This window comes from Pinus tabuliformis, chromosome 4_2, assembly GCF_031772625.1.
Source record: "Pinus tabuliformis cultivar Carrire ecotype Pingquan chromosome 4_2, CPIR1, whole genome shotgun sequence".
NCBI lineage: Eukaryota > Viridiplantae > Streptophyta > Pinopsida > Pinales > Pinaceae > Pinus > Pinus tabuliformis.
In genome coordinates this window covers 27,330,411-27,907,126 of record NC_142304.1, presented here as the reverse complement: position 1 = coordinate 27,907,126, position 576,716 = coordinate 27,330,411, and the positions used below count along the sequence as shown (strand labels likewise).

At 38.8% G+C, this 576,716-nt stretch overlaps 1 protein-coding gene across 6 annotated transcripts; it reads left to right on the top strand.

The window, feature by feature from the left end:
* Window positions 1-192,304: 192,304 nt before the first annotated feature.
* On the top strand, window positions 192,305-431,668 carry PYR4 (pyrimidin 4). 6 transcript variants are annotated; one of them, XM_089428148.1, is made up of 10 exons: window positions 192,305-192,675; window positions 291,118-291,352; window positions 346,715-346,875; window positions 347,098-347,279; window positions 347,612-347,748; window positions 348,039-348,204; window positions 348,394-348,510; window positions 386,700-386,860; window positions 430,992-431,095; window positions 431,207-431,668. In XM_089428148.1, the coding sequence occupies exons 2-10, from the start codon at window positions 291,179-291,181 to the stop codon at window positions 431,241-431,243; spliced, it is 1,239 nt and encodes a 412-aa protein (XP_089284274.1). In that variant the 5' UTR covers window positions 192,305-192,675; window positions 291,118-291,178; the 3' UTR covers window positions 431,244-431,668. The 6 variants fall into 6 exon arrangements, with proteins under 6 accessions (XP_089284274.1, XP_089284273.1, XP_089284276.1 ...); XM_089428147.1 differs by having other exon boundaries at window positions 192,308-192,675; window positions 430,992-431,188; window positions 431,343-431,668; XM_089428150.1 differs by having other exon boundaries at window positions 192,309-192,675; window positions 291,118-291,146; window positions 291,275-291,352; window positions 430,992-431,668.
* Window positions 431,669-576,716: the final 145,048 nt, after the last annotated feature.

The following is a 576,716-nucleotide window of genomic DNA, read 5'->3' as shown; positions in this document are numbered from 1 at the left end:
AGAGATATCGAACGTAAAGGTGCCAATATAGTTGTTGAAAAAACCATAAATGATATTTTATTCATATCACGTTTTATGGCACATAATGAATAAATTGAAGCATGGTATTGTTGATGCAAGTGAATATTAAAAAAATTCACAAACCATCGCGAGTGTCTTCTCCATTCCATTAATAAGCAAATTAAATTCAAATCACAAAGAATAATGAAAAATGAGCCTAGTAGGAGGCACCCTATATTTAGTTTATCACATACCAATTTTTTGCCATGTATGCAGAAAAAAATAAAAAAATCCTAAACATATATTTATAAGACACCTTGAAACATATAAGGAAAAAGTACAAGGCTTTTAGTTTTGTGATTTCCATTCAAAATATCTGAGTTCTTGTGCCTATCCTACAAGTCCTCTAATCAAAAAGTTATTATAAGCCCAACTACCCTATGGTCGAAACACCTTTTTTGTATTCAAAGTTTTGGAACTATTGTAAAACTTTATATCTTTTAGTGACTGCATTTTTGTAAACAACATACAATGGAAATGTTTTACATAGTACATCTGTCGTGTGGTCATAATTGTTGTCTATGATTTCAGGTTATTGGATATGGTTTGCACAATGTGTGATATATGTCATAAGGTATGTGGCATACTGAGTTTTTAAATCAAATATTAAGGTTTACATAAAAAAAAATTCAATGCTTTTGCTGTATCATCCAATAAAATTATGAAACCCTATGCTTTGAGATGTAACCTTATGTTTTGAGGTGATGGCAGGATACATGTTTAAATAATGAATTTGTGGATGTAATGAACCTTGGAGGAAGGTTACAGGTGGCATGATATGGTTCTCACTTCAGTTAACGTGTTTGAATCGAAGGTTATAGTTTTACAACATGTTTCCTTTGGCTTTTACATGGCATGGCTTTGAGTCTAATTGGGAACGATATGACTGATTTGTCATTCCGCATATCAAGGTTTAGGTGGCACCACAATTTTTTATAAATGGGTATTAATACCGAGTCTTTTCCAGGGTCTCTGCCCAAGGCTTACCATTAATATCATATCTGGTTCTCCTCATTTTTCTGGCACAGTGTGATATCAATTAATTCTCTTTGTCCCTCTATCCAAATATGGTGACAACATGCCATCTTGATCAACTAAAAATCATCTATGTGTTGCATCCTTATTTGTAACAACCAAAGTCAACGTTGTGGTGTATCCAACATGACATTGGTTAATATGTTAATTGCATGGCCATCTATGTTGGCTTTCATTTATGGCTTTCCATTTACACTTTGTGTGCGAATATTCAAGGGTATTGAACAAGTTTGGCTTCTCCCTTTTCAGTCATTTCCTCAAAAAATACACCATAACCATTGTTGAGAGATAAGGAGTGACATGAAAGTTTCTTGCACCAGGGATAAACGCTTTTGGCACAAAATAACTGGGTTTCTAAGCGAAATTGCAATAATGTGTTTTTATAACAGAAACATAGGTAGAGGAAGAAATATCAGAGACAAAAATATGGGAATAAGAAGGGAAAGAATACCTAGGGTTTCTGTTCATTTTGATGGGGATTCAAAGGAACTAAGGTAGATGCTCCAACTTGGCATTGTAAACCTAATTGTCCAACCCATTTCTTAACCTCCACAACCTTCTATTCATAATAAACCAAGTATTGACATCACAATACCACTCCACAATTCTGCTCCTCTTACAGTTCCTAATAATTATAGCTGGAAAAATGTCATCCAAAATCAACCATTACATTCTGTCTAGGGTTGGCCACAGTGTTGTTGCCTCCCTCCCAACTCTCTTGAGGCAAATGTGTCACATCATCCACAATCCGTTTCTTCACGTGTTATTCCCACTCCACAAACAACAACTCAAAATTCTAATCTTGTTGATCAACCTCCATTTGTTGCTCAAGTTTCCATACATACTACTATCCTTGAACAACCTGCTACTTAGTCCTCCAAGCATGCTACCAAACGACCTCAACTTGTGGTTAGCAATGAAAAAAAAAGGCCCAGGTCACCAAATCAGATTCCTCTCATAGGTTAAAATGACAGTTCATGGTTATTTTTAGTTTGAGTTTGATGCACAAATGGATTATGTCTTATTTATGTTATTGTTTTAGTTTACCTTTCTAGCACTAGTTTGCACAAACTTATATCAATTTTGTATATTTACATGGATGATGAAAAATACTTATTTATTGATGGCATTTTTGAGGTTTTTGATGATGTATCTGTTATGTATTGTTTTGAGGATGTATTCATGTACTGATCATGATGATGATGGAGGAAAAAAGGTATTTTGGAGACACACAGATATTATTGATTTCTATGTGATGATATTTACTTCAACATGCATTCACATAGACGATGACGACTTTTATGAAGGAAAAGAGATCATGTTTTCTTATGCATATTCTTTGATAACATTAGTTAATATATTTTTGAGTTATATGACACATGTGATTTACAATGGTTATATTATTGATGGTTAAAAGTCATAATTAAATGACTTATTTTCATGGAATAGGGGGATCCCACCTACTAGGAAATTTAAATATAATTATTATAAAGTTAATCTATTTAGATTTTAATTCCTTTAGAACTCACACTCTCAAACTCTAATCAATACTTGATCAAAAAACATATTATGATAAATTACCAAAGTGGTTCAACTGTTTAACCACTTTGAGGAAGAATACAAGAGGGAGGGAGTTATGAAGGAATAGAGATAATTATGCAATGCGATATCATTTTAAAAGGGAGGATACAGTCAGATGAGCAACTCCACTCATCCTTTGGGAATATCATTTTAGGAAGCTTGTTTTTTTGTCATTTCATTTTCTTTTTGAAGGTCTATTTTTTTACTTGACCATTGATAACATCTATTAATTTTACAAAGAAACAAACAATGAATCATTATGTATGATCATCTGAAGGGGTTTGAAGATTGTCTCGTCTTTTTTTTTTTCTTTCTAAAACTTCTATTTATGATTTACTTACATTGTAGAATTATAGAATCTTACTTGGTCTATGATTCTTAAAAGGAATCTTCCCTCTGATTTAATTGTACTCATAGACTTATAAATTAATAAAATCAACTTTGTTTTTCTCTACATTTTCTATGTATATTTCTCGTAAATTTATATTTTTATTTGTAGTAAATTCTCTTAAATTGACAAACTTAATGTAGCTGAGGATATATAGTTGTTCGAGGCCTAAAAATCTTAAAACACTCATTAGTTTTCTGCTTCTTATGTCCAATTTTCATTTTTTGTTTGCTTATTTTTTATTTAAATATTATATTTTAGAAATTCTTATGAAATTTCAGAAATATTTTTGTAAATACTAAGTTCTAATTTTAATTTTATGTTTTATTTTTTTTTATTATATTATCGTCTTAAATCACTGAAAACATGTATACTTTCATAGTCAATCACAATTAAGGGCATAAAAATGAGGACAAACTTATCCCATTGTCTCACCCACCCTAATGAGATTTGAGGGGTTGGTTAAAGAGAAGCATAAATGACTTCTCCTTGATCAATAATATTTTGGCAACCATACCAGGGAAAAAATAGTTACCTTGTCATCTCAAATTTGTCTTGAATCCATGAATTTCCAATTTTCTCATCAACTTGATCTTGGGTTCATATTGATAATCGAAGAAATATTGCTCATTCTGTTTTCAGATTCATTATTGACAATTCAAATACCATTGAAGAATTTCAATGTAATTGGACCGTGATAGTCCAAGATATTCAATTGCAAGAGCAAAGAGAGGCCTGTGAAAGACCCATCCATCAACATGAACGCCATGCTCATAGATAATTGATCTATCAAAATTCTTTTGGATTCCCTATTTTCTTAAATATATATCTATCAATGACCTGTCAATCAGATGAACAACCTAATCTTAGGCATGATTTGGGGGACCAAAGAGACATTTCTCACTCTCTTTTTGATTTCGTCCTCAATATTTCTATCTCAAATGAATAATTCACATGCAATTAAGCTGTGATTTCCCGTGATATTGAATTAAAGGAACAAAGGGAGTTTTTAGAAAGGGAATTTCGCGAATGCAAATGAGAACATGCTGCCCACAGTTAACTGGTTCACCTCCAATGTATCCCATTTGGAGTCTTTCCTCTTCGAGCAACAATTATCTTCCCCGATTTCTCTAATCATGTATAAATATAATTCAATTCCTATTACCATCATATCAATGGATAAGTGTCCCATTTTTAAAGGTAATCCATGGGAATCTTCTTGTGATCACATCAATGACTTCCCCTTCTTTTGTCAATCTAATAGGGTGATTGATATATTGATTCCTTCTGACTTATTTCCACATTCCCTTAAAGGAAAAGCCAAAGATTGGTATAAGAATATAGTACTTAATCCAACTTAATCCAAGATTTTCAGGAGAGAATATTTTTATAAAATTCATTATCAATTTCCCTTCTCCACCTAATCATATTGATATTTTTCTTGAATGTTTTATTGTGATTTTTATGAAGGTCCATATGATCCCACAACTTGTCAATTTTTTTTGTAGGCCAAAAAAAATATAAGTTAGAAAAATAAATTTGTATTTAGAAAAAGAAAATTCTATCATCTCATATGGATTTGAATATGTAGACATCGAATCTGTCTCTAACACTCCATCTGGAGAAATCATTTCATATCCCTACCTAGTGGATCAAGAAATCTTATTTCATGCCTTTCTTGTCAATGATTTAATTATGCAAACATATTGTAAATCCCATACATTTGATGATAATCATGATCCTCAAATTCATTCAGATCCTTTTTACCTCACAAACGATGTTAAAAATGATAATCTTGATATTGAGAGATCAAATCCTGGTAACTTTCTTGTTTCACATGATTTATAAACCTTGAGGGATGTTGACAAGGAAACATTCACTTTTCATGTCGAAAAAGCCTCATTTATTAGTTCGATTGAATTCAAAATATTTGATTTTTAGATACCTATCTTTTAAATTATACATTATCTCCTATACCATCTCAAGCATATGATTTTGAGCTAACCTATTCCTGAGTCTCGCATTGTGTCCTTTCACTTGAAATATGATTATGATTCTTTCACCATTTGTGATCAAGAAACTAAAATAAATGATGGTGATGATCACATTATGACGTTTAATGACCATCTTGTTCTTCTTGAGTCTGAATGCTTCCACAACTAAGGATGATCAAAATCAACCTCATGATACATGCACTTGCAATGATTTTCATTTCCAAATATATTTTGACCTTCTTTTCACTATGAAGGGTGTTACCCACTATAATTATAATGATCAAAGGTCAAGTTTTGATTTTGGAAACTCCTTGCACTCTCTTGATAAGACTGATGATATATTCTCTGATGAAATCGAGAAAGAATATCCCACTTGCAATCCTGGAAATGCCTCTTACTTTCTTCATATGAACGATGAGACATTCTTTTATGAGATCTAGAAGGAGATCCTTGCATTTGATCTTGGGGATGATTTATTAGACCAGTCATTTCAATGCAATATGTTTAAAATTGAAACTTCTAAGCTATACATGACTTCCTTCCTTTCTGATACGAAGGATGTTAGAAATCGCCTTGAAGGCCTTCCAAATATGAGCTTTGATTATCATGTACATGAAACTGATGACATTCCCAATATGGTATCTAAACCTGCACTTGCTAGTTGACATGTTATATGAGATGGCGATCAACTTTTTTCGCTTATTGTGAAGCCTTTGTTGTCACTTTATGAGGTCATTGGTTGTAAAGACAATCATATATCCTGAATTATCATCCACCTAGCCATGAATATTGCATATAAATCTTGAGACCATTTTCTTTATGCTAAGTTTTATTTGGATTAATCTCGAGAACATGTTATTTTACCTCTTTTTGTACATATTCTTTTCCTTCTTTTTATTTTATGTCTAATTGCTACATTACTGGTTAGTTTTTCTATTTACTTTTTTTATTTCTACCTGTTGCCTTAGTATAATTTCCTTTAGTTTTTCTATTCTTAGTTGCAACTCTGCATTTTTATCTTTGAATTTTGTTTTCTAAGTTTGCTATATAATAGCAAGGGTGATATATTTATACCTTGAGTACAATTGGAAAGTATTTTTAACAAGACACCAACAAATTTTGTAATATAATGTGTCCTAAGCTATATATATCTAAAATAATTGATACATTGACATCTTTAATCTATCATCAACAAAATATATAATACAATGACAATGAACCTTTCTTTCATTCAAGATTCAGATTCCGAAGAATATTTATCTGATCTTATCGTTACCCGCAATAGACCACCCTCGGTGTTGTCTTCTTCACCCTGCTTATCACATTTCTTACTTCTTATCCCCCAATAACAACAAATATCCTACTCATCTGCATTATAATCTATTTAACTCTAAAGCCAAAGATTTCTAATTTCTGGTTTGCACTATGCAAACCACCCTGCAGAGTCACCAATGTTGACACATGTTAATATTAAAAAGTTTTGCAAACCATTGCAAGTGTCTTCCCCATTCCCTTAATAAGAAAATTAAATTCGAATAAAAAAGAAATAAATATATTGAATAATGAGCCTAGTAGGTGGGACCCTACCTTATGATTTTCACATAAATTTTTTCCTACCATATATGTGACAAACAAAAAAAAACACTGAACATACATTTATATGCCACCTTGAAACATATAAGAAAAAAGGGAAAGGCTTTTAGTTTTGTGATTACCATTCAAAATATCTAATTTTTTGTGCCCATCATACAAGTCCTCTAATAAACAATTTATTGTAATCCCAACTAACTTATGCGTTGAAAAATGCAACAAGAAATTCTCAATTTGATTTTTCTTTGATTAAATTGAGAAAATTTGAATTTCCACATCAACGGGAAACTTGGTTGCAGTTAACTTGTGTGACATGGATTGTGTCACCCATTTTAATCACTATATTCGATTTGGAGGATTTAGAATTCAGTTAAGCATGTGTGATTGCTAATTTGTAGCAATCAAAGTCAGTTATCTCAAGTTGTTTTCAGTTAAACTAGTTCCAATTGTTGGAGGAATTAGTGGAAGGTCCGTTGTGTAATAGGACTTCAGTCAAACTCACTGATCATCTAGTTGTAGACTAGTATTGAGTGTACAAGTGTTGCATGCAGTCAAATGATCAACCTTGGGAATTTCACAATCAATTTTGGAGAAATTCCAAAATAATAGGGGCCTAATTTCTTAGGAATTTCACAAGGAAATAAGGCTCAAGCAGAGGTAGAAATTGACTAAGTCTGGGTTAGAGCTTCTGGGTGAGCAAAGAGATAGATTATTCACTTGTAGGTTGTGCTCAGTTGAGAAAAGAAATTGTAATAAATCTCTATTCATCAGATTAATGAAAACATACATTGGAGTTTTTAGTAGCTTGCTTTCCCCAGGAAAAATACTGTGCATGTGTGTTATTTCTTATTGCATGTATGGAATTATTGTTCTAAATTGTGAATTAACTTCCGTAGAGTAGTAGAGTAGGTTTGTGTCTTGGGATTTTGATTAAAACTTCATGAGTAGTTGAAATATACACCGTAATTTCTATATGGTATCAGAGCAGGATTCATAGTAGAATAAGAATTTCGAAGTTGTTTATTAGGAGGATCAAATTTGTAGTTCAGTGTAGCGGGATCTTTTCATAGCTGAGAAGATGACCTTCAAAAATTTGAGGCTAAAGTATGCCTTGAAAGACACCTCTAATTCCATCACATTGAAGGATCACGTGGAGGTGGTATTGGATGACAATGGATTGCTAGAATACATCAAGACAAATGTTGCAAAACCACAAGAATCTGATGCCCAAAACCTTTCTCAGTGGAAGAAATATGTAGCCATGGTGAGGAAAATAATCTTGGAGGGAGTACGAAATCACATTGTGTCAAATATCCATGGGAAAGAAACTTCATTCACAATGTGGAAAGAACTGAAAAAATTGTTCAAGAATACTAGTGACCATAGGAAGCTGGAGCTCAAGGATAAACTTCGAAATATCAAGATGCAAAAGGATGACAGTATTCCATAGTATCTGAGTATGTTCACACAAGAACTTGGTGGGGTTGGTGTTAATGTTGTAGAAGATGACTTGGTAAGCCTAGCCCTTCTAGGCCTTCCTAAGAGCTAGCATAACTATCAAGATTCAGTGAACGAGAGGGAGAAACCACCAAATTGGGAACGCTTATGGTCCGATTTGGTACAGGAGGAAATAAGATGGAACAACAAAGATCAAAATTCATCCAAAGGCGAGGATGAAGAAAATTTTTCATTGGTTGGAAAGAGAAAGAAGGGAAAAGGGAAGAAATCTTAAACCAAACTAGAATCTAGCCAATGGGGCGGGAAGAAATGTTTGTCCAAAATTAAATGCTCCTGCCGTCATGAATTTGGGAACTATGCAAAAAAGTGTCCACACAAAAAGGAAAGAAATAAGACCTCAAGAGTAGCAAAAGGTGAAGCCTTGGCTTCACAGTTAGAGCTTGACTTTACCCTCATTGCATGCATGACCAACACAATGATGGGGAGCGTGTGATACTTGGAATCAGGTGCATCGTTCCATATGACAAGGTGTAGAGAATTTTTCAGTGACCTAGAGGAGAAATATTTGCAGATGCACATCAGTATGGGGAGCGATGAAAGGTAAAACATGATCGGGGTTGGTATAGTCATCTTTCAGAAGGATTCAAGCTCCCTTATTAGGCTCAAGGATGTCATGTTTGTTCCAGGCCTAAAGAAAAATCTCATCTCTATTGCAGTTTTGGAAGAACGAGGTTATGATGTGATCTTTAGCAAAGGAAAAACATTATTGAGACACATAACCATGGGACAGGTGAAACATATCAAAATTTGTGTGAAGAACCTATATAATCTAGATGTGGAAGACTATTATGCATTAAGCACTAAGGCAGAGAAAGTGCAGGGCCGCGATGTCGGTGAACTTTGGCACAAAATACTCAACCATTTTCAAAAATGGCACCTTGAATATTATGCAACAAATAACCACAGTCCTCCCCAAAGGAGCACTTGAGCAACAAGATGTATGCAAATGATATACTTTGGGGATGTACACAAAATCCACATTCCATGATAGGGAAAACAAAGCACATGCAGCCTTAGAAAGGACCCACTCTAATGTTTGTAGACCTTTCTTGATAACCTCCACTTCTAGCCACAAATATTTTTTCATTTTTATTGATGACTTCTCACAGAAGTGCTAGATCTTCTTCATGCAGAAGAAACATGAGAAATTCTCCAAGTTTGTAGAATTCAAGGAATTGGTTGAGAAAGAAACCAAAAAGAAGGTGAAGGATCTCAAGAGAAGTAATGGAGGTGAGTATGTGTCGAATGAATTTAAAAAATTATGTGCAAAATAAGGCATTCGATGAGAGGTGACAACAGCCCACAACACACAATAGAATGGGGTGGCTGAGAGAAAGAATTGTAGCAATATGGGAGTAGTGAGGGTGATGTTTCATGACCAAGGCCTACCTCTACATTTGTGGGTTGAAGCATGCAACACCACAGTCTATTTGCAAAACCAAAATCCCCATCAGATTCTCAACATGATTACACCATAGGAGGATTTCAAAGGGAGGAAGCTAGATGTGTTGCACTTCAGGATTTTTGGAGCCTCTGTTTACTACCATTTCTCCAAATAATCAAGGAATAAGCTTGAGATGACAACATAATTGGGGGTATTTGTGGGTTACACAGAAACTCCCCATAGCTACTGTGTGTACTTTCCATCCCTTAGAATGATAGTGGTGTGAAGGGATGTAAAGTTTGATGAGGAGAAAGCGATGTAGTGCTCTCTTGAGAGGGAGCTTTAGATCCCACTAGAAGACGAGATTTTAGATCCAAAGGAGGAACCTCAAGAAGTTGTGGAGCAACCAAAAATTGAGAATCAAAGAGTGGAGACAACCACTCAAGCAGAACCATCTAGAGAAGGCAGAAGAGGAACCAAGGAAGTTGATAGAATTGTGCAGGATGTGAGGGAGAATGTGGGGTCTCCTTCAAATTTGTGTAGGCAGAGAAGGTCACCTGATCGGTACAATGGATACATGGCTCTAATGACTGAGCCATCATATTTCAAGGAAGAATTAGAGCAACCTATATGGGTTGATGCAATAGTGGAGGAATAAGAATACATTGTAAATAATAGTGTTTGGGAAGTGGTCCCAAGACCGACTGATAAATCAGTTTTGGGTTCAAGATGGATATTCAAGGTGAAGTTGGTAGCATATAGAAGCATAGAGAAGTATAAGGCCATATTTGTGGCCAAGGGGACTCTCAAGTTGAGGTAATTTACTATGAGGATACCTTTGCTCCTGTAGCAAGGTACTCGTCCATTAGATCAATTCTTACTCTGGCTACATAGAAGGGGTCGAAGATCCACTAGATGGATGTTAAAAAAACATTTCTCAACGGGGTTATTAAGGAGGAGGTGTACATTGAGCAACCAAAAATATTTGAAACATTTGATTAGGATTCTCATGTGTGTACGGTCTCAAACAAGCACCCTGTGCTTGGTACACTAGGATCAATAGCTATCTCACCTGTTTGGGCTTCACCAAAAGTGAAGCGGATGAAAACCTCTATCATATCTTGGCAGAAGGTAAATTTCTTATTATTGTCTTATATGTTGATGGTTTAATTTTAATTGGTGATGAGAAACCGAATAGATTTTGCAAGGAGGACCTTGCAAAGGAGTTTTAAATGAAATACATGGGTCTCATGCACTACTTCCTTGGGTTGGAAGTATGCAAAGGTGATGGGGAACTGCTTGTATCTCAAGGCAAGTATGCCAACGAGATACTTCATAGATTTCGCATGGATAGTTGCAAACCCATGGAGACACCTCTAGCGACCAACTAGAGGAAGGAGGATGTCACTTCAGGTGAGGAAGTTGATGCTACCATTTATCGACAACTAGTGGGTTCACTAATGTAACTTGTGAACACATGACCAGATATGTGCTATGCAGTCAACCAACTGAGCCAATCTATTGTTAGGCCAACCAAATTATTTTGGAAGGAAACTAAGCATGTTTTATGGTACCTCAGAGGAACTACCCAGTCTGGACTATGGTACAAATAGACAAAGGGAGTGAAACTATGTGGTTTCAAAAATGCAGATTGGGGGGGAGTCCATCAGTCTAAAAGAGTACATCAGGTGGAATTTTTGATGTCTAGTCCACAACTATTTGTTGGTACAACAAGAAGCAAATATCTGTGGCACTCAGCTCAGAAGTAGCATAATACATGGCTGCAAGTGAAGCATCATGTGAGGCAATCTCAATGAGAATGATACTTGTAGGGTTGTTTGGTAAGATGATGGATCCAACCATGATATAATGTGATAATCAAAGCTACATCAAGCTCTCTAATATTCTCGTTTTTCACGGTCGATCCAAGCATATAGATATCCGATATCACCATTTACGAGACTATGTGTAGAGGCTGATAATGTTGCTACACTACATTCTGACAGAGGAACAAGATGCTGACATTTTGACAAAAGCCTTGTCAAGAGGGAAGTTAGAGTTCCACAAGTGCAAGATAGGGGAGGTTGATAATCCCTTTCTTGCTGAGAGGAAGTGTTGAAAAATGTAGCAAGAAATTCTCAATTTGATTTTGCCTTGATTAAATTGAGAAAATTCAAATTTCCACATCAACAGACAACTTGGATGCAGTTAACTTGTGTGACATTCTTGTGTCACCCAGTTTACTCAAAAAATTCGAGTTGGAGGAGTTAGAGTTCAGCTAAGCATGTATGATTTCTAATTTGTAGCAATCAAAGTTAGTTATCTCAAGTTGTTTTCAGTTAAATTAGTTCCAACTATTGGAGGAGCTAGTGGAAGGTCAGTTGTGTAGTGGGACTTTAGTCAAACTCAGTGATCATCTAGTTAACTAATCAATCAACCCAAAATAGCTAGTGCATGCAGAGAATTAGAGTTCCCCAACTATGGTGGAGATTACAAGTTAGTGTAACATCAATTATAGACTAGTATTGAGTGTACAGGTGTTGCATGCAGTCAGATGATCAACCTTTTGAATTGCGCAGTCCATTTTGGATAAATTCAAAGATAATAGGGGCTTAGTTTCTTAGGAATTGAGCAAGGAAATAGGGGCTCAATAAAAGGTATAAATTTACTAAGTTTGTGTCAGAGCTTCCCAATGAGTAGATAGATAGGTTATTCACTTGTAGGTTTTTCTCAGTTGACAAAAGAAATTGTAATACATCTCTATTCATTAGAGTTCCCCAACTGTGGTGGAGATTACAAGTTAGTGTAACATAAATTATAGACTAGTCTTGAGTGTACAGGTGTTGCATGCAGTCAGATGATCAACCTTTTGAATTGCGCAGTCCATTTTGGATAAATTCAAAGATAATAGGGGCTTAGTTTCTCAGGAATTGAGCAAGGAAATAGGGGCTCAATAAAAGGTAGAAATTGACTAAGTTTGTGTCAGAGCTTCCCAATGAGTAGATAGATAGGTTATTCACTTGTAGGTTTTTCTCAGTTGACAAAAGAAATTGTAATACATCTCTATTCATCATATTAATGCAAGCAAACATTCAGTTTTTTAGTAGATTTCTTTCCCCAGGAAAACTACTGTGTGCATGTGTGTTATTTATTATTGCATGCTTGAAATTTTTGTTCTAAATTGTAAACCTAAATGGCCAACCCATTGCTCAACTTGTTGCTCAACCTACATAACCTTATGTTCATAATAGACCAAGTGTTGGCATCCCGGTACCAACCCACAATTATGCTCCTCTTGTAGTTCCTGATAATGATGGCTGGAAATATGTCACCCAAGCACAACCATTGTGCTATTTCTAGGGTTGGACGATATTTTTGTTGCCTCCTCCTCCCCCTCCTGAGAAAAATGTGTCACATCATCCAAAATCCATTGCTTCACATGTTGTTCCCACTCCACAAGCAACATCTCAACCTTCTAATTTGGTTGATCATCCTCCTCCATCTGCTGCTCAACTTTTCAGACATACTACTATCCTTTCTCAACCTGTTGCTCAGTCCCCCAAGCATTCTACCAAACACCTTAACCTACAGACAGTAATGAAAAACAAAAGGCTCAGGTCACTAGGTCAAATTCCTCTCACAGGTTAAAATGATAGTTCATGGATATTTTTAGTTTGAGTTTGATGCACATATGGATTATGTCTTATTTCTGCCACTGTTTTAGTTTCCCTTTCCAACACTAGTTTGTATAAACTTATATCAGTTTTGTATATTTACATGGATGATGCACAATACTTATTTATGAATTCCATTTTTGAGGTTTTTAATGATGTATATGTTATATATTACTTAAGGTTGCATGTACATTTTGGAGGATGTATTCATGTATTTATCATGATGATGATCTAGGAACAAGGATGTTTTGGAGACACAAGGATATTATTGTTTTTTGTGTGATGATATTTATTTTAGCATGCATGCACATAAATGATGATGACATTTATGAACGCACAAAGATTATGTTTGTTTATGAATATTATATGGCAAGATTAGTTAATATATTTTTGAGTTATATGGCACATGCCAATTACAATGATTGTATTATTGATGGTTAAAATTCATAATCAAAATGATTTATTTTCATGGAATACGGGGTCCCACCTACTAGGAAATTTAAATATAATTATTATAAAGTTAATCTATTTAGATTTTTTTCCCTTTAGAACTCCTGTTCTCAAACTCTAATCAATAATTGATTATAAAACATATTATAATAAATTACCAAAGTGGTTCAACTGTCTAACCATGTTGAAGAAGCATTAAAGAGGGAGGGATGTTTGAAGGAAAGAGAACTTTGCAATGAGAGATAATTTTCGAAGGTGAGATACAGTCCAATGAGCAACTCCACTCATCCTTTAGGCATATCATTTTAGGTAACTTGTTTTTTTGTCATTTCTTTTGTTGTTTGAATGTCTAGTTTTTTACTTGACCTATGCTAACAACTATTAATTTTGTAGAGAAACAAGCTGTCACTCATTGTATCAGATCATATAAAGGTGTTTGAAGGATCTCTCGTATTTTGTTTTATTTCAAAAAATTCTGTATATGATTTATTTACTTTGCAGATGTTTAGAATATGATTTGGTCTATTATTATTCGTAGGAATCTTCCTTCTGATATTGTTGTACTCACAATCTTATAAATCAATAAAATCAACCTTGTTTTTCTCTATGTTTTCTATGTATATTTCTCACAAATGTTTATTTTTATTTGTAGTCTCTCTTAAATTTACAAACTTAACACAACTGAGGCTCTACAGTTGTTCAAGGCCTAAAAAAATCGAAACACTGATTAGTTTGTTGCATCTTATGTCTGATTTTCATTTTCTCTTTGCTGATTTTTAATATAAATATTATATTTTAGAAATTCTAATGAAATTTCAGACATCTTTTTGTAAATACTAAGTTCTAGTTTTGATTTATGTTTTAATATTTTGTATATAATCTTCTTAAATCATTGAAAACATGTAAATAATTTCATAGTCAGTCACAACTAAGGGCATACAACTTAGGGCAAACTTGTCCCATTATCTCACCCGCCCTAGTGAGATTTAAGGGTTTGGTCAAAGAGAATCATAAAAAAATTCTCCTTTATCAACATGTATATTGATTTGGGATGTTAAACGCATATGACATCTCATGGATAGTTTCTTACTAGAAAAATTATTGTAAATACTACGCGAGAGGTGAATTTGTATTTATTCAATTAACATATTTTTAATCAATAAATTACCACATTAATCATTAGAGATTAAACACAAGAATGTTGAAGATTTATAACTAGAAGAAAATAATTTCACTTTTCTTAATATAAAAATTACAATAAATTTTACTAGCTTCAACTAAAACTTTCGCAGGCACCAACCTATGGGAGACACCAATCCCCTAGCTGAGCACCAACTCAGTGAATTTGGGGGAACCAACCCACTAGAGACAACAATCTCCTACTAGTTGAGCACCAACTCAACAACTACGTAGGCATCGATCTACACCTTCTTGTTCTACTCCTTTATCCGATCTTATATTTTGTCAGTCCTTTTTAGCTTAGGCTTTTTCTCAACCACTAGCACTTCATCTGTCAATAACTCTTCTCAGCTTGCATCCTTATCTTTGTTTTTTCAATATGAACTTGTCCTTTTGACTTGCTACATATCTTAGTCAGATATTCACAATTTAATCCCATGATAAACTCAATGGATCTGATCTAAATGATCCTTCAACAAGTCCCTCAATCACTAGCCTTCATCCGTTGCCTTCTTCCTTTATAGGGACATGATATACCTAATGTGCATAAAGCCAAACTTCCTTAACACACCTGCATTTTAGAGTCCCTATGAATTTAGAAAGCGGAATTTAGGTTCTCTATGCTTAGTGTGCACCAACATTAGTCTAACCCACAAATGGAAACATTTGGATATATTCAGGAAACCAAAATGGGTTCTACCCATCCATAATGCTCCAATAATGAAAACTGATCCAGTTTGTTAATGACAACTCTCTAGATTGGTTTGTCACAAACTCTCTCAACGAATAGATTAATTTAAATTTTTGAGGGACATCACCATTTTCCAACAATCCCAGTCAATCGTACTGAAAACGATTTTGTTCTCCATAGATTAAATTGATGATTACGAAGTCATGAGAACAAAGCTCAACCTTTTCACCTAAGAATATTGAAGCCACTACAAATATATTTCCTCTAGCTTAGCAAATTATGTCTCCTCTATTATGTGAATTATGTCTCCTCTATTATGTGAATCATATCTCCTCCATTCCGCGAATTATGTCTCCTATGATATGTGAATCATATCTCAAATGAATAAAACAAATGCCATATTTATACATTCCGAGAGGGAGGATGAACTTTACATTTAATTGTAAAAACAAATTTATATATTTTTTGAGACAACTTGTGAAAACACGTTTATATATTTTTATCTCTGTTGGAAATCGAGAAACTCATTGGGGATCAACCTTTCTTAAAATCTTATGTCTAAGAATTTCAATGTGATATTCAAAAGAACGCATTGCATTAGCAACAAGTGTTAAATACAATTTCTAAGCATTCTAATATTTAATATTCCAAGAAAAGAACCACACATTCTAGAAGCCATATTGAAACCCCAAACAAAAGGCAACTGATTCTGCCTATCTCCAAACGACATTAGTGTTATACAACTAATCCTCAGGATTAGGTTTATGTTATAGTGAGTGGTTATTAGAGTCCAAGAAGACTCGGAAACTAAATCAATGATTTATTGTATGTATTTATATGTACACATTGTACATCATTCATTGATCCAGGTGGCTCCAGAAATAGAAGCGGCCTTGAAAAACCTTAAAAATCAAAGTCATCATATTGAAATGAAATTAGTACCAAATAGTAGTGTTCTTCGTCCTGATTCTAACAATGTGAACAACACTCAAATTCGAGTTCGTATGCTCAAGATATAGCCAGTCAAAGTTCTAATCAAACTAGGCCAAGTAGCAGTCATTAATGAGGAAATAATTTGGTGAAGGGAAGACGCATGGAAAATGAGGGTCAGAAAGGGAGAAATTGTCGCCTCCTTAATTTTCCCAGTAACCCTTAAAAAATGCCAACGATATATTAACTGTTATTACAAAAAAAATAAAAATAAAAAATTGGGGTGGCAGACTGCCACCCCTGCCACCCTCCCAATACAAGTTGGCCCACCAGAGACTTGGGCTTGCCCATACACTCGGTAGTGACACATATTGCGAGGCTGACAAGGTTTGAACCCACCCAGCCCATGTGGGCCGACCCACCAACGAGCGACCCCAAAAATAAACGGCGCCAACGAAAATTCAAACAATCACCAACAACCAAATCACACGACCAACCATTTTTAATAAAACAACATTCCATATGGGTGCTATAGGTTTTGAACCCTGCCCACCACCACCATAGTTTCTTCCTCCACCAACGAGCCAACGAATCGTACATTGGTACCGCCACCCGACTCATATAAAAACATTAACATTTTCCATTCGATAGGGAGGTGTGGCAGGACCAAGGAGCAACGAAGATGTTTGTAGGTAGAACCAGGGGCGTCCAGGCCTGAACCACGCCCAGACGAGCATATAAATCGAGAAAGATTCTAAAGGAATCTTGGGAGAATATTCTTAAAGGGAATCTTGAGGGAATCTACATATTCCTTGGAGCTCCAGAGGTCACTTTCTCAGAATATGGTCAAGTTTATAGTTGTTTGATAGGGTTTCATGCCAAGAATCCAATGGTGATGTCCGTTTCTACATCTGAGCTTTGCATTTTTATTCCATGACAAAAATTGGAGGTATAAGGGTCATTTCTATAAATTTGATTGTAATTAATTTTTGATGCCATTTAATGAAAGAGGCCTCCCCACTTAGAGCAAGACCCAGAGACGCATCCCACATTGGGTGAAATCCATAATAAAATCATTTGTGTGCCTTTGATATCATGGTTTTTTTTTTTATGATTTCCGCTTCTTTTTCATGTGTTTAAGTTACTTGGTTACATGCTATTTTATATGCAATTATATATGTATCCTTGAAGTTAAAAGATATGAATAAAGTTTGGTATCAGAGCAGGTCTTCTTGATGCGAGTTGCATAAGTCAATACTAACCAGGAACAAGCTCCAAAGAGGAGAAGGAAAAATTAAATCCTTTGATCTTGGAGTGGGGCGCGCACCACGAAGACATAAAATAGCTAGCGAGGAAGCTCGAATGGAGGAAGAGCGAAACTATCGCAAGATCTTCTTCACCATGACATATAAAATTGACAAGTTGTTTGCAGAATATGAGAAGACAATCAAGAATGAAAAGAAAGAACCAGATGACCATGCATTGATAAATCATGAAGGTGGAAGAGGAGAGCCTCTTGAACCGCCCTCTCCATCCTCAAGTGACAATTTTTCTTCTTCTTCTTCTCATCACTCTAACAGGCATCATAGGAATACATCTAAGAAGCCATTTTTTAATCTAGATGTAAAGTTTGATTTGCCCACATATAATGGAGAAGGTAGTGCAGAGAAACTAAATAATTGGATTAGACAAATCGAGGTTTATTGCCGGATTCAATAGATCGAGGAAGATGAGGCCAATATATAATTAACATCTCTTCAGCTGAGTGGCACCGCTCTTGTCTGGTGGGAGAGCAGTTATAGAAAGGAAGAAAAAACTTGGGTAATCTCTTTTCTTCTTGGTCCAATTTTGTTTCTCCATTAAAAGATCTGTTTTATCCTTTGGGTTATCGACAAAATTCTTTAATGGAATGGAAATATTTGAGACAAGGAAAGGGTCAAAATGTACAAAGCATCACATAAGAGTTTAGAAAAAAAGCTTTAAAATTTAACAAAGTATATTGGTGCTTTACATAGTTACATCAACCATTCTTTGTTATTATTTGAGCCTAATAATATTGATGCAGCTAGTGTGAAGGCTATTCACCTTGAAAGTAGGGGCAAGAATGATAAAGAAGATCAATCGAAGAAATCATCTTTTAAAAATCATAATGGCAAGTTCAAAGGAAAACGTAAGGGAAAGGACAAAAAGGAAACTACAACCAAGAAGGAGGAAGGAGAAAATCCATCTTGCAAACATTGCAAGAAGGAAGGCCATGATGATAAACATTGTTGGAAGTTGCATCCAGATTTGAAACCAAAGAGATTTGGTGGGAAGAACAAGCAAAAGACGGTGGAAACTGTGCAGCAGGACCTTGGTTCTGATTCCAATGATGAGACATTCATCACAACAATGGACACACAAGGTACTCTTTCTCTTCATGCTAATGGAAATTATGAATTGCGTGCAAGTAAAATTTCTTCAAATGAGTCTCTTGTTAGTGAATGAAAGAGGATTGAGTTGTTCCACATTAAAGTCATAATGAAACATACTAAAGTGAAAACCTTGTTTGATCTAGGGTCATAAGAAAATTTGATTCCAGAATCCTTGATTGAAAAGTTAGGATTAGAGAGAAAGCCTCATCCTAAACCCTACCCTCTTGGATGGGTGTGTGATAAAGCCAAATTACATGTAACCATGCAGTGTAGAGCTATATTTATGATAGCATCCGAACTAGTAGATGAGGTTGATCTTGATGTTGTACCCTTGGATATATGTGGTATTATATTGGGGAGTCCATATTTGTATGACATGATACAATTTTATTTCACCATGAAAATAAGTATCGTCTCATGAAAGATGAGGTGGAATACATTATTAGAGATGATCGCGCCAAAATCAGTGCTAATCTTGTAAGTGTAAGTCAAATGAAGAGATTGATCAATTCTAGCAAAGGGTGCATGCTCATGGTTGTGATCCAGGTGGATGTTGGTGGCCACCTGCCTATTCCACTTGGACCCCCACCACTGTCTCTTTCAGTTTTTCAGTTTCGTTAATTATAGCACAGTTTACTATTTTTGGCAGTTTTTCGGGTTCTGAACTTCTGGAGCTGTTTTGAGGCCCTAAACCACATTTTTTTTTGGGAAAAACAGGCCCAACATGGGTTAGTAATTGGTGTTGGACCCTCAAAAGTTGTAGTCCTCAGATAGATCTTTCTAACGAGGTATTGTGAGCATCAAACAAAGATCATATGCCAAAGTTATGTTCCCAGGAAGTTGATGTACCGATTTACTCAAACGAGGCCCATAGTTTTGGTACTTCATCTCCTAGGGTTAGGTTTTTGGATGTTTAGGGTTTTCCATTGTTTCTTAATAATAAGTAGGTCTTTGAGCCTCGTTTTAACACAGTTCAGGGGCATGTAGCTGCCACATATCTTCTCAGAGATAAGCTACCATCGCCCGAGCTAGTCTTATTTCCATTATGTTTGTAACCATATTTTAGTATTGGAGATTAATGAAATGAAGTGTTATTTCTACTGCATCTATGTATTTATGGTTATATCTATAATTTTTTGTGCTCCTGTTTAAGTTCAGATCAGTGGTATTAGAGCGGTCTACTCTTTCTATGTTTTTCTTTGTATGTCCCCTACGAGGTTGGGATATAAGGAGTTAGGGCTCGAACTGGTTGAACCTTTTCGAGACCAGCCTCACAAATCCCGATGAACTCCCATGGTAGAAGAGAAGAAAAATGAGGGGCCAGAAGATCCTTTCAAAATCTTGCTCAAAGAAGCCCTCGAGCGACAAAGAAATGCGATGATATACAACTTTTCCCAGATCCTTCAATGACTACCCAAGGGCGACGCAACTTCTTCCAATAGCTACTTTGGAAGCGCCACACCCTTTAATGTATAATTTAACTTTGACATCCCCATATTTGAGGGTTAGATAGATGCGAACACCATAGATAAGTGGTTAAATATGCTAGAAGGATATTTTTCTATTCATGCTTTTTCCAGCGAGTAAAAGATTACTTTTTCACTTCTCAAATTTTCCCCCCACGTCAAGTATTGGTGGGAAACCTACTGTGAGAAGAAGGACAGAAGTACACCCTCACTATTTTTGGTTGTACCAACTTGGAGTTTGTTCTGGGACTCCATCAAGGAGAAATACTACCCTGTTGGAGCTATGAGGATAAATACATAAAGTGGACCATGCTACGGTAGGGAAGGGATCAAGACATGCCAAATTTTATCAATGTTTTTCATACCCTTTGCATGAAGTTGGGTATCAAGGATTTTGAGAAACATTTGGTACTCAAGTACCGCGACTGCCTACACAGGTACATCCAAGATGAGATGGAGTTCCTGGACATCTCCTCGCTTGGCACGATATACCGATACACTATCAAGATTGAGCATAAGTTTAAATAGAAAAAGCGAGACTTTGGATCTACGAATCCGAAGCAAGGGAAAGGTGCCCCCAAACCGCAGAGAAAATGGAAAAGCCAAGGTAGGGTGATCGAGGATAACCTGCCGAAGCCACCAGAAAATAACAACACCATGAAAATAAAGAAGGACATGGGAAAGTGGTGTGAGTTCCATAAGAGCTCTAATCACAACATAAGTAAGTGTCGGTCCAAGCAGTTACTGGTGACCGAGCTGAAGGCTTTCAAGTTAGACGCATGTTCTAACTTTGAGTCAGAAACTGACAAGGGGAATGACAAAGGGAATCAGATCATTAACATAGAGCCTAGTGCCACTGTGGCCACCACGAGGATCCAAAAGATTGAGCCTGAAGATATAGAGGAGGGGGAAAGCTTATTCTACTCACAGATGTGGGTGAAGGGTTCTCTGCTATAGTTCATTTCCAACAACGGGAGCCAAAAGAACCTCATTTCAGCAGGGGTCATGAAGCAGCTCGGACTACTGACTATAGCACATCCATAGTCGTACACCATAAGGTGGCTTCACCAAGGAAGATATATTTGTGTCAACCAAAAGTGTTGCCTTCCCTTCAACATTAAGCCCTTCACGGATGAGGTACTGTGTGATGTTTCTCCTCTTGAATTTTGTGATGTATTATTAGGACAACCATACTTTTGGAATCGACATGCTATATATGATTCTAGACCCCTCTTTGTTATTATTTATTTGGGTAGTAAGTTATACAAGATACTAGAGGTAGCCCTTCCTACCACCATCTCTTTGATCTCTGCTAAGCAATGCAGTAAGATCATCTCCCAAACTAGGAAATTTGTTTTATTTCTGATTCACTCACAAAGTAAGGGGAAGACCATAACTAGATCCATGGCCCCTGGGAAGGGTTCCTCTACATAGTAGAAGTAGGTGGATACAGTCGTGGAAGAATACAAGGACATCTTCTGTTAGGCCCCTACACTAGTGTAGGGGCCTAACATCTTCTCCTCACCCACATGGGTACTATTGCATTGTCAGGTCAAGCATTCGATCAATATGACTCCTAGATCACCTCTACTAAACAAGATGATATATCACTGCTTCAATATCGAAAATGAAGAGATCAAGCGGAAAATCTAGGTGTTGATGCAAAAAGGGCACATTTGACCAAGTTCCTTGCCTTGTGGGAGCCCAATTGTACTTTTACAGAAGAAGGATGGGACTTGGAGGCTCTACATTGATTATCAGGCACTAAAAAAAATCATTTTCAGGAACAGGTATCCAATCCCACGAATTAATGACCTTCTGGACCAACTCAAGGGGGCCAAGTATTTCAGTAAGATTGATCTGAAGTTAGGCTATCACCGGGTTCCAATAAAGTCCGCAGATGTATGGAAGACCGCCTTCAAATCCAAGGAAGGCCTTTTTGAATGGTTGGTTATGCCCTTTAGGTTGACGAATTCTCCTGCTACTTTTATGAGGCTAATGGATGACATCTTGCGAGCCTTCACCAACTCATTTGTGGTCTTTTATCTGGACAACATCCTCATCTTCAACAAGAGTTGTGAAGAACACTTGCAACACATTCAGTGGGTTCTTCAAACCCTTCAGCAGCACAAAATGTGTGCCGACTTGGAGAAATTCACCTTTGGCATGAGCCAGGTTGAATACTTGGGTTACATCATAGATGAGCATGGTTGTGCATGTGAATCTGACTATGTTCCAAGTCATTCAGGATTGGATAGCTTCGACCACTCTAACCGAGCTTCGCAATGTTTTGGGCCTTGCAAATTTTTATCGGAGGTTCATGTCAGGATTCTCCCATATCACTTGTCCTTTGAGTCAAATTACTAAGGGCGGGGTGAAATAAAAGTTTTCTTGGTCCGAGTCCCAATAGAAGGTGTTCGGTTAGTTAAAGCACCGACTCTTCTCTACAACTGTACTCACACTGCTAGACTTGCAACAACCATTTGAAATTGAGACATATGCCTCAGACTATGCTATTGGTGCAGTCCTCGCCCAACATAGGCATTCAATGGCCTATCATTGTGAAACACTTTCCGATACAATTCAGAAGTACCCCACCTATGATAAAGAGATGGATTCCATCGTGCAAGCTTGCCGATAATGGAAGCATAACATTTTGGGGATGGATACAATCATGCACATTGATCACCGACCTCTTCAGTTTATATAGACACAAGGGAAGTTGCAGAATGATCACCATCAGAATTGGTCTACATATATGCAACAATTTCACTTGAACATTAAATACAAAAAGGGCAACACCAATAATGTTGTAGACTACCTCAACCGACCCCAAGTTTCAACACTCTCTACTGTTCTCAGCTCTTTTGGCCATGAGACCTCTGGATGGACACAACCATACAAAAATGATCCAAAGTCTCCTCCACGTACCAGATGCTAGTAGATGGAAAGAAATTTCCTCATTTCCACCTCCAAGAAACAATATTATGATACCTAGGCCACCTTTGTGTTCCTTCAAGCGAGCGTGCCAAGATAATTTGGGAGGCGCACTATAGTCGGATCGTAGGACACTTTGGTGTGGATAAAACTGTGGCTATACTAAAGAAGTAATTTTATTGGCCCAAACTCCAACTAGATGTTGGGAAATATATCAGATCCTGAATTGCCTGTGCTATCGCCAAGCCAAGCATCAAGAAACAAGGCTTGTACACTCCTTTTCCTACTCCCAGCCAGCCATGGGAATCCATCTCCATGGATTATATGTCTAGCCTACCTACTACCAAGCATAGTAATGACTATGTATTTGTGGTCGTGGATATATTTTCTAAGATGGCTATATTGGCATCTTGCAAGAAGAGTATCACAACAGAGGAAATTGCCAAACTCTTCTTTGAAGAAGTATGGGTACATTTTGGGATCCCGCATACCATTATATAAAATCGGGATAGTAGGTTCTTGAGCACATTTTGGTCAAGCCTCTGCACACTATTGGACACTAAGCTCACCAAGTCGACTACCTTCCATCCCCAGATTGATGGCCAGATGAAGGTCATCAATAGGATGATAGTGCACATACTCCACATGTAAAACTCCAAGCATCCACGAACCTAGGATGAGAGTCTTCCCTATGTGCAACACAATTATAATAGAGCTCTCCATAGCTTGACTGGTTGCAGTCCCTTTCAAGTGGGTCTAGGATTTCAACCATTGTGTCCGATTGATGTTGCTATGCCCCATGCAACTACACAGACAAAATCCACACATATATTTTCTGAGTCCGATAAGGTGCCCAATTTTATTGAACAAATCCAACACATCCACCAGTAGGTTCATGACATCTTGGAGAAGTCAAATTCCAAGTACAAGCAACGACATGATCAACATCGAGTGCCATACAAGTTTCAGGTTGGCAATAAAGTTTGGTTGCATTTGCAAATATAATGCCTTACTGGAGCCCATTGGAAGCCCAAACCACTCCGATATGGTCCTTACACCATTACCAAGGCTATGGGAGACAATTATTTTGAGCTTATCATTCCCCCATTCCTTGGCCTGCACCTAATGTTCAATGTGGATCGCCTTCGACCATACTTCCCACATTGTTGGACACATTAGACATTGCAGAACAACTCACACCAACAGAGTTAAACCTAGACTGCATGGAAGAGGCCACAATTGATTGGATTATGGACACACGGGTTAAGAACACTTGCCAACAGAATATCCAAATATATCGGGTTGTCAAAGCTGGCCAACTCCTGCACCAAGGAAAATGGCTCACCAGGGACCAAGTTCAGTAGAAGTTTCCCCATCTCATGGAGGAACTCAATGCAATGGGGATCATTTCTTCCTAAGGGGGGAGGACTGATCCAGGTGGATGTTGGTGGCCACCCACCTATTCCACTTGGACCCCCACCACTGTCTCTTTCAGTTTTTCAGTTTCCTTAATTGTAGCACAATTTACTATTTTTGGTATTTTTTCGGGTCCTGAACTTTCAGAGCCGTTTTGAGGACCTAAACGAAGTTTTTTGGGAAAAACAGGGCCAATATTAGGCAATGCCTAAAATTGGCCACTCGAAATTTGTAGTCCTTGGATAGATATTTCTAACGAGGTATTGTTCTTGTCAAACAAAGATCGTATGCCAAAGTTACGTCCCTAGGAATTTGATGTACCAATTTACCCAAACGAGGTCCATAGTTTTGGAGCTTCATCTCCTAGGGTTAGGTTTTTGGATGTTTATGATTTTCCATTGTTTCTCAATAATAAATAGGCCTTCGAGCCTCATTGTAACCCAGGTCAGAGGCATGTAGCCGCCACATCTCTTCTCAGAGATAAGCTACCATCGCCCAAGCTAGTCTTATTTCCATTCTGTTTGTAAGCATATTTTACTATTTGAGATTAATGAAATGAAGTGTTATTTCTACTGCATCTCTGTATTTATGGTTATATCTGTAATTTTTTGCATTCCTGTTTAAGTTCAGATGAGGTTGTGAGAGAAAAAGATGCGGAGACATTTGAAGCTTTCCAAGGTTGCGATCCCACTCATAAAATGGAATTGTATGAAATTTTTTCTAACTATGATAGGATTTTTCAAGAACCAAGTGGGTTGACTCCAAAGCATGAGATCTAACATAATATTCACTTGTAACATGATGCTCCTTTTCCAAAAATTGGTATGTACAAGTTTTCATCCATTGAGATGGAAGAGATAAAGAAGCAGGTACAGGAATCGTTGAACCAAGGGGTCATAAGGCCAAGTTCTTTTCCATGTGGTTCAGCTATTGTGTTGATGCTGAAGAAGGACGACACATGGAGGATGGGCATGGACTACAAGGAACTCAACAAAATAATGGTGAATAATCAACACTCTCTCCCTCACATTGATGATTTGTTAGATCAATTGAAAAATGTTGTCTATTTCACAAAACTGGACTTGTGCAGTGGCTATCATTAGGTCAGGATTGCAGAACATGATGTATGGAAGACTGCATTCAAGACAAAACAGGGGTTGTTTGAATGAATGGTGATGCCATTCAGACTATGCAATGCTCTGACCACATTCATGAGGGTGATGAATGATATTTTTAGACCTTTTCTTGATGATTTTGTACTTGTGTATATTGAAAACTTTATTGTTTTTAGTAGGACATGGGAAGATCATGTGAGTCATGTTAAAAAGGTGCTTGATGTTTTGAAAAAAGAAAAATCGTATGTAAAAATACCTGTGTGAATTTGGTAAGACCTCTTTGGTTTAATTGGGTCACATTGTTGGATATGGACAATTGAAAATATATCCTTCTAAAATTGATGTGATTGTAAAGTGGCCTAAACCCACCAATGTTACAAAGGTTCGTAGCTTTTTGGGTGCAGTACAATACTAGAGAAGGTTCATTTCCAATTTCTCCATCATTGCATCCCCCATAAATGCATTGACAAGTGTGAAGAAAACCTTTTAGTGGGGAGGAAAGCAGTAGAAAGCCTTTGATACACTGAAAGAGAAGGCTAGTACAACACTAGTTTTGGCCTTACCTGACCTCCAACAACCTTTCGAGATTGAGACAGATGCCAGTGGATACGCCATGGGAGTAGTATTGATGCAGCAGAGGAAACCTATATGTTACCTGTTATCACTCCTCTGGATCTCCAAGGCTGAGGAAGAGTCCAACGGAGGTTACCACAAACCAACCTTTTGAATTGGTAGCTAGCCCTACCAAGCCAAAAAGGGCTCTCTCCAAAGAATCACAACCAAGAGGGTTGGATGGATTAGGGTTTTAGGCTAGGTATAAAGTTCAAAGGGTTGTTTGATTTCATTTTGTGGGGTTATTTGATGACAGAAAAGCTGCTTTTACACAGAAAATATGTCTCTTTACATAGCTCGTGTGGACCTGTGGGTTATGGTCCCACGTATATATCAGAAGCATTCTAATTGGTGGAATTCACAACAAACTTGACCAATCAACGCCAGTCCTTATATGAACACATATGGCCGGACCCAAAAGGAAATAAACCCTAGTTCATAAAATATCGAGTTCACCACAAATGTTAACCCACACACACATTCGAGCGCGGTTACCGTCCGATTAATCAACCAACGAATGATCTTGATGGTTGGAACTCAATGAGGTTTTAAGCCCGTTGTATAAAACCTTATCGCGTCCGTTTTTGGAATTAACAGTGGCACTTGTTGGCACGCGATATGCGTCCGATCACCCATTAACGGACGGTCTGATCATCCTAAACCTTAAACTCTTTTTGATGATTTTCTTGGGTCTGCTAGCCGAGGTAACTTGCTTGCAAGTTTCCACGCGATCACCGTGGATCTTCTTTCATCGGACGGATATGATGTTTCCTCCGCCATTCCTCTTCCATTGTTATTATCTGTCGATCTAGTTGATCTGACGGTTCCCATTCTTTTCCATTTTAATTCCTTCTATGCCGTCTCTCAATCTTCCTCTGTCTACTGTGAAAACCAATTACGCTCGCTTCCGGATAATCCCTCCGTCCATTTAAAATGGAAATCCCGATCTCTACATGCCTCTACATAGGTTTTATTAGACAATTAAATACTAATCCCGTAAAGGAAATTCCGTCAGTCATTCATGCTATTCAACACACAAAATTTCTCAGATTCACAGTCAATGCACCATAAGGCTATTAAGACACATACAAACACAAATTCCCACATATGATATATACAAATCCACACTATTTTGGTATTTTTATAAAATATTTACAAGGAAAACAGTCACATTCTACTGTTTCAATTCTTTTCCATAAAATCCATCTACTGCTATTCCTAACTCCTCACTCTTTCTCTTACTATCTTCTTGCTTTCGAACCCCGAACTAGGCTCTTGGTAACCTTTGGCTAACCTCTATCTAACCTCTCGAATTATTCAAAAGATCAAAATTTATACAAAAACATATTCATTAACCAATTTAGTTAAGATCCAACAATCTCTCAGTCTCTCCCAAAGTATCTCTCCAGCTCCACTCTTTTCTCAAATAGAATCCCAAATTAATCATTTAAATCCCTCAAATCCTCACTCTTCCTGTGATTACTCAACTGTCTCTAAGATCTCTACATTCACGACATATTCTCTATAAATAAATTTACAATTAAAATCCCCTCAACTCAACTAAACTTAGGAAAATAAATAAAATGATTAAGGGAACCCACTCCATTTAGTAAATGTGAAATAAGACTCATGGACCTTATAGGATTTGAAGAATGCTCCTGCATCAGACTCCCCAGGTTGAAATAATTCATGGACTCCTGTTCATGAGTCTTCCCATTTCCTCTGTTGTGAACTTCATCAGATTTCATCTTCCAACTGGCTGTCTCACCTTTTTCAATTGCAAGTGCATTTACTGCCTTCTCTCTTTCTCCTGGATGCCAAACTCTTTGTTGTGGATGTCCTTTTACTTTTCTTTCATAAGCTTCTCCTTTGCATAATTTTTTGGTGCTAATATCCTACATAAACAACTCCTCAAACAACATAAATTTCTGCTCCTCTGTCCGCTGCTGTCTTGTCATCATCTCAATAGAATTGAGCTCCAACTTTATGTATTTTCCATTGTCTTGTACCTGAATGTATATTCTGATTTCTAACTCAATCACCAACATCTTCTTCTGTCTATAAACCATTTCCTTTATGATGTCTTGTATATCCTTCCATCTTTCCTTGACTTGCTGACTTTGACAATTCCTCATGCTCATCACCTTTGTAGTTTTCACCATCCACCTATCCAATATCTTGAGTAGAATCCTCCCAATCTCAAAAGAAGATTGTTTCTTGTTTGATACAAGAACATATAACCTTTCAACCACATACTGTCCATCAGTTGCAAATATTTTAGTTATATCCTGCCTTCCCGGTGTCCAAATTAAGCCCAGGATAACTCATTGGAAATCTTATCCAGTCTAGTTTCCAAATATTCCTTTAATTTTCACAATGCAATTTATTTGACCCTCCAAAAATTAATTCTTCCAAAACTAACCAAGTGCACAACACCTAGCTGAAAAAGAGGGCAAAAACGTGATTTTTTGCTAGTTTTTTGCCCTTTTCACCTGCCAGTTTAGAAAACCAGGGCTGGAAACATTTCTTTCCTAGATGTATTGGTCCTTATGCATCCATTTGTGGTTCAATTTCTCCAAAATGTGTCCCAAAAAAGTGGCATCACCCTAGGCGTTGCGCGTTTGACCATGCAACTGATATTTAAATTACCTAAAAAACATAGGAAACATATCTTTGCCAAAATATGCTAAGAGACTTCAAAATTGGTCAAGGAGCTGATGTTTCGTGTAGCTAGGCTTGGAGTGAAGCCTCTTCAAGTATTTCGAGCTTCTCCTTCTCCTTTTGGTGAGTTAGGGCTTCAATTCTTTCCTTTGCAATTTTGACTTTTTCCCTGGCAATCCTTTCTCTATTGGCATAATGTTTTGCCATTTTCTTCTGAATTTCATTTTGCAGGTTAGCTTTGTCTCAGAGCTTCTCTAGATGTTGATTGACCTTATCAAGCCAATGCTCCTGGTTTTTAGTGACCAAGATGGCGAATCACTTATTCCATGTGAGCTCATTAGCAAGCTCAACCTCCTTTTGTTTCTCTAGTTCTAGAGCTCTTTTCAGCCCTCTAGTTCTTGGTCTTTTTCTAGGTTCTTACTCTTCTTCAGGTTCACCATACACGTCATAGGCCTCATCTAGAAATGCCTTGGCTTTCAATGCTTCAGTCTTTGCCTTGATGAGCTTAATCTCCATGAAATCATGTTTGGCTTGAAGCTTCTTATTCTCCTGCTCATAATATGAGATGATGTATTTTTCTCTCTCTAGGTTGATTTGGAGCTCCCTGACGAGTGCATATTTTTCTTTGATGACAATGCTTGTGCTCTCACTGTCATAATTCTCAGCTATGTCAACCAAGTCAAAATCCTAATCTGTCTCATGGAGGTCCTCCTCCTTATGCTGAATTTATGTCTCTGTCATCTTTTCCTTGCCATTCTATACCTTCTTTTCTGATGAAGAAGGAAAAGCCCCTCCCACAATTTGTGGGGAAAACACCTGCCTATGGCCTCTTTGATAAATGTGTGTCAGAGTGCCCAAATCAACCCCTTTAATCTTGATGACCTCAACCTGTCTAATCTACTCCAACTCTCTGATTTCATCTCTGTTAGGTGAATGGATATGCTCATGAAATGGTGATGATGGAGGTGATAATGAGGGTGACTGATCATATGAGGATGAATGATATATGGGTTGAGATGGAGGAATGGAGGTGGAAGGGTGATATGAATATGGGATTGGCTATGAAGGTACTCCATGCAATGTTGAGCTCTTTGAGATGATAAAGGACTATGATTTTAATGAGGGAATGATGAAAGAGACTCTTCATTTGATGTTCATACTCCCTTTTCTGGACAATATAGGCCATCTTATCAATGCTCCGGAACAGATAGTAGGGTATATTGAGCATTTTTACCCTAGTAAAATGCATTAAAAGCTAGATGTGATAGGAATAAAGCCTAGAAAATCTACCTTCACATGAAAAGTATTTCATGATAATTTTCATCATGGGAGCATATCTGTCTAGTAGGTGAGAAAAAGGAAAATAGCCCTTTATTTCATTTCTGTGCCTTGGTTTTATGAAAGGCTCATAATAATGTCTCTCCAACTCACCTTGTTTAAACCATTTCTCCCCAAAATTTTGGATTCAGATGGCAGTTGATATAATGGCAACAGATAAAGTAAAAGTGACACCTACTAAAGTGACTTGGTTGTCTTGGAGTTTAGATATGAAGAGCCTAGTCAACATAGGATGGTGTTGGACTGCCTGAACTTGCTCACAGAAATCATAACAACCTAGATATTTGAAGGATGTCATAGCCATAGGAGATGCCAAGAGTTCCCTAAGATTTGTTGGCTCAAATCTGAGTATCTTTCCTCCTTTGTGTGTTTTCTTGACCTCTGTTTCTTCTCCCTCTGTTTATTCTTCCTCACTGTATGGTTTATATTCCTCTTCTGCCATAGTGTTTTAATATCAAACCCTAAGGAGGTTTAGGGTTGTTGGAATGTGGTTTTTTGGGAATAGGGAATGGGGAAGGGAAATATGAAGGAGATGGGTGAAGGGATGTATGTAATGGAGGAGGATATGGGGTATTAATATGATAGATTTTTGGGATGGGGAAATTGTTTGCAATGTAGGGGGTTTTGGAGCCTAGGTAATTGTAGCACCTAGGACTTAGGGTTTAGATACAAAGGTTTAAAGAGTATTTGGGATAAAAGGGTTTAGGGAAAGGGAATGAAGGTGTAGGGAAGTTAAAATTTAGGAATTGAGAGTGCAAGGGTAGTTTTTAGGGAGATACTAGGGTTTAGATGTGCAAATAACACCAAAGCTTGAACAAACTTTCAAAACACCATGAGAATGATTTTAGGAGGAAGAAATAGGTAATTTTTAGCAATTACTTACTTGTGGGAGGTCGAAAGAAACTTTGGTGGAGCTGAGGAGGCGATTTTATCTCTCCTGGACAAATGTGCAGTGCCTGTGGGGAGTGCGTAGTGCCTTTGGCAAGGGTGCAACACCTGAAGGGAAGGTGTAGCACCTGTAGCAAATGCAAAGTGCGGGGTAAACGTGCAGCGCCTGAAGAGAACGCGCAATGCCAGAAGAGAACACATAACACTTTCTCTATTTTGGTGATTTTCGCCCAGAATTGTGAAAAATGGTCTCTTGGGATTTGCTCAAGAAATGATAAGAGGAAAATGGAGTTGATTTAGATGCTAGGAAAGCCTTTATACTCAAATTAATTTGATCTTTTAGCTTTAAAAGCCACTTTATAATGTTTCATTTCTCTTTTTTGAAATGCTTTCTAATTTCCCTTTGCTCTCTGATTTTCTTTTTGCAGGTTGATGATGCATGGAGTTCTGGCATTCTTCATATTTGAATTTTCTTGGATGAAGTTGGAAAATAGTTCTTTGAGTTGACAACTTTAGAAATAGTGACTTATTATATACAATGAACATAAAATTACATAAATTATAAAACATATTACATCTGTTTTTTGAAATAAAATTACACTCTGAAATAGAACTGATACTTGGAATAAAAATTATAACTTGGGCAAACATAGTCACATGTTTACCAATCCTTTTCAAATGACAAAAGGATATTATTTTTCTTGCTCCCATACTTTTTTGTTGGCTTTATGCAGTGAAATGGAGTATTATTGGACCTCGAAAGAATGAACCCTAGTGACGTAATGGGACCTTGAATGAGAAGACTCCCAGTGGACTTGACTGACAAAAAACATGATGAAATGAGCCTTTATGGTCAATGTATGATCAGTAGGACACATGAAGGTGGGCCACAAAATATTGATTTTTTGAGAGAGAGTAGGGCTTTTGACATAGGGCTACCATTAGTGAGTAAATTTTTAAATGAGGACCTAGGTGGAATGACAAAAATTTCAAAATGGGACCCTAATATGATATAAAAGAGGGGTTTTGATCATTGATGGTAGTATGCAAATACTGACTCTAACATTACCGTTCAGAGACATTCTCCCAAGCTGTTGTGAACTATCCTACATATGACAAGGAGTTGTATGCCTTGGTTCAAAGCGTGAAGAAATGGAAGCATTATTTGATTGGAAAGGAGAACATCATTCACACAGATCATCAACCCTTGCAGTACCTCCAGTGATAGAACAAGCTTCAAAAAACATGTCATTTCAAATGGATGGGATTCCTCCAGCAGTTTCACTTTTTAATAAAATACAAGAAGGGCTCCAACAACAAAGTGGCAGATATGATTTCTCTCCCTCTTATTTTTGCATCTATACTTTTTTAAAATGCTTCTTTATCTTTTGAAAGTTATGCTGAACATTATGTTGATGATGATTATTTTAAGGAGATTTATGCAAAGATGACTCATGGATCGCAGGTGGACAATTACCGTTTGCAGGGAAAGTTTTTGTAACACCTTGGAAAACTTTATATCCCGACCAATGAGAGAATTAAATTTAATCAGAGAGGCACACACCTCTCTTGTGTCAGGTCATTTTGGTGTAGGGAAAACTTTGTGTCATTTGCAGAGGTTGTGTTATTGGCCTCACTTAAAAAATATTGTGACTCGATATGTAAAGGGATGAGTGTTGTGTTCAGTTAGCAAGCCCACTAATAGAAAACTAGGGCTCTACACACCACTCCCTGTTCCGAGTCATCCATAGGAAAGTCTATCAATGGATTTTGTAGGCGATTTTCCTTTGTCTAGGAGAGGTCATGACTATTTGTATGTCATTGTGGATCGATTTAGAAAAATGTGTGTCCTAATGTCTTGTAAAAATCAGTTCACTGCAGAGAAAAATGCTCATCTCTTCTTCCAATTTGTATGGGTCCACTTTGGGTTGCCCACATCCATTGTGTCTGATTGAGAATCTCCCTTTCTTGGAGAGTTTTGGACAAGTTTATGGAGAATTATGGGCACCAAGTTGAAGAGGAGCACAAAACTTCATTCACAGACTGACGAACAAACATAGGTTGTCATCCACACAGTGATACACTTACTCCAAGGCTACTGTGGTAAGCATCCCAAGTTGTGGGACGAGCGACTTCCCTATGTACAACATGCATACAACGAGGCAGTGCATTCATCCACTCATAGCTCACCATTTGAGACATGCTATGGATATTTTCCAAAGGATCCCCTAGACATGGTATTTGGGAGAGATGAATATTGTAGTGGGAAAGATGACAGGGACAAAGCATGAAAGATCATTAAGAAAATTTAGATGATTCACCCAGTAGTGCAGGAGAAGTTGGAGAAAATTAAAGCTCAATACAAAGCTTGACATGATAAGCATTGAGTCGATCACTAATTCTAGGTTGGAGACAAAGTGTGGCTCCACATCAACAAAGACAAAATGAAAGGGGAAGGAAAGAAGTTGAGACCAATCCGATATGGCCCATTCACCATATTAGATAATATTGGGGATAATGCTTTTCGTCTTGATTTTCCAGCGTACATTCATATGTACTTAGTGGTGAATGTTGAAAAATTGAAGCTATATGAGCCTCCTTTGATCATGGTCACCGAAGAGGTTGGACACTTTCTTATAGTGGATAATTTTTCACTTGAATACTTAGACAAGCTAGCTGAGGATATCATTCTCGACAGGAGGACTAGGACTTCACGATGGGGAAACGTGGAGTACCTTAGTATTGGTTTCAAGGGAATGCATCTGTGTAAGGACCAATGGATTGAAAATGAGAAAGTGAGGGTGAAATACCCTCACTTGCCAATTGAATGATAAAGATTTTTGGTGGCACAAAATCTCATTAATGGGGAGGAATGATCCAGGTGGCTCGAGAAATAGAAGTGGCATTGAAAAAGCTAAAAAATAAAAGTCATCAGATTGAAATGATACTTGGACCATATTTTAGTGTTCGTCATCCTAATTCCAATGGTGTGAATGACACTCAAATCCGAGTTCGTATGTTCAATTTATAGCCAATCAAAGTTATGGTCAAACTAGGCCAAGTGGCAGGCACTAACGAGGCAACAACTTGGTGAAGGGATGGTGCACGGAAAATGGCGGTCGAAAAGGGTGAATTTTTCCTCCTTAATTTTCCAAGTAACCCTTAGAAAAAGCCAACAAGATTTTAACTATTATTACTAAAAAAAAAAAAAAAATTGGGGTGGCAGGCCGCCACCCCCGCCCACCCCCAATGACATTGTATATATATATATATATATATATATATCAATATGGGTTGGGCCATCGGAGACTCGGGCTCATTCATACACCCGACAATGACACGTATTTAGAGGCCGACAGGGTTTGAACCTGCCCGACCTGCCAATGGGCGGTCCCAAAAATAAATCGCGCCAACGAAAATTCAAACCACTGCCAACAATCAAATCACACGACCAACCATTTTAATAAAAAAATGTTCCATATATGGGCACGACGGGTTTTGTACTTGGCCCACCCCCACGATAGTCGCCTTTGCCACCAACGAGCCAACAACTCATAGATTGGTAGCTTCGCTACCCAAATCATATAAAAACCTTAACATTTTCCATTCGACGAGGAGGGGTGGCGGGATCGAGGAGCAATGAACATGTTTATAGGCAAAACCAGGAGTTCCCTAGTTAGAACCATGCCCAGGAGAGCACAAAAACCGAGAAGTATTCTGAAGGAATCTTGGGAGAATATTTTTGCAGGGAATCTTGAGGGAATCTAAAGATTCCTTGGATATCCAGAGGTCACTTGCTCAAAATATAGTCAAGTTTATAACCATTTGACATTATTTCATGCCAATAATCCAATGGTGATGCTTGTTTCTGCATCTGAGCTTTGGATTTTTTGTCCCTGACATAAATTGGAGGTATAAGGTTCATTTATGTAAAGTTGATTGTAATTCATTTTTGCTGCCATTTAATAAAAGAGGTCTCCCCACTTTGAGCAGGGCCCATAGATGTAGCCCACACAAGGTGAACTCTATAATCAAATCATTTGTGTGTCTTTGATCTCATGGTTGCTTTATGATTTCCCCTTCTTTTTCATGTGTTTAATTTACTTGGTTACATGCTCTTTTATATGCAATTCTCTATGCATCCTCGAAGTTAAAAGATATGGATCATTTATTAAAATCAATTAATATGCATTTGTATTTGGTTTCTAGTTTATGTTTCTAACAGTGGTATCAGAGCGGGTTGTTCATCTACCTTGGCTATTGAATTGTGCCACTAGTTTTGTGGCCATACAGAACATTGGGCACTCCTTTATCGACTGTTGCAATAATTGATCCATGGCGTTGAGAGTTGGTATACCATGTGTGGTACAATTTTGAAAAGCCTGTCACTGTTGGAGTGCATAACTTGTTTGAGTGTTGGTAACTGGTGCGTGAAGTCGAAGGAAAACATTGTTGAATAACTGTTATAGACTGGAAGTTGCCGAAAGTGATAAATAGTAATAGCGTAGGTGAGAATGGCATTAATGGTAAAAAAAATAAAATTGAAAAATAAAATGGAGTTGGAGTCAAGCCATTACCTTTTGTGTTACTAGTCATGAACCTTTTCTCACAAGTAGAGATGAAAGATGGAGAAGATTGAAAGCGACACGAGAAAGAATGTGAAGGTTAGAGCGCGGTGGAATTACAGGGCAGACTCAAAAGGGACAACGACAAGGACCTATTATTGTCTTATCACTGTGACACATAGAGCGTGAACACCATTTAGGATACCTGCATAGTCCACAAATTCAACAATTAGTCGAACCATTTAGGATACCTACGTAGCCCACAACTTCAACAATTACTCGAATCTCCAAAGCTCGACCTCTGCAAATTATTTTAGACCTATTCACATGAGAAAATCTGAGCCAAGATGAGGTTCATCTGCGCAAAAATTCACATTGTAAAAGTTCATAGCCTTAAGGTAGATTTGTTTATGTGATAATCACACATATGTTATTTTGACTATATGATCACAAATTCTTAAAGTAATTATTTGAGGAAGAATTTGTAATAAAAGAAACGGAGAAAAATGGTTTGATTTTTTTTTACAATAGATTTTTAAATAATAATAAAAAAAAGGAGGGCCAAAGAAGGGAAGATATCCCTATTGTAGTTTTTCTTCAGAAACTTACCCTAGAATTTTCCACATGCCATTTAAAAACTTGAAGATTCGCCCACAAAAGAGAAGAATTGAGGCAAGGTCACAGTGGTATGCGGTTTAGATCGTACTTGTCTACACATTAATGATGTAATTGGTTTGGGATTGGATTTTCTGTTACCATACTGAATGCAATATTTTTTGGTTAAATCACAGACACGACCATTAAATTTATTTACAAATAGAGCAAGTGGATCTATGTTTTAATTTTGAAAGTTCAAATCCTGCAAAGGTTACACGGTTACTCTGGAACCGTAGTGGAACTGTCAGACCACCATACAACTATTATGACAAATGAATGCGTTTGTTGTGGTAGAGACATCAGGTTGAAATGAGCCATCAGATATTGACTCTTATTAGGTGTAGTCATTGTAAGTGTGTGATAAGAGCCAAAAACCAGTAGAGCGCCTGCAGAATGGACTATCAAAGGTATGCACCGGTAAGGTGAAAAGTGAATTATCAATATTTGCTGATGTTGACCTACATTTTCTAGTTATGTACCACATATGATATTCCCATTTATCATTCTATTATTTAATTCTCTAGTTCTAGAAAACAAGAAAACATAACCAAAGAGAACAAAACTAAGTTGTGTAATCTATAATTATTTTTGGCAAAGAGGCTGTTAATATTGGTATGGGTGGTGGTTAAGGTTGTAAGTTGAAGTGAGTGTGGTGAGTGATTACTACAAGTATTGTTGGTATGTTTAATTTATTTGATGAGCCAGTTGGTAGTTTGAAGGGAAAATTGTCAAACATGGATATGAAGTGGTTTATGGGGAGACAAGTAGCATAACTAAATTTGTGATTTATCCTCACCTTAAAATCCTACCTTTTTTCCTCTTTTTCTCCCTCCGAATTTTTGGAATATTGTACCAAATGCTAATCATATTTTACTTAAATTTGTATAGTAAGTGGGTGCATGATTGGTTGAACTTGACGCCTGGTTAAATCATTGTAAATTCGCTTGTATTGGGTGCATTTTCGGTGGGTCGACACCCTTTTCAAAGTTGATTGAAATTTTTTTCTTTGATAGGAAGCTAGAGAAAATGGACATACTCAATGATTTTCTATATTTATTAAGCAATCTAATGTTATATACTATTCATAACAGTTTCCAAGTCAGTAAGGGCACGCTCTCTGACATCCAAACATGTTTACAAAATGCTAAAAGAAAAACTGAATTCTTGGAGCTAGAGTCGCAGTTACAGCGAGACGAAATCAGAAGAAAATTTGTGATTCTAAACTGGTGTTTGTTTAAAACAAAACTTTGTTTGAGCTTGATTCTAATCTATAGTCAGGGATGGATCAGACTATTTCAAGAGAAAATTTGGATGCAGTTGAAAGTTCTGATGAGAAGCCTATCGTTTCCAAAACTTTTATAAGAATATGGGAAGAGATTACGCATAACAAACACAAAACTGGTTTGGGATATAACAAAGATGTCCTGGATGTATCTTTGCATATTCCTGACTTTTCTAAACCCATAAAATTTCACAGTGTTGGATTTCTAGATGATGTTGTTCTGGAACAAATTGATCGATGCCAACATTGTGACATGGTTGGACATGTGAAAGACCGCCATTTTGATCTTCACCCGTGTGAGCATAATGGAAAATGTAATCACCATTCAAACATATGTTCTCAAAAGAAGACTACTAAAATATATAAACTAAATTTTGGATGGATTGCTTCTTGGGATTGGTAAAAAACAGCTAAGAAGACTTACATGTCATAACGCAGGATATGTTCGAGAGTGTTGACCAACCTTGCAGTGATGAAGAATACTTCTCACCCTGTATCTGACAAGGGGGGAATTGTTGATGGTATGCTATAGGTTTGAATATGTTAAGTGATCATGAGTTAGAGATCCATTGAGCCACAACCTGTACCAGTTAGAGCTAGAGTTGTAGCCAGAGAGATTTCAGTTTTTGCTGAATGAGTTGTTTATGAACGAGCACTTCCAGATTCAGAATTGTTCGAGGAACTACATTGATAGTTCTAGCGTTAGTGGTCACCTTAAAAACACATTTTTGAGTATTCCAAGAACTTCCATTAAGGTTCTAGAGTTGGTGTTGGTTGAGACCTTGAGTTCTTCCACAATGATTTGTGGTAATCCTTCAAAACCATTTTTGAGAGACATTCAACTCTTGGCTAAGGTGCATTTTTGCATTTTGAGCTCTCATTCTTGGGCTTTGATACATCCCTTTAGATTAAGGGGGGAACATTAGACAAATAATCCTTGGGATTAAGTTTGTGTTATAGTGAGTGATTATTAGAGTCCAAGAAGACCTGGAAACTAAATCAACGATTTCTTGTATGTATTTATATGTACACATTGTACATCATTCATTGAGATCAATTAATATACGTTTGCATTTGGTTTCCAGTTTATGTGTCTAACAATTATTACCAAATGAAAATCATTCCCTCAAACAAGAACTACAATAATCCTTCTTGTAGGCATGCATTTTAGAGATAATTTAGATTTTTCTAATCAGTTTGGGATTGTTTGTTCCTTGGGCTTGATTTTGAAATAAACCCCATTTGATGCAATGGAATGGAACACAACCAGCGGTAGAAACCTTTTTCTCGAGCTTGATGATCAAACTCCAATGTTGCTTCTATTTATAGTTCTAACTGTCCTAACTTTAATTCCACCTATTCATGACAATGCCACTATTTGGTAAATATCCCAATATCTTCTCTTGCTTAAATTTTCAATACATTGGCTCCTTGATTAACCAACTTGGCTTAACTTCAATGAAAAAAATGAAAACATCTGAAAAATCTCCCCCTTTTTCCTTGATGGCAACACTTTTTCCATTTCCCCCCTTTGACATCAATGGAAAATGGAGTGCTACCCCTGACTTAATTTTCTCCATATGACCTGTTAGCCACTCCCCCTGTCTTTTTTAACAATAAGAGTTGTTTCTCCCCCTGATCATGTTTCCTCATTTCCTTCTAAGTTTTTCCTTCGATAAAATGTCTTGCAACTGTTGTTCAATTCTCTTCTTGCTTTCTGTGCTTTTCTTCTCAGTCAACATGTTCTTAGACTTGCCAATAGGCACCCTACTAAACTAAATTTTGGCATGTGGAAGAATATTATCCAATGAATACCTTATAGGGAGTTAAATAAGTTCAGTGTACCCATGTTCCTACTGCGTACAAGAAATATATGATCATGAAAAATTCCTTGGTTCTGGTGTGACCAATAGGACATTTTGACCAAGACCTTAACTCCAATTGATGTAATTTTTAGGTTCGTTGTAGACAAAAGGACATTATGCATCTTTACAAGAAACATGTTTAAATATAAGATAATCCTATGCAAGCCAAAACTTAATGCATTCATTCAACCACCAAAATATCCTTTATTCCATATCAGCCATAGAGGGCAATGACTCAACTTTACTTCGTATTAATTACAATAATGGATAGAGTGATATGGCATGAAGCATTAATTTTAATAACTAATAATACTTTAAGAAGAGGAATATTAATACATATTCCCTTCAACCTATAACATATTCTTAAAATGCTCTGTTATTTAACTTCTTTTGCAAGTTCTCCCAAGAGAAATGTCTGGTGTATTAATTAAAACAAATATGTCGAATTCCTAGTGAATAAAATATAAATGTTTCTTCCAGGATGGATTAGTTCTGAATGCTAGGATTATCATTAGATGAATATCCATAAAATTCCCAAGTTTGGTCATTCAAATGGGCTGTCACTGACCACAAAAGCAAGTCTTGTTGTAGAGTCTCAAAGTAAATGCTAGAAGATTATTCCTATTGACTTTGTGCTATATATAGAGCATAATTTAAGCATTCATCTTTTGTGAATGGAATGTCCTGGATGGAGGAGAAATTACTAATATCTGATTTTTGTAGGGGATTATTATAATGTTCCCAAGTAGGGATTTAAGTGATATTCTAAACAAATAAACAATGTAGCAGCATAAAATTAAAAACATGCATTAAAAACCCATAAAACGTTGTAAATCTGGAACTGCTGAGCCATATATTATAAAATTTGAGAGCATAGGTACAATATAAATGAAGTGGTGCACCTGGGCTTGTCTCAAGGACAAGCTGGACCAAACCCAGGTGATGGAATGGCTGAGATGATGGTTGTTCAGTTGCTGCACCACTCTGCACTGCGTTGTCCCAGTGAAACTGTTGATCTGCTGACTTCAACTTGCTGGAACGTGCCCAAAAACCACCAAGAAAATTCTATCCTTTCAGCCTTAGACGCCTTGGACAAAACCTCGGAAAACCTAGAAGGGAATTTCTCTGATTTTGACTTTGGATTTTCGGCCTCTTTGGAGCCCCTCTCCGGCTACTGCTGCCAAATTCGATTTGCAGGAAACAACCTGCAAATCCACCTAAAAACACCCCTCAAATGCTGGTTTCACCTGTGATAACCGATTCCTTGCTCCTCGGATGATCGTTGGCCTAGATGGTTGCTTTCCTAAGCCCCAAGAATTTGCTGCTAGAGGCCTCTGTGCAGTTCCTCTGCCCAGAAATGTGTACTGTTGTGAGAACTAACTAGCTGGCTGAAATACTTAGGGAAAATATCCTCAGCCCACTACCTTTCCTTCTCCTGGAACTCCCAATAAGCTAGGAACCTCCCGGATGGCTCACTCCTCTTCTGCGTGTTTCTGGATGCCTAGAAAGTACACAGTCTCCTCCTTTGCATGGCTAGATGGGTTGTATGTCGATGCTCGAACTCCTGCAATCTCTGTGGAACAACCTCCCTAGGGCAAGCATGGATAGTCCCCCAAAGTAAAAGTTGAATCTTCCCTAAAGAAGACTTGTGGCTTACAACTGGTAGACTCGCTAAGTGTTACGAGAATAAGCACCCTAGGGCTTTGGGTTGGAACCCCAACAAAGCAAGAGCAAACTACATTAAGAAACACTCATACAACTCAGGAAAAATGCTTATATAAACAAACTATGTGAGAGCGACCATACCCAAATGTCCTTCGTTTGGGTAGATCCTGCAGGGTTCAGACCCTCTGCAACTCCTGATGTTCTCCAGACCTGAAAATCGCTCAATTCGAACATACATAACAATATAGAGATAAATCATTTTAATGAAATTAACTTTGTATCATATAAGCAAATGATTAGTTATACATCAAAATAACATTCATATATGAATTACAACACTATCTGATGCATAAACACAGTTAATCTCGGAAACAAGACAACGCTTCTTTTTATTGTAGAAAGCTATAACTAACACGGAGAGAATTCACCTGAGTCTTCTTCTTCCGACTCCAAGCGGAACCGTCCTTCAGATTCGTCCAGTCCCAGTCTTCAACAACCTCCTTCCATAACCAATACCATGATATCTCAAGCAAGAGGGAGAATATCTATAATCAAGGAAACAAGGGTTTCCTGAAACTTGGGGAAGTGCATGAAGCACAGGGATACTTTAGACTCAGTCAGGGATAATCTCAGTATAATAACTCTATCTCTTCCCCTCCTTAAGGCCTTCCCATAGAAGTCTATTTATACTTATCCCAATTAGTTTTTTTGTTGGGAAATAGTTGGTCCATAGGCACTAGGAGGTAATCAATAGGTAAAACCCATGAACTCCGCCCACAATTAAGGAATTTTTTTTTTTTAAAGTGTTTTAACACATATACGTGGGTTGGGTATTGACTAACCCACGTGTATACGCTTTTATCTCAGGGAAAAGTAGTGTACAGGGAATAAAAAATTGTTGTTAAAATATTTGGACCAAGTCTAGAAGGAGGGGTTGCCCTAGGCCATAAACCAAGCATCACAAATACCAAGAGTGGTAAATGGTGTTATAACAAATGCCCCCTAATATATGAGGTCAGAAGGGGTACATGATGGCCGAAATGTATTAAGTATATGGAAAGAACCTTGTTGAGACTGAGAAGGACTTCACCAGAATTCAACCTGCCAAGCCATCAAAAAGAGATCAGAAAGAAACTGTTGTTTGAGGCAGGCATACCCATGCTCAGAGAAAGTAAAGCATGTCTGCATATCAAGTACAAGCGGATCCAATATGTATACAAGTATAAAGAATTGAAAGTACATAATGGATCATCTGATCGTGATCGAAAAAGTACATGTCTGAATATCACATATAAGAAGATGATCAATGAAGCTGATCACTGATGTCAAAAACTGATCCCAATAGTACCAAATGAACATGATGGAATAAAATGATACTACATCGCAACTTGGATGCCAACATATAAGATGTCGCTGTGAAGAACTACAACATATATGGTGGATGGTGTCAACTAGCAATAACAGGAGCAACTGACAAGTGAACCAAAACATGTTGATGCAACTCGAGGTCTTCACCGACCGTCGTGGTACATTTCTACACAATGGGAATAAATGATCTGAGGTTGACCATGTGAGAAATCGTTTGATTACCGGTCATTGATGTATACCGTTAACAAACACAAGACTACTCATCGATAATGATAATGAGAGTAAAGGTACCCAGTACAATCTAACAAGTGCGAATGAATGAGCTGAAGTCGAACACCTGGAAGAATCTATCAATCAGGGGACAATGATGGTTTCCCACTGTCGATAGTGAAGGAATTTGCCACTGATGACTGCAAACCCCAAGGTACTACCAAATGGACTCTAGATCTTTGTCCCAGAGCAAATGAATCGCATTCAATAAAAAAGATATGCTAGAAGGAAGGCATTAAGGCATCCTTCATCAATCTAGCACGAGTGTAACCCGTAGGCCAATAATGTGGAAGGAATCAGATGAAAAAGATGTGGTAACCCCAACCGAAGCATGTTTATGGTGTACATAATATGTAGCTAGTGCACGATAGAAACCCTCTGAACCAACCAATAATGAAAGGTGACGTAGAGGCGAGGAATCCACCAATATGGTCAAATGGAAACGCAGGCACTGCGCAAATCCCAATGTGTGATAATGAAAGTTGATGTCAAACACAAGGGAAACCACTCAGTCAAAGACCCATAATACTGATCAATGCTGAGCACAAGGTGACCTATTAATAATGAAAATAGGGTCAGGGTGCGGCTCTAGGCCTGCCCTCAGAGCAATATGTCATCGTCGATAAGGACAAGACCCGCCAGCAAGAAGTCAGTGGAGACCTTCTCAAACCGGCACGAGCAAAGGACCAATATAACTGATCTGATGAAAAACATGACACTGAAAACCAGGGATGGCCGACTAAAAAATAGGTCAAGGGACACCGCTGAGAGGCCGACTCAGGCTTACTTCCCTTGAACAAAAGCACGACTCAATGATGACTATATGGTAGCATATGATAACTCTGTACAAGTTCTTCATGCAGGAGGCACGAGCAAACTCTCCATATGATTGGAAGAGGTAACCAATCGGAGGAGAACTGACTCAATAACAAGGTTAAGGCGTACCTAAGTCAAATTAAATCCCACCCAAAATGGAGGAGAGACTTTCTTTTGAGTGCTTTGTCCAAAGGCGACACGAATGACTCTAGCTACCAACAAAAGATGGAAATGTTGTCACGTTCCCACTCTTTTTGGAATATATAATTTTTTTTGTCTTTTTCTTTAAGCTAGAAAGAGAATAAAAGGATGCTATAATACAGTGGAAAGAACGAGTGTTAGAGAAACAGATGATCTAGTTCCTAGGATGGGAACAATCCCATGCTCAATGCAAGGAGGCAAAACTAGTCAAGGACACTCAAAGGGATTTTCCTTCCACGGGTCAAAGGATGCGTCAAGTTGCAAAAGCTAAGTTATTGCATGGTTGATTTTGTAGAAGACATGGTCAAATATGTGGCTTAAACACGAGTCCAAGTGAAGCTGGCTCAAGGCCAACAGGTGAAAATAGTTAAAATGCAATGCAACAGTACAACTCAACACAAAGGAGCCTCTAGGGTATAAGGCCAGAAATAAGCGTACAAGAAAGGATAATGTGTCTTCAACGCACAAGTCATGGTGGGACTAAAGAGGACTCCTGAGCCTACTTAGTATAGCAGCATAGGCAACCAATGTTAGTGAGGTTCTAACTAAGATGCCCATGTAAAGGATGGCTCTACCATTGCATCATGATTTAAAAATCGGCGGGTGAACATGGTTTGCTAACTAGTGAGTGAACGATACCTGCCATGACGGGTCAGCGGTCATGGGACCGAAATAACATCTCGAAGACGTCTTCAAAATATCCTAAAAAATAACCCATTCTCGACAATCCAAGCCCACAAGTCAAAAAATTCATGAGACAAAAATCAATTTTTGAAAAAATATTTTGCAATTTCAAAGTTATATAATGACTTTTTGATTCATAGTTTTTTTATTTATGTTTGGAGCAAAGAGTTGTGGATCAAATAGGATCAAAATTGCCTCTGAACAATTGGACCACTCAAATCGCACCAAAGTTATCAGGTAACCCTCAAATCATGCTTGTAATAGTTTGTGATAGTTTTTTGAAGTTTTCATCAAGTTTTGATTGTGGGAATTTATGCTAAAAAATCAAAATCTGCATACACGTGGGTTGGCTATGATCAACCCGCGTATACGACAACCCTACATGCGACTGTGTGTAAAGGGAACCCGCGTATACGTGAGTTAAAATTTTAAACACAAAAACTAACGGTTGAAACTCAAAATTTTTCAGGATGACCATCACATGGAGAGAGAGAGAGCATACCACAATTGACAATGAGGTAATGAATGACCAACATGCACATTGAGAGGGTGTGGCTTATTGAAAATTTTCAAAATGCCAAACATGAAAGCCAGCACATGCCTGCTCGAACTATTGATCCACTACTGGAGTGTAGAGGATGATGCCTTCATGATAGATCAGATGCCTTTACGGATTGAGGTTGAAGACATCTACTTTATTACGGGTCTCTCCCAAAGAGGGGAGGTCGTGCATTCGACTGGTAGGACAAGAGGTAGTCTTTCAGTAGAAGACTATCTACATATATACTGTCTTGGACACCCAGAAAAGATTGGAAGTTAGATTCCAATCAAACACGTGGAAATTTTAACTTTGAGGATTCTGCTATTTACCGTTGCGAGGGTAAATGGATCAACTTCATTGCATCAGGCTTCACAAGTGTCCATGAGTCTGGCAGTGGAATGCCTTACCACGGTTTTCGACTAGTGCACACCTCTTCTGACCAACATGAAGTGCCAATTGACCTCTATTCAAAAGGGTCAGACAAAGAAATTTGGATATGGGATTATCTTATGCTCATTCTTCTTCGAGAAGGTACCTGGGCTATGTCCCAAAGTATCTGTCTCCATCAACAACCCTTGAGATCCTCGGATGGTTAGATGGGTTGACTTGGTGAAATGCCTTGGAGGCAGGGACGTGCTTAGGATGAATTTCGATGATGAGTTTTTCGCCTGGTGGGACCAACAGATCATCGCAGTCGACGACTACCCGTATGCTGGTATGGATTTCCGAGGAGATCTAGACTTGGTGTTGCCACCAATTGCAGCATGGGGAGACATAGGTAACAATTTTTTAAGTTTTTGTAAATCTTTAAGATTTTTTCTTCTTCTTTTGTTAAATAGGAAATGAAATTAGAAATATTTTTGATGAGACAACATACTGACAAAAATGACCATGTTCCATATGTGGGTCCAGTGAGACCAGATGGATTCCCGAGGCACAGGCATCACGGAAGAGGTGCCGAAGAGGCAGTAGCTGAAACAGAGAGAGTTCTATATGCAGTTCAGAGAAACTTGGTGAGGCTTACTCACTAGGAACCTATGATAGCCATAGAGGATCTACCTAAGGAGATTCAGCGCTGCGTGGTAGGGGTACCACGGGACTAGGTTCACATACTTTGGCATGTAGCCAATGCAGTAGTTAACTTTTTAGCCGCTCATCTTGAGCTGGGTTGATAAACAGTTTGGACATGATTATGGGTATGAACCCAAATTTTGAGGGCATTTTGTCCCAATTTTGTATATTTTGAACATTTTATCTATATACAGGCGATTTTATGATATATATACAGATTCAAATATTTTATGTTTGCTTAATTTGATGAATGATTAATATGCCAATATAATGCTTGATTAGCAATAGAGTCTGCTAATGAATTCTCAGATCATTGAATGTGAACATATGTAATATAAACAAATGATCATTGCAACACTCTCACTCTCAAAAAATTGCGATATAAATAAGGATCACGAACCCGATAAATGTTATTTAATTGTGACACTACCAGCTGTGAGTCAAGATAAAATAAAAATGAATCAATCCCATAAGAAATTTCTTCGGATAGTAAATTAAAATGTCACTATATTCGGAAATGTTATTCAAAGCAGGACCAATTCATACTCCCCTCAACATCATAAACTGGCCAGATGGATAATAAATCACCCAAGCTGCGGAAGTAAGATTCCGAGTGTGCTGACTAGCACCATCGGCAAATCCGAAATATATCATATCATCCATTAACACCTAGCAAAGTAGATCAAAAAATGTCGATATCACAAAATGCCCAACAAAAATGTACAAAAATACAATATATACAAACAAGCAATTGCTCGGCTGGAACCTAAGCAAAATACTTCTTAAGGTAGAGCCCATTTCGGGGCTCCGCCAGCTTGTTCCCTTCAAAATCAACTAATCCATAAGCCCCTTTTCCCAAAACTCGCTTTACTATAAAGGGACTATACCACATAGACTTGAATTTGCCTGCCCCCAGGGCGTCTTTATCTTGGTCATAGACTAAGACAAGGTCGCCTTCAGAAAAGACCTGAGGATGGATAGCTTTATCATACTGAGTTTTAACCCTTTTCTTATGGGCCTCGTTTATTATGGCGGTGTCTCAACACTGCTCATCGAGATGTTCCAAATGAACGAGGCATTCTTCGAGACTAGACGTCTCTGGAATAAGTTCTATAGCTATATTAAGGGACGAATTTCACATTTGATAGGAAAAATAGATTCCAACCGATAAACTAATTCAAAAGGAGTAAAACCGGTGGCAATCTTTACCGAGGTTCGGTATGCCCAGAGAGCCGGGTACAACATGATGTGCCAATTGGAGTGATTTTTGTCCATTGCCCTTTGCAGGATAGTCTTAAGGGACTTATTCATGGCTTCAACTTTCCCATTGGCCTGAGGATAATACGGAGACAAATGCTCCTGTTGGAAGCCCAACTTGAGAGCCAATTCTGTCATCAGTTGATTTTGGAAGTGACTACCATGGTTAGTGACAATCTCTCTCAGGATACCAAATCGTGAAATAACCTAGTTGAAGAGGAACAAGGTTGTTGTTTCAATATCATTTTTGTAAGTAGGCATGGCCTCAACCCACTTCGTAAAGTAGTCTACAGCCACAATGATGTACTTGTGACTTGCTGCCGAAGGCAGATTACAAGTAGTGAATTCAATGACCCACTTCATAAATGGACCGACAGTGATAACAGGAAAAAATGGAGCTGGATGCACGCGCATTTTTCGAGTATATAGTTGACAAGGGTGGCAACATTTGACTGCTTCAATACAATCTTTAAAAATTGAAGGCCAAAAGTATCCCGCACGCAAAATTTTCTAGGCTGTTGCAAGCCCTGATAGATGACTGCCACAAGCTCCACTATGGAAATCATTAAGTACAGACTCTACTTCCTCCAAAGTTAAGAAACGCCTAAGGATTGGATCAACCCCTCTGTGATATAATGTATCACCAATGATAACATAGTTTTTGGCAAGGTGACGTAACTTTTGACGCTCATCCTTGGAGGAAGCAGGTGGGACTTCAAATTCTGGAGATATATGATGATATCTCCATACCAAGGATCTTGTGAATAAATGAGGAATAAATGTTCGTCGGTGAAATTTTCCTCATAAACGATGTCTTCCTCACAAGGCAGCTTGGAAATTAATTCCGCAAAAACCAATGACTTCTTAGACTTGGCTAACAAGAACTCGAGATCAAATTCTTGCAAAATAACAATCCATCGATTGTATTTGCCCCCAATCACTCACCTACTGAGGAAAAACTGAAAAGGATTGACAGCCGCTAAGACAAATGTTTTTCTTAGTAGAATATAATGATGAAGCTACTGGATAGCATGGATAGCTGCCAAGGTCAATTTCTCGATAGGAGAATAGCATAGTTCAGGACCTACTAAGTCTCGACTCAAGTAGTAGATTACATGCTCAATGAGAGCATCATCCTCCTAAACCAGAACCATACCTATGGTTGATTCTGCCGCAATGAGATACAAAAGGAAATCTCTGCCATAATTTGGTGGACTCAACAATGGAGCAGAGATTAATGCCTGCTTCAAGGCATCAAAATATCGTTGTGCAAATTCATCCCATAAAAATGGAACTCCTTTCTTAAGCAAATGCATGAATCCTTTGGTAATCTCGACATAATTTGCTATGAATCTTCTTAAGAAATTTTCCTTTCCTTGGAGACTTTGAAGTTGACGAATGGAAGACGGGGGAGGCAACTGAATTATTGCCTCAAACTTGAAAGTATCTACTCGAATCCCTTCAGTCGATACGATGAATCCTAACAATCGACCAGATGTGACCGCAAAAACACACTTATTCGGATTCAACTGGATTTTATAAAAATGACATCTCTTAAAAACTAACCGAAGGTGGCTGGGATGATCGATTCTCTTTCGAGAACGAGCAAATAATTCATCCAAGTATGCTTCGATAACATGTTTGATGTCATGGAAAGCATAAGACATGGCCCATTGAAACGTAGCTCCAACATTTTTAAGACTAAAAGGCATCTTTTTGTATGCAAACGTGCTCCAGGGACAAATAAAAGTTGTCTTATGCTGGTCCTCTGAACGAATAGTAATTTGATTGTAACCAGAGAATCCGTCCATGAACGAAAAAATTTCATTACCCGCACATTCATCAACAATTTGATCAATAAAAGGCATGGGGTAATTGTATTTTGGACAAGCTTTATTCAAATCCCTAAAGTCGATGCAGACTCAGATCATTCCTTGCTTTTTATCTACCAGAACTGGATTGGAAACCCACTCTGTTAGAGGAACGAGGTATATGAAACCCGCCTTAAGCAGGTTTTCGACTTCAACTTTAATAGCCGATGCTTTCCGAGGATTGACCGGTCGAAGCTTCTGACGAATAGGTTTAGCATTTTCATACGTCTTGATCTCATGCTGGACTATAGATGGATCAATTCCAGGCATTTCCTCATAAGACCAAGCGAACACATCTTGAAACTCTTTAAAGAGGTCGGTGTAAATTTGAATCTCTTCAGGGGAACAATCGGCTCTGATGAAGACATTTTCTATAATGTTAGGATTCCTAGAGATGTTTATAGGTACAGTTTTTGAGATAACCGACATATTACCTTCGGCAAATAATTGTGCTAGAGCCAAAGGGTTTGAAACTGTACAAACATCGCTAGTAAGCAGATTGGAGAACCTGGATTCGACTTCATGCAATGGAGGAAGAAAATATGAACGATGATGTAAATCTTCCCACGGTTGATCTACACCCATCATTGCTTCTAAAATTGCTTCTTCAGATGGTAAAACTGTATCTAAGCAATCCAGAGCAGAAGTAGAGTCAAGGGTCCAAGCTAGAGCCACATCACCATCTAACTCCTACTGTGAAAAAGGAGTGGGATGGTTGTCTATAGAGTTCATGATAGATTAATAGCTAAGTTCTGCTGCAGACATGGGAAATGCCATTCCACCAACCTGCCCTCCATATAATGTGGCCGTAGATGAAGGTAAGGTCCAAGGGTCTAAAAAATAATGAATTCGAAAGAAATCTTTCCATGAAGGCCCCTTGGAGGATGAAATTGCATTGATTCTAGTTGTATGAGGTGGAAGGTCAAATATACCCATTAACGAAGAGTACATCCCAACTCCTAAATTCTCAATAGGTTGATGGGGGTTATCCACCAATGGAATGGTAGAATTCGAAGTTGCATGGGAGTCACCTGGAGAATAATCTAACTGATCAATTTTAACGATTCTCCCCTCATGAGGAAAATAGAGGATGCGGAATAAAGATGAAACTATGGCATCCATCTCGTAAATCCAATTCCTTCCTAAGAGGAGGTTGTAATCCAGGTTGGCATCAACGATTTCCACCTCAATATTAATGACCTTTCCTCCAACACATATAGGAAAGGTCGGGATAATTCTGTGTGGCCTATGAGAATGTCCATAAAATATTGTCAAGAGAGTCGGTGAAGGAATAGCTGAAGGTGATCCAATGGCCTTCCAACATGACATAGACATTACACATGTGGAAGCTCCCTCATTTATAACTTTTCGAAAAATATTGGTTTTTCGGTAAGTGGACTTTATATGGAAAGCCATATGGTGAGGAAGTCCCTTTTTCACATTTAGCATATCAAAAGTAAGCGCTAAATAATTCTTTGGATCCATTGCACCGATTGCTGAAAGCAAAGAACTTCTCTAAGCAGGGCACGACTCAAGTACCTCTAATGCAGACATAGCACAAGGACTTTGAGCTAGATCTTCTACAATCGAGTAGTTCTCGGCTACCCTAGCATTAGGGTTAATAGTTGAGCGCTTTGTGGAACCTTTTGGTATCCTAGGTATAGACTCAGCAGAGGGTCGCTCAATATGAAGTGGGTTTGTGGTTTCGGGAACAGATTTAGCCTTAGATGTTTTCGTTTCACCATAATCACGTGCTTTTGTAGCAACGTCGACATGAGAGTTCATCATATAAACATTTGAGGAATTTTCCCCTTCCTGGTTGCCCCCTGCGGAGGTACCAGTGTTCGAGTTCGCACCAGCAAGTAATTGCTACCCTTGGGGAAAAGGGTTAGTCAAGACAGCTTGGGAGCTAGAGGACCCTTGCTGCACTAACAAGTGTTGAGCATCTTGAATCTTAGGGCAGAGGTGAGTCAAATGATCTCCATTGCATAACTTGCATGGAAATTTAACCTTTTTCTTGGACTCTTTTCTACCCTCACCGGCACTGTTGTCGGGCTTGTTCGCATTGCCCTTCCCTTCTTGGTTCTTCTTCTTACCTCATCCCTTCCTCTTCCCATCGGATTGTTGATTTCCTTTGGGGTTAGAGGCCTGGATGGCATTTATAGAGGTAGGTTGGGAAGGTGAAGGTGTAGACGGTGTTGCTTGGTTAGAAGAAGCAGTTTGTAGAGACAACTGCTGCAATTGGTTCAAAAGGTTCACCGTATTTGCGTCAATTGATCCAACTATACCATCAGCGTGAGGGCTTGGCTTCGGTTTGGCTAAATCAACCTTAGATCTAGGAGCATCAAGTAGGATTTTCTAAAGAGTCCCAGACTGAGAATATATCAGTTCTAATTGCTGGGCTCGAAAAATGGTCTGCTCTGTCGAATAAACACCGGAAAGAGAAACATCCTTTGAGATCTCAGGTTGTAATGACTTGAGAAGCCATTTGAGAAGGAACTTTGGTGGAATTTCAGTTTTGATAAGCCTTTTTATCCTTCTCCATTCCTGGATATGATCCCAAATGTGAGTTTCTGTGTCTTGCTGAAAGTTGGCCAAAAGTTCACTTCTGGCTTCATAGTGAACAGGCAACTGAAAATGGTTCAAGAAAATATTAGCCAAATCAACGAAAGTATAGGTGCCCCCTGGAAACTTTATATACAATTTGGCCACATTTCCGGTTAGGGTGCACTGAAATAACCTCAACATGATTGAATCATCTATCAGGGAGTTGGATGAGCACCATAAGTGAAATGTGGTCACATGGTCCCCCGGGTCTTCACCACTCTTCCCTTCGAACTTTGGAATATCCGATGGAAGTTTAGTTGGGACCAGAGGCCAAGCCAGATTGTACCTAATTGGATCATTCGTCAATTTAGTTAAGTTTAGCAAATTAAGCATGGCCAGAAAATGAAGTCGTGGAGGACCTTTGGAATTCCATCCAGAACGGGCAGGGTTCCCAAAGGTCTGAAAATAATGACCTGGATTTTGAAAGGCACCAGGTTGCCCGAAGTAACTCGTAGAGCCTACTAAACTAAAAGGTGATCCTTGTGGTCCAGAAAAATTCGGAGTTTGACCAACTCCTGCTGAAAATCCTCTGTAACAAGTGAAGTTACGCCCCAACGAAGTATTGAATGGAGCTGACAGCCCCTAATAAGGGTTCCATGCATTAGTAAAGGGTATAAAACTTTGAAATGAATTAATCGAAGAATACGACATATTCCCTTGTTGGCCGGAAAATTGATTCCCAGCTCCTATCCCACTAACCGCAGTGTTTGTCCAACTTTGGAAGGGGTTACTACCTTGACTTGTAAAAGGAAAAGGCATTGACCCTACCGTCAGATTGGAATGTGGTATATGACCATTTCCAAATGGGAAACCCTAAAAAGAAGTCGATCCACTCATCATGGATGTAGAGGCGGTTTATGGTCTGCTCAAAGGAACCGAAGAAATACTTTGAGACGCCATTCCAAAGGGGAAGAATCCAAAACTGGATGCAGTAGCTTAAGAACTTCCACTCGTCGACGAAATGGAAGTAGACCCAGATATAGTCGTGTTGGGAGTGTTAGAAGGAATGGAAATAGTTCCTCCCCCTTGTACAGATATGGGAGTCTACATGCTCGCAATACTCGTCGTGGATGCCATGCTTCCAGCAGTGGTCATTGAAGGGATAGATGTATGTAAACCTGGGCTCGAAGGCCTGTGAGTCAGAGTTCCAACGTATAACAAAACGTTTGGATGATCAGGAGGGAGAAGAGAATTTGGAGTCGTAACCGACTCTGAAAGCTCTTCTACTTCAATACTATCTTCCAATTGGAAGAGTCCTCGAGAAAAAATTGGTGTGTTCCTCTCTAACTCTATACTGGTACCAGGTCTATCCTATGAACTAATGCCCCCAAGCGGAGGATCAATCTCTGATGCACCTGCTGCCACTAGTTGGAAACCACTGGCAGAATCGCTCCTACGCCTTCTAGGAGAAGGCTCTGGACTCGTAGGTGAAATCCCACGAAGTCTCCGAGACCGTCGAGATGGTCGGTCAGCCACTTTGAATTATTTAAAATATCTACTTAAAGACTCAAGAAAATTATAAAGTTAGGCCGACTAGGAGCACATAACACTCACTAAAATGTCCCTAAAGATATTAGCAATCAAACAACTCTCCAGTATTTCCGCTCTGGGTGATTAGTACCAGACACCAAAATACAAGAAAGTTAATAATAAGGGCCTCCCGAAAATAGACTGGGGTAATTACGCCCCAGGTCTACTAGCAAAGGTATCAGAGGTAGTTTCGCTGACCTCCAGACAATAGCCTTTGCCGGTGCAAGCACCAAAGCTTCGCAAGGGTGCCCTCCAGAAGTACTATTGAACGTGATGCAACATCAACCTCAAGTGCCATGGGATTCCCCTCCGTAGCCACCTGTGTGATTCCTAGGATAGGAAACTATGGTCACCAACTCATATCAGAATCTAGGTGGAAAAATCGTGAGGTAGGATCCGACAAGTAAGAGAGGGGGTATCTCTCATCCTTATCTTCACTAACCCTCATTCTTTACTCCCAGTCACGGAGCTTTCCCAGTCTCCCTAACACTATTGGATTTCTCTCTTTAATAAAACTTCTACGTTTTGTAATTTAGAGCGGCCTTGGAGAGTTAACTCTCCTCTCACCTAATCCAAGGCCCTAATAAACCTAAACTTGTTGGTGTATTCTGATGACAATACAAAAGTTCTAGTTTATTTTAATTAAGTGCTTGATTTTAATGGTTGTTCTTTTAAGTCAAGGGTATAGATGGAAGTGAAACCAATGGTGTTTGTATGACGCAAAAGAAATCAATGAAAAACTAACTACATGAATGCAATCATTTGTTCTTCGATGAAAAGAGATCTCTACGTGGGTTCTACAAAACTTCTATAAAGAAAAAAACTTTTTCTTTTCTTTTCTTGAAACGCACTTCACACATACAAAAACTAAAAATACTATTGATGCTTTAATAATGCAAACTATCCTAATGCAAGGTGTAATGAAGATGCAAGATCCTAAATTACTCTAAAAAAGAATGAAAGCAATTGTTTATAACTATTAATAAGCCAACTTAAGTATTGAAAAGAATACAAATTTTGAATACGAAATTCTCTCCAAACAAGAAGGACAAATCCCTAAAGATCACAATTCACTTTCAAAAATCAAAAGAAACCAAAATCAAACTTGGCAAAAGAAAACAAAAACAATGTTTTTTGAGATCTTTTCCTTTTCAAGAAACAATCAAAACAACCTTTTGAAAGCACTCTAAATGCTACTAAAACTCAAAGACTGAAAAAAGAGCACAAGGAGTCTTTGCAAGTTACAAATTTGACAATGAATGAAAACTTGAACAAAAAGGCTTCAACTTGTACTAAACAACCCAAACAACAACAAAGAGCTTGACAAACTGACCAAGAAGTCAGGAAAGAAATACTTTCAAATTCGTCAAAAAGACTTCAAAAAAGCAAGAAAAGCTATAAGGCCACAAAATGACGGAAAGCAAAGCAAGTAGACCAAAAACCGAGCTTGACATTGAGATTGAAAATAATCTCCTGTTCTAGAGGCCAGAACAATCAAGAACCTCTGTACGAAGTCTTGTGTGCCAAAACACAAATCACGAACTCACTCAAAAGCAAACCTAGGCCAAATCTTTTCAATGCGGAAGAGACTTCAAAACAGTAAGCTCGCAGAATAATGAAATTCTTCAGACAGAAATTGACCACTCAGAGACTAAACAAACCAAGCAACAAATCTTTCTAGGCAGAGATATTTGAAAAAACAATGCAAAAAATGGTATACACGACTGTGTTCAAGCACAGAGGCATGTACACGCACTTCTGATAAAGGAAACTCGCATATACGTGGGTTCACTTCACAGAAACAAGCGTGTGTACGCTACTGTAAACAGAGTAAAGTGCGTATACAAAGCTTTGCAAGAAAAATAAAAAACAAATCCAGATCAAAAAGATCAGACTTAAGGTCTGAGACTCTACTAGACCAAATAAGACTGTAACAACAAGCAAACCAAAGACTGAGCCCTGATTGACATTGAACAACCCAAACTAGGAATAACGAGATTGTTATCCCCAGCGGATTCGCCAATTCTGTTATGGGAATAAGTACCCTAGGGATTTGGGTTGGAACCCCAACAGAGCAAGAGAAAACTATAGTAAGAAACACTCATACAACTCAGGCAAAATGCTTATATAAACAAACTATGTGAGAGCGACCATACTCGGATGTCCTTCGTTTGGGTAGATCCTGCAGGGTTCAGACCCTCTGCAACTCCTGATGTTCTCTAGACCTGAAAATCACTCAATTCGAACATACATAGCAGTATAGAGATAAAGCATTTTAACAAAACTAACTTTGTATCATGTAAGCAGATGATTAGTTATACATCAAAATAACATTCATATATGAATTACAACACTATCTGATGCATAAACACAATTAATCTCGGAAACAAGACAACGCTTCTTTTTTATGTAGAAAGCGATAACTAACACGGAGAGAATTTACCTGAGTCTTCTTCTTCTAGTTCCAAGTGGAACTGTCCTCTGGATCCATCCAGTCCTAGTGTTCAACAGCCTCCTTCCATAACAAATACCATGATATCTCAAGCAAGAGGGAGAATATCTATAATCAAGGAAACAAGGGTTTCCTGAAACTTGGGGAAGTGCATGAAGCACAGGGATACTTCAGACTCAGTCAGGGATAACCTCAGTATAATAACTCTATCTCTTCTCCTCCTTAAGGCCTTCCCATAGAATTCTATTTATACTTCTCCCAATTAGTTTTTTATTTGGGAAACAATTACTAGGAGGTACTCAACAGGTAAAACCCATGAACTCCTTCCACAATTAAGGAAATTTAATTTTTTTAAGTGTTTTAACACATATACGCGGGTTGGGTATTGACTAACTCGCGTGTACATGCTTTTATCTTAGGGAAAAGTAGCGTACAGGGAATAAAACTCTGTTTTTAAAATATTTGGACCAAGTCTGGAAGGAGGGGTTGCCCTAGGCCATAAACCAAGCATCACAAATACCAAGGGTGGTAAATGGTGCTATAACACTAACTAAGTGTAGATATGTACATGTAAAAGAATTGCAAGAATGGATCAATTTGAAGGAATGTGAAGCATGTGAACGGAGTCATTGCAACAATGACCGTTGGTGTAAAAATAGGAAAACTCATGCGACACTTGGGGAAGGAAATGTATAACTTGAAACAGCACTTCTACAAGATAAAAACACGTTAAAACGTTAACGGTCGATCAAAAAAATGAGTGAAACAACACTCTCACAAGCTAAACAAGTAGGAGCAATAGAAAAAGAGGCATAAGGTGATAAAAGAAAAACTCACCCTGAAAAGCAATGACAATGCTCTGAAGACTCCTTGATCTCCTAGGGAGGCTAGAGCTTGATTATCAAATGCATAAGTGAGCTCTAGAGGCATCCATTACATAGATTTGATCAAATGGATTTCATAACGCGTATGCTTGAGATTAAGGAAAACAACAACACTTGGCAGAAACTTCTAAAGATGGCAACGTGTCACCTTTGGGAAACTAATAAAAGATCCCTACATCCCAGTGATGTTTTTCCTCTTAGCTTCTTGATTTTTCAGGAGCACTATCATGCATTGCCCAGAAAGATTACGCAGTCCTAGGAAGGATCGGGCAACTCTTTTCTTGATGCACTGAGCAGTTTCTGAGCACAATAGGTTCTGTGCAATTTTTGGGCTAAGTGGATCTAGGATGCCTCTCAAGCTCTGCACAATTTCCTAGCTGAAGGCAGGTTGTCAGTTGGCTCTGCACAATTTTATACCTGAAGGCTCACTTGCTGGTCTGTACTACTTTGCACAGTTTTCCAGCTGCAGACAAGCCGCCAGCTGGGTCTGCGGAATTCTGGAGTCGAAGCTCACTACTGGGTTGCACTCCGCAATTCTTGAGAGAAAGGCTCGTTGTTGGGTTGCACTGTGCAATTACTAAGATCAAGGTTGGAGTCCCTCTAGGACTGCATAGTTTGTCAAGGTAGTGCAAGAACCAGAGGCAACCAAGTCACAGGGGGTCCTCTTGTGGTTAGACAACAAAGAAAGTAAGCGACACAATATGTAAAGCGAAAGACAAATTCAAATGAAAGCATAAGTACCTGGGTAGTGTAAGACAAGCTGCTGAGATTTAAGGAGGGAGGCTCCAAAATGAAGTGAAGGAAAAATTTTGGAGGGTGGTTGTAGCCGCTACAACATTGGTGACACATTGGTAGAAATCCATCTCTCTGTATGAACTGTGTCTTGTGTAAAGCGAGTATAACTCCTTTGTAATTATTGTTTGATTCTTTGATCGTCATGGCTTCCTCACTAGCTTGAGTTAAAGATATAGTCCCTTCCATTCTCTTGATCGGTCAGAACACATACCAAGCCAAGCCAACTAAGTTGTTTCGATTGGGGATGAGGGTATATTGATGCACAAGTAATGTAGATTGTCGGAGTTTAAGTTTCATGTCTGGTGTTGCTCCACTGCCAGCAGGCTTGGACAATACCCCAACGAAGTCACTTCAGGAACATAAGAATTGCTCCGCTACCAGTGAGCCTGGACAGTACCCTGATGGAGTTACTTGCTTCACCTCTTTGCACATGAAGCCTTTCTCTTATTTCGCCTTTATTTATTATTTTTTTCATTTTTCATTTTTCAGAGAATTGTGCATAGGCACTTATTTATTTCATGAGGCAAAAGAGGGATCCCGACTTATTGAGAGTAGAAGAGGTTGTCCCTTCAGATAAGTATGTTATATATACCTCTGGCATACTTGTTAAGGTTTCTCCCCTCACCTTACTCTACTTGACTAAGTTGACAAGGGTTAACCGAATATAGAAAAACTGATTAGAGTAGGAGGTACTAGTTAAAAGTGCAAGCGTTGTGTTTTCGCCAAGACTCACTCTAAACAGAAAGTATTTTCCATCATGGTATCATCAACTAAAGAATGCAAGCTCTTCATAAAAATAGGGGATAACATATAACCAAATGTCGATATTTGTACAAGTCCTCTTGTTCTCCACCCTGCTTGTCTCAAGAGCCAAACATGGCTTCACGTGAAGTTAATCCTATGGTTGCATAACAAGCAAACAATCAAGCAAGCAAAGGGTAGAAGTGAAAATAAAGCAAAGCAAACAAGAAAGAAAACACTACTCGTACTCCTAAGCTAAACAATGTATGGGCCTTCTCATGTGAAGTGATATTTCTAATGCAGCCACCGGCGTATTGGTTGGCCCATGTAGGTGAAGGCATGGTTAACAAGAAAGATATTCAAGAAAACCAACGCACAAGAAAGATAAAACAATGAAGACCAACACGCTCGAAGTTTAAATGCATCCACAGAAAAGAAAAGAGTAAAAGCGCAAGACAAACACTCTACGGATGTACCATGGTGAAGCATCGCATTGTGCACAGACGATGAACATGCACACTCTTTTGATCTTGGCAAATGAGCAAACATGCAGAAAGAAGAAAACTTTCTCTTAGCAACATGACTTGCTACGTATGACTCCTCCAATGCATGAGCGATAGGATCATGTGATTCTAGTGGAGGAAGTGAAATATGTGGATCAAATTGATTTTCAATGCAAACAGGAGAGTGATGAGGAGCCTAGGGTGTTTCAAAATATTTATGATTGGGAGCGGAACTGACCTCAAGACAACGAGAACTTGACATAACCATCAGCTTGGGCTGAAGTGCCTTGACAACTTGAGGGGTTTCCACTTCATCAGCGGGTATATCATCAAAGACCGGTGGCTTGGAAAGATCAATAGCAAGTGAATCAACATCGTGATCGAATGAGTGAGTGAAGAGATCACGACAACCATGATCAAAAAATTCGAGATGTACATCGACATCCTCATGATCTGATGAATCATACAGAGGTGTTGACGAGAAACAAAAAATTTCACCCTCTGAATTTTCAGAAATGAAAGATGACAAATTGAGTATATTCGGAAAGAAATATTTTTCCTCACCACAATCAAATGATAGATTGACATCCTCTGCATCATGTGAATGATCGAAATTAGAAACATCCAGGAATGAATTTTCACAAGACAAATCTGAAATGGCAGGTTCACATAAGATGTCAGGATAGAGAAAACGAGGTGTGGACAGAAGGAGGTCATCCTTCACCACAATTTCTTCTTTATATTCCCACACACTCACAAAAAATGATAGCACAAGTTAACTTCTCAACACCAACTTTATCGACAACTTGATCCTCGTGAACATCACATGCGGAGTCTGGAATGGACGAACACAAGACACCAAAATATGGAGGATCAACAGAAAGGGAGGACGAAAGTTGAGAAGACAAGTTCACTCCTACAACCAACAGGCTTGTAGTCCACATTTGTATAGAAATATAGAGCAGGTGGGGTGGGAGGAGGTGACGGTTCAACAGATGGGTTCACAACTTCTCCCACCTCATCCTACAAAACTAGAGTTGTTTTATGAGGAGTGGACGATGGGTCAACTATGACATCAACCTTGTCCGTCTTAGATTGAACAACTCTAACACCGAGGTATCCTAGGAGGCGTTCGAATGATTCTAACTCGTGAGTATTTTCAGATATGTGAAGAAGATACTAAAACCATTCCTTGAGAAATCTCCAATCAATTTCATATTCATAGATTTTAAAAGCAAGATTCAAGAAGCTCACCCAAAATTGTGCAAGAAATTCATGAGGTGCTTTCTGTAATTTTAGAATTTTTTTGTTTAATTCTTTTCGGTCATAATGATAGAAAGCACATATTAACTCATCGATCAAGTGATCATAAGAGTGAATGGATTCTACGGGAAATGTGCAACACCATTGGTCGGCATGCCCATCGAGCGTGTAAGCGAACATCCCACAGGAAATGTCATCCGAAGCGACTTCATTCCTGTGATAGAATCCTGTAAAGGAAACTCCATGCCTCAGGAGGGCCGCTTCGTCTTCACCGTCATACTTAATTTGTGACTGGTCATTAATGACGTTCTTCGGCACTTCGAAATCATGTGCATGAGAAAAAAATGTCGGAGTTGAGATTGCAATGTAAGTCATGAATGATGTGCAAAGATTCGAAACAGACTTTGAGGACTCAACTTGTCATTTGCCCCTCCTTCTAGTTCCATAAATGTTGACGGTGTTGGACCCGCCAACATGTAAGGGGATCTCCCCGGTAAGAAGTCCCAACTAGACCTCAGACCTTTTGGAGTAGGAGTCCCAGTAGAGGGTACTAAAGTAGTGCCTTGAATGCGGTAGCACGTAGAGGTAAGTATGATAACTTTTTCGGGAGCAAGTGTGTGACCTTGCAGCGAGTGAAGTGAGATGCATGGGGATTCTAACACATGGAGGGGAAACATAAGTGTGTCCCTTAGAAGCCTATAGTAGTATGCAGCTTGAAAGTAACACACGATCAAAATGATGTCACAGGATGGAAGCAGAATAGTCCACAATCCAAAGTGATGGGTTAACACAACAACACGTCTTCAACAAGATTCATACAATTGCATAAAAAATAGTTCATACAAAAATTCGTAAGTTAAATAACATACATTTCTAAAGTAACCTACATAGTCGAACTACAATAACAACATATGCATGAAAATGCATTGGCTCAGTTATATTATTAAGTGAAAGTTCCATCCATACATACACCATTGACAATCACTGGCCCCAATAGTGGAACATTACAGTCAACACCAACTGCTCCTACAAAGAGATGTACTTTCTCTACACTGTGGAGAAGCCAAGCCTCATCTCAATACTCTCCAAGCCTCCTCTAAGCAATGCCTAGCCAAAAGCTTGGCTCTCAAAAACTTGTATTATGAGTTATGAGGTTCTATAGATAGCAAAGGGCAAGGTGACCCTTGACATTCCCCTTTGACTCTTGGACTACCCTCATGACCCTTTACATTACATAGTGCCTATTCACATTCCATTAGTGACACTTGGAATTTCACTTACACCATATTTACAATAATACAATTTTCCACATGTACCCATGTGAGACAAAATAGGCTAGAGACAGTTAACAAGACAAAACACTATGACTCCGAGGTTTGGGGAAAGACCAACTCGGCAACATCCACTTGGTTCTTCTCAGTCATGTATTGATGCCAAGCTTGGTATTGTGTTGTGATGTCCCCAAACTGCTTGATGTTTTCTTGTTGAAAGAGGACACTTGCCTCCATGGCATCTAGCCATGTGGTCTTGGAACCTGTGTCTGTCTCGTCCTGAAGCATGTGCAACATTGTCCTGAGTGTGGTTGGACCACCAATGTAATTTTTCATGTTGTCTGCGCTCAGTTGCAGGTCATCATTGGTGGCCTTAAGTATCAACTACTCCATGTACCTGTCGACCTCTGACCAGACTTGGTTCTCATGCTTAGCTTTGGTGAGGGAACCTACATCTGTTCACTCTCTTCCTCAGCTGCTGGTTGTTCCATATTATCAACCTATATTGGTGTTGTTTGCTCTGTCATTGCACATTGCCTTTTTTCTTCTTCCCATTTCTGCTTCTCATCTCCTATTCTTCCTTAGAATCTTGTTCTGCTTGCTGTGATCTCAGTTCTACTACTTACAAGCTCTGTTCTTCTCTCTTCCTCCGCTTTGTTTTCTGTGTCTTGTGCTTCCTTTTACTTTTGTTGTCAAAGTTGCTTGCGTGAAGATTGAATCTGCTTTCACTCTGCAGCTTTGTTCTCCCTCCGTTATGTTAGCAATTTCCTCTTTCCCTGATTTTGTACTGGATTTATGTCTTCTGCCACTGCTGTTGGTTTTGCTGCCATGTTAGTGTTGATTCATTTTCTATAAATAGTTGAGTGTCTGCATGTATTGGAAAGTTAAATGGCACTTTCTCAACTGCTTCCCTGGTACTACTTTCAATGGTCTCTCTTGAAGCATCTCTCTTTGGTGCCATGGTATAATGACTGCTAGAGAGAAGTGCTTCACGAATGTGGTACTTGTGGGACAGAAAGGACACTCATGGAAAGAAAACATTAGATTTTACAAATCTAACTTCATAGCATGATCAAGCAACAACCATGGAATCTAATGAGAGGGATTACGTAATTTTGACTGACAGGGGTGACTAATTAACTGTGGGAACTGCGCACTGTGCAATCCCAATAGTAAGTGAGGAAGCTTGATGTCTAGATTTATGCAATCCGCAGTTTAGTCTGGGACAGGGCCTTGGAGAGACTGTGCATTATGTTGTCTCAGTGACCAAGCTGGTAGATTGACTCCTGGAACTGTGCAATGCATAGTTGGAGCTAGCCCAGGACAACCTCTGTGTAATTCCAGAAGCCAAGGCAGAGGCCTTAAGCTACTAGATTGTGCAGTGCATGCAAGTGAATGTGAGATCCAGGCAAGGTGAACCTAGATCTACCTAAGGGGAGCGTGAAAACAAGCAGATCTAAAGGATTATGTAAGAAATAGTGTAGATCTGACTAACTGTAGATATGTACATGTAAAGCAAGTGCAACAATGGAGCAAACTAAAGGAACATGAAGGATGTGAAGGGAGTCACTGCAACGACGACCGTTGGTGAAAAAATACGAAAACTCATGCGACACTTGGTGAAGGCAATGTACAACTTGAAAAAACACTTCTACAAGCTAAAACAAGTTAAAATACCAATGATCGTTCAAAAAAACGAGTGAAACAACACTCTCATAAGCTAAACAAGAAGAAGCGACAAAAAAAGCAGCATAAGGCGATAAAAGAAAAACTCACCCCGAAAAGTGATGAAAATGTTCTGAAGGCTCCTTAATCTCCTAGGGAGGATAGAGATCGATGATTGAATGCATAAGTGAGCTCTAGAGGCCTCCATTACATAGATATTAGTAAATGGAATTCATGACACTTACCAAAAACTTCTAAAGATGGCAATGCGTCACCTTCGGGAAACTAATAAAAGATCCCTACTTCCTAGGGATGTTTTTCCTCTTAGCTTCTTGATTTTTGGGAGCACTGCCATGCATTTCCCGGAAATATTATGCAATCCTTGGAAGGACCAAGCAATTCTCTGGTTGATGCACTGAGCAGTTTCTGAGCACAGTAGGTTCTGCGAAATTTATGGGCTGAGTGGCTCTGGGCTGCTTGTCAGGCTCTACGGACTTTCCCAGCTGACGACACTCTGTAAGATGGCTCTACGCAATTCTAGACCTGAAGGCTCACTTGCTGGCCTGGACTTCTCAGCATAGTTTCCCAGCTAAAGACAAGCTTCCAGCTGGGTCTGCGCAATTCTAGAGCCGAAGCTCATTGCTGGGTTGCATTGCGCAATTCTTGAGATCAAGGCTCACTGCTCGGTTGCACTGCGCAATTCCTGAGAGCAAGGTTGGCTTCCCTCTAGGATTGTGAAGTTTTCCAAGTCAGTGCAAGAACCAGATGCAACCAAGTCACGGGGGGTCAGCTTGTGGTTAGACAACAAAGAAAGTAAGCAACATAAGTTGTAAAGTGAAAGATAAATTCAAATGAAAGCACAAGTACCTGGGCAGTGCAAGACAAGTTGATGAGATTTAAGGAGGGAGGTTCCAAAACGAAGCAAAGGCAAAATTTTGGAGGGTGGTTGTAGCCGCTACAACACCTAGATAAGTTAGTTAGTAGGGATGTAGCTTATCAGACTATGGGCTATGGTATCACTAAAGTGCTAAGAGATTCAAACAAGAGAGCATGGCCTATTTTTCTTGTGGGATTTGGAATATTTTCATTAGCAAACTACCATCACGCTGAAAAAGAAATCCTAGCTATTCAAGCCCTCAAATTGCCTATTATTCCTAATAGGCAGTATGATTCAAGCTCAATTGTTAAAAATTTTACTACTTCCCAAGGAATTAGATAGTTTATTCACGAGGAAGATAAGTTGGATGACATGTTTTCACAGTCTTCCTCTTATGCAACAGTGCTACAATAGGTGAATCAACAATTAATAGTGGGAGAAAGAACTCAATTTACTCAGTACAGAACTTCCAAGATGACAACTCTTCCACTAGATTTACTAAAACTACCTCTTGAAAATTTATCTGTGTTTATTATTTAGCCTGGAACTTCATTCCGGTCAATGATTCGTTCTCAGGGCCAGCAAAATTTTTTCATAGTTTCTTCTTCATCCCAAGAAGAAGAATTGATTTTTAATTGTTAACTAAATGAGGCGTGGAATGAGTTTAATATGAATTTTAATCCAAATACCAAGAGTCAAACTACAATCACTCAAATGACATCTTCTTCACATCAGATCAATGTTCGGGATACTCCCAAAGGTACAGAACATGATACAAAGTTAGGAATTTTTTTATAAAAAGATAAATCTTATGTTCATGAGAAAAAAGACATCAAAATTATTCTGACTTTCCCTTCTTTCGAGTTCACTCTCAATGTGACAAAAATTCCTCCTTTGGATATCTTCTACAGTCCCCAGCATAAGGCAATATTCAAAAGGGGAAGAAAGAAGAGAAAACTTTATCAATCTCAGGGATTGGTACCTGGAAAAGTTTCTTCCTTTGAAGTTCTGTGGAAAGGTTCTTCCGCTGCACCAACAAAAGAATTTGAAAAGTTGACTTAGTTCACAAGATCTTATGCCTCAGCTACAATAGATAAAGCAGTATAAGTCCAAGGAATTCTGAAAGAGAAGGAATAAAATATCATTTCAATGGAACAAACATTTGATGCAAAAAAGTAGAAGATTAGTGAACAGTGGCAGAATGAATTATCATAATTACATAAAAAGATTGATGCATTGAAATTGAAACATGAGGAGATAAAGATAACACACAATCAGATTGAAGAGATGTAGAGAAATATAGAGAAATTACATGCAAATCCTTAGCTGACAGTTTTTAAACGAGAATCCAAAGAGTTGAATTCTCTACTCAAGCATCAGCAAAATATCTTTTGCAATAAGCTTGTGTTAATTCAGGACCAATGTAAAACAAGGAAATTCCCTTGTTGATCTATCCAAGATGATGAATTATTTTGATGAAGTGAATGAACAATTAACTGATTTCTTAAATTGGCAAGAGAGTACAGAAGGAAGAAATCAAATCTCCCTAAAATTGATGAGACTCAAAAGTTAATCATTTTTTGGGAATGGGAGATTAGAATGAAACAAATTGAAGCTATAGTGAATGAGGTTTGAGATATTTCTTATACTATCATTGAATTGGTCAATGGTTCTTTGTTACGAGTAAATCTAGTTTGTAAATGTTTAGAAGATTCACTTCCAGATTCCAAAATATTATTGAAAAATTGGTTGGAGCATAATACAATAATGGTGGAAAGAATTGAGCAGTTATCCAAGATTGACCTTGAACATCATTGGTATTTTCTCGTAAAGTTTCATAGCCAATGGATGGTACTCAGGTGCTTGTCAAATTTGACAGATGTTGTCACCGTTGAAGACCATTATTTTGCCCAGCGAGATAAGTATTAGGCTTAAGTATCCTTCTGAGCTCACCCGTTTTTTGGATGTGTACAAGTTGTGGCAACTCACTATTGGTCAAACTTCATCCTGGGCTCAAAACTATTATATCAATTTCTTGATTAGTCCTTGATCGTTTATTTATGTTAAGAATTTGATGGAGCGGTTTGTTTTGATGTTATTTGTATTTTGACTATAAATTTCCCTCTCTGAGAGAGGGGTAGGGGTTTTGAATTTTGAGAAGAAGGGACTTAAATTGACTTTTGTATTTAAGTTATTCTTAATATAAATTTGAACCATCAACAGTTCCAGAATGAGAAAATTCTCAGTCTCTCGAGTACTATTATCCATTGTTTCTATGTCTTTGCTTTGAAAATAATTGTTTATTAATATTTTTCACGTATATGTACTACAACCAATCTTTCATTATCACTTTTTATATGTTTGAATGAAATTTAAGCTATGGAGTGAACAATGAAATATTTATCATATGTGATGTTTTATTTAAATTAATTTAATTAACTATTTAATTAAATTAATTTCTTTTAATTGAATTAATATCATAATGATCTACATTGTTGTGTTTATTGTGACATCTTTCTAGCACATATGATTTCAGCTTACCTGGGTACTATAATAGTTTACAGTAATTTATAATTAATTCGTTAGATTATTTTACTTATGGTCACTTATCACCACCAACCACCCCATTTCATATTGTTTTTTTGTTAAAGGGTTATTAGTCTCATAATTCCAGTTGGAGCCACTACTCTAAATGGAAAAGGGTTTAATTGGGACCCTGACCAGGTGGTTTTCCCCAATGATGAGGTAAAATAATCCCATCAACATTTTTCGCACTAGAAGGAGAGCTAACATATTATGAATGTCAATGGGATCACACTCTAAATCAAGAATCCATCCTAAGAGTCAATCTCTCCAAGATTTTCTTCAACTTTTAGATCACATTCCAAATCACCTAATTCTCGATATGAAGTTGTTGAACCATCTTTCAAATCTCCTAGCCTTATTACAAGATAACTTAGTAAATCCTCTATAAATACACCACTTTCATATCAACTTATTGAAGCTCCTGAACTTCAAACTCTCATATAGAAATTGGAAGGAATTTCCATTTCTAGTGAACAACTTACTCAACCTGAACCCTCTAAAGGTAGTGTTACTTCTTCACTAAAATCTACCGGAGTCCTTACTAGATCACAAAGTGAGAAACTTGGAGTTAAACCATTTGAATTCCCATTACCAACTCACAAGAAAAAGAAACATACCTATGGTGTTGATTCCTCAGCTAGTGAAAACAATACATCTTCTCCACCTCATACTCCTACTATTCCTTCTACATCCTCTCAAATTTCTTCACATTCTCCTTTACCATCTCCTTATCACCCTTTGACACTTTCATCCACAGATCTATTTTCATCCACTCATATTTATTCTTCCCAAACAACCAGTACTACTATCGTTAGTAGTTCTGTTGGGGTGACAATATCGATTGTTAATACTTCAACTTCCCCTTCATCAAGTACATCTACTTCTGGATCTACCTCATCAACCACTGGTCATATTATTAATCCCAGAATGGAAAACAGACCATGGAACAATCCAGGAGTAGTTGCAATGAATCCTCCTTTGCATCCTCTCCCAAAACATCTAGAGAAATGGTTGCCTAAATTTAATCTTGATGATGGACTTCCTGCAGAAGAACATCTACACAACTTTATGTTGGCAATTAATCTTAATGGATTTTTTGAAGAAGATGTAGTGTGTAGATTATTTCCTTACACATTTGAAGGATCAACAAGGTCTTGGTACTTTTCCTTACTTATTGGGTCAATTACTAATTGGGATACATTTGAAGAACAGTTCCTTAAGAAATTTGGAGATGATAAAACAATAGCAACATTAATTAATGAATTATCTAATATTAAAGCTTCTCCTAATGAGAAAATTAAGGACTTTAATTCAAGATTTAATAAAATTTTGAATAAAATCCCAACTACATCCAGACTAGGTGTTGATGTTCAAATCGAATGGTATATTAGTGCCCTGCCTTCAAATATTGTTATGTGCATTGATAGAACTCAAAATACAGTACTCATCGATAATATGAAACAAGTGTTGGCTGTTAAGAAAATGGTACTAGCTCTCGAGAAGAAAGTTGTTGTTGAGGAAAGAAAACCAACCAAAAAGGTCACTTTCAAAGAAGAATAAAAAAGGAAAGTTTTCAAATATCCTTACGATCTATAAGGTTTACATAAAGTCCTTAAAATTATTTATAATGAGATGGTTGAATTTAAAGAACAGGTAGTTGAAAATTCAACAAGAAGATCTTTTAGATTGATAAAAAGAGATTTGCCTGCTCAATCTTAACCTCCTGCTTAGATATCTACTGTTGTTTTGGATGAATAAGAAGAAGAGTAAAAGACAATATCAACAATAGAAGAAGAGGAATAAGAAGTATCTGAAGCAAATGGCCTATGGGACTTTATTCTTACCACTCCAGAAAATGAAGAAGAAGAAGAGGCTCTTACTGTTAGTACTTGAAGCAAAGGACATGCAGATATAGTACGCAAGAATAAAAAAAAGCCCAAATGGCTCATCAAATGAAAAAGGTACACTTAAAAATATTTCTAATCAATCTTCAGGGTCTACCTCAAGTACTATTAAAAATCCTCCTACTTCTTCTACATAAAATACCTTAATAGTGTCAGATAATATTGAATATAACATAGTTGAGGACATGAAGAAAACCAAGGCTAATATTTCTCTATATGAGGTTAGTAAGTTGAAGAAACAACATAAATTATTACTTAATGAGTTGAATGCAGTTCCCACTTCTCCATTACCTTCAACTGTTGTTACCACTAAAACCTCTAAAGGAAAGAATAATCCTCCTCATACCTCTTCTGATAAGCTTGACCTCTCTGATGCAATTTTAATTGGAGATAAGTCTAATTCACACACACCTCCTTTCCTTTTAGTTTTTGAACTTTCAAACAAAAATGTTCATAATATTCTAGTAGATTCAAGTGCTTTTTCGAACATTATGTCTTACTTGGTATGCTTGAAATTAAATGTAAAACCCCATAAATATGTCATACAAATAGTCCAACTTGATAGAACAAAAGTTAAATTTCTTGGAGAGATGAATGAAGTTTTAATTAGACTATCATCTAACTCAAAGGTGTTTCATATTATAGATATTTTGGTTGTTGATATCCCTGAATTCTATGGTCTTATTCTGAGTAGGGATTGGTTTGAAAAGTTACATGGCTACTTTTCTACAGATTGGTCTCATCTTTGGCTCCCTTACAATGGAAAACCTAATCAGATTAGAATTGATAGGGAGAAACACATGAAACATATTGTTACTGATCTAGATGAAGAAAATGAGTCCACTGCCTTTACTAATAACATCTTGTGAAATTATTCTGCTGAATATTTCTTTGCAAATTTTCCTACACAATCTTCTCCTTTTCCTGTTGAGCATGTTACCTCCCATATTAAAATTTGTTCTTAAACAGGTTCGTCTATATGTGAAAAATATTGTAGAATTATCTGTAAATAACTTTGTAGATAATTTATTTTGGACTCTTTATTTTGATGGATCTAAGTCCAATGATGGTGCAGGAGCTGGTTGCATATTAGTAAGTCCGAATGGAGAAAAAACTATGCTTGCCTGCATACTAGAGTTTGAATGTACTAATAATGTGGTTGAATATGAAGCACTTGTTCAAGGACTACATAAGGCTATTAACATTGATGTTAAATTTGTCAAAGTGTTTAGTGATTCTGAAATTGTTATTAAACAGGTAAGAAACAATATTCATTGTGTTTCAAATCATTTAAAACGTTATCATTCTTTAGTCCAAGACCTAACTTACCACTTCTTGGCATTTAATTTTTCTCCTATTCAAAGAATTTAAAATTCCAGTGTAGAACTATTAGCCAATGGTGCTTCAAAACTCATTCCTTCTGAAGACTTTAGTCCTAATAGGTTCTCCATTGAATTGATTTTTTGGCCCTCTATCCCCGATAACATTACTAATTTGAGAGTGTTTAATGATGATGTTGATATCTCGAGTTTTCTGACATCTGAAGGAACATACACAGATCAAATTATTGATGAGGATGTGCATGATAAAAATATTAATATTTCCTCTGATGATGAGTGAATTGAAAATTCATTGCCAAAATCTGTGGTAAAATTAGAATATTTGTATGATTTGAAATATAGATTTAAAAAAAAAAAACTAATTGCAAGCTCCAAAGCAATACTTTAAAATTTGAACTCATCAATTTAGGGTCTGAAGAAAAACCACAAAACATAAATCTAGGGGTAAGACTCTCTCCTGATGAAAAACTTGCTTTTATCCATTTAGTTAGAAGATACAAAGATATATTTTCTTGGAGTTATGATGATTTAAAAAATTATGATAATTCTATCATTTAGCATACAATACCAATGTTAATAGATGTTAAACATGTACAAAAAAAGCTTAGAAAAATTCACCCCAATCTTGAGTCACAGATTAAAACTGAATTGAATAAATTGCTCAAAGCTAAAATCATCTTCCTGGTTAGACATTCCAAATGGGTATCAAACCTTGTTCTAGTTAGGAAAAATAATGGGGATATTAGAATTTTTATAGATTTCCAAAATTTAAATAAAGCATCTGAGAAGGACAATTTTCCATTGCCTCCTATGGAGTAGATCTTACAATCAGTTGCAGGTTTCGAACTAATGTCTTTCTTAGATGGTTTTTTTGGGTATAACCAAATTCTTGTTCATCCTGCAAATAGGTTGAAGACAACATTCAGAACCAAATGGGGAACATATGCATATCAAAAAATTCCTTTTGGTCTAATAAATGCAGGAGCAACATTTCAAAGAGTCATGGACATAGCTTTCAAGGGTCTGATTAATAAATCACTAGTGGCTTACTTGGACGATATCACCATCTATTATAAAAAGAGAAGTAATCATCTTCATGACTTAAAACATATTTTTGAAAGATGCAGAAAGTTTGGAATATCACTTAATCCCAAGAAATCATTCTTTGCCTTGACTAAAGGAAAGCTTTTAGGATTTATTGTTTCAAAAGATGGAATTAGCATAGATCCTGAAAGGGTCAAAGCCATTTATGAGATTCCTTTGCCACATAATAAAAATTCAATGCAATCATTTCTAGGGAAAATTAATTTTGTCAAACGTTTTGTGCCAGACTTTTCACAATTTTTTTTTTTTTACAAGATCGATTATGGTTTTATATATTCCAAAAAAGAGAGAGGATCAAACTCCTTATACATATGGGGTTGGAAAGAGTCATGTTGAAGGAGAGTAGATTAGGAACACAGTCCCAGGTTCCTTTAGACATGAATCAAAAAATTCCAAAGATTCCAACTACATTTCTAACATATTGTCGTACAAACTGAGAAAGCAAGAAAATACACTTACATAACATAACTTTCAGAAACTAAGAAACTTCAAAACACTTATGAGGCTTTTTAATATTTTTTTATAGATTGATCTTGTTGAGATATATGTTTACTACTCTGATAGTTGGAGTTTTCTCCCTCCTAATTCAGAGTAATGTTTTTGAGGTAGCTAACTGTCTCCTCAAGGTGAGTGCACTTTTTGGTGAGGGAGTCTATTTCAGCCTTCTTACTCTCCAATTGTATCTTCAAAGCTGAGTTTTTAGACCTAATTTGAATCTTCAAGTCTTGGATTTTCTCTCTTATCTTGACGATCATGAATATTTTAGCTCGACATGTAACGCATTTCTCATTTTGTGAAGTCCATTGTTGAGCAGTCTTCTGTTGTCTTGTGACCTGAGATATGATCCTCTGTGGTGTGTTGGTTCTTCCTGGGTGTCTCTACTAGGTGAAGGAACTATTTTAGTTCCCTTGAGCTTGATAGAGTGATGCCTATGTTCCTTCTTGTTGGTTTGACGAAGATCCAACTTCCCTTGATTAATGCACCAGTCTGATGGCTTGATTCGAAACTGGAAGCAAAAGAGATCAAGCTTTACAGCAAAGAAAGCAGAAATGGAGGAGATAAGATAGAGGCCATAGATGAGAGAAGAATTGGGTGAAAAGCCAAAGGGATAGCAGAGCGATGATAGACTGAAGCTCACGAAAGGATTGTGAGCATGAGGAGAGCATCAATCCAAAGGTAGCGAGCTTACAGGAGGCTCGGGATCACAGAGAGGGGGAGAGAGAAGGCATGAGAGGGTCAAGGGAAGGTGAGAGTTTGGATCGTGGGCTGAGAAGGAAGGAGGGAACAGTAGAGAAACATGGAGCTCGCTGGAGAGAGATATCAACAATGAAGAATAGAGGACGATCGAGGAGTGAAGAGAGGAGAGGGAGGCCCAAAATTTAAAGGAGAGGGGGGAGCAGAGGTAGGCCAAATCAGCTGGGAAGAAATGATGACCTGAGAGAGATCGATTGGAGGCAAATTGCACATCTTAGAGAAGATAGAAGGGTAGAAGTTGGACAATGTGATGTGTGTGGAGTCACAATACCTCCATGCTCTGTCAGTCAAAAAGGATTCACTACAGGGATAAGTATGGGTACAACAAATCACATATGCATTGAAACTCAAAATATAATCGATGGCAGATATTTTTGACATGATTTTCAGATAGGGACGATAGGACTAAGGAATAGGTGTGAGGAACACATCCTCAGCTACTCTTGTTTCCCCTTCATACCTAGCTACTGCCAAATTTGCATGGTGGTCAGCAGAGTTGTTGTTTTCTTGCAAGAGATGTTTAAAAGTGACATTTCCTAGGTCTTCCATATTTTTTCTTATTCTATTGAGGATTTGGTGCATGGTAGCATTTGGAGGGTTTCTTCTATTGATCATGGCTTCAATGATGATAGATGAATCTCCCATTATAATAGGATCTCTGATTTCATTTTTTTTTTAGTATCTTGGTGCCCATTAGTAGGCCATAAGCCTCGACCCTATTATTAGAGGCTTCCCCCAAACCCCACCCATAAGTGACTATATTATTTCCCCCTGGTTCGAGGAGGATCCCTCCTGCTCCAACTCTACCCAGATTGTTTTTGGAGGCATCTTCGAAGAAAATACAATGCCCGTTCATATTTCCTTTCCATGTTGAAAATTCCTTTATTTAATCTAATTTTCCAGTTTTGAGTTGGAGGTCTAGAATTGGGACTGGTATTCTAGTTACTTCTGATAGTTGATTGGCTGATCCAATTCCTTTCTTCTTGCTAGGGCTACTACTATCTATTTCTTTTAAACCTTTCATGTTTAAAAATTATGAAGTGAGGCCCCAAGTCTTTAACAAAACTCTTCCAATCTTTGGGGTTTGGTCTTTGAAGATGCTTTGATTTCTTGAGAGACAGATTTTCCAACAGAGAAATGACGAGAGACTTTCCCAGAACATTTTGATGGTTTGCTTGTTCTTCAATGAATAAGGGTAATTTTTTTTCCATGCAGTGAAGAAGTCATTAAAGGTTATGCAGAAGTTGAGATCCATTTCCAGAGGACTAGTAAGCTTCTTCCAGCACTCTCTAGTAAATGGGAAATCCAAGAAGAGGTGTTGGATGGATTCTTCTTCATTTAGGCACATTAAGCACCTTGACGGGCTGGAGAATCCCTTTCTTTTAAGGTTATCATCTATGATAATTCTGCCTTTTATGAGAGCCCAACTGAAAATCTTAACTTTAGGGAGGCTTTATGTCTTCCATATAGATTTCCAGGGGGACCAATCTTGTTCATTTTGTTGTGCCTTGAGAGTGATATATTCAGATTTGACTGAGTAAGCACCCCCACTAGGATCCCAAATAGCTATGTCTTCATCTTCCATATTTGTTGGGGTTGATCCTTTGACATGGAGGACTAAGAGATCCCATTGGCTTTTTAAATTTGGAGGCAAATTTGGAATGTGCTAGTCCTGCCAATTTCTATTTTTCCATCGAGATATAGAGTGCAGGGAAGTTATCCCCTTATCTTGCATCCATTCTCTTAACTAATGGATACCTGGGTAGGATGATAAAGTCTCTTTCCCCATGATTTTTTCTCCCCATACCTTGATACTTTTTCCATTTCCAGGCATCTTCGAAGTGTTCTTTGTGATAGTAGGTAACATTTTTTTGGCTAGCTTCCATACTTGCAACCATGGCCTTATTGGGACATTTTGCTCCATCAAGTGAGTTCTTTGATGATTCATATATTTTAAAGCTAGAGTTTGTTTCCACCAGCTGTCCTTTCCAGTTATCATTCTCCATATAATTTTGGCCCCTAGGGCAGCATTCATAATTCCCGGCAGCCTTATGGATAAACCTCCCTTCTCATAAGGCAAAATTACTTGTTCCCATTTGACCAAGATGAACTTTTTGGTTTCATTTTTTCCTCCCTGCCATAGAAAACCCCTAATTATTAATTCGGAGCCAGAATAGTGGCATATTGGTAAATTGGAAGCGCAGTGAGCATGGCTTTGATTAGGCACCATGCCCGCTATATTCAACCACAACATACCACAACTTTGGATTTTTTCCTTCATCTTTTCAGTTTGTGTGCTCCATAACTCAACCTTTTGGTTTTCTTTTGATATGGGTAATCCTAGGTAGAAGAAGTGACTCCAATTTTCCTGTATGGGAATCTCAAGGATTTGAGATATTCTTTGCATGGTGCGGAAGGAAGCATTCCATCTGTATATTCTACATTTTTTATTGTTTAAGAGACCACCTGAAACCTCCATGAATTTATCTACGACTTTTTTGAACCTTTGGGAAATAATTCATGAGTCTCCACCCATCAACACTGTGTCATCTGTGAACAAGGAGTGATTAATGCTTCTTACACCATATGATATGTGCAAACCAGTTAGTGTTCTTTCTCTCCTACTCTTTTCAAAAGTTCTACTTAATGAATTAGCCATTATTCTATATAATAAAGGTGAAAGAGGACAGCCGTGCCTCAACCCTCTGGAACTTTGAAAGAAATCACTCAGTCTTCTGTTTATCAACGGGGCTATCCATGGTCCCTTAATGCAGGTGCTAATTACCTCAATGATGTCATTTGAGAAACCAAATTTCTTTAAGACAGCAATGAGGTAAGGAAGACTTACTTGGTCAAAGGCATTGGCCATATCTAGTTTTATGATGATTCCATGTTATTTTGCCAGCATGCTTGAGTGTAGAGCTTCCTAGACAACCAGCACATTGTCAATAATCTGTCTATTTGGAACAAAGCCTCCTTGTTTTTCCGAGATAATCTCACGGATAACTTTCTTAATTCGGTTGGCTATGATCTTTGTTATTATTTTGTAAGAAGAGTTGCACAATGAAATTGGCTGAAATCTACTAAATGTGGAAGGGTTTGCATCCTTTGGAATTAAATCCAGATAGGAGGATTTACTAAAACCTCCCATTTTTTTTTTTATAAACACATTCATTATCATTCTTACTAAATCATTTTTTATTATATGTCAGTGCTTCCTGTAAAAAACAATCGTGAATCCATCCACACCTGGTGCTTCATTTGGATGGAGGCCCCAAACAGCTGCCTCGATTTCTTCTTCTCTGATTTCTTACATAATTTTCCAATTTTGGACAGCACTTATCTTGTTTGGCACATGTTGCAAAAAGGTTTTGAAGTCTGCTCTTTCTCCATTTGCTGTTAGGAGGTTTTAAAAGGTTTATGTGCTTCTTTTTTTAATTCAACATCTCCTCTAATTTCCTGTCCCTCTATTTGGATTTTGTCGATCTGATTTCTAGTCCTTCTAATTTTCATAGTATTATGAAAAAAGTCAGTGTTTTTATCCCCTGCTTTTAACCATAGGCTTCTTAACTTTAGTCTCACCACTTCCTCTTCTTTCCAATTTTCTTTGTAGATTTCCCAAAAGAGGTCCTCTTTGGTCTCCTCCTCATTTTCTTTTTCCTCTTGAAGTTTCTCCATTTTTGTTAATAACTCAACCTTTCTTTTCTTTGTTAGTTTTCCGTTTTCTATGGCCCATTTTTTCAATTCCTTTCTCAAGTTTTTTAATTTGGTTTCCCACACATAATGGGGGGACCTCATGACTTTGTGAGACCACACATCCGCAATTAGATTTTTGAAATATGCATTGCTGTTCCATGTTGGGCAGTATCTGAAAGGTATTGGGCCTTGATTTTCCATCAGCCCCATAGAAATTACCACTTGCTTGTGGTTTGATGTTGTTGTGTGAATAATTCTTGATCTTGCTGAATTGTAGTTGGAGATGATGTTGTCCTGAACTAAAATGCGATCTAAGCTTTCCTTTATATTTTTGCTTCCTAACCTTTTGTTGCTCCACTTATACTTACCATTGTTGGGAGGAATGTCTATTAGATTGTTTTTTTCCATTATGTTTTCGATAGTATCCCTTGAAGAGTCTGAATGGTAAACCTCGCCAAATTTCTCCTCCACATTAAGGACAAGATTGAGGTCCCCTCCCAAAATTATTTTTCTGTTTTGAGTATCATTTAAGTTCTCATGAACTGTATTCCAACATTGTTCTTTTTCCCTGTAGTGATTGGGAGCATATATGTTGACAATGCAAAATTTCTCATTGGTGGTCGTCTCTTTTAGGTTTGTTCTAATCCAGTGTTGTTCCTTCATTTGTTGAAGCAACTCCCATTTTCCTTTCCTCCATAAGGTGCATATACCCCCTAAGGCCCCTATAGCTTGTTGAGTTGTTCCCTCATAATTTTTCATATTTTTTATCATTTTTCTTGAGCCTTGGCAAGTAGTTTTGGTCTCTTGAAGCATTAGAATATCTGGGATTTCCTTTACTAGAATACCTTTTGTTGCATTTAATTTCAAAGGCGTCCCCAAACCATGGAAGTTCCAGGAGACCGCAATCATTAATTATTTAGTTGATGGGCAGAGGTTCCTTTCCCTCTTTGGTGATTTTGGTTTTTCTCATTGTTCCTGGAGCTTTTCCCAAAAAGGAGTCCATGTGTTGTCGCATCCCTAAATCCATTTCTTTTGTTGTCGCTTCATCTCTAAGTTCTTTGTTAGATTTTCTTCCTTCTTTCTTTGGGTATTCTAAGGTTTGAAGTGATTCCTTTGATTGGTTTCTTGTCAAAATTATATCAACTGAGGGGGGAGGGGGGTTGTGAGGGATAATAGGAACAAAGGGGGTGAGGATATGGGAAGGAGAGAGATGAGGGGAGGAGGGGTGGGATGTGGAAGGGATGGGAGGATCATCAAGAGGTTCAAATGGGTTGGGATTGATGAAAGATGAGGAGATTAGGGGAGGATTGGCTGTGGGGGGTGATGGGGAAGGAGCAGGAGCCTGGGGTTGGCTTGAGTGTTGGGTTGTGATATATTCTTTCCACGACTAGCCCACGTAGTCAACCGAGGGGTTGGAGGGGGGGACAGAGCCCCCCCTTCATTACGTCGATTGCGCAACGGGGGGGTCACAGGGGGTTTGAGAGGTGTACGTAACCCCACTTTATGGGGTAAAATTTTGGTTTTGGACCCTATGTTAGGCTGGGTGGACCTACCTATGGTTTTGTGCGTGATTTTCGCGCATGGTTTTGGATGCGATGGTTTTTCGGTCCATGGTTTTGGACGCGATGGTTTTCGGTCCATGGTATTGTATGCTTCGGCATGTATAAATATGTATTGTAACATTGAAAGGAACATAATGAAAAATCAAGCTGGTAGTCTCGGTTTTGGGATCCAGCGGAAATCTTTGTGTATATGTGTTTTATGTGTTATGCTTTCGCATTGTTTATTTTATGTGTTCTAGAATTCATATGCAGGTAATTTCTGTATGGGGTTAAAACCTACATTTGGTATCAGAGTTGTTTTGGCTTCAAGGGGACGCCTTTGTTGCTGAGGGGTTTCGCTCGGGCCTGTGGAAGACCCTGTTCAGTGGGAGATCTGCGAGATCGATTCTGGTGGTGAAAGAAGATGGCGGGCAGTGGAAAGATAGAGATTGAGAAATTTAATGGTCAGAGTTTTGAGTTGTGGAAACTCATGATAGAGGATCTATTGGTGGATAATGATCAGTGGCTCGCGGTAGATCCAGGTACTAAACCAACGGGAGTGTCCGATGAAGAATGGAAGAAGTTGGATCAGAAGGCAAAGAGCACAATACGATTGTGTGTCTTAGATTCAATATTGTTGACTGTATCAGGGGAAGCTATGGCAAAGGCTTTGTGGGACAAGTTAGGGACTTTCTACCAATCTAAGTCTTTGGTGAATAAATTGTTCCTGCGGAAAAAGCTGTATAACCTGAGGATGAAAGATGGAGACTCGGTGACAGAGCATCTGAATGCATTTAATACTGTGGTAAGTCAGTTAGCATCTATTGATATTAAAATTTCAGATGAAGATAACTGCATCAGTTTGTTGTGTTCTCTAACAGATTCGTGCGATAGTCTGGTTATTGCAATAGGTAGCAATGCAACTGCCTTGCAGTTTGATGAAATAGTCTCATCCTTGCTGACGGAGGAGATGAGACGGAAAAATATGGAGAGCCAGAATGGTGATGCCTTCTCTGTACGAGGATGGTACTACAACAGAAACAAAATTAAGTCATCGAGTGGGAGATCTAAATCTCCAGGAAAACCTGTAAAGGTGGTGTGCTGGAAATGAGGAAATGAAGGGCACTACAAAAGGGACTGTAAATCTAAAGCTCCTGGTAAAGGAAAGGGATCTGATCATGCTCCTTTTGCAGAGGTGAAAACCACCTCAGATGAAGGTGGGGATGTGTACTTGGCTTCTTCAAGTACACATGTAGATCATGAGGCATGGTTGATTGACTCAGGTGCATCCTTTCACTTCACTCCCCATAGAGAGTGGTTTTTTTGAGTATGAGAAATACGATGTTGGTGATGTCTTCTTAGGGGATGATAGGAAGGCTAGAATCGTTGGTCATGGAAAAGTAAAGTTGAAGTTGCAAGGTGGAAGGGTTAGAACACTTCCGGGTGTTTTGCATATTCCTACATTGGCCAGAAATCTGATTTCTGTAAGCAAGTTGGATGATGTAGGTGTAAAAACAGTGTTCGAGAAGGACACCCGCAAGATGGTTCAGGGAGCACTGATATTGATGCGGGGAATTTGGATTGGAACTCTGTACAAGCTACAAGGTAGCATGGTTGTTGATGGGTGCAACAGTTCTGTGGTTCCTAAAAGTGGAGCATAAAATCTATCGGTCTTTGGAGAGAAGACCATGTTGTGGCATCAAAGGCTTGGACATATTGGAGAGAAGGGCCTTCGAATACTTCATGGTAAAAGTATGATAGAAGGTATGAGTAATAGCTCTTTTGATTTTGATTTCTATGAAAATTGTGTATATGAGAAGCAGAATCAGGTGAGTTTCCCCTCTGGTGGTAAGAGGGCGAAACATATATTAGAGCTTGTGCATAGTGATGTGTTTGGACCTGTGAAGGTTCCATCACTGGGTAATTCTGTGTACTATGTATCATTTATAGATGACTTCTCAAGGAATACATGGATATATTTCTTTAAGAAGAAATCTGAAGTCTTTGACAGGTTTAAAGAATTCAAGGCTCTGGTGGAAAACCAGACAGAGAAGAAGATAAAGGTGTTGAGGACAGATAACGGTGGAGAGTTTTGCAGTAAGGAATTTGAAGAATTCTGTAAGAAGTGTGGTATAGCATGGCAGAAGACTACTCCATATACACCTCAGCAAAATGGAGTTGCAGAAAGAATGAACAAGATGTTGATGGAAAGGGCAAGAAGCATGCTCAGTGGTGCCGGGTTAGGACAGGAATTCTGGGTAGAGGTGGTGGAGACAACATGTTACCTGGTCAACAAATCACCTTCATCAACATTGGAGGATAAAACTCCACAAGAGGTATGGACTGGTAAGAAACCCTCTCTTTCACATCTAAGGGTATTTGGATGTGATGCATATGTACATGTTCCAAGGGAGAAATGAACCAAGTTGGATAGTAAATCTGAAAAGTGCATCTTTATTGGGTATAAGGATGGTTTAAAGGGTTATAAGCTTTGGAACCCAGTAACAAGGAAGGTTGTGTACAATTGAGATGTGGTGTTCAGAGAAGTGAAAGATGTTATTAAACATGAAGTCCAACTAAAAGAACTTGAGAAGATAAAGTTTGAGCTAAAGGAGGAAGAATCGGACTCTACAACAGAGGAGGAATTAGAAGATGAAGAGCCACAAACTCCGGGTGTGAGAATATCAGTTCGAGAAAGAAGGCAGCTAGAAAGGTATAGGCCATCTGCTTTCTGTTCAAATTTTGGTTTAACTATCACTGATGATGATCCCAGAACTATGAAGGAAGCAATAGATTCAGAGGATGGAAAACTCTGGAAAGAGGCCATGGTTGATGGAATGGCATCTTTGCACAAAAATGAGGCTTGGGATCTGGTGGAGTTGCCTGCTGAAAGGAAACCCATTGGCAGCAAATGGGTGTTCAAGAAGAAGACAAATGCAGAAGGAAAGGTGGAGAAATACAAAGCTTGGTTGGTAACAAAAGGTTATTCCCAGGTGTCGAGAATTGATTTTGTGATATTTTTTCTCCTATTGCCAAGGTAACTTCTATTAGATTACTTTTATCTGTTGTTGCTGCTTTTGATTTTGAGGTAGAATAGATGGATGTGAAGACAACATTTCTTCATAGGATTTGGAAGAGGAAATCTACATGAAGCAACCTAAAGGCTTTACGGTGAAGGGTAAGAAAGAAATGGTATGCAAGTTAAAGAAGTCTTTGTATGGGTTAAAACAGTCACCCAGGATGTGGTATCAGAAATTTGATACATTTATACGGGGACTTGGCTTCACCAGAAGCAAAGTAGATCACTGTGTGTATTTTAAATTAATTGGTGACCGTGTTATTTATTTGGTCTTGTATGTGGATGATATGTTGCTGGTTGGAAATGACAGAGAAATTATCTAGGATTTGAAGACCCAATTGTCCTCCAAATTCTACATGAAAGATCTTGGTGCTGCAAACTATATTTTGGGCATGGAAATTAAAAGATATCGGGCAAAGAGGAAGCTTTGGTTAAACCAGAGGAAGTATGTCGAGACAATATTGCAGAGATTTAATATGCAAGATAGTAAACCGGTGAAGGTTCCTATTCCTGTAGGTGTAAAGTTATATGTTGAACAATGTCCCAAGACACAAGAAGAGGAAGAGGACATGTCCCGTGTTCCACATGCAAGTGCAATCAATAGCCTGATGTATGCAATGGTATGTACTAGACCAGACATTGCACATGCAGTGGGAGTATTGAGCAGGTTTATGTCAAAACCAGGAAAGGAGCATTGGACAACAGTGAAGTGGGTTTTCAAGTATTTGCGTGGCACTAGTGATTATGGTTTGTGCTGCCAAGGAAGACTAGGATTGGACAGAGTGTTGGATATTCGTGGCTTTTTTGATGCAGACTGGGTTGGAGATTTGGATCAGAGAAGATCTACAAGTGGGTATGTGTTTAACCTATTTGGAGGTGCAGTTAGTTGGAGGAGTAAGAAACAATCTGTAGTGGCACTATCAACTACAGAGGCATAATACATGGCAGCCACTCATGCAAGCAAGGAAGTAGTTTGGTTGCAGAGATTATGTTCAAATACGGGGTTAGTACAGGGAGCTATAAGGATAGACTATGACAGCCAAAGTGAAATTTTCTTGGCAAAGAACCCTGCATATCATTCAAAGACAAAGCACATTGATGTTCAGTATCACTTTGTGAGGGATATGATAGAAGACAAAAAGGTGTTTCTGGTAAAGGTGGACACTTTGAAGAATACTGCAGATGCATTGACAAAATCTGTGAGCTCTGAGAAGTTCTCTTGGTGTATAGAAACAATGGGAGTTGTAGGGTTGGATAAATGACTAAGCTTTCTTTTGGCCCCCTGTGGAAAGAAAACAATAAGTGGGAAAATGTTGGGTTGTGTTATATTCTTGCCACAACTAGCCCATGTAGTTAATCGGGGGGTTAGAGGGGGCCATAGAGCACCCCCTTCATTGTGCAGTGGGGGGTCACAGGGGTTTAAGGGGTGCAAGTAACCCCACTTTATGGGGTCCGGGGCAGCGCCTTGGAAAAGTTTGGTTTTGGACCCTATGTTAGGTTGGGCGGACCTACCATTGGTTTTGTGCATGATTTTCATGCATAGTTTTGGATGCGATGGTTTTTCGGTCCATGGTTTTGGACGCGATGGTTTTCGGTCCATGGTATTGGATGCTTCGCCATGTACAAATATGTATTATAACATTGAAAGGAACATAATGAAAAATCAAGATGGTAGTCCCAGTTTTGGGATCCAGGGGAAAATCTCTGTGTATATGTGTTTATGTGTTATGCTCTCACATTGTTTATTTTATGTGTTTTAGAATTTGTATGCAGGTAATTTCTGTATGGGGTTAAAACCTACATTCAGGAGGATAGAAGTTGTTTGTTTGCCAATTTTTTCTTTTTAACTTGTACCCATTTTTCTTCTGACTTTTATATATTTTCACTTTCTTTTTTTTTTACATCTATTTGCAAAATGACCGTATTCATGCCATACCTTGCATTTAAACGGTATATGCTCATAGTCCAGCTATTGTATGTGCGTCCATTGATCTACTTTGATCTTTACTGCCTCCAGTAAGCCCTTCCCTAGATCCACTTTGACACATATCCTCACACAAGCATGCATGTTCTCTTTTGGTTTGCAACTATCAATATACTTTCCCACTGCATTCCCAATGGCCCTAACAGATTTTCCCCAGCAATGTAGAGGGAGATGAGTGAGTCTTACCCAAACCGATACTGTGCTAGGTACATCCAATTCAAGGTCGAAGTCGGGGGTCCATCTGTTTAATTACAAGCCTCGCATGTCCATGAAGTATGGGTCGTTTCTGAAGATTAGGTCTTGATGTTCCTTTGTTTTGAAATGAAAGGTGTACTACCCTCTTCCACAAAACCTTATGGAGATTTTTCTATTTATTGAAGAGGACCAGTTCCTTTCAACCCATTTTTGAAAAGAACAAGGTGAAGGCCAGAGTCCTATAAATTAGTCGACCAAGCCCCTTTTAGATAGGTATAGATCTGCTCGACGGGGAAGAGATGGAGGTAGAGATATCTCAGGGATGTCTTCGAGTTTCTTCACAAAATTGGATATCGAAGGTCTATTTCTTGGGGGGGGAATGGCAAAGATCAGAGATGCAAAGGAATCTACATTTTCATCGTGCTCAGAGAGTATTTTTTCTGGTGGAGGATCTTCATCCCCTAGTGGATCCAGTGGTTCCATGATCGCATCAGGAGGCTGCTTTGATCAGGTCGAAGCTCATGATAGGGGAGGCCCTCGGGGTGCACTAGGGAGGGGCTCACAGGGAGAGCATGCGCTGCAGAGCTAAAGATCGATCGATTTATAATGAATATGTTAGACTTTTCACAAATTGTTATTCCACAACAAAATATGATAATAATAAAAAAAGACAATTTATAAATGGGGACAGATAGAATGAATGTCTTTTGAATCCATCAAATAGGCTATTATTAATTCTCCTTCATTATCTTCTCCTTATTACTCTAGAGAATTTGTTTTATATACTTTTGCCTTAGATCACTCATACGCATCAGTGTTGACTCAAATGAATCAAGAACAAGCCGAAGCTCTCATTTCTTTCTTAAGTTCAACATTACAGGGAGCATAATTAAATTACTCATAAGTTGAGAAGCAAACTTTTGTAGTCTTCAAATCAATCAAACATTTTAGGCCTTTTCTCTTCAAAACGCATAGAAAGGTAATTGTACCATTCCAGTCGTTAGACAATTACTAGTTCAAAGAGAATTATGAGAAAAGAGAGCTAACTAGGTCACGACTCTACAAGAATATGACATTGAGATTAAACCTGCTAAACTTGTTAGAGGACAAGGTTTTTTGCAAATTGTTAGCTAGCGCATTTGAGGATACATCTAAGATGATACAGGTGAAAATGGTGAACTTTCAGAGGTATGCCTTGTAAACACAAAATCTCAATATGTTGATCTCATATTCTATTTAAATAATGGTTATGCACCTTTTGAACTTTATTCTAGAAAGAAAAGAGCAATGAGACTAAAAGAAAACAAATATCAACTGTTGAATGGTATTTTATTTCAAAAAAAGCATGATTATGTCGTACTTAGATGTCTCGAAGAATTTGAAGCTAAAAAGGTTTTGCAGGAAATGCATGATGGACTAGTTGGTGGACATTATGGTGGAGATACTACTACTCACAAAATACTCCATGTTGGATATTACTGGCCAACCTTATTCAAGGATGTACATGCATATGTTAGGAAATGCAAAATTTTTCAAATTGCTTCAGGGAAAGAAAAGAAGGCAACCTTACCATTGCAACCAATGAATATTGAACAACCATTTGAGAAATGGGGGTTAGACATTATAGATGATATTGTTCCTCACTCATCTAAGTAGCATAAATACATTCTCACTACTACCGATTATTTTACTAAATGGGTGGAGGCAGTTCCTTTAAAAGTGGTCAACTTTGAAGTTGTAATTGAATTCATTGATCAACATATTATTACCAGGTTTGGCCTTCCAAGCGCTCTTATGTTTGATAATGCATCCTATTTTTCTGGCAACTTAATAACTGAATTTGCGTTAAAAAGAGGATTTAAGATTAAATATTCTGCAAATTATTATCCCCAAGGGAATGGATTACCAGAATATACAAATAAAAATCTCTTAAGAATTATAAAGCGAGTCATAGATGAAAATCAAAAAAACTGGCATAAAGTGTTGATATTTTCTCTATGGGTAGATAGAATAACTCATAAAGCTTCCTTAGGGACTTCCCCTTATTATTTAGTTTATGGAAGAGAAGTTGTTTTGCCCCCCAATGTTTCTTTTCCTTCATTAACTCTAGTTCAATCTATTGAAGAACAACCATGCTCTTCCCTTCAACTAAGATTATCACAATTATTGAAATTAGAAGAAGGGAGGGATAAGGCAAAGAAAACTTATGCTAAACATCAAAATACTATTAAATTGTGGCAACCGAAATAAATTTTTTGAAATTGGTGATATTGTGCTTAAATGGGACAAAGCACATGAAGAGAAAGATAAACACACAAAATTCCAAAAACTCTTATTAGGACCATTTCATATTGTGGAAAAACTTGGCCCATCTACTTTCATTCTCCAAGACCTTCAAGGAAAGAAAGAGTCCCTTCCTATAAATGGGCTCATCCTAAAAAAATATATTTCTTGAAATTCATGCTACCTTTTGTAAATATGTAAATAATCATATGTATAAACCGATTTTCCTTTTAGTTATTTTATTAAGATAGTTGAGTACTACTCTTTTGGTCCCATACTTGGGTATTATGTATTAATATATTCTCTAATCATTTTTATGAAATTCGTTTTTAAAAGGAAAATTATTAATAATATGATATCATTATGCTATTTTTCATAATTTCTTAAATATTAGAATCTTTGATGTTGAATTAATGATTTTGTCCTTATTATTCTGTGAACTACTCATAACCTAAAACCTATAAAAGGACAATTTTGTCTCATAACAAGCCATAACTTTAAGCAGCTACTTAAAAGGACAAAGACTATAAAAAGGGTTTAGCTTCCTATGACTCTATCTGTCATCCTCATCTCTTAAGGAGTGGATTTTCCTCCCCATCCACTAATTAAATATTTTTAGAGTGTAATTCAAAAATATAAAACTTGAAAGATAGGGGGTCTCATCAAGATCCAACCTACCATGATCATGGGTAGTAATGGTAGTGACATTACCAAATCTGGCCACCAAATGAGGGTAATGGATTACAACCAACAATTGTAAGACAAGAAGTCTGATTTGGCCACCAAATGAGGGTAATGGATTACAACCAACAATTGTAAGACAAGAGGTCTCATCACAAATTGGTTCACTATTATTAATACTTGTGAATGGAATTGTCAATATATGGTCACCGAGGCAGGACAATGGCTTTCAAAAAAAAAAGGCAATAAAAATTTGAACTAAATTCCTCTAAAATCTTTATTAGTGGATGGGATACTAATATTTCCTTGGTTAAAAGGTAACCCTATCGAGGCTATCGACATCTGCTGACAACAATGGAACTACCTGTGATATGAGTGTATCTTTATGTTAAACTTGAAAATAAGCTTTGCCTCTTCAATGTAGCTAAAATTAGTAACTGACTGTCAGAGATAAATTATTATTTCATATAAATAAGTGGTGAAGTTTGCAAATGATAAATTTTTCTTTTCATTTTTAAGAGGGATTTTTATAGAAAATCTGAACTTTAGCATTTTGATATTTTGATATTTATTTTTTTATAATTATTTTACCTAATGCGTCGCCAATTGGTGTGGCAAACAAAAACCCCATTTTAAATTTTCGAAGTAATAAGACAAAAGGGAATTTGAATTTCAAAAGACTTGAACTATTATATAAAAGAAAACTAAGGAAACAAATCTTTATGGTAAGTCGGGATTAAAAGTGTCGGACGAGACTTATCAGGACATTTTAATGTTACGAGATTTTCCTCTTCCCAGTTTCTACTTCTCGGCATTCTGATATTTTCCTCTTCTGAGTTTCCACTTCCCGAGATTCCATATGTAAGTCTTGGTTTGTCAGGACTTTGCACATCATGATATTTATTTAAAAAAAAAAACTTACGAGAATGAACCCTACCAAGAAACTTTTAGACATTGAAATTATTTTATATCGGAACTTATCTATCTCAGAACTCTTATCTTAGAAATCTTATATCTTAGAAATCTTATATCGGAACTCTCATATCGAATCTCTTATCTCAGAACTCTTATATCACGGAACTCATATCTAGGGCTTTCCCATCTCGGAGCAATAACATATCATAACTTTATTTGAAATTTCCCTCTAATATTTCTATTCTGATGGTTGACGTGCAAATCTTCACGTGGTCCACAATTTATTCATTTAAATGACTTTATTTTATAATAATGAACCTCAAATGGATAAAAGTTTTAATTCTCTGTAAAATAATTTTTTGGTGATATTTATGTTTGTATCTAGCAGGTAACCTCAGATCCCTAATACGTAGAAGAAAGGAAGAAAGTGAGTAAAGCCAAGAAAAAGAGTCCACAGCAGCAATCTACAGGTCCATTTATTGAAGATGTTGATGAAAAAAATCTAGGAGCAGAATTGTTTTAAGATATAGTATGTACCATAGATGCTGGGATGTATTCTTGGGAAGCAATTTATCAACATTTCAAAGAAGAAGATCACAAGGAGACTGTTAGAACAATCATGCCAGAAGATAAAGCTCCTATCTCAGAAGCCACTCCAAGGGATGTAGCCAACTCATTTCTTCACAGAATTGGGGCAAGACCACGATTATTTCCTTATACAGACATGGTCTGATGGGTAGTTGAGAATTTGGATATTTCCGGGAGACACATTCAAACTAAAAGAGGAACAGTGATTGGTTCTTTCACCAGTAAGGATCTCCAAAGCATGTATCACCTGTCGAATCCTCAATGTATATATAATAAGGAATTCGTCGAGGCCTTTATAAAGGAGCATGGACACCTGTCAGTACCAATCTGGGAATGGATAAAAGACCCAAACAAGCATAAAGTTGAGGAAATTGATAAGTATTTTCTCAATTCCCTCGCTTCTCCTTTTTCCCAAGTCATTTCCATGTTGTGTCGATTGTATGCATTGCCTAACATGTCAAATTTATTGGAGGACTGGGTACCTTTAATTGATGGTGCTTCTGAGGGTTTTATTTTTGATTGGGCTACCATTCTTTTTGATAATTTGGCCTCCCATATTTTAGCTTTCCAGTGTTCTAGGAGTGTTTTAGAAGATAAGCTTCCTCATTTATATGTGTCTCCTTATGTTATGGATGCTCAGTGTTTTTCTATGGATTTTCCTACCATGGGTTGGAAATGGACCATTCAGGATCCAAAACCTATCTACATTTATCATGACATCTTATGGAAATCCAAATATTTTGATGACTTCGATCAGATTTGTCATAGAGTAATTATTCTAATATATGAGTACATTTTTTAATCTCGACCACCCAAGATGTCGCAAGAAGCTATGGATGATCTTCAAAAGGTTGTAAATTGGTTTGGTGAAGAATTATTCACTTATATCAGAGTCTGGGGCAGCCTCACTCACCCTCATGTTTTCCTACGTTTATCACAGATAATTTAGTTAGTAGGGAGGTAGCTTATCATACTATGGGCTATGGTATCACTAAAGTGATGAGAGAATCAAACAAGAGAGCATGGCCTATTTTCCCTGTGAGATTTGGCATATTTGCATTAGCAAACTACTGTCATGCTAAAAAATAAATCCTAGCTATTCAAGCCCTCAAATTGCCCACTATTCCTAACAAGTAGTATGATTCAAGCTCAATTGTTAAATTTCCTTATACATACATGGTCTGATGGGTAGTTGAGAATTTGGATATTTCCGAGAGACGCATTCAAACTAAAAGAGGAACAATGATCGATTTTTTCACGAGTAAGGATCTCAAAAGCATGTATCACCTGTCGAATATTCAATATATATAATAAGGAATTCGTCAAGGTCTTTATAAAGGAGCATGGACACCTGTCAGTACTAATCTGGGAATGGAGAAAAGACCTAAACAAGCATAAGGTTAAGGAAATCGGTAAGTATTCGCTCGATTTCATCGCTTCTCCTTTTTCCCAAGTCCTTGCCATGTTGTGTCGATTGTATGCACTGCCTAACGTGTCAAAGTTCCTGGAGGACTGGGCACCTTTAATCGATGGTGCTTCCGAGGGTTTTATTACTGATTGGGCTACCATTCTTTCTAATAAGTTGGCCTCCCATATTTTAGCTTTCTGGCGTGCGAGGAGTGTTTCAGAAGATAAGTTGCCTCCTTTCTACATGTTTGCTTATGTTATGGATGCTCTGTGTTTTTCTATGGATTTTCCTACCATGGGTTGGAAATGGACCATTCAGGATCCAAAACCTATTCACATTTATCATGACATCCTATGGGAAACCAAATAATTTGATCACTTCTATTCGATTTGTATAGAGTAATAATTCTAATATATGAGGTCCTTTTTTAATCTCGGCCACCCAGGATGTCACAAGAAGCTATGGATGATCTTCAAAAGGTTGGAAATTGGTTTGGTGAAGAATTATTCACTTATATTAGAGTTTGGGGAAGCCTCACTCACCCTCATTTTTTTCCTATGTTTATCACAGATAAGTTAGTTAGTAGGGAGGTAGCTTATCATACTATGGGCTATGGTATCACTAAAGTGATGAGAGAGGCAAACAAGAGGGCATGGCCTATTTTTCTTGTGAGATTTGGCATATTTGCATTAGCAAACTACCGTCATGCTAAAAAATAAATCTTATCTATTCAAGCCCTCAAATTTCCCATTATTCCTAATAGGCACTACGATTCAAGCTCAATTGTTAAAAACTTTACTGTTTCCCATGGGAATTAGATAATTTATTCATGAGGAAGATAAGTTAGATGACATGTTTGTACAATCTTCCTCCTATGCAACAATGCTACAATAGGTGAATCAACAATTAACAGTGGAAGAAAAACTCAATTTACTCAGTACAAAACTTCTAGGATAGCAACTCTTCCACTAGATTTACAGCAACTACCTCTTAAAATTTTATTTTATTTTATTATTCAACTTGTAAATTCCTCGTAGTCAGTGATTCATGCTCGGGGCCAGAAATAATTCTTCATAGTTTCTTCTACATCCCAAGAAGAAGAATTGATTTTTAATCCTAAATTAAATGAGGCCTGGAATGAGTTTAATATGACTCTTAATCCAAAGACCAAGAGTCAAACTACAATCACTCAACTGACAACTTCCTCACATTAGATCAATGTTCAGGATACTCCCAAAGGTACTGAACATGATACAAATTCATCAGATTTTTTTGATAAATATTTTGTTCATGAGCAAAAAGATATCAAAATTATTTCAGCTTTCCCTTCTTCTGAGGTCACTCTCAACGTGAAAGAAATTCCTCCTTTGGATATATTCTATAGTCCCCAACATAAGGTAGTAGTCAAAAGGGGAAGAAATAAGAGAAAACTTGATCAATCTCAGGCATTGGTACCTAGAAAATTTTCTTCCTTTGAAGTTTTGTGGAAAGGTTCTTCTATTGCACCAATAAAAGAATTAGAAAAGTTGACTCAATTCACAAGAGCTTATGCTTCAGCTACAATAGATAAAGCAGTAGAAGTCCAAGGACTTCTAAAAGAGAAGGAAGAAAAGATCATTTCAATGGAACAAACATTTGATGCAAAAAAGAAGAAGATTATTGAACAGTGGCAGAATGAATTAGCAGAATTATAGAAAAAGTTTGATGCATTGAAATTAAAGCATGAGAAGGAGACAAAGATAAAAGATAATCAGATTGAAGAGATGTAGAGAAAGATAGAGCAATTACGTGCAAATCCTCAGTTGAACGAGTTTGAACAAGAAGCCAAAGATTTGAATTGTCTACTCAGGCATCAACAAGATATCTTCTGCAATAAGCTTGTGTTAATTCAGGACCAGTGCAAAACAAACAATTCCCTTGTTGATCAATTATCCAAGATGATGACTTATTTTGATGAAGTGGATGAACAATTAATAGATTTCTTGAGTTGGCAAGAGAGTACATAAGTAAGACAAGCAGATCTCCCTAAGATTGATGAGACTCAAAAGATGATCATTTTTTGAGAATGGTAGATTAGAATGAAACAAATTGAAGCTGCAGTGAATGAAGTCCGAGATATTTCTAATGTTATCATTGAATTGGTTAATGGTACTTTGTTACAAGCAAATCTAGTTTCTAATTGTTCAAGAGATTCACTTCTAGATGCCAAAATATTATTGAAAAAATGGTTGGAGCATAATACAACAATGGTGGAAAGATTTGAGTGGTTATCCATGATTGACCTTGAACATCATTGGCAATTTCTCCTAAAGCCTCATAGCCAATGGATGGTACTCAGGTGCTTTTCAAATGTTGCTACGCAGATGTTATCACCATTGAAGATCACTATTTTACCAACCAGATAAGAATTAAGCCTAAGTATCCTCCTGAGCTCAACAATTTGTTGGATGTGTACAAGTTGCAACAACTCATTATTGGTCAAGCTTCATCCTAGGCTCAAAATTGTTACAACAATTTCATGATTAGTCCTTTATCGTTTATTTCTATTGATAAATTGATGGAGTTTTGATGTTATTTGTATTTTGACTATAAATTTACCTCTCTAAAAGGGGGCTAGGGAATCTGAATTTTGAGAAGAAGGGACTTAAATTGCACTTTTGTATATAAGTTCTTCTTAATGTAAAGATGAACCACCAGCAGTTCTAGATTTAGAAATTTCTCAGTCTTTCGAGTACTATTATCTATTGTTTATGTTTCTTTGCTTTGAAAGGAATTGTTTATTAATATTGTTCACGTATATGTATTACAGTCAGTCTTTCATGATCACTTATGATATGTTTGAATGAAATTTAAGTTATACAGTGAACAACGAAATATTTATCATATGTGATGTTTTATTTAAATTAATTTAATTAACTATTTAATTAAATTAATTTCTTTTGATTGAATTAATATCGTAATATCATAATAATCTATATTATTGTGTTTATTACGACATCTTTCTAGCACATATGATTTCAGCTTACCCAAGTACTATAATAGTTTACAGTAATTTATAATTAATTTGTTATAATATATTACTTATGGTCACTTATCACCACCAACCTCCCCATTTCATATGGTTTTGTTGTCAAAGGGTTACTGATCCCATAATTCCAGTCAGAGCCACTATTCCAAACGGAAAAGGGTCTAATTGGGACCATGACTAGGTGGTTTTCCCCAAATGTTGATGAGGTCAAATAATCCCATCAACATAGACTAAAATCAAACTCTAGAAAATAAAAATGAAATAAAGTAACTTGATTAAATATTCTAGCTATTATAAAACATATAGAGAGGATATTTTATCTAAGTAGAATGACGATAAAACTTTTCATGAAATGTTAGCACTCAAGGGGAAGTGTACATAAATTGAATATAATCTAATAAAAAAATAGAATCAATGATATTCATGAGAATAACTCCATGTGGAGGAAGTGTGGAATTGGAATCTATAACAAAAATTTCAAATTGAGAAAAAGAATGGGAGGTTAGAGACATAAATCTAACACATAATAATTGATTCGAGTTAAAGAAAAACATGAGCATTAAAATAGCAGAATTTGAATAGGGATCAAAGGATAACTAAGAGAAAATTTAGGAAACATGTTTTAGAGTGAGGGAACATAGTGTTTTAAAGAAAATAATAAGTTGAAATTCATGATAGCCTTGAAAAAATTATGACATGTGGGTAGGTAAATAATAGGAATATTGGAATTTAAGAAATTGATAATTTGGCATGAAAAGACAAGTGGAAACCATGAAAAATCATATAAAAGAAAAACCAAACAACAAGAAGATATATTTTAAAGCACCCTATTGTTAGATGGTTATCCTAATTCAAATTTTATTTGAATGGATAAGTTGAGGTTTTTTGTGAGTTTGGTGTGTGTGGATATTTTGTAAGCCTCTCGGGCTTGGTTAATATTTTCTCCATACTGCTAAATAATTCTTTCCTCCTACATCCCCATTGCTACTTGAGGGTCGATGGGAAAGAAGAGTACCCAAAGAGAAAGCAAGGAGATTCATTATTAAGTCAGCAATGTTTGGTTAAACAAGGAAGTTCAAGTGCAAGAAGTAAAGGTTGTTCGACTACATCAACACTTAAAGAGGAGCTCTATATGAATATACTATACAAGTTTAGACCATCAACTCAAGATTGAATTGGTATTTGTATCATGGTATTATGACGATTTTAAATATTGAGAACCTTATTGAATGATTATTATAATGATATATTATGCATAACTAAAGAATTGTCTATATACATTTTATTGAGATACAAGGAATAGTAATACCTAAATTGTAAGTCATTGAATTTATATTATAAAATATGACGAAAGACCTAATTGTTGTCATACAATATGAATAGATTCATATGAATAATATGTCCATTGTTTATTGTTTCCAAATTAATATTATCAAGTATTTACTTTTGTATATTAAAAGTTATTAAACCACTATTAATTTATAGTTTAATATGATAAGAAGTATTATTAATAAAGAAATCAAGTAGAGGTTGGGTATTCAAACATTGAGAAAGGATTTATTTGTAACCTGTCGAACTTGAATATTGAATAAATATGATAATTGAACTTATGCAATACTCTCATTCCTTTTATACATATTGGATACATCACGTTATCCACTTGATTCGTTGATCACATTGTAATCAAATTTTATATTCTTATCCTACTGTTATATATATATATATATATATATATATATATATATATATATATATATATACACGCACACGTTGTAGTATAATGTTTACATTTCTGTAAAATCTTTGAGCCTCTTTTATCCCATTGAGGTAGTAAAAACCATGAATATGATATATTTATAACTTAAAAACCTCAGTAATAAATTATTCATTGTAGGGAGGGAAGCTTCACTAACTCCCATCTACTGTTTATATTTTTAAAATATAGACAATGTCGTCGACTTTATAATATTATTCGACATATATTCATATATATATCGTGATACCAACAATGTCTCACATAATCACTAATATCCATTCCAAATATAACTCTAGTGAATATTGAACATGTGGTTAATCCTTAGTTGACCATGTAGATCTAGGGATTCCCCCCATTGCCTACAAGAGATTTAATATCTATAAACAAACAACCTATTTTAATATATACATCTATCATGATAATAATAAATATGTTTCACCCCGATCGGGATGTGGGCCAACAGTTGGGACAGCCTGGTCGTATTAATGATCGGTACCTCTGAAATTAGTACTGCCAACCCCCACATGCTTAAGGCAAGGGGTGCAGCGACCCTTGGCATGAATGCATGTTAGGGAGGTGGGAAGGGTGGCGGGACAGGTGCGAGGGAGGCAAGTGTCCATTGTTGGAGTGTTTGCTTGTGGCAGAAGGTGGTATTGCAGTGGTGCGGGAGGAATACGGAACCAGACGCCAAGCTCGACGACGAACGCCATTTTAACCTGGGTATGTTATTGGCCTTTCTACTCCACTGTAATTATGTTATGGTTGGGGCTTTGCTGGGGTGAGAGGAGGGTAAATAGGAAGAAGGCCTGGGGGGTAGAGAATCGTTGGTGGCAATGGAGAAGGAAATTGCTGGCAATTGCCTGGTTTTGTATCCATATCCTCTACCATATGAGTAATGCCTATGACCATCGGGGGGATAATTGCATGCTGCTAGGTTTGGATACACTGGGCTCCTTAAATCGTGCTTAGAGCGAGGCTGACTATTGCAAGCGAATGAGTGAGGGGCACGAGATGGAAGAAGGGGGAAGGGGGAAGTAGTTGGTAAGTTGCATGGGAAGCATCCATTATCGCTGCATGAAAAGAAAATGTTGGGTCAACCAGAATTCCTCTCGGGCCGATGGCAAGGCCAGAGACCCAAATTGGAAAGCCAATTGGGAGGAACTGAGAGGCAACATTATTAATACCTACGCAGAGGCGAAAAGGGGCCTGATTTATTCCTGGAAAACTGTAAGGAGAAGGAGGGGACTACTTAAAGGGCTTCGAAAAGGGAAGACTGACTTGCATGGGAACGAAAGTAATGGGAATTTGAAAAGGGGAGCGGCAGCAGGCACAGTCTATGGACCTCCCCATTGTCGAGCTCGGTCTAAGGACCAACTCAGCTCTGAGGCCAAGAGAGCAAGAGGAGAGGAGAAGCAGGGGCTGGTGCCTAACGTTGGCAAAACAATTCAGAAAAGGGTTCAAACTATAATGATGTGTTTTGTTTTAACAAACTGTTGTTGTCACTAGGGTTCAGGAAAGCTAGACATGGCTCATGCTGCGAAGGGATGCGGTTGTGGCAAGAGAGGCTCGGCACCTAGGAAATACAAAGAGCCAAGCACATCGGAACCGCGAAGGGGCAGGAAGTCAGTAGAACACCTTATCACTGAAGCGACAGAGGCTTATTGTGAGGGGACGGGTGAAGGAATCCGAAAACTGTTAGAAGAGTGGGAGGAAGAAATAAAACAAGGTAGTGAGACAGAGGAAGAAATGGAAAACTAGAGGACCTTAGTCCCGGATCCGGGCAACACTCGAGGAAGAATTATGCAGTTTAAGCAAAATCTTTACCATTATTAGTTAATGAAGAGTTTATTAGGCAAAAGCGATGGAACAGATTTCTGTGGGAATGGCAATGTCACTCCAAGGTATGCCGAGTTACAAGTAGGATTTGCAGAAAATCCTTTTTCAGCTTCATAAAAAAGACATGTGACTGGATAGAATTGAATAAAAACATTTTCGGAAGAAATCACATCAGAAGAATTAGGTCGACGCGTTTCAAACCAACCTATGTGGTTCATCATCAGGACAAGATGAAGAATCAGATCATAGTTGTAGGTTAAATAGGGAGATGGGCCTTCTAACAGCTAAAAGGAAACGGCTATAAAAACGGCTATGTTTGACTAGGCGAGGAAAACCTAGAAAAATGAGAAGCCATTTTTAGTTAGTTAGATTGGAAATTTTTTATTACTATTTTTATTTTTATTTTATTATTATTATTATTATTATTTTAATATAAGTAAACTAAGAGTCAAATAATAGATATTATTTTAATGGAATTTAAACTAATAGTCAAAGGGTAGAATAATAATTGCTAATAGGTATATTATCAATTAGATAGATTTTAACTAATCTAAAAACTAACATAGTGGTAAAATAAACATTTTTTATTATTAATATTTTATTATTATTTATTTATTTAATAAATAACATTCTTTAATATTTATATTAATAGATATATTAACAAAAAAAAATTAACATAGTGGTAAAATGAACCATTTTTTTATTATTATTTATTTATTTCATAAACAAGCATTCTTTAATATTAATATTTTATTATTATTCATTTATTTAATAAATAAACATTCTTTAATATTTTATTATTATTTATTTATTTAATTTATAAACATTCTTTAATAAATAAATATATGTATTAAAACCATAAAAATGATGAATTTAAATATATTTAAATAAAACAAAAAATAAATAAATATATATATATATATATATGTGTGTGTGTGTGTGTGGAATACGAGAGAAATACCTTAACCTAAGGAGAAGGAGACCCAAAAAAGCAGAAATGGAAACGAGAAGAGTGAAATAGAAAATGAATCAAACAAGATAGGGAAAGAATCTAGGAGGAAAGGGTAGGAACCCAACAACTACTAATCTTCCATCCGTCATCCCTATTAAGATTATTAGGCCTCTTCTCAATTTCTATGGATAGAATTGATCGTCACATCCCTTGCATACTGGAACTGAATGACATGTTTGGGGCATCCCCCAAGGAATATGACATTTGTTGAGTCTGCCTCGAAGGAGCAGAAGGGATAGACTCTTACCTATGCATATTTTTGTTTATGTTGATAGCTTTTAATTTTTGTGATGCAAATATCAGTTTAGATAGTCATGTAGTGTATGGACATGAAACAGAGACATATCTAGCTTGGCTAGAGAGATTAAGACTTTTCTGTTTTTGGATGGCTTACAATGCGGACAGGTGGCTAATAGACTTGGTTTCCCTTCCGGGCACGTTGAAGCCACCTGGTCAATCTTTGTGGTGTAAATTTTCCTTTGTTTAATAGAAAATGGAATGGTCCTGCCAAGCTTAACAAAAAAAATTAATAAATATGTTTCGATGTATTAACTTGCTAAGATTTTTGGAGTGGGTTTAGCAGTTACCCATTAAATTGTTATTACTGACCGTAAGTCTTCTATTAGTTGTGAGTCGAAGTAGTTAAGCCACTCGAATCTCTTAATTTACCATTATCAAATTGTTATATCATATTTCATGTCAAGCTTTTTAATAAAAGAAGTAGATTCAATCATGAAGGACACCTGGCGAACTACGTTGTATATCTCCATTTCCTTAAGTGTATTCATCTTTCAACCTACCCTTATCAAAGCATTGGAATAATAGGAATCCATGAATATTATTATGTATCACTAAATTCATTATGCGTTGAATTATTTAAAAAGATTGTTGTAAATATTAATTATTTGAAAAAATTGTTGTACCTATGTTGATTGTAAATTTTTCAAATATTTTAAAATTTAACTATTTTTTTTTTTTATAAGCTAAGATGGAACCATTCATATTAAAAACGAGGTAAAGCCTGTACATACATACGAAGGCCTCAACCCGCCCCGAAGGGAAACCGGGTCTGTTGGCTGTCTGAAGTTTTTAATTGCCATCCAAAAACAAAATTTACTAAGTCTACTTATCCATGCTATATAAACTATCCATTCAAAGAAACTGTCACTGTTTGCTAGCTGCATTATGAAATATAACAAAAAGAAACATGCTCTTCAGCTTCCTAACTAGGGAGATAATAAACATATCTTGAGAAATCATTCTTCCATTGCACTCGGCTGGTACTTTTCCTCTTTTTCTTCCAGAGTGAGCTTCTTAAGTTGTTGTTGTATCTCATCAAGCTTGCCATCCTGCATCATAAGGGTTATCTGAAGGTTATTCATCTCTTTCTTCAAGTTTGGAATGCCTTGGGCCAGTTCTGCCATCTCCATAGCCACCTGTTCCATGGCTTTAGCTAACAGCCGCTTCATTACCCAATACACATGGAGAGCCTGTTTGTACAAAGACATACGTCCTCTGGTATTTCCCGGGTCTGGCAGCAAATACTCCCAGTCTTCCATTTCAGATTCTGACTGCTCCTGGGTCGCCTCCTCCTCCAAGTGTTGTATTATCCTCCTGATATCTGCCTGCGTATCCTTACTGTATGCCCTCTCCGCATACTGAACCTGGCGCTTCATCGTCCTCCTGCCGCGTTTGCTTCCTGCCAGTTGGGGGTGACTCCGTTCCTGATTGCCCGCTTGACGACGTCCTCCTCTTCCTCTGCGCCCTCTTCCTCGTACTACACCGCCTACATTGCCTTCCCCTACCCTGCTTCCCTGTCCAATTGCACTTGAGGGTGATCCCTTCCTTTTATCCTCTTCTCTGCCTCTGATTTCCTTATCTCTGATGTCAACCTTTGTCGGTCGTATATCCTCCACAGTTCTCCCTTTCCCTCTTCCGCTTCTCCTGGTCTGCAATTGACTATCCCGTTCCGAGTCATACATCTCCTCCATGTTAGCCTGAGTTTGTTCCTTTCCTTCCCAGTGTTCCGACTTAATTCCTTCAGTTCGTGAAGGTCCTCCTCCCCTGCTCTCAAAAGTTATAGTCTTCCTCCTTCCGCCCTTAGTGCTCTTACTCTGAATTTTCCTTAAACCAGGAGGTCGACCCCTCTGCTGCTTGCTCTCTGTGTTACCTCCTGCTCTGATTGCCACCTTTTCGCTCTTATCTCCGCTCACCTCGAGGGCATTAACTTCATACCTGCCCTTATGCCTCCACCCGTATCCACTTCCTCTTACCTGTCGCCCTCTCTTGTGCTGCTGCACCGTCTTTCTCTGTCTCCTGCACTCGCCATAATAACCCACTCCTCCTCGGCTTGCCCTTATGCGGGCTGGTCCTTGTCCCATCACCATTCTGCCGTCACCTCCACCACCTCTGGCTTTCACATATTCACTCCTTCTGCTATTCGTAATGATGCCCAGTCTACCTAACGTCCTTTCCACCTGCTGTGATCTCTCAATGCAAGGTGGCTTATAATTGCCAGCCCTTGTCCTTTTATTGCCTGCCTATCTCGCCGCATTTGTCACCCCGATCAGGGGTCATTTACATTTCTTTTTATCCTTCCATGGATTCATTTCCATCTTGAGTGATTATTAGGTTGAGAGTCTCCCATCCAGGTTTGTTCATAACTATTGGCCAGATGTTGTCCACCTTACCTTCTTTGCATCCCCAGTTTGCCAAAAAATCTGCTGCTTTGTTTCCTTCTCACTTTACATGACTAATAATTTTATATTCGACACATTTCAATATGTTTTCCATGTCTTGAACTAACCTGGCCATCCTCCAGCTCTTGGCCACCTGTTCCCAGTTCTTCCCATTGTCAAGTTTTCTGAGCATTTCTATTACGATCTGCGAGTCACCTTCAATATCCAGGTTCCTGTATCCATTTCTTATTACTATTTTAATACCCTGGTATGTGGCCATCATTTCTGCTTCGTTGTCAGTCATTATGCCTCCTCTGTCTGCGTACACCCATCTAGTGTGACCCTTATTGTCTCTGAAGATTCCCCCAAAGCCTGCAAGTCTAGGGTTTCCTTTAGAAGCCCCGTCAAAATTCAGTTTAATGAAGTTTTCCCCTAGATATCTGAACTGCGCCTGGCTCTGAATCTGCGATCTTTGGTGTCTTTCCTTCCGATGATATATCATTTTGTACTCTATATTAAGTTTGGCTAAGATTCTTCTCTCCTCAGGATTTGTCTTCCATTCCTCTTCCTCCCAATTTTCAGCTAGCACAGTTTCTCTTATTGCTTTTTGAGTTTTTTCCCAAATCTTCTCTGGTGGATTGTTTTTGTCCCGGAATATCCTTTGATTTCGTTCTTTCCACAGAATCCATATAACAAATCCTACCGCTAAACTCCATATTATCCTTACTATAGGGCATGAAAATTTTCCTTTTCCCCAGTGAAATATGGTCTGCTTAATATCAGTAGTGTCTCTATTAGATTTTCCAAAGAAGTTCCTGACCTCATCCCATTGGTGCTAGGCAAAAGGGCAGGAGTTCAGGAGGTGCTCCTGGGTCTCATTCTCTTGTTTACAAAGGCTACATCTGGGGGGGCCTAGAAACCCCTTTTCTGTAGCTTGTCCCACGTCAGGATTCTTCCTTTCCCTACTAACCATGCAAAAATTTTTCCTTTCGGCCACCACTTATTCCTCCATATTTGTTTCCAATCTATGTCTTCCTCTTCTCCATCTTGTCGAGTGGCTAAATAGTAAGATTCCTTGACAGTAAAGGTCCCTTTTGTAGATTTTCCCCATCTGAGTATGTCCGGTCTCGTACCTTTTTTTATTCTTCTTGAATCCATCTCTTTTGTTAGTATCTCTTTCTAATCTCCATCAATATTTTCATCCCATTCTTCAGGTTTCCTCCAGATCCGTCAGGTTTCATCCAGCTCTTCTTCTTTCCAGTAATCTTTAACAAGTTTTAATCCCTCCATTGTTGCCTTCTGATAGGTGTTTTGAAGGGTTTTAATATCAGCCATTCTATCCCTTTGTTGCCATGCCTCCTCCCAGAATTGAGTTGTACTTCTATTCCTGATTTCCCAGAAGGAAAATTTGTTTATGAGGTCTCTGTTTTAGCTTGCTAGGTCCAAGATTGAGGATCCTTTTGGGATTTCTTCCATTCTGAGGATACCTTCTGTTGTTGAGGGCATGTTATATTTTTGAGCCCATATTTGTTTCCATATATCATTTCCTCCCCTAATCCACCTCCACCATAACTTTGCCCCCAGGACTTGGTTTAAAATACCCGGATCCCTGAGACCCAGTCCTCCTTTGTCTTTTTGTTTCCATATACCCTTCCACGACACTAGAGCCCATTCCTTTTCCTGTTTGGGACCTCCCCATAAGAATTTTCCAAAAATTTCCTTCATTTTTGCGCGCACTCCTTTGGGAGCTACCATCACCGATAGGGGGTAAATTGGAATGGCTTGGAGAATTGGTTTCAAGAGCACCAATCTTCCTGCTATATTTAACGATCGGAAGGACCAGTTCTCAAGTCTGCTCTTGAGTTTGTCGATAGTTTGGAACCAGTTTGATACTCTTATAGGGTTTAGAGCTAGTTGATTCCCCAGATACTTTGTTGGTAGCTCTCCAGATCTAAAGCCCAACGTTCTGGTCAAGTGGTTTTTAATCGGTTCTGGAGTGTTGAAGATAAAGGTGCATGATTTGTCTTTATTGATTTCCATCCCCGAGGCTTCCATGAACAGATCCAAGATCTTTTTCACTCGTTTCACTTCCTTTAGGGAAACCTCACAGAAGAGCATGATGTCGTCTACGAACTGTTGGTGGGAGATAGGCATGTTGTTTCCCCATAATCGCAGTCCCTTTATCTTTCTTTCCCTCATCTCTTTTTTAAAGTATCTGCCCAGACGTCTGCCGCCATGATAAACAAAAAGGGCGATAATGGGTCCCCCTGTCTTAATCCTCTAGTGGCGTTGAAAGTCGTTGTGGGAGACCCATTCAACAGAATAGAAAAGTTAGGCATTGATATCATGTTATAAATCCATTCAATCCATCTATTACTAAAACCAAATGCCCTGAGCATTGCCTTGAGGAAGTTCCAGTTGAGGAGGTCTTAGGCTTTTGATAAATCCAGCTTTATCATCATTCCTCTCTTCTTTTTTTGTTGTAGGGAATGGATCACCTCCTGAGCTACCACCAGCCCATCTAGGATTTGTCTCCCCTCCACAAAACCAGTTTGTTCCAGGGAGATAATGTTCACAAGGATTGGCTTCAATCTTTTAGCTATCAGGGTTGCAATAATTTTATAAATAACATTACAAAGGGCTATTGGGAAAAAACCTTGGGCATTCTCAGATTTGGCCGATTTAGGAATAAGAGTAAACAGGGTAGAGTTAAGACTTGGCCATACCTTTTGCTGTCTACGCGACTCTTCCACCACTTCCAGAATATCGTTTCCCAGGAAATGCCAACCTGCTTGATAAAATTCTGTCGTAAATCCATCCAGTCCTGGTGCCTTATTTTTCTTCATTCCTTTTACTATTTCCTCTACTTCTTCTAGCGTTGCTGCCCTCATCAAAGCTTTATTTTGGTCTTCAGTTACCATCTTGGGAATTTCGTTGCATATTCTTCCTATTGCCTCATCTCTGTCGACCCTTGGTTCTGTCAGCAAATCTCTGTGATACTCAACTAAAACTTGTTCAATTCCTTCATGTTCTGTTATTCTTTGCCCTTCATTGTTTAAAATAGAGAAGATTCTGTTCCTTTGCCTGTGTTGAACCATTGCTTGGTGGAAAAACTTTGTGTTCCTTTCTCCTTCGCAGAGCCAGTTTATTCTGGACTTTTGTTGCCATAGGATTTCTTCTTGTTTTCTCCTTTCTTCTATTTGGCTGATCAGGATTCCTTCTTCTCTTCTCTTCTCTTCATTTCGTCCTTTTGTTATAATTTTCTGTTGTAACTCCTCCATTTTCCGTTCTAATATTTGCTTCTCCCTTAATATATTCCCAAACTCCTCCTTGTTCCATTTTTTGATTTTCCCTTTGAGTTCCCTAAGCTTTAGCTGAAAGGTATGCATCTTACTTCTCCCTCTTTGTTGACTCTGGGTCCACCATTCCTCTACCTTCGGCATGAACTGATTATTCCTGAGCCAGAAGGCCTCAAACCTGAATGGGCGTTTGTGGGGGTTCTTCTTAATATCTATCTCCAATCTAATAGGCCAATGGTCAGAACCCATGGCAGGTAGAATCTTTGCCTCTACAAATACATCCATGTTTAAGATCTGTTCTGATACTAAGAATCTATCCAGTCTGGATGCTATTTGATTTCTGCCTCCCCTTCGATTGTTCCAAGTATGAACTCCATTTATCGTCGGAATATCTACCAGTCTTTGCTCTGTTATCATTTCGCTGAAAGCCTCCATGTCTTGATCTGGTCTACTTATTCCTCCTTTCTTTTCCCCTAGGGTTTTAATCATAATAAAGTCTCCTCCTACAATCCATGGAATCCCAGGGAAAATCCTGCGGATAGTTTGCATATTTTTAAGGACATTCTTGCGTTCCCTTGGGATGTACGGGCCATAAACTCTAGTGATGAGTACCCACTCTAGTGACCCTATCATTCTAAATGAGCCTGAAAGGATTCTAGGGAGACTAACCCAATCTTTGACTTGCACCTCCTCTGGGTTCCATAGGATTTCCAATCCTCCAGCTGTGTCGGTCGCATCTTGAGCCATGACTTCATATTGTATTTTATATTTTCTCATTATCTCTTCTAATTTTTTAGAGTTGATCTTAGTCTCTTGGATTATCATTATACTAGGCTTGTCTTCTTTCACCCTATCCTTCAGATACCTCTGTTTTCCTTTACTGTTGAGACCTCTGATGTTCCAGCTTGTTACAATCATTTATAACTTTTTGGATGGTTGTTGAAATACCTCTGAGAGAGGTATGACTCTTCCTGAGTTTACCAGAGTCTCCCCTACCACCTGTATAGTTTCACTCATCGGCCGTCTTCCTCTTTTCCTACTTCCTTTGCCAGAACTGCCCATTCCCATACTCTGTGTTTCCTGCATTCCTGTTTGTTCCATAGGACTTGTCATAAGGGTTCCCTTCTTCTCCTTGTATTTCTGGAACATCTCTTTGTATAACTGTTTTTGCTCCTCCGGGATGAACCTCTCATCCAAGTTCTTCCAGTCCTGTAACAGCCTTTTCATTACTCGCTCCTCATCATTTCCATTCTCCTTTTGAGGATCAATCTCCATCTGCGATTGTTCTATTAATATTTCTGTGTTCCCCTCTATCCCTTCTTTTTCCATGTTTCCTTGGTTTGAGTCTGTCTCCTTTGTATCTTTGGTAGAGTCCATAGGTACTTCTGCGTTTTCCTCCTTTTCTGTCTCTCCTTCTTCTTCCTGGAGTATATTGAACTTATTTTGACATTCTACAGATACTGATTTAGTGGTTTGTGGCCTGCTTACCGTTTCTTTCCCGGGCCTCCTTTTTTTTGGGATTTCCTGGAAACCCTCATCCACTCCTTCTGTTTCTTCTGTCCTTCTCCTTTCTGCTTCTGCTTTCCTTGATGTTTCCTCCACAACATTCAACCGGCATTGTTTGAAGAGATGGCCATATTCATGGCACCTTCTACACCTGAAAGGTATATGTTCATAATCCATCAGTTGTTGCCATACTTCATCATGGTATTCCAACTCTATGTACTCCAGTAGGGGTTCTGATATGTTCATGTATACACATATCCTAGCATAGGATGTGTATCTCCCTCTCTTTGTTGACTCCGATACTTTGACAAATGACCCTATCGTATTGCCTATTCCTTCTAGGATTTCAGGGTCCCAGAACTCTATTGGTAAGCCAAACAAACGAACCCAAACGGGTGTTGCCAACATCTTTTCTTGATCAGGATTGTAGCTGTCTTCCTAGTGCCTCATGAATAAACCAGCATTATTCATGAAATACGGACCCCTTTCAAAAGTTCTTTCCTTGTCCTCTAGATTAGCAAATATCACTGTAAAAAAACCCTTTGCCCCCAACTTCAGATCAATATGTAAGTTCGTAAAGTTTTGACCGGCTGAAAAGGACCTGGCAAGGTGGATAAAATTTAACTAATTGTTTGACTCTTTTGATTATTAAATTTCAAAATATTTTAGAATTTACCATATACATAAAATAAAATAAAAAATATTTAAAAAAAAATCATAAATATAATTATATACTTTTAATAATTATTAAATTACTCGATCTTAAAGAACAAATCTTTAAATAAGCGATTTCCACTCTTTCAGTGTGAGTATCCAACTTCCAATAATTTCTTTGTGAAAGAAAATCCCAATCCATCACTAGAGTATAAATCCCTTCAATCCTTGTATTGGATCGACTATCACTAAATACGTAACTGCATGAATAGTAGATCAATCTTATTACACATTATACTTTCCAATTGGTGAACAAGATGTCCCAAATAAGAGATGTTGTGTAGCACGAAGATTTCATTATATTGTAATTATTATTATATAATTAAAGGAAATAAAATATATATATATATATATATATTTTTGTTTTTATTTAACGTGATTTTTAAGATAATTACGTTTAATATTAGGTTTGAGTAATTATGATTTAGGGGTATCTAAATTGTTAAAATCGCTTTGGGATAACACTTGGGGTACATTAGCCTTTAGCGTGATTGGATTCTTGCCTATAGAATTTCAAAGTAATGACATTTTCATCAAAGAGTGTCTTAACAAAGCACCTTGACACAATCTTTTCTATGCCCCATAGACACCATATCTAGAATAATTATAAAATTTCTTTACGTACTATTCCTTTGAAATTGTAAAATTTCAAATTTCAAATAATACTTATGTTATACAATAACCTATTTAAATGTAATAGATATGTAATTATGCGAAGGGGAAAATATGTATGTGATATTTAAAGATTATGATAGGGGTTTCGGCGTAAATCACATTATCAATCAATTGTCGGGGCGTTTCGAACCAACAAGTGTGGTTCATCGTCAGGACAAGTTGAAGGAACCAGATCATGGCTACATGTTAAATAGAGAGAGAAGATCATCCAACAGCTATATTTGACTAGAAACGGTTATAATAGACCAGGAAACGTCTATATTTGACTAGACTGGACCAAAGGATAGGGACAACGGCTATCTTTGACTTGACTCGTTCAAAGGACACATGGCTACATGTTAAATAGAGAGAGAAGATCATCCAACAGCTATATTTGACTAGAAACGGTTATAATAGACCAGGAAACGTCTATATTTGACTAGACTGGACCAAAGGATAGGGACAACGGCTATCTTTGACTTGACTCGTTCAAAGGACACAGATAGGGAGAATTAGTTTAGATAATTTATAAGTTAGTTATTTTATTATTTTAATTATTAATTGAATATAGATAAAAAGTTATAATGGAATCTAAATAATAAAGGTTTATTATAACTTAAATCATTTCAACTACTAACCCTTTGGAGAAAGAATATATTATTACTATTTATTATTTTATTTTATTCAAAGGCTCAATTATTAATATTATATTATTAAAAGTATATGGAATAAATCAATTAATAATTTGTTAGAAGAATAACTAACTTATTTAGTTAAGTTAATATTTATAATTAATTTTTATTTTTATTTATTTAAAGGTTGAAATATTAATATCATAATATCAAAAGTATAATTTGTTAGAAGAATAACTAATTTATTTAGTTAAATAACCCAATTTATTTAATAATAACCCTTAATATTATATAAGAAGTAAAGGTTTATTAAAAGAAAAAGAAAAACTAATTTTGGTTTTTAATCAATTCTCTATAACCCCGAGGAGAAAGGAGAAAATATAATTAACTCATTTTATTTATAGGCATAAATATTCCATATTGTAATATTAATAGTATTTGGACTAAATGGTTTATTAGAAGATTAACTAATGAAGTTAGTTAAATAATCTAATCTCTCTAATTAACACCCTTAGGAGAACGATTGTTGATAGTATTTAATAGATAATAAATAATAGTTATAATGTTAACTAAACAATAATAGTAAAGTTATTATAAATAAATAATAATAATTAAGATAATTAAAAAGGAATTAAAATACAAAAAAAATAACGAATTTGCTCTTATTACCAATCCAAAAGGGAATTAAATAAGATTACTAAACAAATCGGCGAGAAATCGAATAGCGAAGAGGAACTTATTAAAAACCAAAATTAGTTTTTATTTTTCTTTTAATAAACCTTTACATCTTATATAATATTAAGGGTTATTATTAAATAGATTGGGTTCTTTAACTAAATAAATTAGTTATTCTTCCAACCTATTATACTTTTGATATTATGATATTAATATTTCAACCTTTAAACAAATAAAAATTAAAATTAATTATAAATATTAACTTAACTAAATAAGTTAGTTATTCTTCTAACAAATTATTAATTGATTTATTCCATATACTTTTAATAATATAATATTAATAATTGAGCCTTTGAATAAAATAAAATAATAAATAGTAATAATATATTCTTTCTCCAAAAGGTTAGTAGTTGAAATGATTTAAGTTATAATAAACCTTTATTATTTAGATTCCATTATAATTTTTTATCTATATTCAATTAATAATTAAAATAATAAAATAACTAACTTATAAATTATCTAAACTAATTCTCCCTATCCCTGTCCCTTGATCGAGTCAAGTCAAAGATAGTTGTTGTCCCTATCCTTTGGTCCAGTCTAGTCAAATATAGACGTTTCCTGGTCTATTATAGCAGTTTCTAGTCAAATATAGTTGTTGGATGATCTTCTCTCTCTATTTAACATGTAGCCATGATCTGGTTCCTTCAACTTGTCCTGACGATGAACCACACTTGTTGGTTCGAAATGGGTCGACAATTGATTGGTAAATCAACGAGTCAACAATTGATTGATAATGTGATTTACGCTAAAACCCCTATCATATACTTGTTATGGATCACAAAAGCCTCAATTCTACAAATATTTAAAGCTATTGAGTGTTACACACTTAATTATTTATATTGAATATATATATTTTTATTTATAATAAGAATTATTATGGATATTATATTATTTTAAAATATGATATTACAATTATAATTTTTTGTTATATTATAATTTTAAGAGAAACATATTCAATATATATTTTTATTTATTATAGTAATTATTATGGATATTATATTATTTAAAAATATGATATTATAATTATAAACTTTTTTTTATAATATAATTTTAAGAGAAATATATATTTTTATATCATATAGTTATTTATTCAATATTGTATTAAAATCAATTTAGATTCATTTTAACTTCGGACTTACCAAAATCCTAGAGAGATTAAATCTTTTTTTTAATGTAATTTTCACTATAAAATGTTTGCATGAAAGATGATTCTTTTGGCTAGAAAGACAATGTGGCTAAATTTTAAAAGGGAACTGTGATGACGAACAATGTTTGACACTTATTTGTAACCTCTTCTTTATTTGGGTTTATATATATTTAAAGTCGATGATTTCTAAATGGAAAATATGATTTGTTCCAAACGGACAGCCTTTGATTGCACTATGAAGCTCGTACCTTTATTGGATGGTGTTTCGACCTGACTCAACTAAGTAGAGAAGGTAAAGGAGTTAGAGAAAGATTTCGGTGAAAATCACATGGAATCTCATTTGTCGACGCGTTTCGAACCAACTAGTGTGGTTCATCGTGAGGACAAGATGAAGAAACAGATCTAGCTCCTCATGTTAAATAGTCTGAGCAGAGCCTACAACAACTAGCAAATCTAACGGCTAGTTTGACTTAAGAACAATGGTCAAAATTAATATAATAATTTAATTCGTAAAAATAAATAAACTAAGGTAAATGGTACGAGACCTAAAAATTAAAAACAATAAGTCAATTAATAATTAGTTAAACTATAAATAAAATATAATTTACAAGTATTAGGAATAAAAGTTAATAATTAAAAATTCTAATTTAATTCATAATTAAAAGGAAATTAGTTAATTAAATGACCTAATGGATGAATAAAAATTATATGAGACCTAATAAATAAAAATTTTATAAGTTATAAGTTAATTAAAATATAATAAAGTAATTAATAATAAGTAAATTAAAGGATATATAAATAATTTTATATAAAAGTATTATTAAAAATATGTAATTAAGGTAAAAGGTACGAGACCTAATAAATCAAAACTATAAGCTAAATAATAAAAATGACCTTGAAAGGCCTAAAAATGTAAATAATTTTATTTAAAATAAATAAAAATGTACTAAAGAAAATCAACGTTAATAATTAAAAAAAAAAAATGATTAGAAGGAAAATTAGTTAATCAAATGACCTAAAAAAATTTATAATCGATATGAGACCTCATAAAAAAATTTTATAAGTTAATTAATAATTTAACAAGGAAATTGGTAATCTAAAAGTATTATTGTAAGTTAATTAAAAATTATAAGTTAGTTAATAATTTAAAAGGAAAATTAGTAAAATTAAATGCTGTTGTAATAAAGGGTGGAGTAATATATAAATTAATAAAGTATTAATAAAATGTAATTAGAAAAGGATCAAAAGACCTTATAATAAAGGAAAAGTTAAAAGAATAGAGTAATGCATAAATTAATTTTATTTAAAAACAAAGGATGATAAGCAGTAAAGAATTAGAAAATTAGCGAAAAATAAAGATAAAAGACATCAAGAACCAAAGAGGACGAAAAAATGACTAGGAAGAGAGGGCTGGGACCCAGCACCTACTGACTTTCCAACCATCATCTCTATTGAGATTGCTTGGTCTCTTTTCGATCTCAAGCGCTTCCCTGAATTTTCGATGGTGGAAATGCGAAACCTTAGCAATAACACTGGCTTCTTCAATACAAACATGATGATTGGTTTTCTCAGCATGTTCAGCCAAAGCAGAAGACTTAGATCTCCTATGCTTTAGATCAGCTGCGTGCTCGCTAATCCTCTGATTAATGGAACGACCAGTTTCCCCAATATAGGGGGTCCCACAGGAACAAGGGATCATATAAACACCCTTCATATCTTTAGGGTCGATGGGATCTTTCGCTGATCTGAGGGACGAACGAATGGTGTTCAGGGGCCTGAAGGACACAGGGATACTATGTCTCCTGAGAATCCTACCAATTCTATCAGTGGTCCCTTGAACATAAGGAAGATGGACACCAGGAACACGATCTTTTGGTTCTCTTTTCGCCAGAAAATTCTTGGAAGCTTTGAGGAAAGCCCTATGACCCGGCTCAGAAGATGGGTGTTCTTAGTACCCTTGCTACTCGGGCCCTAAGGATCTCAGACAAGAAGAGCTTTGAGAATGAAAAATCCCATCTGTTGGATGTCTTTGTGGAGAATGGTTACAGTAGATACATGGGTCATAGGGCTTTCCTCAAAGCTTCCAAGAATTTTCTGGCGAAAAGAGAACCAAAAGATCGTGTTCCTGGTGTCCATCTTCCTTATGTTCAAGGGACCACTGATAGAATTGGTAGGATTCTCAGGAGACATAGTATCCCTGTGTCCTTCAGGCCCCTGAACACCATTCGTTCATCCCTCAGATCAGCGAAAGATCCCATCGACCCTAAAGATATGAAGGGTGTTTATATGATCCCTTGTTCCTGTGGGACCCCCTATATTGGGGAAACTGGTCGTTCCATTAATCAGAGGATTAGCGAGCACGCAGCTGATCTAAAGCATAGGAGATCTAAGTCTTCTGCTTTGGCTGAACATGCTGAGAAAACCAATCATCATGTTTGTATTGAGGAAGCCAGTGTTATTGCTAAGGTTTCGCATTTCCACTATCGAAAATTCAGGGAAGCGCTTGAGATCGAAAAGAGACCAAGCAATCTCAATAGAGATTATGGTTGGAAAGTCAGTAGGTGCTGGGTCCCAGCCCTCTCTTCCTAGTCATTTTTTCGTCCTCTTTGGTTCTTGATGTCTTTTATCTTTATGTTTCGCTAATTTTCTAATTCTTTACTGCTTATCATCCTTTGTTTTTAAATAAAATTAATTTATGCATTACTCTATTCTTTTAACTTTTCTTTTATTATAAGGTCTTTTGATCCTTTTCTAATTACATTTTATTATTTAACATTCATTTTATTAATACTTTATTAATTTATATATTACTCCACCCTTTATTACAACAGCATTTAATTTTACTAATTTTCCTTTTAAATTATTAACTAACTTATAATTTTTAATTAACTTACAATAATACTTTTAGATTACCAATTTCCTTGTTAAATTATTAATTAACTTATAAAAAAATTTATGAGGTCTCATACCGATTATAAAAAATTTTAGGTCATTTGATTAACTAATTTTCCTTCTAATCATTATTTTTTTTTTTAATTATTAACTTTGATTTTCTTTAGTACCTTTTTATTTACTTTTAAATAAAATTATTTACATTTTTAGGCCTTTCAAGGTCATTTTTATTATTTAGCTTATAGTTTTGATTTATTAGGTCTCGTACCTTTTACCTTAATTACATATTTTTAATAATACTTTTATATAAAATTATTTATATATCCTTTAATTTACTTATTATTAATTACTTTATTCTATTTTAATTAACTTATAAAAAATTTATTTATTAGGTCTCATATAATTTTTATTCATCCATTAGGTCATTTAATTAACTAATTTCCTTTTAATTATGAATTAAATTAGAATTTTTAATTATTAACTTTTATTCCTAATACTTGTAAATTATATTTTATTTATAGTTTAACTAATTATTAATTGACTTATAGTTTTTAATTTTTAGGTCTCGTACCATTTACCTTAGTTTATTTATTTTTACGAATTAAATTATTATATTAATTTTGACCATTGTCCTTAAGTCAAACTAGCCGTTAGATTTGCTTGTTGTTGGAGGCTCTGCTCAGACTATTTAACATGAGGAGCTAGATCTGTTTCTTCATCTTGTCCTGACGATGAACCACACTAGTTGGTTCGAAACGCGTCGACAAATGAGATTCCATGTGATTTTCGCCGAAATCTTTCTTTAACTTAATATGGATCACAGAAGCCTAAACTCGATTAAGGTAAAGGAGTGTTGTAGCGGCTACAACCACCCTCCAAAATTTTTCCTTAGCCTGTTTTAGAGCCTACCTACCAACCTTCACAGTAGCTTGTTGTGCTTCGTCAAGTCCTCAAGCTTCAGTTTCTTTCTTGCTCAAAGGCAGCATGTTGATCACAATTTTATCTTTTCCCTTCATAGGCTGCTTAACCAAACTTGGTCTAGATGCAGGCTGAGCAGCTTCCCCTAGAAAATTGTGCATTTATAGAGGGAAACCAACCTTTCCCTCTAAAAATTGCGCAATCCTCTCTGACAGCCTGTTGGTCTCATGGATTCCACAATCCTTCCAGCGAACCCTCACAGCAGGAATTGCACAATTTTTCCCATCAACAGGCAGTTCAGCCTAGGATTTGCGCAAATATGGGCAGCAGTTAGCTGTTGGGCCCAAGAATTGCGCAATCCCCTTGGACAGTCAGCCCAACTTACAGTCAGGAATGCACATTTTTCCCAAGCAGTTGAGCATTGGCATGCATGGACATTCTAGTTGACCAGTTCCACCCAGGACCGAGGAAACTTGACTTTCATGCATGCATGACTTGATCTTCCCGGAATAGCAAGAGGCAACATGTTATGAAACTAGCTCACAAAAATATAGAAAAGAGAGATCAACGCCTTAGAATTCAGCCTCTTCGAGGGGGCAACCTCCTTTACATTACACAAATGAACAATTCTTGGATGATTCAAATGACAAAACCTCCTTTCTATATATAGGAGTCTAAGGAGTCACAATATAACCCAGCCGACCTAACAATAATAATATAAAGCCACAAAAATAACAATAGAGGGATTCCATGGGGCACAGTAATAACAATATGGGGACAATAGGGGCACAACAATATTAATAAGGGGTACAACTACAATAGTAATGGGGTATTCACTAGTATTATAGGGACCCAACATGCCCCTCTCCTTCAAAAAAGTGTTGTCCTCAACGCTTGAGTAGTTTTGGATGCTTCTGTATAAAATTCTCATCCTCCCATGTGGAATCTTCAGCGAATAAGTTCTTCCACTTGATAAGATACTCCGAAATTGATTGATTTCGTAGCTGTCGAGTTCTTGTTTCTGTGACTGCTTCTGGTTCCAATATAATTTTTCCTTCCTCGTCTAGTTCTGGCAATATTGTTTGAACTGGGTGCAATCGAGAAGCAGCAGGAAGCTCCAATTTGTATGCCATAGTACCAATCTTTTGCAACACCTTGTACGGACCATAATACTTTGGTGATAATGTATTATCCTTCTTAGCTTGTTTGAGGAACATTTTCTTATATGGTTGTAGCTGTAGGAATACCCAATCACCTACATCAAAACTTCTTTCGCTGCGATGTTGATCTGCCTGTTGTTTCATTATATTATGTGCCAACGCGAGGTTATCCTTTAAGAGTTGGAGGACTTGTTGTTGATGTTCGATGTGATGTTCCATTGCTTGAACCTTAGAATTTTCTCTTAAATATGATGTGATGGATGGTGGCCGATATCCATAAAGTGCCATAAATGGGGTCATTTTTGTTGTTGTATGGAAGGAAGTGTTATACCACCATTCAGCCAGAGGCAACCATTTGACCCATTGTGTCTGTTTATCAGATACAAAGCAACGAAGATATCCTTCCAAACATTTGTTTACTATCTCAGTTTGCCCATCAGATTGAGGATGATAAGATGAGCTATGAGCTAACTGAGTACCAAGAAAAGAAAATAATTTTGTCCAAAAATTTCCAGTGAAAATGGGATCTCTGTCACTTACAATAATCTTTGGGTTTCCATGTAGCTTTTGAATTGTTTCCATAAATGCAGTAGAAACTGTATTGGCTTTAAATGGATGTGATAATGCACAAAAGTGTGCATACTTGGTAAGTTTGTCAACTACCACCATGATGACACTCTTTCCCTCAGACTTGGGTAAACCTGTGATAAAATCCATTGAAACCTCCTCCCAATTTTGGCTTGGAATGGATAAAGGTTTTAATAGACCCGGTGTCTTAATTGTTTCAACTTTATTTTGTTGGCAAACCAAACATTCTGCCACAAACGTTTGAATATCTGATTTAAGGCCCTCCCAAAAAAATTCCTTCTTAACCCTGTGGTAAGTTTTTAAAAATCTTGAGTGCCCTCCTAAGGGAGAAGTGTGCAATTCCATAAGAATCTTTTGTTTTAGCTGGGAATTCTTACAGAGGTATAAGCGATATTTGTACCATAACGAATCATTTTGCTAGCTAAATGTATCAGACGTACTGGAGTCTTGTTGTAACTTTCGAATAAGTGCCCACACTTCTTCGTCGTTCTTCCATTCCTCCCTTGCTTTGTTTATCCAATCTGATTGGGATAATAGAAATGGCGCACAACAATGCTTCCACATCCTCATCCTTTCTTGAGAGTGCATCTGCCACCACATTTTGCTTCCCTTTTTTGTAGATGATTTCAAAGTCATAACCCAACATCTTTGTGACCCACTTTTGTTGTTCTTCAGAGGATAATCTTTGTTCTAAAAAGTATTTAAGGCTATCATGATCCGTTTTTACCTTGAAGTGTCTTCCCATTAGGTAGGGTCACCATTTCTTAAGTGCATGGAGTATTGCCAACATTTCCTTCTCATAAATAGCTTTGTCTAAAAACTTTCCCTTGATTGGACGACTTCCATAAGCAATGGGTCTTTCATCTTGCATTAAAACAGCACCAATTCCATTTCCTAAAGCATCACATTCCACAATAAAGGTTTTTGTGAAGTCTGATGTAGCTAAGACCGGTGCTTGGCACATTGCCTCTTTAAGATGCTCGAAGGCCTTTGTTGCTTCTGGAGTCCATGAAAATGCATCTTTCTTCAATAATGTTGTTAGAGGTGCTGCTATTCTCCCATAATTCTTAACAAACTTGTGATAATACCCTGTCAACCCGAGAAATCCTTGCAGATGCTTTATGGATGTGGGGATTTTCCATTCCTTAATGGCTTTAATTTTGCTAGGGTCTACCTTAACTCCTTCATGAGATACAATATGACCCAAATATTCCACCTCTTGTACTCCAAAGAAACATTTGGATCTTTTTGCATATAATTGTTTCTCCTCCCATAGTTGTAGCACCTTGTCAACATGTTCAACACGATCCTTCCAAGACTTGTTGTAGATTAGTATATCATCAAAAAATTCTAACACAAATTTTCTAAGGAATGGTTTGAAAATGGAATTCATCAAACCTTGAAATGTTGAAGGTGCATTGGTAAGGCCAAAAGGCATGACCAAAAATTCATAATGACCCTCATGAGTTCTAAATGTCGTTTTCAAAATGTCTTCAGTCTTCATTCTGATTTGATGATATCCTGAACTAAGATCCAACTTGGTGAAGTAAATTGATCCATGCAATTCATCAAGTAATTCATCAATGACAAGAATGGGAAACTTATCTTTAATGGTGAGCTTGTTGAGCTCCCTATAATCTGGACACATGTGCTATGATCCATCCTTCTTGTGCACCAATACTGCTAGAGCAAAGAAAGAACTTTGACTCGGTTGAATTATACCACCCTCTAGCATTTCTGCAACCATACATTCAATTTCACTCTTTTGGGCATAGGGATATCTGTACGGCCTGATGTTTAGAGGAACACTTCCTGGAATCAGATGAATAGCATGATCATGATCACGAATAGGTGGGAGACCTTTGGGAGTCTCAAATACCTTGGAATGATTGTCCAAGACTTTTTGGAGATCTGGAGAAATAGATGATTCCAACGTGGAAACATCTAGCGAACATAATTGTGCAATTACACCTCTTTGTTCCTTTTTTAGAAGCTTTGTCATACCGTTAGAGTTGATTATCTTTCCCGGTTTCCCTACAATACCCCTTAATTCAACTTCCTTTCCTTCCACAGATTTCATGAAAAGTTCTTGAAAACTAAAAGCTATTGTACCCAAGGATTGTAGCCATTGGACTCCTAGTACAACATCAGCACCTCCCATTGGAATGGAAAGCATTGGGCTAGTCAATACATATTCTCCCATGGATAGCTTGATATTATGGCACTTTTCAGAGCAATTTATTGTTTCTCCATTTGCAACCATCACTTGACACTCTGGTGCTGGATATAAGAAGCAATTCAATTCTTTTGCTACCTTACAATGAATAAAATTGTGGGTACTTCCTGAATCAATCAACACTATTACCTTTTTCTTCTTGATTTGTCCTTCTATCTTGATGGTTTGAGGAGTGGTAATTCCCGACAATGCATTACAAGATATGGTTGGATTCATTTCTTCTTTATCTAGGCTTTGTTCCTAGAGTATATCCTCTTGTTTTGACCTTTCTTGCTCCTTTTCTTCTTCCTCTTCACAATCTATGTAGAATAATTTCTTCTCAGCACACTTATGACCTTTAGTGTATTTGCTATAACAACTATAACAAAGCCCTTTTGCTCTTTTTTCTTCCAATTGTTGTGGTGTCAACCTTATAGGTTGTGGAAGACTAGGGGCAACAACACTTCCATCTTTATAGTTGTGAGTGGTATGCTTCCTGGTTGCCATAATTTTGCTTTCCATTTTTCTTGCTAATCTGAATGCCTTCTCTAATGAATCAGGTTCCCAAAGGCGAACATCATGTTGAATATTATCGTTTAAAGTCCCTATGAACACATCAATCATATGCTCCTCTGGAATATTTTTTACCCTTATGTTCAATTTTTGGAACTCCTCAATGTGTTCCATTATTGAACCCTTTTGTTTGAGACTTATCAATTGGCTAAAAAAAGTGTTGCTTTTTGTATCCTCATAATGTGCTGTCAATTCTTCCGTAAAAATTGCCCAAGTGATAATTTGTTTACGAAAGCGAAGCCATTGATACCATACAAATTGATTTGGTTCCAAATATAAAGTTGCAATACATACCTTTTGTGTGTTTTGCACATTATTGAGATCGAAAAATTGCTCCATCTGTAATATCCATGTTGCGGGATCCTTGCCATCAAACTTCCTCATATCGATTTTTGGAATATGGTGGGTCTTCGATCCAACATTAGAGTCTATGGAATCATGATTAACATTTCTTTTGTTCTCATCATGAGTTTCCTTTACTACCCTTTCACCATTAGTGACCATTTCTTGTAGCAACTTATTCATATTTATCTTCAATTCTTCCATCTTATCATCCATGCCATCAATTTTAGCGTCCATGCCATTCATATTAGCTTCCATGCCATCCATCTTAGCTTCTATGCCTTTCACTAAACAATCCATCTTAGCTTCTACACGTTTCTTTAAACCATCCATCTTAGCTTCTACATCTTTTCTTAAACCATCCATCTTATATTCTGTTGCTTTTTGTGCAAGTGACACTTGTTGCACTTGGTCTCGTAATTTTGATATATCATGTTGCATTTCTTCCTCTTCTTCATGAGTCATGCTAGAGCTTTTAGGTTGCTTACTAGGTGTTTGCATTTTCTTTTCTCGGGGCATCAATTATCGATTCAAACTAATTTTTCAAACCAAGCTTATGAAAAAAATTTAAAAAATTACACACCTTTTTTCACTTTGTAGAAGCTTGATATTGAATCTGATGTATCTCTGCAATTTTGGATCATCCAGTTCTGAAATTGCGATCTGTAGTAGCCCTCTGTGTCCTCTTTTCAATTCCACCAGTCTGATCCAAATTGGATTCTCCAAGGAAGAGTTATGCACAATATCCCAAGATGCCCTGACTATAGACTAGTTCAGTAGAGCGAGCTTGTGCGACGTGCCACGAGTCACTGTTTCGACCTTTAGCTCTGAAAAATATCTACAAGAAACTACAATCCGTTCTCTTTCTGTACCTTCTTACAAAATTTCAATCTGACGCTCAGAGAGAAAGTTATGATGATTTTCCCCAGGTCACCTATTTGGAATGTAATTCAAGAGTCTACAAAAAGACCAACTTCCTCAGATCATATCTCCACAAATATAGCGTGAAAAGCTCTGAAATTTGGACCCGAGATTCAACGCAATTTTTTCTCAAATGGGTTTTTTTTAGCTTCTGAAACACTGCAAAAAAAATAAAAAATAAATAAATAAATAAATAAAAAATTATAGTGAAAATGCCACGATGACCTGTTTGGAGCAGCGAAACCCTAGAATCCAAAGCTCTGATACCAAATGTTATGAAACCAATACACAAAAAGATAGAAGAGAGAGATCAATGCCTTAGAATTCAGCCTCTTCTAGGGGGCAACCTCCTTTACATTACACAAATGAACAATTCTTGGATGATTCAAATGACAAAACCTCCTTTCTATAAATAGGAGTCTAAGGAGTCACAATATAACTCAGCCGACCTAACAATAATAATATAAAGCCACAAAAATAACAATAGAGGGATTCTATGGGGCACAGTAATAACAATATGGGGACAATAGGGGCACAACAATATTAATAAGGGATACAACTACAATAGTAATGGGGTAATCACTAGTATTATAGGGACCCAACACAACATGCAAAAGGTATCCCATGATTTAGGGAGTTATTTTTAGCAGTCGGGGGTTACATGCAAAGTTGTTTTAGAAGTTTCCCTCCAAGTGTCGCTTTTTCCTAGATTTGTGGCATGCGCGTCTTGAGACCAAACTTATCTATTCGATGCATCAGAGCTCATTCATTCACATCAGTCTTGGAGCTCTGACATCCCACAACACAGCCATGACCCTTTGGCACATCCGACTCAGCTATTCACGGGTAAGTGACCTCAACTTGTCTTTTCAAGCATTTCTGTCGCTTTTTGTGTATTCGCTTGTGTGAGTGATTTTTGCTTGATTTCTTTGAATGCCTACTGTCATTTTCATATATTCTAGCTTGTACTAGCTTTGTTTCAATTTTTGTCACTATCTCACTGTTGTCGCATGCATGAAACTGTTTTGCACGGGCGTTCGCCCAACCGGCGAACAGCCTCACTCACATGCATGTTGATATGTTTCCTCAATCTTCCATTTATGTTTTGCATGCACTATTTAACACTTCTACTATCACTTAGTGTCGCCATGCATTTCATCGAATTACTTGCTTTCAGTTTCCCGTCGATGAGTCGGGTCAACCTTAGCCAGGTATCTGCCTTCACCAAGGCTGCATTACACAATCTGGAGAAGGAAGGCTCACCTTCCTCTCCAGATTCATGCATTGTGGCCCAGCACTGACCTCCTAGACTGAATTGCACATTTATGTAGGTTAGTGTCTACTTGGCCCAAAAATTTGCACAAATTTGTCCATGGGCCAGTAGTATTTCCCAACTGGAATCGCGCATTACACAATCCTAGCAGCCAACTGCCTGACTGGACTGTGCATTACGCAGTTCTAGCAGTCAGTCAGTCTCTCAGTAGCCCAGACTGTGCCTTGTGTAGTCTTGGCAATCGGTCTCCCAACCTCCCGACCAAAATTATGCAACCTTCATGATCATCCACCTAGGTATGTTGCAAGTCAGTTCTCATGTTCATTTTGGTTTTCGACTGACAGATTGCTTGCTATGAGTGTTGCCATGTCTCCAGGTATCATAGGTGTTCATCTGCCTTTCAGTAGTACAGGTAAAATGTTTTCCAAGAGAGCAGAGATGAAGATGTTGTTCAAAGCACGCTTGGGGATGCAGTCAATCAAGTGTCCATGGGCTTACCTACTCATGAAGACATCAAATTGTTCATGGACAAGGACTTCAAGCAGCAACATCACAGCGAGTAGCATCATGAACAACAGCTGAAGGCAGCATACCGAATGTAGTGAACGTAGCAAATGAAGCAAACCTAGCAAATGGAAGAGGAAGGTTGTTGACAAGATAGAGGCGGAGAAAAGTTGCAAGATCAAGCAGATCCACCGATAATGAAAGAAACTTTGGAGACTCAAGCTATGAAGTGACGGCACGACATGAAGATCGTGTGAAAGTAGAATATGGAACAAAGAAGGAGTTGCATGTGGTGAAGCAGCAACTCAGAAAGAACATGAAGCTGCACAGATAGTCCAATGAGTTGCAGCAGGAACAGGAACAACAATGTGCGCAACATTCACTCACGAATGAAATTGTGCTAGTGCAAGTTAAGGATCCATCCTAGCCGCTAACATAGAGAAAACATAGTGAGCATTGTTGTTGATCGCATGCAAAGGATCCAACAGCATGCATGTCATTGAGTGCATGCATGAAATCCAACCCATTTAACACACTCACCAAGGCAAAGACAAGAAGCAATTCCAACTGGGGTTGAACATGCACTTCGGCAAGTTGATGCGAATGACCACCAACACACACTTGAAGATCAGCACGAACACTATGCATTAGTGTGTTTTCAGTTCAACCATACCCAAAAGACCATGCACATGTTCGTAGACTTGTTGGATGAAAGGAGTCGAACCAATGCACCGGTTGCAACGGAGGCAAGAGTTCGCTTCATCAAGATGTCACCATGAGGTGCATGCACACCATCATGGACGACCAAGCTTGGCATCATCTTACCACCTTCACCATCACAAGCATGTCAAAGAGTTGGTCTCATCACAACGAACCGAGTGTTAGTGATGTCTTGCAAGGCCTGCTCAATCCATGTTGTCTCACATGAGTACATGTGCATTGTAATGTTGAGTCATGTCAAGTGTAAGTCAAGTGTCAATGGTTGGATGTAAGATTCATAGAGTAGGTGAAGAGTCATGAGGGTAGTTGAACTGTCATAAAGGGGAATGTCAAGGGTAACCCCACCCTTTGCTATAAATAGTCCCTCATAACTCATTATATAGGATTTTGGTCAGCCAAGCTTCTACTAAGACTATCTTGAAGAAGGCTTGGACAGTATTGTAACACGCCTTGGCTTCTCAACTGCATAGAGCTAGTACATCTCTTTGGAGGAGCAGGTGGATGTGGATGTAACGTTCCACTGATGGGGCTAGCAGGTTTACATGGTGTATTGTATGATTGTGATTTACACTTCTTTATATTATAAAAACCAGCACATTTTAATGCATATTTTGTTATTGTAGTTGGACTCCTCCTGTTGCCTTAATGATATATGTTGTTTAACTTACGTACTTGTATATGAACTAATTTGTATGCAATTATATGAATCTTGTTGTTAATGTGTTACATATGTTGTTAATGTTGTCACCGTCCGTGTTGACTGCTCTGCCAGACATCAGACAGACCTTTCTATGAACCTTGTTATATCAACTGTCACACTCATCTCAGATTGATCCATGAGTGTTGTTCATGTTATCTTACCTTGTATGTTGTGACTTCCACATCTGTGTCGACTGCTCTGTCGGAAGCTGTGCATGTCCTTTGTGTTGTGTGTTCCTAGTTGAGTTGGGACTGATCCCTTTCAACCTAGAACTCACCTTCACCTTCCTCTCCCTTCGAAGTGTTGGAACCTCTCATACTCATTCCTTGACTCACTGCATCAGTCACACCCTTGCTACTGACAGAGTTATCTTACTTGCCTCTATGCAACATCGTGGTCAAGGCATTACTTTACGACCCACTGCTGGGACTCCTACACCAAATGGTTAGAGGTTTAATTGGGACTTCTTACCGGGGAGATCCCCTTGACACATTGGTGGGTCCAGCACCGTCAAACTTTCTGGCGCTAGAAGGAGGGTTTGATGACAAGCAATGTCCTCTCATCCAGTTTTGAACCTTTGCATATATTTCATGGAGCCTTGCATTCTTCTTCCCCCGAGGTGTTTTTCGAATTGTAAATATGTCTCCATCTTGGGGAAGCGTTTCAATCTCTTGTCCACTCACACGTATGATGGTGAAGGCGAAGTGGCCTAGCCTGAGCACTTACATAACTTCCTTTCCATGATTTATGAGGAAGGTGATTTTACTAATGAACAGGCTGGTCTACTGCGTGCATTCACACTTTGCGAATCCCCATTTCATTGGGTTCTCAGCTTACCGGCTAACACCGTGCACTCATGTGAGCACTTCTGTGATATTATTGAAGACATGTTCCATCATTTTGATCTAGACCATCTTGACTGTAAATTGTTATAGCAACAGAGGGCTCTGCATGAATCCGTTATTGATTTTTGGCAGCGCTTCTGTGACTTACAGTTTCAAGCTCTGAAGAGCCAGATGAAATTTTCTTATCTATGGGACCGATTCGAGTATTGCCTTAAGAAATTTTCCCGTCCCAAGAGGAAGCTTGATATCAAGCCTCGCTCAACATTCTTCATTGATGGAACTGCGCAATCTCATGTGGGAGAAGGCACTGTCTCAATGGGTTGTCTGCCTCCCCCTCCTTCAACGGTTCCACCATCACCCTGTGATGTTGAGGATCATGTTCACACACCTGTTCAACCTTCACACCCTCCCAACATCACTCCACACAATTTTAGCGCAGATTTGGTTGTGAGTCCTTCAAGTTCTCATATGCATTATTTTTTTCGACTTCCGTCTTCACACCGAGGTGTTCCTCTAGATGATGTTGTCTTATGTTCGTCCATTAAAAACTCTTCACTTATTGTGAACAAGGAACAACCCATTGACGGAGTTGGTGTGGCACAACCAACATGCGTTTTCATTCATGGAGGGTATGAGTGGGAGCTTGAACATCAACACTTGATGAAGGATGACTCCCTTCTATCTGAGCCCCCTTTGTTCTTTCCTAACACCATTGGTGAACCTACCATCCATGATTTTGCATGTGTGTCTTCATCCACGGATGCACCCATTGTTGATCTTTCGCAAGACACACTGTATGTTAGCCCATCATCCAACAACGAAGAGGACCAATCATTCATTGAAAATCCACTTGATCTTTCATATGCTATTTCTAGAAATGCAGAGGGTGAACATCCTTCCTTCTCATCTACCCCTCTGTGTGATTCGTCAAATCATGAGGATGTCGACCAACATTTTGAATTTTCTGATCTTGGTTGTCATGATCTCTTCACCTCATCATTTGATCATGGTGTTGATTCATTCATTGTCAATCAGTCTAAGCCACTAGTCTACGAAGATCCATCTGTCAACGAAGTCAAAACCCCACAGACTGTTGAGGCACTTCAGCCCGAGCTGATGGTTATGTCAGGCCCTCATTGTCCTAAGGTTGGTTTCGATTCCGATCAAGAAATTTTTCAAACACTCAAGGTTCCTCATCACTCATTTGTATGCACTCAAGATCAATCTAGCATTCAGATCACACTTCCTCCACTCGAACTGCATGATCCCATTGCTCATGCATTGGAGGAGTCTTATATTGCAAGCACTTGTGCGCGACGCAAGTTATCTTTGTTTCTTTCGTTTGCTTGCATGTCTCAGTCAAGAGTGTGCTTTTGCTTCAAAGTCGCACATGGTGCCACACAGCACCATGATAAGTCCACGGACTATCCGTCATGCACATGCACTCACTTATGTCCCGTGGGCACTTTGAAACACGAAGTGTGGTTGTATTCACTGTTATATCTTTCTTGTTTGCTGGTCCGCACAAGTGGGTTACTCGCGGACCAAGCCTTCACCCACATGGGTCTACCAATGCGCCAGTGGCTGCATTGGAAGTATCACTTCACGTGACCAGGCCCATGCACCATTAGTGTAGGAGTAGGAGTGGTGTTTGCTTAAATGTTTGTTTGCTTTCATGCTTTGATTGATTGTTTTTTTTCTTTCTTGATTTGTTTACTTGCTTCGCTTTCATTTTTGCTCCTGCTCTTGCTTTGCTTTGTTGATTGTTAGTTAATTCATTTGTTTCGTTCGTAGGTTAGTTTTGCATGAAACCATGTGTGACTCATGAAACGAGCTAGGTAAAGAACAAGAGGGCTTGTACAATTGTCACTACTTGGTTATTTGTCATCTTACCTCTGTATGATGAACTTGTTACTCTTATTCCATGATACGTCGAAGGAAAATACATACTGTTTGAAGTGAACCTTGGTGTAAACACAATTCTTGCGTGCTAACTAGTGTCACCTTCTCTAGTCGATTGTTTTTGGGTTAACCCTTGTCAGATCAATCAAGTAGAGTAAGGTGAGGGGGGAAACCTTAATAAGCACGTCAGAGATACAATAAACTACTTCTCTGCTGGAACAACCTCTTCTTATCTCAATAAGTTGGGATCCCTCTTCCATCTCTGAAATGAATAAGTGCTATGCACAGTGAAAATGAAAATGAAAAAAATAAAAATGTCAAGAAAAAATTCAAAATGAAAAATGAATAAGGCGAAAGAAGAGAAAGGTTTCCTGCGTAGGGAGGTGATGCAAGTAACTCCATCGGGGTACTGACCAAGCTTGCTGGCAACGAAGCCATGCTTGTGTTCCTATGTGACTCCACCGGGGTACTATCCAGGCCTGCTGGCAGTGGAGCAACACTAGAGATGAAACTAAGACTCTGACAACTATACTGCATGTGCACCTATATACCCCTCAACCCCAATCGAAACAACTGTGTTTCCTTGGCTTGGAAGGTGTGTCAATTGACCAGGATTATGGCAGTCTGGCAAATGCTACATCTTACATCAAGCTAGTGTGAAGCTAAGATGAGCTATGAACTGAACAATACTTCTGGAGTTGTTAGACTTTCTTTTCATGAATAAGGTCCATTCAAAGAGCTGGAGTTCTACCAGTGTGTTGCCAAGTGTTGCAGCGGCTACAACCACCCTCCAAACTTTTTCCTTAGCTTGTTTTGGAGCCTCCCTACCAACCTTAATAGCAGCTTTCCTTTCTTCATCAAGTCCTCAAGCTTCAGTGTCTTTCTTTCTCAAATTCAGCTTGTCAATCATAGTTTGATCTTTTCCCTTCACAGATTGCTTACCTGGACTTGGTCAAGCTGCAGGCTAAGAAGCTTCCCCTTGAAAATTGTGCATTCCTGGAGGGAAACGAACCTTTCCCTCCAGGAATTGCGCAATCCTCTCTGACATCCTGTTGGTCTCTTGGATAGCGCAATCCTGTCAGCCAACCCTCCTAGCAGGAATTGCGCAAATTTTCCCATCAAGAGGCAATTCAACCCAAGATTTTTGCAAATCTAGGCAGCAGTCAGCCTAGCTTACAATCAGAAATGCACATTTTTCCCAAGCAATTGAGCACTAGCATGCATGGACAGTCTCGTTGACCAGTTCCACCCGGAACCAAGGAAACTTGACTTGCATGCATGCATGACTTGATCTTCCTGGAATAGCAAAAGGCAACATGCAAAATGTATCCCATGATTCAAGGAACTATTTTTAGCAGTCACTGGTTACATGCAAATTTGTTTTAGAAGTTTTTCCTCCAAGTGTCGCTTTTTCCTAGATTTGTGGCATGCACGTCTTGAGACCAAACTTATCTATTCGACACATCAGAGCTCATTCATTCACATCGATCTTGGAGCTCTGACATCCCACAGCACATCCAAGACTCTTCGACACATCCGGCTCAGCTATTCACGGGTAAGTGGCCTCAACTTGTCTTTTTCAGCATTTCTGTTGCTTTTTGTGTATTCGCTTGTGTGAGTGTTGTTTGCTTGATTTCTTTGAACACATGTCATTGCTTTCATAAATTCTATCTTATCCTAGCTTTGTTTCAATTTTCACCACTATCTCACTGTTGTCGCATGCATGAAATTGTTTTGCACGAACGTTCGCCCAACCAGCGAACAACCTCACCCACACGCATGTTGATTTGTTTGCTCAATCTTCCATTCATGTTTTGCATGCACTTTTTAACACTTCTGCTATCACTTAGTGTCACCATGCATTTCATCAACTTACTTGCTTTCAGTTGCCTGTCAGTGAGTCGAGCCAACCTTGGCCCGGTCCCTGCCTTCACCAAGGCTGCATTGCGTAATCTGGAGAAGGAAGGCTCACCTTCCTCTCCATATTCGTGCATTTTGGCCCAGCACTAACCTCCTAGACTGAATTACGCATTTCTGGAGTTTAGTGGCTGCTTGGCCCAAAAATTTGCACAAATCTGTCCATGGGTCAGTAGTCTTTCCCACCTAGAATCGCGCATTGCGCAATCCCAGCAGCCAATTGCCCAACTGGACTATGCATTGTGCATTTCCAATAGTCAGTTAGTCTCTCAGTAGCCCGAACTATGCCTTGTACAGTCTTGGCAGTCGGTCTCCCAACCTCCCGACCAAAATTACGCAACCTTCATGATCATCCACCCAGGTATGTTGCAAGTTAGTTCTCATGTTCATTTTGGTTTTCGGCTGACAGATTTCTTTCTATGAGTTTTTTCATGTCTCCAAGTTTCACAGGTGTTCATCTGCCTCTCAGCAATCAGGTACAATGGTTTCTAAGAGAGCGAAGATGAAGACACCATTTAGAGCACGCTTGGGGATGTAGTCGATCAAGTGTCCATGGGCTTACCTACTCATGAAGACATCAAGTTGTTCATGGACAAGGACATCAAGAAGCAGCATCATAGCGAGCAACATCATGAACTGAAGGCAGCATACCCAATGCAACGAACACAACAAATGAATTGAACACATTGAATGTAAGAGGAAATATGTTGACAACATAGAGGCGGAGCAAAGTCGCAAGATCAAGTAGATCCACTGATAATGAAAGAAAATTTGGAGACTTGGGCTATGAAGTGACGGCATGACATGAATATCACACGAAGGCAGAATATGGAACAAAGAAGGAGTTGCATGTGTTGAAGCAGCAACTCAGGAAGAACATGAAACTGCACAGATAGTCCAATGAGTTGCAGCAGGAACAGGAACAGAAGTGGGCGCAACATGCATTCACGGGTGAAACTGCGCCAGTACAAGTTAAGGATCCATCCCAGTAGCTGACACGGAGCAAACATGGTGAGCATTGTTGTTGATCACATGCAAAGGATCCAACAACATGCATGCCATTAAGCGCATGCATGCAATCCAATCCATTCAACACACTCACCAAGGCGAAGACAAGAAGCAATTCCAATTGGGGCTGAACATGCACTTTGGCAAGTTGATGCGCATGACCACCAACACACACTTGAATATCAACATGGACACTATACATCAGTGTGTTGTTGGTTCAACCGTATCCAATAATACTATGCGCATGTTAACAGACGAGTTGGATGAAAGGAGCCGAACCAATGCACCGATTGCAACGGAGGCAAGAGTTCGCTTCAACAAGATGTCACCATGAGGTGCATGCACACCATCATAGATGACCAAGCTTAGCATCAGCTCACCACCTTCACCATCATAAGCATGTCAAAGAGTTGGTCTCATCACAGCGGACCGAGTGTTAGTGATGTCTTGCAAGGCCTACTCAAGCCATGGTGTCTCACATGAGTACATGTGCATTGTAATGTTGAGTCATGTCAAGTGTAAGTCAAGTGTCAATGGTTGGATGTAAGAGTCATAAAGTAGGTGAAGAGTCATGAGAGTAGTTGAACTGTCACGAAGGGGAATGTCAAGGGTCACCCCACCCTTTGCTATAAATAGTCCCTCATAACTCATTGTATAGGCTTTTGGTCAACCAATCTTCTACCAAGACTATCTTGAAGAAGGCTTGAACAGTATTGTAGCGCACCTTGGCTTCTCCACTACATGGAGCTAGTACATCTCTTTGGAGGAGCAGGTGGATGTGGTTGTAACGTTCCACTGATGGGGCTAGCAGGTTTACATGGTGTATTGTATGATTGCGACTTACAATTCTTTATATAATAAAAGCCAATACATTTTCATGCAAATGTTTTTATTGTAGTTGGACTGCTCCGGTTGCCTTAATGATATATGTTGTTTAACTTATGTACTTGTATATGAACTGATTTATATGCAATTATATGAATCTTGTTGTTAATGTGTTGCATATGTTGTTAATGATGTCATTGTCTGTGTCGATTGCTCTGCCGGACATTAGACAGACATTTCTCTGAACCTTGTTATATCAACCGTCACACTCGTCTTGTACTAATCCGTGAGTGCTATTCATGTTATCTTACATTTTATGTTGTGATTGTTGCATCCGTGTCGATCGCTCTACCGGAAGCTATGCATGTCCTTTGTGTTGTGTGTTCCTAGCCAAGTTGGGACTGATCCCTTTCAACCTGCAAATCACCTTCACCTTCCTCTCCCTTTGAAGTGTTGGAACCTCTCATACTCATTCCTTGACTCACTGCATCAGTCACACCCTTGCTACTGACAAAGTTATCTTACTTGTCTCTGTGAGACCTCGTGGTCAAGGCATTACCTTACGACCCACTGCTAGGACTTCTACACCAAACGGTCTGAGGTCTAATTGGGACTTCTTACCAGGGAGATCCCCTTGACATGTTGGCGGGTCGAGCACCGTCAACAAGGAGAAAAACTTTAAAACGAGCATATTAACTTTGGTTATATTTCAAATCCATTAAACAATGAACTAACCTCTTCTACTCTCAATAAGTTGGGATCCCTCTTCCACCATCAAAATAAATAAGTTCCTTTGCATCATTATATAAATAAAATAAATAAGGTTGAAAGAAGAGAAAGACTTCCTATGTAGAGAGGTGAAGCAAGGAAATTTGTTAGGGTACTGACCAGGCTCACCGATAGTGAAGCAATGCTTGTGGTTCCTTGAGGTGACTCAGGTGGGGTACTGACTAGGCTCACTGGTAGTGAAGAAACATTAGGGAATGTACTTAAAATATCGGTATGCTTACTATCCTTCTCCCATATCGAAATAGTTTAGGTATGACTAGTCTTATATTGATGTATTCCAAGTTAAGTAAGGAATAAAAGGGACTATATATTTAACCGTGATAAGTGGCAAAGTTGGGGTAACCCACATGGTGAATTAACACTTCTCGAAAGATTGAGACCTTGCATTAAAGATGAAACTTGAACAAAAAAGCTGGAGTTCTAACAATGTGTCGCCAAGTGTTGTCCCTGTGACAAACAACCTCCAAAACTTCGCTTACACTTGTATTTTAGAGAATACTAAGGTTCTTGTGATTTTTCGTCCCGTGGTCACTTCATAGTTGTCTAATGTTTCAAAAAGCATTAAGTCTTATTCTAAGTGTCAAAGTCACTTTCTCACACATGTTCTATCTACGATAAATCCACAAACACACACATCTTTCTATGCAAGCTCATATGAGGATTGTGCGGCTCTTGAAGGCAAGGCTTGCACAACCACTAATGATATGGACTGCACGATCCATAAGCACAGTGTACTTCACAATACATATCGATAGTTAGTTCACACTCTCCATTGAGAGTCTCCTTCACTTTAATTGCAATTACACTTTCATTTCAGTGAGTTTTCTCAATTGTCGCTCTAGTGCACCATTGTTTTCCCAAGTTGCACTTTCACATTCACAAATGTCATCTCTACTTGCATTCATTTTTATAGCTATAATTTTCATGTTATCTTCACTCTAGCATGTGTCACTTCCACTTTCTTTAAGCTTTTGCAAGTGTCATTTGAACTTTTCGCTTACTTTTGTAAGTGTCATCTTTTGGCATGGGAAGTGTCGCACATCGCAAAAGGCAGTGTTATGGTTCATTTTAAGGCAAGAATTTGGTGTAATGGGTCTTATTTATCATGTGGACATGTATTAGATCCATTCCCAAAGTTTCATGCATTGTCGTACTAGTGTCGTCACTATCATCGCTAAGTAGTGTCATGCTCAGTGGAATGGAGTCAATTGTGCATTCTTAAAGCGAAGTTCTGATGCATTCTCTCGCACTAATGTGTCTTATTCATTATAAATACATGCATTAGACTAATTCCCCAAGTCCTGAGCACTATCAACAAGTGTCATCATTTTCATTGCAAAGTGTACCCTAAGGGTCACACTTGGAGGAGAGTATTGTTTCATCATCACATTAAGGGTATCATGATATTTTTAGGTGTTGAATGTTCAATGTTGTGTCATCGATTGTTCAAAGTGTGTGGTCATATTCAAATCCTATCTCAATCCTATCTTTACCTCACTAATCCCACACTTAGCCAAATTCTAGAAGATCCCTTACCCGACCAACTTGACCTCACTCAACCTCCCTGAAGTGCACATTACGTAGTAGCAAGCCTCAAGTTGATCCCTTGCTTCCTTGAATTGCACAATCCATAATTCCTGCCTCCAAGGATTGTGAATTTCATTGTCTTAGTGCTCAACCCTGGCCCCTTGATCTCCATAACTGCATAGTTCATCCTCTAAGTCATCCTCCTTTTGTGCATTGCCTAGTGGCAAGCCTCAGGCTGTCATCCCGCCTCCTTAAGCTACAAAATTGTGTAATACATATGCCTTTGTCTCTCTCGTATTGTGAATTGGGAAAATTCAAGGTTCAAGATTGTCTTACTAAGATCCTCAACTGCGCAGTCATCTTTCTCAAGCCCCCTAGAACTGCGAACTGCGCAGTCTCAAGCTTTAGTCCATCACTCCTAGTCCCTGGAACTGTGCACTACACAATCCTTAAGTGTACCTCTCAATCTAGCACCCAATTCCAGCTCAATCAACATTTTCATGAAGCAAGTTAGACTAGGATATTTTTAGACTAATGTGGTCTTGTCATGAGTCGACTTCACTTGCAGGTACTATATCCTAACATGATGGGATGATGCCCGGAGAGGAGGATAAGGAGACTATGTTAAAAGACACTTGTGAAGCTGAAACCATGAAGAGGTCATAAAGCGAGAAAATGAAGGAACACTAGTTTATGACCGCAGACCAAATATTAGGACCACATGAAGACTCCATACCATTCAACCCCTTAGAGGGTGAAGATGAAGAACAAAGAAGATATTTCACGAACATGAAGTATTGAATAGACCTCTCATGAATATTGAAGACAAAGTAGTAAGAGAAATAACTTGGCATTGCCACTTCTTCATGAAGTTCATATCATCATTTCCAAGTTGTGATTTGTACCCGTGCCATAACAATGTCATGTGTTTTCATGTTCTTACCACATCATTTGTGGATGTAATGATGTAATTATCAAAAGGAAAGGACAAAATGTAATGTGTGGAAGTCCAAGAGTCATATGTGGAATATGAAAAGTCACATATTCATATATGGAAAAAAGAGTCTTTAGGAAAAGTCCAAAATTCATATAGAAGCCAAAAGGTCACATTAGAAGTCTAAGAGTCATGAGGGAAGCTCAAGTGTCATGGGGATATGAAAGGGCATTCCTGTTGTTATTAATACACCCTCATAACTAAAGAAAATGGCTTTTCGAGGCTTAGCTTTTGGATAGCTAGCCTTCGCTTCTCTAGCTTGGCATAGGAGAGAAGGTCATTCTTTGGAGAAGAAAGAAGTGACTTAATGTTCCACTATTAGAGCTAGCGGCTTGCCATTGTAATTGTATACTTGGATCTTTCACATAAAAATCAAAAGCTCATTTGAGCCAACACACTTTCATGTGTATGTTGTAAATGTTGTAAGATTGCTCTTCGAATGTTTGCAATATATGTTGTTCTAATATGTACTAAAGAAATTGAACTGTTTCGGTGGCTTTGATGCTTATCTTGTTGAAGGTATGTTGTATTTTCTTTAATATCCATTGTTTCTATGTGAACTATTTCGCTAGATAGCTAACGAACCTTTCCTTGCTCTTGTGTGTCTCTCTTAGGCTAGTACTATTACTTTCCTTCTAGAGGCTAATTATTATTTCCCTCTCTTGAAAGTCTCCATTTACATATTGCAATTGGTGTTTCACAGTGTCAAATTACTTGTTAATCTCAAAGGTTATGTGCACAATCTCTTATGTTATTCATTGCAGTTGAGGCAAACCTTTAATTTATGGTGATTAGGTCAATACTCCGAATGGGGCTCCTACTCCAAACAGTGTGAGGTATAATTGGGAATTCACATCGAGGAGACCCCTTTGGTTGAAATATTTACAGCACCAACAATAGGATCTTGAAGGGATACTTCCCAAGAGGGAAGTGGATTATAAGATCCAACTATTATCGGGCTCTCCATTCCCAAACACGGGCTATATAGGTAGTCCTTTATAGAAACAAGTGAGGTGAAGAAGAAGTTGCAGTAACTAATAGAACAAGATGTCATTTGACCAAGTACCTCGCCATGTGTGTCACCCATCATCATTATGCCAAAGAAAGATGGGACTTGGTAGATGTGCATCCATTATAAAGGTGTTAAACAAAATTACACTTAAGAAAAGGTACCCCTTGCCTGCGATAGATGATCTACTAGATTAGTTGCAACAAGCCAAATACTTCACCAAGATAGACTTAAAGTCTAGATATCACTAGGTTCAAGTTAGAGAATAAGATACCTAGAAGACCGCCTTCAAATCTAGGCAAGGTTTATATGAGGAGTGTGACATCCCCTGGCTAACATTTCTCCTTTTGTAAATAATTGTAATTACTTTAAAATATCTGAGAAGGGACATAGATTCCATTACTTGAGGAAGAGGGTTTTTTGAGGAGATGGATTTTATTTAAACATTAGTCCTGTTTGGTTGAAAAAATGTGTTTATTCTGCATTGAATTCAACTAAATGGAATGAATGGTCCAAGTGTCCTTTAGCCCAAATAACAAACAAAGAAAAGGAAAAAAAATATGAGCAACATGGGTTGTGATGTCAAGGTATGATTGCTATGCAACTTTTGGATGAAGGAAGGTACTTAATCTATTAGGAGGAAGGATCACACACACTTCCTTCTCGTATTTGTGGAGGAATACATGTTGTCTCTTACAGGCACTCATGAGGGGGGCATGTGGGGAGGTATTAGCAACACACAAAACATTCATAACTATGGGGAGTGTGAGAACACAGAGCGGAGAATGAGATCAAGAGGTCTCTAGCACTGAAGGAAATCTTAGAAAGAAGGGTGCGTAGCTGAAAAAATCATCAAAATTAAGCTTTTTGTGTAAATGGTTTAGAGAGCATGGGTAGAAGGATGAGGAGCCTTACTGATAAGTGTGTTAGATATATATATATATATATATATATATATATATATAGATTAGGGAATATTGGCATGACTATATGTATGCCTGAAGAGTGTGATTTATAAGGCACTCAACTGGTGGATGAAGGCAAGGGTGGCCTTTTGACATCATGTTCCAGTTGTATTGGTTGGCTAGAAACACCTATAAGCACCCCCACCTCAATCTTTGGAATCGGCCTCGGGGGTGAAATTTGCAAGTAAGGCTTGGTTGCAGCTGTATATGGTTGGGTGGAGAGTTTTAGTCCCGATATTAGTTTCCCAACTTTCAAGTTAAATTAATATAAGTGTTTAAATTCTTTCCTTGCTATTGAGTTCTCATTGAAATGATAAATTTATGTCGCACTTGTTTCCTCACGGCGTATGTGTTTTTGTCGCTACAACACCCTCCAAAATTTTGCTACATTTGAATTTTGGAGCCAACTTAACTATCATATCAAGTGTCACTTTCATCTTCAAAGTGTCATTGCATGTCATTCTACATGTTTCAAGTGTTCTTGTTCTTTCCTAAGTGTGATCGCATTGTTTAGAACGTCTTTGGTGCACACCATGGTTATAATACATTTACTAGTTATAAAACGACACTTTTCATCACAATCACACATATTTTGTCTGTCACACTTGGAGAGTACTTGTAAATTGGTGTTTTGATGTCTACTTTTTAGTATTCAATCTTTCCTAAGTTATACTCATGATTTTGTATGTGTCACACTTGATTTTACTCCTAACTCATTATGTTCTCCCCTTGTCTTATCTTCCAGACTTAGAAAATTTTTGGTTTGCACAATTTGGCCCACTAAGGCTAAGAGAGTGCATAATGTGTTAGGTTCCTATACCAATAGGTGTCATAATTTTGAATTGAATTTTTCTCAAGCTTGTAATATGTACATACTTTACTTTCAACAAATAGTTTTCCATATTTAAAAAATAAAAAGAGGGTATATCCTAAAAGAATAATCAAAGGACAAAAAAGAAACAAAAGGTCAAAAAATAAAAATAAAAAAAATATATATATATATATATATATATATATATATATAGAGATATATAGAGAGATAGATATAGATATATATGAACCCCAAAATAAAACAGGCCATGAAAGTGTGCAAGTCCAAATACCACTACTGTTTACTTTTTCATGCAAAATAATGATTGTGTGCAGCTTATTAAAATGCCATAATCCATGATAGTCAAATAGTGTAATCTTGACTATTTCATGTTATAGATAGAGAATAAAGTCTAGCTGAACTGTTTAATCTTGGAAGATTAGTAGATAGGTAGAGAAATAAAAATGAGCTCAACAGTTTAATATGGGCCATTGGAAGAAATAAGGTTAAATTTAGATAGTTTTATTCAAATAAAAAATAAGGTAATAAAGGGTTTGCTAGCTCAAGTGCACCCATGCAGAAGAAGAAAAAATGTTAGGGTAAGAAAGGGTAAGTAGAAGAAACTTGCATAATGGACTATGTGGTCAAAATATTAAGCACATTTTACATGCTCAAATCATAATGTGCAGGTACATTCATCAAAGTACAAAGTTAAGCAAAGATGAGTTTAACTAACTCCCCCTCCTTTCACAAGCTTCTCCCTCCCATGTTTATTAATTTCCCCATCATCCCTTGAAATACCCCTTTTCCCCTCCATTTTTACCCTTACTTCATTATCCCATATTTTCCCCTAGAAATTCCCTTTAAAATCCCTTCCCCCTTGCTAAAATCATCATTATGTTCCATAAATCCCTTTTCTTAGGGTAAAACCCTTTCCCCCCTTTTTGAAAAGTTATTTTCCCCATTTCTAATAAAAAAACCATAAATCAACTTATCCTAAGTTGAAAACCCTTCCCCTTTGCAAAAACCGGCCCGATGGATCACTTAAGTTACTTCGCTATTTAAAAAGTCAATTAAATAGGCTTAAGTGTATTTGATTAGGTGGGCCCCTCCTTAACCATTCCCCAATCCCCTCCACGCATATTTTCAATGCGACCACCGTCCAATTAACACCCATCTCATCTAATGGTTATCGCTCCGTTTTGTGCGCATTCCACTTTCGAGCTTTAACATCCCGATAGCGCTCGAAATGGGCTATTTTTCCTGGACCCAATTTAATGACGTGTCACCATTGCATCATTTCGCATCCCCTCTGAGTTTTACCACCCTGCCCCAAAAAGTGGTGCGAAGAAGGGTAAAACCACCCTCTTGAAACCAGTCATTATTATTGATCAATTTTCTTGCTTTTCCGACTTTTCACCCAATAAAGCCCTGCGAACGCCATTTTTACTGTTTTTCGACCATACGCACATTGAAAGCCTAAACTTTCTTGTGCACCAAAAATCTACAATCGCTAACCAACTACTAGTCGCCATCTTGCCTCCAGCACTCGTCTAAAGCCAACACTTGTCGTCTACGACCTAAAACCTCGACCAAATTCACAACACCAACCTTTGATTTCAAGTATTCCGCAAAATACACCAATTTGCCCCTTTTTAATATAAAAGTTCAAGTAATTCAAGATTGAATGAATTAATAAGCTTTATACCCCTAAATTAATAGATTTTCACCCAGACCCTTAAAAAACCTGTAAAACCCAGACCACTAGTCGAACCCTGCCAAGTCAATTTCCGACTTTTACCTCTGTTTTCCACACAATGTCTACCCACATTTCCCTGAATGTTAAGCTTGTTTCAACCCCCCACCTTGACCAAGATCACCTACCTTTGGCTGATATGGATTTTCAAATTAAAGATACATCCTACGCCTCTAAAAGAATGAAACTCCACTTCTGGAGCAAAGATATATTTTTAAACCATGCTGATGACATTCACCTCTGGGAGTCAAATCTCCCCCTCTACTCATTCCCAGAAGTCCACAGTCTCCCAGACATTATCCACTATTGTCAGACCTGCTACATCCCCAGCCAGAGAGTTGTAGTAGCCCCCAATCAACATCTGCTCTTCACTATCACTCCAGAATCCATCAATCAGATGTTATAGGTCCAGTCCAGCCCAAATTTAGCTTCTTTGTCCATTGGAGGACTTCTAGAACTATATAATTCTATTGATGAGGACAAAGCTAAGTAAGTGTTCATGAATTTCATAGTTGCAAAATAACATACACCAAGTTGTACTCCTCCATACATAGCCCCCATATTTTCAAAAACTGCCAGGCATATTATCACCATGGTATCTTCCATCCTTGGATATAGGACAGATGAACATGTAGATGAAGTCACTTTTGCATTCCTATCCCTTTTTACCCTTGGTAAACCTCTTACCATCAAGTTTGATTATGCTCAGTTCATTATAGACAAAATGCATGAACAACTCATCAGATTGCCCACTGAAAGAGTGTTTAAGTTCTCTGCAGTATTGTATTATTTGTTTTTGTACTACCAAACTGATAAATTCCTCATGAAGATCATAAAATGTGACAGTAGAGGAAAAGAGAGGTCGATGCTCTATTGGACACCTATTGTCCCGAAATATTCCACTGTCTCTGATTATAAGGACTTCATAGATTCCTTTGTCCACTTAGTGATGAATATGCTGACAGGGACTATGCAACCTAGGATTAGTCCTCAAATAAAAAAGGTACTTCAGTTGGCTAAAAACAGTAAGATAGGAGACTGGTACTTGTACCAGAATCACACAGAGATCAAAGTCTATGGCTGCCACTTGGCTCCATATAAATTGCCAAAGTATCTTCCCTTGAGAATTTTTGCCTTGGAGTATTTCAGGCAAATCATCAACTCAGATGATGTCCACTTCGTGGCTGCAAAGAAGAAGACCCAATTCAGAGTCAAAAGTGAATTGGGCCCCTTTATTTTCAATAATAGACAAGTTGGACCAGAGGCAGACAGTATGTTACAGGAGTTGAAATTTACCAAGAGTTTTATGTGGCAGTATGACCCTCATGGAGTAATAAGAAAAATGAGAACTAGGGTCAAACTAGCTCCTTATGCACATTATTTAGTACCTGAAATTGAAAGATATTCCAACCAAACTGAATGGATGGAAAACACTTTGGTAGAATCTAAAGATAGCACAATTATTGATGTTGAAATGCTCTGTATGATATTGAGCAACAAATTGACCTTAGTGAGTTCCTGCAGGTCCCATATCAAGGTCAAAGGATGGATGCTCCCTTTGCATTGCAAATGCCTCTGAATAAGGAGAAAAACCCTAAAAACAGAGAAGAAACTTCTAGTTCCGAGATGGAAACAATGGATGAGCAAGCAGACCCCAGGAAAAGGAGAAAATTGAATCTTTTTTCCAAACAGGAGGAACACAGTGAAGCAGAAAGGGTAGAGCTAGAAACAAAGTCAGAAACAATGCCAGAGATAGTGCCAGACACAGCAGATCAGAAATGAAAAGAAGCAATCAATGAACCCTCAACTTCTAACACTCAGCTGTTAGAGAGACAGAAGTCAGCAGAAGTTTTTTCCTTTGTCATACCAGATGACAAAGAAAGAACCATCAAAGATAGATACAAGGAGATCAAATTAAGAAATTAAAAACTGAAAGCTGAGACATATGCTCAGTGTTTCAAGCATTCAGCTCCTAACCAGAGAAGACTAATGTCTGCATTTGATATTGAGGAAGGAAAGATGAAAATGTCATATATGCATCCAACAGTGCCACAACCCAAATCTGCAGCAGATTATAAGAAGGCTACATTTGAAGTGTTGGCAAAGGACATCCATCCCGTGGACCAAATATAGTTTCATAAACAAGCTGGAGAAATGATATACTCCACCTTGAATAGTAAGGCCATGGATGCATACAGATTACAAGAGTCCTTAAATAATGTAATTGCACAGATGAAGCTAGAAAAGGCCTCCTCTCAGGCCAAGGACAATGGGATTAAATCCTTAGAGGACATGGTCATAGAATTGGGCCATGATCCTACAGATATTAAGGCAGTTGAACAATTGATCAAAAATAAAAATGAAGACATAGTAGCTTTGAAGAAAAAGTTAAAACTCCATGCTTCATTACACCCACAGACCACAGAGGTGTTAGAAAGCCAAATTATCCATGAGGAAATGCTTCACTTGGTGTTACAATTGAACACCCAAATAAAAGAAATGGAGAAAGAAATGGACAAGTTGACCAAGCAGGCTAGCCTCCAGGAAGCTACAACAACTGTCATCCCAACAGTACCATCTACATTGGTTGAAACATTAGCTCCTACAGCTCCATTGGCCACTGCATTTCCTACAATAGCACCATCTACGTCAGCAATAGGGTTGACCGCAGCGGATTCTATAAGTGAAGAAGCCAGTAGGTTGGCTAAGGCGATGGAAGAGATGTCCCTCAAAGCTATTGAAATCAGGAAACTACAAGAGAAAGTAAACAGTCTGGAGACAGACTGTAAACTTGCTCAAATTATGAATAAAGAGGAACAACAAAAGGTAGCAAGGTTAACAGAGAGGATAAAGAAACTAGAAAAAGAAATGACTCTAGGTGAGCCATTGGGACAGACAAAAGAAAAACTTTGGACCAATATCATTGAGTCTGCCAATGATATTTGGCCATCCATTCAAATAATTTTTGAGCAAATTGACCTGGTTAAAGAGGCCACAAAGGCCATTCAAAAAGTCAAAACAGAGCTAGAAGGTATGCCAAAAGAGGCAACCAGAATCATTAACTTTTTGAATTCTAAGAAAAAATATGACTGGAAGAATCGAATATTAATGATAGGACATGGACAATCCTAGAAGTAAGAAGAGTCCTTACTAAAAGGAATTTGATGCACAATATAGAAGACAAGTGTCAGACCATGCTTTCCATAGATAGATTTAAGTTCAAGTATGACACTTTGATACAGAAAGGTTTACCAAGTCCTTTGGTAATTAACGATAAATTGATGACAGAGGAGGACTATGACAAGAAGCTCAGGGAAGTGGCCAAAAATCAAGTCAAAAAAGCAGCCATCCACAATAGAGCAAAACAAGGGATGCCCTCTGGTAAAGTCCTTTACCAAGCTTTGGAGAACTTGTTTTACCTCCAGCATGAGGTTAAACACCTGTTTGTAAATAAGACTACATTTGCTAAGTACACAGAGGCTGATGAGGTCTTCAGAAAGTTGAAAAATATTCAATTACCAACTAAAGAGAGATGGGAGCAGCTAACTGACTTACTTTAATTCAAAGTAAACACAGTTTGGTAAAAACAAAATGGTGAAAGTAAATGGGCAGGTGTCCTAGTCAAAGAGTATCAGAGTCAAAGAGTATCAGTGAAATAAGATAAGTTGAAGAGCATAAGATGACAGCTAAAAATTCAATCAGTTAAATATCAAAAGAAATCAGATATAATAGTGCCAAAAAGAAATCAATTAGAAAGGTGGAATTACCTTTTTAGAATTAGATATTTTTTCCCTAAAATAAATCCCAAGTCAGTTTGGCATATTTTGTAAATAATTTTGTATAAATACTTCATAATTCGAAGTATGTAGGGTGGATTTTACTAGACATTTCTATATATTTTTTATCAAAAGGCCCAAAAGGTTATTGTATCATTTGCTAAGCCAGCAAGCTAGATTGATAAATAAAGATCAGATATTTCAAAGGATTCATGTGTTCAGCGAACTTCAGAGAAGTGTTCTCATGTGTTATTGTTATTTTTCTTACGTTATTCATAATCTTTAATGTGTTTCTGAATCTAAATGTTATAACTGGAATAATACTTCAGAATTTGTTTAATTATACTCTAGCTTAACAGTTATACATTTAAATGTTTTCTATTGATATCTAAGTTAAGGAATTCTTAATTACTCCTTGGCCTAGATTGATTTCTCAAATATCCAGGTTAAAGGATCCTTAATTTCCCTTTGATCCTGATTACCCCTTCATTCCTCATTCATTATTCGGTTTGAGAACCCTTAATTGCTCTCTCACCCCTAGTGAAACCCTTTCACCCCTCTGTCTCAAAGATATGGAAAACGCTCTGTTATCTTGCCCTTTGAACATTCCCTTTAGTGAATTAATCCAGTTTCGCTTCCTTACTGTTTGACTCCATAGCCCAATCGTTTAAAACACATCAGTCTATCCATCTGTTTAAGTAAACCCGCCATCCAATCTCAAATACAAATCAAAATCCCAAGAACAACCATAACTAGCCTAAAATCACAACAAACAAAGTTAAATCATACAGAGAGAGCCTTCTCTGAGTTTATGTTGGCTAGAACCTATGCTCCAAAGTTGGTTAGTGGTTACCTCGGAAATTTCTTTTTTCTGACAACTTCTAGAGAAAATTACTTTGTGATAACATAGTGGCGACCATACTGGGGAATCATATCCTCAATCTAAATAAAAGTTTAAGAAAAATCTAATTGACATTTTAAGCCTCTTAAAGTCATTTGTTAGAAGTTGTTCTTAAAAAATTCCACAAAAAACATTTAAAAAAATTAAATTCTAGCTTCTAGGAAGACTCATTATACTAGGGCTAATCCAGATCCAAACCCTGCCTAGTAGTTGATAATCCAAACCTAATTTCAAGAAAATCTAAAAAGGAAGAAGGTTAGGTCAACAATATACCATTAGTTAAAGCTAATTCGTGCCCTGATGATTGGTTAGTTTTAGAAGAACTTCCATTTGATTTACCATTTGATTTATCATTGTTTAGAACAAAATCTGAAAGTGCAATTTATGAAACTATTTTAGATCCTGAGTTTATTGCATATATTGAAGTTCAACAAGCTAATAAATCAATTGATGAATACATTCTAAAATCTCCTCAATCATCTATCATTACTGCTGCTACCCCTGAGCTTTTTGAACAATCTTCCATTACTTTAGATTCGTCATTATTCACTTCAACTTCATCCATAATATCCTTTGAAATTCATTCTTCACACCCATTTATACCTACACTCCCTCGCCAACCTATCATTACTCATTCATCATCTACTAGCCCCAGTACCTATTCCACCATAACTGGTACATCTGCCAGTATTCCTATTGCATCCACAAACACACCTATTGTATCATCTAGCATCCCTATTATATCTGCAAGTTCCTCATCCACTGCTGCATCATCTACAAGTACTGCAACCCCACATCTCAATCAATCCCAACGTACAACTATGGCAACCAGATATGCTCCCTTGAACTTTAATGTAGCCCTGTCTCCTATGCCAGCAGATTACCAAAGTAAAATTGTTCAATTTGATGGCACAGGACATTACACTACACAACAACATGTCAATAAGATGATAGATTACTTTGAGTTGCACGAAATTGACATAGATGATGTTCAAATGAGGTTGTTTGCCTAGACTTTAGTTGGTGATGTTAGGAAATGGTTTAGAGCATTGCCTGCTAGTAGTATTGATAGTTTAGATATGTTTTACTAGCAATTTTTGAACAGATGGGAGAAGAAAAAGAATCCCTTACAAATACTTTCAGAATATGATAGTATTAAAAGGGGACCTAATGAAACTATTCAAGATTACTGCACTAGATTTAATAACATATATAATGCTATTCCAGTTAACCTTAGACCCCCACCAGATTTAGCATTAATAAAATTCCCTGATGGTTTTGACACTGACATGGCATTCCAACTTAGGGAAAGAAACCCCCCAACATTAGAAGAAATGCAAAGTGTAGCAGTTAGTGTAGAAGCTAATCTATTAGCTAAAAGAGCTAGAGTTAGAAATGAAAGAAGAGTAACTATAAAAGAGGAAACTTCATCATCAGACATTAAAATAGATAGTTTAGCCAAAAGTATGGAAATATTAATGGATAGGTTAGATAACATAGAAAGGAAACCCCAATGGGATAACCAGCAAGGTCCTCAAGTTAGAAACCCAAATTTTAGGAAAAACCAAAACACTGGAAAACCTAGGGAAACTGGGCCGGATCAGAACATCAGGCCACCTTTTCAAGAAAAATATGCTGAGAGTTCCCATCAAGAGGATCTAGATCAAGACACGCAAATAAACTTAATGGGAATAAACGATGAAGACCCTGTTTTTCTGACCCAAGACGAACAGGAACTGTATATGTTGCAGCAATTACAGTTGCAGTCTGGTGAGTCATTTGACTACAAACAGGGATATGACTCTGCCATATTTGAGGTTCATAAACAGTATAATCTTAGGAGCAAAAATAATGTTGATGTCCCTGATCAAACTAAGAAAACAACGCAAAATCAAACTAAGAAAATAAAAGAAGCCCCTGCTTCAAAAATACTCCAAATTCTCCCTAGGGAAAACCCAAAACCTTCTAGCCCTAGAATTGTAGACATAACCCCTGATCAACCTTTTGCATCCACTTCAAATCAAGTTGTTCCACCTAAGAAACCAATAGACAAAGCTCAAAACACTAGAACTGAAGTCTCGCAAAAGGAGGTACCCAATGAAGGAAAAGAAGACAAATCTACTCAAACATCTGCCCCAAGAATTCAAAACCTGCAAACAGAAAAAATCTCCTTGCCATTCAATTTAAGAACAGAGATATCCAAACTAAAAATATCAGTTCCTTTAACAGAACTAATCAAAAATGAAAATTACAAATCACAGATAACCCAAACTTTAGACATTGCTGAAAATGAGGATTCAGTCAACTTGTTTGATGACCAACCAGAACTCATATTTGGTCCAGATGTTAATGGAAAACCACAAGAAGGAGGAGTTCCACCTTTTTACATTAGCCTTAATATCCATGACAAAATTCTGCATAACGCAATGTTAGATTCTGGGGCATCTCACAACTTAATGCCCAAAACAGTGATGGAGAAATTAAACCTAGACATTACAAGACCTTACAAAGATTTATTCTCATTTGACTCGAGTCAGGTAAAATGTCTAGGATTGATTAAAGATCTGTGTGTCAATTTAGTCTAGTATCTTGCCAAAAGCATCCTTATGGACATTGTAGTTGCAGATATCCCACCAAAGTATGGCATGTTGTTATCCAGATCATGGGGAGCCAAACTTCAGGGATCTTTACAACTAGATATGTCATATGCAACAATCTCTGTTTTTGGTCAACCCAAGAAATTATACAGAGAAACCTTAATGAAGTATATGGTAAGTAGCTAGGATCAGCCTCAAAACTTTCCTATCTACTCCATACACTCTGATATGGATTCTTTTATCCTATATAATACTGATCAAACACAAGAGAAAATTACAATTAGTGCTAATCAAGAACCAAATGAAATTGCAGTTTCTACAAAAAATGAAACAAACCAAACTACAAAATTATTAAATGAACAAAACAGTCAGATTGTTGTAGTTGATGAAAAGTTTGTTGCACCAGATAGTGTAAATATAGATCATGAAATGTTGTGGCATTTAGATTTTGATGGGTCAGTCAATAGATTAGGAGTAGGAGCAGGAGTTTGGATATATAATTTAGAAAATGATTACTCAGAAGGTCATGCATATAGATTAAATTTCAAATGTACTAACAATATGGCTGAGTATGAAGCCTTAATTTTAGGTCTTAGGTTAGTTAAAAATCTAGGAGCTAAAAGAGTTTCTGTCATGGGAGACTCTGAACTAATTGTAAAGCAGATTAATGGTGTATATATGACGAAAGACCCTAGATTAGGTTGTTATAGGGAAACTATTGTAGAATTACTTAACACTTTCCTTGAAACAAAGCTTGCAGTAATTCCTAGAAAGCATAATATGCAAGCCCATAGTTTAGTTATGTTTGCCAATACCTGTAAATTACCTTTCCAACCCAACCATCAATACACTGTTGAAGTTAGGCATAGAACTATAATTCCAGATAATTTAAAGAATTGGAAAATATTTTATGATGATAAACAAATATATAAATTTTTGATTTTAGAGGATGAATTTAACAACAACAATATAGACACTAATACATCAATAGGTCTTGACATTAAGAACGAAATAGAAATAAATGAGATAGAAGGTGATGAAATAAATAGATTTAACCCTACTAAATTCATGAAATCAGATGTAGATAACTTAGAGCAAATTGAGATTGACGAAATAATCAGTGAAGAAACCGAAGTAATTAATCTCAAAGATAATTTCTTACCGAAGGGATTAACCCCTCTAGAAGACTTATTTGATTCGCATGATTTTCATAGGAAGCCTAAGATGGAACCTTTAAGGTATGATATTGAAGAATGTAATATAGGCACGGATGAAACTCCTAAACTCGTTAAACTTTCAAAATCATTACCCCCAACTGAGAAATTGAAATACCTTGAACTATTGAAAGAGTTTCAGGATGTCTTTGCTTGGAGTTACGAGGACCTTAAATCCTATGACACCAACATCATCCAGCACACAATTCCTATTAAGGAAAATCAAAAGCCTTTCAAACAAAAACTTAGGAGGATTAATCTTGTCTTATTACCTGCAATTGAAAAAGAAATACAAAGGATGTATGATGCCAAAATAATAGCACCAATCAGATTTTCTGATTGGGTCTCAAACTTAGTGCCAACTAGGAAGAAAACTGGTGAGATCAGACTCTGTGTTGATCTCAGAAACCTCAACAAAGTGTCACTAAAAGACAACTACCCTCTTCCCAAAATGGACCACATTTTACAGAGAGTAGTTGGAGCAACCAAAATCTCATTGTTGGATGGGTTTTCTGGTTACAATCAAATCCTAGTACATCTTGATGACCAACCCAAAACTACCTTTACTACTCCTTGGGGCACATTTATGTATGTAAAAATGCCTTTTGGACTAATGAATGCAGGAGCCACTTTCCAGAGGGCTATGGATATAACTTTCGCAAGAGAAATCCATGACTTCCTTATAATTTATCTAGATGATATTACTATATTTTCAAAATATGACAATGAACATCTAGATCATTTAAGGCAAGTTTTTATTAAATGCAGGAAATTTGGTATTTCCTTAAACCCCAAAAAATCATTGTTCGGGTTAGAAGAAGGAAAGTTGTTAGGTCACATAATTTCAAAAGATGGTATAAGAATAGAACCTGCTAGAGTAGAAGCCATCATGCAAATAAAGCACCCTAGGAACATTAAAGAGTTACAAGATTTCTTAGGTAAAATTAATTTTCTTAGAAGATTTATATCTAATTTAGCATAATTAATTAGATCACTAAATAACATGCTGAAAAAAGATTCCACCATAAAATGGATTGTTGATGCTAAAAAATCTTTTGAAGACATTAAACTAGCCTTGACCAAAACACTTGTGTTAATCAGTCCTAAATTTGATAGAGATTTCATCTTGTTTTCCTTGCTTCTAAGCATACAATTATTGTAGTTTTGTTGCAGAAAATGACAAGGGCTATGAACAGCCCATTGATTTCTTTAGCAAAGCCCTTTGAGATGCTACCCTGAAATATAATATAATGGAAAAACAAGCTTGGCTTTAGTCAAAGCCATTAAGGACTTTAGGGTATACGCCTTATATTCGCATATAGTGGCCTACATTCCCAATTCAGCCATTAAGGACATCATAACTCAGGATGGTCTTGATAGAAAAAGGGGAAAGTGGATTGCCACTATTTTAGAGTATGATATAGAAATCAAACCTACAAAGTTAATCAAGGGGCAAGGTTTATCCAACCTCATGGATGAATCGAACTGTCAGGCCTTAGATATAAAATTTATTGCAGCTATAGATAATGAAGAGGAGATGGTGACTCCACTAATCAGCCAGGCATTTCTTGATTCACCTTGGTATGCTAATATTATTTATGTTTTACTGAATTTACAAGCTCCTCCTGAATTATCTAGAACCAAAAGTAGGTTTTTGAAGATGAAATCCTTGAAATTTTGCATATTAGATAATGCTCTATTTTGGAAAGATCATGAAGGTATTCTTCTTAATTGTTTATTAAAAAATAAATCTAATAAAGTTATGGAAGAGTTTCATGCAGGTGACTGTGGAGGACACCTTCACTGGAAGACTACGACAGATAAAATCCTTAGAGCTGGTTTTTACTGGCCTACCTTGTTTGCTGATGTCAAAAAGTATGTGACCTCCTGTCACAAATGCCAAATCTTTGAGGGAAAGAAAAAGCTCTTACCTTTACCCCTCAAACCTATCTCTGCAGAAATACCTTTTCAACAATGGGGTTTAGACTTCATTGGTGAAATTCACCCACCCTCCTCTACCCAGCACAAATGGATCCTCACTGCCACAGACTACTTTACAAAATGGATAGAGGCCATACCTTCAAGGAAAGCCACAGATACTGTAATCATAACCTTCCTTGAAGCCAATATTCTATCAAGATTTGGATGCCCAACTAAGCTCATTATTGATAATGCAGTAGCCTTTAAATCCAAGAAAATGATATATTTCTGCAATAAATACCATATCACCCTTGGCCATTCCACAGCCTATTACCCTCAAGGTAATGGACTAGCAGAATCCTCGAACAAAAGCCTAGTAAACATTATCAAGAAATTACTAGAAGACAACAAGAAAACATGGAATAAAAAGTTAGTCAATGCCTTATGGGCAGACAGATTAACTACAAAGAAATCAATTGGTACTTCTCCCTATCAACTTGTATATGGGATGGAAGTTATCTTTCCATCCTCCTTGGGAGTACTAGTAATGAAAATACTTCAAGACTTGCAGGTTGAACCGAATAGCATTCAAATAAGAATCAATCAAACTATTCATCCACAACAAACCCGAGAGGAGGTCTATGTCAGATCTCAAATTGTGCAGGAAAAAATTAAAAAGATCTTTGACAAAAGAACCAAGGCTGAAGATTTCTACATTGGTGACAAAGTGCTTAGGTGGGATTCAAGGAGAGAAGATAAAGGTAAACATGGGAAATTTGATTTCCTATTTATGTCATTTATTCTTACAGAGGTAATAACGCTTTCTTCCTAAGAGAACTTGATGGTACAGATGCAAAAGGACGTGTAGAACATTTGAATAATAAACACTTATTCACAGAGATTATCCCAATTATACACTATTGCGGAATACATGCATAATACATAAGCTCCTCTACGTTGATCATCAATTTAGCAGCATTAAAATCAATGAAACATCAATCGCATGCACACATTAACAAAGTATGTAACCCGGGGAAAGCATACAGCTAAAAACCCCACACTATCTGTATATTATAATGATTGAGAACATGTAACAATACATAATACAATACTCCTCACAAGTACTCAGTACTATCTCCACCTGCTACACACAAAACTAGCTCAGATTCGAACAAGTCACAGGTTCAAATCTCCTCCGATGCTTTGGCTGCCTCCACTGCACAATCCCAAGTGAAAATCACGTGAGCTCAAGCTACAATTACCTTGGTATTGGCCCACAATGCGCAATCCTAATTGGCATAACTCAATCCCACTGATTGTGCAAGATCTCATGCACGATTATAGTCACAACTAATACCAATCTCAACCTCCAACACCTGTCTCCACTGAACTGTACATGCACTGAGTTAACTGATGTATTCTTTAGTTGCTTTATGAGTTAATAATTAGTGAATTAATTAACAATTAATGCACATCACTCATCACTAGTGTATTATGCAGTTAGACTAATTACAACTAGTTTAACCAAGTCAAACTGAACACAACTCCATCAACTCCACCGAAACTCAACCACATGAGTTCTAACTGAAGTCCTGCATGCAATAGCTCAACTGACCCACAAAGGAAGCATATTTCCTTCTGACAGCTGCATGTGCCACATCTGTAGCTCAAACTGAAGTGCTCCAAGAGGATAAGATAATGTTTATAGTCCAAATATTATTAAGAGCTAATAATATTCGACTGTTCTATTTTTAGCCTGGCAGTGTAAAAATAGAAACCGCCCATATGTCTAAAAATAGAAGTCCATCTATTTTTACCAACATGACCAATCATCCACAAATAGCATATTGCAACCCATAGACCATGATCCATATGTCTAAAAATAGACATAGTCTAAAAATAGACTTTGCGCCAAAAATAGCCTGCGGGCCCACTTAGTGAAGGTGACTCCTTTCCACTAAGCTCCATCATCTTGTTGCATTTTCAACACTCCCTCTCAACAAGATATGGATTATCTGCAACACCTATCCTGCCTCGGTGGTATTCTGCATGCAACACATTTTCCCGGTCCACTTTGCTCCAACAACACTTGGAACAAAAACACTCCCAACTGACCACTCCGTTGAGCTAGGAACATACTCTGATGTTGAAGCTCTACCTGCTGCTAACAAGTGCTCCCTCTCTGACATCTGCACTACTGCAACATCTCCATGCATCTCGCATTATTGCACACCTCTCTGTGCCACCTAGCACTGTGCAAAACACTTGTGCCTCTCGCATTGCTGTAGCCTGCTAGCTATGCACTGTCCTAGGATTCCCTACACTGTCGCTCTCTATGCTGCTCCATCCGCATCTGTATCTACCCAATCAGTCAGTTCCTGCTACTCCATATTGGGGCTCCCATAGCAAGGTCTCATCCAAGAGGCTGGGTACCTCAAGGAACCTACCCCTCCTCCTTTGGGACAATCAATCCACATCACCCCACCTCCTACCTAGAGGTATGGCTACATGCGATCCCTCTGCCCACCTAGCTCAAAGTTTCCCCCTACTGGAGGTCTTTGCATGAGTAGATGTCTCTACTCGTTCTCCTCTCAGCTTCCCTTGTTGTGGCTGCTCCACAACCTCCTGAAGCTGCTACACCAATCCACAATTGTCTGAGACTTCTTCTGGCTCTGCATGTTGAGAGGTAATATACGCTCCCTCTCAACCACCAAGTCTCCATCAGTTGCCTCACTGCTCAAGGCTTTGCATGCATCTTGAACCCCAAGAGCATACAGGTTCTTGACTCGTGAACTAATCTGCTTCACCTGTCTAGTGATGATGTGTCTAAGGAAAACCTTTCCCTTACTAAAGACTACATCACAGCCTTTGTCTTCCAGCATCGCGATCGACACCAAGTTTCTCTCCAGTCCTGGTACATACTTGACATCGGTCAAGGTAAGGCGAGCTCCATGCTCCCTCTGAAAAATAACCGTGCCTACACCTGAGACACTATACTTCTCATCATTACCCATCACTATGTGTATCTGGAGATCTTTCTCCTCCAAAGTACTGAACAAACTTTTGTCACCGGTCATGTGGAAAGAAGCTCCACTGTCAAGAAACCAACCACTTCCCACCATGGATGAAACCATGCATGCGAAGAGTGTGAAATCCAACTCGAACTGTGAAGCAAGTGCCTCACCTTCAGATCCTTCCCCGAATCCCTTCTTGGATTTCTTCTTTGGCCAATTAGTAGCATAATGGCCCAACTCATGACAATGAAAGCATCTCACTTTCGACTTGTCAACCTTCTTCCCATCATTGGAAGAACTGGATTCGGAAAGAGAACCCTTCTCCTTTCCCTTCTTCACCTTACTCGCTAAGGCACGGTTCTCCTCATTATGCATGGATGAAGAACTATCTCTGGTGCTCCGTCTGATCTCCTCCTGCACAAGATCCGACCAAAGTCTCTCCCATCCTGGCAATTTCTCCCAACCATTGACAGAGTCCTAATAAGAATGCCAACTCTTCGGAAGACCAAGGAGAGCCAAGCTCACCAAGTCCTCATCATCAACAGTCACCCCCACACTTCCCAGCTCATCCTGGCACTGGGTGAACTTCGTGAGATACCTGGGCATACTGTCTCCATTCTCACACTTATTGTTTCTGAGTTTATCCTTGAGCGCCAGCTTCCTCTGATCGCTCTTGCTTTGGAATAGATCTGTCGACGCTTTCCACATCAAGTATGGAGAAGCCTTTACATGCAAGCTGGATACAATGTGATCCTTCATGCCTTCCAACAGAATCCTTCGACACTTTTCTGTCTTCTTTTCCCAAGCCACAGCTTCAGCAGCATCAATAGGTTTTGGGACCTCAACCTCTATGAACTCCTTCAACCCATTGTCATCTAACACCGGCTCCATCATGTCTTTCCATGCAATATAGTTCGAGTTTCCTTCAAGAGCATACTCCAATTGCAATCCGTTGAAAGACATTTCAACTTTGACACCAAGAAAACACTGCTGCAAATTCGAATTCCACCAACTCAAAACTCAACCACCTCTGATCTAAAATTCATGAGAACAAAGTATTTCTCGTACAGAGATTGACTGTATGGGCTTTTACCGGATATCTCACCTTCCAAAGGAAGGATGAATCCAGAGGCTACCTGGCCCGATTACAGACTCTGCCTGAAGAAATAAAATGTAAACACTTTCTGAATAATAGATCTGATGATCAACAGTTCTGATACCATGTAGAAATTTTGAATAATAAACACTTATTCACAAAGATTATCCCGATTATACACTATTGCGGAATACATGCATAATACATAAGCTCCTCTACGTTGATCATCAATTTAGCAGCATTAAAATCAATGAAACATCAATCGCATGCACACATTAACAAGTATGCAACCCGGGGAAAGCATACAGCTAAAAACCCCACACTATCTGTATATTATAATGATTGAGAACATGTAACAATACATAGTACAATACTCCTCACAAGTACTCAGTACTATATCCACCTGTTACACACAAAACTAGCTCAGATCCGAACAAGTCACAGGTTCAAATCTCCTTCGCTGCTTTACCTGCCTCCACTACACAATCCCAAGTGAAAATCACATGAGCACAAGCTACAATTACCTTGGTATTGGCCCACACTGCGCAATCCTCATTGGCATAACTCAATCCCACTGATTGTGCAAGATCTCATGCACAACTATAGTCACAACTGATAGCAATCTCAACCTCTAACACCTGTCTCCATTGAACTATACATGCACTGACTTAACTGATGTATTCTTTAGTTGCTTTATGAGTTAATAATTAGTTAATTAATTAACAATTAATTCGAATCACTCATCACTAGTGTATTCTGCAGTTAGACTAATTACAACTAGTTTAACCAAGTCAAATTGAACACAACTCCATCAACTCCACAATCAACTCCACCGAAACTCAACCACATGAGTTTTAACTGAAGTCCTGCATGCAATAGCTCAACTGACCCACCAAGAAAGCGTATTTCCTTCTGACAGTTGCATGTGCCATTTCTGTAGCTCAAACTGAAGTGCTTCAAGAGGATAAGATAATGTTTATAGTCCAAATATTATTAAGAGCTAATAATATTCGACTGTTCTATTTTTAGCCTGGCAGTGTAAAAATAGAAACTGCCCATATGTCTAAAAATAGAAGTCCATCTATTTTTACCAACATGACCAATCATCCACAAATAGCATACTGCAACCCATAGACCATGATCCATATGTCTAAAAATAGACTTTGCGCCAAAAATAGCCTGCGGGCCCACTTAGTGAAGGTGACTCCTTTCCACTAAGCTCCATCATCTTTTGCATTTTCAACAGGATGGCCAATGAACGGTCGAATGCTAAAACATTATTTTCCACCAGGTTAACCAGCATGTTGTTAATTATCATTTTCCATTATACATACCTTATTAACCAAGTCTAGTTTGGATTGGATGATTATCTTATAAATTTTAGAGTAAAATCTAAAGTTATTAAGGTATAACATCATAGAGTGAAAAATAAAACCATTTGCAAGTTAAGCCATAGTCAATCATTTCAAGGCCACTGATCTTCAAAGTTCTTGACATCTTCCAAAAGATGTCATCCCCAAGTGGAGCCACTGTTAGGTTCCTATACCAATAGGTGTCATAATTTTGAATTGACTTTTTCTCAAGCTTGTAATATGTACATACTTTGCTTTCAGCAAATAGTTTTCCATATTTAAAAAATAAAAAGAGGGTATGTCCTAAAAGAATAATCAAAGGACAAAAAATAAACAAAAGGTCAAAAAATAAAAATAAAAATTGATATATATATATATATATATATATATATATATATATACCCCAAAATAAAACAGACCATGAAAGTGTGCAAGTCCAAATGCCATTACTATTTACTATTTCATGCAAAATAATGATTGTGTGCAGCTTGTTAAAATTCCATAATCCATGATAGTCAAATAATGTAATCTTGACTATTTCATGTTTTAAATTTCATGTTATAGATAGAGAATAAAGTCTAGCCAAACTGTTTAATCTTGGCAGATTAGTAGATAGGTAGAGAAATAAAAATGAGCTCAACAATTTAATCTGGGCCATTGGAAGAAATAAGGTTAAATTTAGATAGTTTTATTCAAATAAAAAATAAGGTAATAAAGGGTTTTCTAGCTCAAGTGCACCCATGCAGAAGAAGAAAAAATGTTAGGGTAAGAAAGGGTAAGTAGAAGAAACTTGCAAAATGGACTATGTGGTCAAAATATTAAGCACATCTTACATGCTCAAATCATAATGTGCAGGTACATTCATCAAAGTACAAAGCTAAGCAAAGATGAGTTTAACTAACTCCCCCTCCTTTCACAAGATTCTCCCTCCCATGTTTATTAATTTCCCCATCATCCCTTGAAATACCCCTTTCCCCCTCCATTTTTACCCTTACTTCATTATCCCATATTTTCCCCTAGAAATTCCCTTTAAAATCCCTTCCCCCTTGCTAAAATCATCATTGTGTTCCATAAATCGCTTTTCCTAGGGTAAAACCCTTTTCCCCCCTTTGTGAAAATTTATTTTCCCCATTTCTAATAAAAAAACCCATAAATCAACTTATCCTATGTTGAAAACCCTTACGCTTTGCAAAAACCCACCCGGTGGATCATTTAAGTTAATCCGTGATTTCAAAAGTCAATTAAACAGGGTTAAGTGTATTTAATTAGGCCGGCCCCTCCTTAAAAATTCCCCAATCCCCTCTGCACATATTTTCAACACGACCACCATCTGATTAACACCCATCTCATCTAACGGTTATCGCTCCATTTCGCGCGCATTCCACTTCCGAGCTTTAATGGCCCGATAGCGCCCGAAATGGGCAGTTTTTCCCAGACCCAATTTAGCAACGTGTCACCATCGCATCATTTCACATCCCCTCCGAGTTTTACCACCCTGCCCCCAAAAGTGGTGCAAAGAAGGGCAAAACCACCCTCTCGAAACCAGTTATGATTATTGATCAATTTTCCTGCTTTTCCCACTTTTCACCCTATAAAGCCCTGCGAACGCCATTTTTACTATTTTTCGACCATTCGAAAGCCTGAACTTTCTTATGCACCATAAATCTACAACCGCCAACCAACTACCAGTCATCATCTTGCCTCCAGCACTCGTCCAAAGCCAACACTTGTCATCTGCGACCTAAAACCTCGACCAAATTCACAACACCAACCTCTGGTTTCAGGTATTCTGCAAAATACACCAATTTCCCCTTTTTGATCTAAAAGTTCAAGTAATTCAAGATTGAATGAATTAAATAAGATTTTTACCCCTAAATTAATTGATTTGCACCCAGACCCTTAAAAAACCTATAAAACCCAAACCACTGGTCGAACCCTGCCAAGTCAATTTCCGAATTTTACCTCTGTTTTCCACACAATGTCTACCCACTTTAACCTGAATGTTAAGCCTGTTTCAATCCCCCACCTTGACCAAGATCACCTACCTTTGGCTGATAGGGATTTTCAAATTAAAGATACATCCTCCGCCTCTGAAAGAATGAAGCTCCACTTTTGGAGCAAAGATAGATTTTTAAACCATGCTGATGACATTCATCTTTGGGAGTCAAATCTCCCCCTCTACTCATTCCCAAAATTCCACAGTCTCCCAAACATTATCCACTATTGTCATACCTGCTACATCCCCAGCCAGAGAGCTGTAGTAGCCCCCAATCAACATCTGCTCTTCACTATCACTCCAGAATCCATCAATCAGATGTTACAGGTCCAACCCAGCCCAAATTTAGCTCCTTTGTCCATTGGAGGACTTCTAGAACTATATAATTCTATTGATGAGGACAAAGCTAAGCAAGTGTTCAAGAATTTCATAGTTGCAAAAGAACATACACCAAGTTTTACTCCTCCATACATAGCCCCCATATTTTCACAAAATGCCAGGCATATTATCACCATGGTATCTTCCATCCTTGGATACAGGACAAATGAACATATAGATGAAATCACTTTTTCATTCTTGTCCCTTTTTACCCCTGGTAAACCTCCTGCCATCAAGTTTGATTATGATCAGTTCATTGTAGACAAAATGCATGAACAACTCATCAGATTGCCCACTAAGAGAGTGTTTAAGTTCTCTGCATTATTGTATTATTTATTTTTGTACTACCAAACTGATAAATTCCCCATGAAGATCATAAAATGTGACAGTAGAGGAAAAGAGAAGTCGGTGCTCTATTGGACACCTATTTTCCATAAATATTCCACTGTCTCTGATTATAAGGACTTCATAGATTCCTTTGTCCACCCAGTGATGAATATGCTGACAGGGACTGTGCAACCTAGGATTAGTCCTCAGATCAAAAAGGTACTTCAGCTGGCTAAAAACAGTAAGATAGGAGACTGGTACTTGTACTAGAATCACACAAAGATCAGAGTCTATGGCTGCCACCTGGCTCCATATAAATTGCCAAAGTATCTTCCCTTGAGAATTTTTGCCTTGGAGTATTTCAGGCAAATCATCAACTCAGATGATGTCCACTTCGTGGCTGCAAAGAAGAAGACCCAATTCAGAGTCAAAAGTGAACTGGGCCCCTTTATTTGCAATAATAGACAAGCTGGAACAGAGGCAGATAGTACGTTACAAGAGTTGAAATTTACCAAGAGTTTTATGTGGCAGTACGATCCTCATGGAGTAATAAGCAAAATGAGAACCAGGGTCAAACTAGCTCCTTATGCACATTATTCAGTACCTAAAATTGAAATATATTCCAACCAAACTGAATGGTTGGAAAACACTTTGGTAGATAAAGATAGCACAATTATTGATGTTGAAAATGCTCTGTATGATATTGAGCAATATATTGACCTCAGTGAGTTCCTGCAGGTCCTAGATCAAGGTCAAAGGATGGATGCTCCCTCTGCATTGCAAACACCTTTGAATAAGGAGAAAAACCTTAAAAACAAAGAAGAAACTTCTAGTTCCCATATGGAAACAATGGATGAGCAAGCAGACCCTAGGAAAAGGAGAAAACTGAATCTTGTTTCCGAACAGGAGGAACACAGTGAAGCAGAAAGGGCAGAGCTAGAAACAGAGTCAGAAACAATGCCAGAGATAGTGCCAGACACAACAGGTCAGAAAGGAAAAGAGGCAATCAATGAACCCTCAACTTCTAACACTCAGTTGTTAAAGAGACAGAAGTCAGCAGAAGTTTCTTCCTTTGTCAGACCAGATGACAAAGAAAGAACCATCAAAGATAGATACAAGGAGATCAAATTAAGAAATTAAAAACTAAAAGTTGAGACATATGCTCAGTGTTTCAAGCATTCCGCTCCTAACCAGAGAAGACTAATGTCTGCATTTTATATTGAGGAAGGAAAGATGCAAATGTCATATATGCATCCAACAGTGCCACAACCCAAATCTGCAGCAGATTATAAGAAGGCTACATTTGAAGCATTGGCAAAGGACATCCATCCCGTGGACCAAATAGAGTTTCATAAACAAGCTAGAGAAATGATATACTCCACCTTGAATAGTAAGGCCATGGATGCATACAGGTTACAAGAGTCCTTAAATAATATAATTGCACAGATGAAGCTAGAAAATTCCTCCTCTCAGGCCAAGGACAACATGATTAAATCCTTAGAGGACCTTGTCATAGAATTGGGCCATGATCCTACATATATTAAGGTAGTTGAACAATTGATCAAAAATAAAAATGAAGGTATAGTTGCTTTGAAGAAACAGTTAAAACTCCCTGCTTCATTACACCCACAGACCACAGAGGTGTTAGAAAGCCAAACTGTCCATGAGGAAATGCTTGACTTGGTGTTACAATTGAACACCCAGCTGAAAGAAATGGAGAAAGAAATGGACAAGTTGACCAAGCAGGCCAACCTCTAGGAAGCTACAGCCACTGTCATCCCAATAGTCACCACAATAGTACCATCTACATTGGTTGAAACATTAGCTCCTACAACTCCATTGGCCACTGCATTGCCTGCAACAACACCATCTACTTCAGCAACAGGGTCGACTGTAACAGATTCTACAAGTGAAGAAGCCAATAGGTTGGCTAAGGCGATGGAAGATATGTCCCTCAAAGCTATTGAAATCAAGAAACTGGAAGATAAAGTAAACTGTCTGGAGAGAGACTGTAAACTTGCTCAAATTATGAATAAAGAGGAACATCAAAAGGTAGCAAGGTTAACAAAGAGCATAAAGAAACTAGAGAAAGAAATGACTCTAGGTGAGCCATTGGGACAGGAAAAAGAAAAACTTTGGACCAATATCATTGACTCTGTCAATGATATTTGGCCATCCATTCAAATAATTTTTGAGTAGATTGACCTGGTTAAAGAGGCCATAGAGGCCATTCAAAAAGTCAGAACAGAGCTGGAAGGGATGCCAGAAGAGGCAACCAGAATCATTAACTTTTTGAATTCTAAGAAAAAATATGAACTGGAAGAATTGAATATTAATGATAGGACAGGGACAATCCTAGAAGTAAGAAGAGTCCTTACTAAAAGGAATTTGATGCACAACTTAGAAGACAAGTGTCAGACCATGCAGCTTTCCATAGATAGATTTAAGTTCAAGTTTGACACTTTGATACAGAAAGGTTTACCAAGTCCTTTGGTAATTAATGATAAATTGATGACACAGGAGGACTACGACAAGAAGCTCAGGGAAGTGGCCAAAAATCAAGTCAACAATGCAGCCATCCACAACATAGCAAAACAAGGGATGCCCTCTGGTAAAGTCCTTTACCAAGCTTTGGAGAACTTGTTTTACCTCCAACATGAGGTAAAACACATGTTTGTAAATAAGCCTACATTTTCTAAGTACATAGAGGTTGATGAGGTCTTCAGAAAGTTGAAAAACATTTAGTTACCAACTGAAGAGAGATGGGAGCAGCTAACTGACTTACTTTAATTCAAAGTAAACACAATTTGGTAAAAATAGAATGGTGAAAGTAAATGGGCAGTTGTCCCAGTCAAAGAGTATCAGTGAAAGAAGATAAGTCGAAGAGCATCAGATGACAGCTAAAAAATCAATCAGCTAAATATCAAAAGAAATCAGATATAATAGTGCCAAAAAGAAATCAGTTAGAAAGGTGGCATTACCTTTTTAGAATTAGATATTTTTTCCCTAAAATAAATCCCAAGTCAGTTTGGGATATTTTTTAAATAATTTTGTATAAATACTTCATAATTCGAAGTATGTGGGGTGGATTTTACTAGACATTTCTATATACTTTTGATCAGAAGGCCCAAAAGGTTATTGTATCATTCGCTGAGCCAGCAAGTTGGATTGATAAATAAAGATCAAATATTTCAAAGGATTCATGTGTTGAGCAAACTTCAGAGAAGTATTCTCATGTGTTATTGTTATTTTTCTTAAGTTATTCATAATCTTTAATGTGTTTCGGAATCTAAATGTTATAACTGGAATAATACTCCGGAATTTGTTTAATTACACTTTGGCTTAACAGTTATACATTTAAATGTTTTCTGTTGATATTTAAGTTAAGGAATTCTTAATTTCTCCTTGGTCTAGATTGATTTCTCGAATATCCAGGTTAAAGGATCCTTAATTTCCCTTTGATCCCGATTACCCCTTCATTCCTCATTCATTATTCGGTTTGAGAACCCTTAATTTCTCTCTCACCCCTAGTGAAACCCTTTCACCCCTCTGTCTCAAAGATCTGGAAAACGCTCTACTATCTTGCCCTTTGAACATTCCCTTTAGTGAATTAATCCAATTTTGCTTCCTTATTGTTTGACTCCATAGCCCAATGGTCTAAAACACATCAGTCTATCCATATGTTTAAGTAATCCCACCATCCAATCTCAAATACAAATCAAAATCCCAAGAACAATCATAACTAGCCTAAAATCACAAAAAGCAAAGTTAAATCATACAGAGAGAGCCCTCTCTGAGTTTAGGTTGGCTAGAACCTATGCTCCAAAGTTGGTTAGTGGTTACCTCAGAAATTTATTTCTTCTGACAACTTCTAGAGAAAATTATGGAGTGATAACATAATGCACTCTTAATTCTTTGTTAGGACCCCTTTCTATGTTAATACTATGCCCTACACCCCTCCCAAGCGCATAGCACACTCCCAAGCAACAAGCTCTCCTTGTCTTTACAAATTGTGCCCTCTAGCAAGACTCTCTCTTGTTGAGTGCACAACGCATCAACAATGCTCAGTCAGTCTTCCTTGACACTTGACACTATGCCCTGCACCCTCAACTGAGTGCATGGCACAATAACTGAGAACATTGAGCCTCTCTTGAGCATTCACACTATGCCCTGTGCCTTCTTTGAGACTTACGTTTTCCCAATTGAGTGCATGACGCATCAACAAGCATCATTAGGTCTCCTTCATCCTTCACACTGCACCTTGTGCCCTCCATCAAGTTGTATCTTCCTAGTAGAATGCACAAAATATCCTCAAGCCTCATCTCTTAGTCCTTGTCCCTTGACAGTGCACCCTGCACCCAAAAGTTTAATCTTTTCTTCCCGAGCACACTAATGAACCATAATCACAAAGTTTGCATGAAATATGTTAAAATAAGAAATTTTTGGGTTGATGTTTGCTTTACATGAGTGATCGTAGTTGCAGTTGTTCTAGAACAGCATGACGAGGATGTATCAAGGGATCTATCAAAGGGAGAAACTTAAGGAAGCATTCAAGGAAAAAGAACACATGAAGTGACAAGATGAATAATATTGGAATCTTGATGATCAAAGCTGTCCATAAAAACTCCATATAATGTGAAAACCTTTGGAGGGTAAGGGAAAAAACAACATGAAATTTGCATGCAAGATTGAAGACGCAAGTGGTAGCACTGTCACCTCTCAAGAAAGTCCATGTCATCAATAATTATGGGTCCAAGTCACCAATTAGTGACTTGTCATGTTATCATCACATGATGATGTGGAAATAATGATGTAATGATGTAATCATTGTAAATACAAATATGTGGAAGTCCAAGAGTCATATATGGACAAAACAAACACATGGAGAAGTCCAAAAGACATATGTAATTCCAAAAGTCATAAAGAAGTTCAAAGGTCATCTAGAAGTCCAAGAGTTGTATAGAAGTCTAAAGGTCATTAGGAGTTGAAAATTCATATGAGAAACTCAAGAGTCATGGGGATATGAAAAGTCACGCCTCTAGTTATAAAATAAGCCTCATTACTCAAGCAAAATACTTTTCACCTTGGCTTCTCCCACAAGGCATTAGAGATATTGAGATAGTTCTTTTGGAGAGAAAGTAGTGGATTTAATACTCCACTGTTGGAGCTAATAATGTTCATTGTACTCATGTATCTTGGAACTTTTGCTTAATACTTGAAGCCATTTGGCCAACACATTTTCATGCATAGATCATGGATGTTTCGAGATTATTCTTCAAATGTTTGTGGTTTATGTTGGCATCTATATGTACTAAAGAAATTGAACTATTTCAATGGCTTTGGTGCTTAACTTGTTGGAAATGTGTTGTGATTGTTATAACAATCGTTGCATCTATGTGAACTATTTCACTTGATGACTAAAAATTCTTCCATATTATGTGCATGTGTCTTTACTAGATTAGTATTATTACTTTTCTTTTAGAGACTCAGTAAAAGAACCTTGATACATGTATAATTGAACATTTAACAAGGCATACTCTCTTGCTCATTCAAAAGAACATGTGCACTAATCAATTATGCTAATTTTTTAAGCCTAGGAAAATATTTACGTAAATGGCAATCGGGCCATATTTTTGGATGGGATTCTTATACCGAACAGTGTGAGGTCTAATTGGGACTTCATATCTGGGAGATCCCTTGTATGTTGTTGAGGTCCAACATTGTCAACATTTTGGCACTAGAAGGATGGAAGCCACCTTCTTATAGCTGATAAGTCATCTCACCCTAACAGTGAAGCATTTGTATAAGGCAGTAACGGTCTGAGTTCTACTCTAACTCCTACTCCTGAAATTAGAGAATATTTTCACTTAGGTCCAAGACAAACTTTTGATGTTACTTATGATCAGCTCTAGACAATCAGGCCCATTACTCGTCAATTTGCAAAAGCTTTTGGATTACTTCCTATTGCTCACAATCTTCCTCATACTTCAAAACAGAAAGAAAAAAGTCGCATTCATGTATCAGTTTCATTGGTGGAAGATTTGGTTTTTGTGACTCTTGAAGAGTTAGAAGAACCCTCAGAAGAAACAATTCAACAAGGGGACCTTCCATCTTTTGGGGAAGAGGGTGATGAGGGATACTTTCAATTTTCTAACGAGGAGAGTCTGGGCATAATAAAGACTTGAACAGTGAAGGATAAGACTCTTTTTATTTAGAGCGTGAGGAGGAAGAAGGAGGAGAAGATATGGTTGATCAAGACTTGGATTAGATGGCCCAAGGACCACCCACTCTTCCAGAAAATCTTCATAAAATGCCAAAACATTTGGAGAAGTTGTTATCTAAGTTTGATCCTAACAAGAAAACTAAAGTTGAAGATCATATAGACGAATTCTACGTGCATTTGAGAATGTTTGAGGTATGGTTTGATGATGTTGCTTGCAGACTTTTTCTGTACACTTTAGAGGGTAGAGAATTTGTATGGTATCATAGTCTTCCAGCCAATTCAATTCACAATTGGAGGGAGTTTAAGAAATTGTACTTAGAGAAGTTTGCAGATGATAAAACGCATGCCATGCTATTGAAAGAAATCAGGAACATCAAGATGGAGAACAAAGAGAAAGTAAAGGATTTCAATCAAAGATTCACTCACATATTAAACAAGTTCCCCACTGATGTTCAACCACATGATTCTATTGCGAAGGATTATTACAAAGCTACCTTATCCAAAAAAAATATATGTATTTGTTAAGAGAGCTGCAAATTAGACTTTGGCTTTAAATTTTGTAGAAGCCATTGTAGTTGAAAATTATCTATGCTCCATTAGAGCAATTAAAGATCATGATGATTCTAAAGACTCTAAGGATGCTGGTAAGAAAAACCAAGCCTCTTCAAATAAAGCTAAAGAAAATGATTCTTTTGACATTAAAAGCTTGAGAAAATCTTTGAAGTCACTTACTAATGAAGTATCCGAATTAAAGAGAAAGACAAGCAAGGTATCTACCAGCATCAAGTCCTTTAAGTCATTTTTACTCAGAAGAAATAACAATAATCAACTTGCCAAATATGCTCAAAGATCAAATGTTCTGTTAAATGTTGAAAGCTTACGTATGGACAACTACTGCATTTTCCATTAAGAGAGGCATTCAAAGAAGACATCCCCGCAATGGAATCACAACACAAATGCTATGACAACCCATATTGTTGATACTCTATTAGCAGATGAGCGAACTAAGAAGACAGAAGAAACAAATGAGCTTATCATGGCTGAAGAAAGTTCAAGTATTGGGCACAGTTAATGCCTTTGATATCATTTTAAATTCTGACAAGAAATTTTTTGAATAACCATGAAAAAGTGAAGCTCCTCCTCAGTATCCAATTGAACATTATATTTTGAGGAGCAAAGGACCTGTTTATGAACATGAATTGAAAAGACAAGAGTTGAAGAAAGAATTTTTAAGAAGGATCCTACCACCAGCTAATCCTGCTCAAAATGCACACAACAAGCCTGGAAATGATACTACTTCTAAGAACTCTTCCACTAGTAGTAAAAGCAATTCCATCATTCTGGAAGCTTCAAACAAAGTTACACCTCCAAGCACTTCAACATTGCCTATTAGGAACGAAAGCATTGACTATAACATCATTGAGGACATGAAAAGATCTTTTGCTAACATTTCAATAGTTGAGCTCGTAAAGATAGCATGCCAGTGTGAGCTGCTTGTCCAAGCATTTTCATCACAACCTTCGTTAAGTGACAAAGCTTCATCCTCTCAAACGATGTCGCTCTCAATTTAAATACTAACACCCTATTCCCACTGTTCTTGTTAACTTTTGAAAATTGTTAATTATAATTTCCACACTTGTTTGGTTGATTCAAGTGAATCTACATATGTAATGCCTCTATCTGTTGCTAAGAAAATTAATGCTAAATGGGATAAAACTGATGCCCAAATCATTCAGTTGGACAGATCACTAGTCAATGCAATTGGTGAACTCAAAATTGTTATTATTTGAATGTCATTAGACCATAGAGTACACCAGTGTATTATTATTTTTATTGTGGACATTCCTGAAGCCTACGGTTTATTGTTGAGTAGATATTGGTCTAGTAAATTACAAGGATATTTTTCAACAGACTGGACACATTTATGGCTTCCATATAAGGGAAAAAACAATCATATTCGAGTAGAAAGTGAGCCCTACATGAAATATATTGTGACACCACTTGAGGGTCAAAATGAGCTTGTTGGATTTGCAGATGTGATCTTTGGGAATTGTTTCTTAGAAATTGATCATGGGTGTTATCAAGCACAACCATCACCCATCCCACTAGATACACAGTTGGAGCTCCTTCCTTACACTCCAACTGGTGTAAATGAATCCTATAATATAGATGTACATAGTAATAGTAATGTAGGAACTAGATTAGTAGCTAATGATATTTGGACTTTGTATTTCGATGGTTCAAAAACAAAGGATGGCTCTAGAGTTGGTTGTGTTCTTACAGACCCACACAATAAGAAATGTAGTCTATCATGTCATTTGGAGTTCAAGTGCTCAAATAAAACTATTGAATGCCAAGCACTCCTCCTAGGATTAAACAAATCCATTGACCTCAAGGCGGATATACTCAAGGTAATGGGTGACTCATAGGTTGTCACCCATCAAGTACAAAATACTATCCATTGTCTTTCACCAAGTCTGAAAAACTACCAGTAAGAGGTATGGCTACTTATTTCTCATTTTAAAGATTTTAATATTATTTATATTCCAAGAATTAGAAATGATATCGCATATACATTAGCTAATGTAGCTACTAGGATGTCACCTCTAAAAAATCATTTTTCTATAAATATTATTTATAAACATCATTTCCTGATAACGTGAATAACTTCCATGGTTTTAATGATGACCAACATATAGTGCATTTAATGGCCAACGTGGACGTGTTTAAAGATGCGACCATTGAAGAAGATGAGCATGATAAGGCTTTACAGGAAGAAGTTGATGTAATGAAATGGAATACTATGCCCAAAGGTGTGGTTTCTTTGGAAAATCTTTACGACCTGCAAAACTGATTCAGAGGACTAGTCAACACTAAGACTCAGAGGTCAAAGTTATCATATGAACAAGTCAACTTGGGAACTCAATACGATCTGAAATATGTAAACCTCAAGGCATGTTTTTATCCACAAGAATGATAAGAATTTATTCACCTTTTCAAACAATATTGTGATGAGTTTTCATGGACATACGATGATTTAAAGACATATGATACTTGTTTTATCCAACATATCATTCCTATTAAAGAAGCGGTGAAACTGTTCCAACAAAATTTGAGGAAATTCCATCCAATGCTTGAGCCCCTAATATAAAAAGAATTAAGGAATTTGTTGGATGCCCAAATCATTTTTAAGGTTAGACATTCTACTTGGGTTTCAAATTTAGCCTTGGTAAGGAAAAAGTCCGGTGAGATATCCCTGTGAGTCAAATTTCACAATCTCAACTGAGCATCAGATAAGGACAATTGCCCAATTCCATCTATGGAATAAATTCTCCAAATAGTATATGGGTCTGAGATGTTCTCATTGCTAGAAGGGTTCTCTTGGTATAATTAGGTGCTAATAGAAAAACCAAATCTCCTAAAAACCACTTTTAGGACCAAACGGGGGACTTTTGCTTTTAAGCGCATGCCATTTAGACTATTAACATTGGTGCTACATTTCAAAGAGAAACGAACATCACTTTTCGGGGCTTAATTGGTCAAAGTGTAGTAGTCTATTTGGATGATATAATGGTATTTTCTATAACAAGATGAAATCATATGCGTCATCTGAAACAAATATTCGAGCGATGTCGCAATTACGAGATTTCTCTCAATCCCAAGAAAAACATCTTTAGTGTGTTAGAAGCTACTCTCATAGGGCACATCATTGCTAAGAGAGGATTTAAGGTTGATTCAGAAGGGGCCAAAGCTATAGCTCAAATCCCTTTCCTGTAAATAAGAAGGTTATGCAATCTTTCATGGGGAAGTTTAACTTCCTGCATAAATTAATCTTTGATTATGCATAGATTGTTAAATCACTGCAGGAGATGATAAAGAAAGATGAAATCTATAAATGAGATAAAAGGGAAAAGGATTATTTTTCTCATATCAAACAAGTAATTGTTGATGTGTCTACTTTGTTTAGTCTTGATTATGGCAAGGATTTTCTAATATATACATTTGCTTCTGATTCATATATTGCAGTCGTATTGACATAAGAAGATAATGAAGGAAATGAACAACCTACTTCTTTTATGAGTGTTGGTTTACAAGGGTCAGAATTGAACTACCCTGCCATTCATAAAGAAGCTTATGTAGTATATAAGGAAGTTAAGCATTTCAGGCCCTATCTTGTCAAAGCCCACACAATTATATATGTACCTCATCAAGCGGTTAGAACACTCTTTATGTAGTAGGAGTTGGGTGAGAAGAAGGAAAATTAGATGAATTGTTTGTAGGAATATGATTTGGATTTTAATCCAATTCATAATGTTAAGGGTTATGGCCTCTGTCAACTCACAACAAAAACGAGAGATGCTACAAAACAAGACCTTTCAAGATGGGAGCAATAAACAGAGATGTATAACATTGAACAAGTCCCTATGACAAGATCAACGATGCCTTCGTATTTAGATATAAGGTAGTATTTAGAGCATGGCTCCTTGATGATGCATTTATTGAATAAACATAAAAGGGAAATTCGCCTTGAAGATTAGTCATATCAACTTGTGCATGGAGTGATTTTTCAAAAGCACCACGATGGTGTCTTGCTAAGATGCTTAGAGCCCCAAGACACAGAAAGGGTATTAAAAGACTTGCACGATGGACCAGCATTTAGAGACTTCGCAGGTGATACAACTACACCTAAAGTAATGAGGGTTGGTTACTAATGGCTCACTTCGTTTAAGGATGCTCATGCTTACGCTTGAAAGTTCCCAGCATGCCAAAGATGTGTTGGTCGAAACCTGAAGTCAACCACCCCACTACTACCAATAGCAGTTAAGGAACCTTTCCAACAATGGGGACTAGATTTCATTGGTGATATTTTTCTGCATTCGTCAAAGCAACATCAATACATCCTAATAGTGATAGATTATTTTACTCGATAGATTAAAGCAGTTCCTTTGAGACAAGTCAATGATCAGGAATTCATTCAATTTCTAAAGCAAAACATCATAACCAGTTTTGGTGTTCCAACGTCACTTGTCTTTGATAATGCAATATATTTTTGTTCGCTGAAACTTTATAATTTTTCATTATAAAATGGGATTATTTTAAAGTGTGCATCTAATTATTACCCACAGGGAAATGATTTAGCAGAATTAACTAATAAGAATCTCATTCACATAAACAAGAAAAATGTTTTCTTTAAGCAAAAGAACTGGCATAATGCTTTGGTCAATGCATTATGGGTTGACCATGTAACTCCTAAACCCTCTCTTAAAACCTCACCATACTTCCTCGTATATAGTAAAGAAGTTATCCTACCACCTAACCTATATCTCCCAACCTTGCAACTTTCCCAAGAATCCCAAGGCAAACCACACCTTCTAGTTCAATGTAGGATAAACACCTTACTTAAACTTGAGGAAGAAAGGTCTAAAGCTAAGGAAAGATTTGTCATACACCAAAACTGTATCAAGCATTGGTTCGATAAGAAATCCACGGGGACTAAGAGTTTTGGTGTGGGTGACTTAATATTGAAGTGGGATAAATCCCACGAAGAGAAAAGAAAACACATGAAGTTCCAATCTCTGTGGATATGTCCTTTCGTCATCGAATAAAATCTCAGTCATAATGCTTTCAAGATAGAATCCTTAGATGGGAGGATTAACTCTCTTCCCTTTAATGGCCAAGTTTTGAAGCACTATTTTTAATAACAACTCTAAGTTGTGTTCCTTCTACAGTTTTCTTTCTCTATTGTTGTTCATCGTCTATTTTATGTTTTTCATGTCAATTCATGACCTGTCTTGTTTTCCTTATCTGGTCATTGTACATAAATAATACCTTGTGTGAAAGAGTGCCTAGATTTTAAGGGATATGTGGTGAAACAAATGAGGGAACAAAACAACCACAACACTTGGCTATCTGTTAGTTCTTATTCTTTGTTTTTGGAAAATTCATTAGGTCAAGTTAGGTCCAGACAGAAAATAAATTACATCTAAGAAAAGAACCTTGAGTAAAACCTATAAGGCCCACATCTATGCTAGTGTCCCAATTCATCAACTTGTCGTTTTATGTACTAATCCAATCAAGAAAAGAAGGACAAGGGGAAAATATATAACGAGAAAACATATATCAAATGTGATATAAATGCTATTATGAAGGGGAAACCTCTTCTACTCTCAATAATTCAGGATCCCTCTTCGACCCATTGAAATAATAAGTGCCAAAGCATAGTTATATTAAATAAATAAATAAAGGGTGAAAGAAGAGAAAGGTTTCTCGTGTAGAGAGCTGAAGCAAGTGACTTCACCAAGGTACTGATCAGGCTTGCTGGCAGCGAAGCAATTCTTGTGCTCCTATAGTGACTCTGTTGGGGTACTATCCAGGCCTACTGGCAGTTTTTCAACACCAAATATGGAACTCATACTCTGAATATCATAAAACTCGCCATTACACATTACCATTTCCTAGTTTGAAACAATTGTGGTATGGCATAGTCTCTTGTGTGTTCAACCAAGGAAAGAAATGTGGGATGTATGCTATACATATAACCGGGTTGGAAAGGGAAAAGTCAAGGCTATCTGATTGGTGAATTAATATTTCCTAAAGGGATGTTCCTCTAACTGAAAACTATTCCTAGGCAGAGAGGTTAAAGTTTGCCCAACATGTCGCCAAGTGTTGTCGTCGCTACAACACCCTCCAAAATTTTGTTACATTTGAATTTTGGAGCTTACTTAACTATCCTATCAAGTGTCACTTTCATCATCAAGTTTCTTTGAATTTAATTCTACATGTTTCAAGCATTCTTGTTCTTTCCTAAGTGTCGTCACATTATTTAGAACATCTTTGGTGCACTCTATAGTTATAATACACTTACTAGTTATAAAACGACACTTTTGGTCGCAATCACACATACTTTATCTATCGTACTTGGAGAGTTCTTGTAAACTGGAGTTTTGATGTCCTCAGTATTCGATCATGCCTAAGTTCTACTCATGAGTTAGTATGTGTCACACTTGATTTTACTCCTAACTCATTGTGTTTCCCCTTGTCTTATCTTCCAGACTTAGACAAATTTTTGTTTTCACAAGTTGGCCCACTAACGTTAAGAGAGCTCATAGTGCACTCTTAAGGCTTAATCAAGATCCCTTTTCTTGTTCAAATTTCACCTTGCACCCCTCCCAATTTCATAGTGCACTCCCAAGCAACAAGCTCTCCATGTATTTCCTAACTGTGCCCTCTAGTAAGCCTCTCTCTTAATTGAGCACATAGTGCATCAATAGTGCTCAATTAGTCTTCCTTAACCCTTGGCACTGCACCCTGCACCCTTATCTGAGTGCATGATGCATTAATAATGAACATTGAGCCTTCACACTATGCCCTGCACCCTATTTGAGACTTAGGCTTTCCCAGTTGAGTGCATGGCGCATCAACAAGCATCATTAGGTCTCCTTCATCCTTCACACTGCACCCTACACCCTCCATCAATATTTATCTTCCCAATATAGCACACAATGCATCCTCATTCCTCATCACTTATCCCTTGTCCTTTGACAATGCGCCCTAAGCCCAGAAGTTTCCTCTTTTCTTCTCAAGTGCACTGATGAACCATAATCAGAAGGGTTGCATGAAACATGTTAGAATAGGAGATTTTTAGGCTGATGTTGTTTTCAATGAGTGATCTTACATGAAGGTGTTCTAGAAAAACATGGTCAGAATGCATGAAGGGATTTATCGAAGGGAGCAACTTAAGGAAGCATTCAAGAACAAAGAACACATGAAGTGACAAGATGAAGAACATTGGAATCCTAATGATCAAAGCGGTCCATAAAGACTCCATATGATCTAAGACCCTTTGGAGGGTAAAGGAAACAACAACATGAAATATGCATGCAAGATTAAAGACACAAGTGGCAGCACTGCCACCTCTAAAGAAAGTCCATTTCATTAGCCATTATGGGTCCAAGTCACCAATTAGTGACTTGTAATGTTATCATCACATGATGATGTGGAAATAATGATGTAATGATGTAATCATTGTAAATATAAATATGTGGAAGTTCAAAAGTCATATATGGACAAAACATCCACATGGAGAAGACCAAAAGAAATATGTAATTCCAAAATTCACAAAGAAGTTCAAATTTCATCTAGAATTCCAAGAGTTGTATATAAGTCTAAAGGTCATTAGGAGTTGAAAATTCATACGAGAAACTCAAGAGCCATGGTGATATGAAAAGTCACGCCTCTAGTTATAAAAGAAGCCTCATTATTCAAGCAAAATACTTTTCACCTTGGCTTCTCCCACAAGGCATTAGAGAGATAGATATAGTTCTTTTGGAGAGAAAGTAGTGGCTATAATGCTCCACTATTGGAGTTAATAATGTTCATTGTACTCATGTATCTTTGAACTTTTACTTAATACTTGAAGCCATTTAGCTAGCACATTTTCATGCATAGATCTTGGATGTTCGAGATTATTCTTCAAATGTTTGTGGTTTATGTTGGAATCTACATGTACTAAAGAAATTGAACTATTTCAATGGCTCTGGTGCTTAACTTGTGGAAATGTGTTGTGATTGTTATAACAACCGTTGCATCTATGTGAACTATTTCATTTGATGACTACCGATTCTTCCATATTATGTGCATGCATCTTTAATAGATTAGTACTATTGCTTTTCTTTTGGAGACTCAATTTTTTTCCTTGCAATAAAAGAACCTTGATAATTTTACAATTGAACATTTCACAAGGAATACTCTCTTGCTCATTCAAAAGCACATGTGTGTTACTCTCTTATGCTAATTGTTTAAGCCGAGGAAAATCTTTAAGTAAATGGCAGTCAAGCAATATTTTTGGATGGGACTCCTATACCAAATGGTGTGAGGTCTAATTGGGACTTCATGTCAAGGAGATCCCTTGTATGTTGGTGGGATCCATCACCATCAACAGTATGGTTTCCTATAATGGAAAGAAAATGAGTTTTGATTAATGTTTTGTGTGTTGTGAGTTTTCATTAGTGATTCTGGGTAGGGAATCTAAACATGAATACTCATTCTAGTGTTGTTTGTGAGAAAATAGGTTGATATTCTTGTGCCTATAAGCTTTAAAGTTTTGAAGCATGTTCCCCTTGGTACTATGGTCTTATAGTGTTGCCTTCATACATGAGTTTATATATATATTCCTAACTTAATGTTGTTGCATGAAGGGCGAATGGTTCCACAAGTTCCAAAGCTTCAAAGTTCTAATGAATATTCCTACATGTATGCATTGGTACTTGTGCTTTTATGCAAAGATTTTCATATGCTAATACACCCTTGTGGGTGCGGGGTGTGTTTGTCAAGAATGTTATGCCTTGTTAAATGTTTAGTTCCTTGTATGCTTTTTATAGGAATGGTTGAATTCCTTGTGTGTTGTAAGGATATTGGATATCATGATCTATGTACATTTGAGGAATTAATGGAATTGGTGATTGACATGCATTGTTGTCATCATTATTTGTAAGTTGCGTGCATAACTTTTAGCAACATGATTGTGTGTTTGAGTTGCGATTAAGGATGTTGAATAATTCTCTGGAGCCTGGTAAGGTCGTTGAGGCACTTCCTTCAACCCATTGTGGCATTAATTCAAGTGGTAGATCTCTTATAAAAACTACCTAGTTCAAGGCTATGTGATGGAATTATCACTCAGTCCGGTTATGCATGTTGCATAGAGAATGGGTGAATGCCCTTGAGAAAACGACTATATTCCAGAACAATTATGTCACTGTAGCTCAAGTTCTCGGCAGAACCACCGAGGCCAAGCCATGTTTGTAATCGTTCATAGATGGCTCAAAAGGAAACCAGGCATAACCTTATCTCCTTCCTTAGCCTTTAACCATATCCATGGTTGTGGTGTGGATTATTGGCCTAAGTAAGGGATGGATTCGAGGCTGGTTGTTATCTATAATACCGCATTGTGGTAAAATCACAACCCCCTCCCATTTTAATTTATTATCTTTATAATAATAATGGGGACCCTCTACATAAATTCTGGCTAAATCACTTTTAATATTTTCTTTTGGTTAAGTGTGCTGCATTTTTGCGAGATTTTTTTTTTCTTTAGATTTTCATTCTCATTGCATTATTGCATTTGGTTTTTTGCTAACTTTCCATTGGTTCTCATTTCATCTCATTTGGACTCATGGTTTGCAAATGGTGCTTATCCGAACTTCGGTGATTTTCACTGTCTGGGCTAAAAAATGTACAAAACATATATTACTTTGATTTCTGTAATTTAATTAGTTTTATGTAAGTATTATTTTTTATTGATTTTTAATTAACTTTTATTAATTACTATTTTATTGCTAACGGTCTTACAAAACAATCATAGCCGATATTGTATAACAATTAAAATTATATTCTCTCGGATCTCAGAAATCTATTTCAAATTCCAATTTAAAAAAATGAAGAGGATCCGAGATCTCAATACTCATTAATGGAGTGGCTATAGTTTTTAGTTTGCTCGAGAATTATATTTTAAAAAATGACTATAGGACATAAGAGAGGGAGGACCCACCTCCACATGAGCCTCACCTCCCTCTTCGTCTGCTTCACCTCCCATCGTAAAATGAAATGAAATGAAACGATGTTTTAAGGTCCACGAGACTAAAAATAGTCTATGAGAATTAGTTCCCTGTTTTTCGCTCTTTGCAATTCAATTCTTTTCCGATTCAAATTGATGATGAGCTGGCCCAACCTTCCAAAAATCCCCTCGCTAAAAATACAATGCCAAGAAACTTATGATAACATGTTCTCATAACTTTCTCTGATGTCTTGAATGAATCACATTCCAAAATGAAATGCTTTTCCGATTCCACGGCCACAGATGTGCAAAATTTACACACCCGTTCTTCTTGTTAGAGCCTAGATTTGCCTCAGGCTGAAAAGACAAGGTTCTAGGTCCACATCAAACCACGCTCAACCTCGTAGCTAGCCCTACGAGGACAGGAGAGGGCTATCTCCGGGTCGATCTCGGCAAAAAACAAGCGATGGGGCTCGAGATGACTGAAATAAAAGCTAATTTTAGGCTAGGTATGAAGTACAAGGGTTTGATTTGAGTTTTTTTTTGGGGTTTTGTGTTGGAAACAAGGAAAGGCAAATTGGGCTCGGGGATGAGGCACCATTTCTGCAGAGTTCTGATTGGGACAAGGAAGGCAATCGTTTTGATGCTTTAAATTGAGTGAATGAATAGATCGGACTAGTGAGGAGCTAAGGAGAGCAAGAGAGTCTCAAGAATTCTCCTTAAACAGATGAAAACATGGAAATTTAAACAAATTCAAAGGCAGAGTATAACAATTAATGGATTCCACCTTAATCACTCATTTGTTCAAATTCAGAAGAAAAGACAAGAAAATGATACACATAACACTAATGAACTTACAATTACTTAGAGAATCACACCATCAAAACACAAAGCCACATGGATCCCAAACAGTGCTGCAAAACCCTGGTCTTTCCTTAGCCAAAAATGCAGAGATAGAATGTACAATGGTATGCCAAAGCAATCCCAAGTGTCCAACCCTGAAAATGACTTAGGAATTACATGATATAGACTAGCCCAACCCATTCCCTTGCCTCCAGGGTTCGAGCTCATCATTCTAGGAGCTGTTTCAACCAATTCTAAACAAAGCACTAAAATCTAGGCAATCAAAACAACTTGCCTCTATAAGGTAGGAAACTGATTCATTCATTAAATTTTCACTTTTTAGTGAATGAATCCTCTAGAACAAGTAAATAAGTGCAAAAATTACATCATGTTTATCCAATTACATCAAGATAGATCAAAAATTACATCACAAAGAAAAACTAATCAAACTGGCCGAATTTCTGAGCTGGAAGGTGAAAAATTGAGCAAAATCCTCTGTGCGCCGCGCCAAAATCTGTATGTGTCGCGCCACTTTGGAGCTAATTTTGGGGCACTTTCTGAAGTAAAAATTGAGCCCAAGTGTTCTTGTTGGAAAGCCCTACCTGTCTACTTTCCAACCCAAGTGGAATTTCTAAATTTGGATGTCATTTTCCCCTCCAAAACTTCAATCTCCCAAGACTGCTTCCTGTGTGTCAAAATAGGGGCAGTGAGGTCATTTTTTTAGTGTTTTTGACCTCCTGGGGACTCAAAACTTGCCCAAACTTCTTGGCCATGCACCAGCAGTCATTATTTTTCATGCCAAATCCAAAAATATAAACTTTTTTCAGTTTGGAGCTCCCTAGAAAAAGCGCGCGCTAGGTGGCGCGGCGCACAGGGAGAAAAACCCTGTTTTTTGTGCAAAAAAAATTCCAAAATGTCAAAAATGCCCCAAATTTCTTGAAATTTGGGCTGGAGATTCTTCATTAAGTGTTATGTTGGGCTAAAGAGGCTTCGGCCAGTATCTGAAGACGATCAAGCTCCCTTTGCCTCTTTTGCTTCCTTATTGCCTTCCTCAATTTTGCCTTTAAATTCCTGATTCGTGCCTTGCAGACCTTGTTCCGTGCCATGTAGTGGAAAGCCATGTGTCTCAACAATGCATGGTCCTTGTCGGCCTTGTCCAATAGCCTCTCTAAGTGCATGTTAACTCTCTCGAGATTAGCCTCCCGATCCTCATTAATCTCTTGCTCCAATGACGTGAGCTCAATTCTTCTCCTTTATGCAGCCTGGCGATTCTCGCGGATGTTCTGTAGCTCCATGATTGCTTGTTGATCTTCAAGCTATTTGTTCCTCTGCTCCAAATATTTCATGGTCTACTTAGCTCTCTCCAAGTCAAGGGATAAGGCTTGGATCTCTGTTTGCTTCTCCTGGATGATCTCCATTAGTTTGACACTTTGTGGGCCCGTATCTGTATCATCATCATGAATGAGAATAAGATCAGTCTCTCTTTCACCTGAAGGCCTCTCATCCTGCATTGGCCTCTTGCCTTTGTCCTATACCTGTGATGCTGATGGAGGAAACGAGGCCCCTTCCACCCCAGGTGGAGATAACACTCGCTTTGCCGCTGCAAACAAATGTCTGGTACACACTAGCGGTCTCATGGCGCTCATACTGATGAGAAGGTCCACCTTCATGCTTAACCTCTGATAATCCCTGTGAAGCTCTGAAGATGTCACGAGAGATGAAATCATCCCAAGTGATGCCCTGTAATTCAAGCTGATGAACCACCAAAATCTTAATAAGAGCAAAATGATGGACACTGTTAAGTTGCTGCTGAGGGGTTTTATGCTGCACAAGGGTGGTCATCCTCTCTATGTTCCAGCAAATGAAATACGGAATGTTCATCATCCGTACCCTGGTGAAATGCATGAGCAACCTGATGTGATAAGCATAGAGATGAGAGAACCGTCCCTCACAGCTGAAATATTTCATGATCAATTTCATTAGTGGAGCATATTCATCTTTCAGATATCGAAATGGGAACACTCCCTTGAGTTGCCTCAAGAAACCGGTTTTAATGTATGGCTCATAATGCTGTCGGTCAATCTTCTGCTTCTTGTTCCATGGTTCACCAATGTTCGGTATGCCGGTTGCTAATGAGACAGATTCTGGTGTAAGTGTGAAGGTGACACCAACTAAGATAGCTTGATCTCCATGTAAGTGCAGCACAAAAAGACGAGCCAACTCATGATGAAATTGAACACTAGCCACCTTTTCACAAAACTCATAGCATGACTGATGCTGAAAACAAAACATGGCAAGCGGGCAGGCCTGCAATTCTGTAAGGGTGGTCGGTTCTTCTCTAACATGTCTGCCACCTTTATGAGGCCTCCGGGGTGCCTGTTCTTCCAAGGGTGAGTCACTTTGGGTTTCCACTTCATAGTCGGATGAATGCTCAGATGTCATGACTGCTGTTTTTCAAACTGCCTTGAAGATGAAGATGATGGTGTATGAAAGCTGCTTAGACTTCTCTTTTAGTAATGTGTGCCAACTCTACCACCAAAGGGGAAAACCAATGAAACAGGGACTGTTAGGAAAGGGAGATAATATCAAGGGATTAGGAATTATTGGGAGAGATTTGTTTGGGAAATATGGGAGGGGGTTTAGGATTTAGGTGTGGGAATAGGGTTTTAGGGTTTTTCACATTTGACAGTTTTGGGAAAGGGAATTTAGGATAGGGTTTTAGGATTTAGGGGATGGGGAACAATGGAGTCAAGGAACAAAGGGAATTAAGGACAAGAGAAATAATGGCAAAGGGTAACCTTGGTGACAAACAAGTTTTGAAACCCTAGGAAGTAGTTTACATGTGAGGAATTCAAAATGATAGGGTTTGAATTTTTGCTTCAATCATTAGCATCCATAAACCACCATCACTTAGCATAAAAATGGATGAAACATTGAGATGTCGACCCTACCTGGCGAATCCACGCAAATAAATGGAAATTTGGAGAAATTTGAAACGTTTTTTGGCTTTCAGGTGTATGCGTCGTGCCGCATACCCAACGCGCCGCGTCGTGCCAGTGCGTTGCACCCATTCAGATTTACACTGGAAATTTTCTCCCAGTGCGCCGCGCCACCTACTCTATGCGCTGCGTCGGCCAAATTTCCTCCAACTTCACCCAAATTGCACACTAACTCTACCAGTTTGCTTTGAATGGCTTCTCTTTGGTCTTGGCATACAAATGGCATTGATTTTCATGAAAATGTCTTTATAAAGGCATGGATTTAATTTTTGACTCTCCAAGACCCATCTTTATAATGTTTTGACATTGGCACTTTTTCTATTTTAATACAACTCTGTTTTTTGAATTTCCTTTTGATTTTTTGACTGAAACAATGAAATTCTTGGCAAATTTTTACAGGGATCGTTGACATGGAATTTGGCAAAGGAGACCAGGGCTGCGCCTGAAGATTTCAAAAACTGAAGGCTTTTGAAAATTATTACAAAGGACAAAATGTTGACTTTTCTTCAAAACAAAGTTTTGAAGAACAGTGGTAATCCTTTGATATAATGATTAAATTCGCGAAATAGAAAACATGTGTAGAACCTCCCTCTGGCCTACTGGCATTTGAAAACTTTAACGACTCAATTTTCGAAACCCTAGACCTATGATTGACGTGACTCGTTGCCCATTAAAAGGTCAAACATTGACTGTCATGGACTTTAATAAACATCGATGAAAAAACCTAAGCCAGCAGGTATAAGAAATGAGGGGAATGAATGACAAAGCCCTTCCGTCAGATTCATGGCATGCTCCTAGCGGAATGCAGGTGATCGAGCAGGATGGGACACCTAAAAATGAAATGCAAAAAGAGTTTTTATCTCTGACGGAGGACTGACAAGACCGACTCTAACACTTCCCAAGCTTCTTTAGGCATTTTCCACCATCCTGTTTCACACCAAAGTTAATGTGAGTTGGTCCTTAATTGAGCGATAAGAACCTTTTCCCTCCACGAAATGCTAGCTCCAATGTACTCTTTTTGTTGTAGATCACTCGTAGAGTTCAATCCCTTAATGTAATATTTCTTCTTTCTAACCAACTCTTTTCCCCATACCTTTTTACGAAACTTCTCCATAACAAAATCCTTTAGCTCCTTGCTATTTGTGGGACAAGCATTGAAGTAGATATTCATTTTTGCATCCATGTGTAATTTTGTTTCATCCATGTTTTCTTTCACTCATGCCTTCATTGAAGATAACATTAGGCCATCTACCTATTCTCATTTTCTCAATTCTTTTTAGATATCTCATGAGCCGCACCATAGCAATTGCTTCAATGGGAGTTGTTCCTGTTTCACTCAACGTTATCTCATAAGGTACTGAACTTTTTATTTTGAACTTGCTCATGATCAAGCATTTTTTTATTTTCTCAATTTGTTTCCATTTTGAGGTGGGAGTGTTGCTAGCCCACAATTCACATCTATATAGCATCACTGGACAAACTAGGAGTCCAAAAGGCACTTTAAACATTTTCCAATCCCATAACTCTACCTCTCTACATCTGTTTTGAAGAGCATATAATGCTTTCCATCCTCCTAAAATTCTCTTCTTTCTGCAGTCCTCCCAATTGAGTTTGTTGTTGAAATCAATCCCAAGGTACTTGTACTCATTTACTTCTTCAAGAATGTTGTCTTAAAAGAAGAAAGTATGTTGGCTCTACTTCCTTTTATTAGAAAAAATCATTATTTTGGCCTTTCTAGTATTGACTTGCATCCCCACTGCTCTACAAAAATGCTCAAGGGCATATAAGTGCATTTGCAATCCATGGGCCGATTTAGAAATCAATACAATATCATCATCATATAAAAGAAGCTTTATCACAAACTCCCCTAACCGAACACCATCTCCACCTTGCAGATTTATCCATTCTTCCAATTTATCAATATATAGACCAAAAAGAGTAGGGGATAGAGGGAAACCTTGCTTGACTCCAATGTCACTTCTAAATCTTTCTGAAATACCTGCTGAGGTTCTAATTTTGACTTTCACTTCTTCATAAAGTCTATGGACAAAGGCTCTATAATGCACAGGAATTTCAAGTTCTTGCAATCTACACCACAACTTATCCCTAGGGATTGTGTCAAATGCTTTGTTGAAGTCAACAAAGCAGCAAAATACTTCTTCTTTGTCCTCCCAAACCTTTTCAACAATGTGTCTCAATGTGAAGCCATGATCCACTGTAGAATGTTTCGGCCTAAAACCCGCTTGTCCTCTTGCCCTCTTTTCTTTTACTTATACCCACTTACTAATTCTGTCTTCTACCATGCTATTGAAAAGCTTTGCAAATAAAGGATTGATCATAATTTTTCTATAGTTGGATGGACTATTAATGTCTCCACTTTTAAAAAGGGGTATTTCTTTACTAGTTTTCCATTATCTTGGGAATCCTTGTTGAATGATGTTGTTGAATATTTCCATGATGTGTGGTGCAAGAGTGTTCATTCCCCATTTTAGATACTCTGCTTGAAGTTCAACCAAGTCCTTTGCCTTTCCTATTTTCAGCTTCTTAATTCCATTCTCCACCTCCTGTAATGTGAAGAGCTTTGAATTTGTCTTGATCCTAGGGGGGGACTCCACCTCAGATTCTTTCTCATAGAGTTGCCTTCCATATCCAAACCATTGATTGGCTGTAATATTATTTTTAATTTTCTTCTTCCTTAGTTGTAGTTCCTGCCAGAAAAGCTTTGGTTTATTCTTACTTAAATATATTAACTCTTCTCTCCTTGTTTGCACGAACTCATCTTTTTTCCTTTTTAGTACCTGCTTATATAACTTTACATTCATCTTCTCATTTCTTGCCTTTTTCAAGATTCTCCTTGCCATTTTTCATTCCTCATCAAACCAAGCATTTATATGAAAACAATTTGATTATGATTTCCTATTTTTTTTTCTTTTTCACTTCTTAGGTGCACTTTGAATTATATTCGTTAACTCATGACTCTTGAAGCTTTTGAAACCAGTTTTCTCCTTCCAAATTAATCTCTCTAACATTGTCTTGAAGATAGTACAATTTTCTTGTGTTAGAAGAATTTTTCCCCTTGATATCGATTATCGAGAGCATTGGGTTTTCCTCCTATGTTGCCTTTCTTCTAACCGTGATAACCTTATATAAATTGGGTTATGGTCTGATTTCCAAATATGCTCTCCAATACTAACTTCGTCTATCTTTTCTATTAAGATTTGTGAACACATCACATAGTCAACGACACTTGCCCCATTGTATGTGTTGCAAGTGAAGTTCCTAGACCTTTTCCATCTTTCTAGACCATTGCAAATAATTAAGTTGAAAGCCCCACATAGTGTAAGCAACTCCTCTCCAAAATGATTGCTAACTTTGTCATCTTATGAACACCTCACCCATTGGGGATTCTCCTCTTCAGTGAACCAAATAGGATTGTTATCCTCTTTGCAAAAAATAATGTTAGCTTGTTTATTTGTTGTTCTAGCATTGAAATCTCCCACTAAAAGAACTTCTCCCTGTTGAGAGTACACAACAATATCTTGTTTTAAAGCTGCATATGGATCCTTGCTATCAAGCCCCTTATTTTTGTACATTTTTGAGACTTGAGGGGAAAAATAACATGCTGCAATCCTTATGTGATTCTCATTCTCTGATATTTTCAACCCTAAATATTGTTTATTTGCATCTTCTTTAATTAACTGAATGTGACGGCCTTCTTTTTCTTTCACTAAAACTAGTATTCCTCCATACCCTTTGCCATTTTCTGCTACCTTGTTCCAAGTTGCCAACTTCAAATAACCATCAAACACATGAGTTTTGCAACCATCATTCTCATGAGTTTTTGTGAGACAAATTATGTTTCTACCTTCCGCAATATGCCATAACCCAAGTCCCCTCCTCCAAGGGTAACCTCTACAATTCCAACAAACTAAACTTAGGCAGACCTAGGTAGGATTTGACTGCTACGCAGTTTGGCACATAAGACTCAAATTTGAGTCTTCATCCCTTTTCGTCCATGCTGCTCTTGTTGTTTTCATCTCTATTATTGAATTCTCTGTTTTTTTTTTTTTCCAGCTTGCTATATTGATTTGCCTGGAGGCCCAAACACCACAATAACAACTTTCCCATTGTACAACCATGCCCTTTTCCCTTCATTTCTTGATGTTCTAATTTTCTCCACTTCATCCCTTCTCTCCTCTTGTTTTTTTGGTTAAATCTTCATCGAGGAAGAAGTGTGAGCCTTTCAAGAGTCTCTTTTTGCCCAAAAGTTATCGTTTGTCTTGTACCCTTGCCATGGTGAATTTTATGGGTCGAGGCCTCTCTTCACATATCCTCCCAACCCTTCTTGCTCGGCAAATTTTCCCTTTCCAATGTAGTTTCTCTTTCAAAAAGTCTCTTGTCAAATTGAGAGTACTTTCATTCTTCCCATAATATCTTATTCCCCTGATAATAAAGTTTGTTTTCCTGCCCTTTCTTTCTTTGTGTTCTATTTCCTTTGATCTACGAGCACTTGCATCTTCTTCTTCCTCTTTCCTTATGTAACCATTAGCGTCTTCAACTCTACCTTTGATTTAGTTTGGACTATCTTTCCCACTGTTCATTTTTACCTTCTCTTTGGAAATGTCTGTTTACTGAGATACTTGTGTATCTACCTGAGTTTGTTTAGAAATTATCATATCCTTGTTTGTTGTTATTAATCCTTTCATGCTTTGCCACACTATCTTCATGCTTTGTCATTTTTGTTTTCTTGTCTCTAGAGCCTCTTGTAACATTGTTACATGTTCTTTTAAAATTCGATTACCTTCTTTTAGACATCACTTTGCAACTGTGATCTCTTAAATTTTGCGGTCCCTTTCTTGTTCTCTGGCTTTCAAAATCTCAAACCTTGTCCTGGCCTTCATCAGTTCTTGGACATATAGATCTGATGACCAAGTAAGAGGTGTAGATGTGGGACTATAAATGATTGATTCTTCTTTATTTTTGTTTCTCTTATGTATTTTCTTTCTTCTGATTGGTTTTCTTTTCATTTGTCCCCATTTAAAGCGAGTAAGCCTACGCCTTAAAATGCCCTCATATTGCTTTGTGTTTACCCAAATCCACTTTCCTGTTTTGTCTGTTGAAGCAATTTTGACTTGACCCAAATGATTTGTTTCCACAAAATATGAAATTTCCTTGCTCTTTACGCCTTGGCTCTTCTCAGCGTTTTCCATGTTCGGAGCGTTTACCTTGCACTTGCATATTCCAAACTCTTCAGAGTGTTGCTAACATGTCTTGATGATTTTTGCTCTGTGCAAGTTTGAATTTGTCTCTCGTTGCCACGACTCAACACTTTCTTCACTTTCGGCTCTATTTCCCCCGAGTTCACATCCTCTATTTATTACCAAATATGTGTGTCTGTCGGCGTACCCACCAACCACTTAACGCCCATGATTCCCATTTGTTTATGATTGGTTTTTGTTTTTACTAGTTAAAGGCAAGCCTCCTAAATACAGAAAAACTCGAACTCCCCTCATCTCATAGCATACTCCTTTAACTCCCAAGAGCTCCAATCCTTCGAGATTCTTCATATCCTCATCTCCTTATCACTCCACTCCTGGACATCTCGGCACCTAATAGCCTCGACTCCATTCCTTTATCTCCTCCAATATTTTAACTCCTATCACCCGACTCTTCTTTATTCCTCCTCCTTTATATCCCTTATAGCTCCCTCATTTAAATCCCTTATACCTCCCAGTTCACCATGACTCACATGAGTTAAAGGCCATGAGACACCTTTTAAATTTTATTAAATTAATTTTAAATTTTAATATTTAATATTTAATTATTATTTTTAAATTAATTAATTTATATTTTAATTTAATTCTTTTATAATTTTAAATTAATTTTAACAATGGCTTAGACAGGCAGAGAGAATGGCTCTTTTTAAGGAGTATTATTTTGGTGCCACAAATACTTGTTTTAAAAGCCAAATTATCAAGAAAGAAATACTCCCTAGAAAGAGCTATTGTCTGTTCTTTTTTATGGTCTCCATAATTGCAACACATATACTACTGAAACTTGTCATAGACCCAGTTCCCTCAATGACTTATAGAGGTTACATGGTACCCAAAATTTTATTTTTCTTTTTACTGACTTGACAATAAGCTTTGATACCACTTTGTCACATACCCCTACTAAATGTATCCTAAACACACTTGCAACAACTTTATTTCCATCTCTCATATGTTTTGTCAAACACTTTACAAGTAAACCTTTCTTCAAATACTTTGTATACAACCAATTAAGCAGTTATTTTCTTCTAGACCTTTTGTTAAACAATTCCTATGAAATAAAATAAGAAACATTGCTTTGATTCCACTTGTGACATACTAATTGAAATATTCCACTCAATCATGCAAGTTTCATTTTTTTTGTCTTTGAGGTGTTTTATCAAATAGTTTATATGCAAGTTGTATTAATACACCTTTAACACATTCCTCCAAATGTTTTGCATGCAAATAGGCATAGATCAACTACAACAGTACGATAATACAACAATGCTAACATAAAACAATATTATCCCTGTCCACAAAACAACATTTCCATTGGGGCATTTAATCAAATAATTATAGCAGAAATGTCAACATGACCTATTTGATGCATGATTTTAGGAGCAGCTAGGAAGCTCAAATTCCTCTAATCATATCTCCTAAAATATCATGACCGAAGATTAGAAAGTTGGACCAGATTATCAGCGGGATTTACCCTCACTATGGTCCAAGTTTTAGCCTCTAGAACCTCCTAGATGAAAGGTTATACTAGAAATGAAAACATGGCCTATTTGATGCATAGTTTTAGTAGCATCTAGGAAGCTCGATTTCCTATGATCATATATCCTAAAATATTATGACCCTATATCTAAAATGGTTCAAATGATTAGTGGGATTTTCCCTTGTTATGGTCCAAGTTTCAACGTTTGTAACCTACTAGAAGAAAAGTTAAAGCAAAATTGCCAACATGACATGTTTAAAGATGCATTTAAAAATTCCAACTTCCTCTGATCATATTTCCTAAAATTTCGCCACCCAAGGTTAATTGAAAATTGGACCAGAGGATCAACGAGATTTTCTCTCACTATGATCCAAGTTTCAACTTCTTGAATCTTTCATTCAGAGGAAGAATTTAGGAATCCTATCTTCTTCAACCAACACTATTACAAAATTTAATACATATAAAAATCTACAACGAAATAGTATAACAACTACAATCATGATAAATTTGTTGAAGGGTAAATGCATGTACATATAAACTTGCTAAAAAGAGAAATTAAATAATTGTACAAAAGAGATATTGATCTTGAGTCAAAACTTTTGCAATATGGAATTGAAGAAGGGTGAGTTACTCTCCACCTAACCATAGGCTCAGTTATGGTGCAACCTTTCTCATATTTGGCCACCCCCGAGCTAGATCTTGATGCCTCGAAAGAAAAAATGAACTCATGGATTTAGTACACAATTTTCAAACCATATTTAACACACAAAAATGAAGGCCACTCTTCTCCACAAACATGAAAGAATATTAGTGTTCATCCCTCCATTCCTTGACCAGACCCATAGATATTCACAAATTACAATGCAGGTCCTGGTCTACACAACACAAGGGAGTCCTTCTCTAATCTATATAGTCCCTTGACCCTCCCTTCTTCAATGCTCTTTCTACTACACACAAATAGGACAACTCCTAGTCCTTAGAGCAATCTAGTCCAACAAAAAATCACTCCAATACATTCAATTCCCATTACACAAGTTGTCACCAAATCTCACGCCAATTCAAATTTCTAAGTGAAAGGGAGAGAGAGATGTATGAGAGAGTAATATAAGAGAGAAAAACTAGAACCAAGAAGAAGAACCCCTTGATTGCTCCTCCCTCTTATTTTTATAATCACACCTTGACCCTTCATCTTCCCATCCTTTCAACCTCTTGGGAAGACTAACCATCACATCAAATGGAAATATTCACCCAATGCATATTTTTCCTCTTAAGTAGAATTTTCCCTCTCCCCAAGGCCTCATAATTTGTTGGTTGTCCCCTTTATTTAACTCTACCATTTTTATTAATAAACATAAGCATTACATCATATAATAGAGTTTGACATCATACCATTAGTGCTGGCATCACAACATTATATGTTCTTAATTACACTACAAAAGTTGGGGTAATGAAAGGGATCTCAAAAAACTCCTGATAAATTTTCTATAAAAAGTCACAAGTTCATGAAAACTCCTTGCCTCAAATATGTTCTTTGGAGATGGCCATTCAATAATAGCCTTGATTTTTTTGGGTCCTTCTTTAACCCTTCACGAGATATAACAAATCCCAAGTAAACCAACTTAGTTTTCATAAAGGAACATTGTTCAAATTTATTAGAATTTTTTCATGCTGCAATTTCTTCAAAAATATTTTTAAATGTCTCAAGTGTTCTTCGTTGGATTGACTATAAACTAATATGTCATCTAGATACACAATCACAAATTTATCAATGAAATCTTTCAGAACCTCATTCATCAATCTAATGAATGTACTATTGCACTAGTTAAACCAAGAGGCATAACTAACCATTCATATAATCCATCATTAGTTTTAAAAACAATCTTACATTCCTCTCCTTCTCTAATCCTGATTTAATGGTAACCACTTATCAAATAAATTGAAAAAACGTATTTTGCACTTCCTAAACAATACATTAAATCATCTATATGCAGTAATGGAAATCTTTACTTGATAGTGATTTTGTTTATCGGCATGGAATTAGTGTATATCCTCCATCCACCATCTTTATTTGGACTTAGCACAATAGGCACAACACACAAGCTTAAGCTTTCTTTAATCAACCCTTTATCAAGCAACTCTTGTACTTGATTTTTGATGTCCTTATTCTCCTTTGGAGTGATTTGGTATGCTGCCTTGTTTGGAAAACTTACTCTAGGGATCAATTCAATGTTGTGACTTGTGCTTCTTATAAGAGGTATCTTACTTGGTAAATCATCAACTATTATATCAACAAACTCATCTAATGCATCATCCAAATTTGTATTAGTAAGAATTAATTTAGTCTTTCTGACCAAGGAAAAATTTACCTCCACATCCCTGGATTCTTGTAGCAATTCCTTCCCACTAACTAGCAATATCTTAGGATCTATTCTTCTTTTGCTCCTTCATCCTTTGGGGTTAGTAGTGTGTGACTCTCACCATTCTTCTCAAAAGAATAAGTGTTCCCTTTGCCAACATGTATGGATTTCCTATCATGTTTCCATGGTTCACCCAACACAACGTGGTAGAAATCCATACACATTATGTCACACAACATTTCATCCTACCTACATTGGTCATTTACCAAAATACAATGTCCTTTTTTCAACTAGAACACCTTATATGGTGTAGGATGTGTCGTTTCTTCAATCCTAGCTTTTCTACCATCTATGTGGATGCCAAGTTATCAATACCACCACTAATTATAATCTTACAACACTTACCTCTTGATTTGCATATGGTCCTAAATAGAATTTTCCTGTGGGATGGTTCTTTAGCCTAATTTTCTGGCTTAAGCAGAACTCTTTTCATCAACAATGCTTCTCCTAATTATGGAGTCTCTTCTTCCATGGGTGAATCCATTCTCTCCTCATTTTCCTATGACATATGTGTACCTCTTTGAGTTGTTGAATTATTCTCTAAACAATCCCATGACATATGCCCTAGCTTGCAACATCTATAACATTTAACTTGATAGTGTTTGTATTTGCTTCTATTGTTGGAATGGGTACCTTCTTCTTATGAAATCACCTTCTTTGGATGTTTGACTAGAATGACTTGAACTTCCTCCATCTTCTTTATGGGATTGAAATTTTACTTTGGTACTCTGTTGTCCTCTTCCTTTTGTAGGACTCCTTCCTCTATTCTTTTAACTTTTTTTTCTTGTAATCTTCTCTTCTACTATCAAAGTAGCTTGATACACATGTTCTACTGTCCTTGGGGATAAAATACGCATCTTGAATTTCATACCTCAATCCATTGATGTATCTAGCAACCTTTTCTACTTCTTCTTCTATATGATCAGATCTTATTCTTATTCTATAGAATTCCTTGGTATATTCTTTTACTATCGTAGATTTTTTACTATGGTTTTACCTTTCCTTGAAAAGATTCAACTAATAATCTTTAGGTATGAATTTACCTTTGAATTTAGCCACAATTTTATCCCTTTGATCTTAGTTTTCCCTCTTATTTTCCTATTTGTTTGCACTTCATCCCACCATGGAGCTATATGACCTTTTAGTCTGGTTACTACATATTGCACCTTCTTGTCTTCATCAACATCTTTGTAGTTAAAGTACTTGTCCATTTCATATTATCCAGTCCATAAAATATTCAAATTTTAGATTGTCTTCATCCATGGGCACCTCCATCTTTGTTCTGGCACTCACTCTGGAAATTATCCTCAACATTCACTCATCTATTGTTTTTATGGATACATATGCTTCTTCTTCATTAGAGGTCTCATCTCCCTCACTGCCATCTCCTATATCGGGTCCTCTCCTTTGAATATTCTGCATGGCATCCAACTTTGTTCGAATGTGCCTTACCTCTTGTAGCAACACCACATTTTCTACTGGTCTCCCCCATCCTATTCTAGCTACAAGTCTCCCTCGATCTTTTCCAGCTCCATGTCTTCCTCTTTGTGCCATCCCTTTGCTTCGACAAGCATACATGCTCTGATACCAAGATGATGCATACATGATCATTTTTTGTGCTCATTCCTTCCCACAATGGTTCTTAATCAATTTTATTACTCTCCCATAGAAAATTACCTACACTTCTAAAGATCCAATGGTATATTGAACCTTTATTTTCCTCTTTTGAGATCATCTATTTCTTTGGTGTCAACATATAGCAAGTTCGAATATCGACACTTGAACCTAGATCATGATCTCTTGTGTAACCAAGACTTCTAATTGTAGACTTAACCTACAATGATTATACCGAGTGATTCCATTCTCCATGTGGCTCTATGCCAAGACTAAGTGCTCATTGAATATTGGAAGAATAGAACCATAGTTTGCTTCCACAAGTGTTGGTACTTGAACCTTTGCATTTGAACCTTAATTTAGACACCCCATAGGCTTGTCTTGAAACTACCAATGATATACATCAATCTGATAATGGAAACCTTGGTCAAGTATGATACCTTGATTTTGATGGAGTTTGACCCTTTGTAGAGCATGCAACAATGTGCGCATACCCAATATTAGTGCATTAATTCAATTTAAAACCTCACTGGTATGAAAACCCCAAATTCTAATGTATTTTCTTGAATAGACAAGTTTACAAAGGATAATTTCTCATCATGATTAAGATTCATTACAAAACAAACAATATACAAAGAGAATGAATTAACAAAGGAATTTCACCATAATATGATTAAACTAGAACTAAAAACTTTGTAATCTTTTTTAATTGATTGTAATTGTATATAGTGTTAAATCCTCACTCCCTTGCTCCTTACAATTTTTTTTTTAGATATTCTCTCTCTTGCTATCTCCTATTCTCCTCCTTTTTTTTAATCTTCTGCCAAATGGCAGGTTTTCTTAATACGATATAAGGTTTGTTACACATGATACCATCACATCTACGAATTTTAGGAATATATAAACAACATATAAGTCCTTTAACTCACTCAACTATGCTACTTGAAATAGAATTATTAGTTTGATTACGTGGAAGTGAGGGATATGGTCATAAATCCTCCTAACAAACTTAATCTAGCTTAAGAAAAAAACTCAAAACTTAAAAAAAAAAATTGTGAGGAACCCAACTTCCTCTTGTAAAAGACTATGAGGAACCCAATTACATCTTGTAAACTAAAAACCCTTTTGAGGGAAACTAACATTTTGATTGGATGAGATGCTCTTGCATTAAGTTCCAAGGGAAATAAGGACAAGTTCATGGTTTTTTCACATGAATTCTTCCCTTTTCTTGCCATACTTAGATATATCAACTATTGCAATCCATATAGAATCCTCTACTAGTATATTCTTCCACTTAACTAAACACTGCAAATATTCCTTCAAGTATTTCTTAGCACCTTGCATCACAACACAATTTCAATTTCTTTTTGTGCTATTGTTGGTAGTTGTTTTTCTCATTTAATGGTTTGAACTTCATCTCTTTTAGGAACACCTGTAGAAATTTCCTCCTCTTTCCTAAATGGATGCAAATCTAAAATGTTGAAAATTGGTGAAATTTCAATATTGCTTGGAAGTTCAACTTCGTATGCATTTGAGGAAAAATTCCTTAAAATTTTTCAAGGTCCAATCTTCTTTAATTCTAACTTATTATATTATCCTTTAGGAAATGTCTCTTTTCTTAAATAAGCCACAACTAAATCACCCAAACTCCAACCATCTGAATTTTTTATTTGTTGTCTATTTATATTTGCCACTCATACTTTCTATTTGTTATTTCACCTTCTCATGCAACTATTGCATTGTTGTTGCAAATTCATCACCATCAACAATTCTGGTTCATTGTTTCCTTAGATTCCTTAGATCATAGATCCCTCTAGGATGCATACCAAAAAAGGACTTAGACCATTACTTCTATTGGGTGAATTATTATATGCAATTTTAGCTTGAGCCAAAACTTGATCCCACTATTTGGGATGCTCACATACCAAGCTCCTTAATATATTTCCTAGGCTCCTATTGACAATTTTTGTCTGTCCATCAACTTGTGGATGATAAGTTGAACTAAAACTTAGAGAGTCCCCAACATTTTCCATAAGGTCCTCCAAAAATGTCCCAGAGACCTAGTATATCTACCTAAAACTATGCTTTTGGGCAGTCCTTGCAACCTCAGTTTCTTTGAAAAAAATTTCTATATGAGTTACATCACTAGTTCTAAAACATGGTATACAATGAGCCATTTTTAAAAATCTGGCCACCATTACTAGAATTGAATTATAATTCATTTAATTTTTTGGCAAACCTAATAAAAATCCATGCTTGTCGCATCCCATGGCTTGGTTGGAATTGGTAATCCCTGACACAAACTTGTGTTCTAGACTATGCCCTTTGCATATTAATAACTTTTACATTTTTCCATTAATGTTTTGACTCTACTTCTCATACCTAGCCAATAGCAAAAACTATTGAGATGCACATGTGTCTTATCTTGCCCAAAGTGTCCACCCAATCCATTGTTATGCTTCTCTTTCAATAAGTTTTCACTCATTGAGCTTTTTGGAATACATAATTGGATAATTTTGAATAACAATCCATCTTGCAATAGGTAATGCATCTATAAATTTTTATCTTTTCCAACTAGATTTTCAATTGCTTCAAATAGTTCTTTGAACTTTGGTTCATCTTTGTACATTTCCTTGAGGTTAACCCCAATGCTTGCACTTGATATTCCTACAACACCAAACTTTTCCTACTCAAAGGATCTATTATTTTATTAGCTTGTCCATTAATGTGTTTAATAACAAAAGTCAAATTTTGCAGAGATTCCACCCACTTATCATGCCTCTAATTTAGCTTAGTCTACTAAGTATGAATTGCAATGCATGATTGTCATAATACAAAAAAAATTCTTTTGGAATTAGATAATATGTCCACTTCCTCAATGCTTGAACTATAACACAAAATTCCTTATAATAGGATGGATATTTTTTTTGCATCATTTAATTTTTCACTAAAATGTGCCATAGGTTTATCATATTGGCTTAAAACAACACTAATTGCAACTACACTCGCATCACAATTTACCCAAAACAACTTGTTGAAGTTTGCAAAGCTGAAATTGGCTTTCTAGTTATTTTCTTCTTAAGGAGCTGGAATCCTTTTTCTATTGCAACAATCCACTGTAATGATTGTTTATCCTTCTTTATGGTCTCCATAATTAGAGCACATATACTACTAAAACTCTTGACAATTTTTCTATAAAAACTCACAAGTTCATGGAAAATCCTTACCTCAAATTTGTTCTTTGGAGATGGCCATTCAATAATAACCTTGATTTTTTTGGATCCATATTTAATCCTTCATGAGATATAACAAATCCCAAGCAAACCAACTATGTCTTCATAAAGGAACATTCTTCAAATTTATCAGAAGTTTTTCTTGCGACAATTTCTTCAAAATTATTTTTAAATGTCTCAAGTGTTCTTCCTTGGATTGTCTATAAACTAATATGTCATCTAGATACACAATCACAAATTAACCAATGATATCTTTCAAAACCTCATTCATTGGTCTAATGAATGTATTGGATGCATTAGTTAAACCACTCAGCATAACTAACCATTCATACAATCCATCATTAGTTTTAAAAGAAATCTTCCATTCATCTCCTTCTATAGTCCTAATTTGATGGTAACCACTTTTCAAATCAATTTTAGAAAAGTATTTTGCACTTCCCAAACAATACATTTAATCATCCATACATAGTAATGGAAATCTATACCTGATAATGATTTTGTTTATGGTCGTGGAATTGGTGCATGTCCTCCATCCATCATCTTTCTTTGGAATTAGCACGATAGGAACAACACATGGGTTCAAGATTTCTTTAATCAACCCTTTATCAAGCAACTCTTGAACTTGATTTTTGATGTCCTCATTCTCCTTTTGAGCGATTCAATATGCTGCATTGTGTTGGCAAACTTGCTTAGGGATCAAACCAATGTGGTGACTTATGATTCTTATAAGAGACGACTTAATTAGTAAATCATCAACTATTATATCAACAAACTCATTTAACACCATCCAAATTTGTATTAGTAACTGTTATTTTAGCTTTTCTCACCAAGGAAAAATTCACCTCCACATTCTTGTCTTCTTGTAGAAATTCCTTCCACTAACTAGCAATACCTTAGGATCGATTGTTCTTCTACTCCTTCGTCCTTCAGTGATAGTAGTGTGTGCCTCTCACTCTTAAGAGAATAAGTGTTCCCTCTGCCATCATGTATGGCTTTCCTGTCATATTGCCATTGTCTACCCAACATAATGTGGTAGACATCCATACACGTTATGTCACACAACACTTCATCCTTATAGTTGCCAATTTGGAGTTCCACCCTACATTGGTCATTTACCAAAATAGGATGTCCTTTTTGCAACCAAGACAACTTATATGGTGTAGGATGTGTTAGTTTCTTCAAGCTTAGATTTTCTATCATTTTTGTGAATTCCAAGTTATCAATACTGCCACTATCAATTAAAATCTTACGAAACTTACCTCTTGATTTGCATAAAGTCCTAAATAGACGCTTCTTTTGGGATGGTTACTTAGCCTGCTTTTTTAGCTCGAGGATAACTCTTTTCATCAGTAATGCTTGTCCTACTTTTGGAGGCTCTTCTTTCATAGGCGAATCCATCCTCTTCTCATTTTCCTATGACATAAGTGCACCTGATTGAGTTGTAGAATTATTCTTTGGACAATCCCATGACATATGTCCTAGCTTGTGACATCTTTGACACCTAGCTTGATAGTCTCTTCCTCTGCTTCTACCATTGGAATGGGAACTTCTTCCTTTGAAATAACCTTCTCTGGATGATTAACTAGAATGACTTGAACTTCCTCCATCTTCTTTATGGGATTGAAATCTTCCTCTAGTAATTTGCTGCCCTCTTCCTTTTACAAGACTCCTTCCTCTATTCTTCTGACTTTTCTTTCTTGCAATCTTCTCTTCTATTATCAAAGTGGCTTGATACACATCGTATATTATCCTTGGGGACAAAATACTAATCTCATCTTGAATTTCATACCTTAATCCATTGATGTACGTAGCAACAATTTTTTCATCTTCTTCTATATAACAACCTCTTATTCTTATTCTATAAAATTCCTCGGGATATTCTTTTACTATCATAGTTTTTTACTATGGTTTTGCATTTTCTTGAAAAGGTTCAACTAGTAATCTTTAGGCATTAATTTATCCTCCATTTTATCCCAAGTTTTCATTTTAGTTTCTCCTTTTCTTTTCCTATTTTCTTGTACCTCATCCAACCATGGAGTTGCATGACCTTTTAGTTTGGTTATTGCATATTTCACCTTCTTTTATTCATCAACATCTTTGTAGTGAAAGTACTTTCCCATTGCATATATCCAATCCATCAAATCTTTAATGTTTAGACTACCTTCGTACATGGGCACCTCCATGGAAATTAGCCTCAACATTCTCTCATTTGTTGTTTATACCCATACTTTTGCTTCTTCTTCATTAGAGGTCTCATCTCTCTCATTGACATCTCTTGTGTCGAGTCCTCTCCTTTGAACATTCTCCATGGCATCCAACTTTGTTCGAATGTGCCTGACCTCTTGTAGCAACACCACAATTTCTACTTGTTTCCCTCCTATTCCAACTACAAGTCTCCCTCGACCTATTCCACTTACGTCTTCCTCTTTGTTCCATCCCTTGACTTCAATAAGCATGCATGCTCTGATACCAAGATGATGCAATCATGATCATTTTTTGTGCTCATTCCTTCAAACAGTGGTTCTTGATCAATTTTATTACTTTGTCGTAGACGATTCCCTACTCTTTTGCACATCCAATGGTTTATTGAGCCTTTGTTTTCCTTATTCTAGCTCCTCTATTTCTTTGGTGTGTATTTCTCGCAACCCTGAAAATCGACACTTGAACCTAGATCATGATCTCTTATGTAACTAGGACTTATAATAGTAGGCTTGACCCATAATGATTATACCAAGTGATTCCATTCTCCATATGACTCTGTGCTAAGACTGAGTTCTCACTAGATATTGAAAGAATATAATTGTAGGTGCTTCGAAAAGTTCTAGTACTTGAACCTTTGCGACAGAACATTGATTTAGACACCCCAAAAACTTTTCTTTAAACTAGCAACAATATACACCAATCCAATACTGGAAACCTTGATCGAGTATGATACCTTGATTTTGATGGAGCTTGACCATTTGTCGAAGATGAAACAATGTACACATACCTAATATTAGAGCATTGATTCAATTTAAAACCTCATTGGTGCGAAAACCCCAAATTCCAATGTATTTGCTTGAAAAGACAAGTTTATAAAGATAATTTCTCGTTACAATTCAAATTTATTACAAAACAAATTATATGCAGAAAGAATGAATTAACAAAGGACTTTCATCATACTATGATCAAACAAGAAGAACTAACAACTCTAATATTTTTATTTTTATTTTTATGCTTTCTCTTGCTATCTCCTATTCTCCTCCCCTCTTTTTTTAGTATCTAATGCTAGATTTTCTTAATACACTTTGAAGTTTGTTATACACGGTACCATCACATCTACTATTTTTAGGGAAATTTAAACAAAATCCTAAAACCTCTAACTCACTCAACTATGCTACTTGAAACATATTTATTAGTTTGATTACATGGAAACAAGGGATATCATCATCAATCCTCCTAAAAAACTCAATATAACTTAAGAAAACAACACAATATTTCAAAATAAAATTATTGTGAGGAATCCAACTTCCTCTGGTATACTAAAGACCCTTTTGAGGTCAACTAACATTTTGACTAGAAGAGATGCTCCTGCACAACTTTGGTTGTTTAATAACTGACTAGTGTTAACTTTGAAGTAGAGGGTATGATTTTTAGAGAGGAAGATTACTCTTCTTGCTCCTTTGGGTGGAGCTCCTTGGTATGCTTTGTTGAAAAATGCCCATGGGGCATGAGTATCAATATTTATGTTGGAATCCATGCATGTTGAGGGACATATAAGAATTGAGGGAGTGTACTTACGATATTCAGAATTTGGAATGCACATTTGAAGCAAAAAGTGTCCTTATTTCCAAGTAGTTTTTCATTTCTTATTATCTAACCTCCCTAAGCTACAACGAGGGGCAATGCTTTGAAGGGTTTTGTTTCTTTGCCCTTATGCTATTTTTTAAAGCCAACTTCAATTTAGTATCCTTGCCATTTTAATTTCAACCCTCTAGATCTTTCAATTTCAATCTGTGCTTACTTAGCAAAGAGATAGAGAAAGATGAGATGTGTGTTTATTTTCATATTCAATTTACATAAGTGACATCTACCAAAACCCTCCTAACTTCTTTTTAACATCTTTTTTTTGCTTGACTCATGAAAACTTGAATCTTGAATCTCATAATTTACATAATACTTCATAATATAATGATAGCCAATTAAACTACCTCCATAACTTTAACATTTTTTTGTTTCCCTACCTATTATAAATGATTTAATATAAATAATATTTTATTCAATTATATCATTATAAATTTAGAAAATATCTTATTTACGAGAAAATGAGAACGAGGAGGAAGGTGAAGCTATAATAAAAGTAGGCCATAAGTTTTGATACCCCCTCCTCTACTGATATTTTTATTATCGTATTCTCACATTAAATTTTTATTCATTACTTCGCACCAACGAGATGAGGCCGATGAACGTGAGCTTAATCCCTAAATTGGACTCAAACTAAAGATAGGAGGAGACCGCTTAGTTGAGCATAATATGCTACCAGTTCACTACCTGCATGTTGTTCACATGGTAACAGCTAAACTCGGCGGTTACTGGTAATATTCTTATTCCCACGTGACTGCCGAACCATGCTCGTGGTAAACAGGGACAGAGCCAATAGGTATATCTACAGAGAGAACTGACGGGCTTTTGCTCGCAGACAGTTGCAGATGAACGCATTCGAACAACTGGATTTTAAATTCTGAGCAGAACGATATCCGAAGGTATGGATTTCATAACATTTTGACATTGAGAAAGCCTAATATAATATGCGTATGCCAAACCTAATTTGCATTTCTGAACGCAGAAAATTAGAGCAATCTAATCTTTTTAGCGGTTTTCTGCATCGATTTTAGATTCAAATGGATACCGCCAATCCGTTTACAACTTGTCTCGAGATAATTCCAACTAAAACTCACACTTATCCTGATACGTAGAAGCATCTCATCATCTACTCGAGGGATTTTCCATGTGGTAACTGTAGCGTTATATATGAGAAATTAGGATTTTCTAAAACATATATATATATATTTCGAGATATAGGTTTCCGAAAGATGTACGCTGATAGGACGCTCAAGCAGCCTGAGAAAGAGGTGCTTTAATTGGGTTGTGTAAAGCTCCCTTACTTAAATCTAGTCATTTATTTTTATTTTGGGGTCAAAAAGAGCTTATTTTATCAATTTACTTGAAAATACAATGGCCTTTTAATACCAAACGTGAAATGCAACAATACGAAAACAAAGATATGCACCCAAAAATACTTCACTATAATCTATTTATAGATACATCCGTTTATTGACAAACATGGTAGAGTTCTACAGAGAGAGGCTCCTAACTTCAACAGCAACTAACTTTCCAATTTAACTCATCAACCTGCAACTAATCGTTCCTAATAACACTTATACGTAAGCTATCTACACTCTAATGCGGTATCCCTAAATCATATTTTATTGCATTTAAATGATGTTTTAATGTTCACGAGATTAAAAGTAGTCCATGGGACCATCCGTTTCTTACTTTTCGCCTTTTGTAAATAAACCATTTTCTTATTCAAATTGATGATGAGCTGGCCCAACCTTCCAACAATTTCCTCAATGAAAAGACAATACAAAGAAACCGATGTTAACATATTCCCATAACTTTATCTCATGTATTTGAGCGCATCACATTCCAAAATGAAATGCTTTTCCGATTCGATTGCCCCAGACGTGCAAAATGTACACACCCGTTCTTCCCTAGCTTCTTTAGGTCTTTTCCACCGTCTGTTTCACACTGAAGTTGATGCGAGTTGGTTCTTAATTGAGCAATAAAAACCTTTGCCCTCCACGAAATTGTTGATTTTTGGTAGCATCGAATGTGCTCTAGCCATGAAAATTGGTGGAGAGGCTAAGGCACATGAGATCTCTAAGACCCAGAAATTGTTTGGTAAAAACCCACCTGGATGAAGAGATATTAAAATAATTAATATTTTTAATGGAGTTCGTAAGTCTAAACTTAGGAAAATTAAAATATTAACGTGTATTAATATAAAATGGGTGAGAAAGTTCTAAGAGATGAGGATCAAGCTAGATCTAATCTTGGCCGTTGATTAGGGACTTAATCTCGGCCGCTGAATCGTCAACAGGAAAAGTATAAGAGGAGGCTTGAGGGTCAGTTGGAGATACACCAAGAGAGATCGAGAATTCGATTTTCTGGGGCTAGGTTTGAGGAAACCGAGTTAGAGATCAATTGCAGTGAGGGGCAGTTCAACAAGGGATTTTGATCCAAGGCTGAAGAATACATATCAGTGAGGCAACAAAGTGTCAGAAGAGGCAACGCAGAGCCTAGGAGGTCTGACGTTGAGGCTAAGGAGGCCAGCATAGAGCCTAGGAGCGCTGATGCTGAGCCTAAGGAGGCTAGCGCAGAGGACGCAGAAGCCACAGAGGCAGACGCAGAGGATGCAGAGGCTGACACAGACAATGCAGAGGGCTATAGAGGCTGACGTTGGGCTGAAGAGGCTGCGCTGAGGAGGTTTTGTGGGGCAGACTGAGAGCAGATGAGCTAGGAGAGGGTGACGCAGTTCTAGAGAAGGTGACACAATTCCAGAATAGTGCGTGGAGCAGCTTTCGCTATCTAGCACAAGGAATAGTTAGAGTCATTGTGGGGTTGATCATTCGGTTGCTGATTTGCTGGAATAACTGTCTCCGGATAGAGGTACTACTATCGAGGATATTCTTTGAAGGGTGATCCATTTCTGGCACTCTAGTTGTATTCAGAAATCTGCTTAATAATAAAACCCTCATATATGTTGCACCGGTTTTCTTGAATTGGGTTTTTCCGGAGACGATTGTCCAAACATAATGGTGTCCCATGTGTTGTCTCAGTTTATTTTAGTTGTTGATCTGTATATTTGTGAAGGCTGCAATTGTGTTTACTTCGCTGTTTATATTATTAAATAACTTGTTAATGAAAAGAACAAGTAGGAGATAGTAAACCAGATATTGCAGTAGGGGTTTCTGATGTGTTAGATTTAAAAATTTTCACATGGTAACAAAGCGATTGCAGATCAAGGAGGACTGAAGACACTAGCCTAAGAAATCTGAGAATTTGCAGCTGTCCAGAGAGACAACGTTGTTCCAGAGCTGAAGAGGCAACAAGAGGAGTGAGAAGAATGACGTGGCTCTGCATCAATTGTTAATGTGCTAACAAAAACGACACTGGAAGTACTCTCCTTTTCAAAACCATCGCATAAAAGATTATCCTTGCTATATGGATTGCTATCCCTGATATTGGACATATTAAACAAACTAAAACAAAGAAATTATCTTGTTTTCCACTCGAGTGGGGCAGGCGAATTAGTTTGATTGTTGCATGGGCACCACATTTTCACTGGTGTGGCCCTGGTTGGTCAAACCAAGAAGGGCAAAGGTAAAGGATCCAACAAGGGGTAAGGGAAAGAGTGGGGAGTCAGCCTCATAGCCATGGAAGAAGGACTTGAGTAAAATCAAGTGCTTCATTTGTCATAAGTTCAGCCATTATGAATCACAATGTTTGGAGAAGAAGGGCAAGGGTAAGTAGTAGCAGAAGCAGGTAGCAACCTCTACAGAAACTCAAAAGAACGAGTTTATTGCGACGTTTGAGAAAGATTTCTTAGTGGTATCTTGCCTCTCTACAATATGGTTCCGAGGAATGCCTGGTATGTGGACAATGGAGCATCTAGGCACATGACATCAGCCAGGGAGTTATTTTCAAGTCTAACAGAGCATGGCTCAAGACTCAAGAGTCTAGGTTGAACTCAATGATGATGCCAATTACATAGTAGCAGGAGTTGATACCATTCCCTTCCAGTGCCAGTCAGGCAACTCTTTAGACTTTGATGATGTCTTGTTTGTTCCAGGTCTCAAGAACAATGTGCTTTCAGTTTTGGTTATGGAGGATAAGGGTTATGTAGTAGAGTTCAAGAACCACAAGCCCTTATTGGGTCAAAGGAATCTAACCCAAAAGTAGCACAGTGATAGGGGTTAGGGAAGGCAACTTGTACAAGGTATAGGGTGAACTTGTTTGAGCCCTTGTTGATATTATAGACGACTTATGCAAGTTATGGCACAAGACGATAGGGCCCTTGCATTTCAGAGCATTGCCTATTTTGAGGGATATAGTCACAAGTCTTCCATAGTTCAACATTGAGTAGTAGGGAGTATGCAGAGGTTGCATGCTTGGTAGGCATGCCGAGGTTGTTTTCCCAAGCAATGAGCACAGGTTTAAGGGGTTCTAGATCTAGTACATTCAGATGTATGTGGATCGATGTCAGTTCATCAATCACAAAGAGCATGTATTATGTTTCCTTCATTAATGACTTCTCTTGCAAGACATGGATCCACTTCTTAAAGAAAAAAGGTGAAGTCTTTAGCAGGTTTTAGGAGTTCAAAGCTCTTGTTGAGAACTAGATAGGGAAGAAGATGAGGGTCTTGAGATCAGATAATGTTAGTTTTTGATAGCATTAGAAGTGCTCTAGCCTTGAAATTTGGTGGAGAGGCTAAGGCACATGAGTTCTAAAGAACCCAAAAACCGTTTGGTGAAATTCCACCCGGATTGTATTTTATTAAAATAATTAATACTTTTAATGGAGTTCCTAAGTCTAAACTTAGGGAAATTAAAATATTAATGGGTATTAATCAAAATATGTGTGAGAATGATCTAGAAGGCGGATCAAATCATGTTTTAATCTTAGCCGTTGATTAGAGACTTAATCTCGGCCGTTGAAGACTCAACAGGAAAAGTATAAAATGGAGGCTTGGGGTTCATTTGGAAACACACAGAGAGAGAACGAATTGATCAAGAATTCGATTCCTAGGGCAGGGTTTGCTAAGGATTTCGAATTAAGTGATCATTTTGCAGCAGAGGGGTAGTGAGAATCCAGGAGAAGGACTTTCGGAGAATACAGACAGAGAGGCGGAGTGAGCCAGTAGAGCAGAAAAGCTACCTGTCACGTAGAAGTCAGAACTATCGGAAAAGCTGACGCAGAGGGCAGAAGCCGAAACTGTTGGGGTCTGTCGGAACTGTTGGAGCAACCAGGAGAGCTAATGCAGAGGGTAGAGAAGGTGACGCAGGGCTAACGCAGAGCCAGTGCAGAAATAGCCAGGGTTAGCCAATCTTGTGCCGGATCAGCCAAAATTCTGCGGGGTGAAGTGAGGTAAAACTCACTCAAATTTTTCGTCAATATTTTCTCTGTATGGAATTGCTAGATGAGCATCCTAGATTTGTATTCAGATATGTATCCTGCCTAATAATAAACCCTCAGAGCTGTTGCACTGGTTTTCCCGCATTGGGTTTTTTCGGGGACTATTGTGTCCAAAAATAAGTGTGTCCTATGTATCTTGTTCTTTGCTCTGTTTTCTGTTTCATGAGATAAAATATTTAATTAGTGTAGGCTGCAGAAGTAATTTGCTTCAGTATTTAGAAGAATAACTTGATGAATGTAATTTAAAAAATCAAGTAGGTGAAGTAGATTCAAATTTGCTGCAGTAGGGGTTCCTTCAGAGTGTAGGAATTTTCACAGATAATGGTGGTGAGTTTACCTCCAACGAGTTCAAGGGTTTATCCAAGGAGACAAGAATTAAGGAGTTGATTGTTTTGTACAAGCCACAACATATTGGGGTTACAGAGAAAAATATTGATCCATCATAAGGGATGCTAAGGCCGTGATTCATGACCAGGACTTGCCGATGTCTCTTTGGGAAAAAGCATGCAACACAACAATTTACATCTAGAATAGGTGTTCTCATAGGATCTTGGAGGATAAGACACTAGAGGAGTGATTCAGTAGTGTGATGCCAGAGGTGAGTCATTTCCATGTCATTAGTTGTTTAATCTACATCCATGTATTTATAGAAAGGAGGATCAAGTTGGAACCCTTAGGGTTTATTGTGGGTTATAATGAGACTTAAAAGGCTTACAGGGTCTATATTCTAGAATAGAGGAAGACAATAGTAAGTAGGGATGTAAAATTTGAGGAAGACTTTGTATCTAGGAAGTTGCATGAGCCCATTCTAGTGATAGAGGACGAGGAACAAGGAGCTCTAAAGGTCGAGCTAGGGTCACCAAAGACATTAGTAGGTTCCAATTTAGGAGGACAACCTTTAGGTGAGGAGGAGGAGACTTTAGCCCCTTTTGATTTTGTTAGGAGACCTTGATGGTTCGCACATACATTGTGGGATGCTCAGGAGTGTGTTGGGTTTCCTAAGAGCACATTGAGGGAGAGCAAGCCTTCGAAGAAGTTTTCTACTTACAGGGCATTGTTGAGCAACATCATTGATTATGAGTCTTCTAGTTTTTAGGAGGTAGTAGACTAGAAGATATGGTAGGATGCCATAGTGGAGTACACCTCCATTATGAAGAATGATGTTAGGGACATAGTGCCAAGGTTGGAGGGGAAGTCATTGGTAACTTCTAAGTAACTATACAAAATCAAACATGTTGTAGATGGTAACATTGAGAAGTTCAAGGTGAGGTTTGTGAAGAGAGGATTCTCCCAAAAAGAGAGAGTGGACTATGTGGAGACATTTTCTCTAGTTGCCAACTACCACGGGGGCTTCACTAAGGGAGCAATACTATATCACGCGCATTCATATTGGGGGATATTTATTGAGGAAAAAATGACACAATATATTGGGGGATATATGGGGGTAAAGGGTTTTTATATTGGTAGGTATAAAAAATGGAGCTCGAAGTTAATGAAAAATATAAAGCAGTATAAAAAATGTTAATGAAAAATGGATACCTACAATATCTCGTGAAAGTAGGGGTTTTTAAATTGGGAAGGTATATTGGGTTTGTATTGGTAGGGGGTTAAATAATGTGATTTTTAGAGGTTTTTTCCAATATTTTGTCAAATTAAGGGTATTGTTTAATATGCCATGAACGCACGTGATATGTCATAGGTTCATTGTGTGAATCCTCCGTGCCAACTACACTTCCATTTGGGCAATTATGTCTATACCTTTAGTGATGGGATAAAGGATACATTGGATGGATTTGAAGACAACTCTCCATAATGGGATCATTGCAGAAGAAGTGTTCTATTTTCATTGCTACAACACCCTCCAAAATTTTGGCCTACGCCAAATTTTGGAGCCTACTTTGGTCTTGCATACTGTCGTTGCAAACATTAAGACTTATCGCATGTGTTTTCTCTAAGTGTTTTGGCCCCGTTTGCAAGAAAATCAAAATGTCGTCTTTTCGCATGTTAAGTGTCGCACGATGTATATAAGTTGGTTTTGGTGGTTTCAAGGGGTTATCTTTGTGTAAATGAGTTGATCTTACCATGTAAACATCTGTTGCACTCATTTCCAAAGTTTTAAGCATTGTCGCACAAGTGTCGTCACGGTCGTCACAAAGTGTATCTTTAGTGTCGCACTTGTCGTAAGTTGTCACACTTAAGGAAGTATGTTGTTCATGTGTTTTGGATGATCTATATTGTGTCGTCAAGTATTCTAAGTGTGTGATCACAATCAAGTCTTATCACTGTTCACATCAACTTCATCGATCCCACATTTAGCCAAATTCGAAAAACTTTCGGACCAAGCAACTTAGCCTCATGCAGCCCTCCTGAACTGCGCATTGCGCAGTCTCAACCCTCAAGCTGCAACTCTGCCTCTTGGCACTGCGCAATGCGTAGTCTCTGCCTCCCAAGACTGTGTATTGTGCAATCACAGTGCCCGAGCTCAACCTTTGACCCCAAAAACTACGTAATTTCTCTCTCCTACCTAGTCAGTATTGCACATTGCGCAATCACAAGGCTCAAGCCTCAGCCCTGAGCTCTTGAGCTGTGTAATTGCGCAATCTCCTAGTCTCCTCTGCCTTCCAGAACTGTGTAGTGGGCAAAGTCAATGCCCAAGCCCTCATCCTGGCTCCCTGAGCACCCCAACTGCTAAATATTTTTGCTCAGTCCAAGGCTGAACTGCACATTGCGCAGTCTCAAGGCTCAAGCTCAACCCTTGACTGCTGGAGCTGCGCAATTGCACAGTCACTAAGCCTCTCCCTCAGCCTGTCACCTGGTTCCGGCTCAGTTAGTGGATCTTATGCAACATCTTAGTCTAGGGGTTTATTGGACTGATGTCGTGTTGTCATTAGTGAATTGCAGATATCATACCATGATAGGATGACGAAGAAGGAGATGGAGAAGGGGAACATGCTTGAAGACACCTTTGTAGCTGGATATACACGCTGATCAATCAAGAGAAAGCAACGGGATACCAGTTTGTGATCGCAGCTCTAGACCTGATATCATTGAAGACTCCTTATCTTTGAGCCATATGGAGGTGAACAGAAGAACATTCTCAAGAAGACACATAGCAAGAAGCAACAAGAAAGACTTGACATTGCCATGCCGTCATGTAGTCCATGTCAACAGTGTCATGTCATGTTATGTCATGAGTCACCATATGCCACATCATTTTTGTGGATTATGTAAATTCCTATTCGAAAATGTATTGTAAAGTGGAAGTCCAAAGGACATGTACAGAATATGAAGAGTCATGTAAAGTCAAAAAGTCATAGGAAGTCAAATAGTCACGAGGGTAGTCAAAGAGTCACAAGGAAGGTGAAGCATCACCCCATTGGTTATAGATACACCCTCATTTTATGAACAAATGACTTTTCACCTTGGCTCCTCCTGCAAGGCATTAGAGAGACACGCTAGTTCTTTTGGGGAGTAAGTAGTGGCTCCAATGCTCCACTATTGGAGCTAGTGGTGTTCATTGTATACGTGTGTCTTTGGACTTTTACTTAATATTTGAAGTCTGATGGCCAACACGTTCTTCATACATGAATTATGAATATTTGTAAGACTATTTTGTGAATGTTTGTAATTCATGTTTGTTTTCACCTGTACTAAAGTAGTTGAACTGTTTCAGTTATTTTAGTGCTTATTATATTGAAAATGTGCTGTAATGGTTGTGATGACCATCGCATCTTTGTGGCCTATTCCGCTAGATGTTAGACGGATCTTTCTTGTTTGTGTTGGTTGCAATGACCGTTGCATCTTTGTGGACTATTTCGCTGGATGTCAGACGAATCCTTCTTGTTTGCGTGTGTCTCTACTAGGGTGGTACTATTACCTCTCTCTTAGAGGCTCACTTCTCTCCCCCTTCGCAGTAGAAGAACCTTGACACACCTACAACTGAATGCTCACCAGGCACACATTTGCTTTTCGAAGGCATATGCACATTCCTTTCTCTTGCTGACAGTTAGAGCCAAGGAAAATCTTTAAGAAAACAGTAACCAGGCATATTTCGGATGGGGCTCCTATCCCAAACAATGTGAGGTCTAATTGGGACCACATATCGGGGAGACCCCTTTGAATGTTGACAGATCCAGCACTGTCGACATTTTTGGCACTAGAAGGAGGGCAGCGAGATTTTTATGGCTGAAGATGTTGATTTTTGGTAGCATCGGATGTGCTCTAGCCATGAAAATTGGTGGAGAGGCTAAGGCACATGAGATCTCCAAGACCCGGAAATCGTTTGGGGAAATTCTACTTGGATGGAGAGATATTAAAATAATTAATATTTTTAATGAGACCCTAAGTCTAAACTTAGGAAAATTAAAATATTAATGTGTATTAATATAATATGGGCGAGAAAGTTCTAAGTGACGAGGATCAAGCCAGTTTTAATTTTAGTCGTTGATTAGGGACTTAATCTCGGCCGTTGAATCGTCAACAGGAAAAATATAAGAGGAGGCTTGAGGGTCAGTTGGAGATACACCAAGTTGATCAGTCAATTCGATTTTTTGGGGCAGGGTTTGTTGAGAAATCGAGTTAGTGATCTGTTGCAGCGAGGGGCAGTTCGGCAGTAGGTCGAGAATACATACTAGAGAGGCAGAGATAGTGCTGGAGAGACAGTGCGAAGCCAAGGAGAGTTGACACAGAGGCAGCTAGGACTGACGCAGAGGTTGAGGAGGCCAGCGTAGAAGATGCAGAGGGTTGTAGAGCTTACGCTAGGCTAAAGAGGCTGCGCTGGGTGATTTTGGTGGGGCAGACTGAGTGCTAGTGAGCTGACTCAGAGCCGTAGGAGGGTGACGCAGTCCCTAGAGGGTGATGCAGTTGCAGAGGGACGCTCGGAGCAACTTTTGCTGTCCAACTAAGGAACAATCGAAGTCACTGTGGGGCTCATCATCCGGTTGCTGATCAATCGGAATATCTGTCTTAGAAGAGAGGTACCACTGCCGAGGGCATTCTCTGTTGGGTGAGCCATTTCTGGCGCCTTAGTTGTATTCAAAAAACTGCATAATAATAAAACCCTCATCTGCTGGACTGGTTTTCCCGCATTGGGTTTTTTTGGGGACCATTGTCCAAAAATAACGGTGTCCCTTGTGTTGTCTCAGTTTATTTCAGTTGCTGATCTGTATATTTGTGAAGGCTGCAATTGCGTTTATTTCGATATTTATGCAGTAGGGGTTTCTGATGTGTTAGATTTAGAAATTTTCACATGGTATCAAAGGGTTGCAGATCACAGGAGGATTGAAGACACCAACAAAAATCTGAAATTTGCAGCAGAAGCAACTGTCTCGAGAGACAGCGCTGTTCCCGAGTAGAAGTAGCAAGAGAAGAAGTGACTCAGAGCTTGCGTCATCATTTCGAGCCAAGGAAAGGGCCATCGCAGAGGCAGAAGAGGCTCACGAAGAGCCACGTCATCCTGCTCAGCCAGGTAGGATTGACGCAGTTGGCCGGAGGGGCAAATTCAGCCTTTGTCAGGATTGCACAGAGCCTGAAAGGCTAAGTTTCTTCAGTTGTCGGGGCTTGGGGAGCTGTGGGCAGATTGTGATTTGAGGAGCTGGTGGGACGCTGTTTTTGTCGATACCAAACAATGTCTAAGGAGACGGAACCAAGGTAGAGGGAGTCACTACCTTGACGGATTTCTAGCCAAGGAATCTAGATCCGAGTTGCAGTTGCAAGGAGGATTGGAGAGGAGCTGTTTGACAACTGGCCAGAGGATTTCCAGGAGGGAAATCATGACTTAGAGGGAGATTTCTAGGAGGGGAGTCGAGACTCAGAGGGAGTCCAGAATAGGAGCTAAAATGGAAGTGAACGGACTGAGGGATTAGGACAGGTTGGACGGGGCTTCCAACTTTGTCATCTGGAAGGCCAGGATCCTGGCAGTCTTGGATCGACATCGCATCAAGGACTTTGCCTTGAAAGTAGTGGCTATCCCAGTTGACCCAGCTGAGAATGAGAAGTATGAGGATGCAATGGCGAGGGCGAAGTGCATGATCCTAGACGGGGTCAAAGATCATGTCATACCACATATTGCTGAGAAGAACACAACAAAGGAGATGTGGGACACCCTGACCACCTTATACCAGGGCTCTTTCGTGTAGCGGAAGATGCTATTGGAGAATCAACTGAGGTCATATCAGATGCATAAGGGAGAGCAGATAGATCCATTCCTTCTCAGGTTGCAGGAGATTCGCAACCAACTTACTTCTGTGGGGTCTACACCAGATCTAGAGTTTATGGTTAGGACTGCCTTGAATGCAGTCTCCGAGGAGTGGGAGACATTTGTCCAAAGTATTTTGGGCAGGGCTACTCTTCCCGGTTGGGAGGAAATGTGGGCAACTCTTCGACAGGAAGAGATCAGGAGGATGACCAAGGCGGGGAGTAGTGGTAAGGAAGTCAAAATTAAGAGTAGGAGGAGGAGGATGCAGCTCTAGCATTTGCGGGACAACAAGGGAAGAGGAAGAAAAAGGACATCTCCAAGGTTAAGTGCTTCCATTGTGGGGAGCTGGGACATTATGCATCCTAGTGTCCCAGGAAGAAAAACAAGGGAGAGGCTTCCGATTCAAAGGCAGCTCCAACTAAGGAGGAGAAAGAGGTCGAGGTTGATGACGATTGTGCTATGAGTGCTCATGCACCTCTAGAGAAGAGGTGGGGAGACATCGAGTTGTAGTCAGGAGGACTACATAAGGGTCAGGATCCTTGAGGTGCCCAAACTCTTGGATCACATCCGGCTACGGGAGCCCTTAATGACAGTAGCATGATGACAGGTGTTGAGTGGAGCAAAGTGTGGTGGAGCAGCAAGGCAAGGCTAGAGTGCAGAGTTCTGTAGCAGCGTAGTAGAGGGAGCACGGGTTAGTAGCAGAGGCAACTGCAGCATCACGAGGCTTCTAGACTGACCAGGATGCCAGTATTTGGGAGAAGACAATTACTTACTTCTCGGTAACTAGGTTGCAGTGCAGCAGTTAACAGTGGCAGTGCTAGGGGCAACATGGGCAGCATGTTGAGGGGGAGCTACAGTACAAATGTAGTAGTGGCAGTGGTAGTGTCATGGGCAGCAGTACAGAAAGCAACAGTACAGGGATGTGAGGCAGTAGGCCCAAGCATCAGCACAGGTACCGATGCAGAAGATCGGTGTGATGTTTCTATAGTGAAGCTTTGCTAGAGTGTCGATTTTTGGTAGCATCAAATGTGCTCTAGCCTTGAAATTTGGAGGAGATGCTAAGGCACGTGAGATCTCCAAGACCCAAAAATCATTTTGAGAAATTCTACTCGGATGCGGAGTTATTAAAATAATTAATATTTTTAATGGAGTTCCTAAGTCTAAACTTAGGAAAATAAAAATATTAATGGGTATTAATAAAGATAAGGGTGAGAAGCTTCTAAGAGACGAGGATCAAGTCTATTTTAATCTTAGCCGTTGATTAGGGACTTAATCTCAACAGTTGATTCATCAACAGGAAAAGTATAAGAGAAGACTTGAGCATCATTTGGAAACACACTGGCAGATACTCAGTGTCTCAAGGAAAAATTGATTCTCAAGTAGAGGAGATCGATTTCAGAGGGAGAGTTGCAGGGTGGAGGAAGAGGAGGGCATCAACAGCAGGCGGTGACAGAGGAGGAGGTGCCGCAGGGAGAGTGGGAGACAACGCAGAGAGAGACGCAGAGCCTACGTAGGGTGACGCAGTGGGATGCAGAGCCACTCAAAGCCACGTTGGGCCACACAGAGTAACGCAGAAGTGGGAGCAGGGTCTCCAGAGTGTTAGAAGGTCTCAAAGGGAAAGTATCATGTGTTTTCTTTCAGTTTTTCTATAAAATCATTTCTTGTAAAAGCAATTGCTGCTGAAGATTAATAAAGCCCTCATCTGTTGCACCGGTTTTCCCACATTGGGTTTTTCCACGGATAATTGTCTAAAAATAACTGTGTTAATGTGATTGGTTCTTGTGCATGTATTTTTCTCTAGGTAATTGTGTGATAACTGTAGTAGAATTTATTTTAATATTTACTGAAGGGATTTCGTAAATAATTTATTGTGAATAATAAGTAGGTGAAATAAACTAGTTGCTGCAATAGTAGAATTTCAGTTTAGAAATTTTCACATGGTATCAAAGCAGAGATCCAACAACAAGAGAGGAAAACCAATTATGGGTCAAGAGCATGATGCAGAGGCATCTACTCAAGGGAACTCGCGCAGATTTCCAGAAGAATGCACAAGGGACATAAATTACGATTATTCTATGTTAGCTTCTAGATTGGAAGAAGAAGTTGCTTGCTTAGCAAGCTCTGCCTCCTCGGAGGTTTGGTATATAGACAGTGGAGCTTCCTGGCATATGACAGGAATCCGAGAATGTTTATCAGATTATCAAGAAGAAAGAATGAATTTTCAGATCACCATGGGAAACAAGGCAAAGTATACTCCAGTAGGAAGAGGTACTATAGTTTTTCAAACCGAAGCAGGAGAACGGCTTCGAGCAACCAATGTGTTGCATGTGCCAGGATTGGAGATGAACTTACTTTTCGTATCTCAACTTCAGAACAAGGGCTATGACGTCTTCTTCATTAAGGAGAAAGCATATGTCAAACACCCGAGTTGGAAAAAGAAGGCCCAAATTGGAATCAGAAGTAACTGGTTGCATCTAGAATCACCAATGGCACTGATAGGCAGTAATGGAGACAAAGATTTGAATGAACTATGGCATAAGAGGATGGGACACTTACACCATGGGGCTTTGAGAATTCTCAGGAAAACAGTGTCAGGAGTTCTAGAACTAAGTACTGAACGAGATGATGTATGCAGAGGGTGTGCTCTGGGCAAGTATGCCACAACAACTTTTTCTAGAAGTAACAATAGGGCTAAGAGTGTGCTAGGATTGATACACTCAGATATCTGCGGACCGATGTCCACAAAAGCTCTTAGTGGTGCCGAATACTTCATCACCTTCATCGATGACCATTCCAGGAAGACTTGGATCTACTTTCTGAAAACCAAGGATGAGGTTTTCGGTCGATTCAAAGAGTTCAAGGCTCTAGTGGAGAATCTGACAGGAAAGAAGATAAAAGTGTTGTGCTCAGACAATGGTGGAGAGTATGTTGACAAGGACTTCACCGATTTTTGCGCTAAGGAAGGCATCAAAAGAGAGTGGATAACTCCCTACAATCTAGAGTAGAATGGAGTAATAGAAAGGAAAAATAGGACTATCATGGAAGCAACTAGGGCAATGCTGTATGATCAGGATATGCCTAAATTCCTGTGGGCAGACGCATGCAACACAACAGTTTATGTCCAGAACAGGACTCCTCACAGGGCATTGGGAAAAATCACTTCGGAGAAGGTCTTAGCCGGGAAGACACCTCAAGTCCGTCATTTAAGGATATTTGGGAGCTTAGCATATTGTCGTATACCCGAAGAGAAGAGAAAGAAATTAGATCAAACTTGTTGAGAAAGGATATTTTGTGGGATATAGCGAGAATGCTAAGGCATATAGAGTCTATCTTCCAGGGAGTAGGAAGGTAGTAGTTCGACGGGATGTAAAGTTCATGGAGGATAGAGCTTTTAGAAAATCCCGAGAATGCCTTTCGAGGAGCAGTTGAAAGACAAGCCGTTGGTCAAACCACTTCAACTAGTGGAAACTAGTACCAAAAATTCTCTTGAAGACAAAGCTTCAGAATAGGAGGAATCTCAGGAAGAGGAAGAGCTGATAAATGTGCCTACTACCAGTGGAAGAACGAGTCGGGAACTCCGACAAATTCTACGGGATGCAGAAGACTTCATTGGTGCACCCAGGAATAGTAAAAGGGAGCAAAGACAGCCAAACATATACCAGGCCTTAGTAGGTCAGGTTGGGGAACCTTCTAGTTTTCAAGAGGTCGTTCAACATCAAGTACGGGTGGATTCTATTGTGGAGGAATACAATTCTATAATGGTCAATGATGTCTGGGAAGTGGTACCTAGGTCTCAGGACAGATCAGTGGTAGGTTCGAGATGGATCTACAAGGTCAAATATGCTGGAGACGGTAGTGTGGAGAAATACAAAGCTAGGTTTGTGGCTAAGGGATAAGCTTAGAAGGAAGGGATAGACTACGAAGAAACCTTCGCCCTAGTAGCCAGGTATACTTCTATTAGAACCGTGATATCTCTTGCAGCACAGATGGGGCGGGAGATTCATCAGATGGATGTTAAGATGACATTCTTGAATGGGGTAATAGAAGAGGAAGTATACACTGAACAGGTAGAAGGTTTTGAGACACATGAGAAGAAATCTCATGTATGCAGATTAAAGAAAGCCTTGTATGGGCTTAAACAGGCACCTAGGGCATGGTACGGTCGAATTGATGGCTACTTGCAGAAGATGGGGTTCGTCAAGAGTGATGCAGACCCTAATCTCTACTATCTGGTTGTAGAGAATGAACCTCTAATCCTAGTGTTATATGTGGATGATCTCTTCCTGACAAGATCATCCAGGCTCATCAAAGACTGCAAGAAGAACCTAGCCACATAATTCGACATGAAGGATTTGGGACAGATGCATTATTTCCTGGGGTTGGAAGTTTGGCAGCAGAAGGGTGAGATCTTCCTTGGACAAGGGAGATATGCTACAGAAATCTTGAAGAGATTCAGGATGCAGGACTGTAGACCTATGGCTACTCCAATGATCACCAACTGGAAGAAGATTGATGCATCAGAAGATAAAGACGTTGATCCCACCTTGTACAGACAACTTATAGGGTCCCTGATGTATTTGGTCAATACCAGGCCAAACATTTGTTACGCTGTCAACACCCTCAGTCAGTTCATGGTGGAACCTAAGAGGGTGCACTGGGTAGCAGCCAAACATGTTCTCAGGTATATACAAGGAACAATCGAGCATGGACTATTGTACACCAGAGGCAATGACATCAGGCTGAGTGGGTTCACTGACACAGATTGGGCTGGAAGTTCAGTAGATTGGAAAAGTACAACTGGGTATTGTTTCAACATTGGATCAGGAATGACCTCTTGGTGTAGTAGGAAACAGAAATCTGTGGCTCTGAGCTCAGCTGAAGCAGAATATATGGCAGCTAGCACAACTTCATGCAAAGCCATATGGCTTAGGAAATTGCTTGTGAATCTATTCAGGAGAAGGATGGAAGCGACCAGGATCATGTGTGATAATCAGAGTTGCATCAAGCTCTCTGAGAATCCAATATTTCATGATCGGTCAAAGCACATTGATATCAGGTGTCACTTTGTCAAAGACTGTGTCCAACGAGGGGCAGTACAGTTGAGATACACTCCTACAGGAGAACAGGTGGCAGACATCCTCACCAAGGCTCTAGAAAGAACAAAGTTTGTTTATTTCAGGGAGAAGATGGGGATGGTAAAGAATCCATTTCAGTAGCAGAAATGGATAAGTGTCAGGAGTTGCAGTGCAACAGTTAGCAGTGGTAGTGCTATGGGCAGGTTGATGCAACATGTTGAGAGGGAGCTTCAATACAGGTGTGGCAGTGGCAGTGTCATGGGCAACAGTACAGGAAGCAACAGTGCAGGAGATGTGAGGCAGCAGGTCAAGCATAAGCACAGGTACCGATGCAGAAGATTAGTGTGATGTTTCTATAGTGAAACATTGCTAGAGCACATTCCTTGCTAAGAGGGAGTGTTGAGTTTTGGTAGCATCGGATGTGCTTTAGCCTTGAAATTTGGAGGAGAGGCTAAGGCGCGTGAGATCTCCAAGACCCAGAAATCGTTTTGAGAAATTCCGCTCGGATTAGGAGTTAGTAAAATAATTAATATTTTTAATGGGTTCCTAAGTCTAAACTTAGGAAAATAAAAATATTAATGGGTATTAATAAAGATAAGGGTGAGAAGCTTCTAGGAGACCAGGATCAAGTCTGTTTTAGTCTTAGCCGTTGATTAGGGACTTAATATCGGTCGTTGATTCATCAACAGGGAAAGTATACGAGAAGATTTGAGGATCATTTGGAGACACACTGGCAGATACTCAGTATCTCAAGGAAAAATCGATTCTCAACTAGAGGAGATCGATTTCAGAGGGAGAGTTGCAGGGTGGAGGAAAAGGAGGGCATTAGCAGCAGTGACAGAGGAGGAGGTGACGTAGGGACAGTGGGAGACAATGCAAAAAGAGTCGCAATTCAGAGGAGAGACATAGAGCCTACGCAGGGTGACGCAGAGGGACGGAGAGCCACTCAGAGCCACGCTGGGCCACAGAGAGTGACGCAGGGGTGACGCAAAAGTGGGTGCAGGGTCTCCAAAGTGTCAGAAGGTCTCAAAGGGAAAGTCTCAGGTGTTTTATTTCAGTTTCTCTATAAAATCATTCCTTGTAGAAACGATTGTTGCTGAAGATTAATAAAGCCCTTATTTGCTGCACCGATTTTCCCACATTGGGTTTTTCTGGGGATAATTGTCCAAAAATAACTGTGTTGATGTGATTGGTTCTTGTGCATGTATTTTTCTCTGGGTAATTGTGTGATAACTGCAGTAGAATTTATTTTATTATTTACTGAAGGGATTTCATAAATAACTTATCGTGAATAATAAGTAGGTGAAATAAATCAGTTGCTGCAGTAGTAGAATTTTAGTTTAGAAATTTTCACATAGAGCACATTCCTCGCGAAGAGGGAGTGTTGATTTTTGGTAGCACTGGATGTTCTCTAGCCATGAAAATTGGTGGAGAGGCTAAGGCATATGAGATCTCCAAGACCCAGAAATCGTTTGGGGAAATTCCACCCGGATGAAGAGATATTAAAATAATTAATATTTTTAATGAGACCCTAAGTCAAAACTTAGGAAAATTAAAATATTAATGTGTATTAATATAATATGGGTGAGAAAGTTCTAAGTGACGAGGATCAAGCCAGTCCTAATCTTAGTTGTTGGTTAGGGACTTAATCTCGGCCGTTGAATCGTCAATATGAAAAGTATAAGAGGAGGCTTGAGGATCAGTTGGAGATACACCAAGTTGATCAGTCAATTTGATTTTCTGGGGCAGGGTTTGCTGAGTAATCAAGTTAGTGATTTGTTGCAGTGTTAGTGATTTGTTGCAGTGAGGGGCAGTTCGGAAGGAGGCCGAGAATACATAGCAGAGAGGCAGAGATAGTGCCGGAGAGACAGCGCGAAGCCAAGGAGAGCTGACACAAAGGCAGCCAGAGTTGACGTAGAGGTAGCCAGGACTGATGCAGAGGCAGCCAGAGTTGACGCAGAGGCAGCCAGGACTAACGCAGAGGCTGAGGAGGCCAGCACAGAGGACACAGAGGGCCAAGACGCTGACGCAGAAGCTGCAAAGGCTGGCGCAGAGGGTTGCATAGCTAACACTGGCTGAAGAGGCTGCGCTGGGTGATTTTTGTGGGGCAGTTTGAGTGTTGGTGAGCTGACGCAGAGCCGTAGGAGGGTGACGCAATCCCTAGAGGGTGACGCAGTTCTAGAGGCATGCTTGGAGCAACTTTCACTGTCTAGCTAAGGAACAATCAAACTCATGTGGTGCTCATCATTTGGTTGCTGATCAACTGGAATATCTATCTCCGAAGAGAGGTACTACTGGCGAGGGCATTCTCTATTGGGTGAGACATTTCTGGCGCCCTAGTTGTATTCAGAAAACTGCATAATAATAAAACCCTCATCTGCTGCACCGATTTTCCTGCATTGGGATTTTACGGGGACTATTGTCCAAAAATAACGATGTCCCTTGTGTTGTCTCCGTTTATTTTAGTTGCTAATCTTTATATTTGTGAAGGCTGCAATTGTGTTTATTTCGATATTTATGCATATAAATAACTTGTTAATGTAGATAACAAGTAGGAGATAATAAACTAGATATTGCAGTAGGGGTTTTTGATGTGTTAGATTTAGAAATTTTCACAGAAGACTCCACTCACCCTCATCATACATGTTCGGGTCAAGGCAGTAATATTCCCAGCACCTCGCCTGCTCATATTCCCAAAGTTGACGGATCTTCTCAACCCAGTATTGGACAAACTTGTGAAATATCTTACGAGCAGATCCAGGCCATCTGACCTATAACCCGTAAGTTCACAAAACCTATTGGATTGATCCTTGGAGTGCACAATATTCCTTATTTTCCAAAGAAGAATGTAACCACTCCTACTGGGATAGTGGTTTCTACAGTTGAAGATTTGGTTCTCGCCATCCTTGAAGAATTGGCAGAGACTGTGGAGAACGCAAAGAAACTAGAGCAACCTCCATCTTTCAATGAAGGTGATAGAGACAACGTTGTCCTCTCAGACAACACTTTCCACAGGTTAGGCGGTCACAAAGAGGAAGAGGAAGATCCCTCAGATTCTGAAGAAGAGTATGAGTTTAGAGACGAAGACATGGCAAACCAAGATTTGGATTGGATGTCTCAAGGCCCATTCGCTCTACCAGGTGTGTTACACGAGATGCCGAGGCACTCGGAGAAACTGTTAACAAAGTACGACCCTGACAAAGTAGTGAAAGTGGAGGACCATTTGGACAATTTCTACCTACATCTACAAATGCTTGAGGTACATTACAATGATGTTGCATGTAGACTTTTCCCTTGTACCTTAGATGGAAGAGCAACTGTATGGTACCACAACCTTCCATCGAACTCAATCCAGAATTGGAGGGGGTGTAAAAAGTTATTTTATGAAAAGTTTACTTATGATAAAAACCTGACCATGTTATTGAAAGAGTTGGGCAATTTGAAGATGGAGCAGAAAGAGAAAGTTAAGGATTTTAATCAGAGGTCTAATCGCATATTGAATAAATTTCCTGCAAACACCAAACCTCATGACTCCATCGTTATTGATTACTACACTTCTGCCTTACCAACAAGCATCCCGCAGTTGGTGAAGAGAACTGTGAAGAAACTCTTGTGGAGAATTATGAAGAAGCAATCACAACTGAAAAGGACTTGCGTGCGATCAGATTCATCATGGACGATGAATCATCAAAGCATTCCAAAGACACAGGGAAAAGGTCTCAGGCCTCCTCAGGTAAGGCCAAAGAAAAGGAAGCTACCAATCTTGAGAGCTTGACCCACACCATCAAGTCTCTGTCCAATGAGTTGGTAGAGTTAAAACAGAGGTCAAGTGAGACCACCGTAAGCAACAAGCCCCCTAAATTCAACATCCTGAGAAGGGCTGCCAACTCCAGCAGCAACAACAATCAGCCAGACAAGTTTGTGCAAAGCTCGAATGTCGTGCTGAATGTTGAAAGCATGGGAATGGATCAATACTATTTGTTTCATCAAGAATATCACTCAGAAAAAGCATGCCCTCAATGGAACCACAACATGAATGCTCTAGTTACACATTTCATTAACACAATTCTTTCTAATGAGCAGACTGAGCCTGCGGAAGAAATATAAGAAAATGCTGCAACCGAAGAAACTGTGAGTGTTGGGCACACAGTAAAGACACTCAGTTGCGTATACGTAGCTGAAAAGAACATTGCCGAGAAGCAGCCACTAAGTGAGGACTAAGCTCAAAAGCAGAATGGTCGATATAACTTGAGAAGCCAAGGTCTAGTTTCTGAACCAGAGTTGACAAGGCAGAAACTGAAAGAACATTTGTTAAGGAAGATCACACTGCCTGTCAACTCAACATAAAACACTCAGAGCAAGTTTGGAGACACTGCTACAATGAAGAATACTTCCGCCAATGGAAAAAGCAAGTCCACCACATCGGAAGTATCAAATCAAGTTACTCCTCCAGACACTTCGGCGATGCTAGCCGCGCTTGATTATAATATAGTCGAAGACATGAAGAAAATTTGTGCTAACATTTCACTCTTCGAACTTACAAGGATCACGAGACAACGGGAACTGCTTATCTACGCTCTTGAACAATCCGCTCAGGTAACAACGCTTCTTCGCAAAAGGGATCTGGTAAGTCTTCTGGTTCCCTGGAATCTGTACTTAATGCATTAACATTAGGCACTAACACACTCTGCCCTCTGTTTTTGTTAATGTTCAAAATTTTCAATTATAATGTACACAATTGCTTAGTTGATTCTGGCGCATCTGTAAATGTAATGCCATTATCTGTAGCTAAGAAAATTAATGCATAATGGGATAAGACAGATGCACAAATCATTCAGCTGGACAAGACTCTTCTCCTGGTTCTCCATACTATTGGTGAACTTCGAAATGTGCTTATTCGCCTATCATATGATCAACGAGTTCACCAATGCATAAACATAGTAATTGTGGACATCCCGGAAGCATACAATATATTGCTAAGTAGAGACTGGTCCAACAAATTATAGGGATATTTTGCTACTGACTGGTCACATTTATGACTTCCTTATAAGGGCAAAAACAATCAAATCTGGGTCAACTCAGAGTCTTACATGAAGCACACTGTCACACCCTTCGATGGAAAGAATGATCCAGTTGCTTTCGCAGATCTAATCTTTGGCAATTGCTTTTTGGAGACTGACATAAGGTGCTACCTTGCTTAGCCTTCCCTAGTTCCACCTGACACATAGTTGGAACTCCTTCCTAGTCCAACTGGCGGAAATGATATTTGTACAATAGATAATAGTAGTAGTAGTACTAGTGTAGGGTGTAGCTCTTGTACATATGGTGTTTGGGCTTTGTTTTTTGACGGTTCAAAGACACAAGAGGGCTTTGGAGCTGGTTGTGTTTTAGTAGACCCGTGATAGAGGAAACACCTGATCTCCAGTCGCTTGGAATTTGAGTGCAGAAACAACACTACAGAATATGCGACACTCATCTTGGGCTTACAGAAAGCCATTGACCTCAATGTTGGGGTTCTAAAAGCAGTAGGTGACTCAAAGATCATCGTGCGACAGGTACATAACACTATACGCTATGTGTCACCTCATTTGAAAGGTTATCAACAAGAGGTATGGCATTTAATTTCTCATTTCCAAGCTTTTAATATCACATCTGTTCTTAGAATGCGTAACACAACTACAGATGCATTAGCAAATGCTGCTGCTAGGTTGTCACCGTGTAGGGACAATTTTTCTGTTGAAATTCTTTACAAACCATCCGTCCCTGACAATATCACTAATTTACGCGTTTTTAATGATGACCAGCATATATTGCACTATCGACGAAGACGAGCACAGAAAAGCGTTGCAAGATGCAGCTCGCGCAAACAAAGAGAACCCCATGCCGAAAGGCGTGGTATCATTAGAAAAGCTGTATGACTTGCAGAATCGCTTTAGAGGGCTAGTCAACGCAAAAACCCACAGTTCAACGTTGTCGCATGAATAGATAAATCTTGGAACAGAGAAAGATTCAAAGTTTGTGAGTCTCAGCACTTGTTGCACACCACAAGAGCGACAAGCTTTCATCCGCTTATTCAAGCAGTACCGAGATGTTTTTGCGTGGACATATGATGAGCTCAAAACTTACAACACGCGAATAATTTAGCACGTCATCCCAATCAAGGAAGGGGCCAAGCCTTTTCAAAAAAAGTTGTGGAAGGTACATCCAACGCTTGAGCCCCTGATTCAAAAAGAGTTGAGAAAGCTGCTGGATGCTTGAATCATATACAAGGTGCGAAATTCAACCTGGGTATCTAATCTGATCCTAGTAAGAAAGAAGTCCGGGGAAATGTGTGTTGACTTTCGAAACTTGAACCACACCTCGGACAAAGACAACTATCTTGTGCCGTCTAGGGAACAAATACTACAGACAGTATCGGGGTTAGAGATGTTTTCTTTGCTTGATGGTTATTTAGGCTACAACCACGTTCTGGTCTTAGAGCCTGACAGACTAAAAACTACATTCCGTACAAAGTGGGGCACGTTCACATTCAGAAGAATGCCTTTTGGGCTAGTCAATGCCGGTTCGACATTTCAACGTACAATGGACATCACATTTCGCGGGTTGATTGAACAAAGTGTAGTGGTGTATCTTGACGATGTCACGGTGTTTTCCAAGAAGAGATCCGACCACTTATGCCACTTGAAGAAAATTTTCGAGTGATGTCGGAAATACGGGATATCCCTTAATCCCAAGAAGAGTATTTTTGCAGTGTCCGAGGGTAATCTCTTGGGCCACATTATTGTGAAAAGTGGGATTAAGGTAGACCCAGAAAGGGTTAAAACCAGTGTTGTGAAAATCGCGATTTTTTGAGTTTGGCGATATTATTGCCCGATTTTTACGCTAATTTTTTTTCACAAAAAATCGCGATAACTTGAAAAATTCGCGATTTTTTTTTTCGATGATGTTTTTGATGATGAGGAGGAGCAGCATGAGGAGGAGGTGACACAACCTACCTAGGCTACCTCTGTCACCAATAGAGGACGTGGTCTACCTCCTGTAGCTCCTAGTTCTTCAGCTTCTAGAGCACAACAGAGTCCACTACCAACTCCACCGTCATCTACATCTAGAGGGGCAGAGGAAATCGGTAGTATTAGACTTTAGTTATTTGGTTCATTTCATTGTATATGACATTATGACTCATGATATGAGATACATTATTATATTTTTTGTTGATATTTTGAGGCTAAGTTGGGACTCAGGAGTCAAGACTTACTATTCAGGACATGATTCATTATTATGTGTGATGTAGCACTATAAATGATATTACACATCTTATATATTAGTTCTTTTATCATATTTATGTGTCAATGTATTTATTTTATGTTGTAGATGCTTTAGATATTAAAAAAAATTGAAAAAAAATGACCCCTCGTCGATAATGTCCCGATAACGATTACTACAACATTGGTTAAAACTATTACGCAGATTTCCTTCCTAGTGAACCAAAAAGATATCCAGTCTTTCCTTGGGAAAATCAACTTTCTCCGCAAGTTCATCTCCGATTACGCTCAAATTATCAAGCCCATACAGGAGATGGTAAGGAAGGATGTGATATACAAGTGGGACAAAAGGGAAAACGATTCATTTTCCCGTATAAAGCAAGCTATAGCAGACGCACCAGTCTTATACACCTCATACTTCAATAAAGATTTTCTGCTCTACACCTTTGCTTCAGACACTTCTCTCGCCACTGTGCTTACACAGAAAGATGATCAGAACAATGAGTGGCCAATACCTTTTATGGGTTCCAACGTTCAAGGACCTGAGCTTAATTATCACGCCATTGATAAACATGCATATGCAGTCTATAACGCAGTAAAGCACTTCCGACCCTATCTCTTGAAGAATCATTGTATCATCTTTGTGCTGCACCCAACAGTCAGATCGCTGTTTGTCCAACAAGAGCTGGGTGAGAGAAGAGCAAATTGGATGATTGCTCTCCAAGAGTATGATTTAGAATTCAAACCAGTTCACACCATCAAGGGCCACAGTCTATACCGGCTAGCAACAGAAGCGGTGGATGCAAAAGAAGATGATCCATCCGGTTGGGAGCAAGAAATTGAAATGTATAATGTTGAGCGAGCCTCCCCCACTTCTATTTCTAACTCTTGGTACGCGGATGTGTGCCAGTATCTCGAGCATGGCACTTTGCCCTCTAACTTATCTGCACGACAAAATAGGGCAGTCAGATTAAAAACATTATCTTACCAGTTGGTGCATGGGGTGCTTTTCAGAAAGTACCATAACGGAGTATTGGTCAGATGCTTAGAAGTGCACGATTCAGAGAAAGCATTGCGTGATCTCCATGATGGACCAACCGGGGGACACTTTGCGGGTGACACAATAGCGCACAAGGTTATGTGGGCCGGTTTTTATTGGCTCACATTATTCAAAGATGCTCACGCATATGCCTGCAAGTGTCCGGTCTGTGAGAAGTGTGCTGGCCAAGGAAAGCAGTCAACCGCCTCGTTGCAACCTGTCATTGTGGAAAAACCATTTCAACAGTGGGGCCTGAATGTCATCGGTGAGATTTTTCCACACTCATCAAAGCAACACCGCTATATCGTTACTGCCACAGATTATTTCATGTGGTGGACAAAAGCAATTCCGCTGAAGCAAGCGAATGATCAGGAAGTCATCAACTTCCTCAAACGAAATATCATTTCCAGGTTTGGCATTCATATGTCACTTGTTTTTGACAATGCAACATACTTTTCATCGTTAACATTATATGATTTTGCATTGGAAAATGGCATTGTATTGAAACATTCTGCTAATTATTATCTGCAGCGAAATGGTCTTGCTGAGTCCACTAATAATAACCTTATTGTATTATCAAAAGCACTGTTTTCTCTGAATAGAGGAACTGACACTCCGCTTTGGTGAATGCCTTATGGGCTGACCGAGTCACGCCAAAACCTTCTCTGAATACGTCTCCTTACTTCTTGGTGTATGGAAAAGAAGCCATCCTACCCCCAAACATCTATTTTCCTGCCCTTCAACTTTCACAAGAATCCCAGGGCAAGTCATGCTTATTGGTTCAGAGTAGGATAGACACTCTCTGCAAGATGCAAGAAGAAATATAGAAAGCAAAAGAAATTTTTTCTCTTCACCAGAGTCATATCAAGAGGTGGTTCGACAAGAAGTCTGCAGGGAAAAATGAATTCAGTGTGGGTGACCTAGTCTTGAAGTGGGACAAAGCCCACGAGGACAAAGGCAAACACACTAAGTTTCAATCCCTGTGGATCGGACCGTTCACTGTCCACAAAAAGCTTGGCCAACACACATATTGTCTTCAATCACTAGATGGGAAGATTGAGACTCTTCCTGTTAATGGCCAAGACTTAAAGCAATCTTTTCAATAATGATCTGGGGCTGTGCCCTGCCATATGTACATATTTTCTTTTCTTGTTTGCTTGCTTTTTTTAGTCTTGTGTTTTGTGTTTCGTCCATGTAAATAATCGTCATGTGTGAATGTGTTTTGGGCTTCTTGGTGTGTGGCTGAATTGAAAAGAGTCTTGTGACACTACAACATTTGGCTAACCTTCGGTCCTCCTTTGTGTTGGTTACATCTTTTGGTCAATGATGTTCTGCTAGAAAATACGATCCGTCTGTAAGGAGAGTTTTGTGTTGAACCATGAATCCTGCGTCTATTCTGGAAACCTTATGCCCATACTCGGTTCTTTATGTTTCGTTTTTTTTCACGCTTATCCAATTAGTAGAGGAGGAAAAGGGGAAATCCAAACGAGCAAACCTAAATCAAAGGTTTCTATATGCTTCTCTAAAGGAACAACCTCTCTTGCTCTCAATAAGTCGGGATCCCTCTTCCGCCCATGAAATGAATAAGTGCGTATGCACAGTCCTATTAAAATATATAAATAAAGGTGAGAGAAGAGAAAGTTTTTTTTCGTAGAGAGGTGAAGCAAGCAACTCTGTCGGGGTACTGACCAAGTTCGCTAGCAGCGGAGCAATGTTTGTGTTCCTGTAGTGACTCTGTCAGGGTACTGTCTACGCATGTTGGCAAAAGAGCAAAACCAAAGATGAAAAACTATACTCTGAAAATCTAAAGCTCACAAACTTTACTACCCTTTCCGATTCTAAATATTGCAATATTACTGATCTTATGTCTATGTTCAACCGAGAAGGCACAAAGGGGACCATGCTTATTCACAGGGTAAGTGGGGAAGCCAAAGTGATCTGCACGATGAATCAATACTCCCTGTAGAACTAAGACCTTGCATAGAAGAATCAACCTAGACAGAGAAGCTAGAATTCTACTAGTCTGTCGCCAAGTGTTGTCGCTGCTACAACGCCCTCTAAAATTTTGGCCTACACCAAATTTCGGAGCCTACTTTGGTCTTGCATACCGTCGTCACAAATATTAAGACTTATCCCATGTGTTTTGGCCCCGATGCAAGAAAATCAAAATGTTGTCTTTTCGCATGATTAGTGACGCACGATGTATATACGCTGGTTTTGGTGGTTTCAAGGGGTTATCGTTGTGTAAATGAGCTGATCTTACCATGTAATATTCCTAATTAGCCATGGCTAATTGGAATATTCAATTTTGCCCAATTTTTGCCTTCTATAGTTATTTATAAATAAAAAAGTGAGGACGGGGAACATAACTCACTTTAAGAATAAAAAGTCACTTCCTAGTAGCACAACGTTGTGACTTAAGGAGGAGCCAAGGGGGCCAAAGGGGGACGCAGAAATGGGGCCCACGCAGACACATGGAGGGACTGCGCAGGAGGGAAGAACACATGGCAAGAGGGGAATCACGCATGAGGAAGTGAGCCTAGGGATTGTGAGAGGCAGAGGCTATAAAATAGAGAGGAGCCCTGTCATTTTGGATCATTCAGTTATGTGCATTTTGAGCTAGTCGTTTCGACTTCTGAGCACACTGGTTGTTTAGCTAGTCTGCAGCACTGTTTAGTGCATTGAGTGTCTCCATTCGGAGATCTCACCCTTAGCCCCGGGGGACTTCAACTGCCTGCTCGGGCAAGGTATTTCCTTTGGTGTTCCAGCAGTAGTTTCATTAGCATTCCAGTAGCAGTTTTAGCAGCGTTTTGGAGGACTACGCAACACCGGGAGAGGGACGCAATTCTGTTTGGTTGTTGTGCTGGATTGGGGGCCTTGCAGGTGGGTTTTTACTGGGAGATTGAGCAGGGGTCCAGCTCTTGTCTCATTGAAGGATTTTGGCAGGTTTCAGGCAGAGTTAGAGGGGTGTTCTTCAAGTGGCAGCGTAGGGCATCAAGGAACTGTGCAGAACCCCAAGGGGGTGTTTTTTGGGGGTCGGCCATCCCAGGAAAGCTTTCTGGGTTTTTCTGGGTTTCTTGAGTAGAGCCCGAATCCAGAGTTTCAGATTTTTCCGAGGAGGGGAGCAGCCCAAATCATCACTTGTTTCCTAGTAGCAGCAACAACATCCACACAGAGAGGCCATTCTTATCATTCTGAGAGTATTTCTTCACTTGCCTTGTGCAAGTCGAGGTGCCATCTGTCTGTTCACCTCTTGTACTCAGTTTATTGCTCAGTATAATAAAATGGCTTAGCATTTTCTCGCTGCATTTTTTGTGTATTTGCTTATATTTCCGGTTTACATTATTATATGTTGTTTCACTGTTATTTTATCACTTCTGGGTTATTATATCATTTGCACATATTTGGTTGGGATTTTTGCTAGGGTTGAGGAATATTCCGGGTTAGGGATATTACATACCATGTAAACATCCATCGCACTCATGGCCAAAGTTTAAAGCATTGTTGCACAGGTGTTGTCACGGTCGTCACAAAGTGTATATTTAGTGTCGCACTGAGAGAAGTATGTTGTTCATATGTTCTGGATGATATATGTTGTGTCGTCAAGTAGTCTAAGTGTGTGATCACAATCAAGTCTTATCACTGTTCACATCAGCTTCACCAATCCCACACAGCCAAATTCGAAAAACTTCCCAACCAAGCAACTCAGCCTCGTCCAACCCTCCTGAATTGTGCATTACTTAGTCTCAACCCTCAAGCTGCAACTCTACCTCTTGGCACTGTGCAATGTGTAGTTCCTGCTTCCCAGGACTGTGCATTGCGCAATCACAGTGCTCAAGCTCAGCCTTTGACCCCATAAATGCGTAATTTCTCTCTCCTGCCCAGTCAGTACTGCGCATTGCACAATCACAAGGCTCAAGCCTCAACCCTGAGCTCTTGAGCTGCGTAATCACTTGGCCTCCTCTGCCTTTCGGAACTGTGTAGTGGGCAAAGTCAGTGCCCAAGCCCTCAGCCTGGCTCCCTGAGCTCCCCAACTCCGCAATCTTTTTATTTAGTCCAAGCTTGAACTGTGCATTGTGCAATCTCAAGGCTCAAGCTCAAACCTTGACTGCTTGAGCTATGCAATTGTGCAGTCACTAAGCCTCTTCCTCAACCTATCACCTGGTTTCGGCTCAGTCAATGAATCTTTTGCAACATCTTAGACTGGGGGTTTATCGGACTAATGTCGTTTTGTCATGAGTGAATTGCAAATGCAGGTACTCTGTCATACCATGACAGGATGATGAAGAAGGAGATGGAGAAGGGGAACGTGCTTGAAGACACCTCTATAGCTGGATATGCAAGCTGATCAATCAAGAAAAAGCAAAGGGACACCAGTTTGCGACCGCAACTCAAGAACTAATATCATTGAAGACTCCTTATCTTTGAGCCATATGGTGGTGAACAGAAGAACATTCTCAAGAAGACACATAGCAAGAAGCAACAAGAAAGACTTGACATTGCCATGCCATCATGTAGTCCATGTCAATAGTGTCATGTCATGTTATGTCATGAGTCACCATATGCCACATCATTTTTGTGGATTATGTAAATTCCTATTTGAAAATGTATTGTAAAGTGGAAGTCCAAAGGACATGTATAAAATATGTAGAGTCATGTAAAGTCAAAAAGTCATAGGAAGTCAAACAGTGATGAGGTGTTAATTTTAGGTAACAATGGTATGTTCTATGCTTTAGAGCAATTTTACTTCAATTTATTTATTAGCCCAATATCAATATCTAGTTTAGCAATCACATCAACATGATAGTAAAATGCAGATAGAACATAACATAAACAGTAGAAGACAAGCCAAGACAAGAGGACACAAGATGTGGCACAAGCTAGGGACAAACCCCAATGTGGGGAAACCATGGATCAAATCTTCTTTTAGTCTTCAATAGTTTAGCGGAGAGAGATTGTACAATTTACAAATTCTGATAATTTATAGCAGCAGCAAAAGAGCCCTAACCAGAAAAGTCAACGCTGGTCAATAGGGCAGATTTCTTCCTCAATTCAGCTCTGTCAAACCTTGTCAACTTCGGCCTCCAACAACAAGTCTAATCAACCCAAAACAGTGCGAAAAAGTCCAGTCAAAATTGGTCAACAAAATCAACTCTGCGGCCAGCCCTAGTACAGTCAACGCTGGACAAAACAAAGGTCATATTGCCTTGGTTCTTGTGCCCAAATCTGCAGCCTGCTAGGACAGAGTTCCTCCACCCAAAATCGCACTAAAACAGGTCAACACAACCCAAAATAGCCTTCTGGAAATTTGGCCAAACCTGGTCAACGCTGAAACAAAAAATGACTGTCCTTTCATTCGCACGTGTGGAGAGAGAAGCTGCCCAGAAATCTATACCCAATCAGATGAGGAGAGAGAGATGTGTGAAGATGAGTGATGTCCAAATGAATGTGAGGCATCATGTATTTATAGGCTAACGTTGAGGATGAATAGACGTGACCGTTGGGCTTCTGAGCCTACATGAGTTTGCTGGCCGACCTTGACAATTTGTCCATAACATAAATAAATTCATATCTTCATTTGTACATGTCAGAATTGAGTGATCTTTAGATCAATCCTACACCTCTCGGAGAGAGGAATCCAAGAAAAATATCAGCTGTCATAAACAAGATGACCCATGTGGAGTTTGGCCCTAGTTGCCAATTTTAACACTCCCTCTCAACTAGGGAGAACTCCATCTGCTAATCCATTTGCCAATCTGTACTATCTCTGCCATCCATGCACTGCTCTGCTCTGCTGAACTATGAAGAAGAAGAATTGATCAAGAATGTATCATACCATTCTTTACTGACCCGAAGTCAGTCTCAATCAAAAGAGAGTGTCTCATACCACTCTTACTGACCAAAGTCAGTGCCAATCAAAAGAGAGTGTCTCATTACCACTCTTACTGATCCAAACTCAGTTCCCATTGATCCGAGGTCGATATCGGACATCCTATCATAGGGAGTACGGTAGTACACGATGCGTCCATCAGTAGTACTGTGGTCCCTATCCTCATTTCCCTACTCATTGACCAAATGAGAGGTACTTCCCATGAGTCTCAGACTGCATGGATAGGATGTCTCAGCATGGAAGGATGAACCACTCGTCCTGCTCACATGTCGCCAAGGGGTATCACAGGGGAAGGATGAACCACTCACCCTGTACACATCAAACCACTAGGGGAAGGCTGAACCACTCACCCTATTGTTGCTCACTTCTCCAAGAAGTACCCCAAGCCCCCCGGAGCTCCCAGAGCTCAATGTCCATCTCATACAGGACCCTCGTAAGAGGGTCTCTCCATGACTCCAAGTCGTTCTCGGAAGGCCAAGAATTTGACCTTCCCCAGGGCTTTGTCAAAATATCGGTGACCTGCTCATCAGTCCCAATGTGATGGAGCCTTATTGCTCTTCATTGTACCATATCTCGGATAAAGTGGTACCTGATATCTATATGCTTGGAGCGATCATGAAACACGAGATTCTTTGATAATCGGATCCCACTCTAGTTGTCTCAGAGGATCACAATGGTATCCAACACATGTCCAAACAACTCACTGAAGAGTTTCCTTAACCAGACAGCTACACAAGAGGCCATACTAGCAACTATGTATTTGGTCTCGGCGGTGCTCAAGGAAACCAATTTCTGCTTCTTACTCATCTAGGATATCGAAGCAGAACCCAATGAAAAACAACATCCAGAAGTGCTCTTGCGATCCAACACACTGCCAACCCAATCAATATCAGAATAACCATGCAGCCTAACATTTCCGGCAGTGTATCTCAGTCCATGAGTGATTGTGCCCCAAAGATATCTCAGAATATTCTTGGCAACAATCCAATGTATATGATGAGGCTCAACCATGTATTGGCTCAATGTGTTAACTGCAAAACATATGCTCGGATGGGAGTTCACCAAGAACTTCAGTGCTCCTATGAGTTGACGATACTTAGAAACATTTTCCAATTCAGGTCCAACAACACTACCACATAACTTCTTAAAGTTAAGTTTCATCGGAGTAGTCACAGGCTTGTAGTCCACCATCCCAAATCTTTCCAATATCTTCGTAACATATTTTCCTTGAGAGAGGAAAATTTCACTAGACTTTTATCAGACCTCCGACCCTATAAAATAGTGCATTGGTCCAAGGTCCTTCATCTCAAATTTAGAAGCCAACTCCCTCTTACATTTGTGAATGAGAGGGTCTGCACTTGTCAGAAAGGGTCGTCCACATAAAGTACTAGAATGAGAGGTTTATCATTTTCAACCTTAAAGTAAAGGTTCGGATCGACTTCACTTCTAGTGAATCCTAGCTTCATCAGATAGCTATCGATCCTCTCATACCAAGCCCGAGGTGCTTGCTTCAATCCATAGAGAGCTTTCTTCAACCTGCATACATGAGATTCCCGATCATGTAATTCAAACCCCTCCGGTTGTTCCACATAGACTTCCTCTTTGATTGAACCATGCAAGAAGGCGGTCTTGACATCCATCTAATGTAGGTTCCATCCTTGCGAGGCAGCAAGGGCTATGATCGAGCGGATGGTGGTGTATCGGGCAACAGGTGCAAATATCTCATCGTAATCTACCCCTTCCTTTTGAGAGAAGCCTCGAGCAACAAAGCGAGCCTTGAACTTACCTGGACTTCTATCAGCTCCATGCTTGATTTTGTAGAGCCACTTAGAAGTGACAACTGATTTGACCTGGGGTCTAGGGGCCACATCCCAAACATCATTCTTCATAATTGAGTCGTATTCTTCATTCATAGCATCCTTCCATACTTGATGCTTCACGGCTTCTTCGAATGATGAAGGCTCATTTTGAATGATAGTGCTCTTGGCGGTCAAATATCCTTGATATCTGTTCGACTTCTTGCTTTCTCGGAAAGTCCCCCTTGGTGCAATGTGCCTCTCAGCATCTTTGAGATTCTCCATAAGCCATGAGGGTCTCCTCTTAGAGGAGGAAGGCTCATGAGGGAGTGGATCAATAGGATCCATAGGTTCATCAACATCAGGCATCGTTTCGTCCTCTTTTTCACCCTGATTTCCTGTGTCAGCTTCTTTGTCCTTCCTTAGGATAGGAAGGTTGTTGATCTTCCTGAGGGCCATATCTTCGTCGAAGGTGACATCATGACTTATCTCAACTTCCTTTTGACTAGTGACATAAATTCTATATCCCTTAGAATTTTCACTATAGCCCACAAAGATTCCTTTCTTCCCAGATGCACCCAATTTGCTTCTTTTCTCTTTCGGCACATGAAAATATACGGGGCTTCCAAAAATTCTAAAATGAGAGACATCGGGTTTCTTACCAGTGAACATTTCTTCGGGAGTCTTGGAGTCCAATGCTTGATGAGGGCATCAATTTTGAACATACACGGCAGTATTTGCAGCTTTAGCCCATAGAAACTTCGGAAGGCCTTGATCATGAAGCATGGCACAAACAACTTCTATAATAGAGCGATTCTTCCTTTCAGCGACACCATTATGCTCGGGAGTGTATGGCGTTGTAGTCTCCCTATTAATGCCAACTTCTCTGCAATAATCTTGGAATTCATTGGTTTCATACTCGGTCCCATTATTAGTCCTCAATATCTTGATTTTCTTTTCGAATTGGTCTTCGATCAAGGCTTTGAAGTGTCGGAACCAGGTGAACACTTCATCCTTCTTCTTCAAGAAGTAGATCCAGGTCTTGCGAGAATAATCATCCACAAAGGTAAGATAATACAACTATCCTCCCAAGGAGTTTATAGGCATCATACCAGATATGTTGGAGTGGATCAATTGCAATATGTCTATGGTCTTGCTATTACTTGAGGGGAATGGTCCCCTTGTAAGTTTTCCTTCGGCACATCTCGGACATACAGCTTCATGCTCTACTTTGAATTCAGGCATACTTGTCACCATCTGTCTCACATTGGGTAGGGCCTTATAATGAAGATGGGTGAACCTCCGGTGCCATAGTTTAGATTGTAGAGATGTGCCGCAACTTGCAAGACATGGCTCCTAATGGACTTCCTCCAACTTGATATAAAGTGTCAACCTTGAACCCAAGAGTAAAAGCATCCTTGAAATTTCTTTTCCAAACACCTACCTTTCCATCGATAAAAGCCTCCTTGAATCCTTTATCTTCCATTGCTGAAATGGACACCAGATTCTTCTTGAGGTCGGGTACATATAGTACTTCTTGCAAATGAATAGTGTTACCTTGATTCAATTGAAGGGTAACATTCTGTTAAAATTGGCAACTAGGGCCAAACTCCATGCGGGTCTTCTTATTTATGGCAGCCGATATTTTTCTTGGATTCCTCTCGTCGAGAGGTGTAGGATTGATGTAAATATCATCCGATTCCGACATGTATTCATGGAGATATGAATTTATTTGTGTTATGCAACAATTCGTCAAGGTCGGCCAACAACCAAATTGCCCCCATCTATCCTCAACGTTTTACTATAAAAAGAGGTGGCCTGCAAGTCATTTGGCACACACCTCTTGTGATCTCTTCCTCTCCACTTGGGTTTTGGTGGGAGGAGAGACCTTAAGATGATACACTGCCTTAAGAGGAGTTGCCCTAGATGCTGTCAAGAGAAAGAAGGATCTATGCAGCCCTAAAGAAGATGCCCTAGCTTATAACGTTGGCATGGAGATAAAGGCCTAACACAGTTATGAAGATAGGCTTCTAACGCTACCCTAATAAAACCCTAATGCTGCTTAATGAAGAAGCCTCCTAACACAGTCATAGAGGAGGCTTCTATAAGTACAACAAGGGTTCTAACGCTGTCATGCCCTAAATGCAAAGACCCTAAGATGTTGTTCAAAAGTGACCTAAACTCTGTCTTAGAGGAATCATGGCTGCAGATCAATAAAGGCCTAACATTGTCATGGTGATGACCCTATGGAGATGACCTTAACGCAGTCAACAAAAAGGCCTAACACAGTCATGAATGAAGGCTCTTCGCTGTCATGGAGGACAGCCCTAACGCAGAGTAAGGAGGGTCATACGCTGGAAATAAGAGGTCTCTTCCGCAGTCAAATAAGGGTTCTATACAGCAAGAGGAGGATCCCTTCACGCTGTCCTAAAGGAGACCTTTATACACAACAAGGAGAAGCCTATATACACTGCCAATGGATGCTCCAAAAGGAGCCCTAGTTGTAGTCTCTCACATAGTTAGACGCAGTCCTAATGTGAGGATATCACTTAGCCGCAGTCAAGGATGTATATACTTAGCTAGGACAGGCCTTCTATACGCTACTCATACGCTGCCCTAAGTCACAGTAAGGAGGCCTAGAAGAGGCCCTAATCTTAGGCTTGAAGAAGCCCTAATTCGTTGTCTCAAATATTGCTATCATTGCAAAGGAAGCCTAGCGGCAACAGTGTTAAATATTGTTGTTCTAAAGCATGGGTTAGGTATGTTTGGAGCACCTGTCTCTATATTAGAGGATTGAGGGACAAGCTGTTTGTTTGGACCGGTTGAAGGAGTCTGCAACTATAGCCTAGTTGCTCTGCTACACTGTAAGCCATAGCAAGCAGCTAAGGCTGGTATGCATTGAGTGTAAATGGTTGCAGCATATTGGATGCAGTATGTTGGTTGCAACACAGTGATCGGTGCAGCGCAGTGATGAGGTGCAGTTTAGTGATGGGAGCAACGAAAAGATGAGAGCAACTCAGTGATGGGTGCTGTTAGTGTCAGTTAGTTCAGCCTATCACCAGTGATCAAATATGCTCTTACAAGGTGTTGTTAGGGTGTCAAGTCAAATTTTTGTCATTTCAGTGAGTCTTCAAATAATAATTTGGTCACTGGTTATTGTGTCTAGGTCACTGCTGCTCCCTTCACTTACTCATGGTCTTCATCACTCATCATGTTCATTGTCTTCTTCGAGGTATCATATCTTCATTTAAATGTCTTGGGTCATGAAATGGCTAAATTCCTCATTTTAGGTCATGGTCTAAGGTTTCACTTCATGTGTCATCACGATACCATATATTGCCAAAAGTATGTCCATCATGTGATTAAGTGGCTAAAGGGAGTTAGCAGCTTAGGGAAAGAAAAATAAAGGTAAAGGTAATGTTTTATTTCAAATAAGACAATGTTGCAGTACACTACCTCGCCTCATCATTTCTCATAGGGACATGTTTGATTCAAAATATGTTTCTGACAAAATGGAGAATAATTTTACAAAAGTGAAAGAGGTTTTTGTCCATTATAGTCCAAGGAACAAAAACCTCCTTCAGTTTATGCACAGGTGTTATGATTTGAAAGAAATTCCCAAAATACACTTGCTACGGGAGAGTTAATGCACTTTTGGACAGCTTGACTTCAAGACAGTTTTTCAGGGGTTTGGAGCAGGTGTTGGCAGTTCTTAAGGACTCTATTGTGTAGCAGACATCCTAAGCTTTCCAATGGTACCTTCAGATCATGATTTGGATTAGTGAAAGGCATCCAAAAGTGCTCTGCAAGTTGGAGCTTCTCTTTTGTCAGAGAAACCCTGAGTTTTTGGAGTGACCTTGGGAAAATCAAATTTTCTCCCTCATGGAGTGTCCAAATTACATGCTTGAGGTGTCCATCTTATAGCAGACTTCAAGAGCTTTCCAACGAGCTATCAAGCTCTCAATTTGGAGCAGTGTAAGGCCTCCAAAAGTGGTTTGGAATATGGAGTTGCGCTTTTGTGAACTGTGTTGCGCTTTGGCACTGCGCTTCTGTGAACTGCGCTGGTTTTGAAGCTTGAAAACCTATTTATTTCTATCCTAAGCTTGCTCACAAGTAATTATAAGTCTTTTGCTCACCTTTTTCCTTTGGCAAGATGAATGCAAATGCAAGTTCTCTTCATCTAGGGTTTAGGTGAAATTTTCATGCTGCAAGCACTAGTGTAACTGATAGTTTGGTTAGTTTTGATATTGGAAACATGTAAATATTCCACCTCACACCTCTGTACATGTTTAAAATTCCTTTTGATTCACTAAATAACTTATCAATCATCAGATTGCCTCACCCTTACCTAAACCCTAGCTCATACCTAGCATTTTGAGTAGATTTCCTAGCAGCTCTATTTTTCAATTTCTCCTAATCATTTATTTCCCTCATTTCACTCCATTTAAGCTTCCTAAGTTTTCTACCACCCGTATCCATCTCCCAAAATTCCCCTATCATCATCTCCCTTCCCTAACTCCCTCATTTCATCATTTGCTTCCTTGAGCAAGAAAATAGTCAGCTTAAGACTAAACAACTAATCATGGAAAAAGAACAAGCCAAGTTATTGCAGCAGGTTGGAAAAGGCAAGGAGATCATAGAATCAAGCGAGCCTGAAGGATCAAAAGGTACAGGAAAGAGGAAAAGGCCAAGAACAATGGGCCTAAAGAAGGCATTGCAAGAAGAGCAAGAGCACATTCTGTTGAATAAAGACCTTGACCTAGAGGAAAGGATTGCCCTAGAGGTACATCAAGATAAAGAATATTGGCTTAATAGGGTGAATGAACACTTGGAGAAGCTCCTGGAGAAGGCAAATAGAGACAATCAAATGCTCAGACACATGGCGCATCATTATCAAGCTCAAAATATGATCGCCAATGTCAAAGTGAAACAACTTAAAAACAAGCTCAAGGAGGCCAAAAAATACCAAAAGGATGAGGGAAACTTGGAGATGCTTGCTGAAGCATCCATGAACCTATAACAAACTTATTTTTACACCTTCCCTCCAATTTTGAGCAAATTCTGAGCATTTTGGGGTTTTTGGCAAATTTTAGTCTAAGTTCAGAAATTTAGCCTTTCCAGAAGTGCAGTGCCTTGGCACTACACTTTTTCCTCAAGCCTCCATTTGAGGAAAGGTCTACATTTTTGGAAAGGTCTTGACATCCTCTAAAAACCCATTTTCCCAGATTTTGCAGAGGTGGCTTAGTTTTGGAGAAAAATGCAAAAAAGTGGCAAAAAACTAGCATTCTGGACCATTTTTTGATAGGTGCTGCGCTTCTGGAGCGACCTTGGGAGAATGGATTTTTGAAGGTCTTCCCATGCTCCAAATTCAGAAATTCAAACTGTTTTGGAAACTAGACTTGAAGGGCTAGTTGACCGTTCTCTCAGATTTGCATTTTGACCCCTGGAAGGCACCTAAAAATCAGCTCAAATTTGGCGCTGCGCTTCTGCACTTTCTGTGTTTTTATTTGTAAAATTTCACTATGTAAAATTTCTAGTTTCTAGTCTGACTTGGTCAAAGTCAAGATTCTCTATGTAATGGCACAAGTTACGAGGCTAGGTGATGTAGGCATGAATAAATGTATATCATAGGTTGTTTTTGATGTTTATTAGGCCTCATAAAAGAAGCAAACTCCTAAACAAACTCTTCATGAGGTGTTTGAGTTGCACCTTCTCACTCTCACCTGTTGGTTGAGAGAATCTTGGAGTCAGTTCCTCCACCAAGGAATTCGACTCCTGAAGGTGGGAAAGTGGTCTAGGAGAGTCTATAAGTACTATTTCACCTCAGGAGAAGAAGGTTGAACTTTTTGTAAAGGAGGCTTGCATTGTAATCATCTTTCAGCTAATATAGATACAGGTTGCAGCTATTTTCAAGGAACTCTAGCCCAGTGAGTTCATGGTGCTTGTACTTCATTCTTTTTGTTTTCTCATGGTCTAAACATCTTTATCTACATTATATCTCTTCTTTCTATGAATGCCTTGTGATAAAATACTCAGAATTCTTGTTTTTCAAGCTCTGTTATCTGGTTTTCATAGTCATGTGTTTTGTCTTCCTAAGCTAATGAAATCATGTTTATTTATTCTCATTAGTTTCTTCCACACTATATCCTCTATACTACACTGATAGATACTCAAAATTACACCATGGCTTCTGACATATAGCTCCTTCTTATGTTTGCTCTTGTATTACCACAGCTTAGACCTACTTGTGGCTCCAAACCCTAAGTTCAACAAATCCTTAAAAAACCAAATTTTCACAAACAAATACACATATCTAGCCTAAAATTCATTTGCTTTAAAGTCATATCACTGATAAGAGACTTAGAGAGATCCCTCTCATGCTTAGTAGGGCTAGCTACTGCGCTGAAGTGGTTTGAGGTTACCCTTGTCGATTTCCTTTTCAGCCTAGGAGATTGTAAGGACTAACATGTGCAACACTGTGATGGGTGTAGCATGGTGATGGAATCACCTTGGAGAATCAGTTGAAGCAACATGCCTTCACCTAAGTTCAGATCAGCTACCTCATGTGTTATCTTCTTAGTGAAGATCTCTGCTCTTATTTTGTCAAGTCAAAATGTTGACTTCTGATGTATATGTACTATCTCTCTCTCTGCTGAACTATTGAAGAACATAAGAAGAATTGATCAAGGGTTTCCCCAAATTGGGTTTTGTCCCTCGTTGGTTCCACATCTCGTGTCCTCTTGTCTTGGCTTGTTTTCTGCGATTTCTGTTTATGTTTCATCTACATTTTACTATCATGCTAAATGTGATTGCTAATCTGGAATTGATATTGAGCTAACATGGAAAATTGAAGTAAATTTTCTCTCAGCATAGAACACACCTAAAATTAACACATTCCCTACTCCCTTCACGGGATAGGTGGCATTGTCTCCAAGGATGATCTCCAAGTTTGTCTCCTTTTCTATCAGATTAGAGAGGGCCTCCTTGTATTCGGTGAAGTGCCTTGAGGCACAACTATCAATCAGCCAATTTCCCAAAGTGTCCGGAGGAGAGGCAGTTGGGAGGGCCGATATAAGATAGTACTCTTTTTGCTTATTGTTAACAACATTGGATTCATCATGCCTGGAGTTCCTTGATTTCTTGGAGGGTCGACCATTTCCTTGATGTCCTACATTCCTTTTTCCTTTGCCATTGGACCTGCCATTCCTTTGATCATTGTTGTTGAAGTTGCCCCTGGAGTTGTTATGATAGTCATCATCTCGAGGTGTATCCCTTCTATTAGGACACTCCCTTGCATAGTGGCCAAATTTATTGCAAACAAAGCATCTTCCCTTCCTTCCATTTTTGAATCCTGGTCTTCCTTGACTTTGCTTCTTTGAACCTGCATTGTTCTTCCTCTTGGCATGAGCGGAGAATGTAGTAGGGTTGCTTCTATTAGAAGGCATTTCTTGCTCCACCATTCTTGTTTCTTCTTGAATACATCTCGACATCAATTCTCCAAACCTTGGAATTCGATTATTGTTGAGTATAATGGTTCTAAATACACACCACTCAGGTGGGAGGCCTCCAAGGGTGGTGAGAGTAAGTTCCCTGTCAGGAATGACTTCTCCAATCGAGAGTAGATCATTCTTGATCTCAGTAATCCTCAAGAAATAGGATTGAATGTCCTCGTCCTTTCCCTTCTTAATATCCTCTAACTTATTCTTGAGAAAGAGAATTTGATTATCATTACTAACCTTGAACATGTCGACCAACCTGTCGTAGATCTCCTTGGAGGTCTTCAATTCAGAGATATAGGCCACCAGATGCTTGTCAATGGAATCCCTGATAATCTTCTTCGCTTTGATTTCAGCCTTATTGTACTTGGTCTTCACAGCAGCTGGTGCATCTGTTCTCCCTTCTGCATCTGGTATGACCGCAGCTGATTTTCTAGGAGCATCTTTCTCTGCACGGAAGTATGCTGATACAATTTTGTCAGGGCCTCCCACATTGCATTTGTCGTTTCCTTTTCGGTAATATGTGGTACTACATGGTCCTTGACCCCGTCAAGGATGATGCTCTTGGCCCTCATCATTGCCTCCTCGTACCGTCGTTCTCAACCGGGTCAACTGGGATTGCTATCGTCTTCAAGGCGAAGTGCTTGAGACGATTCCTGTCTAGAACGAACAAGATTCTGGCCTTCCAGACTACGAATTTTGAGGCTCCATCTAGTTTGTCCTGGTCTCTTACCCCGTTCACTGCCATTTCGCTGCTCCTCTACTTCCCTCCTGGAATTTCTTGGTGTGACGCCTTCTGAGCCTCGATTTCCCTCTTGGAAAACCCTCTGCCAATGTCGAGATGCCCCCACTCCAATCGTTCGTGCAACTGCACCATTGATTCGGATTTCTTGGCTAGAAATCCTCGACAACAACTCCCTCCTCCTTGGTCTTGCCCTGTTAGGTATTGTTCTGACCATAATACCCCACCAACTTCACTCCGCAACTTACCCACAATCTCGTATGCCTCAACAAACTGAAGGTTAGAGCTTCCAGGCTCTGTGCAATCCCGGCACTAGCAAAATTCGCACCTCCTGGCCATGGGCGTCAATCCTTCCTCACTGAGAAAGATGATCGGGCACTGCGTAGGTCAGGTCTGCTCCCTTCTGCTACTGCGCTGATCCTCCTCCCGGCTCAAACTTGATGATGCATGCACTGCGTCACCCCTCCCTTGCTGATTCTCTGCTAGGAACAACTTCTGTCACTCGGGAAATTGTTTCTGTTGCTGCTGCTCTGCTCGGCTGATGCCCTCGGTTCTCCTATGATCTGCAACCACGCTTTGATACCATGTTGGAATTTCTAGGTCTAACTGTTAAAAATCCTTCTTGTACTTTCTGATTTATTTCTTTCTACTTGTTCTGTTAATTAATAAGTTATTTACCATGTAAATACTGAAAATAAATACAAGTATAGTCTCAACACATATAGATCATCAACTGAAGGAAAAGCAAGCACACAAGTGACACCGTTATTTTTGGACTAATGTCCTCGGAAAAATCCAATGCGGGAAGACTGGTGTAGTTATCTGAGGGTTTTATTATTAAGCAGTTTCAGAATACAATCTGGGTGCCAGAAATGGCTCACCAAACAGAGAATGCCCTCGGCAGTAATACCTCTCAGTGGGAGACAGATATCAGCCCCAATCTGCCCCACGAAATCTCCCAACGTCAACCACTAGGGTCTGCGTCAGCCTTTCTGCCCAGCATCTGACCAGCGTCAGCCTCTCTCGCCCAACGTCAGCATCTCGGGGCTCTGCGTCAGCCTCTGGAGGTTCTGTGTCTTCCACGCTGGCCCTCCTCAGGCTCTGCACAGCTCCTGGCTACCTCTACGTGGCCTCTGGTTGCTTCTACATGGCCTCTAGCTAGCTCTGCGTCAACTCTCTCCCAACTTCTATGCTGATGCTCCCCGTACTATCTCTGCCTCTCTGCTCCTGCATTTACTGCCCCTTAGCTACAACTCTAATTACTCCTTCGATTTCCTCAGCAAGACTTGCCCTAGAAAATAGAATTCTTGATCAACTCGGTGTGTTCTCGAAGAGACCCTCAAGCATCCTTTTATACTTTTCTCGTTGACAATTCAACGGTCGAGATTAAGTCCCTAATCAACGGCTAAGATTATCTGGCTTGATCCATGACTTTTGGACCATTCTTAGTTTTATATTAATTCACATTAATATTTTATTTTCCCTAAGTTTAGACTTACGGACTCCATTAAAAATATTAATTATTTTAATATCTCCCAAACTGATTATATTCTGCCCAAACCATTTATGGGTATTGGAGATCTCATGTGCTTTAGCCTCTCCACCAATTTTCATGGCTAGAGCACATCTGATGCTACCCCAAATCAACACTCCGCGTCAACCCTCTCCTGACTTTTGCGCTGATGCTCCCGGTACCCTCTCTGCCTCTCTGCTTCTGTATTCACTGCCCCTCAGCTGCAACTCTGATCACTCCTTCGATTTCCTCAGTAAACCCTGCCCCAGAAAATCGAATTCCTGATCAACTCGGTGTATTCTCCAAGTGACCCTCAAGCCTCTTCTTATACTTTTCTTGTTGACAATTCAACGACCGAGATTAAGTCCCTAATCAACAGCTAAGATTAGATTTGGCTTGATCCATGACTTTTGGACCATTCTAACTCAATTTTATATTAATTCACATTAATATTTTATTTTCCCTAAGTTTAGACTTAGGGACTCCATTAAAAATATTAATTATTTTAATATCTCCTAAACTGGTTAGATTCTTCCCAAACCATTTCTGGGTATTGGAGATCTCATGTGCTTTAGCCTCTCCACTGATTTTCGTGGCTAGAGCACCTCCGATGCTACCCCAAATCAACAATTTGTTTTCACCTAACTAAAGTAGTTGAACTATTTCGGTTATTTTAGTGCTTATTATATTGAAAATGTGCTGTAATGGTTGTGATCACCTTCGCATCTTTGTGGACTATTCCGCTGGATGTTAGACGGATCTTTCTTGTTTGTGTTGGTTGCAATGACTGTTGCATCTTTGTGGACTATTCTACTGAATGTTAGACAGATCCTTCTTGTTTGCATTTGTTTCTACTAGGGTAGTACTATTACCTCTCTCTTAGAGGCTCACTTCTTTGCCCCTCCGTAGTAGAAGAACCTCGACACACCTATAACCAAACACTCACCAGGCACACTCGCTTTTCGATGGCATATGTGCATGCCCCTCTCTTGCTAACAGTTAGAGCCAAGGCAAATCTTTAAGAAAACAGTCACTGGGCCGTATTTTTGATGGGGCTCCTATCCCAATCGATGTGAGGTCTAATTGGGACCACATATCGGGGAGACCCCTTTGAATGTTGGCTTGGTCAAAATATCAACTACCTATTAAAATAATGGAAATACATTGGAGCTTCACTTCTCTTTTTTCAATCATGTCTTGAATGAAGTTTTAAATTAATTTTTTCACTTATGATCCTATTTTCTAAGATATTACTGGGTATATATAAATAATAAGCTAAAAGAAAAGTAACATATTTTGCCTGACCTGTAATATTCTGAAAAAATTGTTTATTTTAACTAAGTTTGTGCTAGACAGTAGAAGGGGCATACTTTATTAGTGTATTGCATCATGAGGTCAATATGGCTTCAAGCTCAATCACCATTAAATGTGTCACATGAGTACACGTTCAGAGAAAAGATTTCATGCCTAATCACCATTAGATGTGTTGCATGAGTACAATTTTACATAAGGATTTGCTTCAATCTAATATTTTTTGTTCTGTATACTATAAGAGCACCTTGGCATCCATTATGGAATAGCTAGAGTTCTTCTAGGGACTATATAGCTAAATGTTTTCATTTTGGACTCTTAGAGTGGCCTAGTGCATGTGACTACTTGGGAATTTGCCGGCACAATTTAGTACCCAAGTGCCACTTTGCAGAAAGTCAAGAACTCTAAGATGTCAAAGGCTAAACATGAAAGAATCAGTAGTTAGTACTCAAGGGTGGGTCCTTTTAAGTCCTTGATGTTATGAAATTTATTAATAAGATTGCTCATGTTATATGTTGGTAATTTATTGAGATAGTGGGATAATGAGGTTGTTATGGCATTAATGATTTAGCAGCATAATGGATGATGGAATGACAGAGAGTAATTGATCTCAGTCATTAAAACATACACATACCCCACTTATGAGAATCACGGTAAATTTTGAGCTGGAAGTCTGATGTAAATTTTTATATAGTCACTTCTTAGTTGATTGTCTGTAAATTATATCCTTAGATCCACGAAGAGGGCACACACCAAAGAACTTACAAAGATGCTGGGAGATTGTTCTATCTTAATCATTCCATTGGAGACTTGATGCAAATAAACAAAGACATTAAAAGTCCACTATGGAATATCCTTATTTTTTGTTTCAATGGGAGAAACAAATTTTTTTGGGGTAGAAAGACTCAGTATGCATAATCGTGACATATTACTTATCTGGGCACCCTATGTTGGCAACCTAAGAATTCAAAATGCATTTGTTTATAGCCAAAGTTTGGACTACAACTCAATTTGGGGTTTCCGGTGGTCTTCAATAGAGTTTTACATAACAATATGCATAACTGATTTACATTCTTTGAGAAGGCTCTTCTATAGCTATAGATATAGAATTCTAGTAATCTATAAACAAATTTACAATAGACAATCTATACATCACGCTGAAGAAGATAAAGGTACTTATCTATTGCAAGAGCAATACATATGGAAATTGATATAAAAGATTCACTGTCTAATAGTGGGCATTTAATAAAGGTACCACCCCTAAGTTGGACTATGAAACAAAAAGGGTGAATATTATCACCCAATGTTTTAAAACTTGGAATTGACCTCAATATTGGTTGAGGGTTTGCTCAGACTTGACTCAGAATTAGATTAGTGTGAATTTTATGACTTGGTTTACTAAAAACTACATGCAATATTAAACTTTTAATGAAAAAAATATATTTCAAAGGTTCCAAACCATTAGAGACAAAGCGTACGAAGTTCGCTCATGTATATACCATGTTAGGGTGAATATATCAAAATGGCATTGGGTGCAGTACATATCTGAACCAATTAATTCAAGAAACGCTGAAGTATGAAATAGATAGTCTCTACTGGTCTGTTGCCCGGGAAACCAAATCAGTAGCATAAACTCAAAACTTTGAAATTGTCTCTATTGTTCCTAATCTGGTAATTAGATAACATGAAATGGTAAAGAAAAACTACATAATCAGCATTGCATGGACTGTCAGAAATGTCTAAGTTGCAAAACAAATGATGTACTGAATCCTGAACTCTAAGCAGATTCATTCAGCTATGTTGAGGGTGTGATCAGGTGGCTGAGGATCACCACTGGTGTCAAATGAAGCAGGGTCATTTCCAATGTGCTTCTTAATCAACAAATTGATCTTCCCATCCATTTTCTCCATTTTCTCCTGAAGCTCAGCCATGCATATGATAATCTCTTGCTGAGTATTTGTTCTGTTTGTGAGTACCCTCCTCATGAGGGTTTTGACATGCCAGTACAGATTAACTGTCTGCATATATGTAGAAGCCGTGGCCCTGGTAGAGTTCCCTTCATCAGGGATCCAGTCTCTAGTTTCACGCTCAACATGTGCATCATGAACAAAATGACGAGCTTGTCGGACCTGGTTTTCAATGTCAGCAATTGCTCTCTGAACAACATCTGGAAGATTTCCTTTGTACCTCTCAATAGCTGCTTTGGTAGAGGCCTGAGAATGGGTGCCACGTAGAGTAAGGGGGTTGTAAACAGGGGGAGGGGTGGGTGCCAGGCCAGCCTTTACGGCCCCTTGATGTAGGACTGGTCAAACGACGACGAGCCATAGCTATAAAAGGAAATAAAACAGATGATGTTCGAGGAAGAAGGTGTTGAAGAGTTGAGGGCAGTTAGGTATAGTAGGATTCTTCATTACTTGATAACAATTTGTGGAGTCTTTTTACTTTTTCTTGTTAGCTTAATCTTCTTCTTCTTATTAATGCATGTGAGTGTACTTCATCAAACTGCTACCAAAACATAAGAACAAGAACACAAGATGTTGGCTCTCTGCTAGGGCCAATCCCTCTCTTCTCTTGAGAGGAAAACCCTTCGGTAAGTTTTCTCTTATTGAAGCTTCTTTCTTGATCAATGCCAAACCCTAGACCCTTGACTAGAAGATCCTCCAAGCACAAGTCAAGTCCTTCCTTTCCTCTGCACTATGTTCCCCCGTACTTTGTCTACCTCCTTCCGGCACTTTGTTCCCCTGCACTTCGTTCTTCCTTCTACTGTAAGTAGATCTTCTAGGAGAGATACTTTTGCTTAGTGATATCCTTCACCTAAGGATACTCATTTTTTCTCTAGATCATCCGTGTTCTTTCTTGATGTATGGTGGTAGGCTGAGTGTGACAGCACTGCAGCCCTAATCTTCAATGTTCCACCAAGGTTCCGGGACGAGGGGGCGAGGGAGCGAGGGGGCGTGGGAGCGGCCTATGCAAAAGATCCCCACCATTTTTTAGGAAACGTGGGGGAGCGTCAGGGTCTTAAAAACTTATAAATATAAAATATAATTTATTAATTGAGTCCACTATGACAATTTGGTTTGAATTGAAAAGATGCAAAGCATGATCATTGATATGAATATCATTATCTAAATTTCTAATATCATATAAAATAATAAATTTAAAATTCTAATTTATAATCATACATCAATGATCATACATTATAACAAAATACAAAGACAACAATACCACCATCTTCAGCATTCTGATAATACACAGCAAACCTCAACAATGTCATTGTAGAAGATCACTGTAGATCTATTCTTCCTGCATCTCTATTATCAATAAAAGATCTTAATCTCAGAATCTTAACACTTTTGTCCTGTGCAACTTCAACAATATGTTATCAAGGCAAGTCTGTTCAGTTCTAGGCCAAACTGCTATAATCATTGGTGAGTTTTGCCCATCTGTACATAGTATCAATTACAAGGATATACAAAACAACAATGTTGTGTTATGCTCGTGTGAATTCTATTGTCAATTGTATCCTTGTTGAAGAGTGACTGTTGTGCAGACTCCTGATGGCATAACAAGATGCTAATGCCTCTGTCCACTGATGCACATTTGTGTCTAGAACATTACTCATAGTTCTATCATAACTCCAAAAATCTGCAATCTAAACTTGTAGCTTCCATATCTGACAATTTGGCTATATGTATTATAGCTTTTGCTCCTTTACTTTGAAACTCTTGTTTAAATTCAAATTACAATGACCTCAAGGATTACTGTAACTTGATTATACAGATACTTGTAAGACACCAGTTAGGGTTACTTAGAGAAATAAAAAATACTTCAATGTGATCGGTGTGTCTTTTAGAAAGCAAGCACTGCCACACAAAAGTTAAGTTAATTTGATGCTGAACTTCTTTGCCTTCTAATATTTCTTATTGTCACAAACTAAATTCTTCACAAGAGGGAGCCTCTGCTGTTGATCATCCATAGTGAATCTTGAAGAGCCGAGCTTTGAGAGAAGCAAAGAAGCATTGATGAGTAACCACTTCAGGGATGATCTCCTCACAAAATGTGTAGGGTAATATTGAGCAGCAACCACAGATAAATGAATTTGTTTGGATCAAACTTAGAATTTGTCTAATCAGAGGGCCGACGGTTCATAGTGATAGAAATCCTCAAGATCTGTCTTCAATTCTGTCTAATATGTGCACTCCAGAATTCCTGCAAATAACCAAATCACATTACCAATGTGATAGCCATATCAAGGGTCCATTCTGCAATCTGCAATGTTCCAACAGATGCCATCGAGGTTCCATGCATGGGAGTGATCAGATCTAGTAATAACAACACTCACAGTGCGCGAAGGCTATGTGTGTTGTTATGTGTTCACCCTGCCGTTTTTATAACATGAAACAACTGAATTCCAAAACCCTACGCTTAGTTTAACTGTAAATTAAAGATTAGTTTTAGGGTTAAGTTAATTAAAATCGTTTTTTTTTTTGCATAAACGTGTGCCACGCCCCCCCTCGCCCCCTCTCGTCCCCCTTCGCCCCCCCATGTCCCCTCACGTCCCCTTTTTCGGAAACGCCCCCTCAGGAAAGGGAAACGACTCTCTGGCACATCCCCTTGAGTTTCCTCATTTTTGAGGGCGTGGGGAAACGTCCCCTACTCGTCCCCAAGTCCCCGGAGTACGGGGGAGCGAGGAAACTAGACCCCTAGGGGGGGGGGCGAGTCCCCGTGGAAAACTGCTAATCTTTGCACGTGTGAGAGTTCTTGTTGTAGTTATAGGGCTCCCTCTAACTTCGCTTGAGGTCCTTCTCTCTTTGCTTGGATAGGAGGCCTAGTAAGCCTAGTTTGAAGCCCAAACAATGATGGATGAGCAACCTTAATGTTGCTGCTGTAGTGACCACAGTCAGCCCTTTTATTTCTCACACGTGTGGCTGCAGCTTACCCTAAAATAGTCCTTAATACTTCGGTTATCTTTCCTCCTTCTTCGCTGCTCTAGAGGCTCCCTTAAACTTGACTTTTCCACCCTTTACTTGGCTGCACTTGCTCGCTTATTTCAGAGATGATCTTCGCTATCTTTGGAGGAGTGGACAACCTCTATATATAGAGGACTGTCCCTCCTTTAGGCTGACTTGCTGCATTGAGGCCGACTTGACTTTCGTTGCTGCAATAGGTGCTTTTAATGGTGCCATTGCTTCTTTTGATGGTGTCTTTGCTAGGAGGAGACTTGACTTTGCTTGGAGGTGTCTTCTTTGACTCTTATACATAAATATACATAATGTAACATGCCCTTAAGGTCTTCAACATAATTCTTTTGACTCTTTGACTTTCCTATAGCACTTTGACATGTGCTAGACCTACTTCAATGAGCAAGAAACTCATTGACATATATTATAAAAATAATAATTCTTTTTTTGAATAAATACAAACATCAAAAGTACATTTATGAAGACCGAACCTAGTTACATTTCCTTCAACACTCCCTCTTAACTAGGGAGGTATTCATAAAACATTACAAGATGTTTGCTATTATCAATCTTGAAGAATACACATAAGAGAAACCGGATTTGCAATACATATGTTATAGCATCATATCCATTAGCATTGTCATAGTGCAAGGCCTTGACTAACAAGTCCATCTCTTCATGAGATCATGAGCTACAATGCTGGCAAGACCAATGATTTATAGACACCTTCATCATTGTCTCTTAAGGTACATACCCACCCGGGTGTTCACTGAGTATGACCTTCTAGGACTATTCTTATGTTGGGTTCCCAGCCTCAAAGAATATCTGTCCTCTTGCCTACTCTTGTCTTGGATGCCCTACACATCCTCAAAGAGTATCAGATGCCAGATGATTACCTAATCCTCCCATTCTTTCTTCCCAAGTGAAGACAAGAATGTTGTGTCTATCTTGTGTCTACATTTCCATTCATGGCCTTCATCTAGACTTATGGCTGTTAGTCCTGGTCTAGTGCATGACCCATGAAATGGAAAAACACAATTGTCACTCCTTTGTAATCAGGGGTGATCCAAAACTCCCTCTTGATTAGGGACTTGTCAGAGCTCCCTCTTAACTAGGGACTCTTTCATTCATCAACAACTTCTTCTTCGTGGGTCCTTCAGCTGCTTGATCTCCTTTCTTGCTTGATGTCATGAAGTCTTTGTTCGAACTTCTTCTAGGTAGGGCACCATCCATTGATCACTTTCCTTCCTGGTTTGTCATGTCATTGCTTCCTTCGTGGAAAGTGTCTTTCTTGCCATACATTAGGTTTTCTTGTCATCTGGCTACTCCTTTGTCATCTGTCCATGCTTTAGAATACTCTTCTCATGGATGCTTCGTTGTACTTGCTTGTTTACATGCTTCGACCTAGTAGCCTATCATGACTTCATCCTGATATTGCTTCAACATTGCTTTTTCTTTTGCTGGATGGCTTCTTCATCACGACATCTTTGTAGAGTAGAATCAATTATCTGCATCTTTCATATCTCCAAGGCCTTCATAGGTGTCAAGGGTCCTTCCTTCCTTTGTTAGAGTTGTCCTGCCTTCTTTCAGGAGATATCTTCAGAGTATCTTGTCAGATAGTGATTCTCGGTGATCATGGTGTTCTTCACATACTTTATCTCTTTCTTCATTCGCTTCTTCTTAGATAGATAGGCAAACCATCTTATGCTTCTTGTGAGAGCATTTTTTCGTTGCTTGCTTCCTGGACTAGTCAACATTTCTTCTTGCTTTGTAGTCAGCAATCTTATACTCCTTATGTGAGCATATTCTTTTGTTGACCTTCATTGCATTGTAATATATGCCTTCAAGCATGTTCTTGGTGAAAGATATTCTTTCATACTTGATCATGTTATAGAACTATTCCCATGACTCAATAATATACAAATGATAACATGACTAAACTTTAATGCATACATACCTCATCTTGATTCTCCTTTGATCATCTTAGCTTCTTGGTGTGGCCCTTCTTCCTTCATCTTTGCTTGCCTGCATATCATCCTTTTCTTGAATGCCATGAATGGGATTCCCAATGAGACATCTGTGTTGGTTTATGAACCTTCTTTTGAAGATTCCATCATAGGATCTTAGAGACCCTTGCCTTGCAAATGTTCCTTTTCTTTTGATGATAAAGGTCATCTAAGATTCTTGATCATGATCAATTTTTCTTTCATCATGGATGAGGTCCTATACTAGGTATGCTCCTTCTATATGAATATCTTGAGCTATATCTACCATGCTCCTATATTCTAGAAGATATTTCTACCCATGCATTTTTATTCTCATTATAAATGCTACATCTTCATGAGTATCTAGAACCCTATGTACTTCATGCTTCTAGATTCTAGAAGATGTTTCTAGCCATGCAATTTTATTTATTCCTACATGCTCCTATCCTACTCAAAACCTTGAAAGAAGACTTGAAGTAAATAGTTTGACTTAGTCATAGTAGAGATCCAAAGGATCTTCCTTCTTTTGCTTCTTTTCTTCTTCTTTCACCTCTTGAGTCATGTGATCAACTTCCCTCTTTCTTTTGTTGTTGTTGTCCTTCTTAAGCTTAGGACGATTCCTTTTGTAATGTCCATATTCTTGGCATCCAAAACATTGGATTTTGGACATGTCTTTGTTGTTTTTTCTTTGTGGACCAAATTTGCCAAATTTCCCATTTCTCTTGGCTATGGTAGCAAATTCTTGCTCCTTTGATCCCACATCTTCCTTTGCTTTAAGTTTGGTTTCCTCTGTCCTGCATAGAGACCACATTTCACTGAGAGTGGTTGCTTCCTTCTTGGCATATATGCTTGATGTGAAGTTGCCCCAATCCTCAGGTAGAGCATTGAGTACTATAATTGTCATTTCTCCATTAGACATGACTTCCCCAAGCTCTTGAAGTTGATCTCATTTCAAAGATTTTCATGAAGTAGGGAGCTATTCCTTCCTTTGTTATTTTCATCTTGTACAATTCATTCCTTAGAGATACTACTTCTCTGGTTGTGGATACCGAGATAGCTCTACTACCTTGTAGATGTCTTTCCTTGATGAGTGTTCTTGAGTTGCCCTTTCCTTGATGTGTCACCTTAGCTCTGGTACCATGTTGAAGAGTCAAGGGCAACTAGGTATAGTAGGATTCTTTGTTACTTGATAACAATTTGTGGAGTCTTTTTACTTTTTCTTGTTAGCTTAATCTTCTTCTTCTTGCTATTAATGCATGTGAGTGTACTTCATCAAACTGCTACCAAAACATAAGAACAAGAACACAAGATGTTGGCTCTCTGCCAGGGCCAAAACCTCTCTTCTCTTGAGAGGAAACCCTTCAGTAAGTTTTCTCTTATTGAAGCTTCTTTCTTGATCAATGCCAAACCCTAGACCCTTGACTAGAAAATCCTCCAAACACAAGTCAAGTCCTTCCTTTTCTCTACACTATGTTCCCCGGTACTTTGTCTACCTCCTTCCGGCACTTTGTTCCCCGACACTTCATCCTTCTTCCGACACTTCGTTCTTCCTTCTACTATAAGTAGATCTTCTAGGAGATATACTTTTACTTAATGATATCCTTCACCTAAGGATACTCATTCCTTCTCTAGATCATCCAAGTTCTTTCTTGATGTATGGTGGTAGGCTGAATGTGACAGCACTACAACCCTAATCTTTGCACATGTGAGAGTTCTTGCTGTAGTTATAGGGCTCCCTCTAACTTTGCTTGAGGTCCTTCTCTCTTCGCTTGGATAGGAGGCCTAGTAAGCCTAGTTTGAAGCCCAAACAATGATGGATGAGCAACCTTAATGTTGTTGCTGTAGTGACCGCAGTCAGCCCTTTTATTTCTCGCATGTGTGGCTGCAGCTTACCCTAAAACAATCCTTAATACTTTGGTTATCTTTCCTCCTTCTTCGCTGCTCTAGAGGCTCCCTTAAACTTGACTTTTCCACCCTTTACTTGGCTACACTTGCTTGCTTATTTCAGAGATGATCTTCGCTATCTTTGGAGGAGTGGAAAACCTCTATATATAGAGGACTGTCCCTCCTTTAGGCCGACTTGCTGCATTGAGGCCGACTTGACTTTCATTGCTGCAGTAGGTGCTTTTAATAGTGCCATTGCTTCTTTTGATGGTGTCTTTGCTAGGAGGAGACCTGACGTTGCTTGGAGGTGTCTTCTTTGACTCTTATACGTAAATATACATAATGTAACATGCCGTTAAGGTCTTCAACATAATTCTTTTGATTCTTTGACTTTCCTATAGCACTTTGACATGTGCTAGACCTACTTCAATGAGCAAGAAACTCATTGACATATATTATAAAAATAATATTTCTTTTCTTGAATAAATACAAATATCAAAAGTACATTTATGAAGACTGAACCTAGTTACATTTCCTTCAATAGAAGGGGGGGGGGGGGAAGATGAGTGTGAATAGACAAGCAAAAGGGGGAAAGTGTAGAGAGACACTCATAGGTAGTAGATGGTCCAAAGCAAAATCACCAGGAGGCAGAGGTAAGGAGTCCTTCAAGGAACACCAAACCAAGGCAGGGAATGGATAACTCGAATCCAAATAAATGAATAGGAGAAAACTAGGAAAACAGAGAGCGTTGCCAATCTTGATGTGAATTACAAGTAATAGAAATAAGAGACCAAACTTGAGGTATGGAGCTCCACTAGAAAGAGAAATTTGCAGCAATAATGAGAGTCTTTAGTTCTTGACATACATAGCCAAGATTATGCCTTGAGATTGTGTGATTACCCTGAATTCACCCCGGGATACCAAAGTTGCCACTTTTGGGTAGAATATGCCATGGCTAAGCATTTTTAAGTGAATTCTATCTCATTCGGCTTTCTGCGTAGCATCCCTCCCACCAATATGCTGTATTATGGCTTCAAATCTGCCCATCCTCGGCCATGATTATATCTTTGAACTCTTGGGTGTGTAAATCGCCACGTAGGCGTACCTTCCTGTGCGCTCTCACGAATGCAGGAGTTGCCACTTCAAACTTGTTGTAGTTGGGACGATGTTCACAACGACAAGGTGGCCATGCAGGCTGCTAGGTGGAGGCAACTCGTTGCCCCCCATTAAACCATTATTTCATCATCACTACTTTTTTGCTTAATCGTTCAAGACCCTTTGAACCAAAATATATAATCAACTAGGCTCTAAATAGTCCATAAAGTCCAAAAAACATGCTACAAGCCACTAGCATACTACATATCAATGACCAACACGATCAATCATCAAACTCATCAATATTGTTGGAAATGGGATCCTTGGCATGAGCTAGTGCTTGTCATCTATGGTGCTATTCCTACTAGTGGATCCAAATCCAAATGAATCCACCCCAAGTCATTAATATTAGGATCAAATTTTATTAGGTGAGTCCTCTCTACCCGTTTTGATGTGGACGGATATCATCCAACACAATGGGATCTGTATCATGCCTTCAATTTACCGACTAGAGCATTTTCACATTTTGGAACTTCTATTTTATCAGGGTTGGGACTGCTATTTCTGGCATGCTTATTTTTAACGTGTCTAAATTTTGTAGGTGGCAAGTAGTAGAGTAGGGTGACATTTGGCACCTTTTGATGGTTTAGTGGACTTGTCTTTGGTTTGGTGCAACTCAATTGGAATTCTTGAAAATTGTTGAGCCTACAAGATTTTGGATGGGATGTGAAATTCTGTTTTCATCGTATGAGGTTAATGAGGTTGGAACCCCTCTCAAACATCTTAAAACAATTAATGGTAATATAGAGAAATTAAGTATAAGGGTGGAAAGGGAAATATAAAGAAAATGAAAACTTATACTTTAAGAATTTTATTTATAATTCCAAGTTGGCTTTTGGCTCTAAAAACACCAAATGCTCCCAAATGATCAATGAAGTATTCTTTTATGGTTTACGGTGAGAGAAACTTTACTTTAGATAAAATATTTAGAAAACATTATTCTTCCTCCCAAACGGGCACCCTAGCCTATAGAGAACCAACCTTGTATGGGCTTAGTTGAGTAGGTATGGACTCAATTGAGATGGACTGGTTTGGTTTGAATCAATCGGTTCATACATTGAATTGATTGGTTGAGTAGAAAATTGGTTCTCCAAGCTAGTTTGGTGGTTGAGTCAATGCCCTTGAGGGTCAACTTGGTTGTGTTTGAGTTTGAGTTGGCTGAGTTTTAAAACAATTCTATCATTAGATCTTGACCTTAGCCTCAACCTACCACAATATTCAAGATCTTTGCCACAATTATAAATCCACTATGAATCATCTGATACCCATTCCAACATTCGGTCTGTAATGTCCCTCTTGGGAAGATTACCCTTGGGATGCAATGATAGGTTAGGGTTTTCAAAAACACATGAAAAAATTGTATTTCATAATAGTACTGCAATATTCATCAGTCTATGAAACAATGATGCTCTATAATGAATACACAAGTAGTATAGTAAAGAACTCAAACAATAGTTGATTCCACAAGCACCCATTATGAAGTAGGGCTGATTCAATAGTTAAATTACAGACTTACAATGATCAACAGTCTCACCACAGGAATATTAAGTCAAACATGTTTTCTAGGCTTACAAACTGTAGCCGTCTCCTTGTTGTCACAAATTCACACCAACATACTTCATTGTTACCTTGTACCCTTATTAATCCTTGCTATTCCTGATCTTGTCTCTTTAGGCCACTCGCAGCCTCAGAAAAATGGCTACTTGGCCCTCCTCTGCCCTAGAGAATTAGGCCTCAGCCTTCCGCTGCCACAGGAAAATATTTTCAAGCCTTTAGGTCACTCGCTGCCTTAGGAAAATGGGTTGTTTCCCTCTGTTGTCTTAGAAAGTTAGGCCTCAACCTTCTGCTTCTACAAGAGGATAATTACTAGACTTTTAGTCACTTGTGGCCTCAAGAAAAAGGCCTCTTGGCCCTCCACAACCTCAGAAAATTAGTTTGCTGCCTCAGAAGGACTAATTACAAACCTCACTGCCATAAAGACTAATATTTCAGCCCTCGCTTGCCTTAAAGGGTGGTTTGCTGCCTCCGAAGGATTAATTCTAGCCTCGTTGCCTCAGAAACTAAGATTCCAACCCTCGCTTGCCTTAGAAAAGATGATTCGCTATTTTAGAAAGATAATCGTCCAACCAAAATTCAGTCTTGTAGCAAGAAATATAGAAGGATTGGCTATGGTGGAATCTTTCATGAGTCTTAAAACCCTCCAAGAGCCGCAGCCTGAAATTAGAAGAGATAACAAACGATGATGATCATAATGACTCTCGTCCCTTCCTTTTATAGATTCTCTTTGGGGCTTTTTCCTTCTAAATTCAATTTTGAGTGACTAGCAAGTTTCCCTCCATTTGGCCCAAATTTAACTATTATTGCAAGTTTCCTTCCATTTGTCCCAAATTTAACTTTTATTATCTAATGTTACATAAGTTACATTAAATAATAATTTCCCCCCTTTTAAATGACTATAGCCTACAACGTTAAATAGGCTATTACGTCCTCCCTTGGGCAATTAATTTGAAGAGGACACTACATGGCCTACGACTTGCCCACCTTCTTCTTCGCTTCTTTAGATCTTAGGATTGACATTTCCTTTTTCTTCTGTAGTGTCATGTCCCTTCCCAAATAAATTTGTAATAGGTTTTGGTCTCTCCACAATTTTGCATAAATTTTGATGAGTAAAGGAACCCAAGCATTTTTGACTTAGGAACTTAGGAGAAAGGAAGGTTGAATTAGATTGCTAGTGGAAGGTGGGGGCCACCCACGTGGGAAAACACACTTGGGCAATTCAAATTGCCTTGGAGGGGAATCAAATGGCTTGGAGAGGGGCCCACATGGGGAAAGGAAGGCCCACAAAGATATAAGGAGGAAGAGCTCCCCAATTGAAGGTATTCATTTGCACATTGAATTCATTTGTGTTGCTCAAGCTGCTTAGCCGAGTTACCTGGCTGTTTAGCATCGAGTCTCTCAGGCGGGAGACTCAACCTTTCCTTCGGGGGACTTCGAGTGCCACCCTAGGAAGGAATTTCACACTACTTTGGAGGAGAACCGGAGGAGATTTGTGACCACACCACTTAGCCTTCGATCCAGCAGAGCGTATTTCTGGAACACGCAGAGGTGATTGGGAGTTCATCCGGGTAGCACTTGCCGGGAAAGTTTTGGGAGTTGGAGTTGCAGCAGAGGATCAGCCTTGGGAGGAGTTTTGGAGGAGGAGGTTGCTGCGTTTGGGCAGCTCGAGTTACAGCTATTCTAGACTGCGCATAGGGCTATTCTGGACTGCGCAGAGGGCCATTCTGGGGCTCACATGGGAGTTGGTGGAGAGAGCTACGGAGCTGGGGTCAGCTGGGAAAAGGGAGGAAAGCCATAGGGGATAACATCTCAATATTTGGGGCAGATTTGGAGGGCCTTCCCAGCCATTTCCAGACAGGCCGAGATTGCCAGCGTAAGGAGGAGGACGTGGTCCTTGGAGGTCGATTTTCAGAGGTCTGAACTAGGCCAAACCCTTTCTGGGTTTTGGTGGGTTTTTGTTGAGGAGCCGGGAGCTGAAGTTGTAGAATTTTCTGAGCATAGGAAGCAGGGTTTCCAGCACATCCTTTTCAGCAGGCAACACAGTTTTCTGGGCAGCGTAGATCACCTTTGGAGCAGCAGTTGGGCAGCACTAGGATCACCATTTGCTCACCTGGGTTTTGTCACACTTGTCCTTGGAGACAAGCCCAGGTGCACCATTCCATCACTATTGTATTTGCTCCAGAAAGATTTAATAAAATGGCTCAGATGTTCTCTATTTCCAGTGCTTTCATGGGTGTTTATTGATTGTATCTCATTTTTGGATGTTGGTTTGTCTATTTGCTTTGTGTATCACTGAATTTCCTAGTTAGGAACATTACAGTGGTATCAGAGCCCAGATCTTGGCTCAGCCGTGGGGAGTTTCTCCTATGAGTGAAGAGGACCGACAAAATATTACGTACAAGAGGTAGAGGTACCGAAGCAAAGAAAGAGAGCTGGAAATCACTTTAGACACGGAGGATAGGGGAAAGGTAGTAGTAGTAGAAGACACAGGAGAGCCCAAGAGTAGGGAAGAGATGGCCTTTGATAGCCTCTTGAAGGCTTTGAATGATTTAGCAAAGGGTCAAAAGGAAATGCTAGAAGAGATCAAAATGTAGAACCAGGAGCGAAGCACTCCTAGGGGGTTTCTATTTGGAGAGACTTCGGGGCCCTCTCAACAATTCGACCTTTCTTCACCTGCTCCACAACCTCCATCAACGAGTGGGCCAACTCGAGCTACACTATCCTCTTTCGTGCCTTTGGCACAGAATGAACCAACAGGGGTAGAAGATCCTTCACAGATGGGAGAGCATTTCAGGGAATGGCAGTCCATGAGAGTAGACTTCAGGGAAGTACTCTCTTTTAGAGATTTCTGCAAGCTCAAGCAGAATGAGAAGAGCAAGGGCTATGGAGAACAGGGCACACAGAGCTATGAGTTGCAACAGTCTATAGGGAGGATGTACTTCCCCACATATGATGGCACTGCCAAGTGCACTGCTTAGGCCTGGGTAGAGAAGATGGACACTTATTTCCGGCTCAACTAGATGACAGAGCTAGAGGCGATCAAGATGGCCATGCTGCACTTGGAAGGGGAAGCCCACAACTAGTGGTTTCATGGCTTGACTACCTTGGGGCATGCCAATGTGACTTCATATGAGGATTTCACCAGGAGGGTGGTGGAGCCTTTTGATCAGAGGGATCCGAAGGCTCACTTCAGGGAGCTAACCCAACTCTGACAAACATGTAACCCAAAGCAGTACATATCGGAGTTCTTAAGAGTCTCAGTGATGGTGCTAGACCTATCAAATGCTCAGAGGGTGTACACTTTCATAGAGGGCCTACTCGAGCCCCTGCGTGGACTGGTGAAGTCACGCAGACCCTCCACACTGCAAGAAGCAGTGACATGTGCTAGAGATTTACAGGGGGCCATCCCCAAGTCACGAGCACCCTTTCATGCACGTACTCCCTACCCCTAGAAGGGGAGTGATACTAGACCACCACCATAGGGGGTAGCCCAGGGGCATGGACAACCGGATGATGAGACCCAAAGAGACCTCAGGAGGTGGAAGCTCTATTTTACTTGTCGGGAGCCTTGGGCACCAGGCCATTGGTGCACAGCTGGCAAATCCCACTACATCGAGGTCTTCTCAGAGTGTGGCGTGGGAGATGGTGAGAGTCCGACAGAGAGGGGACCTCCATCACCACCTCCACAGGGAGGGGCATCTATTGCTCCATTCGGGGGAGTCCTTGCTTCTTTATGCGGGGTCCCCAAATTTCTGACATTGAGGATTAGAGGTACGATAGAGGGGCAGTGGGTCTTAGTCTTAGTTGACAGTGGGGCTACCCACAACTTCATAGATGCCCAGTTGGTTCAGAGGAGGGGCCTCATCACAACCTAGTTTGAGGGCTTTTTCAGTCCTGGTGCCGAGTGACAGGACCATGCAGTGCACTCGGTATGTGCTCGCCTTGACAGTGACCATGGAGAACTTCTCCATGACAGACCATTTCTTTGTGGTTGATGTGCCAGACACCAAGGTGGTCATGGTTTTCCAGTGGTTGTACTCCCTTGGATGAGTTACCACTGATTGGTGTTGGAATTTCTAAGTCTAACCCGTTAGAAACCCTTCATGTACTTTCTGATTTATTCCTACCTACTTGTTCTATTAATTAGCAAGTTATTTACCATGCAAATATTGGAAATAAATACAAGTACATGCTCAACACATTACAGATCATCAACTGAAGGAAACAGAGACAAGCACACAAGTGACACCATTGTTTTTGGACTACTGTCCCCAGAAAAACCCAATGCGGGAAAACCGGTGCAACTATCTGAGGGTTTGATTTATTAAGCAGTTTCAGAATACAATCTGGGTGCCAAATCCGTCTCACCCAACAGAGAAAAATCTCGGCAGTAGTACCTCTCTACTCGGAAGCAGATATTCCCGCTGAAACCTCGGATAACCACTCCGACAGCTCCATGTTGGAATTTCTAAGTCTGACACGTTAGAAACCCTTCATGTACTTTATTGATTTATTCCTACCTACCTGTTCTGTTAATTAACAAGTTATTTACCATGTCAATACTGGAAATAAATACAAGTACATGCTCAACACATTACAGATCATCAACTGAAGGAAATAGAAACAAGCACACAAGTGACATCGTTGTTTTTGGGCTAATGTCTTCGAAAAAACCCAATGCGGGAAAATGGTGCAGTTATCTAAGGGTTTGATTTATTAAGCAGTTTTAGAATACAATTTGGGTGCCAAATCCGGTTCACCCAACAGAGAAAAATCTTGGCAGTAGTACCTCTCTACTCGAAAGCAGATATTCCCACTGAAACCTTGGATAAACACTCCGACAGCTCCATAGCTCCAATCTGCCTCACGAAACCCCAACATCAGCCTCTAGGGAATGCGTCAGCCTCTCTCTGGCCCAGCGTTAGCCCAATGTCACTCCGGCTTGGCCTGCGTCAGCCTCTAGAGGCACTGCGTTAGCCCTCTGGCCCTCTGCGTCAACCACGTTGGCTCTCTGAGGCACTGCGCAACTCCTGGTTGCCTCTGCGTGAGCCCTGGCTGGCTCTGTGTGAACCCTTGGCTGCTTCTGCGTCCCTCTCTCCGACTACTGTGCTGATCCTCCTGGTGCTATCTCTGCGTGAACCCTTGGTTGCTTCTGCGTCCCTCTCTTCGGCTACTGTGCTGATCCTCTCGGTGCTATCTCTGCTTCTATATTCACTACCCCTCAGCTGCAACTCTGTTCACTCTCTCAACTTTCTCAGCAAACCCAACCCCAAAAAGTCGAAATCTTGATCTCTTGGTGTGTTCTCCAAGTGACCCTCAAGCCTCCTCTTATACTTTTCTCGTTGACAAATCAGTGGCCGAGATTAAGTCCCTAATCAACGACTAAGATTAGATCTGGCTTGATCCATGACTTTTGGACCATTCTAACACAATTTTATATTAATTCACATTAATATTAAACTTAGGGACTCCATTAAAAATATTAATTATTTTAATATCTCCCAAACTGTTTAGAATCTGCCCAAACGCTTTCTGGGTATTGGAGATCTCATGTGCCTTAGCCTCTCCACCAATTTTCGTGGCTAGAGCACATTCGATGCTACCCCAAATCAACACTCCCTGTTAGCAAGGACTATGCTCTAATAATACTCCTCACTGAGTATCACCCTGATCATCTGGCATCGGTCCCTGTGCTGATGTTAGGCTTGCTGCCCATCATCCTCTGCACTGTTGCATCCTATACTACTACCCATAGCTCTGCCACTGCCATTGCTGCATTTGTAGAACAATTCCCTCTGCATCCGTGCTGCTGCCCATGGCCCTACCACTGCAACTGCTGCGTTTGCATTGCATCACCTCTCATCATGTTGCATCGTGCTGCCCATAGCACTACCACTGCTAACTGCTGCACTGTAACTCAGTTATTGAGAAGTAAGTAACTGATCTCGCAACTCTGACCTCTCTGTCAGGCTAGAGTACTCTTGATGCTGAAGATCTCTCTGCTGCTGACAAGTGCTCCCTCTCTGACCTCTGCGCTGCTGCAACAACTCCCTGCATCTCGCATTGTTGCAAACCTCTCTGTGCCATCCTGCACTGGTGAAACACTCCCGTGCCTCGCACTGTTGCAGCCTGTTAACCTCGCACTGTCCTGGGAATTCTGCACTGTAGCTCTCTCTGCCGCTTCATCCGCATCCATCTCTACCCACATCCGTCAGTCTTGCTACTCCTCGGGGCTCCCGTAGCATGGTCTAATCCAAGAGGCTGGGTGCCTCGAGGATCCTGCCCCTCGACGCTTGTAGTCCGTCTGACTACAGCTCGATGTCTCCCCACTTCTGCTCAAGTGGCGTGTGTGCACTCATGGCACAGTCATCGTCTGTCTCCACTTCCTTCTCTGCCCTCGCTGGTGTTGCCTTGGTCTCAGAGGCCTCTCCCTTGTTCTTCTTCCTTGGACACTAGGTCGCATAATGACCCAGCTCCCCACAGTGGAAGCATTTGACCTTGGAGAGGTCCTTCTTCTTCCGTTTCTCCTGCTTTCCCTCAGATGCTAGGGAAACATCTTCCTCCTCCTCCTTCTTGATTCTGATCCCCTTGCCACTGCTTCCCGCCTTGCTCAGCCTTCTGATCTCTTCTTGGCGAAGAGCAGCCCACATTTCCTCCCAATCTGGAAGGGTCGCCCTGCCTAGTATGCTTTGGACAAACACCTCCCAGTCTTCTGAGATTGCGTTTAGGGCTGTTCTCACCATCAATTCTGGATCTGGCGTTGCCCCTATGGAAGTCAGCTGATCCCGGATCTCCTTCAATCGACCGAGGAATGGGTTGATCTGTTCTCCCTTCTTCATCTGGTATGATCGCAACTGATTTTCTAGTAGCATCTACCTCTGCACGAAAGTATGCTAATACGATTTGGTTGGGGCCTTCCACATCTCTTGTGCCGTGTTTTTCTCGGCAATATGTGGTACTATATGATCCTTGACCCCGTCAAAGATGATACTCTTAGCCCTCGCCATTGCATCCTCGTACCAGTTGTTATCAACCAGGTCAACTGGGATAGCTATCGTCCTTAAGGCGAAGTGCTTGACACGATTCCTGTCTAATACAGATAAGATTCTGGCCTTCCAGACTACGAAGTTTGAGGCTACGTCCAGTCTGTCCTGGTCTCTTACACCGTGTAGTACCATTTCGCTGCTCCTCTACTTCCCTCTTGGAAGTTCTCGGTATAACTCCTCTTAGCCTCGATTTCCCTCCCGAAAACCCTTTTGCCAATGTCGAGATGCCCCTCTCCAATCGTTTGTGCAACTACAACAATAATCTAGATTCCTTGGCTAGAAATCCAGCTCGGCAGCAACACCCTTTACCTTGGCCTTGCCCTATTAGGTATTGTTCTGACTACAGTACCCCACCAGACCCACTCTACAATTTACCCACAGCTTCCTAGACCCCAGCAAATTGAAGGTTAGAGCTCCTACGCTTTGCACAATCCCGGCACCGGCAAATCAGCCTCCTCAACCAACCGCGTTAGCCATCCTGGCCTCTGCGTGAGCCTGACTTTGCCGCCCTCAGCCTCTGCGCTGCCTCTTCCTGGCTCAATCTTGATGATGCAAGCACTGCGTCAACCCTTCCTTACTGTTAGTTTGCTAGGAACAACTTCTGTCACTCGGGACAACTGTTTTCTGCTGCTGCTGCTCTGTTCGGCTGATGTCCTCAATTCTCCTGTGATCTGCAACCACGCTCTGGTACCGTGTTGGAATTTCTAAGTCCGACATGTTAGAAACCCTTCATGTACTTTACTGATTTATTCCTACTAGTTCTGTTAACTATCAAGTTATTTACCATGTAAATACTGGAAATAAATACAAGTACATGCTCAACACATTATAGATCATCAACTAAATGAAATAGAAACAAGCACACAAGTGAGACCGTTGTTTTTGGACTAATGTCACCGGAAAAACCAAATGCGGGAAAACCGTTGTAGCTATTTGAGGGTTTGATTTATTAAGCACTTTCAGAATACAATATGGGTGCCAAATCCGGCTCACCCAACAGAGAAAAATCTCGGCAGTAGTACCTCTCTACTCGAAAGTAGATATTCTGGTTGAAACCCCAGATAAACACTCTGGCAGCTCCACAACTCCAATCTGCCCCACAAAACCCCAGTGTCAGCCTCTGGGGACTACGTCAGGCTCTCTTTGGCCCAGCGTTAGCCCAACGTCAGCCTCTTGAGGCACTGCGTCAGCCCTCTGGCCCTCTGCATCACCCACGCTGGCCCTCTGAGGCACTGCGCAACTCCTGGCTGCCTCTGAGTGAACCCTCAGCTGCTTCTGTGTCCCTCTCTCTGGCTACTGCGCTGATCCTCCCGATGCTATCTCTGCTTCTGTATTCACTGCCCCTCAGTTGCAACTTTGATCACTCTCTCAACTTTCTCAGCAAACCTAGCCCCAGAAAGTGGAAATCTTGATCTCTTGGTGTGTTCTCCAAGTGACCCTCAAGCCTCCGCTTATAATTTTCTCATTGACAAATCAACGGTCGAGATTAAGTCCCTAATCAACGACTAAGATTAGATCTGGCTTGATCCATGACTTTTGGACCATTCTAACATAGTTTTATATTAATTCACATTAAGATTTTATTTTCCCTAAGTTTAGACTTAGGGACTCCATCAAAAATATTAATTATTTTAATATCTCCTAAACTGTTTAAAATCTGCCCAAATCCTTTCTGGGTATTGGAGATCTCATGTGCCTTAGCCTCTCCACCAATTTTCATGGCTAGAGCACATACGATGCTACCCCAAATCAACACTCCCTCTTAGCGAGGACTGTGCTCTAGTAATACTCCTCACTGAGTATCACCCTGATCATCTTGCATCGGTCCTTGTGCTGATGCTAGGCCTACTGACCTTCATCCTCTGCTTTGCTGCATCCTGTACAACTGCCCATAGCTCTGCCACTGCCATTGCTGCATCTGTACGACAACTCCCTCTGCATCTGTGCTGCTGCCCATGGCCCTGCTTCTACCACTGCTGCGTCTGCACTACATCTCCTCATCATGTTGCATCGTGCTGCCCATAGCACTACCATTGCTAACTGCTGCACTGCAACTCAGTTATTGATAAGTAAGTAACTGATCTCCCAACTCTGACCTCTTCTTTAGGCTAGAGTACTCCTGATGCTGAAGCTCTCTCTACCGCTGACAAGTGCTCCCTCTTTGACCTCTGCGCTGCTGCAACAACTCCTTGCATCTCGCACCGTTGCACACCTCTCTGTGCCATTCTGCACTAGTGCAACACTCTCGTGCCTCTCGCATTGTTGCTGCCTGCCAACCTCGCGCTGTCCTAGGAATTCAGCACTGTAGCTCTCTCTTCCGCTTCATCCGCATCCGTCTCTGCCCACATCCGCCAAACTTGCTACTCCTCTTCGGGGCTCCTGTAGCATGGTCTAATCCAAGAGGCTGGGTACCTTGAGGATCCTGCCCCTCGACGCCTGTAGTCCGTCTGACTACAGCGCGATGTCTCCCCACTTCCGCTCAAGTGGCGTGTGTGCACTCTTGGTACAGTCATCATCTGTCTCCACTTCCTTCTCTGCCCTTGCTCGCACTGCCTTCATCTCAAAGACCTCTCCCTTGTTCTTCTTCCTTGGACACTGTGTAATGAACCATCTTTAATATAGAGAGCACAAGAGTATTAGCATGCATACAATGCATGCATATGATAGCTACATATGCATGTATTGCACTATTATATATATATTCTAAATTAACTATAAATGTTGGAAATCATGACACTGCTTCAGATAGAAGTTACACCCTGACCCATCACCAAGCATATTGCTTAAATGCGTCATAATTAAGGAGTAAATACCCTAAATAATTTCAATAATATAAATTTAAAAAGTATAAAGTAAATTTGTTATAAAGGAATAAATGTAAAATTTAAGTTAATTATAAATATGGTTATATATTTATATATCCCATAATATTAAAATATGAAATTTAAATCAAAATAAAATAAATATTAAAAACTAAGGGCATTTAAAGAAAACTAATAAAAAAATCCTAAAGGTAAACTAATACATGTCAATATCCCTGTAGCTTTCGACAAATGGAGTTACACGTTACAAAGGGGGAAAGGTGTTACCATGTTGGAAGCGGTGACCGCCAAGAAATGTTATATATAGACGGAAGAGGTGCATGAAAAAGAGAGAAGGGGGAAAATATACAGAGAATAGGGAAAAATAAATTTGTTTGAGGGATGAGCCAGGGGATCGATTTTGGAATTGAAAATTGGAAAATCTTCAGCGGTTCTTGGAGTTTTGGGCATGGGGGCAAGAGGACTTCCATTTCGAAGTCCTCTGGATTTGGGAACCTCAGAGGTTGATCCCAGATAGGTAGGGAGGAATCAGTTGGTTTGGTAAACTCAGAACAACGTGGAATGACACCAGATGGGAGAATCAGGTACGCAATTGCTTTTAATTTGATAGAATTAATCAGATAGAATTTTACAAAAATATTTGTCCATCTAGTTGAATCTTAACTTCAGTCCTTACATTGATAGAATTTTACAAAAATATTTGTCCATCTAGTTGAATCTTAACTTCAGTCCTTACACACTGGGTCGCATAATGACCCAGCTCTCCACAGTGGAAGCATTTGACCTTGGAGAAGTCCTTCTTTCGTTTCTCCTGCTTTCTCCTAGATGCTAGGGCAACATCTTCCTCCTCCTCCTTCATAATTCTGATCCCCTTGCCGCTGCTTCCTGCCTTGCTCAGCCTTCTGATCTCTTCTTGGCGAAGAGCAGCCCACATTTCCTCCCAATCTGGAAGGGTTGCCCTGCCTAGTATGCTTTGGACAAACACCTCCCAGTCTTCTGAGACTGCGTTTAGGGCTGTTCTCACCATCAATTCTGGATCTGGCATTGCCCCTATGGAAGTCAACTGATCTCGGATCTCCTTCAATCGACCGAGGAATGGGTCGATCTGTTCTCCCTTCTTCATCTGGTATGATCGCAACTGATTTTCTAGTAGCATCTTCCTCTGCACGGAAGTATGTTGATACAACTTGGTCAGGGCCTCCCACATCTCCTGTGCCGTGTTCTTCTTGACAATATGTGGTACTATATGATCCTTGACCCTGTCAAGGATGATACTCTTAGCCCTCGCCATTGCATCCTCGTACCTGTCGTTATCAGCCGGGTCAACTAGGATAGTTATCGTCCTCAAGGCGAAGTGCTTGACATGATTCTTGTCTAGTACAGATAAGATTCTGGCCTTCCAGACTACGAAGTTTGAGGCTCTGTCCAATTTGTCCTGGTCTCTTACTCCGTGTAGTGCCATTTTGCTGCTCCTTTACTTCCCTCCTGAAAATTCTCAGTATGACTCCTCTGAGCCTCGATTTCCCTCCTAGAAACCCCTCTGCCAATGTCGAGATTCCCCTCTCCAATCGTCCATGCCACTGCAACACTGATCTGGATTCCTTGGCTAGAAATCCACCTCGGCAACAACTCCCTCTACCTTGGCCTTACCCTGTTAGGTACTGTTCTGACTACAGTATCCCACCAAATCCACTCTGCAATTTACCCATAGCCCCCTAAACCCCAGAAAACTGAAGGTTAGAGCTCCTAGGCTTTGTGCAATCCCGACATCGGCAAATCAGCCTCTTCAGCCAAGCGTTAGCCCACCTGGCCTCTGCGTGAGCCTGCCTTTGCCTCCCTCAGCCTCTGCGCTGCCTCTTCTCGACTCAATCTTGATGACACAGGCACTGCGCCACCCCTTCCTTGCTGCTACTCTGCTAGGAACAACTTCTGTCACTCGGGACGACTGTTTTATGCTGCTGCTGCTCTGTTCGGCTGATGTCCTCAGTTCTCCTGTGATCTGCAACTATGCTTTGATACCATGTTGGAATTTCTAAGTCTGACACGTTAGAAATCCTTCATGTACTTTACTGATTTATTCCTACCTACTTGTTCTGTTAATTAACAAGTTATTTACCATGTAAATACTGGAAATAAATACAAGTACATGCTCAACACATTAAAGATCATCAACTGAAGGAAATAGAAACAAGCACGCAAGTGACACCGTTGTTTTTGGACTAATGTCCTCGGAAAAACCCAATGCGAGAAAACCGATGCAGCTATCTGAGGGTTTGATTTATTAAGCAGTTTCAGAATACAATCTGGGTGCCAAATTTGGCTCACCGAATAGAGAAAAATCTCGGCAGTAGTACTTCTCTACTTGAAAGCAGATATTTCGGCTGAAACTTCGGATGATCCGAATTAGATCCTTAAACATTTCTCATGACTGTTTCAAAATTATGTCAGATCAAATCTTGTGAATAATAAGTATCAGAAATTACCTCTAGACAATGGCAATTGTGGCCTGCACGGAACAACGAGGACCCTCGGTCAAAGCGCGCTGACCGTTGGCCCATGGAGACCGCGCATGGACGCAAATTGGCAATCAGAAGCCCAGATCCAGAAACAGAGGCAGTTTCTGATACACGATTAGCGCAAAGACTGCGCATGGACGCAAATTGGAAATCGGAAGCCCAGATCCAGAAACAAAGATAGTTTCTAATACGCGAAAGCGCTAATCGCGTATCGCAGGAAAAAACCCTCAGAGAAGGAAAGCCTTGAGCGCTTGGTTAAGGGGAAAAGCATAGAACCACACGGAAATCGCGGAAATCGTCAGAGGCGGGTCCCGCGCCCAAAACCAGCAGGATATCGCGTGCACTTCGAGCGGTAAGTAGGTTTGGTCGAGTTCAGCATGATGCCATACACTAGGCGATGCGTGTCCAGTGGATGAGAGAGAAAATCGCTTACATCGTGTGAGTAACAGTCAAGCAACTTACCCACGTGATATAGACGGAGACCGTAGGATCTGGTGGCTCAAGATCAACGACGGAGAATTAACCCAATGGATGACCGATTCGACGGGAAAACAGACTGAGGCACATAAAGATTTGAGGTCTGGCATGACCGATGAGCAAGCAGAAGGATCAGTTTCGCGGGCAAATCCTGGGGTAATGGAAAGAACGACCGTTCAAAAGAAAAACTGACACTCAGTCCGTAAGGCGACAAGTGGCCACCTCTCTGTGCAGCATTACATAGCAATGATGACGCAAAGCAGGGGAATTCCAGTAGATAGAGGCAGGCGATCCAGAGAGCCGGGAAGAGGAAACGAACAGTCAGGGAGCAGATTAGCTTTAAGCCATGAACAGATAAAGAACAGGGGGGAATAGAAGTAGAGAAAGAAGTGAATTGCAGAGAATAGAGAAGCCGAGCTGACCTACAGAGCAAAGGCAGCATCGAGCAGACAGAGATAGAGAGAGTCCGAAAGTCTGTGAACTCTAGAGAGGGCTTGAGAGGTTCAAGCAACTCCTCTGTGTATACCTGTCTGGTATTGAGTACCAAATTGGGCTCATACCATTGAGACCACTTGAGGTCGAGATCCAGTAAGGGGGAGTCTGTGTACTCTAGAGGCTTGGGGAATCCAAGTACCACCCTACTGATCATCATCTGTTAAGTGAGACTCAAATTGAGCTCCTTATTGTAAAATCTCTGCTTTAAGAAGCAATAGAAAAGGCTACCACTCAAGGCTGGAGCAGGAGACGTAGCCCAGGAGGATTGGGTGAACTCATTAAATTTGTTGTGTTTTTATATTTTCTTACTATGTTTCTCTTATTGTTTCAAGTGTTTGTGTATCTCGCAATCTTATCGATCCGTTGCTTAAAATAACATAGACACACCCCAGCACATGAGTCTGTAATACCTTCATTAATTAACTGAGATCATTCACTAGTGATTTCAGATGAAGTGGTATCAGAGCTCCTAGGGTGTTTAAGGTTAGACAAGCTTGTGCTGGATTTTGCTGTTGAATCCTAACTAGAGCAAAGCTTAAATTGGGAGGAGAGTTAGTTGAAACTTGAAACTAACCCGGAGATTGGAAGAGTCTATCCTCGGAAGAAAATGTCAAAAGAAAGTCCCTTGGGGCCCGACTCTCAATTTATAGATAGTTTCTTGGCCATGAGGTCCATGGTAGAGGAAATGTATAAGGACTTTAGGAAACATAAAGATGAGGATTCATCAGGCTCCAAGCAAGATAAAGGAGAAGAAGAATCTCTCCTCTATGACCACTCAAAAGGGAAAGGGAAAGAAGAAAGCTTTCTCACACCTCCTAATAGCCCTGAACATAAAAAGAAGACATCTTTGATTAAATTAGATGTTAAATTTGATTTACCCATATATGATGGAGAGTTGAATGCAGAGAAGCTGTATAATTGGATCAGACAAATTGATGTTTATTGCAGAGTGCAGAGTATCGACTCAGACAAGAGTAAGATTCAGCTGGCTAGCCTACGCCTCGGAGGCACTGCCTTGGTATGGTGGGAAGGCAAGACGCAAGTTGACATGAAGAAACATGGTAAGATTCTTTCTGTCTGGAGTGAATTTGTTTCTGCAATCAAAAAACAATTCTATCTACTAGCTTACATGCAGCAAGCCATGATGAGCTGGCAAACTCTTCGCTAATTGAAAGGGCAAGGTGTACAGGGTTACACCCAAGAATTTAGGAAGAGAGCTTTGATTCTAGGAATTTCATTAGACTCACCTGAGACTCTATTGAAGTACATAAGGGGTCTACACAACTACATGAGGCACACTATCCTCATGTTTAATCCCACTAGTATAGATGAGGTATCTATTCAAGCTACGCATCTAGAAGCTAGAGGAAAGAATGGGAACCCAGAAGTTGGGGGATCATCCAAACCCATTGCAAGCAAGAATAAGGAGAAAAGAAAACAGAAATGGAAAGAAAGGAAGGCCAATACTGCACAAAAGACAAAGTCTTCATGCACTCACTGTAAAAAGGATGGGCATGATGATGAGCACTATTGGATTCTGCATCCGGAGCTGAGACCTAAGAAGTTCGAGGGCAAGAAGAAGAATATTGCTGCAGCTATTCAGAAAGATTTGGGGTCGGACTCAGGAGATGAAACAACCGTTGCAGCCACAGGGATAAAAGGTTGTCTGCTTTAGAGAATGCAGAAATCAAGAAGCAGGTGCAGGAGTTGCTCGAGAAGGGGTTCATCAGACCTAGCACTTCACCATGTGGGTCACCAATCGTTTTGGTGAGAAAGAAAGATGGCTCGTGGAGAATGTGCATTGATTACCGAGCACGGAATAAGATAATGATCAAAAATTATTATCCCCTTCCTCGCGTAGATGATCTACTAGATCAGTTAAAGGAAGCTGTTTATTTTTCCAAGTTAGACTTGCATAGTGGATATCATCAGGTCAGAGTTGCAGAACAAGATGCATGGAAGACTGCTTTCAAAACAAAGTAGGGATTGTATGAGTGGCTGGTTATGCCTTTTGGCTTAACTAATGTTCCTGCTACTTTCATGAGAATAATGAATGATGTACTCAAACCTTTTTTTGATGATTTTGTTATTGTATATCTAGATGACATTCTTATATTTAGCAAAACGTGGGAAGAACATTTAAAGCATGTTAAGCAGACACTAGATGTTTTGAAAAGAGAAAAACTTTATGTTAAATCTCAAAATGTGAATTTGGCAAAACATATTTGAATTATTTGGGACATATAGTAGGGGGTGGCGAATTGAAGATAGAACCCTCTAAAGTTGCAGCGATTATAAACTGGCCTAAACCCAAATCTGCTACAGAAGTGAGAAGCTTCTTAGGAGCATCACAATATTGGAGAAAGTTCATTTCTAAGTTTTCCTTAATTGCAGCTCCCTTACATGCTTTGACAGGATTGAACAAGGTGTTTCAGTGGGGAGGCAAACAGTAGAAAGCCTTCGACACCTTGAAAGAAAAGATTAGTACAACACCAGTACTAGCACTGCCAGATCTTCAAAGACCATTTGAGATCCAAACAGATGCCAGTGACTATGCCATGGTAGTAGTGTTGATACAACACGATAAACCCATATGTTATCATTTTGAGACATTTAATTCTGTAGTAGTTAACTATCCAACATATGATAAAGAATTTTATGCATTAGTACAGAGTGTGAAAAAGTGGAAACATTACTTAATGGGAAAAGAGACAGTCCTACATACTGATCATCAACCACTTCAATATCTACACTCCCAAACTAAGTTGCAGCAATCAAGACACTATAGGTGGATGGGTTTTCTACAATAGTTTCATTTAGTCATCAGATATAAAAAGGGCATACACAATAAAGTTGTAGATATGTTATCTAGACCTATTATAAATGCATCCACTATACTTAAGCATAATTCAGTACTGCATGAGAGCTACATTGAACAATATGCTCAAGATATAGATTTCAAAGATGTATATGCAACTTTAAGTCAAGGCAAACGAGTAGAAGAATTGGATTATCACATTAACGACCAAATCTTGTATCATTGTGGTAAGCTATGCATTTTGCAAACTGAAAGAGTAAAGATAATTCGGGAAGCACACACTTCTCTAATATTAGGTCACTTTGGGGTAAGTAAAACAGTTGCACAGCTACAAAGATTTTGTTATTGGCCAAAAATGAATGAGACAGTTTCTAGATATGTAAGAGGGTGTACCATGTGTGCTAAAAGCAAGCCCAAGTTGTACACTCCACTGCCAGTTCCTTTTCATCCTTGGGAAAGTATTTCCATGGACTTTGTTGGAGGACTGCCTAAATCTAGGAAAGGTCATGACTATTTATATGTTGTTGTGGATAGGTTCAGCAAAATGTGTATTTTGATACCTTGTAATAAACAGATTACAGCTGAACAAGCTGCAAAGTTGTTCTTTCAGCATGTATGGGTTCATTTTGAATTACCCACTTCCATTGTATCTGATCGAGACACCCGATTTGTTGGGAAGTTTTGGTCGAGTCTGTGGGAACTGATGGACACCAGACTGAAGAAAAGCACAACCTTTTGAGAGGCTATCCAGTTGTTTAGAGGCTATTGCAGCAAGCATCCCAAACTTTGGGATGAACATTTGTGTTATGTGCAACATGCTTACAACCGAGTAAAACATTCTTCTACACAAAGATCTCCTTTTGAGACTTGTTTTGGTTTCACACCAAGGTCTCCCTTGGATTTTGTCTTTGGTAAAGACATAGCAGTTGATGGACAATAGTGATGTGGACAAGGCAACCAAGTTCATTGAACAAATCCAAGAGATTCACCAGGCAGTACAGGAACAGCTGGAAAAGAGCCAAGCCAAATACAAGGCAAGGCATGACAAGTATCGGATGGAGCATAGTTTCCAATATGTGATCAAGTCTGGCTGTATATCAACAAGGACAAAATGCAAGGTGAAGGTAAAAAGCTAAAGCCAATAAGGTATGGACCTTTCAAGATACTTGAAAAAATTGGTGAGAATGCTTTTTGCCTTGATTTACCAGCTTACATGCACATCTACTCAGTCGTTAATGCAGATAGCTTGAGACTATTTGAACCTTCATTAATTGAAGATCCCAAAGAGCAAATTCAATTGCCTTCTATTGATGATCTGCTACCTGAATATCTCAATGAATTGCAGGAAGACACAGTTCTAGACAGGAAGGTGAGGACGACGTGTAGGGAAGATGTTGAGTACCTCAGGATTGGACTCAAGGGTTCAAAGCCAAGCAGTGCAAAATGGATAGAGATTGGACAAGTGAGATAGTTATACCCTCACTTAGTCGATGCTTGAAAACCAACTTTTGGTGGTCCAAAAGCTTTTTCAGTGGGAAGGCCGTGATCCGAATTGGATCCTTAAACATTTCTCATGATTGTTTCAAAATTATGTTAGATCAAATCTTATGAATAATAAGTATCAGAAATGACCTCTGGACAATGGCAATTGTGGCTTGCACGAAACAACGAGGACCCTCAGTCAAAGCGCGCTGACCGTTGGCCCATGGAGACTGCGCATGGACGCAAATTGGCAATTGGAAGCCCAGATCCAGAAACAGAGGCAGTTTCTGATACGCGATTAGTGCAAATCGCGTATCGCAGGACAAAACCCTCAGAGAAGGAAAGCCCCAAGCGCTTGGTCACGGGGAAAAGCATAGAACCGCATAGAAATCGCGGAAATTGTCATAGGCAGGTTCCACACCCAAAACCAGCAGGATATCGCGTGCACTTCGAGCGGTAAGCGGGTTTGGCTGAGTTCAGCACGATGCCATACACTGGGCGACGCGTGTCCAACGGATGAGAGAGAAAACCGCTTACATCGCGTGAGTAACGGTCGAGCAACTTACCCACGCAATATAGACGGAGACTGTAGGATTTGGAGGCTCCAGATCAACCACGGAGAATTAATCCGATGGATGACCGGATTCGACGGGAAAACAAACTGAGGCACATAAAGATTTGAGGTTCGGCATGACCGATAAGCTGGCAGAAGGATCAGTTTCGCGGGCAAATCTTGGAGTAACGGAAATAACGACCGTTCAAAAGAAAACTGACACTCAGTCTGTAAGGCGACAAGCGGCCACCTCTCTATGCAGCGTTACACAGAAATGACGACGCAAAGTAGGGGAATTCCAGCGGACAGAGGCAGGCGATCCAGAGAGCCGGGAAGAGGAAATGAACAATCAGGGAGCAGATTGGCTTTAAGCCACGAACAGACAAAGAACAGGGGGGAACAGAAGTAGAGAAAGAAGTGAATTATAGAGAACAGAGAAGCCGAGCTGACCTGCAGAGCAAAGGCAGCATCGAGCAGACAGAGACAGAGAGAGTCCGAGAGTCTATGAACTCCAGAGAGGGCTTGAGAGGTTCATGCAACTCCTCTGTGTATACCTGTCTAGTATTGAGTACCAAATTGGGCTCATACCATTGAGACCAATTGAGCTCGAGATCCAGTAAGGGGGAGTCTGTGTACTCTAGAGGCTTGGGGAATCCAAGTACCACTCTACTGATCATCATCTGTTAGGTGAGACTCAAATTGAGCTCCTTATTGTAAAATCTCTGCTTTAAGACACAATAGAAAAGGCCACCACTGAAGGCTGGAGCAGGAGATGTAGCCTAGGAGGATTGGGTGAACTCCTTATTAAATTTGTTGTGTTTTTTATATTTGCTTACTGTGTTTCTCTTACTATTTCAAGTGTCTGTGTATCTTGCAATCTTATCGATCCGTTGCTTAAAATAACATAGACACACCCTAGCACATGAGTCTGTAATACCTTCATCAATTAACTGAGATCATTCACGAGTGATTTCAGATCATCAGATAAACACTTCGGCAGCTCCACAGCTCCAATATGCCCCACGAAACCCCAACGTCAGCCTCTCTCTGGCCCAGCGTTAGCCCAGCGTCACTTCGGCTTGGCCTGCGTCAGCCTCTAGAGGCAATGCGTCAGCCCTCTGGCCCTCTGCGTCACCCACGCTGGCCCTCTGAGGCACTGTGCAGCTCTTGGCTGCCTCTGTGTGAGCCTTGGCTGGCTCTGCGTGAACCCTGGGTTGCTTCTGCATCTCTCTCTCCGTCTACTACGCTGATCCTCCTAGTGATATCTCTGCTTCTGTATTCACTGCCCCTCAGCTGCAACTCTGATCACTCTCTCAACTCTCTTCAAACCTAGCCCCAGAAAGTCGAAATCTTGATCTCTTGGTGTGTTCTCCAAGTGATCCTCAAGCCTCCTCTTATACTTTTCTCGTTGACAAATCAATGGTCGAGATTAAGTCCCTAATCAATGGCTAAGACTAGATCTGGCTTGATCCATGACTTTTGGACCATTCTAACATAGTTTTATATTAATTCACATTACTCCATTAAAACTATTAATTATTTTAATATCTCCCAAACTGTTTAGAATCTGCCCAAACCCTTTCTGAGTATTGGAGATCTCATGTGGCTTAGCCTCTCCAACAATTTTTGTGGCTACAACACATCTGATGCTACCCCAAATCAACACTCCATAGCTCCAATCTGCTCCATGAAACCCCAACATCAGCCTCTCTTTGGCCCGACATTAGCCCAACGTCACTCTGGCTTGGTCTGCGTCAGCCTCTAGAGGCACTGTGTCAGTCCTCTAGCCCTTTGAGGCACTGCGCAGCTCCTGGCTGGCTCTGCGTGAGCCCTGGCTGGCTCTGCGTAAAGCCTTGGCTGCTTCTGCGTCCCTCTCTCCGGCTATTACGCTAATCCTCCCGGTGCTATCTCTGCCTCTCTGCTTCTGTATTCGCTACCCCTCAGCTGCAATTCTAATCACTCTCAACTTTCTCAGCAAACCCAACCCGAAAAAGTCGAAATTTTGATCTCTTGGTGTGTTCTACAAGTGACCCTCAAGCCTCCTCTTATACTTTTCTCATTGACAAATCAACGGTCGAGATTAAGTCCCTAATCAATGGCTAAGATTAGATCTGGCTTAATCCATGACTTTTGGACCAATCTAGCACAATTTTATATTAATTCACATTAATATTTTATTTTTCCTAAGTTTAGACTTGGGGACTCCATTAAAAATATTAATTATTTTAATATTTCTCAAATTGTTTAGAATCTGCCCAAACCCTTTCTAGGTATTGGATATCTCATGTGCCCTAGCCTCTGCACCAATTTTCGTGGCTAGAGCACATCTGATGCTACCCCAAATCAACAATCCCTCTTAGTGAGGACTATGCTCTAGCAATACTCCTCACTAAGTATCACCCTAATCATGCGGCATCGGTCCTTGTGCTGATGCTAGGCTTGCTACCCATCATTTGCACTGCTGCATCCTGTACTGCTACCCATGGCCCTGCCACTGCCACTTCTATATCCGTACTGCAGCTCCCTGTGTATTCGTGCTGCTGCCCATGGCCCTACCACTGCCATTGCTGGATCTACACTGCAACCCCTCTCATCATGTTGCATCGTGCTGCCCATAACACTACCACTGCTAACTGCTGCATTGCAACTCAGTTACTGAGAAGTAAGTAACTGATCTCCCAACTTTGACATCTCCGTAAGGCTAGAAACACTCCTGACGCTGAAGCTCCCTCTGTCACTGACAAGTGCTCCCTCTCTAACTTATGCGCTGTTGCAACAACTCTGTGCATCTCGCATCGTTGCACACCTCTCTGTGCCATCTTGCACTGGTGCAACACTCCCGTGCTTCTCGCACTACTGCCTCACGCTGTCCTGGGAATCCTGCACTGTAGCTCCCTCTGTCGCTCCATCCGCATCCGTCTCTACTGACATCGCTAATACTGCTACTCCTCTTCGGGGCTCCCGTAGCAAGGTCTAATCCAAGAGGCTGGGTACCTCGAGGATCCTGCCCCTCATCGCCTGTAGTCCGTCTGACTACAGCTCGATGTCTCCCCACTTCCGCTCAAGTGGTGTGTGTGCACTCATGGCACAGTCATCGTCTGTCTCCACTTCCTTCTCTGCCCTTGTTGGCGCAGCCTTGGTCTTGGAGGCCTCTCCCTTGCTCTTCTTCCTTGGACACTAGGTCGCATAATGACCCAGCTCCCCACAGTGGAAGCATTTGACCTTGGAGAGGTCTGTCTTCTTTCGTTTCTCTTGCTTTCCCTCAGATGCTAGGGAAGCATCCACCTCCTCCTCCTTCTTGATTCTGATCCCTTTTCCGCTGCTTCCTGCCTTGCTCAGCCTTCTGATCTCTTCTTGGCGAAGAGCAACCCACATTTCCTCCCAATTTGGAAGGGTCGCCCTGCCTAGTATGCTCTGGACAAACACCTCCCAGTCTTCTAAGACTGCGTTCAGGGCTGTTCTCACCATTAATTCTTGATTCGGCGTGGCCCCTATGGAAGTCAGCTGATCTCGAATCTCCTTCAATCGACCGAGGAAGGGGTCGATCTATTCTCCCTTCTGCATTTGGTATGGTCGCCATTGATTTTCTAGTAACATCCTTCTTTTCATAGAAGTATGCTGGTACAATTTCTTTAGGGCCTCCCACATCTCATTTGCCGTGTCCTTTTCGACAATATGTGGTACTACATGGTCCTTGACCCCGTCAAGAATGATGCTCTTGGCCCTCGCTATTTCCTCCTCGTAGTTGTCATTATCAGCTGGGTCAATTGGGATAGCTATCATCCTCACGGCGAAGTGCTTGACACGATTCCTATCTAGAACGGATAAGATTCTGGCCTTCCAGACTACGAAGTTTGAGGCTCCGTCTAGCCTGTCCTGGTCTCTTACCCCGTTCACTGCCATCTCGGTGCTCCTCTACTTCCCTCCTGGAAGTTTTCGGTGTGACTCCCTCTGAGCCTCGATTTCCCTCCTGGAAAGCCTTCTGCTAAAGTCGAGATGCCCCCACTTCGATTGCTAGTGTAGTTGCACCACTGATCCGGATTTCTCGGCTAGAAATCCTCTGTAGCAACTCCCTCCTCCTTAGCCTTGCCTTGTTAGGTACTGTTCTGACTACAGTACCCCACCAGCTCCACTCTGCAACTTACCCACAACCTCCTAAACCCCAACAAATTGAATATTAGAGCTCCTAGGCTCTGCGCAATCCCGACACCAGCAAATCAACTTGCTCAGTGAACTACTTCAACCCTCTTGGCCTCTGTATGGCTCTGCATGAGCCTGTCTTTGCCTCCCTCAACCGCTGCGTTGCCTCTTCCTGGCTCAATCTTGATGACACAGGCACTGCGTCACCCCTTCCTTGCTGTTACTCTGCGAGGAACAACTTCTGTCACTTGAGACAATTGTTTTCTGCGCTGCTGCTCTGCTTGGTTGATGTCCTCAGTTCTCCTGTGATCTGCAACCAAGCTCTGATACCATGTTGGAATTTCTAAGTCTAACCCGTTAGAAACCCTTCATGTACTTTCTGATTTATTCCTACCTACTTGTTCTGTTGATTAGCAAGTTATTTACCATGTAAATACTGGAAATAAATACAAGTACGTGCTCAACACATCACAGATCATCAACTGAAGGAAACAGAAACAAGCACACAAGTGACACTGTTGTTTTTGGACTAATGTCCCCAGAAAAACCCAATGCGGGAAAACTGGTGCAGCTATCTGAGGGTTTGATTTATTAAGCAGTTTCAGAATACAATCTGGGTGCCAAATCTGGCTCACCCAATAGAGAAAAATCTCGGCAGTAGTACCTCTCTACTCGGAAGTAGATATTCCGGCTAAAACCCTGGATAAACACTCCGGCAGCTCCACAGCTCCAATCTGCCCCACGAAACCCCAACGTCAGCCTCTAGGGATTGCGTCAACCTCTCTTTGGCCTAGCGTTAGCCCAGCGTCACTCTGGCTTGGCCTGTGTCAACCTTTGGAGGCACCGTGTCAGTCCTCTGGCCCTTTTCATCACTCACGCTGGCCCTCTGAGGCATTGCACAGCTCCTGGTTGGCTCTGTGTGAGCCCTGGTTGGCTCTGCGTGAACCCTTGGTTGATTTTGCGTCCCTCTCTCTGGCTACTGCGCTGATCCTCCCGGTGCTGTCTTTGCCTCTTTGCTTCTGTATTCACTGCCCCTCAGCTGCAACTCTGATCATTCTCTCAACTTTCTTAGCAAACGCAGCTCCAGAAAGTCGAAATCTTGATCTCTTGGTGTGTTCTCCAAGTGACCCTCAAGCCTCCTCTTATACTTTTCTCGTTGACAAATCAACGGCTAAGATCAGATCTGGCTTGATCCATGACTTTTGGACCAATCTAACGCAATTTTATATTAATTCACATTAATATTTTATTTTCCCTAAATTTAGACTTAGGGATTCCATTAAAAATATTAATTATTTTAATATTTCTCACACTGTTAGAATTTGCCCAAACCCTTTCTGGGTATTGGAGATCTCGTGTGCCTTAGCCTCTGCACCAATTTTCGTGGCTAGAGCACATCTGATGCTACCCCAAATCAGCAATTGGAAGAAGCTGGAGATGGAGTTCACTGGCCTGGATGGCAAGCTGGTGGTCCTCAGAGGCATGTATTCGTACCCACCACAGACAATCTCAGTGCATAGGATGGAGGCAGATCTGCGACATGGAGACATAGCGTGGGCAGTAGAGCTGAGGGTTGCAGAGGTTGGGGGACAAGCCTAGTCACCACCTCCGGACATACAGGCTTTGTTAGATAGATACTCAGTAGTATTTGGAGATATTCCACCTAGGCAGCCACCAGACAGGGGATTCGAGCACACCATCAAGTTGGAGCCTGGTGTGTAGGCAATGATTACCACCCCTTATAGGCACCCCAAGGCTTATAAGGACGAGATTGAGCAGGCCATCAAAGAGTTGTTGGCGTTGGGCCACATCAGGCCAAGTTCCAGTCCCTTTGCTTCTTCAGTAGTGCTGATGAAGAAGAAGGATGGAACCTTGCGCATGTGCATTGACTACCGGGCACTCAACAGGAAGACATTGAAGAACTGGTACCCCATTTTGCGCATCGATGAGTTGATGGATGAGCTTAGAGGAGCCAAGTACTTCTCTAAGATAGATCTGCATTCGGGGTACCATCAAATCAGGGTGACGGATTAATACATCACCAAGATAGCCTTTCGATGCCATTATGGGCACTTTGAGTTTTTGGTCATGCCCTTTGGGTTGACCAATGCCCCGGCTACCTTCCAGTCATTTATGAACGATGTGTTTTGGAGGCAGTTGGGGAGGTTTGTATTGGTATTTTTTGATGACACACTGATATATAGCAGAACTTGGAAGGAGCACCTCCAACACCTAGAGGAGGTGCCGCATATTTTGGAGGAACAACAGTTCTATGCCAAGCTATCCAAGTGTGAGTTTGGCCTGACCGAGATGCTCTACTTGGGGCACATTATTGGCGTGGTTGGGGTGAAGTTACATGAGGAGAAAATATGAGTTATCTGTGATTGGCAGTTACCCAGAGATGTGACAGCGCTGAGGGGCTTCTTGGGCATCTACATGTATTACCAGAAGTTTGTCAAGGGCTTTTCGTAGTTAGTAGCTCCTCTCACGGATTTGACTAAGAAAGGGGCTTTCACATGGACAAATGGGGCACAGTTAGCTTTTGACTGCCTCAAGGAGGTGATGAGCAGTTGTCTAGTATTGGCACTTCTAAACTTCTCCCAACCCTTCACCGTGGAGTGTGATGCATCCAGAGAGGGAATCAGGGCAGTATTATCTCAGGATGGGCACCCCATTGCTTTCGAGAGTCGGAAGCTTTTACCCCATGAGAGGTCATATTCTATATATGACAAGGAGATTCTGGCCATCATGCATGCCTTGGCCAAATTTCAACAGTATTTGGTGGGTAACAGATCTCGAGTGAAGACTGATCACAATAGTCTTCGTCACTTCATGGGGCAACAGGGCCTCAACGACAAATAACATAGATGGGTTAGCAAGGTGTAGGCCTATGATTTTGACATAGAGTATGTGTGGGGGAAACACAATTTAGTGTCTGATGCCCTATCCAGGAGACCCGCAGGCCTCTCACTCATGAGCATTTGCCATGATTGGAAGGCCCAGTTGTTGGTAGAGTATTCCAAAGACAGGAGGGCATGTGAGATTCTGGAGGGGACCCACGCAGATGAGCGCTATCGGGTGATGGACGAGGTCATCTACTACAAGGGGCGCATATTTCTAGTTCCTAACTCGCAGTTGAGGGAGAGAGTGCTCCAGGCAGCACATGACTCACCATTGTCAGGGCATCAGGGGTTCAAAAAAACATACATGGTAGTCAGGGAGCGTTTCACATGGAAGGGCCTCAAGGGGGACGTGTTGAGGCACGTACAGGAGTGTGAGGCATGTCAGAGGAACAAAGGGGAATTGATTCACCCTGCCGGGTTATTGCAGCCGCTTCCCATCCCTGAGGGGAAATGGGAGAGTATCTCCATGGATTTCATCACTGGGCTCCCCACAGTACAGGGCAAGGATTGCATCTATGTGGTAGTTGATCAATTGACTAAGTATGCCCACTTCTTTGCCATCCCGACTCGGTATTCAGCTTCACAGGTTGTAGAGCTGTTCTTCAGGGAAGTCTTCCGGTTGCACAGGCTTCCTAAGAACATAGTGAGTGACTGGGACAGCAGGTTCATGGGAGGATTCTGGCAGGAGCTCTTTAGATTGGTTGGTACTGAGCTCACCCCTAGCATGAGCTACCACCCCCAGACAGATGGCCAGACCGAGCGAGTTAATCAGTGGCTGGAGGGGTACCTTAGGAACTACGTGACTGGGCAGCAGAGGGCTTGGATTCGATGGCTGCACTTGGGCAAGTATTGCTACATCACCGCCCATCACATGTCCATCAATATGTCTTCTTTTCGTGCTTTGTATCATTATGATGCATTATTTTTTGCTGACATTGCTTTTGGAGACAGCCGGGCCCCAAAGGCCAAGGACTGGATTGTAGAGAGCCAAGACATTCTCAAGGCTCTCAAGGACAACTTAGTAACAACACAAAATCAATAGAAGATGTACGCTGACAAGCACCAAACTGAGAGACACTTTGAGGAGGGGGATTTGGTGTATCTCCGTTTACAACCATATAGACAGTCCACCTTGAAGCAAAAAGGGGCCGAGAAGCTACAACCACGTTTTTATGGGCCGTACAGGATGGTCAGACGAGTTGGAGAGGTGGCCTATGAGCTTGAGCTGCCTTAGGGGAATAGGATTCACAACATCTTCCATGTCTCATGTCTCGAAAAGGTGTTAGGGCAATAGATGACAACAGTAGTAGAGTTACCCCCACTGGACGATGAGGGCCATCTGCTTTTGGAGCCTGAGGCCATTTTGGAGACCCGGGAGAGGAAGCTGAGGGGCAGGACCATCAGGGAGTTTTTGGTGCATTGGAAGAACTTGCCGGATGAGGATGCCGCACGGGAGGGTGAGCACATTTTGGAGCACTCAGCACTGAAGTTGCTTGAGGGAAAGCAACATTTGGGAGGGGAGGACTGTCATGTCCCTTCCCAAGTAAATTTGTAACAGGTTTTGGTCTACACAATTTTGCATAAATTTTGATGAGTAAAGGAACCCAAGCATTTTTAACTTAGAACTTAGGAGAAAAGAAGGCTGAATTAGATTGCTAGTGGAAGGTGGGGGCCACCCTCGTGGGAAAACGCACTTGGGCAATTCAAATTGCCTTGGAGGGGAATCAAATGGCTTGGAGAGGGGCCCACATGGGGAAAGGAAGGCCCATGAAGATATAAGGAGGAAGAGCTCCCCAATTGAAGGTATTCATTTGCACATCGAATTCATTTGTGTTGCTCAAGCTGCTTAGTCGAGTGGTTGTTTAGCATCGAGTCTCTCAGGCGGGAGACTCAAACTTTCCTTCGGGGGACTTCGAGTGCCACCTTAGGAAGGCATTTCACACTACCTTGGAGGAGAACCACAGGAGATTTGTGACCACACCACTCAACCTTCGATCCAGCAGAGCGTGTTTCTGGAACACACAAAAGGGAAACACACAGAGGTGATTAGGAGTTCATCCGGGCAGCACTTGCCAGGAAAGTTTGGGGAGTTGGAGTTGTAGTAGAGGATCAGCCTTGGGAGGAGTTTTGGAGCAGGAGGTTGTTGCGTTTGGGAAGCTCGAGTTACAACTATTGTGGACTTCGTAGACGACCATTCTGGGGCTCACGTGGGAATTGGGGGAGAGTTACGGAGTTGGGGTCAGCTGGGAAAAGGGAGGAAAGCCATAAGGGATAACATCTCAGTATTTGGGGCAGATTTGGAGGGCCTTCCTAGCCATTTCCAGACAGGTCGAGATTGCCAACGTAAGGAGGAGGACGTGGTCCTTGGAGGTCGATTTTCAGAGGTTTGAATTAGGCCAAACCCTTTCTGGATTTTGGTGGGTTTTTGTTATGGAGCCGGGAGCTGAAGTTGCAGAATTTTATAAGTATAGGAAGCAGGGTTTCCAGCACATCCTTTTCAGTAGGCAACACAATTTTTTGTGTCCTTGGAGACAAGCCCAGGTGAACCATTCCATCACTATTGTATTTTCTCCAGAAAGATTTAATAAAATGGCTAAGATGTTCTCTATTTCTAGTGCTTTCATGGGTGTTTATTGATTGTATCTCATTTTTGGATGTTGGTTTGTCTATTTTCTTTGTGTATCACTGAATTTCCTTGTTAAGAACATTACATATAGCTCAAGCAATTCTCTGATTTACCCAATGGATTATGCATGAAGATTACATGACATAGTGTGAGGTTTGGAAGAGTATTGGATAGTGGTGCAAGCCTTAGAGTTCTAATACCCAAGGCAAACCATTGGTTGGTTGGAGTAATTGGGCTTTCTCACAGCTTGACACAATTAAACTATAGGACATCGTATGGAAGCATAACACTCTATGATAGTAAGGGAATGTAACACAAGGCATATTGGCATAATTTTGACATAAGGATAGAAATGGGAAACACACCGATAGCATAAGGGAAACATAAGCATAATTGAGGAACTTGTATGCTGAAAGTGAGGGGAAAGATTTTTTTTTCGAGGGAAAAACGATAAGTAGAGGATAAGGATGGAGAACTATTCAAGTTGGGAAAACTCCAAGAGATGGAGTCGTCGTGTCTCCATAGTAAAAAAATGTGTCATCTACATTTAAAGACAAGTAAAGGAATATTACGAGTGCTCCACTAATTCAACAAAAGTAGGTTGTGGATTCTTTTTGTCATGTATGCCCACTTAAAGACAAATATGAGAATGTTGGGAGTGCTATTCCAATTCGATAATCACAGGGAGAAAAGTCATGGAGTCTTTTTGTCACATATGCTCACTTAAACATAAGTGAAATAATATTGATAATGTACCAATAATATGTAATATCCCTGTGGGGAAAATTACCCTTAGGGTTGAAAAGAGCACTTGAAAAAATTGTAGTCTAAAGTTACTCTAAACTAGTATCACAATATTTTTTCAATTTTGCAAACATAAATAATATTGAATGCTCAGACAAAATAAATTAGTAGTTGTTTTTACCAACAAGTCATACACATGAAGCCAATCCAACTGTACATAATGGGTTATAAACCCACAATCCTTCCAATATCACACTAAAGTTTAGATTCACAACAATTTCTATGGCATCAACAAACTCTACTGTCCTAATACTGTTGGTCTGACCTTACAAACAACCTTAGTAATCAACTAGACTTTGTTGTTTCTTTGCTGCCACAGTCAAATCCGCTAGGCTTCGTTTGCCACAGATCATGTCACAGAGATGTTTTGATGTGGCAAACAAATCTCATTGATGTCTCGCTGCGACAGACCCACCTTAGGAATGATCCCGCTATCACAGAGATAATCAATTGCCAAAGAAACACTCATGTAGGGTCCATGGTCATTAATAGGGACTTAGGGGTATTTCATTGCCCAAATAGTGCCTCAAAACTAATGCGTTGCCACAAGGAAACACCTCCAAGATGGGCTGCTGCCTCAGGTAGAGTTTAAGGGATATTTTGCTGCCCAGTTAGTTCCTCAGAGTTAATGCGTTTCCATAGATTGCCTTAGTCAATGTCACAGGGGTGATCCACTACCTAGTTAATGCCCTAGACTTAATGTGCTGCCACAGATTGCCTTTGAGAATCTCATAGGGGTGCGCTGCTGCCCGGATCATGTCCTAGAATTGATGCACTGCCACATATCGCCTTAGATAATGGCACAATGGTGATTCGCTGCCAAGAAATGCCTTAGAGCCCTTTGCTGCCATAGACTTAGGCCTTGTATAGATCAACACTATCTTAGTATAGTCCTTCGCTGCCCAGATACTGATTTAGAGAGGATTCGCTGCCAAGAAATGCCTTAGAGTTAGAGCCCTTTGCTGCCATAGACTTAGGCCTTGTATAGATCAACACTATCCTAGTATAGTCCTGCGCTGCCCAGATATTGAATTAGAGAAGAGCCGCTGCCATAACTAAGACTTCAGAAGTGGTCCACAGTCACAAGATGATTCACTCAAGCCCTCATTGCCTAGAACAGGAGATCTCCCAACTTGGAGCGGCCTAAAAAACCATTGCTGTCGAGAACAATGCCTCAGGAAATCATGCTGCCACAAAATTATGCCTCCTAAGCCTATGCTGCCACAAAAAATGCCTTGAAGGTAGGTTGCTGTCTAGATACTACCTTAGAGACCCTTTTTGCCACAAAATAGATGAATGTTGCCTTAGAAATTATGTTAAACAAAATAGAGAGAGAGATGGATTGGCTAGGGTGTAATCTTTCACCACTGAAACCAACTAGAATAAAAGGGGTCTTAAAACCTTCATTAGCCTCAACTCACAAATCAGAAAGAACCACAATCCATGATGATCAGCAACCTTCCTATCTTAAGGTAGGACAAAGAAGATGACATAGGAAATCAGGGTGAAAAAGAGGACAAAACGATGCCTGATGTTGATGAACCTATGGATCCTATTGATCCACTCCTTCATGAGCTTTCCTCCTCCAAGAGGAGACCCTCATGCCTTAGGGAAACTCTTGAAGATGCTGAGAGGCACATTGCACCAAGGGGGACTTTCCGTGAAAACAAGAAGCCAAACATGTACCAAGGATATTTGACCGCCATGAGCACTATCATTCAAAATGAGCCTTCATCATTCGAAGACGCTGTGAAGCAACAAGTATGGAAGGATGCTATGAATGAAGAATATGAGTCAATTATGAAGAATGATGTTTGGGATGTGGTCCCTAGACCCCAGGACAAATCGGTTGTCACTTCTAAGTGGCTCTACAAAATCAAAGCATGTAGCTGATGGAAGTGCAAAAAAGTTCAAGGCTCGCTTTGTTGCTCGAGGCTTCTCCCAAAAGGAAGGTGTAGATTACGATGAGATATTTGCACCTGTTGCCTGATACACCACCATCTGCTCGATCATAGCCCTTGCTACCTCGCAAGGATGGAACCTACATCAGATGGATCTCAAGATCGCCTTCTTGCATGGTTCAATCAAAGAGGAAGTCTATGTGGAACAACCTGAGGGGTTTGAAGTTCATGATCGAGAATCTCATGTATGCAGGTTGAAGAAAGCTCTCTATGGATTGAAGTAAGCACCCCATGCTTGGTATGAGAGAATCGATAGCTATCTGATGAAGCTGGGATTCACTAGAAGTGAAGTCGATCCAAACCTTTACTTTAAGGTTGAAAATGATAAACCTCTCATTCTGGTACTTTATGTGGACGACCCCTTTCTGACAGGTGCAGACCATCTCATTCACAAATGTAAGAGGGAGTTGGCTTCTGAATTTGAGATTAAGGACCTAGGATCAATGCACTATTTCCTAGGGTTGGAGGTCTGGCAAAAACCAGGTGAAATTTTTCTCTCTCAAGGAAAATATGTTATGAAGATATTGGAAAGGTTTGGGATGGTGGATTGCAAGCATGTGACTACTCCGATGGAACTTAACTTTAAGAAGTTATGTGGTGGTGTTGCTGGACCTGAATTGGGAAATGCTTCCGAGTATCGTTAACTCATAGGAGCACTAATGTTCTTGGTGAACTCCCATCCAGACATATGTTTTGCAGTTAACACATTGAACCAATACATGGTTGAGCCTCATCATATACATTGGATTGCTGCTAAGAATTTTCTGAGATATCTTCGGGCCACAATCACTCATGGATTGAGATACACTGCCAAAAATGTGAGGCTACATGGTTATTCTGATGTTGATTGGGCTGGCAGTGTGGTGGATCGCAAAAGCACTTCTGGATGCTGTTTTTCTTTGGGTTCTGCTTCGATATCCTTGATGAGTAGGAAGCGGAAATCGATTGCCTTGAGCATTGCCAAGGCCAAATAGATAGCTACCAGTATGGCCTCTTGTGAAGCTGTCTACTTGAGGAAGCTCTTCAGTGAGCTGTTTGGACATGTGCTGGATACCACCGTGATCTTTTGCGACAGCCAGAGTGGGATGCGATTATCAGAGAATCCCATGTTTCATGATCTCTCCAATCATATAGATATCAGGTACCACTTTATTCGGGATATGGTACAACGAGGAGCAATAAGGCTCCATCACATTGGCACTGATGAACAGGTTGTCGATATTTTGACAAAGCCCCTCGGGAAGGTCAAATTCTTGGCCTTCTGAGAATGACTTGGAGTCGTGGAGAGACCCTCTTATGAGGGTCCTGTATGAGATGGACATTGAGCTCTGGGAACTCCGGTGGGTTTGGGGTACTTCTTCGAGCGGTGAGTAACCATAGGGTGAGTGGTTTAGCCTTCCCCTAGTGCTTTGTTGTGTATAGGGTGAGTGGTTCATCCTTCCCCTGTGATACCCCTTGGCGACATGTGAGCAGGATGAGTGGTTCATCCTTCTCCTGTCGAGACATCCTACCCATGCAATCTGGGACTCATGGGAAGTACCTCTCATCTGGGCAATGAGTAGGGAAATGAGGATAGGGACAGTACTACTACCGATGGACGCATTGTGTACTACCGTACTCCCTATGCTAGGATATCTGATATTGATCTGGGATCAATGGGAACTGACTTTGGGTCAGTAAGAGTGGTATGAGACACTCTTTTGATTGGGACTGACTTCGGGTCAATAGAGAATGGTATGATACATTCTTGATCACTTCTTCTTCTTCATAGTTTAGCAGAGCAGAGCAGAGCAGTGCATGGATGGCAGAGATGGTACAGATTGGTAGATGGATTAGCAGGTGGAGTTCTCCCTAGTTGAGAGGGAGTGTTAAAATTGGAAACTACGGCCAAATTCCACTTGGGTCATCTTATTTATGATAGTTGATATTTTTCTTGGATTCATCTCTTTGAGAGGTGTAGGATTGATCTAAAAATCATCCCATTCTGACATGTACAAATGAAGTTATGAATTTATTTTGATTATGGACAAATTGTCAAGGTCAGCCAACAAACTCATGTAGGCTCAGAAGCCCAATAGTCATGTCTATTCATCCTCAACGTTTTGCTTATAAATACATGATGCCTCCTCATTTGGACACACTTCAATCACTCATCTTCTCTCTCCTACTTTGATTGGGTACGAAAATCAGACTCTGCTCTGCACATGTGCGAAGGGAAGGAAGAGTTTTTCTATTTCAGCGTTAACCAGATTTGACTGAAAATTTCAGAGGCTATTTTGACTGCGTTGACTTGTTTTTGGTGCGATTTTGGGTGGAGGAATTTTGTCCTAGCAGGCCGCATATATGGGCATAAGAACTAAGGCAATTTGACCTCATGTTTGAATAGCGTTGACTATACTAGGGCTGGCTGCAGGGTTGACTTTTGTTGACTAGTTTTGACTAGACTTTTTCAGATTGTTTTGGTTGATTAGACTTGCTAATGGAGGCCGAAGTTGACTAGGTTTGACCAAGCTGAATTGAGGAAGAAAATCTGCCCTGTTGACCAGCGTTGACTTTTCTGGTTAGGGCTCTTTTGCTGCTGTTATAAATTATCAGAATTTGTAAATTGTACTATCTCTCTCTGCTGAACTATTGAAGACTAAAAGAAGATTTGATCAAGGGTTTCCCCACATTGGGGTTTGTCCCTCGCTGGTGCCACATCTTGTGTCCTCTTGTCTTGGCTTGTCTTCTACTGTTTATGTTTATGTTCTATCAGCATTTTACTTACATGTTTATGTGATTGCTAAACTGAAATTGATATTGGGCTCATAAAGAAATTGAAGTAAAATTGCTCTAAAGCATAGAACATACCATTGTTGCCTAAAATTAACATCAAAGGAGTGAGACCACACGGGACCAAGTGGACCCAATCTAGGATAGGATCAAAGAAACAATTTTCACTTAAAGATGTTGATTTGATCATATAAGGTACTAGCCTTGGGGATGCTAGGGCAATGTTTGATCTCGGAGCTGGGGCCTGGCTTTTCTCACATCTCCACCATCGCAATGGCCTCAAATTTGTATTATCTCTCGAGGAGATAGTAGCGCAGGAGAGGCTAGGAGATTGAACTTTTTGGAGGGATAGTTTGTCAGGAAAATGATACCCTAGGTGACCCAATTTGGCTAGACCTAGGAGAAGGTGAAAAAGGTATGGTTTTAGGTGACCACCTCTTGGTAAATCAATGCCTTAGTCTTGGGAGAATGGAGTCGATGCTGAATATGAGTGAGGACCTTTGGTTCTTGGTCAAGGAGGTCTCAAGACTACTTCGCTAGCCTTCTAGGTCAAAGAGAAGAAATCTTGCAACTTTTATACTTCGATGTGCAAAGGAGATGGCTAATAAAGGTCAATTCGTTAATAGAGCTACCGCTAGGAGATTTCATTCACATTACATGGCCCATACATTGAGATATGCTATAATAGAGACAATTTTTCACAATTTAAAGCAGTAAATGCATGCAGCAATTAGCCCTAAAAATAACGAAAATCTCAGTCCAATGTATATGATAGTAAAACAAGAATAACATTAAAAGCATGTACTTACATGTAACAAAATATATCCAACCATCTACAATTGACAAGAGAGAAGCTCCAAGATAAGATAGACCAATATCCACACATCAAAATTCATCCATAAAGCTCCAATTTATCCTCTAGAAAAAGTGTGAAATTCTCAAGAGAGAGAAAAGAACTAATCCAAAGTTTTGATGAGATAATGAACTCTTCTCACCTGTATTTATACACTAATGAGGAGTTCGAATTAGCCTCCTTGGCTTGCATAAGCCCTAAAAATAAAATAATGTTCTAATATGTAATGTTCCAAATTAGGGAAAATAGTGCTATGCAAAGCAAATAATAAAAACAACACCATAAAATTGAAACATTCAGTGCACACCCATAAAAAGTCCAGGGATTTTCCAACAACTGAGCCATTTTATTATAATCTGGGAGAAAAGTACAATAATGTGGAAGTGGTGCACTTGGGCTTGCCTCAATGGCAAAGCATGATCAAACCCAGGTGGTAATATGTCAAGCCCAAATGGCACAATAACTGCTGCAATGATGCCCTGCGCTGCCCCTGTGAAACTGCGCTGTTTGTTGTTGGAAACCCCACCTTTGGTGCTTAGAAAATTACGGAAAATTAACCCCCGACCTCTCCACCAAATACCCAGAATAATCCATGAAGGAATTGGCCAAATGTTGACCTCGAAATTTTGGCCCAAATTCCCCTTAGCTCCTCTAGCTGCTGGCTGAGTTGGGACCCCTATTTGACCCCTTAGATCTGCCCAAAAAATTCTATAAAATTAGGAGTGATCCTTGCCCAAAACCCAGAAAAACCCAGAAAGGGTTTCCCTTGGTTCCAACCTTCAAAAATTGACCCTTTGCAGCTTGGCCCTCCTCCAATTTCGAATTCTGTTGTTGTGACTGATCCTATCAATCTTTGCTCTCCCAACTCTAGCAATCCTACTCAATTGGCCCTCCAAGTGATTTCCTACTTCTCCCGGCCAGCTCCAACTCTACAATTCGTTCCTCCAACTCCCATGTGAGCCCAGTGATGGCTCTTTGCGTTGGTCCAGGTGACTGTAAATCAAACTGCTCCAATGCAGCAACCTCCTGCTCCAAAACTCTCTTGGAAGGTTGATCCTCCACTGTAGCTTCAATGCCCAAACTCCCCCGACAGTTGCTGCCCAGATGAACCCACAAGCAACCCTTGTGTGTTCCCCTTCTGTGTCCCCCAAAAACATGCACTGGCTAAGACAAATGCTGAATGATATGACTGTGAAACTCCACGGACTCTCCTCCAAGGTAGTACGAATTGTCTTCCTAGGGTGACACTCGAAGTCCACTGAAGCAAGGGTTGAGATCTCCGCTTGGAGACACTCGTGTGCTAAACAGCACAGTAACTCGACTAAGCAGCTCAAGCAACTAAGGTTGAGTTCAATATGTCAAAAGATAAGATATCCAAATGAGGAGAGTTGCCTTCCTTATATAGATTTCGTGGAGCACTTTTCCCTCCATTTTCCCTCCATCGTGGGTCCCTCACATAACCATCGATTTCCCCTCCATGCAAATCGAACTAGGGAATGCATATTCCCCTAGTATGGGTGGCCCCCACATATACTTAACCACATCGAATTAACTTCTACTAAGTCTAGCCTCCTAATAAAATGGAATGGGCACCCGTCACCTCCAAAATTGGCTCCAAAATGTAGAAATTAATACTGTTCCAAAATAATTTAGGAAGGGACATGACATAATAATCTAACTTTTGGTGACAAGCCCACCAAACTAGCTCATAAATGAAAGAATAAGCCTCTCAAGAGGTCAACAAATAATCTATGCATGTCGTAGGGCCCTCTAAGAGGCCTAACGAGGTCCATGGCTGCCATAATGAAGAGTAGGACCCTCAAAAACTGATGAACAAGGGCTTGGCCCCTTGTTCTCCAAACAATAAACTGTGGTGCTCCCAATGGGTGTGGGGGCACAACAATAACCTCATGGGTCTCCAAATGAGTCAAGGATGCCTCTAGATCATCTACAAGGGCTCTGATGATGATGTAGGGGATGCCAAATCGTCCTACAAGTCCTGGGTCAGATGCCAAGTGCATGATACATCTATGGGGCGAGTTGGGAAAAAATGAACTAGTGCATCTTCCTCGTCCAATGGGAGTATCTCGAGCATCTCTGATCATGCTTGGGGATCCATGGAGTGTTGTCTATTGCTATGGAGACCCATGGCTCTCAACACACACCCTAGATGTGCAAATGTAGCCCTTTGGAGGATTAGGACCCCGTATAGGGAGACCAAACATAAGATGGAGACCATATTCAATCCTGCATAAGATCCAATGCGTCCCCTAGCCTTCTTGTACAACAAGTCATTAGAGAATCGAGTAAATGAGCTTACCAATCATGGACCACAAGTGGGGACTTCATAATGACCTCCCCTTCCATAATGGGCTTCAGGATGTGCCAATGTCTCCTAAACTCCAAATGGGGTTAACCAAGTATCCTATTAGGTGGTTTTTACTTCTAAAGGGGATAATATATTCAAGGTACATCATTCAAAAAGTGGTGGTTTGTGACAGATAGATGAATGAAGTAGGGATGAGAAGGGGCAGCCCTGGGACACATGCTTGGGTATGTGTAATGATCCTAAATGGGAATACAAGTGATAACAAGCAAATAATCTGTGCAACAATTTACAAAAACGAAATACACATCAAGCATCCACAAAAAAGCTGTAAATAGGGAACTGCTGAGCCATTTTATTAAGTTTATGAAGGCAAAATACAATAGATAACAAGATGGTGCACCTGGGCTTGTCTCAATGGACAAGCATGACCAAACCCAGGTGGGAAAATGGCTGAGCTGAAGGCTGCCCAACTGCTGCACCAATCTGCACTGCGCTGCCCAGAAAACTGCCTCTCTGCTGAAGTTCGAATGGCTGGAAAGTGCACTTATACTGCCCAGAAAATTGTATGCTTTTAACCCCAGACTCCTTGGCCTAAACCCAGAAAAACCCAGAAGGGATTTTAGCTAGTTTGGACCTCTGATTTTTGACCCCCTTGGAGCCTCACCTCAGCTGTAGCTGCAAAACTTGGCCTGCTGGAAACTGCCTGTAAATCCTCCTGAAAACTCCTCCAAAGTGCTGAGTTCACCCTTGCTATCCAACCCCTGACTTCCCGGATGAGCTCTTGGCCAAAATCACCTGCTCCCAAGCTCCACGAAAATCTGCTAGGTGGCCTCTACGTTGTCCCTCAGCCCAACAATTCGAATTGCTGGAATGCTGGCTTAGTTGGCTGTAAAACCCAACAAGAATGTTGGTCTAGTGCTACTACCTCAGTGCCCTAACTCCTCGACAAGCAATATGATCTCTGCTAGCCTCAATCTCCCTCTGCGTGTTTCCTGGCTGCCGAGAAATATGCACTCCTTGCCCTGTGCTGACTGTTGGTGCTATGTCACTGCCTCAAAACTCTTGAAAACCCTTGTGGTACAACCTCCCTAGGGCGGGCATGGATGGTCCCTCGAAGTAGAGGTTAAATCTCGCGCTTAAGAGACTCGTGGCTAAACAACCAGTTGACTCAGCTAAACAGCAGAGTGAACAATTGAGTAGTTGTTTGCAAATGTTAAAGATGAAACCAAAATGAGAGCTGATCTCTCCTTGTGTCTCCTTAGGCCTCCTTAGCCTCATGTGGGTTCCTCCATCCACTCATTCGACTTTCCCTCCAAGTTGTTCAAATGGCTAATTCGAACTCCCATGTGGGTGGCCCCCACATTCCACTAGTAGCCAAATAAAGTCGATTTGGCCCCTAGGTCCCTAAGTCAAAAGTGTGGGGTCCTCTCCCTTAGTCAAAATTATGCAAAATTATGTAGCAACACCTTGTTACAAATGTGTTTGAGAGGGGAATGACAGATAGGCTTCTATGTTTCACTTGGGAGGCTTTGTAGGCCTAGTTTCAAACCCAACCAACACTAATTCATTCTCTGTTTGATCCTACTGTCATACCCGTAGACTTACCCTCCTCTTTTTCACACATGTGACTGTTTCTAGCCCTAGAAACAATCCTTTTCACCTCGGCTTCTTTCTCTCTTCCTTCGCTGCCCTATAATACCTCTTCTTCGTCCTTTTTCTAACCCTTTACTTGCTTGTTTAATTCGCTGATTTCAGAGTTAAGTTAGTGCATTATAGTGGAGTGGACAACCTCTGTATATAGAGGACTGTCCCTCCCTTTAGGCTGATTAGAAGGCCGACTTGAGGATTGTTTGGAGACCGACGTGTTGTCTTACTTTGGATGGTTTCTTTGGTGGTGTAACATGCTTGAAGGAGCTTCTTTGATGGTGCCTTTGCATAGGAGGAGACTTGACTTTGCTTGGAGGTGACTTCCTTGACACTTACACAATGTAACATGCCCTTAAGGTCTTTAACATAATTTTTTTGACCTTTTGATTTACCTATAGCAATCTAACATGTGCTAGACCTACTTCAATGAGCAAGAAACTCATTGACATATATTATAAAAATAATATTTCTTTTTCTTGAATAAATACAAATATCAAAAGTACATTTATGAAGACCGAACCTAGTTACATTTCCTTCAACACTCCAGCTAATGGTTGACCCAAGGTGGCTCTCTCTCCCTCTGCATGTTCTCATTGCCGGCCCAAAAATACGCACTCCCTGAAGATAGCTGAGTGACTGTGTTGTAGATACTCCCCGGAACTCTTGAAAATGCTGTGGAACTGCCTTCCTAGGGCGGCACTCGAAGTCACTCGAAGGTAAGGTTGAATCTCCCACTTGAGAGATTCGTGGCTGAACAACCAGTTGACTCGGCTAAGCAGCTCGAGCAAACAGTCAAGTAAATTCGATGTATAAGAGTGAATGAATGACCAAGTGAGAGCCTCCTTCTCCTTATGACTTCGTGGGCCTTCCTTTGCCTCATGTGGGCCCCACCAACAACTATTCAAATTCCCTCCAAGCCATTCGAATTGCTAGTTCGAATTCCCATGTGGGTGGCCCCCACCTTCCACTAGCAAACTAATCTGGCTGAAATTTCTCCTAAGTTTCTAAGTCGAAACTGCTGGGTCCTTTTCCTTGGCAAAATTGTGTAGAGATAAACCTGTTACAAATGTATTTGGGAAGGGACATGACACGCCATATATACCATACCTTTATTGAAAATTCTTTGACTCATTCAGATGTTTTTGACAGTACTTTGACCACCACCTCCAGTCCATCGTGAAGATAGCCATAGAATACTGACCAAATTCTCCTCTACCATTTCAAAAAGTATCCAAGCCTTTGGATTCATCTACATCTGTTAAGCTGCATAGTCTATCCATGGGAAGCAGTCAGTCCATCCTTGATGTGATTTGAACACTTGATGACCTCTTGAAAGAGATTCTCCCCATCATAAGGCGTATTTGTGCTTCCTTGTTTCTCTTCGGTGCCTGTGTGGTTGTGGGTTATCACCCTCGTGATTTTTATTTTTTCCCTGCCTTCTTAGTTGCAAGCTTACTGAAAAACAAAGTGGGGTTCCGTGGGGAAATATTCTGGCTTGAATTAATATGAAATCATCATTAAAGTTACAGATCCTCTGGCCTTTTTTTCTTGTGATTGCCTGACATTTTTGAAGCCTGAGTATTTAGAATTTAGTTAACTACCCCCTTTTGCTTTGGCAGTTTCAGATGCCTTAGAACCCCTCTACATTTACATACCAGTGATGATATATTAGAGTATATCGTAGAAAATGCCCCTTTCTTAAAAAAATGAAGGTTAAACATGTAATGGGCTGAGCAATGTGAAGATTTTTTAGAGGTAATAATTGTCCAAGCTCACTGACACTAAATTGCCCATATCCGATGAGTATCATAGTACAGGGTTTTCAACCCTATATCGAGGTTGGAGCACGATTCTTGTTGGCCTCTACATTTGTCCACAGTGCAGATTTAACTACTTGAAGGTGTTTTGAGCAGGAATCTGTTGTTGTGAACTGGTTAAGAAAGCTTACCTTTCATTGTTTCAGGAGATACTCATCTTCTCTCACAGTTGCTAACACTTATTCCAATACTGAAGAACTCCCTATAGAAAATATTTTCCGTTTTGATGAATTCGAGATAGAAAATTTCAGTCTTTTCTATCTTGAATGATTCTCATTTGCAAAGCTCTTGCAAGAAAGTGTCAGTTTTTATACTCTTGAAAAATACTCTATGGAAGTTAACAGTTTTTCCAATCTTGAAGATCCCTTGATGGAAAATAAATATCTGAAGCTTAGTAGTGTCTGGGTTTTACATTTATGCTAAAGCATTTCGCATCTTAATCTCTCTATAGGGACATTTACAATCTAAAGTTTGCATGCCAGAAACAAGGAACAAACTCTGTGGCATTAACCTTATGTCTTGCCCTAAAAAAGACTAAAGAAAGTGCATTTCAGGGTTTCAAGATTTAACAGGTAGGAAATTACTCTGCTCAGTTCTCTTCTCACTAGTACTCCATTGCTGCAATAAATGCCAGATAGTCTTCCAAGATGTTATAAATATATCTATGTGCAAAGCTTTGTGAAGCATCTTGAGGGTTTGAAAAGACTACATGTGGTAATAATTATAATAGAAAAATATGATGATGACTGCAGGGATGCCTGCCTTGAGATGCTAGATTGGAAACACAATAGATTGATTGAAATATATCCCAAAAGAATTGAGGAATGAAATATTTTGGTATACCAAATTTTTATCTTGCTTTCTGATATTTTTTGCAAAATTAGTTTTCACAAGCTTCAAATAATATGACATTTACAGTGACATACCTCACAATGTAAAGAATATAAATAAGGTAGGACAATCTCACTTTGTTCTTTTTGTAAACCCTCAAGTTGACATTATTGTCAAATATTCTAAGAAAATTTTCTGTTGTAATTGCCAATCGGCTTTTGTGATTCTTCATATATAGGTACCTATTTATTTGGATATATCTTCACTATCCATTTATTTGGTTATTGCTCTAGCTGTATCCTGGCAAGTCATCCTTCTTGATGCTTTGGATTGTTCATAGATAGGTCAGGATTTGAGGAAGAGGGTTCAAAACATGTGACTGCATATAGTTATTGTGTCTTCCCTGGCTTAAAAGTTGACTGTTGTACTCTGAAATTGTTGGTTGTTGCTCTTGATGTTAAAATTGGCAACTAGGGCCAAACTCCACATGGGTCATCTCATTTATGGCAGCTGATATTTTTATTAGATTCCTCTCTCAGAGAGGTGTAGGATTGATCTAAAGATCATCCGATTCTGACATGTACAAATGAAGTTATGAATTTATTTTGATTATGGACAAATTGTCAAGGTCGGCCAGCGAACTCATGTAGGCTCAGAAGCCCAACAGTCACGTCTATTCATCCTCAATGTTTGCCTATAAATACATGATGCCTCATCCTCATTTGGACACACTTCACTTCTCACACATCTCTCTCTCCTCACATGATTGGGTACGGATTTCTGGGTAGCTTCTCTCTCCACACGTGCGAAGGAAAGGACAGTCATTTTCTGTTTCAGCGTTGACCAGGTTTGACTGAAAATTTCAGAGGCTGTTTTTGGGCTGTGTTGACCAAGCATTGACCTATTTTGCTGTGATTTTGGGTGGAGGAATTCTGTCCTAGCAGGGCGCATATCTGGGCACAAGAACTGAGGCAACCTGACCTCCTGTTTGACCAGCGTTGACTGTACTAGGGCTGGCTGCAGGGTTGACTTTGTTGTCCAGTTTTGACTGGACTTTTTTGGGCTGAGTAGACTTGCTGTTGGAGGCTGAAGTTGACTGGGTTTGACCAAACTGAATTGAGGTAGAAATCTGCCCTGTTGACCAGCGTTGACTTTTCTGGTTACAGCTCTTTTGCTGCTGGTATAAATTATCAGAATCTGTAAATTGTACTATCTCTCTCTGCTGAACTGTTGAAGACTAAAGGAAGATTTGATCAACGGTTTCCCCACATTGGGGTTTGTCCCTGGCTGGTGCCACATCTTGTGTCCTCTTGTCTTGGCTTGTCTTCTAATGTTTATGTTTATGTTCTATTTGCATTTTACTATCATGTTGATGTGATTGCTAAACTGGATATTGATATTGGGCTAATTAAGAAATTGAGGTAAAATTGCGCTAAAGCATAGAACATACCATTGTTGTCTAAAATTAACACTTGATGTATCCTGGCTGGTCATCCTTGCTCATAGTTTGGATTTTTAATAAATAGGTCAGGGTTCGAGGAAATGGGTCAAAACATGTGACTGCATCTTTTTATTGTGCCCCCTCTGGCTTAAAAGTTGCTTGTTGTACTCTGAAATTATTGGTGACTGACAGAAATTGATTTAGAGAACCCTCTTGTAATAATGATAATAATTGTTGCCACTGCCAAGGCCCCTGGCAATATGATGAAAATTGGAAAATTGGTGCATAAAATTAAGTTAACCAGTGATTTATCTGAAGTACTTGGATTGAAGTTTGGGACCTCTCCCACTTGCCTCAAGTAACTGAACCTATTTTCACGTAAACCCATGGGAATGGGATTCTGGCTATTTCTGTTGAAAAATTATTATGTCACATTCCCTTTTAATTTTTTATAATAATAAGTACAATAAACAACATGCTAATAAGTACAATATACAATGACTAATTTCTTTCAATGATAGAAAAGCTTATCATTAAAAAATGATAGAAAAGTTGTCATTTAAAAACGATTGAAAAACTTTATCATTCAAAGTTTGAGTCTGTATGTATATCCAATTATTTGAGTTCGGGCATTAAGGATTTAGTATCAACCTGAGAAATGTAAGAATTGAATTATCAAAACCAAAACTTTGTTTCTATATAAAAATTAATACAATCTCTCGTAAAGAAACAACATGATACATAATTATTAGTCACTCTTAGATAAGAGTACGAAAATAATTTTAGACTTTATTAGTCACTCTTAGATAAGAGTACGAAGATAATTTTGGACCTGTACTAGTGAGTGAAACTACATCTACTGCAGTTGATTGAGCACATTGAGGGCCATACTTTATTAGAATAGTTTATTGTATTACTTTTAATATTTTTCTTTACATATTTACAGATACTTCTCAATGGTTTCTCTAAGATCCACTACTTTGATTATATAACAACTTGTTTTTCAGGAAGAAAAAAAATGCTGAAGTCCTCAGAGTTGCTAGTTGAGCCAAGTAGAAATAGTGTTAGATCATACTCCAAAATGCAGTTTCAACCCCCTATTTTAATTTATAACTCTTTTTAGAGGTATAAAATTCTAGTCTTTTAACTTTGGACATAAATGCACAGTTACATGTAAAAAAGTTACAAAATAAAATTCTTATGCATGCACAACACTTCAAGGACTTTTTGAAGTTCTCTTCTTGCAACTTCTTTTCTCTATATTCTTGATATTCTTAAAGTCTGCATTATTGTTTGGTTTACTATGCACTGGTTATATCTCTTTATTGCCTTTGGTTTTGTTCCACGATCACTTGTCAGGGTTCCTAGATGATTTGTATTTATATGCATTCAAGAGTTTGTATTTATGTTGGAAGTTGCTTGAATTAGTTTATGCACAATTTTTTCAATATATAGCTTGGTATGACAATCGGTGTTCTAGAACTATTAGAACTGCTAAATATCTTGGCTATATGGTTCGTTGTAATTCTTGTATTGTTGCATACAGTGTGCAAAAAAACTGAGACAATCAATTCACTGATGCACAAATCAGGGTATATTGGTTCTATTAGTGAGTCTTTGCAAAAGAGTTTGCATCACTAGTTATCAGAGCATTCTCTACGTGATGCATTACAATGACGATGTTACATTTGTTTCAATTCGATGATAAAATTGGCAGGGACTAAGCTTCTTACCACTCTTGTTTATTTCAGAGAAGCTTGGATATATATTTTGCAGTCGTGTATGTTGATTTGGAGTCATACCTGACACTCGATGCTTGAAATGTCTATATCTTGCCCCAACACCATTACCGAATCAGCTTCAACTTCAATTGTTACTCATTCCTATTTTTGTTGTGGGTCAAAGCAGGCGGGCCTCAAAGGATCCACATCCACGTTCCATCCATTTAATCACAATAAGTTTTCTCTTCCAACTGTCAGGACGAAAGTATGTATCTCCCATGCATTGAATAAACTCTTCTTCTTTATATATTTACAGATAATTAATACAAAATAAGCCGAGTTTAATCACTCATACTTGTGGTTTTCACTGTTAATTCCAAAATGCGGTCAAATTGATTCACAACTTTGTAGCTCTACTTTGTTGCTTGTGACGTCATCAAGACATTCCTAGATATTACTCTATTGCGGCAATTTTCATTCTCTTGCTGTTTTCTGCTGCAGTAGATGGTCTATCTGGAACTATAACTGTGTTCCTTGAATCTTGAATCCTGAAAGTGTCATCATTAAATCCCATCTCCTTCACTGCATCCCTGGGACATTAGATAATATTTGCTACCTAGTAGGGGACTGCCTAATAAAATAAGGCTCCCTCCTGCATTTAAGCATCCACAATAAGTTGCTTGTTTACAAAGGGATTTTTTCTGCTTTCCAATCAAGCAAACTCCTTTACGATCCCAGTAAAACTTAGACTTGCTTTTGAAAGTTAACAATTGGGTGTGTTAAAGAAAACTCTAGCACCTAGTGCAAAGTCTCACTAGGTGACCTATACAATGCAACACACATGAGTGTTACCACTGTTAGTTTTTGGATTATGGTAGCAGCGGACAAGTGTTCTATTCTCAAATTGTGTCTAAGAGGCTAAGGAGCAAGAGATTTGCAAAACCTAGAAAAGGTTTCGCTAGAAAACACTTGGAGACGGCTAAATTAAATTAATTAGCCAATAATTAAAAAGTTCCTAAGTGTAACTTAGAAAAATTAGTTAATTAAAGAGAATTAATTAAGGAAGTTCGAATTTGTTCTAGAGGCTTCTATTGATGAAGTCAAATTGATCTTAGCCATTGGTTGAGATGTAATCATGGTTGTTGAGGCTCCAACAAGAGATTATAAGAGCAGGTCAAAGGGATTGGAGAAAACAGTGTAGCCTCAATAGATCTCTGGCAATACAATTGTAACCTCAATAGTTGTATTGTCCCAAATCAAAATTTGGAACAGACACTTCATATAAAACTATCATGCATTTTCCAGAAAATTGACATGTAAAACCCAAATCATAAATCTATAAATTGCACAAAATCTCATTAAAAATCACAACATGAGGAACAATGAGAAATTCAGCAACCAAAATCCAGCTTTATTATATATAGATGTATGCCAATAAAATAGTTGGGAATGACCCTCCGGTCTCCAAACTGGAACAAAATAACAATCACTACACCTGTGGATTCTGAATGAATCCACCAAGGGGAGATGGGTGCTCGCCCAATCTCTCTAAATCACCCGAGGGTTTTCGCCCTGGGGCTACCAATGGAGTAGAGAACTGGGTTCTCATACAAAAAACAATACTCAATCCAAGATGTCCTCCAATGGTCTCCTCTTTCTCTTTTATAGATTTGATGGACTCCTCTAGAACCTTCTATTTTATTATTATTTTAATCATGGAGCACTTTTCCCTCTTTTATTTCAATTAAAATATGTTTTTTAATGTGGGAAAATGGTAAATTGGCCATCATGTCTCCCCAAGTCAGTGAAATTCTCATCTAACTATCCCATCATATAGATCTTCTCATTCTACTTCCAACGAGCTATTACACTAAGGTTTTCTTCCACATATTCCTCCCAGAATGCCACCTTAAGTGTAATTAATTGAGTCAAGCCCACTAATAACTTAGTTTTCTGAAAGTTGTTGGAATGCGCTGGAATGAAAGGAAAACTGTGCGGATGATGGAATATACCAAGCGAATGTCGTTGGACCTCATAGAATCTCCTCAAAACTCCATCGGGACCCGTGATGACATAACCTGCTCCACGGACCTGGCCATCCCCTGCCCTGGAAATCCACCCTGGCTGTACTATGAAGAAGAATAAAAAATGGGGACATGACAGTCCTCCCGCCCCAACATTGCTTGCCCTCAAGCAATCCAAACCTATGGACCAATCTAGTGGCCCAACGCAACTGAGACCCAATGCCTGGATCCCATACGAACCACTGGTCCACGTCACGCCTCCAAGTTATTGAAACATGACTGGATCCTCCAATACCTAGATCCCATGTCCGTCTCTGACTCAACCTGCTACTAGTAGATCCACCTGGATCCTAATGGCACCAAGAAGGAGCATCAATGCTCCATGGCTCTTGCTGTGCTATAGCTCCGACTGTGAATGCTGCCCCACCAACTGCATACTAGCTCATCACTTCTCTCCAATCCAACTCTCTGCATAAACCAAGGTCAATCTCATCATGCTAATGCTGTGTTGAGATACTGATGAGTGGCCAACCTAAATTCTGTTGCCAACTGAAGCATGTAACATCCCTCACCTCTAAGGGCTCCTGCAATACAATGCCTCTGACTAAAAATGATACTCCATCAGTAGGGTACCAGCTCATGATCTCTCGCCAATCCAATGCATGGATTCCTGTGCAAGGAATACATCTGCTATGCTGATATTGATCCATGCTCAACTCTTGATGCTCCACCTGGACAATCAAAACATGTCCAAGAAATCCTGCCTCTCTCCCTCTAATGGGAAAAAGTGGGCAAATTGTGTTGCAAGCCCTGTTTATGAACTCCTGGAGAGGGTTGCTCCCTGAATATGTTGCAGCTTTGCTAGCTGCCACTATATCTGTTTGCACCTCATCAATGGGTAGACCCAAAGATGGATGCACCACCATCTCCAACAACTCTTGCCGCCTACTAGCCTCCTACAAAACTACCCCGTCAACCTCCAACACCTCCTGAGGACAAATGTCTGCAAATACTACCTCCCTGGAGGTTGCCTGCACATCTATCTGCTCCACTCCAATGACTGGCCCCACGGGTGTCTGCTCATCCTCCACCATGGGCTCAATGTGAGCCACTAGCTGACTATCCAAAAATGGCCCATCCCGCACATTGTGTGTATCAATTGTCTCATGCTCCTATGTGCGCTCTCTATGTTGAATCATCCATCGCTCATCTGCTCCCGGATCTCCTTCCCTCATGGGAACAATCGACCGCTCATCATACTCCTCTGCCACACATGGATGCATATCTGGGCTACTGTCATCAACTCCATATGACTGCTCGTGCTCCTCGGAGGTACCATCGTATGAACCCATGGACTCGCCCAAGGAAGAGCCCTCATCCTGACAGACATAAAGAATATCTCCCTGCTCTACTGCTGTCATCTCCTCAGTGTCACTCAAGCATGAGTGGTCAGGTCCCCAAGGTCCCTTGCAGATAAAGCAAAGTCCCTTCCTCCTCATCTCATTCTTGTTGCATGATCCCCCAATCTTAAGCTACTCCTCCCTGGTCAACTGCCTCCTGACAAGCCCAATGTTCTGCTCAACCAACCTCTCGGCTAGCTCGTAAGCAGCAGGTGAGACCAACTGCTTTCTCCTCCAAATAGACAACAATCGAGATTGCAACTCCCGACAAATGGCATCATGACCTCTCATACATGATGGAAAGATGGACTCAATATGTGCTATAACTGTGTCATGATGATGTTTCCTAATGCTGAAGAAGCATTGGAACATCTGCAAGATCAAGCCATCGCACTCTAGATCAAACTGATTTCATAAGTCCTAGTCATGGCCATGCCTCTTAAAATATCAAGCTTCTTCCTAAAGGTAGAGCCTGCACTATTGTCCAAATCTCGAAAAGTTTCTATCATCAGTCTGAAAACTCTCCTCATAACATCATCTTTGTAAGGAGCTATAGGTGCGGTTAGTCTCATGATGTTACTGAGACAAGATACAACTAGAAGTTGCTATAGGTGCGGTTAGTCTCATGATGTTACTGAGACAAGATACAACTGGAAGTTTAACCCTTTCACAAGGTTCCTCCAAGAACTTGTGTTGTAGGAGAGCAAGCATAGCAGGTTTTAGAGCCCAAATTAATTTCTTCCCTTCTAACTGTCTCACTTTGGAAAGGAGGGCTTCAAATTCATCAAGTTTGAAGAGGACTTTCCATGTGACCCTCATGTGTTTCAAATATGTTCCAAGGGAGAAAATCTTGTGTCCTATCTCCTGCCACTCCTGCACATTTGTTGGTTGTTTTTTCTGAAGAATGACATAGAGCCCCTTTGAGAAGGGTCTGCTGACTTCTGTTGCTGGTTTATGAAGGGAATTTATAAAGGTTTCATCCATGTTTAGCTTAATGATGACTAGCACATCAAGCTGAATTTTACATGACTCTGATAGCAGTACAACAATACTTCTATAGCTGATTCAATACACATACCCTTCACATGACATAACAATCTGGTAATCAAGCACACAAATTTCTGTGACAAGATACATGCAACTTTTCTTCAAATCAAGTTCTACTCAATAACATACAATAACATGGATAGCAATACAAGCAGTCTTCCTCACAAATGGACTCAACAATTAAGGATACCCTCTCAACACACTTAGTGACAACAAACAACTCCCTTCTCTGACAACAAAATTGACACACTAATGGTAATATACACGACCTTTGCTAAGAGAACATACAATGATATACTTCAAATTCACTAATTAAAATGAAGGCTATATTGAGACCCTGGTAATTGTGACCCCCAAAAAAATTTCAGCCTTTCTTCAGTCTTCAAAGCATACGAACTCAGCCCCTGCAAGCAGAATACACTTCCCAGAATTGTGTAGTCCCCTCAGCAAAAGGACTTAGCTCTCCTTTAATCCCTCAACCCCGAAATTGCCACTGCATTCTCTGGTATAGCTTCGCTGAGTTGCTTATGAGGCCAGTTTGTTAAATAGTTCAACTGTACTCCGCTGTATGTGAAATGTATCTTCTGGTATATATTGGAAAGTTGAACCTCTATTAGAGAGTACTTGGTCCACAAGAAAAGATAATCTGGAGAAATCCTTCAGTTCTAAAGGTGAATACAACAACCACTCAAGGAGAACTCAACCCTTGCAATTTGGTCAATTGTTGTAGATGCAATTTTTGTGCCAGTAGAATTTTCTGAGATTGCCAGTGATGGATTTTACCAAGAGATTGTGTGTGGCTCCCTTTAAATGACTGAATTGGCCACTTACACAACCCTTGGTTGATTGAATAGATGGGTTCGTACTTCGTTGTCCTTCTTGTGTGCTGTAGGGTATAACCCTGCATAAACAAAAATTACCTACCAACTATATTCTGCTCAGGGCCATCAAGTGTAAGAGAGAAGTCGGCCCAAATTTAATTATGGAAAACCCTCCTTGTGAACGAAAGTCACAACTTCAGCAAATTATATGTAACTTGCCATTCTGAAAATGAGGCAATCTGCTTCAACAATGTGATACTCAGGTGATTGTGTGTGCACTGTCGTTCCATCTAATCTGGCTCCTCAGATTCCGCCGTTACCGCTGAGGGAATCTGCCTGTGGCTCGAAAAAGAAGTTGTTAACCTTTGTGTGACACTGTTTGCCAAACAACGTTCCAAACCCGTGCCATAAACTCCATGCACGAATGCTCAGACATTGGATAAGTGATCAAATGGCCCCATGCACTCCGCTACACGTGTGATAGACGTTGTCTACTCTACTACTTGGACTTTAATAATACATATTTATTTGTCCTCTAGACATTCTCATGTAGTGCCCTCACTATGATCTCTGCTACCTGACAACTTCCACGACTAGTATTAAAAATTGTCTGCAGTAGTCACATTGGATGAAACTCCGTCAATGATTCAACCCGATGTAGCTTCTCCTCTGTGTGCATAGTCTTGGCCCAACTACTCTGTGTCCTTGACAATTCTACGTGCAATTGTAGTTTGTTTGGCTTTTGTTGACCCAACAACATGAACTTCGCGATCAATTGACAGGTGGTGAGATACTCTGGTGGTGTCTACGTTCACGCTTGATCCGACGTTCAATAAAAACATTCCATACACAAGGATTTCCAACATCATTCATACCTCCTCCGCATTCAACATTATATGTCCAAGTGTTGGTGTTAACTCCTACAAACAAAGTGATTCCAATTGCGTGATTTCAAACAAGTGGTAATGACGCTTTCTCATGTTGGCTCCCGCACAGTCAAACCCAGGAGCGTCGCTACGTCCACTCACTCTGATCACCAACAACACACCCAATGACCCTTCAACACGAACTTGGTCCCTTGCCAATTACCAATGAAATTCGGCCCTGATCCCTGTGACAAAATAATCTTGGTCTTGAGGCTCAAAAATTGGGGTTATCAATGAATAATCACAACCATAAAATGAAAGCGTTCGGCCTCTGATCACAACAATTCGACCTTTTCTTTTGGCACGGTCAATACTAATAGCCTCTCTTAAAAAAATTAATACGCCGCTACCTTTGCAAAATAACTTGCCACCGCACTTTTAATAATTTTGATTTTCACCCTGGGATAAAACAATTATTCTTCGCCCATCGCTTGATTGAATTGGACCACTGCCCAAAATGCTTAGGCGGCTAATAAAACCCTGAATGCATATCTCATGACCTTTTTATAATTGGTTGACTTTGATAAAATCACTCTTCCTTTAATAATTTCGGCCACTGAAAAACATCGACTTGAAATATTCAGCTAATAAAACAATAGAGTCAGTCCCTTTTAAAAATGAAAATATTTGCACGAGGCCCACTTGACCAAATTTTAATCCATGACTTCTATAAACTTCATGCTCGAAACATTGGGTTAGGAATCAACCTCTTAAAAATTGGATCAACGCCGCCTCTCAAAAGAAATGTAGCAACCAATTTGTCGTATCATCATTAAGTAGGAGACAAATTCTAAAGAATTTGTCTAATACTTGGTAATAGAACTTTTGTATGATGTGCAAGACAAATTTCTCCCAAATTGATGAAATAATCAAGCAAGAGTTTGGTACTTTTCTTAGTTATTGTAAATAACCCGAAAACCCTCAAATCATAATAGCTACAACAGAAAGTTGAAAATCCGCAGGATGAGCCAAGTTCGACGCTCTGATACCACTATATTGTCCCAAATCAAAACTTTTGGAACAAACACTTCATATAAAACTATCATGCATTGTCTAGAAAATTGCTATGTAAAACCCAAATCATAAATCTATAAATTGCAAAAAATCTCATTAAAAATCATACCATGAGGAACAATGAGAAATGAAACAACCAAAATCCAGCGTTATTATATATAGATGTATGCCAATACAATAGCTGGGAATGACCCTCCAGTCTCCAAACTGAAATAGAAAAACAATCACTACACCTGTGGATTCTGAATGAATCCACCAAGGGGAGATGGGTGCTCGCCCAATCTCTCTACCCGAGGGTTTTCGTCTTGGGGCTACCAATGGAGTAGAGAACCGAGTTCTCAACCTCTCATACAAGAAACAATACTCAATCCAAGATGTCCTCCAATGGTCTCGTCCTTCTCTTTTACAAATTTGATGGACTCCTCTAGAACTTTCTATATTATTATTATTTTAATCATGGAGCACTTTTCCCTCTTTTATTTCAGTTAAAATATTCTTTTTAATGTGGGAAAATGGTAAATTGACCATCATATCTCCCCAAGTTAGTGAAACTCTCATCTAACCATCCCATCATGTAGATCTTCTCATTCTGGTTCCAATGAGCTATTAAACTAATGTGTTCTGCCATGTATTCCTCCCGTAATGCCACCTTAAGCATAATTAATTGTGTCAAGCCCACTAATAACTCAATTTTTTGAAAGTTGTCGGAATGCACCGGAATGAAAGGGAAACTGTGCAGATGATGGACTATACCAAGCGAATGCCGTTGGACCTCGTAGAAACTCCTCAAAACTCCATCGGGATCCGTGATGACATAACCTGCTCCACAGGCCTGGCCATCCCCTGCCGTGGAAATCCACCTTGGCTGTACTATGAAGAAGAATAAATAATGGGGACATGACGACAGTAGAATACTAACTGTGTGTACAAGGCATCTTCTACACATACTTGACAAGGATCCTCGCTCAACCATTCAAGATATTTCTACAATAATACAAGGTTCATGACAATATATGGCATCGGTATACTTAGGTCTCTGCAACTTCAAAACAACACTCTTCTTTTGAACACATACTCTGCAATATAATGCGATGGCTCCAAAGGAAACATCCCCACACGGGTATGCACAAAACTTTGATCAACACATCACACTTCAGGTTGGCAAACGATCTCGACATCGGTGTATGGATCGCACGTAGTCCAACCCCCCTTAGCAGACCTTATCTTGCCTTAGGCTAGGCCTTATCAATGAGCACACCTTTGATTCTACCTCTAGATAGCGTCCTAAACAATCCTCAACACTATCCTTTGAAGCTGCCCAACTAGGCATAAACTTATGCCAGTTATATCATTGAGCAATTATACATAGAAAATCTCAACAAAATGCAATGAAAACAATAAGATGATAAAGAGACAACCATGCACATAAGAGACAACGAATTTCTCGTTGAAGAAAAGTTGTCGAATTTTTCCCACGGTTGGGATGAACCGCATTAGATGGTTTGAAACGTCGACCAACAACTAATGATGTGATTGATTTGAAAGACATTCTAAATAAGGAACATCAATCACAAAAGTCTGAAATCAAAGCGAAATTTGTTCTTCAATAATATTTACAATTCCAAGAATATTCCATAAATCTGTGACAAAATCCAAATATATTCACTAGTCAAACCTGGTCAAAATTCGAACTTAGTCAATGCTGGTGAAGCCTTCAAATTAGTCAATTCTAGTCAACTATTCATCTTGTTCAACTTGTCCCCTGCAATCAAATTTGGACCTATGGTTGACCCCTGTTGTCAACTTGGATCTGCGGTTGACTTGCTGTGGTCGGACCTGTGGCCAAACATACTCTCTCTGCGGTCAAATCCGACCTCCTTCTGCAGTGAAACTTGGATAGATTTTTAGTTAAACAGAGGAAAATTATCGATCAAGCATAACAGGGCAAAACTTGGTCAAGTGGAAGCCTCTATGATTTGGTCAAACTTCAAATCTTCTTGACTTTGCACATGTGAATAAAAGAGAGAATGTGGAAAGAATTGTTTACATCTAGTTTCCTTGAGTGATTTGACAATTGGTGAAGTATCTTATTGCTAATAAGAACACTGACACTTTGGTTTCTTGTGAGTTTCATATTATTCAAAGATTCAATTTTGCACCTAAATAAGCTTACTCACATAAGCACATTAATCTCATCTCTTGTTGAGTGGTTTCTATTGCTTAAGTTGGTGTTAACTAAGGAGATCATTTCTTGAACTTAAGTAATCCTTGTTCTTGTATAATTAGCATTGAAGATATAATTGTTCAAATTGGCATTGTGATATCTTATCTTGAGGATTTGCTAATTATGTAAAGAGCATCAATCATCTATTTGTCTTAAGAAAATTGATATCTCGCATAAGTGTTAACAATAACCTTGGTTAATTGTTCTAGGTAACATTTTTGGATAAGTGCTCTAGCTCTCTTTTACTTGCCATCATTAATTGTTTCATGGTTAAAATCTATTGTGGATGACAACTTTATCTTTGGCATATTGATAATCTATTGTTAAGAGGATTTATCTTGTTGTCATTTGATACTTGGGAATTATCTCTTGGTTATCTTTGAATCTTGTGGGCACTAGTGAAACTGAGCATTCCATCTTGTATATAAGATTGTCTCTTATTCATTGATAAGTACTCCTTGCCATAAGATAATAATAATTAAGTACTTAAAGTTAATAAACAATCTTAACTCAAGAACACTCACATCATCTTGTATTGCATTCTAGGATTAGTCTTGCATTAATAACTTACTTCCAAGCATAAGCTTGGTTGATAGAGAATAGGACCACCTTTCTCATCTAGCTTGAGGAGCCTAGCACCTCTTTAGTGGTTAACACAGTGACCTTGCAGTCGTCAGAGCCACAGTCTCTGTAGCACCAGAGGCATCAGGTGGCTAGAACCTAAGGGGAGGTATCGTTAACCAAACCTTTGCTTGCTTCCCCTTGGCTTCTTTCTCACAACCTACCCTAGAGACTAGCTTCAAAATAGTTAAGAGAAATGATACATTTAGCTAGGCATATAATTAAAATTAACCAAGATTTTGGCATATCACCTAGATTGTAGGACTTGCACTTCATATAGGATAGCAAAGCATCTAAGCAGCGATTGTTCATTCGGTTACCTAGTATTTAATTGATCTAAAGCAAATAGTTGACTCCATAAGGCATTGGTCTCATATAACGATCTAATCTAATCTCTTAACTTGCTATAATCAACCAAGTGGCTAGGCCATTCAATCGTGTCTCTCGGAATTGGTGGTTGCCAACTGGTCTTTCATTTTTATATTCGATAGGGATTACCCCCCATAGTCTGTTGTTGGGAGACACCTAGAACTGAGTGGGCGGGGATCAGAGTGACAACCCCTGCTCTGATTCGTTGTCACACCATGTTTGTACAATCTGAGTGACAACAGTTCCTATAGATAGTAGTCTCCTTGTATAATCCTTTTCCTTAATGACCTTCCTTTGATCCCATTTTCTTCAATAGATCTTCAAGCTGCCTTTTTCTTCCTTCTTCACCTTAGCTTTGAAACCATGTTAGAAAATCGGAAAGGCAGAACGATTTTCTTATGTTGATAATTACTTGTGATATTTTTGTATTCTTATTAGCTTTGTTATGTTCTTCTTTTATCTTTGTTTCATCAAGCAATCATCAAAACACAACATGAAGATCAATGACACCAAATGTAGGCACTCAGCTAGGGCTAAAACCCATCTATAGGGGAAAACCCAGTCAAACTCTTCCACTAGCATATTCAAGTTGAGATAGACCAAGACCCTAGACCAAAAGACCTTCCTCCTCCACCAAGTCTACCCTTTCTTCCAATAGATGATCTCTCCCAAAGTTACCAAGTGTTAGCTTCTCAAATGAAACTACAACCCAGTATTTCTACTTCTCAACTTCAGAATTTCGACCCCCAACTACAAAATTTTGGCCCAACTTCAGGACTATAGTTTCAACCCTTCCAGCAGCTCAACAGCTTCACACGTTGAGTGAAAGAGAGAAAATTTCAACTTCTTGTGCTTGACAAAGTCCTTTTTCGCTAGTCCTTTCCTCCTTGTTCCTTGAATTTCACACTTTTTCTTGTCCCAGAAGTTACAGGTCGAACTTGATGAGTGAGTGCTCCAAATTAGGTCGAGTTGTTTCCTTTATATAGGAGATTCTTCCCCTCAATTAGGCCGACTTGTCTAGTTTGAGGCTGACTTGGTGGAGGAGGCATAGAAGACTTAATTTACATCAAAAATAAATTCGTTTCTTGATTGACAATGCCCAAGAAGGGTCTATTACGTTATGACATGAACAAGGACAATTGACATAAACCCTAGGAGCCTACAATAGAGGTTTTGACCTATAAACCATTGACCCAAGCATGAAATCCATGCTTTAATAAGTCAATTTCTTTAATAATAAAATTCCTTTTCTTTCTTTTGACAAATACATTACATCATGACTCAAATACAATTATGAAGATTGACACTAGTTACATTATTCAACAGTGGGAACCCTAGAAGCTACACTTCAACTTGGGGATTATTTGAAGGGTTGAGCTTTAGTGCTTATTGAAGTATATGAATAATAACCTTTTCTTTTGTCTACCTGGACCTTGGATGAAATTTATCTCGTCAAACATCTTGACCCTAGGTCTTGTGTAGTTTTCCTTTCAAGGGGTTTTTCTTGGTAAGTCCTCTTGGCTTCTCCCAAATCTTGTACTTTCATCGAACCCTTCCATTGAATGAGCCACCTTGCCTCACTTAAAAGTTAAAACCTATCCTAGGAACACCTATCACAAGTGAGGGACACTGGGACTCCTCCCGTCGGTGAAAATTCGAGAAGAGAAGGGGACATATGTTGTGGTGACAGTGGGCCTCTGTCCCATTTGTTGCTGTGCCCTAGTAGTTGTCCTTTTAGGTCCCCCATTGTAGGACCCCTGCTAGTTTGTGTAGTAACACTTCCTTCCATGATGCCATAAAAAATAAAGACTCTTCTAACTAATTCAACTGGTTATGCTACTCTAAGTGCCATCTTCTAATAATCACGAAAACAAACTACAAATAAACCTGATAGATGAGAAGCTTGTTCAATAATAAAGATCTTTAGGATCTTCTTTCTTTGGCTTCGTTTTCAAGTTACTCCATTTCATCAGCTGTATGAGCTCCACTTCTTTCCTTCCTCTTGTCATTCTTGAACTTAGGACAATCTCTCTTAAAGTGTCCATACTCATTGCATCCATAGCATTGAACTTTGGACATATTAGGTTTTCCATGATTCTTTTTACAGGGTTCAAACTTTCTGAACTTCCCTTTCTTCGTCTTAGATGTAGCAGCGAAAGCTTGAGATTTCTCATTTGGTTGGGTGTCACCCTTTGCCTTCAATCTGGTTTCTTCTAATTTACATTGAGCCCATAGTTCATCAAAGGGAGTTGTCTCTTTTCTTGAGTAGATGCTAGACACAAAACTGCTCCATTTTGATGGCAAAGCATTTAGTACACAAGTAGTTATTTTTGAATTGAAGATAACTTCCCCAAGTGCTTGCATTTGATCCTTTATTTGCGAGATCTTCATAAGATATGAAGATATATCTTTGTCCTTTGCCATCCTTGTCTTATATAGTTGATTCCTCAAGGATATTTTATGACCTGAGGTACTAACAAAGTACAATTTCACCAACTTTTCATAGATTGCTTTTGATGTACTTAATTCTGCAACAAAGGGAATGAGAGGGTCCTTAATGGATTCAATGAGAATCCTTTATGGCCTCACTTACTAATTCTTGAGACTTATCTTTTGCTGATTTTGTAATGTTGCCCAAGACATAGTCCATGACTTCATTTTCTATGAGTATCAATCCTCTTCTTCCATGCTATGAAGTTTGTTGACCCACTGAGCTTGTTGCTTTCCTTACAAAATGAAGCCATTTGACTTGTAGATTGAGACATATAATATGATGTAGTACTTGTCAAATGATAATGCCTTCTTGATGATGATTCCTTCCACTTGTGTGAGAGACTTCAAAACCTTCAATTTTCAAGATGATCCTCCTTCTTCAAGATGATAAAGCTTCTTCTTCAAGGTGACAATGTTTGAGGTATGATCCTTCCTTAGTGATAGTCAAAAGGTCTTCTTCTTCTTTCTTTTTCCCTTCCTTAGTGTTTTATTCAAAGATTGTCTTCCACTCTAGCCAACAAGGATGATCTTCAAGTTGCCTTCTTGTCACCTTAGCTTTGACACCATGTTGAAAAATCAATACAGCAACTAATTAGGGTGATTTCTCTTATACTTGATAATTTCTTGTGATATTATGTTAGCTTCTTTTCTTTATTATGTTTCGTTCATCAAATAATTACCAAAAACCTTGAAGATCATCAAAGACAATGAACACAAAATGTAGGCTCCACTCCAGGGCAAAGCCCCTCCAAGGGGAAAACCTAGAAAGAATCTCCTCTTTTTTTAAGAAGAAGAAAAGAAAGAAAGGCAGTATTATGGCCTCACTTCCAAAAGCGCCTGCTTTAGGCTCATTACCTTTATTATCCTAGTATATTGTAATGATCTATATATGTGGGTTTGGCAAAGGGCAAGCAGAAGGGCGGAAAGGACACCATGGGTTAAGCATCAACTTAAAGATTCTCTTGTCTCAAGGATTCATGCCTATGTGATAAGCAAGCATTTATCATCAGAGTCTTATTTATCTTATATCACTTTTTAATCTAAATAAATATATCCCTCGAGAATCAGATCAAATGAGATTTCCAAGACCCAAGCACCTTGACCAAGATCCTGTCCAAGCACCAAGTCAACCCTCTAGCAAAGCCCTTTCTATTGAATTTCCACAATCTTGGGTCTAGGTTAGAATCTTAAAATCTCTGACGGTACCAAACCAGGAATCTCAACAAGAACTACTTTGCACATCGGAAAATATAAAGCAGTAAATCACATATGCAAAAATATACACAATTTTTAACAAATATTGTACAATAATGTACAACCCAATCTTCGTTATATTAAACCAAATCAGAATAATACAACAGTCTAAGGTATACAAGATACAATGACAATCTTTGCTGCAACTTCTATGTCGTATCTTGTCCTGACGGTCCTTGGCTCCTGTACTGCTCACTGGCTGCCCTTAGTCCTTCAAAGGACAACACATCGAGACTCCAGGAGGGCTGCCACCTAACACTGCTGCAAGTCACTTCTGCTGCATGTACACGGACTGATCCAATATGCTCTCTGGGCTGGCCAATTCCCGAGCTCCAATATTACCTAACAGTCACTTTTGTCCATCAAAGTGGTTCACTTTCGGCACCAATATTCACCCAACCTTCAACTCTTCTTCGTCATTTCAAGATAGCTTGTCTAGGGCTATTTTGGGTAGCTAACACACTACCCTCCACCAGATCAATGGCACCCAATCCTTCACTGCAAGATCTACTGCTATGAAATCTCTTGATCACCACATCAAGCCTCCAAATTGGCTCCCACAGGCTGCATATATAAATGATCCAAAACTAGTCAAAACATTGACCCAACACAAAACAACCTTACCTCCAAATTTGTTGTACCATGCTGCCCTTGACTGTTCCTGGTTAGGGCACTTTAGCACACTGCAACAACCCTAAAACAATCACTGAACAGTCCTCAAACAACCTTCAATCCTTGCGGCATCACTTTATGTGAACCCTTTGCCTCCAAGCTGAAGATTAGGGCACAACACAACCCTAAATAGACCCACGCAAGTACCTTGCTATGGTGGTATGGCCTGCGGCCTACCACACAGCCTACCTGTAACTTACGTTCTGCCCAAACAAAGTTTTTTGCCCACAGATCATGCCCCAACAGACCTTCAAACAAGCCTCCCTAACCTTGGCCTTCAAGAACAGGTCCTCAACCCTCTAATCAGCACTTCAGCCTCCTAAATTTGGCACTGAAAAGACCCTCAATGCCCATGTTGTTCTATCTCCTTTACTGCAGCCCAAAACAAAGATCTATCTCTGTTGAAAACGTGTAACTACATTCGGTCTTCATAATGACATGTAATTGTGATTTTTATGTAAGAGATGCAAAGAAGAAAAATAAAATTATTGTAATGCTTGCATCATGGGTTTCATGAGCTCCCATTGAGAGCCCTTAGGAATTTTGTCTTCTGGTCATAAAAGTATAAAGAGTCATTGTCATGTAATGAAGACATGTTACACATTGTAAATGTTGATTTGGGGTAGCATCAGATGTGCTCTAGCCACGAAAATTGGTGGAGAGGCTAAAGCACATGAGATCTCCAATACCCAGAAATGGTTTGGGCAGAATTTAACCAGTTTGGGAGATATTAAAATAATTAATATTTTTAATGGAGTCCCTAAGTCTAAACTTAGGGAAAATAAAATATTAATGTGAATTAATATAAAACTGAGTTAGAATGGTCCAAAAGTCATGGATCAAACCAGATCTAATCTTAGCCGTTGATTAGGGACTTAATCTCGGCCGTTGAATTATCAACGAGAAAAGTATAAGAGGAGGCTTGAGGGTCACTTGGAGAACACACTGAGTTGATCAAGAATTCAATTTTCTGGGGCAGGGCTTGCTGAGGAAATTGAAGGAGTGATCTAAGTTGCAACTGAGGGGCAGTGAATATAGAAGCAGAGAGGGTATTGGGAGCATCAACGCAGAAGCCAGGAGAAGGTTGACGCAGAGCCAGCTAGAGGCCATGCAAAGGCAGCCAGAGGCCACGCAGAGGTAGCCAGGAGCTGCGTAGTGCCAAAAAGAGCTAGCGTGGGAGACACAGAGGTTCTAGGGGCTGACGCTGGGCCAAAGAGGTTGACACAAACCCTAAAAGCTGACGCTGGGAGATTTCGTGGGGCAGATTGGGGCTGATATCCGTCTCCGAATGAGAGGTACTACTGCCAAGAGTATTCTCTGTTGGGTGAGCCATTTCTGGCACCCAGATTGTATTTTGAAACTGCTTAATAATAAAACCCTCAGATAGTTGCACTGGTTTTCCCGCATTGGGTTTTTCCGGGGACATTAGTCCAAAAATAACGGTGTCACTTGTGTGCTTGTTTTTCCTTCAGTTGATGATCTGTATGTGTTGAGACTATACTTGTATTTATTTTCAGTATTTACATGGTAAATAACTTGTTAATTAACAGAACAAGTAGGAAGAAATAAATCAAAAAGTACAGGAAGGATTTCTAACAGTTAGATTGAGAAATTCCAACATGGTATCAGAGGGTGGTTGCAGATCATAGGATAACTAAGGGCATCAACTGAGTAGAGCAACAACAGCAAAAACAACTGTCCCGAGTGACAGAAGCTGTTCCTAGCGGAAAAGCAGCAAGGAAGGGGTGACACAGTGCCTGTGTCATCAGTTTGAGCCAGGAAGAGGACCAACACAGTGACAGAGAGGAGTAGACTTGACCTATGCAGTGCCTGGTCATCTTTCTCATTGAGGAAGGATTGACGCCCGTGGCCAGGAGGTGCGGATTTTGCTGGTGCTGGGATTGCGCAGATCCTAGAGGCTCTAACCTTCAGTTTGTTGGGGCATAGGAGGCTGTGGCTAAGTTGCGGAGTGAAGCTGGTGGGGTACTGTGGTTAGAACATTAACTAACAGGGGAAGACCAAGGAGGAGGGAGTTGCTGCCGAGGATTTCTAGCCAAGAAATCCGGATCAGTGGTACAACTGCACTAATGATCGGAGTGGGGGCATCTCGACATTGGCAAAGAGGTTTCCAGGAGGTAAATCGAGGCTTAGAGGGAGTCACACCGACAAATTCGAAGAGGGAAGTAGAGAGACTCAGAAGAGTCGAAAGAGGAGCAACGAAATGGCTGTGAACGGGATAAGAGATCAGGACAGACTGGACGGAGCCTGAAACTTCGTAGTCTGGAAGGCCATGATCTTGTCCATTCTAGACAGGAATCGTCTCAAGCACTTCGCCTTGAACACAATAGCGATCCCAGTTGACCCGGATGAGAACGAAAAGTACCAGGAGGCAATGGCAAGGGCCAAGAGCATCATCCTTGACGGGGTCAAGGACCATGTAGTACCACATATTGCCGAAAAGGACACAACAAATGCGATGTGGGAGGCCCTGACAAAATTGTATCAGCATACTTCCGTGCAGAGGAAGATGCTACTGGAAAATCAGCTGCAGTCATACCAGATGCAGAAGGGAGAACAGATAGACACCTTCCTCAGTCGATTGAAGGAGATCCGGGATCAGCTGACTTCCATAGGGGCCACGCCGGATTAGGAATTAATGGTGAGGACCGCATTGAATGCAGTCTTAGAGGACTGTGAGGTATTTGTCTAGAGCATACTGGGCAGATCCACCCTTCAAGATTGGGAGGAACTGTGGGTGGCTCTTCGTCAGGGAGAGATTAGAAGGCTAACCAAGGCAGGAAGCAGTGACAAGGGGGTCAGAATCAAGAAGGAGGAAGAGGAGGATGCTGCCCTAGCATCTGAGGGAAAGCAGGAGAAACGAAAGAAGAAGGACCTCTCCAAGGTCAAATGCTTCCACTGTGGGGAACTGGGTCATTATGCGAGCCAGTGTCCAAGGAAGAAGAGCAAGGGAGAGGCTTCTGAGACCAAGGCTGCACCAACAAGGGCGGAGAAAGAAGTGGAGAAAGATGATGATTGTGCCATGAGTTCTCATGCACCTCGTGAGAGGAAGTGAGGAGACATCAAGCTGTAGTCAGGCGGACTATAGGCGATGAAGGGCAGGATCCTCGAGGTACCCAACCTCTTGGATTATACCTTGCTACGGGAGCCCCGAAGAGGAGTAGCAGAACTAACAGAGATGTCAGAGTTAGGAGATCAGTTACTTACTTCTCAGTAACTGAGTTGCAGTGTAGCAGTTAGCAGTGGCAGCGTTATGGGCAGCATGATGAGAGGGATTACAGTGCAGATGCAGCAGTGGTAGTGGCAGGGCCATGGGTAGCAACAAGGATATAGAGGGAGCTCCTCTACAGATGCAATAGTGGTAGTGGCAGGGCCATGGGTAGCAGTACATGATGTAGTAGTGCAGAGGATGTTGGGTAGCAAGCCTAGCATCAGCACAAGGACCGATGATGTATGATCAGGGTGATGCTCAATGAAGAGTATTACTAGAGCATAGTCCTCGCTAAGAGGGAGTGTTGATTTGGGGTAGCATCAGATGCGCTCTAGCCACGAAAATTGGTGGAGAGGCTAAAGCACATGAGATCTCCAATACCCAGAAATGGTTTGGGCAGAATCTAGCATGTTTGGGAGATATTAAAATAATTAATATTTTTAATGGAGTCCCTAAGTCTAAACTTAGGGAAAATAAAATATTAATGTGAATTAACATAAAATTGAGTTAGAATGGTCCAAAAGTCTTGGATCAAACCATATCTAATCTTAGTCATTGATTAGGGACTTAATCTTGGTCGTGGAATTTTCAACGAGAAAAGTATAAGAGGCTTGAGGGTCACTTGGAGAACACACCGAGTTGATCAAGAATTCGATTTTCTGGGGTAGGGCTTGCTGAGGAAATTGAAGGAGTGATCTGAGTTGCAGTTGACGGGACCGGGGATTGGTTGGAACCAGACCGGAACTGGTAAAAAACCGGAACTGGTAAAAAACCGGTTTACCAAAAACACATAAAATATTCATATTTAAAAAAAACATATATATTCATGTGCATCCATATGGATCCAAACCATTTATACACAAATATGCAAAAGTTCTCATTTACATAGCATGTAAGGGTGCACATAACCAAAATAGCATCGAGTGCAATCCATCTCTGAACCGAAAATACATCAAAAAATAGGTTCTAGATGGCCTCTAGCATCCAAAAAAATCATTCTACAACAAATGCCTACATATCATCAAAACCATTGCCTATATAGGGGTCTTCGCCATCAATATAACCATTTAGGCATTAAAATAAGATAGAAAAAACGTGACATGTGATGTCAAGATTTTGTTTGAGTGATGGGTACATTTTTAGTAGAGTCATGATAGAGGAGTCCAACAAGCAATGTCACTAACATCAAAGTACATAGAGAGCTTGTTGCTCTTTATAAAATACTAGTTCCATACCCTCGTACATGACAAAATTCAATGGAAACTTTGCAATCCCCCCAATCCTAAAATCCTGAAAAACTATTAAGATTGTTGGATTTTGAGTGAAATCTAAAATTCTACTTTCTCCATATGAAGTCCAATGAGGTTGGAGCCACTCAAACATCCTAGGTCATTTCATGGCAATGTTAAAAATTTAAAAGTAACATTCTCCTTAAATTCATTTTCATCCTTTTACTTTAAGAATATAACATTACCATGAATTGTACAACAATACTAGGGCCATAGGTTTGAATATGAGGCTAGCCTAAGGGAGAATTAGAAGTCAGCCAACCAATTGAAAAAATAAAAAAAAATAAAAAAAGGCAAATTTTTTACGTTGGCTTGCATAGGTACACATTGCACGGAACCGGCTGGTTCGGTACCAAACCGGCCTATTCCGGTTCAGAGGCCCGGTTTAGACGAGTTTTGGGCCAAAAACAGCTGGAACGGCCAGTTCCATCGATTCCGGTTCGATTCTAATAACACTGCTCTTAAGGAGACTATTCAAGGAAGCGAAAAGAATCTAAGGTTTTTGTGGTAGGGTTGCATACCTTCAAGAAGAGACCAAGATTCTCAAGGAAGCCGAGAAAGGGAAGAAGAAGAGCAGTGTTGGAAAGGAGGCTAGTGACTTGGTCTTGGGAGGACTCTAGTGTCAAGGGTCTTTGTCATGGTCTTGGTGTTCGACAATTGAAGATCTATAAGAAGAATTTCGGTTGGGTTTTCCTCTCAAAGAGTGAGAGGTTTTGGCCCTGGCTGACAAGCCTATATACCGTGTCTCTTGTCTCTTTATTTGTTCATGGTAATTGTCTTGATGAAAATAACACAATAATAATTACAAGGAAGAGAAGATCATAGTCAAGAAGCAAAAGCCTATCACAAGCAATTATCATAAGTAGAGAAATCACCTAACTATTGATGCCCTAGATTTCTCAACATGGTATCAGAGCTAAGGTGCTAAAGTCTAGAAGGGGCATCTAATCAAGAAGGCACACAAAGATCGAGTTTCAAGGAAGGATCAAAGCGAGACAAAAGATATCAAGCAAGAGATCAAGATCTTCATCATACCGAAACCCTAGATCAAAGAAATCATCATCAAGGAGGAAGCAGAAAGAAAGGATTGAAACCCTAGAAGCATTTCCAAGTTCATCATTCATCCATCACCGAAGGAGTGGAAGCTCTTCAAAAGACTAAGGAAGACTAGATCAAAGAACATTGTCATAATCTTCAAGAAGGTTCGTAAAACAAGCTCTCTCTCATCACTCTTTCAAGGAATAATCTTCTACTATCTACATCAACATCAAGATTAAGGAGGAAGCAAGTGGAAGAAGCAACATTTACTCAAGTAAGTATATGACTTCATTTGAAACTACCAAAATGTCTTTTTGCAAGGAAAGCAACAAACTGGTTGGGGCTTCAAATTTCCTTGCATGGAAGAAAACAGACCTAAACCTCATTGAGAATGAAGTCATGGATCACATCAAGTGGTCAATAGCCCAACCTCCCAAAGAAGATAGTCAAGCACTTGCTAAATACATGAAAGGGGAAGTGAGTTTCATGTCCCAATTGAGGAGAATTTGGAACAAACCCTTCACAAGGAATTTCTACTCATAAACAGAAGATTGCCATGTAAAATATAACAGATGAAATGCATGCAATTCCATAACATGATAAGCAGAAACAATCTAAGCTTTATTATAATATATAAACTGGGGTTTTACATGCTAGAACAACAGAATAGCTAAGATAAATTGGCAACAAATAGATCAACAATAATGGCACAATGGGCCTCCCAAAATAAACTGATACACAATAAACTGCAACCTGTGACCCTTGAATGGATTCGCCGAGGGAAGAGATGGGTGCTTGCCCACTCTCACTGAATCACCCGAGGGTTTCCGTCTTGGGGCTACTGCTGGAGTAGAGAACCAGGTTCTCAACGTCACATACAAGAAAAAATATCAAAACCAAGATATCCTCCAATGGCCTCCTCCTCCTCTTTTATAGATCTGATGGACCCCTCTAGAACCTTCTATTTTATTATTATTTTAATCATAGAGCACTTTCCCTCTTTTATTTTAATTAAAATATTCTTTTTAATGCAGGAAAAGGGTGAATTGGCCACCATGTCTCCTTAGGTCATTGAAACTCACATCCAAAAATCCCATCATGTAGATATTTTCATTCCGGTTCCAACAAGCTATTACACTGAGGTGTTCCATCAATTAATCTCCCCGGAATGCCACCTCGAGCATAATTAATTAAGTTATGCCCAATAATAATGCTGATTTTTGAAATTTGTCGGAATGCAACGGAACGAAAGGTAAACTATGCTGATGATGGAATATGCTAAGCGAATGCCATCAAATCCCATAAAAACTCCTCAAAACTCTATCGGGACCCCTGATGACATAAACCTGCTCCACTGACTAACTTCAGGATCTCAAGAGAAGAAGGAATAACCTCATATTTTTTGAGAATTTCAAAAATAAGAGATCAACTTCAAGATCTGAGTGAAGTAATGTCTGACAAATAAATGACAACTATAGTATTAAATGCACTACCAGAGGAATGGGGCAACTTCACTTCAAGTATTTATGGGAAGAAAGAAGCCACCCCTTTCCAAGATCTATGGTCATTATGCAAAATCGAAGAAACTAGACTGAAGGCAAAAACTGATGTGGGATCGAATGAGCAGAATCAAGCATATGCTACTATGTCAAAAGGAAAGGGAAAATTTGGTCCTCAAAAGAAAAGGAAGAACATGGCTAAGGTGCAGTGCTATGGATGTCAAGAATATGGGCACTATAGAAGAGATTGTCCTAAATTTAAAAGGGACAATAACAAGAGAAACAAGGAAGAAGTTCATATTACCAAAGAAGTGGAAGAACCTGAAACAAAGAAGTCTAAGAAGGAGGAAGTGAGGGACTGAGTTAATCTCCCTCAGATATTCTTCTGTTGTGTAAATTATAGATAGGAAGCTTTGTAAATAAAATAGGATGCATCATATTCGAGAATGGCATCATGGTAGAAGCATTAAGAGCTCATGATATAGGTAACATGTAAAATGTCCGGCACAAAAATCTATAGCTATGTAGGATATAGCTCTTGAAAACCTCATTGAAAGATACTTATGAAGAGGGAAGAAGCCATCATACATAAACATCTGCAAGATAAGATATGTTAAGATTCTTTGATGGAATCTTCATTGTAAGGTTCACTGGTTAGAAGGAGAGACAAATGTTTCATCAAGAATTCCAAACTTGTGGAATTCATGATGGCATGATGACATAATAGGGAAGCAAGTCTATGGAATGAGGTTCTTTCATTTAGAGGAAGCTGTTGTAGGAAGTTTGAGGAAATACGAGGTATGTATGCTCACAAGTGATATTATAGAGGTCATGTCATATGGTTGCGAACTACATGGAACAATGTTCTATCTTGAGAAGCATGATCAGAGAAAGGATCTCCTCCCAGGAGGTAGGAATGCATAGATCACATATTTACTAGATGAAATCAACATAATATGTCCTCATATGGAAGATGAGATAACTGACTACAATTGAGGAACTCTAATTGGAAGTTCTTGGGAATGAAAGATGTGAAGAAAGAAAGGAAGAGATTGTGGAATAAGAAAAAATCGTAAAGGCAGTCAACATCCGAGAGACCAAGAAGATTTGAATATGATATATCCCAGAAAGATATGAAGGCTGTAATGGAAGTCTAGAAAATATAGAGACCCTTGACAATACATATCTTTAGGAGATGTGTCAACATGTATGTTGGATGCTAATGCCTACAGGAAGATGTCATGATGAAAAACCATCGCAAAAGTAATTATTATTTAAGTGTTCATTGCTTATTTATGAACTAGTATATGGATGGGCTTATGCAGGACTACCAAAGGGAAAACTATGGATATCTTCCAAGATAACCATGTAGAAAGGATGCAAGATCCTTTCAAAGAAGAAAGCATGATGAAGATAGCATAACATGAAACAATGCCAAATGTAGACTGATAGATCACTTTTTGATGAGAGGAATAATGACGTGAAAGACTCATGGATGAAAGTGATGGATGGTCTGTGCCCTATGAAGAAGTCCCCAAAAGATGAAGACTCTGAGACAAAGAAATTCATGACATCGAAGGAAAGAATTCTTCAAGTAGCTGGTCGTCCCATCATCTCCACCTGAGGAGTTGCTATAGGTCCCTATTTAGGAGGGAGCCTGGAAAAAGTGTTTCTTACTTGGAAGAAACTTGGAAATTCCTAAGCCAAGAGGGAGCTTAGGTACATTCCTTCTATGGGAATGAGTACATTCCTTTATTGGAATAGATATGTCCTCCCTAATTGAAATGGAGAGATAGACGCATTATTCTTGTCTTCACTTGGGAAGACTGAATAGAGGATTGGGTAATCATTTGGCATCCAATACTCTTTGAGGGTGAGATAAGAGGAGTCGTGGAGGACCGATATTCTTTGAGGGTTGGGAAGCCCAAGATAAGAATGGTCCTCATGGAACACACCCTGAGAGCCTGGGTGGGGTATGTTCTGAGAGGGACAATGATGAGAGTGTCTATAAATCATTGGTCTTGCCAGCATTGAGCTTAAAATTTGTGGAGAGATAGAGTTGTTAGTCAAGGCCTTGCTATATAACAATGCTAGTTAATATGATGCTAAACAAATGGTTTACCAATCCGACTCTTCTTATGAGAAATTCTTCAGATTGAGAATGACCAAGTACCATTATGAATACCTCCCTAGTTAAGAGGGAGTGTTGAAAAGGTGTAACTAGGTTTGGTCTTCATAATGACATGTAATTCTGATTTTTATGTAAGATATGTAAAGAAGAAAAATAAAATTATTTTAATGCTTGCATCATGGGTTTCATGAGCAAGAGATTTTATTTTAGTATAGGCTCCCATTGGGAGCCCATAGGAATTTTGTCATCTTGTCATAAAAGTGTAAAGAGTCATTGTCATGTAATGAAGACATGCTACACATTGTAAAGAGTCACACTTGTCTATGTAAAGTCATCCTCCAAGACCTTGTCATTAGCCCTCTTCAAGTCGGCCTATAATGAAGGAAGAAAAATCTAGAAGATGATGTCAGCCCTCCTCCAAGAGATCATGTTGGCCTAACTACCATGGACAAACGCCTATATATTCTAGTGCTCGTCCTCATTTGGGAACAAGAAATTCGGTCAAGCAAGTCTACAAAGAAGTGCAAGAAACATACTAAAAGGAGCCTCTATCTCAGTGAAGCAAGAAGGAGAGCGAAGTTCATTGTGCACTGTTTTGGGGTAGTATATCCTCCCATGTGCGAAGGTAGAAGATTCAAAGGTGCCAGAAGAAGGTCAAAGGTTTGCAACTATATTAAGGTGACCTTGTTTGGGTAGAAGACCGCGTTGGAAGGAGCCAAGAAGAAGAACAATAAATCTCTATCTTAAGGAGACTATTCAAGGAAGCGAAAATAATCTATGGTTTCTATGGTAGGGTTGCATACCTTCAAGAAGAGACTGAGATTCTCAAGGAAGTCGAGAAAGGGAAGAAGAAGAGCAGTGCTGGAAAGGAGGCTAGTGACTTGGTCTTGGGGGGACTCTAGTGTCAAGGGCCTTTGTCATGGTCTTGGTGTTCGTCAATTGAAGATCTATAAGAAGAATTTCTTTTGGGTTTTCCTCTCAAAGAGTGAGAGGTTTTGGCACTAGATGACAAGCCTATATACTGTGTCTCTTATCTCTTTATTTGTTCATGGTAATTGTCTCGATGAAAAGAACACAATAATAATTACAAGAAAGAGAAGATCATAATCAAGAAGCAAAAGTCTATCACAAGCAATTATCATAAGTAGAGAAATCACCTAACTATTGATGTCCTAGATTTCTCAACAATCTCTCCTCCAACGAGTTTGTCTTCAAGTTCTGTGTTGCACAATGGATGAGGAAATGTCCTCCATCTCACCTCCTATATATACACATAAGGAGGGCTCCTTAAAACATCATCCATGGGCTTTGACAACTGTCACATGCCTTCTTAACTCCAAGCTGACCTAGACATACATGTGCAAAACCCAATTATAAACTTCAAAAATTCATATCTCCATTTCTACAACTCGGAATTGGATGATCCCCATTGCGTTAGATTCATCTTGCTGAGAGCTATCTTCCTTATCCATCACATGTCGAAATGTGCTCATGGTTTTGGCCCAAATCCTAATGGGTGCAAAACCCCTATCTCGGGTTCCAAGCCCACAAGTGACTCTTGTCGCGCTTTGTCCTCCAAACCCCGAACCCTAGGGCTTGGAGTACCTCCCAAGCTACTAAAAAATCAACACTTTGAAGAAGTCAAAGTCAACAAGAGTCAATGTCCTTCAAATCATCTCTTGGCCCTGCAATTCAGATCTGCAACTCGAACTGCAACTTTCGGCCCCCTGTAGCAAAACAAAAACCCTAATCCTCTCTCACATGTGAGTAGAAAAGTCAAATTTTTGGTCTCCTTTCCTCGCTAGGGTTTCCTGTTGGCATTATGGCTAAAGTGTTGTCCTTGATGGCAACCCATTCAGGTGACAGGTCACTGTACTTCAAGGCAGCAGCAGAAGTTGATGATCAGCTATCAAATATTGAAGGAAATAAGGAGGACGCAGATATACCTTACAGAAAGTGCGTACCCGCAGGTACACTATGCAGAAGCCGCGTCCAGAGACGCAGGCCAGCCGTTCAGGAGGTGCGTCCACCCAGTGCACACATTTTAAGGCAGAGAAAAGCACACGTGGGGGTTTCTTGTGTTTTACTCTTGGTATCTAGCCGACGGTATTGCGTTATTGTGGTGTCGGCTCGTGGTATTGTTCCATGATTTGAGGAGGAGCTTGCCTATATAAAGCAAAGGAGATCATTTGGTTTAGGTATGTCTTTGGTTGAATATCTTATTGGGTGAGATCTGGTCTAGATCTAAAAGGCGAGTCTACTGAAGGACAGAGATCTCTTTGGCGCAAGATCAGATCTGTAGATCTGACTGTTTGGGTTACACTTAAAGTCTTGAAATCATTCATACCCGTAGGGACGCAGGTACAGTGAAAGGAAAGCGCGCCGGGACGCAGTGCAGAATCTGGAGACCTGCGTGCGGACGCGGTACACACGAAGCTCAGGTGTGTCCAGGACGCAGTTCAGTAACTGGATATCTGCGTGGGGACGCAGATCAGAATAAGGCTCAGGTGCGTCTCTGAAGCAACAGGACGCGGCGCGATAGTGTTTTTGTGTGCGTCTCTTCAGCAACAGGACGCGGCGCGATAGTGTTTTTAGGTGCGTCCCTGAAACAACAGGACGCAGAGCAATTGCAGGAACAGTGCGTGGGCACGCAGAGCAGCAGAAGGATCTCTGCGGGTGGTCGCAAGGAAGCAGAAGGATAACTGCGTCTGGTCGCAGGCCACGGAAGGGAAAACTGCGTCTCTGTCTTAAGATGTTCTGTTAAATTTCTCTGTTTATAAGGTGTTCTGGGTTAAGTTCTGTTATTGCTGATCTGATATCTGTAGTGGACTGTAACTGTTATGTACTTGTTGATCATTTGATGCTTTATGAAAAGAAGTAGGGGGTTGTAGCTCTCTGCAGGTTGCAGCCTGCGTACTGGTAAAGGACTGCACCAGTACAAAATCATTGTAAAAGAAGTTTCTAATTTGAAAGAAGATAGAGACATATTGCAGCAGGTGGTTTTCACCCACATTGGGTTTCCACCTTACATCTTGTGTTCTTTGGTGTGACTATCTGTTTTCTTTGCTCATGCTCATTATTTTATGGTACTGACATGCAAAAATATCAAATAAGGAAGATTTATTAAATTGCTAGATAATACTGATTCACCCCCCCTCTCAGTATTATTTCCAACAATTGGTATCAGAGCAGGTCCTTCAGAGAAGCTTGATCGCTTGAAGGTAGATCGTTCATCATGAGCAACTACGAGAGAGAAGCATCAATCAGGCCACCGGTTTTTGATGGGACAAACTTCAATTATTGGAAGGTAAGAGTTACTGCATATCTTCAATCTCTTGGTACAGAAGTTTGGGACATTGTAGAAACAGGCTATGCTTTTCCTTCAGCTACTCCTACAGATCCAGCTGAGAAAAAGAAGTATGAAACAAATGCAAAAGCAGTCAGTACTCTATTAGGAAGTATATCCCAAACAGAATTCATGAAGGTAATGCACTTCAAATCAGCAAAAGAGATATGGGACAAAATGGTCACGAGCTATGAAGGAGATGAACAGGTAAAGCGAGCTAAACTTCAAACTCTCAGGATTCAGTATGAGACTCTCAAGATGTATAATGATGAAAGTGTGGCTAATTATTTTCTTCGGGTAGATGAGATTGTTAATTGTATGAAAAATTTGGGTGAAGAAATAAAAGAGGCTATAGTAGTTGAAAAGATTCTAAGATCATTATCCCCCAAGTTTGAATCTAAAGTATCTGCAATAGAAGAAAAGGAAAATCTCCGAATTCTCACTATGTCTCAGCTACATGGAATTCTAACTGCTTATGAAATGAGAAAGGGAGGTCCATCAGACAGAAGGGAAGCTGCTTTCAAGGCATCAGGCAAAGAAGATTACTATGAAGCAAGCCATGTTCCAGAAGAAGAGGAAGAAGAATCAAATTTTGTCAGAAATCTTCAAAGGGGTTCTGGAAGGTTCAGAGGTAAGCTACCTTTCAAATGCTTTGCTTGTGGAAGAGTAGGTCATTATGCTGCAAAATGTCCTTATAAAGATAAAGGAAAGGAACCTGCTAGATGGAACAAGAAACAAAGTGCAAATAAGAAAAGCTACTACACCCATGAAGATAGTGATGGTCTATCAAACAGTGATGAAGATGAACGAGGTAATGAATATAAGTTATTAATGGCATTTGAAGATGATGATTATATGGATGCTATAGATGTGGATAACCTTTATGATGAAATCACTAGACTCAAGAGATGTATAGAAGAAAAGAATGTGATCATTGATACTCTACAATTTCAAATTGATGAAAAGGAAAAACATCTTGAAAAACTAGAAGGAGAAATTGTTGGTCTTAGAAAAGAGATTGAGAAAACAAAAGCTATTAATCTTAAGTTTGTCAAAGGATCTGAAACTTTGGATAAGATTATCAATGTGCAGCGGTCTCCTCTAAACAAGACAGGTCTGGGCTACAATGGAGAAACCTCTCAAGCATCCACCTCAAAGAGTTATCTTGATGCAGCAAGAAGAAATGAGCAAAAGAACAATGAAGATCATCAGGTAAAGCAGGGACGAATTACAAACAGAAACTATCAAGGGCAATCCATCTTAAGGGTGAACCAGCCACAGGTAAAATCTTCTCAATTTGGTCCAAGAATAGATGAAAATAGAAATTACAATCAGTCGGCTGGTAGATTCGATAACCGCAGAAGTTTCTTCAATGGACAATGCTTTTCTTGTCATAACTTTGGTCACAAAGCAGCTCAATGTGTTGCATATAAAACAATCATGACTAGGGAAGCTCAAAAACAAAGAAGTATGACAGGGATTACAAAAAGGACCTATAACAACTTTTCGGTTCTTGAAAATGAAGTCGAATGTTCTATTTGCAATAACTTTGGTCATGAAGAATCTGAATGCAGGAGCAGGTTTCAGCAGAAAAAGGAGCAAGCCTCAAGCTCCAAAACATGGAGAATAAAGGAACCTCAAACAGAAAGATGTGGAATAGCATTTTATGCAGAGGGACAGGAAAATCTATGGTACATTGACAGTGGATGTTCGAAGCATATGACAGGTGATAAGGAAAAACTTGAATCTTATTCTGCTCTAGAAAAGGGAAAGAAAGTCTCTTTTGGAAATGATACTCCTGCAACTATAAAAGGAAAAGGCATTGCTCAGTTAAAAGAAAAGGTCAAAGCTGGAAATGTTTTGTATGTTTATGGATTGAAGCATAATCTTCTAAGTGTCAGCCAGATGTGTGATCAAAGAACCGAGGTTATTTTCAGATCGAATGGATGTCTTGTTCGTGAAACAGTACTCAAAAAAGGCAAAAGAACTCCAAATAATCTATACATATTTGAAGAAGGACAACAACAATGCTATCTGAGCAAGGATGAAGAGCACTGGTTATGGCATCGAAGGTTGGGACATCTAAGCTTCTCACAAATAAGGAAAGCATGCAAATATCAGGCAGTTCGCGATCTTCCAGATATCAAAATTCCTGACAACACCATATGCAGATCATGTCAGTTTGGAAAACAAACCAGAACTAACTTTCCAGAGAAAGAAGGATCAGCTAGCATGCCTCTTGAGCTAGTTCATACAGATACATGTGGTCCATTCAGGAAAAGAACACCTAGAGGAGAGGAATACTTGATATTATTTATTGACGATTTCTCCAGGTTTGTTTGGTTGGGACTTATGAAGCACAAAGATGAAGCATTCGAAAAATTCAAATCCTTCAAAGCCTTGGTTGAAAATGAATCAGGTCACAAAATTAAGTGCCTCAGATCCGACAGAGGTGGGGAATTTACTTCAAATGAATTTTTCGATTTCTGTGATGAACATGGGATAAGGAGAGAATTCTCTACAGCTAGAACTCCTCAGCAAAATGGAGTTGTTGAAAGAATGAACAGAACAATCCAACAAATGGCTCGTGCTATGCTTGATGAATCAGGAACTCCCGCAACTTTCTGGGGTGAAGCTGCACATGCTGCGGTTGTTATTCTCAACAAAACAAATGTCCGGGTGAACAGCACTCAAACTCCTCATGAGCTTTGGAGTGGCAGGACTCCTTCGGTAAAGCACTTCAAAATCTTTGGGAGCAAATGCTATAACAAGAATACTGATGAGCAGCTTGGCAAACTTGAACCTAGAGCAGATGAAGGCATTCTTCTTGGTTACTCTCCATATAGCAAAGCATACAAGTGCTACAATAAAAGACTTGGCAAAATTGTTGACAGCATTGATGTAGTGGTTGATGAGAAGGGATACATTCCTAGGCAAGTCCATCATGAAGACATCGAAGAAGATGAAGGCTACCCTCAAAGACAGAATGATGAAGAAGAAGAACCTCAAGAAGAACCTCAAGAAGAGCCAGAGGAGCAAACAAGAATAGAAGAAAAGACTCCATCCAGATATGTTCAGAAGAATCATCCAGAATCTCAGATTATGGGGCAGAAAGAAGCAGGTGTACAAACAAGAAGAACAGTTGCAGAAGCCTCAAGCTATTTGGCATTACTCTCCTCTACTGAACCACAAAATGTGAAAGAAGCATGCAAAGATGAATGTTGGGTGAAAGCAATGGATGAAGAACTTGAGCAAATCGAAAAGAACAACACTTGGGAGCTGGTTCCTAGACCAAAGGATAAGAATGTTATCGGAACAAAATGGGTCTTCAAAAATAAATTGAATGAAAATGGAGAAGTAATTAGAAATAAAGCCAGACTTGTTTGTAAAGGGTATGCGCAGCAAGAAGGAATAGACTTTGAAGAAACTTTTGCTCCTGTTGCAAGACTTGAGGCCATCCGAATGTTCCTTGCTCTCTCAAGTTTTCAAAACTTCAAAGTATTTCAAATGGACGTGAAATCAGCCTTTCTGAATGGAGACTTGGAAGAAGAAGTGTACATTGAACAACCAGATGGGTTCATTCTTGGAAATGATCCAAACCTTGTATGCAGATTGAAAAAGGCTCTCTATGGTCTCAAACAAGCTCCAAGGGCTTGGTACTACCGGTTGGACAAATATCTTCATCAACAAGGTTTTTCAAAAGGTTCAGCAGATAGCAATCTGTATATAAAAGTTGAAAATGACAAATTGCTAATACTTGTTGTGTATGTAGATGACATTATTTTTGGCAGCAATGAAGAAGCTATGAGTCAAAGCTTTGCCTCGGTCATGCAGAAAGAATTTGAAATGTCCTTGCTAGGAGAACTGACATATTTCCTTGGTTTGCAAATCCAACAAAAAGAAGGAGGAATCTTTTTATCTCAAATCAAGTATCTCAAACAGATTTTGAAGAAATATGGCATGGAAGATGCAAAACCAGTATGTACACCCATGGTCACAGGATGTAGTCTCAGTGCAAATGATGAATCTGCAGCAGTACATCAACCAACCTACAGATCTATGATTGGAAGTTTACTATATTTGACAGGTACCCGACCGGACATCATGCATGCAGTTGGAATAGTTGGAAGATTTCAGGCAAATCCGAAGGAGACTCATCTTCAGGCAGTGAAGAGAATTTTCAAATATCTTCAAGGGACTCAAAATTATGGCTTATGGTATCCTAGAGATACAGATCTTACTCTTCATGCTTATACAGATGCAGATTGGGCCGGAAGCGTGGATGACAGGAAAAGCACAAGTGGTGGTGCGTTCTTTATGGGTTCCAGACTGGTATCTTGGTTCAGCAAGAAACAGAGTTCGATTGCCTTGTCTACAGCTGAAGCAGAATATGTTGCTGCTGCATCTTGTTGCACCCAACTTCTTTGGATGATGCAGACTTTGCAGGATTTTCAAATCACTTGTACACCACCTATCCCCATCTTATGTGATAACACAAGTGCAATCAGCATCTCAAAGAATCCGGTTATGCATTCAAAAACCAAGCACATACCAATCAAGTATCATTTTCTCCGGGAACAAGTGCTTGAACAGAAGGTCAAGTTGGAGTATGTTCCTTCTAAGGAACAAGTTGCTGATATTCTCACCAAACCATTGCCCAGGGACACTTTTGAATACCTCAGGCAAAAGCTGGGGGTTGTTGATGCATCATCTTGTTGAATCTTTTCTGATTGATGGTACAGGTTCAGGGGGAGCATATAATGCATTGTTGGCATTATGGAGGATGGTCAGAAGGAGGTCTTGGAAATAGCTGCAATATGTCTCTATCTCTTTCATGGTGGATTATGGTTCTTTGTTGCAGATCTGGTTCATATTCAGGGGGAGCATGTCCTTAGGGGGAGCATACCCCTTTGCCCTTGATGTCAAAGGGGGAGAATGAAGCTGAAGGTTGTGAGGTTGCCATCAAGTCCAAAGGGGGAGATTGTTGGCATTATGGCTAAAGTGTTGTCCTTGATGGCAACCCATTCAGGTGACAGGTCACTGTACTTCAAGGCAACAACAGAAGTTGATGATCAGCTATCAAATATTGAAGGAAATAAGGAGGACGCAGATATACCTTACAGAAAGTGCGTACCCGCAGGTACACTATGCAGAAGCCGCGTCCAGAGACGCAGGCCAGCCGTTCAGGAGGTGCGTCCACCCAGTGCACACATTTTAAGGCAGAGAAAAGCACACGTGGGGGTTTCTTGTGTTTTACTCTTGGTATCTAGCCGACGGTATTGCGTTATTGTGGTGTCGGCTTGTGGTATTGTTCCATGATTTGAGGAGGAGCTTGCCTATATAAAGCAAAGGAGATCATTTGGTTTAGGTATGTCTTTGGTTGAATATCTTATTGGGTGAGATCTGGTCTAGATCTAAAAGGCGAGTCTACTGAAGGACAGAGATCTCTTTGGCGCAAGATCAGATCTGTAGATCTGACTGTTTGGGTTACACTTAAAGTCTTGAAATCATTCATACCCGTAGGGACGCAGGTACAGTGAAAGGAAAGCGCGCCGGGACGCAGTGCAGAATCTGGAGACCTGCGTGCGGACGCGGTACACACGAAGCTCAGGTGCGTCCAGGACGCAGTTCAGTAACTGGATATCTGCGTGGGGACGCAGATCAGAATAAGGCTCAGGTGCGTCTCTGAAGCAACAGGACGCGGCGCGATAGTGTTTTTGTGTGCGTCTCTGAAGCAACAGGACGCGGCGCGATAGTGTTTTTAGGTGCGTCCCTGAAACAACAGGACGCAGAGCAATTGCAGGAACAGTGCGTGGGCACGCAGAGCAGCAGAAGGATCTCTGCGGGTGGTCGCAGGGAAGCAGAAGGATAACTGCGTCTGGTCGCAGGCCACGGAAGGGAAAACTGCGTCTCTGTCTTAAGATGTTCTGTTAAATTTCTCTGTTTATAAGGTGTTCTGGGTTAAGTTCTGTTATTGCTGATCTGATATCTGTAGTGGACTGTAACTGTTATGTACTTGTTGATCATTTGATGCTTTATGAAAAGAAGTAGGGGGTTGTAGCTCTCTGCAGGTTGCAGCCTGCGTACTGGTAAAGGACTGCACCAGTACAAAATCATTGTAAAAGAAGTTTCTAATTTGAAAGAAGATAGAGACATATTGCAGCAGGTGGTTTTCACCCACATTGGGTTTCCACCTTACATCTTGTGTTCTTTGGTGTGACTATCTGTTTTCTTTGCTCATGCTCATTATTTTATGGTACTGACATGCAAAAATATCAAATAAGGAAGATTTATTAAATTGCTAGATAATACTGATTCACCCCCCCTCTCAGTATTATTTCCAACATTTCCTCCTTGTATTCTTCGTTCTTCTCTTTGTTTTCTCCTTGCTTTTATTGCAGATCAAACTTGTGAGTTGTATGTCTTCAAATGAGTCAAAATCTCATATATATGCCTTTCATGAGGTTGAATTAGCCCTCTTTGGGCCAAATTTGACTGGCAGGGCCGACTTGGCCTTGGAGGTCACTTTTGACAATTTGTGACACAAAATAATGTTTCTTTCTTGATACAAATTTCCCAATAGGGTCTTATATACATGAAAATGACTCTTTTGACTCCTGACAAATAATCTTTTGACTTGACAAGCCCTTGAAGCATGAAGAACATGCTTGACCTAGGAGACTTGACTTGAGCATGAAACCCATGCTTATAAAATAATTCTTTTTCTTCTTTTTCTTTTTACTTTAAATATACAATATCAAGAGTACATAAGTCATTATGAAAACCAAACCTAGTTACGTTTTTCCATAATCCCAACCTACAATAGCTTGAGGACAAGCAATTTCGGGGAGGGAGGACTGTAATGACTCCTCTCAAATGATCGGCGGAGGGACAACTCATTAGCTCATTCTTGACTTTTGTGGGCTAGAGTTGTAGGAGAAACATTGATAAAGGGGGTCAACTAGTAAATAAAAACGTCATGGGTCATGATGACTTTATAAAGTGACATTAATAAAGTGATAGGGGAAATATTAAAAAAGTAAATAAAATTTAAAAGAAGAGGGAAAATAAATTCAAAATGGAGGAAAAGCAGAAAATTGGAAAAAAGGGATTAAAAGAGGGAAATTTCTTTTCCTCTCATTATTGTGGATTTTTCCTTTTTTGAGATTGGATTGGAGAGTGTAGCATCTCATTGGTTCCTCGTACGGAAACCCTTGGAAACCAAACTAGTTTTGGTGGACGATCGTCCACCCTAACTGGATCAGAGGAAGGATCATCCTAATCTTTTATTGGGAATTTAATGGTGGAATCATAGTGGTTATTTCCAGCCACGATGGATCATATTTCTTCAAGAATGCAAGTCAAATTCGTGGCTTGAGAATAACATGCCTGGACAATTGTTTCTTGTGAGGGAGAGCTATTCTCTTGAAGTGTGTACCTTTCACCGATTGGGCACCATTCATCGTGCTGGTTGCATTGATAATTCTGCAGGGGAGTTGTTCGAGTAGGATAGTTTTCAACTTTTTCGGTTTAGGGATTGTTAGCATTTCTTGTTAGGCTATTGAACAGGCGGAGGCACATTCTGGAGGAAATCTTAACCAACAGACAAATCAAGGGAAGGAAAGGAATGTCGATCCATGCCACAGGAGATTCGTGCTGACTCGGGGCAACGGTGAAGTTCGTGATTAGATTCAATCTGCTACAGGGATTGCCCACAGACCAGACAGTGGTATTTGGAGTGTTGATCCATGCCACAGGAGTTATGTGCTGACTTGAGGCAGCAGTGAAGCCCGTGAGTAGATTTGATCTGCTACAGTGATTGCCCACGAACTAGACAGGCCACGCACAGGCTTGGAGAGGGACAACAGGTGCACAGGGTATAATTCGGGTTGCTGGTGGTAGTTCAGTCCGCTGTAGTGACTGGACCAGTCACTATTGCTAAAGGATACATGTATCGGGTTGCAGTGGTATAGATTGGGGCCTTGGGCCAGTTCCATTGCAGATCAGCCTTGAAATGGACCAACGAGAACCTGTGTGAGCAACAGCACATGTTACAGGCCTCCTCATGGTATAGTGTAGTCAGGGAAGAGTCATGCCGAATGAGTTATGTGGAAATACAACAACAGCGCAGCCCGTAATCTCATGCTAACAGTGGATCTTCCACATCACTCAGGGAGGAGGTGGATCACGTAGAACTGGTATTTTATCTCTCCTAGATCGTACTGGCAGCTTCAGGAATCAAGTTGTTACAGGCGTGTCTCTCTGAATACAATTGTGACAATAAAGTTAGCTTCATTCGATTGTCTATTTATTATTTTGTGTGCTACTTATGTTGTGATTGAAGACTATTTCCCATGTATACAAAAATACTTGCTGCTAAACCCAACAAACTGCCTAAACATAAACACTCCAAGAAGAACCAATAAGCAAGAGAGCCTTACAGTTTTAACTCTACAGCCAATCAGGGGTTAGGGACTTTACAGATCTAGTATGTCTTCTCTTGTCCTCCACTTGATATAGTGAAGTTGCGAGGTGAACTTTGAATCTTCTTAATCAAAACAGTAATTTGTCCTTCATCAATAAAAGAATGAACTCTTTGTTTGTTCTCAATTCAAAGACTTCTGCAATCAGAGTTTCATTGAGATGGTTCTTCCGGATCCATTGCATATCATTTTTACGACTCAATGCTTTGGATGAAACCAATGTGCTCCATAATCTTTCTTTGTTGTTTTCTAGGGGAAGTATTCTCCAACAATGGTGCCACTTGGGATGCTGTTCCTGGAGATGTTCCCTTGACAGGAACTATGTCAGGGATCCCTTGGAGGTTCAGAACTCTCTTCTTTAAGTTTAAAGGGAAGAGTCCAAAAGCCAAAGAGGGTGTCCCTTAGTATAAAAAGATGTTCTTAAAAAGTTCACTGTCACCAAATGTTTTTAAGTTTTTTTTATAACTGAGAGAGAACTAATTTTAACGGAAGCAAGAGCATTAAACACATCATTCCATAAATAGAAGGGCATCTTTATCTAGACAATAAAACATAAAATTGTGCTTTTAATTGATAGATGTAGAAGATATAAAGATAAACAAATACTTCAAATATCAAAGAGTAAGAGAGTCTTAGATATTTAAAGATTGGAATGAGAAGACATGATGGAAATTATCAAAATGAATCGAGCAAGTTAAGTAAACTTTGATAGAAGCTATAACCATTTCATGCATACCCAGAATATTGTATAACTTTTCATTATATTAAAGCCGGGCAATATATGTATCACAAAATTCTTACAGTCATCGAAAATGAAAGGGGTCATTCCACAAAATTTCTTTTTCAAACTGAGAATACAAAATGGTAATAGTTTTCAATCTATAATAACTAACAGTAGAATAGTGTATGGAACTTGAGAATGTTTATACAATGACTAGAAAAATACGAGTTTTATTGTTTATACAATGGCTACGAAAACACAAATTTAATTGCCCAAGTGGGGAATCCTAAAAGCCCAATTTTGCTGTGTGAATGCTTTGTGAAGGATTTTCTCTTTAATTCTCGTCTTTGACTTGACAAAGAAAGCTTTGCCCTTCAAAATTGCTAATCCTTTGCAATGGCTTATTTTCTGCTTTTCATCCTTGGTTATCCTCCTTGAGATCTGACACCTTAGAAGCAACCAGAACTAAAGTTAGAAATTGTTATATATGTGGGATAGCTAGGGTAAAACCCAAAGTATTCCACTCTCTCCAAAATAGTGGGCATCATGATGCTTGGAGATCACTTTAACTGAAAACTGCCTCATTTCTTGCTTGCTCATGATGATGAATCCTTAATGGATTCCAGTGGAGTTTTGTTGACCAGTAGTGTGATCCTTTTCCAGCTATCTCCTATAGAATAGCTGACTCTAACAGGAGATGAGAGATTTGTGTCAGGTTGAGGGAGCCTAGATGCTGGAAATGACTAAACTTCTTGTCATAATTTTTTGTCTGCTTTGCTGCAATAAGGAGCCTTGAAATCTTTGAATCCAAATAACTAGTGGATAATGACCTTCCAATGATAGTTAATATAAAAGGAAACATCTATTCATGTGATCATAATGCTTGAAGATACTGCTATAACTGATCATCATTAAACAAATCATAATGATAGACCTAAGCCAATAGATTTGTGGTATGGTTACCACTCATTAACCTTTTATTGAATGGAGCATGGGGCCCACAAAATCTTCAGGAAGAAACCATGAACAACCACTTGCTTTCTGGAAATACTACTCATAGCTGGTAACTAGTGTGACAAAGGTAGAAGTTCCGTTTAGGAAACCAGACTCCAAGTAGGGCTGTAATGAGGTGGTGGCATATATCCCTTTGACTTTTCAATGGTGTTTCTCAAGGTCCTATTGTACCTATGCACCTTTAATCAATTCTGTTCATCTTGATCGTTGATATAATTGGGATCAGATCTTCATGAAGAGTGGGATCCATGTGCCTCCAAAGAATATATATCCTCTAGGGAATGAAAATAAGGGTTATGCTTAGGAAAAAGGAGATTTTACCCTCCAATTTGAGTTTTTTGGACTTGGAGTTTACCATCTCTTAGTCTTTGTGGGGGAAAAACAATGGAATTAAATCATACCACAACAGGGGGCAAGAAAGTGAAATGTTTGTATTATCACCAACTAGAGAACTGAAAAAAATTGAAGATCTCACCTTGACAAGTAATGGAAGTGGCCTCCAATGCTCTCGATTTTGGGGGTTATATCCCTTTTAGAAGCCTGTATAATTTTGAAGTGATTTGGGCAGCATTTCCTCTTATGAGATGATCAGATTGTTGATTTTGGTTAGCATTGGATGTGCTCTAGCCTTGAAATTTGGTGGAGAGACTAAGGCACATGAGATCTCCAAGGCCCAAAAATTGTTTGAAGAAATTCCACTTGGATGAGGAGTTATTAAAAAAATTAATATTTTTAATGGGTTCCTAAATCTAAACTTAGGAAAATAAAAATATTAATGGATATTAATAAAGATAAGGGTGAGAAGCTCCTAAGAGACAAGGATCAAGTATGTTTTAATCTTAGCCGTTGATTAGAGACTTAATCTCGGCTGTTGATACATCAACAAAAAAAGTATAAGAGAAGACTTGAGGATCATTTGGAGACACATTGGCAGATACTCAGTATCCAAAGGAAAATCGATTCTCAAAGAGAAGGAGATCGATTTCAGAGGGAAAGTTGCAGGGTGGAGGAAGAGGAGGGCATCAACAGCAGTCAGTGACTGAGGAGGAGGTGTTGCAGGGGCATTGAGAGACAGCGCAGAGGGAGACGCAGTCCAGGGGAGACGAAGCCCTCACGTAGGCTGACATAGAGGGACACAGAACCACGCAGAGTTACACAAAAGTGACGCAGAAGTGGGAGAAGCGTCTCCAGGGTGTCAGAAAGTTTCTAGGGGAAAGTCTTAGGTGTTTTCTCTTAGTTTCTCTGTAAAATCATTCCTTGTAAAGAAATTGTTGCTGAAGATTAATAAAATCCTCATTTGCTGCACTGGTTTTCCCACGTTGGGTTTTTCCGGGGACAATTGTCCAAAAACAACTGTGTTGATGTGATTGGTTCTTGTGCATGTATATCGCTGTAATTTTCTCTGTGTAATTATGTGATAACTGTTGAAATTTCTAAGTATTACCCGTTAGAAATTTTATCTGTATTCTTTGGTTTATTTCGCCTACTTGTTTAATTACTAACAAGTTATTTTACCATTTAAACATTAAAATAAACACAATACAGTCTCAACCATCTACATATCAACAACTGAAAGAAATATATAAACACCAAGTGACACCGTTATTTTTGGACAATCGTCCCCGGAAAAACCCAACTTGGGAAAACCGGTACAACAGTTCTGAGGGTTTTTATTATTAAGCAACTTTTCTGAGTACATTGGGTACCAAACTGGCTCACCGGACAGAGATAAAAAATCTCGCAGTAATACCTCTCTTCGGAAGCAGATATTCTGAAAGTCTGCCCCACGAGACCCTCTCCAGCAGAATCTAAAGCACTGCGTCAGCCCTCCTAGCCTCTGCGTCAGCCCTCTGAGGCTCTGTGCAGCCTCTCTGGCCCTTTGCGTCACTCCTGCAACCTCTGCATGGATGATGCAGGCCCTTCTGGCCTTTGCACAGTCCCTGCTAGCCTCTGCGTGGCTCCCTCTGGCTCTGGGTCTGCCTTTCGGCTTCTAAGCTGGTCCTTCGGCAGTATCTCTGCCTCTCTGCCTCGTACTCACTGCCCTTCGCTGCAACTCTGATCACTGGTTCGATTTCTCTTAGCAAACCTCGCTCTAGAAAATTGAATTGACTGATCACTTTGGTGTGTTCTCCAACTGGCCCTCCAGCCGCCTCTTATACTTTTTCTGTTGAGTCTTCAACGACCGAGATTACATCTCTAATCAATGGCTAAGATTAGATTTGGCTTGATCCATGTCCTTTAGAACCTTCTAACCCAATTTTATATTAATACCCATTAATATTTTATTTTTCCTAAGTTTAGACTTAGGAACTCTATTAAAAATATTATTTGTTTTAATATCTCCTTAATCGGGTAGAATCTGCCCAAACCATTTCTGGGTCTTGGAGATCTCATGTGCTTTAGCCTCTCCACCAATTTTCATGGCTAGAGCACATTCGATGCTACCCCAAATCAACACTCCCTCTTAGCGAGGACTATGCTCTAGTAATACTCCACACTGAGCATCACCCTGATTATACGGCACAGGTACCTGTGCTGATGCTATGCCTTACTGCCCAACATCCTTTGCACTGCTGCATCCTGTACTGCTACCCATGGCTCTGCCACTGCCACTGCTACATCCGTAGGGCAACTCCCTTTGCATTTGTGTTGCTGGTGGTCCTTTCTCCCAACGCTGCATCTGCATTGCAGTTCTCTCTCATTGTGCTGCATCGTGCTACTGCTACTGCTACTGCACTGCAACTCAGTTACAGAGAAGCAAATAACTGATCCACGCAACCATTGACATCCTTGTCAAGCTAGAAACACTCCCGATGCTGAAGCTCTCTCTATCGCTATCCTATGCTCCCTCTACTGCTTCTGCGCTACTGCAACAACTCTGTGCCTCTTGTACTGCTGCAAACCTCTCTGTGCCATCCTGCACTACTGCAACCTCCTCTGTGCCTTTCGCACTGCTGCAAGCCTCTCTGCGACGCTAGGGAATACTGCACTTCTAGCACTCTTTGCCGCTTCATCCGCATCCGCTTCTACCGACATCCGCCATCCTGCTACTGTCACTTCGGGGTTCTCGTAGCTAGGTATGATCCAAGAGTTTGGGTACTTCAAGGATTCTGCCCCTCATCGCCTGTAGTCCTTCTGACTATAGCTCGTTGTCTCCCCACCTCTTCTCTAGAGGTAAATGAGCACTCATGGCACAATCATCATCCTCCTCTACCTCCTTTTTCGCCTTCGCTGGTGCTGCCTTGGAGTCAAACACCTCTCCCTTATTCTTCTTCCTCAGACATTGGTTCGCATAATGCCCAAGTTCCCCACAGTTGAAGCACTTTATTTTTGAGAGGTCCTTTTTCTTCCTCTTCTCTTGCTTCCCTTCAAATGCTAGAGCTGCATCCTCTTCCTCCTCTTTCTTGACCCGCGCTCCTTTGCTGCTACTTCCCGTCTTGGTCAGCGGTCTGATCTCTTCTTGGCGAAGAGCTGCCCATAATTCTTCCCAATTTGGAAGATTCACTCAACCCAGAATGCTCTGGATGAATGTCTCCCACTCCTCGGAGACTGCATTTAGAGCTGTCCTCACCATCAACTCCTGATCTGATGTGGCCCCTATGGAAGTCAATTGGTCCCAGATCTCCTGCAACCTGCTGAGGAAGTGATCTACCTGCTCCCCCTTCTGCATCTAGTATGACCGCAGCTGATTCTCTAGTAGCATCTTCCTCTGCACGGAAGTGCCTTGATACAATGTCTTCAAGGTATCCCACATTTCCTTTGCCGTCTCCTTCTCGACAATATGCTGGACCACATGATCCTTGACTCCATCAAGGATTATGCATTTTGCCTTGGCCATCGCATCCTCATACCTTTCATTGTCAGCTGGGTCGACTGGGATAGCCATGGTTCTCAAGGCGAAGGCCTTGATGCGATGTTTATCTAGAACAGACAGGATCCTGGCCTTCTAGATGAAAAAGTTGGATGCCTCGTCTAGTCTGTCCTGATCGCTAAGTCCATTCATGGCCATCTCTCTGCTCTTCCTTTCAACTCCTCTGAGTCTCTTCTTACCTCCTGGAAGTTCTCTCTTCGACTCCTTCTGAGTTGCTACTTCCCTCCTGGAAGTTCTCTGCTATACTCCCTCCGAGTCTCGATTCCCTCCTATAAATCCGCTTGCCAACCATCGAGTCGCACCTCTCCAATCTCTTATGCACCTGCAACACTAATTTGGATTTCTTGGCTAGAAATCCGCCTAGGTAGTGACTCCCTCTACCTTGGTTTTGCCCTGTTAGGTACTGTTCTGTCTCGGCAGCAACAACACCCCACCAGCTTCACTCCCCGCAATCTGCCCACAACTTCCTATGCCCCAGCAACTGAAGGACTGAGCCTCTAGGCTCTGCACAATCCCGGGAAGGCTAATTTGCTCCCTTGGCCAACTGCGTCAACCCTCCTGGTCTCTGCGTGGCTCTTCGTGAGCCTCTTCTGCCTTCTTCTGCCTCTGCGTTGGCCTCTCTCTGGCTCGAATTGATGACGCAGTCCCTCTGCATCAACCCTTCTCTGCTACTTTCTGCCTAGGAACAACTTCTGTCACTTGGGACAACTGTTTCTGCTGCAAATTCTCTGATTTAGCTGGTGCCTTCAGCTCTCCTGTGATCTGCAATGCTCTGATACCATGTTGAAATTTCTAAGTATTACCTGTTAGAAATTTTATCTGTATTCTCTGGTTTATTTCACCTACTTGTTTAATTACTAACAAGTTATTTAACCATATAAACACCGAAATTAACACAATACAGTCTCAACGATCTACAAATCAACAATTGAAAGAAATAGACAAACACATAAGTGACATTGTTATTTTTGGACAATCGTCCTCGGAAAAACCCAACTTGGGAAAACCGGTGTAGCAGTTCTGAGGGTTTTTATTATTAAGCAGCTTTTATGAGTACACTGGGTGCCAAACTGGCTCACCCAACAGAGATAAAAAATCTGGCAGTAATACCTCTCATTGGAAGCAGATATTTTGAAAGTCTGCCCCACGAAACCCTCTCTAGCACAATCTGAGCACCGTGTCAACCCTCTTGGTTTCCGCGTTAGCCTAAAACCCTCTGTGTCAGCCCTCCGATGCTCTGCGCAGCCTCTCTGGCCCTCTGTGTCACTCCTGCAACTTCTACGTGGATGACACAGGCCCTTTTGGCCTCTGCGCAGTCCCTACTAGCCTATGTGTGGCTCCCTCTGGCTCCGCATTTGCCTTTCTGCTTTTGCGCTGGTCTTTCAACACTATCTTTGCCTCTCAGCCTCATACTCACTACCCCTCTCTGCAACTCTAATCACTGGTTCGATTTCTCTTAGCAAACCCCGCTCTAGAAAATCGAACTGACTGATCACTCTAGCCTGCTCTCCAACTGACCCTCAAGCCTCCTCTTATAATTTTTCTGTTGAGTCTTCAACGGCTAAGATTACATCTCCAGTCAACGGATAAGATCAGATTTGACTTGATTCATGTCCTCTAGAACCTTCTAACCCAGTTTTATATCAATACCCATTAATATTTTATTTTTCCGAAGTTTAGACTTAGGAACTCCATTAAAAATATTAATTATTTTAATATCTCCTTAACCGGGTAGAATCTGCCCAAACCATTTCTGGGTCTTGGAGATCTCATGCGCTTTAGCCTCTCCCCCAATTTTCATGGCTAGAGCACATCCAATGCTACCCCAAATCAACAATAACTGCAACATAATTTATTTTAATGTTTGCTGAAGGGATTTCGTAAATAACTTATTGCAAAGAATAAGTAGGTGAAATAAATTAGTTGCTGTAGTAGAATTTCGGTTTAGAAATTTTCACATGGTACCAGAGCAGAGATCCGACAATAGGAGAGAAGAACTGACTATGGGTCAGGAGCATGACGCAGAGGCATCAATTCAAAGGGACTCACGTAGATTTCCATAAGAAAGCATGAGGGACATGGATCACGATTATTCTATGTTATCTTCCAGACTAGAAGAAGAAGTTGCTTGCCTAGAAAGCTCTGCCTCCTCTGAGGTTTTGTATATAGATGGTGGAGCTTCCTGGCATATGACAGGAATTCGAGAATGTTTTTCAAATTATCAGGAAGAAAGGATGAATTTTCAGATCACCATGGGAAATAAGGCAAAGTGTACCCTCATAGGAAGAGGTACTGTAGTCTTTCAAACCGAAGCAGGAGAGCGGCTTCGAGCAACCAATGTGTTGCATGTGCCAAGATTGGGGATGAACTTACTGTCTGTATCTCAACTTCAAAACAAGGGCTATGACGTTTTCTTCATTAAGGAGAAAGTATATGTCAAACACCCAAGTTGGAAAAGGAAGGGCCAGATTGGAATCAAAAGTAACAGGTTGTATAGATTATAGCTAGAATCTCCAATGACACTGATAGGAAACAATGGAGATAAAGATTTGAATGAACTATGGCACAGGAGGATGGGACACTTACACCATGGAGCTCTGAGAATTCTCAAAAAAACTATTAAAATTGGTAACTACGGCCAAAATCCATGTGGGTCACCTCATTTATGGTAGTTGATATTTTTCTTGGATTCCTCTCATCGAGAGGTGTAGGATTGATCTAACGATCATCTGATTCCGACATGTATTCATGGAGATATGAATTTCTTTGTATTTCTTGACAATTTGTTGAGGTCGTCCAGCAAGCAAAACAGTGTTTCACACCCCCAGTTCATCCTCAACATGGCATATAAAAGGAGACCTTATGGCATTGTACTACTCATCTCATCTTCTCATCTCTTCTCTCACCTAGCTTGTTTGGGTATGCGTAGGAGGAGTAACTCTCTCTCACGTGGGAAGAAGGAAGACACAAGACTATTGCAGCAGAGTTGACTTAGATTGACCAAGGAGCAACAGGATGGGTTTGACTGCGTTGACCAGTAAGGAGGTCAGTTTGACTGCGGATTAGTGTGGGGAGCCTCTACCAAGCAAGCCACAGTTCTGGATAGCAAGACGTTGACATGATTTGACCATGGATTTGACTACCGTTGACTAGTTAGGGATGACCGCAAAGCTGCAAATGCGTTGATTGCTCTTTGACCATATTTCGTGGACTGTTTTGGGCTGCTTATCATCGCTGTTGGAGGCCGAGTTGACCAAGGTTGACTTGAGGTCATTTGTGAGCTGTTTGACCAACTTTGACTTTGCTGGTTAGGGTTTTATTGCTGCTGTTGTAAAATCACAGATTTGTGAAATTGTACTATCTCCTTTGCTGAATTATTGAAGAATATAGAAGAATTGATCAAAGGGTTTCCCCGCGTTGGGGTTTGTCCCTGGCTGTTGCCACATCTTGTATCTCTTGTTTTGGCTTGTCTTCTACTGTTTACATTTATGTTCTATCTGCATTTTACTATCAAGTTAATGTGATTGCAATTTTGGAAATTGATATTGGGCTAATAAGAAGATTTGAAGTAAATTGCTCTTTAGCATAGAACATACCATAATTTAACATGGCATCAGAGCTGAGGTGAAGACAAAGCCCAAGCAAGGGTGAAAGAGCAATCACCGAAGACAGTTGGAAAGGTCAAAAAGGTGTCATGGGTTCCTCATCACACTCCCCAGCCGAAGACAAGCTCCGTGAGAAGTTTGACTATCACGGATGGAAGATGTCTCTTGATTAACATTGGAAGAGCAAGAAGTGTTGAACTATGTGAGGGGCAAAATTACGGAGCCTCCATGAAATGCACCGGCTGCTACAAAGAACAAGTACGCCAAGGGTGAAGTCAAAGCGAAGAAGATCATCCGAGACTCCATTGACAAGCGTCTGGTGGCCTACATTTCCGAGTTGAACACCTCCAAGGAGATCTATGATAGACTGGTAAGCTTGTTTAAAGTTAGTGATGCAAATCAAGTTTTGTTCCTCAAAAGTAAGTTGAAGGATATTAAGAAGGGCAAGGACGAGGATATTCAATCCTACTTCTTAAGGATCACTGGGATCAAGAATGATCTCCTATCAATTGGAGAAGTCATTCCTGACAGGGACCTAACTATCACTACCCTTGGAGGGCTCCCATCTGAATGGTATATATTTAGAACCACTCTTCTCAACAATGATCGAATTCCGGTATTTGAAGAATTGATGGCGAGATGCATTCAAGAGACAAGGATGGTGGAGCAAGAAATGCCTTCAAGCAAAGGCAACCCCACTGCTTTCTCCTCTCATGCCAAAAGGAGAAATAATTCTGGGTCTAAAGGTCATTTCAAAGGAAAGCCCAGATCAAAGGGTGGAAGGAAGGGAAGATGCTTTGTTTGCAATAAATTTGGCCACTATGCGAGGGAGTGTCCAAATAGAAAGGACACATCACATGACGATGATCAAAATCACTCCAGGGGCAACTCCAACCACAATCAAAGAAATGGCAGGTTCAATGGCAAAGGAAAGAGGAATGCAGGAAATCAAGGAAGTGGTCAACCCTCCAAGAAAGCAAGGAACTCCAGGTATGAATCAAATGTTGTTAACAATAAGCAAGATGAATATTAGCTGATATCGGCCCTCTCCACTACCTCTCCTCTAGACTCATTGGGAAATTGGCTTATTGGTAGTGGTGCCTCAAGGCACTTCACTGGTTACAAGGAAGCTTTGTCTAATCTGATAGAGAAGGAGACAAAATTGGAGATTATTCTTGGAGACAATTCCACCTATCCCGCAAAGGGTGTAGGGAATGTTACTCTTCAATTAAATCAGGGTAACACAATCCATTTGCAAGAAGTCTTATATGTACCTAATCTTAAGAAGAACTTGGTGTCCATTTCGGTAATGGAAGACAAAGGCTACAAGGTAGCATTCATCGATGCTTTCACTCTTGGGTTCCGGGTTGACTCTTTATATCAAGTTGGAGGAAGTCTGTTGGGAGTCATGTCTTGTGACACATCTCTACAGTCTGAACTATGGCTCTGGAGATTTGCCCACCTTCGTTATAAGGCTCTACCTGATGTGAGACAGATGGTGATAGGGATGCCCGAGTTCAAAGTAGAGCATGAAGGTGTATGTCCGGGGTGTGCCGAAGGGAAGCTTAAAAGGGGACCATTCCCCTCAAGCCATAGCAAGACCTCTGACATTTTGCAGTTGGTTCACTCCGACATATCTGGTATGATGCCCGTGAACTCTTTGGGAGGATATCTATATTATCTCACTTTTACAGATGATTATTCTCGCAAGACTTGGATATAATTCTTGAAAAAGAAGGATGAAGTGTTCTCCTGGTTTCGTCACTTCAAAGCCTTGATCGAGAATCAAACCGAGAAGAGAATCAAGATTTTAAGGACTGATAATGGGACCGAGTATGAATCCAATGAGTTCCATGACTTTTGCAAAGAAGTTGGCATTAAGAGGGAGACCACAACACCATACACTCCTGAGCATAGTGGCGTGGTTGAAAGGAAGAACCGTACGATTATGGAAGTTGTTCATTCCATGCTCCATGATCAAAGGCTTTCCAAAGTTTTTATGGGCCGAAGCTGCGAACACCGCCGTATATGTTCACCGATGCCCTCATTAAGCATTGGATTCCAAGACTCCCAAAGAAATGTTCACTGGTAAGAAACTTGATGTCTCTCATTTTAGAATTTTTGGAAGTCTCGTATATTTTCATGTGCCGAAAGAGAAAAGGAGCAAATTGGGTGCATCTGGAAAGAAGGGAATCTTTGTGGGCTATAGCGAAAATTCTAAGGGCTATAGAATCTATGTGGTTGGTCAAAGGGAATTCAAAAGAAGTCATGATGTCACCTTTGACGAAGATATGGCTCTTAGCAAAGTTGACAATCTTCCTATTCTAAGGAAAGATAAAGAAGCTGACACCAGAAAGTCGGAAGAGAAGGAAGATGAATCGATGCCCGATGTTGAAGAACCTATGGATCCTATTGATCCCCCTTCACAAGAGCCTTCATGGCTTAAGGAGACTCTTGAAGATGCTGAGAGACATATTACACCTAGAGGGACTTTCCGTGAAAGCAAGAAGCTGACCAGGTATCAGGGATACTTGACCATTATGAGCACCATCATTCAAAACAAGCCTACGTCGTTCGAAGAAGCCATGAAGCATCAAGTATGGAAGGATGCTATGAATGAAGAATACGAGTCCATCATGAAGGATGTCTGGGATGGGGTCCCCAGACCCCAGGACAAAACAATTGTCACCTCGAAATGGCTTTACAAAATCAAGCATGGAGTTGATGGGAGTGCTCAAAAGGACAAGGCTCGCTTTGTTGCTCGAGGCTTCTCTCAAAAGGAAGGTGTGGATTATGATAAGATATTTGCACCTGTTGCCTGATACACCACCATCCGCTCGATCATAGCCCTTGCTGCTTCACAAGGATGGAACCTACATCAGATGGATGTCAAGACCACGTTGTTGCATGGTTCGATTAAAGAGGAAGTCTACGTGGAACAACCCGAGGGGTTTGAGATTCATAATCGGGAATCTCATGTATGCAGGTTGAAGAAAGCCCTCTATGGGCTGAAGCAAGCACCCCGAGCTTGGTATGAGAGGATCGATAGTTATCTGATGAAGCTGGGATTCACTAGGAGTGAAGCCGATCTGAACCTATACTTTAAGGTTGAAGATGATAAGCCTCTCATATTGATGCTGTATGTTGACGACCTCAATCTGACAGGTGTAGAACCTCTCATTCACAAATGTAAGAGGGAGTTGACTTCCGAATTTGAGATGAAGGACCTAGGACTGATGCACTATTTCCTAGGGTTGGAGGTTTGGCAAAAGCTAGGAAAACTTTTCCTATCTCAAGGAAAATACGTTTGAAGATATTGGAGAGATTTGGTTTGGTGGACTGCAAGCCCGTGACTACCCCGATGGAGCTTAACTTCAAGAAGTTATGCGGTAGGGCTGCCGAACCTGTTTTGGGAAATGCTTATGAGTATAGTCAATGCATAGGAGCATTGATGTTCTTGGTGAACTCCTGTCCGGATACATGTTTTGCAGTCAACATGTTGAGCCAATATATGGTTGAGCCTCATCACTCACATTGGATTGGTGCCAAGAATCTTTTGAGATATCTTCAGGGCACAATCACGCATGGACTGAGATACACTGCTGGAGATGTGAGGCTGCATGGTTATTTCGATGCTGATTGGGCAGGTAGTGTGGTGGACCGAAAGAGCACTTCTGGGTGCTGTTTCTCTTTGGGTTTTGGTTCAATTTCCTGGATGAGCAAGAAGCAGAAGTCGGTGGCTTTAAGCACCGCTAAGGCCGAGTACATTACTGCAAGTATGGCCTCCTGTGAAGCTGTTTGGTTGCGGAATCTCCTTACTGAGATGTTTGTTCATACGCTGGATACTACTGTGATCCTTTGCGACAACCAGAGTGGGATTCGTTTATCAGAGAATCCCATATTTCATGATCGCTCTAAGCACATCGATATCAAGTACCACTTTATCTTGGATATGGTACAATGAGGAGCAATAAGGCTCCATCATATTAGGACTGATGAGTAGGTCGCCGACATTCTGTCGAAGCCCCTGGGAAAGGTCAAATTCTTGACTTTTCGAGAACAGCTAGGAGTCGTGGAGAGACCCTCTTATGAGGGTCCTGTATGATGCATACATTGAGCTCTAGGAGCTCCGGGGGCTTGGCGTACTTCTTGGAGCGACGAGTGACCATAGGGTGACTCACCCTCCCCTAGTGGTGTGCTATGTACAGGGTGAATGGTTCAACCCTCCCTTGTGATACCCCATGGTGACATGTAGGCAAGATGAGTGGTTCATCCTTCTCTTGCCGAGACATCCTACCCATGCAGTCTGGGACTCATGGGAAGTACCTCTCATTTGGCCAATGAGTAGGGAAATGAGGATAGAGACCATAGTAGTACCGATGGATGCATCGTGTATCTACCGTACTCCTTATGTTAGGATGACATTGATCTGGGATCAATTGGAACTGACTAAAGGTCAGTAAGAGTGACATAACTCACTCTCTTTTGGAACTGAATTCAGGTCAGTAAGAGTGGTATGAGACACTCTCTTTATTTGGAATTGATTTCGGATCAGTAAGAGTGCTATTAGACACTCTCTTTTATCTGGGACTAACTTCGGGTCATTAGAGGATGGTATGATACATTCTCGATCATTTCTTCTTCTTCATAGTTTAGCAGAGTAGAGAAGAGCAGAGCAGTGCAGGGCAGTGCATTTGATGGCAGAGATAGTACCAACAGACAAATGGATTAGCAGATGGAGTCCTCCCTAGTTGAGAGGGAGTGTTAAAATTGGCAACTAGGCCAAACTCCATGTGGGTCACCTCGTTTATGGCAGCTAATATTTTTCTTGGATTCCTCTCATTGAGAGGTGTAGGATTGATCTAACGATCATCCAATTTTGACATGTTTTATTGCTGCTGTTTTAAAATCACAGATTTGTGAAATTGTACTATCTCTCTCTCTCTTTGCTGAATTATTGAAGAATATAGAAAAATTGATCAAAGGGTTTCCCCGCATTGGGGTTTGTCCCTGGCTGGTGTCACATCTTGTGTCTCTTGTTTTGGCTTGTCTTCTACTATTTACATTTATGTTCTATCTGCATTTTACTATCAAGTTAATGTGATTGCAATTATGGAAATTGATATTGGGCTAATAAGAAGATTTGAAGTAAATTGCTCTTAAGCATAGAACATACCATAATTTAACAAAAACAGTATTAGGAGTTCCAAAATTAAGTACTAAATGAGATGATGTATGCAGAGGGTGTGCTCTAGGCAAGTATGCCAAAGAAGCGTTTTCCAGAAGTAACAATAGAGCTCAGAGTGTTCTAGGATTGATACACTCAGACATCTGCAGACCTATGTCCACAAAAGCTCTTAGTGGTGTCAAATACTTTGTCACCTTCATCGAAGACCATTCCGGGAAGACTGGGATCTACTTTCTGAAAACCAAGGATGAAGTTTCTTGTTGATTCAAAGAGTTCAAGGCTCTAGTAGAGAATCTAACAGGAAAGAAGATAAAAGTGCTGTGCTCAGACAATGGTGGAGAGTATGTTGACAAGGACTTCACCGATTTTTCCGCTAGGGAAGACATCAGAAGAGAGTGGACAACTCCCTACAATTTGGAGCAGAATGGAGTAGCAGAAAGGAAAAACAAAACTATTGTGGAAGCAGCTAGGGCAGTGCTGTATGATTAGGATATGCCCAAATTCCTATGGGTAGAAGCATGCAGCATGGCAATTTATATCCAGAACAAGACTCCACATAGGGCGTTGGGAAAAATCACTCCGGGAAGGGTCTTCACTGGGAAGACACCTGAAGTCAGTCATTTCAGGATATTTGGGAGTTTGGCGTATTGTTGTATACTCGAAGAAAAGAGAAAGAAATTAGATCAGACTGCTAACAAAGGATATGTTGTGCGATATAGCGAGAATGCTAAGGCATATAGAGTCTATCTTTCGGGAGTAGGAAGGTAGTAGTTCGGCGGGATGTAAAGTTCATGGAGGATAGAGCTTTCAGGAAATCCCGAGAAATGCCTTCCGAGGAGCAGTCAAATGACGATCCATTGGTCCAACCACTTTGATCAACATAAACTAGTACCAACAATTCTCCTAAAGGCAAAGCTTCATAATAGGAGGAATCTCAAGAAGAGGAAGAGCTGATAGATGTAGCCACTACCAGTGGAAGAACGAGTCGGGAACTCTGACAGATTCTACGAGATGTAGAGGACTTCGTTGGTGCACCCAAGAATGATAAAAGGGAGCGAAGACAGCCAGATAGATACTAGTCTCTAGTAGCTCAGGTTGGGGAACCCTCTAGTTTTTAGGAGGCCGTTCAGCATCAAGTATGGGTAGATGCTATGGTGGAGGAATATAGTTCTATAGTGGGCAATGATGTCTGGGAGGTGGTACCAAGGCCTCAGGACAGGTCAGTGGTAGGTTTGAGATGGATCTACAAAGTCAAATATGCTGCAGATGGTAGTGTGGAGAAATACAAAGGCAGGTTTGTGGCTAAGGGGTATGCACAGAAGGAAGATAGACTACGAAGAAATCTTTGCCCCAGTAGCCAAGTATACTTCTATTAGAACTGTGATATCCCTTGCAGCACAGATGGGGTGGGAGATTCACCAGATGGATGTGAAAACGACGTTCTTAAATGGGGTGATAGAAGAAGAAGTATAAATTGAACAACCAGAGGGTTCTGAGACACATGAGAATAAATCTAATGTATGCAGATTAAAGAAAACCTTGTATGGGCTTAAACAGGCACCTAGAGCATGGTACGGTCGAATTGATGGTTACTTGCAGAAGATGGGGTTCGTCAACAGTGACATAGATCCTAATCTCTACTATCTTGTCATAGAGAATGAGCCTCCAATCCTGGTGTTATATGTGGATGATATTTTCCTAATAGGATCATCTAGGCTAATCAAAGACTGCAAGAAGAACCTAGCCACAAAATTCGACATGAAGGATTTGGCACAGACGCATTATTTCCTGGGGTTGGAAGTTTGGCAGCAGAAGGGTGAGATCTTCCTTGGACAAGGGAGATATGCTACAAAGATCTTGAAGAGATTCAGGATGCAGGACTGTATACTTATGGCTACTCCAATGATCACCAACTGGAAGAAGATTGATGCATCAAAAGATAAAGACGTTGATGCCACCTTGTACAGGCAGCTTATAGGGTCCTTGATGTATCTAGTGAATACTAGGCCAAACATTTGTTACGCTGTCAACACCCTCAGTCAGTTCATGGTGGAACCCAAGAGGGCGCACTAGGAAGCAGCCAAACATGTTTTCAGGTATATACAAGGAACAGTCGAGCATGGACTATTGTACACCCAAGGAAATGACATCAGGCTGAGTGGGTTCATTGACGCAGATTGGGCTGGAAGTTCAGTAGATTGGAAAAGTACAACTGGGTACTGTTTCAACATTGGATGAGGAATGATCTCCTGGTGCAGTAGAAACATAAATCTATGGCTCTGAGCTCAGCTGAAGCAGAATAAATGGCAGCTAGCACAACTTTGTGCGAAGCCATATGGCTTAGGAAATTGCTTGTGAATCTATTCAAGAGGAGGATGGAAGCAACTAGGATTTTGTGTGATAATCAGAGCTGCATCAAGCTCTCTGAGAATCTAGTATTTCATGATCGGCCGAAGCACATTGATATCAGGTGTCACTTTGTCAGAGACTGTGTTCAACGAGGGGCAGTACAGTTGAGGTACACTCCTACAGGAGAACAGGTGGCAGAGATCCTCACCAAGGCTCTAGGAAGAACAAAGTTTGTTTTTTTCAGGGAGAAGATGAGGATGGTGAAGAATCCATTTCAGTAGCAAAAATGGATAAGTATCGAGAGTTGCAGTGAAACAATTAGCAGTGGTAGTGCTATGGGAAACATGATGCAGCATGTTGAGAGGGAGCTACAGTACAGATGTAGCAGTGGCAGTGGCAGTGTCATGGGAAACGGTATAGGAAGCAGCAGTGTAGTGGATGTGGGGAAACAGGCCAAGCATCAGCACAGAGGACCGATGCAGAGGATTCGTGTGATGCTTCTATGGTGAAGCATTGCTAGAGCACATTCCTCGCTAGGAGGGAGTGTTGATTTTGGGTAGCATCGGATGTGCTCTAGCCTTGAAATTTGGTGGAGAGGCTAAGGCACATGAAATTTGGTGGAGAGGCTGAGATCTCCAAGACCCATAAATTGTTTGGAGAAATTCCACTTGGATGAGGAGTTATTAAAATAATTAATATTTTTAATGGGTTCCTAAGTCTAAACTTAGGAAAATAAAACTATTAATGGGTATTAATAAAGATAAGGGTGAGAAGCTTCTAAGAGACAAGGATCAAGTCTGTTTTAATCTTAGCTATTGATTAGAGACTTAATCTCGGCTGTTGATTCATCAACAGGAAAAGTATAAGAGAAGACTTGAGGATCATTTGGAGACACACTGGAAGATACTCAGTATCCTAAGGAAAATTGATTCTCAAAGAGAAGGAGATCGATTTCAGAGGGAGAGTTGCAAGGTGGAGGAAGAGGAGGGCATCAACAATAGTCAATGACTAAGGAGGAGGTGACGCAAGGGCATTGAGAGACAACAAAGAGGAAGACACAGTCCAGGGGAGATGAAGCCCTCATGCAGACTGACTCAGAGGGATACAGAACCACGCTGAGTGACGCAGAAGTGGGAGAAGGGTCTCCAGGGTGTCAGAAAATTTCCAGGGGAAAGTCTCAGGTGTTTTCTCTTACTTTATTTGTAAAACCATTCCTTGTACAACAATTGTTGCTGAAGATTAATAAAACCCTCATCTGCTGCACCAGTTTTCCCACATTGGGTTTTTCTGGGGACAATTGTCCAAAAACAACTGTGTTGATGTGATTGGTTCTTGTGCATGTATATCACTGTTATTTTCTCTGTGTAATTATGTGATAACTGCAGTAGAATTTATTTTAATGTTTGTTGAAGGGATTGCATAAATAACTTATTGTGAAGAATAAGTAGGTGAAATAAATCAGTTGCTACAGTAGAATTTCGAGTTAGAAATTTTCACACAGATGGGGGAGAAATTGGGTAGCATAATCACAACGAGGCTCAAAGAAAGTATAGAAGCAAAGTGGGCTTTATGATCCTTGGAAAAAAAACTTGCAGCTTAATATTAGACAAATTAAACTTGTTGAAATGGAAGGAGGAGCAGCTTAACATTACACAAATTGAACTTGTTGAAATGGAGAGAGGAGACCTCAGATTATAGATTTATTGGAGCCAAAATGGAGTTTAAGTCACCTAGGTGACCGTACTCACACTAAGATTGGATAAGGATCTTCAAATTGAATGGGATTGGTCCATTGATATGGGTGTCCCATGACCAAAAGGCCTCTGAAGTGACCATGTCATATAATGAGTCACAGAATCAGCATGAATTACTCTCCAACAATAGCTGTGTGGCTCACAAGGGATGTCTACTGCAGCTGCATGCTTCATGAAGGGAGGGGTGTGCAGTACTTCCAATGGTCAGACTGGAAGTTGATGTCTATGTCTAATGTTCAATTGGCATATCCTCCATGGTACTTGAGCTTATAAACTGCATTAGGCACTGATTTGTAACATATTTGGTACAAGTCACTTAAGTGTCACAAGCAAATAAAAGTGTCATGATAACAGTTAACGCGAATATTCCTATCCAGTTAGGCATACCCTTCCTGATGTAAAGAACTACAAAACAGTCATTGTAAAAGTGCCCCCTGCACATGTATAAATGTTGGTTTTCATTTATAAAAACATGGGTCAGCCTTGAGCACAAATGCACATAGTCTGGCCGCAAGAAATTGGCATAAACACCCTTTCAATGGTTCAGGTTGTCCCATCCTGGTAAATCTTTCATATCGATTCCAATTGTTTGAGCCAATCTGTACATATCTTATACCAGCATTTGGCTTTTGTTGTCCTCAAATTCTGATATGGGAGATGGTTTTATCCCCTGTGATGTCTTTTTCCTATTCTGTGACAAAGTGTTTATGCTTCTAAATGAAGCATACTTGTATCTGCCAAAAGAATTGGGTAGGGGGTCTGTGATCTCACTTTGAGATCTTCTATAAGAAAATGATTTTTTATAGATTCAATTTTCTTCCAACCTCTTGAGAAAGATCTGACCCCAAACTGGGCTTCTGTATAAATTTTCTAGCTGCACCAAAGTTCTAAATTGAAACTTTCTTATTTTCCAGTCCCTGAAGTCCATCTTCTTACGCCTTTTTTGAAGAGAATATAGGACTTTAATTTCACCTATAACTCTTTTTCAATATACTTTCCCTTTTCTAATTAGATAGAGCTTCCAAGCCCAAATACTTAAAAGAAGAGGATTGTCTGTCGTGTGGCCATCAGAATAGATTTCTCTTGATCTCTTCTACCAATTAATATTACCTTTGTTTTACTGATATTCCATTGTAATGTGCAAATTGATCTTTGTGAAGAATTTGAAACAAACAAATTTGAGGTAGAATTATTCCTTGTTCTTTAAGTTTTTTTGTGGATTTAACTTCTTGACATCTATTTTAGGGATCAAGAGGAGTCATATCTGTTAAAAGTAAACTTGGAGGTATGGAAATGGGAGGGGAAGAGACTGAAGTTAGGAAATTTGAGTTTACAATAACACAACCAGATGACTGGCATCTTCACCTTCGGGATGGGCATCTCCTTGAATCAGTTGTTGTTCACAGGTAAGGAGTAACAGTTCAGATATGGCAGTTTAAGTCTTCTTACATTGCTGAAATATTTAATAATTTAATTGTTCTGATATATTTTAGTTTAGAACCTTGTTGCAATTATGTGATAAAATGATATGTACTGAAATTGATATTCTGGTTCAAATTAATCTCATGATATGACTTGATACATTTTATGTTCGTGTCATGATTTATTGCTATGCATGCAATTTGTAGTGCAACAACATTTAGACGGGCTATTATAATGCCAAATTTGAAGCCTCCAATCACCACTGTTGCTGCTGCCATTGCATATCGGGAAAGGATAAATAATGCTTTACCATCAAACAGCAATTTTACTCCTCTGATGACTCTATACCTGACAGATAAAACGAGCCCCAATGAAATAAAGCTTGCTAGTAAGTCCCTATTAAGAGTTCTTATTTTCATATTTTCATACTTCATTGATAACAAATACTTACTTCTCCATGTAATTATTGTACTAAAAGTTATACTGATATTGTCTGAACATAGAAAATGAATATGGCTCTGGAAGATTAATGTATAACAAGGTTTTCATATGTAAGTGTATTTGTGGATTAGATTTGGAAGAAACTATTGAAGTTATATATGTGATTTCACTCACAATTATGATTGACAAAGTTTGAGTGGACACATTACTAGATATTTATGTCAAATTTCGAAGTTATTATTCTGATGTGGATGCTGTTGCATAATTTTATTGTGGCAGAGGAAAGTGGAGCAATTTTTGGTGTGAAGTTGTATCCAGCAGGAGCTACTACAAATTCAGAGGATGGTGTGACAGATCTATTTGGAAAATGCATGCCTGTCCTTCAAGAAATGATGGAATATGGACTGCCTTTGCTGGTAAATTTTAAAGCATTAAGATGATATTGGACCATTTTTGATACCATCTCCAAGATTTAAAAAAACCACACTTGGATCCAGAAAAACAAGATTTATTTTGATGTGAAATATCTTATGTTCAGATTTCAGTTCCAGACCAAATATTTGAAATGCACCTAACTTTGTCCTAGTATTGTTTTAAGGACAATAAATATTTACTAAACTACATTGTGATTTTGAATTGCTTTCCTCGGTCTTGACAAATGCACAGTGATAAATGCCAAGTGTGCTTCTACTGTGTTTCTTTGTAGGTTCATGGAGAGGTATCTGATCATAATGTTGATGTCTTTGATCGTGAAAAGGCCTTCATTGATACTATATTAAAACCATTGGTTGATAAACTACCGCGTCTTAAAATTATAATGGAGCATATCACTACAATCGATGCTGTAAAGTTTGTTGAATCATGCATGGAAGGTAATAACTCAGAACTGTCTTTCATTTTCTTTTTAAAGTTAAACTGTGGGACTTTTGGAATGTATCACATGCTTACCTCTATTAATCTTTCTTTCCATCTGAATTGTTGGAACATCAAGTGTTCATGGTTTAGTTTTGGGTTCAAAACATGTGATAAGATATTTTTTTTTGCTTGTTCTTTTTCATCAGGGTTTGTGGCTGCAACGGTGACACCACAACATCTTCTTTTGAATAGAAATGCTTTATTTCAGGGTGGACTACAACCACACAACTACTGTCTTCCAGTCCTTAAACGAGAGACTCATAGTATGAATATTCCCTTTTCCTTCTTTCTCTTTTATGAAAATATTTCCATTCTATTATGCAATTGTGAAACAAAGAATCTCTTTTTGCTTTCCAATCTTCTTTACATATTTCCATTCTTAGTGATCCCTATTCCAAATGTTATGATATAGACATTGTTATCACCTGGAAATTCCCATCTTGCATGTTAGCTTTTGGGGTTATTCCAAAAGTGTTTTCACATTGCTAGGAGGGACTATATCTCCTATCTCCTCTAGGTGGTGCTTGCTGTGTTGATTTTTCATAGGTATTCTAAACTGATAATTAATTTTAATGATTTAATCCTTTTCATATTCTCATTCATCATTAAGCAATTATACAGAAGACATCAACAGTAGAATCATTTATGACAGTAGGATCATAAAGAGACAACCAAACAAGAAAAACAAATATTTACCCTGAGAAAATCCACATGGGGGAAATCCGAAAAACCAAACAACCTTTTTCTTAGAGAAATCATTCAATTCAACAAGAGATACAATCTGAACTTCCAGTCAAACACAAAGTCAAACTGACCACAAATATGCCTAGGTCAAACCTGGTCAACCAGAGACAAATTTGGCCTCTTGAAATCTTGGCCTCCTGAAATCTCGATCACCTGCCTCAGAAATCAGTCTGCTGCTGCATCAGGGAATTTCGGTTTGTTCAGAGATGGTCTGCCCAGATTTGTTCTACGCAGAAATTCGATTTTCTCTTTCACTTTGATCTTCCCTTATCTCTCTTCTCCTTTGCTTGAACAGAAGTGATTCGGATTGGCGAAGAGGAGGAAGTCAAATGGCATATATATAGTGATATTGACAGTAGTATCATAAAGAGATAACCAAACAAGAAACACAAATATTACCCAGAGGAAACCCACACGGGGGAAATCCGAAAAACCAAACAACGTTTTTCTTAAAGAAATCATTCAATTCAACAAGAGTTACAATTTGAACTTCTAGTCAAAAACAAAGTCAAACTGAGCACAAATATAATGAGGTCAAACCTAGTCAACCAAAGAAAAATTTAGCCTCTTGAAATATTGGCCTCCTGAAATATTGACCACTTGCCTCAGAAATCAGTCCGCTGCTGCATCAGGGAATTTCGGTTTGCTCATAGATGGTTTGCCTAGATTTGTTCTATGCAAAAATTCGATTTGCTCTTTCACTTTGATCTTCCCTTATCTCTCTTCTCCTTTGCTTGAATAGAAGTGATTCGGATTGGTGAAGAGGAAGAAGTCGAATGGCATATATATAGTGATCCTGGGAGGCCGAATTGGTGTGACTCTTCACTGGGGCCGACTTGAAGACGACCTTACACTTGGAGGGAAAAATTCAATATTTGAAAATTCAAAATTCCCTCTTTTTGAAGTTGAGGTGAAGAACATGTTTTACATATATTTGGAGGGCTAAAATATCAATTATGAAGATCAAACATAGCTACAAAAATTCAACGCTCCCTCTTAGTGAGGGAGGTATTCATACTGACTATCCTGATGATCTCCTGATGAATAATTTCTCTAAGAAAATGTTAAGACAACTTCAACATTAGCATCATTCGATTACCATAATCTTGGTCAACAACTCTGACCCATGGTAAATCAACAACATCCACTAGTTACCATGATTTTGGTCAGCACTTCTGACCCATGGTACATCATTAGCATCAACTAATCACCACAATTCTGGTTGGCGCCTCTGACCCATGGTATACAAACTAATTCTGGTTCACCATCGTCATGGTCAATCTCTTTGACCCATGGTGAATTCCTAGGGACATACTCAATCCATTTGAGTAATCCTTTTTCCCAAATCCAAAGGCCTCACTCTACATGAGCAATTCTCGGCCATGATGCTAAATGTGCTCACTCAACCTATTTGAAGAGTAATCCTGAACATGATGCTAAAAGACACCCACTCAAATCTGTGGTTCAATAATTTTGGGCCTCTAGGACCATTCTTCCTAATCTTGGTGAACATACTTGACCTAGGAAGAATCACTGTCCTCTGCCAGACCATTCTCCCTAATCTTAGTCAACATATTTGACATAGGGAGAATAACTGTCCCTGATGCTATCGCTTCAACATTCTCTTGTTAATTTATGATTGTTTTGGTAGCGCCAGACACATGTTGTAGTCTCGATTTGTGTCTACGAGGCTAGGAACATAGGATCTCCAAAACCCAGAATTTTTTTTGGGAGAAAACACCTAAAGACCACTCAATTAAATTAATTGATCAATAATTAAAAAGTTCCTAAGTCTAACTTAGGAAAATTGATTAATTATGGGAATTAATTGAGGAGATCAACTTATGCTTTAGAGACTTCCAGAAAGTCACATTGATAAAGTCTAAGATGATCTTAGCTATCAATCATGATCAGATCTTGGCCGTTGATGCTCTAGCGAGAGATTATAAGAGCAAGTTTATGGGATGGAGATGGAAACAAGTTGTGAGCAAGGCAGATCGAGCTACCCAGTGCGTAGAGATTCAACAAAGGAAGAGTTTGAGCCAGAGGGAGAGCATTAGAGAGAGTGAGCAACAAAAAATTCTTGAGGAGGATTTGCTAGCATTTCTCTAGTGCCGGAGTGGCAGGAGAGAGGCGGTTGAATTATCTTTAGAAAGGGCTACAATAGCTAGTTCGAATTCTTAGAAAACCTTGAGTGAGTTGCCAGAAGAGGGTTGATTTAGTTACTGGAGGCAAGATAAGCTTCCAAGAGGTAGAGCGAATCACTTCTAGAGGCAGAGGGAGGCAAGACGACTTAGTTGGAGCCAATTTGTAGGCAGTGCATGTGATTCCGGGGCTAGCAGTGCACATTCAGGCTAGCAGTGTGAGCAACCTGAGAGGGGTGCGAGCAAGGCTAGTGGAGGCCAAGTTGATTTCTAAAGGGAGAAAATTCTCTCCAAGATATTTTTGCCAGATATTTGTTGGAGGATTGCCAGTTAGGCATCCAAATATTATACTGTCAAAATTCTATTGCATAATAATAAAATAAACCCTTATCTACTGCACCAGTTTTCCCTTTGGGTTTTTATGGGGACTTTTCTGTCCAGAATAATTGTGTTGATTTTAAGTGTGCGCATCTATTTCTAAGTTCCTGATTTTACTTCCGCATCATATTTATTTTGTGAAGAATTGCAGTGTGATTTATTCGTTAATTGCCGTAAACAATTAAACTGCTAATCAGTTAGGAGAATAAATCCCAGTTGCTGCGTTTTCAAGGAAATATCACATGGTATCAGGGCATTGTTGATCATATTTGAAGCTCAGAGGCGAAAGATCGATCATAACTCTTTTTAAGGAAATATCACACGGTATCAGAGCATTGTTGATCATATTTGAAGCTCAGAGGCGAAAGATTGATCATGACTCTTTTTTAATATACTTTACCTTTTCTAATTAGATAGAGCTCCCAAATACATGCATGCAGTGTTACTGGTGTAGTTGGGGAGTTTCTCTTGTGCAAAAGAGTTCCAGCTCAGGGATTGATCACCTGGGGTGGTTTGTAGGCTCCTGAGTGATCTATAGTACCTGAGGGATGGATGTAAGTTGTTAGTTAGTTGGCCCCACTTCCATAACTGGAACTTGGAGTTCGGGTCATATCTTAGTGACACTGAGCTCATGTTTACCCTGGAGAGCTTGTAAAAGTGGGTAAATGTGGGACGAGGTCGTTATAAGGTGGTATCAAAGCAAGGTTGCAACACTAGACCTCGAGTAAAAGCAGATTGTCATACAGGTTTATATGTTTGGCATGCAGGCACGATGGTTAATGGTTGTTATGTGCATTACAATTATATCCATGCTTGTCATTTTATTACTGTTGTGGTTACATGCATGATAGGTGCTATTTGATTAGTGTAGTTATATTCATGTGCATTGGTTAGTCATGCATGATAGGTAGTTTGTTGTTATACGCATTGTGGTCATATGCATGATGATTATTGTCATTGGGTTAAGTTCTTGATATTATTATGTATTGTGCTAATCTGGATTGATTTGTGCAGATGTAGTAGCCTCCCTTGAGATACATTGAGGTATGATTTTGATTATTTCTTCTATTTGGTTTATCTAACATGGTATGTTTGCAGAAAATAGAAGATCAAAGATGAAGAGTAGAATAGTGCACTACAATTCACATGACTCCCCTTACAAGCCTGATGTGAAATTAGTGGAATGGGAAAGGTCAGTTGTGAAACAAGGAGAAGAGTATTCTCCTGATCTAGCCGACACATTAAGGAGTCTGAGGGCAGAGATTAGAAGTTGTAAGGCAGATAATAATAGGTTGATTGAGGTACATGAAAGGCTTGCAAGAGCTCAAGAAAAACAAGCTGAAGTTAATGTAGTGATTCTTCAAAGCTTTTCAAATTTATAAAAGTAGGGACAACTGGGAATCAGTCATGAGGGCCGATAGGAAGAAAAGATAAATGAGGCTTATAGTAGCAAGTCTCAGAGAAGACACAGGATGGACAAAGATGATACAATCAGAGGTGGCAGATCTTTGGATAACCTGACAGGAGGGGTAGCACCTATGGACTTGATTCTAGCTCCAGTTATGAGAGACATCATCACCATCACCGCCAACATCCTTATAGCAGGAGTGAGAACAGTATTTGCCAAAAGAGTTCAAGAAAGCCAAGCCTCTTACATTCGATGGAGAAATGAAGAAACCAGAAGATGCAAAAGTATGGTTGCTTGGAATGAAGAAGTTTTTCAGATTGCATGAATATTCAAAGAACATGAAAGCCAAGATAGCTACCTTCAGTGTCAAAGGAAAAGCATACATCTGGTGGGAAGGTGTTAAGCATGTCAGAGGCATCAGAGATGAGGAGCTGATTTGGGATGAGTTCGAGAGACTCTTCAGGAAGAAGCACTGATATGAGGGGTATTATGACAGAAGGGCCAAGGAGTTCTATGATCTCAGGATACAGGTGGCAAGGAAAATGTGGCTTTGTATAAGAAGTTTAATACAATTGAGAGAGGACATGGGTTCATCCTGTGGAGTAGCAGAGTAAAGGCAATGGCAAAGAACCGTTGCAGTGTTGAACTTGTGGTGGAGATCATTGCAGGAAGGATTACCCTTTATATCAGAGTGGCCCAGTGGATGCGTGGCAGGCCTCAGATCTACAACGCTGAGGAGGCGCAAACAGTTGGGGATGTAGGACAGAACATTCCCTGGATCTATGCAACAATTAATAACAGGTTGGCAGATCATCAGACATCCATTATCGAGATGGATGGGCGAACTAGAGGGAGAGTTATAGGCAGAGCCTCAATGCATTCAACAGTGGAAACAACTCATGCTTTGGGACCGAGCAATAGAGCAAGTTAAAGTGCAGTGGAAGCACTTTGGGCTCAATGAAGCTACATGGAAAATGGTTGATCAGATGTAGGAATAGTAGCTAGTTTTTAGTTACAACTGGATTCATCAAGGGAGTTGGGATCCCTTGAGAGATGATATGTGCAGGTGTTCATTTGTAGGGCAACATGTTGGGTACAACTAGGCAAGGCAACTGGTATATTGTTATATTTATTTATGCACTGATAGTTGTGTATTTATGGAAGTATGATGCAGGGAATTGCACGACAAAACAAACTACCATAGATCTTGAAGAAGGCTCAGGTTGAGCTTTCACTTGGAAGCACTGGGAACCATGGGGGTTGAGTCATGGTGTTTGTTGCTAGTTTTGGTGCTTTCGGTGTTTTATGATTTGTTTGTGCTTGATTTTTGGTTTTGACTATGATTGGTGCATGGACATGCCACTTTGCTTGTGGGGTTGTATTGTTTGGTTTTCTATGTTTCCTTTATCTTTCCTTCTTGTTATTGCCTTTTATGTTTTGAGGGTCTTGGGAATTGGTTTGGGAAAGAGGAAAGTTAATGGAGCTCGAGGAGAGCTGAGTGGTACCGATGGTCCATTGGGGTAAAAAAACAGTGGCAGGAGAGTCATGAGAAAGGTAATAGGAAAGGTAAAGTAAATGGATTTGAGGCATCAAATGGCTTGGTTTTGTTGGGCACTATAGTTCTCAATGTTGTGCATGCGTTGCACGGATAAATGTTCTCTTATGACCTTATGGACACTTGTTGTGATCATGATTATGCTAATGTTTATATATATCTATATATATATATATATATATATATATATATGAATGCCATTGTCTGACAGGGCTGTCAGGGATCATTCTTGTGGAAGAATGATACATGTGAATGGCATGAAAAGGTTCTTGGTTTTATAAGGAATCAAGTGGGCAGAGTAGCCCTAGAAAATCTATGAGGTTAATATCATATGGATATGATTTTGATATTATGTGTTTATAACTATGCCTATGTTTATGTTATGGCAGGTGATGCTGAAGGATACATCAATGAAATGAAAGTAGCGTGATCTACAACATGATGGGACAAGCATGGATAATGGAAAGAGCCACAAACCCGAGACTTGGGTTATGGATGCATGCACTAAGGCATGGGCAAGATACTAGAGGAAAGGTTTCCTGGTAGACACAATGTTGTCTCTGGATGTGCAATACTGCTGTTGTGTACATGTTGCATTGTATACATATCGTACATGTTGTGTTGTGCACATGTGGTACTGTGTCGTGTATATTGTGTAGTCATTGTATTGTGACATGTGTATTCGTTATGTTGTACTATGTGTACGTGTATATTTATATATATATATTGTGTTGAACTCTAGGTGTAGGTGTATGTGTGGTTTTATACACCGGATGTAGGTGTATGTGTGTGTTGTACACCGGGTGTAGGTATATGTGTGGTGTTATACACCGGGTATAGGTGTATGTGTACGTGTTGTGAAGGGATTGGTTCTCAGGATTCCAGGAGGCTGTGGGTTGAAATAGAGCCCTGGAAAACTTGGGAAGAAACCAATCTTGAGTTGTTGATATTGAGGGTAGAGGTGGTATAGTCCCTGGATGCCCTTGTTGCTGATATTGAGGGTAGAGGCATTATAGCCTCTGGATGCCCTTGTTGCTGATACTGAGGGTAGAGGCGGTATAGTCTCTGGATGCCCTTGTTGCTGATATTGAGGGAGGAGGCGATATAGTCTCTGGATTCCCTTATTGCTTCAGACGAGAAGAGAAGAGAAGGCACTGGGTGCTTGCCAGGTTTGACAACCGATTCAGTGTGTGTACAGGAAGGACAAAGAACAAAGAAAAAAGAAAAGAATGATTTGAAAGTTAAGTATCAATGTTTTATTTCAGTATTTAATTATGCACATAATCTATGATTTTGATTTATGATGGTTGAGTTATGAGCTAACCAGATGTGATATGTTTATGCATGATATTTTGATCAAAGAACTAATTTGACTTGTTGTGACAGGAAGTAAACAGAATTGCAAGTGTACCTTATTGGTGAGCTATCAATGAGGTATGATTTGAATTTATTTCAATTCCTTTTGAGTCTAATGGAATTATGTGCTTGGTACAGGAAAGCATGGAAAATGCTTGGTTTGGGTGGTTGGAATTGGCTGCCAGAATGTTAACAACAACAGTAGAGGGAATTGAAACATGCAATAGTGTGTTGGTAAAGCACTTTAGGAGCAAGGCCATTGTGGGACACTAGTACCCAATAGTGTCCATTGATTGCTATGAGCATGCTATTAGAGTCGGTCTTTTCATCCCTCAGTCAGCGATCAAAATCTCTTTTATTGCATTTCATTTTTAGGTGTCTCACTCGTTCCACTCAGTTGCATTCCGCTAGGGGCATGCCATAATCTGACGGAAGGGTTTGGTCATTCATCACCCCTCATGCTTTGCACTGCTGGCTCAGGTCTGTTCATCAAAATCAAGTTTTCGTGTCTTTTGATCAGCAAGAGTTATTTTCAGTCACTAGGTCTAGGGTTTCACAAATTGTGTCTTCACAATGTCCAATAAAGCCAGCAGGCCAGAGGGAGGTTCTTAAAAAGTTGTCATTCAAAGATTTTCATCATCATATGGATGGATTATGACTCTTCTTCAAAACTCTGTTTTGAAGAAAAGTCGACATTTCGTTTTTGTAAATTTTTAAAAGTTTTTTTAGTTGTTGAATTCTTCAGACGCAGCCCTGGTCGCCTTTGCCAAATTCTATGTCAGCTATCCCTGCAAAAAATAACCGAAAGATTCATCATTCAAGCTAAAATTAAAGAGGAAACAAAAAGACAGAGTTTGTATTACTTGTGAAAAAGTGCCAAAGTGTAAACATTACAAAAATGGGTTTGAGAAAAGAAAAATCAAAATCCATGGCTATATGAGAGATTTTCCATTTTGAGAAATTCATTTGCATGCCAAGAAGCAAAGAGTAAACTATTCAAAGCAAGTTTGGTGCGTAAGAGTGAAATTGGGTGAAATTGGATGAAGCCGGGTCGGCGCGGTGCATAGAGCAGGTGGCACAGCGCACTGGAGAGGCGCGGCGCACTGGGAGGAGAAACCCAGTGTAAATTTCCTCAAGCGCAGCGCACTGGGAGGAGAAACCCAGTGTAAATTTCCTCAGGCACGGCGCACTGGGACGGCGCGACGCGTTGGGTATGCGGCGCGATGCATATAGTCCAAAGCCCGAAAACGTTTGAAATTTCTCCAAATTGCCATTTATTTGCGTGGATTTGCCAGGTAGGGTCGACATCTTGATGTTTCATCCATTTTTGTGCTGAGTGATGGTGGTTTATGGATGCTAATGATTGAAATAAAAATCCAAACCCTGCTTCAACATGCCTCAAAAGAAATTCTTGTGGTTTCCACAATTCACTGTTTTGCTACCAAAGTCACTTCTCCATCATTCCCTTCTCCCTTATTCCATTTCTCCTTGATTTCATTCTTCCCTACTCCCTAAAATTATCAAACCCTTATCCCAAATTCTCTGTCCCGAATTTTCAAATCCCAAACCCTAATTTCCTCTCCCACTGAGCTAGGGTTGGCTATGGGATCAGAGATATCTGAGTAGAGGGGGTGTAAGGGATATTAAAAGGTATGAGGTCATTTCATATCATCGAACATTAGATCTCCATCATTTGTCGAGAAGTAATTCCAAGGAGCAAGCCATTCATCACACAAAAGTGATGGTTTTTCTTCAAATTGTGTTTCTGAGCTAGAAAGGATGAATTTGGAAAAAGTGAGAGAGGTTTTTGTCCTTCAATGATCCAAGAAGAAAAGCCTCTTTCATTTTTTACACAGCTATTATGGTTTTAGAGAAATTTCAAAAATACAGTTGCCTTGGGAGAATTGATGCACCTCTGAAGTGACCTTGGGAAAATCAAGTTTTCTCCTAGCGTGGTTGGCCAAATGACTTGCTTGATGAGTCAAATGATAACTAGACACAAATAGCTTTCTAATGAGCTATCATGAGCTCAATTTGGAGTTGAGGAAGACCTTCAAAAGTTGACTGCAACAGCACTCTGCCCTGAGGCAGCCTCATTTGGCACATTTTGAACAGTCTTGGGAGATTTAACTTTTGATAGGGCAAATGAACTCTAAATTGAAAAATTCAAGTTGGGTTGGAAAGTAGACTCAAAGACCTTTCCAACGAGCTACACTGCGCCCAATTTGGACACCGAGAAGGTCCTCAAACCTGGTCTGCAAAAAGGTGCTATGCACAGAAATTATTAACACAGGGTTTTCCTCCCTATGCGCTGCGCCACGTGGCGCTCGCTTTTGCTAGGGAGCTCCAAATCAAAAAAAGTTTACATTTCTGGATTTGTTATGAAAAATCATGGTTTCTGGTGCATGGCCAAGAAATTTGGGCAAGTTTTGAGTCCTCAGGAGGTCAAAAACATTCAAAAAATGACCTCACTGCCCCTATTTTGACACACAGGAAGCAGTCTTGGGAGATTAAAGTTTTGGAGGGGCAAATGCCATCCAAATTCAGAAATTCCACTTGGTTTGGAAAGTAGACAAGCAGGGCTTTCCAACAAGCTATCTTGGGCTCAATTTGGACTTCAGGAAGTGCCTCAAACTCAGCCTCAAAGTGGCACGACTCATAGAGGATTTGGCGCGGCGCATAGTGGATTTTTGCTCAATTTTTCACCTTCTAGCTCAGAAATTTGGCCAGTTTGACTAGTTTTGTTTTTTGATGTAATTTTTGATCTATCTTGATGTAATTGGATAAACATGATGTAATTTTGGCACTTATTTACTTGTTTTAGAAGATTCATTCACTAAAAAGTGAAAATTTAATGAATGAATCAGTTTCCTACCTTATAGAGGCAAGTTGTTTTGATTGCCTAGATTTTAGTGCTTTGTTTAGAATTGGTTGAAATAGCTCCTAGAATGATGAGCTCGACCCCTAGAGGCAAGGGAATGGGTTGGGCTAGTCTATATTATGTAATTTCTAAGTCATTTTCAGGGTCGGACACTTGGGATTGCTTTGGCATGCCGCATATCATTGTACATTCTACCTCTGCATTTTGGCTAAGGAAAGACCAGGGTTTTGCAACACTGTTTGGGATCCATGTGGCTTTATGTTTTTGATGGTGTGCTTTTCTAAGTAATTGTAAGTTCATTAGTGTTATGTGTATCATTTTCCTGTCTTTTCTTCTGAATTTGAACAAATGAGTGATTAAGGTGGAATCCATTAACTGTTATGCTTTGCCTTTGAATTTGTTTAAAATTCCATGTTTTCATCTGTTTAAGGAGAATTCTTGAGACTCTCTTGCTCTCCTTAGCTCCTCACCAGTCTGATCTATCCATTCACTCAATTTAAAGCATCAAAACGATTGCCTTCCTTGCCTCAATCAAAACTCTGCAGAAACTGTGCCTCATCCCCTAGCCCAATTTGCCTTTCCCTGTTTCCAACACAAAACCCTCAAAACTCAAAAAAAATCTTTTGTACTTAATACCTAGCCTAAAATCAGTTGCTAAATCAGTCATCTCCAACCCCATTGATTATCTTTCGCTGAGATTGGCCCGGAGAGAGCCCTCTCCTGTCCTCGTAGGGCTAGCTACGAGGTTGAGCGTGGTTTGATGTGGACTTAGAACCTTGTCTTTTCAGCCTGAGGCAAATCTAGGCTCTAACATAGTGGCAACCATACTGGGGAAGAAAATGATTTGCTTGTTGATGTCATTTGTTTTATAAGCTACAGACGGAGCTTGAAGTTATGCCAGGAAGCTTTCGAAACGCTTTTGCTTTGCATTAGCGGAAGTAGATAAACGCTGCTTCAGTCAATCTCCGGTCTAGCTTGTAATCGTGACACTTGACTTGTAAATTGCCCCGTACATGTATCAAGTTAGATTTGATGGTTGATGGTGGAAAACGATCAGACACTGGCAAGGCTGAAATCATTCACTTGGCGATTCTAAATTAGTTTTCAAATCAAATCTAAAGACTCCACTGGAGGATGATCCTGACCAGCAGAAACATGAAAGGACAATATGGACAGATCAGATATTCAAGTTGGAATTTCATCCAAGACATTTTGCTCTTTGTTATAAATTATTTCTTCTCTTTTCCCGAAAATGTCAAGAATGCTTTGCAAATTATACTTTATTTGAGAAGAGATCCTCGGCCTGCAGTTGATTCTTTCCCTTTGAAGATTGTGAATACCAAAGATTTGCATACCTTTGAGCTTGATCAAGACCTTTCTTCTGAATCTTGTGATGACCATCTTAAAACTGATGAACCTCAAGAGACCAAAACTGATCCCGTAGCGCTTGTATATACTCCTACACCTTTTATAGTCCCAGATAGGTATAAACCTCTTGTTTTACCTTCTGTTCTTCATGCTTTCCCCAAAAACTATGATCTATACTTGCCGAGGTTTGACGGTGAATGTAAGAATGTCAACGCTGAGCAACATGTGCAGAATGTTGAGACTTTTCTAGACCTTTTTGAAGTTGATGAAGAAGATGTCAGTATTAGGCTTTTTGCTCTTTCTTTGCAAGGCAAAGTCAAGAGTTGGTTCAAAACCTTGCCTAATGCGAGCATTTCAGATTTCTAGCAGTTCATCAAGTTTTTCTCAACAGGTGGATGATCAGTCAGAACCTTTTCTTGATTATAGAAGAGTATAACCAGCTGAAAAGATTGCCAGGGGAGACAGTACAACAATTTTCTGCTAGATTTAACCAAGTTTATTACTCAATCCCAATTGATATAAGACCTCCTCCTAGATCTGCTCTCTTGCACTATCCGGGTGCCTTTGATCCGGAAATGGAGTTTCAGCTGAGGGAAAGAAATGTTGCAACACTTGAAGAGATGCAGAACAGTGCAGTAAATGTAGAGGCTCATCTGCTGATCCGAAGGGCAAGGTTGAAAGAAGAAGAGACGAAAAACATAGATCCGGAGAAATCGACATCTTTAGAAGTAAAGCTTGACATTTTAGTAAGTGCAGTAGAAGAGATGATGTGGAGGATCACCACAAGTAATGAGAATAATGTTCAAGCCCATGGCTTGCTGATTGAAGAAGAACAAGTTGCTAATCCAAAACATCTTCTTTCTGATCCCAGTTGTTATAGATCTGATAATGATTGTCTTATAGATCATCTTGGAGAAGAGAGATCTGTTGATATGACATGTATGCTTGATGATGTCTTTTATACTGATGATTTGCCTCAGTTTGATCAGTATGATGATGATAATTATGTTCTCCAAACAGAAGCTAATCTTGCAGACAAATCAGTAGCTAGTTTGTGGGAGGAAGAAGTTCACTTTCAGCAGCTCGAATACAGTGATCAACCGATGCATATCAGCTATGACAGTGACGAGGAAAGTGCAGCAAATTTTGAAGTAAGTGAAGGGTCTTTGCCTTTTTGTTTTGCTTCGTTTCAGTTCACCAAAGACAACATTCATGCAATCAGAAATCAACTGTCGACAAGTTTTGATTTGTACCATCTTGAGGGCAATGAAAACCTTGTTCAAGACATTTCATATCCAGATTTACAGCCCCCGAATGCCATTGATTGTCCAGTTGCAAATGAAGACATGGAAGCTAGCACAGATGATCAAATGATAGAAGAAGATTCCCTACCCTTCTATTTTGAATCATTTTAGTTTTTGAAGGGTAATTTGCACAGTAAATCTTCTAATGGGCAGCCTGTAGGAAATCAACAATCTCTAGGTTTTAACGTTGAGGATGAAGGTCAGATTACAGATGAAGGTGTGGCAGCTGAAATACATGATTCAATGATGCAAGAGGATTCTGTACCCTTTTGTTTCAAAGCATTTCAGTTTATAAGGCAGAATCTTAGCAATATCTCTAAAGAAAAAGATGAACAACCAGTTGGATGTCATATCGTTTTAATGGATACATCGCAGCAGTCTTCTCAAAGTTTTGATGATCCTATTGCTCGTGTGTTGGATGATGTGTGCTGTAAAAGTTCTTCTCCATTAGCTAACCATGTGATAGAAAAGAATGTTGATACTAATCTGATTCAAAAGTCGCCTTCATTGTCTTGTTTAACAGATTTTTCATTACAAAGCTCAGATCAAAGTTTGCAGTCATATCAGGAGATCGATAAAGGAGACTTTTGTTCTGTTTGGAATCAGCAACAGAGTTGGTTATTCACGAAATTCAGGATCCTTTTAACAACTTGCTGCAATCATCAAAGAAAGACAGTGTAGATGTGAGAAAAATCTTAATATTCAGCTATGAAGACTACTTGGACCAGAGCAGTAATGTGTTAATGGAAATCAATAACGATGTTTATGAAGATCCTTTCACAGTATTCTTGAAGTCATCCAGTCAATTCATGTTTTGTAAGTTTATCAGCAGTGAACTTGATTCTGAGTTTCCATGGGAGTTGTCTTTCGATTCTTCCCTTTTCCTGTGCATCAGAAAGCATTTGGGAAGAAATCAAATAGCAGCTAGGATGCTTACATGGTTGCATTGGTTGTTCCATTTCACTTGATCGAGGGTGAAAGGAACACTTAGAGTAGGTTTGTTAGTTATGTTTTAGTCATGTTTAGTTTTATTATGGTTTTCAATTTTAGTTTTGAAGTCCAAATTTTCAGTCAATAAATGAGTTAACAAATCTTGTGTGGTTTTGTTAAGTCATCGACTCCATAGCCCAATGGATGAAGGCACTGTCTAGCTCTTCCAGATATTTGTCGTTCTTGGCACCTCCTTGGAGCTACCATCCCCATTGGAGCCAATGTTAGAGTCGGTCTTTTCATCTCTCAGTCAGTGATCAAAATCTCTTTTATTGCATTTCATTTTTAGGTGTCTCGCTCGTTTCACTCAGTTGCAATCCACTAGGGGCATGCCATAATCTGACAGAAGGGTTTGGCCATTCATCACCCCTCATGCTTTGCACTGCTGGCTCAGGTCTATTCATCAAAATCAAGTTTTCGTGTCTTTTGATCAGCAAGAGTTATTTTCAGTCACTAGCTCTAGGGTTTCACAAATTGTGTCTTCACAATGTCCAATAAAGTGAGCAGCCCAGAGGGAGGTTCTTAAAAAGTTGTCATTCAAAGATTTTCATCATCATATGGATGGATTATGAAAAAATCATCATATGGATGGATTATGACTTTTCTTCAAAACTCTGTTTTGAAGAAAAGTCGACATTTCGTTTTTGTAAATTCTTAAAAGTTTTTTCAGTTGTTGAATTCTTCAGACGCAACCCTGGTCGCCTTTGCCAAATTCTATGTCAGCTATCCTTGCAAAAAATAACCGAAAGATTCATCATTCAAGCTAAAATTAAAGAGGAAACAAAAAGACAGAGTTTGTATTACTTGTGAAAAAGTGCCAAAGTGTAAACATTACAAAAATGGGTTTGAGAAAAGAAAAATCAAAATCCATGGCTATATGAGAGATTTTCCATTTTGAGAAATTCATTTGCATGCCAAGAAGCAAAGAGTAAACTATTCAAAGCAAGTTTGGTGCGTAAGAGTGAAATTGGGTGAAGTTGGATGAAGCCGGGTCGGCGCGGCACATAGAGCAGGTGGCGCGGCGCACTGGGAGGAGAAACCCAGTGTAAATTTCCTCAGGCGTGGCGCACTGGGATGATGCGACGCGTTGGGTATGCGGTGCGGCGCATATAGTCCAAAGCCCGAAAACGTTTGAAATTTCTCCAAATTGCCATTTATTTGCGTGGATTTGCCAGGTAGGGTCGACATCTTGATGTTTCATCCATTTTTGTGCTGAGTGATGGTGGTTTATGGATGCTAATGATTGAAATAAAAATCCAAACCCTGCTTCAATGTGCCTCAAAAGAAATTCCTGTGGTTTCCACAATTCACTGTTTTGCTACCAAAGTCACTTCTCCATCATTCCCTTCTCCCTTATTCCATTTCTCCTTGATTTCATTCTTCCCTACTCCCTAAAATTATCAAACCCTTATCCCAAATTCTCTGTCCCAAATTTTCAATTCCCAAACCCTAATTTCCTCTCCCACTGAGCTAGGGTTGGCTATGGGATCAGAGATATCTGAGTAGAGGAGGTGTAAGGGATATTAAAAGGTATGAGGTCATTTCATATCATCGAACATCAGATCTCCATCATTTGTCGAGAAGTCATTCCAAGGAGCAAGCCATTCATCACACAAAAGGGATGGTTTTTCTTCAAATTGTGTTTCTGAGCTAGAAAGGATGAATTTGGAAAAAGTGAGAGAGGTTTTTGTCCTTCAATGACCCAAGAAGAAAAGCCTCTTTCAGTTTTTACACAGCTGTTATGGTTTTAGAGAAATGTCAAAAATACAGTTGCCTCGGGAGAATTGATGCACCTCTGAAGTGACCTTGGGAAAATCAAGTTTTCTCCTAGCGTGGTTGGCCAAATGACTTGCTTGATGAGTCAAATGATAACTAGACACAAATAGCTTTCTAAAGAGCTATCATGAGCTGAATTTGGAGTTGAGGAAGACCTTCAAAAGTTGACTGCAACAGCGCTCTGTCCTGAGGCAGCCTCATTTGGCACATTTTGACTAGTTTTGGGATATTTGACTTTTGACCAGGAAAATTACTCCAAATTGAAAAATTCAAGTTGGGTTGGAAAATAGACTCAAAGACCTTTCCAATGAGCTACCCCGCGCCCAATTTGGACACCGGGAAGGTCCTCAAAACTGGTCTGCAAAAAGGTGTTACACACAGAAATTCTTAACACAGGGTTTTCCTTCCTATGCGCCGCGCCACGTGGCGCTCGCTTTTGCTAGGGAGCTCCAAATCACAAAAAGTTTACATTTCTAGATTTGTCATGAAAAATCATGGTTTCTGGTGCATGGCCAAGAAATTTGGGCAAGTTTTGAGTCCTCATGAGGTCAAAAATACTCAAAAAATTACCTCTCTGCCCCGATTTTGACACACAGAAAGCAGTCTTGGGAGATTGAAGTTTTGGAAGGGCAAATGATATCCAAATTCAGAAATTCCACTTGGGTTGGAAAGTAGACAGGTAGGGCTTTCCAACAAGCTATCTTGGGCTCAATTTGGACTTCAGGAAATGCCTCAAACTCAGCCTCAAAGTGGTGCGCCGCATAGAGGATTTGGCGCGGTGCATAGAGGATTTTTGCTCAATTTTCACCTTCCAACTCAGAAATTCGGCCAGTTTGACTAGTTTTTCTTTTTGATGTAATTTTTGATCTATCTTGATGTAATTGGATAGACATGATGTAATTTTGGCACTTATTTACTTATTCTAGAAGATTCATTCACTAAAAAGTGAAAATTTAATGAATGAATCAGTTTCCTACCTTATAGAGGCAAGTTGTTTTGATTGCCTAGATTTTAGTGCTTTGTTTAGAATTGGTTGAAACAACTCCTAAAATGATGAGCTCGACCCCTAGAGGCAAGGGAATGGGTTGGGCTAGTCTATACTATGTAATTCCTAAGTCATTTTCAGGGTTGGACACTTGGGATTGCTTTGGCATATCATTGTACATTCTACCTTTGCATTTTTAGCTAAGGAAAGACTAGGGTTTTGCAGCACTGTTTGGGATCCATGTGGCTTTATGTTTTTGATGGTGTGCTTCTCTAAGTAATTGTAAGTTCATTAGTGTTATGTGTATCATTTTCCTGTCTTTTCTTCTGAATTTAAACAAATGAGTGATTAAGGTGGAATCCATTAACTGTTATGCTTTGCCTTTGAATTTGTTTAAATTTCCATGTTTTCATCTGTTTAAAGAGAATTCTTGAGACTCTCCTGCTCTCCTTAGCTCCTCACCAGTCTGATCTATCCATTCACTCAATTTAAAGCATCAAAACGATTTCCTTCCTTGCCCTAATCAGAACTCTCCAGAAATTGTGCCTCATCCCCGAGCCCAATTTGCCTTTCCCTGTTTCCAACACAAAACCCTCAAAAACTCAAAACAAATCTTTTGCACTTAATACCTAGCCTAAAATCAGTTTCTAAATCAGTCATCTCCAGCCCCATTGATTATCTTTCGCTGAGATTGACCCAAAGAGAGCCCTCTCCTGTCTTCATAGGGCTAGCTATGAGGCTGAGCGTGGTTTGATGTGGACCTAGAACCCTGTCTTTTCAGCCTGAGGCAAATCTAGGCTCTAACACATGCTATGATGGTTTTGAGACAGGGATATGCCTTGGTTTTTGGACCTTCCAATACGAGGAAACCTTGATGGATCACCCAAGGGACTGTGCAGCAAGGAAGGGGATTCCGGGGAACTTGGAAGGTGAGTGACTGCATGGAAGGGATGGCCGAATTGTCCGAGGGACTGTGTAGTAGAAAAGGGAAGGCCAGGGAATAAATGGTTTGGTCATTAGCATTGCCAGATGGAATCAGAAGCACATTGTGAGTGTGCCTGGAATAATGAGTTGGTAACTGTTCACTGAGAGAACAAGTAGCACAAGGATTGTGGCGCTAAACATTACAGGCAGACTTTGATTTTGGCAGTGGATTTTGTACTTCCTGGGAAGGAGGTGAATCTTGGTACTACTTTTAAGGTGGAGGTTTGAGCCTCTGGATTCCCTTGTCGTTGACGCGGGCATCATATCCTTTTATTTGTTGGTTGAAGCAAATGTGCATATGTATATATGTGTATATTATTGAAATACTGTTTTGAGCTATGATTATAAAGCTGCATGGACAATATGTTTATTTGCTAGTTGAAGCAAATGTGGATGGGTATGTACGTGTATATCACTGTAAATACCGCATCGAGCTGTGTTTATAAAGCTCCAGTAAGCTGCATGTTTGTCATGTTTTCAGCAATTTGTTATTGTAAATACTGCATCGAGCTATGTTATAAAGCTCCATAAGCAGTATGTTTTTTATTCAGTGGTTTGCTGGTCATAGGTGTCATAGAACACCAAGGACAATGTTCCCCTAAGGGGGATGGGTTTGTAACAACTCCGAATTAAAGTTTCATGTAATAAAGGATAATAAAAGGCAAAATAAAACCAAAGTCATGGGACAAGTATTCCAAGCTGAATGTTGGGCAAACATCATAGTGGGCATCACTTGTGGTTTATTAATGCTATGGAAATTGACAAAAGCAAAGAGACAAAATTGGCATTTAATTATGAAAATAAAGAAAAATAGGAGAAAAGGAAGGTGAAGAGACACAAATTTGTATGCAAGTGAAATTAGAGGAAAATGAAGGAAAAAAGGGACATCAATGATAAAAAAGCATCAGAGAAACAATTCACAACTTTTGTCAGTTCTAGTTTTGGCTCTCATTCACCCTTGGACACTTGGAGCATTCTTGGAGCATTTTAACATTTTCTTGGATTTGGAGAAGGAAGGAAAAGGAAAGCAAAGGAAAACGAAGGAAAGCAAGGAGAAATGTTAGATCAATAGCTTCAACAAGAAGATCTTGTAGGTAACAGGTTGCATGTGTGATTTCCTTGTTGGGATGTGAATGCATGGTACATGCATTTGTTTATTTGGTCCATTTACTATCATTGGTATGAGTTTTGCTTGGTTTGACAGTGATTTCAGCCTTGCCTTGCCATTTCCTGGATAGCTATGGTGTGATGGGATTCATTCTTAGTTGAGCTTTGGATTGCTAGAAGGTTTTTGAACTAGGTGAGGTGGTCTTAGGAAAATCCCAAGGGTTTGGAGTAGAGATGGTTTTCTATGAGAAGCCCTTGATAGGTGTGTGGAGACAGGAAAATTCCTCAAGGTATGGTGAAGGAATTCTGAGGCATCCAAGCTTGGTTTGGTTTTGTGATCTCGGGACCAGTTTAGGTGAGATCACAGTAGCTTGAGGGTGGAGGTGGTTTAACCTCTGGAGTCCTTGTTTGGTTATGCTTTGATTTATCCCATGAGATCCCACATTCATGCTTGGAATAGGGCGCAGGGTGATTGGTTGAAAGAGAGATTTGGTTCAGCCGAATCTATGGTTGGGTTGTATGTGGAAGTCCCTGACTTGGTTGGTTTTTGCATATGATAATATAAGCTATTTTCTCTATTGTGGTTAATGAGCACATGAACTAGTTATGATGTGATCTTATGGCTGATTTGTCATGGTTTCTACTTAAGTTATATGCTAGTTATATGCATGGTTTTATGATGTGCTCTAGCTATGGCTCTTGTTCATGATTTGATAAGTTACTGGATGGTTGATGAATGCATGGGCTAACAAGTGTTATTGCAACTAGCTTGAGAGGGAATTGAGCCTTCTTGGTGATTCTCAAATGAAGTTTAGAAGTTTATGATCAGATATGCATTCATGACTTGTAGCTTATATGTTTGTCATGTGTTTGATGAAATGTCTATCTTGCATTAGGCATGTATTGGTCAAGATCTGGCTCAAGTTCTGTTTGTTTAACATTGTTATCCTTATTGACATGATTCTAGAAAGTTACAGACAGTTCTAGGAAGTGGTCTAGAGGTTAGTCTGAAAAAGTGGCATAGATCTCGCAACCGCATGCACTGAATTGAGGAATTTGGGTCATAATGACTGGCAGCCAGGCATATGCGTGCGATTATAGCCTCCCAACTACATGCATGAAGTGTTATGGGTGCAGTTGGGGAGTTTCTCTTGTGAAAAAGAGTTCCAGCTCAGGGATTGATCACTTAGGGTGGTTTGCAGGCTCCTAAGTGGTTTGTAGTCCGTGAGGGATGGATGTAAGTTGTCAATTAGTCGGCCCCACTTCCATAACTAGAACTTGGAGGTCGGTTCATATCATAGTGACACTCAATTCAAGTTTATCCTGGAGAACTTGTAAATGTGGTTGAATGTGGGAGGAGGTCATTACAATTCAGATCTGCACAGGCCAACCATGCAGTGGGAATTGTTGGGCAGGAAAATCGATTTCTAGAGGCAGAGTGCAAGAAAAGTTCGATTTGCCTAGAGCAGAATTTCAACAAGCAATGTGGTTACCAAGAAGCAATTTCAAAGAGTAGATCAGTTGATTCGTTGAGCAAATCTGGGTGTAGAAGATTTGCAACAAGGGTTGCAGTTGTAGATCTGCGCAGGGTAGGAAGAGGAAAGCACATGAGAGAAAATTCCAAATTTTCTCAGAGAATTTCTAGTTTCTAGGAGGATATTCATGATTTCCAGTTGCAGAAGGCCAAAGCAGGCAAATTTATTTGCCAGTGCAAGTTTGCTAGAATCGCCAGTTCAAGTTGTAGAGGTTGCAGTTCATGTGTCGGTTTCTGGAGAAGGACATCAGGAAGGCAGAGCGAGTAGTCTCAGTGAGAAGTTGAAGGCAGTACATTATCTAGAGAAGGATTTCTAGAGGCAGATCTTGCGTATTCCTAAGGGAGTGCGAGTAACAGAAAGAGGGACAAGAAGGGGAAGGAGCAAACAACTTCTACAGAGATAGATGAGTTAACCTCCAGGTTGTAAGAGTTTGCATTGATAGCAGCTATACCTTGAGATGGAGGAGTGTAGTAATTCAGAGTTGTAGGATGGGTCCGAGGAGGCACATCACCGGATAGGCGTTTCCTCATGGATCATTAGCTTTGCTATAGGGGCACACAATATTTAGTAGCAGGAGGATCAGTGTTCAATAGGCACAATTAGATCTTAAGGGACAATGCAAAGTTATTTGCAATCAGATACTAGAGAGGCGTACAAACAATTGAGCACAGTGAGATGCTCAGTAGACATAACAGAGCTAGTTGAAGTCAGTGACTCAAGGGACAGTTGTAGAGCTAGTTTCAGGGGCATAGTAGATCTGCGATCAAGCTTCCAGTTGCATTTACAAGAAGGGTGATTGGAGAAGGCAATGTGAATTGCCCTATTGTAGGTTATGGGAGTAGTTCCAGCTAGAGTGAGACTTTATGTAGGAGTTTCCATCCAGCAGAGCTTTCCTAGTTCTATTTCAGAGGGGGATCAAGAGATCAAACATACTATGTAGTATTTGTAGCAATAGTGCAAGAGTAATAACAACAGTGTGAGGTCAGAGTTGATTTAGTTACAGGTGAATCAGAGTTTGTGCAGTGGTTGATGGATAGTGAAAGCTAGTTGTATCACAAATGTTAGACATCAACAACATGGTTTGTCCAGCTACAAGTTGTAGAGGAGAGAGAGGTCATGGATATAGTGGAGAACACCTTCCTTGTTAAGAGGGAGTGTTAGTTTATGATTGTTTTGGTAGCATCACACAAGTGTTGTAGTCTCGATTTGTTCCTAAGAGGCCAAGGAACACAAGATATCTAAAACCCAGAAAAGGTTTCGGGAGAAAACAACTAGAGACCATTCAATTAAATTAATTGATCAATAATTAAAAAGTTCCTAATTCTAACTTAGGAAAATTGATTAATTAATGAGAATTAATTGAGGAGATCGACTTATGCTCTAGAGACTTCCAAAAAGTGACATGGATCAAGTCTAAGATGATCTTAGCCATCGATCACAATTAGATCTTGGTCGTTGATGCCCTAAATTTGATTGTAAAACATGCAATAAATAATAGAATTTTCTTTTAAAACATTAATAAATTCAACTCCTACTTAAAGGACAATAACAAATAGGTACAAAAATGCTATTAAATGCATATTTTGACCAAACCCTAACCCTAGCTACCAGGAAATAGAGAAAAAATTGAAATTTAGAGTAATCAACACAACAAGACTAATGCTTTTATTCAATTGGGCAATGGAATCAATTAATTTGAGGTCAAGGTAGGAGGACCTTGGATGCAGTGTGAAATTTCCACGATTGCAGTTACTGGGTATTATTCTCCTAACTTATGCAATTTATTTGTCTTCAGTAAATTTATTTACGGTAAATAACGAACAATCCACTACTGTAATCTTCACAAATAAAAATGTCGCGGAAAATAAAATAATGGAACTGAGAAAATATTGCACACACAAAATAAATCTTACACCCATATTTTTGGATAATCGTCCTTGGAAAAACTCCGAAGGGAAAACCAGTGCAACAGATGAGGGTTTTATTATTATTAATCTTCAACAATTTGAGAGTGCAACGATCTGCTTGCTTGATAGTGGCAAAGCTCCAGCTAATAAAACTCTCCATTGGCAAAATAATTTGGAGACACAAAGTCTCCTCTGCTAATCGAACTGGCCTCTCCCAAGCCACCCGCACTTCTCCCTGGCACTCGCACAACCTGCCAAAAATACACAATGTAGCTCCAGAATAATTCGCACAACCTCTGGGATCACTTCCGTGCAAGTCGTTCTACCTCAATTTGCCTTTTGAAGTTGCTCGCACCTCCTTCAACAATTCTCTTGGCAACTGGAAGTGGAAATGCTACTCCTGCTACACATACTGGGTAACTGGATACTCGCGCTAGCTAATTTTGGCCTCCTTTTGCAAATAAATCGACGTCCCTTTCCTGTCACTAAGACATTGGAAAATCTGAGGAAATCTTCTCCAAAATCCTACTCCCAAATCTTTATTGAAACCCTTCTGCCAATGTCTCCCACTGCTCCAACTGTGCCCTTGTTGACGCATTGGAATTGGGTAAGTCGAACTGTTCAACTCTCTTGTGTCTTCTCCAAACCCCATCAACTTGCTCTTATAATCTCTCGTTTGACTCTCAACGACCATGATCACATCTCAATCAATGGCTAAGATCATCTTGACCCCATCAAGTGACTTTTCTGGAAGTCTCTAGAGTGAAATTGATTTCCCTCAATTAATTAACAAGTTTTCCTATGTTAGACTTAAGAAATATTTAATTATTGGTAATTAATATAATTAAGGTGTTTCTAAGGCGTTTCTTGCAAAACCTTTTTTGGGTTTTGGAGATGTCGTTTTCCTTAGCCTCTGAGACACTATAGAGACTTGAACACCGCTGCTACCAAAAACTAACATGAAGAAAGGTGGAAAACAATTCATTTCCCTTAGAAACCATAGTGACTTGTTTCATACAATGTTCCACCAAGACTCCGGGACGAGGAGACGCGGGTGCGGGGAGACGCACAAGGGGACGTACCCTCAAATTTTAGGGAAATTTAGGGGGGACAGGGGGACGTCAGGGTATATATATTTTTTTATTTTTTAATATGTATATATATATATATTTCAAATTCATATTCAATAATGAAAGCATAAATACAATGATACATACATAATTGAATTAAATAATGAAATACATTGATCCATACTCATCATCCTTACTAATACATACATGATTCATCCATAGACCACGAGATTCAATAATGAAATACTCCAATCCATATTCATTATTCATTATTCACCATTCTAGAATCTACATTGATTTAAAAATTAAATTCATCATTCATAATTCTAGATTCTAAATTGATTTAAAATTAGAATTCATCATTCATCATTCTAGAATCTAATTAGTACTAAGCAAAATAGACTATAATAGACACTGAAATCTGAATACTGGAATAGTAAATTGATATAACTAAAACTCAAAAACAGTGGAGTGATGGGTCTAAAAGTCACTCTAAAGTACAAAGAGGGCTTGGTGCTTTTGATTAAATACAAATTCCATACCCTTGTACATGACAAAATGCAATGGAAACATTGCAATCCATCGAATCCTGAATTCCTGAAAAACTATTAAGTCTGCTGGATTTTGAGTGAGATCTAAAATTCTACTTTCTCCATATGAAATCCAATGAGGTCGGAACCACTCTCAAACATCCCGAGTCATTTCATGGTAATGTTAAAAATTTAAGTAAAAGGATGAAAATGAAAGATAAAGGAGAATGTCTTAAACATTACCATGAATTGCATAGCATTAGTAGGGAAATATGGTCAAATACTAGGTTTTCCCTGTCATAAATCATTGTATAAAAGCAAATTTAATGGGAGACGCATAGCCCATATTGAGGGGCGTCCCCCTTTTGGGGAGTCACGTCCCCCACACTAGGGAAACGTCCCCCCTTATGTCTCCCCGCATCTCCCCAAAAGGGGGACGTGGGGAAACGTTTCCCCAGACGTTCCCGCGTCCCGGGTGCATGGGGTGCGAGGGGTGCGCGCACCCGACCCTGGGGGATGCATCCCCGTGGAACACTGGTTTCATAGGAGATTTAGGTCAAAGGATGCATGAAAACAAGTTGCTTAAATTGAGTTTTGAATGACAAATTTTGCATAAATATAGAGAAATAAGAGTTCATAAAAGATATTGCACTTTTAGCATGGCACAAGATGAACCCTAATTTCAGAAGTTACATGCAAAATGGAAGAAAATGACATTAAACTTATACCATTGGAGCAAGATTCACTTCCTCAATCTACAAGATAGCCTCTCCATACAACAAATTTCCTCCCCAAGACAACTCACACTCTACTTAGCCATTGCATTGAAGAGAACTAGATGAATACTAATGCGCTCTCTCAAGAGAAGATAAATGAGTGTGTGTGATGATGATCCAAAGGAAAATGACTTCCTTCTAATTATATGAGGGTAACAAAGTCACTTTTCCTTAATTTACAATGAAAAGCCCTAAAAGGTTTGCTTAAAACATTCAACAAGGCTAATAGATCACAAGCCGCCGTAAAGATAGAGTTACAAATAGATAAATCATAATAAAGTGTCATAATTTCTCCAAACGTGTGGGAGGAAAAGGATCTCAAACATTATGTCATCCTCCATAAATAAGTGTTTCCAATAAGCAAAGTGTCAAAGTGGGTCCAAGAGTGCTCCTCACTCCAATGGACATCATCAAAATGAATTGGTGCATTTCCAAGGAACAACTTTCATTGAATATGTCATCATCACGAAGCCCTATGTCACCCTCCTAAGGCATGCATGGGTGACAGGGTAGTGCTAGGGCGCAATGTTAGCCTCAAAAGGGGATGTGCCAACCCTTCCAAAGTATCTCAAGTGATCTCATCCTCTTCTGGGCTTTGGAACAAGGCAACACCTATCAAATAGGTATAAGGCTAGCCTGGTGGCATCTTGGGTCCTTTGGGCACATCATCAATCAAGCTAAAGTTCTGGTTTTTTGGATCAACATTTCAACATCTAGAGGTGAAGAAGGGGCCATACAACCATGTGGAGGCTTCTCAAGGCACAACACTTATTTGTGGAATCGCAATCCTTGTGCTGGAAAGTCACAAATGCTCTCACATCTGTGCTAGACGTCCTCCTTAATGTGTTGGAAAGGTGTCGAGCCATCCCTCAAGGGACATCCAATGTATCTGTATGGAACCATGTGAAACATGCCCTCAAGATCAAGTGAGATCAACATCATTAGCGATTAAAACCATTAAAGTATCATAGTGGGCGATATTCAATGCTAGGGGCGCAAAAATACTTCACACAAACCTCACCTTCAAATTTCTTTCTCGCTAATGATTTGTAGGCAAGTTACCATAGTTGTGTTAGGGATGATTATGCAATTATCCAGTGTTGAAAATATTGGTATCGACAAAATATCGACGTGGGTCCTAAAAACATCTTATCGGCAATCTCGACGAAAATATAGGAAAAATATCAGAAAATATTGGCAAACATAAAAATTGCATACTATATTCATTTTTTTAGATTTTAAACATATAAAGCAATAACAACATGAAATAAACACATTGGCACATAAATATGAAGAGAGCACTGATATATATGATTTAGTGGATGTAAAATAAAAATGATACATCAAAGGTGATACCAAATCCTGCTGATCCCTAATAATTGTTCGATCAAGCACTCAAATGGAGATAACCAATACAAAATAACATCACATATATAAAAGTATCTCATCATCATGAGTTATATGTAGCAAAACAAATAAAACTAGCAGCTAGCTATCTGAGATCAGTGCCCTCTCCCCCTTTTACGGGAAAACATGATGGGTTGTTTGCCAGGCTTGCCCCTAGTAGTAGAAGGCCCTGACCCTGCACTTAATGTCAAATAATGACTGCTAGGTATGGAGTTGTGCTCTCTTATATCTATAGCAGATGGTGCTGACACTGACACTGCCACAGTCTCCTCCTACTCCTTCTCTTCCTCTTGCTCCTCCTCCTCGTGTTGCTCCTCCCCCGAGTCATCCTCCTCTCGCTGCCCCTGTTCTAATGGTTCTTCTAACCTTGTAGGTGACTCCTCCAAGATGGGAACCTCAGACTCCACCCTCCACTGAGACAATACATTAATATGGTCTATGGAAATGGCATCTCGATACATTGGTTTTTCTATTTGCTTCACTCAAAGTCAGAGATTGTAATGCACATACACTAAATCATTGAGGCGTGAGAACTCCAACTTGTAAGAGTGTCAAAAAAACTAATGAGTCTTGACTCTTGACACTTGAGGGTCATAAATTAAAATTACAATAAATGTAATTGTTCAACTGAAGGTTGAAGCTCAAAGTTATAATTGTTGCGCTTTTTTTAGTGTATTTTCTCAAATACACTCCAATTGCACTCACACCCCGAAGAGCTACATGTTTGACTCAAGATTCTTATGGCCAATTTCTATAAATTTGGTGCCCTTGCACCATAGCTTTACCACCAAATATCTACAACAAAATAAAGAAATAAAAATGTTAAAATCTTAAAACATAATTAAACTTTCAAATAAAAGATAATTGAATTTTAAAAATCTAGAATTATAAATAATTAAATTCTAATGAGTCATGACTTGTCACTTACGTGGCATGAAGAGGGTTCTTTCCCTAATAACATCATCAAAGCCAAATAGGCCAACACAATCCCGATAAAACTGTATCTCGCATTTGATTTTGCTACGAAGCTTAGGATCAGGTACCATCCTATGAATATAAGAATGGAGCCCTTCCATCACCTCGCCATCAAAATCAACGCCACATTTGTATGAAAAAGTGGGGGTTGAGGAAGAGTGTTGCTGCATGAATGGGTCAATGAAGCATCCATGTCCATCGACTATCAATCCCATCCCATAATATCATCTGTCTATTAAGCCCAACAGAACCCTTGTCTGCATAATAAGCATGAATGGCCTCCTTGGCCCTATCCATGGCCTCATACAAATAAGCCATTGTAGGGTTGTCCCCATCTACCAATCTTAGAACCTTTACTATAGGTTCACTAACTAAGCACACTTCTTCTACTCCCTTCCAAAATGTGTCAGTGTACACCATTTTTGCAATCGCTCTCCCATCTTGTCTCCTGCTGTGTCTACAATCACGCCACTCATTAGAAACAAACATTTGTTTCAACTCAAACTGGCATCGAAGCAAAGACTAAAGAGTAATAAAGTTGGTGGCAAAACATATGATTGCAAGACACCACAACCCCTTGTTTCTAATGTATCTCCTCATGAGGCTAAGAACAAAAGCATGGTTATATATAAACTTGGGGATGGTCCTAGCCATATCAATCACCTCCTTGATGAAGGAGAGTTTCCCATATCTTCAAGCAACAAATCGATACAATGTGCTGCACATGGAGTCTAGAACAATGTGCGATGCCTTTCCATAAGCATCCTGTTGGTAGACACATAATTAACTGCATTATCTGTTATGACTTGCACCACATTCTACACACCAATCACCCAGAGGAATCCATCTAACAACTCACATATCAATGTTGCATCTTTTATATGTGCTGATGCATCCACTGATTTAATAAACATGGTACCTTTAGGACAATGTACCAAGAAATTTAAAAGGGTCCTACCCTTCCTATCTATCCAACCATCAGACATCACTATGCGTCCAGATACCTCCTATGTTTGTTTCAACTCTGCCAATCTAGAGTTGATGTCCTACTTTTCTGCTTGAAGGATTGGCCCCGCAACTCCTCATATGTAGCACTTTTGTACCCTGGGCATCACACGTTGGCTGCCAAAATGGATTGGTTTTGTGATGCTAAGAGGTAAGTTGCTCCAGAAAAGACACCTCCCCATACCTCTATCTACTTCTTGCTTCTTTTTTTTAACAATTGATTTTATGGAAGGTTGTGCTCCATGTCCGGTTCGTGGAACAAAAAAGGATGACCTCCCGCTCTTAGTAACATTAGCACTAGCAAGTGACGCTGTGGATCCCCTCCCACTACCCTCAACCTTAAAATTGGAAGAAGATATCCCAAAAGATTTGCCTGGACGTTCAACCTTGTTTCTTTCTGCCTCTTCTTTCTTTCTGTCTTTTTCCTCAATTGCTTGAAGAGCTTTTTGTATAAGTTCCGCACTAGATTCCAAACAAAGCCCAACTTCATGTCCAATGAGTCTAACTAGATGGTATTTCAATAGTGTAACCCCTCCTGTCATCTTGTCCCCACAAAATTTGCATGTTAGATATGCCTGATTTGTCCCACCATCAGGTTTTCCATACTCCCAAAATGGGTCCAAGGGCTTTGACATATTTGTAGTGGATTAATTCAAACCTAAGACACCAAAAATACAAAAAATTGGCATTAAACCCATACACAAAAAATAACAGCCACCTCATTTTAAGAAATATTTTTTTTACTACATCACTTGCAATGAAAAATGGCAATAAGAGGGTGCATAAAAAAATTAAAAAGAAAAATGAAGCTTGCTGTCCAAATATGAAGAAACCCTTGCATTGGCTCATAGGCATGAAAATCATAGCAAATGGAAAAAAAACAAAGAAGCAAAATGTTGGTAGGCAAAGAGGCAAGCAAGCATAACCCTAAATCTATGAAAATAGGGGTTTTTAAGAACATACCTGTTAATGGAAGAAATGAAGTTTGTCTCACTGTTCTTGAATCTTTGATCCACAAAAAATTTTTGGTTGGTGATTATAATGGTTGTTCGATCCTCAATCCCTCCTTGAAAACCACCACAAAGCTCTTCGCCTTCCTTCTCCAAGACCAACAAAGCAAAATGACAAAAAAAAAAAAACATAAAAAAGACTTTTGTAGCTTGGCCCCCGCTCGCCCAACGAGTTTTTCCATCGTTGCACGATATTTTGAAAATATCGCGATATTTTCAAAACGCAAATATCTCGATATTTACTCAACAATATATCGTTTTGCCAAAAATGTAATATCCCCAATTTTGATTTTTGATTTGAGGGGATTAATGGAGTTTATTAGGGAGGCACTAAGCAAAGCACAATTTTGTAATTTGGGCATTGGAGACATTTTTGGCATATGGGACTTAGGAGAAATAAAAAATTATACCTCTAGTGGAATGTGGGGGCCACAAGAGAAGGAAATTCAACCCAATGGAGCAATTCGCACTAGTGAAAAGAGAGAGAGAAAGGAAAGGTTGCAAATTAGTGGAAGGTGGGGACCACCAAGGGAGAGAGGGCCAACAATTATAAATAGAGCTTGGAGGTCTCCATTTGGTACTTTTTGATCATTTGACAATTTAACATTAGTTCTCTTGAGCTGTTTAGCCAAGACAACTGTGCTGTTCAGCACAAGGAATTCCCGAGCGGGAATTCCACCCTCATTTCGGAGAACTTCGAGTGTCTCCCTATTGAGGCAATTGGGGAGCTCAGTTTAGAGTTTCCATTGGGCACATTTACAATCATTTCCTTCAGCTGGAGCGATTTTCCCTTGGATGGAGAATAGAAATTGTGGCTCTTTGTAGGGCCAGCAAAAAGGGGATTTTGGGCCAGCCAATTAGCAGAGGATCCTTCCACAAAGAGGTTTGGAGTTTCTTGTCAATTTGCAGGTTTGTTGGTGAGGCATTTGAGAGAGTTGAGTTGCTCCAATTTTTGCCTGCGCAGGGGCTCACTGGGCATAGTTAAGCAATCACTTGGGCAAAGGAGAGTCTATGGTGTGGCTACGTAAAGGGAAAATTTGGGAAGGAGACTTTTTTAGGAGAGATTTGGAGCATTTTGTAGCAGATTTCATCTACAGCTAGTTTTGCTAGCTAGTTAGAGGTCCACACACAAATTGGGGTTACCGGGGCACGTTGGACTCGACCCGAACCCTTTCTGGGTTTTTGTGGGTTTTATGAGAGGAGGCTAGGATTAATTTTGCAGAATCTTCAGAGCACTCTTGAGGGCAGAATTCCTAGTTGTATTCAATAGTCAGCAACAAAAAATATTGGAGGAGGGCACAATTATTTCGGGGACCATTTCTGCCACTTGGGTTCACGAGATATTTCTGGGTTTTGTTGAGTTGGTGGAGTAGTGTTTGTGGCTAATTTCTCAGAATTTTTGGAGCAATTTGGAGAGCTAAATCAACAGTGTCTTTCTAGTGACAACAATAGCTTTCTGGGTGGACGCAGATTTGGTAGTAGAGTTATTTCCAGCATTTGGGTACCACCTTATTCACCTGGAATCTTGCCTTGCTTGTTGTAGCAAGCCCAGGTTCTTCTGTTCCTACTCATTGTACTCCATTTGATTAATTTAATAAAAAGGCTTTGCGTTTTGAGTGTTTTGTCTGGCGTAATCTGGTATTTTTGCATGTGTGTACAATTTTTATTGCATGTGTATGATTTCTCTACTGTTATCACTTAATATTTCCATTAGGAATATTACAGAAAATATCGCGATATTTTCAAATATCGCTGATATATTGACAATATTATCAACATTGCAATTATCCCTATTAGGTGCTTCTGGGACCCATGTGGAGAGACAATTCCTAGGTAGGCCTAATAATCCATAGATGCATACAATATATGTGGTGTTAAAATTGGCAACTAGGGCAAAACTTCATGTGGGTCATCTTATTCATGGCTAATAATATTTTTATTAGATTCCTCTCGTCGAGAGGTGTAGGATTGATATAAAGATCATCCAATTCCGATAAGTATTCATGGAGATATGAATTTATTTTGATTATGGAATTATTATCAAGCCGACCTACAACTCATGTAGGCTCAGAAGCCCATCTATTCACCCACCAACGTTGTGTATAAATATAAGAGGACTTTTCCTCATTTGGACTCACTCATATCATCACATCTCTCTCTCTCTACTGCGCAGATATGAGTCTCTTCTCTACTGCGCTGAAATGGGTCTCTCTCTCTCACACATGTGAAGCCGGAAGCTGTTGAATTTGAAGCTGCAACTGCAGAAGTAAAGATTGACTTGCGTGGCCTAGAAGATCTCCTCTTTGGAACTGCGCTGTAGGTTCATCTGAACCTCCTTTGAAAGCCGCAACTTTTGGTGGTGGAATGAAGTCAATCCGACGAATGGTTTGCAAGATATCGACTGCCCTAGTTTGAAGTCGGAAACTGCTGAAACTGAAGCTACAACTGCAGAAGTAAAGATTGACTTGCATGGCCTAGAAGATCTCCTCTTTGGAACTGCGCTGTAGGTTCATCTGAACCTCCTTTGAAAGCCGCAACTTTTGGTGGTGGAATGAAGTCAATCCGACGAACGGTTTGCAAGATATCGACTGCCCTAGTTTGAAGCCGGAAACTGCTGAAACTGAAGCTGCAACTACAGAAGTAAAGATTGACTTGCGTGGCCTAGAAGATCTCCTCTTTGGAACTGCGCTATAGGTTCATTTGAACCTCCTTTGAAAGCTGCAACTTTTGGTGGTGGAATGAAGTCAATTCGACGAACGGTTTGCAAGATATCGACTGCCCTAGTTTGAAGCCGGAAACCGCTGAAACTGAAGCTGCAACTACAGAAGTAAAGATTGACTTGCGTGGCCTAGAAGATATCCTCATCTGAATTGCGCTGTAGGTTCATCTGAACCTCCTCTGGAAGCCGAAACTTTTGGTGGTGGAATGAAGTCAATCCGACGGTCGGTTTGTGAGATATGGTCTGCCCTAGTTTGATAATGAAGCCGCTAATGCTGATGCTACTGATCTAGGGTTTGCTACTGCTGATATGAATCAGATTTATTGTACTATTTATCTCTGCTGAATTATTGAAGATAAAAGAAGATTTGATCAAAGGGTTTCCCCACACATTGTGGGGTTTGTCCCTGGCTAGCCGCCACATCTTGTGTCTCTTGTCTTGGCTTGTTTTCTGTCGATCGTTTAATGTTCTATCTGCACTTTACTTTATGTACATGTAATTGCTAATCGGTGGAATATAATAAGAAAAAGAAGTAAACTGTTATAAGCATAGAACATACCATAACTTAACATGTGGTCATGGAGTGGGAAAGGCTCCAAGGAAGATGCCATAGCCATGGTACCTATTGCTGCACAAAACTAGCAGGCCTAGTTCGTAGGCTAAAGCTAGAGGGCATAACAACAATTTGGGACAAAGGCCCACTGTTACCACAACCTATGTCCCCTTCTCTTATCAAATTTTCACCAATGGGAGGAGCTCCATTATGGAGGAAATCACTTATGATGGTAGGATCAATGATTAGGTTTATAGTGATTTCCAAGGCCCATTCAGAGGAGAGGCTCAATATGAGGCTCACTTGCTTCAATGAAGCTTAATGGCTCTCTAAGAAAGACCTAAAGAGAGACAATCAATATCTAGGGATTTATAATGATATGAGAGTTTGGATGCACCTAGAATCAAGATCTCCAAGATGAAATAGGATCTCTCAATAAGCTCTTTGAAATAAGCAATTATTTCTAGGATCAGTGTTGCTTAACTTGAGAGACCTAGGATGGTCCACATAAGACCTAGGGTTTTAGGATCTATCATGAGAGGGATACTCCCAAGGAGACCACTAGGTCAAGTAAGGATGAGAACGACCAAAAAATGATTAACTTCCTTGGATTTTTCAAGAGAAAATGACCTTTGGAATGCCACTAACCAAGAGGTTCAAGACTAATTTCAGGATGAGACCTAGGGCTTGAGATTTATCTCAAACTAGCTGCAAGAATTGCTTCAAATTTTGAGGGCAGCTAGAGGAAACTATAGTGCAGTGGCCTACCAACTCGCTCCTCAAAGTGACCTTCATAATGCAATTCGCAGTAGGCCCTATCTAGCTGTCTAGGGTGTTGAATTTTCTAAGTCTATCCATTAGAAAATTAAAATCTGTATTCTACTGGTTTATTTCGTCTACTTGTAAATTCTGAACAAGTTATTTAAGACATTTAAATACCGAAATAAACACAATACAGTCACAACATCTACAGATCATTAGCTGAAAGAAAACAAACACACGAGTGACACCATTATTTTTGGACAAATGTCCCCGGAAAACCCAACGCGGGAAAACCGGTGCAGCTATTCTGAGGGTTTATTATTATGCAGTATTTCCTTGAGTACAATTGGGTGCCTAATGGCTCACCCGACAGAGAAAAATACACGACAATAATACCTCTCTATTCAGAAACAGGTATTCAGAAAACCTATCCCATGAAACCCTCTCTAGCGTCTCTGAAGCTTTGCGCTAGCCATTCTGGCCTCTACGTCAGCCTCCTGCTGCCCTGCATCAGCCTCAAACCTCTATGCGTCAGCCCTCTGAGGCACTCAGCAGCCTCTGGGGCCCTCTGTGTCACTCCTGCAGCCTCTGTGTGGATGACGCAGTCCCTCTAGCCTCTGCGCTGTCTCTACGTGGCTTGAACTGGCTGCTGCCTCTCGCTCTCTGCTTCTACGCTGGTCTCTTGGCACTGTCTTTGCCTTTCTGCCCAGTGCTCACTGCCTCTCGCTGCTGATCACTGATTCAACTTTGCTTAGCAAGCCCGCTCTAGCAAAATGAATGATTGATCACTCTGGTGTATCTTCCAACTGACCCTCAAGCCTCCTCTTATACTTTTCTCGTTGGTCCTTCAACGACCGAGATTAAATCTCTAATCAATGACTAAGATTAGATTTGGCTTGATCCATGACTTTTGGAACCTTCTAACCCAGTTTTATATTAATATCGATTAATATTTTATTTTTCCTAAGTTTGGACATAGGAACTCCATTAATATTAATTATTTTAATATCTCTCAAACTGGGTACAATCTGTCCAAACCATTTCTGGGTCTTGGAAATCTCATGTGCTTTAGCCTCTCCACCAATTTTCATGGCTAGAGCACATCCGATGCTACCTCAAATCAAAATAGGGTTAGGGAAGAATTTAGGAAAAAGATGAAAATGAAAGTGATTTAAGGTTGATCATCTAGGATTAAGATTAGTGTCTTGTCTATTTGGGAGAAATGGAGTCAAGAGAACCTTAATATGGCAATTTCGATGCTTCAAGGAGACCTAGAGGGACTTCACTATCCTAAAATAAGGCAACTTCACTATCCTAAAATAAGGCAACAACCCAACACCCTCAAGATATTTATACTTCATGGCTATGTCAAATGGAGTTTCAAGGATTAAATCATAAGATTATTCCCCTAGGAACATTCATTCATTCTTTGTCCAATGAGTAACACATGCAAAATTTCCAATAGTTTTCAATGCTCCAAGCAAATTCGCATTAATTAGGGCACATTTAATAACCATAAGAAGATATTCCATGCATTAGACATTCATAAGAACATAAATATAGCATCATATAACACTTACAAGACGAAGAATAGTATATCCATCCATCAAAAACATGCCAATAGAAGCTCCAAGAAAAAGTGCGAAATTATCCAAGTGTCAAAGTGCATTTCAACTCCAAAACTTGTCCAAAGTTATAGGTCTGAATTCTTTACAAGAGAGATCCAAAATCCAAATGATGATGATCTAATAGAAATGAGGTCTCTTTAATTCAAATGAGCCTATTGCAAGTTCGATTTAGCCTAATTGGTCTAATCGAGCCCCAAATAATATTTTAAAGTGCAAATAAAAACCTTTTGGTGACAAGCCTTTCCAAATAGCTCAATAAGTGATTGATAAGCCATTCCAAGTGGGCCGAAATAGTGTATAATGGAGTAGGGAGGGCTGTTGCAAGGCCAGAATGAGTACTCTAAGTGCCATAATGAAGAGGAGGGTCCAAAATGATGATCAAAGGGGTGGCCCCTTGATTTCTAGGCAAAACATCCTGTGGTGCTCCCAAGTGGCTGTGGGGCACAATCCATGGTCTCGTGGGTCTCCAATGTCTCAATAACAAGTCGATGCTCCATCAGTGAGGGCTAGAAGATGATACATGCCCTTCCTTGTTTCTCTGGATGAGACAAAACCTCATCTGGGCACTGGATCAACTGTCAAGTGTTAGGTACAAATGTGTGGTCGGCTAGGCAATGTGGTCCAAGTGCATTATCATCTTTGTGTGGCTAGGGCACGAATAAGCAATATGTGTCATTGAAGAAGTTCATGGCATGGCAATCAATGCTCTGCTGTGGTGGAAGTCCATGGCTCTCAACGCTCACCCTACAAGTGCCATTGTGACCCTCTGGAGGGCTTGGATCCTATATAGGGAAGCCAAGTCCAAGATGGAGACCCACTTGCAATCCTGTATAAGATCAAATGTGTCTCCTCACCTTCTAGTACAACAATCCATTAGTGTAATTGAGTAAATAATCTTACTAATCAGGTGCAAAAGTGGACACTTCATAGTGGCATGCCCTTCCAAATGGGCTTTAGAATGCATAGGTGTTACCTTGCTCAACAAGAGAGGTTAATAAAGGACCCTATTAGGGGGTTTCAACCTCTAAGGGAGTGACAGATTCATAGTATATCCATCAAATGGCAGGGGTCATGTGAAATAGTGATGGAATGAAGTGGGGCAAGAGGGAAGGCTCCAAGCCAAATGCCATGGTACAAGGATAGCTATGATGAAGCCCACACATTGGGTATATGGATGTAGGAGGGAGGAATCATGGTACATAAGTTACCCCGAACTTTGTTTTTCCACCCTTCTTCATATGCCTTTTTCCTTTTATTGATTTTTCTTTCCTGTATTGTTCGGGGCTCCAAGGGATGAGAGCATGATGTGTATGATGAAGTAGTGATTACCCCTTCAAGGTTTGGCAGTTCATTGCCCACCAGGGGTTGGGACAACCATGGGTTCCTGAATGATGCAAGGGGCACTAGGAACCAAGGTGATGGCCATAGTGATAGGGGGCAAAGCTCATGTTTGGCTTTTTCCACGCGCTAAATTTTTATATCCCGACCATCTTTTGCATTTTGTGGTACATTTCCTATTGTAAGTGGCCAAATTATGCTTTTAACTTTCTTTTTAGCTGCATCAACCTTCAGGGCATCGTTCCAGGCCTGACCCAAAGTGTGTGGACAAGGGGAGGGGAAAGCTAACACCTTGTGGATCTAGTGGACAAATGTGGACCCAGATGGGAAAAGTGTGAAAAGGGGTTATAATGAGCGGAGGGGAATGAGATATATTGTGTCGAGAAGTAGGGCCACGCAACCAAAATCAAGATTTTTGATGTAGTGCCACTCCTAAAGCTAGTAGCCAATAGAGCAGATCCCATGAGACTAGGGTACAGGACTAACCACCAAGTTGGGACAAGAGAACAAGAGTACAATCCAAGCCCATTTTGTCTGCTGAATCCCCTCACTAATTCATGTCCTAGTGTGCTCAAGGAAAGCAAGCACAAACACCCAATTGCGTAATGAAAAGTCATACCTTCGGGGTTGGAAGGCCCACCTTCAAACATATGATCATAATAGATTGGTGAGGGCACACAATGGATGGCTCAGGTGGTGGAGAATGGTGGCACATCGAGCTATCTGGTGGCTGCAAGAGGTTGCTCAACTGAAGACAAATCTAGGCGAAAAATTCTCCTATAGGGGTCACCCACTAGTTGTGGGTAATAGTACCAGCTGAAGGAGGTCAGACATCTTGAGGATGATGATGATAAGAAGGAGCAATCATGGAGGCATGAGTTACCCTTTTCTCAGCCTCCCTTTTCCACCCCTTTGGTGGACTTTTTGCTTTAATGATTTTCTTTTCTTTCTTGCATAGCTTGTGTAACCAACTTGTTTTATGCTTTTCCAATACCCCTTGGAGATGTAACAATTTATCGCTCATTGGGATTGACACAATCAAAGGTTCATTTAATTATATAGAGCATGAAATGCTTAGGAGATCGGTGATGGTTAATGAGGGGGGTAGAGCTCATGAAAGGATTTTTCCCATGTGCTTATTACATGTCCCAACCATCTTTTGCATTTTTCATTTTCTTTCATTTCTAGCTATATATGCTTCTATCTTTCTTTTAGTTGCATCAACCTCTTAGGGCAAAGTTTCCCGGCCCTGACTCAGAGAAGTGGATATAGGGTGCTAGGCCTAATGGCAAATGACAATCAGCAAAAAGAATGGAAATCGAGAGTGGTAAGTATGGATTACCTTGGGCATGCTATATCAATCAATGACTCCTATTCATGCTGCTCCTAAACAGTGGAGGAAAGGGGCCTAAGGTTAGGTCAAATTGGACTAGGGGCAAAGGATAATCTCCAAGGTGAAGTATGGTAACAAGGGTACAATCAAGAGAAATCAATCATCCAACTCAAGTTGTGATCCATATTAGTATGATCTTAACATTAAATGAAAGCACATGCTTATAGAAATGGTTAGTGTACCTTTTGATAGATGACCCACCTTTCTTCAAGATGTATGCTAGATGAGAAAGAGCACTGAATCGAGCATAGGTGTAGAGCTCTGAAGTAAAGTTATCTATGTATCATCATAGGCCTGCTGGTTGGTTAGCTGACCAAAGGGGAGAAATTTTTTCTCCTAGGGTTATGCACTTTTGGTGGGTAATAGGGCCAAACCATGCTTATGTTCCAAATATTTTCTTCCCTAACGTATGATGAAATTTCTTTCCTGTGGGTGAGCAATCTTAACCTTAATAGTTGATTGACAATTGCTATGAAAAGTATTGCTAGTCTTCTTTGTTCTTGTCCTTATTTGAGTTATCCAAACCAAAGTCCCATAACTCCCTTGTTTTACATCTATTTAACTGCATCTACCAAAGGTTGTCTCAAATTTGTGCTAATTTTTCTAGTTTCATTACATATGTGTTTGGAAGGTTATGCAAATGAATGCATGTGCTCAAGCTTAAATTACATTGGACCACACGATTGAGAACTTAGAAGCTGAAGTCTAATTGGGGTGGAAACATGCTTTCTTCTCCACTCATATTGTAGATTTGCAAATACATGTGGTAAATAATTTGATTGTATTTTCAGAATATACATGGTCGAAGCATTTCTACATTTTGTCTTTCTTGTTTAGTTAATAATTTTTCGTGATGGCATGCAGGACAAGCTATTGTTTCTGCTGTTACAAGTGGAAGCAAACAATTCTTTCTAGGTAGTGACAGTGCTCCACATGAAAGGCACCAGAAAGAACGCACATGTGGATGCGCTGGTATCTATAGTGCCCCAATTGCCTTGCCTCTTTATGCAAAAGCTTTTGAACAGGTAAGGTTAAATATGTTTAAGTTTGTTGAGATGGCCTCATTTCAAAAAATAATTCTATCCCATGTTCAAAATTTCCATTTCTGTTGTTTTCTGAAGTATCATCTGTTTGGTGTTCATTGTAGCAGTAAAAATAATTATTCACTCTTTAGAAACTATACAGATAAAGAACGATATAAATTATATTAACATGCACTTATGACTAAAAACAGGTAGTGGTCAATGGGTCTGAGCTTACTTGTGTATCACTGTTAGGGGAGTAGAAAGTGCAACTCCATCCTTCATAAATTATAAACTATAAATTAAAAGAGAGAAAGGAACCCTAGGACATGTAAGATGAAGTGTCAAGTGTCACAATTAATACATAAATACTGTTGTCAGAAGAAATCTCCAGTAAGGAAAAATTTAGTAATTTGAATCCGCAATGAAGTACCCCCAAAATATAACCAAACTATGGGAATGTTGAACAACTGTCAACCACCAAACTGAAAGAGTGCTGAACGACTGTCAACTGCTAAACCATATGTGTTCTGAGCAACTATCCTTAATTTATGATTATCTGAAGCAATGCCAGTTACAACATTTGCTATATGGTGACAAAGAGCCTTCTGGAGGATATCATTCAGAGAGATGTTGTGATCCTAACACAACATAAGCTATCCATATCACTAGAGGACTACTTATGTGGTTCTATAGGTCCTTAGGGGTTAGTTTAGCTATATGATTCTACAGTAGTGGGAGTTAAAGTTAATGTTGTTGGCCATTGATTATGCACCACAAGTCAGGTTTATGGTTTAGTTATAATATTTGTATGTAGGTCATGTTATCCACCCATGTGGGTAATCCATAGGAGAATTTTTTTCTCCTAATCTTTCAGCTTGCCAGCCAGTAGCCCTATGATGATCCACAGATAACTAGCCTCAGATGCCTATCATCCATGGTTTGGTTAGTGCTTTATTTCATCTAGCCTGCTCATCTGATAAAGGTGTGTCATCTATTGTAAGGTGCATTAACCATTTTTGTATTCAAGTGCTCTCATTTAATGTTTAAGGGTATTCTAGTATGGATCACATGTTGAATTGGATGATAGGCTGCTTTTGGTTGTACTATTTTTCTCATGCTTTACTTTGGGTTATCACTTTCCCTTAGCCCAATCACAATGTGACCTTCCTTGAGGCCTTTCTTTGACAGTGTAGGAGAGGCACAAATAGGAGGCTTTGCTTGATGTTGCATGTCCATGGTAATCCATACTTTAACACTTTCCATCTCTCCCTTGTATCCACATTCCTTCTTTAGGTTGAGTATTATTTGTCATTGGTATTGGTTGCTTGTTTTGCTCATCCTTGAGTAGAGGCCTGGAAACCTTGCCCTAAGAGGTCGATTTAATAGAAAAATAGGAAAGAGCATGATCCATAATGTTAAAATGTAGAAGATTTACAGGGATAAATGAAAGTACATGGACAAAATCCTAGCTTGAGCTCTGTTGTCGCACAAATTGTTTGGGCAGCGCGACAACGCTCAGACCGGGGGCCTTCACCCTGATCCCCGATCTCTCCGTTTAAGCCGTCTCCCGAGGCTAAGGGGGTAGACCCTATGGGATAAAGGAAGACCAATTGTGGACCAGTTGGGTTGGGAGACATAGCAAGGCAATTTAGCACCAGATTGATTTTAGAAATTAATGTACCAGTGCTTTATGGAGTTAATGATTATTTATTAAATGTTGCAGAAATATGAACCTTGTAAAACAATCATTCATCATCAAATAACCCAAGCAATGCAAGATATTCAATATACTCATAATGCTATAATAATGATCCAGCAATTAAATTTATAAAGATTGAATACATTAAACCACCATACAATTTAAATGCCAACCAATTACCACTTTCATATAGCTAACTTTAAATAAACATTTAAGTGCATTTAACTATAGAAAAGTGGAACATAGATACCATGAAAGATGCCAAAAAATGAATTTCCAATTTTTGGTTAAGCTTTTTCAAAATTTTTAATTTTTAAATATTTTTATATTTTTTAAATAAAACAAAACTAAACTAGGCAAAAACTAAAGTAAATGAAACTTAAAATTATTAAAACTAAATCCTAAAAGAAATTTTTTATTTTTTAAATTTTAAAATTAAAAATCAGGATAAAGCTAAAATCTATTCTAAACTAAGATCCCAAAAAAATGAAAAGGATCCTTTTTATATCTAATTTAAAACTAAAACCTAAGTTAAAAATCAAATTAAACTAATAAATCAAAAGCTAATGACACCATTAAACAAAACCTAATATCTTTTTTTTTAATATATTTTTTATTGTTACAAAAAAAATCAAAATTATAAGAAAAAGGAAATTCTAAAACAAAAATGAATCTAAACTATACAAAGTAAAATCGTAACCTATTAATAACACATTCATAAAGGAAAAATCAAAGTGCTTTACTGTGTGTGTATGCAGGTGACGACGGAGAAGAAATACGCAGGAGAATGATTAGCAATGATGGACGGGGCAGAGAAGAGACTATGTGAAGCAGCTTGATGAAAGCCCGATGGTGGAAGGGAGAGCAGCATGGAAGGTTTTTCAACCTGCGGGTTCGCTGGAGGATTGACTGGCAGATTGGATGTGGAATGAGATTGCGTGGGCAGTGATGGAGTGCGTGAATATGTTGCAGGTTTGGACGCGGGGAAAGTGGATTCGAAGGCTGCGTAGGTGGGAGAATGGGACAGGATGCAAGCAGAGAAGGCAGCTGCGTGATGGAGGCTGCACGATGGAGCTGAGGGGAGCTGATTTGCTATAGGTGAAGGCGAATATGGAATAGCGTGGAGAAGGGCATGAAAGAAATACGCAAATGTTTGCTGCGGATAAGGTGAAAGACGTGGATCTGGATTACAACAACGTGAATGAGCAGTTGTTTGCGTGGTGGCTGAGGATGCATGGAAAGAGAGAAATGGCAGAGGGTATAGTAGCGGCGAAACACTGTGGCCCCAAAAAAAAATTTAAAATTTTTTCTGCAGCAATAAAACCCCAGGCAACAGTGAAAAATGAAAACGCAGGTAGCAGACCTATAGTCCAGAAACTTGATTGAAATTTTAAACCCTTCCTGCTTCAGATTGGCTGATGGAAAACCCTGAAAAATTTTCAAAATCTGGGATAACTATTCCTGCCAAAGCTGATCCTGAGGCCAGATCTTTACCCTCCAGGGCCTAGATCTGGCTTCGGATAAAATGTTCTCTTCCAGCTTGCAATAACAAAAACCGAACACCCAAAAATAAATGTGCAAGAAACGAAACTAAAAACCCTAAAACCAGCTGAATAATTACAGTAGTTACAAATTAAAGGCTCTAAATAGCCAGATTTTCCATTATGCCACAAAAATATTTTCAGAATTTTAAATTTAATGTGAGGTGTTCAGAAAACCCTTCATGCATCTGCAACAAAAATTTCAAATGATAAGCCCGGGATCAAAACTGGCTGGGCTCTTCATAAAATGCAATCCGGGAGTTGGCTGATTCAGCTGAGAACTTCCTCGAACGCCCGGCAATCTCAAAAAAAAGGATCTCCTACACAGCGTAAATCAACCATTAACGAAGAAGGAGAAAACGATACTAAAATCCAAATGTAATGGAGATACCTGCCATCATATCCAGAAATTTAACTACCATTCAAACCCTAGCGACTAAACAAGATACCTGTGTTTAAAATCACTCTTCATCAAGCTATTATCAATGGCTAAAAATAAACTTATGCAGAAAAAATAAAACATCTTACAGCAATTCCAGAAGAGTAACACCAGTAAGATTTCAACCCCAAAGTCTTTCTTTATTGCACAAAAAATGACTACAAGAGAGCTTTCTTTAGCACACGACTCTTATATCGAATGAATCTCAAATGACCCCTGACACCCTATTTAAAGGAAAATTTCCCAACGGCTAGTTCGAGTGATCCATGTCAAAATGATCTCGACTGTCGATGAGGATCAAAATCCTTTTTAATTTCATCCGTCGAAATTTTTAAATGCATTTAAATATATTAAAAATTTAAATTTTGCATTTATTTTCTCAAAACTCTCGACTTATTATAATTTTATTTTATTTTTCAAAATTTTTATTTATTTTCTTAATTTATTTTTTAATTTAATTTAATTTATTTTTTATTTTTTAATTATTATTTTTTATTTTTTAATTTTTATTATTTATTATTTCTTTATTTCTTTATTTTTTATTATTTATATCTTTTATTACTTTTATTGGGCCCTCAAACTTAGCCTTTGGAAAAATCAAAAAAGGACCTAGGACTTATGAGGGGATAAAACATTTTCTAACCCTCAAGACACTTTACATCATGAATTTTACAATTTTACATCTCAAGGGGGAAAAACCCATTTGACATAGACCCTCATAGACCACCCAATTCTGCGACACAAACATAATCTAGCAGATCAAGCAATTTGTAATAACCTAACCAAATAGTTAGAATTATTTCCAAATTACTTTTACATAGACTCGAAGCACACTAAGATTCCCCTAAGATTCTAATGACAAAACTCATTCCGGCTTTGGGGTTAGGCTGAAGGAAAACTTTGCCGACCATAGGTTGGTGAGACAAAAAACCTTCCGGAACGTAGATCATCATTAGAAGATTAGGTTTACCTAGGCAAATACATACATGACACAGATTTGCTAAGATTATTTACAATTTACACATGCAGACTGGGTTTACAACATAACATGATCGGGCTGACGACGACTGTCGAATGGAATGGACATATCGAGCAAGCGCTATCCCTTTTGCGAAAAAAGGGGGTGTACTGCTATGGGTAGTTGACACGTAGTGGTCAACATCTGGCTCTACTTGGGGACACATTGTTGCACTGTAGGAATGTGAGAATCCAGAATCTGCATCCACGCAACACACAACAAAACATAAGTAGCGTCCATCCAAAAAATCATCATATAACATTAAGCACATGAAAGATATAAGCTCTTCATTTATTAACTATCTAGTAACAAGAAAAGTAAATCTAATCCTAAAACAGAAATAAAATGCTGAAATGACAAGGAGTAGGGTTAGAAATACAATACAGAGGATGCTCCATGGCATCAGATATCATCTTTGAAGAACAGCTTGATCATTTGGCAGTTTGCAGGTAAATCAAGTGGTTCGCCATCTAATCTGCTCAAGTGGAATGAGTTTGATCTAGCTATATCTCGGATGATGTACGGTCCTAGCCACAAACTGTCGAACTTCTTATGTTTTCCTAGTTTTTCATTCTTGCGATCCCAAAGAAGTACCATATCTCCAACTTGCAAAGATCTAGATCGAGAGGATTTATCAAAGCTTTTCTTAATGTTAGATTGATTTTTACATATAGCATCAAAAGCTGTCCTATGAGCTTCATCTAACTCCACAATCTGATCTATTCTATTTTGAACAACATCTTTATTAGTAGAAAAATGCTGAAGGAGCTGATAAGCTGGAAATTTCAGGTGCACAGGTAAGGTTACATCCAAGCCATAAACTAATTCAAAGGGAGATTTACTAGTGGCTTTATTTGCCCATAAAGCATACTTGATTTTGCTATCCCATGATCTCTTATTATCTCCTACTATCTTCTTGATAATGGTTATGAGATTCTTGTTACTTGATTCAGCCAGACCATTACCTTGAGGATAGTAATTTGATGAATGCGATAAGACAATGCCATACTTGAAATAGAAAGACTAAAACTCTAAGGAACTAAATGCCTTGGCATTATCAGTAGTGATCTTAGCAGGGACACCAAATCTAGTAATGATATTATTTTCAATGAAATCCATAATAACCTTTTCAGTGGCATTCTTAGCAGGAATGGCTTCAACCCATTTAGTGAAATAATTAGTAGCAGTCAAAATCTATGAGTAGCCATTGCTATAATTTTCATGGAACTTCCCGATGAAGTCCAGACTCCAATATTGAAAAGGTGCCTCCACAATTACAGGTTGTAGGGGCAGGGCAGCAAGCTTCTGTTTCCTAATGAACAGTTGGCAGGCTTGACAAGTTCTAACAAACTTATACACATCAGAAAAAATTGAAGGCCAATAATAACCAACTCTCAGAATTTTGTGGGCGGTAGTTCTAGCAGCATAATGACCACCACAAAATCCTGAATGAAACTCAGAAATTAATTTCTTGGACTCAATTTCATCAACACACCTAAGTACTATGCCCTCAGGATTTCTTGATCTAAGGCCATCCTTCATAAGGCAATACTTAGTGGCTTTTAGTCTAAGAGCCCTTCTCTTATGAGCAACTAAATGGTTAGGACATGTAAGATTCACCAAGTGATAAACAATGTCCTTGTACCACTCATGCTCTCCTAATCTTTGCAACTTAGGCGAAGATAGATTGCTAAGACAAAACAAACCAAGAGTCTTTTCGTTACCTTCGGTCAACTTTTGAGCCAAGCCTTGGCCTTTGACTAGCTTGGTGGGTCTGATCTCCAAATCATATTCTTGTATTTTAGTAACCCACCTAGCGCAAGTCCCTAAGCAATCGGTTTGAGTTAATATATCTTTAACAGCAGAATGTGGGATGAAAGCAATGATTTTAGAATAACCCCCATAAGTTTTGAATTGCTTAAGAGACTTGACCAGGGCATAAGCTGCTTTTCCATGGTATTGTACTTTAATTCGGAATTTTGAAGCGCTCTACTCATGAAAGCAATAGGCTGCTCGTGACCATCTTTATTCTTTTGTAACAAGACACCAGCAATGGTATCTTTAGAAGCAAAAGAAAAAATCATGAAATCCTTGGAATAATCGGGACTAACTAAGGTAGGGGCTCTTGCAATAGCGCATTTGATTTCCTGAAAAGCCCTTTTGCCGTCTTCTTGCCAAACAAATTTTACATCTTTCTTTAGAAGACTTTGAATAGGCTTAGCTACTTCTGCGTAATTTGGAATAAACCTTCTAAGAAAATTTGTTTTTCCAAGGAAGGACTGAAGGGATTTAAGATTATGAGGAAGAGGAATCTTTTGGATTGCTTCAATTCTTTCAGGATCAATCTTGATTCCATCTTTAGAAATGATATGGCCAAGTAATTTCCCTTCGGTTACTCCAAAAACAGACTTTGCTGGATTCAAAGAAATCCCGTACTCTCTACATCTATCAAAAACCTACCTAAGATGATTTATATGACTGATACCATCTTTAGAAAATACAGTGAGATCATCTTGGTAAATTTCAATAAATTTCCCGATTAACCCCTTGAAGGCATAATCCATAGCCCTTTGAAATGTAGCCCTAGCGTTGGTTAATCCAAACAGCATTCTAATGTATTCAAAAGTACCCCATGGTGTGGTGAATGTGGTTTTGTGACGATCTTCCTTTTTAACCCATACCTGATTATACCCAGAAAAACCATCTAGCAATGACATCATTCCAGAACCGGTTACTCTTTGCAACAAAGTCTCCATGTTTGGCAAAGGGTAATTATCTTTCTTGCATGCTAGATTAAGATTTTGAAAATCAACACAGAGCCTTATAGTATCGTTCTTTTTCCTAACAATTACCAGATTGGAACACCATGTTGAATGCCTTGTTTGAGCGATAATTCCTGCCGCAAGCATTTTTGAAAGCTCTTTCTTAACCAAAGGGGCTAACTTAGGATTAATCTGCCTAAGCTTTTGACGAAAGGGTTTAGCATTTTCATCTTTTAAGGGGATAGTATGTTCCATGACATCTTCCCTATAGCCTTTTAATTTAGCATAAGAAAATGCTAAAACATCTCGATATTTGCGAAGTAAATTAGTTAACTTTTTTCTTTCCTCCACACTAGTACCTTTACCAATTTTAACAACCTTTGGGTTCGCAGAAGTACCAATGTTTATCTCGAGATATTCGCCTGGGTTCATTTTATTTTCCTCTCTCAACTTTGTGGCATCATGACGATCAAAATGCTGCTCTAGGGCAACCACATTCCTAGGAGTAGGATTTATGATATGCTCATGATTACCAGGTCCATCCTCAGAATTTGTCCGAAAATCTTCAAACTCATCTAAACTATCAAGAAAACGAATCATTTGCTTTTCATCATTAAAGACTTGCCAATGCTCTGAGTTATCTAGAACAGACGGTCTAAATATTACTTCCATTTTGATCTTATCCTTAATTACCTCATCAGATAACTGGAAGGTAGTAGCAGCTACGGCAAGTTCATCCGCCAAACTATTATGCTCTCTTGGGATAGCTTCAAGATCAAGGGCGTCAAAGTGTTCCAAAGTATCCCACACAACATTTCAATAATTCATTAATCTTTGATTTTTACATGTAAATTTATTTTTAAGCTGCATGATAATTAAATCAGAATCCCCCTTAATGCTAAGCAACTTAATTCTCAACGATTTTTCCAATTCAAGACCCAACAATAAAGCCTCATATTCAGTGACATTGTTGGTTGCTTCAAATTCTAATCGATAGGCAAACTTGAAAAGGTGACCAAGGGGAGATTTAAGCACTATTCCTGCACCTTTACTATACCTAGACGATGCACCATCAAATACATGTACCAAACTTTATCATTGAGATCCTTAATCTTATCATCAGGAGGAATTATGAAATTAGACATGATAGCGTAATTCCCAATGTCAGATTGTTCTTTAATTATCTCGTTGTGAGGTCTCTTAGGATCTTCAACATGGAATTTTCTTTCGGGCTCTCTATTAAGTCTTACAAAACCATCACCTCTAGGAGAAGGAATCATAGCATATGACCAATTCATTTGAATACTTCCTCCTAGATTAGAGGCCCACTTTCTGGATAAAAGCATACCCCAGGCATCAGGCACATCAACAACAACAATATCCATAACAATCATGATGTCTGGGTAAACTGATAGATGAACTTGTAAATCTTTGATCAAACCATGCACTTCAATCTTCTTAGAATCCATGGCACATATATTATAGTAGGGTCTAGAAACTCTTAAGTTAAGCTGTTCCATGACCCTTTTAGTCATGACACAAGCTAATGCACCAGAATCTAGCATGCAATTATTCAATTTATATCCATTAACCAACAAGGTGATAAAGAAAGGCTGGTGATCTTTGTTATCCGCATCTAAGCTTCGCAAATATATGGGAGCATCGTGATAGTCAACTTCCTGTGTCTTCTGTTGAGAAATATTTACTTGAGGACCTTGAATAGCTTTTAGTAACTTATCTCTTTGGGAAGGGATTTTAGCAATCTCGGAGACAGGAACCCAGATTTTCGCATTGTTAAACCAACTTCCCAAATCGACATCTAATCCAGAGTTTAAACTAGGGTTAAAAGTTCGATTCCCGCTCTGATCTTTAGCCCTTCTCTGATAGGTTAAACCTTTATCTCTAGAAATTTCCATGATTTGCTTTGGAGAGGGTTTTTCACCATATAACTTAGCCAAAATGTCATCTTCATTTTCAAGGTTATTTATACTAAAAATTGACGAGGGATTCATAATGTCACGACTATTTTCCTTGACCTCCATCTAATCATCCATAGACAAAGGAAACTTGTTACCCACTACATTTATTTGATCACTTGCCCCAAACATTCCATTATCTAAAATTCTTCTAACGATGGGACAAGTAGCCTCTTCATGGAGAGCATCACAAACCCGACAGTACGGCGGAGCATTATCGACCAAATTAGTAAGCAGATTAGGAGGTCTCTGCTCACTAGATTGACCCTTCTTTGGCCAATTGTTATTTCTGTTATTATTATTTCTAGGTTGGAAATTTTGTGTTTGTGCTCTTTCCATTTGGATCAACCTATTTTGCAAAGTAGCTATCTCCTTATTATGATTAATTTCCATGCTTTCAATATTTTGGAGCAATTTCTGAACAACCTCGCTATCAGGCTCTTGAACCATTTTTCCTTTAGGTTCTTTTAGTTTCGTAGCAGCCCTATCGAAACCTGGGATCTCAAACTTCCCAGATGCCGCGTTGTCCTTTTCAAGCTCTATTGCTAAGGCTTGGCAATCTCTATAATCATTAAGTTTAGCATGCCTCAATTCATAAGAGGGCTCAGGACTAAAGGCATCAATGTAAAAATCTCGAAGAGATTTGTAGGTAGGTTTATAATCTTGAGGTAATTCTTTAATAATATCATTAAACCTTTTGTTAAATTCTTCAACGGTTTCATTCTCTCTCTTTTTTATTATTCTAATAACTTTCACGAGGTGTCTTCCTTCTCTCTTATCTCCATACTTTTCCTTAAAGGCATTAATGATTGATTATAAGGAATTAAATGAATTCCGAAGCTTTTCTGAAAACCAGTCATGAGCATTTCCCTCCAAGGTTATAATAAAAAGAGTCATTCTAACATCTCCATGATCGAAATCAGCAGACCTTGTGTACTTAGCCATCCATATACTAAAAGCTTTCAGATGTGAATTAGCACTAATCGCATTATCTCCATGAAAGCTAGGAAACTTATCTATTCCAAGTGTTGGAAGATCATTGGGATAACCTTGAATGTTAGAAAAATCGCAAGGGGCATATATATCCATGATGTCGTGCCCAACCGGGCTAGTAAAAAGCAAGTAGATATCAGAGAGGGCTTCTTGTCTGAGGTTAACAAGAAGTCTACAAGAAGAGAGTTTGTGTAATCGTACACTGAGAGCCCTTTCAGGATCAGGAGCAGGGTTGCACAAACTGCTTGGATGTCTTCTAGTATACACTCTTGCAGATGATATATGAAGTGGAGCCGCCACCCGGACAGGAAGTGAAACGCCGAAAAGCTCGAAAGGAAAGAGCTAAGGAGAGAGGAAAGAAACGAGACGAATGTCGAAGGAACCAAGGACAAAAAACTCTATCCTCGGCAACGACGCTAAAAAATGTTGTCGCATAGATTGTCTGGACAATGCGACAACGCTCAGACCGGGGGCTGTCACTCTGATCCCTGATCTCTCCGTTTAAGCCGTCTCCTGAGGCTAAGGGGGGTAGACCCTATGGGATAAAGGAAGACCAACTGTGGACCAGTTGGGTTGGAAGACACAACAAGGCAATTTAGCACCAAATTGATTTTAGAAATTAATGTACCAGTGCCTTATGGAGTTAATGATTAAATGATTATTTATTAAATGTTGCAAAAATATGAACCTTGTAAAACAATCATTCATCATCAAATAGCCCAAGCAATGCAAGATATTCAATATACTCACAATGCTATAATAATGATCTAGCAATTAAATTTATAAAGATTGAATACATTAAACCACCATACAATTTAAATACCAACCAATTACCACTTTCATATAGCTAACTTTAAATAAACATTTAAGTGCATTTAACTATAGAAAAGTGGAACATAGATACCACGAAATATGCAAAAAAATGTCTTTCAATTTTTTGTTAAGCTTTTTCAAATTTTTTAATTTTTAAATATTTTTATATTTTTTAAATAAATTTAAACTAAACTAAGCAAAAAACTAAAGTAAATGAAACTTAAAATTATTAAAACTAAATCCTAAAAGAACTTTTTTATTTTTTAAATTTTAAAATTAAAAATCAGGATAAAGCTAAAATCTATTCTAAACTAAGATCCCAAAAAAAATGAAAAGGATCCTTTTTATTTTTAAACCATTTATGATTTTTTTATATTTTTATTGATTTTTGAATGAAACTGAAAATATCTAATTTAAAACTAAAACCTAAGTTAAAAATCAAATATTAAACTAATAAATCAAAAGCTAATGACAATTTTTTTTTTTTTTAATACAAAAAAATCAAAATTATAAAGAAAAAGGAAATTCTAAAACAAAAATAAATCTAAACTGTACAAAGTAAAATTGTAACCTATTAATAATGCAGTCATAAAGGAAAAATCGAAGTGCTTTACTGTGTGTGTATGCAAGTGACGACGGAGAAGAAATACGCAGGAGAATGATCAACAACGATGGACGGGGCAAAGAAGAGACTACGTGAAGCAGCGTGATGAAAGCCCGACGGTGGAAGGGAGAGCAACGTGGAAGGTTTTTCAACCTGCGGGTTTGCTGGAGGATTGACTGGCAGATTGGACGTGGAATGAGACTGCGTGGGCAACGATGGAGTGCGTGAGTATGTTGCAGGTTTGGATGCGGGGAAAGTGGATTCGAAGGCTGCGTAGGTGGGAGAATGGGACAGGACGCAGGTAGAGAAGGCAACTGCGTGATGGAGGGCTGCACGATGGAGCTGAGGGGAGCTGATTTGCTGCAGGTGAAGGCGAATATGGAATAGCGTGGAGAAGGGCGTGAAAGAAATACGCAGATGTTTGCTGCGGATAAGGTGAAAGACGTGGATTTGGATTACAGCGGCATGAATGAGCAGTTGTTTGTGTGGTGGCTGAGGATGCATGGAAAGAGAGAAATGGTAGAGGCTATAGCAACGGCGAAAAACTGTGGCCCCAAAAAAAAATTCAAAACTTTTTCTGCAGCAATAAAACCCTAGGCAACAGTGAAAAATGAAAACGTAGGTAGCAGACCCGTAGTCCAGAAACTTGATTGAAATTTCAAACCCATCCTACTTCAGATTGGCTGATGGAAAACCCCGAAAAATTTTCAAAATCTGGGATAACTATTCCTGCCAAAGCTGATCCTGAGGCCAGATCTTTACCCTCCAAGGCCTAGATCTGGCTTCGGATAAAATGTTCTCTTCCAACCTGCAATAACAAAAACCAAACACCCAGAAATAAAATGTGCAAGAAACAAAACTAAAAACCCTAAAACTAGCTGAATAATTACAGTAATTACAAATTAAAGGCTCTAAATAACCAGATTTGCCATTATGCCACAGAAATATTTTCAGAATTTTAAATTTAATGTGAGGTGCTTCAGAAAACCCTTCATGCGTCTGCAACAAAAATTTCAAATGATAAGCTCGGGATCAAAACTGGCTGGGCTCTTCAGAAAATGCAATCCGGGAGTTGGCTGGTTTAGTCGAGAACTTCCCCGAACGCCCAGTAATCTCAAAAAAAAGGATTTCCTGCACAGCTTAAATCAACCATTAACGAAGAAGGAGAAAACGATACTAAAATCCAAATGTAATGGAGATACCTACCATTATATCTAGAAATTTAACTACCATTCAAACCCTAGCAACTAAACAAGATACCTGTGTTTAAAATCACTCTTCATCAAGCTATCATCAATGGCTGAAAATAAATTTATGCAGAAAAAATAAAACATCTTACAGCAATTCCAGAAGAGTAACACCAACAAGATTTCAACCCCAAAGTCTTTCTTTATTGCACAAAAAATGACTACAAGAGAGCTTTGTTTAGCATACGACTCTCAGATTGAATGAATTTCAAATGACCCTTGACACCCTATTTAAAAGAAAATTTCCCAACGGCTAGTTCAAGTGATCCATGTCAAAATGATCTCGACCGTCAATGAGGATCAAAATCCTTTTTAATCTCATCCATCGAAATTTTTAAATGCATTTTAATATATTAAAATTTAAATTTTGCATTTATTTTCTCAAAACTCTTGACTTATTATTATTTTATTATTTTATTTTATTTTTTAATTTTATTTTTTAATTATTATTTATAAATTTTATTATTTATTATTATTTTTTTTTATTATTTATATCTTTTATTATTTTTATTGGGCCCTCGAACCTAGCCTTTGGAAAAATCACCTAGGACCTAGGACTTATGAGGGGTTAAAACATTTTCTAACCCTCAAGACACTTTACATCATGAATTTTACAATGTTATATCTTAAGGGGGAAAACCCCATTTGACATAGACCCTCATAGACCACCCAGTTCTGCGACACAAACATAATCTAGTAGATCAAGCAATTTGTAATAATCTAACCAAATAGTTAGAATTATTTTCAAATTACTTTTACATAGACTCGAAGCACACTAGGATTCCCCTAAGATTCTATTGACAAAACTCATTCCGGCTTTGGGGTTAGGCTGAAGGAAAACTCTGCCGACCATAGGTCGGTGAGACAAAAGACCTTCCAGAACGTAGATGATCATTAGAAGATTAGGTTTACCTAGGCAAATACATACATGACACAGATTTGTTAAGATTATTTACAATTTACACATGCAGACTGGGTTTACAACATAACATGATCGTGCTGACGACGACTGTCGAATGGCATGGGCATATTGATCAAGTGCTATCCCTTTGGTGAAAAAAGGGGGTGTATTGCTATGGGTAGTTGACACGTAGTGGTCAACAAGCTCTACCCCCCTTAGTAGCCCTCACTCAGTTCTTGGCTAATGCATGAGCTATCTAAATAAAAGGAACTTTGATTATCCCAATTTTGATGAACAATGAAATACTTCATCTTTAAGGGTTCAATGATGAATCAATGAAAGCTCATAACCCAAGCTATGTATTTGAAAGAAAAATTAGTGAAAAAAAAGGTGCACAAGAGGGGGGCCTAAAAATAGGCTAAGGAAAGGGGTAACTTAAGTCTTGTGATTGTCCCCTCTTCACATTATAATGCTCATGGATGTTGGAATTTCATAGTTGGTAGAAGACTATGGCATTGCCCATGAAGTAAACCCCATATCATGTAATTAATCACTTGCACCTGCCGATTAATGGGTTGACTTAGGAATTGTTTCTCCCCATGGGGTTGGAAGCGCTTAATAGTGCTTTATGTAACCCTCCCATATCCAAGCATGGTAAGCTGTTTACAAATCATAAGCTAGGGAAACATTTGAAGATGATGCTTGTGTAAAGTACTTTGATGCCTTTTACATTAAAATTTTAAATATGGCCCACTTGATACTCTTACGGTTCTTGCATCTATGATGTTGATCTCACTTGATTCTATGGGTATGTGTTAGATGCTTGCTCCAAGGTACAACTTCCATTCCTTAAGGGATTGTATGATGCTTCTCCAACACTTCAGAGAGGCTATCCAACCCCAGTTGATGACCCATTGGGCACTAGAGCTAGGATGTTGACCATTTTTTGAGGAGCATTAACCTTGGGATATATTTAGCACAGTTGATGAGAGTATCCCCTTCCTCTAGGACCCAAAACTTTCCAACCTAAGCCAAGACGTTGCTTAGAGAGCTGATGTACCTTAGAGATGACAAGACACCCCCAGGTTGGCATTGCACTTTCTTGATGGACATTGCCTTGTTTCTAAGGTGACTTGATGATGATAATGACTTGATAACACTTTGGAGGGAATGGGGCACTAATTTTCATGATGATATCATGCCATAGCTCCATGATGTCCCCTTCATCTGGCTTGGATTGATGACATGGGCTTATTTTGATGATGGCATCTTGTTGAAGGAGCCGTACTTGATGACTTGACACCATTTTGATGAGATGTGACTTTTGAGATGAGATACATTTTTTTGAGTCATCCATGGCACATTTTATTGAGAGACACACATTTTGGAGGATGGTGTTATCCTTGGAGGCATTTCAAGTTGCACTTGTGGGTTAGGTTAAATGAGGCTTGTTTTTATGTTTTATCATTGACTCAGTTAACTTTGGGGCTTGGCTTGTGACCTATCCAACTTGTAAACACATTTTATATTATTTTAGGGCTTTAAGTATAATTTTGGATTAAATCGACTTGGTTTTCCTTAGAGGGAAGTCGATTTAACCTTGAATCATTGTTACACACACTTGGAGAGTAGTGTACACTAGCTTATTTCTTCTCTCTTGGTCACTATGGAGCATTAAATGAGAAAATTGTCTTGGGAAGGATATTGTGATTGGATGGTTCTCTCTATTGGATGATGAATGGTGATTATATGATGATTGATCGGTAAACTGACATGGGTATTCCACTGGACATTTTGTCACAACATATCTAATAAACTTTATTGAAAAATCCGAAATCTACACTATTAGGGTTTTATTTTTCTTTAGATTTATGTATCTGTAGGTTACGGTTATTTGTGTATGTATGCAAATTAAAAATATGCAGAAAATAGAGAACAATGAAAATAAAAAATCGCAAACCACGATTGACACGATATATGACCTAGGAAACCCTTTCGGGAGAAAACCCCGGTGGAAGGTGAGGCCACTCTGCTCTCTTCTCTAAATAGAAAATAGCTACAACTACAAAGAAGTATGGCTTGTGGCCCATGGGATGCTACAATGCATAAATCCTCTCCGTGTTCTCTATCTCCTATCCCTCTCGGCTATTTTTTCTCATCTATGGAACAAATGCACTCGAAAGAATGGAACCCCTTTTCTTCCTAGTGGCCTGGTTATAACACAACCCGATAGCCTACTAGTGGTTAGGTTTGACTACCTCAACTCTTAACCAAAGTTACAATATGGACACTTTTAGAGTCTTCTTCATCATGATTATGTGGCTAGCACCTTTTCCATGAATAATGGGGATTGACATGGCATCCTCTCGAATTATGGTGGTGAAAACAGGAAGGTCAACTTTTGAGTGGCATAACTTTTGCATATAGACTCTGATTGACGTGATTCTTGTGCCATTGGAAAGGTCCTTTTGTGTAGAATATGTACTTAAGGTGTGGTGCTAAAGCGACAAAGTTCTACCCCCAAAAAATGTCATTTGATGCCTCAAAATGCTCTCGGAAGGTTTCAGACCCTAATTTGCCAAACTGGGTCCCGTGAGTAAAAATGGTCTTGTGAGTCGATTCCTCCACTTTTTCCACTTTGAAAGCATCAAGATGGATGACAAACAATATAATGATCCAATGCAGATCATAATGCACATCACACCCCCTCATTTTGGGAGGCTTTTGGCCCCTAAAAGCTTCTACTGAATGAGGTGAGGAAATTTTTGCTCCACCTTCTCTCGTGTGTACCATTTAGCTTTTGCCTGGAAGTTGTCCTTTCAACCTAATCTGCCAAAGGTCATGCTACCCCTGTCTCGTAGTTCTGGACCTTTTCTGCAAAACTGTATCTTATGTCAACTCTGCTTAAGTCTCTGGTGTCAAATACTCCATAGAAGGTAGGACTTGTTCCTCTTCCTGATCATGAATGGATGACACATAGAGTTTCAGATTCTCTACATTCACAACTATGTAAATGCACATGTATGGTGGTAGATTGAGTCGATAGGCATTATCACCCACCCTTTTCCAATATCTTGAATGGGCTATACCGTAGAGCCTTGATTTTCTTACGAAGACCCTGTGGCATCTCCTTGTTCATTGGTAGCTGTACTTTGTCTCCCGCCTTGAACAATTTCTCTAAATTGAGCTGATCATGCCTGGCCTTTTTTTTTTCTTGTGACTTTTGCAGTGTCTCTTGTACTTGCATATGGATTTTCATGATCTTATCGACAAATTTTTCAACCCTTAAGGCATCTCCTGTAAGATCCTCCCTTACTCCTCCATGCTGCCAATATGCAATATCCAAAGGTGAAGGCAACAAATATCCAAGACAAGTTTCAAATGGGGACTTTACAGTAGAAGTGTGGACTTCTCTATTATACAAGTGTTGTATTTTGTGAAAATTCTATTTGTAGTTAATCTAGTTATTATTTTCCTATCTTTAAATATATTATTTGTCCCAACAATTATTTACTACAAATAACAAATAAAACACAACTGCAACTTCACAGAATTATAAATAAGCTCAGGAACTAAGAAAATTATGCGGACATACACGATTAATGGACACCAATAGTTTTGGACAAATGTCTTTGGAAAAACTCCAATGTGGGGAAAACTAGTTTTGCAAATGAGTAATTTTATTATTCTTCAACAAATTTGTGAAGGAGAAAATTACAAAATCGTTTGCCAAAAATTAGCAAACCTTCGGAAAAATATTTTATCACTTTTGCAATCTTCCACGAATTCTTGCAATCCACCTTTTCTTGCAATCACACTGATTTCCTACAATTCGTTCTACAACAGGAAACCTTGATATGCTAAACTGGAAACTCGTATGACCTCTCCTGATAACCTCATACGACCTCTCTTGGCAACCTCATACGACCTCCTCCTTGCAATGTTGACCTCTCCATCTGCAGAATAACCCTAGGAGAATTCCTCCGCCGAATCTTGGAAACAAGAAGAATAATGATGAAAGAAACTCCACAAATATTTACTACTTCAAATGCTGCTAAAACCCCCCACTGGTGTCAAACCCCATGATATCACTGTGCCTTCTTCACTGCAATGAATTGATATCGAAGACTACCCATCGATTTTCTTTATAATCTCTCGATGAGAAATCAACGAACAAGATCTAGATTTGAAATGATCTAATTCATGGCTAAGATCACTAAGAAATTTTACTAGAAGTCTCTAGAGGAAAAGTGACCATGTCTCAATTATTACTATTAAATTAATCTATTTCCTTAAGTTAAAACTTAAGAAAATAATTAAAACTGATTAATTAATTTAATTAAGACATTTTCACTTTATAAAATAAACTCAGATTGGAGATATTTTTTGCTCTTGTGTTCCTAGCCTCATTGACACTTCCAGAGGCTAGAACACTTATTTGAGCTACGTCAACCAACATTCCCTCTTAGCGAGGAAGGTTTTCTATGCTCGACACCATCATGCTCCGTGCTCACATTTGGAACACCTGTCTTCTTGAGTATCACATGGCTCATTTCACTATGCTACAGCTCTCTCGGGCTGCTGTTGCAAGCGATGATTGCAAACTCATCCTATATCCGACTCAAAGCCTCATCTGTGACTGTCGCTATCTACTTATTGCCCTTGTCACCTTTCTTCTTGTGCTGGCAACTGCTGCGATATTGGCCAAACTTGTGACAACCATAGCACTTGATCTTCGACATGTCCTTGCTGGAATTTCTAAGTCTGACACATTAGAAACCCTCCATGCACTTTACTGATTTATTCCTACCTACTTGTTCTGTTAATTAACAAATTATTTACCATGTAAATACTGAAAATAAATACAAGTGCATGCTCAACACATTACAGATCATCAACTGAAGGAAACAAAAACAAGCACACAAATGACACCGTTATTTTTGGACTAATGTCCCCGGAAAAACCCAATGTGGGAAAACTGGTGCAGCTATCTGAGGGTTTTATTATTAAGCAACTCTTTTCTGAGTACACTGGGTGCCAAACTAGCTAACCCGACAGAGATAAAAAATCTCGCAGTAATACCTCTCTTTGGAAACAGGTATTCGGAAAGCCTGCTCCACGAAATCCCTCTCCAGCACAATTTGAAGCTCAACGTCAGCCCTGCTGGCCTCTGTGTCAGCCTAAAACCCTCTATGTCAGCCTACTGAGGCTTTGCGTAGCCTCTCTGGCTCTCTGCGTCACTCCTGCAGCCTCTGCATGGATGACGCAGGGTCTTTCTGGCTCTGCGTAGTCTCTACTGCCTCTGCGTGGCTCCCTCTAGCTCTGCGTCTGCCTCTCTATGCGTCTGAGCTGGTCTCTTGGTACTGTCCCTGCCTCTCTGCCTCGTACTCACTGCCCCTCGCTGCGACTGATCACTGATTCTATATCTCTTAGCAAACCTCGCTCTAGAGAATGGAATCACTAATCACTCTAGTGTATTCTCCAAGTGACCCTCAAGCCTCCTCTTATACTTTTCTCGTTGACAAATCAACTGCCGAGATTAAGTCCCTAATCGACGGCTAAGATTAGATCTGGCTTGATCCATGTCTTTTGGACCATTCTAACACAGTTTTATATTAATTCACATCAATATTTAAATTTTCGTAAGTTTAGACTTAGGTACTCCATTAAAAATATTAATTATTTTAATATATCCCTAACTGTTTAGAATCTGCCCAAACCCTTTCTGGGTATTGGAGATCTCATGTGCCCTAACCTCTCCACCAAATTTCGTGACTAGAGCATATTCGATGCTACCCCAAATCAACACTCCCTCTTATCGAGGACTATGCTCTAGCAATACTCCTCACTAAGTATTACTCTAATCATCTGGCATTGGTCCTGTGTTGATGCTAGGCTTACTGGCCATCATCCTCTGCACTGCTGCATCCTATACTGCTGCCCATAGCTCTGCCATTGCCATTGCTGCATCTATACGACAGCTCCCTCTACATCTGTGTTGCTGCCCATGGCCCTGCCACTGCCACTGTTGCGTCTGTACTACATCTCCTCTCATCATGTTGCATCGTGCTGCCCATAGCACTATCACTGCTAACTGCTGCACTGCAACTTAGTTACTAAGAAGTAAGTAACTGATCTCCCAACTCTGACCTCTCTGTCAGGCTAGAGTACTCCTGATGTAGAAGCTCTCTTTGCTGCTGATAAGTGCTCCCTCTTTGACCTTTGCGTCGCTGCAACAACTCCCTGCATCTCGCATCGTTGCACATCTCTCTGTGCCATCCTGCACTGGTGCAACACTCCTGTGCCTCTCACACTATTGCAACCTACTAGCCTCACACTGTCCTAGGAATTTTGCACTGTAGCTCTCTCTGCCGCTTCATCTGCATCTGTCTCTACCCACATCCGCCAATCTTGCTCCTCCTCTTCGGGGCTTCCGTAGCATGGTCTAATCCAAGAGGCTGGGTACCTCGAGGATCCTGCCCCTCGACGCCTATAGTCCGTCTGACTACAGCTCAATGTCTCCCCACTTCCACTCAAGTGGCGTGTGTGCACTCATGGCACAGTCATCATCTGTCTCCACTTCCTTCTCTGCCCTTACAGGTGCTGCCTTGGTATCGAAGGCCTCTCCCTTGTTCTTCTTCCTTGGACATTGGGTCGCATAATGACCCAGCTCCCCACAGTGGAAGCATTTGACCTTGGAGAGGTCCTTCTTCTGTTTCTCTTGCTTTCCCTCAGATGCTAGGGCAACATCCTCCTCCTCCTTGACTTTGATCCCCTCGCCACTGCTTCCCGCCTTGCTTAGCCTTCTGATCTCTTCTTGGCGAAGAGCCGCCCACATTTTCTCCCAATGTGGAAGGGTCTCTTTGCCCAGTATACCCTAGACAAATACCTCTCAGTCTTCTGAGACTGCGTTTAGGGTTGTTCTCACGATCAATTCCTGATCCGGCGTGGCCCCTATGGAAGTTAGCTGATCCCAGATCTCATTCAGTCGACTGAGGAAGGTGTCGATCAGTTCTCCCTTCTTCATCTGGTATGACCGCAACTGATTTTCTAGTAACATCCTTCTCTACACAAAAGTATGCTGGTACAATTTCTTTAGGGCCTCCCACATCTCATTTGCCGTTTCTTTCTCGGCAATGTGTGGTACTACATGGTCCTTGACCCTATCAAGGATGATGCTCTTGGCCCTCACCATTGCCTCCTCGTACTTGTCGTTATTAGCTGGGTCAACTGGGATTGCTATCGTCCTTAAGGCGAAGTGCTTGACACAATTTCTGTCAAGTACGGATAAGATTTTGGCCTTCCAGACTGTGAAGTTTGAGGCTCCGTCCAGTCTGTCCTGGTCTCTTACTCTGTGTAGTGCCATGCTGCTGTTCTACTTCCCTACTGGAAGTTCTCAATGTGACTCCATCTGAGCCTTGATTTCCCTCGTGGAAACCTTCTGCCAATGTCGAGATGCCCCCTACTTTGATCATTTGTGCAATTGCACCACTGATCTAGATTTCTTGGCTAGAAACCCTCAGTAGCAACTCCCTCCTCCTTGGCCTTGCCTTGTTACATACTGTTCTGACTACAATACCCCACCAGCTCCACTCTGCAACTGACCCACAGCTTCCTAAACCCCAACAACCTGAAGGTGAGAGCTCCTAGGCTCTATGTAGTCTCGACACCGATAAACTAGCTCCCTCAGCCAACTGCGTTAGCCCTCCTGGCCTCTACATGGCTCTGCGTGAGCCTGTCTTTGCCTCCTTCAGCCTCTGCGCAGCCTCTTCTTGGCTCGAACTTGATGACGCAGGCACTGCATCACCCCTTCCTTGCTGCTTTGCTGCTAGGAACAACTTTTGTCACTCGGGACAACTGTTTTCTACTGCTGCTGCTCTGCTCTGCTGATGTCCTCAGTTCTCCTGTGATCTGCAACCATGCTCTGATACCATGTTGGAATTTCTAAGTCTGACACGTTAGAAACCCTCCATGCACTTTATTGATTTATTCCTACCTACTTGTTCTGTTAATTAACAAGTTATTTACCATGTAAATACTGAAAATAAATACAAGTGCATGCTCAACGCATTACAGATCATCAATTGAAGGAAACAGAAACAAGCACACAAATGACACCATTATTTTTGGACTAATGTTCCCGGAAAAACCCAATGCAGTAAAACCGGTGCAACTCTATGAGGGTTTTATTATTAAGCAACTCTTTTCTGAGTACACTGGGTGCCAAACTGGCTAACCCGACAGAGATAAAAAAATCTGGCAGCAATACCTTTCTTTAGAAACAGGTATTTGGAAACCCTGCTCCATGAAATCCCTCCCCAGCAGAATCTGAAGCTCAGCATTAGCCCTACTGGCCTCTACGTCAGCCTAAAACCCTCTGCGTCAACCTACTAGGGCTCTGCGCAGCCTCTCTGGCTCTGCGCAGTCTTTGCTGCCTTTGCGTGGCTCCCTCTGGCTCTGCGTCTGCCTCTCTCTGCTTCTGAGTTGGTCTCTTGGCACTGTCCTTGCCTCTCTGCCTCGTACTCACTGCCCTTCGCTGCAACCGATCATTGATTCTATCTCTCTTAGCAAACCCCGCTCTAGAAAATAGAATCACTGATCACTCTGGTGTATTCTCCAAGTGACCCTCAAGCCTCCTCTTATACTTTTCTCGTTGACAAATCAACGACCGAGATTAAGTCCCTAATCGATGGCTAAGATTAGATCTGGCTTGATCCATGTCTTTTGGACCATTCTAACACAGTTTTATATTAATTCACATTAATATTTTAATTTCCCTAAGTTTAGACTTAGGGACTCCATTAAAAATATTAATTATTTTAATATCTCCCTAATTGTTTAGAATCTGCCCAAACCCTTTCTGGGTATTGGAGATCTCATGTGCCCTAACCTCTCCACCAAATTTCGTGGCTAGAGCACATCCGATGCTACCCCAAATCAACAGTCCTTCCTTTCCTCCTTGGAGTTGGATCCCTTCATCACTTTTCCCTTGTTCACAAGAGCAACATTCTCGCTGTCATCTCCCTTCTGCTAATACCACTATTTTGTAGAAAATCCTGTAAATTCACAAGCTCATGCAATGTACTAAAGTACAGGACAAGAATCTACTTCTACTTTCAACCAGTGGAAGCTAATAGATCGATCAAAACAATATGAACAAGAAGAAGATAAATCAATGGCACATAACACAAGATGTATATGGGGAAAGCCACTGCTCAAAACCCCACTATCTGTATTGCATCTATCAGAAATATGAGTGAAGATACAAAGCTTGTTCTCACTAGAACAATTCTGCACAAGTATGCTCAACTCTCTTAGCTCACACGCAAGCTCTTAGCCAACACTTAGCCAATTCTGATACCCTCCAAGCCCCTATTTCCTTGCCAATTCCTATGGTTGAATAGCCCATATTAATGGGAATCCAGTGCTTCCAAAACTGCGCAATCTAATCTAGGTTGACTTCTTGATTGCATGCATGATCTATACAACTCAGTAAATCATACAACTGATAATACACTGTCTTTGCACTCTAGTCTCAACTAGGTCTTTCTCAGAATCAACATGCATGAGATTCTGATGAGGGAATCTTCAATTAACTAGAGTGACATTTGTGGAGGCACTAGTGCACCAACTGATTGTTAACTCTCTATTAGTTCCTCAAACAGTTTAGAACTAATTTAACTGAACATAACTCAGTAAACTGAGTTATCTAATTACAACTCACAATTGAACTCATCCTGGACCCCTAAAACTTAAGGAGAACATATACATGACTTCGGAAAGACTTCCAACTCGAAATTCCTAAGCTAATTAAGTTAATTAAACTTAATTAACTATTTACAAGTTGTTATGAGAATAGAATTCGATTTTAATTCACAGTTTAAATTCAAGGACAAATTTAAACTGGAATTTCTTGTTGCCATTTCTCAACATGTTTCGTTTCACAAGGTTCAGTCAAAGCTCCTCCTGTGTGAAGTCATTCCACAAGCGTTCCAAACTAGGAAAATAAAACCTTCCACTAACCACTTGCGCGAAAAAATCCCATTGCTTCTAAAACCCATTCAGGGTTGTTCTTACTATTAGAAAATCAGAAAGGAAAAAATATTTTCTTAGATAGATAATTACTTGTGATTCTTTTAGCTTTATGTTCTTCTCTTATCTTTTAGTTCATCAAGCAATTACCAAAACAATAACACAAGGACAAAAGATGTAGGCAGACAGCTAAGGCAAAACCCCTATCTAGGGGAAAACCTAGTCAACAATTCTTCCTTCAATAGTTTCTCGAGATAATCGAAGACTCTAGGCCCAGACAAAGATTCCCTCCACACCAAGTCAACCCTCAATCCTTCTTGCAAATGAAAACTCTTCACAAGCAACTTCGACCCAACAACAGTAGCAGCAACAACTTTGACCAAATTTGGAGAACTTCGATCTCCCTTGATACACCTCAGAATTGAGTGAGATTTGTCCCAAAATTTCGATCTTGAGGCCTTCTATCTTCCTCCAGAAACTCGCACTTCTTTCCAGCTCCTTTTCTAACCCTTAAACAATTTCGCACTTTTCTAGCTTCCAGCTTTAGAGATCGAACTATGTGAGAGAGAATGAGATACTCCAAATGAATTCGAACTGCCTTGTATTTATAGCCTTCTAGGGAGGTCGAATTACTTGTCTTGAGGCCGACTTGGTGTGGAGGAGACTAAATTCATTTTTGACTAAAAAATAATTCTTTTTACATGATTCGAAAGCCCAAGAAGGGTCTCTTTAAATGTACAATGACTCTAATGATTCAGAATAAATCCTAGAAGTCCTCAATGGGGACTTTGACCTAAAAGTTAAAACATGATGACCCAAGCATGAAACCCATGCTTTAATAAGTCATTAAAATAATAATGAAATTTTTTCTTCATTCTTTTGATAAGTACATCTCAAATAAATTTATGAAGACCGAACCTAGTTACAAATTTGAACACTCCCTCTTAACTAGGGAGGTATTCATCAGTACAAGTACAAGGAAGATCTCAGAACACATGAACCATGAAGAATTTTAGGCACCACAATGCCATGGACTAGATTCCGGACCAGGGAAATCTATCTAGTTGGGACTAAGATGGACTAAAGCTTTCGGCCTCTCTAGGTGCTATCAGGCTTACTTATTAACCATCAACCCAGGGATCTAGGTGCGTATCCGAGGTCAGAGCTCCATGACCAACGCTACCCTCCCTACTTCAGGAACTAGACATCAACACAAAGTGCCGACTAGGTGTCTTCCCAGGAAATGTCTCACACAAAGCCTCAACTTTCCAATTGGTAACAAATCTTCCCCGATTAAATAGACCGGCAACAAATCTCCCCCATCAAAATGATCGACAACACTAAGCATGTAAAAACATGCTATCAAATCTCTGAGAGATTTACTTGTACAAACACAACCCCAATCAGTAACAAACTTTCAAATGTACATAAACAGATACAAACCTCTGGGGTCTTCTAGACAACTTGATGTTACTTTTCAACTTTTCACAGTAGGACTTAGAGCTTTCCCAATGAATCTTGACAGAAGATTCCTCAACCATGCAACTTCCTTTCCTACTTCTCATGCAACAACATATTTCATAAATCGATCTGAATTTTCTTATCTCAACAGCACTTCAAAATACATTCTCCAATTTCTTTCATCAAGGTGTCCATCGTGACTATGATATGACCTCCCTCTCAACTAGGGAAATTCCTTACATCCAAGCTCCCTCTCAATCTAGGGAGATTTCATCCAGGCTCCCTCTTAACTTAGGGAGTTCTACTTCTTTCCTATGACATCGAAGAATCTTTCATGGCTTCCATCCTTTTCATTAGAGTTATCATGATCATCATCATTCACATCAACTTTACTTTACGAACATCTTCACCATCTTGAACATTGCGTACCTACACAACTTAGATAGCAAGTAAAACCAAATCTATAGAAGCATGAAGTTAACCATATCAAAATCACGGAAGCATTCAACTTTATATATCAAATACCAAAACTTAATTGCAAACAAGAGACACTCACTTTTTAACTTCTTGCTAGGGTTCTAGACATAAACCCTAGACTACTTCATCAAGACCTTGAGCATTACATTACAACTTTCACTACATCTAGGTATATCATATAGAAAACCTTAGAAACAATTCAAACAAATATAGATCTACAATGTATCTAACAACTTTCAGAATTCATATGTTAGACTCCTTGCTAGAATTTTATACAAACCTAGCTTTCATACATGAGATTCAATAATCAAAACCAGTCACAGATCAATCAACAACATGACTAGCTTCTACTAGGGTTTGTTGCAAACCCTAGATTTTCTCAATCAAACATCAATCACAACTAAAACTCAGATTTCAACAATCTTACACAATTCTCACATTATCACATTGTCATGATTTATCAAAGATTTGGACCTCTACTAAGGTTTAATTACAAAACCCTAAAATTCATAAAAATACTATCATCCTAGAGAATCAAACTTCGACTAGGGCTTAAGTTCCAAACTCTAGGACTCATGACCATCCACAATTAGGTCAACTCATATATCTATGATTTCATCATCATGCACAAACATATCAAAACATGTGTTAGTCAAACCCAACTACACAAATATCAATAAGAGTTAGACATATAACAAGCTTGATTAGACTAGGGTTTGATCGGACAAACACACACATCTCAAGGAAATCATTTCTAGGACATTATAAGGGTGTTTCTTACACACCTTACCAAACCCTAATGATCTAGGGTTTCTATACAAAACATAATAGACCCTAAATTACCAATACTTCAAGGGTTTGGGATTTCAGGCATAACCATTTAACCTTAACAAGTTAGGGTTTCCATAACCATACCAACACCCCAAACACGACTTCATCAAAACATCAAACGTTTTCTTTCAACAATAACCCTAAGTAGGTTAGGGTTTCACACATAATCATCGACATACCCTTAGGTTAGGGTTTTCAAAATGAACCTTTCTAGGGTTCCATAAGAACAATCAAAGATATGAGGAGGGTAGATTTATCTAATGATGAATCACCCAATCAAGAATCTTTAGGATTCAGGAAGGCTAGACAAAAAGATGTTAGTAATAGTTTATCAAGAATGAATATGGAGAGAGCAAAACTTGTAATTCAAAACACACCTCTTGTTTCTTAACAAACCTTGTAATTTTAATGCTTTGTTTTGCTAGGCCTTTTTCCTTGAGTCTTCAACAAGTTTTCCTAAACAAGGAAAATAGGAGTAGAAATGTGATTAGTATTTAATGCAAACAAAATTGGATAGGTAAGGAAACTAAAAATGAAAATGGTAATAAGATACTTACCTTTGGAGGTTGAAGAGGGCTCCCTCCAAGCTTGAGGGATACCTATAACCTTAAGAACAAAATAAAAAAATGTTTTTCCAAATTATGTTAAACCTAAAAACCAGAAATCAAAGAGAAATATTAGAAGCTTAGATCAAAGGACTTTAGTAGTGTAAGTCCCTTATATCCAATTTTTCAGGCTTAGTCTTCTTTGGAGATCCTTCTTCAGCTACATTGGGTTGATCCCGAATTCTCTTCTTGTTCTTCGAATTGTCAGGACAATCACTTCTATAGTGACCCATCTTGTGATATTGGTAGCATTCTATCTTGGACATATCAACCTTCTTTCTTGGCCCTCTTGACTTCTTGGAGTGTCCTTTCTTGTGAGAGGCGGAGTATGCATTTGAAACCTTTTCTTCTTCGTTGTTGGATACTAAAGAAATTCTCATTTCTTCTTGGGTGCAAGCATTCCATAATTGTTCAAAGGTGGGAGCTTCTTTCCAACTATTGAGACCTGAAGCAAAAGAACTCCAAGTAGGTGGTAATCCCAATAGTGCAGTGATTACTAGCTCCTTCTCCGGTACTATTTCATCTATGGCTTGAAGTTCATCTCTAATCCTTGATATCCTTACAAAGAAGGAAGCCACAGTATCATCCTTTGTCATCTTAGCAGTCCTTAACTCATTCTTCAAGCTTGCTACTTGACCAATATTTTTGATAGTGAATAATTTTGTCAATGCTTCATACATTTCTTGAGCATGGTCTATATTGGAAATGTATGGGACAAGATTGTCCTTAATGCTTTCTACCATTAGAGTCATAGCCAATATCTCCAATTCTCTATACTTCACCTTGTTTGCATCACTGGATTCTTCGATAGGTTTCTTCACCTTTCCTCTGACCACATCCAAGACCTTGTTCTTTTCAAGAATGAGGTCAATTCTCTTCTTCCAAGATCTGTAGTTTGATGCTCCTTTCAACTTTTTCTCACTTTTTAATGTGTTAGACATTGGCCTTGAATATAGTGAGCTTCTTCTCTTATAAGAACTCCTTATATAATCCCTAGATCAACCCCTTAGATTCCTTCTAGTAGACTGCCTTTTTCCTTCTTCACCTTAGCTTTGACACCATGTTAGAAAATCAGAAGGGCAGAAAGATTTTCTTAGATAGATAATTACTTGTGATTCTTTTATCTTTATGTTCTTCTCTTATCTTTTAGTTCATCAAGCAATTACCAAAACAATAACACAAGGACAATAGATGTAGGCAGACAGCCAGGGAAAAACCCCTATCTAGGAGAAAACCCAGTCAACAATTCTTCCTTCAATAGTTTCTCAAGATAAACCAAGGCACTAGACCCAAACAAAGATTCCCTCCACACCAAGTTAGCCCTCAATCCTTCTTGTAGATGACAACCCTTCACAAGCAACTTCAATCCTGGCAGCATCAGTAGCAACTTCGACCCAACAACAATAGCAGCAACAAATTCGACCAAACTTGGAGAACTTCGATCTCCCTTGATACACCTCAAAATTGAGTGAGATTTGTCCTAAAATTTTGATTGTGAGGCCTTCTACCTTCCTCCAGAAACTCACACTTCTTTCTAGCTCCTTTTCCAACCCTTAAAAAAATTCGCACTTTTCTAGCTTCCAGCTTCAGTGATCAAACTATGTGAGAGAGAATGAGATACTCCAAATGAATTCAAACTGCCTTGTATTTATAGCCTTCTAGGGAGGTCGAATTACTTGTCGGCCGATTTCATCTTCTTGAGGCCAACTTGGTGTGGAGGAGACTAAATTCATTTTTGACTAAAATATAATTCTTTTACTTGATTTGAAAGCCCAAGAAGGGTCTCTTTAAATGTACAATGACTCTAATGACTCAAAATAAATCCTAGAAGTCCTCAATGGGGACTTTGACCTAAAACATGATTACCCAAGCATGAAACCCATGCTTTAATAAGTCATAAAAATAATAATAAAGATATTTTCTTCATTTTTTTGATAAGTACATCTCAAATACATTTATGTAGACCGAACCTAGTTACAAATTTCAACATTCACAAGCTCTTCATCCTCAAACTTCTATCCAATGGCTGCTAGCTCATTTCTGACTGTCCTGATGCGGGTGAGATAACTAATAATGTTTTCTCCCTTATATTGTCTGGTGCTTCTAAGTTTCTCTCTTAGGATCATTTTCCGATTCATATTTTTATCGTGGAAAGGTTTGTTTATGGCATCCCACATCTTCTTGGTTGTATCTTCTTTCGCTAAATGTGGAACTATGTGGTCATTGACCCCATCTAGAATAATACACTTGGCCTTTGAATCATCTTTCCAGTATGTTACCCACCATTTTGTGGATGATATCCCCAGGGGGATTTTTTTTTTCTCCAAGATGGTCCTCAACCGGTAGACAACAGCCCCCTGCAGCCACCAACTAGCTCATTGTGCCATTTCTCCGCAACCTGAGCCAACCATGTGGTTCCTCACCCATCTGCCATGATCGTATATCTGAAGGTGGGCCTCCCGAACCTAAAGGTATGCCTTGTCATTTGGTAATTGAGTATTGTAGTTTGCTTATCATGGACACGTATGGGTATGGATTAATGGGGGGATTTAGCGGAAAGAATGGGCTAGGTCTGTGCTCTTGTCCCCTAGACCCCTTTTGGATATTAACCTTGGATTCTAGTTCCGTGGGATCTCTTTTACTAACCATTTGGCTTTAGGGATGGTATTTCATGGGAAACCCTGATTTTGGTTGCATGGTTCCGCTCCCTTATTTGCATATATTACCCCCTTTCCACTCATTATTATCCCATTCATTCCTTGTCTCACCTGGGTCCACATTCCTCCTTTGAGTCCACATAGGGTTGGCTTTCCCCTTCCCCTTGCCCACACCTTGGGACAGGCTAGGAATGATGCCTCGAGGTTGATGTAGCTAAAAAGAAAAGTAAAAGCACAATTGGCCACATTCAACAGGAAAGCGTACCACAAAATGCAAAAGATGGCCGGGACAAACACATTTAGCACGTGGGCAAAAGCCAAGACATGAGCTCTGCCCCATCATCATGGCCATCACCCTAGTTCCTATAGGTTCTATGAGCCTCCATCATATAGAAACCCATGATTGTGCCAACCCCTGGTGGGCAATGAATCGCCCTACCTTAAAAGGGGGTATTCACTGCTATATCTCACAATCATGCTCATACCCCTGAGCCTTGAGCACTTGATCAAAGAAAAATCATAAAAAGGCAAAATACATATAATGAAGGGTGGAAAAATCAAGGTCGGGGCACCTTATGTACCATGATTTCTCGTCCTATACATTATATACCGAAGTGTGGGCTGCCTTTTTATTAGCTACCTTTATCTATTCCATCCAACATCTGCTCAGAAAACTTATTGAGCTTCAAGATCGGTCAAAATTAGAGCATAAGATCTATAGAAAAGTTAATTGTTTTTTCTTTTTAGAGAAGGAAGATAAAGCGGAGAATATGGCGGCTAGAAAAACCAGCAGCGTGCAACTTTGGAACATACAGGGGAAGACTTGGAGATGCAAGCTGGAGAATTTTCACAACAACTTGCTCAATTGAAAGAAGACCTTAAATATGTTCGATTTAAAAAAAAAAACGGCAAAGTACCTTTCTGGCTATGTTGAGAGGAACTGCGCCTACACGAAAAATTCTCCTCTCTTTTTTTAATCAAATATCAGTGATTAAAAAAATAAATTTTCTTTTCCTTCATAAAAAAAAAATTACATACCAAACAATAGTTTGCATACCTATCAAAAGATGACTAATTTAATGGAGTTTTCCAAAAGCCTAAATAACTGGAATCTCCTCTTCACATCAGTTGCATTACTGTTCCTCTGATACCACAATAATGGCAGAAGTGCCCTTAGACACACAATTTTATTAATCAGGAAAAGAAATTACATAATAATTTTGCAAGAGTTTACACACACACACTCCAACACTCATGCAATTAGGAGAATGAGCTATATATAAGCTCAATGTCCTAACCTATTCTAGTTATGGATCACTTATTGAATTAACAAGTGTCCATTTACAATAAATGCAATTTTAACAAATCTACTAACTATATTCCTAAATTGGAGCCTAAGATACGACACTATTCTAGATGTCATATCTTTTACAACAATATTATATTTCTAAGTCTCTCTAATATTAATTCAATATTCTAAATTAATAAATATTTTATCCTAACTTTGTGAATTATGAATTATGTATTTTGGATCATTTAACAAAAATTAAATTCTCCAAGTGGAAAAATTCGTGTGTTTCAAAGGAATTAATTTTTGGAGGTCCCCCACTGAGGGAATATTGAAAATTTCAAGAAAAATTGTACCTTTGGAACTTGGTGGTTAAGTCAAAGTCAAGTTTTTGAGGAATACTTTTGAGCTAATAAAAAATGGGTTAAATGAGAAATTTGAAAATTCCTCAAAGATAATTATTTCAACGGCCGAGATTATTTTGACGAGGATCAAGCCAACTAGTTGATATTTTTCCACTTGGAGGATTTATCTATAAATTAGGAGTCATTTGTGTGTCAAAGCCATTAGATGTTTGGCTAAGAAAATTTTGCAGAAAACTAACGTAACGCTACTGTCCCTCTGAGATCGTCTTTTGAATCATAATAAAGTCTTTGGGGTGCAATTCATGGTGTTTATTGTCTACTGATTAGTGGTACATGTTGGGTTACGGGCATTCCTATATTGTGCCTAAATTTTTTCAAGTTTTTTTATTCATTAGATGGGGATAAAATCATTTTATTGGTAGAATTTGGGTTTATATTAAGTGATCTGATTCACCATATGTCTATCAAGCTTTCCTGAAGAAAATATATAGTGTTTGCAAGTTTCCCAGTCCTTGGGCTCCAAGTTCACGAACTGTGGACATAGGCTAACCTTGTTTGGACTCCAAATATTTATATGGTTTATTTAACTATGCTAAGGCTGTAACTTGCATCTATTCTTAGAAATACACTTAGCCATTTATCAAAAAATTTCAAAAAAAAAAGAATTGTATATTTGTACATTTGTAAAAAATCTTAGATAATATATTTTGAAAATTATTTTTCTAACTAGGGTTTTGAGAATTTTTGTATATATTGGGGTTTTGGGCATTTTTAAATTTATTTTTATAGGTGTGATCAAGCAAGAAGAGTTGGAATAAAGCTAGATGTAGGCCCTTGAGGGTAAGATCTAGCCTCCAAATTTTCTTGTAGGGACAACTACTGAAGAAAATCTAAAGCAAATAAAATTTTTCAGAGCTGGGGTTTCATGTTTTGGGGCTCCTAAGCCCGGATCTAGCGTCTCTTAGGCCAACGTCTCTCTCCTAGCTCCCTGCGTCACCCTTCCTGCCCTCTGCGTTAGGGTTTCAAGCCTCTCTGAGGCTGGTTGTAGGCTCTAAGGTCCTCAACCTTCCTCCTCTCCCCTTGCTTCTTGGTTTTAGGGCCTTTTTTGGCCCAGCCGTGAGGCCTAGAGGCCTCGGCCTCCCCTCTTAGGCCCTCCTTCCCTCTCCTTCCTCCTTCACTCTCCTTTCTTCCCTCTCAACCTCCCTCATTTCTTGTTGGGGGCTCCCCTCAACTCCTCCTCTTGCCCTCAGTGCCCTTTTTTCTTAAGGCCGCAACCTTTCCAGGCTTGCAACAACCTCTTTGAGGCCTCCCCTACGGTGCTGCAGGCCTTAGGGCCTTGGAAACCCTAGGCCACAACCCCTAGTGGGCCTTTTGGTCCCTCCTAAGCCTAACGACAACCTTTTTGGGCTTGCTGTGAGGCCTATTAGGCCTTTTCCCTTCATTTTTGGCCACTTCCTTGCCCTCTCTTGGCCCTAATTTTCCCTCTCTTCCATCTCTGTGGTGAGTTTGATTTTGGGACTAAAGTTTGATGTGTTTTGCAGAGAAATTGGCTCAAAAATTTGTATTTTCAAGTGGCATCATCTTTGGAGATTTTTTGGCAAATTTGAGCAAGTCATTTGCAAGGCCTTGGGCCTAGGGTTTGCTCTCTAAACCCTCACTTTATCTCTGTTTTGCTTCAGTTGTAATATAATCTTCATAACATTGATATAAGTGCCCTAAAATCACATCTAAGTGGTCCTAACACCTTAATAATTTGATTGTTAAATTTTGCTAGAATTTTGGCTACTTGGGTATTGCATATCTAGCTTAGATCCAATCATTTGCTTGCTGGAATATCTCTGCGTAACTGAATAATCAGTTCTGATATTTTAGAATATTGCATCTTAAAGGGCTTAAGAATCTAATTTTTCAGTTTGGAAAACTTGTTCTAATATTTGATATTTTTTGGGCACTTGTTGGCATAAGTCATTACACTAATAGTTCACTAATTGCATAGTTTTCTCATTGCTGTAATAAGAGTTTTCAAATCTAATATACACTGAATATTTCATCATAAATGGGCTAAAATTCATAAATTTACAATGACAAGTCATTAGGCAGCTCATTGGTCATTTTATGTTTCATATTGCTCGGTAATTTCTTGGTTCGAAGTGATATACTTACTGCTGTCCTATACTTCATCATAAATGGCTCTTTCATAATCAAATTGGCTCATAGTAAGTTCTAATAGTTGTTTGTCTTGTGTGAAATTTGAGAATTTGTTAACTTGGCACTTAAACCACTCAAGCATCTAAGCTTTAAATCTTCTAACCTTGTTGATGAGCTAAGTCACTTTGGCATTGACACTGTGGTTGAAGCATCATTGAATAAGTGTTCTACGTTAAGTTCATAATCTTGTGCTCTTTCATTATCTTAAGAAGCTTTTGTAATTTTATTGTTTATCTTGAGAATTTGGCATCTTAAGTTTTATCTTAATTGAGCATCTTTCATCATTGGCATCGTCTAAGGACATAATCATGGCATAAGATTGTTGATTGAATATCTTGAGTAATTGGCATCTTGTGGATTTAACATTAGCACTAAATTATTGGCACTTTGTTGGTTGTAAGATTGCATTTTGATTTACAAGTAATCTTGTCTTTAAAGAATCATCATAAGTTAAGTACTTAAACCTTAAGCGATCTTAACTAAGAATTTCACTCATAATCACTGTATAAGCATTTTAGGCTTGATTTGCACTAATAATTTACCTCCAAGCATAAGCTTGGTTGATAGACTCCTAGGATAACCCTTTCTCATCTAGGTTGAGGGATTCACTCCTTTTTAGTGGTTAACACAGTGACCTTGCAGTGGTCAAAGCCATAGTCTCTGCAGCGCCAGAGGCACTGGGTGGTTGGAATACAAGGGGAGGTATCATTAATCAAGCCTCTGCTTGCTTCTTGTTGGCTTCCATCCCACAACCTACTCTAAAGACTGGTCTCAAAACAATTAAGAGGGAGGTTCCATTTAGACTAGGCATATAATTTAAAAATAACCAATATTCTTGCATTACACTTAGTTTCTAAGACTTACATCTCATATAGGTTAATTGATCATTTAAGCAACAGTTGTCCATCAAGTTACTTGGTCTTAATTTGTAATAAGCAAGAATTTTGACTCCATAAGGCATTGGTCTCATTTCTAATCAAATCCTTAAGTCTTGCTAAATTAAACCGAGTAGCTAGGCCACTCAACTGTGTCTCCCAGATAAGTTGGTTCCCAACTTGTCTTTCATCCTCTCATTTCCATAGGACTACCCCCCATAGGCTACTGTTGGGAGACAGCTAGAACGAAGTGGGTGGGGATTAGAGTGACAACCCCCACCCTAAGCCGTTGTCACGGTGCTTGTACAATCTGAGCGAGGAAAAGGAGTTTCTTACTTGGAAGAAACTTGGAAATTTCTAAGCCAAGAGGGAGGTTAGGTACATTCATTTTCGGTAGGAATGAGTACATTCCTTATTGGAATATGGCCTCCCTATTTGAGAGGGAGAGATAGACATGTCATTTTGGTCTTCACTTGGGAAGACATAATGGAGGATTGGGTAATCATTTGGCATCTGATACTCTCCAGAGATGAGATAAGGCATCCAGTGGAAGAGTAGTCGTGGAGGACTGTTAAAATTGGAAACTAGGGCCAAACTCCATGTGGGTCATCTTACTTATGGCAACTGATATTTTTCTTGGATCCCTCTCATCAAGAGGTGTAGGATTGATCTAAAGATCATCCAATTCCGATAAGTATTCATGGAGTTATGAATTTATTTGTGTTATAAGCCAATTCGTAAAGGTCGGCTAGCAACCAAATAAACCGCACATGTGCTCAACGTTTTAGTATAAAAGGAGATGACTTGAGAGTCATTTCTCACACACACTTCTATCTTGATTTCTCTCCACTTGTCTTGGATTTTAATGGAAGAGAAATCTAGGAGTGGAAGCCCTAGATGCTGGAAGAAAAGAGGTTGCCCTAGCCGTAGTCAAGAAGAAGGAATACACTACCCTAATCTAGAGGACAAAGTCATGAAAGAGAAGCCCTAACACTATCTAGAAGGAAGCCTACAACCCTATACGCTGGTCCCTACCAAAACATAGTCAAGGAGGACATTACCATGCCCTAGCCGCAACATTAGGAGGCTGCCCTAGATAGCGTGGAAGGGTTGTGTGGACAGCGTATTGAGCAGGAGTCTTAGCCGCTGTTTGGAGGGGTCCGAAGTGTTGGAGAAGGGGCCGAGTTCCCTTGTTATCATGCCACAACAATAAAGGACTATTGGAAGGGCAGTCGTAGTCATAGCACTGATTTGTGGGTAGTTTTAGTGACACATTTATAGGGCTGCAGTGAGGGACTGCTAACAACAATTGGGAGATGAAGTTTGGATGGCCGAGAGACCTAGAATGGACCTCCTAACTAGGCCACAATCACCTATAAGGGCAACAAGGCAAACAGGTGTATTTGCCCTATACGTTAGGCTATTTGGTGTGCCCTAACTAGACTAGTACATGCACAGAACCCTAGGCAGAAATTAATAGTAAAATGCAGCAGATTGAGGGTTGTTTGTGGACTGATGGATAGATGCATGGGACATCAAGGAAACTAGTACAACAATGCTAATATATATGGGACAACTGGGATACATGGTGCTGCCCAGCATGTTGGGACAACAGAATGATGGGACAACAATGTCATTATGGACAACAACTATGTTGGGACAACAACTATGATGGGACAACCCTATGACATAGGACAACAGTGACATTGTGCAGCAACTGCAAAGTGGGACAACATCTATGACATGGCAACAAAGTGGGACAACAGTTGTGACATGACAGCAACAAGCATGGTGCAGCATGGCAAGCATGGACAGCATGGCAAGCATGACCTATATGGCAAGCATGGTGCAACATGGAAAGCATGGACAACATGGATAGTTGTGGCAAGCATAGTGTTGCAAGCACATGAGACATGCTGTATGACAACATGGTTGAATAATGGCACATGGGACAGCAGTGCAGCGTAAGGTGTAGCAGTCATGAGGTCCAACAGTGTGATGATGGGTGCAGCATGATGACGAGATGCGACACGATGATAGGTGGAGAAGTCACCTTGGAGAATCAGTTGAAGCAACATGTCTTCAATTGATCTCATGTATCATCTTCTTAGAGATGATCTATGCACTTATCTAGATAAGTCAAAGTGTTGACTTCTGTTGTAAATGTACTATCTCTCTCTCTCTCTACTGAACTATTGAAGAACATATAAGAAGAATTGATCAAGGGTTCCCCCACATTGGGGTTTGTCCTTGGCTAACGCCACATCTTGTGTCCTCTTGTCTTGGCTTGTCTTCTGCGATTTATGTTTATGTTCTATCTACAGTTTACTTTAATGCTGATGTGATTGCTAATCTGGAAAAGATATTGAGCTAACTGTGAAAATTGAAATAAATTGCTCAAGCATAGAACATACCTAAACTTAACAAGGACTGATATTCTTTGAGGGTTGGGGAGTCCAAGATAAGAATAGTCCTCATGGAACATACCCTGAGAGAACCCGGGTGGGGTATGTTCCGAGAGAGACAATGATGAGGGTGTCTATAAATCATTGATCTCGCTAGCATTGAGCTCAAATCTTGTGGAGATAAGGAGTTGTTAGCCAAGGCCTTGCTATGTAACAACGCTAGTTGATATGATGCTATACAAATGAGTTACCAATCCAAATTCTTCTTATGAGAAATTCTTCAGATTGAGAAAGTCCAAATACTGTTATGAATACCTCCCTAGTTAAAAGGGAGTGTTGAAAAGTGTAACTAGGTTCAGTCTTCATAATGACATGTAATTATGTTTTTATGTAATGAGATGTAAAGAAGAAAAATAAAATTATTGTATTGACTTGCTACATGGGTTTCATGAGCAAGAGATTTTGTTTTTAAGTCAAGACTCCCATTGAGAGTCTTTAGGATTTATTTGTCATCAAGTCATAAAATGTTAGAGTCATGATCATGTAATGAAGTCATGTTACACTTTGTAAAAGGTCAATATTGTCTATGTAAAGTATCCTCCAAGACCTTGTCACTTATCCTCTTCAAGTCGGCCTACAACAATGGAAGAAGCTGCTAGAAGAAGTCGACCTAACTACAAGTAATCATGTCGGCCTAAAGGACATGAGAAGAAGTGTATATATAGCCTAACTCAGCCTCACTTGAAGATAAGCAATTTGAACAAGCAACTCGACTTGATCTCGACAAGAAGAAGTGCGAAGTAGAATGGAAACAAAAGTGTGAAGAAGGGGTCAAGAGAAGTGCGAAGAAGAAGTGAAGAAGGGCAAGTGAAGTTAAGTTTCTTCTAGGCAGTGCAAAGATAGGTTTCTTCTGGGTTAGCAAAGGAGGACTCCTCTGGGCATAATGAAGAAGGTTTCTTTTGGATCAATGAAGAAGAGTTTCTTCTGGGGCAGCAAAGAAGAGATTCTTCTGGGGCAACGAAGAAGAAGTTTCTTCTGGGGCAGCGAAGGAGGTTTCTTCTGGAACAACAAAGGAAGGATTCTTCTAGACACTTGGTAACCGAGATAGAGATCTAGAGACTGACATTCTGTAGATCATAAAGACCGAGTTTCTCTAGAAGAAGTCAAGAAGTAGCAGTGTAAAGGATAGAGACTGAGTTTCTCTAGAAGGAGCCGAGGAGAGCAGTTCCAAGGAAGTTGAAGGGAAGAGACAGAGCATCAAGGATTGTGGCAAGGTTCTTGGGAGGATATTAGAGTCAAGGGTCTATGTCATGGTCTTCATACTCATCAATTAAAGATCTAGAAGAAGAATTTTGATTGGGTTTTCCTTTCAAGGGGTGAGAGGTTTTGGCCCTGGCTGAGAAGCCTACATACTGTGTCACTTGTCTTTCACTGTGCATGTTGGTAATTGTCTTGATGAAGAAAACACAATAATAACTTAACAAAGAAAAGACTATAAGCTAAGAAGTAAAAGTATATCAGAAGCAATTATCAAGCAGAGAAATCTTTTAACTATTCCATGCCCTAGATTTCTCAACAATGACAACAGACTCAACACTTCTTCACTCATGGAACAATTTGTTGCTCATCATCCCTCAAACAAAAATGCATATTTGGGTTGTTGTCCTTGACTCCACATGACTGCTCATGCTCCTCAAAGGCATCCTCGTAAGAACCCAAGGACTCAACTATAAAAGAATAATCCTCATCCAGGAAGTAAGAAGGAACCTCCTCCTTATCTATTGATGCCATCTCCTCTGTGTCACTCATGCATGAGTGGTCAGGTCCCCAAGGTTCCTTGCAGATGAAGCAAATACCCTTTCTCTTTAGCTCATTCTTGTTGCATAGTCCACTACCCTGAGCAACTCCTCCCTAGTCAACTGTCTTCTAAAAAACTTCATGTTCTACTCAACCAACCTTTTGGCTAGTTCATAAGCAGCGGGTGAGATCAATTGTTCCCTCCAAATGGCCAACAACTTAGACTACAACTCCCTACAAATCGCATCACATGCTCCCATAACTAAAGACAAAATGGACAACATGATTGTTTTGACCATCAAGATGATGCTCCTAATGCTGAAGAAGTATTGGAACTTTTGTAGGATCAATTCATCACACTCTAGATCAAACATGAGTTCGTATATTCTAACCATGGCCATGACTTTTAGAATCTCTAGCTTCTTCGCAAAGGTAAGGCCCTTGCCGTTATCCAAGTCCTGAAAGGTTTCTACTATCAGCCTAAAGATTCTCCTCATGATATCATCGTTGAAAGAATTTAAAGTTGCGGTTAGCAACATGATACTATTGGCGACCGAAAGTTTGATCCCTTCACAAGGGTGCTCCAAAAACTTGTTGTACGAGAGCAAGCATGGTTGGTTTTAGAGTCTTAATTATGTTTTTCCCATCTGATTGATCCACCTTGGAAAAGAGCGAGTCTAGTTCTTCCAATTTGAGGAGGGTCTTTTTTGTAACCCTCATAAATTTCATTTTTTTCCCAAGTGCAAAGAGTTTGTGTCCCTTCTCATGCTCTCCTTGCAAATTCTTTGGTTGCTCTTGCTGAAAAATAACTTGTATCCCCTTTGAAAATGGTCTACTGTTTGTTGTTGCTAATTTGTTAAGGGAATTGATGATGGTCTTATCCATGTTTTAGTTCAATGACGAAAAGGACATCGAGTTGGCATACCTTATCCACTCAGCGGGACAACAATAAACTTTTGATTAGATGGCCAACTGACTCAATACAACATACTCATCCCTTGCAAGTCACACTCAACAATTACATAGAGGTCCAAATATAATATCAACGCCTCATGCAGACTCACCATACTCTCTCACTAACTCAAAAAATATTAAAAACTTTCTTTGAGAAATTTTAACAAATAGTTAGCAAGCAGTACTTTTGTCAAACACTTTGCAGATAAAGTGGAAACACTTGTAACATAAATAAATATGAGAGGCAAATACTTGAGAGAATTACAATGCTCAAATGAGGTCAAGGAATCTGACACAACAACAATATCGTAGTTTCACTCGAGCTTAAGAAATGATAACACCTGTCTCAACACGTAACCCGACCCTTGAGGAAAACTAGACCCCAACAGATAATCTCGGTCCAATAGATAAATTCAAGTTTCAGCAAATGAATTTGGCTTCAGCAAATAAACTTAGCGCAACAAATAAGCTTAGCTCCAATAGATAAATCTAGCTCCAACAAATAAACTCAACCCAACAAATAAAATCGACCCCAATAGATAAATTTGGCTTTGGTAAATAAACTAGGCTCTGACAAATAAATTAGGCTCCAACAAATAAACTCGGCCCCAATAGATAAACTAGGCTCCGACAAATAAACTGGGCCCCGACAAATAAACTGAGCCCAACAAATAAAATTTCTTCAGAAAATCTCCAAAAGTAATTTTGCTGAAATTAATTTTAAATAAATTCCAACAAAAATTGGGCAGTTGATAGATCACAAATTTTTCATTAAAAAAAATTCCACAACAGGAAACCTGGTCAAATTTATTAATAGTACTAAGGAAGAATCTTTTCACCAATAAATTCAACTGCTGCAAAATAATTCGACCCAACAAGAAAAGTTCAACTTGGCAACAGAAATTTGGCACGAAAAGATAAATTCAGCTCAACAAAATAATTTTGGCCTAGAAAGATAAATTCTGCCTAACAAAAATAAATTCATCTCAGCAAGATCACTAATTCCAGCCCTACAAACAAATGGATTTTAGCCGAGCAAATCAACTTGCAATTTTTTTTTGCTTTCCTAGAATTTTCTAGCTGCAACACCTATAATAATTATTTTCCGACAAACAGATTGAGAATTTTAATCAAAAACTTAGTTTTCAGGAACCATATGGCAATACGACAGCTTTGATTTTAACCCACAATTAGCCACAATCATGCTCTGATACCACTGTAATATTCGAAATCAAGTTTCTTACTAAAAATTGCTTCAGAAGATAATGTCGTCAATTTCAATAACAATGTTCACACATTCAACCATAATTTAACAACAAACTAGAAAATATAATATGCCACGGAAGAATAAACAAGATAAATATGCAGATAATATTAGCTTTATTTTATTAATATGGAATATGAAATAGCTTGCTAATATAAATATTGAAGATGGCTGAGGTGATGCCCTCAAAAGATCAACAATATTGCTGCAACAGGCCTCCAAAGTAACTTATCGACTGTAAACACCTATGAATTCTGAATGAATTCACGAAGGGGAGAGATGGGTTCTTGCCCACTTTCACTATATCACTCAAGGGTTTTTGTCCTAGGGCTACAACTGAAGTTGGGAACTCCGATTCTCCAGACCTCTCCACAAGATACAAATACTCAACTCCAAGATGTCCCAAATGATCTCCTCCTCCTCCTTTTAAAGACCCCATAGATAGATCTCCAAACCTCTAGAAGTATCTTATTTTTATAATTTTATTATTATTCTAGAAGCTCCTCCTTGATTATGTCTTAAGTGACTTTTTAAATTTATTTAAGTCCCATTTGGCCTTCCCCACTTAATTAATATTTTCCCTTTTCAATTAAATGACTAATTAAAGTCATTTTAAGCTGGGAAAATGGTAAATCGCCCACCATACTCTCTCTGGCCAGTGGAAGTCACTTCTTAGCATCCCATCCTATAGATATTCTCGTTCTAATTCCAACAAGCTATTATATTAAGGTGTTCCATCAAATATTTCTCTTGGAATGCCGCCTTACATATAATTAATTAAGTTATGCCCAATAATAACCTCGTTTTACGAGAATTATCAGAAAACCATGGAGCTCGAAACAAGTTTGTAGAATTGTTCATGATGATGAATATGCCAAGAAAACAAAGTTGGATCCCATAAAAACTCCTCAAAACCTCTCTGAGGCTCCTAATGACATAATCCCTACACATGTGACCTGGCCATCACGTACCATGAAAATCCATTCTGGCTGTAATATAGAGGAAAATAAAATTGGGGACATTACAAGGTCCCATATAGGTGTTACCTGCCTTGATAGAGGTGGTTAATGGTAAACCCTATTAGGCGCTTCCAACCCTCAAGGGCAAGTGGCATTTCCAAGGTCAACCCCTCAATCAATAGGTGTTAGTGTAAATGTATGGTAAATGGCTTCATGGCCAAGGGCCATGGTCAAGAGGACCAGCTGATGAGGAGTCCACATCCTAAGTGTGTAAATGTAAGGGGAAGAAATCATGGAGGCATCAATTACCCTACTCAGCCTACTTTTTCCACCCCTCTAGTGTGCCTTTTACATTTTCTTCATAATTCTTTGTATTTTAGTGCATAGCTCTAGAGTTAAAGCTTGCTCTTTATGATGTAGCATTTTATATTACCCCTTAAGATGAAACGATTTATTACTCATTAGGGTTTGGGCATGCAAGGGTTCCTTTTGATGTAAAGGAGCATCATGTGCCCAGGAATCGGGTTATGGCTAATGAGGAGGGTAGAGCTCATGCCAAGATTTTTCGAACGTGCTAACTTATGTCTCAACCATCTTTTGCATTTTCATTTTCTTTTTTTTTTCTTTCATTGTGGCCATGATATGCTTTTTCATTCTTTTAGTTGCATCAACCTCCAAGGAAATGTTTTCCAACCCTACTCAAGGGTGTGGACACGATGGTGCCAAATCCCAGTGAACCAAGGACATGTTAAACTTCAAGAATGGATGTGGTATATGGGGCTTGTAATGTAACATGGAAAATTTCAAGTATAGGGGATAACGTACACACTATCTCAATCCGGGTTTTCCAAGTAGTGTCCCTCCTATAACCCTAAGGCCTTAAGGGAGGTTCCACTAGACTAGGGTTAAAGATCAACCCCCCTGGTAAGTTGAGAGAACAAATTTACAGTCAAGATCGGTCAGTCTTCCAGATCACCCCTTTATCCATACTAAATGCCCAAAACTAAATGCCCAAAACAATCAAGCATAAGCACCATTTGCAAAATGATCAAAGTACCTTTCTGAATAGAAGTCCACCTTCATCCAAGTGGAAATGTCAGATGGTGAGAGGTATGTGGCTGATGCAGATGGCGGAGCCATATGGTATATCATTATCGGATTGTGAATATTAGGGGTTGTTGGCTGGATGACTGTTAAATGTAGGAGAAACGTTCTCTCCTATGGGGTTATCCATTTTTGATGGGTAATGCACTCCAAATCCAAAGCGTTAACATGTTGTTCACAATTTTAATTCACAATTTTCAATTTGTTAGCCACTGCATTATTTTCCATGTCTTTGTTCAAAGACAAGTTATCAAAGTGGTGTTACTTGCAACGTAATGCTTTTGTTTCAAGGACTCGAAGCAGACTATATTCCTCTTTTCTTTTAATTGCGTAGATTGGCATTTAGATTTTAATGGAATATCTGGTCCAAAACCTGCGGGAAGAAATAATACTCCAAGAGTGACATGCATGATCTAGCCAGATTGACACCATCCAAAGAATTTGACCTAGCTTTTCCCGACTCACCTTAGACAATTTTTGAGCTTCCAGACTCAATATGTCCCTTATGATTTGAACCTTGTCAATTAAGTGAAAGTCTTATACCACCATTATGAAATACACATGAAAACTATTTCATCATTCTTCTTATGGGAACTATGGTTATAATAGTGGACATTAATATAATTTCTCTGTACACTTGAGTCCCATAAACCTTTTATTGGTCACTAGTGGACAGTAATATAATTTGTTTCTTTCCTTATTTATTCAAATTGACATTGCATGTCAATTATTGTCATCGTTTATACAGAAGTATCGATGAGAAGAATCTCTTTCAAAAAACTTTAAAAATCATTATAGTTTACAGTGTTATGAAACATATCGATCCATTTCTATTTTTTTTCATTGTACGGTGTAGGCTGGTGCTCTGGATAAACTTGAGGCATTCACAAGTTTCAATGGACCTGATTTCTATGGTCTTCCACGAAATACATCTAAGATTACCTTGCAGAAGATTTCTTGGCAAGTACCAGATGCATATCATTTCAGTTTTGGTACGATTGTCCCAATGTTTAGTGGTCAGACATTGGACTGGCATGTATCTTGATTAATCAGGTAACACACTCTATGCAGGTATATGTCTTGCATTCCATTTGTTTCATGCAAATAGCTATTGTTCTAGATCAGCAACCTGTTTCCGGAACACACTGTAATTGTCAGGTTCATTTCAAATCTCCGTTCATACAAATACTTATTCACTAATTTTCAGGCCAATGTCCAAGAAAGGGACTGCTTGTTTATTGAGATGAAGAGAGGGCAGACATAGAATTACTCATAAGGAATATTTGGGAACAAAAATATTTTTGTTTAGAATGAAGAATCTAGTGTGAGATTAGTCAAATAATTTCCAATATTATTAACAGTACCAAAATTTGATGCAAAGCAACCGCATGCAGTTTTTGGTATCACCCATTTGCCAATCATGGTAGCAAGATTAGAATACGAATAGGAATTTGAATACAGTTTGGTACAAAAAAAAAATATGTAACAAAAAATCCAATACAACTGCAATGTGGATCTCTCTCTCTCTATATACACATTTTGTTGCAAATTATAGAAGAATTTTAGCCCGAAGAACATGCGATAAAGCAAAAGCATTAAATCATTCCATGAAAATTTGACAATCTAGTTTATATTTATAGGTCTTCTAGGGTGCTTTTATAATATTTTTGGGGTTTTTTGCTGTTTTTTTGGGTTTATGGCTGAACAGGTATTAAAGACATGACATATATTATGAAAGACTATAGTTGATTGTATAGTATCCATACTGTACGGAAAATTTGCCGAATTTTGTTCTATTGCAATATTTCCCTACAATACAGTCTAATAGGACTGAATATTGCTACTATGCTTTGATGTGTATATTTTAGGCAAAATAAATACTCTGGTTTGTACTTACTGACAAAGTAGTGGTTAATCAAATATTACTAGTGACTTTATTTGGTAGTTTGGAAAGTTTGCCAAGAATTGGGCTGAGGTTGTCTTCTAGGAAGTTCTGTTGCTTTGCAAAGATAAATGTGTTATATATTTACGAACATTTAATGGAAAAGGACATAGTGAAATTCTTGAGTAAATGGCCTTGTACCTCTATTTGGTGTTAGAGGATCGACTTTTCTCCGACTCGTAAATTGTAATACACAGATATTGGAACACTTTGTTTATATTAGCATACAATGCAACCCTTCTAAATTAACTAAGGGAATTGGCTATTAAGTTAACACTATGTTTGTGTAGTGGAAAAGTCATTTTTAAGGAAAGTTGGTGAGTTCCCAAACCTCCCCATGGATACCCTAACACCATGGATTAAGATCGTGCTTCCTTGAGTACCTCCCTATAGAAATTAGCTAAATTTGACTACAACCCCACCATCAGACACAATCACATAAATGGCTATATTTAATTCCTTATTGTTGAAATATGTAACTAGGTTCGGTCTTTATAATGACATATGTAATCATGATTTTATGTCTTTGATGTAAAGAGAAAAATAAAATTATTATTGTTATTCTTGAGGCATGGGTTTCATGCTCAAGGTTATTTGTTTTATAGGTCAAGCATCAATTGAGTGCTTCTAGGACTTGTCATTGAGTCTACAAGTCAATTTAGTTTGAACTTTGGGCATGTTACATATTGTAAAGATAAATTTGTGTGAGTCAAAAGCCCCTCCAAGACCTCGTCATGATGCAAAGATCAAGTTGGCCTAGAAGAAGCAATTCGACCTAGAAAGAAGCCTATAAATAAGAAGACTTCAACCTCATTTGGAGATCATACATCTAGCTGTCAAGAAGTTCGATCTAAGAAGAGAAAAGGACCAAAAAGGAAGTCGAATACCTACCAAAGAAGGAGAAGAAGAAAGCGAAGGTTTTGGGATAGTTTTTGGGCTAAGATCCTTCACACGTGGGAGGAAACTAGGGCATCACTTGTAGCAGGAACAATGAAATCGAAGCTACCTTAAAAGACCGAAATTTGGTGTGAAAAGACTAAGATTGTTGGTCGAGTACTCAAGAAGGAAAAGGCTATCCAAGCGAAGAAGGAAAGGAAGCAAATTCATCACACATGCAATCTAGGGTTTCTGCAGAAGAATCTGCTGGGGGTCGAAGTTGCAAAAGAATCTACTAGAGGTCAAAGTTGCTGAAGTTGTTGAGGAAGGAAAAATCATCAAGAAGGAAGGTTTGACTTGGTCTTGGACGAGACTTTGACAAGGGTCATAGGTCTTGGAATTCGTCATTTGAAATTCTATAAGCATAGAAGAGTTTTTGCGAGTTTTCCTCTCAAGTGGGGAGGTTTTGGCCCTGGTTGATCACCTATATTTTTTTTCCTCTTGTCTTATTTTTCTTTATGGTTTGGTAGTTGTTTGACAATAAGAACATAATAATAACAAGTGAAAGAAGAATCTAATCAAGCTAAGTTTAAATACATCACAAGCAGTTAACAAAGTAAGAGAAATCACCTAATTTAGCTACCACTAGATTTCTCAACATGGTATCAGAGCTAAGGTGACAAAACAAGGAAAGGAAGTTTGAAGAAGGATCACCAAAAGGAGTGTCAAGAAAGTCAAAGGTATAAAAAGAGGACATTGAACCATAAAAAAGAAATACTCGACAGTCAAAGCATAAGAAGATCATCAGGGAAACATCAAGAGCATCAATCATCTAAAGGACTAACCCTCTCATCATCTTGAAGGGAGGAATTGAGAAGGCCTCAAAGCCCTAGCTCATTCAAGGAAGGATTCTACACTTGAAGCATTCTTGGGAAGCTCACAATCATCATTATAAGGAAAGGAAGACCTCAAGGACCCTACCTCCACTCAAAGAAGGACCACACATTGAAGCATCTTGAAGTCTCTACATCCAAGGGAAGCAGTTAGAAGCATTGATATCATCATCAAAGACATCAAGGTGATCTCCCTCTCATTGAAGAAAGGATCACTTTTAAAGCATACTTGGAGGAAGAAATCTTCATCAAGAAGACATCTTCTATTATCAACATCATCAAGAAAGGCATAAAGTTGAAGACTTCATCATCTTGGAGTATCGTCACTTGACAAGTAAGTATATTTTCATCTATGTCTAAATCTATCAAAATGACTTCATTTTGCAAGGAAGAGCAACAAGTTGGTTGGGTCATGAAACTTCCTTGCATGGAAAAAGAGGACAAACTTGAACCTCATAGAGAACGAAGTTATTGGTCATGTTAATGGTAAAGTCTCCAAACAATCTGAATAGCAAACTCAAGCATTATCAAAGTACATGAAAGGGGAATTTAGAGCTCAAAGGATCCTTACAGAATTTATCAAGGATCCCCTCATTCTGTATGTAGCAAAGTTGGAGACATCAAAAGAAATATATGAGAAGTTGCTAGAATTGTTCTCCATAAGCATTGTTAGAGAAGTGATATCTTTGAGAACCGAGCTATACAAGATGAAGCTCTCAATGGAAGAAGGAATAGTCTGATAGTTTATGAGGGTATCAGAAATAAGAGACCAACTACAAGAGTTGGGAGAAATAATGTCCGGTAAAGAAATGACCACAGTAGTGCTCAATGCACTACCAAAGGAATGGGGCAACTTCGTATCAAGCATCTATGGAAACAAGGAAGTTGCTCCATTCAGTGAACTTTGGTCATTATGTAAGATTGAAGAAACTAGGTTGAAGGCAAAAAGTGATGTAGGATCAAACGAACAAGTTCAAGCTTTTGTCGCCATGGCCAAGAGAAAAGGAAAATTTGGGAAGTTTGGTCCTTAGAAAAAGAAGAAGATCAACATGTCAAAGATCCAATGCTATGGTTGTCAGGAATATGGGAATTTCGAGAGAGATTGTCTGAAACTCAAGAAGGACAACAAGAAAAGGAAGAAAGAATTGAAACCCATATCACCGAAGAAGTGGAAGAATCTGATGAAAAGAAATCCAAAGGGATAGATCTTCACTATTAAGGTTTCTCAGATGCATAGCAAGAAAAGTAGGAGTTGAAAATACCTCTACCATGGTTAAAGGGTTATTGTCAAGTAAGAAGAATGTTAGTATAAAATGGCATCATATTAGGAACATACGATTGAAGCAAAGAAAGAGCTCATGGCACCACTGTAGAAGCTTGAAAGGATAGCTAGAGTAGAAGTCTACATGGGTGTAGCAGTCATCATGAAAAGGAAATAACTCATGATCCTCATTGAAAATATTGAAGGCTAACCAAAGTAAATATGGTTGGAGGAAAGTCATCTAACAAGATAGAAGATAAGAAGATCATCATACATCATTAGAAAGGATCATTTGCAGAATGGGGATCATTAAAATCCTCCACTAGAATCTTCATTAGAAGGTTCATGGAAGAAGAAAATGTCTCGTTGATGGTCTACATTCCACCTTGTGTGGGATCCTTTGTTTAGAAGGATGATGGTATCCTTTCATAGGAGTGTGGCATGGTTAAAGTACTTTCAAGCATGAAAAGGAAGTTGTCGAAGGAAATGTAGATGACCAAAAGATGAAAAGAGGTATGTATTTTAAAAATTAAGTCATGTCATCATATAGTTGCAGACAACATGGTTAAATGCTCTATCTCATGAGCATGATCAAAGAAGAAGGATCTCTTCCTTTAGAAAGATGCATGAAGTCATATACCTTGAACTAGTTCACATATTGATAAGATGAAATCAACATAGTATGTCCTCATATGGAATATGAGGTGGTTGACAATCATGATGAAGGAACTTTGTCAAGAAGTTCCTAGGGAAGCAATATGTGAAGAAAGAAAGAAGAGATCATAGAAGTCGCAGCTAAGGTCACGAATTGTTAAAATTGACAACTAGGGCCAAACTCCAGATGGGTCATCTTATTTATGACTGCTGATATTTTTCTTGGATTCCTCTCTCTGAGAGGTGTAGGATTGATCTAAAGATCATCAGATTCTGACATGTACAAATGAAGTTATGAATTTATTTTGATTATGGTCAAATTGTCAAGCTCAACCAGCAAACTTATGTAGGCTCAGAAGCCCAACAATCACGTCTATTCATCCTCAATGTTTCATATAAATGGAAGGTGACTTAGCCTCATTTTGACACACTCATCTTCACACTTCTCTCTCTCTCTCCTCATTGATTGGGTACGGATTTCTGGACCTCTCTCTCTCCAACCATCTGAAATTTTAGGAGAGTGAAATTTTAGGAGGCCGAAATTTAAGGAGGCCGAAGTTTCAGGAGAGCGAAATTTAGGAGGCCGAATTTTTAGGAGTAAAATTTCAAGAGGCCGAAATTTCAGGAGAGCGAAATTTCAGGAGGCCAAAATTTCAGGAGACCGAATTTCTGGACAGTTTGACTAAGTGTTGACCAACGTTGACTGCATCTAGGGTTGACCGCAGGTGGGTTGTTTGACAAGATTTTGACTGGGCTGTTTTTGGGCTGTTTTGAGGGTTGATTCATCTTGCTGATTGGAGGCTGAAGTTGACTGAAGTTGACCAATTTGTTGAGGGTCAAATCTTCCCTATTGACCAGCGTTGACTTTTTTGGTTAGGGCGCTTTTGCTACTATTATAAATGATCAGATTTGTAAATTGTACTCTCTCTTTGCTGAACTATTGAAAACTAAAAGAATATTTGATCAAGGGTTCCCCACATTGAGGTTTGTCCCTGGTTGGTGCCACATCTTGTGTCCTTTTATCTTGGTTTGTCTTCTACTATTTATGTTTATGTTCTATCTGCATTTTACTATCATGTTGCTGTGATTTCTAATCTGAATATTGATATTGGGCTAATAAAGAAATTGAAGTAAAATTTCTCTAAAGCATAGAACATACCATTGTTTCCTAAAATTAACATGGTATCAGAGGTGAGGTGAAGACAAAGCCCAAGCAAGAGTGAAAGAGAAATCACCAAAGACAATTGGACAAGGACAAAAGGTTCAATGGATTCCTCATCCTACTTCCCGACTGAAGACAAGCTCCATGATAAATCCGACTATCATGGATGGAAGATGTCTCTTGATTTGACCTTGGAAGAAAAAGAAGTGCTGGACTATGTGCAGGGTAAAATCCCTGAACCTCCTTCAAATGCACCCGCTGTTGCAAAGACCAAGTACATGTTGGAAATACTGAGAGGGGGGGGTGAATCAGTATTTCTTACTATTTATTTTTTAATTGTTCTAGTGATTGCCAACAACCTATATAGATATGTATATGTATACACATGACACAGAAATCAACAGTTGAATTTAATGCTTTTATTAAAACTCAAGACAGTGCAAAGAAATAAATACAATATAAGTATAAATCTGATTGTGAATAGTTGCCAAGCTCCAACTTGGACTTCAGTGAGGCTCCAACCTCCAGAGCACCAACTCTGTTTTGCAGTGGTTCTGCACTTAGGAGCACCTACCCCAATGACTTCAGTCCTGTTTAGTTCTGAGGCTCCAACCTCTTGGGCTCCAACCCAACCTTGGTATAAACAGGTATGTTGCTGCACTCTATTCAGCTGAGATTGTCTCACTCCTGCTCTCCTGCCTCTGCTGCTTCTACTGCCTCTACAGCCTCCATTTCTTTTTCTGCCTCTTTTGCCTCTGCTACTTCTACTATCTCACCCTCGGGTTCTTCACCACCATAACAACACCAACAATTCTCTATTTCTACTGTTTTATACATTCCCATGCCTTTGTCCATTCGTTTCCGCTTACACTGTCTCTTAGGCTTCCTCCTCAGTCGCTGTCGTTTCCTCTGACTCGCTTGATCTTTCAGCTTCCCTCCTCGATCGCTGTGACCTCCTTTGATCACCAGAACCCCACCTTGAACCACATTCGCTTTTCACAGGGAAACAAAGATTCATTTCTGCCAAATATTGAAGTCGAACAGGTAGAAGAAGTTGCAGGCATGTACATATTAAACAGAGTGCAAGCCATTTTTCAAAGAACCAAGCTGGACCTTTAAATTGTACAAGTCTGACGAAACCAGAAAACCCGTCGCAAACGTTTACCTCTAAGATGTAAGTATTACCTCACAATCAAATGCAATGAGCTACAATTTCCTTTTGTTTCTGTTTTATTCCAAACAAAAACACGTAATCGTGCCCATATTAGCCTCTGCCGCATTCATAATCGTAGCCATTGATCACCCTCATCCAACGGTTCCCGCATCGCTACGACCTTTTGCTTGCATATTAAACCTCGTGCAGCTCCTCACTGTTGATTACAGTCACCGCTTGATCTAACGGTGATCGCGCCTCTCGCCTTTGTTAAGTGCTCACGTGTTAACGTGTGATCGCGGCGGTTTCGCGCCCATCACTTCAGCCACGTGTCACGCATTAACTGGATCGCGCGGCCATATACGGAAACCACCTTGGGCCCAAAGGCGGTGCGGGGAATACCGCCTACCCGTGCAATCGCATGTCCCTTGACCGTTAACCTCCGCGCTACTTTCCTGCGCGATAGCCGTTGGATTTGCTATGTGGAGATCTAATGACTTACGACCTCCACACATCTTTATCACCCGGTAGTTGTCAGATCCGCCTTTTGTGCTGTATCTGCCGTCCATCTCTGCGTCCTCAAACGTCCAACGATTGAAAAGCTTCACTTCGCGCTGTGGTAAAATGACTGCCATGGTTTCTCCTCCTACTCCTCTGCACACCATAGCTTCTGCGAGAGTAAAAACCGTGCAACACAGCCTCACCACGATAACAAAACCTCTGCGATAATAAAACCTCTGTGGCAGACGCTCTCCATTTGCTCCGATGGCTCTGTTTTGTTGTTCCTCTTTAGCTTCGTCTACTCCTTTTGACTTCGTTCCGTTTGCTCCTTGACTATTGCCCTATTGACATCAAGGACAATCTGTGTCCAACAATCTTCCCCTTTGTTATTAATGGCAATATTCTTCTGCTCTCTCCCCCTTTGACATCAATGGCAAAGGAATGCATATGGACTCCTTCTGTCAAACTGCTCCCCCTGTCCTGCTACATCTTTATGAATGAACTTGAGTGATGATAAAGAAATAATCCCCATCTTTTGATGCAGATGTTCGAATGCTTCTCGAGGAAGAGGTTTTGTGAAAATATCAGCTATCTGCTCCTTTGTACTAATATATTCCAGGACGATGTTTTGTTCAGCTACTTGCTCATAGAGGAAATGATACTTGATTGGTATGTGTTTGGTTCTTGAGTGCATCACCGGATTTTTGCTGAGACTGATAGCACTTGTGTTGTCACAATAAACGGTAATTGGTTGATCTGTACATATGTCGAGATCTTTTAGAGCTTCCTTCATCCATAGTATATGAGAACAACAGTCTGCTGCAGCAATATACTCGGCTTCCGTTGTGGATAATGATATGGATGACTGTTTTTTGCTGAGCTAGGATACCAAACAGTCTCCTAGGAAGAATGCATTTCCACTAGTACTTTTCTGATCATCTATACTTCCAGCCCAATTAGCGTCGGTGAATGCAGTTACAGTCAGTGTTGAGTTCTTTGGGTACCAAAGACCGAAATCAGAAGTTCCCTTCAGATATCTGAGAATTCTTTTTACAGCTAATAAATGGGATTGTTTGGCAGCAGATTGAAATCTTCCCACCATTCCTACTGCTTGCATTATGTGTGGTCATGTAGCTGTTAAGTATAGAAGGGCTCCAATCATTTACCTGTAATGAGTTGCATCTACTAGAGGGGAGTCATCATCCTTGCTCAGTTTGCAATTTGTGGTCATAGGTGTGCTCATGGGTGCACAGTCCTCCATTCCATATTTTTTTAGCATGTCTTTTAGATGTTTGGTTTGAGATATACACAATCCTGCTCTGGTTTGAGATCTTTGAAGTCCAAGGAAGTGGGACAACTCTCCTATCATTGACATCTCAAACTCTTTTGACATGTTTTGAGAAAATTCATGGCTCATTTCATCATTATTACTAGCAAAAATTAGATCATCGACATAAACAAGAGCAACTAGTAACTTACCTTGATCTGTCTTTATGTATAGATTGCTTCCAGCGACTCCCTTTTTGAAGCCTTGTTGTTGTAGATAGTGATCTAGTCTTGCATACCAAGCTCTAGGAGCTTGTTTCAACCCATATAAAGCCTTTTTTAACTTACAAACTAAGTCCTTTCCTGCTGTTAGATCAAAACCTTCTGGCTGCTCCATGTAGACTTCCTCCTTGAGTTCCCCATTTAGAAATGCTGATTTCATGTCCATTTGATAAATTTTGAATCCTTTTGAGCAAGCAAATGCCAAGAACATCCTGATAGCTTCCATACGGGCCACTGGTGTAAATGTCTCTTCAAAGTCAATTCCTTCAATTTGTGAATAGCCTTTGCACACAAGTCTTGCCTTGTTTCTGATAACCTGTCCTTCCTCATTCATTTTATTTTTGAACACCCATTTGGTTCCCATTATGTTTTTCTCCTTTGGACGAGGTACCAGCTCCCATGTCTTGTTCTTCTCAATTTGTGACATTTCTTCTTCCATAGCTTTTACCCAATGAGGATCCTTACTTGCTTTTGCAAATGTTTATGGTTCTATCATAGATAGGAGGGCAATGACTTTTCTCTTGGGTGTGATTGATATCCTTCTTTGGGTCTGCACACCTTCATCTCTATCGCCAATGATCTGCTCTTCTGGATGATGTCTTTGGACATACTTCATCTTTGAAGGGGTATTAGGTGGTTCTCTTCCCTCTTCTTCTTCTTCTTCATCTATTACTTCTTCTTTAGGTTCTTATTCTTCAATGAGAGAGTCATCTTCATGTTCTTCAATTTCCATTTCTGGAAGATCTTCATCAACCTTTACATCAATGCTTTCCACTATTTTCTTTAGTCAATAATTGTAGCACTTATAAGCCTTGTTCCGTGTAGAGTATCCAAGAAATATCCCTTCATCAACCCGAGAATCAAACTTTCCGGGTGAGCCATCATTTATTTTTATGAAGCACTTGCTTCCAAAGATCTTGAAGTACTTCACCGAAGCAGGTCTTCCTTTCCATAGCTCATAAGGAGTTTTTCCACAATTTGGTCTTAATTGAGTTCAATTTAATGTATAGACAACTGTCCCTACTGCTTCTCTCCAGAATCTAGGCTGTAAGTCTGCTGCTAATAACATTGTTCTTGCCATTTCTTGGACTGTTCGATTTCTTCTTTCAACTACCCCATTTTGCTGAGGTGTTCTGGCAGTTGAGAATTCCCTTTTAATTCCATGAAGATTACAGAACTCACTAAACTCGTTTGATGTGAATTCTCCTCCTCTGTCTGTTCTGAGGCACTTAATTTTTGAATCTTTTTCATTTTCTACAAGGGCTTTTAGATTCTTAAAACTCTCAAAAGTTTCAAATTTATACTTTATGAAATATATCCACATCATTCTAGTATAGTCATCAACAAACAACACAAAGTACCTTTATCCTTGGAGTGCTTGATTTCTAGTTGGCCCACACACATCAGCATGGATGATCTCCAAGGGCTTTGATGTACAGAGCTCCTTTGCCTTGTGGCTGATTCTGGTCTGCTTTCATGTTGACATGGTTCACATACTGCTTGATTTGGTTTAAGCAGCATTGGGATGTCTCGTACAGCTTTGATCTTGCTGATATTGATCAGATTTTCGAAGCTTGTATGTCCAAGTCGCTTGTGCCACAACCAACTCTCATCTGTCTGACTCAGGTAGCTTTTATTTTCTTGAATCTTGTTCAGAATGTAAATGTTGTCTGGTGTTCTCACCCCTTTTGCCACAAGTTTCCCTAAGGCAGAGTTCCTTATTTCACAGTCCTTGGTGCTGAAAACAACCTTATGTCCTTGATCACAGATTTGGCTGACACTCAAGAGGTTGTGTTTGAGCCCGTCAACTAGTAGAGCATCTTGAGCTTTTCCTTTTCCATTGATCAGAGTAACTGTTCCTTTTCCTGCAATTCTGCCTGATCCGCTTCCAAAGGACACATTCCCTTCCTTTTTGCTCAGTGAGACAAAATTCATTCTGTCTCCTGCCATGTGTCTGGAGCACCCACTATCTACAAACCACTGGTTTTCATTATTTTGAACATATAGAGCCAGGCCACACTTGTACATGCTGGAGTTCTTGCTACTCGTCTTTCTTTCTCTAAGTGGGCAGTCTTGTTCACAATGTCCATTATTGTAGCAGAAAGAGCAAACCAGATCAAATTTGGTCAAGGGATCAAATGAATTGAAGGTTTTGATTTGTCCCTGCCTTTTGGGGGCATATGAGTTGATTATTCAGTCCTTTAGATTTGTCTTTTCACTTCTGCGAGCCATACAATATCTGGCTTGATGACCGAAGTTTTTACAGTGAAAACAATGTCCAAGAAAGATGGTTTTGTACTTGTTGAAGTAACCACGATTTGAGTCGATTTCCATCCTGGGAATTACTCCTCCCTCGTTCTTCGGATTTGTGATAGGCCCTTGGTGGAGTACAGATTTGTATTTGTTGTAGTGTCCATGATTCGACTCCACATTCTTCTTTGGAGTAATTCTCTCTTCATTCTTGGCATCTGGGGTGCACTTTTCATATTTTGGATTGCAAAAAAGTGCATCGGCATAGCTTTTTGCATTATTCTTCGTGCTTGAGGATTCTCCTTTTAAACCTATTCCATACTTGTCATGTTGAGGTTTTTGATTTTTCAGAATAGTCTCAAGTATTTGAGAGCTTTTACAGCCCTTTTTAATTTGCTCCAACTCCTTTCTTAGAGACACTATTTTGGTCTCGCGTTCTTCACAAGTCTCTTCCTTTTCTTTAAGCTTTGCTTCCAAGAGATCTTCTCTCCTTCTTATTTCCTCGTTTTCCACTTTGAGAGAAATGATTTCATTCCATAGTTTCTCATTTTCTTCAATGGCACTTAGTAACAGTTCACCTACATTTGCTTCCAGCCCTGAGTCATCATCATCTGTGAGTGCCATGAGTAATGCTTCTTGGCTTTCATCATGATTGCTTTCCTCATCTGATTTCCTTTTGATGACCATAAACTCATCCTCATCAGACTCATCATGCTTGGAGAAGAAGTTTTTCTTATTGAACCCTTTCTTTTTATGTGCCATTCTTTTAGAATTTCCTTCATCATCATTGTCATGTTTATGAGGACATTTTGCTGCATAATGGCCTATTTTACCACATTTAAAACAGATAAGAGGATACTTGCCTTTAAGCTTAGATCCTTTCTTCAGCTTTCGTACAAATTGAGCCAATTCGGATTCCACATCTGACTCATCACTACAGTGATTCCTTTCTTTCCCCTTCTTTGACCTTGAGGCCTTGAATGCTGCATCTTTGGAGCTTGGGCCACCTTTCCTCATTTCATAGGCAGTGAGAATTCCATGGAGTTCATCCATTTTGAGGGTATCTAAATCCTTTGCTTCTTCTATAGTGCTTATTTTGGAGTCAAACCTGTCTGGAAGAGACCTTAATACCTTTTGAACAATGGTACTTTCTTCAACTTTTTCGTCCAATCCTTTCAGGGAATTTACCACTTCAGCTACTCGGAGGAGGTATGCTACAATATCTTCTTCATCTTCCATCCTCAAACTTTCAAATTGCCTTCTATGAGTTTGAAGCTTTGCCTTTTTGCCTTTTGAGTCTCCATCGTACAAGCCAACTAGCTTCTCCCACATTTCTTTGGCCGAGGTACAGTGCATGATTTTTGTAAACTCTGAATCAGTGATTCCACTAGTGATGGAGTTCATGGCCTTTGCATTTGTGATGTAGGCTTTCCTCTCGTCTTGGTCTATTGGAAGTAGTTTTGTATTCATTTTGAACAAAATGCCAAACTTTAGGTCCAAGGGACATTAAGTAGTAGGTCGTTATTTTCTTCCAAAAACTAAAGTTAGTGCCATCGAACAAAGGAGGTCTTCCTGATGCTTCGTGGTTTCTCATCATGGCTGCATATCCTTCTTCAAGCTGTTAGGCTAGTATGAAGAAGCCTACTCTGATACTAATTGTTGGAAATACTGAGAGGGGGGGTGAATCAGTATTTCTTACTATTTATTTTTTAATTGTTCTAGTGATTGCCAACAACCTATATAGATATGTATATGTATACATAGAACATAGAAATCAACGGCTGAATTTAATGCTTTTATTACAACTCAAGACAGTGCAAAGAAATAAATACAATATATGTATAAATCTGATTGTGAATAGTTGCCAAGCTCCAACCTGGACTTCAGTGAGGCTCCAACCTCCAGAGCACCAACTCTGTTTTGCAGTGGTTCTGCACTTAGGAGCACCTACCCCAATGACTTTAGTCCTGTTTAGTTCTGAGGCTGCAACCTCATAGGCTCCAAGCCAACCTTGGTATAAACAGGTATGCTGCTGCACTTTATTCAGCTGAGATTGTCTCACTCCTGCTCTCCTGCCTCTGCTGCTTCTGCTCCTCTACAGCCTCCGCTGCTTTTTTTGCCTCTTTTGCCTCTACCGCTTCTACTATCTCACCCTCGGGTTCTTCACCACCATAATAGCACCAACAGTTCTCTGTTTCTACTGTTTTATACCTTCCCATGCCTTTGTCCATTCGTTTCCACTTACAACGTCTCTTAGGCTTCCTCCTCAGTCGCTGTCATTTCCTCTGACTCGCTTGATCTTTCAGCTTCCCTCCTCGATCGCTGTGACCTCCTTTGATCACCAGAACCCCACCTTGAAACACATTCGCTTTTCATAGGGAAACAAAGATTCATTTCTGCCAGATATTGAAGTCGAACAGGTAGAAGAAGTTGTAGGCATGTACATATTAAACAAAGTGCAAGACATTTTTCACAGAACCAAGCCAGACCTTTAAATTGTACAAGTCTGACGAAACCAGAAAACCCGTCGCAAACGTTTACCTCTAAGATGTAAGTATTACCTAACAATCAAATGCAATGAGCTACAATTTTCTTTTGTTTATGTTTTATTCCAAACAAAAACACGTAATCGTGCCCATATTAGCCTCTGCCGCATTCGCAATCGCAGCCATTGATCACCCTCATCCAACGGTTCCCGCATCACTACAGCCTTTTTCTTGCACATTAAACCTCGTGCAGCTCCTCACTGTTGATTACATTCACCGCTTGATCTAACGGTGATCACGCCTCCTACCTTTGTTAAGTGCTCATGCGTTAACGTGCGGCGGTTTCGCACTCGTCACTTCAGCCACGTGTCACGCATTAACTGGATCGTACGGCCATATACGAAAATCACCTTGGGCCCAAAGGCGGTGCGGGGAATACCGCCCGCCTGCGAAACCGCCTGTCCCCCGACCGTTAACCTCCGCGCGACTTTCCTGCGCAATAGCTGTTGGATTTGCCACGTGGAGATCTAACGGCTCACGACCTCCACACATCTTTATCACCTGGTAGCCGTCGGATCCGCCCGTCGTGTTGTATCTGCCGTCCATCTCTACGTCCTCAAACGTCCAGTGATTGAAAATCTTCACTTCGGGCTATGGTAAAACGACCGCCATGGTTTCTCCTCCTACTCCTCTGCACACCATAGCTTCTGCGAGAGTAAAAACCGTGCAACGCAGCCTCACCACGATAACAAAACCTTTGCGATAATAAAACCTCTGTGACAGACGCTCTCCATTTGCTCCAATGGCTCTGTTCTGATGTTCCTCTTTGGCTTCGTCTGCTCCTCTTGACTCCGTTCCATCTGCTCCTCGATTATTGCCCTATTGACATCAATGACAATTTGTGTTCAACAGTACAATAGGGCTGAAGTCAAAGCAAAGAAGATTATCAGGGATTCCATTGACAAGCATCTGGTAGCCTACATCTCCGAATTGAAGACCTCCAAGGAGATCTACGACAGGTTGGTCATCATGTTTGTGGTTAATGCTAATCAAATTCTAGCTCTCAAGAATAAGTTGAAGGGTATTAAGAAGGGCACGGATTGGGATATTCAATCCTATTTCTTGAGGATTATTGAGATCAAGAATGATCTAATCTCGATTGGAGAAGTCATTCCTGACAGGGAACTCACTCTCACCACCCTTGAAGGACTCCCACTTGAGTGGTATGTATTTAGAACCACCGTCCTCAACAATGATCAAATTCCAGGGTTTGAAGAATTGATGTCGAGATGTATTCAAGAAGAAACAAGAATGGTGGAGCAAGAAATTCCTTCTAATAGAAGCAACCCCAATGCATTATCCACTCATGCCTAAAGGAGAAATAATGCAGAGTCTAAAGGTCATTTCCGTGGAAAGCCTGGATCTAAGGGAGGAAGGAAGGGCAGGTGCTTTGTTTGCAGTAAGTTTGGCCACTATGTAAGGGATTGTCCAAATAGAAGGGACACATCACATGATGATGATCGCAATCATTCCAGGGGCAACTTCAACAACAACAATCAAGGGAATGGCAGGTCCAATGGCAAAGGAAAAAGGAATGCGGGACAACAAGGAAATGGTCGACCCTCCAAGAAATCAAGGAACTCCAGGTATGAAGAATCAAATTTTGTTAACAATAAGCAAAAAAAGTATTATCTTATATCGGCCCTCTCCACTGTCTCTCCTCCGGGCACTTTAGGAAATTGGCTAATTGATAGTGGTGCCTCAAGGCACTTCACCGGATACAAATGATTATTCTCACAAGACTTGCATCTACTTCTTGAAGAAGAATGATGAAGTGTTCACTTGGTTCTGACACTTCAAAGCCTTGATCAAAAACCAATTCGAGAAGAAAATCAAGATATTGAGGAATGATAATGGGACCGAGTATGAATCCAATGAATTCCAAGATTATTGCAAAGAAGCTGGCATTAAGAGGGAGACTACAACGCCATACACTCCCGAGCAGAATGGTGTGGATGAAAGGAAGAATTGCTCTACTGTAGAAGATGTTCGTGCCATGTTTCATGATCAAGGCCTTCTGAAGTTTCTTTGGGTTGAAGCTGTCAATACCACTGTGTATGTTTAAAACTGATGCCCTCACCAAGCATTGGACTCCATAACTCTCGAAGAAATGTTCACTGGTAAGAAACTCGATGTCTCTCATTTTAGAATTTTTGGAAGCCCCATATATTTTCACGTCCCGAAAGAGAAAACAAGCAAGTTGGGTGCATCTGGGAAGAAAGGATCTTTGTGGGCCATAGTGAAAATTCGAAAGGATATAGAATTTATGTGGCTTGTCAAAAGGAATTTGAGATAAGTCATGATATCACCTTCGATGAAGATATGGCCCTCAGGAAGATCAACAACCTTCCTATGCTAAGGAAGGACAAAGAAGTCGATACCGGAAATCAGGGTCAAAAAGAGGATAAAACGATCCGTGATGTTGATGAACCTATGGATCCTATAGATCCTCCTCCTCGTGAGCCTTCCTCCTCCAAGAGGAGACTTTTCGTGAAAGCAAGAAGCCGAACAGGGATCAAGGATACTTGACTGCCATGAGCATTATCATTCAAAATGAGCCTTCATCATTCGAAGAAGCTGTGAAGCATCAAGTATGGGGGGATGTTATGAATGAAGAATACGAGTCAATTATGAAGAATGATGTCTGGGATGTGGTCCCTAGATCCGAGGACAAATCGATTGCCACCTCTAAGTGGCTCTACAAAATCAAGTATGGCACTGATGGAAGTGCAGAAAAGTTCAAGGCTCGCTTTGGTGCTCGAGGCTTCTCTCGAAAGGAAGGTGTAGATCACGATGAGATATTTGCACCTGTTGCCTGAGACACCACCATCTGCTCGATCATAACCCTTGTTGCCTCACAAGGATGGAACCTACAACAGATGAATGTCAAGACCACTTTTTTGCATGGTTCAATCAAAGAGGAAGCCTATGTGGAACAACCCGAGGGGTTTGAGGTTCATGATCGGGAATATCATGTATGCAGGTTGAAGAAAGCTCTCTATGGATTGAAGCAAACACCTCGGGCTTGGTATGAGAGGATCGAAAGCTATCTGATGAAGTTAGGATTCACTAGAAGTGAAGCTGATCCGAACCTTTACTTTAAGGTTTAAATGATAAACCTCTCATTCTGGTACTTTATGTGGACGACCTCTTTCTGACAGGTGCAAACCCTCTCATTCACAAATGTAAGAGGGAGTTGGCTTTTGAATTTGAGATGAAGGATCTAGGACTGATGCACTATTTCCTAGAGTTGGAGCTCTGGAAAAAGCCAAGTGAAATTTTCCTCTCTCAAGAAAATATATTGGGAAGATATTTGAAATATTTGGGATGGTAAATTGCAAGCCTGTGACTACTCCAATGGAACTTAACTTTAAGAATTTATGTGGTAGTGCTACTGGAACTGAATTGGGAAATGCTTCTGAGTATTTTCAACTCATAGGAGCACTGATGTTCTTGGTGAATTCGCGTTCGAACATATGTTTTACAGTTAACACATTGAGCCAATATATGGTTGAGCCTCATCATATACATTGGATTGGTGCCAAGAATCTTCTGAGATATCTTTGGGGCACAATCACTCATGGACTAAAATACACTGTCGGAGATGTGAGGCTGCATGGTTATTATGATGATGATTGGGCTAGAAGTGTGGTGGATCGCAAGAGCACTTCTGCATGATGTTTTTCCTTGGGTTCTGCTTCGTTATCCTGGATGAGCAGGAAGCAGAAATCAGTTGCCTTGAGCACCGCCAAGGCCAAATACGTAGCTGCTAGTATGGCCTCTTGTGAAGATGTGTGGTTGAGGAAGCTCTTCAGCTGTTTTGACATGTGCTAGATACCGCTGTGATCTTCTGCGACAACCAGAGTGGGATCCGATTATTAGAGAATCCCATGTTTCATGATTGCTCTAAGCATATAGATATTAGGTACCACTTTATCCAAGATATGGTACAACGAGGAGCAATAAGGCTCCATCACATTGGGATTGATGAGCAGGTCGTCGATATTCTGACAAAGCCCCTAGGGAAGGGCTTGGCCTTCCGAGAACGACTTGGAGTCGTGGAGAGACCCTCTTATGAGGGTCTTGTATGAGATGGACATTGAATTCTGGGAGCTCCGGGGGGCTTGGGGTACTTCTTGGAGCGATGAGAAACCATAAGATGAGTGGTTTAGCCTTCCCCTAGTGGTTTGCTATGTACAGGGTGAGTGGTTCACCCTTCCCCTGAGATACCCCTTGGCGACATGTAGGTAAGATGAGTGGTTCATCCTTTTCCTGCTAAGACATCCTACCCATGTAGTCTGGGACTCATGGGAAGTACCTCTCATCTGGCCAATGAGTAGGGAAATGAGGATAGGGACCATAGTACTACCAATGGACACATCGCGTGCTATCGTACTCCCTATGTTAGGATGGCCGATATTGATCTGAGATCAATTGGAACTAACTTTAGGTCAGCACGAATTGTATGAGACACTCTCTTTTGATTGGAACCGACTTCGGGTCAGTAAGAGTGGTATGACACACTCTCCTTTGATTAGGACTGACTTCGGGTCAGTAGATAATGGTATGATACATTCTCGATCACTTCTTCTTCTTCATAGGTCAGTAGAGAAAAGCAATGCAAAGCAGTGCATTGATGGCAGAGATAGTATAGATTGGCAGATGGAGTTCTCCCTAGTTGAGAGGGAGTGTTAAAATTGGCAACTAGGGCCAAAGTCCACACGGGTCATCTTATTACGGCTAATATTTTTCTTGGATTCCTCTCTCCGAGAGGTGTAGGATTGATCTAAGGATCATCTGACTTTGACATGTACGAATGAAGTTATGAATTTATTTTGATTATGGTCAAATTGTCAAGGTCGACCAACAAACTTATGTAGGCTCAGAAGTCCAACAGTCACGTCTATTCATCCTCATCGTCACATATAAATAGAAGGTGACTTAGCCTCATTTGGACACACTCATCTTCACACTTCTCTCTCTCTCCTCATTGATTGGTTACAGAGTTCTGGGCCTCTCTTTCTCCAAAGGTCCAAAATTTCAGGAGGCTGAAATTTCAGGAGAGCAAAATTTCAGGAGGCCAAAATTTTAGGTGGCCAAAATTTCAGGAGACCGAATTTCTGGATAGTTTGACCAAGTGTTGACTCCAGCTAGGGTTGACCGCAGGTGGCCTGTTTGACCAGATTTTGACTGGGTTGTTTTTGGGCTGATTCATCTTGCTGTTTGGAGGCCGAAGTTGACTAATGTTGACCACTTTGTTGAGGGTCAAATCTGCCCTTGTTGACTAGCATTGACTTTTCTAGTTAGGGCTCTTTTGTTGCTGTTATAAATTATCAAATTTGTAAATTGTACTATCTCTCTCTGCTGAACTATTGAAGACTAAAATAAGATTTGATCAAGGGTTTCCCTACATTGGGGTTTGTCCATGGCTGGTGCCACATCTTGTGTCCTCTTGTCTTAGCTTGCCTTCTACTATTTATGTTTATGTTCTATTTTCATTTTACTGTCATGTTGATGTGATTGCTAATTTGAATATTGATATTGGGCTAATAAAGAAATTGAAGTAAAATTGCTCTAAAGCATAGAACATACCATTGATGGCTAAAATTAACATGAATCAACATCTGATGACTAGAAGGATTTGATGTGGCATCTCCATGGAAAAAATATGAAGACCTTGATAAAGTTTGGAAAGGAAGAAGACCCTTGACATTGGAAGTCTTAGAGATGTGTTCATGAATGTGCAAGATGTTGATGATGCAAGAAGCAAATTTCATGATGAAAGACCATCATAAAATGTAACTTTGATTTGATCTTCATTTTTATTTTATTTTTGAACAACATTTGGTTGGGTTGAAACAAGGCTATCAGAAGAAAGTTATGTTAAAATTGGCAACCAGGGCAAAACTTCATGTGGGTCATCTTATTCATGGCTGATAATATTTTTATTAGATTCCTCTCATCGAGAGGTGTAGGATTGATATAAAGATCATCCGATTCTGATAAGTATTCATGAAGATATGAATTTATTTTGATTATGGAATTATTATCAAGCCGACCTACAACTCATGTAGGCTCAGAAGCCCAACAGTCGCATCTATTCACCCACGAACGTTGTGTATAAATATAAGAGGACTTTTCCTCATTTCGACTCACTCATCTCATCACATCTCTCTCTCTCTACTGCGCAGAAATGAGTCTCTTCTCTACTGCGCTGAAACTGAAGCTGCAAACTGCAGAAGTAAATATTGACTTGCGTGGCCTAGAAGATCTCCTCTTTGGAACTGTGCTGTAGGTTCATCTGAACCTCCTCTGAAAGCCGCAACTTTTGGTGGTGGAATGAAGTCAATCCAACGAACGGTTTGCAAGATATTGACTGCCCTAGTTTAAAGCCAGAAACTGTTGAAACTGAAGTTGCAACTGCAGAAGTAAAGATTGACTTGCGTGGCCTAGAAGATCTCCTCTTTGGAACTGTGCTGTAGGTTCATCTGAACCTCATCTGAAAGCTGCAACTTTTGGTGGTGGAATGAAGTCAATCCGATGAACGGTTTGCAACATATCGACTGCCCTAGTTTGAAGCTAGAAACTGCTGAAACTAAAGCTGCAACTGCAGAAGTAAAGATTAACTTGCGTGGACTAGAATATCTCCTCATCTGAACTACACTGTAGGTTCATCTGAACCTCCTCTGGAAGCCAAAACTTTTGGTGGTGGAATGAAGTCAATCCGACGGTCGGTTTGTGAGATATGGTAGCCCTAGTTTGATAATGAAGCCGCTAATGCTGATGCTGCTGATCTAGGGTTTGCTACTGCTGATATGAATCAGATTTATTGTACTATTTCTCTCTGCTGAATTATTGAAGATAAAAGAAGATTTGATCAAAGGGTTTCCCCACACATTGTGGGGTTTGTCCCTGGCTAGCCGCCACATCTTGTGTCTCTTGTCTTGGCTTGTTTTCTGTCGATCGTTTAATGTTCTATCTGCACTTTACTTTATGTACATGTGATTGCTAATCGGTGGAATATAATAAGAAAAAGAAGTAAACTGTTATAAGCATAGAACATACCATAACTTAACATGGTATAAGAGCTGAGGTGAAGACAAAGCCCGAGCAAGAGCAAGAGCAATCATTGAAGAGAAGATTGGCAAGGCTATCCTAAAAGAACTATGGGGTCCTCAACACTCTTTCCTGCCGAAGACAAGTTCTGTGAGAAATCTGACTATCACGGATGAAAGATGTCTATCGATCTAACCCTTGAAGATCAAGGAGTGCTGGATCATGTGAGAGGCAATATTGTTGAGCCTCCATCAAATGCATCCGATGTTGCCTGGAACAAATGAAAAAATGGAGAAGTCAAAACAATAGAAGATCATCCGGGACTCTATCGACAAGCACTTGGTGGCCTACATCTCTGAACTGGACACCTCCAAGGAAATCTACGATAGACTGGTGAGTTTATTTAAAGTTAATGATGCAAATCAAGTTTTGTTTCTGAGAAATAAGCTGAGGGAAATCAAGAAGGGTAAAGATGAAAGTATGCAAACATACTTCTTAAGAATCACCGAGATCAAGAACGATCTCCTATCTATTAGGGCAACATGAGATCATGAACATATAGGATAGCATGATGATGATGCACACTAGTTTGAGCAGCATTATGATGGATAAAATCATGGACATGGGCAGCATGATGATAACCATGATTAGAGAAGCATGGTACAGTATGCAGTGGTGCAACTTGAAATCCCTCTGATGGCAATTAAAGGAATGACAAATTCAACAGCAAAGGTAAGAGGAGAGCTGGGAATCAAGGAAGAGGACAAGCATTCAAGAAGGCTAGAAATTCTAGGATGTATTAAATGCACCTGACCTCAAAAGGAACCTAGTGTCCATCTTGGCAATGGAAGACAGAGGCTACAAGGTAACCTTCAGCAATGGCAAGATATGTATATGGAAAAATAATGTTAAAGATGCCTTTACTCTTGGGTTTAGTGTTGATTCATTATATCAGGTCGATGGAAGTCCGCTAGGTGTCATGTCTTGTGACACAAATCTTTAGTCCGAACTTTGGCATCGGAGGTTTGCCCACCTTCATTACAAAGCTCTACTCGATGTAAGACAGATGGTAACATGGATGCCCGAATTCCAAGTAGAGAAAGAAGGTGTATGTCCGGGATGTGTCAAAGGAAAGCTCAAAAGGGGACCATTCCCCTCAAGCCAAAGCAAGACCTCCGATATATTACAATTGGTTTACTTAGGCATACCTGAGGTTGGAATTAAGAGGGAGACTACTACACCACATACTCCTGAGCAGAATGGTGTGGTGGGAAGGAAGAACCATACGATGATGGAAGCTATCCGGGCCATGCTACATGATCAAAGACTTCCAAAGTTTCTATGGGTTGAAACTACAATCACCGCCGTATATGTACAAAATCGATGCCCTCATCAAGCATTGGGTTCCTAAACTCCTGAAGAAATGTTCACCACCGGTCAAAGGGAAGTCGTGATTAGTCATAATGTCACCTTTGACAAAGATATGGCTCTTAGCAAGGTGGACAATCTGCTGACTTTGAGTAGCTCTCAAGAAGCCGACACCAGGGAACCGAAAGAAAAGGATGATGAATCAATGCCTGATGTAGAAGAACCCATGGATCTGATTGATCCTCATCCACATGAGCCTTCCTCTTCTAGGAAGAGGCCTTCATGTCTTAGGGGGATACTTGATGATGCTGAAGGACATGCTGCACCCTGAGGAACCTCCCACCAAAGTAAGAAACTTAACAGGTATCAGGGATACCTGACCATCATGAGCACGATCATACAAAATGAACCTTCATCATTCTCAGATGTCATCAAGCATTAACTATGGAAGGATGTTATGACCATAGAATATGAGTCTATTACGGAGAATGATGTCTGGGAAGTAGTTCCCAGACCCTGGACAAGACAATTGTTACTTCAAAATGGCTTTACAAGATAAAGCATGCAACAAATGGAAGTATGGAAAAGTATAAGGTTCATTTTGTTGCTCGTGGTTTATCCCAGAAGGGAGGTATAGACTATGATATTTGCACCTGTTGCCAGATATACGACCATCTGCTTGATCATAGCCCTTGTGGCTTCACAAGGATGGAACCTACATCAGATGGATGTTAAGACCGCGTTCTTGCATGGTTCTATCAAAGAAGAGGTCTATGTGGAGCAACCTAAAGGATTTGAGATTTATGATTGAAAATCTCATGTATGCAGGTTGAAGAAGGCTCTCTATGGGCTGAAGCAAGCACCCCGAGCATAGTATGAGAGGATCGATTGCTACTTGATGAAGCTGGGATTCACTAGGAGTGAAGCTGATCCCAACCTTTACTTTAAGGTTGAAGATGACAAGCCTCTCATACTGGTGTTGTATGTGGATGACCTCTTTCTAATAGGTGCAAACCCTGTCATTCACAAATGTAAGAGGGAGATGGCTTCTAAATTTGAAATGAAGGACCAAGGACTTGAAGTGTGGCAGAAGCTAAGGGAAATTTTCCTATCTCAAGGAAAATATGTGGTAAATATATTAGAAAGATTCGGTATGATGGACTGCAAGCCTATGACTACCTCGAGGATCTTAACTTTTAGAAGTTATATGGTAGTGATGTCGGACCAGACTTGGGAAATGCCTCTGAGTTTCAAAAACTCATTCGCATTGATGTTCTTGGTGAACCTCCGTCCGAACATATGTTTTGCATTTAGCATTGTGAGCTCATATTTGGTTGAGCCTCACTGGATTGATGCCAGGAATCTTCTGAGATGTCTTCAGGACACAATCTCTCATGGATCAAGATACACTGCTGGAGATGTGAGACTACTTGGATATACTGATGTTGATTGGGCAGGCAGTGTGGTGGACCGTAAGAGCACTTCCGGGTGCTGTTTCACCTTGGGATCTGCTTCGATATCCTGGATGAGCAGGAAGCAGAAGTCGGTGGCTTTGAGCACCGCCGAAGCAGGTTATATTGTTGCTAGCATAACCTCGTGTGAGGTAGTCTGGTTGCGAAAGCTCTTCAGAGAGCTGTTTGGATTTACATTGGATACCACTGTGATTCTCTATAACAACCAGAGGTGGGATTCGATTATTGAGGAATCCCGTATTCGTCGATTGCTCCAGCAGATAGACATCATCTTGGATATGGTAAGTTGATGAGCAAGGAGGCTCCATCGCATTAAGATGATGTACAGGTTGATACACCTTGTCAAAGCCCCGAGGAAAGATCTAATCTGTGATTTTCCCAAACGACTTGAAGTCGGTAAGAAACCCTTGTACAAGGGTCCTGCATGTTGCATACATTGAGCTCTGGGAGCTCGGAGGGCTTGCGGTTATTACTGGAGCAACATACGACCACAGGGTGACTCACCCTCCCCTGGTGGTGCACACTGGAACAAGATGATTCGCTCTCTTGTGGGACAAGATGATTCGCTCTCTTGTGGAACAGGATGATTCACTCTCCTGTGTAGCAGGATGATTAGTTCTCCTGTGAGGCCTGGATTGATGTGTTCTCCATGGCGATTGTAGCAGGATTGATGTGTTCTCCTGTGAGGCCTGGATTGATGTGTTCTCCATGGCGGCCTAGATTGATGTGTTCTCCATGGCAATTGTAGCAGGATTGATGTGTTCTCCTGTGAGGCCTGGATTGATGTGTTCTCCATGGCAATTGTAGCAGGATTGATGTGTTCTCCTGTGAGGACAGGATTGATTAGTTCTCCTGTCGAGGCATCCTACCCATGCAGTCTGGGACTCATGGGAAGTACCTCTCATCTGATCAATGAGCAGGGAAATGAAGTTAGGGACCATAGTAGTACCGATGGACGCATCGTTGTAACTACCGTACTCCCTACGCTAGGATGACCTCCATTGATCTGGGATCAATGATACTGGTCTGGGACCAGTGGTAGGAGTTGTACCATACTATGACGCTGACTTCAGGTCGGTTGAGACTAGTCTGGGATCAGTGGTACATACTCTGAGACTGACTTTGAGTCAGTGGAGGATGATATTGGTCTGGGACCATTGGAGTTGTACTCACTATGACGCTGACTTTGGGTTGGTTGAGACTGGTTTGGGACCAGTGGTACATACTCTGAGGCTAACTTTGAGTCAGTATGATACATCCTCGATCATTTCTTCTTCTTTATAATTCAGACAAAAGCAGAGTAGAACAGAACAATGCAAGAGCAGAGCAGAACATAACAAAACAGTACATATCAGTGCAGGGCAGAACAAGACAAAGCAAAACAGGCAAAATAGAGCAGAGCAGGGCAAGGGTCAGGCTGTACAAGGCAATGCATTTGATGGATGAATACTAATGACCGATAGACAGATTGCAGATGAAGTTCTCCATGGTTGAGAGGGAGTGTTAAAATTGGCAACCAGGGAAAAACTTCATGTGGGTCATCTTATTCATGGCTGATAATATTGTTATTAGATTCCTCTCATCGAGAGGTGTAGGATTGATATAAAGATCATCCGATTCTGATAAGTATTCATGGAGATATGAATTTATTTTGATTATGGAATTATTATCAAGCCGACCTACAACTCATGTAGGCTCAGAAGCCCAACAGTCGCATCTATTCACACACCATCGTTGTGTATAAATATAAGAGGACTTTTCCTCATTTCGACTCACTCATCTCATCACATCTCTCTCTCTACTGCGCAGAAATGAGTCTCTTCTCTACTGCGCTGAAATGGGTTTCTCTCTCACACATGTGAAGCCGGAAACTGCTGAAACTGAAGCTGCAACTGTAGAAGTAAATATTGACTTGCGTGGCCTAGAAGATCTCCTCTTTGGAACTGCGCTGTAGGTTCATCTGAACCTCCTCTGAAAGCCGCAACTTTTGGTGGTGGAATGAAGTCAATCCAACGAACGGTTTGCAAGATATCGACTGCCCTAGTTTGAAGCCAGAAACTGCTGAAACTGAAGCTGCAACTGCAGAAGTAAAGATTGACTTGTGTGGCCTAGAAGATCTCCTCTTTGGAATTGTGTTGTAGGTTCATCTGAACCTCCTCTGAAAGCTGCAACTTTTGGTGGTGGAATGAAGTCAATCCGATGAACGGTTTGCAACATATCGACCGCCCTAGTTTGAAGCCAGAAACTGCTGAAACTAAAGCTGCAACTGCAGAAGTAAAGATTAACTTGCGTGGACTAGAATATCTCCTCATCTGAGCTGCGCTGTAGGTTCATCTGAACCTCCTCTGGAAGCCGAAACTTTTGGTGGTGGAATGAAGTCAATTCGATGGTCGGTTTGTGAGATATGGTCTGCCCTAGTTTGATAATGAAGCCGCTAATGCTGATGCTGCTGATCTAGGGTTTGCTACTGCTGATATGAATCAGATTTATTGTACTATTTCTCTCTGCTGAATTATTGAAGATAAAAGAAGATTTGATCAAAGGGTTTCCCCACACATTGTGGGGTTTGTCCCTGGCTAGCCGCCACATCTTGTGTCTCTTGTCTTGGCTTGTTTTCTGTCGATCGTTTAATGTTCTATCTGCACTTTACTTTATGTACATGTGATTGCTAATCGGTGGAATATAATAAGAAAAAGAAGTAAACTGTTATAAGCATAGAACATACCATAACTTAACAAGTTATTACCTACAACTAATACTCATGTAATTGGATGGAAGATCCTAATAGAAACGTGACTTGGAGAAGGAAACTATATCAAGAAAAGGCATATGTAGACTATAAGATCACTTTCCAATGAAAAGAAGGATGACATGATTGTTGGTTCAATCCTAAGGTTCGATGAAGGAAAGTGATGGATAGTCGATGCCCTACGAAAGATGAAGGCTCCATAATGAAGAAGATGTAGTTCATGACATCGAAAGCAGGAGACTTACAAACAACTGATAGTACCTTGATCTCCACCAAAGCGCTGAAAGCTGTTGTTGGTAAGAGGGAGATTGGATAGGTACCTGGATAAGAGGGAGCTTGGTACATTCCTTTATAGGAATGAGTACATCCTCCCTAGTTGAGAGGGACAAGTAGACACATCATTCTTGTCTTCACACTGTGAAGAAAGAATCGAGGATTAGGTAAGCATCTGGCCTTCGATACTCTTTGAGGATGAGGTAGGGCAGCTAAGGTAAGAGTAGTCAAAGAGGAATTCCTTGAGGATGTGCTATTCCAAGATAGGAATTTTCCTAGAAGGACATACCCTGTGAACACCCAGGTGGGGTATGTGCCTTAAGAGATAATGATGATGGTGTCTACCAGTCATTGGTCTCGTCAGCATTGTGCCCCGATCTTGTGGAGAGATAGAGTTGTTAGTCAAGGCCTTGCTATGTGACAATGTTGGTTGGTATGATGCAAAGAAATAATCTTAAATGATAGCTTATGAGATGGCTTACCAATCTGACTCTTCTTATGAGAATTCTTCAGTTTGAGAATGTCCAAGTACCTTGTATGGCGTATGAATACCTTCCTTGTTAAGAGGGAGTGTTGAAATATGTAATTAGGTTCAGTCTTCATAATGACATATGTACTCATGATTTTATGTATTTGAGTAAAGAGAAAAATAAAATTATTATTGTTATTGTTATTCTTGAGGCATGGGTTTCATGCTCAAGGTTAGTGCTTCTAGGGCTTGTTATTGAGTCTACAAGTCAATTAAGTCATTGTCATGTATGGAAGACCCTTTTGGGCATGTTACATATTGTAAAGATAAAGTTTTGTGAGTCAAAATAGAGTCAAAAGTTCCTCCAAGACCTCACCATGATGCAAAGATCAAGTCGACCTTCACAAGTGGACAATTCGACCTAAAAGAAACAATTTGTCCTAGAAAGAAGCCTATAAATAAGAAGATTTTGACCTCATTTGGATATCATCCATCCAACTCTCAAGAAGTTCAATCTAAGAATAGAAAAGGACAAAAAAGGAAGTTGAATACCTAGCAAAGAAGGTGAAGAAGAAAGCAAAGGTTTTGGGATAGTTTTTGGGCTAAGATCCTTCACACTTGTGAGGAAACTAGGGCATCACTTGCAATAGGAAGATTGAAATTGCAGCTACCTTAGAAGGCCAAAGTTTGGTGTGAAAAGACTAGGATTGTTGGTCGAGTACTCAAGAAGGAAAAGGATATCCAAGCGAAGAAGGAAAGGAAGCAAATTCATCTCACACGTGCAATCTAGGGTTTCTGCAGAAGAATCTGTTGGGGGTCAAAGTTGCAAAAGAATCTGTTGGGGTTCGAAGTTGCAAAAGAATCTACAGAAGGTCGAAGTTGCAGAAGTTGTTGAGGAAGCAAAGCTCATTAAGAAGGAAGGATTGACTTGGCCATGGACGGGACTTTGACAAGGGTCATAGGTCTTGGAATTCATCATTTGAAGTTATATAAGAAGAGAAGAGTTCTTGCAGGTTTTCCTCTCAAGTGGAGAGGTTTTGGCCCTCGCTAATCGCCTATATTTTGTGTCCTCTTGTCTCATTGTTCTTTATGGTTTGGTAGTTGTTTGATGATAAGAACATAATAATAACAATTGAAAGAAGAATCTAATCAAGTTAAATTTAAATACATTACAAGCAGTTATCAAAGTAAGAGAAATCACCTAATTTAGCTGCCACTAGATTTCTCAACACTTAGCCATATTACTCTTCCAATAGCAACCTGTGCAATCTATGCAAGCATTGGGGATGAGCTAATTTGTTCCAACCTACCTAGATTTTGTTACCCCTATTTTCTTATATGTGTAATAAGGGTGCACTTGTACTTTTTAGTTCTATACCTTCAACTTACAGGTGTTTTCCTTAATATGATTCTAGTCAAACACCATCAAGTATGCATTTTTATATTTCCACTAGGCAAATTGTCCATGTGACTAGCCCAGATCCGAAGAGGTCCTCAATATATTGCAAAATTTATTCGTTACTAAGGCATTTCGTTTATGGATGACGATACTAGACATGTAGTAAAATAAGTATGCTACATAGCTTGTTTCCATGATCTTAATTCAAAGTTACCAAAACTAGAACTGAACTAGAACCAAAATACGTCAAAATAACCAATTGGACTAGAACTAACTGAGAAATTGGTCACATAAAAATACATAAATTTTTCAACTTTTAACCAAAAACTATATATTCATGTACATCAATGTATCCAAACCATCATACACCAAATATGCAAAGTTTGTTCATGTATATAGCATGTAAGGGTGAAAAAAGCAAAATGGCATCAAGACATAAATTTGCAGATACATAATTGAAATTTTGAAAGAAAATGAGTGAAGATTGAAACTTTAAATGGTTTATAAAGTCATAAAAATAACCATACACATAGCATATGTTATCCCCCAAGTTGTTCATGTTTTCACATGACAAATGTTGAGACGTAATGTGAAGAAGTATCTTCTTGTTGGAATTTTTAAGACTGTTGCAATTATTGGCTATTATTCACCTATCTGATTAGATTATTTGTCTTCTGGAAAATAATTGCGGGAAATACTGAATAAAACACAACTGCAACTTCACTAAAAAATAAATAACCACAGGAACCAAGAAAATTATGCACACATACTCAAATAATGGACACCAATATTTTTGGACAAATGTCCTTGGAAAAACCATAGTGTGGGGAAAACCAGTTCCGCAAATGAATTATTTTATTATTCTTCAACAAATTTGTGATGGATAAAATTACAAAATTGTTTTTTGTAATTTAGCAAACCTTTGGAAAAATAATCTAATCACTTCTGCAAGTCAATCTGACCTCCCGGAAGCAACTCAACCCCTCAGATCAAATTTATATATCCTCTGGCTATTTGATTTGGGTCACACACATGGTCTGGTAGATGAACTCGACTCTCCTGGAAACTCGCACTAGTTGAGAAATTAACTCGGCCTCCACTAGAAATTATGACTTCAATCAACAAATTGATCTTCCTGTGCAAATCGATCTCTCCTGCAAGTTCCTCTTTGCCCAAACACTTCGTCCTTTTTTAGCAATTCACACTAGCTGCTAGGGTAATTCGCACCCCTGCGCGGAACAACTCACACCACTGGAAAATCAAACTCCTATAGAAAAATCGATCTCCTTGTCTCTCTGGAAATCACAATGAGGAATCTCTTTGGTAATATCCTCGCCAACCATTGTTGATCTCACTTTGTTTATACCCTTGTGCTGCCTCTGTGACCTTGCTATGATTGTAATTATGTATTCTTTGAATTCCCTTCAATTCCCTCTTATAACCTCTTGTTGAGTAATCAACGACCATGATGTAATCATAATCAATGGCTAAGATCATCTTGACTTTTCTGGAAGTCTTTAGAGGAAAATCAATTACCCTAATTAATATTAATTAATTAAGTTATCTCCCTAAGTTAGACTTAGGAAACTTAATTAACTTCTTAATTAAATCTAATCAAGGCCTTTTCTCGTGAAAATTTTTATGGGTATTGGAGAAAATGTGTTACCTGTTCTCATAAACACAATTTGAGACTCTAATACCCATCAGAGCTACACAAACTAACACTCCCTCTTAGTGAGAAAGGTGTTTTGCACAACACTCATCTTGTTTTTGAAGAAGATGAATCTCACTTTCCCCAAAGCCTTCGTCTGTATATCTGCTACCTGCTCGTCTGTGGGTATATATTGTAGCTAGACAATCCTGTGCTGCACACAATCCCTGATGAAGTGGTATATGATCTCTATATGCTTGGACCTATCGTGAAACACCAGATTCTCTGACAACCTTATGCAAATTTGATTGTCATAGTGTATCATTGTCATCTCTATCCTCTAACCAAACAATGCTAAGACCATCTTGAATTTTTTGGAAGTCTCTAGAGGAAAATTGGTTTACCCCAATTAGTATTGATTAAATAAGTTATTTCCCTAAGTTAAACTTAGGAAAATTAATTAATTACTTAATTAAATCCAATCAAGGCCTTTTCTCATGAAAACTTTTATGGGCATTGGAGAAAATGTGTTTCCTAGCCTCATAGACACAATCTAAGACTAGAACACTTGTTCGAGCTACACAAACTATCCCTTGTGCCACTCTAGGGCTTTGAGCCAATGTTTGGACTAGAGTGGGGGTGCCCTCAAATATCCTTAAAATATTTTTCTATGAAATTGAAATTGTTTTATTGTAGAGATGCATTGTGGTTGCCTCTACAATTTAGAAATATGTTATGTATATTCTTTTGGTGTGAATAGGATGAAGCATGAACCATAGAATGCTACTAGACATAGAGTCTGCAACAAAAGGGTGCCTTTATCATGAGTTCATTCTTAGAATACATAAGATAAAAATGCATGAACATGAACATAGAGGAGGCCAAACACTACTTTATTTATAAGCACATTCTTGAGACAAAAAATTAAATGGGTATGCATGTAAACATAGATACGTCAAATCATTGAACATAATATAAGACATACAATGGAAGAAAACCAACATAACTTGTTTGAATTTTATTCATTCATTAATGGAAAGTTTCCTTAGTTTTAATTAAATAATAAAACTAATATTACTTTTGATACTATTAAAATCTTACTATGTGGAGAATTCTAAACCATAAGCATGTGAGCCTAAATGAAACTACTAGACAAGCCACCCACTATTGCCTCAGTGGCCTTGCAGACACTTCAAACTAGAGAAAAAGGGCTCTAGCCTAAGGGGGTGTCCTTAAAGGATCTGCTAAACCAAACATTGTAGCATTGGGGAGTGAAAATATCTTAATTGATTTAAAGTTGTAAATTTCTTCAAGATTATTATGATCAAGGCTAAAGTGGGATTTTCTTAATGAAGTGGTTCAATTATACAATACACCACCAAATTTAAAATGCATGAAAGAAATTATGCTCATGAAAGTAGAAAATATCAATTTGCCAAATTAAAATAGCCCATGGACATGTAAATTGTAAAATCTTTCATTTGTGAATATAGTGCATGAGAATTGAACCATAAGAAAGATACTTTCCAAGTGATCATCGATTATGCCACAATGTTACTTAAAGAATTAAGTGAAAACTAGGAAACCATGAACATTTGACAAAACTTCATTCCTCGTGATTTAGCAAGCATGAAATAGAATTAATAACACATTCCATATGTTGATTAACCATGTACCAAATTTAAATGTGGTTAGGAAGTGGGTTTATTCTTGATCAATTATTGAAATGTAACTTCCAGGAGAGTTGCATAGAAAGCATGTATTACATCATGAAATGTGTATCACCAAATCACACAATTGTAATCCTTGAAATGAAAAGAGGATTGCAAGTGGAGTGTTGTCTTTAGAATTAATATTTTAAGTTAGATTACTGCAATAACAAATATGTTCACACACCATAAAGTCTACTTATTTCAAGCTTATCATGCAAAATATATGTAGGAAACAATTGTTAATTGGCATTGGCTAATTCCTAATGATAGGCTCTCTTCTACAAGAACTTGGCAGTCAGTCAAACCAAAAGTTGTTATAACTCTTCACACTTGTAGAAATGGAAAATCAATACACAAAAGTCTCATTATCAAACTCTCACTTGGATAAACATAACTCATTGCACAAAATGTTGGAATTGAAAGTCACTCTTGTAGAAATAAAATAATACTCTTTCATGAAAGATCACACTGACTAGAAACGAAAACACCACTCCTTGAAATCAATCATTTGTTTAACTTTTTAGCTATGGTCGATCTTCATAATTAACATTTTAACGCTTAATGTATGTAGTAATTTACAGGGTAAGTTCCTTAGATAGAACACTAAAGGAAACCACTCACAAATAGATCACAGATCAATACACCAGTATTCTTAACGTGGTTAAAACCCTCAAAGAGGGAAACAGTCCACGGCCTGAGCCAACACGTTCACTTCAGGCAATTTATTAATGTAAAAGAAAGAAAATTTACATAAGCTTATCTCATGAACGGTCACCTAACAAATGGCCCTCCATGCTCTTTAAATAGAGATCATGGACCAATCAGGTGTTAAGCCACAAATCAAGTGTCGGTAATATCGAGGAGAGAATGAACTGTCAGATCACTTCATGTCTAGAACATATGTGACTATTAGATTGTAAGGTACAAAAAGTACATACTAAAGGAACACACACTTCACCTAACTATACACTAGACCAAGTTATACTTAATTATTTCCTATGTGTCGGAATATCCTAACATCCCCCCTTAAGAACAACTTGGGATAGGATTGACGGATGTACAAAGATGACATAATAGGAGAAGGAATGAGTCATTAGAGCATATCCCCCCTTAGTGACAACTCCCTGGACTCCAACCATAAATTGAAGTTTAGTAAACTTCGCCTCTGTGAGCGCCTTTGTAAAGATGTCTACAACTTGATCATCGGTTGAACAATATTTCACTTCAAGAACATGGTCATGAATGAGCTTTTTGATGAAGTGCATGTGTAGTTCAATGTGTTTGTTGTGCTGATGTTGGACTGGATATTTGCATAGTTGAATGGCACTTTGATTATCACACTAAAGTGTAGTCGGATGCTGTTGCTGAAAACCAAACTCTGACAGGAACTGACGAAGCCATAGGGCTTCCTTACTAGCTTCAATGACACCACGATACTCTGCTTTTGCTGAAGAAATAGAAATGGCACTTTGTTTCTTGCAAGCCCATGTAATAGGTCTAGAACCAAGAGTGAAGACATAACCTGCAGTAAATTTCCGATCATCAGAGTCAGTAGCCCAATCAGAATTAGTGAAACCAACCAATAGAGGAGATGCTTCGACACTGTAATGAATCCCAAACTGAATTGTACCTCGAACATAACAAAGTATTCTTTTAGCTTCTTTCCAGTGACTTTCATGTGGGTTTTGCATAAACCGAGCAACAATGCCAACAACAAAGGAAAGGTCAGGACGTGTATGGGTCAGATACAAAAGTTTTCCAACAAGCTGACTGTATAAGGTAGCATCAACTTTAGGGGAAGTACAAGTGATTGAAAATTTGGCTCTAGATTGAAAGGGAGAAGGGTTACAATCTTCCATGTGAAAGTGGTGTAGAAGATCACAGGCATACTTGGACTAGGAAAGGGAAATACCTTCTTTGGATTGCAAGACTTGAAGACCAACAAAATAACGCAAGTGTCCTAAGTCTATCATTTCAAAATGCTTTTTAAGGTCGGACTTCACATGGTTTATAAGGTTGGGATCACTACTAGTAAGGATAAGATCATCAACATAGAGAACAAGAATGATAAGAGACTTACCCACTTTCTCAGTGTAGATAGTATTGTCAGAATGACACCTAGAAAATCCAGTATCTAAAAGAAAGCTATCCATTTTGGCATACCAATCTTGAGGGGCTTGCTTGAAACCATAAAGGGATTTCTTAAGCCGACATACAAGGCTGGGGTTTGTTTTTATAAAGCTGGGAGGTTTTTCCATATAGATTTCTTCATGCAAGTCCTCATGCAAGAAAGCAAATTTAACATCCATTTGATGGACTTCCCATTTGAAACAGGAAGCAAGGGAAAGAACAAGGCAGATAGAGTTCGTTTTGGCAACAAGGGAGAAGGTTTTAGTATAGTCAATGCCTTCATCTTGTGAAAAACCCTTAGCAACAAGATGAGATTTATGTTTATCAACTTTTCCATCTGGTCCAAACTTGGTTCTGTACACCCATTTGCATCTAACAAGTTTTCATCCCTTTGGAAGAGGAACAAGGTCCCATGTATCATTTGCCAATAATGAACGATATTCTTCATTCATAGTTGCATCCCAATCTAGATGGCCTGAAGCTTTTGCAAAGGTGTCAGGATCATAATTCATTGAAGCTTGAGCTAGTAAAGAAGAGGCTCTATTGAACTGAGAACGTGTACGATGTTGATTGTAGAATCACCTGCAAGAGCCCCTGCCACATCACGAGTAGCACAGACCCATTTTGGAAGCTGAGGAGCTGAAGGAGTTTCCCGAGAAGGTGGGGGAGGATTTTCATCCTCACTGTCATCATCTAAAGAAGGAATATTTTCAAAAGTAGAAGGGATAGAGAGAGGTGGCACATCTGCCGAACTAGGCTCATAGGCCAATATATTTTCAACAAACTTTACATCTCTTCTAATGATAGCATTTTGGATTTAGGTTGAAGAAGTCTATATCCTTTGACATCTTCAGAATATCTAACAAAAATACATTTTTCACTCTTAGGTTCTAAGGCTTTATGTTTCTCATATGGAATATGGGCCCATGCTTCACTACCAAAAACATGAAAGTGACTTACATCTGGTTTAATTGAGCTTCATGCTTCATTTGGAGTGATATTCTTTAAAAGCTTAGTAGGAGTGCGATTTACTATAATTTGCACAATTAATTGCTTATGCCCAAAAATTAAGTCTAAGTCCTTTAGATTGAAGCATACAATTAGCCATTGCCTTTAAGGTGTGATTCTTCCTTTCAGCTACACATTTTGTTGTGGAGTATATGGAACCGTATGTTGCAATTGAATTCCATGCTCAGTGCAAAAGTTGATGAATTTGTTGTTAACATATTCTTTACCATTATGAGATCTTAGCTTAAGAATTTGATGTCTAGATTGTTTCTCAACAAAGGCCTTAAAGGCCAAGAACATGTTAAAGACTTCACTTTTGAGTTTTAAGAAGTATACCCAAGTGCGTCTAGAGAAATCATCAATGAAAGTTAAGAAATACTTGTAGCTAGAGAATTAAACAACTATAAGTGGACCACATAAATCATTATGCACAAGTTGTAAAGGGTTTGAGGCGCGCCAAGAGGAACGTGTTTTAAAACTATCCCGATGATGTTTTCTGAGTACACATCCGGAACAAACATCATCTCAGTAAGATACCATAGGAAGACCTATCACCATATTTACTTTACATAGATTTTGAAGGGAGCGATAGTTTAAGTGACAAAATCGTTCATGTTAAAGTTTGATCACTTCATTATGAGCAACAAATACCGAGGGAAGAGTTGATGACCCAAAGTTGTTAAACTTATACAACCTTGTAGAATTATCAGCAATGCCAGTAGCTAAAATATGTCTAGGATCTCTTAGGTCTTTAATTACAACATCATGAGGTGAAAATTCAATGGTTTACCTTCACCTGAATGAGTTATCTGATATACAGATAGAAGGTTGCAGGATAAGGTAGGAATACATATATATTTTTGGTGTTATAATCATTTAAAGAAGAAAACATGACTTTGTTTTTGGCCATGTGATAAGAAGATCCAAAATCAATGAGCCACTCATGAGAATGAGAAGAAGAAGATACATTTAGTGCACAGCCAGACCGAGATGCTTGACAACCACATGCATAAAGTGTTATTCAAGAAGATGAAGTTTAAGTTGAAGAGTGCTCGAAATGGATGTTATGCTTCTTCATTGCTGCTTCCAAGGCTTCCATATTCTTAAAGCATTTGAATTCTAAGTGGCCATCACGATTACAAAATTTGCAATGTTTATCGATGTTCTTCCCTTTGTTTTTAGTTGCCTTATCATTTTGTTGAGTTGATTTTCATTGTGAGACTGAAATTGCTTAGAACCCTTTTTTGTTTTAGGACCATTCTTTTTAGGATGTTGCTTCTTAGGATTCTTTGAACTTGGTTGTTGTTGGGCTACTAAGGTTTTTTTAGAAGATTTTCCAGTATTAAGAAGACCAAGATGTAAGAGTTTTTCTTGCTCTCTTATTAAAGAATCACGAAAGGCATCAAAAGAGGGGGACTTGTAGTCTCGTCCTTGAGAAATAAAGAGTTCTCTAGTAGAATGGAAGGTGGAAACAAACATAGAGTAGGTTGGTCCTAACTTCGTAAGAATAGAATAGATAAGGCTACCATCTTCTTTCTTCATCTTAACACCTTTTAAAAGAGATCTAAGGGTTTTGAACTTGGAAAAAAAATCTTCAATGGAAGAAAAATTATTGGGGTCCAATGTAAGCAACTCATTTTCAAGTTGATGGGCTCTAATTTCATTTTTAATTCCAAAAACTTTATTGAGTTGTTCTATTTTTTCATCGAGGGTATCAATTTCTGTGATATGGAATTTAAGGTCCGGAGAAATAGACATCCATATCAACCCACGTGCTTGATCTTGCTTATTTTCCCATTTGGCTTGTTTATCTTCTTCTTTAGGTTTAGATTCTTGGCATGAGGTTATTCTATAAAGACCTTTACTTCTAAGTAAATCCACAATGTAGGATAGCCATTGGAAATAGTTGGTGTTGTCAAGAATAACTAGGAATGAACTTTCCATTTTAAAGGAAACTGAAGTTGTAGATACTGAAACTAAGTGTTCCAATGGAAAGATCTGGAAAAATTAGGCCGATTAAAAAAAACGGATCTGAAAATGACTTCTTGATGAAGACATTATGGTTTTTTGAATAAAAGTTGTTGAAGATGCCGATGAACCACATGAATGTTGGGAAGTGAATGATAATGTTATATAAAAAAAATTCCCCCACCCCCCCTTTCCAAATTTAATTTAATTAGCTCACTTAAAAAAAAAAGATTACTTTATGTGACCTGCTTTTATAAATAAGTGAAAATCACTTTTACAATGGTGTTTTATGAACTATCCACTAAATTGTAACTTAAATAAAAGATAAAGTGACTTTAGGATTGTAAGTGACTCACTTTTTATAATGGGTGAGAACACTTTTACATAAAGTAACTTTAAAACATAAGTTACATGTGTTTTTTGAAAAAATAACTCAACAAAAAGAAAGACTTGAACCCAAGACTTTTATTTTCATAAAATAACTTTGGACTAAGTGAGCTAGTTTAAAAGGTTAGTAATTTTTGGAAAGGAGGAAGGTTTTTTTTTTTTTTCACTAAAGCTTTGGAGTGTGTTCTTACTTGAAAAATCTCTTTTTTTCTACAAAACAAAAAACAACCACACAAACCAAATGAACAAGAAAAAGTAATTCAAGCCTTACAACTTAAAGTCAAATTTGGCTAGAAACTAAATATTTTCTTCAATGTTTTTGATTTTCCAAGATCGCACTAAGGCGCGGCGGAAAAGAGCATACGCATGAGAAAAACCCTTTTTTTTTTATTTGCCCAAATCGCACAGAGTTGGGGGGCTAAGAGCATACACATAAATGAAAAGGTATAGATATGGTAATAAATTTTTTTATAGAGGACTATAATGAGAGGAAGGGGGTGTTCGTTTTTTTTTGGTTCACTAAAGCTTTGGAGTGCGTGCTTACTTGAAAAATCCCCTTTTGCTTACAAAACAAAAAAACAACCACACAAACCAAACGAACAAGCAAAAGTAATCCAAGCCTTACGGCTTAAAGTCAGATTTGGCTAGAAACTAAATATTTTCCTCAATGTTTCTAATCTTCTGAGATCACACTAAGGCACAACGGAAAAGAGCATACACATGAGAAAAATCATTTTTTTGTTTTGTTTCTAATTTCCCGGATTGCACAGAGTCGCGGGGCTAAGAGCATATGCAAAAATGAAAGGTATAGATCCAGTAATATTTTTTGATAGAGAACTATGAACTGAAATAAACAGATATATAAATAACTGTAACTGCAAATAGAGACTGTATACCTCAAGATCTTAAAAATGACATTGCTAGGGCTACCAGAAACCTTTTTGCATGAAACGAAAGGGGTTCCTCACTAGAACAGATGCTCCTAACACAATAGAGCAGTCCTCTTGGCCCGAAAGCGGATAGAAACAATAGATCTAGGAAACGACATTCGGATGCAATTGTATCGACTTCAGATTTGGATTACCAACGATGCGCCCTCGAATAGCTCTGATACCATGTAGTAATTTACATGGTAAGTTTCTTAGATAGAACACCAAAGGACACCGCTCACAAATAGATCACATATCAGTACACCAATATTCATGACGTGGTTAAAACCCTCAAAGAGGGAAACAATCCACGACCTGAGCCAACACGACCACTTCAGCAATTTATTAATGTAAAAGAAAAAAAAATTCATAAGCTTCTCTCATGAATGGTCAACTAACAAATGACCCTCCATGCTCTTTAAATAGAGATCATGGACCAATCGGGTGTTAAGCCACGAATCAAGTGTCGGTAATACCGAGGAGAGAATAAACCATCAGATCACTTCATGTCTAGAACATATCATGACCATCAGATTGTAAGTTAGAAAAAGCACATGCTAAATAAACACACTTTACCTAACTATACACTAGACCAAGTTATACTTAATTATTTCCTATGTGTCGAAATATCCTAACAATGTATATGTAATGATATATAGAAGACATGTTCTTCATGTTGGTTTCAAAAGGAAAAAAAATGAATTTTGAATTTAGGATTTTTGGCTCCAAGAAAGTCAAGTCTCCCCTCCAAGTAGACCTTCCCCTTGTCACACCTATTTAGCCTCCAGAATCACTATATATATGCCATTCAATTTCCTCCTCTTGGGCACTTAAGATCACACATAAGACAAAGTATCATTTGCAATGGACACAAGGAATAAAAAGGTTGAATTTGATTAGAAGAAGACCAAGCTCTCTCTCTCTCTCCATTTAACCTCGCACATGTGGTATTCCTCACTATAGCTGACTTCATACGTGTGATAGAACGGGTGAATTTTTGGGCATCTTTAAGAATCAAGTTTGAGTTTGTCTAGTGCAGAAGTAGACCAAAATTCATCCCTAGCAGATCAAACCAAATCAAGTTTACATCAAATTTGTTCTATCTCAATATATGATTACATCAAATTAATTCTATCATGAAACCATCTAAGGATAGGCTGGAGCTATTTCATCTACTAACTGGTTGCTCTGTTTGGGTTGTTAGCCAATGATTGCAATAAGAAAGGTCTTCATGAAAGAACCACGTGTATCTCTCAGTCCACATAATTTTTGGAGAAATCGCGAGTGTGTCACCTGATTGGGGATGTTTTGAGAAAAACCCATGTCTTGTATTTTCTAGATTCGTCTTTGTTTCTCTACAAATTGCGCCCAAACTTGGTCACCCAATTATGCTTGGCACGAACTATCTAAATTGTAGATCATGAGTTGGAGTCTAATGGAGTTTTCCTAGGTATGACTTAGGTAACATAAATCCATGTCAGCATCCTTAGGAACAAGAGCTATGTTTAGAAATTTGTCCTTGAGCTATGTAGATATGCCAACCATCTAGGATGGTTATAGTGTTGAGAAATCGATGGTTATGGGAATTAGGGTTTGATTCCTCTTTCTTGATAACTACTAGTGAATTATGCTGGCTTCTTTTACTCTTTATTAGTTTATCTTCCATTAAACAATTACCAAATTATATGTATATGAAGACCATAAGAACAAGAGACACAAGATGTAGGCACTCAGCCAGGGCAAAACCCCTTCAAGGGGAAAACCCAGTCCAACTCTTCCACTAGTAGATTCAAATCAAGATGAGACAATCCAAGACTCTTTAGACCTAGACAAAGACCTCCTCCAATCACCAAGTCAACCCTTCCTTCCAATAGATGATCCCTGTCAAAGTCTCCAAGTGACAACTTCCTAGTAGCAACTACAATCCAGAATTTCAGCCCCTAGCCACACAAATTTTGGACTTGCAGTAGATTCAGAATTTCAACCCCGACAACTGCCATAAACTTCGCACGTGTGAGAGATAGATAGCCGAAGAACTCGATTTAGGTCTTTCCAACATCTTTTGTCCTTCTCCAGCTACTTCACTCTCTTTTTCTGCTTCTCTTCCTTGTAGATCAAACCTGTTGAGTGAGCACTTTAAATAAGTCAAATTGCCTCTTTATATATAGCCTTTTTGTTGGGTCGAATTTCCCTAATGGATGTCGACTTCATGGGGACAGGGCTGACTTGGTGTGGAGGTGATAAATAACCATTTTGACTAAAAAATATTTCTTTTTACATGATACAAAAGCCCAAGAAGGGTCTAATAAAAATGACAATGACTTTAATGAATGAAGACAAAAACTAAAATCCTTCAGTGGAGGATTTGACCTAAAAAACATTGACTCGAGCATGAAACCCATACTTTAATAAGTCATTTCCTTTAATAATAAAATTTCTTTTGACAATTACAATTATGAAGATCGATACTAGTTACATTCTTCAACACTCCCTCTTAACTAGGGAGGTATTCATAATTACATACACATAAAGGTAGATGGAAGATCTAGAAATGATATGAACTACAAAGAGTTCTAACGCACATATTGCTACAGATAAGATACCTGACCAAGGTACTCTAATCGGGTGGGACTAAGGTGAACTCAAGCTTTAGCCACTCTAGGTACCATTAGGCTTTTAAGCTTTATCATTAACCCAAGGATCTAGGCGCATATCCAAGGTTGAAGCTCCATGACCAGCGCCACCCTCCCTACTTCGGGATCTAGACATCAACACATAGGTTAGCCAGATGTCCTCCCAAGCATCTTATTGCCACAAGATGCTTCATCTCTCCCTATCAACTAAATCTGTAAAGTCAACCAATCCAAGCATGCTTCTAAAATATTCAAACTTCTTATTCGGAAGAGATTTTGTCAACACATCAGCTACATGTTCATTCATCGGAATATATTGTAGCTTCACGACCCCATCTTGTACCAAACTCCTAATGTAGTGGTACTTGTTGATATGCTTCATCCTAGCATGAAATACGGGGTCTTCAGACATCTTGATGTTGCTTTGATTATCACAATTTATCACTGTAGGATCTAGAGGCTTTCCAAACAAATCTGACAATAGTTTTCTTAACCAAACAACTTCTTTTCCTACTTCACATGTAGCAACATATTCCACTTCAGCACTACTTAACGCAATAGGATCTTGTTTTCTACTCATCCATGAAATCATTGCAGATCCCAAACTGAAACAACCATCGGTAGTGCTTCTTCCATCAATCTCACTGCCACCCCAATCGGAATTGATAAAACCTATTAACTTGACTTCCTTTCCATCATACTTCAGGCAGTGATGAATTGTGCCACGTAGGTATCTCAAGACATGCTTGGTAGTTATCCAATGGTCATGACGAGGCTCCAAATGAAATGACTAAGAACATATACAACAAAACATATATCGGGTCTTATATTCACCAAGTACATCAAAGAGCCCACCAACTTACGATAGCTTGTAAGATCGAGAAGACTAGAGTTAGATCTTCTCAACTTCTTGAGATTTATGATCATGGGAGTAGTCATAGGCTTGGAATTCATCATATTGAACTTTTGTAACATTTTGATTATATATTTACCTTGACCAAGATATATCTCATCAAGTTTATGCCAAACTTCCAAGCCCAGGTAATAGTGCATCAGTCCCAAATCTTTCATTTCAAATTTCTCTACCAAAATTTTCTTCCATTCTAAAATTCTGCGCTCCACACCTGTAATAAAAAAATCATCCACATATAGTAGTGTAATGACAACTTCATTCTTCACTATCTTGATGTAGAGGTTTGCATCAGCAAAAATTTTGACGAACACAATTCTTAAGAGATATGCATCCATTCTTGCATTCCAAGCCCTATGGGATTACTTCAAGCCATATAGAGTTTTCTCGAGTCTGCGAACATGTGTATCCCTACTATTTATTTCAAATCCTTTTGGTCGTTCAATGTATACTTCTTCATTGATGGTTTCATTTAGAAATGTTGTTTTGGCATCCATTTGATGGATATTCCATCCCATAGTAGCAACTAGCGAAACCAAAGATCATATAGTAGTATACCTGGAAATAGGAGCAAAGGTTTCTTCAGAGTTTGTTCCTTCATTTTGTGAGAAACCCCTTGCGATGAATCTAGCTTTATATTTGTCTATGCTTCCATCAACGACATGTTTGATTTTGTAAATTCTTTTGGAGGTGACAACCGATTTGTTACTTGGTCTAGGAATGATTTCCCAAATGCCATTCTTCATGATGGATTGATATTCTTCATGCATCACCTTCTTCCATTCTTCTTGATGAGCGACTTCTTCAAAGTAAGTTGGTTCTACCTTGATTAATTTCATCATGTATGTTGCATATCTTGCATATCTCTTCAGTTTTTTGCTTTTTCTAAAAGATCCTTTAGTTTTTCCATGTCCTTCAGCATATTCAAGTGTAGCTTTTAACCAACTTGGCCTCTTCTTCGTCTTGAGAATGATTATAGGTTGAATAAGCTCACATGGTCCTTTTTCTTCTTCTTCTTGGTTTGTAGTTGCATTGTCATGATGCTCTTCTTCTTCAAACAGTGGTATATCTTCCTCATCAGATTCAAATGGTATATCCTTGGATCTTTTGTAGGCATGGTTTTCATCAAATATAACATCCCTTCAAACTTTGATTTGTCTTCCTTCCTTGATGTAAATTCTATAAGCTTTTGATGAAAGTTTATAGCCAATGAAGATCCTTTTATTCTTGTAGAGTCCAACTTCTTTCTCGCGTCTTTTGGAACATGGATGTATGCGAGACACCCAAAGATTTAGAGATGGTCTACACATGGCTTCTTCCTTGTGAATTCTTCTTTTGGTGTCATATTATCAAGGATTTTATGAGGAATTCTATTTTGTATATATATTGTTGTCATGGCTGCCTCTCCCCATAGAAATTTTGGTAGATCTTGATCAAATTTCATAGTCCATATGCATTCTTCAATGGTTCTATTATTCCTTTTTGCAACTCCATTATGCTCGGGGTTGTAGGGAACAATGAGCTCCCTCTTAATACCTACTTCTTTACAATATGCAATCAACTCTTTTTAAGTGTATTCCCCTCCATTTTCGAATCGCAAAGTCTTTATCTGTCTTTCAGTTGAGGTCTCAACTTCAGATTTAAAGTCCTTGAGCTTTTCAAATACTTTGTCCTTTTTCTTGAGAAGATAGAGCCATGTCTTTCTAAAGTGATCACTAATGAAGGTCAAATAGTAAAGATGTCCTCCAAGAGATTTATTAGACATTGACCCACACACATAGGATCAAATGAGGTCTAGTATCTCCTTAGACCTTGTATCGCTGCTTGTAAATGGTTTGCTAGTATTATTTTCCCAAAGAACATCCCTTGCATACTCCTTCATGATCTTCCTTGATGTTGGGGATTCCTTTTACCATTTGACTGAGAGAGGATATTATCTTATACTAAATATGCACATATCATTTATGCCATAGCTTGATAGGGGATATCTTTGTGTGAACTAGAGCTTGAGGAGATGGTGTTATAAATTTATATAGTATTCCTTCATGAAATCCAAAAACCTTTGCCTTTTCAATACTTGAATCCTTTCCCCAAACCAAAAATTTTCCATCTACAAAACCTACCTTATTTCCTTTATCTTCTAAATAAGAAATGGAAAGTAAATTCTTTTTCAAACCTAGGACATAAAGGATGTTGTTGAGGTGTACCTTTGCTCCACTTTCCATCTTCAATGATGTAGATCCAAGGCCCTTGAATGCATAGTTGTTGTTTCCTAGCTCCACTGCATGTGATGATGGTTCCCTTGATAGAGTATGAAGTTGTCTACTTTCTCCTGTCATATGTCTTGAGTCTCCACTATCAATGATCCGTGCGTTGTCATCATCAAGAGTACCTGTAAGCGTAGCCAAGAATCCTTCACTCTTGAATTTCCTAGATAGATTGTATATGATCCCTTCATTCCAGTTTCCTACAAATTTAATGATATTGAGACCCATCTTCAAATAACTTTCCATAGAGGGAGTAACCTTTTCTTCCAAGGCTGTTTTTCCCTTCTTCAAATGATAGCCAACAAAGTGATCTTCAACCTTCTTCCACCTTAGCTCTAATACCATGTTGAGAAATCAATGCTTATGGTAATTAGGTTTTGATTCCTCTTTCTTGATAATTACTTGTGAATTATGTTGACTTCTTTTACTTCTTTATTAGTTTATCTTTCATCAAGCAATTACAAAATTATATGTATATGAAGACCACAAGAACAAGAGACACAAGATGTAGGCACTCAACTAGGGAAAAACCCCTTCAAGGGGAAACCTAGTCCAACTCTTCCACTAGTAGATTCAAATCAAGATGAGACAATCCAAGACTCTTTAGACCTAGACAAAGACCTCCTCCAATCACCAAGTCAACCCTTCCTTCTAATAGATGATCCCTGTCAAAGTCTCCAAGTGACAACTTCCCAGTAGCAACTACAATCCAGAATTTTGGCCCCCAGCAATAGAATTTTGGACCTGCAGTAGATTCATAATTTCAACCACAACAACTACCCATAAACTTCGCACGTGTGAGAAACAGATAGCCCAAGATTTCGTTTTAGGTATTCCCAGCTTCTTTCATCCTTCTCCAGCTACTTCACTCTGTTTTTCTGCGCCTCTTCCTTGTAGATTGAACTTGTTATGTGAGTGCTCCAAATAGGTCAAATTACCTCTCTATACATAGTCTTTTTATTTGTTTAAACTACCCTAATGTAGGTCGACTTCATGGGGATAAGGTTGACTTGGTGTGGAGGTGACAAGAAACCTTTTTGACTTAAAAATAATTCTTTTTACATTATACAAAAGCCCAAGAAGGGTCTAATAAAAATGACAATGACTCTATGACTCAAGACAAAACCTAGAAGCCTTCAATGGAGGTTTTGACCTAGAAAACATTGACCCAAGCATGAAACCCATTCTTTAATAAGTCATTTTCTTTAATAATAAAATTTCTTTTGGCAAGTACAATTATGAATACCAATACTAGTTACATTCTTCGACATACAATAATTGCATAAGAACCACAAGAACAACACTAGGAAAACCATCATTGGTAAAACCAACAATAATCCTTTCTAATTCATCAAAAATAAAGGAAAATAATTATAATTAACTACTTTAATATTTGTAACCTTATTGTGGCACATTCACGATGAAACACAACAAGATAGGTAATAAACGAGCAAATAAGCATCGTGAAATGATTGAAAACGGTTGTTTAGAATGATGGAAAAGGCAATAATTTGGCAGCCCAACACTAAACTTCAGTTCAATATTTCCCACCTACATAAAGATCAACAAGAGAAGCAGACAATTCTTGTTGCACATATAGTGTCGACCCCTCTTAAGTTTGTATAAACCTCAGTTGATAATTAAAGTTGAGACTCTTGGGAGTTTCAACATTGTTATTGCAATACTGAGGGACATCACCAGGTTCTCTTGAGTTTAATTTATTTTAATTAATTATTTAAATAATTCAATTCTTGCACATGCCTGTTTAGATTTTAGTTAATTTAAGTCCACATCAATTTAACATTGGATTAATTCCCCCTTTAAACATGATAACTTGTAATTCAATTTTGTATCTATTATTTACTTTACTCTAACTTACATTAAACTCCCTTTTTAAGTATTAGTTTACGAACATTAGCCAAGTCATTTCTTTCAATTATTATGTTTTCATATTTAGTTTAGTTTTTAAGTTAACACTTATTAAAATTTATATTAACTTGATATTCAATTACTACCTAAGTTTGTCTCTTTAATCGTCCATAACATATCGATCCTTGAGGACTTATGAATTAGCCAAAATCATAGATTTCCTTATCCTTTGTTTGGTGCCAAGGGTGCCAAATCTCGTGCCCTTCAAGAACTTCACATTCCAAGGTTTCCACAAGTTTACCTTCAAACATCTGTGATCCAAGTAGGGGAAAGAAACAATGGAAGAATGGTAACTCAATATTCTCTTCATTGCCCTTGTTAATAGTTTCGTGGTGACTGAGGATCAAAGCTCACCTTAATGCGCGCCCATACCCATACCTCGTGAGACGCCATACCCATGGTACGACCTTGACAACATTTTGCAACTCCAAGGATAAGTACCCTCCCCACCCTCCTCGTACTTCATCCCAAGCCATAGTTGGAGTGCTAGCAAGTGTGGCTAGAGATGTTGATTATACCCCTCCAAAGATGTCTAGTCTCCTTCACCTACAACCCCAGTACCCATATGTGGGTCATTTGGTCAATACTTATCAATTCCTACAAAAATTGAGAGAACATCCATTAATATAATCGATATAATCATACCACCATCTGCATCAATATCAAATATCGAAACATAAATCACATTGTGACTCAAACCATCGTGGTATGTGTTGTATTCATGGTCATGTTTTCTTTCCACACTTAGGAAATAGTTAGTAAAACCTAATAATCATGATGTAACTATCATACAATAAACATTATAAATGATCACATATAAAGACGATCGTCAACATCATCATCGTCATCATAATGAAAGTAAAATATCATAATATCATGAAATACATGTCTTGTCAAAATACGTAAAATGTCCAGATCATCATAATGTTGTCCTCAAAGAATAATAAATAAGTTAAATGATGTCGCAAAGTCAAGATGGTTTAAATATCATGTCAACTAGAGTGGGGCACTACAACACGAGGGGACTAGTTCTTGTATGGTTCATAGACATGTTGATGTTTTTCCATAAGCCACCACAAACAAGATGGATAGCATGCAAGGAGTCATCGAAAACTAATTGAATGACATTGATTAGTGCAATAATGCAATAGTGATCCTTTTCTATGAAATTTTTTATATGATTGGATGTGATGATTTCACGGGAGCCTTCATCAATGATTTCAAGGAATAACACACACACACACACATATATATTACCAAGAAAATAATTGCATTTTATACTTAAGAGATAATATATAACACATTATGCACCTTCATTGTCATGGCATCCTTGCAAACACGTGATGATGTGGCAATGGTATAAACTTATTAGCCTATGATGTTACCATGTCATCTTCCCTTGGCTACTTACTTGTCATGTTATCCCTTCATACCCCCCTTTACCTTTCTCCTCTTTATTTTATAGATGTTATGAAATTTGATTTATCATGATCCTCTTGCACTTTTTATGTCCATATATACCGCTTGGCATACTTTCATTGATTAATGTGACATGCAAGCTCTCATTTCTAATCATCCCTAGATTAACATGAATGTTTTTGTGATATAAATTTATATCAATATTAGCGATCAATTGTGAAGGATTGACTTATTTCTATTTAAAATGACCTCAGCCCTTCAAAACATTCTTATCACCTAAGGAACATGTTTCATATTGATAATAATTCCAAAGGAATTTTGACCTTGGGAAACACCACCTCCTTAGCTTCCATAAACTACTGACCACCATTTGTGTGCCCAACTACCTTTTCCACCATAGACCCAACCCTAGTTGCTGCCACCCCAAGTCAAACTCCACTTGGAATATTATTATTGGATGATATGATTGCAAGTCTCATCTCTAATCATCCATCCTCGATGTGTAGGTTCATGTAATGTTAATCTAGATCGATGATTGAAATCAATTGTGGAGGGTAAACATGTTGGTATTTAAGATGTAGTTATTTAAGATTAATTATGGCACCTTCATAATGATTGTGGAGACATTGCAAAATTCCACTTCACTTACCTATGCAAACCACCTTTGCTAACTTAGATACCTTTACCATTATGGACCCTATCTTATGCCTACAACCTGGACACAACATAACTCCATGCAACATCACCTAATAGCCCCATATAATTGTATCCATACATGTCAGATATATAAGGTCAACATCATATTTTATTGCCCATATAGAATTGGGAATTTTCATCAATTTTGTAGTTTTCCAATTTCCTTCACAGGGACACCATGAAATCCTTAATTTAGATTGCTTTGACATCCATATCCAATGGCATTGTATATGACTAAAACTTATGTATTTCATACAACATTAGGGAAATTTTCCAATTTTGAGGTTTTCCCCAATTTCCTTTTTTTATTTCCATGTAACCATGCACCACATGCTCCAAATTGTAGGCAAGGGTCATATATTTTATAGGCCTCAAGTTTGATCAACAAGGCTCAAAATCATTACAATCCTATACTCCATATGATCACAACATGTAACTTGTAGGGATTGAACTTGGGTGGGGAGGATAAAATTCATTTCTCCCAACCACCCAAGATAAACCCAGTTGGCATTTTCCCCAATTCCTTATGTAGGTCAAACTTATAATTTTTTAATTTTTCTTTGATATACTTTCAATCAAAATATAATTCCATCTCACAATGTGTGGGTAGCTTTAGAACCCTAAATTTCTTAACTGCAACATTTACAAAGGGTCTCCACACAAACACTTTATCAAACACTTAATCTAAAAATTGTAGTCTCTTCCTTTGCATTACAATTTCTATCCCATAAAACCCTAGTGCTACAACCAATAGCTCTAATACAATTTTGTAACGTACCCAATACACTATATACTCCATTGAGAATAAAGGGTACTAAAGCAAACATTTTTTTTTTTTCTATCTTCTTGTTTTGATACTTTTCTATATTATACCAGACCATCTACTTAGTTGGAATCCACATCTAATAGTTTTGATACTATATTTCTTCATTGTCCTATTGTTAATAAATTATTGAATGCAAGTATAAACATGTAGGGCTATGCATACAAAAAAATATTCAATTCATAATGAAAACAATAATGATTCAACATTTTCATGAGTAAGCCATAAATACTTGTCTTCTAGGAATAATTTACCTACTAGCCATAAATGAATGACATTCCGCCCAGTTATAGGATCATTATTACTCGTAATAATTTTGCAACAAGGCTACCCCCATGTTGAGGCTATGAGTCTAGAAGGAAAAAGTCACCTATGACTATGCCCTAATCCTCTCACATAACCCAATTCACATGTTATTGCAATCGATAACCTCTTAAAATAATTCTAATTAACTAGCTCTCTTTTTCCATCAACTTGTACAACCCAAGGAATGAGATCCCCTCTATGCCATGTGATCCCCTAAGTTATCCCTTTCCTTTCTTGGTATCAACATAGACTCACCACGAAATCTTGTAAAGGGGGACTTTAGGAATTCTCAATTGTAATAACGTTTTTAGAAAAACCATGATTTACCATATACAATTTGAATTATTCATTGTTTCATGGTTGCACATTTCCATCATTTACTCACAAAAATACCATGGTAGCTTGAGCTTAGAGACAAATTCCCTCGATCACAATGAATTAACCTGCACACAACTGATAGTATTTGTGTGACCAAAGTTATGGGTTATATTTTCATGCCTAAGATACACTACATGTCCTCTTGAGAACATTGTGTACCACCTTTTGGAAACTAATTCTAAGATTAATACGTCTTAGGATAATATAACACAAAGGACATAGTCCTAGGGATAAAACAATATTAAGTTTAGCCCCCCCTAAAGCACCTTAAGCCCAATTTCTTTCCTCTCTTATGGAATCACATCCCTTGTATTTTTATTCCTTATGCATCATCAAACAATGATCCACGTTTTTGTTATTATTCAAGGTACATTTACAGATTACATCGTTTGGATCTCAACCATTCATCATCTACACATATATATGTTGCTAAATAAAGGAATCAAAATTAGGGGTATTACATGTCTAGTCTTTCACTACATCAACATTGATAAGGTCAATTCACACCCATTCTCTACTTTCAATGTCACCTAAATATTCTACTTTATAAGTGCCAAAAGTGTATTACAAGCATTAGCTTAAGATATGGTTATCCTGAGTAGTTGTACTAATTGATCAATTTGTGCCACGTGTGTCTCTCAAGTTTATTTTATATATCCAAAGTCATAGAGGAAGATGAACACAAATTAGCGACAAATGTGTGGAAAAACTTATTCATGAGGATATGAAAAGGTGAATGGAGCATGCAAAGTCCAAAAGGAATCACGAAAAATTCATAATGTCCTTCATGTTGTAGAATGTAGCCCTTGGAACATCTATATTTTCCTTCATATGAATTTAGAGTTAACTAGAACATAGATCAAGTATAGTGATGAAATATGTGCCATGAATCTCATCCAAGTGGTTGCCAATGATGGGAATTGTAAATTTATCTTTGATCATCAACTTGTTTAAAGCTTGAAAGCCAAGATACCTCCACCCATTTCTGTTTTCCTTGAAACCATCATGATAGGGAGGAGGAGGGGCATCTACTAGGATATACAAATATGTCTTCTAATAATTCATGAATTATATTTTCAATTTCAAATTTTCATGCCAAAGGATGTCTACAAGGATGCACATTTTATGGTTGACTATCTACAATAAATTGGAAGTTTTGCTTGTTCTCACTACATGAGGAGGATAGTCGTTGGGTGGTTCAAGGAACTATCGATGTTTGTCCATTAGTCACCACAAATGAGGATATATAACATACAAGGAGTCATGTCTTTGTTTTTCAAGCACAATATTTTGGAAATACTAATCATTACTTCTAATGATATAGATCTTCTTTTAAATATTCTAGTTTATCATTAAGCAATTACACTTCAAAACTTAAACCATAAAACCATAAGGATAGCAGATATCACAATGCAGAAATAAAACACAAGATTTACCTTGGGAAAACCTACTTGATGGATTCAAAGAGACTCCTAAGAGACTTGAGACCTTCCTTCATGTACCTTTCCACTGCAAGCAGAGAGAAAAAATAGTTGCTACAAATATGTCTTCAAACAAGAGTGCCAATAAACTGTGATCTTCAAGCTTCCTTCCTTCACCTTACCTCTCATAACATATTGAGAAAAGAAGTGTTGGATAGATTAAGGCTTGCATCCTCTTTGTTGATAATTACTTGTGAATGTTAGTTGTCTTCTTATTAATTTATGTTCTATTCATCAAGAAATTATACAAAATTTCAAAGCATAAAGATGACAAAGATACAAAGAACACTAGAAATTAGGCTCCAAGCCAAGGCAAAACCCCATAAGGGGGAGAACCCAAACAATCTTTAACAATCCTTCTCTTATAGAATAAGATCAAAATGAGTTATCCAAGACCCAAGACCAAGACCAAGACTATCACAAAGATCCAATTCAACCCTTCTCTAAGTCTCCTCCAACCAAGTCAAAGTCAGTGAAATCCAACACTAGTCAAACCTTCTAAACTCTGGTCAAATCAAAAAAATTTCAGACTTGCAATGAGAGACGAATTTTTCACCTATAATTTTCGCAGAGTTTCCCTAGAAACTTTGCATGTGTGAGCAGAAACAAGCTAGAAAACCCAAATTTTCTCTCTCCTTTGACTTCAGTTCCTTTTCTTCTTGTCTTTTGGCACATAAATCAATATGATGTGTGAATGAATGAATGAGCTACCAAGAGGTCAAGTTGACTTGTATATATAGTTGTCTAGGGGGTTCGAATAGCTACCTCTTAGGCCGACTTATCCAAGGAGGACCAACTTGGTCTTGTGTTGACTTTCTGACTCAAAATAAAATTAATTTTCTTTTCTTTACAAAAAGACCAAATGGGACTTTACTTAAATACATTTCTTTTGACTCCTTCACCAATCCTTTTTGACTTAATTGACTCTATAAGCATGAAGAACATGCTTTTGACCAAGAATAAAAATACAATAAATATATTAATGATAAAAATATATTTTATTACATTATGAAGAACGACACTAGTTACATTTTTCAACAGGATGGTTTATGGGAGATTGTGTGGAGACTTAAAGGAAAATTAGTGGTGTCCTCCAAATGGGTATACAAGATCAAGATCTTCATCCTTCTTTTTCTTCTAATGAAGACCGACACTAGTTAGATTTTTCAACAGGATGGTTTATGGGAGATTGTGTGGAGACCTAAAGGAAAATCAATGGTGCCTTCCAAATGGGTATGCAAGATGAAGATCTTAGTCCTTCTTTTTCTTCTTGTCCTTCACTTGGATGCCCATAAACTGTCTTTCTTGTGTGAGATTGAATGGTGCCTTTGTGGAGGAGGTCGAAATCCTATATATAGTGTTATTCATTCAAGAATGGGCATGTCTCTTCACTGCGGCCGACTTGAATTAAGGGGGGCCCAACTTGACTATTTTATAGCAAAAAATTCAAAATTCAAATTTCAAAATTTTCCCTTTTAAATTTGACATGAAGAGCATGTCTTATAATAATTCTTTCAAAGGATAAATAATCAAAATGACATGAAGAACATGTCTAATAATTTTTTTATACATTAGAAGGGCTAAAATATAAATTATGAAGACTAGCCATAGCTACAAAATTCAACACTCCCTCTTAGCTAGGGAGGTATTCATAATGACTAGAAAGGTGTTCTTCATGTGAACATTTTTTTAAGAAAAAGTTATAACAAATCATCAATATTATCAACATCATTCAACTACCATAATTCTAGTCAATAACTTTGACACATGGTAGATTTTTCATCATCAACAACCTACCATAATGTTGGTCGCTACCTCTGACACATGGTGCATATTCACCATAATTTTGGTCTGTTCTCCTCACACATAGTAAACCAACCATAATTCTGATCAGTACCTATGAGACATGGCACATCATTAGCATCAGTTAGTCACCATAACTATGGTCTATCTATCACATAATATATAGACTAGTCTTGGTTAACCATTATTTTGGTTGCTACCTGACACATGGTGAATCCCAAAAAGACCACAATATATCTGAGTAATATTAGACCTCTAGGACCATTCTTCGTAATTTTGGTCGATGCACTAGACACAGGAAGAATGTATTGCAATGCCAGACCATTCTCTGTAATTCTTGTTATATATGATATAGGGAGAATGTCAGTCCATGATGTTATCTCATCAACACCCGCTCTCATTGAGAGAGGTGTTCTCAACAAGTTCAAGCTTGTCCCTGAAGCATACAAAATTTTCACGAATAGAGGCTTTGTAAGAATATCATCAATCTGCTCATTAGTAGAAACATATTGGAGCTTGAATGCTCCCTTTTGCACCATGCAATGAATAAAGTGGTACTTGATCTTGATGTGCTACGACTTGTTATGGAAAAATGGATTCCGTTTTAGCTTTATGCAGCTCTTATTATCACAATATATCATCGTCGATTCTAGTTCATGATCAAACAATCCTGCGAGAAGCTTTTGAAGCCACACTACTTCACAACTTGCCAAGAAAGTTGCAATATATTCTGCCTTAGTAGTACTGAGTGCAAAAAATGTCTACTTCCTACTCATCCATGAAATCATAGTGGAGTCCAAACTAAAGCAACCTCCGAAGGTACTCTTTTTGTCTTCAAAACTCACTTCTCAATCTACATCTTACATATCCCTGCAATTGTATGTCACCGTTTGAGACATATATCAAACCATATTCAATTGTAACACACATATATCTCAATATTTTCTTTGCTAGAATTCAATGATCATGTCTTGGCTTCACCTAGAACTGGCTCAACGTTTTCACTGCAAAGAACATATCTGGCTTGGTATTAACCAAATACATCAATGATTCAATCAACTTCTAGTACATGGATGGATCTACCAAATCAAACTCAGAGTCTCTCAACTTTCTAAATTTGTCATCATGGGAATCGACATCAACTTAAAATCCATCATTCCAAACTTCTGCAAGATCTTGATAATATATTTTCCTTGACCAAGAAATACTTCATCGGGCTTCTTTCGTACTTCCAACCCCAAATAGTAGTGCCTTAATCCAAGATCCTTCATATCAAATTTAGAGGCCAACTCCCTCTTACACCAAATAATGAGATGCTCCACACCCGTCTAGATCAACATCACTCTTGGAGAAGCCAAGTCTTTTCAGATAACTGTCAATTCGTGTATACTAGGCTCAATGCTTACTTATGTCCATACAAGGTATTTTTCAATCTGCATATGTGAGACTCTCTTCCACTGACCTCAAAACCTTGAAGTTGTCGTATGTACACTTCTTCCTCAATCACTCCATTAAGAATATCAATCTTTACATCCATATGATATAAATTCCAACCCATAGAAGAAGCAATAGGAATAATAGATCTAATAGTAGTGTAACTAGTAACTAGAGCAAAAGTCTCATCATAGTATTCTCCCTCTTTCTAGGTGATCCCTCTAGCCAAAATCTCACCTTGTATTTGTCAATACTTCCATCCACCACTTCCTTGATCTTGTATACCCATTTGGAGGACACCATTAATTTTCCTTTAGGTCTAAGAACAATCTCCCATACATCATTATTCATAATCAATTGGTATTCTTTTAGCATAACATCCTTCCATACTTTTTGACTAGTTGTTTCTTCAAAGGTGAATGGTTCAACATAAATAAGATTAACCATTAAATTTTCATATTTAGAATACCTTTTTGGCCTCTTTCTTTCCTTGAAGGAGCCATGTGGTGTTGCATGTCCTTCTGCTTCTTATAAAGTTGATCTTAACCAAGTTGGCCTCTTCCTAATTTCAAGAACAACAATCGGGTCCACTGGATTTCTAGGCCCTTTTGGCTCTTCTTGATGATCAACATGATGTTTTGAAGGATTTTATGGACTACAACCTTCTTCTTCCTTGGGAGCTTCATGTTTTTCATCATCATCAAAGTCCATGCAAACTTTGGATTTCCAATAAGCCACATTTTCATAAAAGGTCATGTCCCTGCTAACTTCAACTTGTTTTTGCCTTGGAACATATATTCTACAGGCCTTTGATGACTCACTATATCCAACACATATTCCTTTCTTTCCTAAACGCTCTAGCTTCCTTCTCTTATCTTTAGGTACATGGTATAAATAAGACAACCAAATATTCTCATATGACCAACCTGGGGTTTTTCTCTAGTGAATGTTTCTTTAGGCCCTCTTGTCTTCCAAAAGGTGATCATAGGTGCTTCACTCCATAGAAACATAGGCATTGCTTGATCGTGCATCATTGCCTTCACATATTCTTCATAGATTTGTTCTTTCTTTCAACAACTCCATTTTGTTAAGGATTTTAAGTGACTATTAACTCCCTCTTTATCCCAACTTCTTTACAAAATAAAATGAGCTCCTTGGAGGTGTATTCTCCTCTATTATCGAATCTCAGGATCTTGATCTTCTTTCACTTCAAGATTTCTACTTCGGCCTTAAATTCTTGAAACTTGTCAAAAACATCATCTTTTGTATTCATGAAATAGTTCCACGTCTTATGAGAGAAATCATCGAAAAGGTCACATAGTATAAAGATCCTCGAAGATATTTTACTGGCATTGAACCACATACATCGGAATGGACTAGATCTAGAATTTACTTAGATCTACTCTTGTTGCTTCGAAAATGCTTCTTTATGTTCTTCCCAAGTGCACATACTTTACACACTTCATCATGGTCTACCTGCAAAGCTAGAACACCTACAACCATTTTCTTTAAGGCTGGAAAAACTCTATAGTGAAGGTGAGCATATTTCTATGCCAAAACTCACATGGATTAATATCTTTATGTAAAAGTTCTTGAGTAGGTTGATTCAAAAGTCTATACATCCTTCCTTCAAAAATTCCAATCTCTCCTGTGTAAACTATACTAGAGTATTTGGTCCAAACAAGAAACTTTCCATCAAAAAATGATACTCTATATCCTTTATTTTCCAAGCATGAAATAGAAACCAAATTATTCTTCAAAATTGGTACATATAATATTTTACTAAGATAAACATTATCATCCGATTCTAGCTCAATGGATGTTTTCCCAATGCCTTTAATTGCATAATTGTTGTTGTCTCCAAGTTCTATCATTTGATCTTTCAGGACAATCGCTTCTATAATGACCAAATCTATGACAACGATAGCATTGAAGTTTTGATATATCTCTTTTTCCTTGAGGAGCAGATCTTCTTTGCTCAAGTCTTCTTCCTTTATTTCTTCTTCCTCCATTTCTTCTTTGAAAGCCAAATTTCTTTCTTCCTCCACCCTTCTTCTAACGTGTTGCATAAGCTTGAGAGTCACCTTCTTTGGATCTTTGAATCCTCCCTCTTGAAATGAGCCTTCATTCTTCTTGAGTACATGTGATCCATAGTTCATCAAACTTTGGAGCTTATTTTCTAGCTCATATTCCTATTGCAAATGAGTCCCATGATCAAGTAAACCATTAAGTGTTGTAGTCGCTAATTCCTTTTTAGGAATGATTTCATCAATTGCTTGAAGTTGATCTCTCAATTGAGAAATCATCATAAAATATGAGGCTTTCAGATTATTTCTTATCATTCTAACATCAAGAAGCACATTCTTCAAACTCATTGCTTAACCAATATTTTTGATAGTGTACAATCAAATTAGGGCATTGTATATTTTCTTTGAAGAGTCAGGGTTTGCGATATATGGAATCAAATGATCTCTGACGAAGTCTATAATGATATTTCTAGTTGTATTATCATCTTTATCAAATTTTAATTTATGTTCATATTTTTCTGGTTTAGTGGCCTTTCCTTTCACAATACCCAAGAGGTCTTCCTTTGCAAGAAGAAGATCAATCCAAGTTTTCCAAGATGTAAGTTTGTAGCTCCTTCTAATTTGTTTTCTTCCTTCATATGGGAACCCATAGTCATGGAAAAGAAAATAGATTGTAGATCTAGGTCTTCCTCATGAGTGGTCTCTTACCAAAGCTTCTTCAAGAATGATCTCAATGTCCTTTTTCATCACCAAAGCTCTGATACCATGTTGATTTTTCAAGTGCAATAGATACAAGCACATATTTATGAAATACTAATAATTAATTCTAATGATATATATCTTCTTTTAACAATTCTAGTTTATCATTAAGCAATTACACGTCAGAAATTCAACCATAAAACCATAAGGACAATAGAGATCAAAATGCATAAAGAGAACTCAAATTCAACCTTGAATTCTTGAAACTTGTCAAAGACTTCATCCTTCATCTTCATGAAGTAAATCCATGTCTTGTGAGAGAAGTCATCAATGAATGTTACATAATACAAATATCCTCCAAGAGATTTCACTGGCATTGGACCACATACATCATAATGAATTAGATCCAAAATTTCCTTGGATCTACTTTCGTTGCTTGGAAAAGGATTATTGACATTCTTTCTAAGTGCACAACCTTTACAAACTTCTTCATGCTTCACCTTTTGTGATAATCTTCTTTCCATTAGACCTTTGAGGTTGTCTCGATCTCCTGTCTGAACAAAGGTGTAGAAGGGCATCTGACCAAGTGACCCAACTTGTATTTCACACATGTATGCTTCCCCACCATATTTTTTCCCATTGAAGCATAGATATATGTGCCTATAAACTATAAAAAAACAAGTTTAGAGTTTAAAAAAATCTATATTTAGGTGCATGTTGTCACATGAAATTGGTTTGGTACCACTTTTAATGATTAGATGAGGTTTGAGGTGAATAATGGTTCTCAAACTAAAACATGTACTAACAAGCTCAAGTTTAAGAGACCCAATATGATTCAAGACATTGCTGTCATCCCCATAGGTAAATTTTTTAGGAGGGAAAAGAAGAAAACTACATTTTTTAATAGTATTTTCGACTTATCTCCTCATAGATTTACTTAAAGTTCAAGTGTGGGCTCTTTCTAGATGTGGAATTAGATTCTATATCTAACGAATACCCATGCTACGCACTCTTAATCATGCTAAGGGATATGGATCATGAATTAATGAAAATTATCAAAAATAACAATTTGAGAACAACATCAATATAATTTTACGGTAACCACATAATTAGATTGTAAAAGACATCCTTCATTTATGGTATAATGGACCCCCTCTCGACATTCTAATTTTTTTTACATTGGTTACACAATTTGTTTCAATAAAATTCTTAATAACTTTAATTTCACAATCACTTATATTAGAATGTTAAAACAAATCAATTAATTCATTATCAGAAATTGTTTCTAACATATATAAGATATTGTGGTTATTGGTTTAATGATGGTTTTAAACCTATACAATCAATTGTTGCAAACTGATCCTTAATACTCTACGTACTTTTATTCATACTAAAGGATATGGATCATGAATCACTGAGAACCTCGAAAATGATAATTCAAGAACAACAATTTAATTTTAAGGTAAGCACATTACTAGATAGTAAAAGACATCCTTGTTTATGGTATAGTGGACTCCTTCTTAGCATTCTAATTTTTTTAAATTTGATGTCACTATTAATTTAACAAAAAATGCTAAATAGATTTAATATTCACAAACACTTATATTAGAATGTTAAAACAAATCAATTAATTCATTATCAAACAAATTTTGTCACATATATCAAATAATGTGGTGATTGGTTTAGTGTAGGGTTGGAGATTGGTCTAGTGTAGGTTTTAACCCTTTACAATTAATTGCTACAAACAATTTCTTAATAAAATAGAAGATATGGAAGGGGGGACACACACATTAACGTAGATATTTTATCTTGAAAACCCAAAATTGGGAAAACAATCAATTATATTCTTTTGTACAATATTACAATACAATAAATATCTTGTATCATCCATGAACCTCCAATTCATTTACCTTAGATTAGAATGCAACCATAGTTTGTTAACTGAAACTACAAAACTATGGGGGAAAACTACCACGTGCCTGACACAATGTACAATGAGTGGGGATAGTCGTGTAAAAAATATGACATACACCCAACATGTAGGATCTCATTGTAAATTAATAAATTTGAAAATTCAACTCTTTACATTTTTTCCTTTTTTATCTATGGCAAAATTAACAACTAGGGCATAGTCATATTTGTGTGACATGAGGTTGATTGACAATGTCAACAACTAACATGGTCTTGTATTCACATTATTTTGAGTCGATTCCATGATATTCCATGTGTTACACAAGGCTAGTTGAGGTTTGTGACATGGGGCCAATTTATATTTCCCCATGCGGTAGAAAGGGCTAGTCAAGATTTGAACCAACTATATCACATCTTAACAACACACTCAATAAACAAGTTATATACACCCTAAAGATTGAACTCTTTAAATTTAAAAGAAAATTAGAGTTTCCCTTTTTATAAATGAAAGAATTTAACTATAAAATATTATATTGAAAATTTAAACTGATTTGAAAAGAGTTCTTTAATAAAAATTTCAAAATATTAAATAGATTAAGATAATTTTTTATTTAATATATATATATATATATATATATATATATATATATATATATATATATAGTTAGTAAGCTAGTTATATTAATATATATCCGCCACCCAATCTTAATGTAGTTATCATAATCACTTTCTAAGACAAAATTAATGTTAGCCAAGATTGGATTGCACCATGATCTAACAAAAACAAAGGTACAATGATAGTCCCTTAAAAAACCCTATTAGTGGTCGAGATGTTGTTCAAACCAATGAATTGTGCTTGTTTTGAATTGAAGACCATGTTTATTTTGGAATAGGGCTTCCATAATTTTAATTTAATTATCAACAATTATTAGGGAAATTCACCATGATCCAACAAAAACAAATGTACAATAATAGTGGCCTAGATGTTGTTCAAGCCAATGAATTGTGCTTGTTTTGAATTGAAGAACTTGTTTGTTTTGGAATAGGGCTTCCATAATTTTAATTTAATTATCAATAATTATTAGGTGGATGGTAGGGATTTAACCTCCATTGAATATTCTAGAATATTTTTAGTACTATTCACAAACCAAAGGTTTAAATTTATCTTTGTTGACGGTGTTGTACCTACCAACATGTCAGGGGATCTCCCTGGTAATAAGTCCCAACTAGACCTCAGACCGTTTGGAGTAGGAGTCCCAACAGTGGGTAGTAAAGTAATGCCTTGACTGTGGTAGCGCACAAAGGTAAGTGTGATAACTTTGTTAGAAGAAAGTGTGTGACCTTGCAGCGAGTCAAGTGAGATGCATGGGGGTTCTATCACATAGAGTGGAAAAGGAAGTGTGTCCCTTAGAAACCTGTAACAATACGCAACCTAAAAGGAACACAAGAGCGAAATGACATCATAGGCTGGAAGCAAAATAGTCCACAATCCAAAGTGAAGGGTTAACACAACAACACGTCTTCAAAAAGATTCATACAATTGCATATAAAATAGTTCATTGACAAATGCGTAAGTTAAATAACATACATTGATAAAGTAACCAAAATAGTCGAACTACAATAGCAACATATGCATGCAAACGTGTTGGCTCAGTTATATATTATTAAGTTAAAGTCCCATCCATACATACACCATTGACAACCACTAGCCCCAATAGTGAAACATTACAGTCAACATCGCCTGCTCCTCCAAAGATATGTACTCACTCTACATTGTGGAGAAGCCAAGGCTCGTCACAATACTCTCCAAGCCTTCTCTAAGCAATGTCTAGCCAAAAGGTTGTCTCCCAAAAGCCTGTACTATTAGTTATGAGGTTCTATATATAACAAAGGGTGGGGTGAACCTTGACATTCCCCTTTGACTCTTGGACTACACTCATGACTCTTCACATTACATCGTGACTATTCACATTCCACTAGTGACACTTGGAATTTCACTTACAACATATTTATAATAATACCATTTTCCACATGTACCCATGTGAGACAAAATAGGCTAGAGATAGCCTAACAAGATAAAACACTATGACTTCAAGGTTTGGGGAAAGACCAACTTGGAAAAGTCCACTTGATTATTCTCGATCATGTACTGATGCCAAGCTTGGTATTGTGTTGTGATGTCCCGAAATTGCTTGATGTTGTCTTGCTGAAAGCGGACTCTTGCCTCCATTGCATTTGGGCATGTGATCTTGGAACCTATGTACGTCTCGTCTTGAAGCATGTGCATTATTGTCTTGAGTGTGGCTGGACCAACACTGTACTTATGCATGTTCTGTGTGCTCAGCTGCAAATAATCACTGGTGGCCTCACGCAACATCTGCTCCATGTACCTGTCGACCTCCAAGCAAACTTGGTTCTTGTGCTTAGCTTTGGTGAGGGAACCTGCATCCGTTCACTCTCTTCCTTAGCTGCTGGTTGTTCCATCTCATCAACCTATATTAGTGTTATTTTCTCTGTTATTGTGCCTTTCCTTTGTTCTTCTTCCTATTTATGATTCACAGCTCATGTTATTCCTTAGACTCTTGTTCTGCTTGTTGTGATATCAGTTATGCTACCTGCAAGCTCTGCTTTTCTCTCTTCCTTCGCTCTATTGTTTGTGTCCTCTACTTCCTTTTGCTTCTGCTATGAAATATTCCTGCATGAATATTGAATCTACTTTCGCTCTTCATCTTTGTTCTCCCTCTATTATGTCAGCAATTTCCTCTTTCCATGATCCTATACTGGATTTTTTCCTTCTACCACTGCTGCTAGTCTTGTTGCCATGTTAGTGTTGACTTATTTTCTGTGAACAATTGGGCATCTGCATATATTGGCAAGTAAATTGGCGCTTACTCAACTGCTTCCCCAGTACTTCTTTTAGTGGTCACTCTTGAAACAACTTTCTTTGGTGCCATGGTATAATGAATATTGGAGAGAATCTCTTCACGAGTGTGGTACCCGTGGGACAAAATGAACACTCATGGAAAGAAAACATTAGCTCTTACAAATCTAAATTTGCAACATGATCAAGAAGCAACCAGATCAATTGATGATAGAAAATGCATAGTTTTGACTGACAGGGGTGATTGATTGATTGGAACTGCACAATGCGCAGTTCAGTCTGAGATAGGGTCTGGGAGAGACTATGCATTGCACAGTCTAAGTGACAAAGCTGGGAGACTGGCTCCTGGAACTGCATAATGTGAAGTTGGATCCAGCTCAAGACAGGCTCTGTACAATTCCAGAAGCCAAGGCAGAGCCCTTGAGCTCCCAGATTATGCAGTGCATGCAAGTGAATGTGAGATCCGCGCAAAGGGGAACCCATACCTGTTCATGGGGAGCATGGAAACAAGCAAATCTGAAGGATGGTGTGATTTTGAGTGCATATCTGAATAAGTATAGATGTATGTGTGTGAAACAAGTGCAACATTGATTAAACTGAAGGAACACAAAGCATTTGAAGGGAGTCACTACAACGACAACCGTTGGTGAAAAAATAGGAAAACTCATGTGACACTTGGGGAAGGCAATGTATAACTTGGAACAACACTTATACAAGCTAAAACAAGTTAAAACTCCATCAGTCTTTCAACAAAACAAGTGAAACAAAACTCACAATCTAAACAGGCAAAAGAAACAGAAAAAGCAGTAAAAGGCGATAAAAGCAAAACTTACCCCGAAAAGTGATGAAAATGCTCCGAAGGACCTGTTAGTGTCAGTCAGTTCATCCTGTCACTAGCGATCAAATATGCTCTTACAAGGTGTTGTTAGGGTGTCAAGTCAATTTTTTGTCATTTCAGTGAATCTTCAAATAAAAATTTGGTCACTGGTTGTTGTGTCTAGGTCACTGCTACTCCCTTCACTTACTCATGGTCTTCATCACTCATCATGGTCATTGTCTTCTTCGAGGTATCATATCTTCATTTAAATGTCTTGGGTCATGAAATGGTTAAATTCTTCATTTTAGGTCATGGTCTATGGTTTCACCCCATGTGTCATCATGATACCATATGTCAAAACAAAAACATGTCCATCATGTGATTCAGTGGGTAAATGGAGTTATCAGCATAGGGAAAGCAAAATAAAGGTAAAGGTAATGTTTTATTTCAAATAAGATAATGTTGGAGTACACTACCTCATCTCATCATTTCTCATAGGGACATTTTTGCTTCAAAATATTTTTTTGACCAAATGGAGAAGAATATTACAAGAGTGAAAAAGGTTTTTGTCAACGATTGGTCAAGGAACAAAACCTCCTTCAGTTTATGTACAGGTATTATGATTTGAGAGAAATGCCCAAATTACACTTGCTATGGGAGAGTTGCTACACTTCTGGACAACTTGATTTCAAGACAGTTTTTCAGAGATTTGGAGCAGGTATTGGTAGTGCTTAAGTACTCTATTGTGCAGAAGACATCAAAATATTTCCAACCATACCAATTTTAGCCCAAAATTCCTCAAGGAAGGTAGTCAAAAGTGCTCTGCAAGTTGGCGTTGTGCTTTTGTCAGAAGCACGTTGTGCTTTTGGAGTGACCTTGGGAAAACTCATTTTTCTCAACCTTGGAGATGCCATTTTACATGCTTAAATACTCTATGGACAACTAGACATCCTAAGCTTTCCAATGGTACCTTTAGATTGTGATTTGGATTAGTGTAACGCATCCAAACGTGCTCTGCAAGTTGGCATTGCGCTTTTGTCAGAGACACCCTGCGTTTTTGGGAGTGACCATGGGAAAATCAAACTTTCTTCCTGCTGGAGTCTCCAAATTACATTATTGAGGAGTCCACCTTGTAGAAGAATTCAATATCCTTCTAACACGCTATTAAGTTTTCAATTTGGAGTAGTTTAAGGCCTCCAAAAGCGGGTTGAAAGAAGGCGTTTCATTTTTGGAGGAGGCACTGCGCATAGAAGCACTGTGCTGCGCTTTGGTGCTGTGCATCGGTGAACTGTGCTACACATGGGACAAAATCTCCCAAAAATCATCAAAGATCACTCAAATCAAAACTTCAAGCCTTCATTCCAGTTTCTTCATCCTCTAAGCCTCATAAAAAGTAAGTACACTCATTTTCATTCCCTCTCTTCCTTTAGCAAAACAAACAAAATGATTGTGAGTTTACTCATCTAGGGTTTTCTATGAATTTCATGTTTTGAGCTTTAAAATGATTAGTTGGAGCTTTGAAACCCTAAAATCATTATCCCTATAAATCTATTTGCATGCAACTCATCATCCCCATTCACCAATAAAATGTTTCCCTTCATTCCACTTCACCTCCCTATAAACCCTAGCCCTAATCTATCAAATTGGGAAGTTTCCTTAGCTAGGAATGTGTTTAAATTTTCTAGCTCATCTCCCTCATTCATTTCCTTTCATTTAACTTCCTAAGGATTCCTAAAACCCCTGTCCATCTCCCAAAATTTCGCTACTCCCATCTCCCTTACCTAAATCCCTCATTTCACCACTTCAATCAATTTTCACTATTTCTTTTCTGTTTTCCTATCATCTAGGGTTTCAAAAATGGAAGGAGATTCTTCACCATCAGAGCAAAGAAAAAATCATAAAGGGGGGCAGATTCTGAGGTATGAGCCCACAAATTGAAACAATATCAATTCTTCACCATTCATAAGACAATGCTTTGAAGGTGTCAGCTGCCTAGGGTTTTGTCATAGAGTGGGAGAAGTAGGTTTCATGAGAAGCACACTGATTTGATTGCCACCAATTTGAAAGGAGAAAAAGCCATCATTGCACAGATTGATTTTGCATTCTCAGTTGTTGCCATCTCTCTTGCCACAGGGATACCAAATCATGGGGAGTATTGATTCAAAGGCATGAGCCTAGACCTTGAGCAATACAAACCCTTCTTGAAATCACCCTACAAAGAGGCTCATTCACACATCATTGAATTCAGATACTTGTTGGAAAAGTATGCACCACTGATGAAGGTTGTGATGAAGTTTCTCACTTGTGAGGGGAGGTTTTCCAGGTTGTATCAATATCACATTAGGCTGCTCATGCACTTCACTGCTGTGAAACCCCTTAACCTATTTAACTACTTGTGTAGAACTGTCATCAAAATGTCTGAAAATGTGCAAATGAAAAACAAAGAGCATTACCGTAGCCTTTTCCATCACAGTTTGATAAAGGTTGTAGTCCTCCATTAGTTGGCAGAAAAGAACATAGCATGGGATACCCTTATTGAAGCAACCTTGCAGAGGCATGAGACTACTTCACCAAGCCATCACCAAGGCACATCGGCACAACCTATGGAGGTAGGATCAAACGCATCAGAGGAGGTTCCCAAGGCACCTAGACTTGAGGTGACCAAAACATACCAGAGAGGAAAAAGACTTGTGTTTTCTTCTCAAGTTGAGGAAAGGGCCAAGCTTTCTACCTCAACACAACATGGATCACATTTGCAGGATGAGGAGTTAATTGAGCATGATTTTGACCTAGTTGACTTGGAGGCAGCAGATGAGCATTCAACCTTGCAACAAGCTATCAAGGAGAAGGATTCCCATATCATGGAGCTCCTGGAAAATTTGGCAAGGGCCAGATTTATCATTTCTTTCCTTGAGCAAGAAAACAGTCAACTCAAGGTCAAACAGCTAATGATGGAAAAAGAGCAATCTAGGATGATGAGGCAAGAGGTAAAAGGTAAAGCAGTGCTAGAGCATGATGAGCATGATGAACAAGAAAAGTAGGTTGGAAGGAAGAGGCCTAGGACTATGGGTCTCAAAAGAGCATTGTAGAAGGAAAGAGACCAAAACCTACTAGATGAGGATTTGGATATTGAAGACAAAATTGCTATGGAAATCAACAAAGACAAGGAATATTGGCTAGGAAAAGTCAATGGTCATCTAGAGAAGCTTCCTGAAAAGACTAACAGGGATAACCATATGTTGAGGCACATGGCCCACCACTACCAAACAAGAAACAAGATTTGCAACATCAAGGTTAAACAAATGCAAAACAAGTTGAAGGAAACCCTAAAAGGAAAATATGAGAAGGAAAATTTGGAGATGCTTTCTTAGGCATCCATGATAGCATAGTACACCCCAGTTGACACTTTTGGACCAATTTTGGGAGTTTTATGAGCATTTTTGGTTTTTGGTGAAATTTGGTGCAAATTTAGGAAAATACACTAGTTTCAGAAATGCAACGCCTTGGCCCTGCACTTTTTCCTCAAAGCTCTAAATGACAATTTTTTTGCATTTTTGGAAAGTTGATGGCCTCCTCTAAAAACCCATTTCCTCATATTTTTCAAACAGGTTTCAAATTTTGAGAAAATTGAGAAAAAGGGGTCAAAAATCAACATTCTACCCCTCTTTTTGATAGGCGTTGCACTTCTGGAGACACATTGGGGGAATGAATGTTTGGAGGCCTTTCCTTGGGTCATTTTCAAAAATGAAAGATGTTCTAGAAACGAGACAGATAAGGCTAGTTTACCATTCTTTCAGATATCTATTTTGACTTCAGTAAGGCACCTGAAAATGGCCTCAAACTTGGAGCTATGCTTCTGTAATTTTCTGAGATTTTAATTAAAAAATTCATTCTATAATTTCTCAGAGTTTATAGTTCGATTTGGGTAAATATCAAATTGATGATGTAATCTCATTATTTCGATGTTTTGATGATGTAATCATGAATAAATTAGCATAATAGGTTGTTTTTATGATAAATTAGGCCTCATTAATGGAGAGAAACTCAAATCAAAGTCTAAGAGAAGAGTTTGTTTTCGACCTTCTCACTCTCACTCGTTGGTTGAGATATTCTTCGAAATTGTTCCATCACTCATGGATTCGACCCCTAAAGGTGGGGAAACTGTTTATCTTAGTCTATATGTATCATTTTCTCAGTCAGAGAGAAGGGTTGGACATTTGAGGAGAGATATCTTGTAACTTGTGCTTTAGCATTTTCAGGAAATCAAAGAATAGTTGCAGCTATTATCTAGGAATTCATGTGTAGTGATTTTGTGATCTTGTTTCTTCTCTGTTATAGTTTCATATGATAGATATTCATCTCTTCTTTCTATTCATCAGTTTCTTCAGTGATTTTTCCTATGTTTATAAGCAGAATTCTTGTATTTAAGCTTTGTTTTGATGGAAATATCATTATATGTTATTTTCTTTCATGCTCAATGAATTCATGACATATATGCTCATTAAGTCCTCTAAATTTCTTTTGAAAACTATACTACATTGAAAAACCCTAATCTATCACAAAACTACTGCTACCTTGCTCCTTTATATTTCTGTTGTTGTTATCCTTTGATCTTTTAACCTAGTTACCTAGTTTTTATCCCTTGTTCAGCACGAAAACCCTAAATTTTCAAACCTATCTAAGCCTAGCATATCTAGCCTAAAATAATTTTGTATTCTAGTCAAATCTTTGGTTGTGATGTCATAGAGAGAGCCCTCTCTCATTTGGTAGGGCTAGCTGCCAAGCTGAAATCTTGGTCTGTGGTTACCTCCGTCGATTCCTCTCAATCTAGGACATTGTGAGGATAACATTTTTCTGCCATTGCCGGGGAACAAAAGATCATATCTTCCCTGGGAAAGAATGACAAGGATGAGATTTGATTGTTGATGGTGAACAATGATCAGACATAAGAAAGGTTGTGCATCTTTCACCTGGTGACTCCTAGTCTACCATCTGCTAGTTTATATTCTCTAAAGGATTTTCATTCAGTTTCCTTTTAACATTATCAAAGTTGCAATTTTTACTTATCAACGATGGATAGATTTTGTGAGATTTCTCAAAATTACATTAAATTTCTTGAAAATTCGTATGGGGATGAAGAATGTATGGAAGAAGATATATTAGAATCTCTTTATGATTCTTCCTCCCAACAAGAATTAACAACTTCCTCCTTGGATGAAGCAGACTGGGATCAAAATATAGAAAGGCCTATTCGTGATCTTGAAAATGAAAATCTCCAAGTTAATGTTGATTTCTATAAAGCTAAGTGTTCTCCTCTGTTTGAATATGAAATAGATCAGCTCTTGAAAAACCATGTTCTAGCCCAAGTTAAGGCAGGTTTGCAGTGCTCACACAGTCAAGAATGTGTAAGTGAAATTTATTCCATTATTGAAGATGAAAATATGGGTTTAAATGATGACAGTCATGAGACTGATGAAACTATACAGGAAGTTTTTGTAAGTAAGCCAATTTTTAATGTAGATTTCCTGCAAGGAGATCAACTAACAAGGATTGTTTTCTTTCATGAAGAGGATATGGCTGACCTTTTTAATAATCTTGAAGCATGTGTTATGTTCAAGGATGATTTAGACTATGAATTGGAAGAGTATGAGCGTGAGATAGATAGTATGCCAAAGATAGAATTAGAGTTGTTCATGCTTGAGGAATTTACAGCCAACACTCATGTAGCAGAAAGTCATACTCCCCTATGCATTCCTATGGATCAACAACCATGTATTCTTTCAGATCAAAATGTAAGGAATACTTGTATTTTTGCTAGATTTCAAGACAAGGTAACATTTCAGATTTTTAAGGATCCTTACACTGATTTGTTGCAACCATCTGGGAAGATGAATTTTATTGTATTTATAGATCATGAGCACATGTTCAGTGGACACTTAGAGTGGCCTAGCTTTTGTTTTCTTTGCCTGCTCAAGGAAAGTGTGAGTAGGATTCAAGTAAGTAGCCATTTGCTGGATTCGTTACACTGGAGGGATCATTTCACATGATTGTATATACATCTTTAGCAGGTTGGAAGTTACCATCAGAAGTTTGAAGCCCAAGGATAAGGCCATAAGGCTTCTATGATCAACTTTTGTTTTCTTTTTGTTAAAAAAGTTGTAAAGTCAGTTCTTCAGTCAGTATGTTTTTTATAGTCAAGTCAGTCAAATAGTCAGTCAGTTCTTAGTTTGAGTTTGGTCTTTTGCATTTTGACTCCATTTCCTAATGAATAAGGCTACTTGGTCTATGGTGTTCTTGACACCTCCAAGGAGCTTCCATCCCCAACTGGAGCCAATTTTAGTGTCAGTCAGTTTAGCCTGTCACCAGTGATCAAATATGCTCTTACAAGGTGTTGTTAGGGTGTCAAGTCAAATTTTTGTCATTTCAATGAATCTTCAAATAAAACTTTGGTCACTGGCTGTTGTGTCTAGGTCATTGCTGCCCCCTTCCCTTACTCATGGTCTTCATCACTCATCATGGTCATTGTCTTCTTCAAGGTATCATATCTTCATTTAATTGTCTTCAGTCATGAAATGGTTACATTCCTCATTTTAGGTCATGGTCTAGGGTTTCACTCCATGTGTCATCATGATACCATATGTCAAAATAAAAACATGTCCATCGTGTGATTCAATTGGTAAAGGGAGTTATCAGCTTAGGGAAAGCAAAATAAAGGTAAAGGTAATGTTTTATTTCAAATAAGACAATGCTGCAGTACACTACCTTGTCTCATCATTTCTCATGGGGACAATTTTGCTTCAAAGTATGTTTCTGACCAAATGGAGAAGCATTTTACACAAGTGAAAGAGGTTTTTGTCAATAATAGGTCAAGAAACAAAAACCTCCTTCAGTTAATGCACATGTATTATGATTTGAGAGAAATGCCAAACTTACACTTGCTATGGGAGAGTTGTTACACTTCTGGCTAGCTTGACTTCAAGACAGTTTTTCAGGGATTTGGAGCAGGTGTTGGTAGTGCTTAAGGACTCTATTGTGTATTAGACATCATAATATTTCTAAAAATACCACTTTCAGCCCAAAAATTCTCCACAAAGGCAGTCAAAGGTTCTCTGCAAGTTGGCGCTACGCTTTTGTCAGAAGCACGTTGTGTTTTTGGAGTGACCTTGGGAAAAATAATTTTTCACAGCCTTGAAGAGGCCATTTTACATGCTTAAATACTCTATGGACAACTAGAAATCATAAGCTTTCTAATGGTATCTACCGATCGTGATTTGGATTAGCATAATGCATCCAAAAGTGCTTTTCAAGTTGATGTTGCGCTTTTGTCAGAGACACCCTGCGTTTTTGGAGTGACCATGGGAAAATCAATTTTTCTCCCTGTTGGAGTGTCCAAATTAAATTCTTGAGGAGTCCATCTTGTATCATACTTCAATATATTTCCATCCAGCTATCAATTTCTCAATATGTAGTAGTTTAATGCCTCCAAAAGTGGGTTGGAAGAAGGCATTGCGTTCCTGGACGAGGCACTGCGTGTAGAAGCACTGCACTATGCTTTGGCGCTGTGCACCGGTGAACTGCGTTGCGCACAGGACAAAGTCTCCCAAAAATAATAAAAAATCACTCAAATCAAAACTTCAAGCCTACAGTTCAGTTTCTTCATCCTCTGAGCCTCATAAAAAGTAAGTACACTCATTTTCATTCCCTCTCTTTGTTTGGCAAAACAAACAAAATGATTGTGAGTTTAGTCCTCTAGGGTTTTCTATGAGCTTCATGTTTTGAGATTGCAAATGATCAGTTGGAGATTTGAAACCCTAAAACCATTATCCCTATACCTCTATTTGCATGCAACTCATCATACCCATTCACCAACAAAACGTTTCCCTTCATTCCACTTCACCTTCCTACAAACCCTAGCCCTAATCTATCAAATTAGGCATTTTCCCTAGCTAGGAATGTGTTTAAATTTTCTAGCTCATCTCCCTCATTCATTTCCTTTCATTTAACTTCCTAGGGATTCCTAAAACCCCTCTCCATCTCCCAAAATTTCCCTACTCCCATCTCCCTTCCATAACTCCCTCATTTCACCACTTCAATCACTTTTCATTGTTTCTTTTCCATTTTCCTATCATCTAGGGTTTAAAAAATGGAGGGAGATTCTTCACCATCAGAGAAAACAAAACATCATAAAGGGGGGAAGATTCAGAGATATGAGCCCACAAATTGCAATGAGATCAATTCTTCACCATTCATAAGACAATGCTTTGAAGATGTCAATTGCCTAGGGTTTTGTCAAAGAGTGGGAGAAGTAGGTTTTCATGAGAAACTCACTGATTTGGTTGCCACCAATATGAAAGTATAAAAAGCCATCATTACAAGGATTGCTTTCACATTCTCAATTTCTTCCATCTCTCTTGCCACAGGTATACCAAATCATGGGGAGTATTGGTTCAAAGGCATGAGCCTAGACCTTGAGCAATACAAACCCTTCTTGAAATCACCCTACAAAGAGGCTCATTCACACATCATTCCATTCATACACTTGTTGGAAAAGTATGCACCACTGATGAAGGTTGTGATGAAGTTTTTCACTTTTGAGGGGAGGTTTTCCAGGTTGTATCAATATCACATTAGGCTGCTCATGCACTTCACGGGTGTGAAACCTCTTAAACTGTGTTAGTACTTGTGTAGAAGTGTCATCAAAATGTCTGAAAATTTGAAAATGAAAAACAAAGAGCATTACCCTAGCCTTTTCCATCACAGTTTGATAAAGGTTGTAGTCCTCCATCAATTTCTAGAAAAGAACATAGCATGGGATACCTTTATTGAAGCATCCTTGCAGAGGCATGAGACTACTTCACCAAGCCATCACCAAGACACATCAACACAACCTATGGAGGTAGGGTTATCAAACACATCAGAGGAGGTTCCCAAGGAACCTAGACCTAAGGTGACAAAAACATACCAGAGAGGGAAAAGGCTTGTGTTTTCTTCTCAAGTTGAGGAAAGGGCCAAGCTTTCTACATCAACACAACAAGGATCACATTTGCAGGATGAGGAGTTAATTGAGCATGATTTTGACCTAGTTGACTTGGAGGCAGCAGATGAGCATTCAACCTTGCAACAAGTTATCAAGGAGAATGATTCCCAGATCATGGAGCTCCTGGACAATTTGGCAAGGGCCAAATTTATCATTTCTTTCCTTGAGCAAGAAAACAATCAACTCAAGGTCAAACAACTAATGATGGAAAAAGAGAAATCTAGGATGATGAGGCAAGAGGTCAAAGGTAAATCAGTGGTAGAGCATGATGAGCATGATGAACAAGAAAAGCAGGTTGGAAGGAAGAGGCCTAGGACTATGGGTTTGAAAAGAGCATTGTAGAAGGAAAGAGAACAAAACCTACTAGATGAGGATTTGGATGTTGAAGACAAAATTGTTATCGAAATCAACGAAGACAGGGAATATTAGCTAGGCAAAGTCATTGGAAATCTAAAGAATCTTCTTGAAAAGAATAAAAAGGATAACCAGATGTTGAGGCACATGGCCCACCACTACCAAGCCATAAACAAGATTTGCAACATCAAGGTCAAACACATGGAAAACAAGTTGAAGGAAACCCTAAAAAGCAAAGATGAGAAGGAAAACTTGGAGATGCTTGATTAGGCATCCATGATAGAATAGTATACCCATTTGGCACTTCTAGATTAATTTTGGGAGTTATTTGTTATTTTATTTCATGCTTAATGAATTCATGACATATATGCTCATTAAGTCCTGTAAATTTCTTCTGAACACTATACTACATTGACAAACACTAAGCTATCACAAAACCACTGCTACCTTGCTCCTTTATATTTCTGTTGTTGTTATCCTTTGATATTTTGACCTAGTTACCAAGTTTTTATCCCTTTTTGAGCATCAAAACCCTAAATTTTCAAACCTATCTAAGCCTAGCATATCTAGCCTAAAATCCTTTTATATTCCAGTCAAATCTTTGGTTGTGATCTCATACGAAGAGCCCTCTCTAGTTTGGTTGGGCTAGATACCAAACTAAAAGCTTGGTCTATGGTTACCTATATCGATTCCTCTCAGCCTGGGACATTGTGAGGGATAATATACCCCTTGATCTCCTAGGGAATCTAGAGCTTGATGATCAAATGAATAAGTGAGCTCTAGAGGCATCCATTACATAGAGTTGAGCAAAATGGAGTTCAAGACACGTATACTTGAGATCAAGGACAACAACGACACTTGGTATAAACTTCTAAAGAAGGAAATGTGTCACCTTCTGGAAACTAATAATAGATCCCTACTTCCTAGGGATGTTTTTCCTCTTAGCTTCTTGCTTTTCGGGAAAACTACCATGCACTGCCTGGAAAGATTGCACAGTTTTGGGAAGGACCAATCAACTCTTTGGTTCATGTAATGAGTAGTTTCCGAGCACATATGTTTTGCGCAATTTCTAGGCTGAGTGGCTCTGGGCTGCCTCTTAGGCTCTACACAATTTCCTAGCTGATGGCAGGCTGTTAGCTGGCTCTGTGAAATTCTGGAGTTGAAGTCTCACTTGTTGGCCTAGACTACTCTATGCAGTTTTGCAGTTGAAGACAAGCTACTATATGGGTCTACACAATTCTAGAGCCGAAGCGCACTGCTGGGTTGCACTGCCCAATTCTTGAGATCAAGGCTCATTGCTAAGCTGCATTGCACAATTCTTGAGAGCAAGGCTCACTACTAAGCTGCACTGCACAATTCTTGAGAGAAAGGCTCATTATTGGGTTTCACTGCGCAATTCCTGAGAGCAAGGCTGTCTACCCTCAAGGACTGGGCAGTGTAAGACAAGCTACTGAGATTTAAGGAGGGAGGCTCCAAAACGAAGTGAAGAAAAAATTTTGGAGGGTGGTTGTAGTCGATACAACATTGGCAACACACTGATAGAACTCCATCTCTCTGTATGGACCTTGTCTTGTGTAAAGCAAGCCTAACTCCTCCAGAAGTATTGTTCGATTCTTTAATCATCATTGTTTCCTCACTAGCTTGAGTTAAAGATATAGTCCTGTCATTCTCTTGATCGGTCAACACACATACCAAGCCAAGTCAACTGAGTTGTTTCAATTGGGCATGAGGGGTATATTGATGCATAAGTAATGTAGATTGTTAGAGTTTTAGTTTCATCTCTGGTGTTGCTCCACTGCCAACAGGCCTGGATAGTACCCTGACGAAGTCACTTCAAGAACACAAGCATCGCTCCACTACCAGCGAGCCTAGAAAGTACCCCAACAGAGTTACTTCCTTCACCTCTCTGTGCAGGAAGCCTTTCTCTTATTTCACCTTATTTATTATTTTTTTCATTTTTCATTTTTCAGAGAATTGTGCATAGGAACTTATTTATTTGATGAGACGGAAGAGGGATCTTGACTTATTGAGAGCAGAAGAGGTTTTCCTTTCAGAGAAGTATGTTATATATACCTCTAACATACTTGTTAAGGTTTTCCCCCTCACGTTACTCTACTTGACTGAGTTGACAAGCATTAACCGAAAATAGAAAACCAAATAGAGTAGGCAGTGCTACTTAAAAGTGCAAGTGTTGTGTTTTAACCAAGACTCACTCTAAACAGAACATATTTTCCATTAGGCTATTATCGAATGAAAGAACACAAGATCTTCACAAAGAGAGGGAATAGAAAAATAACCAAATGTTGATAGTTGTACAAGTCCTCTTGTGTTTCACCCAACTTGTCTCAAGAACCAAACACAGTTTCATGTGAAACTAATCCTACAGGTGCGTAACAAGCAAACAAACAAGAAAGCAAAGGACATAAGTAAAAATACAGCAAAGCGAGTAAGAAAAGCAAAACACGAAAGCAAAGCAAACAAGGAAGCAAACACTACTCCTACTCCTAAGCTAAATATTGCATGGGCCTACTAACATGAAGTGATATTTCCAATATAGCCACTTGCACATTGGTTGGCCCATCTAGGTGAAGGCATGGTTAAGAAGAAAGATATTCATGAAAACCAGTGCACAAGAAAGATAAAACAATGAAAACCAACACGCTCAAAATTTGAGTGTGTCCACAGAAAAGAAAAAAGTGAAAGCACATGACAGACACTCTGCGGACGTACCATGGTGTGGAAACACATTGTGCGCAGAAAAGAAGCATGTGCACTCTTTTCATCTTGACATATGAGTAAACATGTAGAAACAAGATAGCTTGTGTTTCGCAACATGACTTTCTATGTATGACTCCTCCAATGCATGAGCGACAGGATTGTGAGTTTCTAGTGGAGGATGTAAGATGTGCAGATCATATTGGTTTTCAATGTGTGCAAGAGAGTGATGAGGAGCTTGGGGTGTTTCAACAGATTTCTGATCGGGAGCGGAACTCACCTCAAGACAACGAGAAATTGACATAACCATCAGCTCGGGCTAAAGTGCCTCGACAACTTGAGGGGTTTCCACTTCGTTAGCGAGTAGATCATCAAGGATTGATGGCTTATAAAGATCAACAACAAATGAATAAGAATCATGATTGAATGAAGGAGTAAAAAGATCATGACAGCTACGATCAGAAAATTCAATATGTACATTGGCATCCTCATGATCTGACAAATCATATAGAGGGGTTGATGAGAAACAAAAAAATTCACCCTCTGAATTTCCAGAAAGAAAAGATGACAAATTGGGTGGATTCAGAAAGAAAGGTGTGTCCTCTCCGTAATCAAATGACGGACTGAAATCCTGTGTGTCTTGTAAATGATCGAAAGTGGTAACATTTAGGAATGATTTTTCACAAGACAAATAAGAAATGGCAGGATCATAGAAGATGTCAAGATAGAGCGGATGAGGTGCGGATAGAAGGAGATCATCCTTCGCTACAAGTTCTTCTTCAGATTCCCATACGTACTCATAAAAAATGACAACGCAGTTTGGTTGCTCAACATCTATTCTATCCACAACTTGATCCTCCTGAAAATCACATGTAGAGTCTAGAATGGACGAACATAAGACACCAAAATCCGGAGGATCAACAGAACGAGAGGACAAAGGTTGAGAAAACAAGTTCGCATGATAGCTAACAAGCTTGCAGTCCACATCTGCGCAGAAATTTAGATCAGGTGGGGTGGGAGGATGTGATAGTTCAACAGATGGGTTCACAACTTCTCCCACCTCGTCCAGCGGAGCAAGAGCTGTTTGATGAGGAGCAGACGAAGGGTCACCTGTGACAAAAACCTTGTTCGTCTTAGATTTGGCAACTCTAACACCGAGGTATGCTAAGAGGGGTTCGAATGCTTCCAACTCGTGAGGATTTTTAGATATGTGAAGAATATACTGAAACTATTCCTTATGAAATTTCCAATCAATTTCATCTCCAAGAATTTGAAAAGCAAGATTCAAGAAGCGCACCCAAAATTGCGCAAGAGATTCATCAGGTACTTTCCATAATTTCATATTTTTTTGTCGAGTTCTTTGCGGTCATAATGATAGAAAGCATAGATCAAATCTTTGATCATGTGATCATATGAGTGAATGGATGCTGCAGGAAAGGTGTGACACCAGTGGTCAACATGCCCAACAAGCGTGTAAGCGAACAACCCATAGGAAATGTCTTCCGAGGGGACTTCATTTTTGTGATAGAAGCTTGCAAAGGCAACTCTGTGGCTTAGCAAGGTTGCTCCACCTTCACCGTCATACTTCATTTGTGACAAGTCATCAATGACGTCCTCTGACACTTCGAAATCATGTGCATGAGAAAAGCATGTTGGAGTTGAGATTGTAATGTAAGTCATGAATGATGTATATAGATTCAAAACATACTTTGAGGACTCATCTTGTCATTTGGCCCTCCTTCTAGTTCTAGAAATGTTGAAGGTGTTGGACTCGCCAACATGTTAGGGGATCTTCCCGATAAGAAGTCACAACTAGACCTCAGACTATTTGGAGTAGGAGTCTAAGAGCTGGGTAGTAAAGTAATGCCTTGACTGCGGTAGCGCACAAAGCTAAGTGTGATAACTTTATCAGAAGCAAGTGTGTGACCTTGTAGCGAATCAAGTGAGATGCATGGGGGTTATATCACATGGACGGGAAAAGGAAGTGTGTCCATTAGAAGCCTGTAATAGTACGCAGCCTGAAAGGAACACACGAGCGAAATGACTTCACGGGCTAGAAGCAGAATAGTCCTAGTTAAGAGGGAGAGGTAGACAAATCATTCTTGTCTTCACTCTGTGAAGAAAGAATCGAGGATTAGGTAAGAATCTGGCTTCCGATACTCTTTGAGGATGAGGTAGGGTAGCTAAGATAAGAGTAGTCGAAGAGGAAATTCCTTGAGGATGTGCTATTCCAAGATAGGAATTGTCCTAGAAGGACATACCCTGTGAACACCCAAGTGGGGTATGTGCCTTGAGAGATAATGATGATGGTGTCTATTATTCATTCGTCTCGCTGGCATTGTGCCCTGATCTTGTGGAGAGATAGATTTGTTAGTCAAGGCCTTGCTATGTGACAATGTTGATTGGTATGATGCAAAGAAATAAGTTTAAATGATAGCTTATGAGATGGCTTACCAATCTGAATCTTCTTATGAGAATTCTTTAGTTTGAGAATGTCCAAGTACCTTGTATGGATTATGAATACCTCCCTTGTTAAGAGGGAGTGTTGAAATATGTAACTAGGTTTCGTCTTCATAATGACATATGTAATCATGATTTTATGTATTTGATGTAAATAAAAAAATAAAATTATTACTGTTATTCTTGAGGCATGGGTTTCATGCTCAAGGTTATTTTTTTTATATAGGTAAAGAACCCATTGAGTGCTTCTAGGGCTTGTCATTGACTTTACAAGTCAATTAAGTCATTGTCATGTATGGCAAACCCTTTTGGACATGTTACATATTTTAAAGATAAATTTATGTGAGTCAAAATAGAGTCAAAAGTCCCTTTGAGGCCTCGCCATGATGCAAAGATCAAGTCAACCTTCAAAAGTGGACAATTCGACCTAAAAGAAATATTTCGACCTAGAAAGAAGCCTATAAATAAGAAGAGTTCGACCTCATTTGGAGATCATCCATCCAACTCTCAAGAAGTTCGATCTAAGAAGAGAAAAGGACGAAAAAGGAAGTTGAATACCTACCAAAGAAGGAGAAGAAGAAAGCAAAGGTTTTGGGATAGCTTTTGGGCTAAGATCCTTCACATGTGTGAGGAAACTAGGGCATCACTTGCAGCAGGAAGTCTGAAATTGTAGCTACCTTAGAAGGCCAAAATTTGGTGTGAAAAGACTAAGATTGTTGGTCGAGTACTCAATAAGGAAAAGGATATCCAAGCGAAGAAGGAAAGGAAGCAAATTCATCTCACATGTGCAATCTAGGGTTTCTACATAAGAATCTGTTGGGGGTCAAAGTTACAAAAGAATCTACTGGGGTTGAAGTTGTAGAAGAATCTACTGGAGGTCGAAGTTGTAGAAATTGTTGAGGAAGGAAAACTCATTAAGAAGGAAGGATTGACTTGGTCATGGAGGGAACTTTAACAAGGTTCATAGGTCTTGGAATTCGTCATTTGAAGTTTTATAAGAAGAGAAGAGTTCTTGCGAGTTTTCCTCTCAAGTGAAGAGGTTTTGGCCCTGGTTGATCACCTATATTTTTTTCCTCTTGTCTCATTGTTCTTTATGGTTTGGTAGTTGTTTGATGAGAAGAACATAATAATAACAAGTGAAATAAGAATATACTCAAGTTAAGTTTAAATACATCACAAGAAGTTATCAAAGTAAGAGAAATCACCTAATTTAGCTGCCACTAGATTTCTCAACACTTATCTGTATTACTCCTCCAATAGCAACCTATCCAATCTATTCAAGCATTGGGGATGAGATAATTTGCTCCAACCTAACTATATTTTGTTACCCCTATTTTCTTATACATGTAATAAGGGTGCACTTTCACTTTTTAGTTCTATACCTTCAACTTATAGGTGTTTTCCTTAATACGATTCTAGTCAAACACCATCAATTATGAATTGTTATATTTCCACTAGGCGAATTGTCCATGTGACTAGCCTAGATCTGAAGAGGTCCTCAATATATTGCAAAATTTATTCATTACTAAGGCATTTCATTTATGGATGACAATATTAGACATGTAGTAAAATAAGTATGCTATATAGCTTATTTCCATGATCTTAATTCAAAGTTACCAAAACTAGAACTGAACTAGAACCAAAATATCTCAAAAATAACCAATTGGACTGGAACTAACTGAAAAATTGGTCACATAAAAATACATAAAATTTTCAACTTTTAACCTAAAACTATATATTCATGTACATCAATGTATTCAAACCATCATATGCCAAAAATGCAAAGTTTTTTCATGTATATAGCATGTAAGGGTGAAAAAAGCAAAATGGCATCAAGACATAAATTTGTAGATACATAATTGAAATTTTGAAAGCAAATAAGTGAAGATTGAAACTCTAAATGGTTTATAAAGTCAAAAAAATAACCATAGACATGGCATATGTTGTCCTCCAAGTTGTTCATGTTTTCACATGGACATATGTTGAGACGTAATGTGAAGAAGTATCTTCTTGTTGGAATTTTTAAGACTGTTGCAATTATTGGCTATTATTCATCTATCTAATTAGATTATTTGTCTTCTAGAAAATAATAGTGGAAAATAATGAATAAAACACAACTACAACTTCACTGAAAAATAAATAACCATAGGAACTGATAAACTTATGCACATAGAGACAAATAATGGACACCAATATTTTTGGACAAATGTCCCTGGAAAAACAATAGTGTGGGGAAAACCAGTTCTGGAAATGAGTTATTTTATTATTCTTCAACAAATTTGTGATGGAAAAAATTACAAAATCGTTTTTTTAATTTAGCAAACCTCTGGAAAAATAATCCAATCACTTATGCAATTCAATCTGACCTCATGGAAGCAACTCAACCACTCAGATCAAATTCACATTCCCTCTGGCTATTTGATCTGGCTCACACACATGGTCTGGTAGATGAACTCATCTCTCCTGGAAAATCACACTAGCTGAGAAATTATCTCGGCCTCCACTAGTGATCTGAAATGATCATATGTCAAACTGATGTAGAATTGATTAATGCCATTAGGGAACTGAATGTTAACTGAAAGTGCTTTTATCGTGAGAACTGCTTGAGAAGAAAGACTTTACAACAGATGATAAACATAAGCAAGATGTAAAATAGAAGTGGAAAATAGCAAATACATAACGATACTAGACAACAAGATTGATTACGGAGTTCGTCCCTGATGGACTACGTCTTCGGGTCCGCTTTCAAGATGGGCGACTGCTTTATTAGGATTGAATCTGAGGAGGTCGATTACACAGAAAATTGACCTGTCTGATTGTGCACCTAGGAACTTTTGGTCACTATCACAAGAAAGCTCTCTGAAATAACTTTCCAACGCCTATCATGGTTCTCAATTCCGACTCCCGATGCTCCTGTTACACTGAAAACAAAAACAGTTTATAACCTCCAAAATCTACACATAAAACTCAAAACCACTCATCCACTCTTAAACTAGCCAAAATCTGGCTTTATAACCCTACAAATACACTCTAGCCTCTGCTGCCCAAATTTAGAATGCATGTGCTAACTTTGGGGTTCAAGGGTCTCGGTCTTGTCATAGCTTGACACCTTAGGGATAGGTTTACATGGTGGTTGAATTAAAAATTGTATTAAAAAAACAAATAAAAACCCAAAATATACTATGTTCTATCCTCCGAACTGTTGGTAGTTATCAAATGGCACGTTGAATAGCCAGTTGCCATGTGACTAGGCCGCATTCCCTGGAAGTCAACTGGCAAGCTGCCACATGTGCTGCTACTCTCCGGTGGTTCTGGTTTGTGGTTGCGTTGTGTTCACATGCGTTGTCGCCGTTTACAACCTCCGCCTAGTTTAGAGCCCATCCGTCACAGTCATTATATCTTCTGCCCATTTAAACTCTTGTGCACATGATCACAGTCACTGCCATGGTTATAGCTTGTCACCTCCACTCGTTAAACTATCTACTCACATGCACATGGTTCCACTGTAGTTTGAGAGTGCGGTTAATTGTTTTATTTGTTTTGTAATGTTTTACAAAGGTCTGAGAGTGGGTTTAGATTAGGTTTAGGTGTTTAGGTTTGAATTACATGTTTTCCACCATATATTTTTAGGTCTAGGTTTTAGCATAGGTTTATATAATGACTTAGGTTTAGTCTTTAGTGTCAAATACTTACACTTTTACATAAACCCATTACACATCTTTGTCACAAAGCGACATCAACACTACATGACGAATCATGAACCAAAACACTGAATTAACACTACTGATAAACACTGAACGCTGCCCATGAACTGCACGTTGACGATGATCTAAACACTGTCAATGACTGAACACTGTGCAACCTACTGATGAGATCCTCCTGGATCAATCCTCTCCACTTGAAATCTTTTGGACCACAAAAGTTTGACTAGACAGATATTAGGTGAGGGTAGAGCTCCCTCGCTCTCCACCTTGTCCAGAATATGTACCAATACATTCGATCAATCACCTGAAAGTGATGACCCTGATGATGCTAATCATGGCATCCTCTGAATTTGTGACCTATCCCATCCATTTGCAATATGTACAACTTGAGAATATGGTTAAAAAACTTGTTATGAAAATGGAAATTGACTTCTTTCCATGAATTACCATGAATTAGTGATTCATATTCATCTTTGAAAACAATCTCTACTGGGTATTGTTCAATACTATTGACATGTATTAACAATCTATTTTACGGAATGGTAGAAACATTCAAAGACATTCTTAACATCATGCCAACTACTTGATTTGAAATACTTTCTTGATTCCTGATTACTAAGTGAGCTTGCTGCAATAAATCCATCAAATTGTAATGTGAAGAGTGCTGCAACTTAGTTTAATTTTGAAAGTATTGAAATTTCAGATGATTTATTTGAATCATTGTTTCTTCATTCATTAGATGATGTTTCCATTTATTAGCACTTTCCCCCGATGCATAAGTTTCCCTTATATGTATTGGATACTTTGACACTGCTTTAGAAAAGGCTTTGATATGAAAACAAATGGGATTCCTCCCCACTTGAAAAGAGGTTTCCAAATTGTTTGAAACATGAAATGGTGACACAATACAAGAGAAATTTAAAACTGACTTTCCCCAATACTGACCTGCATCCCTGTAAATAATAACTTCCAAACTTGGACTAACTTGATTCATTCTGACATTAGGAAGAGGAGCTTTAGGCATCAACTGTAACTCATATTGTATTCCCTGCTTATGAGTAAGATGTTTGGGTTCTTTAAATAGAATTGAAAAAGTTTCTACCTCTTTGATCAAATTATCTTTAAGCTGAGACTCGTAACTTGAACAAACATATGTTGATTCTTATGTTGTTCCTTTACACACATGATTACAAATCTCTTATTTGAACTTATTAATCGCTTCATCTGATTAGCAACAACTAAATTCAAGTGATTGTTACTTTGATGTGCCTTGACAATAAATTCAACCCCATATTTCTTAAGGTGATATTTATGCTCTCTTCCTATAAAATACTGCATCAGTGTCATAAAGATAAGGACTTCCTAAGACAACTCCACTTATGTCTGCTGGAACCACATCTAATTTCACTTCATCAATGTAATTAACTATAATGGAAAATCTTAATCGACACTATTTTGTGACTTTTATCTGAGTTGATTTATTTAGCCATCCTAATGGGTAAGGTCTTAGATGATTCCATGTCTCCAAACTCAAGTTCTTAACTAAATATTAAGATATTAAATTTGTCTGTGATCCACTGTCAAACATTGTATCTATCTTTATGTGCTTAGAAGTTATCCTTATGTTAAATAATTCAACTCTTTTATCCTCATTTGAAGGATTTATGTTTGATGAAGATGCAATAGTATTCGAACTTGAACCAATGTCAGAAGTTTTACCTATCGAAACTATGGCAGTTATCCTCCTTTCATCACCTGAATTGGAACCTAGATCTTGCTGGATTGCTGCAATTGCTTTCTTTTCATCCTTCTCTTTAAGGAACTTTTTGGGCTTAAGTTCGGGATGAAGTTTCCAACACTTAGATTCATCATGACTAATTCTCTAGCAATGAGAACAAGTAGGTCTTTCCTTTTGAGCTATCGCTGATTTCTTTCTCTTTGAATTGTTCTTCCCTTTACTTTCATTGGAATCCTTGATTTCCAACCCTTTGGATGATTGCGGTGAAAATTTGAATGTTCTTCCACCTGATTCAATATGTATGGCTTGAACACACACTTCATCAAAATCATCAGTATTAAACATCAATAATGTATGCTACAAATATGAATGTAAACTGCCGATGTATTTTAATAAAGTTTCACGTGTATCCAATGAAATATCGAGTGCGAATGCTTTCTTTCTGAACTCCTGAGTAAACTCTTGAACACTCTGCCCTTTACCTTGCCTCAAGTGCTGCCAATCAATAACAACTTGCTGCATTATTCTAAAGGACAAAATTGTTTCCTAAGAGCTTTTGAAAACTTAGACCATGAAGAGATGACTTTACCTTTTCTCTTTACATCTATCTGAGTTTTACTTTCCCACCAGATTAAAGTTGTTCCCCCCATTCTAAGTGTAGCTAACTGAATTTTTGTTTTATCGTCAAAAATGTTCTGAATATGATAATACACTTCTAACTGTTTAATCCAACTATCTAAATTTTTAGGATTCATTTCGCCATCATAAATAGGTAACTCAAATTTTACATCAAGTTTCAAAAGAGATGTTTTCTAGGTTTATTTTCTGTTTCAGATTCTGCATTGGAAGAAGAAGAAGATGATGATGATGGAGATGATGGAGGTGAAGGAGGTTTATCAGCCTTGCTTTTACCTTTTTCCTTCTTTGATGTCTTTGAAGAAGAAGCTACATCTCTCACCTTCTTATCTTTGTAAATTTCTCCCAACATCTGTTGCATACTCAAGAATGCTTGCTGAAATTGTTCCTCGCTCATCTTAGTTTCAGGATTTTCACCTGCATCAGATCCTATCATGGTCTACTTATGAGTGAATCTTGCTTTCCAGTCTCTAGATTAATCTCCTCGAGGATTCCTTCTCCATGTTGTGACTTTGACCTGCTTAACATTCACTGACAAATTCTACAAACACAACCTTCTCTAATACCAAATTATATGATCTGAAATGATCATATGTCAAACTGATGTAGAATTATTAATGCCATTAGGGAACTAAATGTTAACTGAAAGTGCTTTTATTGTGAGAATTGCTTGAGAAGAAAGACTTTATGACAGATGATAAACATAAGCAAGATGTAAAACAAAAGTGGAAAACAGAAAATACACAGCGATACCAGATAACAAGATTGATTATGAAGTTTGTCCCTGATGGACTATGTCTCTGGGTCTGCTTTCAAGATGGGCAACTGCTTTATTAGGATTGAATCCAAGGAGGTCGATTACACAACAAATTGACCAGACTGATTGTGCATGTAGGCACTTCAGGTCACTGTTACAAGAAATCTCTCTGAAATAACTTTCCAACGCCTGTCACGGTTCCTAATTCTGACTCCTGATGCTCCTATTCTACTGAAAACAAAAATAGCCTATAACCTCCATAATATACACATAAAACTCAAAGCCACTCATCCACTCTTAAACAAGCCAAACTATGGCTTTATAACCCTACAAATACACTCTAACCTCTTTTGCCCAAATTTAGAATGCATGTACTGACCTTAGGGCTCAAGAGTCTCGGTCTTGTCTTAGATTGACACCTTAGGGATAGGTTTACATGGTGGTCGAATTAAAAATTACATAAAAAAACAAATAAAAACCCAAAATATATTATGGTCTATCCTCCGAACCGTTGGCGTTTATCATACGGTGCGCTGAACAACCGGTTGCCATGTGACTAGGCCGCATTCCCTGGCGGTTGACTGGCAGGCTGCCACATGTTCTGCTACCCTCCAGTGGTTCCGGTTTGTGGTTGTGGTGTGTTCACATGTGCTTTCACTGTTTACAACCTCCGCCTGGTTTAGAGCTTGTCCGCCATGGTCACTGTAACTTCCGCCTGTTTAAACTGTTGTGCACATGATCATAATTACTGCCACGGTTAGAGCTTGTTACCTCTGCTCGTTAAATTATCTGCTCAAAGGCACATGGTTCCGCTACGGTTTGAGAGCGCCACTAACTGTTTTATTTGTTTTGTAATGTTTTACAAAGGTTCGAGAGTGGGTTTAGACTCAGGTTTAGGTGTTTAGGTTTGAATTACATGTTTTCCACCATAGGTTTTTAGGGCTAGGTTTTACCATAGGTTTATATAATGACTTAGGTTTAGTCTTTAGTGTCAAATACTTACACTTTTACGTAAACCCATTACACATCTTTGTCACAAAGCAACATCAACACTACATGATGAATCATGAACCAAAACACTAAATCAACACTACTGATGAAGACTGAACACTGCCCATGAACTGCACGTTGACGATGATCTAAACACTGTCAATGATTGAACACTGTGCAACCTACTGATGAGATCCTCCTGGATCAACTAGAAATTCTGACTTCAATAAAAAAATTGATCTTCTTGTGCAAATCGATCTCTCCTGCAAGTTCCTCTTTGCCCCAACACTTCAACCTTTTTTAGAAATTCACACTGGCTGCCAGGGTAATTCATACCCTTGCGCAGAACAAAACCACTGGAAAATCAAACTCATTCTATAGAAAAATTGATCTCCTTGCATCTCTAGAAATTGAAATGAGGAATCTCTCTGGTAATCTCGTCCCCAACCATTTTTTATCTCACTTTGTTGATACCCTTGTGCTTCCTCTGCAGCCTTGCTATGATTGTAATTATGTGTCTCAATGTATTCTCTGAATTTCCTTCAATTCCCTCTTATAATCTCTTGTTGAGTAATAAATGACCATGATGTAATCATAATCGATGGCTAAGATTATCTTGACTTTTCTGGAAGTCTCTAGAGGGAAATCGATTACCCTAATTAATATTAATTAATTAATCTATCTCCCTAGGTTAGACTTAGGAAACTTAATTAATTGCTTAATTAAATCTAATCAAGGCCTTTTCTCATGAAATTGTTTATGGGTATTGGAGAAACTGTGTTATCTCTCCTCATAAACACAATTTGAGACTATAACACCCATCAAAGCTACACAAACTAAACCTCCCTCTTAGTGAGAAAGGTGTTGTGCACAACACCCAACTTGTTTTTGAAGAAGATGAATCTCACCTTCCCTAAAGCCTTCGTCAGTATATCTGCTACCTGCTCATCTGTGGGTATATATTGTAGCTAGACAATCTCGCATTGCACACAATCCATGATGAAGTGGTATTCAATGTCTATATGCTTGGATCTATCGTGAAACACCAGATTCTCTGATAACCTTATGCAAATTTGATTGTCGTAGTGTATCATCATCATCATCTCTATCCTCTAACCAAACAAGGCTACCAACAACTTATGAAACCATATAGCCCTGTATGTAGCCATGCTTGCTACTATGTAACCTGCGTCTGCAGAACTCAGTGCCACAGAATTTTTCTTATTGTTGTACCAAGAAATAACTCATGATCCCATGTTGAAGCAGCACCCTGAAGTGATTTTATGATCCTTCATCGTTCATCCTTTAGGGACTACCCCCCTTAGCTTTCCTAGGTGAGAAATTAAACTCAGTGAGTAGGGAATAGGTAACAACCCCTACTTTAAGGGTCATGTCTCTAAAATTACACCTTGTGGGGTTGGAAACTTTTCCCACATTTTGGTGTACATTTTAAGCGACAACGAGTATATCCAACCAACTTGAAACCATCACCTCAAGAATACTTGATCTCATACTTGACTGTGCTACACAAATACCTTAACACACGTTTTCTCGTTTTCCAATGCACTCTCTTTGGCTCCACCATGAACTAACTGAGAGAGTTTATTGTATAGGATATGTCTGGCTTGGTGTTGACCAAATACATGAGAGATCCTATCAACTTCCTGTATAAGGTGGGGTCCACTTCCTTCTATATTCCTCCAATTGGTGATCATGGGAGTAGACATGGCTCTACATTCCACCATCCCAACTTTCCTTAAGATCTTTATGCAGTATTTCCCTTGACCAAGGAAAATATCTCCATATGTGTACCATACCTCCATGGCTAAAACATAGTGCATGAGCCCTAATCCCTTCATCTTGAACTCAACTAAAAGGTCCATCTTGCATTCCTCTATGAACTCTAGTGAACTTGTCAAGAACAATTCGTCCCCATATAAGACAAGAATGAGAACATCTCCCCCAACTACCAAGTAGTAGAGGTTAGCATCTACTTCAATCTTCACAAAGCCCATGCCCTTCAAATATTTGTCAATGCACTCTTACCATGCCTTGGGAGCCTACTTGATTCTGTGCAAGGCTCTCTCCATCTGCACACGTCGGTCACTTTGATGTGTGCCAAAAATGCCTCTAGTTGTTAAATATACACCTCCTCCTCTAGTTCATTATTCAGGAGCATCGACTTGGCATCCATATGATGGATCTTCCATCCCATCTGTGTTGTTAATGAGATCACGGCTCATATAGAAGTGTACCTAGCCACAAGAGAAAATGTCTCCTCGTAATCTATTCCCTCCTTTTGAGAGAACCCCTTGGCCAAAAACCTGGCTTTGTATTTCTCAATGTTTCCATCTACATCGTGCTTGATCTTATAGATCCAACGTGATCCAACCACTACCCTATATGTTAGTCTAGGTGCAACCTCCCAAACATCGTTTTTCATGATTAATAAATACTCCTCAACCATTTCATCTCGCCACACATGCTATTGTGCAACCTCCTAATAGCAAGAATGCTCGCTATCTACTAATTGATTGACCAATGCCATGTAGTGAGTGTACCTTTTTCATTTTCTCTGTTCTCTCCTGCTCATCCTAATAGTCCCCATAAACTCCTGAACATCCTTGAGTGTCTGTTGAACCTCGTAGTTCCTCCTGCCAATAGTGAAGTTAGGAATATCCACCTCCATATCTTCCATATGCATCTCCATAATTTGTTGCATCGGTTTCACCATTCTTTATGAAGCCTCTGGATCACTTGCCCCTGAACTCATGCTCGTACTGGTCAATGTACTTGTAATTTGTTGCTGTCCCTAATTCTGCTGCTCAAATCTAGGAGCTTTTGTTGGCTGCTCACTTTGATCTTCAGCTACTAGAAAATCTCTAAACCTCCTGCATGTCTTGTCCTCCATGAACTCGACATTCTTCTTTACAATAATATTGTATGCCTTTGAGGTTTCACTGTACCTAATGAAGTAACCTCTCTCTGCAGTTTGATCTAACTTCGAATGTGTCTCCCCTAGAATGTGACAATACGCTAGGTAGCCAAATATAATGAAATGACTGACATTTGGCTTCTTCCTGGTTAATGCCTCCTTGGGTGTCATCTTGCCAAACCCTCTATGTGGGACCCTTTTCTGAATATAAGTTGTTGCACTACATGTATTTGCCCATAAATAATATGGGATATCTTGGTCATACAACATAACTCGCCTTGCCTCCGAAATAGATCGGTTCTTCCTCTCAACAACCGCATTCCGCTGTGGATTGTAAGGAACTATCCACTCTCTACTAATTCTTATGCTAGTACATAACTCTTGGAACTCTTTTATGGGTAATCACCTCCTTTATATAACCGAAGAGTCTAGATATTTCTTCTTATTGCATTCTCTACTAGAGCTGTAAACTCCTAAAAACGGCTAAAGGTCTCATCCTTTGTCTTCAAGAGATAAATCTAGGTCTTCCTAGAGAGATCATCGATAAAAGTAGCAAAGTACTCATATCCTCTGAGATACTTCATCAACATTGGCCCATAAATATTTGAATGCACGAGGTCAACTATCCCCCGCGATCTACTATCAATCCTTAGAAAAGTTGCTTTCACAAACTTCCCCCAAAAACATCCTTTTAACACATCATTGTGCTTTGTTCTCACCTCCAAAACACCTGTCACCATCTCACAAACAAATTTGAGTGCTTTATTATGAATATGGCCAATCCTCCTATGTCATAGCTCCCCCTGATCCCTCGGACTGTTATTGGTAACTAGTGCCTTAGGAGTGTCCATCTGCAACCTATACAAACAGTCACTCCTCAACCCAAAATCTATAGATGACCTCCAATTCTTATGCTTCAATAACACTTTCTCCTCTATAAAGATAACAATGTATCCTTTATCTTGAAAGATGGATACAAAGATAAAATTCTTCCCCAAGCCTGACACATGCAACACATCATGGATCATAATTTTCTTTTCCATTCTCCCTCTGGAATAGAACAATCCCTTTTTCAACTGGCTTGCACTTGCACTTGTTCCCTATTTGATTCTGAAACCTAATTTCCTCCTTGTTGTAGCTAGAGAAGTATTATCTAACTCATGTCATATGAAATAACGCTCCATTGTCTATATACTAGATACCTTGTGAAGTCGAGCTAGACAAGTAAATTGTTAATGTGAAATCCTTTTCCATCTTGCTGGAGAGTTCATATGCATGTGCTAAATCTTCAACTTGCTTCTTTCTCTTCTTCTTCATGTGAGGACAATCGATGACATAACAACCAAACTCATGACAACCATAGCATTTGACCTTGGATAGGTCCTTCTTCTCTCCTTTTGAGATGGATCCCTTATTGAACCCCTTCTTCGCCTTTCCATTTCCCGCTAGGAAACATTTTCTTGCTCCTTCTCCACCTTCGATGCCTTGCCACTGCTATTGGTGCCAGTGACTAAGTTGAGCCTAAGATCCTCCTGAGGGAAGTCGCTCCATAGGTGATCCAATCCTAGAAGTGTATCTCATCCAAAAATCACTTGGACGAACATACTTAATTCCTTGGAGAACCCATTCAGTGTTATCACACTAGCTCATTATCATTATGCTTATCTCCTACTGTAGCTAATTCATCTCTAGCAAGTCGAACTTTGGCGAGACAGGAAATCATGTCTTCTCCTTTATGTTGTTTGATGGTCCTCAACGTCTCTTTGAGAATCTCGTTCTCTGAAGGATTCTAGTACAATTTTACTATGGCATCCCACATATACTTCGTTGTGTCCATCTCAACTATATGCAGAAAAATATGGTCCAAGTTGACTCCATCAAGGATAATTCTCTTTACTTTGGAATTTTCTTTCTTGTAGGTCACCACTGGTTGTAGATCTACAGGTATGGAGATAATATTCTCCACGTACTCCTTTAGTCTATACTTGTCCTATAAGAATGGCATTCTGGTCTTCCACACACCAAAGTTGGAGGCCCCATCGAACCTGTCCTGATCTCTCAAACCTTTGCAACCATATCTAGAAAGATTGGAAATGTAGCAAACTAAAATAAATTGGAGGAATAACTGAAGAATTCAAACTGGGTTAAAACCCTCATCTTTTCTCTTCATGTGCCTGCATAGATTCTCCTTCTGCCCTCAGATATGCTATGATACCATGTTAAATTTTAACATTGTTGCAATTATTGTTATTATTCACCTATTTGATTAGATTATTTGTCTTCTACAAAATAATTGCAGAAAATAATGAATAAAACACAACTGTAACACCACTGAAAAATAAATAACCACATGATCTGAACAAATTATGCACACACACACACACACAAATAATGGACACCGATATTTTTGGACAAATGTCCTTGGAAAAACCCCAGTGTGGGGAAAACCAATTTTGTAGATGATTTATTTTATTATTCTTCAACAAATTTCTGATGGAGAAAATTAGAAAATAATTTGTTTTAATTTAGAAAACCCATAGAAAAATAATATAATCACTTTTGCAAGTCAATCTAACATCCCAAAAGAAACTCGACCCCTCAGATCAAATTCAACATCCCTTTGGCTATTTGATCTAAATCACATGTGCGACTTGGTAGATGAACTCAACACTCCTGGAAACTAGCACTAGCTAAGAAATTAACTCGGCCTCCACTGGAAATTCTGACTACAATCAACAAATCGATCTCCTTTTGGAAATCGATCTCTCCTATAACTTTCTCTTTTCCCCAACACACTGTCATCTTTGAAATTTTCCCTGCCTACTAGGGGAATTCACACCCCTACCTGGAGCTACACAAACTATCCCTTGTGTCACTCTAGGGCTTTGAGCCAACGTTTGGACCAGAGTGAGGATGCCCTCAAATATCCTTAAAATAATTTTCCATGAAACTGAAATTGTTTTATTGTAGATATGCATTGTGGTTTTCTCTACAATTTAGAAACATGTTATGTATATTATTTTGGGGTGAATAGGATGAAGCATGAACAATAGAGTTCTACTAGACATAGAGTCCACAACCAATTGGTGCCTTTATCATGAGTTCATTCTTAGAAGACATAAGATAAAAATGCATGAACATGAACATAGATGAGACCAAACACTACTTTATTTATAAGTACATTCTTGAGACAAAAATTAAATGGGTATGCATATAAAAATAGACCCGTCAAATCATTTAACATAATATAAGACATACAATGAAAGAAAACTAACATAACTTGTTTGAATTTTATTCATTCATTAATGGAAAGTTTCCTTAGTTTTAATTAAAGAATAAAACTAGTATTACTTTTGATACTATTAAAATCTCACTATGTGGAAAAGTCTAAACCACAAGCATGGGAGCCTAAAGGAAACTACTAGACAAGCCACCCACTGTTGCCTCAGTGGCCTTGCAGACAGTTCAAACTAGAGAAAAAGGGCTCTAGCCTAAGAGGGTGTCCTTAAAGGATCTACTAAACCAAACATTGTAGCATTGGGGAGTGAAAATATCTTAATTGATTTAAAGTTGTAAATTGCGTCAAGATTATTATGATGAAGGCTAAAGTTTTATTTTCTTAATGAAGGGGTTCAATTATACAATACACCACCAAATGTAAAATGCATGAAATAAATTATGCTCATGAAAGTAGAAATGATCACTTTACCAAATTAAAATAGCCCATGGACATGTAAATTGTAAAATATTTCATTTGTGAATATAGTGCATGATAATTTAATCATAAGAAATATAATTTCCAAGTGAACATCTATTATTCCACAATGTTACTTAAAGAATTAAGTGAAAACTATGAAACCATGAACATTTGAAAAAACTTCATTCCCCGTGATTTAGCAAGAATGAAATGGAATTAATAACACATTCCATATGTTGATTAACCACATGAGAAATGAAGTAACATGTACCAAACTTAAATGTGGTTAGGAAGTGGGTTTATTCTTGATCAATTGTTGCAATGTAACTTCCAAGAGAGTTGCACAGAAAGCATGTATTACATCATGAAATGTATATCACCAAATCACACAATTGCAATCCTTAAAAATGAAAAGAGGATTGCAAGTGGAGTGTTGTCTTTAGAATTAATATTTTTAAGTTAGATTACTGCAATAAAAACTATGTTCACACACCATAAAGTCTACTTATTTCAAGGTTATCATTCACAATATATGTAGGAAACAATTGTTAATTGGCATTGGCTAATTCCTAATGCTAGCCTCCCTTCTACAAGAACTTGGCAATCAATCAAACCAAAAGTTGTTATAACTCTTCACACTTGTAGCAATGGAAAATCAATCCACAAAAGTCTCACTGTCAAACCTTCACTTGGATAAACATAACTTACTGCACAAAATGTTAGAATTAAAATTCACTCTTGTAGAAATAAAATAATACTCTATCATGAAATATCACACTGACTAGAAATAGAAACAACACTCCTTGAAATCAATCCTTTGTTTAACTTTGTAGCTATGGTTGATATTCATAATTAACATTTTAACGCTTAATGTATATGTAATGATATATATAATATATGTTCTTCATGTTGGTTTCAAAAATAAAAAAAATGAATTTTGAATTTAGGATTTTTGGCTCCAAGAAAGTCAAATAGGCCCTCCAAGTAGACCTTCCCCTTGTCACACCTATTTAGCCTCCAAAATAACTATATATATGTCATTCAATTTCCTCCTCTTGGGCACCTAGGATCACACATATGACAAAGTATCCTTTGCGATGGAGACAAGGAATAGAAGGTTAGAAGAAGACCGAGCTATCTCTCTATCTCTCTCCATTTAACCTCACACATGTGGTATTCCTCACTATAGCTGACTTCATACGTGTGACAGAAAGTGTGAATTTTGGGCATCTTTAAGAATCAAGTTTGAGTTTGTCTAGTGCAAAAGTAGACCGAAATTCATCCCTAGTGGATCAACCCAGATCAAGTTTACATCAAATTAATTCTACCTCAAAATGTGATTACATGAGATTAATTCTATCATGAAACCATCTAAGGATAGGTTGGATCTATTAACTGGTTGCTCTATTTGGGTTGTTAGCCAACCACTGCAATAAGAAAGGTCTTCATGAAAGAACCACGTGTATCTCCCAATCCACAAAATGTTTGTAGAAATCGCAAGTGTGTCACCTGATTGGGGATGTTTTGAGAAAAATCCATGTCTTGTATTTTCTAGATTCATCTTTGTTTCTCTACAAATCGTGCCCAAAGTTGGTCACCCAATTATGCTTGACACGAACTATCTAAATTGTATATCATGAGTTGGAGCCTAATGGAGTTGTCCATGTATGACTTAGGTAACATAAATCCATGTCAACATCCCTAGGAACAAAACCCATATTTAGAAATTTGTCCTAGAGCTATGTAGATATGCCAACCATGGAGGATGGTTATAGTGTTGGGAAATCAATACTTATGGGAACTAGGGTTTGATTCCTCTTTCTTGATATTTACTAGTGAATTGTGTTGGATTATTTTACTTCTTTATTATTTTATCTTTCATCAAACAATTACCAAATTATATGTATACTAAGACCATAAGAACAAGAGACACAAGATGTAGGAACTAAGCTAGGGAAAACCCCTTCAAGGGGAAAGCCCAGTCCAACTCTTCCACTAGTAGATTCAAATCAAGATGAGACAATCCAAGACTCTTTAGACCTAGACAAAGACATCCTTCAATCACCAAGTCATTCCTTCCTTACAATAGACGATCCCTGTCAAAGTCTCCAAGTGACAGCTTCCTAGTAGCAACTACAATCCAGAATTTCGGCCCCCAGCTATAAAAATTTTGGGCTTCTAATAGATTCATAATTTCAACCCTGGAAACTACTAGAAACTTTGCACGTGTGAGAGATAGATAGCCCAAGAACTCGTTTAGGTCTTCCCAACTTCTTTCGTCCTTCTCCAGCTACTTCACTCTCTTTTTCTTCTTCTCTTCTTTGTAGATCGAACTTGTTGAGTGAGTTCTCCAAATAGGTCTAACTATCTCTCTATATATAGCCTTTTTGTTGGTTCAAATTTCCCTAATGTAGGTTGACTTCATGGTGACAGGGCTGACTTGGTGTGGAGGTGAAAAATAGCCTTTTTGACTCAAAAATCTGTCTTTTTACATGATAAAAAAGCCCACGAAGGGTCTAATAAAAATGGAAATGACTTTAATGAATGCATACAAAAACTAAAATCCTTCAATGGAGGCTTTGACCTAGAAAGCATTGAACCAAGCATGAAACCCATGCTTTAATAAGTCATTTTCTTTAATAATACAAATTCTTTTGGTAAGTTCAATTATCAAGATCGATACTAGTTACATTCTTCAACACCCCCTTTTAACTAGGGAGGTATTCATAATTACATACATATAAAGGTACATGGAAGAACTCAAAATGATATGAACTACAAAGAGTTTTAGCACATATAGTGCTACAGATAAGATACTTGACCAGGGTACTCTAATCAAGTGGGACTAAGGTGAACTCAATCTTTAGCCACTCTAGGTACCATTATGATTTTAAGCTCTATCATTAACCCAGGGATCTAGGTGTGTATCCAAGGTTGAAGCTCGATGACCAATGCCACCCTCCCTACTTCGGGATCTAGACATCAACACATAGGTCAGCCAAATTTCCTCCCAAGCATCTTGTTTCTACAAGATGCTTCATCTCTCCCTATCAACTAAATCTATAAAATCAACCAATCCAAGCATGCTTCTAAAATATTCAAACTTCTTATTGAATCAGAAGAGATTTCATCAACAAACCAACTACCTATTCATCTATCGGAATATATTGTAGCTTCACGACCCTGTCTTGTACCAAAATCCTAATGTAGTGGTACTTGTTGTTGATATGCTTCATCCTGGCATGAAATATGTGGTCTTCAGACATATTGATGTGGCTTTGATTATCACAATTTATCACTGTAGAATCTAGAGGCTTTCCAAACAAATCTGACAATAGTTTTCTTAACCAAACAACTTCTTTTCCTACTTCACATGTAGCAACATATTCCACTTCTGTACTACATAATGTAATAGGATCTTGTTTTCTACTCATCCACGAAAACATTGTAGATCCCAAATTGAAACAATCATCAGTAGTGCTTCTTCCATAAATCTCACTATCACCCTAATCGGAATCGGTAAAACCTATTAACTTGACTTCCTTTCCATCATACTTCAGGCAGTGATGAATTGTGCCATGTAGGTATCTCAAGATATGCTTGGTAGCTATCCAATGGTCATGACGAGGCTCCAACTAAAATTGACTAAGAACATTTACAACAAAACATATATCGGGTCTTATATTCACCAAGTACATCAGAGAGCCCACCAACTTACGATAGCTTGTAGGATCGACAAGACTAGAGTTAGAGCTTTTCAACTTCTTGAGATTTATGATCATGGGATTACTCACAGGCTTGGAATTCATCATATTGAACTTTTGTAACATCTTGATTATGTATTTACCTTGACCAAGATATATCTCATCGAGTTAATGCTAGACTTTCAAGCCCAAGTAATAGTGGATGAGTCCCAAACCTTTCATTTCAAATTTTGCTACCAAAAGTTTCTTGCATTTTAGAATTCTGTGCTCCACACCTGTAATAAAAAAATCATCCACATATAGTAGTGTAATGACAGGTTCATTCTTCACTATCTTGATTTAGAGGCTTGTATCATCATAACTTTTGATGAACCCAATTATTAAGAGATATGCATCCATTCTTGCATTCCAAGCCCTAAGAGATTGCTTTAAGCCATATATAGTTTTCTCGAGTTTGCAAACATGTGTGCCCCTACTATTTATTTCAAATCCTTTGGTTATTCAATGTATACTTCTTCATTGATCGTTTCATTTAGAAATGTTATTTTGACATCCATTTGATGGATATTCCATCCCATAGTAGCAACTAGCGAAACCAAGGATCATATAGTAGTATACTTGGCAATAGGAGCAAAGGTTTCTTCATAGTTTGTTCCTTCCTTTTGTGAGAAACCCCTTGCGATGAATCTAGCTTTATATTTTTTTATGCTTCCATCAACAACATGTTTGATTTTGTAAATTCATTTGGAGGTGACAACTGATTTGTTACTTGGTCTAGATATGATTTCCCAAACCCCATTCTTCATGATGGATTGATATTCTTCATGCATCACCTTCTTCCATTCTTCTTGATGAGCGGCTTATTCAAAGGAAGTTGGTTCTACTTCTATTAGTTTCATCATGTATGTTGCATATCCTGAATATCTCTTTAGTCTTTTTCTTTTTCTAAAAGATCCTTTAGTTGTTCCATGTCCTTCAGCATCTTCAAGTGTAGCTTTTAACCAACCTGGCCTCTTCTTCATCTTGGGAATGATTATAGGTTGAATAATCTCATTTGGTCCTTCTTCTTCTTCTTCTTGGTTTGTAGTTGTATTGTCATGATGCTCTTCTTCTTCAAACAATGGTATATCTTCCTCATTGGATTTGGTTGGTATATCCTTGGATCTTTTGTAGGCATGGTTTTCATCAAATATAACATCCCTTGAAACTTTGATTTGTCTTCCTTCCTTGATGTAAATTCTATAAGCCTTTGATGAAAGGCTATAGCCAATGAATATCCCTTTTATGCTTGCAGAGTCCAACTTATTTCTCGTGTCTTTTGGAACATGGATGTATGTGAGACACCCAAAGATTCAGAGATGGTCTACACATGGCTTCTTCCTTGTGAATGCTTCTTCTGGTGTCATATTATCAGGGATTTTATGAGGAATTCTATTTTGTATATATATTGTTGTCATGGCTTCCTCTCCCCATAGAAATTTTGGTAGATCTTGATCAAATATCATAGTCCTTATGCATTCTTCAATGCTTCTATTCTTCCTTTTTGCAACTCCATTCTTCTCGAGGTTTTAGGGAACAAAGAACTCCCTCTTAATACCTGCTTCTTTACAATATGAAATCATCTCTTTTGAAGTGTATTCCTTTCCACTTTTGGATCTCAAAGTCTTTATTTGTCTTTCGGTTAAGGTCTCAACTTCATATCTAAATTCCTTGAACTTTTCAAATACTTCATCCTTTGTCATGAGAAGATAGAGCCATGGCTTTCTAGAGAGATCATCAATGAAGGTCAAATAGTAAAAATTTCCTCCAAGATATTTATTAGACATTGGTCCACACACATTGGAATGAATGAGGTCTCGTATCTCCTTAGACCTTGTATCATTGCTTGTAAATGGTTTCCTAGTATTATTTCCCAAAGCACATCCCTTGCATACTCCTTCATGATGTTCCTTGATATTGGGGATGCCTTTTACCATTTGACTGAGAGAGGGTATTATCTTATACTGAATATGCCCATATATTTTATGCCATAGTTCGATAGGGTTGATCTCTGTGTGAACTAGGGCTTGAGGAGATGGTGTTATAAATCTATATAGTCTTCCTTCACGAACTCTAATAACCTTTGCCTTTTCAATACTTGAATCCTTTCCCCAAACCAAAACTTTTCCATTTGTTAGTGTCGGTCTTGAAAGCCCTCCATCAGTGATCAAAGCTCTTTGCATTTGCATTGGTAGGTGTCTCATCAGTGTCAAAATTTGCATCCCGTTAGGCATGCCATAACCCTGATGGAGGAGCTGGTCTATTCATATCCCTTTTGGCTTTGCTGGATCAGGTCATATCAGGTCATTGAGTTTGTCAAAATGCTCTTGTTTGGTCTTAATGTCAAAATTCTAGGTCTAGGGTTTTGGTCAGTTGTCTTAGCAAGGTTAGCAAGGTCATGTTTCTGAGAGTCCTTGAGTGACCAGCAAGCCAGAGGGAGGATGGTAAACATGTTCCTTTGAAATTTTCATCATGTATAGCTCATTTTTAACCTTGGATTTAAAAACCCTGTTTTTAAAGCCAAGGTCATGATAATTTTTGTAAAAAGAATAAGTGTCCAAGAAATCTTCAGAAAGGCAACAACAACCCTGGTCCCCTTGCCATAGTCCTTCAGATGATTTCCCTGCAAAAAAAAAATCAGGTCGAAGCACTCAAAAAATCAACTTCAGGATAGAGGAAACCAAGAAAATCAGTGTTTTTAAAAAGTGACCAGATAGACTTTATAAAGTGGGTTTTGGATGAAATTTTTTTTGAAAGTGAGATTATAAAAGGTAATTCTCCCTCCTTTAACTCTCATTGTGCATTTCGAGCTTCTAAGAGTGATTGTGAGAGCGTGCAAGGAGAAGAAGGCGAAAATATAAGGGTTTCGGGCAGTTTACAAGTGCGCGACCCGTCCAGGCTCGTGCGCGACCTGTTGGGCGGTGCGCGACCCGTCCAGCAGCCTCTGGCAGTGCAAAAACACAACGGGCGCGACCCGTTGAGCTGTGCGCGACCCGTCCAGGGGTGTGCGCGACCCGTTCAGCTGCCAGCTTCCAAAACTGCAAACAAATTCCCTCATTCCTCTTCAAACTTGCTTGATCGGTCGAGGTAGGCTCCTAATCCATGGTTGATGGTATGGATGATGAAAATAATGATGTATGCTATGGTTTTATCTTTTAAATTTGCAAATGAATGGATTAATGTGGCTGTTGCTAATGTTTGTAAAATGCTAGGGTTTTGTGACTGTTTCAAGTGTTTTTTGTCCCATTGATCCCTTCCTTTTTTCCCTCTTTCATTCATAGTCATGTTTGCATCTCTGTCCCATTTCATTTGCACATAAAATGTTGCCTTTTTCCCCATCCCTAAACTATAAACCCTACCCCTCTCACAAGCACTCAAACCCTAATTCCCTCTACCATACACATGCAAAACTAAAACAGAAAAAAGAAAAGATACATTTGAAAATAAAGAAAAGAGTCATGTGAAATTAAAATGTTGTTGTATATCAAAAGGCATGTACATAACTCCTATATATCCTTGACATCCCCTTGTACATGAAACACTTTCCCTTGATGTGAAAATGATGAGTATGTACCCCTTAATGTGCATGCACTCCTTAAGAACAGAAAAAGAGCAAAATTTGCCTTATGCCACACATGAACTCCTGCAAACAAATTTGTGTATGGTGTCCCTATGTCCCTATTGATTCATGTATGCCTCTTCATATTCATTATCATACATGTTTTGTCCCATATGAGATGTTCTTTGCAAATGATTTCCCAATGTTAAAATTGTTCCTATATGCATGACAATTTGTAAAATTTCCCTTGAAAAATTCCCTGTTATTATCATATATTCCCATTCCTTGTTAAGAAGTTCCCTCCCCTAACATTCCCCTCATGTTTTTCCCCTTGAAACAGCATAGAGTTCAGTACTTTTGCAGGCAGAGGCAGCAGTTCAATTTGTCCTTCAGTTTGCCCACCTTGCTCTAAAACCATGTCAGATACTGAGACTTATGAGCAAGGTGATGACCATTCATCATCTACAGAGATTGAGGAACAGAGGAGGCCCCGTAGAGGGGGTAAAGGAGGTCACCATAAGAGGGAGGAGCCCACTTCATTGGCAGAGTTACAGGCTTGTCCTTTGGCACTGAGTTGTTTCCAGTACATGTCATGCTATCAGTTTTGTGAGAGGCTCTCTCAAATTCAGCATCATAGAGAGTTGGCCCGCTTGTTTGTCTTACACCTCCATGATGGACATGTCACTCTTGCAGGGGTGAATTTCATATTGACACCCGAGGTGATCTCAGAGGCTACAGGTATACCGAATGTGGGAGAGGTGTGGTCTAAGCGCAGACTACTTGATTTTGTTCACTTTGAGCCCTATGTCCGGCCATCATTTGTGAAACTGTTGGCAGGTGTTTTCCCATTCAGATTCCTTCGGAGTGAGTATGCCCCCCTCATGAGACTCATCATGCATTACTTCACATGTGAGGGCAGATTTTCACAGGTGTATTCATATCACATTCGCCTGTTGATGCATTTCACCCGGGTGAGGATGATGAACCTCCCAGTCTTTCTGTTTCAGAACATTCAGAGGATGGTACCTATGTTGCAGAGGAAGACCCCAGCCCAGCAGTACAGGAGTCTTTGTCACTATGGTTTGATTCAGCTCATTGTTTTGCATCAGTTGACTCAGCAGGGCATCTCATGGGAGGAGTTCATCTCCCGTGAGTTTTTCACAGTGCCACCTCAGCCACATCAGGAGGCTATTCATGAGGAGGGAGGACCATCTCAGCAGCCCGATGCTCCCATCACCAGACATGTCAGCTCTACTCCTATGGTCACCTATCAGAAAGGCCCAAGGGCCTTATTTGCAGCAGCTAGGCGAGTACTATCTCCACAGCAGGTGGAAGGGGTCTCGCCTTCATCGTCAGAGCAGCGAGTGTTATCTCCACAGCATGTGGAAGGGGCCTCGCTTTCTTCACCAGCAGATGTATTGCAGAGGGGCAAAGAGCCCATGGTTCATGAGGATCCAGTGATCGATCTTGAGGTCAGTTCTCCTAGCCAAGAGGCCAAGGAGATCATTCAGCAGCTTAGGGCCGAGAATGATACTTTGCAGCGGAAACTTGAGGGTGCTCAGTGGACCATCACATATTTAGAGCAGCGGAACACTCAGCTGGAGGAGGAGAAGGCCCTTGATGAGATTTGGAGGATTCGAAGTGATCGAGTCCTAAACCGTAGGAGGCCCGGTGATCCATTGCCTATGACCGGGAGTCTTTGCTTATTCAGGAGAATGCCCACTTGGAGAGGCTGTTGGCTAAGGCCAACCAAGACAAAAGGCTGCTAAGGAACATGAAAAACCACTATTGGGCTAGGATGCACGTTTGTAAAGCAAAGATGAAAGTGTTTCAAAGAAGATTGACCGAGGCTCTTGGGAGGAAGAAGAAGGCCAACCCACTCCGCATCTTGGCCGAGGCTTCTCTCACTCATCATGACACTCACTAGCCTCTTCACAGCATCAAGCACAAAAAATTTTGGGGCAATTTACAGGTTTTGGCTTCTCAACGGGTCTCACCCCCGGTGAGACCCTTTGTCATCGTAGCTCCGTTTTGCGGAAACTCAGCATTGGTGGATTTTTCATGCAAAGTTACATATGCCCATCCATTACCTTGAGTTTTCATGGAGTTTTGGGCCTCCAAAAGGTCAAAATACAGCCAAATTTTGACTTTCTGCCCCTTTTTTGAGCTGCAGAAGTAGTCTTGGGAGAATTGACTTTTGACTGGGCAAATGACCTCCAAATCCAAAAATTCCAGTTGGGTTGGAAAGTAGACTCAGAGACCTTTCCAACGAGCTATCCTGCACCTCATTCTGACACCGGGAAGGCCTCCAAACAGGGCTTCAAAGTGCGCGACCCGTTGAGCAGTATGTGCGCGACCCGTTGAGCAGATTTGGCCAGATTTGACCAGTTCAGCCCAGAATTTGCAGATTAGCACCAGTTTGACTTGCTGAGGTCGATGATGATCCTTTTGACTGTACTTGTGGCACTTTTTGGGTACTTTTACTCTTGTTTTACTCTTCTAGAAGTTTCTCTCATGTAAAAGGGTAAAATTGACTGTATGAACTGGTTTCCAAGTTTTTAGAGGCAAGTTGTTTTGACTGCCTATTTTGTAGTGCTTAGTTTAGGAGTTGTTCAAACAGCTCCTAGGATAGTGAGCTCGACCCCTAGAGGTGGGGAAGAGGTTAGATCATCTATATTATGTACTTTCATGCTCATTTTCATGGTTGGACTCTTGAGGGAGGAACTATCATTGTATATTTTGCTTGTATCTCTGCAATTTTTGGCTAAGGAAGACCAGGGTTTTGCAGTCATCATTGGGATTCTTGTGGACTCATTGTGTTGATGGTGTGTCTCTTCATGTTATTGTAAGCTTTGTTATGTGATTCATTTCCTTTCTATACTGCTGCATATTAAACAAATGAAGTGATAAAGTTAGAATTCATGCTTGCATGCTCTGCTTTCAAATTTGTTTAATTTCTATGTTTTCTACTGTCTAAAGAGAATTCAAATCCATTGTTTGCTCTCTTTAGCCTTCTTATCTTTCTTCCACATCATCCATTTCAGCTAAAGACATCTACACAATCTCCTACCTTGCCCCAAAGACTCCCCTGCAGAAATTGTGTCAAATCCCCGCACCCTAAATTGCAGATCCTCAATTTGCCACCAAAAACCCAAAAAACCCCAAATCAACCTTTAAATCAGTTTACTAGCCTAATATCTGTGTTACCTTGATTGGTCATCTCTTCCCATTGAAAATTTAACGAGATTGACCGGAGAGAGCCTTCTCCTGCCCTGTAGGGCTAGCTACGAGGCTGAATGGTTTGATGTAGCTTTGAGATTTGCCTTTTCAGCCTGAGGTGAAATTTCAAACGCTAACATACTAGCGACCATACTGGGGAGAACAAACCGATCTTTTGTTCATTGACGTGTTATTTCATAGGTCTTAGACGGAGCCTGAAGTTACGCCAGGTAGCCTTCGAAAACGCTCTTGTTTTACATCAGCGCAAGTAGATAAACGCTGCTTCAGTCAATCTCCGTGAGCTTGTGAATATAGCGCTGCTTTGACATCTTATCCCCATGTATTTGTTAACTCTGAGCCGTGGATGATAGGTTGAGAGTTTTCACAGGCTGAAACGCTTTTTCTTTCCTAGTTATTCTGAGAAAACAAGCTGGCTACAGCTCCTAAACCCATTTTCAGATCTCATTCATGCCTAGCTATTTTTGAGTATCTTGAAGATTTAGATTTTGACGAAAGCTTTGAGTTGTCTCTGTTCAAATCTAAATCTGAAAGTGCACTTGCAACTCTAGTTCCTAATCCTGATTTTGTAGCTGCTATTGAATTTGAGAGGCATAATAAATTAGTTGAAAACTTCATTTTGAGAAATCTCCAGACACGTGTACAAGCTACTACTCTTGCTGATTTCCTTGAAAATATCTCTGGTCATATTAGATCTTCTATCACGGCGCATGAACAGACAAATCCTCCTTTCATTGTTATTTCTCCCATAGTTACTCATCCTCCATCTACAGTTGTTTCGCCTTCAGCTTCACATACTGCTTCTCCTCCTCTTACTCCTCATACCGCTACACCTACCCCGCCTGCTACTCCAAGACCTACCTTACCTAGAAAAATGGCAGCCCGGTTTGCCCCACTTGCATTGCCTGCTAATCTTCATGATATGCCTGCTGATTACCAAAGTAAAATCCCCATGTTTGATGGCACTCCACAAAGTATTACAGCTCAGCAACATATCGATAAAATGTCTACTTTCTTTGATCTATATGAGTTAGATGAAGAAGATGTTACCATGCGGTTGTTCGTGCAAACATTTGCCGGAGAAGTAAGAAAATGGTTCAGAGGGTTGGCAGCTAACAGCATCACTACCTTGGAAGCACTTCAGAATCAATTCTTAGATCGGTGGGAAATCAGAAAGGATCCGCTTCAAATCAATGCCGAATATAACAACCTCAAGCGTAATCCGGGTGAGTCAGTTCAAGATTATATAATCAGATTCAATTCAGTTTATAATGCTATTCCCGATGATTTGAGGCCATCTAGAAAATCAGCACTTCTCAAATTCCCGGATGGTTTTGATCCGGAGATGGCTTATTCACTGAGAGACCGAGATCCCCCTACCTTGGAAGATATGCAGAAAATTGCTGTCAGCATTGAGGCAAATTTGAATGACAAAAGAGCAAGGATGAAGGCAAAAAAGCGAGTTACAATCAAGGAGGAAGCATCCACATCAAATCAGGTTCTTCAGTCAGTTGAACAGGTGAAGAGATTACTTGAAAGGGTCACAATTGACAAGCCGGAACCTTAGATTCGTAACCCAAATTTCAGAGGTCAGCAGCAACAATATAGGATCAAGCAGCGTGAAACAAAGGCACAAGACACAGCAGTTCAGCAGCAAATGAAATCGCCTTTTCAGCAGAACTTTGTTAGTCAAGAATCTGAAGATGAGGGTGATAATGTTGGCGAGGAAAATCATTTCTTTACCCCTGATGATATGCCTACATATGTCACGGAAGAAGATGAGTTGGTAAGTAATTCCGTCTTTCCACAAGATGAGCATTATATTTTGTCAAATGATACGATACTTGAAGAAGAATCTGAAGAATATCAAAGAGGGTACTTGAATGCATTATCAGCTCAGCAAGGACAGCAAAGGCAATTGAGAGGTCGGACTATTCCTATAAATCCTGTGCAGAAGAAGAAAGACATTGCAGCAAAAAAATGATTCAGTTTCTTCAAAAGGTAAAGACATAGTTGGTCCCTCAACTATCCCATCATCATCAGCAACTAAAGTGGACCAGCCATCAAATGCACCAAAGGATAAAGCTGAGAAGAGAGATAATCCGGCAAAGGAAGGTGAGAAGTTTCCAGTTTTCAGTTTGGAGAATGAAATTGCAAAGGTGAAGATACCTATTCCTTTAACGGAGGTTATGAAGAACGCTACTTACCGAGGCCAAATTTCCAAATTGCTGAATTTTGACCCAATGCTAGACATGGTGAATGTACAAGATGATCAGCCGGAGTTAATCTTTGGGCCAGCTTTGAATGGTGAGTCTCCCGAGAGTGACATTCCTCCATTTTATATTAGTTTGCGATTGCATGAGTTTGTGCTGCACAATGCTATGTTTGACTCGGGAGCTTCACATAATTTGATGCCGAAAACAATCATGGAGAAGCTGGGGCTTGATATTACAAGGAAGTACCATGATTTGTATTCGTTTGATTCCAGCCGGGTAAGATGCATTGGTTTGATCAAAGACTTAGTGGTGAGTCTAGATCAAATTCCAGCAAAGAATGTTTTGATGGATGTGGTGGTGGCGGACATTCCTCCACGATTTGGCATGTTGTTGTCGAGGTCATGGGGAGCCAAACTCAAAGGTACGATTCAGCTTGATTTTTCATATGCTTCAATTCCAGTTTTCGGTCAAATGAGGAAGTTATATCGGGAACAGAAGATGAAATACATGATCACTAGTAAGGAAAAGCCCGTGAATCATCCTGTAAATTATGTACAAACAGATTTAGAATCTTTTGTTTTGTTTGCGGAAAATTTCAATGAGGTAGATAGTCAGTTAGTTCAAGTAGAAGATATACCAGACATTTCAGAAAATTTCAGGGATGTTTTGAGAAAGGAAAGGGAAGAAAGGTCTGTTGTCATAAGGCCAATTGCAGAAATAAATGGGCAGCAAACAGAACATGAAACAAAATCAGATTTTCAGCACCTAGAAGATGATGAAGAGGGTCTTTGGACAATGGATTTTGATGGTGCAGTGGGCAGCGATGGTGCTGGTATAGGTGTATGGATCCGAAGCCCATTCTCAGCCCAAGATCAAGTTCCAAGCAAGGTACGGGTATGTTCTTACAAATTAGCATTTGATTGCTCGAATAATGAGGCAGAATATGAAGCTCTTATTGCTGGTTTGAAAATCCTTCTGAAGTTAAAGGCAAAGAAAATAGCAGTATATGGCGACTCCGAACTAGTTATCAAGCAAGTGAAAGGTGAATTTCAGGCCAAACATCCTCGCATGAGAGCTTATAGAAATGTTGTGTTAGATATCCTGAAAAGATTTTCTGAACATACCTTGACATGTGTGCCCCGGATTCAAAATGGTGTTGCGGATGCATTGGCTAAGGCAGCAAGTAATCTGAAAATACCCATGAATTCCAGCAATAAATTTGAGATATATGTGAAGCATCGTCCTACAGTTCCAGATAACCAAAGGTGTTGGCAAGTGTTCCAAGATGACGAAGAAATTGAAGATTTTCTGCAAGTTAAGGGTAAGTTTGAAGACATCTCAATAGATACGGAAGCTGAAGGAGTGAATCAGATGGATGTATTGCAGCTCAAAGACAATCACATTCCAAAAGGATTGATTCCTTTAGAGGAATTGTTTGATCAGGATGATGTCGCCCGCAAGCCAACTTTGAGGCCAACAGACGAAGGAGTTGAAGATGTGAACCTTGGGACAGCTGCAAATCCAAAGATGGTGAAGCTTTCAAAAGCGTTGCCGCCTAAGGTAAAGAAAGAGTATATCAGATTATTGTCTCTGTATTCTAATGTTTTTGCATGGGATTATTCATATTTGAAAACTTATGACACAAGCATTATTCAGCATACCATTCCCATAAAGCCAAATCAAAATCCTTTCCGGCAAAAGTTGAGAAGAATTAATCCTAAATTGCTGCCATTGATTGAGAAGGAGGTCAACAGGTTGTATAAGTCCGGGATCATAGTGCCAATCCGGTTTTCCGATTGGATCTCAAACTTGGTGCCCGTGAGGAAGAAAACCGGTGAGATTCGCTTGTGTATAGACTTTAGAAATCTGAACAAAGTGTCATTAAAGGACAATTATCCGCTGCCCAAGATGGATCACATATTGCAGCGGGTTGTGGGGGCATCCAGAATGTCATTGCTTGATGGTTACTCCAGGTATAATCAGATTTTAGTGCACGAAGATGACCGTGACAAGACAACATTTACTACTCCATGGGGTACATTTCATTATGCCAAGATGCCGTTTGGATTGAAGAATGCAGGTGCCACATTTCAGCGGGCAATGGACATGGCCTTTGCAAATGAGAAGGATGTCTTTTTAGTAGTTTATCTTGATGATTTGACTGTGTTTTCAAAATCAGATGAAGAGCATCTGTTTCATTTGACTAAGGTGTTTGAAAAGTGCAGAAAATATGGCATCTCATTGAATCCGAAGAAGAGTCTTTTTGCTATGAGTGAAGGCAAGCTGCTGGGCCATATCATTTCTAAAGATGGCATTCGTATAGACCCTGCACGAGTAAAAGCAATTCAGCAATTGGAGCAGCCCCGTAGCAAGAAAGAAATTCAGTCCTTCAATGGTAAGTTGAATTTTCTGCGTCGTTTCATTCCCAATCTTGCTGAACATCTCAGAGAAATAACCAATATGCTCAAGAAGGATAGCGAACTAAGATGGACCGAAGGGGCGGTGAAATCGTTTAATTTGATAAAGGTAATCTTATCTTCAGCTCCAACATTGATTAGCCCGGATTATACACAGGATTTTATTTTGTTTTCATTTGCCTCTGAGCATACATTGGCAGCTGTGTTGATGCAAAAGAGAGATGGAGTTGAGAGGCCCATAGCCTTTTTCAGCCGCATCATAAGAGATGGAGCACTGAATTATAATATCATTGAGAAGCAAGCATTGGCCCTGATTAAAGCATTGAAAGATTTCCGAGTTTACATATTGAATTCTCATGTTCTAGCATATGTTCCTAATGCAGCTGTGAAGGATGTTCTAGTGCAAACGGAACCGGAAGGAAGAAGGGGTAAGTGGATTGCTGCACTCTTAGAATATGATGTTGAAATTAAGCCTACTAAGCTGATTAAAGGCCAAGGTTTAGCTAAGTTGATGGCTGAGGCAAACCTTCATGTCCTTGATATAAATTTGATTGCTGCCTTGTCCGATGAAGATGAAGAAAATTCAGTCCTACAGGTGTCCGATATCTTTGTGTCTTCTCCTTGGTATGTTGATATAGTTTATGTGCTTCAAAACTTATCTGCACCTCCTGGCATGCCTAGAAATAAAGCTAGAACATTGAAGCTTAAGGCTGCCAAATTTTGCATTATCAAATCTGCACTTTATTGGAAGGATCCCGGTGGCATCTTGTTGAACTGTTTGGTCGAAGAGGAAGCTAAAACAACAGTAAATGATTTCCATAAGGGTGACTGTGGGGGTCACTTATTTTGGAAGACCACGGCTAATAAGATCTTGAGAGCTGGTTTCTATTGGCCTTCTTTATTTTCAGATGTATATAAAGCGGTAAAGAGCTGTCATGAATGTCAAATATTTCAAGGAAAACAGAAATTACAGCCCTTGCCTCTCAAACCGGTGGAAATCAGTGCGCCATTTCAGCAATGGGGCTTGGATTTTATTGGCGAGATCCACCCAGCATCTTCCGGGCAGCATCGATGGATCTTGACAGCTACAGATTACTTCACAAAATGGATTGAAGCTATTCCCACCCGGCAGGCCACAGATTTGGTAATTATTTCCTTTCTTGAAAATAATATCTTGTCACGTTTTGGCTGTCCACAAAAGTTGATTACTGACAATGCAGCTGCATTCAAATCAAAGAAGTTGGTTGATTTTTGCTTTAAATATAACATCAGTTTGGGGCATTCAACCTCTTATCATCCGCAAGGTAATGGGCTGGCCGAATCTTCAAACAAATCCCTTGTGAATATTATCAAGAAATTGCTGGAAATAAACAAGAAGAGTTGGCATAAGAAGTTAATAAATGCACTATGGACTGATCGGGTAAGTCAAAAGAAGTCAATTGGTATGTCACCTTTTGAAATTGTTTACAGAGTAGATGCAGTGTTTCCTACTTCACTTAGTGTCCCGGTAGCCAAGTTGTTTCAAGAAGCTAGTGGTGAAGAGGATCCAATGCAACGACGGAACAGTCAAATGATTCATTTGCAGCAGACACGAGAAGAAGTTCACCATAATTCCCTTAAGTTGCAGGAGCGCATAAAGAGAATCTATGACAAAAAGGCCAAGGCAGATGAGTTTCAGATTGATGATGTTGTGTTACGGTGGGATGCCCGCAATGAGGATAAAGGGAAGCATGGAAAATTCGACAACTTATGGAAGGGTCCTTATAAAATTGCAGCATACCGTGGTCCAAATGCTTTCCTTCTCAAAGAAATGAATGGAGATGAATGTCTTGGAGGGTCGGTGAATGGCCGGCTGCTCAAAAGGTATCATGCTTGAGCATTTTCTGCTCTTATCACTCTCATTGTAAATACCATGTCATTTTCTTTCTGCAGCAAGTGTGAAGCTGATTTCCATCTTCAGTTTGGGGCTCGCGGTGAAGGCTATAATTCTGAAAATGGTGATTAGTTGGTGTGAGTTTTACAAAATTGTTTCATGTCAGTTTATTTTCTGTATAGAGTTAGTGAGTTAATGTCCAAGATAGTTTTGAGTTTCAGTTAATTGTCTAAGTCAAGTAGAGTTGTTTTCAAGTTGGTCACATGTGAAATAAGTTGACTCCATTGCCCAATGATAAAAGCACTGATCTGCTCTCCCAGAGGTTTGAGGTTCTTAGTACCTCCAAGGAGCTACCATCCCCATTGGAGCCAATGTTAGTGTCGGTCTTGAAAGCCCTCCATCAGTGATCAAAGCTCTTTGCATTTGCATTGGTAGGTGTCTCATTAGTGTCAAAATTTGCATCCCGTTAGGCATGCCATAACCCTGATGGAGGAGCTGGTCTATTCATATCCCTTTTGGCTTTGTTGGATCAGGTCATATCAGGTCATTGAGTTTGTCAAAATGCTCTTGTTTGGTCTTAATGTCAAAATTCTAAGTCTAGGGTTTTGGTCAGTTGTCTTAGCAAGGTTAGCAAGGTCATGTTTCTGAGAGTCCTTGAGTGACCAGCAAGCCAGAGGGAGGATGGTAAACATGTTCCTTTGAAATTTTCATCATGTATAGCTCATTTTTAACCTTGGATTTAAAAACCCTGTTTTTAAAGCCAAGGTCATGATAATTTTTGTAAAAAGAATAAGTGTCCAAGAAATCTTCAGAAAGGCAGCAACAACCCTGGTCCCCTTGCCATAGTCCTTCAGATGATTTCCCTGCAAAAAAAAATCAGGTCAAAGCACTCAAAAAATCAACTTCAGGATAAAGGAAACCAAGAAAATTAGTGTTTTTAAAAAGTGACCAAATAGACTTTATAAAGTGGGTTTTGGATGAATTTTTTTTGAAAGTGAGATTATAAAAGGTAATTCTCCCTCCTTTAACTCTCATTGTGCATTTCGAGCTTCTAAGAGTGATTGTGAGAGCGTGCAAGGAGAAGAAGGCAAAAATATAAGGGTTTCGGGCAGTTTACAGGTGCGCGACCCGTCCAGGCTCGTGCGCGACCTGTTGGGCGGTGCGCGACCCGTCCAGCAGCCTCCGGCAGTGCAAAAACACAACGGGCGCGACCCGTTGAGCTGTGCGCGACCCGTCCAGGGGTGTGCGCGACCCGTTCAGCTGCCAGCTTCCAAAATTGCAAACAAATTCCCTCTTTGCTCTTCAAACTTGCTTGATCGGTCGAGGTAGGCTCCTAATCCATGGTTGATGGTATGGATGATGAAAATAATGATGTATGCTATGGTTTTATCTTTTAAATTTGCAAATGAATGGATTAATGTGGCTGTTGCTAATGTTTGTAAAATGCTAGGGTTTTGTGATTGTTTCAAGTGTTTTTTGTCCCATTGATCCCTTCCTTTTTTCCCTCTTTCATTCATAGTCATGCTTGCATCTCTGTCCTATTTCATTTGCACATAAAATGTTGCCTTTTTCCCCATCCCTAAACTATAAACCCTACCCCTCTCACAAGCACTCAAACCCTAATTCCCTCTACCATACACATGCAAAACTAAAACAGAAAAAAGAAAAGATACATTTGAAAATAAAGAAAAGAGTCATGTGAAATTAAAATGTTGTTGTATATCAAAAGGCATGTACATAACTCCTATATATCCTTGACATCCCCTTGTACATGAAACACTTTCCCTTGATGTGAAAATGATGAGTATGTACCCCTTGATGTGCATGCACTCCTTAAGAACAGAAAAAGAGCAAAATTTGCCTTATGCCACACATGAACTCCTGCAAGCAAATTTGTGTATGGTGTCCCTATGTCCCTATTGATTCATGTATGCCTCTTCATATTCATTATCATACATGTTTTGTCCCATATGAGATGTTCTTTGCAAATGATTTCCCAATGTTAAAATTGTTCCTATATGCATGACAATTTGTAAAATTTCCCTTGAAAAATTCCCTGTTATTATCATATATTCCCATTCCTTGTTAAGAAGTTCCCTCCCCTAACATTCCCCTCATCTTTTTCCCCTTGAAACAGCATAGAGTTCAGTACTTTTGCAGGCAGAGGCAGCAGTTCAATTTGTCCTTCAGTTTGCCCACCTTGCTCTAAAACCATGTCAGATACTGAGACTTATGAGCAAGGTGATGACCATTCATCATCTACAGAGATTGAGGAACAGAGGAGGCCCCGTAGAGGGGGTAAAGGAGGTCACCATAAGAGGGAGGAGCCCACTTCATTGGCAGAGTTACAGGCTTGTCCTTTGGCACTGAGTTGTTTCCAGTACATGTCATGCTATCAGTTTTGTGAGAGGCTCTCTCAAATTCAGCATCATAGAGAGTTGGCCCGCTTGTTTGTCTTACACCTCCATGATGGACATGTCACTCTTGCAGGGGTGAATTTCATATTGACACCCGAGGTGATCTCAGAGGCTACAGGTATACCGAATGTGGGAGAGGTGTGGTCTAAGCGCAGACTACTTGATTTTGTTCACTTTGAGCCCTATGTCCGGCCATCATTTGTGAAACTGTTGGCAGGTGTTTTCCCATTCAGATTCCTTCGGAGTGAGTATGCCCCCCTCATGAGACTCATCATGCATTACTTCACATGTGAGGGCAGATTTTCACAGGTGTATTCATATCACATTCGCCTGTTGATGCATTTCACCCGGGTGAGGATGATGAACCTCCCAGTCTTTCTGTTTCAGAACATTCAGAGGATGGTACCTATGTTGCAGAGGAAGACCCCGGCCCAGCAGTACAGGAGTCTTTGTCACTATGGTTTGATTCAGCTCATTGTTTTGCATCAGTTGACTTAGCAGGGCATCTCATGGGAGGAGTTCATCTCCCGTGAGTTTTTCACAGTGCCACCTCAGCCACATCAGGAGGCTATTCATGAGGAGGGAGGACCATCTCAGCAGCCCGATGCTCCCATCACCAGACATGTCAGCTCTACTCCTATGGTCACCTATCAGAAAGGCCCAAGGGCCTTATTTGCAGCAGCTAGGCGAGTACTATCTCCACAGCAGGTGGAAGGGGTCTCGCCTTCATCGTCAGAGCAGCGAGTGTTATCTCCACAGCATGTGGAAGGGGCCTCGCTTTCTTCACCAGCAGATGTATTGCAGAGGGGCAAAGAGCCCATGGTTCATGAGGATCCAGTGATCGATCTTGAGGTCAGTTCTCCTAGCCAAGAGGCCAAGGAGATCATTCAGCAGCTTAGGGCCGAGAATGATACTTTGCAGTGGAAACTTGAGGGTGCCCAGTGGACAATCACATATTTAGAGAAGCGGAACACTCAGCTGGAGGAGGAGAAGGCCCTTGATGAGATTTGGAGGATTCGAAGTGATCGAGTCCTAAACCGTAGGAGGCCCGGTGATCCATTGCCTGTTGACCGGGAGTCTTTGCTTATTCAAGAGAATTCCCACTTGGAGAGGCTGTTGGCTAAGGCCAACCAAGACAAAAGGCTGCTAAGGAACATGAAAAACCACTATTGGGCTAGGATGCACGTTTGTAAAGCAAAGATGAAAGTGTTTCAAAGAAGATTGACCGAGGCTCTTGGGAGGAAGAAGAAGGCCAACCCACTCTGCATCTTGGACGAGGCTTCTCTCACTCATCATGACACTCACTAGCCTCTTCACAGCATCAAGCACAAAATTTTTTGGAAGTTTTGGCTCATTTTTGGCATTTTTGGGCAATTTACAGGTTTTGGCTTCTCAACGGGTCTCACCCCCGGTGAGACCCTTTGTCATTGTAGCTCCGTTTTGCGGAAACTCAGCATTGGTGGATTTTCATGCAAAGTTACATATGCCCATCCATTACCTTGAGTTTTCATGGAGTTTTGGACCTCCAAAAGGTCAAAATACAGCCAAATTTTGACTTTCTGCCCCTTTTTTGAGCTGCAGAAGTAGTCTTGGGAGAATTGACTTTTGGCTGGGCAAATGACCTTCAAATCCAAAATTTCCAGTTGGATTGGAAAGTAGACTCAGAGACCTTTCCAACGAGCTATCCTGCACCTCATTCTGACACCGGGAAGGCCTCCAAACAGGGCTTCAAAGTGCTCGACCCGTTGAGCAGATTTGGTCAGATTTGACCAGTTCAGCCCAGAATTTGCATATTAGCACCAGTTTGACTTGCTGAGGTCGATGATGATCCTTTTGACTGTACTTGTGGCACTTTTTGGGTACTTTTACTCTTGTTTTACTCTTCTAGAAGTTTCTCTCATGTAAAAGGGTAAAATTGACTGTATGAACTGGTTTCCAAGTTTTTAGAGGCAAGTTGTTTTGACTGCCTATTTTGTAGTGCTTAGTTTAGGAGTTGTTCAAACAGCTCCTAGGATAGTGAGCTCGACCCCTAGAGGTGGGGAATAGGTTAGATCATCTATATTATGTACTTTCATGCTCATTTTCATGGTTGGACTCTTGAGGGAGGAACTATCATTGTATATTTTGCTTGTATCTCTGCAATTTTTGGCTAAGGAAGACCAGGGTTTTGCAGTCATCATTGGGATTCTTGTGGACTCATTGTGTTGATGGTGTGTCTCTTCATGTTATTGTAAGCTTTTTTATGTGATTCATTTCCTTTCTATACTGCTGCATATTAAACAAATGAAGTGATAAAGTTAGAATTCATGCTTGCATGCTCTGCTTTCAAATTTGTTTAATTTCTATGTTTTCTACTGTCTAAAGAGAATTCAAATCCATTGTTTGCTCTCTTTAGCCTTCTTATCTTTCTTCCACATCATCCATTTCAGCTAAAGACATCTACACAATCTCCTACCTTGTCCCAAAGACTCCCCTGTAGAAACTGTGTCAAATCCCCGCACCCTAAATTGCAGATCCTCAATTTGCCACCAAAAACCCAAAAAACCCCAAATCAACCTTTAAATCAGTTTACTAGCCTAATATCTGTGTTACCTTGATTGGTCATCTCTTCCCATTGAAAATTTAACGAGATTGACCGGAGAGAGCCTTCTCCTGCCCCGTAGGGCTAGCTACGAGGCTGAATGGTTTGATGTAGCTTTGAGATTTGCCTTTTCAGCCTGAGGTGAAATTTCAAATGCTAACACCATCTACGAAACCAACCCTATTTCCTTTATCTTCTAAATAAGAAATGGAACTTAAATTCTTTTTCAAACCTGGGACATAATGGATGTTGTTAAGGTGTATATTTGCTCCACCTTCCAGCTTCAATGGTGTAGATCCAAGGCCCTTGAATGCATAGTTGTTTTTGTTTCCTAGCTCCACTGCACTTGATGATGGTTCCCTTGATAGAGTATGAATTTGTCTACTTTATCTTATCATATTTCTTGAGTCTCCATTATCAATGATCCATGTGTTGTCATCATCAAGAGTACATGTAGTGTAGCCAAGAATACTTCACTCTTGACTTCCCTAGATAGATTGTATATGATCCTTCCATTCCAGTTTCTTGCAACTTTAATGATATTTAGACCCATATTCAAATAAATTTCCATAGAGGGAGTAACCTTTTTTCCCAAGACTATATTTCCCTTCTTCAAATGATATCCAACAAAGTGATCTTCAACTTTCTTCCACCTTACCTTTAATAACATGTTGAGAAATCAATGCTTATGGGAATTAGGGTTTGATTCCTCTTCTTGATAATTACTTGTGAATTATGTTGGATTCTTTTACTTCTTTATTGTTTATCTTTCATCAAGAAATTACCAAATTATATATTTATGAAGACCACAAGAACAAGAGACACAAGATGTAGGCACTCAACTAGGGAAAAACCCTTCAAGGGAAAAACCTAGTCTAACTCTTCCACTAGTAGATTCCAATCAAGATGAGATAATCTAAGACTCTTTAGACTTAAACAAACATCTCCTCCAATTACCAAGTCAACCCTTCCTTACAATAGATGATCCCTGTCAAATTCTCCAAGTGACAACTTCCTAGTAGCAACTATAATCTTGAATTTTGGCCCCTAGCAATAGAATTTTGGACCTAGAATAGATTTAGAATTTCAACCGCAACAACTACCCATAAAATTCCGTGTGAGAAATATACAGCCCAAGGTCTCATTTTAAGTATTCCCAGCTTCTTTCATCCTTCTCCAGCTACTTCGCTCTCTTTTTCTGCTTCTATTCCTTGTAGATCGAATTTGTTGAGTGAGTTCTCCAAATAGGTCAAACTACCTCTCTATACATAACCTTTTTGCTGGGTTAAACTACCCTAATGTACACTGACTTCATGGGGACAGGGTTGACTTGGTGTCGAGGTGACAAAAAACCTTTTTGACTTAAAAATAATTCTTTTTAAATTATACAAAAACCCAAGAAGGGTCTAATAAAAATGACAATGACTCTATGACTCAAGACAAAACCTAGAAGCCTTCAATGGAGGCTTTGACCTAGAAAACATTGACCCAAGCATGAAACACATGCTTTAATAAGTCATTTTCTTTAATAATAAAATTTCTTTTGACATGTACAATTATGAAGACCGATCCTAGTTACATTCTTCAACATATAATAACTGCATAAGAACCACAAGAACAACACTAGGAAAACCATCATTGGTAAAACCAACAATAATCCTTTCTAATTCATAAAAAATAAAGGAAAATAATGATAATTAACTACTTTTATATTTATAATCTTATTGTGGCACATTCACGATGAAACACAACAATATAGGTAATAAACGAGCAAATGGAAAAGGTGATAATTTGGAAACCGAACACTAAACTTCATTTCAATACTTCCCACCTACATAAAGATCAACAGGAGAAGTAGATAGTTCTTGTTGCACATATAATGTCAACCCCTCTTAAGTTTGTATAAACCTAAGTTGATAATTAAAGTTGAGAATCTTGGGAGTTGCAACATTTTTGTTGCAATACTAAGGGCCATCACCAGGTTCTCTTGAGTTTAATTTATTTTAATTAATTATTTAAATAATTCAATTCTTACACATGCCTATTTAGATTTTAGTTCATTTAAGTCCACATCAATTTAACATTGGATTAATTCCCCTATTAAACATGATAACTTGTAATTCAATTTTGTATATGTTATTTACTTTACTCTAACTTACATTAAACTCCCTTTTAAGTATTAGTTTACAAACATTAGCCAAGTCATTTATTTAAATTATTATGTTTTCATATTTAGTTTAGTTTTTAAGTTAACACTTGTTAAACTTTATATTAACTTGATATTCAATTACTACCTAAGTTTTTCTTTTTAATCGTCCATAACATATCGATCCTTGAGGACTTATGAATTAACCAAAACCATAGATTTCCTTATCCTTCATCTGGTGCCAAGGGTGCCAACTCTCGTGCCCTTCAAGAACTTCACATTCCAAGGTTTCCACAGGTTTACCTTCAAACACTTGTGATCTAAGTAGGGGAAAGAAACAATGGAAGAATGATAACTCAATATCTTCTTCATCACCCTTGTTGATAGTTTCATGGTGAGTGAGGATCAAATCTCACCTTAATTCCAACCCATACCCATACCTCGTGAGAAGCCATACCCATGGTACAACCCAAAAATTTTTTTGCAACTCCGAGGATAAGTAACCTCCCCACCCTCATTTTACTTCATCCCAAGCCATAGTTGGAGTGCTATCAGGTATGGCTAGAGATGTTGATTATACCCCTCCAAAGATGTCTAGTCTCCTTCACCTACAACCCCAATACCCGTATGTGGGTCATTTGGTCAACACTTATCAATTTCTTCAAAAATTGAGATAAAATCCATTAATATAATCAATATAAGCATACCCACTATCTACATCAATATCAAATATCAAAACATAAATCACATTGTGACTCAAACCATCATGGTAAGTGTTGTATTCATAGTCTTGTTTTCTTGCCACACTTAGGAAATAGTTAGTAAAAGTTAATAATCATGATGTAATTATCATCCAGTAAACATTATAAATGATCACATATAAAGACCATCATTAACATCATCATCGTCATCATAATGAAAGTAAAATATCATAATATCATGAAATACATGTCATGTCAAAATACTTAAAATGTCCAAATCATCATAATGTTGTCCTCAAAGAATAATATATAAGTTAAATGATGTCCCAAAGTCAAGATAGTCTACATATCATGTCAACGAGAGTGGGGCACTACAACGCAAGGGGAATAGTCCTTGTATGGTTCATAGACATGTTGATGTTTTTCCATTAGCCACCACAAACATATGGATAACATGCAAGGAGTCATCGAAAACTAATTATATGACATTGATTAGTGCAATAATGCAATAGTGATCCTTTTCTATGACATTTTTCATATGATGGGATGTGATGATTTTAGGGAGCCTTCATCGGAGATTTCAAGAGATAACACACGCACACACACACATATTACCATGAAAATAATTACATTTTATACTTAAGAGATAATATATAGCACATTATGCACCTTCATGTTTCATGGCATCCTTGCAAACACGTGATGATGTGGCAATGGTATCCACTTATTAGCCTATGATGTTACCATGTCATCTTCCCTTGTCTCCTTACTTGTCATGTTATCCATTCATACCCCCCTTTACCTTTCTCCTCTTTATTTTATAGATGTTATGAAATTTTATTTATCATGATCCACTTGTACTTTTTATGTCCTATATACCTCTTGGCATACTTTCATTGATTAATGTGACATGCAAGGTCCCATTTCTAATCATCCCTATATTAACATGAATGTTTTTGTGATATAATTTATATCAATATTAGCGATCAATAGTGAAGGATCGACTTATTTCTATTTAAAATGACCTCAAACCTCGAAACAATTCTTATCACCTAGGGAACATGTTTCATATTGATAATAATTCCAAAGGAATTTTGACCTTGGGAAACACCACCTCTTAAGCTTCCATAAACTACTGACTACCATTTGTGGGCCCAACTACATTTTCCACCATAGACACAACCCTAGCTGCTACCACCCCCACTCAAACTCCACTTGGAATATTATTATTGGATGATGTGATTGCAAGTCTCATCTCTAATCATCCATCCTCGATGTGTATGTTCCTATAATGGTAATCTAGATCAACGATTTAAATCAATTATGGAGGGTAAAAATGTTGGTATTTAAGGTGTAGTTACTTAAGACCAATTGTATCACCTTGATAATGATTGTGGAGACATTTCAAAATTTCAAACTATCACTTCACTTACCTATGCAAACCACCTATTCTATCTTAGATACCTTTACCATTATGGACCCTACCTTATTCCTACAACTTGGACACAACATAGCTCCATGAAACATCACCTAGTAGCCCCATATAATCCTACCCATACATGTCAGATATATAAGGTCCACATCATATTTTATTTCCCATATCGAATTGGGAATTTTCATCAATTATTTACTTTTCCAATTTCCTTCATAGAAACACCATGAAATCCTTAATTTAGATTGCTTTGACATCCATATCGAATGCCATTGTATACGACTAAAACTTATGTATTTCATACAATATTATGGAAATTTTCCAATTTTAGGATTTTCCCCAATTTCGTTTTTTTATTTCCATGTAACCAAGTACTACACACTCCAAATCGTAGGCAAGAGTAAGAGATTTTATAGGCCTCAAGTTCAATCAACAAGTATCAAAGCCATTACAATCCTATACTCCATATGATGACAACATGTAACTTGTAGGGATTGAACCTGGGTGGGGAGGATACAAATCATTTGTCCCAACCACCCAAGATAAACCCAGTTGGCATTTTCCCCAATTCCATATGTAGGTCAAACTTATAATTTCTTAATTTTTCTTTGATATACTTTCAAATCAAAATATAATTCCATCTCACAATGTGTGGGTAGCTTTAGAACCTTGAATTTATTAACTACAGCATTACAAAGTTTTTCCACACAAAAAATTTATCAAACACTTAATATAAAAATTGTAGTCTCTTCCTTTGCATTCCAATTTCTATCCCATAAAACCATAGTGCTACAACCAATATCTCTAATACAATTTTGTAACGTACCCAATACACTATACACTACATTGAGAATAAAGGGTACTAAAGCAAAACATTTTTTTGTATCTTTTTGTTTTGATACTTTTCTATATTATACCAAGCCATCTACTTAGTTGGAATCCACATATAATAGTTTTGATACTATATTTCTATGTTGTCCTATTGTTAATAAATTATTGAATGCAAGTATAAACATGTAGGGCTATGCATACAAAAAAATATTTAATTCATAATGCAAACAATAGTGATTCAGCATTTGTTTGAGTAAGCCATAAATACTTATCTTCTAGGAATAATTTACCTACTAGCCATATATGAATGACATTCCACCCAATTATATGATCAAAATTACTCATAATAATTTCACAACAAGGCTACCCCCATGTTGAGGCTATGAGTCTAGCAGGAAAAAATCACCTATGACTATGCCCTAATCCTCTCACATAACCCAATTTCTATATGATCGTAATCGATAACCTCTTTAAAATAATTATAATTAACTAGCTCTCTTTTTCCATCAACTTGTACAACCCAAGGAATGAGATCCCCTCTTTTCCATGTGATCCCTTAAGTTATCCCTTTCCTTTCTTAGTATCAACATAAACTCACCACGGAAGCTCGCCAAGGGGGACTTTAGGAATTCTCAATTGTAATTAAGTTTTTAGAAAACCCGTCATTTACCATATACAGTTTGAATGATTCATTGTTTCATGGTAGCACATTTCCATCATTTACTCACAAAAATACCATGGTAGCTTGGAATTAGAGACAAATTCCCCCGATCATCATGAATTAACCTTCACACAACTGATAATATTTGTGTGACCAAAGTTATGGGTTATATTTTCATGCCTAAGATACACCACATGTCTTCTTGAGAACATTGTGTATCGCCTTTTGGAAACTAATTCTAATATTAGTATGACTTAGGATAATATATCACAAAGGACATAGTCCTACGGATAAAAAAATATTACGTTTAGGCCCCCTAAAGCACCTTGAGCCTAATTTCTTTCCTCTCTTATTGAATCATATCCCTTGTATTTTTATTCCTTATGCATCATCAAACAATGATGCAATTTTTTGTTATTATTCAAGGTACATTTACAGATTACATCATTTGGATCTCAACCATTCATCATCTACACATATATACATTGCTAAATAAAGGAATCAAAATTAGGGGTATTACATGTCTAGTCTTTCACTACGTCAATATTGATAAGGTCAATTCACACCCATTATCTACTTTCAATGTCACCTAAATATTCTACTTTATAAGTGCCAAAAGTGTATTAGGAGAATTAGATTAATAATTGGTTATCCTAAGTAGTTGTATTAATTGATCAATTTGTTCCATGTGTGTCTCTCAAGTTTATTTTATAAATCCAAAGTCATTGAGGAAGATGAACACAAAGTAGTGAAAAAGGTGTGGAAAAAGTTATTCATAAGGATATAAAAAGGTGAATGGAGCATTCAAAGTCCAAAAGGAATCATGAAAAATTCATAATGTTCTTCTGTTGTAGAATGTAGTCCTTGGAACATCTATATTTTTCTCCATATGAATTTAGAGATAACTAGAACATAAATCAAGTATGGTGATGAAATATGCGCCATGAATCTCATCCAAGTGGTCTCCAATGATGGGAATTGTAAATTTATCTTTCATCATCAACTTGTTCAAAGCATGAAATCCAAGATACCTCCACCAATTTCCGTTTTCCTTGAAACCATCATGATTAGGGAGGAGGAGGGGCTTCTACTAGGATATACAAATATGTCTTCTAATAATTCATGAATTATATTTTCAATTTCAATTTTTCATGCCAAAGGATGTCTACAAGGATGCACATTTTATGCTTGACTATCTACAATAAATTGGAAGTTTTGCTTGTTCTCACTACATGAGGAGGATAGTCCTTGGGTAGTTCAAGGAACTATCGATGTTTTTCCATTAGCCAACACAATTGAGGATATATAGCATACAAGGAGTCATGTATTTATTTTCAAGTGCAATAGATTCAAGCAAAATATTTTGGAAATACTAATCATTACTTCTAATGATATAGATATTCTTTTAAATATTCTAGTTTATCATTAAGAAATTTCCATCCTCCAAATGGGTATACAAGATCAAGATCTCTGTCCTTGTTTTTCTTCTAATGAAGACCAACACTAGTTACATTTTTCAACGGGATGGGTTATGGGAGATTGTGTGGAGACTTAAAGGAAAATCAATGGTGTCCTCCAAATGGGTATGCAAGATGAAGATCTTCGTCCTTTTTCTTCTTTCACTTCGCTTGGATGCCCATAAACTTTCTTTCTTGTGTGAGATTGAATGGTGCCTTTGTGGAGGAGGTCGAAATCCTATATATAGTATTATTCCTTAACAAATGGGCATGTCTCTTCACTAGGGCAGGCCTGAATGAAGGGATGGTCAACTTGACTATCTTAGAGCAAAAAATTCGAATTTCAAATTTCAAAAATTTCCCTTTTAAATCTGACATGAAGAACATGTCTTATGATAATTCTTTCAAGGGATAAACAATCAAAATGACATGAAGAACATGTCTAATAAAGTTTTTATACATTAAAAGGGCTAAAATATAGGTTATGATGACCAACCATAGCTACAAAATTCAACACTCCCTCTTATGTAGGGAGGTATTCATAATGAATAGAAAGGTGTTCTTCATGTGAACAAATTTCTTTAAGAAAAATTTATAACAAATAATCAATATTATCAACATCATTCAACTACCATAATTACGGTCAATAACTTTGACACATGGTAGATTTATCATCATCGAAAACCTACCATCATTTTGGTCACTACCTCTGACACATGGTGCATATTCACCATAATTCTGGTCAGTAATCCTCACACATGGTAAACCAACCATAATTTTGGTCAGTACCTCTGACACATGGCACATCATTAGCATCAACTAGTCTCAACTAGTCACCATAGCTGTAGTCTATCTATCACATAAAATATAGACTAGTCTTGGTTAACCATTATTCTAGTTGCTACCTGACACATGGTGAATCCCCAAATACCGCAATCTATCTAAGTAATATTATGCCTCTGGGACCATTCTTGTAATTTTGGTCGATGTACTAGACACATGAAGAATGTATGTCCTCTGCCAGACTAGTTTTTCTTTGAAAGCCAAAATTATTTCTTCCTCCACCCTTCTTGTAACGTGTTGCATAAACTTGAGAGTCACCTTCTTCAAATCTTTGAATCCTCCCTCTTGACATGAACCTTCATTCTTCTTGAGTACATGTGATCCATAGTTCATCAGACTTTGGAGCTTCTTTTCTAGCTCATATTCCTACTGCAAATGAGTCCCATGATTCAAGTAAACCATTAAGTGTTGTAGTCGCTAATTCCCTTTTAGGAATGATTTCATTAATTTCTTGAAGTTGACCTCTCAATTGAGAAATCATCATAAAATATGAGGCTTTAGTATTATTTATTAACATGCTAACATCAAGAAACACGTTCTTCAAAATCATTGCTTAACCAATATTGTTGATAGTGTACAATCCAATTAGGGCATTATATTTTCTTTGAAGAGTGAAGATTTATGATATATGGAATCAAATGATATCTAACGAAGTCTACAATGATATTTCTAGTTGTATTATCATATTTCTCAAACTTTAATTTCTCTTCATATTTTTCTAGTTTAGTGGCCTTTCCTTTCACAATACCCAAGAGGTCTTCCTTTGCAAGAAGATCAATCCATGTTTTCCAATCTCTAAAGTTTGTATCTCCTTCTAATTTGTTTTCTTCCTTCATAAGGGAACCCATAGTCATGGAAAAGCAAATAGATTATAGATCTAGGTCTTCCTCAAGGGTGGTCTCTTACTAAAGCTTCTTCAAGAATGATCTCAACGTCCTTTTTGTCACCAAAACTCTGATACCATGTTGATTTTTCAAGTGCAGTAGTTACAAGAAAATATTTATGAAATACTAATAATTACTTCTAATGATATATATCTTCTTTTAACAATTCTAGTTTATCATTAAGAAATTACACTTCAGAAATTCAACCATAAAACCATAAGGACGGTAGAGATCACAATACATAAAGAGAACTCAACTTCAGCCTTGAATTCTTGAAACTTGACAAAGAATTCATCCTTTGTCTTCATGAAGTAAATCCATGTATTGCAAGAGAAGTCATCAATAAATGTTACATAGTACAAAGATCCTCCAAGAGATTTCATTGGCATTGGACCACATATATCATAATGAATTAGATCCAAAATTTCCTCGGGTCTAGTTGCGCTGCTTGGAAAAGGCTTATTGACATTCTTTCTAAGCGCACAACCTTTACAAACTTCTTCATGCTTCACCTTTTGTGATAATACTCTTTCCATCATAATTTTGAGGTTGTCTTGATCTCCCATCATGTGCCTTGAGGCACCACTATATACTAACCACAAGTCTTCACTATCTACAATAGATCAGTAAGAGAAAAAAAATAAAAGAATTCTTTATTACCTCGATCTTCATTCTTATGCTTCTTTGGAAGTTCATCCAAGTCTATTGTTGTAGCATGTTGGTTTCCCTTCCTCTTTCTATCATTCTATCTTTCAGGACAATCGATTCTATAATGACTAAATTTATGACAATGATAACTTTGAAATTTTGACATGTCTCTTGTTCTTGAGGAGCAGATCTTTCTTTCGGTCTTTTTCCCTTCATTTACTCTTCCTTCATTTCTTCATTGAAAGGAAAACTTATTTCTTCCTTCGCCCTTCTTGTAACGTGTTGCATAAGCTTAAGAGTCACCTTATTCAGATCTCTAAATCCTCCCTCTTGACATGAGCCTTAACACTTCTTGAGTACATGTGGTCCATAGTTCAGCAAAATTTGGAGCTTCTTTTTTGGCAAATATTCATGTTGCAAATGGGTCCCGTGATTCAGGTAAACCATTAAGTGTTGTAGTCACTAATTTATTTTCAGTATAATTTATGAAGACTGTCCATAGCTACGAAATTCAACATCGTGCACAACTAACTGGATGACAATGATTTGTAAAATAATGCATGGTAATCCTGTCTTAGGACATTTCCATATGATAGGAGGTGATTATTTCATGGGAGACTTACTGGATACCTTTCAAGGTTTATCTATGTTACTCTTTATTGAATCTCATGTATAACTCTTTCAAATCCATGGTGATGGGGCTTAATAATTGTAACCATTTCATACCCAAAACTACAATGATGACATCTCATTTCAATTAAAAACATGATAGATACAATATATAGTTACTCATTCAGAATCTCATATTCTCACACTTAAAAACCAATTTTGTAGTGCTGACATTCACTATCATGATTTCAAAATTGTTAATGGCATGGACATAATAGTGTTTTTATTGAGGCATTCAATGATGGGTGAAATTGTGGGTACTATTAAAATTTCAACTAAGACAATGACCTTCATGTTCTTGATATATCCAACCAAAGTCAAGGTCTGAGGAGATGTGGTTATTTCCATAGCATGAATTGAAATTTGGGGTTTGTCCCATGGATACTCCTAAGTGGAAGCTTCATAAGTACGTAATGTCAACTCCAAGGGATGTAATTTTTTCACGACATTGCTTAAAATTTCCTATGAATTCCAATATGGTGCCCTACTGATGACAAATAATTTTTGTTCCTTACATTGATGTCATCATAAATATCTTTTAGCACAATTATAGAAAAGAATGTTAAGTTGGCATTCCCCTTTTGTAGATTAGTCAATTTGTGGATATTAACACATGGATAGGGATGTAAAGGTCATACAAACCTTAGATTTGACCTTTGAATAAAATCAAGACATGTTGACTCTATACTTGTAACAACTTGTGTGCGTTGGTTTAGTTTAGAGGCTTCAAACTAGGAAGCATAAATCATGGCTTGTGCCTTTATTTCCCCCTTGAAATCATCAATAAAACAAGCCTTGATGAAATCAATATTCAAATATTTAATTATGGTTTCTAATCACTCAAAAGAAGAAATATATTCTTTGGGTTTAATAGAACTTAAAGAGTATTAAAGAAATTTGTTATCAATGTCTAATTTATCATAGAAGGCCTTCATAGACTAATTTTAAGAAATGTACCTATGTCACAGATTCTTATTCCATTTCCACCACTATGAAATTATCCATGTACAAATCTAAGAGACATGCTCAAACTTTAATTGCTCATCCAAAGTGTGCTAGATGGAAAATTTTAAGAATTTGAGCTACCCAATCCATTAGGATGGCAAGATCAAATAATCATATTCATATGTTCCTTATGAAATATATGCACCATATTGGGTTGATTTACATTAATTGATTTTGTTATAACATGATTTCTCTCTAAATATTCCAAATTTCCTTTCACCCTAATTGACCATTCAAAATGTCCAACTAATGTTTTATGTTAGTTTTGAGTGTGGACATGATGTTTCAATGTTTCCCTATGTGTTTACAAGGGAATATATGTGTTTATGAGGGGCTATATGTATTAGGAGAGTGTAAAGATAGATTTTATGTTAAATTATAGTTACAAGGGTAGGTCAGTGATCCTTTTATCCATGGATGGTCATATTTCTAGTGGTAGTCATTACACCATGCCATTCTACTAAAAGGAATAAAAATAAGGTATACAATTGTGGTTAGCGAAGCTTGAGGATTTGTTCGATATTGGTCACCCACACTACTTTTGGAAATTCCTTCATATTGTTAACTAGAAAGTATCTATTGTACCCTTATCTATACTACCCAATCCCATGTAATAGCGATGTCCTTAAGTGTTGTGCTTAGTGTACTATGGAAATATGCATTTGAAAGTTGTTTATAGATATGGTATTAGGTAGGATTTGATATTTTGATTGACTCAAAGGTACATCAAAGATAAAATATGTGGATAAAATTCTATCTAATTCCATACTACCCACAAAATATGAACAAAGGTGTACAAGGGCATTAACCAAGTGACCTAACTTGTATTTCACACATGTATGCTTCCCCACCATATTTTTTCCCATTGAAGCATAGATATATGTGCCTATAAACTATAAAAAACAAGTTTTTTTTATATATATATATATATATATGTTCATGTTGTCACATGAAATTGGTTTGGTACCACTTCTAATGATTAGATGAGTTTTGAAGTGAATAATGGTTCTCAAACTAAAAATGTACTAACAAACTCAAGTTTAAGAGAACCAATATGATTCAAGACATTGATTTCATCCCCATAGGTAAATTTTTTAGGAGGGAAAAGAAGAAAAACACATTTTTTAATAGTATCTTCGACTTATCTCCTCATAGATTTACTTAAAGTTCAAGTGTGGGCACTTGCTAGATGTGGAATTAGATTCTACATCTAACGAATACTCACTCTATGTACTCTTAATCATGCTAAGGGATATGGTATAATGGACCCCCTCTCGAGATTCTAATTTTTTTTACATTGATTACACTATTAATTCAAATAAAATTCTTAATAACTTTAATATTCACAATCACTTATATTCGAATGATAAAACAAATCAATTAATTCATTATCAGAAATTGTTTTTAACATATATTAGATATTGTGGTTATTGGTTTAATGATGGTTTTAACCCTATAGAATTAATTGTTGCAAACAAATTCTTAATACTCTACGTACTCTTACTCATACTAATGGATATGGATCATGAATTACTAAGAACCTCAAAAATAATAATTCGAGAACAAAAATTTAATTTTAAGGTAAGCACATAACTAGATAGTAAAATACATCCTTGTTTATGGTATAGTGCACTCTCTCTTAGCATTCTATTTTTTTTTAAATTGACGTCACTATTAATTTAACAAAAAATGCTAAATATATTTAATATTCATAAACACTTATATTAGAATGTTAAAACAAATCAATTAATTCATTATCAAACAACTTTTTTCACATATATTAAATAATTTGGTGATTGGTTTAGTGTAGGGTTGGAGATTGGTCTAGTGTAGGTTTGAACCCTTTACAATTAATTTCTACAAACAATTTCTTAATAAAATAGAAAATATGGAATAGGAGACACACACATTAACATAGAGATTTTATCTTGGAAACCCAAAATTGGGAAAACAAGCAATTATATTATTTTGTACAATATTACAATAAAATATATATCTTGTATCATCCATGAACCTCCAATTCATTTACCTTAGATTAGAATGCAACCATAGTTCCTTAACTGAAACTACAAAATTATGTGAAAAACTACCATGTGCCTAACACAACATAAAATGAGTATGGATAGTCGTATAAAAAATATAAAATACACCCAATGTTTAGGAGCTCATTGTAAATTAAGAAATTTGAAAATTGAACTCTTTACATTTTTTTTTCTTTTTTTATCTATGGCAGAATTAACAACTAGGGCATAATCATATTTGTGTGACATGAATTTGATTCATGATGTCAATAACTAAGATGGTCTCGTATTCACATGATTTTGAGTCGATTCCATGATATTCCACGTGTTACACAAGGATAGTTGAGGTTTGTGACATGGGCTCAATTCCATATTTCCCCATGCGGTAGAAAGGGCTAGTCAAGATTTGAACCAACTGCATCACATCTTAACAAAACACTCAATAAACAAGTTATATACACCATAAATATTGAACTCTTTAAATTTAAAAGAAATTTAGAGTTTCCCTTTTTATAAATGAAAATTTTAATTATAAAATATTATATTTAAAATTTAAACTCATTTGAAAAGAGTTCTTTAATTAAAAAATTCAAAATATTATCTATATATATATATATATATATTAGTTAGTTAGTTAGTTAGTTATTCAATCAATTATATTAATATATATCCACCACCCAATCTTAATGTAGTTATCTTAATCACTTTCTAAGACAAAATTAATGTTAGCCAACATTATATTGCACCATGATCTAACAAAAAAAAAGGTACAATGATAGTCACTTTAAAAACCTTACTAGTGGCCCACATGTTGTTCAAACCAATGAATTGTGCTTGTTTTGAATTGAAGACCATGTTTATTTTGGAATAGGGCTTCCATAATTTTAATTTAATTATCAATAATTATTGGGGAAATGCACCATGATCTAACAAAAACAAATGTACAATGATAGTCACTTTAGAAACCCTACTAGTGGCCTAGATGTTGTTCAAGCCAATGAATTGTGCTTGTTTTAAATTGAAGACCATGTTTATTTTGGAATAGGGCTTCCATAATTTTAATTTAACTATCAATAATTATTAGGTGGATGGTAGGGATTTAACCTCCATGGAATATTCTAGAATATTATTAGTACTATTCAAAAACCAAAGGTTTAAAATTATCTCTGTTGACGGTGTTGGACCCACCAACATATAAGGGGATATCCTCGGTAATAAGTCCCAACTAGACCTCAGACCGTTTGGAGTAGGAGCCCCAGCCATGGGTAGTAAAGTAATGCCTTGATTGCGGTAGCATGCAGAGGTAAGTGTGATAACTTTGTCGAAAGCAAGTGTGTGACCTTGCAGAGAGTCAAGTGAGATGCATGGGGGTTCTATCACACGGAGGGGAAAATGAAGTGTGTCCCTTAGATGCCTATAATAGTATGCAACCTGAAAGGAATATACAAGCGGAATGACATCACATGCTAGAAGCAGAATAGTCCACAATCCAAAGTGGCGGGTTAACACAACAACATGTCTTCAACAAGATTCATACAATTGCATACAAAATAGTTCATACACAAATGCGTAAGTTAAATAACATACATTGCTAAAGTAACCAGAATAGTCAAACTACAATAACGACATATGTATGAAATGGTGCTGGCTCAGTTATACATTGTTAAGTTAAAGTTCCATCCATACATATACCATTGATAGCCACTAGCCCCAATAGGGGAACATTACATTCAATATTTCCTGCTCCTCCAAAGAGATGTACTCACTCTATGTTGTGGAGAAGCCAAGGCTCATCACAATACTCTCCAAGCCTTCTCTAAGCAATGCCTAGCTAAAATCTTGGCTCCCAAAAGACCGTACTATGAGTTATGAGGTTCTATATATAGTAAAGGATGGGGTGACCCTTAACATTCCCCTCTGACTCTTGGACTACCCTCATGACTCTTTACATTACATCGTGACTATTCACATTCCACTAGTGACACTTGGAATTTCACTTACAACATATTTATAATAATACCATTTTCCACATGTACCCATGTGAGCAAAATAGGTTAGAGATAGCCTAACAAGACAAAACACTATGACTCCGAGGTTTGGAGAAATACCAACTCGGCAACATCCAATTGATTCTTCTCGGTCATGTACTAATGCCAATCTTGGTATTGTGTTGTGATGTCCCTAAAATGCTTGATGTTGTCTTGCTGAAAGCATACTCTTGCCTCTATGGCATCTGGGCATGTGGTCTTAGAATGTGGTCGTCTCGTCCTGAAGCATGCACATCATTGTCCTAAGTGTGGCTCAACCACCAATGTACTTCTGCACGTTGTCTACACTCAGTTGCAAGTCATCACTGGTGGCCTCACACATCAACTACTCCATGTACCTGTCAACTTGTTCACTCTCTTCCTCAGATGCTAGTTGTTCCATCTCATCAGACTATATTAGTGTTTTTTTCTCGTTCATTATGCCTTACCTTTGTTCTTATTCTTGTTTCCACTTCTCATCTCTTGTTCTTCCTTCAACTCTTGTTCTGCTTGTTGTGATCTCAGTTCTTTTACCTGCAAGCTCTGATTTTCTCTCTTCCTTCGCTCTGTTGTTTGTGTCCTTTGATTCCTTTTTCTTCTGTTGTCAAAGTTGTTTGCATGAATATTAAATCCTCTTTTGCTTTGCATCTTTGTTCTCCCTATGTTATGTTATCAATTTCCTCTTTTCTTGATCCTAAACTAGATTGTTGCCTTCTTCCACTGCTGCTAGTCTTGCTGCCATGTTAGTGTTGACTTATTTTCTGTAAAAAGTTGGGCATATGCATATATTGGCAAGTAAACTGGTACTTACTCAACTACTTCCCCAATACTTCTTTCGGTGGTCTCTCTTGAAACAACTCTCTTTGGTGCCATGGTACAATGACTACTAGAGAGAAGTGCTTCATGAGTGTGGCACATGTGGGACAGAACGGACACTCATGGCAAGAAAACATCAACTCTTACAAATCCAACTTTACATCATGATCAAGCAGCAACCAGGGCATCTGATGAGAGAAAATGCGCAGTTTTGACTGACATGGGTGATTGACTGACTATGGTAACTGCGCACTACGTAGTCCCATCAGCCAGTGTGGAAGCTTGATGATTGGAACTGCGTAATGCTTAGTTCAGTCTGGGATAGGGCTTGGGAGAGACTGCGCATTATGCAGTCTAAGTGACTAAGCTGGGAGACTGGCTCCTGGAACTGCACAATGGACATTTGTATCCAGCTCAAGACAGGCTCTACGAACATTAGCCAAGTCATTTATTTCAATTACTATGTTTTCATATTTAGTTTAGTTTTTAATTTAACACGTTAAACTTTATGTTAACTTGATATTCAATTCTACGAAAGTTTTTCTCTTTAATCGTCCATAACATATCGATCTTTTAGGACTTATGAATTAACCAAAATCATAGATTTCCTTATACTTTGTCTGGTGCCAAGGGTGCCAACTCTCATGCCCTTCAATAACTTCACATTCCAAGGTTTCCACAGGTTTACCTTCAAACACCTGTGATCTAAGTAGGGGAAAGAAACAATGGAGGAATGATAACCCAATAGTCTCTTCATTGCCCTTGTTGATAGTTTCATGGTGACTAAGCATCAAATCTCACCTTAATGCGCACCCATACCCATACCTTGTGAGAAGCCATATCCATTGTATAACCCTGAAATTTTTTTGCAACTCCAAGGATAAGTAGCCTTCCCACCCTCATCGTACTTCATCCCAAGCCATAGTTGGAGTGCTAGTAGGTATGGCTAGAGATGTTGATTATACCCCTCCGAAGATGTCTAGTCTCCTTCACCTACAACCCCAGTACCAGTATGTGGGTCATTTGGTCAACACTTATCAATTCCTACAAAATTTGAGAGAACATCCATTAATATAATCAATATAAGCATACCCACTATCTGCATCAATATCAAATATCGAAACATAAATCGCATTGTGACTCAAACCATCATGGTATGTGTTGTATTCATGGTCCTGTTTTCTTGCCACACTTAGGAAATAGTTAGTAAAAGCTAATAATCATGATGTAATTATCATCCAATAAACATTATAAATGATCACATATAAAGACCATCATTAACATCATCATCGTCATCATAATTATAGTAAAATATCATAATATCATGAAATACATGTCTTCTCAAAATACTTAAAATGTCTAGATCATCATAATGTTTTCCTCAAAGAATAATATATAAGTTAAATGATGTCTCAAAGTCAAGATAGTCTAAATATCATGTCAACAAGAGTGGGGCACTACAACGCAAGGGGAATAGTCCTTGTATGGTTCATAGACATGTTGATGTTTTTCCATTAGCCACCATAAAAAAGATGGATAACATGCAAGGAGTCAATGAAAACTAATTACATGAAATTGATTAGTGCAATAGTGCAACAATGATATGTTTCTATGACATTTTTCATATGATGGGATGTGATGATTTTAGGGGAGCCTTCATCGATGATTTCAAGGGATAACACACACACACACACACATATATTTCCAGGAAAATAATTGCATTTTATACTTAAGAGATAATATATAACACATAATGCACCTTAATTTTTCATGACATCCTTGCAAACACGTGATGATGTGGCAATGGTATCCACTTATTAGCCTATGATGTTACCATGTCATCTTCCCTTGGCTCCTTGTAATGTTATCCATTGATACCCCCCTTTACCTTTCTCCTCTTTATTTTATAGATGTTATGAAATTTTATTTATCGTGATCCACTTGTACTTTTTATGTCCTATATACCTCTTGGCATACTTTCATTGATTAGTGTGACATGCAAGGTCCCATTTCTAATCATCCCTAGATTAACCTAAATGTTTTTGTGATATAAATTTATATCAATATTAGTGATCAATAGTGAAGGATCGACTTATTTCTATTTAAAATTACCTCAACCCTCCAAAAATTCTTATCACCTAGGGAAAATGTTTCATATTGATAATAATTCCAAAGGAATTTTAACCTTGGGAAACACCACCACCTTAGCTTCCATAAACTACTGACTACCATTTGTGTGCCCAACTACATTTTCCACCATAGACACAACCCTAGCTGCTACCACCCCCAGTCAAAATCCACTTGGAATATTATTATTGGATGATGTGATTGCAAGTCTCATCTCTAATCTTCCATCCTCGATGTGTAAGTTCATGTAATGGTAATCTAGATCAACGATTGAAATCAATTGTGGAGGGTAAAAATGTTGGTATTTAAGGTGTAGTTATTTAAGACCAATTGTATCACCTTGATAATGATTGTGGAGACATTTCAAAATTTCAGACTATCACTTCACTTACCTATGCAAACCACCTTTTCCAACTTAGATACCTTTACCATTATGGACCCTACCTTATTCCTACAACCCGGAAACAACATAACTCCATGCAACATCACCTAATAGCCCCATATAATCCTACCTATACATGTCATATATATAAGGTCCACATCTTATTTTATTGCCCATATCGAATTGGGAATTTTCATCGATTTTGTACTTTTCCAATTTCCTTCATATAAACACCATGAAATCCTTAATTTATATTTCTTTGACATCCATATCCAATTCCATTGTATACGACTAAAACTTATGTGTTTCATACAATATCAGAGAAATTTTCCAATTTTGGGATTTTCCCGTATTTCATTTATTTATTTCCATGTAACCATTCATTACACGCTCCAAATCGTAGGAAAGGGTAAGATATTTTGTAGGCCTCATGTTCAATCAACAAGGATCAAAACCATTACAATCCTATATTCCATATGATCACAACATGTAACTTGTAGGGATTGAACCTGGGTGGGGAGGATACAAATCATTTCTCCCAACCACCCAAGATAAACCTAGTTGGCATTTTCCCCAATTCCATATGTAGGTCAAACTTATAATTTCTTAATTATTCTCTCATATACTTTCAAATCAAAATATAATTCCATCTCACAATGTGTGGGTAGCTTTAGAACCTTGAATTTATTAACTGAAACATTTACAAAGGTTTTCCACACAAACAATTTATCAAAGACTTAATATAAAAATTGTAGTCTCTTCCTTTGAATTCCAATTTCTATCCCATAAAACCCTAGTGCTATAACCAATAGCTCTAATACAATTTTGTAACGTACCCAATACACTATACACTCCATTGAGAATAAAGGGTACTAAATTTTGTTTTGATACTTTTCTATATTATACCAAGCCATCTACTTAGCTGGAATCCACATCTAATAGTTTTGATACATTATTTCTACATTGTCCTATTGTTAATAAATTATTGAATGCAAGTATAAACATGTAGGGCTATGCATACAAAAAAATATTCAATTCATAATGCAAACAATAGTGATTCAACATTTGCATGAGTAAGCCATAAATACTTATCTTCTAGGACTAATTTACCTACTAGCCATAGATGAATGACATTCCACCCAATTATAGGATCATTATTACTCGTAATAATTTTGCAACAAGGCTACCCCCATGTTGAGGCTATGAGTCTAGCAGGAAAAAATCACCTATGACTATGCCCTAATCCTCTCACACAACCCAATTTCTATGTGATCATGATCGATAACCTCTTTAAAATAATTCTAATTAACTAGCTCTCTTTTTCAACCAACTTGTACAACCCAAGGAATGAGATCCCTTCTATTCCATGTGACCCCCTAAGTTATCTCTTTTCGTTTTTAGTATCAACATAGACTCACCACGAAATCTCGCAAAGAGGGACTTTAGGAATTCTCAATTGTAATTAAGTTTTTAGAAAAACCATGATTTACCATATATAGTTTGAATGATTCATTGTTTCATGGTAGCACTTTTCCATCATCTACTCACAAAAATACCATGGTAGCTTGGGCTTAGAGACAAATTCTCTCGATCATCATGAATTAACCTTCACACAACTGATAGTATTTGTGTGACCAAAGTTATGGGTTATATTTTCATGCCTAAGATACACCACATGTCTTCCTGAGAACATTGTGTATCGGGTTTTTGAGTCTAATTCTAATATTAGTGCGACTTAGGATAATATAAGACAAAGGACATAGTCCTACGGATTAAAAAAATTACATTTAGCCCCCCTAAATCACCTTAAGCCCAATTATTTCCTCCCTTATGGAATCATATCCCTTGTATTTTTATTACTTATGCATCATCAAACAATGAAGCACGTTTTTGTTATCATTCAAGGTATATTTACAGAGTACATCATTTTGATCTCAACCATTCATCATCTACACATATATACATTGCTAAACAAAGGAATCAAAATTAGGGGTATTACATGTCTAGTCTTTCACTACATCAATATTGATAGGGTCAATTCACGCCCATTATCTACTTTTAATGTTGCCTAAATATTCTACTTTATAAGTGCCAAAAGTGTATTAGGAGCATTAGATTAAGAATTGGTTATCCTGAGTAGTTGTATTAATTGATCAATTTTTTTCACGTGTGTCTCTCAAGGTTATTTTATATATCCCAAGTCATCGAGGAAGATGAACACAAAGTAGTGAAAAAGGTGTGGAGAAACTTATTCATGAGGATATGAAAAGGTGAATGGAGCATTCAAAGTCCAAAAGGAATCACGAAAAATTCATAATGTCCTTCTGTTGTAGAATGTAGTCCTTGGAACATCTATATTTTTCTTCATATGAATTTAGAGATAACTAGAACATAAATCAAGTATAGTGATGAAATATGTGCCATGGATCCCATTCAAGTGGTTTCCAATGATGGGAATTGTAAATTTATATTTGATCATCAACTTGTTCAAAGCATGAAATCCAAGATACCTCCACCAATTTTTGTTTTCCTTCAAACCATCATGATTAGGGAGAAGGAGGGGTTTCTACTAGGATATACACATATGTCTTCTAATAATTCATTAATTATATTTTCAATTTTTCATGCCAAAGGATGTCTACAAGGATGCACATTTTATGGTTGACTATCTACAATAAATTGGAAGTTTTTCTTGTTCTCACTACATGAGGAGGGTAGTCTTTGGGTAGTTCAAGGAACTATTGATGTTTGTCCATTAGCCACCACAATTGAGGATAGATAGCATACAAGGAGTCGTGTCTTTATTTTTCAAGTGAAATAGATTCAAGCACAATATTTTGGAAATACTAATCATTATTTCTAATGATATAGATCTTCTTTTAAATATTCTAGTTTATCATTAAGCAATTTCCATCCTAATGGGTATACAAGATCAAGATCTCCGTCCTTGTTTTTCTTCTAATGAAGACCAACACTAGTTACATTTTTCAATGGGATGGGTTATGGGAGATTGTGTGGAGACCTAAAGGAAAATCAACGGTGTCCTTCAAATGGGATGCAAGATGAAGATCTTCATCCTTATTTTTCTTCTTGTCCTTCGCTTGTATGCCCATAAACTATCTTTCTTGTGTGATATTGAATGGTGCCTTTGTGGAGGAGGTATAAATCCTATATATAGTGTTATTCCTTCACAAATGGGCATGTCTCTTCATTGGGGCCGGCTTGAATTAAGGGAGGGCCAACTTGACTATTTTAGAGCAAAAAATTCTAATTTCAAATTTCATACCTTTCCCTTTTAAATCTGACATGAAGAACATGTCTTATAATAATTATTTCAAGGGATAAACAATCAAAATGACATGAAGAACATGTCTAATAATTTTTTTATACATTAAAAGGGCTAGAATATAAATTATGATGACCAACCATAGCTACAAAATTCAACACTCCCTCTTAGCTAGGAAGGTATTCATAATGAATAGAAAGGTATTCTTCATGTGAACAAATTTATTTAAGAAAAAGTTATAACAAATCATCAATATTATCAACATCATTCATCTACCATAATTATGGTCAATAACTTTGACACACGGTAGATTTATCATCATCAAAAACCTACCATCATTTTGGTCACTACCTTTGACACATGGTGCATATTCACCATAATTTTGGTCGGTACTCATCACACATGGTAAACCAGCCATAATTTTGGTCAGTACCTCTGACACATGGCACATCATTAGCATCAACTAGTCACCATAACTTTGGTTTATCTATCACATAATATATAGACTAGTCTTGGTTAACCATTATTCTGGTTGCTACCTGACACATGGTGAATCCCCAACGACCACAATCTAAGTAATATTAGGCCTCTGGGACCATTCTTCGTAATTTTGGTCGATGTACTAGACACAGGAAGAATGTATTTACTCTGCCAGACCATTATCTATAATTCTTTTTATATATGATAGGGGGATAATGTCAGTCCATGATGCTATCTCATCAACACTCCCTCTCATTAAGAGAGGTGTTCTCAACAAGTTCAAGTTTTTCCCTAAAGTATACAAAATTTGCATTGGATAAAGACTTTGTAATAATATCATCAATTTTCTCATTAGTAGAAACATATTAGAGCTTGAATGCTCCCTTCTGTACCATGTCGTGAATAAAGTGGTACTTGATCTTGATGTTCTACGACTTCTTATGGAAAAATGGATTCTTTTTTAGCTTTTTATAGCTTTGATTTTCACAATATTTCATGGTTGATTCTAGTTCATGATCAAACAATCTTGCGAGAAGCTTTTGAAGCCACACTACTTCACAACTCGCTAAGCAAGTTGCAATATATTCAGCCTTGGTTGTACTGAGGGCAACAAATGTCTACTTCCTACTCATCCATGAAATCATAGTGGAGTCCAAATTGAAGCAACCTCCAAAGGTACTCTTTTTGTCTTCAACACTCCCTTCTCAATCTACATCTACATATCCCTGCAATTGTATGTTGCCGTTTGAGACATGTATCAAACCATAGTCAATTGTACCACACATATATCTCAATATGTGCTTTGCTATAATCCAATGATCATGTCCTAGCTCCACCTAGAATTGGCTCAACATTTTCATTGCAAAGAAAATGTCTGGCTTGGTATTAACCAAATACATCAATGATTCAATCAACTTCTAGTGCATGGATGGATCTACCAAATCAAAATCAGAGTCTCTCAACTTTCTAAAATTTGTCACCATGGGAGTCGACATTGATTTAAAATCCATCGTTCCAAACTTTTGTAAGATCTTGATAATATATTTTCCTTGACCAAGAAAGACTTCACCGGGCTTCTTCCAAACTTCTAGCCCAAAATAGTAGTGCATTAATCCAAGATCCTTCATATCAAATTTAGAGGCCAACTCCCTCTTACACTAAATAATGAGATGCTCCACACTCGTTAGAAATAAGTCATCAACATATAGAATCATAGGTTCATTTTTCGCAACCTCAAAGTACATGTCTGGATCAACATCACTCTTGGAGAAGCCAAGTCTTGTCAGATAATTATCAATTCATGTATACTAGGCTCAGTGCTTACTTATGTCCATACAAGGCTTTTTCAATCTGCATATGTGAGACTCTCTTCCATGGATCTCAAACCTTGAAGTTGTCGTATGTACATTTCTTCCTAAATCACTCCATTAAGAAAATCATTCTTTACATCCATCTAATGTAAATTCCAACCCATAGAATAAGCAATAGAAATAATAGATCTAATGGTAGTGTACTTGGTAACTAGAGAAAAAGTCTCATCATAGTAGTCTCACTCTTTCTAGGTAATCACTCTAGCCACAAGTCTCACCTTTTATTTGTCAATACTGTCTACCACCACTTGTTTGATCTTGTATACCAATTTTGAGGACACCATTAATTTTCCTTTATGTCTAGGAACAATCTCCCATTCATCATTCTTCATAATCGATTGGTATCCTTTTAGCATAACATCCTTCCATACTTTTTGACTAGTTGTTTCTTCAAAGGCGGAAGGTTCAACATAAATAAGATTAGCCATTAAAGTCGCATATCTAGAATACTTTTTTGGCCTCTTGCTTTCCTTGAAGGAGCCATGTGGTGTTACATGTCCTTCTGCTTCTTGTAAAGTTGATCTAAGCCAAGTTGGCCTCTTCCTGATTTCAAGAACAACAATTGGGTCCACTGGATTGTTAGGCCCTTTTGGCTCTTCTTGATGATAAACATGATGGTTTAAAGGATTTGATGGACTATAACCTTCTTCTTCCTTCGAAGCTTCATGTTTTTCATCCTCATCAAAGTCCATGGGAACTTCTTTGGATTTCCAATAAGCCACATTTTCATAAAAGGTCACGTCCCTACTAACTTCAACTTGTTTCTGTCTTGGAACATATCTTCTCTAAGCCTTTGATGACTCACTATATCCAACAAATATTCCTTTCTTTCTTGAATGCTCTAGCTTCCTTCTCTTATATTTAGATACATGGATATAAATACGACAACCAAATATTCTCATATGACCAACTAGGGGTTTTTATCTGGTGAACGCTTCTTTAGGCCCTCTTGTATTCCAAAATTTGATAAGGAATTATGTTTTTAAATGTAGAAAACTATCATAGATGCTTCACTCCATAGAAACATAGGCAGTTCTTGATCGTGCGTCATTGCCTTCACATATTCTTCATAAATTTGTTCTTTCTTTCAACAACTTCATTTTGTTATGGATTTTAAGTGACTATTAACTCCCTCTTTATCCCAACTTCTTTACAAAATAAAATGAGCTCCTTGGAGATTTATTCTTCTCTATTAAATGAATCTCAGGATATTTATCTTCTTTCACTTCAAGATTCCTACTTCAGCGTTAAATTCTTGAAACTTGTCAAAAAATTCATCTTTTGTCTTCATGAAGTAGATCCACGTCTTATGAGAGAAATCATCGAAAAGGATCACATAGTATAAAGATCCTCCAAGATATTTTACCAGCATTGGGCCGCATACATCAGAATGGACCAAATCTAGAATTTACTTAGATCTACTTTCGCTACTTTGAAAATGCTTCTTGATGTTCTTCCCAAGTGCACATCTTTTACACACTTCATCATGGTCTACTTGCAAAGCTAGAACACCTACAACCATTTTCTTTAAGGTTGGAAAAGATCTACAATGAAGGTGAGCATATTTCTATGCCAAAACTCACATGGATTAATATCTTTATGAAAAAGTTCTTGAGTAGGTTGATTCAAAAGTCTATACATCCTTCCTTCACGAATTTCAATCTCTCTAGTGTAAACTATACTAGAGTCTTTGGGCCAAACAAGAACCTTTCCATCAACAAATGATACTCTATATCCTTTATTTTCCAAGCATGAAATAGAAACAAAATTATTCTTCAAACCTAGTACATATAATATTTTACTAAGATAAACATTATCACCTGATTCTAGCTCAACGAATGTTTTCCAAATGCCTTTAATTGCATAATTCTTATTGTCTCCAAGTTCTATCATCTGATCTTTCAGGACAATCTCTTCTATAATGACAAAATATATGACAACGATAGCATTGAACTTTTGATATGTCTCTTTTTCCTTTAGGAGCGGATCTTCTTTGTTCAAGTCTTCTTCCTTTATTTCTTCTTCCTCCATTTTTTCTTTGAAAGCTAAACTTATTTCTTCCTCCACCTTTCTTGTACCGTGTTGCATAAGCTTGAGATTCACCTTCTTTGGATCTTTGAATCCTCCCTCTTGACATGAGCCTTCATTCTTCTTGAGTACATGCGATCAATAGTTCATCAAACTTTGGAGCTTCTTTTCTATCTCATATTCCTACTGCAAATGAGTCCCATGATTCAAGTAAACCATTAAGCGTTGTAGTTGCTAATTACTTTTTAGGAATGATTTCATCAATTGCTTGAAGTTTACCTCTCAATTGAGAAATAATCATAAAATATGAGGCTTTGGTATTATTTCTTAACATTATAACATCAAGAAGCACATTCTTCAAACTCATTTCTTAACCAATATTGTTGATAGTGTAGAATCCAATTAGGGCATTATATATTTTCTTTGAAGAGTCAAGATTTATGATATATGGAATCAAATGATCTATGAAGAAGTCTACAATGATATTTCTAGTTGTATTATCATATTTCTCAAATTTTAATTTCTCTTTATCTTTTTCTAGTTTAGTGACCTTTCCTTTCACAATACCCAAGAGGCCTTCCTTTGCAAGAAGAAGATCAATCCATGTTTTCCAATCTCTAAAGTTTGTATCTCCTTCTAATTTGTTTTATTCCTTCATAAGGGAAGCCATAGTCATGGAAAAGAAAAGTAGATTGTAGATCTAGGTCTTCCTTAAGAGTGGTCTCTTACTAAAGCTTCTTCAAGAATGATCTCAATGTCCTTTTTGTCACCAAAACTCTGATACCATGTTGATTTTTCAAGTGCAATAGTTAGAAGAAAATATTTATGAAATACTGATAATTAGTTCTAATGATATATATCTTCTTTTAACAATTCTAGTTTATCATTAAGCAATTACACTTCAGAAATTCAACCATAAAACCATAAGGACAGAAGAGATCACAATGCATAAAGGGAACTAAACTTTAGCCTTGAATTCTTGAAACTTGTCAAAGACTTCATCCTTTTTCTTCATGAAGTAAATCCATGTCTTGCGAGAGAAGTCATCAATAAATGTTACATAGTACAAAGATCCTCCAAGAGATTTCACTGGCATTGGACCACATACATCATAATGAATTAGATCCAAAATTTCCTCGGGTCTACTTTCGTTGCTTGGAAAATGCTTATTGACATTCTTTCAAGCACACAACCTTTACAAACATCTTCATGATTCACCTTTTGTGATAATCTTCTTTCCATCAGAATTTTGAGGTTGTCTCGATATCCTGTCATGTGCCTTGATGCACCACTATATACTAGCCACAAGTCTTCACTATCTACAATAGATCAGTAAGAGAAAGAAATAGAAGAATTCTTTATTACCTAGATCTCCATTCTTATGCTTATTCGGAAGTTCATCCAAGTCTATTGTGGTAGCATGTTAGTTTCCCTTCCTCTTTCTATCATTCGATCTTTCAGGACAATCGATTCTATAATGACTAACTTTATGACAATGATAACTTTGAAATTTTGATATGTCTCTTTTCCTTGAGGAGAAAATCTTTCTTTAGGTCTTTTCCCTTCATTTACTCTTCCTTCATTTCTTCATTGAAAGGAAAACTTATTTCTTCCTCCACCCTTCTTGTAACATGTTGCATAAGCTTGTGATTCACCTTATTCGAATCTCTAAATCCTCCCTCTTGACATGAGCCTTAACACTTCTTGAGTACATGCGGTCCATAGTTCATCAAAATTTGGAGCTTATTTTCTGGCACATATTCATGTTGCAAATGGGTCCCATGATTCAGGGAAACCACTAAGTGTTGTAGTCACTAATCTATTTTCAGTAATGATTTCATCAATTACTTTAAATTGATCTCTCAATTGAGAAATCCTCATAAAATATGAGGCTATAGCATCATTCCTTGTCATTCTAACATCACGAAGCTCATTCTTTAAACTAATTTCTAGACCAATATTTTGATAATGTATAATCCAATTAGGGTGTTATACATTTTATTTGAAGAGATAAGATCTGCGATATATGGAATCAAATGAGATGAAATCTATAATGATACTTCTAGTTGTAATATCATCTTTCTCAAATTTTAATTTCTCTTCATCTTTTTCTAGTTCAATGTACTTTCCTTTCAGAATACCTAAGAAATATTCATTTGCAAGAAGACATTCAATCCTTGTTTTCCAATCTATAAAGTTTGTATCTCCTTCTAATTTGTTTTCTGCCTTCATATGGGAATCCATAGTCATTGAAAATAAAATAGATTGTAGATATAGGTCTTCCTCAAGAGTGGTCGCTTACTAAATCTTCTTCAAGAGTGATCTCAATGTACTTTTTATCACCAGAGCTTTAATATCGTGTTTATTTTCAAGTGCAATAAATACAAGCACATATTCCTGAAATATTGATAATTACTTCTAATGATATATATCTTTTTTTAACAACTCTAGTTTATCATTAAGCAATTACACTTCAAAAATTCAACCATAAAACCATAAGGATAGTAGAGGTCACAATGCACAAAGAGAACTCAACTTTAGCCTTGAATTCCATAAATTTATCAAAGACTTTGTCCTTTGTATTCATGAAGTAAATCTATGTCTTGCAAGAGAAGTCGTCAATAAATGTTACATAGTACAAGGATCCACCAAGAGATTTGAGATTTCGTTGTTATTGGACCACATACGTTGGAATGAATTAGTTCCAAAATTTCCTTGGATCTACTTTCATTGCTTGGGAAAGGCATTTTGATATTCTTTCTAAGCACACAACCTTTACAAACTTCTTCATGCTCCACCTACAATTCTGGGACACCTAAAACCATTTGTTTTAAAGCATGCAAATATCTATATTGAAGGTGGGCAAATTTTATATGCCAAAGCCCACATGTATTAATATCATTATGTTAAAATGCTTGAGCAGGATGTTTCAAGAGTCTATACAACCTTCCTTCACCAGTTCCAATTACTCTAGCATAATCTATACTAGATCCCTTCAGCCAAACAAGAATTTTTTCATCAATAAATGTTACCCTATCTTCCTTCTTATGGTAACCCATAGTCATGGACAAATAAATTTTAAATATAGGTTTTCCTTAAGAGCGGTCTCTTACCAAAGCTTCTTCAAGAGTGATCTCAATGTCCTTTTCTTCACCAAAGCTATGATACCATGTTGATTTTTCAAGTGCAATAGATTCAAGCACAATATTTATGAAATAACGATAATTACTTCTAATGGACCTTTTTTAACAATTTCAGTTTATCATTAAGCAATTACAATTAATAAATTCAACCATAAAACCTTAAGGACAATAGAGATCACAATGCAGAAAAAGGACACAAGATTTACCTTAGGAAAACCCAAAAACCTTTTTCTTAGATAAATTCTTGAGTTCAACAAGAGATACATCTAATGTTGCTAGTCAACTATGAGGTCAAACTGATCAACAAAGCTTATGGTCAAACCTAGTATCTAGCTATTCATTCAAGCTTCCAATCTGCCCTGTAACTAAGCCTAATTAGATCTAGCCCAGGCTAAAATTTTACCTCTTAGAAACCATCCAGAAACTTAGAAATTCATCCTGAACAGAAACATAAGAGAGAGAGAGATAGAGATGTTCTTCATCCTTCTTGTCCTTCTTTCCATCGCTTGAATGCCCATAAATTGTCTTGCTTGTGAGAGGTCGAATGGTGTCTTTGTGGAGGAGGTAGAATGACTTTATATAGTGTTTTTCCTTCGTGAAAGGGTTTGTCTCTTAACTGGGGCTGATTTGACTTGAGGGAGGGCTGACTTGACTATCTTGGAGCCAAAAATTCAAATTTTAATTTTCAAAATTTTCTCTTTTAAATTCAACATGAAGAACATGTCTTACAATAATATTTTCAAGGGCTAAATAATAAAAAATGACATGAAGAACATATCTTACAAATTATTTATACATTACAAGGGATAAAGTATAATTTATGAAGGTCGGCCATAGCTACGAAATTCAACATTGTGCACAACTAATTGGATGACAATGATTTGTAAAATAATGCATAGTAATCCTTTCTTAGGACATTTCCATATGATAGGAGGTGATGATTTCATGGGAGACTTCTTGGATACCTTTGAAGGTTTATCTATGTTACTCTTTATTGAATCTCGTGTGTAACTCTTTCAAATCCATGTTGACGGGGCTTAATATTTGTAACCATTTCATACCCAAATCGACAATGATGACATCTCATTTCAATAAAAAACATGATAGATACAATATATAGTTACTCATTCGGAATCTAATATTCTCACACTTAAAAACCAAATTTTTATTGCTCACATTCACTATCAAGATTTCAATTTTTTTAATGGCATGGACATAATAGTGTTTTTCTTGAGGCATTCAATGATTGGTGAAATTGTGGGTACTGTTAAAATTTCAACTAAGACAATGACCTTCATGTGCTTGATATATCCAACCAAAGTCAAGGTCTGAGGAGATGTGGTTATTTCCATAGCATGAATTGAAATTTGGGGTTTGTCCTATGGATACTCCTAAGTGGAAGCTTCATAAGTACATAATGTCAATTCCATGGGATGTAATTTTTTCACGACATTGCTTAAAATTTCCTATGAATTCCAAGATGGCATCCTACTGATGAAAAATAATTTATGTTCCTTACATTGATGTCATCATAAATATTTTTTAGCACAATTATAGAAAAGAATGTTAAGTTGGCATTCCCCAATGTGTACGTTAGTCAATTTGTGGATGTTAACACATGGATAGGGATGTAAAGGTCATACAAACCTTAGATTTTACCTTTGAAGAAAATCAAGACATGTTGACTCTATACTTGTAACAACTTGTGTTCGTTGGTTTAGTTTAGAGGCTTCAAACTAGGAAGCTAGGTGATACATCATGGCTTGTGCCTTTATCTCCCCCTTGAAACCATTAATAAAACAAGCCTTGGAGAAATCAATAGCCAAATATTTAATTATGGTTTCTAATCACTCAAAAGAAGAAATATATTCTTTGGGTTTAATACAACTTGGAGAGTATTAAACAAATTTGTTATTAGTGTCTAATGTATCATAGAATGCCTTCATAGACTAATTTTAAGAAATGTACCTATGTAACAAATTCTTATTCCATTTCCACCACTATGAAATTATCCCTGTACAAATCTAAGGGACATGCTCAAACTTTAATTTCTCATCCAAAGTGTGCTAAGTGGAAAATTTTAAGAATTTGAGCTACCCAATCCATTAGGATGGCAAGATAAAATAATCATATTCATATGTTACTTATGAAATATATGCATCATATTGGGTTGATTTACATTAATTGATTTTTTTATGCCATGATTTCTCTCTAAATATCCCAAATTTCCTTTCACCCTAATTGATCATTCAAAATGTTCAACTAATTTTTGATGTTAGTTTTGAGTGTGGACATGATGTCTCAATGTTTCCCCTATGCGTTTACAAGGGAATATATGTGTTTATGAGGGGCTATATGTATTCGGAGATTGTAAAGATATATATTTTATGTTAAATTATAGATACAAGGGTAGGTCAATGATCCTTTTATCCATGGATGGTCATATTTCTAGTGGTAGTCATTAGACCATGCCATTCTACTAAAAGGAATAGAAATAAGGTTTACAATAGTGGCTAGCTAAGCTTGAGCATTTGTTTGATATTGGTCACCCACACTACTTTGGGAAATTCCTTCATATTGTTAACTCGAAAGTATATATTGTACCCTTATCTATACTACCCAATCCCATGTAATAGTGATGTCCTTAAGTGTTGTGCTTAGTGTACTATGGAAATATGCATTTGAAAGTTGTTTAAAGATACGGTATTAGGTAGGATTTGATATTTTGATTGACTCAAAGGTACATCAAAGATAAAATATGTGGATAAAATTCTATCTAATTCCATA

Excerpts from the sequence above, each read along its gene's own strand:
- PYR4 (XM_089428147.1), top strand. The coding sequence starts at position 291,179 with ATGCTTGAAATGTCTATATCTTGCCCCAACACCATTACCGAATCAGCT. Across the intron at positions 347,749-348,038 it reads AATATGGACTGCCTTTGCTG|GTTCATGGAGAGGTATCTGA; the intron begins GTAAATTTTAAA and ends GTTTCTTTGTAG. Across the intron at positions 348,205-348,393 it reads TGTTGAATCATGCATGGAAG|GGTTTGTGGCTGCAACGGTG; the intron begins GTAATAACTCAG and ends CTTTTTCATCAG.